General features: G+C 42.3%; 6 protein-coding genes, 7 long non-coding RNA genes, 1 other non-coding gene and 1 pseudogene across 24 annotated transcripts; 6 read left to right on the forward strand and 9 right to left on the reverse strand.

The window, feature by feature from the left end:
- Window positions 1-11013: 11013 nt before the first annotated feature.
- On the forward strand, window positions 11014-14843 carry EGR1 (early growth response 1). The gene is made up of 2 exons (XM_081500894.1): window positions 11014-11616; window positions 12305-14843. The coding sequence occupies exons 1-2, from the start codon at window positions 11310-11312 to the stop codon at window positions 13621-13623; spliced, it is 1626 nt and encodes a 541-aa protein (XP_081357020.1). The 5' UTR covers window positions 11014-11309; the 3' UTR covers window positions 13624-14843.
- Window positions 14844-30504: 15661 nt separating this feature from the next.
- On the forward strand, window positions 30505-45895 carry LOC145510229 (uncharacterized). Of its 2 annotated transcripts, XR_014056887.1 has the most exons (4): window positions 30505-30600; window positions 31415-31628; window positions 41352-41476; window positions 44177-45895. It is a non-coding gene; the product is annotated as an uncharacterized LOC145510229 (long non-coding RNA). The 2 variants fall into 2 exon arrangements; XR_014056886.1 differs by lacking the exon at window positions 41352-41476.
- Window positions 41480-68241, reverse strand: ETF1 (eukaryotic translation termination factor 1). Its single transcript, XM_081500948.1, has 11 exons — window positions 68105-68241; window positions 67840-67943; window positions 50199-50374; window positions 49684-49823; window positions 47089-47227; window positions 46612-46802; window positions 45973-46102; window positions 45285-45440; window positions 44821-44885; window positions 44023-44170; window positions 41480-43801 (listed from the first exon to the last, which is right to left on the reverse strand). Exons 2-11 carry the CDS (start codon window positions 67923-67925, stop codon window positions 43719-43721), a joined length of 1314 nt encoding a protein of 437 aa, XP_081357074.1. The 5' UTR covers window positions 67926-67943; window positions 68105-68241; the 3' UTR covers window positions 41480-43718.
- Window positions 58272-60650, forward strand: LOC145510234 (uncharacterized). Its single transcript, XR_014056893.1, has 2 exons — window positions 58272-58384; window positions 60172-60650. It is a non-coding gene; the product is annotated as an uncharacterized LOC145510234 (long non-coding RNA).
- A 58-nt stretch (window positions 68242-68299) lies between the features above and the next one.
- Window positions 68300-73747, reverse strand: LOC145510233 (uncharacterized). The gene is made up of 2 exons (XR_014056892.1): window positions 73393-73747; window positions 68300-70408 (listed from the first exon to the last, which is right to left on the reverse strand). It is a non-coding gene; the product is annotated as an uncharacterized LOC145510233 (long non-coding RNA).
- Window positions 68474-438978, forward strand: CTNNA1 (catenin alpha 1). Of its 8 annotated transcripts, none has more exons than XM_081500833.1 (21): window positions 68474-69221; window positions 72665-72770; window positions 95622-95755; window positions 107421-107557; window positions 282323-282429; window positions 283491-283686; window positions 312826-312992; window positions 313502-313621; window positions 323677-323946; window positions 326371-326574; window positions 385076-385156; window positions 386317-386469; window positions 400774-400866; window positions 417833-417989; window positions 428171-428371; window positions 428896-429047; window positions 433354-433464; window positions 435049-435230; window positions 435353-435458; window positions 436763-436897; window positions 437780-438978. In XM_081500833.1, the coding sequence occupies exons 5-21, from the start codon at window positions 282325-282327 to the stop codon at window positions 438065-438067; spliced, it is 2721 nt and encodes a 906-aa protein (XP_081356959.1). In that variant the 5' UTR covers window positions 68474-69221; window positions 72665-72770; window positions 95622-95755; window positions 107421-107557; window positions 282323-282324; the 3' UTR covers window positions 438068-438978. The 8 variants fall into 8 exon arrangements, with proteins under 8 accessions (XP_081356959.1, XP_081356961.1, XP_081356958.1 ...); XM_081500835.1 differs by lacking the exons at window positions 68474-69221; window positions 72665-72770; window positions 95622-95755 and adding exons at window positions 96474-96549; window positions 107894-108000; window positions 116129-116349; XM_081500832.1 differs by lacking the exons at window positions 68474-69221; window positions 72665-72770; window positions 95622-95755 and adding exons at window positions 96474-96549; window positions 116129-116349.
- On the reverse strand, window positions 79175-96106 carry HSPA9 (heat shock protein family A (Hsp70) member 9). 2 transcript variants are annotated; one of them, XM_081500891.1, is made up of 17 exons: window positions 95919-96106; window positions 94521-94579; window positions 94166-94253; window positions 92993-93174; window positions 92128-92252; window positions 91510-91583; window positions 91320-91426; window positions 90674-90836; window positions 89600-89692; window positions 85985-86194; window positions 84657-84884; window positions 83689-83793; window positions 82828-82945; window positions 82108-82202; window positions 81808-81900; window positions 81482-81622; window positions 79175-81207 (listed from the first exon to the last, which is right to left on the reverse strand). In XM_081500891.1, the coding sequence occupies exons 1-17, from the start codon at window positions 95997-95999 to the stop codon at window positions 81130-81132; spliced, it is 2040 nt and encodes a 679-aa protein (XP_081357017.1). In that variant the 5' UTR covers window positions 96000-96106; the 3' UTR covers window positions 79175-81129. The 2 variants fall into 2 exon arrangements, with proteins under 2 accessions (XP_081357017.1, XP_081357019.1); XM_081500893.1 differs by having other exon boundaries at window positions 94166-94275; window positions 94475-94579.
- On the reverse strand, window positions 85515-85585 carry LOC145511810 (small nucleolar RNA SNORD63). The gene has a single exon (XR_014058184.1). It is a non-coding gene; the product is annotated as a small nucleolar RNA SNORD63 (small nucleolar RNA).
- On the reverse strand, window positions 154977-158744 carry LOC145510228 (uncharacterized). The gene is made up of 3 exons (XR_014056885.1): window positions 158635-158744; window positions 156906-157173; window positions 154977-155360 (listed from the first exon to the last, which is right to left on the reverse strand). It is a non-coding gene; the product is annotated as an uncharacterized LOC145510228 (long non-coding RNA).
- On the reverse strand, window positions 237791-260407 carry LOC145510225 (uncharacterized). The gene is made up of 2 exons (XM_081500974.1): window positions 256056-260407; window positions 237791-237920 (listed from the first exon to the last, which is right to left on the reverse strand). Exon 1 carries the CDS (start codon window positions 257005-257007, stop codon window positions 256555-256557), a length of 453 nt encoding a protein of 150 aa, XP_081357100.1. The 5' UTR covers window positions 257008-260407; the 3' UTR covers window positions 237791-237920; window positions 256056-256554.
- LOC145510223 (non-selective voltage-gated ion channel VDAC3 pseudogene) lies at window positions 337352-339813 on the forward strand (annotated as a pseudogene). The gene has a single exon (XR_014056883.1). The product of XR_014056883.1 is annotated as a non-selective voltage-gated ion channel VDAC3 pseudogene (transcript).
- On the forward strand, window positions 351107-355628 carry LOC145510235 (uncharacterized). The gene is made up of 2 exons (XR_014056894.1): window positions 351107-352239; window positions 353110-355628. It is a non-coding gene; the product is annotated as an uncharacterized LOC145510235 (long non-coding RNA).
- LRRTM2 (leucine rich repeat transmembrane neuronal 2) lies at window positions 367013-372189 on the reverse strand. Its single transcript, XM_081500955.1, has 2 exons — window positions 372160-372189; window positions 367013-371382 (listed from the first exon to the last, which is right to left on the reverse strand). The coding sequence occupies exons 1-2, from the start codon at window positions 372187-372189 to the stop codon at window positions 370264-370266; spliced, it is 1149 nt and encodes a 382-aa protein (XP_081357081.1). The 3' UTR covers window positions 367013-370263.
- Window positions 417388-432146, reverse strand: LOC145510232 (uncharacterized). The gene is made up of 4 exons (XR_014056891.1): window positions 432083-432146; window positions 421853-421987; window positions 419394-419537; window positions 417388-418922 (listed from the first exon to the last, which is right to left on the reverse strand). It is a non-coding gene; the product is annotated as an uncharacterized LOC145510232 (long non-coding RNA).
- LOC145510230 (uncharacterized) lies at window positions 434336-439862 on the reverse strand. Its single transcript, XR_014056888.1, has 2 exons — window positions 437760-439862; window positions 434336-437088 (listed from the first exon to the last, which is right to left on the reverse strand). It is a non-coding gene; the product is annotated as an uncharacterized LOC145510230 (long non-coding RNA).
- Between the last annotated feature and the right edge of the window lie 1687 nt (window positions 439863-441549).

Here is a 441549-nt window from a genome sequence, read left to right on the forward strand (position 1 = left end):
TGGGGACAAACAAGGCAGACAGGGACCCAAGGGCCGGGGCCAGTAAGCCATGCCCATATGGCCTGTGGAGGGAGGGCTGGAGTCCTGAGCTGCTGGGCTAGGGTGGAGGAGAGAAGGAGGGAGGCTGCAGGGCTTGGGGTCAAGTTCTGTGGAGGTGGAGCCAAGGTCACCACAGGTGGAGGGGCACCACTTGTGGGGACAGAAGCCAGGAGAAAGGAAAAGATGGCAGAGGAGCAGAGGCAGCATCAGAAGAGACAAGGGAAAAGAGCAGAGAGGGAGTGGGGGAAGAGAGTGAGGGAAGGAGAAGGAAGGGCAAAAGAAGCTAGAGAAACAGCAGCTCAGCCTTATGGAAGGAAAATGGAGGAAGCAGAGCCGGGGATGGGGTGGAGAGTGTGAGTGGAGACCTAGCTCCAGACCCTGGACCCCAGGATTGGCAAAATGTCCCTACACCAGGCTTTCCTCTCCCTTCCCTGGCATCACAGGGGCATGTCCTTCTGCCACACTTGAGCCGGCTGGCCAAGAACCTCATGGAGAGTGGGGGCGGGGGGAGGGAGGCGTGTGAGATGCCCTTTTCATCTTTCCTGAAATTCTCCGGTCAATAGAGCTCTGAATGGCATTCCTTTCACCATTGCCCTCTGGGCAACTTGGCCCCTTTCTGTATCAGAAAGGAAAGAAAGGGTCAGAGTAGAAATCAGGTGAGAGACTCCCTTGTTCTAGAAAGATCTCCAGAGAGTAAGTTGCTGCCGTCTCCTGCTAGCAGCTACCATATGGCCAGGAAAGCAGTTTAGGCCTCTCTAACCTAAATCCCATTTGCTGCATTTCACACACACACAACTCACACTCCGATTACACACTTCCATCCACAGTGACCAGTGGCCAAGGAGGTCACTGTCAGATTCCACATCTCCAGGCTCTCCCTGCACATCTGGGTTTCCCTGTGTCAACAGAAGATGCTCAGATTCCCAAGTTCACTGGTCCGTTGCCATGGAAACATTGTCTCCTAGACCTCCAAGCAGGGTCTGACCCCTGTGGTGCTGGGGAGGAGAGGAGAGATGGAGGGTGACAAACAGAATGGAGGGAGGAGGCTGGTGAAACACATCGGGGTCTACATTACCCCTTGCTGTCTTATTCCCTGGGGTCACCTGCCTTCTCCCCTCTGCCTTAGTAGATCTCTCTAGGCCAGGGGAGTGGGGAAGAGAAGTCATGACAGAGATATCTGGCAGGAGCTATGTGGAGGGTGCTTGATCATTGCCTGGAAACCCACTGGTCATTGAGAGAGATTAGCTTTGGAGTGGGGGCTGAGGTCTAGCCCTGTGTCGCACACCCAGACCATGTTGGGGACACTGGGCAGCCCTCCGGGCCTGAGGTCCCTGGCTAAAATGGTTCTTAGGCCTGAAGTGGCTTCATCCTGCTTCCCCTCCCTTCCTTGTGTGTGCCCCACACTAGGAGAACCTGCTTAAAATGTGATTTCCAGGCTGTGACGTCAGAGGAAAGCCAGCAGCTCCAGCCTATGCCAGCTCTTCCTTGATCAGCAGAGCTGAGCCCAGCCTTGCTCAGCCTGGAGGAAAGGAGGTTAGGTAGAGGAGCGAGGGTCTCTGGGGGCCTCTGGTCCTCATATATGTGGCATTCAGAATAATAGGGAGAGATTATATCCAGGCCAAAGTCCTGGCTTCCCCATTGCCTTAAATACCAGCGAGTACGTGATTATCTTCGTCACAGATTCCCCCTAACCTCAGTTTTCCCCTCTCTGAACTGGGTCAGGCCTGCATAAAGGAGGAGGGCACCTTAAGTCTTAGAGCCATTTGGGTTCTGCCTGAGAGCTTGTCGCAAATCTAGGCTGGAGGCAGTGATGAGTGGGAAGGATGCCTGCAAGGAGGAAAAAAGCCCACTAGGTGGCGCAGCCCCACCCCACCCACCCCCACCCCCCAGTGTGGGATTCCCCGGCCCTTGCTGGGGGATAGTTTTTCCTTCAGCAGTCAGTCGACTTTTAAGGTCCGCTGAGCAGGATGCTTTATACCGCAGTCCCTGGAGTTGGAGGTTCATGAAGAAAGCTTCCTTGTGGGTGGATAGACAGATATGAATTCTCAATCATTTTCCAACCCCGGTTTGTGTGCAGAGGAGATAGATGGTCAGACCCAGAAAGCAGGTACTCCCTTTGGGGAAGGATCAGGCACCTCCTGGGAGCAAGGAAATTGCCAAGCTGACCCTGGGAGGGTCATACAGCCCAAAGGACCCAACTTGGGCTTCTAAAATATTATCAAGAGAGGGACAATTCGGGCAAGCAAGAGGGACACTCACCTAGATGCAGGGTTCCCTGGAGATCTCTCCCTTATGGCCACAGTGGCAGTCCCAGGGCTGCCCCTAGGTTTCCCCATCCCCTGCCCCTTCCCTTATTTTCATCATGGGTACTGTAGGGCTGAAAAAGGAGGCAAAGACTCTAATCTTCAGACCCTGGAATCCCAAGGTATTTTTTCCAGCAGCCAGGGCTGGCTCCTCAATGACCTACCTTGGCCTGACCTCTTTCCCAAACTGACCCCACCAGCCCTGCACACCTAATGAATTACCCTCTTCTTTTGTCCCAGCCAGATGAGTGATCAATAAATAATGCTGCCTGAAATATTAATGGCAAGTTTTACACCAGCATCCCTTAGCCATGCCTGTCATTGGGGAACTTGAGAGTTGACAGAGAAATGCATGGCCCCCAAAGAGCTCCTTTCTTCCTCTTTTCTTTGCCAAGATTTCGACCTGTCCCTATCTCCACCAGATCATGATTCATTGCCATTAGGTGAGAAGAGGACGGGTCCCCCAGAGACTCAGGCAGCCTCCAGGGGGAGGATGGCATAAGCTAAACCAAGCAGTGACCCTTCTTTATTCCTTTGTCTTCTCTGATGCAGTGAGATCCCATTTCCTCTGTTCCATGTCCATTCTGGACCTGCCGGGTCCAGCTTTCTGAGTGGCAACTCGGAAGGAGACCTGGGGCTTCCCTCCTCCCCCTGCTTCAACTATTTTAGCGCCTGAGCAGAAGGAACTCATGTGCTCCCAGACTTCTGACCCTGGCATTCTCTTCTGGCTTTCTTCTCCCTGGAAGAAGAGGAAATGGAAGCTCTTAGCCCTCTTGAGCCCACCTGGTGGGCTTCCCAGGGGGCCAGTGCCCTCCTTCGGGGAAGCCAGGCCCATCCAAATCTTTGAACACGCAGTGCCCTCTGCTCACCTGCTCTTTGTCTCCTGCTTCTCTTGCATGTGCTTCAAGTCTCAGCTTAGATGTGGCACCGCACCTGGTCCAGGCCCCTGTGGCCTTCTCGTCCCTGTTCTCTTCCCTGACAGCACACATCACCCTGTTTTGTCATTGCCCATGTTTCCTCACTAGACTGAAAGCCCGGGCATAGGCGATGGGCCTACCTGGTTCACCACTGTTTCCCCAGCATCTAGTACAGGGCCTGGCACACTCTAATAATTCAGCACATTTTTGTGGAATGTACGAATGACATCTCTGCAGCATTCTTCCTCTCCCAAAAAAACACCAGCCTTCTGTCCTCAGCATCTCTCTGCGGAGCTGTTTGCCTGCACCTGAGGATGGGTGTCTCCACTAAACAGCAGCTGCCCAGACCACCTACCCTCGCCCTGACCCCCCTCGGCATGTGCTCATGCTCGCTTACTTTGCCTTTCTCTCTCTCACACACAGATGGGAGTCAGCTTTCCAGCCACATTCACTTCTCACTTTAATTCAAAAGCTAAATTGGGAAGAAGAGCAGCTTCACACTCCCAATTTAGCCTGGGAGAGAAAAAGGGAGACAGTCTGGATGTTGCCAGGGAAAGGAGAACGTTGGGTCTGGGGTGGGTAGTGGTGGCAAACGTACCCAGAACCCAAAAGAAGACAATGAAACCCCCATCTAGCTACTAAAAATAAGTCATCCAGAGGTATGACTCCAGAGTGACCCCTGTGAAGCCTCTTTCCTGTGATGGTGCAGCCATTCTGGGCACTACCCCAGCCTAGGGATGGGATTAGAGGAGGTAGAAGAGACTCAGGTTATCAGAACTATCCATAGGGGGAGATGCTGCTGCTTAGGTCGCTGGTAGTAGGAAACCAGAAAGTCCTTCTTAAATCTAACTTTAATCTATTTGGTAACTGCTGAGAGGCATGATGAATAAAAACAGAATCCATAAACAGATAGTTGCTCATTAATATTCATAGCTGCATTATTCACAATAGTCAAAAAAGTAGAAACAACCCAAATGTCCATCAAGAGATGAGAGGATAAACAAAATGTGGTATATACATACTTACTAAGCCTTAGAAAGAAATGAAATTCTGATACATGTTACAACATGGATGAACCCTGAAAACATTACGCTAAGCCAGGCACAACAGGACAAATATTACGCACAAATACCTTCCCTTACAGGAGGTACCTAGACTAGGCAAATTTATATATAGAGAAACTCGAATAGAGGTTACCAGGGGCCAAAGAGGAGGCAACAGGATAGAGAATTCATGTTTCCCTATCCCCAGTGTTTCACGGGTACAGAGTTCCTGTTTGGGATGATAAAAAAAAAAGTTCTGCCTATGGATACTGGTAACGGTTGCACAGCACTGCACATATAACTGAATGCCACTAAATAGGACACTTAAAATGGTTAAAATGGGATATTTTATGTTACATATATTTTACTGTAACATATTTTTGAAAAAAGAAACAATGAGTCCAATGTCAGCCTAAAGACATCGTCATCCTGCCATGATAGCTCTCTCTGTAGCTTGACCAGAGGGAAAACAAATCCTTTCAGTTCTGAAGAGTCCCTCCCTTTGCTGATAGAACAGAAGTGTGGCCTCTGCCCAGAGTGAAGTGAAGACCCCTCTGTGGATGTTCCTGGGCACTGGAGCTAACTGTCCTCCCTCTCATCACCACTCGTCAGTGTGATAATCTGGATGGAAGTGCTTCTCCCTGCTTCTGGGTGCCAGCTTCCTCTTTAGTCACTCATTCTGACTTTGCCCTGAAACAGATTTCCTGGGACTTCCCTGGTGGTCCAGTAGCTAAGACTCCATGTTCTCAATGCAAGGGGCCCAGGTTGGATTCCTGGTCAGGGAACTAGATCCCACTAAGAGTTTGCATGCCACAACGAAGACCCAGCACAGCTAAATAAATAAAGTAAAAAGCAGGGTTTCCATAAGGGTAGACCAGTTAGGGTGATGATTTGAGGAGGAAAAAGAGAAGACTCTTCCAACCAACCTCTCTGACTTTCCCATTGCCACAGTACCACGGGGAACAGATGCACCTTGGGCTGAGAGGCCTGTCTGTAAACCTGGGGGTCAGTTTTTCTTGCTCTCTGACTGGGAGGTCCCTGAAGAGTCTCTGATAGCTGACCCTGAGGCATGCAGACCTTCCCCTCTCTCCTGGATGACTACACAGTTTCCTGGCTGGTCTCACTACCAGTCCTCCCCCACCCAGCCTCCTGGAATTATTTTAAAATGGTGCGTTGGCTCTTTGACTGCCTGGGAACCACTTCAGTGGGTGGGAGCTGGATTAGGGGCTCCCCAGTCACTGTGCTTCCCCCAGGATAGCACACAGCACACTGTGGAAATTGCTTGTTTACTTGTCGGTCTCCCCCACCGAGCTATGACCTGCCAAGAAGGGAGAACCTGCCTTACTGCTCCTTATATCTTTAATCTCCAGGGTGGAACAGATGTGTGATAAGTAATTGCTGAAGGAATGAATTGAAATGATGTGTTCATGTCTGCCTCTCCTATTCGATTTGACTCAAGAGTGCAGGTAGGATGAAAGCTTTGTCTGACTCATTCTGGGGCCCCAGAAACAGTTCTTAGGATGAACTGGGGTTCAGCCAGACAGATCTGAAGCCAGACTGTCTGGACTGGAATCCTGGCTCTGCCATTGCTGGGCTCTCTGACCTTGAGCAAGTTTGCCTGCCCTCTCTGAACCTGTTTCCTCATCAATGAAACAGGAGTGAGAATGGAACCTACTTCATAAGGCATTGTAAGGACAAATACCTGTCACGTGTTTAGTATGAAGCCTGTCACATTGTACATGTGTCTGAGGGGTGGGGGTGGGGATAGGAAATGCATCTAGAGATGGAGGAAAATCAGAGGAAACAAGCATCACCACTGATTTCGGCATCCCAGTGTTTAGGGGGAGGGGACGGTGAGGCCAGTGCTAGAGTGGGGTAACCCCAGGGGCTACCTGCCCTCCCTCTGCCCTCCCCCCAGGTCTGCAGAGTCCAAGCTCACCCACCATGAAGCTGAGCAGCCCTGGCGCTGGGCAGTGGTGAGGGGCCAGAAATAACTGCCGTTGCTATTCCTGCCTTTCTGGGCTGGATGGGAACGCTGCCTTTCTAATCTAAAGGCTGCTCTAGACTTCCTGCACATCAGTGGGTTCTTATGTAACACTCCCCTCCCTCTGCCTGCCCAACGAGCTTCCAGAGATTTCTGCAGCCAGCTTTGCTGCACACTCAGCTGGGGGTGGGGGGAGCAAGGAAGGATGGATTGTCCTCTGAGCCCAGGATCCTGCTGACCCCAGGCCTGGGAGAGGGACCACTCAGCACAGGGCAAAGGGACTGATGTCCAGGGACAGCAGCCTCTTCCTGCTTCTGCAGGGCAGAGAGGACCCACTGAGCATGCCAAAATGTTCACCCACCTTGACCCACTCCCTCTTCCCTTAAAGGTCCCTCTGTGCCACTCCCGTGACTTCCACTTCAGGCCTTACCTAACTCTGTCCGGCACATGACCCCTCATGCAGACTCGAAGGACAGCAGCCCAGACCCTGATTCTCACAGGCAGACCCCCCACCTGGGCCAAATCCTACATGGACTGCTTGCTGAAGCCCTGGATCCCATCTGGAGGGTGCAGCCAGGCACCTCTTGAGGGCCCAGGGGACCCTCCACTTCCTCAGGCCTCAGCATCACTCTGTGTGGGCCTGTCTCAGAATTTGTCCTCCACCTGTCCTAGGGCTCAGGATCTCCTCTGGCACCCAGTTTTCCCATCTGAAATTGGAGGAAATAGGATGGTTTCCCACCGGAGCACTCTGGGGTGATTCTCTCTCATTTCTCCTCTTCCACCATGCCTCCACTTCTCCCCCACCCTCTCAGTGCATCTTCTGTCCCACTCCATACCTGGCCTCTTCAGGTTGTTCTCTCAGCGCCCAAAGACCCTCCCTGGGATGGGAGCAGAGCTGCCCCAGACCCATTGAAGGCCAGGCCCTCCATGTTTCCGGAGGAGCTGATCAGCCATCGGAAAGTGTGACAGGCACCCCAGGCAGAACCAAAGTGAGAGTCACTTCCTGAGCCCTGGGCTGGTCACAGTGGTGGCAAACCACTATCCGAGCAGCACATGTGGGTGCTGACGTAGCCTGGGGTGGGGAGGAGGAAGTGGCGATGGAAAAAGGGGCTTGTTTTCCTCCAAGAGTTGCAGCCTGCTCAGCCCTGGGTCAGACATGATGGTTCCCATTGACTTTCTCCTAGCGTCAGCTGCCATGGACCAGCTCAGTTCTGCTCTCACCTCTGCCTCTTCCTCTTCTCTGGTTTGCAAGGAAAGTCTGAGCACAGACATCAGCTCAGACCTGCAGACCTTCTGAGAGCCTCTCACCTTTTCTAGAGCTTTTGGCATCAGTCACCCAGTGGGCAAGGTCTGAGAGTCCCAGACTCAGGGCTGCTGCCTAATCTTAATTCTCTTGTAACATGGAGTCCAGGTTCCCTTCTACCCAACTGTATGCTTCTCAGCAGCAGGAGCATACGCTTTAGGCCTTTGTCCACAGAAAATCCTCAAAAAAGTTTATTGTTGTTGTGGATAATGGGTGTTTTAATCAGAACCTGCCAGGTTGTAATAGAAACTGAAATAAGCTTTATTTAAGAAAGAATTTTATTAACCTGTGTAACTCAAAGGCCCTGACTCTAGAGATTTACTCTGGGGGTGTGGATCTGTTTTTTAATTTCTTCTGCATGGTGTTCATTCTCAGGTAAGCTCTCCAGGTCAGATGGCAAGATGGCTTCCAGGCTTACATTCCACTGGTTTAGTACCACCTGGGAAAGAGAATTCCTATTGTTCAGAGTTCCAGAAAAAGTCCTAGAAGAGATTCTCATTAGCCTGGTTTGGGTCATGTGCCCATCCTGATGCAGTGGCTATGCCTAGGGAGATAGAATGCTCCTGCACTGCTGGAAGAAAGCATCCTAGATGGATGGCCAGGTAGAGGTGACATGCCCTTACCTAGGTCTAGGATGGGGTTTTCTTCCCTCAATCATATGTATTGGGGGTGGTTCTCCAAAGGAAATAGCTGACTGGGAGCACTTAGGAAGAGAACGGTTGGACACACAAAGCAAAAGATGTAGATTATTAGGATTTCGAGTGCCCAGCTTCAGTGAGGACCTGAAGATCCTGTGGGTCAACTTCCACATTAGAATCATAGGGAACAAGTTTGCCCTGGCTGGGGGAGGAATATGTACTCTCAGAGCATGGGTAGCTCCCCAGAGACAGAAAAAGGATCTTAGGAAGTGTCTGGTCAGTTCTGGCCCTCATGAGCTCAGGAAGATTGTGATTCAGTTAGCCTAGGGTAAAACCTTTCTTTTTCAGAGCTCCATTTGTGCACAGTCAAGGTTGAAAAAAATTCTGCTCTATGAAATAATGTTCTACTGCAGCAAGAAGGATTAAGATGAGCTCTTCAGGACAATGGCCCCTGTGTTAGGATTGGAATGTTTCTCCTTCTCTGTACAACCTTTCAAAAAAGGGTCACTGGGGTTTACTTGGGGGCTGAGGATGGATGGGTGAACTGTGGGCAACCCAGTGGGTCAAAAGCCCCAGAAAACAGCAATAGCCACTGTTTACTGAATGTCAACTGCAAGGCAGGCACTGTGCTTTGGAACTTCACACATGGAAGTCCACGAAAGTTTTCAGTCTTTACAACAATCCTTCCATCATTAACATTAGCTCTGTTTTACATCTGAAGAGAGATAAGAAAAGCCTGGCCAAGGTACCCTACCAGGGAGTAGCAAAATGGGCATTCAGACACAACACATCTGACCCTGACCGGCCTGGCCATTCTGCCCTGCAGGAGGCTTTTGCTTCTAATGGACAACTCGGTACCCGGTGGGAGGGGGCCCCCACCAGGTCCTAGCATTTGGGATAGGGAGCTCAGATTTAAAGAACAGAGATAAGGGAGCCCTGGTTCACTGATGGATTCCTTAAGCCGATTTGTGTGTGTGTAGAATACAGAGGGATGAAGCCGAAGATAGTTACATCCTCCTCCCCCTTTTTACACCCTCAACCCCGACTTCCTGAAGCTGTTTGGGTTCAGGGAGACCCTAACTCGCCCCCCTCCCCTCCCAGTGTCGTCAGCACCTTCCTTCCACACACACACTTTCTGCTTTCTTTTTAAATTCAGAAAAACACCTCCCCTGGATTCAGAGCTAGAGCAGAAGCCTTCCCCAACAGGAATCCCCGTTGTTTGGGGTGCGTACTTGAGGAGGGGAGCAGGGTAGCAATGGGGAGGGCTTCCCCGTTTGCGTCTAGCTCCTAGGAGACCTGCTGGAACCTTGCCAGCCTAACCGCCCCCTCCTCCCACCCTCGCCTGGCTGGAGGAAGGGAGTGTTACCCGGCCGGGGAGTTGCGAGCCTCTGCTGTGGCGGCTCCCCAGGGACTGCAGGGGGGGGAGCCCAGGCTGCGGCGCCTGCTCAGTTAGAGCTCACTGCGTCTAAGGCTCCCCCCCCGCCTGGCCCGGCGCCCAGCACAGGAGCTGGGAGAGGGAGCAAGAAGGCGACGAAGAGCCCACTCGGCCAGGGGCTGGGGGAGCCGAGCTGGAGAGGGGACCTCCAGAGGGCAGCACCAACTCGCTAAGCAGATCTCTCTTCTCGCCAGCCGGTGGTCCCCAGACAGTCCGTAGGGAAGCCTCCTGTTCATAATCCCACACTTCTCGCCCCCCGATCACCTGTTATGGATAAAGGTGGGTCAGTCTCCCACCATCCCAAGGACCACGAGCTCCTGGTGGGAACAGGACTCAGGTTTCTCCAGAGACAATCAGCTTCCCTTGTCCAGCCACCCAAGTGTGGGCTCTTCCCCAGAAGGAACCAGAGAATCGCCTTTCGGTTCTGGTGGCGCAGAGGGATCCCGAGGCCCCAACAATCCCACTCCATTGGCAGATTGGCGGAGAAGCAGGTGGCCCATCGCACTGCACAGGAACCATCTGGCTATTATTTCCTAAGCCTCAGTTTCCACCGCGACACCTGGAAAGGCACCATGCCATTGGTCGAGGCCAGGGGTCAGGGCCCCGCCTCTCCTGGGCGGCCTCTGCCCTGGCCAGCCCAACCACTCCTCCCCTTCCCTCCCGCCCGGCTCCCACGGTCCCAGAGGTGGGCGGGCGAGCCTTGGGTGACGGCGGCAGAACCCCAGTCCTCCTCGCCCTCGCCCCCGCCCAGGGCCCGGGCTTTCCCAGCCCAGTCCCCGCCGAGGAACTGCGGTGCGCCTAGCGCTACGCGCCCGGAGCCCTCCCCGCCTGGGCGTCCCCCGCTCTAGCGCGCGCGTTGGGCTCCCAGCTTGGAACCAGGGAGGAGGGAGGGAGCCAGGGAGCAGTCAGCAGAGACCCGGAAACGCCATATAAGGAGCAGGAAGGATCCCCCGCCGGAACAATCCTTATTTGGGCAGCGCCTTATATGGAGCGCCCCCGATATGGCCCGGCTGCTTCCGGCTCCGGGAGGAGGGAAGAAGGCGGAGGGAAGAGGCGGGGGCAACGCCGGGAACTACTGAGCAGGTTGGGTCCGGGAGTCCTCAGCTGCGGCTTGAGCACTAAATCTCCTCGAAGCCTGGGCACCCAAGGTGCGGGAGCCGGCGTGGGGCCCAGGGTGCGAGATGGCAGTGCCTACAGTTCTCGGAGAGGGGGCTTCACGTCACTCCGGGTCCTCCCGGCCGGCTTGCCATATTAGGGCTTCCTGCCTCCCATATATGGCCATGTACGTCACGGCGGAGGCGGGTCCATGCCGTTCCAGACCCTTCAAATAGAGGCGGATCCGGGGAGCCGCGAGAGATCCCAGCGCGCAGAACTTGGGGAGCCGCCGCCGCCAGCTGCCGCCGCCAGCTGCCGCCGCCGCCAGCTTCCGCCGCCGCAGGACCGGCCCCTACCCCAGCCTCGGTAGCAGCGCCGCGTCTACACCGGCCGGCGGCGAGGGCGAGCCTGCGGACCCCGCCTGCGCTCTCCACAGTGTACCCCGCGCCCCGCATGTGACCTGGCCAACCCCCCGAGAGGTGTCCCCCGCAGCTTCGGTCCCCAGCTGCGCCCACCCGCCCCAACACCAGCTCTCCACCCCGCCGGTCCGGGATGGCGGCAGCCAAGGCCGAGATGCAGCTGATGTCCCCGCTGCAGATCTCCGACCCCTTTGGCTCCTTTCCTCATTCGCCCACCATGGACAACTACCCTAAGCTGGAGGAGATGATGCTGCTGAGCAATGGGGCTCCCCAGTTCCTCGGTGCCGCCGGGGCCCCGGAGGGCAGCAGCGGTAGCAGCAGCAGCAGCAGCAGCGGGGGCGGTGGAGGTGGAGGGGGCGGCAGCAGCAACAGCAACAGCAGCAGCGCCTTCAACCCTCAGGGGGAGGCAAGCGAGCAGCCCTACGAGCACCTGACCGCAGGTAAGCTGTGGCCTAAGCCGAGGGTAGCCCGTTCGCCGACATTCTGGCGTCCGGTCCTCCCCCATGGCCTTTGCAGCGCCCCCTTCGCCGCAGGGATGCAAGTGGGGTTTCCCTTCCATTCCTCGCATCCCCAGGGTCCTGTGTTAGAGGACTGCCTGGAGACATTCTCTCCACCCCCACCCTGTCCTTAACGGTGCGCAGAGGAGCCAGCTTTTGTTTTGGATGGAGAGCTGTGGGGCTGCGTGGGTGGATGGAGGCGGGAGAGCTTGTTTTGACGAGCAGGGCTGCGCCCCCTCCCCCTCCAGAAAGGCTTGTCTAGCCTGCCGCTATCCCCGAGGAAAGGCCGGGATCCTTTGCCCGGGATGTCCCGGCAGCCCGGGGTAGGGGGCGCGCACTAGCCGCGGCCGTTGCGGGGGTACTGGCGGGAATCCCTTGCCCGCGCAGCCGCCGCTGCGGAGCGCAGGGAGCTGCAGTGGAGGGGGATTCTCCGTATTTGCGTCAGCGGTTGTTGAAATGGGTTCTGCGTCTGGAGCGGGTCCAGGAACATTTCAATCCGCTGCTATCAATTATTAACCAGCCCAAGAGTCAATGGTAGCTGGCCCGACCTCCTGTCTGGCAGCGTGGGTCTTCCGCGTCCTCCAATGATTGCTCTCCAGTAACCAGGCTTCCTCCCTCTTTCTCCTGCCAGAATCCTTTCCTGACATCTCTCTGAATAACGAGAAGGTTCTGGTGGAGACGAGTTACCCCAGCCAAACCACCCGGCTGCCCCCCATCACCTACACAGGCCGCTTCTCTCTGGAGCCTGCACCCAACAGTGGCAACACCCTGTGGCCTGAGCCCCTCTTCAGCCTGGTCAGCGGCCTCGTGAGCATGACCAACCCACCAGCCACCTCATCTTCAGCATCATCTCCAGCGGCCTCCTCCTCGGCCTCCCAGAGCCCACCGCTGAGCTGCGCAGTGCAGTCCAACGACAGCAGCCCCATCTACTCCGCGGCACCCACCTTCCCCACACCTAACACTGACATCTTCCCTGAGCCACAAGGCCAGGCCTTTCCGGGCTCAGCAGGCCCCGCCCTTCAGTACCCACCTCCTGCCTACCCTGGTGCCAAGGGGGGCTTCCAGGTCCCCATGATCCCCGACTATCTGTTTCCACAACAGCAGGGGGACCTGGGCCTGGGCACCCCAGACCAGAAACCCTTCCAGGGCCTGGAAAGCCGAACCCAGCAGCCTTCGCTCACTCCACTCTCTACCATCAAGGCCTTTGCCACACAGTCGGGCTCCCAGGACCTGAAGGCCCTCAACAGCACCTACCAGTCTCAGCTCATCAAACCCAGCCGCATGCGCAAGTACCCCAACCGGCCCAGCAAGACGCCCCCCCATGAACGCCCCTACGCCTGCCCCGTGGAGTCCTGTGACCGGCGCTTCTCTCGCTCAGATGAGCTCACCCGCCACATTCGCATCCACACCGGCCAGAAACCCTTCCAGTGCCGCATCTGCATGCGCAACTTCAGCCGCAGCGACCACCTCACCACCCACATCCGCACCCACACAGGGGAGAAGCCCTTCGCCTGTGACATCTGTGGGAGAAAGTTTGCCAGGAGCGATGAACGCAAGAGGCATACCAAGATCCACTTGCGGCAGAAGGACAAAAAAGCAGACAAAAGCACAGCCTCTGCTGCCACCTCCTCTCTTCCTTCGTACCCGTCCCCGGTGGCTACCTCCTACCCATCCCCAGTTACTACCTCTTACCCATCCCCAGCCACCACCTCATACCCATCGCCCGTGCCCACCTCCTACTCCTCTCCTGGCTCCTCGACCTACCCATCCCCTGTCCACAATGGTTTCCCGTCCCCCTCGGTGGCCACCACATACTCCTCCGTCCCTCCTGCTTTCCCGACCCAGGTCAGCAGCTTCCCCTCCTCAGCTGTCACCAACTCCTTCAGCGCCTCCACTGGGCTTTCGGACATGACAACCACCTTTTCTCCCAGGACAATTGAAATTTGCTAAAGGGAAAGGAAAAGGGAGAAAATGAAACACAAGAGACTTAGAGGGCAGGAGGAGGAAATGGCCATCGGAGGGGGTTCCTCTTAGGTCACATGGAGGTTTTCGGAGCCAAGTGCTCCCTCTCTACTTGACCTCAGGGTCACTGTGGAAGGTCTGTTGGCCAACAGTTCTTTCTGCCCACTTCCCTTTCCTCCCCAGTCCCTATTCCCTTTGACTTCAGCTGCCTGAAACAGCCATGTCCAAGTTCTTCACATCTATCCAAAGAACTTGATTTGCATGGATTTTGGATATATCATTTCAGTATCATCTCCATCGTATGCCTGACCCCTTGCTCCCTTCAATGCTAGAAAATCAAGTTGGCAAAAATGGGGTTTGGGCCCCTCAGAGCCCAGCCTTGTACTCTTGTACAGTGTCTGTGCCATGGATTTTGTTTTTCTTGGGGTACTCTTGATGTGAAGATAATTTGCATACTCTATTGTATTATTTGGAATTAGATCCTCACTTTTGGGAAAAAAACAAAAAAAGAAAAGCCAAGCAAACCAATGGTGATCCTTTGTTTTGTGATGATGCTGTGACGATTAAGTTTGAAGCTTTTTTTTGAAACAGCAGTTCTCAGTATTAATCGGAGCATGTGTCAGAGTGTTGTTCTGTTAACCGTTTTGTAAATACTACCCGACTGTACTCTCACATGTGGCAAAATACGGTTTGGTTTTTCTCCTTTTTTTGAAAATAGTTTTTTTTGTCCTTTTGGTTTAAAAAGTTTCACGTCTTGGTGCCTTTTGTGTGATGCGCCTTGCTGACACGGCTTGACATGTGCAATTGTGAGGGGTGTGCTCACCTCTAGCCTTAAGGGGGGCAGGGAGTGGTGATTCGGGGGAGGCTTTGGGAGCAAAATAAGGAAGGGGGCTGAGCTTGAGCTCCAGTTCTCCAGAATGTAAGAAAAAAATCTAAAAATCTGAACTCTCAAAAGTCTATTTTTTTAAACTGAAAATGTAAATTTATAAATATAATTCAGGAGTTGGAATGTTGTAGTTACCTACTGAGTAGGCGGCAATTTTTGTATGTTATGAACATGCAGTTCATTATTTTGTGGTTTTATTTTACTTTGTACATGTGTTTGCTTAAACAAAGTGACTGTTTGGCTTATAAACACATTGAATGCGCTTTATTGCCCATGGGATATGTGGTGTATATCCTTCAGCAAAATTAAAAGGAAAATAAAATAGCTGTGGTTGGGCGTGTTTCCTGGGCTAGGGGGAGGCCTTTGTAGTAGCCATCGCTATCGAGGGGTTTGAGGGACTTTTACGGGGACAAGGATATTCTAACCAGAGATGTGCCCAGTGTGTGTCACTGAAGTGAATTCTTAGAGGATTAAATGTGGGTCTCCTTTTTTTGATACTGGGCTTGTTCCTCAATCTGGTGGGGTGTAAGCTTATCTTGGTTAATTAAAGCTACAAAAGGCCAGATGTGTAGGTAGAGTAATTGTGGCCAGAGGCAGTACCATTCTGGCCACAAATGTTCAACCAGCCCTGCCCCCCACCCTCCATCTCTATCTGGGCTTGGGAAACTGTATTCTAGGGAATCCCTGCCATATGCACTTGGGGGAATTAAGGGGTAGGCAGAGGGCATTGGGAAACAGTAACAAAGGTGGGATTGCCTCGGTCTCCCCCTCCTATCTTCTAGGTCCCCAGAAATCTGAGGGTACTGAAGAAGACTAGAAGAGGCATGGGCCAGTTCTCAAGCCAAGAATCCTTCCAGGAAGAAATCTCATTACTTGCCAGCTGGAACTGTGATCCTCGGCAGCCTTGTGACACAGGGCAGAGTGGGCAGGAGGCTGGCCTGCTGTCTAAGATTCCATCTAGACTAAGTCTGTCCCCATTGTGTAGGAGGCCTTAGGTGCTAGGTTCCTCTGGTCCCTGTCCCTTGAGGGTCCACACTCATATCCAGAGCGATACTCATGGGCTCATGAGCATTTGCCTATCGTGTGAGAGGCCTTGAGCTGGCCACAACAACAATGCAGATTGTCGGCTGGGGGAACAGAGATGTAAGCCAAAAATTATAACGTGGTGTTAGGTTATATAATATGGGCAAGCAGGAGGCTCTCAAACCCACCCAGGGGCTTAGGAAAGGTGAAAAAGTTGAGTTTGACAGGGCAAGTAGAAGTCAGCCTGATTGGCTTGTTTTTCTGTGTGAGCCAGGGAGGATGGATGGATAGATTCCTGCAGGGAAGCATGGCCTCCAACCTGGATAGGAGTCTTCTGTGACTTGGTCAGACACCCCTTCCGTTGGTCAGATGGGTACAATAGATTTGGAATCTAATAGTTCTGGAATTTCCAAGCCTTGGCTCCTCTCCCAACTTCTGACCCCCAAATCAAGGACAATGAAGTATCTCCTCTATCCAGTATGGATATCAGGCCCTGAATGAAATGAAGGTCTAATCTGCCTCCACACCTTCTCCTCCCTCTAAGGGTCTCACTGGTTACCAACCCACATCTCTCCTGGAGCCAGGGGAATTCCAGCAGTCCCCTGGCATCAGCCCAATTCTTCCTCTTCCATTCTAGCCCTCAAGCACCAGCAGTGTTGATCTCTGCCCTTTCACAGGACACCAGACTCCTCAGCCTGGAACAGGGGGGAACCAAGCCACCTTCTCTAGCAAAGAGCATGTCCCTGTGAGCCTCCTGGCAAAATTGCCATGCCCTGATGGGACAATACTGTGCTGGCACACCTCTTGCCAGCCCCACCTACCCTCCTCATATTGGCCCAGGAACACAAGTCTATGCCTGTTACACATTCTTAAGAATTTCTCATCACAGACTCCTGAGAAACAAAACATGAGAAGAATAGAACACGAAAGAAGGAGCAAAGATACTCTGTTCCTTTAAAACAAAGGGCCTCCTACGTTGTTACAGAGCATTAGAGTCAGATTCCAAGGCCCCATTCCCAGAGTGTCTGATTCCTGAGGTCTGGAATTGGGTTCCTGGAACTGGCCTTGATAACAAGCACGCCAGATGATTCTGATGCAGACTGAGAAATTCTACCAAGCCTGCCAGCTAATTATTACTAGTCCTGTCACCAGAGTTTCTTTAGGTTCTGACAACTGAGATTCAAGTTTCGTTGCATGGTTGAAATAGGCCAAGACTCACTAATTGCCCGATTTTATAGTCCTATAGTATAAAGAAAAAGGAAAGTGTTTGTTTTAACTCTGGCTCCTGTGAGGGAAATCTAAAACCAAGGGCACAGGGTAGTGCTGACAAAAGCTCTCATCATCATAAAGGCTGAGGTTTGGGAAGGGACCCAGAGAATGTTGAGCGATTGATTATTACCTGGGGACATTGTCTAGGCCTTTGGGGTTGTGGAGAGGGACAGAGAGGAATGGGGTGGAAGAGGAGAGCAGTCAGGGTAACTCGGCCAGCGAAGGACAGGTTTCAATTCTGAAACGAAAGAAAGAACCAAATCCTCAGGACCCTCGACCCTTACCTCTTAGTATCTGAGAGATAGTCTTTTCTCTTTAACTTCAGGAATGTTCAGTCTCATCCTTTTTGAATAATCCTAAGCACTGAGAAAGGCGGAGCTAAGCATTGTCATCAGGCTGGGTTTGAGGTGTATTTCCTTCGACCTGTCCCCACTTACAGCCCGTCCCCAACTTCAGGAAGAAATGGGAGTCAGGAAAGGTTGCAATAGAGTCAGAGGTCTTTTCTCCAAAGTCCCCCTCTCTCCTCTGCTGTTTTCCCTGGTGCAGCCGTACTTAATTCAGTTTGAGAAGGGAGGATTGGGCAGAGTAAGATCCTAGTGGTCCTAAGGGGAAATGAGACAAAATCAGGTATTGAGCAAATAAGATTTCAACATTCTACCCATACATCTTTGGGTCCTAATAAGATTTTGCACCCAAACAGCAAATCTAGCCCTCCACTGCAGTGATTTTCGTCCCATCTCGCTTTTCCCACTACTAGAACCTAGGAGAGACTTTTAAGGCAAAGCTTACTTGATATGTTCTCACAGGTCAAGTTGGGGGCTCAGCTCCTGAGATCCAAGTAGCACAATCTCATCTTCTTTTTCAGGAAGCTGTCCCGTAAGTCCATTCTCCTCAGTACTTAGGCTGTTTGTTCTTATTGTTGTTGTTGCTATTATGACTTTATTGAGGTACAGTTGGTGTGTATATGTAAGTACAAAACACTGATGCAAATACAGTCGAGGTACATGTAAAGTGTACAGTTTGATAAGTTTTGATACATGTGTACACAGGTGAAATGATCACCACAGTGAAGGTAGTGAACATATCCATCATCTTCAAAACTTTCCTTATACCCCTGGGAAATCTTTCCTTCTTCCACCTCTGTCCCCAGGCAACCACTGATCTTTTTCTGTCACTATAAAGATATCAGTTTGCATTTTATGGAGTTCCAGAGAAATTGAATAATTCAGTATCCACTGGTTCTGGCCTGGGTTCTCTCACTTAGTGTTATTTTGAGATTCATCCATGTTGTTGCGTGTATAAATAGTGACTCCTTTTTATTTCTGAGCAGTGTTCTGCTGCGCAGGAATGGCAAAATTTGCTCATGTTTTCACGTGTGCATGGACATTGGGGTTGGTTCCTTTAGGGGCTATTAGAAATCAAGCTGCTGTGGGCATGTGAGTACAAGTCATTGTGTAGATGTGGGCCCATTCACTCCCAAACTGCCTCCTCCCACTTCTGGCTCCTTCTTCCTACCATGTCCTCATTCACTGGCCTCTCTCTTACTCAAAGCAATAATCACCCACTTCCCCACACACTCACAGAGTCAGTACCCAGCCTTCTAAAAATTTTTTGTTTCATTTCATTTTTCTGCGTGGAAACAGAGCCAGTGCCTTCATCATCTTTACTGCTCTATTTCAAACTCCCTCCCGTTTGTGTATACCCTCTTTTAATGAGATGTCTGGGACTAAACAAGGTACGTTTATTTATATGTCATTATTTATTCAGCTTGGCAAATGTACTGAAGTCCTAAGCAATACTCTTCTAAGGAGAAAATGTGCCTGGTAGGTGGTGGGCCGCACATTGATGAGGTGCTCCTACCTCAAAAGGAGGAAGTGGCTAAGATCAGATGATGTGGGAAGCAATCCTGGGAGACTAGTCCTGGGAGCTTATCTGTACACATTGCATTCTGTTACTGTCTCCTGTGGGATCTTACCGGGATGGATTTTCTAGAACATGGGCCCGTCCTCACTCTCTAGTTATCACAAACCCTATCTTACCGCATTTCCAGCCCTCTGTTCCGAGGCAGTCTTATAACTACATCTTTTGTCTCTCCTCTTTGGGCCAAGGGAACCTGGGACTGGGCAGCACCCTGAGAATGAAAAGACAGCGGGGGCCAGAGGATAGGTTCCCAACTCTCATAAACTGGCACTTGTTGCCTGCCTGGGTATGTGCTGGGACTGGGCTAGGGAGAGGGTAACTTGACTTATTTTAGAAAAGTATCTTTAACATTTACCCTTTCAGACAGACATTAACAAGTGTTGGTGATGTGAAAAAACTGGAACCCTCATACATTGCCGGTGGGCATGTAAAAAGGTACCACTTTAGCCATTTAGAAAATAATTTAGCCATTTCTTCTTCTTTTCTGAAACATTTATTTATTTGGCTGCATCAGGTCTCTGTTGTTGTGCATGGACTTGGTTGCCCCTTGGCTTGTGGGATCCTAGCTTCCCTGCCAGGGATTGAACCCTCATCCTGCACTAGAAGGCTGATTCTTAATCACTGGACTACCAGGGAAGTCCTTAGTTATTTTTGGTAAAGTTAAACATACACTTACTATGCCGCACCATTCTAAGTCGCTTCAGTCGTGTTTGACTCTTTGGACTGTAGTCCACCAAGCTCCTCTGTCCATGAAATTCTCGAGGCAAGAATACTGGAGTGGGTTGCTGTGCCCTTTTCCAGGGGATCTTCCTTATGACCCAGCAATTCCACTCCTGGCTTCTACCCAAAAGAAATGAAAACATGTTCACACAAAGATACAGATGCAAGTATTCATAGCAGCATTATTCATGAGTCAAAAAAGTGGGAACAAGCCAAATGTCTATTCAACTGGTGAATGGATAAATAAGATGGAGTATATCCAAACAAAGAAATAACACTCTGTAATCCTTAAGGAACAGAATATGAATGTGCGCTACAGCATGGATAAACCTTATAGACATTATAATAAAGAAGTTTGGTGCATATTGTATGGTTGCATTTATATGAAATATCCAGAAAAGACACATCCATAGAGACAGAGAGCAGGTTAGTAGTTGCCAGAGGCTGTGGGTAAGAGGAGATCTTGAGGGACTTTTGGTGATCCAGTGGTTCAGACGGACGATGGAGCCTGGTGGGCTGCCGTCTATGGGGTCGCACAGAGTCGGACACGACTGAAGCGACTTAGCAGCAGTGGTTCAGACCTTGCCCTTCCACTGCAGGGGGCGCAGGTTCCATCCCTGGTGGGGGAAATAAGATCCTGCGTTCATTGAAGCAGCCAAAAATAAATTAAAAAATAACGTTTTTTAAAAAGAGTAAGTCTTGACTGCAAATCAACTTGTTATTTTGAGGATGATGGAAATGTTCTAAAAATAAATTATGATGTTTGAACTCTGTAAATTTACTAAAAGTCATTGATTGTATTCTTAAAATGGATGAATTTTAGGATATGAAATTATACCTCAGGATTTTCTGGTGGTCCAGTGGCTAAGACTCCATACTCCCAATACAAAAACCCCAGGTTTGATCCCTTGTCAAAGAACTCGATCTCACATGCAGCAACTAAGAGTTCAAATGCAAGTAAAGATCCAGTATTCCCCAACTAAGACTCGGCGCAGCCAAATTAAAAAAAGAAAGTCAAAGTATAGTTGATTTAAATTAAAAGAAAGTATAGTATTTTTAAATCCTTAATACTCACTAAAGCCAGATTTTTAAAATCTTTTTCTTCCCTGTCTTGGGTGCCTATTCCCCAGGCGAGTTTCCCAGAGCTCACTCCATCCTACAGACCTGTCCTTCCTCCCTGGGGGGGATTCTCATGGGCCCTCTCTCCTACTGGCTGCCCTGACCTGGGCTCTGACCAGCCCCTCTGCTGGGAGGACACAGCTTTCTAAGATCATGGTGCTGATTTGCAAACTAGAGTCCAAAGAGCAGACCTGGGGGTTGGAGGGGTGGAGGCCCACTTTAGACTCTCATTTGGGACTCATTTTGAGGGAAGGGGCTTAGTTAATCTGGAGAGGCAAATGGATGGAAATGAATCTATGCTGAAGGGTCTTCTCCCCAAATCAGGCTGTCCACCTGGGCCTGGGTGCCTTCTCAGTTCCCAGACAAACCCAGAGGTTTCCATTTCTGCAGAACCAGAAGTGGGTGCCCTCCTCAGAGACAATTATCTCAGCATCCTTGGAAGCTCTCTTCTGCTCAGAACCTACTTCTCATTCTAGAATCTTTTCAGATCTGAAGACCAGACTCCTGAGAAACAAACTGGGACTCATTTATTGAACAAATTAACTAAGCATATACTGTGGGTGGGTTGATCCATGGGATTTGGAGGGGGTGGGAGAAGGAAAAACAAAAGCATCCCAGCCTGCCAACCACCTCTGAATGTCTTTTAATTTCCTCACATCAGTTTGTCAGAGACAGTGAATCTCCAGCTACCTTATCACAACCAGTTTTCAATCATCTCAACACCAATCATCCATCTTAAACTCTTCTCAGAACCACTTATTTAATATTCTCAGGTCCTCCCAACCTGGCTCATTTGTAATTCTTCTTAGATTAGTGATGAGGTCAAGCAGTACTTTGGGAATGTTCTCAATATTCTATGAATGATGCAAACACACATTTGATTGCCCCGGGTCCCTATAAAACAGGAACTCTGGAGTGCTGACTGCTTCTGATCCCATTCTGGAAGGCTCAGAACCAAGTTTGCCCCCTCAGATCTGTGATGACTCCCCTGAATAGTCTCTTCAGGGTCATCTTTCATTCTCTTCAGAGTCAGACTTCATTTTTGGCTAATGAAACTGACAAAGTTCTCAGAATTTTCTTCTTAGAAGCATCTTGATTCTATCCAGAAATACCCTTTTTTCAACCTCCTCAGATCCAACAGTCAAGCTTCAAAAAGAGCAAGTCTTTTAAAGTTATTCATCCATAGGCCTCAGATTTCTCATCTGTTTAATGGGGAAAATAGTGCTTATTTTCTTCTTCTTTTAAAAAAGAACATGAGTGCTTCCCTGGCAATCCAGTGGTTAAGACTCCATGCTTCCAGTGCAGGGGCAGGGGTTTGATCCCTGGTAGGGAAAATTCCACACACCACGGGCTGTGGCCCCCTCCAAAAGAATGTGAATTATTTTCTGATTACAAAATGTATCTTTGTTGTGAGAATATACCTTATGTTTTCTTCACACATGGTGAAATGAGGGATAGCACTTTGAGGCATGAAAGTCTCACACACTGATGGAGGGAGGATAAGCTGGTGCAAGCCTTCCTGAGAGCAATTCAACAACATGCACCAAAAGCCTTATAAAAATTCATACCCTTTGACCTAGCAATTCTTCCAGGATTGCTGTTAATTGTAGTGTATTATTCGTAATGGGAAAGAAAAAACTGGCAGCAACATAAATGTCCTATGGGTAATGGCTGAAGTCAATTGTTGTATGATGAACTACTAGGCAGTCATTATAAACATGTTCTAAAATAGTCATTTACCTGACTAGTAACACAATATACCGCAATTGAATATATAAAACTTTCTATGACATGATTCCAATTATATAAAATACACACATGCACACGCATACGTCAAATGTTATTGTTAATTTTGGTGTGATTATGGGATATTTTTATTTCATGTTGGGGACCTGACTGTATTTTCCAAATAAGCAGGTATTTTTTATCATCAGAAGAAAATAATTTTGCTTATGAAGAAAAGGAGAAAAAAAGACGAGGTAAGCAAGCAATTATTTTCTAGAATCTGGTGTGATGTAGTGGTTTTTATGAAGGTCCTCTGGTGGAGTACTTTCTTCCCCTGCACAGATCTGCTCCTTCAGTTGTAAGGTGTTAAGAAGAGTGCCAACAAGAAGAGAAGGGAAAATTTTTCTAGGGACTCAGGGCTCTAGGTTTTTGCTGAAGGGACGCAGGTTGCCTGTTTAATATTCCCTGTAGGTGGATTGTCTGTCGGATCTGGCAGGATAGAAGCATCAGAGAGCTGCTGCTGGCTTCTAAATTTGGGGGCTGTAGGCTTTTTAAAAGTCAGAAAGCACTATTTTATTAGCTTGTCACCTTCCCTCAACTATTAGAGAACTCTTGAGATCTTGCCCCCACCACCGAATTATCTCTGTCCTCATTTTCAATATACAATTCATGCACACTACTAGGCTCAAAGTTTTTGTCCTAAACTTGTTTCTTCTGCTTATAACTGAGTTGTTGTAAACCAGGTGATTTTGTTGGTTGTTCGTGGGTCAGACTGTTTGCTTTGTTGTACCCCAGTGTAGCAGGCGCATGATGGGAGAGCCCCAGTCTGGGTAACTTTCTTGGGGCCACCCTGAGCACTGCACCATCCAAAGTCTATGCTTCTCCTCAGTTACTCCATCTGTCTGTTATACAAAACATAGTCATCAAATGCAACCTGCTTTATGTCAGGCCCTGAGCTTGTAGAAATAAACAAGGTAGAGTCTACGGCATCACAGAATTGGGTGGGGGAAAATTTAGAAATAAATAATTGCCTTGCACTGTGACAGAGGTGTGTATAGAGCAGGGAGTGACTAATTCTATGAAGGTGGAGGAGAACAGGGTGTAAAAGGAAGATGAGGCGTTCACAGGAGAGGGATTTGCAGGCAGGGGAATAACAAGTATAAAGGCAAGGAGGTCAGGGTGTTCAGGAACCTGTGACTTAATAGTGGTGTGGCCTGAAAGCAAGGAAAGTGGGAAGGGGGCAAGAAATGGGGCTTGAAACGCAGGTTGGGGCCAGAGGCCAACAACTTAGTTTGACTGTGTTTCTGGGTTTTTGAAAGGCTGCACTGCTTTCTGCCTCCTTGGGAGGGTCCTGGTCCCTCTACTCCATTTCCAACTTGGTTATTGGAATAATAACAATAATGGTAACAATAATTTGACTGGTCGCTTCAGATTTTATACATGATCTTTAATTTCAGCTTTCAAGAAAACACGAATGACCTTACACTCAATTCTTTGATCTTAGCCCATTTTCCTTTAAGTAATATGTAACATTTAAATATGCCCCAATTTCATGGGTAAGTCAAGCCTCATTTTTACATGTGTTTGTAAATTTTCAAACATTCACAAAAGTAGAAGGGAGTAGTGTAGTGAACTTCTCTGTATCTAACAATCAGTTCAACATCTGTCAGTTCACAGCTGGTCTTGTCTCATCTACACTGCCTTTCTAGCTCCCTGCCAACATCTACTGGATTGTTTTGAAGCAAATTCTAGACATTACATAATTTTATTTGAAAAATACTTCCGTATATACTTTTAAAAAATTTATTTATTTATTGTTGACTGGGCTGGGTCTTTGTTGCTGTGTACGGGCTTTCTCCAGCTGCAGCGATTGGGGACTACTCTCTAGCTGCCGTGTGAGGGCTTCTCATTGCGGTGGCTTCTCTTGTTGCAGAGCCCGGGCTGTAGGTGTGTGGGTTTCAGTAGTTGTGGTGCATGGGCTTAATTGCCCTGTGGCATGTGAAATCTTCCCAGACCAGGGATTGAACCCTCATCCCCTGAATTGGCAGGTAGATTCTTAACCACTGGACCACCAGGGAAGCCCTTGAGTATATAAATATACATATACATATATATACATACATATATGTATATATATATATTCATGAGTATTTTTGAAGTTCCTTTGTTTAAATCAAGACCTAAAAAAGACCACATTTTGCATTTGGTTGATATGTCTTTTATGTTTCTTTTCATCCATAATAGTAGTTGCCCTTGCTATTTATTTATTGAAGAAACCAGGTTACTTGTCCTGAAGAATTCACCACTTTTAGGACTTTATAGATTGCATTGTTTTTCTCCTCTCATAATGTTATTTACTATGTCCTTCTATCTCATGAGTTTCCTATAAACTCGTTTTATACCTAGAGGTTTGATCAAATTCAGGTTCACTTTTTAGGTCAGGTGATATACTTGCTCCTGCAGTGTATCAAGAGACATCAATTCTCTCTCTCTTTTTAAAATTTCCTATATATGATTTTTTAATTGAAAAATAATTCTTATAAAACTAAACTTTGAAGTGTACAATTTAGTGGTTTTTAATAGTCATAATGTTGTAGAACTATTGCCACTACCTAAGTCCAGAACATTACCATCACCCCCTGAAGAAATCCTGTAGCTATTGATAGTCACTCTACATTCCACCCAACCCTCCTGAAGCACCTGGTAACCGCCAATCTACTTTATGTCTCTATGGATTTGCCTATTCTGGACATTTCATGTAGATAGAATAATAAAATACATGGCCTTTGGTATCTCTGTTCACTTAGCACAATGTTTTTAAGGTTTATCCATGTTGTAGCACGTATCAGTACTTCACCCCCCTTTTTTTCACTGAATAATATTCCATTGTATGGATATACCACATTTTAAAAATCCACTTATCAGTTAATGGACATTTGCGTTGCTTCCACTTTGGCTATTACAAATAAGGCTGCTGCTATGAACATTATATACAGGTTTCTATGTGAAGATATTTTCAGTTCTCTTGGGTGGTCTCTCTTTTCGTGATGTTAAAATTAATTGATGGGTTCAAGTATTATTGATATTATAAAATTTCTGTCAATCCTTCACCACCCAATGGTTTCAGGAATCCCCGGATTACTGATGATCCATATCTAAATCTATTATCTCATTAGAGGTTACAAAATGGTGATTTTGTAATTCTATCATTCCATTTGTATTTGTTAGCCAGAATATGTTGATGATGAATTTAGGCTTAATCATAGTTGTTAAAAAAAAAAAGACAGGATAAATCCTTGACTATTTTCTTTCATTTATTACATAATAATATTTTGTACTTCCCTGTATGGATCCCTAACAAATTCCAGATCTCTATATGATTGGAGCTCTACAAGCTTTGAAGTAAAGAGTTTCAAATAAGGAATTATGACCCTGGAGCCAGAAAGTACAAACTGATTTCAATCTCTACTTGGGGAATTATAGAGAATCTACTTCATGCCCTACAATACTTCATAAAATTCCTCATACTCTTCCTTCCTAGCTTTCCTTCTCCCTCTCCTTCTTTGTTCTTTATTAAATACATCAGCTTAGTCTCTATGTCCAAGCCCTTCCCTTTCCCAGACTCTCAGGCTCTGGCATGCTGCAGTTCATGGGGTCACAAAGAGTCGGCCACGACTTAGTGGCAGAACAACAACAGGCTCTACAGCTCTAACTATTCCCCTCTCCCAATTCTGATTCTGCATGACAAAATGTCCAGAACTGGACTGCAAAGACTGAACTCTTTAAACTGGAACATGAGATTGGATTCTCAGCTGGAAACCTTTTGGTGGGTTGGTAAGTTAGGAGAGGGAAAAGGAGCAGGGGAGATGCTTTCACTGGGACTTCTCTGGCAGTCCAGTGGTTAAGACTTCAAGCTTCCACTGTAGGGGGCATGAATTCGATCCCTGGTCAATGAACTAAGATTCTACATGCCACGTGGCACAACCAAAAAAAAGATAAAAGGAAGGAACACTCACACTAAAAAGCTTCATTTCCATCACATGTATTTTCTGCAATAACATGCATCACACATGGTATGATAAAAATTAAATACATAAAATGTTTTTAAAATAAAAGAGATGGTAGGGAAGGAAATGAGCATGGTTCCTTTTCACTTTCCAGTTACTCTTCCTTTCCAGATACACTGCCTGCTGCATCCTTGACCTGCTGTTCCAGGGAAAGTGAAGTGGAACCTTGCCTCTGACTCAGGATTCCAAGTGTTTCCCACCCCCACCGTCCTGCAGTGGGGCTGGGAGCAATGGAGTCTGCTCATGTAACAGTGCAGAGGAACCTCTGAGAAAGGCCACTGGGAGCCTGCCCAGCTGGATAGGCTGTTGCTTTCAGTTCTCACTGGTTAAAGTTGCTGGTCTCCTCATCCTCTCCTGTAAGAAGCACTTTCCTGGGTCTTAAGGAGACCTCCTGAGGACTGTTCAATTTATATATCTTTGTATCTCTTAGAGAAATCTCAAGGCATGAGGAGGGTAGTGAAGACCTCTCTGGGCTTCCTCCCACCTTGGGAGTCTGGATGGGAAATAGCCAAGCCCTAAGATACAGGGCCCCACATTACCCAGACCTATCTGTTCAGGCCCTACAAAGAGTCTGATGGCAAGTCTGAACTAAACCAAGTAAACGCTCCTGGCCGGATTTTCACCTGTGTGGCAACTACTAGGAAAATGCAAGTGTGGACAGATATTTGTGGTCTCAGGCTATGTGAGCAGAAGTCCCCAAAGGCATGGAGAAGCCTTGGTGGCAGCAAGACAAAATGGTTGAGCATGTGTGTTCTGAGGTCACACGTCAAATTCTAATCCCTCACTCTGCCACTTAAATTACTTAGTGATCACAGGCAAGTTCCCTGCTTCTCTGAGCCTCAGTTTTCACCTCTAGAAAATGGGCATAATGGTCCCATCTCACTGGTTCGTGGTGAGGATTAAATGAGACAATATCTACAGAGTGCTTGGCCCACTTCTGTTGGGAGCTATGGTCATTGAGGAGCCCCATAAACCTCAGTTTTGTTTTCTCTAAAACAGGGGTACCAGTAAGATCTATTAAATGAGGTAATAAAGAAAGTGTGGTTGACACACTGTAAATAAATATTAACTATTAATACTATTAAGGTATCCCCTGTTTTGCTTGAGGTCACAATCTGATAGTTCCCTCCTCCTACTGCTTCCTACCTCACCCTGCTTCAGTTGCCAGGAAATGACTGTTTCCACCTTTTGGATAAAAGGCCAGAAGTCCCGCAGAAAGAAGAATGACACCCAGAAAAGAGCATGACAGGTGATCAGTGGCCTTCCTCCCTCCTAAGACTGCCTCTCATTCCAGCCCCCTGCACTCAAACCTTGGGCTTTCCTACTAGCCTCTCTCCCTGGCATACCTTTTGCCCAAGGGTTCATTTTAGAGACTTCTGTAATCTCCAGAGGATCAGTATTAATCTTCCCCACCTACAAGATGAGTGGCAGCTGGAAGCCAAGCGCTTCCCAGCCAGAGAAATTTTTTGTTCGGTGTCTCTCTGCCCCTCCCTTCTGCAGGGGAGCCGAATGTGCTAACTCTGGAGGGACTGAGGGAAGCTGGGGCTGGCGCTAATGCAATTTTGTCTAGATGAGGCTGGCAGCTGGGAACCACTTTTCCTCGGCTTGCCCTCTGCCGGGGAAACTCCATGACAGAGACGAGGCAGCTGGCAGGGGGAAACCTCAGGTTTGAGGATGAAGACGCTGTTACTGCTGTGCCACGCAGGGCCACACAGGACCCCGCAGCCACATGGAGGATGCTGATGCTCATTTCGTTCCTGAGGACCTCCTAGAAAGGGAATGCCTTGGAACCTAGGGGCAAGGATTTCTTTAACAGTAGTACAGTCACAAATACAAAGGAACACAAGACTTTTGTGAGGGATTGGGAGTCTGAAGATCTGGGTTCCAGTCTCAGTGTCATCACTTCAAGGCCATGTATTTTTGGTCAAGTTGCTTGAGATCTCTGCCCAAATTTTAGTTTCCCCACTTGTAAAAGGAGTGTTTTAATACCTCCCTCAAAGGACTGTGGGAAGAATTAGTTGAAATAATATATGGGGAAACTGGTACATGGGAGATGGTTAATAAATATTTATTTATTCCACAGGGCCTGAGGAGAAAGGAAATCACTGGATTCTGGAGGCTTTTTGGTTTATCAGTTTATTCTACAGGTTTAAGCACCGGGCATCATGCTATTTGTTGGGTGCCTGATTTTAGTGAAGATGTGTGCTTATCATTCACCATGAGATCCAGAGTGGCTCCCTCAATATTCTGAACCTCAGAACTGGTTTCTCTGGTGGCTGAGGATCAACAAATACAGAAGGACAGAAGGAACAGAAGGAACCTGTTCCTCAGAGATCCAATCAACATCTCCCTTAAGCACTTTGCCGCCCTCCATGAACCAGTCCTTCTTTTGTGCCACCAGCACCACATCCCCATTCTGGGGGAGGCCAGATGACACAGCTACATGTCACCCTGTGATCTACATGGGGGAGGTGGGGGGAAGGAGCTGTGTCCCCGCTGGAACTGAAAAACATCCTTGAGGGCTGCAACTTTTACAGGCAAGGTTACCATGCCAACGACAGCCTCCTTGCCCAGCAAAGATGAAAGGAAACAAGGCCGTGGGTGACACATCTATTGTGTGTGTTCACAAACTTGCCTGGAACCTCTTAGGGGCTGCAAACTGCAGGATGGATCTGTGACTGAGAGGCAAAAAGATTCTGGTTAGATTTAAGTGGAACTCCAGGACACGCAGAACTGATGAGGGCAGGGCAGGGCTAACAAGGGATGGTTGGGAAATGTTTTTCTGAGATTGATACCCATCTCTTGGTGAAACGTGTGGGTGTGGTACTGACAGCAGGCGTGGGAGGGTATGGTGTCCTAGATACCAGGTTCTGGCTGTGATGGGAACTTCAACTTCCTCCAGGTTGTTTTTGCCCTTGCCAGTGTGTTCAGGTCAGCTAGGCTCTAGGGTAGGTAGGGAGGAGCAGGCAAGGAGGGCAACTCACTGGTGGTGGTGGCTGAACTGAGAAAGGGGAGCATTAAGGACCACAGATATGCCTCTGGAAGAAGAACCAAATATTAGCAACAAGGTTCCATACATTCTAAAGAAGGGACAGTCTTCTCCAAGAGAGTAGGACTTCCAGGAGGAATGGCCAAGTTTACTTAGCCCTTCTTATCTCCTCCCCACCGGCAGGATGGGAAAATGCACAGAGAACGGAGGAACTGTCATTAATTAAGCCTCCATGTCAGGGGCTCTCTTTCTCTCTCTCACACACACACACACATACACACACACACCAGTTTCACTTGATTACCACAACAACCCTGCAAATCAGGAATTATTATCCCCATTTTACCGATGGGGAAATTGAGATTTAGGGAAGGAAAGTAGCCTTCCCAGCATCAATTAGCTGGAAGGGGAGAAGCTGGGATTGAAACCCCGTCTGTCTGACTCTCAGAGCTTGGAAGGAAGAACTCTAGACTTTAAGATAGCCCTATTTTCTTCAAGAAAAATATCTTCTTGAAAGCGTCAGCTCCATATAGCCCCCAGGCACCTAGTAGGCTATAAAGAGCCTAAAGGGACACAGCAAGGGAATGGAAACACCTCCGCCCTTCTCCCGCCACACACAAATGTTGGGGTTAATGCGCTGCCACTGTGGGCAGTGCAGCTCCTGGCGGTGCTTAACAGGCATCCTCTCATTTTATCCTCATTTCCTTCGTAGGAAGAGGAATCCGAGGCTCAGAGACCAAAGTGTTTTGCCCAAGGACACAGAGCGAGTGCTGGGAGCCGGGATTCCTTCCCCGCTAAAACCGGCCTGGACCCCGCCTTCCGTCTCCAATTCCCGTAGCTCTGGAACCGAGGGAGCGGAGCTAGAAGCCGTGCGTACCTCCAATGGGAGGAGGGGTCTGGCCGGGGTCGCGGCCCGGCGCGGGTGGGGGTGGGGTGGCGCGGCGTGGCTCCGTCTTGCGGCGGCGGAAGCGGCCTCCTTCGCGGGCGCGCTCCCCGCCCCCAGCCCGCCCCTCGCCAAATATGGCGCTTCCTCCCGGGGCCTTGCCTGGCGCTTCCTCCCTGCCTGAGGCCCATACAAGGCGCTTCCTTCCCGCCGCGTCTGGCGGGCGGCCCGCAGGCGGCTGTGGGCGGGAGCTTGGCCCTCCGGGTCCGCCCGCGCCCGGGAGCCCGCGGCCAGGGGACTCTGCCAAGGAGGGGGCGGCGGCGGCGGCGGCGGGGCCGGGAACGCGTGGCCTGGCCGGGCTGAGGTAAACGCGGTATAGGCCGACTCGGGCGTCCCCAGAGGGTCTGAGGTTGCCACTCTCCCCACCGGTTTCATATTTTGTCCCACTTTACCCTCTGATTCTTTGAGCGCCGCCGACTTTGCTGGAGCTCCTCCGGCGGCTACCGGCCCGAGGCCTAAAGCCCACACCTTAGCGTGGTGTGAGGGCCTGGCCTTGCTTGCTGCGCGCCAGCGCGCGCGCATTTTGCTAGTCGGTCTTCGGTATTTCTCTGCTTTCCGTTTCTCGCTCCTTTCTGCCGTTATCAAGCTGTCCCTTCTGCCTGGCATATCCTTTCTACACCATTCTTGTGGAACTGTGCGTCACCCTTACTTGTTTCAGACCACTGGCCGTCTGGAAGTCCTTCCAACCCCCCACCCATAGGCCTCTTGTGTACCTAACACATCATTTATTTATTGAGACTGTGACTCCATCTTTACATTCCTGGTGCCGGGCTCAGGATGTGCGAGTTGTTATCATATCTGCGTGAAGGGAAGGAGGGAAAGACTCTGTTGTCAGGCTAGCCTTAGTATCTTTCCACCTTGAACAGGGGTCCCCGACTTCAGGTCTAGTCCCAAATATCTTCACCGCTCTGCTCCCTGTCAGTCTGAACCTTCATGAGCCCCAGAATCCAACATGAATAGTTTGTGGAAACTTGGAAGGTTGGAGTTGGGGAAGCCAGACCTGGGGCAGGTGTACACCTGTCGTGGCACTGAGGTCTGGAGCAGTGCCCACTGGGTGCTTCTACCACCCAGAATGGCCTCCCTTGCTCAGCCTGACACCTTTGGTTTATCCACTGCAGGAAACAGGAACCCCTCCAGGCTCTCCTACAGCGCCTCCAGGGACTTAAACGTGCCTCAGCCATGTGATTACCCTGATCTGCCTGCTGGGCGATGAGCAAAGGTCGGAGAGGGACTAGATCTCAGCAGAGACAGCAGTTCCTGAGCACCCACCCCGCAGCGCTTCAGAAGTGCAATGCAACATGGACCAGCATGTGAGCATTTGCTCCTCCTCAGGTGAGGCAGGGAAAGAAAAGCTGATAGCTTGGGAGTAATGAGTCGAGTAAATGCTGGGGAGGGGGCTTTTAGCACTAAGAAGCCTCTGGACTTGATCCAGAATAAAATCACTCATAGACTTCCAGTCTTTGGTTATCGACACACACACACACACACACTGAATAAGGTGAAAATAAACGGAATTTTGTCCATCTCCCTGGCCTCAGATCAGCTGGGTGCCTGTGAATTCAGTATACGGAGAGGAGATGATCTCTAAGGTCCATGACTGAAGGTTTCTGGGTTAGATTTTTGGAAAAAACTGGGCCTGGGCTGCACACGCAGGCACTAGGGTGCCTCTGGCCTTGTTCCCACCTAAGGCTGCAGGCCCGGAGCAGCCTCTCCTTTCCAGCTAAGATCTAGGATTGTGGGTAATGTAGTCCAGTGGCCAGCTTCTCTGTGGTGCTCATTTTTGCCCTCCCCTCATCTCCTTCCGGTTGCCAGCTACCACCCCCTTCTGCTCCAGGCTGAGGGCAGGACAAGGTGAGAAGGCGGTGCTTACTCCTTTCAGGGCTGGGAGATCCCCAGCTGGAAACCAGCAAGCTATTTATAGCTGAGCCTAGCATAGGAGGAAGGCCTGAGAGACGCTGGGGAGCTCTGGCAGCTTCCTCTTCAGCTACAGAATTTGCAGGAACCCCAGGCCTTTTCTGGGGAGGCCTTGTGTTCACTTCTGAGTTGACAGGGATTTGAGCCTGGAAAAACCCTATGGAGCAGTAGTGTTTCTGTGTTGCTCCCTGTCTTGAGAGAGACTATACTCCAATGGCCCTGGGTCCTAGCTTTTAGGCCTCTCTGTGGTGGGGATCGGAGAAGGCAATGGCACCCCACTCCAGTACTCTTGCCTGGAAAATCCCATGGACAGGGGAGCCTGGCAGGCTTCAGTCCATGGAGTCACTAAGAGTCGGACACGACTGAGCGACTTCACTTTCCGTTTTCACTTTTGTGCATTGGAGAAGGAAATGGCAACCCACTCCAGTGTTCTTGCCTGGAGAATCCCAGGGAAGGGGGAGCCTGGTGGGCTGCCATCTATGGGGTCGCACAGAGTCGGACACGACTGAAGTGACTTAGCAGCAGTAGCAGTGGTGGGGATATTTGAAACTTGAGTTCCAAATAAGCTGAGACTTTTTGCATAAAAAGCCAGTGTGACAGCCAATATGATGGTTTCCTGGGATTTCTTTGCACTTTTCTTCTCCTTAACCATATTATTTTCCTGTGCTTACCTCCTAATTCTCTTTTAGGACAGGAACCAAACCTTATCTTACCAATGGCACCAACCCTGTATTTATGTTATAAATGAGTGATCTTGCCCAAAGAAAAGCCAACCCCCTGCAATAGTACCAGGTGTGGGTTCTCCCACCCACCTAATTCTCTGCCAGTGCCCTGTGCTTTTCTTGTCAAGCATCAAATCTTTGTTTGACTGGGTCTGCCACTAGATTGGATACTCCTTGTTGACATAGATGATGTCTGCCTTGTTGTCTATTATATCGCTGTTACGTATACAATAAACAGTTGTTGAATGAATGAATGTGAACCTATGATAGCTAATTCTCTAGGTGGAGTATTTGATACTTGCTTCATTGTCACAGTGTTTTACAAATTGGAAAACAGTTTCAGCTGTTCACATATCTTTCACCAAGATCTTGATAAGTGGTAGAGCTGTGTTAGGAACTGGTGTGTGACTTTGGAGTAGTGCTTAACTGTGGCGTGAGACTGCCTGTTTGCTGGCACCCAGTAGAAACCTCTGGCTCCCCAGCAGCCAAATGGGTGGGGTGGGTTAGATGAGATATGTAGGCAGACATGGGCAAACTGGCCTGGTCCCATGATAGAGCTGGTGCAGCCAGCCGGAAGAGCTGCCAGGGAATCCTAAGAATCTTAATGAGAAAGACTTGCTCTGATCTGCCAGAGGGTGTCCTGAAGCAGTGACTGTGGGGCCATAGAGAGGCTAGACAGACTCTGAGGTCTGAGCAGTAGTGTTTGAGGGCTCCTTAGCTGTTACCAGGGTCCCTCTGACTCTTTGAGTCCAGTAGATTTTTCTTCAGTCTTCATTTTCCTTTAGTAATTCTCACCAGCATTGACTTGTAAGTGACCATCTATGTTTTTTTTTTTTAATTTATTTGACTGCATTGTATATCTTAGTTGTGGCGCACAGGCTTCTCGATAGCCCAGAGCATGTAGGCTCTTTATTTGCAGCATGTGGGCTTAGTTGCCCCATGGCATGTGGGATCTTAGTTCCCCAACCAGGGATCAAGTCTGAGGCCCGTGCATTGGAAGAAGGATTCTTAACCCCTGAACCACTAGGGAAGTCCCTGATTATCTCTTCTTGAAGGCTTCTCTTTCATTGCTTACATGTCTTGATATACAGCGCTCTATTTGGATATTAAATGTGCCAGTACTAGAACTTCCTTGGTTGTCCAGTGGTTAAGAATCTGCCTGCCAATGCAGGGGACATCAAAGGATCCCACATGCTGTGGGGCAACTAGGCCCATGCACCGGAACTGCGGAGCCCTCACGCCCAGAGCTTGTGCTCTGCAACAAGAGAAGCCACCACACTGAGAAGCCTGACCACCACAACAAAGAATAGTGCCCCCGCTTGCCGCAGCTAGAAAAAGCCCCAGCACAGCAATGAAGGCCCAGCATAGCCAAAAATTAAAAAAAAAAAAAAAAAAATCCTATTTAAAAAAAAAATGTCCCAGTACTTCAAGACTCAGCCTCATGCTCTCTTCTCAAACTGCACTGTGCCCAGAAGGATCTTTTTGAGAAGCAGATCTGTATTTGTTACCTTTCTACTTAAAATACCTCAGCAGCCTCTTCTATTCCTCAATAAAATTTCAAGGTCTCAGCAAGGCTCTTGAGGCTCAGCCGGACTGCCTGTTCTGGCCTCCCTTTTTGCTTCCTCCACCACATTGCCCTTTCATTCTTTCAGCTTCATCCACACCTCTCTCCACCTACCTCCTTAACTGTACTCTTTGCCACTGCCGACATATTCTCACTGCCTGGGATGTTCTTCCTCTTCTTTGCCTAGCTAACATCTCCTGTGCTCAATTAAAGCACCAGTGTCTTCAGAAAAGTTGACAGCCAGGTCAAAATACCCTGTGACAGACACTCACCTGTGGCCCTCCCTCAGGTGATAATTGCATTTGGGGTTTCACATTCACTGGGATAAGGCATTGGAAGCTCAATGGCTGTGTCTCTTTTACTCATGACTACATTGTAGGGTTTAGCACAATGCTTGGCTGTAGTAGGCTGTAGTTATTAATATTTTATGTGACAAATGAAATAGCTTAGTTTATTTAACAAAGCATTCTATTTAAATCTTTAAGAAATTGAAAGAGAAGTGAAACATGCTCAAAGTCATGCAGCTAGTAAGTAGTAGAGTGGGACCTAGGTACGGCTCCAGTGTCTGTTGCTAACCTCCTGCACAGTGTTTTCCTTCCACCTGTGAAGTACTTTTTGAGAGTAAGAGAAACAGAAGAAGGGAGAAAGTATCTATAGAGAGACAAAGGGACTCCCTCTCTCTCTACTCACGGAAATGTAAAGTGGGAGATTAAGAATGAAAGATTACATTTCACTAGAAAAGATATATCAATGGCTTGTAAACACATGAATAGACGTTCAGCAGGAAAATGACAATCAAAACCAGAATTACACCAGCAGTGAACAATCCAAAAAGGAAATTAACAAAGCTGTTCCATTTACAGTAGCATCCAAAATACTAAAGTACCTGGGAGTAAGTTTAACCAAGGATGTAAAAGATTTATACACAGAAAACTACAAAACACAGTTGAAAGAAATTAAAGAAGACCTAAATAAATGGAAATACATCTTGTGTTTATGGATTAGAAGACTTGATATGTTCAAGATGATAATGCTACCCAAAGCAGTTTGGCGATTCAGTGCAATTTCTATCAAAATTCCAATGTCACTGTTTGCAGATACGGAAAAGTTCATCCTCAAATTAATATAGCATTGCAAGGATCCCTCCCAGTACCTTGGTGCGTTCACCACACTGGAAGCTCTCTGAACTGCATAATTTAGGGGTTTTTATTGAAGCATCATTATGTAGACATTATTGAGTAAATCATTGGAAATTGGTGATTCGATCTCAAGCCCCTTTCCCCTCTCTTGGGGTAGGGCTGAATGTTCCAACCCTGTAATCCTATTTTTGTTTTTTTATTTGGCAAGCAGCCCACATCTTGAAACTTATCTGGGTATCTCATTAGTATACAAAAGACATTCATCACTCAAGAGATTCCAAGGGTTTTAGAGAAAGTCTTTGCCAAGAATAGGAGACAAAGACCAAACGTATGTTGTTTATTATATCACACTGCTGCTAAGTCGCTTCAGTCGTGTCCGACTCCGTGCGACCCCATAGACAGCAGCCCTCCAGGCTCCCCCGTCCCTGGGATTCTCCAGCTAAGAACACTGGAGTGGGTTGCCATTTCCTTCTCCAATGCATGAAAGAGAAAAGTGAAAGTGAAATCGCTCAGTTGTGTCCAACTCTAAGCAACCCCATGGACTGCAGCCTACCAGGTTCCTCCATCCATGGGATTTTCGAAGCAAGAGTACTGGATTGGGTTGCCATTGCCTTCTCCGATTATATCACACTACTCAACAATAAAATGACACGAACGTGCATCTACATGGATGTATGTAAAAAAGAATCCATCTAAATGAAGAAAGCTAAGTGAAAGAAACCTGATGTAAAAGACTGCATATTGCACTATTCCAGTAACATGAAATTTCTAGGAAAGGCAAAACTATTGAGACAGAAAGCAGATCATTGGCTGACTAGGGTTGGGAGTGAGCAAAGGTTGACTACAGAGGGACACGAAAGATCTTTTTGAGAGGTGGACACTGGATTATGTAATGTTTGCATAACTGTATGAATTTATTTTTAAAAAATCACTGAACTATACATGCAGTGGGTTGATTTTATAGTTTGTAAGTTATACCTCAATAAAGCTGTTAATAAACAACAAAAATGATAGCAGGTTTAAAAAGTATTTTAAAATCTGAGTAGTTTCCTGGCCTTTGGGTCAAGTCGGGACCAACATATCTGCCTTTCCAAACTTGCCTCTCACCTCTCCAGGCCAACCCTGGCTCACCAGGCAGCTTGGCCACCCCTGGATGAAGTGGAGGTGCTCTCCTCTTATCCTCTAATACTCTTCACTTTTATTATAATTCTTGCTGTCTCCGGCTGGAGGGCAGGGGCAGGGACAGTGACTGTTTCTCACCACTGTGCCCCAGCATCTTGCACAGGTCCCAGAACATAGGAAATGTTTGTAAATACTTGCTGAATGAAAGAATGAGACCGGAGTTAACCCAAGCACAATGTAAGGAATAGAGGTGGCATTGAGCGATGTTTGTGAGGAGACTGAGTTTCTGAGGACCTTTGCTTAGCTCCCCAGGGAGGAAAGAGCCCATTCCATGTCATCTGTCTCTAGAATCCAAGTTTGACAGGGGTGTGAGGGAGGGCCTCTAGCTTTGAGGACTGAGGTGCGACTCCTCTTCCTCAGAGGAAGACATCCTGTCTTTTTAAAAATAGAGTGCCCCTTTGCAGGCCCTCCAGTGGGGATTGCTGTGTGAGGTGGTTGGTTCATCCCAGTCCCTAGGGGAGCCTAGCCTGGGAATGTGCTCAGGTCTGGACAGATGTTTAACTTGGGGCAGGCTTTCTATCATCAAGCCCTGATTTCTCTTTGTTCTCAAGGCCGGCTCCCACCTCCCTTCTTCCATGTAGCAGAATATTCCTACATCTTGGGTTTATCTCAAAAGATCCTTGCCATTCCTGCTTGGAGAGCCTCTCTCTGAAGTTTCCACCTTCCTTTTCTGGGTCTCCAGGCTCAGCTGGTAAAGAATCTGCCTGCAATGCAGGAGACTTGGGTTCAATCCCTGGGTTGGGAAGATTCCCTGGAGAAGGGAAAGGCTACCCACTCCAGTATGCTGGCCTGGAGAATTCCATGGACTGTATAGTCCATGGTGTCACAAAGAGTCAGACACTTTGACTTTCACTCACTCACTCACTCATTTAGGCTTCCTTGAAAATGGGTTTGTCCCCTAGGTTTCCTTTGGGTGAGGATGAAGAATCAAGCAGAAGGGGCTGAGCCCAGGCAGGGTTTCTCACCAGAGTAGAAGAGCCAGAAGTCTGACTGTAAGGGAAACCTAGATGTTGCTAACATGGAACCCCGGAGGCTGGAGAAACAAGTTAATCTATACACTCAAGCCAACCCTGACTTACAGGGAAGTGACTTCAACTTTCATAACTCCACCTGGATGTTGGCCACCTTTCCCTTCCCAGCTCTGTCTTTGGCCTTGTGCCACTCCCTTATTCTCTGATCCTCCCTTTTCTCATCTCTATAAAGGAGGAGAAGGGGCTTAGATGAAGAATAACAAGATCCTGCGTTTGGTTAGAGCACTAAATTTGGAGCTGTAACAGCTGCTCATGTTGGCTCTCCTCATTTGCTGCATGAGCATGACATGTCGTTAGGCTGCTCTCTGGGCTTCACCTTTCTTATCCCTTTAATTAGGAGTTTGGGATGGTAAAGTCCAAGCCCCCTGTAAGTGCTAAAATTATGATTCCTTAAGAAGTGAAGGGGTGTGGCTGTGGACAAAAGACTAGAGTCTGATGTCACTCTTGTCCTTTCTGTGAATGGGTTTTAGGCTTTAAGGTAGCAGCGTTGCCTTCTTCCCTTCATCTCCAGGGTTGCTCAGTGAAGCAGGAGTCAAGGGTCCCCCAAGAAGCCTTGTTCTTCATATTGTCTCATCTCACCCAGCACTGATCCAATTCCAAAGCTGATTTCATCTCTGAAGTGTTTGACTGACAGAAGCTTCTCTCCTGGCACTGCCTCTGCTTTCTTCCTTCCAATCTGGGCCCAGTTCTGAGGTTGCTCTGCTGCTTAGTCGCTTCAGTTATGTCTCTGTGTGACCCTATGGACTGCAGCCCACCAGGCTCCTCTGTCCATGGGATTGTCTAGAAGCCGAAGTACTGGAGTGGGTTGCCATGCCCTCCTCCAGGGGATCTTCCCCAACCAGGGATCGAACCTATGTCTCCTGTGTTGACCTTTGAGTCAAACCCAAATTCTGAGTAAAACAAACTTGAATGAAGGATCAAACTAAAGTTGTGTTCTAGATACTTTGTGAATCAATTGGAACCTAAACATTCATTATATTACACTGTTTCTATAATGGATGTTCATGATGACCTTAAAATGTTAGTTAAATGATGCTTTTAGGTTTTTCTTCCGTATTTCTGAAATTTCAAAAATTTCATTAATGAACGTCTTATTTTAAACCTCTTGCTACATCAGTGTATATTTCCTATGAGAAAGGGTATTCTCTTACATAACCACATATAGTTATCAAGTTCAGGAGATCAAAAACATTGATACACTATTTTATCTGTAGTCCACATTCCAATTTCATTAATTGCCCTCTGACAGCATATTTTTTTAAGAGCAGGGGCAGATGCCCTAGTGTCTGAGAAATTCCGTTATGTGTATACATTCTTCTTTGAAGATGCTGGATCAATTGCAGGGGTCCTCTATAGAGTCCAAGGGAACTTCTCTTATCCATTCTCAACTGTGGCTGTGACTGAGCTGTCAAAACATGTATGTTCTGAGGGAAGGACATAACTGGTAGAAGAATGTCTTCCAGATGCAATCCAAGTTGTTGGTTGTCTCTGAAAGCAGAGGTTGGTGAGGTGAATTGACTTGTCTTCTTAAAAGTAGCAACACCTGTTCTCTCTTCTTGAGTGAAGAATGACCTGTATTTGCATTGGCTTTGGAACCAAATGGGCAGATATACAACAGAATGAGGCACATTGTTTTTCTAAGGATTAAATGAGAGAATGCACGTGACATAGCATCTTGCTTGGTACATGGTAACTGTCCAACAAACGTTAGTGATTGTAGTTATTTTTCAGATGGGCCACTCAAAGCCCTGGTTCTCCTCTCTGTTCACTCATCCCTGAATTTTAAACAAGCTGTCCCAGGAATCGGTTGTTTGTCACCAATCTCCCCGCCGGAAGCAACTTTCTTCCACCACCAGTATCCGTAACTCTAGCACCACCTTGTGGTTTCCAGTGCAAATACACCCAGGCCACTTAGAGGACCAAAGTTGGTACAGGTGTGATCATCTCCCAACTGAGTTCTTGCTAAGTGCCACTGTGTATTTCACATGCCTTATTGCATTTAATCCTTACCACAATCTATAGGGAGCAGGCATTGTTACAGGTAGGGAAACTGCTGCTCAGAGACATGGCCAAAGTCTTTCAGGCAGGATCTCTATTCATCAGATGTCAGATCTCCTGCTCACTATTACATCCTGATAGCTTTACAGTTGGAAAGGCTCTTTGAGATTCAAAGTCATCCTTACACTGATATGGAACTGAGAGATAGGAAGGGACTTATATGAAGTCAGAAGTTCAACAAATGGCAGAGACAAAACCAGAGATGTTTGCCTAAAGAGCTGATTCTATGTCCTGGGCTCTTGACTAAGCCACAGGGTGAGCTTACCAAGCAATCTGACTATACCTAAAACAGAGTTCTCAGACATGTTTGGAGTTGACTGTCAAAGAGAACCCTGGAGATCAACTGTCTCCACATGTACTTCTAGTGCCGGTTATTTGGCCCACATCCTCAATAACTTTGGCACCCATTACTTCCACACCTCTTGGTCGGTCAGTTCCTGCGTCCCTGGGAGGCACAATCCCATCAGGGTGGACTTGGCAGGAGTCCCAGCAGGCACACACTCAAATTGGCAACAAGGGAGAAGCTGGCATGAAGCTTACATTCCATCTTGGCATTCAGCCCTGAATACACTATGTCTGTCTGGGAGCACCATGGCATGAGAACTGGAGACAGGGAACAAAAGATGCCAAGTGCTGCAGGCCCAGACAGGCGAGCACAACAGCCCACATAACCGGCACTACTGTGCTGCTTTCTAACTTCTGCCTTCAAACAGCAGCTAGGGTAGAAAAAACTACCTCTGCCATGCATGGGCATGTCTGCCTCTTCCCATAGGGTGACTGGGTTTCATCAAGGCTGTCATCTAAATCAGATGAGAAATTGGACAAAAGTAGGCTGAAAAAGTGAAGTGACAGAAGCGGTTCCCTTACTGGTCAGTTTTGTTAACACTTCTTAAACCTGGACAAAAAAAATCACGTATCACCTTGGTACTTCAACTAGGCTTCCTAAACTACTAAATAGAAGGAGCTCCACTTTTGGGAAAAGCAAATGAAACAGGAATTCTCTTCTGTTTTAACACATCCTAGAAGCCCTGTTCCATTGAGCCAGCCTCTGACTTGCCCTTGAATGAGGTTACTGCTCTCCCACAGGTACCAGGATCAGAGCAGGGGAGGCTTAGTTTACACCTTTCCATCTGGGTCAAGCTGTTGACTCAAAGGCAATCACATGTAGAAAGAGAATCAATTTTGGAATTAGGCCTGGCTTAAAATTTGGCCTTGGCACTGAAGAGCTGTTATTTAACCTCTTTCAGCCTGTTTTAAAAGTGCCATCTACCTCCATAGAATGTTTGCAAGGGTAACATCTTTTTTCTTTTTTTAAAAGGGCAAGTTTCCCTTTGGCTTGCATAGGGAAGAGAGTAAGGTACAAATTAGTTTGGCCCAGCAACTGGAACCTCTTTCCTCTGGTGTTAACACTGGGATCATGGCCTTGTGCATATACCCTTCCATAGGCAAATGCAGCAGATGACCACTAAATCTATGGCTGAAGAGTAACTATGAGGAAAGTGCACATGCCTTGGAGAGCTCACTCACACTGTCTCCACGGCACAGCCCTAAAGAATCTCAAGCACACAAGGTATATTCTTAAATATGGTTTAATACTCTTCTCCATTTCTGTACATCACAACACCAAGATTTTGCTGTTTAGGATCTCTCTGTAGAGGCTATAGAGAATGCAAAGGCTACGGTTTTCACCCCCTCTTATTTATGTGTTTGTATTGTGTAAGTGTAATACATATCAGTATATATTGATACACACATCAATATATAATGCAATATATATCACTGAAGAGAACACATTGATTAAAGAAATACAAAAATTTGGCATCATTTCCAAACTTAAATAGTAAAAATAAAAACTACAAAAGGAGCTGCATACCCTAAATGTATCATGTGAAACAACAAGCATATTCAAAAATGTAAATTTACATCCAATTTCTCTGATCTTGTCATATATCACATTAGACCCATTTACAATGGCAAAACCCTAAGGTACTGCTATGAAGAGAGCATGTTTGCTCGCTCTTGGGTGTTCTGCAAACAAACAGCAGAGCCCAAAGAAAAAGCCTGTTCTGGTGAAGCCTCCCACATTGGTGAATACCAAAGAATTAACTCTTTTTACTGGGGGTTGAGACATCAGGTTATACATCGACAGACAGTCATTTGGACCTCAGAGTACAGTGTTGAGAACCAGAAGCTTTACATTTAAGACATACTCCCTTCATTCAAGTGAAACAGGATTACTGGAACGATAGGCAGGTCTGCAACCTGGGAACAAGGAGCTGGTTCAGACCAATAAAGCTACGAGTGACTGAGTCAAGTCAATGAAGAACAGCAGTCAGGCACTAAAGTGTTAAAAGTACCCAATTTGAAAACCAAATGCACCCCACTACCCTAGCAGTGTGGGGTGATACCAATCGACTTTTAAAACCTTTGGTCCTTCAAAGTCCATTTGGTATTACTTTTTACCATTGCTACCACTGGGCACGTCCTATACACTTTGTTCACTGTCACCACCTCAGGCACCCTGTCCGTGACCTTGCATGTTAGCTGGGGTCAAGTCTGATTTACAACCCAGCTGTGAAGCCTAAGCTTCAGGTTTTCAGGCCCACTTTTGGGTCCAACATGGTTAAGTCCTTGGTGCCAGAAGCTGTGTCCCCATCCCTTCCCACCCCTGCCCTTCCCACCCTCCTCCCATAATTTCTCCTATGAGAGGTGCTCGTAAGTCCCATATCTGAAACAGATGCTCCAACCCCACCAGGAGGTCAGGGGTTTACAATTACATGCACAGTCATACATGTCTCGTCTGTCGTTCCTGTGAAAAACCTTGCAGTTCATCTTTTAAAAATCAAAACATTCACATAATCTCATGCCATCCAACACAAGGAAAACACGACCACCTCCCTTTTGCAAGGACAGACCCAAGCAAAATAAAATAATTCTTTAAATATCTTTGCTTCCACTTAAATTGCATGTTTTATTTCTCCCAATCCCAGCAATAGCATAGAAGTCCCATCATATGCATCTCAAACTGGTTTCTAGTATGCAAGATTATGTGAACCCTTGTCAAAGCAATTGATGCTAAGGGCTCCCAAACCCTGGGCGCAAATGCGCCTGCAAAACAGATGGAAGGAAACAGCAGTGGCCCAAATGCTTCATGTGTCAGTTTAGCTTTGCAATGCAATCTGCATCCTTGAAACGGACAGCCTGGAGGGAAGGGGTAGTGTGAGGGAGTGAAGTTGAAATTGCCTATTAGCTCACCCTTTCAACATTAAACAGAGACCAAGAGAGAAATGGTTCCAACATTTCACCACATATATTTCTTCTTATGCAGTCTAAGCTGAGAATGCCATGTAAATGGGTCACTGCGAAATGCAGCAATTTAATTTTTCTCCAATCAAAATAAGAAACAAACCAGTATGATCTCATTTCTATTAACTTTTGAAGGTTTACAGCAGTTAAAGTATTTTTGCTTCTATGTATGAAGGTTAAAAAAATCTTTTTTTTTCCCCATAAAATACAAGAGCAACCAATTTCACCATCAAGTAAAAGTAAAAACTGGGATTCTTTTTTAAATTAGTCCAAAGTGGCATTTAGGAACTTAGTTGTAGGCTGCTGCGCTGACACCATGACAAACCAAAGTGTAGGGTTGGGTCTGGTTTTGTTTCGGTTTTCTTTTCAATATCCAATGCTCATGGATTAAGTTCTGGAAATGTTCCAATTGTAAGGCAGGGATCTGTTTGGATTCCACCACGGGTATGCTCCTTGGGTTGGATGCTGGAGGGTGAGGCACGTTTTGCCGGACCCATGTCGACTACCTAGTAGTCATCAAGGTCAAAAAATTCATCATCTCCTCCTTGGTATTCCATTCCCTGGAAATCTACTCGGTACCGCAAGATACCTATGGGAACAAACGAACAAACAGTAAATAGCTGTGGCTGACAGAACTATAGAATTATAGCAAGGGGAGAGGATATAAAGTCGTCCCAACCAAGAAACTTGCGCCGTGTGCTGCCTGAGTGGATGATGAGCACACCTCTCTGGAAGTAATGATATTTTTGGGGTACCCAGGAAAGATTGTGGCTGAGACCTTGGCTTTTAGTTTTCTGATTTGCTACTCACCTCCAATTCCACCAAATCCTTTGACAAACTGGGATCCTTCTTGTGACTTATCTGTGACAATTTCCAACGTAGCTCCAAATTTTTTATAGTTGTTGGCAAACCACTCCAGAAGGGGCATGCTCTCAATCAGCTCATGTTCTTGTCCTGTCTGCAGGGGCAGCCATGAGATACAGAAACAGCGGGATTAGGATATATCAAGACATGGATACTTGCTACCCTGCCTGCCAACATTCTCCCTCTTCCTCTCAGATCTATGGTGTTAAACTGTAAGCAAATTATGGGTTCTGGTGACATAAATGCAGCAGCACAGAAGTTCTGATTACTTCAAACAACATTCCTCCCCAGGCTCTAGCCTTAGTAATGAAACGTTCACACACACTTGGCAGTTTTTCAATTTATGGTCTCTCCCATTGTCTCGAGAAGTCAGGCTGTTACAAAGTGTCTCTAGACAATACTCATTCAACAGCTAAGAGACAAGCCACAACTGCTTTTTGGAGGAGCCTTTTAAAAACCAGTTATCCAACTCAGAATTTGAAGAGGCTACTAATTAAAAGGGACCTATGTTGAGCAAGTAAAGTTTTTTATACTTAAAAAAAAGAACCAGGGTAACCATCACCTGGCCTCTTTCCTTGGAATCAGACTATTATGTGGCATATGTGAGTGGACCACCTCCTGGTACTCACACTGCCGACAAGCAGAGGTCGGGTTTCCCGCGGCTGATGCTACGCTGCCAGTGCTCCAACATATGGATTTATGTTTCCTTGCATGTATCATCAAAGCACATAAACAATCACATACCTCTTTGTCTGTAAAATGAGACTTATCCTTCTCTTGTTCTGGAGTTAGATAGAGAATTTTCTCCTCTGCAATATTGGAGGAAAAAAAACGTGTTAACCTGCTTCTCAGATACTAACAGGTTTAAGTTCCATGAGGTGAATTAGGTTAGATGAAAGGACTCCTGAACTGATTCTATCAACCTTTTCATAAGCACATTAGTCAGTATGCAGTGAATGAATGTCTACCAGGTACACTGGTCCTATCAACAAAGAAACATCAAAGACATTTAAGATACAGCCCTTGTCCTCAAAAATCTTAGGCAGACATTTATCAGTTCAATTGCATACAGGCTGGGAGTAGGGAACAAGGTATATATCTGCCTTTTGATTGCTCCTGAAATCAGCCACCTTGTCCAATCTCCACCCCAGGCTTCTTGAATACACAGGTCAGTAACAAATGGAAACTTTATTTACTAATTATCATACCTTCTGTGCCTTGGCAATGAAGAACATATCTCATTATATCCAGATTTTCATAGACTATTAGAATCTCTACAGCTCCCATTTCTAAAGCCTTTAGTGTATCTTCAACTCCGAAACAGTACTTGCCCGTGTCCTGGCTTATTTCATCGAAGTATCGCCCTGTGGTTAGGGACAGGTAAATAAGAATGTATATTAATGTTTCTTTTTGTACATATACACCTTCTTACTCAAAATCAGAGAAAGAGAAAAAGTAAACTTAAAAATAACTACCAAAAGTTAGTGAAAAATCACACCACTAGTTGAGGCTCCAGAAATTGAGTCTCAAGAGGTACCAGTTGGGCCAAGTACATAATCATTTGGAAATGTCCATGTATCAAATTGGAAACACAGCCAAACAATGGCCCTATTAATCTTTAATTTGAGCTTCTGAATTATTCATCACTCTAAAACAAAGCATAATATGGGAATTTGACTGAAGTTTGGTTCCTACTGCCAAAGGGTAAAAACAGTAAGAAAAACAAACATTTATTATTAATATTAGATGTGACAACTAAAGGATGATTTTAAAATAATGATACCATCGAGGAGGATTTTAATAAAAATGCTAAACCTTCCTCTTTTACCCTTCTCAGTGTCTTGTTTTATACATACACAGAAAAACTTTTCACAGTAAGTTGTATTTCACTGATACCTATTAATTTCTTCTCTTGAATGAACTTCACGTTGGAGAGGACTTCAGTAGATAATTCAATAGCTTGATTGAATCCATTTTCACCACCATAAGATATATCAACTAATTTTAAAACTTTTGATTGCAACCTCTGACACAGAACAAAATTAAAAAACAGAAAAAGCACATCATTAGTACTTCAAAACACCCTTATCAAGACCCATTACCTCTTAATGGCATGCAAAACTAGCCAGTGAAGCCTCAAGAGGAAGAATATGGGGGAAGGTGCCCAATTTATTCATGAACAGGTCTCATGAAGATCACCTCCCCAGCCAACTGTATTGCACATTCTATTAGACTTATAAAACCAGCTCTTAGTTTCTTTGGAATCAAACTTCAATTTAAAGCCAATTATGGCAACCTACTAAAACCAGGGGCCAACATATGGCCAAGAAAGAGTCCATCCCAAAATGGCTGACTTCAAAAGAAAATAAGTCCAGACATGGGGGAATATAATACACACGAAATTTTGCCAACTCAGAGCGAGGTTTTTAACATGGAATTTATCACTGTAAAAGAGATGTGCATGTCCCAGCACTCAGAGAACTCAACTACCCCCACCTAGAAACTTATATAATGGAGCATCTACTTCTCACTTACCTGATCAAACATATCAGATTGACTTAGTTCAGTTTTAAAGTCAGCTGATCCAGCTAAAACGAGACCAGCCACATTCACCTTGTCCCCAGAAATAAACAGCTGCACAGCAGTTTCAGCTACTTTTCGAACATAGTTATGTCGCTTTTCCATTCTTAAACGGGCAAAACGCAAGGCTGACTGACCTCCTCTACCTTTGACAAAAAAAAGTGATGAGAGAAAAAGGCACTTATTAAGTACATGATACCTTGCTAATTAAAAAGTAATTATATCATCATGCTACTTCCCAAGGAAAGGAGAAAATCACTATTCCTTTAAGAATAAAATCGCTTTTAGTGAGTGAACACTAATTCTCTAGTCAAAAGAATCACAAGTAACAATGCTTCTCCCATCACCTGAGTTTACTTTCCCCTATTACACAATTTGCTTCCTCAATGCTGGACACAAAGCAAAAATGTTCATGTTCTCTTCCTAGATTACCATGTTTCTTTGGGAGATCCACAGTGAATTTGTGCAGGACTTCTCTTGTATTTCCTTGGAGTGTGCCAAAAAGTGCACCACTACCATCTATTACAATGAAGCCAAACTTGCTATCATCTGAAAGTAGTGCTGTAAGAGCCTGAAAAGCAAACACAGGTACCACACCATAAATCTCAAAGCTTTGCAAAGTTAAGACAAAATTCCAAAAGCACATACACAAGCCCTTTCCACTCACTCAGAATGGTATGAGTACTACAGAAAAACCGTTTCACGGAGTAATTTAAAGGCTTCAGCTATAAATATATAATTCATATAGACAAATCTGAACCCGAGGCAGGAGAAAACCAACAATATCAATGTGAAGCCTTTTTACAAAGCTGACCTAGGAACCCAAAACTAATACAGAGTTATAGGCATCAAATTCTTCCTAGGTGGTTTTTAGACTGATGGTGGTCTAGGGAACATAATATTCAAAGTCTAACCTCCAAAAGTTGACTTGCTGTTACCATTTATAACCCCAGCATTAATAGGCAGTATATTCACTATGGCAAATAAGAATCTTTTGTAAATCAATTCTAGAATAGCAGTACTCACTGAGGACAAAACCCAGAAACCATCTATAAGTTCTAGTTTTGAAATGTTTCATTTAATTATGTCTTGAGTAACATCAATGACATCAATATCTAAAATTCAATTTTAAAGGTACTATCGGTAATAATTCTGAATTTTTGAGAGAAAATCCTTCTTCTGGGTTAGTATTGAATCACTGTATTTCTGCCTCCTGAAAGAGCAGATCTTTAAATAGCTCTGGGACCCATATAGATGGGCAAGAGTTGGCATCTATAGATACGGTAGATGACTAATTACTGGGTGGCAGCCTCTATAGAGCTAAGAAATTATTACCCATACCATTTAACTGAGGAAGAAAACAGCTCTTCATGAACTGACTAGAAAGCAGATTAATCACTAAGAATCACCCTTTAACCAAAGCATACTTGATAATTAGCATTAAGACATGAATATTGCCCGTGTTAAAAATAATTTTGCCTTAAGACTCTGTCTTCCAATCCAGGGGGTACAGGTTTGATTCCTGGTCAGGGAACTAAGGCCCCACATGCCACAGAGTGGGGCCAGAATTTAAATAAATAACTTGTTTTAAAAATTTTTTTTGCCTCATTCAACAAGCCTGCTCATCAGGAATAGACTTATCCCTCATAATAAGAATATATAAATATCCTGATTAAACCCAACTTCAGTTGTGTTGTTCAGTATGCCACATGTGTGTGTAGTTTTTGATATACCAGTTAGAGCCAAAACAAACAAAGCTAGTTAAGATGAAATGGTATCTTGGAAAAAGAGTTAAGGTTTAGAAAAACCAATGAAGCTAACTTAGGTAAGTAAGGTAAAACTAGATAACATGAGTATCATGTACTATTTAAATCAAGAAGACTCAAAATCTGCTTTCATCAAAGCAGATAGAGTTAATTGGAAGAGGGTGGCAAACTTCCTCCCCAATGAAACTTCTGCCAGAAGGAGGCTGTGACAGCCAAGAGAAAAATCAGTCCACCATCTATGCAATCGCTCAAGATCCAACTGGAATTGAACTTCTGTCAAGTTAGCAGAATCATCCATTGTAAACTGTGTCGACAAATGTCAGTTCTAATTCCACTGTAGAGGTTTTACCCTATGTCGATGAAAGGCAAGAGACTGAACTAGAAGCCAGCTGTGAATTCCTGATTGTTCTACTGTTGACTGATTTAGGTCACTCTAATGAGGCTTCCTTTCTACCCTTAATGTTCATCATATTATGACAGTTCTGTCACTCAAGAGTTTTTTTTTTTTAATGGATGGGAAACAAAAGCTCTTATGGTCCTGACTACTGAAGATGAATTTGTGAGCTGAAACTAAGAGTGCAAGAAATATATTCAAGTATCATGGATACATAAGGAGACCTAGAGATCAGGTAGTCATTTATTTCTTTGCTTCTAATTAGTTCTTCAAACCCAGCTTAGCACTTTCCTCAAACATGCTGAATATTCATGTCATTCATTGTCATAATAATGTAAATTTCTTTTTTTTTTTTTAAAGAGCCAGCCTTATAAAATGGAACAGTTATTTGGGAAACAGCCTGGCAATTGTTGAATTGGTTAAACATAATTACCCTATGACCCAGAAATTCCACTTCTAGCTTATATACCTGCCCCCCAATGAAAACATACGGACATACAAAAACTTGTACATGTATGTTCAAAGCAGTATTATTCATAACAGCCAAAGAGTGGAAATGACAATTTCACCAAATGATGTTAAATAAGTGAAATGTGGCATATCCATGAATAGATAAAATGTGGAAAATAGTATTTGGTAATAAAAAAGGAATGAAGCACAATACATACTACAAAATGGATGAACCTTGAAAACACACTAAGTAAAAGAAACAAGCCATAAAAGGCACAGAAAAACAGATTATGGGTAGCCTACAGTTGAGAGATCTTGGAGTATGGTGGTAGAGACAGAGGAAGGCCTGGGAGTGACTGCTAATAGTATGGTGGGTTTCTTTTAGAGTAACAAAAACATTCTGTTTTAACTTCTTACCTCTGTATGGAATTTGTTGTCACACAAATACAATGACGTATTAATTGGTTTGAAAGGTTCAAAGTCAATGTTGACTTTCTTTTCCTTTCCTTCTTCTGTTACAATTGTACCACAGTAAACAACCAGGCCATTTGGAGGTACTGCAAAGAACAAACAATTGCTCTACTTACATACACACCTAATTTTCCTCAATTAATAGGAAATGTTCCCAAAGCACATTGTTCCTGCCCCTTTAAATCATAATTTACATAACGTAGAAATATCTGTAAATTTCTCAGGCAGATTTCTCTTCCTAATTTTGAAACTTCAAATGTTTTCAAAAGGATTTATTATTTTAAGTATAGTATATACTACTTAACTTTCAAAAAATAACTTAGGAAAAAAAAAAGACCAAAGGAACACAGCTCATGGCTGGGTAAAGAAAGCGCTTGTGACCAAAAGCATCATGACAGAATCAAAGTGGAAAATACAACCAAGACAAAGTAGATGAGGTAAATGATCAAGCTCCAGATTACCTTTGTTATAAAGTTTGAGTCTTTGTTGTACAGATGTAATGGCTCCCAGGACTGAAAGGCGGTTTACTCGTGACTTAATGTTAGATGCAGTTCCGAACTCATCTGCTAACATTTTTGCCACTCGTGAAATCTGGTCTTTGGGAGGAATGATCAACGATATCATGCTTGTGCCATTGCTGTGGAAGAATAGCATTAGAGGTTTAAGTACTACATAAGTAAAGAATTATCATTAGTAAATGGAGTTAAAAGTGAGATCCCCCTAATATAGGAAAAATAAATCACTCTAAAAGTGACCATGAAGGTAGGGGCTATACCTCTGTAATTAAAGTGTACCCAGAGCTAGAATAGTGTTCAGAATGTAGTAGGTATATCAATCTTCAACAAAGAGGCAAGAATATACAATAGAGAGAAGACAGTCTCTTTAGCAAGTGGTGTTGGGAAAGTTGGACAGCACATGTAGATCAATGAAGACACACCCTCACATCATACACAAAAATAAACTCAAAATGCTTTAAAGACTTTAAGACATGATACCATAAAACTCCTAGAAGAGAACACAGGCAAAACCTTCAGATAAATCGTACCAGTGTTTTCTTAGGTCTGTCTCCCAAGGCAAGAGAAATAAAAGCAACAATAAACAAATGGGACCTAATAAAATTTATCAACTTTCACACAGCAAAGAAACCATAAAACAAAAAGACAACATACTGAATGGGAGAAAATACCTGCAAATGATGCGACCAACAATGGCTTAATTTCTGAAACATACAAACAGCTCATACAACTAACTCAAGAACAAAAAAACAAACACTATCAAAAAACGGGCAGACGACATTTCATGAAAGGATGCCCAACACTGCTAATTATCACAGATATGCACATAAAAATTACAACAAGGTATCACTTCCTATCAGTCAGAATGGTCATCATCAAAAAGTCTACAAATAACAAATGCTGGAGAGGTTGTGGAGAAAAGGGAACCCTTCTACACCATAGGCAGTAGAGTGTTGGTAAATTGGTGCAGCCACTGTGGAAAACAGTATTAAGGTTCCTTAAAAAACTAGACACACACACACACAGCCATAAAAAAGAATGAAATAATCCCATTTGTAGAAAGAGAAAAGACATATCCCATCACTTAATGTGAAATCTAAAATATGACACAAATTTATTTACAAAACAGAAACACTCAGGAAAAAAAGCTTATGGTTACCAAAGGAGAAAGGGGTTGGGGGAAGGCATAAATCAGGAGTTTCAGATTAACAGATAACAAACTATTATATATAAAGTATCAACAGATAAACAACAAGGTCCTACTGTACAGTACAGGCAACTATATTCAATATCCAGTAATAAACCATAATGCAAAACAATATGAAAGATGTATATATACACATATAACTATCACTGCTGTACATAAGTTTGATTTACAATCAACTATACTTCAATTAAAAAAATATGACAGGTGTTTAATTATTTGAATGAATACTAGCTTTAGGTATATGTAAAGACAAAAGGCACTTTAAGAGGTACTTGGGAAACACCTCATTCACCAAGGAATGAAGGGAGAAGCTTTGATAAGGGTGTGACAAGACTGGAATTTAATCTTGCGTCCACAGCAGAGGCTTAGAATCTGGTGGTTCTTCAGAGGACGATGCAATAATAGGATAGTGCAACAAGTCTTTCCAAAGTCTAGATGAAATACCAGTTTAATATCCTGGTCCCCTCCCCTTCAAAATTCCAGGCTCACCACGAAAACTTAGAATCACTAATTCAGCACCCTAAGTATCCTGATAATGAGAAACAAGAGTCTTGGATTCACATAAATATCCCAGTTAGGAAATCTCTGTCATACATACACCTTTCTCTAAATAAATGTACCTCTAAATGTATTTTACATATTAATCACTTTGAGTTTGATTAAAGAGAGAAATGCAGAGTCTGATCACCTCCGGGTACCCAAGCAAATTGAAGTTTCTACAACTAAAAACCAGGACAAAACCCTAACCTATGGAGGATACATCCCCAAGGCTTTGTCACATGGGAGCTCCCTTTTGAACAGCTACCAACCCCTCTAACCTTAATACTGATGCCAACAACATATCTTTTTAACCTAGACATTCTCAAGACTTATTATTAGCATCACTAGTTAAGAAATATTTCAATATTCTTTATTTTCTTTGAAGAAAATATAAAAAAATTATCAAAATATACCAATTCATTAATCATTAATCAAAACACAAATTCACTTTACACCCAATAAGATGGCTACTATTAAAAAAAAAAAGTGTTACCAAAAAAAAAAGTGTTGGCAGGATGTAGAGATATGGAACCCATATGCATTGCTGGTGATAATGTTAGATGGTATACAGCCATTATGAATAACAACATGGCAGTTGCTCAGAAAGTTAAACAGTTACCACGACTCAGCCATTCCACTCCTAGGTGTATGCTCAAGAGAAATAAAACTATATGTACACACAAAAACTTGTGTTCACCAAAGGTAACAGTTAAAAAGTAGGAAAAAACCTCATGTCCAACGATGAATAAATAAACAAAATGTGGTATATCCAAACAATGGAATTATTCAGTAATAAAAGGAATGCCTAGTACATTATCTGGAGAAGGCAATGGCACCCCACTCCAGTACTCTTGCCTGGAAAATCCCATGGATGGAGGAGCCTGGTGGGCTACAGTCCACGGGGTCGCTAAGAGTCGGACACAACTGAGCGAATTCACTTTCACTTTTCCCTTTCATGTACTGGAGAAGGAAATGGCAACCCACTCCAGTATGCTTGCCTGGAAAATCCCAGGGACAGTGGAGCCTGGTGGGCTGCCGTCTATGGGGTCACACAGAGTTGGACACGACTGAAGAGACTTAGCAGCAGCAGCAGCACATTATTTACATTATACCAATGAAAAGCAGCAACAAAGGACCACACTCCGCGCAGTTCTATTTTTATGTAATGTCCAGAATAGGCAATCCAGAGACAGGAGCCAAGGTAGAATGGGGAATGACTGGTAATGGGCATATGGGGGTTTCTTTTTGGGTTGAAAATGTTTTAAAATTATATTGGTGATCATTGCAGAGTAGTGAATAGTGCTTCCACTGCAAGGGGCATGGGTTTGATCCTTGGTTAGAGAACTAAGATCTGGCCTGGTCAAAAAGTTAAAATATCATTATAAATTGATCCAATTTCATATACCCAGACAAAACCCTAATTGAAAAAGATACACACCCCCCTATGTTCACAGCACTATTCACAACAGCCAAGACCTGGAAACAACCTAAATGTCCATCAACAGATGAATGAATAAAGATGATGTAGTACATATATACAATGAATACTACTCAGCACCACCCCCGGCAACAGAGAACAAAATAATGCCATTTGCAGCAACATGGATGCAATGAGAGATTACCATACTAAGTGAATAAGTCAGAAAGAGAAAGACAAATGCCATATATCACACCTTATGTGATAGTGTGGAATCTTAAATATGACACAAATGAACCTACTGACAAGACAGAAACAGATTCACAGACATAGAGAACAGACCTGTGGCTGCCAAGGGGGTTCGGGGGAGGGATGGAGTGGGAGGTTGAGGTTAACAGATGTAAGCTATTATATACAGAAAAGAATATTAAAGAGAAAAAAATTAATGTATATACATATATATATATAACTGATCATTTTGCTGTACAGAAATCAAATTGTAAATCAACTATATGTCAATAAAAAATAAATTGAGCCAATTTATATTTTGAAGGCAAAAGCTGATCTGATATGAGCCAAAGTATGTTAAGAAATGTAACTGTTGTTTTACAAACTGTTTCTACTTCATACTTAATGAGGAAAGTTACTTCCTGAGATTCTTCAAGATCATGATCCTAAAGGCAATAGTAAGTTTAATCAAGGCAATAGTAAGTTTAATCATTACAAGTTTTAGTGTCAAAATGAAACAGGTGGGGGCTTCCTTTAGATAAACTGGATAGACTTCCAGAAACACCTAAAACTTTTTCCTAACTGCTGAGTGTGTTAACTTCACATATATCCAATGTCTGGTGGAAGTCTGCAAGAAAAAGAAATTAGAAAGATAGCTAGTGTCAAGTCAAATAGGCTTATGTGCCAAGTGTCATAAGAAAGAAGCGAAGAGGCCGAGTGAAGGGAACAACATCAAAAAGTAGAGAAAACCCCTAATATTAGCTTTGTAACTATAAGTGTTTGAAATCTGCAGGTGTCTGGAAACTATCTTCCTAGAATAAAATTATCTTCACAAATGTGCATCTTGGTACCAGCACTGGAAAAGAACCTCATAGTTTTCTCCTAGTGGCAAAGTTCACAAGTCCCCTAGTCAGACAAGAAGGAGACAAGCTGGCTAGCAAGCCCTTCCTTCCACAGTCAGGATGGTTGCTCTCAGACTGTCAGCTAATGTTGTCTTCAAACCCAGCATTGTTTCCGTCGGGGTATCTACTCAAAACTTAGAAGGCTGGCTCACAACCTTTGTGATACTTTCCTCAGTAAACTATCAGTTGATGAATTTGTGAATTATGAACTACCAACATGGTCAAGCATGGTGTGTGCTCTGCTCCCACCCCTGGGACAGGGGAGCAGATATTCTAGTCAAAGCGGAGAATCAAACAAATTCATGATAAGCAGCTTTAGTTGTCACCACAAATACAAGCAATGATCACGAAATAAAAAAATCAGACATATATACAATTGTAGTGGCCATCTTCCAGTTTCTGAATTAGATGGAAAAAGAATTGCCAAATGAAACAAGTTGGTATCTTCTGTTACAAAAAAGAAAAATGCTCTTTACAATCAGTGGGCGTTCTTTTAGCAATCAACTGTAACAAACTGCTGTACTTCCAATATGTATCTTGCTAGGAACCTGAAAAGAAATTTCTTAAACACTTTTTGCTAATTCCTTCTGGAGTTCTGCCAAATCTTACAGGCCAAAGAGGAGAAAAGGAGTTTGCTCTAGGAGGGGCTGGAAAAATTAGGCAAGTAAATTTAACTTGTTTTAGATTGTAGGTGTCACCTTATGATATGAAAATATACAAGACAGGGAAAAGTTGCAATCTGGGTAAGACAGGTAGTTGCAATCTGAGCTTTACTGACTTGTATTTGTTTTCAGATGAACAATTCTTGAAAGAGAATTTCTTTACCCTGGGGCTTTTGGAATCTTTAGGGACCAAAAGAGTTCAACTACTTCGCAAAAGGGCTCAGTTGTAGGAAATGTAATGAGAAGGGGCTAAAAGGACAGCAGAGTGGAGGCTCAGAGATCGGAAAGCTAACAGGCAACAAACCCAAAGGAGGTGAAGTTTGAGGCTAAAGAGAACACTGGGATAAATTAACTGAGGGGCTGAAATGCCTAAAGGAGGTCCCTAAAGCAGGATAATCATGTGGAGGACAAAGCAATGACCTTAAGATAAGCAGCTATTTACTTTCCACTGTGGATAGGTTAAGAAGATAAGCATCCATTAAGCAACTTTACTGTATGGCACCCGAGTTGGGCAACCTTAAACTCACAATCCATTTAACATCCTAGAAAGGACAGAGCAGTAGATACCTAAGAACACAATCTTGTTATGGGATTCCACTTAAAAAATTGGTAGATTTCTACTAGGTTGTTAAATATGAAGCCACTTGACAGTTAGTCTTGGCTTCTTACTCATTTTCAATTCTGACTAATGTTCAAAAAAAAAACTGGGCTTCCCTGGTGGCTCAGACAGTAAAGAATCTGCCTGCAATGCGGGAGACTCAGGTTGGATCCCTAGGTCAGGAAGATCCCCTGGAGAAGGCAACGGCTACTCCAGTATTCTTGCCTGGAGAATTCTATGAACAGAGGAGCCTGGTGGGCTACAGTCTATGTGGTCACAGAGTGTCACACATGACTAAGTGACTTTCACTAGTTTCCTTTTGTGCCTCTCTCTACCCAGTCTGGGGGAAACCTTAAGTTTCTGAATTCATCTGACACCACTGGGGATGAGGATACAAGGATTATTTAAATAGATGGCCTCATTGAAACATGTATATTATCATATGTGAAACAGAACATCAGTCCAAGTTCGATGCATGAGACCTAGTGCTCAGGGCTGGTGCACTGGGATGACCCAGAAGGATGGGATGGGGAGGGAAGTGGGAGGGGGGGTTCAGGACGGGGAACACATGTACACCCGTGGCGGATCCATGTCAATGTATGGTAAAACCACTACAATACTGTAATTAGCCTCCAGTTAAAATAAATTTATATTAAAAAAAATAGATGGCCTCTACTTTAGAAATTTAAAGGCTTCATGATTTGTATGTTGGGTTTGATAACAGCAAATTAAAGTTTTTTCAGGAATTTTATGGCTGTCTGAGTGGTTAAGACTTGTTTCCACTGCAGGGGGCACAGGTTCGACCCCTGTTTGGGGAACTAAGATCCCACATGCCTCACAGAACAGGCAAAAAGAATAAAACTTAAAAAAAAAAAAAAAAAATGAAGGCTTCTGGTTTTTAAAAATTCAAGTAAGTTTTTCCAGGAAAGTTTCCAAACAAAATAAACACTCCTTTACCCCCCACCCGCCCTCCTAGGCAAGCCAATCAAAGTTGCTAGACCAGTTTGTGTAAACACCAAAATAAAACCAAGAAAGCTGAGTATTTCATTTGAAGTAGAGCAAAGAGCCCTTAGGAGAGAATGAGAAATAAAGCTCTCACTAAGGAGCTGCTGGCAGTGTAAGCAAACTACACCTTTTAATTTTAATAGTTTTCATCCATGCCTCTGCTTTGTCACTATGTCCCTTTCCCCAAATCAGAAGGCTCTCATTCAAGTCAGTGGATTATGAGGCACACAGCAATGATTCACAGGCACGCTGTAAAAAAGACACAACATACAATGTGCTGTGTAAGGTGTCTAGGGGCCTCTGTTCTCAGACCCCTTCTTCTCATCATTTTAGGAGCACGTTCCCTTTTCAAAGAAGAGTTCAGCAGTGCTTCCACTCAGAGAACTAACTTCTGAGAAATAAAACAGCTGGGAGACAGAAGGAGTAGTTGTAAATAGACTAAATAGGGACAGTTAAACAAACTAGACAAAACTTAGGAAAAGCAAGAGAATTTAAAGCGACAGCTGACAGCTTTCTCTTCCCGCATTCTCAAAGAAAATAAACTGTTGAAAGAAAAGTTTCTCTCCCTAGAATGGGCGGTCAGGGGTAGTACCACCAGTTACTCATCTAATCCAAGGTTTCATGGACCTTAAACACTACAGACAGGGAAACATTAAGGTTCAGATTACCAGGATTGCAAGGACTCTAAAGAAGAAAACTGGAGAAGGCAATGGCACCCCACTCCAGTACCCTTGCCTGGAAAATCCCAAGGACAGAGGAGCCTGGTAGGCTAGAGTCCATGGGGTCGCTAAGAGTCGGACACGACTGAGCAACTTCACTTCCACTTTTTCCTTTCACGCACTGGAGAAGGAAATGGCAACCCACTCCAGTATTCTTGCCTGGAGAATCCCAGGGATGGGGGAGCCTGGTGGGCTGCCGTCTATGGGGTCGCACAGAGTCGGACATGACTGAAGCGACTTAGCAGCAGCAGCAAAGAAGAAAACTCAAGGTAATCAGAGCAAAGCTTGGGTTATGGGGTGTATGTTTATGTAGCATTACAGTTAACAGTGTTCCAGCCTTGGGATTCAGGAAGCCTGCTCATGCAGTTAGTCATAAGAGTGACAAAACGAAAATCTCAGTAGTCTTTGACTTGTGAAGATCTTACCAGTGCTTACCATTAACAATGCTTAAGAAAATGTGGCACCCACAAGCTTATCCACTGGCCAATTTGCATGAGAGCCCCAAACCCTTGGAGAGCTTTCAGAAAAAGCAAAACAAACAAAAATGCTTAGATACAAAAAGATCTCTTCTTCCTTTATATTCTGATTCAATAGCTCTTGAATAGGAGGAGTGAGGGTGGTAGTGATTATGGTTAAGGGAGAGTCTCAATTTTCAAATGGGCTGATTTAAATAGAATCAGACTTTAATGCATAACTAGGGTTAAGAATCACTGTGTCTGGCTTCTTTTCTATGTCTTTAAGAAGGACCTCTCAAAAAAAAAAAAAAAAAAAAGAAGGACCTCTCAGCCAGCTGAAGTCAAGGAGATTCCATGATCTCACCCCTACTTAAAAGAAACTCAGCTCATCTCCTGCAGGTAAGCTGCTGTCATGTATCCTCGCAATAACATAACTACAATGAATTGTGATGGCTCAGATGTGTCCAACTTTTCCCAGCCAGAACACTCTCCTCAAATCACCGCCATCCATCTTATCACCCCTACTTTCAGATTAGGGCGAGGAGCATTTTAGAGACTGCCTGCTATCCTTTCTAGTTGGGATTTACAGAGTATATGCTCCACAGGAAGCTACCATCTCAAATGTTTGACCGAGATAAGCCTAGGGTAGGGATGGTCAAGGTTTCCCCTATCCCCTTTTCAAGCTCACAAAGCTCAACTTAAATTTCAGACACAGCATTTCTGGGATTTACTAGCCTAGCTACATGGTAGGGATCCCAGCTGAAAATCAATTGGTTCCTCTCCAATTTCTACTACTTCTGTCATTTTATTCATTATGGGTTTCCCGTTTTTCTTCTCTAACCAAATGCACAAAGCTAAGTTTAAACTCTGAAACTAAAGCAATTTTTATGTGGGTTTAACATGGGAACATAATAGGATGGTGGTTATGAGCACAGGTTTATGATTGTCCTACTGCCACAAGCTGGGCAAATTAGGAGTCTCAGTTTCTCCTTCACAAAGTCATGAAGATTCTATAAAAGGATATATATCAAGTGCCTAGCATGGATAACAGATAAGATTGCTAAATGGTAACTGGATGTAACTTGATAGCTTCTTACGCCCCACCCCGCTGTCCTTAAGAGAAACCAGAATGAATTAAGGGGACAGCACAGTTGGGGGGCAGGGGAGAGTAGCAACACTGTTAAGTGATGCTATAGACTTATTTGAATCTGAGTAAGCCTAAAGAGAGAGATATAGTAGTTAACTTTGTGGTAGGTGATAATCACCATTACTGGGTTACCTGCCAAATCTTCCAACAGAACAAAAGAACTAAGCCAAAACTCAGTTCAAACAATATGGTCAGAACACTATAAGCTGTTTTGGAATTCATCACAAGGGAGAAAAACAGAAATTAATTCCCCTCTACTTCTATATGGTTATCAGTCACTTCAAAGATTTGACCTGTTTTTCACCCAAAGAAAGTGTGTTAGTCGCTCAGTCGTATCCGACTCTTTTGCGACCCCATGGACTGTATCCCGCCAGGCTCCACTGTCCATGGAATTCTCCAGGCTTGAATACTGGAGTGGGTAGCCATTCCCTTCTCCAGGGGATCTTCCCCACCCAGGGATCGAACCTGGGTCTCCTGCATTGTGGGCAGATTCTTTACCATCTGAGCCACCAAGAGTCATTTCCACCAAATAACTCTGAAACAACACTTCTTGAAGGCAGAATTCATTTCAGCACTGAGTGCATGCTTAAATATTTGAGAATAAATAAATGGTTAATTGCTAACATAAGAAACAGGGTCTTCTTTATACAGTCTCTTCTAAGCAAACACCAAGGGTTTTATTCTAAACTATTAAATAAAATATCAATCAAGAGTTTGCCAATCTTTGGAGAAGAACTAACATGTGCCTGGAAATGACTAATTACCTCTGCTTTAGCTTCATGAAAATGCTCAAACCATCCCGTCAGTCTTTTACCATAACAAAAATGACACTTTCAGAATCTTCTTTTGCCACCTTTAAACTGGTTCAACCCCACCTCAAGCCTGCTCCCAAATATTATCTATGATGCAGGTGGTAGGTGGGTAGGGCTGCTTTCTATAGAGAGCTTACAGAATACCAACTAAGAGAGGATTCTGTTACTGTTCAAAGAGGTTTGACAGAGTTACTAACTGGAAACTGGTTTTGTGCTACTGATCTCAGGGTTAGATGCCATTACCAGATGGGACAAGGACCAAGATATGAACACGCCAAGACATTAAAAGCAGCCTCTAACCTAGAGGACACAATAACTCAAAATGTCCCAATATTTTGCAGAAAGTAAAGTTTACAAAAGGCTCATTTTAGTGTTTTATCCTCAAAAGCATTAAGATTACTGTACTCTAAAACAAAACTTTATGTATCTGGTGGAGTATTTTTTCTACAATTACAGGAATTTACTCTGTCATAAAAGGGAAACTAAAAACAAACAAATCGACACAGTGGAATATTCCACTAGGGAGCAGCAGAAGCTGGAAAATTTCTCTAGCATTCTCACATCAGTGAGAAGCCAGGAGATAGCAATCACAACCAAAATTAGGGACCAACTAACCATCAAGGTTCTACACAGGGTGAGGAAGTCCAGTTCTTATCTTTCTTGGCCACTATGCAAGTACTTTTCAAATAAAACAAAAGCCACAGCCTTCCTGTTAATCTTCTTTCTAATACACACATGAGCTTCTGGGGAAGGATATAGAAGTAAGTTATTTTCCTCACCAATGATGCTCATTAAGAACAAACATGTTCAGTACCCAAGTTGTTCCTAGGGTAGATTTGAAAACAGCATGCCTGCTCCCTTTTATCTTTGCTCTCGGGTCTCTGCACATCTGCTCTCTCTAGTAAATTGAAAATCTCCTTAGACAAGAATACTCCTTTCAGAAGAGAATAGGAGATGTTTCTATTCAGCAAAATCAAAGAGCAAGGCAGTGTGGTATAATAGTTAGGACCAGAGGCTCTGGAATCAGGAAAGTGGGGACAGAATCTAGCACTGCCCCTTGTTAAGACTGTTATATTAACAAAGCTACTTAATCTCTCAGCACTGCAAATTTTTTCACCCATGAAATGGCAGTAATAGCTTTTATCATAGAGTTGTTGTGAGGAGTCAAAATATATGCTCTTCAACCCATCTTCAGGAAACTACTTTCATTGCTTGATTAAAACTCAATTGTTCTTGTCCATGAACTTCTAACCCTGTCTTTCCTCAGGATCCTTCTTGCTTTTAAGTAGAGTCATAAAAGCCAGAAGAGGCTAAAGAATGGGATGGCCAGAAGGGAGGAAAACTTTTTTTCTTCAGTAAAAAGCTAAAAATATCCAGAGGTATTAAGAAATTAGTATTTGGGGATCAGTACATTTTCACTACTTGCAAACTCAAGTTTATTTAGGCTGAAAGGCAAACTAGTGTTGGGACTGTCAAACTCTATCAAGCCAACTATACCAGTGAGGCACATATATGCAAATACTCTGCACTATTTCAATACCCTGACAGCTCACCAACTATCAACCAACACAAAGCTTTTGAGTCTAATTTTAGGCTAACTGGCTTTTAATCAAGAATGAATGTCAATGACCATTTCAAAGTTGCAGATCAGTTACAGCTCCACAACATCAGTGTATCAAAGATACTGTATCACTCAAACAATGCCCAAAGTAACATTCTCTGACAACATTCACCTGCCTTGTCTAGGAAATCTGCCCAAGTAGTTAAACAGTATCTCCATTTTTGACCATGTCTAATACCTCATTTAAGACCCAAATAACCTTACACTACACCCCCGTCAACATGTACCCTGTTATTCTGAGACTGGAAATGGTTCCTATCATCACTCCAAGGTTGTGTGTCAGACTATTTTCTCATGGTGTTGCACAATGCTTCCTCTAAATGTGTGAATATCCAACCTACAACAGATGTTTGATGTAGCTTGTAAGCTGACTAGTTAATAGTAAAAATGCATCTGTGGGCTTCATTTTTCATACACTTAGATGTGAAACTGGGGAAAAATCTAAGTTAGAAGGCCACAGACATCAAGAAAAAGACAATCTTCTATTTTGACTAGGATCATTCTTCTAAAGGAAATCTTAAAGCATAAAATGAAAAAACAACTTCAAGGGTTAAAATAAGGACAAAGTGAACATTTAAATACTTATAGGATGGGTATTACATACAAATTAAGTAGATAAAAGATACCTGTTTAGGAAGGGGCGGGGGGGGGGGGGCGCTTTCATTACTACCTAATAGGCAGTATTAAGAGGAAGCTGTTATGAGAGGGAACTTCATTCATCATGCTCTCAGAGGACAGCTGCCCACAGAAAAACCGTGTAATTTCCAACTTGGTGGGAAGAATTTTGAACCCACTCTAAATCCTTTCTCTTCCTCACTAAAAGAGCAGGCTGCTGCAGACACTCCAACAGAATGTATTCCTAGAAGAAGGTTCTATTCTGAGATCCCTGGAGAACAGGGTGGACTCAAAAAATTTCTGCTGCACAAGTTCAGAGATGGCTGGTTCCAGCAGTAGGCCTAGGGAAAAAAGGCAAATTTCTCCTGACTCTTTAAATAGGGCCTGAAGCCATTTAGCCCTGCTGCAAAACCCACATTTTTAAGTTTTCCCACAACCAAAAGTGTTCCAAGCACTAGGGACTACACTGAGCACACCCTCAACCCCAAGCTCAAAAAAGGGGCCCTCTGCTAAAAGGGTCCAACCAGTGTGTGTGGGGGGGCAGGCGGGCAGGGAGGACACTGGAGACCTACACTGCATTCCGCCTTAAACGGTATTCTAATTAGGTACTCCTGCTTACCTAGGAATGTCTCCAGAGCAAACCTTCCTTTCCTGGAAGGATAAGTGTATCTGCTATTACAATGAGAAGTCTGTCAGGAGTTGAAATTCAAAGAGAGTAATTGTTCATTAGGTTCACAGTGCATAGAACACCATGCCAGAATACAAGGGCTTTTAGGACTAGTTCTGAGTTGAGGCAGGCAGCCTAATACACTTGGAGTAGACTGAGGAACACCACCACACCCTATCAAATATACTCTTATCTGCCCCTCTTCCCTTTACCACCTCAACAGGCCCAGACATGTTGGTGGCCAGACATCTATATTTTGACCACTTTGTGGGAAGTCACTGTAGTTTGTGTTCTACGCTCATCTCTTCCCAGGAAATTAAAAATATTCTAGTTCTTGACTTTTCTCTAGTGGGGTCTTTTACCTGTGTAACTATCAGAGACAGGAAAGGCAGGGAAAGCCAGAAGAGAGAATGAAAAACACCCTCTTTAAGAGCCTGAATATCCTGGTATCAGTATGAAAAACTACAAAGTATCACTCTAGTTACAGCCACCTGTAACTAGGATGTGAACTAAAAAATAAAACCACATGAAATTCATCGCTTTGAGACCATTCCAGGAATCCTTTAGATGAATTTTCTACTAATCAACAACTTCCACTTAGGGAAGTAACCCAAACACATTTTACACACTTTAATTTATTCAAATCATATAAACAATCTGTCTATATTTTAAAAACCTATGCATCGATCTCATAAAAAATATTTTTTTTTTTTTAAAAAAATACTAACTTTTAATTCAATATAATGTGAGGAATTTTCTGGAGATTGCTCTGTCCCTGGCTTTCAGAAAGCTCTTAAAAACCTTAGAATTTCCTGAGATGGGGAGTGTTTTTGTTATTATTCATAAGGAGTCCCCAAGGAGCATACCTGAGTTTATGCCAATGAAGTGACTAGGGTGGGGCCCCTAGACAGAATTAGGATGTACCAGTCACCAGAAAGACCAAGTTTTTTGAGGGCTGAACTTTCAGCTCCATTCCCAGACCTATGGGAAGGGGTAGTTGCAGAGTAATCTATATAAAATTCCTGAACAAGATTTAATGAACTTCTGGGTTGGTAAACTCAGGTGGCATACTCCAGTTTCACAAGGACAGAAGCTTCTGTACTTGGACCCTTACAGACCCTGCCCCATGTACCACTTCATTTGGCTGTTCATTTATATCTTTCATAACATCCTTTATAATAAATCAGTTAACATAAATAGCTTCCCTGAGTTTTTTGGACCCTTCTAACATATCACTGAACCCAAGAAGTCATAGGAACCCCCAAAGCCCAGGTTTGCTTTGGCATCATGTGTGGGCAGTCTTGTGGGACCGAGCCTTGTGGGATCTGATAGTAACTCTGGGTAGTATCAGAATTGAATCCAACTGTATCCAGCTGGTATCCAGTGAGACCTGAAGAACTGCTTGGTGTGGGGGAAAAAACTCCACACATCAAGTATCAGAACTTCTCAGAGGAGAAAAACGGTCCCATCCTGCTGTGGATCCTGTATCCCCACCCCCACCCATATATATCTGGGGGCAAGAAAGACAGTCATGTAAAGTCAGGCAATTTATTTCCTTCAAGGTATCTACAAGTTATTTTTAACAAAAGCTTTAAAAATGTCCCCAAACCAAAGAAGACTCAAATGAAGCTTAGAAACTGCCCTGATCTTTAAACATGGGTTATCTGAGCCCTGATTATATGTGAAATATATGATTCCCTGCGGAAGATAAGTGAAAAAAAAAAAAATTCTAATACTCACAGACATAATTTAGCCCAGATTCACCTTGTCCATTCCTTGGTTATATTCACCACTGTCCTTGGTGTAACAGGCTCTGGTTATGATTTTATTACCTGAAAACTACAAAGCTTCCAACACTATTTCTGAGGCTACCTCTCGCAGGCTCAGAGACATTAAACAACCTAAATTTGCCACCTACTTTTCTTCTACATATCTTCGCCTGATTTAGTTCCTTATTGAAAATATCTACAATCGTGGTTTCCATCCACATGGCCCTAGGTCGAGTTTTGGCTTATGTACACACCTGTCCTCATTTAAGCCAACTATGGAGACTACACCAAGAGCAATCATAAACCAGGAAGAACTACAGTTAATTTTAAGTGGCACCTATGCATAGGAAAAGAATTACCTTGTTTTTTTTTTACTAGCATACACAGAAACCAGTGTTTCACCAGGCTTATACAAAGCTAAATATGTATGTTCCATATGTTCAAGTTTATATGTATAACATTCCTTTTAATTCAGAAAGTATGACAAAAAGACAATACCTCTTGTGAAAATTAAGTGAAATAATGTCTTGCTTAATACAGTGTCTACAATATGCTAAGTGCTTAATAAACGAATGTGCTTAGAAACTTCACTCTGTTCAGATTTACTTAATCAGTGAGTCTATTTTGCAGGTGGTTTTCCTTTAAAGCTACGTTACCTTGGGATCATATATCAAGATAATCACATATTAGCTATCTGAATTTCAAGATTACTCTTATCCCAGCATACCTTAAGAGCCAGTATTAAAAACAAACCGATCTGATTCTCATGCCCAGAACTGATTGGGGGGGGGGGGAGAAGAAATCTTCATTTCCAAAACAATTCTACTAATTTACCACTGTTTCACTATCTAGTACTAATAACCATGCTTGAACACAACCTGTTTTCTTCTGAAACCCACAACTTGCCCCTGCCCCTTAAACACCACCACAAATAGATTCATTGTACCATCCAGTTTGTGCTTAAAATTAAAAGTCCACCATGTTTCTCAATGACTATTTTAGCATTAGGGAAAGAAGGAAAAACAATTCTCACTGCACATTATGATAATCTAATGAGTCTGATAATACAACTCAGCCATAATACAATCTTGCTATTCTCAAAAAGAAATTGGTATATACCAAGAAACTTCTGAGTCAAACAGAATATACTTGTGACTCCCTTACTGATAGCTAGTGATGGTCAAGAATTTAAATTTTCATGGGATCAGGATATAACCAAATCCTGAATAAAAGCAAAGTAGGACATGACTATCAACCACACTGTTTATAGGACAGCTTAACCTTGTATAAAATGTTCAAAGTACCACTTGCAAGAAAAGTTGTGCATACGAACCTCATTTTTAGCATGCTTTAAACTTTACCTAAGTTTGTTAATCAAAGGACTAAAGCCTTTAAAAGCTTCAAAGAGGAGCTTGAAAGTTTCAAGTGGCTAGGTGACATGGCTAGGAACAAATTTAAGAATGAGCTCCCTCCATTAAACAGTAGAAAGGAATGCTGTTACTTATTTAGCAGCAACAACAGCAATCTAGAAAAGTCATACTCAAGTGAAGGATTCAAGCAAAACAACAGAAGATGCTAATGAAACAAAAGAATCTGGCTAACTCCTGGTAGTGCATCATAATGGGTCATGATCTATTATATTATCCCTCCTGTACAGTATTCTCACACTTGGGGAATAATTATTCATTCTACCATATGGCATAGAATCACCTGTGTTCAAGTTCTGGTAAGACTGTATTAACTATGTCTGAATAATTCTATTAAATTCAAAGAAAAACAAACCTAAGGAATGAAAAATAAGCTGCTACCTTCAATTCATACCAGAGAAAGTGAGCAAAAACTCCAGTAACTGAAGAGAACCAAACTTTCAGAAGTTTCACCCTAAACATAACTGTCACTAAACTAATTATTAAGAACAAAGCACAATGGCAAAACTGTTAGCCTTGGGCTTCAAGGCTAACAGCTTGGGAACTAAGCATACTTTATTTTATAAAGCAGTTAACTACCATGAGTTTGCTGAATCCCATTACTGCAAACCTACCAACCAAGGACAAACCTGGGTCAGAAACCAGAATGTCCAATTCATGTACTGAAAACAACTTTCAACATGTTGTTTTCAATAGCTACTCTGCTATTCTAAGAATGCTCAGACATACAAATATGTAGTGTTCCAAAAACTTTTTTTTTCCTCGCCACTTCCTCTAAGTAAAAAGTTTCTATGACTGGGAAAAGAACAAAATAAAGTAATAAAGTGAGACAACAGATATACCCCTGACACTCTTCCCTAAAGAGTAACTTTTTTTTAAATTTTAAAAGAGCATATAAAGTTAGTCTTAAACTAGTTCACCCTTCCCACAATGGACACACCTAACAGCTTCTTCTCAAAATTTACCAAAGAAAACTCAAAGCCCATCTAATTCAGTTCCGAATTTCAACAAGCATTAATACACTAGGCACCTCTACCCCAGGAGTTCCAGAGAGAGGCCAAAAGAGAGCCTGTTCATATCAACAACCCCATAATTCGGATTTTTCCTGTATATACAGATACACAGCTGTCAGCCAAAACCTCCCCTCCGGCGCACACATTCTCAGTTTACAGGTGGGTCCTGTAACAGCTAAAACCAGGAAGCTAAAGGGTAATTAGAGGACTAGAAGGAAGTCATCTTGGGAGAATGGTAAAACTCAGAGAAATCAGAGGAAGTCAGAAAAAGGTTGTCCTTGACTACCTCTCCTTCCCTCCCCATCCAGACTTAATCTCACCCGGGTCTCAGAAGCCCGGGAGGGAGAGGCCATTTTAATGAGGCTTGGCTGAAGAATGTAAAGGAAGGGAAAGAAGAAATCAGGGAAGGGCCTTTGGAAAGGAAGGCCTGGCCCTTTCCCCCAACAGCACCTGAGTCGGGCGGCAGCATCTGGAGCTCAAAAAGGGAGGTGCTAGATTCAAGCGCCTTGAGAGGGGTACAAAAGTAGTAGTGGCCTACCACGAGGGGGTCGAGTAGTCCGAGTACCGGGAGCAGGACCCCCTAGCCCCAAGAGGGAGAACTGCCTCTTCTGGGGCCAACGGCGTAGACCCTCGCCCCTGGGACTGAAGCTACTACCCAGAGGTCCAGAAGGCGGGAGTTGGCTAGTGCCTGGTTCTCCTCATCCGGCCATGCGGCGCGGGGGCGGCCATCCTGAGGGGTCCCGGAACCAAGAGGGCGTGGGGGGGCCCAGATGCGGCGCTCACCCGCGGGCCGCCTCCAAGCTCTTAATGAGCTTTTTGATCTTCCAGATCTCCACGTTCCTGTCGGCAGCACTGGGGTCGTCCGCCATCTTCTCGCCTCCTCCTCCCTAGAGCGGCCCGGCGGGGCCCGGAGACACCAAGACCACAGAGTTAGCGCCGCCGCTGGGGCAGAGCGGCCCCCTTCCTTGCCACCCCCGAGAGTCCCTCCTCTTCCCGCCCCGCACGGCCCGCCGCGGTGGTAGCTGGCCTTTCCCTCTCCCTGGCTTACCTAAGGGCCCAGTCCTGGGCGGCAGCGGCTGCTCCTCCCCGGCGGCGGCTCCGCGGCGGCGGCTCTGACGTAGGACACCGGCTCCCTCTCTCCAGGCAGCTGCATGTGTTGCAATCCGCTCACATGGGGCCTGTGACATCACTTCCTCCGCCAGGGGCTGAGTGGTAGTCGGCGGGCGGAAGGGAGGGGGCCAGCGAGGAAGAGGGGGAGCTCTGCGCGCGCCGCGACTTTCTATTGGCTGTTTGGGCCGTGGCCTACAATGAACCCGCCGATTGGTCTCATCTGGGGCCGCGCTGCCTTGTGAGGTAGAAGCCGGGGGCGGGGAAATATCTCCTTCCTTCCGGTTCGGAGAGCAAAGAGCAGGAAGCGGGCGGAAGTAAGTGAATATCGCGAGAATTTAATCCTGGCTTCCTAAACCGGGGGTGTTTCTTAAAGGGCAAGGCGCGTGGGTCGTTGTCTTTTCTCTCCCACCTTCTTGAGTGGAATGGACTTTTGAGGGTCTGCGACGCATTTTTACTTTCGAGCTGGGACGCGCGGTTTGAATTGCGTCTGAGAAGTCTCAAAGAAGCGCCTCACTCTTTGCTACTTCACAGCTGACGAAGCGCTTGGGCCTGCGTGCGTCACGGCTCCGCGGACTTGTGTTCTGACGCGCAGCCAGGGTGTCAGGATTAGGAAATTTCTCCCGGGTAGTCCAGCACCCCGACACCCGCACGGGCAAAAGAAGCACGTTCCTTCCCGGCCCAGGGCTAAGAGGGGTTCTCTTTGGACCTGAAACTTTATGGGGAAGGGGAGAAAGCAGGGGCTGCCTGAGGTTGAAGACAGGAGGTATCTGATACCTTGAATGGTTTGATCTGAGCTGTGGAGAGTAAAGGTGGGGAGAATGTTGAAGCAACGTGGGCAGCTGTGTTTTTGACTTTGGAGTTGTAGTTGACTACTTTATGTCTCCACCTCAGCTGGAGTCATTCAGGTATTTGGGCCCAAGCTGTGTGCCAGGCCCGGGTTTCCTGAGAAGAGCCAGACAGATAACAGTGCCTACCTTCGTGGTGCTCTCAGTTTAGTTGATTTATAGCCGTCTGTGATTTTATACGTTTGTGTCATAAAATAATTGCCCAAATACGTAAGTACTTCAGAGGGGTGTGAGTGTGTAATGAAAGAGGAATGAGTGAAAACTAGAATGAAACCTAAAGGGTAAATAGGAGTTTGTCAAGAGGGAGCATAACACATTTCAGGAATTGCAAAAGCTCGTGTGCTGGAGCAAGGTTAGTAATTTATGTGAGAGATAATTGTAGCTTAGACTAGGGTGATGACAGTACAGTGAATGATATTTGAGGGTTAGAATGGTTAGGGCTGGATGATAGGTTGGATGAGGAGGAAGAACGAGAATGACTCCCAGAGTATTGAAATGGTTAGCTTTACTTAGATGGGGAAGATGAGCAGGTTGTGGGGAATTTTTGAAAATTTCTTGTGCTTTTTAAATCCGAGATTTAACACGCCAGCGGTGGGTGCTCAGGTGGTTGCATTTGTGTGAGCTTTGAATCCTTTTTGCGGGTTATCTCAACTTTATCCACACCTTGGAAATGGGGCTTTTACTCTCATTTCGTAGATTGGGAAACTCAAGCAAAGAAAAGGGAAAGGAAGTTGCTCAGACTGAGGACATTGACTTAGGGCAAGTCTCTCCCCCAGCAAATGAATTCCCAGAATGGAATCGCTTCCATTTTGTAATTTTTACCATATGTTCACTTATCATATAATGGTTATTGTACTTCTACCATGTGCCATTGACTGTGGTTAGTAGTGGCCCTTCTTAAATAGTCATAAATACTGCTTACTGACTGGATGTCTGCTGTGTCCCTCCATTTTCCCTACTTCATTCTCTTTGCCCCAATTCCTTGTTTTTATACTCGTTTGCCTTGATTTTCTTTTCTTGCTCATTTTTATGTTGATAGTGTTGTTTTAGGCCCATGTGTGATGGCTTAACAGGCGTTCTAGACTAGCTCACAGGCTTGCTTTTCTGTTTTATGCTGAGGTAAGCATAGTGACATCCCAGATAGAATTGCTGTTCATTTTTTTAAATTAATGTTTATTGGAGTATAGTTGATTTACAGCATTGTGTTAGTTTTTGCTGTACAGCAAAGCAAATCAGTTACACATATACATGAATTCACCCCTTTTTAGATTCTATTCCCATATAGGTTATTAAAAGAGTATCAAGTAGAGTTCCCTATACTAGACAGCAGGTTCTTATTAGTCAACTGTTTTATATATAGGTGCTCAGTTGTGTCTACTTCTTTGCGACCCCATGGACTGTAGTCCACTAGGCTCCTCTGTCCATGAGATTATCTTGGCAAGAAACTGGAGTGGGTTGCCATTTCCTCCTCCAGGGGATCTTCCCAACCCAGGGATTGAACCCATGTCTCTTTCAGCTCCTGCATTGACAGGTGGATTCTTTACCACTGAGCCACCTGGGAAACCCCGTTCTATATATAGCAGTGTATATATGTCAATCCCAATCTCCCAATTTATCCCTCCCCTCTCCTTTCCCCTTAGTAACCATAAGTTTGTTTTCTACACCCGTGACTGCATTTCTGTTCTGTAAATAGGTTCATTTTTACCTTTTTTTTTTAGATTCCACATATAAGTGATACCATATTTGTCTTTTTCTGACTTCACTCAGTATGACAATCTCTAGGTCCATCCATGTTGCTGCAGACAGTGTTATTTCATTCTTTTGTGTGGCTCAGTAATATTCCTGCAACTTATTTCTTAAAATATTTTAAATCCAGGCAGTTTAACTGTAGCCCTAAAAAGCTTATTTGCCGAGTTGCTGCAAATTCACTGTCTTTGTACTTACGAGTTGGAAATAGAGCATTAGAGGCAAAAGCTGACATGGATCTCTAGTAGAAGAGATTTGGGAGGAACAGAGATGCTCTTCCCTTTGGCAAGGAGGAGTCTGACCGACCATTGTCCAGGAGAACCTCCTGTAATATGAGTGATAAAGATTTTTTTCAAAATCCAGAATATATAGTCTCTCTAGGCACAGGTTGTCCTCTGAAAAATGAAAGATTTGTTCTTGATGACCTCGGAACTTTCCCCCCAGATCTAACATTAGGGAGTAATTTTAAATATGGGGTATAGGTGACATTCCTACTAAATAGGTGCAGATTTGGAGGAAAGGAAAAATATGGATTGTTTTGATGTTGAAAAAACCTGTAGCAACTTGAGACTAAAGTGCTTTTAGGTACAGAATGAGAATTGGTTGCCAGTGTAGAGGCCAATTTAGGAGTAGCCAAGGTGGAAAAGGAAAGGAAGGGATGGTTCTGGAAAGGTTTGCTAAGGCAAACCTATGACTCTTCTAGAAGTCAGTGGGTTTGTTAAAGAGAAGAAGTCTGGAGCTAGGAATTCTTAGGGCTGAGCCTTGACTCTCCTTACCTTGAGCAAGTCAACTTAACGCTTGAAGAATCTCAGTTTGTTTATCTGTAAAATGGGAATTCCATCTGTTTTGTTGGGAGTATTATTATCTGGATAATTTGTGTGAAGCTCCTAATACCATTTACAGCAAGCATGTGTCACCAGTGAATTTTAGTTCTCTTTGTAGTTTCTGCTAATTTGTTCTGTCCTCTTCCACTATTTTCTGTACTCTTTCTATTGAGGATCTATGACAGTACTTGCTTCATCAGCAAATAAGTTTGAGAAACTAAGAACAGATCCAAAGTACAGTTCTTAGGGATTCTTTCCTTCTGGTGGGGCCAATAAAATAGGTTTGTGATATATTTACCCCTACTTCCATTGCTGATTTGTTAATAATTGTTAGAAATTTTCAGAGTTGTAGTTTAAAATCCTGAATATTTATAACCTTAACTATATTAGTAGAATGAATGATTTTTTTCCTAGGTATCTTAGTATATGTTTTCCCTGCTCCATCCATCCACCCAAGAATTACAGGTAGTAGTTTCTTTAAAAAGAAAAAATGTTTCTGTGCCTAGAAGAATAAAAAATAGAAAATTCTCTGGATTAGACCATCTCTAAAGTGCTTACAAGTTCATGAAGTAGAGATCAATAAAGGAATGTGTAGTCTGCCCTCAATTCTTGGTGTACTTAACCATAGTGAATTTGAGAAATGAGGTTCTGTAGATTCCATCTTCAAATAAAAAAAGTCTTACAGTAAGTAAAAGTCACTGGAGAAGACCTAAACTATATGATATAATACAAAAGATATGAGATTTTTTGTAAATTGATGTAAGGCACAGTGGCTTAACTATGGAGTGCAGATGTGTGTGAAAGTGACTTGAAATGGGCCAGTGTAAGGTATCATTTCCTCCCCTGTGGACCCCAGTGTTGAAACATAACCTTTCAGTGGGAAGAGGAACTACAACTAAGGAATGACAGGAGTTTCCTCTGTAGATAACAAAACATCTTTACACTAATTCAATCTTGTTAAATTAATCAGATATTGATCATTAGATGCTTTACCTTAGAATGATTTCTAACTTTAATAATATGTGTAGAGAACTCTTTCTCATTCTTTCAGCTCTAGAAAAAAAATTTTCTCGTTTTTTTTAGGATTGTTTTAGGGAGTACTCACTAGCTGTTGTAGGTCTTCCCATAATGTGAAAGAATAATTAGCAGAGTGAGATTGAGTCATGCCATTGAACCACCTAAGGAGGAGGTAAGTAAGTGCTTAATATTTCCCGTGCTGCCTGTTTTGACTCAGTAGAGATCCTCGTAGAATTGCTAGACAGATGCTAATCTTTCAGTTCAATTCCATAAATATTAATCACATACAAGTTTTCTGTCTAGCAGAGGGCTGGGGTGAGTACTAAACATTTTTAGATGTAGTGCAATCCTTAAATTTATGGTGGTGGTCAGGGGAAAAAAGATACAGGAATGCTAAATAAATAGACAATAGTGTAAGAGGAGAGGTAACTATAGGACTGAGACAGAAAAGAACAAATTGAGCCTGAAGCACTTTGCTATATCATTTAGAAAGCAAAGGAACAAAGACTACTGGGGTCTTTTTTTTTTTATGAGTACTTTTAATATCTAGATAGACTTTTTTTATTGAGGTACAATTGACATATTAGTTTCAGATGTACAACATGATTCAATATTTTTATGTATTGTAAAAAGATCACAGTAAATCTAGCTAAAATCCATCACCACACATAATTAAATAATTTTTTTCTTTTTTTGGGAAAACTTGTAAGATTTACTCTCTTAGCAACTTTCAAGCATTCCGTATGTTCAGTTCAGTTGGTCAGTCATGTCTGACTCTTTGCGACCCCATGGACTGCAACACACCAGGCTTCCCTGTCCATCACCAACTCCTGGAGCCTAGTCAAACTCATGTCCATTGAGTCAGTGATGCCATCCAACCATCTCATCCTCTGTCATCCCCTTCTCCCACCTTCAATCTCTCCCGCATCAGGGTGTTTTCAAATGAGTCAGCTCTTCACATCAGGTGGCCAAAGTATTGGAGTTTCAGCTTCAACATCAGTCCCCCCAGTGAATATTCAGGACTGATTTCCTTTAGGATTGACAGGTTGGCTCTCCTTGCTGTCCAAGGGACTCTCAAGAGTCTTCTCCAACACCACAGTTCAAAAGCATCAATTCTTCAGTGCTCAGCTTTCTTTATAGTCCAACCCTCACACTCATACATGACCACTGGAAAAACCATAGCTTTGACTGGACGGACCTTTGTTGGCAGAGTAACGTCTCTGGTTTTTAATGTGTTGTCTAGGTTGGTCATAACTTTTCTTCCAGGGAGCAAGCGTCTTTTAATTTCATGGCTGCAGTCACCATCTGCAGTGATTTTGGAGTCCCCCAAAATACAGTCTGTCACTGTTTCCATTGTTTTCCCATCTATTTGCCATGAAGTGATGGGACCATATGCCACGATCTTAGTTTTCTGAATGTTGAGTTTTAAGTCAACTTTTTCACTCTCTTCTTTCACTTTTATCAAGAGGCTCTTTAGTTCTTTGCTTTCTGCCATAAGGGTGGTGTCATCTGCATATCTGAGGTTACTGATATTTCTCCCAGCAACCTTAATTTCATTTTGTGCTTCATCCAGCCCAGCATTTCTCATGATGTACTCTGCATATAAATTAAATGAGCAGGGTGACAAAATACAGCCTTGACGTACTCCTTTCCTGATTTGGAACCGGTCTGTTGTAATATAGTATAATTAATTACAGGGCTTCCCGGATGGCTCAGGTGTAAAGACTCCGTCTGCCAATGCAGGAGGTGCAGGTTCATACCCTGGGTCAGGAACATCTCTTGGAGAAGGAAATGGCAACCCACTCCAGTATTGTTGCCTAGAAAATTCCATGACAGAGGAGACCGGCAGGCCACAGTCCACGGGGTCGCAAAGAGTCAGACACTACTTAGCAACTAAACAACAATATAATTACAGTCACCATACTGTACGGTACATTCCCAAGACTGACTTATTTTATTTTTTAATTTTAAAAAATTTTGTTTTTGGCTGTGCTGTGTCTTCATTGCTGTGCGGTCTTTCTCTAGCTGCAGTGTGCAGGTTTCTTATTGTGGCTTCTCTCGTTGGAGAGCACAGGCTTTAGTGTGCATGGGCCTCAGTAGTTGTGATTAAGGGCCAGAGCACCGGCTCAGTAGTTGTGGCACATGGGCTTAGTTGCTGTGCGGCATATGGAATCTTCTAGGTCCAGGGACTGAACCTGTGTTTCCTGCATTGCGAGGCACATTATTAACCACTGGACCACCAGGGAGTCCTGGTTTATTCAAGGCACATTATTAACCACTAGACCATCAGGGAATCCTGATTTATTTTATAACTAGAAGCTATATAAAATAACACTTCTTATCACTCCCACCCTACCCCTAACCTCACCCCTGGCAACCACCTATCTGTTCTCTATGAACATGAGCATAAGTGAGATTATACATTATTTGTCTTCTGTGACATTTCATTTAGCATAATGCCCTCAAGTTATCATAGTCAGCAAGAATTCATGATTTTTTATGGCTGAATAGTATTCTATTATATATATACACCACATCATTTTTATCCATTCATTCATCAATGAATACTTAAGGTTGTTTCCCTATCTTGGCTACTATAAATAAAGCTGCTGTGAATATCTAGGTGCATACATCTTTTCAAAATTTTTGTTCTTTGGATAAATACCCAGAAGCAGAATTTCTAGATCCTACAGTAGTTCTATCTTTAATTTTTTGAGGAACCTCTATACTCTTTTCCATAGTAGCTGCACCAATTTACATTTCCAGTCATGGTGCACAAGGGTTCCCTGTTCTCCACATCTATGCCAACACTTGTTATTTGTCTTTTTTTGTTGTTGTTGTCTTTTTCACAATAGCCATTCTAAGGTGTGAGGTGATACCTCATTGTGGTTTTGATTTATATTTCCCTGATGACTAGTGATGTTTAGCACCTTTTCATGTACCTTTTGGCCATCTGTGTGTCTATGGAAAAATGTCTATTCATGTTTTCTGCCCATTTTTGCTTGGATTATTTTTTTGCTATTGGTTTGTGTTAATGTATTTTTGGGAACTAACTTCTTATCAGATACATGATTTGCAAATATTTTCTCCCATTCAATGGGTTGCTTTTTCATTTTGTTAATGGTTTCCTTTGCTGTGCAGAAACAGCTTTTTAGTTTGATGTACTCCCCACCTTGTTTGTTTTTGTTTTTGGTGTCAAATCCAGTAAGTCCAAAATTGATGTCAAGGAGCTTACTGTCTCTGTTATAAGTGTTTCGTTTTGGCTCTTACATCCAGGTCTTTAACTCACTTTGAGTTAATTTTTGTATGTGGTGTAATAGTGATCCATTTTCGTTCATTTGCTTGTGGTTGTCCAGTTTTCCTAGCACTGTTTATTGAAGACATTGTCCTTTACTAATGGGGTCTTGTTAAAATTAAGCCAGTATAAAGCACAATGCGTGCGTACATCCTTGTGTGCTCCTTCACTTCAGTCATGTCCAACTCTTTGTGACCCCATGGACCACCCACCAGGTGGCTCTATCCATGCGATTCTCCAGGCAAGCGTACTGGAGTGGGTTGCCATGCTCTCCTCCAAGGGATCTTCCCGACTCAAGGATCGAGCCCTCCTCTCCTGGGTCTCCTGCATTGCAGGCTTGATTCTTTACTCTCTCAGCCAGCTGGGAAGCCCCATGAAGCATATCAAGCAAGTTAAAACGCATGAGTTCACAAAGACACCAAGAAATTTCACTGGTCTCACCTTTGATTAATACTAGAAAATAACTCATTTTAAAAACCAGTTCTTTCCCATAAGAACTATACTTCAGGTTAACTAGTTACTTGATGTGAGGGCAAGTGTCTCACTGTAGAGGTATTCCATATAAAAAAATGAAGAAAATATAGCATAGTACACCTTTAATGAAATTAAAGAGAACTAGGTAATGATCATCAGTGGCTGCTGACATCACAAAAGAGCCAACCAGAGTTGTATACCCTTTGATGAAAGTACATACCATCCAATCTTTTCAAAAAGCTTAACCTGAATCAGATCCATAGGGGATGAAGAGCATGCTGATGATATCACAGGAATGCAATCAGTGAAATGTAAGATGTCAGAGGTTGCAGGACAAAAACATTGCAAAGTGGAGGAAAAAGTAGCAGAGAAACCTAGTTTTAAGAGAGACTTACGGGATGTATCAACCAATACAAGGTGTGGGCTTTACTGGCTCCTGACTCGTTAACAGTTGGAAAAGTTACGGAACTTCCCTGGTGGTCTGTGGTTAAGACTGTGCTTCCACTGCAGGGAGCACAGGTTCAATCCCTTATCAGAAAATTAAGATCTTGTGTGCCCTGTGGTGCAGCCAAAAGTTATGAAATTATTGGGAAAATTTGAACACTCACAGCTTTTCTATTAAGGGATTAATTTTTTGATGTGATCATGATATTGTTATATTTTATAGAATAATCCTTTTGGAGGTACATACTGAAATGTTAGAGTAAAATTATGATTTCTGGAATTTGCTTCAAAATAACCCAAGGGAAGATAGAAAATATCAAAAGCTGTAAGTTCCTGAACTGAACATTAAAAATTTGAAAAATAAGAGTGTAAGAATTTGAGTGAAACAGCCAGTGTGGGCTGAATGGGGAAGGCTTCATGAAAGAGGGTAGATCAAGGATACCTAAGAAATGGAAAGGCAAGATGGAAGATGGCTAAAGGCAAGGGGGACATGGATCAAGGGTTATGGCTTGAATTCAGCAGTTAGACTAGTAAGGTAGATTGATGGCTAAAGGCAAGGGGGACATGGATCAAGGGTTATGGCTTGAATTCAGCAGTTAGACTAGTAAGGTAGATTGATTTCCCATTTAGGAAAAACTTATGGTTCTTAACCCCCTTTTGGTCACAGATTCCTTCAAGAAATCACTAAGAGCAGTGGGCCATTTCCCCAGAAAAAAATAGTATTTGCAATCTCACAGTCTTTAATCAGTGGTTTCTGGTCCCTGAAGTCACTCATGTGGACTCTCCACTTCCCAGCCATTGTCCCAAATATCTACCTTTTGGGTCAGGGGCTACAAGAACCTGTTTAGGAGCTTATGGTTTAAATGGAACATTTCCTGTTTCCTGAGATCTGTGAGTGGAAACCTGTAATTATTAAAGGTTGGTTCAGGTGCAGTATTCTCTCGTGTGAAAATTGAGTTTCCTAACCTATTCCAGCAGAAACGGGATTGATGGTGGTGCACTGTAATTAGGTTTAACCATATGAGATTGGTACTTGACTGGTTTTGACCTACTTAAATGGCTGTTTCAGTGGTTCTTTCTATAACTGCTACATTGTCTGCTTCACTGATTGAATAGTATAGGTTGCTTTATAGCTCCTGTATCCAGGGCTTTCACTCGTTGCATTATTCTTCTGATACCAGAGGAAAGTAAAGACGACATGGCCCTTACAAAACAGCCTTAGGACTGGAGTATGGAGTCACAGTGGTATCTGAAATACTGAAGGGTGTTTGAAGCAGTTTATTGTCAAATTTTGATTTGTTTTCACTCCCAGTCTTCTCATGTACCATCTGTAAGACCTTTTTTCTTTACTGCTCCTTCTTGCTACAGAATCTCTAGTATAAATGTTATACTTAAAATTAAGCCACCCTTACAGATTACTTATTAAAGGTAACTTAATGATGAAGAAATGTGGAGCAAAGCACAGACGTTATATTGTTCTCCCTGGTAACTGATGCACTTGATAAAGACAAAGTATTCCTACCAATAATGTGTACATGACTGATGAGGAAATCACCAGGTGAATCCAAAGGGCTCTTCTGTAAAACAAATGGCCTCTACCCTTCAAAACAACAAGATCAACATCATGAAAAGACAAAAAAAGGCAAAGGAACTATTCATATCAGTGCTAAATTTCCTGATTAGCTGTAGGGAGAATGTTTTGCTCTGAAGTGTGCTATTTAGGTTGAAGTGTCATGATATTCAGAAAACATGTAGAGAGAGCGAGCAGTGTTAAAAAGTACAAATGTGGTAAAATGCTAACCGAATCCACATGAATCGTGTTTTTATGTGTTCATGATAGAATTTGTCTAGATTTTCTAATAAGAAAAAACTTGGGTAAACTTTTTTCGAGTCAGCAACAGGTATTAACGACTTAATACCTAGAAAGTATAAAAGAGGGTTGCAAATTTATTCTGGTCACTCTTACTCCCCCTTTGCTGGCCTAGGAGTACCTCAGGCCACACTTTTAGTTCTGTAAACACTATTAATTTCTCTTTGAATTCTTTTTCTAAATGACTTTAATCTTTCACCAATTAAGTTTTAGTTTCTAGGTGTGGTTTGTTACCCCTAGAACTCTTGACAGATGAAGAGTATAATTTATATGTAAACTTAAAAAGTAAGGCTTTTCTCTCTCAGGTGGAGAAAGCAAACCACCCACAAGTTTTGGACAGTGGGAGAGATTGTTTTGACAAGATTTGAGTGCTTAAGTGACAGGCATTGTTCTAATGTTGGGAAGTAACAGTGAACAAGTTTCTGGCTTCTCAAAACTTGCAAAAATGGGTGGGCCTTAGTTCATTCAGGCTGCCAGAAAAAAATAGACTGTGTACCTTATAAACAATTTATTTCTCACAATTAAGGCTACAAGTCAGAGATCAGAGTGCCAGCATGATCAGGTCAGGGCCCTCTCCCAGGTCATAATGTGTCCTCATGTTAAGAAGGGCATCAGGGATTTCTGGAACCTCTTTTATTAGGGTACTACTCCCAATCATGAGAATGATCTACCTCCCAGAGGCCCCACCTCGTAATACCACCACCTTGGAGTTAGTATTAAAAGCAGGGATTTGGAGGACCAAAATCTCACAAAGCAATGGGGGAAAAGACAAATTAGGTGGTAATAATTGCTGTAGGTAAGGATAGGAAAATGACAGGGACTTGAAGGCTGCTGTTCATGACAATTTCAAAGCCTTAAAAAAGTGAGGGGAGGAGTCAAGTGGAGAATACGGGAGAAGACAGTCTGAGCAAGGTCAAAGAATAGAAGGGGTCCGATCACATGTGTTGTTCTGTTGTACAGCAGGGGTGCATTTTAAGTGGGAAGACTACTTGGAATAATCCCAGTTTTCCTTTTGGGACCTATAACACATGTGTTGCCACAAAATGAAGATTGTATCTAAGTTTCTTTTTGCCTTTCAAGGCTGCTTGTGCTAATGTTAGTTTTACTAGTGGGTAACTGAACCACCACCATATAAAAGGCAGTTTGAGTTCATAAATACTGCACATCCAAGTTTCCCATTAAGTGTTCATGTGGTTGAAAACTTGAGCCTATTATTTCTCATGAACCTCAAGAAGCTTTTAAAAGGGTGTGAAAGTCTCCTTAATTTTTTAAAAAATAAATAATTCTGAAAACGTGAGTTATAGATGTAGTCACCTTCCTGGATCTTAAATTGGTGGCATGTGATATGTAGAACTACATTTAAAAAAGTAGAACATGACAACTCACTGAGTGAAAAAGCAGAACTATAATAATCTGGGTTTCTGATGTTTAAGCCACTGAAATCACACCTTAGGACTTAATGTTTCATTATCGTGAACCAATTCTGAAGTTTTTATTTAGAGCAAAAAGCAGCCTGAAAAGTATGAGGCCTAATTTTCATGTTAAAGATCTAACATTCAACACTCCAAACCTCAGATGGGCTAGAGAGAAACTCCTGAATCAGACTGGTCTTTGGTGATAATGATTATCATATCAGCCTTCTCAAGTTTTCAATTTGTTAGAAATTGAAACTAGCTAGTGTTAGGAAATCCAGTATACAGATCAGGGAACTGGGAAATGTAATTCATGTCATATATTTCTGAAGCTAAATTTCAGGTCCTCAGACAAAAAGATCAAGATGGTTTTCCTATTTATTTTTTTTAAAAAAGTCCAGAATGGATCAAAAAGAAGTCATCAAGGACACAGGTGCCAGACATAAAGGCCAAAGGGTAGCTAGGAAAGTATGCCTTCAGAAAATTTGGGCGACTTGTGTTTTAAAAGCTGGATCTAACATAAATAGTTAGCTCAGTTTTCTGTTGATACAGCTTTCCCCGCCCTTCCTCCCAACAATGGCACAGCTGGCTTGCTTTGCAAGGCCTCAGTTGAGGAATTCCACGTACACACAGGCTGGTACAGCAGTACTCAGGTCACTAGAAGGATCTCATCAGCTTATGGTTTCATTCCAGACCCAACTGTCTTCGCTGTGTGAGATTTCACCCCTTGAAAATATGGCTACTTCAACACAAAACAATGTTACATCTTTAGAATGATCAATAAATCATCTTTCCAACTTTACATGCAGCTGAAATGAAAAAGAATGACAGGCTAGGGACAGATACTGTGAATTTTGTACTGCTGGACTTGTCACTCATGAAATGATCATTAGCTAATGGTGACTAAATTTACATATTCAGGAAATTATATATATACTGCAAAAACACAGTAGAAGACTGAAGTTTGCCCATTTCAGCTCAGGAAACCCCTTCACTCCCAAGCATGTTGTCCTTTCAACTCCAAAGTTTACTGCTGTTACTGTTTCTCCTCCTTTTGGTTGTCCTTTTGCTCCCCAGTGCCAGAGCTTCCAGAGCCTTCTCGCTCAGATGCCATCTGTAAGAAAGCATTTGAGAGTCACTTGTTTAATATTAAGGGTGACAGTTTGTTCTCTGATGAACTAAAAATGAAGGGGCTATATCCTACCTGTTCCACCCTCCCAGTTGCAGTGATTTCTTCCCTTTGGGTTCACCCCCTCTCCCTCCCAAAGTATTCAAGAAGACCAGGAAGTTTACTTCCAATTCCAATACTCCCAGTTCCATAAATGGCTGTGTAGCAGTCATCAGTGAAAGTGATCAAGAGCAGTTACATCGAGTTAGGAGCAAAATACCTTTTTGTATGCCATTTCGAAAAGCTTCAATGATGCTTGCTGAAGGGAAGATGCCGCCTGCCTTATGTTTTCTCCGGTTTCACTGTCTTTCCGAGCAAGGAGCTCCCTCATTTTGGAGATCTCTTCTTTTAGCTTGTTGCACTTAAAACCAAAACAAAGCCAGACCCTCACTTTTTATGGTTTTCTTAGCCCAGAACATATAGCAGAATGTTTAGAGAGACACTTTTTAGAAGAAATTGCTATCAAGATCCAGAGAAAAATGACTATCACTGACATTAGTGACAATACATCCCAAACTTATTGAACCGTTTTAAAAGAGGACTTACTTCATCAGCAGGCAGTTGGTCCTTGAATTCTTCCATCTTGGTCTCTGTGTCATGGATGATTCCTTCAGCCATGTTAACTGCTTCAACTCGTTCCTTAGAGAAATTAAAAATGTAGCATGAATGAAGACTTACCAATCAACCTGTTAATGGCTACACACCGTTGAAGAGTATAAACAGTAAGAGGAAGAAACCACTGTGGTCTGAGATGTCTTTAAGAGATTTTAGCTGGATTCTATAACAATTTTTATATGAGAATAAATAAGAAAGGCACTTCACATAAGTTACGAGTGAAGTAATCACCTTCTTTCGCCGGTCTTCCTCAGCATACTTCTCTGCATTTTTAACCATATTTTCAATATCATCTTTGCTTAATCCACCAGAAGACTGAATCACAACTATAATGAAAAGAAGGCACCGCATTATTTCCCAGGAAAATGATATACTTCATATGCTTCTTTCTCTACTGTATTAAGAAAAACAAATCCTCCTGTTCCGAGTACCTAATCTTGATGTGAATTATGGAGAAGAGGAATACCCTACTGGCCTATAATAAACAGAGGGAAACCAAGGGTCTAATATACAGAGATCAACTAACTGCCCTACCTATCAAAAACTTCAGCAATCCAGAGGCACAGTGCTTGTGTGTTTTGGGGAATAAACACCATACCTGAGGGCAAGGACTCATCATCCTCCCCTAAGGCTAGGAGGGAAGATATAGAGTCCAGAGTGTAGTTCCTAACAGAGAGGAACTTCAAAGTCTATTACCTCACTCTTGTTATTTTAGTCATTAAGTCGAGTCTGACTCTTTTGTGATTCCATGGACTGTAGCCCGCCAGGCCCTTCTGTCCATGGGATTTCCCAGGCAAGAATACTGAACTGGGTTGCCATTTCCTTCTCCAGGGGATCTTCCTGACTCAGGGATCAAACCCACATCTCCTGCAATGCAGACGGATTCTTTACACTGAGCCACTAGGGAAGCCCTTACCTCACTCTTACAGTCTAATAAATAAGAGAACTTACTCTGCTGCTCGCGTCCTGTACCCTTATCTTTGGCAGAAACATGTACAATCCCATTGGCATCAATGTCAAATGTAACTTCAATCTGAGGGACTCCACGAGGGGCTGGGGGAATTCCAATCTAGAATAAATAAATACCAGAGTAAGCTCCTCTCACCAACAGGTCCAGTGCTCTATTTCCAAAACCTGTATGATCTTCTGGGGAATAAGTTACCTGTTTCCTAGGAGAAACAAGTGAAACTTACACTTTAAATGTACAAAGAGTTTGTAGGTTAGGGTAGTACTTTCATTGCTGCCTGAAATAAATAAGACTCATATCAGTGAAGGCTGGCTGCAGCAAGTAACTGTAATGGCTTTATGTACCTAAGAATACACAGTGAGAGCAAAGTTCTCCATCGCTCATGTCAGTAAGAAACAATAAGCAATGCTGACTAGAAGCTAGTAGCAAGCGATTTCCCTAGCAGTTCGCTGATTAAGACTCTGTGCTTCCACTGCAGGGGACACAGGCTAAATCCCTGGTCAGGGAAAGAAGATCCCACATGCCGTACGGTGTGGCCAAAAACCAGCAACAGTATCAATGTCTTTAAAAGTAGTAATGAGAAATTTCTTCTAATAAGCACTGTTTATGAACATTTCCCTGAAGCTTATAAACTTCTTGACTTAGTTCCCAAGGCACAAGAAGCAAGGCAAGGCTTTCAAGTAAAAACTGAAGCCCTGGTTATCTGGCTGCAGAATTCATTTGAATACTATGCTAAAATAACAAAAACTGTCAGCAGTTTATAATAATATTAGAAGTCAGAATAGTGTAACTTCACCGTAAAAAGAATGATCATGAGCATGAAATTCAGGATTCCTAACACCTACCAAAGTAAACTGTCCAAGAAGTTTGTTGTCTCCAGCCATCTCTCTTTCACCCTGACACACTTTAATCTCCACTTGAGTCTGTCCATCAGCAGCTGTAGAAAACACCTAGGGAAAAGAAGGAAACTTGCTGGGTTGGCAGCCAGATTAAACTATTACCCCCTACAAACTGCTAACCAAAGGAAGAAATTCACATCCCAACGAAGAATCCTAATGTACTCTATGTTCAGAACAAAGGCCTATGTCTTTACAGAGAACAGGAGTAGGATTAGCACAGCAGAAGGGCATACAATAGCTACTGTTTCAGCTTAGCAAACGCATTGTACAAAGATGCAGCACTAGCACATTAAGGCCTCAAGAGAAGGAGCTATAAAAATTGAGATGTTGAAACATGCTCATCCAGAGAAATGGGTCAGAGAAAGGACATTTATGTTCATAGTTAACAAGAAATCATCACTTTTCTTCAGAATGATGTTGTGGCAATGTATCACTGCAAGCATAGCAAGAGTCATAGTTCTTTCATAAAAACATAAAAACTCAGAAAGTTAGGAAGTAATTCTAAATCTCAGACCCACTGTCCAAATAACCCTGGGCTTGGTATCCCAGAACTATCATTTACTGGGAAGACAAGCACACTCTCCTAGTGTCGGCCAGAACATTTTATTTACTGCCTCTGAGAATAAAGTAGGAATTTTCAAATAATGAGGCTCCTTCTGGCACATTATGGTCCTGTGAAGGAAGACACTTGATGACTTCCCTAAAATCACCACCACTCGTTACAGGTAAAGAGAACTTTTCCAGGAATATAACAGAACAAATGACAAGATTCTTACCACCCACCCACATTCAACCAGTGTGACTGCAAAACAAAAGGAAAAGTTTTCTAGAAAGAGCTCACAAAAGTGGCTGCAATCACATCCCTCACAGAATCTAGTATCTCTATGAGAAAGTAGGGAGGGGGTGACTTTTACCTGGCTCTTCTTGGTTGGAATAGTGGTGTTCCTGTTAATAAGCTTGGTAAAGACACCTCCCAGGGTCTCAATACCCAGAGACAGGGGAGTGACATCCAGCAGCAGCACATCTGTCACATCACCAGCCAGCACACCTCCCTGAATGGCAGCTCCTATGGCCACAGCCTCATCAGGATTGACAGCTTTACTTGGGGCTCGGCCAAAGAGATCCTGCACAGTCTGTTGAACCTGAGCACCAAGAAAAAAGAAGCTTGTCACTAGCTACTCAGGGCAATTGCCTGAGAATGAGAGAAGCACATGTATCCACAGACCCCACCAGATCCAGGACCGGCTGCTTCAGATCCAAGAATGTTTACTCAAATTATTATTTTGCAGTTATTATTAATGAGCTAAGTATATTATTTAGTAACACATACTTTACTCGGAATATCTCATTTATAGCCTTTTTAAATTTGGAAACAATTTGCCTAAGTTTTGTCATCTGATTTCCCAAGCAGCACACTAGGAATAGAAGCCGGGGACTTAAATCGATATTGTCCAAGTCCTCTTCTATGTGTCAACTAAAACACAGCTTAAAAGCAGCAATAGTAATTCAGTAATTCAATACTGGTACTGATGTGAGGCATGTTTTCCCCTCCATATTTTACTAATGCTAGGAGAAAGTTCTATTTGAATATAACATCTGAGATAATTTGTTAACATAAAAATATCTGCTTGATTCAAAGCCTCTCTTTTTCACCCCCCGTTTATTGTTTGCATTATTTACTTAAGCATAAGTACTCAAAAGAAAAAATTATGCAAATCAAAGCCCAAGATCGTTCTATTCAAGCTATAAAGAATTATACCTTCAACAGGTTCAGTGCTCAGTCGTTAGTTTTCTACACACCTGTCTTATCAGAATGATGTGTTGATACAATGCATCATTGCACAAATCTCTGTTGAAGATGGTATTAGAAACCCAAACACTATACTGCAAAACACATATCCAAAACTACCTATAGAGGCTAGTTAGTTAAGCTGTACATTAAGGTGTCTTGGACCTCATACTGTTTCATTCTGAAAAATTCTATAAAACTGAAGTTCAGAGTCCTCCTTGCTAGTACTCCAAAGACATTCCCTGCCTTCTTAATCCTTTTTAAAAATACTCTTTAAGACTAGAACTCTAGCCGAGTACACAAATTCATACCTCTTTCAGGCCAAGGTGGTAGAAAGTTCATATATACATGTCCCTACACAATGTAAGCCATATGGTGTGCATATGCTGTGTCCTAAGAAATCATATGTTGGCCCTCTCTGCTCTCCATGCCAAGAATTCCATGGGTACTCACCTTGGGCATCCTAGTCATGCCACCAACCAGAATCACTTCTCCTATGTCACTCTTGCTGACTTCTGCATCTTGCATGGCTTTTTGGCATGGGGCAATGGTCCTTCTGATTAGATCAGTAACAATCCCTTCAAACTGAGCCCGGGTCAGCTTCATATTCAAATGCTTGGGTCCAGCAGCATCCATTGTAAGATATGGCAAATTAATGTCAGTCTGCAAGGGAAGCAGGAAGATCAGTTGTGAAGTCTCTTTATTACTTCAATTAAAGACTACACACTAGAAAATATTTCAAAAGTCACAGGGAGGATTAGACACACTTTAAATGAACAGCTACCCAAGAGAGACTCAAAGATTCAACTTCTTATCTTCAAAGAAGTAACACTACAAACCTATTAATAATAAATGAAGGATGGAATAGAGAAGCAGGAAAAAAATCCCCATTCAGAAGGTGAAGAATTGTCCTGCCATTAAAACATGCATTAAGAAATCACACTACTGTGTTTTTACCATGTTTTTAAAAATTCTGTGTACTTTAAGAAAAAAGTCACATGTATGCTCTGAACCGAATAATCTGCCACCAAACTAGGGCTTTACAAGTCTAAGATGGTTAAAAAAGCTACAACAAAAATGCCTAAAGGACTGACTGCTGCTATGATATTCACAGAGAGCAGCAAACACTGCTACAGTCACACCATGTAACATATTGTATCAATAAATGTCAAATCCTAATAAGGCATGAATTAAGAATTTTTAGACTAACAAAACTCACTACTAAACATGTAGAAACAGGTGTCCCAGGGGTGAACTCCTAGGAAGAGAGTTAAAGTTATGCTGCACCTCCAACTTCACATCAAAGCAAGGCCAAAAAGCAATAAGACTGAGGGGAGCAAATCCTTAACCACTGTTCTTCAGGTAGAGTACCCTGGACAGTTAAAGGCTTAATAAGAATTAACAAACCTTCTGTAAAAACAGTGATACTGGATATAGTTTTAAGAACACCAGTAACAATTTCCTGTTTGCACAATGTTAAACCAAATCAGAAAAAAAATTATCTAAGTTAATGCAATCCAATAGAACTTTCTGTGGCAATGGAAATGCTACCTATGCTTCTCAATCCAGCAGCCACTAGTCACACATGGCTGAAAAGCTGAAATTCACCTAGTGCAACTGAGACATGGAATTCTTCAGAATTGTATTTTGGGACTTCCCTGGTGGGTCCAGTGGCTAAGACTCTGCTCCCAATACAGGGTGCCCAGGTTTGATCCCTGGTTAGGGAACTAGATCCCATATGCTGCAATTAAGGGTCTGTATGCAACCAAGACCCAGTGCAGTCAAATAAATATTTTTAAACTGTATTTAATCTTAAATAACCATATGTGGTTACTGAACTAGTGCAGTTCCACATGCTCTAAGTTACAAACTGAAAAACTCCAGGACTTTCCACCTTCAAATGCCAGTTCCATCATGAAGTTTTGTCCCTTCTCTCTCTCAAATCGAGCCATGCATCTCTCCCTACCTCACCCTGGTCCATGTCCTTTCCTCTCTCACCACCTGGTGTAGTTTTAACAGCCCCTACATTTTCCCACATCCACTCAGGCTGCCACAGCTCCCCCGCACTTTCCATTCCACCTCAGGGTGCTTTCCCCAAATCCACATCACTGCCAAAACCACATCACTGCCCCATCTTAAAATTTTTCAGTGATTTGTAGTCATTATCTCAGGAAAGACACCAAATCCTCCAATCTATAAAGCCTCCAGCCTTATCTTCTATGCTCCTCCTGCCCCTCTAGTCTGTACTTCAGCCACACTGACCCTTTCTCAGGTCTTACCCCACCACCTCATCCTTATCTGGCACTTTGTTTTCCTGATCAACTCACCTTGCAGGAGCTCTAATGATGTCAAATACCTGTCAAGTTCCTCTATTATAAATCTAAGTTTGCCTTTTTTAGAAAATAAAATTAACATATACACTTACAGTACCACTTGCTATTTACCACACACTGTCCTAATCATGTTATACCTATTAATTTACTAATCCTCACAACTCTAAGGGGGAAATGAGAGTGCTAATTATCCTCATTTTATAGACAAGAAAACAAACGTTAGTAATTCATCCAAAGTCATACAGCAAATAATGAAATACAAACTTAGTCTCCACCAGTCTATCTACGGAGTAACTGTTAACCTCTGCATTACTTCTGACATTTACTGATATAATGTTTAATTAATGTCCACTTTTCCAAACTACAGTATAAATTCCACAAGGGCAATAAATGCTTCTATGAGTTTAACCTACAGACTTACAGTCACATATGCACAAACACTAATGTACAAAGATGGTCAGTATATCTTGCTATTAATAAAACAGCAAAATGCAGAGAAACAATCTAAGTACCTTTCAATAGGATACAGCCACAGTACAACCAACCAATGTACCACTCCAAGAAGTGAACCCCCTAGGAAGAATCATAAGCTATCCTCGGGTAGTGTTACGTATTTCGGCCTCAACCATCGTGCTGAAAATTCTGACAGCTGAACAAAGGAATACCATCAACTTCATGGATGACCCTGTACAACTTTGTCCCTCTTCATAGCCGCTATTAAAAAAAAAAAAAATCCAGATGTGACTGAAGGTCACCCACTTTACCAACACAACAGCCACTATAAACACCTGTTCCCTTCCCAGAGTGGGTGATCAACTACCTAGCAATATGCTCTTTCCTGCTGCCACTAGAGAATCTAGAATTAGAACTCCTGCCATCTTGTTATATTCCTGACATGGACCTAACATGCTGTTATTCTGTTCTTGGTGGTTAAGGAAAGAGAAATTTCATCTCTTAGAACTGGAGCAACATATGGTAAAACCTTCAACAGATTCTGAGCAAATCTGACGCCGATGGAGGCAAACTTGCACAGGTACATATTCCCCGGCCTTCAGCCAGGTTTCATTAACTCACTGTCTCGACTGGCGATCCAAATAAGACAATTAGAAACTTACATAAAAAGGTGTCTGAAATAAAAACAGAAGTAGTTCTGAGAGTATCCTAGTATTTCCAGGTTAGTAATTCTAATTTTGCACACTGCTCAGTCGAGATTTTCCCAAGTGGTACAGGTGGTAAAGAATCTGCCTGCCAATGCAGGAGACATAAGAGACTTGGGTTCGATTCCTGAGTCAGGAAGATCCCCAGGAGGAGGAAATGGCGACCCACTCCAATATTCTTGCATGGAGAATCCCATGGACATAGGAGCCTGGCGGGCTACGGCCCATAGGTTCAGAGAGTCCGAAAAGTCAAAAAAGACTGAGGTGACTTAGCATAATGGTGCAGTCTAGATTTTAAAAATATTATCTTTAACGCAAATAAGTACATTCAATGTCATTCAGCTCTCAATTAAACCATTATTTGGCTCCTGTAACATAACCTGATTTGGTGCTTAACAAATTTCAGCTCACCCATTAAAAACACAATGATTCTGTTAATGGAAGTTTTTTTTTACCACCAACCAGAAAATGGTTAAAAACAATAATCTCACCAACATTTTGCCAATTAAAACATGCTATTCAAGTAAACTCCAGCTGAAAAGATCCATCAAGGCTGCTGGAATTTGTCCTTGTCTCACCTGCACAGATGAAGAGAGTTCACATTTGGCCTTCTCAGCAGCTTCCCGAACTCTCTGAAGCGCCATGTTGTCTTTGGTCAAATCAACCCCCGTCTAACAAAGACATAATATAACTAGTGTAACTGAGAAAATGAATACTACTTAAATCACAGTTGTAAGGTGTAGACAAGACAAAATAAAGCCATACCTTTATAAACAAGCAAAAAATTTATTGCCTTTAAAAATCTACAGGAAAAAGACCTAATCTCAAAAAAGATATATTATGTCTGGAGTTAAAGGGATGAACTGTTCTCACTTCTTCCCAGCTGTAGGATTCTAGCTCAAAAAAGGAGTTCTCAAAATTCCTTTTCCAATACAGGTATTCTCCCACTTTTCCAAACCTTGCTTTAAACTACACCTTACTTTTATACAAGATCTATATTAATACCTGTTTTTGCCAACCAAATGAAATCTGAAAAGGATTTTCACATTTACAAAAAAGGCAAAAAGGACAACTAATATTCGGCATTTGCTTTGCTGCAAGCCATTATAGAGGCAGTGTGCACCCCAAGCTCCTTGCCCAGTAACTACACTTATCTGAGCATCAAGCCACCATAGCTTTGAACTATCTGGGAGCATATGAACATTTTGTTTTGTGCATCCGGTAGCAAAACATGCCCTAAGGTAATTGCTTCTTTGTTTCACAACATTTCCACTTATCATAGGTCTCACAGGAAGACATTTTCAGATAGTGGAGGAAACATAAATAGTTGTCCATCAGTCTCTGTGAGGATTGGTTCTAGCATTTCTCTCCAAAAATGTGGATACCCCAATCCAAAGACATTCAGGTTTCCTATATAAAATGCCATAGTACTATTGTACATCAGATACTGTATCCTTTCCATTGTTGTCTGTTCACAATTTGAAGTTACAATAACCGGAACAGTTCAGCGCACCCATGAAACTGAAAATGCAATTTCAGTGGACTATGCAACAGTCTATTAACGGAAGAAAAAATCATAAACAAAGCAAACCGCGGTCCAAAGAAATTCTCGGTATTTCAATGTCTACATATTAACCACACTGGTAACTAACCTCTCTTTTGAACTCCTTCACAATGTGACGCAGCAAAGCCTGGTCAAAGTCTTCACCACCTAAGAAAGTGTCTCCATTGGTGGATTTCACCTCAAATACTCCTTTTTGAATTTCCAGTATGGAAATATCAAAAGTTCCACCACCTAAATCATACACAGCAATGCTAGAAAGAAAAAAGAAGGCCTTCAAGAACAAAATTCATCACAGGTAGAGTTCAGTAACCAAACCAACATAAATCTGGCTATTTCCCCCCCACCCAGATATAATTATGAAAGTTGATGACTGCCTAACTGTCATATGTCTTAACATATTGTCCTTATAGCAACATATAAAACACATAAGCATTAAAATCAAATGCTAAACTTCTGGATGAATACTTGCCAACAGGCATACCAAGGGAGTAAAATAACCATAGCCAGTACTTTTAAAAAGAAAAGAAAGAAAGCAAAGAGAAAAAGTAATCAAAGGAATAGTCTTGAAATGAATGAGAAACACAGACCATAGAAACCTAGGGAAAAGGTCAAGGCAGTACATTTTTAGTCTAAGGCGCAACACTAAGAAATCAAGATGATGACTGAGGATAGGTTTCAAGATTCCATGAACTTAGTCTCACGCATCTAAGTGGAAATTTATTACACAAACTTACATTTTGTCTTCTGATTTGTCTAGACCGTAAGCCAGAGCAGCGGCTGTGGGTTCATTAATTACCCGAAGCACATTTAGTCCAGATATCTGGCCAGCATCCTTAGTGGCCTATAGAAAAAGAAAAAAGCATTTTTCACCCTTGTGTCCCAAGTACCATTAATTTCATGACTAAAAATGCTAACTGAACTCACCTGTCTCTGAGAGTCATTGAAGTAAGCTGGGACTGTGATCACAGCATTTTTTGCTGTATGCCCCAAATAATTTTCTGGAAAAGAAATCAATGAAAATCAACCATGAGAATTCTATCAGATAAAATAAGCTACAATTAATAATGTAGCCTGACAACCCATGTCATCCTCTTGAGATCACAAACAGTACTGATTAGTTTTTTAGCATATGACCTAACATGTAGAGATCTTCTTGAAACACCGATTTAAAAAACCCAAGATCTCACCTTTAACACATTAGTGAAGGCTCACCAACTACAATGACCTAGTTTTCTAGACTTAAAAGAGCCACTCTTTCTCAAACAGGAAGTTATAAGTTTTATCTAACAGACACAACGTAAGCTTAATGTGTAGTCTTTTGGTTTCCCTTCTGGGAAAAAGAAACATGCAAGCCACCATTAGGAAACTTGGAAGAGAAATTCAATTTGTAGAGAAAGAGTAATGAAGTTTTGCCATTTCTAGGTATTCTGTGCAAAAGCCACTGCAAACTCATTCAAAGGTCAATAAGATACGGAAGCCAGTGATCTAAGACTAATTATACAGTTTTCTGAATTTTCCCAGGTATGAACTAAGCTTTCTCACCTGCAGTCTCTTTCATCTTCATCAACACAAATGCTCCAATCTGACTTGGGGAATAGAGTTTTCCATGAGCTTCAACCCAGGCATCGCCATTAGAGGCACGGACAATTTTAAAAGGAACATTTTTACTGAAAGACACAAATATTTGAGAAAACATGCCAGCACAATCTACCATGAAGTTACCATACACCATGAAAGCCCATCTTCCACCCGACCAGATCCATGGCCAACAAATGAGAACTTCAGGAATCCACTTAAATGAAATCCTTTAGAAAGTAATCATTAACATGTAAAAACATCCTGATGAAACCTGAACATTACTCTCACCAAAAATTTATGCAGCTGCTTTGGATAACAGAGATACCATATGACTCAAAAACCTCATTACTAGATGTCTACCCAAGAGAAATGAAAACATACATCCACACAGAAACCTACAAATGTTTATGGTAGCATTACTCATTAACAGCCAAAAAGTGGGAACAACCCAAATGTCATCAACAAATAAACACTAAATTCTGTATGTATGTGTGCAACACAATATTTGGCCATAAAAACAAATGAAATACTGGTAACATGTGACAGCAAGGATAAACCCTGAAAACATATCGAACTATCTGATCAGCACAAGATGGAGCCTATGTCATTATCTGTCTCATGTTTAACACCAATTTACATTGTCCAGGTATGACTAGCCCAATCTTCATGTATCATGTCACACATAGCAAAGTCCTAATCTGTGAAGGCAGAATTGATATTTTTAAGAAGACACCCTCTGGGCAGGGGGCAGGGCCTGTCCCCAGGGATCCTGCTAGTAAGACTGTTCTATACAGCCTTTGCAAATAAATACAGCCTTACTATTACTCACATGTCTTTCTGAACTTCTGGGTCATCATATCGCCGACCAATAAGACGCTTAGTAGCATAGAATGTGTTGTTTGGGTTGGTGACAGCCTGTCGCTTGGCCGGCATGCCAACAAGTCGCTCACCATCTGCTGTAAAGGCTACAACTGAAGGGGTGGTTCTGGCACCTTCAGCGTTCTCTAGCACCTAAAACTCCCAAAGTAGGACAGAGAGTAAGGTTCCAGTCACCACCAGTGTCTTTGTATCAATTATTTGAGACACAAAGCAAACATTAAACAATAGTACTAGTGAGGATATTTTTCTTCCCTGTGAATACTGATACAGTAAGCAACTACTATTTGAGATTGAAACAATTTACAACTAAGAACATCCAAAAAAACAGGAATATATATAAATCAGATCTTACTGTTGTCCTACAATTAAATGTACTTTGCTTTGGTGATGGCTAAAAATTTCAGGCATTAAAAAAAATTTGCAGATTCCCCTGGTGGTCCCCTGGTTAAGACTCCACCTGCCAATGCAGAGGATATAGGTTGGATCCCTGGTCTGGGAAGATTCCACATGGTGTGGGGCAACTAAGCCCGTGTGCCACTACTGATGGCTGAGCACCCTAGAGATCCTGGTCCACAATAAGAGAAGCTATTGCAATAAGACAGTAGCCCCCACTGGGCCCAACTAGAGAAAGCCTGCATGTAGCAATGAAGACCCAGTGCAGCAAAGAAAAAAAAAATTTTTTTAATTGCCAAAAAGGAATTTAAAGATCCAGGTGCTTCAAATATTATTGAGGAGAACCATGTGGGACTAAAGATTTTAAGAACAGAGTAGGTAGGATTCAGGAGGAAGAGCCTCTACCACAGCTGGAAATAAAGAACATTCTTTACTTATGACCCAGCCTTTGCATTGTTTGGAGCTCCACTTGCTTCTAGACTGTTTCTGCACCTTTAACTTTTAAAAAGTTAAAAGGACTTATAAAAAGGTAGAATTTTATTATCTCTGTAGTAGGACACACTTAAATCCTGGCAAGTTAAATCCATTTGATTATTACCAGCATAAATTAAGCACAAAGATGCTTTTAAACGCAACCTTTAAAATGTCCCTTATCTAAGCCAAAGGACACAGAATTCTGAATTGTCTACTAGCTACCACTATATGCTCCAGAGCCTCCAATTATGCTCACCTTTGCTTGTTTACCTTCCATAACTGCCACACAAGAGTTGGTAGTACCCAAATCAATACCAACAACTGCTCCCTTGATTGCTTCTGACCTGTAAGACATTTCAAATAATGCTACGATCAGTTAACAGTGGTCTCCAAAACGGCGGTAAAAAAGACCTATTTTACAATATGAAGGTAAGCCTTGAACAAGGTTTGCTAGAAAACAACTATTTGCTACTGTGGTGAAATGCACACTCTATTAATAAATGTAACAGTGTTTTTTTTTTCCTGAACAAAATAATCATAAATTTGGAAACCACTGCTCTGGGACTTAATATTTATCATCTTACTATTAAAGGAAATGAAATTATACTTACGCATAGTCCCGCCTTGAAACAATTCTAAAAGCCTCATGACTAAGGCCATTCCAGCCATCCTTTAAAAAAAAAAAAAAATTGCATCAGCTACATAAGAAAACTTGGGCTTGTTTTAACTATTCTTCTGAAGAATATGTGAACGTTTGAGATTTTCATTCTGAGTGGCTACCATGCATAAAGTACACTGAAACAAGAAAATATTTTATGTATAACAGGCATAACGGTACTGACACAGCAATAAAGTCCAATAAAGTATAAATTTTCCAAATAAGTCAGACAAACAAGTACATGTAAAATTGTCCTGAATTACATTACCAAAAGGTTTGTCAACTCCACAATTATCGGTTTTGAACAAAACTTTTGTTGGGACCTGGGCTGTTCTACGCGCTGCAGGATGTTCAGCAACATCTTGGACCTTTACAACTAGAATACCTAGTAGTAGCAAAGTTACCCAGATTGTAACAACCAAAGTTATTTTCAAACACTGCTAAACACCCGTGGAGATGCAAAAATACATTACAAAATAACTACTCAATTTCACTGTCACAGCAGTGTCCACTTAAGAGCCACACGTGTGTGCTGCAAATATAGATTTAACTTAATCTGAGCCATTTCCCCTGATGTTGCCAAGCTAATGCTTTAAGGAGACTAGAATCAGCAACCTTGTGAAGTCAGTTTAGGGGGCGGGGAATGTAGAATGGGGGGGAAAAAATGTCAGGAGTGGCCTCTGATCAGGATCAAAGACCTTTGTTACATTCTCACCTCAGGCTATTGCAAGTGATCCTTTACTCAACCTGGGCGCAAAGAAACACAATTCCGAAAGATGTGTTTCTAGTCTTACACGATAATGATCACTCCATGGCCTTTTCCTGATTTGCTTATTTTTTCTGAAATAACGGAGAAGGTGGTTCTGGGAAAACAACTATTAAATATTCGTAAACAAGAAAATCAGAGCTTGACTTTTAATTTATCGCTCGGATGCTCTTTCTTCCTTCGTCATATGATAGTAACGGGGTCCTTGCACACTCCGGATTTTAGAACACTCCTTCTTCTACCCATAAGAGAAAATAAAAACTATAATAAGCTATTCCTTCCCTGTAGACTACCAGCTCAAGGCCAAACTGCGTAATCCGTATCAAAAAGCCTATCAGAACGACTACCAGCTATTCGGTGAAATATAACGGTGAAATAAAGCTCCACGCTCCCAAGGGGTGTGACTCAGCAAAGAGAGAAAGGTAAAACCCTGAATTAATTCTTGAATCAGCAATACTGAATACTGAAGGTCTGTTATTTTCCGTCTCTCCTCTTTCCCGGAGGATTCTGACCCCGAAGGCTGCGGCCTGGCGGACCGAGTCCCAAGACCGTGAGCCGCTCGGGGAGGGCCCGGCAGTCCCTTACCTGGTGGCGGGCGGCTGTGGGGCCCCGGGAGGCTGCGGTGCCGACGAGACGGGATACTGCGGCTCGGCTGGCGCTTATCATGGCTGCTAGATGGTGGAAGTACGAGACAGCAAAGAGGCGTTCGGACGGCCGAGGGTAGCACGGCGCAGAGGTGCTAGCGCTTCTGGAAACCTCCTACCACGTGGGGTGGGGGGCGGGGGTTGACCGCTGCGGCCTGGAAGCCCGCTCATCCTCTGAGGCGCCGCCCGTACTGCCTGATCAGAGAATACCTGTACGCTGCGCCCGGAGTCAGGGCCCATGGCTAATACGCTTCGAAACCTGATAGTTGGGAACAATATGTCCTTCTGTGCCGACTGCGGCAGGTCAGGGCTCCGTGAGAGACGAGGAGGCCTAAGAGCGGTATAAGGCAGAACTGTGGACAACCCCGGTCCTCGGAGGCAGGAAGGACTCAAGGTCACACGGGATAAACTGCGAACAGATTACAGTCTCCTTGCGTCAGTTACGTGGGAGGAGGGGTCTGTTGCGCCTGCGCAACTGGCCGCCCGCCGAGGGCCTGGAGCGCATGTGCACAGGGAGTAGTGCAAACCGGGATGGAGTCTGACTACCGCTGTCATAGGGTGCTCCAGCTCACGTGAGTTTCGTACTCCCCACCCCCGTTTCCCTGGGAGATCCTGGCGGCCGGAAGGTCCGCGCGAGTTGACTTTTCCTTCTCGCGGAGGGCGCCATTTTGTCTTGCGCTTTTGTTCAGTGTAAATCTGGGGTTTAAAACCTTTGTTGCTCACCCTCGTCCTTTGTTCGTCTTTTGACTGCCTGTTGCTGTTGCAGTAACTTGAAGTACACTTGCATGTGGAGACCTTAGGCGAATTCTTTCTGTGTTTTAGCACAGGGACCTTGGGTTTTGAACTACTAAAGAAGACTTTTCGTTCATACAGGGACCTTGGGTTTTGAACTACTAAAGAAGACTTTCGTTCATACAAAGCATTGGGTTACCTTAGGTTAATTATCGTGCAGACTGTCAAGAGAAAAACATACTGAGCTCAAGATCCTCCTGCCCAGCTTTGCTGGGCCTCACTGAGTCTCAGAAACCAAGCAGGCCCCTGTGGGGCCCACCTGGGCAGGAAAGCCCTTCTTTTTCCCCTGTTTCTTGTTTATAGACTTCTTTTAGCTTCTTTAAGTTACACTGAATTCCAAAAGTCAGATTTAAGCAGTTGCTTATTAGGGGAGGGAAACGAGAGGCTTAGTCAAGTAAGAATAGCACAGTACTGGGGCACAGTCAAGGTTCCCCCTCAAGGGAGTGTGTGGTCAGCTGTGTCTTGGTGACTCCACAGACTGTAGCCCACCAGGCTCCTCGGTTGAATTTTACCAGGCAAGAATACTGGAGTGGGTTACCATTTCCTTCTCTAGGGGATCTTCCCGACCCAGGGATTGAACCCCTGTTGCTTGCTTTGGCAGGCTTGGTCTTTACCACTAACATCACCTGAATATACGTAGTATTTATGAGTTCTATGGGAATTAGGCCCTGCCAAGATGGAGGATGGTAACTTAAACTTGAGGGCAAGTTTCCTCACTACCAACCCATCAGAAGGAAGTCACATGCCTTGCAGCCCTCCTCCCAAATTTTGCCTATGAAACCTTACTCTCTAAAAGCTGTCAGTTTAGGGATTTATTTAGAGCATGAGCCACCCTTTCTCCTTGCTTGACCCTGCAATAAAATCTTTCTCTGCTCCAAACTCCTGTTTTGGTTGGTTTGGCTTCAGTGTGTATCAGGCACACAAACTTGTGTTCTGTAACAGGTCCTCAGGCCCATCTCAAAACCCTGTTGCATGGGACAGTGGGCGTGGGTTGTGGAACAAGATGCCAGTGACTTCTTAAGTCTCAAAGTCCAATTGCAAAAGAGAAAGATGATCCACTATTCTGGTGTGAGGACTTGTGAAGGAAATTTTGAGGAAGTTTGGGAGGGAAAGAAGACAGCTGAAGAGTTTACCTTGTAAGAGAGAAGAGAAGTGGGAGTAAGAAAATAAAGGTCCAACACTGTATTGTTATAGGTTATACAGGTCCTTTTAAGAAGTACCCTCACACTCTTATTTGTTATTTATTATCCTTACTTGTCTACTTAGTGCTTTCATTTCTCTGGTTTTGTTAATTCCCTCAGAAGTAGATTTTTCTGCAGTCATCCAAGATACAGTCTGATGACCCCTATTTTTAGGATATTTGTATACTAAAACAATACACTGATGCTGAAGAACATTGAGGGGAGGGATAAATTGGGAGCTTGTGGTTGAGGTATGCACACTGCTATATATTAAGTAGGTAACCAATAAGGACCTACTATATAGCACAGGGAATGCTACTCGATATGCTGTAATAACCTATATGGGAAAAGAATCTAAAAAAGAGTGGATATATGTATTTGTATAACTGCTTCATTTTGTTGTACACCTGAAACTAGCACAACGTTGTAAATCAACTATGCTCCAATAAAAATTTTCAAAAAAACAACATAGAAACATAGGGAGGAATGATAAATAATATTAAACATGGAAGCAAAGTAGAAATTGAAAATTTCACATCCCTACCTTAGATATGACACGGAGGAGGGCAAGTGGGATAATTGGTATTAACTGCATCCTCTTCACATCTCTCTTTTATCTACTGGTTCTCCTAAGAATTTGCTCTTTTTCCTTCTTGTTGCATACACTTAAAAACCACAAAGTGTTAATCAGAAGAATTCTGGAATCAAATAGTGTTAACTATTTGATTAAAAGATGTCTGAGAGGATGATTCTGGGGGTACACATATCGCTGAGGTTTTTGTTCGTTTCCCCAAGAGCCTGGTAAATACTCAGTATGACCACTAGGGGGATGTTGTAGCGCTAGACACTATTCAAAGCAGTATCCTGAAAAGGAGACTGCGTGTATCCTATTATTTGCCAGTGTGAAGGACAAGCTTTGGGGTTGCTTTGCAAATTAACATAGCCTGCAGCCTGAAGGCTGGAAGAAATGAGCCTGAGTCTAAAAAGAAATAGGGTGCAAATGAATAAGAGTGGATGATTAGATCCATGGTCGACTGATACAATTCTTCATCATATAACACAGCACTGTATTCCATTTCTCTGTTATCATTTCAGTGTCATACTGAAAAGTGAAAGAAGTTGGTACATAATTTTCATGCAGGTAATTGTTTACCAGGCAGAACAGATGGCTGTCTAATACCTGTGCATACTATGTTTTAAATTATAATTTTTAAACATTTGATTCCCAATCATTAACAGGAATTGTCTTTAGATAGTAATCACTAATAGTTGTCAGGTGTTTACTTAAGTGCTCCACTGTCCTAAATGCTTTCTAACATTCTTTAATGGAATGTGCAAAAAAAAAATGGTCTCAAGGGAATAATGCTATTGGTATTCCCATTTTGCAGATGTGGAAACTGAGGCTTAAAGTGGTCCAGTATGTTATATAGGTCCCATGGCAATTGAATGGTAAGGCCATATTTGAAGCCAGACTGTCTGACTCCAGAACCTATACTGTTAACCACTAGGCTTTGCTGTCTCATAACATACTGGGTCTGATCATTTATCTCTACGTATACGGAAGAAGAGTTTTGTAACATTGGCCTAATCCATTATTAACATCAGTTATTTTAGGCAATTGAGTTAAAGCTATAAAAATATTTTTATGTAGTTTAAGTTCCAGGACAACTATAAAGGAAGTTCAATCTGTAATAGGACACATAAGATCAAGTTTATATTTTTAAAGGAGTCTCTTTAAACTGGTGGCTCAGATGACATTTTAGTCAGTCTTCCCAAAGATGAATATCATGCTGTGGCACTTTCCATCTTCATGAAATAAAAATGTGACATACTGCAGGGATTTGTCATTTTTATTCTCCTTGGAATTTTTCATGTACCTGCAGCAGATTTCAGGAAACAGTTCCCCCTTTTTCTGTTTGGGTATTAGCTACACTATATTGGAGTACATTACACAGTGTCACTTCACTCCAGTCTAATTCAACAGAGCTTGCCCCAGTGAAGTGTAGGAAGTATCGTGTCAGTGATGTTTCTGTCCCCAGGGGTGGTGACAATTAGTAGGTTTCTTTCTGTATGGAATGCCCAGTAACCCACCAACCTGCCTGCCTTCTGAAAGGAGAAGAGAGAAATAGAGGATGATCCTGAAAGAAAACTAAGGCAGCAATGAATTAATATAATCACTTTGATTAGATTGGATATTTACATTCTAGTGATAACGCAGTCTCATTGCACAGGGTAAAAAATAGGTTAACTTCGCTTGGATTTTCATTCAGGTTTGAAAAGCAGTAGGGTATTAGGTCCAAGGATTTGTGTGTAAAGTCCCTATTTGGGGAGGGTGTAGGACTGACAGAAGCAGAGATTTGCTCTTTATGAAGACCCATTTAATAATTCTTAAGGATGTAGGAGCCTTTTCTGAATGCTTCCATTTATTCTTAATCAGAATGATTTAGCAAAAGGAAACCTGAACTAGGAGTTGAGCCTGAACTTGGGTTCTAGAAACATAGAAATGTCTTTAGATATCACTTAAAATCTAAACTTTGCAGGCAGGGATAAATTGGGAGATTGGGATTGACATATATACACTACTGTATATAAGATAGATAACTAATAAGAACCTACTACTATAGTACAGGGACCTCTACTCAATACTCTGTAATGGCCTATATGGGAAAAGTGAAGGTCACTCAGTCGTGTTTGCGACTCCATGGACTATATAGTCCGTGGTATTCTCCAGGCCAAAATACTGGAGTGGGTAGCCTATCCCTTCTCCAGGGGACCTTCCCAACCCAGGGACTGAACTCAGGTATCCCACATTGCAGGTGGATTCTTTACTAGCTGAGCTACCAGGAAAGCCCAGCCTATATGGGAAAAGAATCTAAAAACAAGTGGATATATGTATGTGGTGGCTCAGGGATTCCCAGGTGACTTAGTTCAGTTCAGTGGCTCAGTCATGTCTGACTCTTTGTGACTCCATGGACTGCCACCAGGCTTCCCTGTCCATCACCAGCTCCCAGAGCTTGCTCAAACTCATGTCCATTGAGTTGGTGATGACATCCAACCATCTCATCTTCTGTCATCCCCTTCTCCTCCTGCCTTCATTTTTTCCTGGAATGAGAGTCTTTTCTAAGGAGTCAGTTCTTTGCATCACCTAGCCAAAGTATTGGAGTTTCAGCTTCAGAATCAGTCCTTCCAATGAATATTCAGGACTGATTTCCTTTAGGATTGACTGGTTTGATCTCCTTGCAGTCCAAGGGACTCTCAAGGGTCTTCTCCAACACCACAGTTCAAATGCATCAATTCTTTGGTGCTCAGTTTTCTTTATGGTCCAACTTTCACATCCATATCTGACTGACTGCTGGAAAAACCATAGCTTTGACTAGACGGATGTTTGTTGGCAAAGTAATGTCTCTGCTTTTTAATATTCTGTCTAGGTTGGTCATAGCTTTTCTTCTAATGAGCAAGCGTCTTTTAACTTCATGGCTGCAGTCACCATCTGCAGTGATTTTGGAACCCAAGAAAAGAAAGTCTGAAACTGTTTCCATTGTTTTCCCATCTGTTTGCCATGAAGTGATGGGACTGGATGCCATGACCTTAGTTTTTAGAATGTTGAGTTTTAAGCCAAAATGTTCACTCTCCTCTTTCACTTTCATCAACAGGCTCTTTAGTTCTTCTTTGCTTTCTGCCATAAGGGTGGTGTCATCTGCATGTCTGAGGTTATTGATATTTCTCCCGGGTATCTTGATTCCAGCTTGTGCTTCATCCAGCCCGGCATTTCGCATGATGTACTCTGCATATAAGTTAAATAAGCAGGGTGACAATATACAGCCTTCACGTACCCCTTTCCCAATATGGAACCAGTCCATTGTTCCATGTCCGGTTCTAACTGTGTTGCTTCTTGACCTGCATAAAGATTTCTCAGGAGGCAGGTAAGGTGGTCAGGTATTCCCATCTCTTGAAGAATTTTCCACAGTTTGTTGTGATCCACGCAGTCAAAGACTTTGGCATAGTCAATAAAGCAGAGGTAGATGTTCTTCTGGAACTCTCTTGCTTTTTCGATGATCCAGAGGATGTTGGCAATTTGATCTCTGGTTCCTCTGCCTTTTCTAAACCCAGCTTGAACATGTGGAAGTTCTCCGTTCATGTACTGTTGAAACCTGGATTGGAGAATTTTGACCATTACTTTGCTAGTGTGTGAGATGAGTGCAATTGTGCAGTAGTTTGAACATTCTTTGGCATTGCCTTTCTTTGGGACTGTAATGAAAACTAACCTTTTCCAGTCTTGTGACCACTGCTGAGTTTTCCAAATTTGCTGGCATATTGTGTGCAGCACTTTCACAGCATCATTTTTCAGGATTTTGAAATAGCTCAGTTGGAATTCCATCACCTCCACTAGCTTTGTTCATAGTGATGCTTCCGAAGGCCAGCTTGACTTTGCATTCCAGGATGTCAGGCTCTAGGTGATTGGTGACACCATCATGGTTATCTGGGTCATGAAGATCTTTTTTGTACAGTTCTTCTGTGTATTCTTGCCACCTCTTCTTAATATCTTCTGCTTCTTTTAGGTGCATACCATTTCTGTCCTTTTTTGGGCCAATTTTTGCATGAAATGTTCCCTTGGTATCTCTAATTTTCTTGAAGAGATCTCTAGTGTTTCCCATTCTATTGTTTTCCTGTATTTCTTTGCATTGATCACTGAGGAAAACTTTCTTGTCTCTCCTTGCTGTTCTTTGGAACTCTGCATTCAAATGGGTATATCTTTCCTTCTTTCCTTTCCCTTTAGCTTCTCTTCTTTTTTCAGCTATTTGTAAGGCCTCCTCAGACAACCATTTTGCTTTTTTGCATTTCTTTTTCTTAGAGATGGTCTTGATCACTGCCTCCTATATAATGTCGTGAACCTCCGTCCATAGTTCTTCAGGCACTCTGTCTATCAGATCTAATCCCTTGAATCTATTTGTCACTTCTACTGCATAATCGTAAGGGATTTGATTTAGGTCATACCTGAATGGTCTAGTGGTTTTCCCTACTTTCTTCAATTTAAGTCTGAATTTGGCAATAAGCAGTTCATGATCTGAGCCACAGTCAGCTCCCAGTTTTGTTTTTGCTGACTGTATAGAGGTTCTCCATCTTTGGCTGCAAAGAATATAATCAGTCTGATTTTGGTATTGACCATCTGGTGATGTCCATGTGTAGAGTCATCTGTTGTGTTGTTGGGAGAGGGTGTTTGCTATGACCAGTGTGTTCTCTTGGCAAAACTCTGTTAGCCTTTGCCCTGCTTCATTTTTTAATCCAAGGCCAAATATTCCTGTTACTCCAAGTATCTCTTGACTTCCCACTTTTGCATTCCAGTCCCCTGTGATGAAAAGGACATCTTTTTTGGGATGTTAGTTCTAGAAGGTCTTGTCATAAAACCTTTCAACTTCAGCTTCATCGACATTTGTGATTGGGGCATAGACTTGGATTACTGTGATACTGAATGGTTTGCCTTGGAAACGAACAGAGATCATTCTGTCATTTTTGAGATTGCACCCAGGTACTGCATTTCAGACTCTTTTGTTGACTGTGATGGCTACTCCATGTCTTCTAAGGGATTCTTGCCCACAGTAGTAGATATAATGGTCATTTGAATTAAATTTGCCCATTCCAGGTCATTTTAGTTAGCTGATTCCTAAAACGTCAGTGTTTACTCTTGCCATCACCTGTTTGCCCACTTCCAATTTACCTTGATTCAAGGACCTAACATTCCAAGTTCCTATACAATATTGTTCTTTACAGCATCGGACTTTACTTCCATTACTAGTCACATGCACAACTGGGCGTTGTTTTCTCTTTGGCTGTTTCTTCATTCTTTCTGGAGTTATTTCTCCAGTAGCATATGGGGCACCTACAGACCTGGGGAGTTCATCTTTCAGTGTCATATTGTTTTGCCTTTTCATACTGTTCCCAGGTGGCTCAGTGGTAAAAAAAAAAAACAACTGCCTGCCAATGCAGGAGCCTCAGGAGATGTGGGTTCGATCCTTGGGTTGGGAAGATATCCTTGAAGAGAAAATGGCAACCCACTCCAATATTCTTGCCAGGATAATCCCATGGATAGAAGAGCCTGGCAGACTACAATCCATAGGGTCACAGTCAGACATAACTGAACACACATGCATTTACCATATGTATATGTATAATTGATTCACTTTGCTGTACACCTGAAACTAACTGAACATTTTAAATGAACTATACTCTAGTAGAAGTTTTTTAAAAAAGATTGGAACAGGGACTTCCCTGGTGGCCCAGTGGCTAAGACTGTGCTCCCAAAGCAGGGGGCCCGGGGTTCAATCCCTGGTCAGGGAACTAGATCCCACATGCTGCAGCTAAGATCTGGTGTAGCCAAATAAATAATTAAAATATTAAAAAAAAAAAAAGATTGAAACAGTTTTACACAAAAAATAAAGTAAAATGTAATTTATCATTTAATAGATGAGGAACTGAGAGAATTAATGAGTTTCCCAAAGTCACACAGACAGTGTAGCTTCTGTTCTACAGCCTCCATTTTTGCTTGGTATGCTTTTTAGAAATCACCTACGTGATTTCAGATTAAATGTTCAATTAGTACAGGATCTTTTTTCAAATGTTTACAGACACTTCTGACTCATATACCTACTTCCTCCTGTCTTATCCTCACTCTTTAAGGTATGCAATTAGTGAAAGTATATTAGCTATCTTTTCAGTTCTTCTAACATCTTCTCTATGTAAGAGGCTGTTGGTTTCTAAGGTTCCCCACCCCTGCTTCCCAACCATCAGGAGAGGAAGTACCCAGGTTTCTTCAGGTGATAAGGATTTATTTGAAGGCTAGTTGGGAAAGTACAGGTATTGTCTCAATACCCATAGAACCAGAGTTCAAGAAGAACGACGGGTAGCTCCTCCTCTTTGGTCAGGCCCCAGCAGGACCAGTCATCTTTATGGAGTTTCTGATGTTCCCTTCTGCACTGACTCTTCCTTTTCCACAGCTCACTTCTTTGTGTTTGCTTCCCTAATTCTTATATGGCAGTAGTTCCCATATTTCAGTAGGCATCAGAATTACTGGGAAGCTCTTTAAGCATACCATCCCAAGCGATTTAGTCCTGTACGTCTGAGGTATTTCAAGTAATCTTCATGTTTAACAAGTTTGACAGGAGGTTCTGGTAGGGGTGGCAATTAAGGATCACACCTTGCTTAGAAACACCCCAAGTATCGTGGTATCTTCTGGTCTCCACATTTTTTCACTACCCATTCTATTAGAAGAATATTTGAGGGACTTCGCTGACAGTCCAGTGGTTAAGACTATGCTCTTCCACTGCAAGGGGCACAGGTTCCATCCCTAGTTGGGGTAGTAAGATTCTGCATGCTGCATGACATAGCCAAAAAATTAAAAACAAAAAATTTGAGCACATACCTCCATTATGAATATTTATGTATTTAGAAGCTTTGCATGTAGTACTACTATTAAAATATATAAAACAGAAAAGATAAAAAATAAATGTTAATACATTGGAATACTTTTTTCCTGTACTCTCGTGTATCCCCAGGGCTATTTGCACTATCCCTGCTATCTTTCCGTGTGCTTGAAGTACGCCTTCATTACGGAGCTCCTTTATTGAGCAGAGTAAAGGCACAGAAAAGTGACATGTTGTTTCAAGGCTCACTGGGTCAGCTCACAGGCCTTTCGTTTAGGTGCCAGTTCTTTGTTTTATTGAGCTAGTGATTGGGGTGGGGTGGGAGTAGTGACTGTGTCTGTGGCATCATGTAAAGCAGGCTGGTTCCTAGAGGGAGGCTGTGATCCCCTTCTTCAGGGGCAACGGGGATTCTGTGGGTGTGATAGCTAGACTAAGAGACTAGCTAGACCATAGACTAATGCTCTGTCTCTAAGCCTGTTTAGTTGTTAAGTCATGTCCGACTCTTTTTTGACCCCATGGACTGTAGTCCGCCAAGCTCCTCTGTCCATGGGATTTTCCAGGCAAGAATACTGGAGTGGGTTGCCATTTCCTCCTCCCGACCCAGGGATTGAACCCTTGTCTCTTATGTCTCCTGCACTGGCAGGCGAGTTCTTTATCACTAGCGTCACCTGGGGAGCCTGGCAAAGTGCAAACTCTCTGTAGAGAGAGACACCACAGAGGCTGTGGATGAGGCCCCCTGTGTGTGCTTTCAGCTTTCCATGACTTCCCAAAAAGAAGTCTGTTTTACCCTGGGCTGTGCCAGGAGATGGGGTGGTATGTGTGTGTGTGTGTGTGGTTGCTCTCAGGATTAAAGGCAGCCAGTAGAACACCAGCACCAAAGCCCTGGAGAACAACACCTGCATTTGAGTGATCAAATGTCTACAAGTAACTTAATGTAAAGTAGTAACTGAGTCCCTGAACTCAAATACAAGTCTTCTCTGTGTATCTACTCTGCTCTTGGATATATACATACTCCCACTAGCCAAAGAGGCTTCATTTTTCCTGATTTGCCCAATTTATAGTTCTCTGATACTACTTTCTTGCCCTTGTGCACTGTTTTGTGAGTGGAGCATCATTTCCATGAGGTAGAGTAACCACATTGGGACAAGCAGACCTAAGGCATTGTCAGAGCCCAGAGTCAGAGCTGGACAAATCCAAAGCACATTTCAGAAATCAAATGACATCTAATAAGTCGTTGAAGTTGAAAATGGGTTTCCCACAATCTTTTTTCCCCAAATGATTTTCCTACGCTTACTTGGAGACTTTTTGTATTTTAGCTTTCTTCTGTCACCGTGGGTATTTGAGTGCAGGTGTTCTATATTCTCAAAGGCCATGGAGAGTGGCCCACTGTTTTGAGCTCTGCAGAGGAGAGAGACAGGGGTTTCTTGGATTTAGGGTAGCTAGCAGTCATACATATGTGTCTTTATCCTGATTGATAGGGATGTTTGAAAAATAAATTATTTAGAATTTAATTGCTTTTTGCTTAACTTTATGTTACTGAAAATCTCTTGGCTGGAAACACCATTTTTAAAAAATAATTTTTATTTTTTTTAATTTATTGGCTGCGCTGGGTCTTCACTGCTGCATCAGGCTTTCTCTCGTTGTGGTGGGCAGGGGCTACTCCCTAGTTGCAGTGTGCGGGCTTCTCTTGTTGTGGCTCCCGGGCTCTAGAGCATACAGGCTCGGTAGTTGTGGCACATGGGCTCAGAAGCTCCCCTGCAAGTGGAATCTTCCAAGACTAGGGACCCCTGTCCCCTACATTGGTAGTCAGATTCTTAACCACTGGACCACCAGGGAGGGCCACACCATTTTTTCTGTCATTTTGTATTTTTCCAGTCAGTGAATGTGCTTGCCATTTTTGTGTTCTGCTTCTTATACCTTTCCTAAAAATATTTACTTATCAACCTGGTCACGTATACTTGTCATTTTTAATGGTTGTCTATATAATCTTATTCTTCCTTGAGATTCATAACTTTATTCCACTTAATCCTCTTTGCTTCTACTATTTTGCAGGGTATGTGGAAAGATTTGCTGCATTTGTAAAGAATCTCAGAAAACCAGCTGCATTTCAGAACCTAAACAAGCATTTGCTTTTCTTCACTCTGAGGGAGCACACAAGTATTGAATTCTCTGCCACTGGGCACGCCAAGGTATTGACTTCTCTTCTCTGGAGTCCATGTCTGTGGGTCTGACTGGGCCACTTGATCAGCAAGAGGTCTCAGACACCAAACTGGGGAAAAAATTAAACTGACAGAATGGTCGATATTTCTAAAGAGTCACTTTAGGTTCTGTCTATTGCTGCAGTGTTCAAAACATAGACATAGTTCATTGCCGTGATTAAAGTAACTTTCACCATTAGCCTCTTAGCTCCTGTAAGATATAGTGGTAGGCTATAGCTGGTTCATCATTTGGAGGTGTAATGGTTACCTAAAGCTATTTTTCTACAAAGGGCCAGTTATTTCCTTATTTTTTCTCCAAAACTTCAGCTTTAGCGGGAAAGAGCCATGAATTTTGTGACATAGCGGCCTCCTTATCTGTCTTGGGAGTTATAGACTGCACATATAAGACAATTCATGTACCTCTGCATAATGAGGTGAGTTTTAGAAATCATAAATCTTCACTTAACATGCAGGTGGTGTTGGGTGGCAGCTTTAGAAAAACTGATGTAGTTGCCAAGTTCATGAATGTCATAAATCATTCATGCTAAGGTAGCCCAGAATTGTGCTGTCCTCTGAGGCAGACCAATTTCAAGGTGGTTGTTAAACACAAAAATGTGACTCTGGATGATTGTTTTTCAAAATCAAACACACTTTTTATTTGAAAAGTAAAACCAGATTATCTTCCTTTTCTTAGTTGAAGTCAATTTTCTAAGACCCTCCCTTTACCCTCAAAGAATCTATCAATGATAATAATATCTTTTCATCCCTGATCCCTGAATTCTATCAGAAATACATCACAAAATATATAACCTGTACATTTGCAATCCAGGCCATTAATGTGCTGAAAATAAGATTTTGATGTCTCAATAAATCTTGAGGCACATTAGTAGGGAAAAATTCTATTAGAGTTTTTTGAGGTATTTTCTTCTTGTGTCAAATTTTACATGAAGTTGTAATTGCTTAACTCAGATGGGACTCAAACCCAGCCAAAACCCAGACTGGGACTTGAACCCACTGTCTTTTCATTAAGATCAGATACCTGGTTTCAGGGCTTAATGAAGCTCAGGTTCTTTATGTCTCAGCATAGAAGCAATTCAGCTAGAGACAAAGTGAAAAGAAGTGGATTTATTTAGAGACATACACATTTCATAGACAGAATGTGATCTGCCTCAAAAAGCAAGAGCAGCCCTGGAAGAAAAACAGTCCATAGACAGAGAGAAGATGAGAGGTGCCGAAATATGGATTGGGTACTTTTTATGAATCTGATTATTTCATAGGCTAATGAGTGGAAGGATTATTCTAGCTATTTTGGAGAAGGGGCAGAGATTTCCAGGAATTGGGCCCCTGCACATTTTTTGGCCTTTCATAGTTGGTCTTGGAATTGCCATGGCACCTGTGGGTATGCCATGTAGCTGATATATTACAGTGAACATATAATGAGGCTCAAGGTCTACTAGAGTCAAATTTTCCACCATCTTAGACCTAACCAGTTATAACCAGTCTTTGTCATATCCTCAATGTCTATGTCATTCGTTAAAATTTGTTCCCTGCCGTCTTCCCTCCTGTTTTAATGTTACAATGGATAATAGGCAAGCATAGCCCTCTTCCACACTGCCCATGTATTTAGGTCTAAAAAGGGGGAAGAAGTAGAGCTTAAAGGGAGGTGACCCCTGGGACAGAAAACTGAGCACTATGATGAGCTGAGCAGTCTCTGAGTCACCAGGCTTTATCTAGACTCTTGGAATATGGGTTTTAAACTAAAGTATTTCATCTGAAAGTTGCTCCTTTGATAGATGAAGACTATGAGGTTAGATAGTATCTTTTTTTAATTAAAGCTATTTTACTGGGGGATACATTCATGTAGTCCAGGTTGGATAGTATTGAGGAAGGAAAACATGCTAGTATTTTCAGTTAGAAGTCTTCAGAGAGAAAAATGAAGTTTTGCCTGAGGCTGTTAGGTACTGAGTGGGTAGTTAAGTGTCTGTATCCTTTAGTGTAGTCTCCGGCACAGAGCCACATCCTGGTGACACTTTTCTTTGGTGTATCTCAGAAGCTCTCTTGAGGTGACTGTGTTGATTATATGGGTAGCCTCGGTTAAAGATTTTAGGGGACAATTCCAGGCAGAACATCTTTTTCACTGAATGTAATCTCCCACTCCTCCACTTCAGGCTTACTACTACTTAATGCCTTGTATATACCTTTCCCACCATTTGACATGCTCTTCTATTTCTTATCCAGGTGTTGAGCTCTTACTTATCCTGTAAAACCCTCTTAAATCTCATCTTCTCTGTAAATCCTTTTCAAGCTTCCTGAGACAGAACTTCTCACTTGATCTTCTGTGCTTCTAGAACATTTATTCACAGTTTTGTTATGACACACACATGGGAGCTTAATTATTTGTTAGCATGTCCATCCCTCCCACTAGATTGTGAACATCTTAAGGACACGAATAGAATTTTATTAATATGGGTATTGCTAGTACCTCATGGGCTTCCTCGATGGCTCAGATGTCAAAGAATTGGCCCACAATGCGGGAGACCTGGGTTTGATCCCTGGGTCAGGAAGATACCCTGGGAAAGGGAATGGCTACCTACTCCAGGGTTCTTGCCTGGAGAATTAATTCCATATACAGAGGAGCCTGGCAGGCTACTGTCCATGGGGTTGCAAACAGTTGGACACGACTGAACAACTAATGCTTCATTAATATCCCATATCTGACACCAAGTGGAAACTCAATGATGAAATCTCATCCTTTTGCTTTTTTTTTTAAAAAAAAAGATTTATTTATTTAATTTATTTTTTGACTGGGGTGGGTCTTCGTTGCTGTATGCAGGCTTTCTCTAATTGCCCCGAGCAGGGGCTACTCTCTGTTATGGAGCCTGGCTATAGGTGTGCACGCTTCAGTAGTTGCAGCGCGTAGACTCAGTAGTTGTGGTGCATGGGCTTAATTGCTCCGCAGCCTGTGAGACCTTCCTAGACCAAGGATCGAACCAGTGTCTCTTGCATTGCAAGGCGGATTATTCTTAACCACTGAGCCACCAGAGAAGCCCAAGAAGAAAGCTTTTTAAAGTTACATCTCATCATAATTTATGAATGCTAAGACTAAACATAAAGCATTTATGACATAAAGCATTTGAGTCCCCTGTAAGGATGCCTGAGAGTGACAGAGGCAAGGAGATATTTCCTGCATTCTCACTGTGTCCTGGGATGTTCTGTAGATTCTTGGCAGAGGAAGTCCTTTGCTTTCTTCCTGTACGATATCTCTAGGACTTGTATGTCTTTGTCTTCTCACTTCAGTAATTCTAGTGTAAGTGACATTTTCTCACACTTGAACTGCAGCAATTATAGCAGGTATGACTCTCAGTTTATAAATTTAGATGTGGAGAAGGTATCACATTTATTTATAAGCTTAAATAAAGGTAAGGTCCAATTATATGCTCCTACCCTGTCTGACTGGTGGGAAATTTAACCTCACTTATGTTTCATCTTCGGAGAAGGCAATGGCACCCCACTCCAGTACTCTTGCCTGGAAAATCCCTTGGATGGAAGGGCTTGGTAGGCTGTGGTCCATGGGGTCGCTAAGAGTTGGACAACTGAGCGACTTCACTTTCACTTTTCACTTTCATGCATTGGAGAAGGGAATGGCAACCCACTCCAGTGTTCTTGCCTGGAGAATCCCAGGGACGGGGGAGCCTGGTGGGCTGCCATCAATGGGGTTGCACAGAGTCGGACACGACTGAAGCGACTTAGCAGCAGCAGCAGCAGCATGTTTCATCTTCAGACCTGAATTGTGGTTCCAGAATCCTATATTTCGCCATGAGATTGGAAGGGGCTTTGAGTTGCTAGTTATTGCTGAGACACCTGGTGTCCCATTATTTGCACCAACAGTTCATGTCCAGTGCCTGAGTGTCTGATCTTCATCCTGACTCACAGAAACCTTTTGTGAGGCTGTGAATCCTGTAGCCTAGAGTCCTATCTCCTGGTTATAACATGGGGCCAGTCTTCTCTGGGTTGTGTTCCTTCCTCTGGTGCTGCCAAGGAGCAAGGCCTGGGTCCCCAAGTTGTAGGTCCTACAAACTCATCTTCATCTACAACCCAGGGGAATCTCTTTCTAGTCTGCCTGGAGCACTTGCCTGCATTATGCTCCTCTGAGGCTGGTTTATCTTGCTCATTTATAGCAATCTTAATGGTCTTTTAAATCCCAATCCCCTGTCACTACAACCAAAACTTTTATTTCCTTTTCCTTAAATTTCCATGGGAGGTTAAGGGAGACATCTGTTATCCAGTTCTTTCAGCAAAAAAAGAGAAGAAAAATTTTAAATCTTACCATATGCTGATCTCCTAACTGACATCTTTGCCTTTTTTTTTCTCTTCTCCGTTCCAATTATTTTGTACATTCCAGTCAGAATAGTTGTTCTAAAACTCCTGCCCAGAAACTCAGTGGCTTCTCATTGTCTCTAGAATGAAATCAAAGCTCCAAGCTCCTTAGTCTACCATTAGGGCTTTTCATGATTTTCTTCACCTTTGAAAGCTGATTTCCCATTACTCCTTCGTCAGAGGCCCCTGGTCTAACCCTGTTCCTCTAACCCCACGGCTCCACCTCCTGACCCCCTGTGCTTTCCCACCTTCTCACTACCCCTGACTGATGTGCCACCCAGATCAAGTGCTTGCTGCCTCAGACAGCTTGGTGGCTGTTAGCCCATCCCCAGTGATCTGGTCCACCTTAAACCTAGTTCTCTTCTGCACAGCCGCTTGGTGCCCAAGGTTATGGCTTGTCATATGATGCGTGTTTCTTCCTTTCTCATCTAGATCTGTGAGCCTCTCAAGTACAGAGGCTTCCATTGTCCTGTATCCTGAGCCACCACAGAGCTCTTCACAGTATGGGGTGCTCACTAAGTGCTGATTAACAAATATCATAACCTGGCCACGAGATCCTTCCTGAGCACACCCAGCCTTGCCATAGCATAAGAAGCAGGAAAATAAAGGGAAAAGGGGGCCAGTTTTGTTACTGCCATGAAAATAAAGTGTTTCATTGGTTTGTACCATCAAAGAGTGTCCTCCTTGCTTGGCTCCAACACCCAACGAAGCATCTGCCCTAACAACGGTGAACACATTCCACTATCAGAGTAAGTAGTCCAGAGCTCCTCTGGGTGGTGGGCACTCTAGCTTTGCTGTCCTTTTGCTTCTCCACAGGTTTCCCTTCACAATAGGTTTCTCTGTCATGAATGCAAACTAGGCAGTCCCTCTTGAATATATCAACCTGCTATGTTGAACATATCAACATACCTTGACACCTGCTCAAAGTAATTTTCCTGTCACTAAGCTAGGGTTAATAAACACAAATGGTCGCCATTTACTTCTCCTTGGCTGATCCTGGGAGAATGTCTTCACAAAAATAGGCAGGTTGGCTGGGTAGGCCTTACTATCCTCTAGCTCATACTCTGGGGAAGTGGAGAGTTTCCTACTTCAGCCTGTGGGGCTCACTTCACTTGCTGCTTATATCAGCTTCCTGTGGACTTCCTCCCCAGCCCCTATGCTAAGTCGTTTCTGGCCTTCATTCATGTTGATCTAGTGACAGGGAACAGGCAGAGAGGATTCCAGCATCATCCTGGTAGTCTGACTGGATAACACTAAAAGCTTTCCAATACTTCAAATCTTTGATCCTATAATTTTTGCTTGCATTGCTTTTAATCAACACTTAGAATCCCCTAGCTTTTTGCTAATCCCTTCAGCCTCCTCACCTTGGCCTCTTTCCCACTTGATAGATTCATTCTAGCCACTCAGGCCTTCTCTTAGCTCCTTCAATGTGTTGCTTCTGCTTTCCCATATGTTCTCTCTGCTCTCTAGGTCTCTATTCTCCCCACCAGCCATTTGTCTAATCCTACTTAGCTTTCAGGTTCCCCCATATTTTAATGTCACTTATGTAAGCAAACTTCTTTAACCCCCGGACTAGATCAGATTCCTAGTTCCCAGACCAGTCCTACATATTATCTTCCATAGCACTTTGTGTACCTGTATTCATTAAACTACTTTTTAGAAAAAATTTGCTTGGTGCTTATCTTCCCCAGTACTTTGAAAGCTCCATGTGCACAGAGACTGTGTCTATTCTGTTTACAATTTTATTGCCAGAACCTAGCCCAGTACCTGACACCTAGTAGCTTATTCAAGTAAATGTTCATCAACTGGCCAGCTCTGCTCCTCACCTCAGTCATGCATTTCCCCTGCTGTTCATCATGTATTGGCTTAATGCTGCTTTTCTGCTCTTTATGCTTATCTATTTAATGTTAGGTCTCTTAAGTTGTACTTTCCTGGAGGGCAGAGAATTCACATATATAATTTTCTCTGTATAAAGCTTTGTATGTGGGTGTATGTGTATGTGTCTCATCCCCCTCCCCTCCCCTGGAATATAGGGGAAGAATGAGGAGGTAAAATTGAGAAGATGGAAGTAAGTGTTTACATAAAAGAGACTCTAAAACTGTTGAGGTGGCTTGTAACTCCCCTTGTTACCCCTGGGGATGCTCAGGGTGCAAGGGACAGGATATGGGGCAGGAACGTGACAGTACAGGAGGCTTTTGGACATTGTTAAAAGTAACTTTGCTCAGAACTGTGGTATGTACTGCAGGGTAGCAGGAGGAGGGAATAGAGGATGCTTTTGGAAATTCAGAAAAAAGGGGAAAAGGGAAAAAGACCTAAACGGATGTTTGAATGGATAAAGAAGTTGTGGTACATATACCCAATGGAAAATTACTCAGCCATAAAAAGGAATGCATTTGAGTCAGTTCTAATGAAGTGGATGAACCTAGAACCTATTATACAGAGTGAAGTAAGTCAGAAAGCAAAAGATAAATATATTCTAACGCATATATATGGAATCTAGAAAAATGGTACTGAAGAATTTGTTTACAGGGCAGCAGTGGAGAAACAGACATAGAGAATAGACTTATGGACATGGGGATAGGGGAAAAGAGGATGAGATGTATGGAAAGAGTAACATGGAAACTTACATTACCATATGTAAAATAGATAGCCAATGGGAATTTGCTGTATGGCTCAGGAAACTCAAACAGGGGCTCTGTATCAACCTAGAGGGGTGGGATGGGGAGCGAGATGGGAGGGAGGTTCAAAAGGGCGGGGATATGTGTATACTTATGGCTGATTCATGTTGAGTTTAGACAGAAAACAACAAAATTCTATAAAGCAATTATCCTTCAATAAAAAATAAATTAACTAAAAAGAAAAAAGGGGAGAAGTGGCAGAGCTTAAATCCATAGGCCTCATTTTCCACAAGGACATTAGAGTGCTATTAAGCCAAGGAGAACCACTAACTCTGACAATAGCTCCTCTTGCTATAACCCCTTTGGTGGTGTGTTTATTACTTTTTAAAATAAAGGTTGAGAAACAACTTTTACAGTTGTAACTAAAACAGTGATAAGCAGGGCTCATGGTATATAATCATTAAAAAAAACACAAAAAAACTGTTTTTGGCTCCCACTGTTCCTTTAAACTTGCTCCATAGTGGTAGTCCTCACTTCACTCCTGGACAAACATTTCTTGTGCAGTTATTAGAAAGCATTGTAGTCGCTTTATGTAATAAAACCTGATCTCAGTTAGGTATTTAATATATTCCGCCCAGATATTGTCCCTGTTTCCAAAGTTTTTCAGTATTAAGCTATTTGTCCTCCTTCATCTGGGGCTTGCTGCAAGTAAGAAGATGGATGTGGTCCTTCTTTCTTTCCTGAAGTTTCTAACACTTCCAGGATTAGAGAAAGAAAGTATGAGGGAGCAGGAAATACTGTACTTGCTTCACGTTGTTGAAGCCAGCTTTGTATTCTCCAGGAATGGCCAATGTTTAAATTTAGCTTTCTCCTGGGGCACTTCTGTGAGTTCTTCAGAGATCTGTACTCCCCCCACCCCACCACATATACATATACACACTTGACTTGGGCAAGTACACTCTATTCTGTCAGTTGCTTTCTTCCTCTATAGCAATTCAATGGCCTGTTGGTAAGAAACCAGTGTTTTGCTCATACAAGCTCTGAGACTGTGGGCAATCCCAGCATTGTTAAGCAGATGCTAGCCCATACAATGGCCCTTATATTTCTTGGGCTGGAATAAAAAATCAGTCCATTCTGCCCCTTTAACTGCATGGGACATGTATCAAGCCCCCTGAGGGTTCCCTTGAAGCTCTTCTCAGTAGGCTAGTGGTGAAAGGCAGGTACCTTCTTTCTCTGGAGGGGGATACCCACAGCATACTAACACTTATCACCAAATAAATAGTCTTCCAAAAATTTTGTTTTAATAGCCAACAACTTCTTAATATGGGTGAAGATTTTAGGGTTACATCACCATTTTTCAACGGTTTTCTATGAAAATTTACATCTTTGTTAACATCTCAACTTTCATATGACACCGATACTACATAGTGGAGCCTGTGTTGAAACTTCCAAATTGCACTGTGTACCTACTGTAGTTGAACAGAGATTTCGGGAACTAAGTAATTCATTTCCGTATAAAGGTATGTAATATCATTTTCTCTTTCTTTCTTCTGTTGCTGCTGCTAAGTTGCTTCAGTCGTGTCCAACTCTGTGCGACCCCATAGACGGCAGCCCACCAGTCTCCGCCATTCCTGGGATTCTCCAGGCAAGAACACTGGAGTGGGTTGCCATTTCCTTCTCCAATGCATGAAAGTGAAAAGTGAAAGTGAAGCCGCTCAGTCGTATCCGACTCTTCGCGACCCCATGAAGTGCAGCCTACCAGGCTTCTCCGTCCATGGGATTTTCCAGGCAAGAGTACTGGAGTGGGTTGCCATTGCCTTCTCCATTCTTCTGTTGAGGAAGCTTATTACCCTCATCTATTACCCTTATTACCCTCATCCTTTCCTTGCCTTGCTAAGGGTAGATAAATAAGAAATTGTGAGCATAAAGACGGCTCTGGATGGACCACAGGCCATAGGGAAATAATCTGCAAAGGAGGTATTTTTCACAAAGAAGGCAAGTAGAGATGAAGGAAAGGGCTTGATGGAAAGAAGAAAAGAAAAAGCCCAGCTTCATCAGTGTTTTTCTAGACTCCATCCTAACCCCTCCCACCTCCACCTTGGTTTGGAGCTGTCTTCTTGTTATACGCAGGTCCCTATTATAATAGCCCCCAAACAATGGTTGCCCAGAGCAGAGACAGCTCCTGTTAGAGCAGTAATTCTTGGCTTTGTGTTTTCCAGCTGTATTTGTATCTGTGTCTGCAGGTTTAAGGTGGGATGGGTAAATGTCATCACTTTTGACAAAATGGCTGATTATCTTTTCTCTATCATTACAAAAAGATATCTTGCTCTCCTGGTTCAGAGCCAGAACCTGCCTTGCAAGGAGTCAAAAGACTGCAACCCAGGGCTGCTGTCAAACCAGCAGATGGAGTAGCAGTACTTCTCTGTGTGCCTCTGGGCCCACCTGGGCTGTTGCGCTGGGTGATGCTAGGCCCAGCTCTGCAGCCAGAAGGGACAGAGAAGTGAATACAAATGATGGTGCTCTATTGTCATAGCTGCTGTTCTGTTTGCAGAGGAGTTTGGTAAAATATAATCCTGGAAAAGTTGTTTTCATATGCCTCTCTGGAAGCATTTGTAAGGAGTGAGAGCTTGTATGCCTAAAATAGCTGTAGGGCGTAAGAGAAGGAAAACTACAGAGATGACAGAATCAAGTGGGAGAATATGACACAATTCCCCTTATCCCTCAAAAACCTTGGTGAGGACACGGGAATACAACCGGTGGCTCTTGGTAGGAAAGGGCAGGTTTAAGAGGCAAGTTTAAGAGGAAAGACAATGAAGCTGAATTACCATCTGCCTAACTCATTCTTCTCTGTCTGAATTGCAGATACTGGAGTCCCTCTTACTATAATCTATAGATTGCCTAAGAAATTAACTTTGAAGCCAGTGGCAGAATTTAAGCTTCCCTAAGATTCCTTCTCTAAGAATCTTCCATACAGCTGAATATTTGACATCTCTTAATAAATTATGGAGGCATTGATGGCATTCTCATTGAGAACTCTCTTCTGCCCCTTTCAGACCTATAGGACCCCCTCTGTAAAAGGGTGAGCCCTTTGGCCTCCTCCCCTGTGAATAGAAAAAGGCATCAGAATGGAGGATGGGGAGACAGTGGATAGATTCCTACTTTCTCTGGGGAGGCCTGTGTGACTCTCCTCCCTGACTTCCTCTATATAAATAACAAATCCAGAAGTAGGGGTGGGTTGGGGGACTCAGGATAACCTCCATAACCCATGGCCTAACCATTGAAGACCGCCTCAGAAGCCAGAGGGAAGGCATCTTCCTGATTGGTCCTTTGCTCAGTCCTGAACTGAGGGGAGTTGAAGGTGCTTGGGTTCTTAGCTGCAGAGGAGGTGGCACAGTGTGATCTTCATTGAGAATCCATCAGTGTCTGGCAAGTCTCTTGGCCACAGGCCTCCCTGGAGCCCAGAGCTCTTTGAAGAGAAGAAATAGTTCTAGGGAAAAGGAAGCTGCTGCTCTTGATGAAAAAGTTGAGAGGGAAGAAAATGAGACTAACAAGGGCTGAAGAGAACTGTCTGAGGCTGAAGAGAATGTTAATGGCTCTGCTTTGGAGCTTCAAAGCTTGAGCTGGATAGGATTGCACACAGATGCCTCTGCTGTCACCTACAGAATACTTACCAAGGGCTGAGGCTTGCAAATAATCACAGCCTGACTTTCCCAGGGCAAAAAGCAGTGCCTGCTGAGATGGAGAAAAGAGAAACTGTTGGGAGATCCTAGGCCCAGGTCAGCTAGTTGGGGAGTCTAACTGGTCTCTTGCACAGCAGATGGCAAATGGGGTTCTGGAAGAATTTAGGTGCAAAGGAAATGGCTCTCATTGAACAAATCTAGCTAACAGTTGTCTCGTTTCCCTGTTTACAAAATGATAGCCGCTATGGATTGAATTTTGTCCCCCTAAAATGCATATGTTAAAACCTTAACCCCCAATGTGATGGTATTTGGAGGAGGGTCTTTGGGAGGTAATTAGGTTTAGATGAAGTCGGTAATTAGGTTTATGAGGGTTGAGTCTCCTGATGAAATTAGTGCCCTTATAAGAGAAGACAGAGTCAGAGGACTTGCTACTTACCCTACCCTACTCTCCCAATCCCCCACCCCATGTGAGCACACAGTAAGAAGGCAGCCATCGACAAGTCAGGAAGAAAGCCCATGCAAGAACTCAACCACACTGGTGCTCTGGCCTCAGACTTCCAGCTTCTAGAACTATGAGAAGTAAATTTAAGCCACTTACTCTGTGGTATTTTAATAAGGCAGCCAGAGCTGACTAATACAGCAGCTCTAATGAATGCTATTGGTACCCTGCCCAGATTCACTTACCACATCAGTGTATCTGCTTCAAGCCTAGCTGCTTGTATTGAGTCCAGTGTCTCATAGATGCCCCCTTCTCCAGAAAAATTGCTCCTGATGAATGAGAGACCCTGTCTTTACCTGCTGCAGCTTTCAGTCAAGGAGGTACAAAGGCCTCGAGGAAGGATCATTTCTTTACCCCAAAGAAGAAGCAATTCTTTGGTGCCATTCATGCTCCAGAATTGTCCTGTGGCATCAGGTTGAGGCCAAATACAAAACTGTGACCATATCCATCTTTTTTACTATTTCCTGCTTCCTTCATTCTCTTTCTCCTGAAGGCAGACCTCAACAAATCACATGACCTGCATTCTGTTTCACATTATGCTTCTGGGGAAGCATAACTTAAGGCAGCACTTTTCCCAAGTGATAGAGTAGAGAGCAACCTAAATGACACTATAATGCTTTGTGAGTATAGTGACAGTGATTAATGCCCTATGATAATGAGCATTGGGAACAACAGCCCTTATTTTTGTGTCCAGAAAGTATAGAGGAATAAAGGCCCACTGAGAGAGAAGATGAGGATGTGTTCTTCTAGCTATAGATGGCTTCTTCAACAGGCATCTGGTGGACAGCTGTGCTTTGCTTTCCAGGAAGGGTTTAAACAGCGTTGTTAGCACAGCACCACAGACTGAGGTTCCACATGGGCTTAACCAATTATGGAAGCATCTTGACTTCAAGAACCCTTGAGCCATGACTAGGCGGCAGAGTCAATTGGGCAGGTTTGTGCATTGATTGCGGAGAAGGCTCTGGCGACCCACTCCAGTACTCTTGCCTGGAAAATCGCATGGACGGAGGAGCCTGGTAGGCTGCAGTCCATGGGGTCGTGAAGAGTCGGACACGACTGAGCGACTTCACTTTCACTTTTCACTTTCATGCATTGGAGAAGGAAATGGCAACCCACTCCAGTATTTTTGCCTGGAGAATCCCAGGGACGGAGGAGCCCAGTGGGCTGCCGTCTGTGGGGTCACACAGAGTTGGACACGACTGAAGCGACTTAGCAGCAGCAGCAGCAGCAGTGCATTGCTTGAGAGGCAGCCAGGCTCTACACTGCCCTGGGCAGGGTCCAGAGTTTTCTGAAAGGAGAACACCAGCACCTGCCCAGGGAACTCTCTGCTTTGATGGGGTGATATATTAATAGATACTCAGAAACTGTCCCCTCTCTACCATGTTTTGCTCAGCCTACTGGCTTTTTCATGATGCTGTTTTGTTCTTGGGAAATTCTGTTTTACTCTTTTTGTAATAATTCCCTGTGTTTTCCCTCCCTCTTCCTTTTCTACCTGCTGCTTTCCTCTCTGAGTCCAGGCTTCATCATCAGAGCCTCTGAGATTTGAGACTGGCTCTATCTTGAGAGAATGAGGGTGAATTCTTACATTATTCCAAGAAACCCTCCACAGGACAGTTTCTTACTGCTTCTGATTACCTCTTAGAGCTTAACTTTCTTAGTTCTATTGGTGAGGCTAGGAAGGGATGGAGTAGGTGAAGCAGCGGCGAACTCTCTCCTGATACGCCACTGACACACCTTGTCCCATCTGTTTTGATAGTGGCCCTAGGAAAAGTGTGTCCGAGAGGTAACAGTAAATACTTATCCAGGTGCTCTCAAAGATTTACGGACATGCCTCAAATATCCCTAATCTTTTTAACAAGCTTAGTTACCCCACAGGAGAATGAGAGTGGCTCCTGCTTCTTCTCAAGAGATCTTGTGTTTAGATCAAGAGATGAAAGGGGAAATTTTGGATAGCTCCTACTCATTTCCCTAACTTTTCTCCCAGTGTATTTTGTGGGAGGGAATAAAACAGAGGTGGCATGAGGCCCTCATATCAGACAACTGAAAGACAGAGCTATCTGTTCTCTTCCCAAACATCTCCAATGAAGCGTAGATTTGCTTCAGAAAGACTAAATCCATGAGTTCAAATGATAACATGAAAGTATAGATTATTTCCATCACTTGGCTTTGCTTGCTGCTATATTGCTTCATTCTTAGACAGGATCTCCACACATGGCAGCCAGGTGGCCACCAGCAGCTCCAAACCAGTGCTACCACATTCCAGAGGGAGAAAGCATGCACCTTTCCCATTACTCCTACAGAAACCTAGAGAAGACTGTGATTGATGTGGTTTTAAATCATATGACCTTTCTTGAGCCACTTGCTGTGGCCAGAAGTGTGAAATAATCTGATGGGCTAGGCCTTGATCATGTTCTTACTGCTGAAATCTGGAAGAGGACCTTGCCCCTCCAGTCTTGGAAAAACTAGGAAATGGGAGAGACTTCCTTAAGGAAGGGATGCTTGGGGAGGAACATGTGTTCTTTACAGCATACATTGCCTATTTTCCTCTTTGACTATGCAGTATGTCTAACTTATTCAAATGAAATTGCTTATGAAACACAAATTATGGATAAAATAGTCACTTGTGAATATTGTTTTCCTGACTTAAGTGTGAAGAAAGGCAAGCTCAGCTCAAGAAAAGATCAAATCAGTCCAACTGGTTTGCAGAGCCTCTGGTCATAGTGTTCAGGAACCAGCTGGATAGGGGTGTTGGAGAACCATGAGGAGGAGTCAGTCTTGCCATGAACTCAAGGGCTATATGAGGAGGAGCAGCCTGGTACACAGTAGCACTGAGTTAATACTTGTGGAATGGCTTCTGTATGAATCGCAGGTCAAAGATAAAGCTGGGAGAAACAGGAAGAACCAAGCCAAAAACTGAAGGCAGAGCCCCATGTAAGGCCGGAGTTCCATTCTTTGATCAAGGCATGTTTCCATAATTTGCCAGGTGGTATGCAGCTGTACTCCAGGATTTTCCCACACTATAATTAAAGTGATTGTTTTGTTGTCTTTATCGTGAACAGCTAGTAAAGTATATGACTTTATAATAACTCGTGGTAGAGGTCAGAGTAGGTACGAGACAGCAATGATACCGTGGGTGTCACTAGTCTCAGGCCCAGAGTCTTCAGAAACAGGCTATGGTTTCTTGAGAGTGGCTTTTAGACTTTGTGACATTGTAATAAATTGTCACAATTATATAAATGTCAGAGAAAGATTCCACAATCAAGGCCTTTTAAGCAACATTTTTTTGGACAAAGTTGGACCTGGGAGATGTGTGCTGATTTATCCTTCCTGCTATCCTCCTTCCCCCATCTCCATGAACTATTTCTGTGTCTGGTGGACAGGCAGGCATCAATGTTTGCTCTAGGGAAGTATTTGGGCTCTCAGACCAGGGAGCTGGCACTCAGTGACCTGGCCAAGGCACAATGTGGAAATGAAAAGATAAAAACCTGAGATATGTGCTAGGGGATGTAGTTTGGAATAAATGGGTTCAGGCCCTCTGCCCAGTCGACCTAGCACTCTGGCAGCTGCTGCATCTAATGGACAATTCCATTAACATCTCCTTGGATAGAGGGAAGGAGGGTAAGGGAGAAAAAGGGAAGGGGAGGAGGGAGAGATAGGAAAGGAGGGGAAGGCTGGGAGGAGATGAGAGAGAGAGATAGTGAGTGTGTGTGTGTGTTTGTATGTTGGGAGAAACTGAGAAAAACTTGGAGCTTTCCTTCATGTCCCCAGGGGGAACCTTGTGTGCCTTAGTTTGTGTGCTGTCTCAGGTTTTGACAGCTGAGGTAGAGCTGGGAAGGTTAGTAGTTTGGATAGAGTAGAACAAGGGCCGAAATCGCCTGCCTTCTCATTCCCACAGGATAAGGTGAATGAGAAAGAATATATCCTTTTCACCCTTGTAATGAATAAATTTTCGGTCCTGGAATTCAGAGGATAAAAAACAAGGGGGATTTTGGGATACCCTCTGATTCTGTGATGAGAAGAGAGGAGGAAAGGGGACATGAAGTGAGTCCAGGATTCAGAAGCTGGGTTGTGAGTGAAAAGAAACTGATTCCCACTGCAGGAGGAGAGGAGGGACAAGTCTAAAGAGGAAAAACAAAGGAAGCAGTTACCTATCATCTCCCTCAGCATGCTTAAGTTCAGGCTGTCTCTGCAGGCGAGAAAAGGATGAGATGCCTCTTACCATGGCTAATGAATGAAACTCAAAATCTGTCGGACAGTCGTGGTGCCCCAGCCTTTCTGAGTCCCCGGCATAATCGTGGGACCATGAAGAAGAGTAACAAGAAACCACGTTTCCACTGAGGGATTTTCAGTCTTAGTATCTTCCCACTGTAGCCTTTTAGCTGCTGTCAGACCACATCAGGGCAGAATACTGAACCTAACCATATCACAGCTGCTGCAGATCTCCCCAGAGGAGAGTGTGTGACAAGAGTGGGAAGAGCAGCTCTGATCCAAGACTTTGCTCCTGGCATCCCTGAACGCCCTTGCCAGCTCACTTCCTCTCAAAAGTCACTTTCAGAGGCACAGCTCGGTATCTGGGGTTCTGCCTACCCACCAATCCACAGAACTGAGCACAACCTGCTCAGAGACAAGTTCTCAGTCAGATCAAGACTGTGATTCTCGAGTGGATGGGCCTGACCCTTGAGTCCTAGGTTGAGGTGGAGGCCAGATTGGAGGGAATAGTGAATAGGTCCCTGGCTTAGAGGTCAAAATCGCCAGGTTCTGGTTCTGATTCTACCCTCAGTAGCTGTTATGACCTTGAGCTATTGGTTGACTTCTTCAAACTTCAGTTTTCATCTGTAAAATAGGGATAATAATACCTTCCTCTGAGGGCTATTATCAAAATCAGGTAATATATAAAAAGCACTTTGTAAAATGCTGTATTGGTAGAAAGGAATTATTTTTCCATTCCATCATTCCGTTTTCCAAATCCAAAGGCCTCTCCTTGGGATGTGTGAAAGCTATTGGATCAAGGTGAGTATCTGGAAAGGTGTGTGTGTGGTGAGAGCAAGGAGATACAGAGGGAGGATAAAAGATGTGGTGAAGTGATGTTCCCTGTAATCATGGAGGATTTGATATGAGGTTCTTACTCATACCAGAAGCGTCTATAAACACTTAAGGAGTTGATACCTGTGGCATAATAAGAAACACATATTTGATCATTGTCTCCAGTTTCTGACAAAGAGCTCCCCAAACGCTTGTAATTTCCTGAGTGATAGGGGTGATAGTAGCATCTTTTGTTTCTGACACAGAGCTCTTAAATCCCTTGGAATTTCCAGGGTGTTAGGAGCCTCTTTTGTTCTAATGAGGTGACTCTTGGTGGGATCCTAGATGGTCAGGATAGGGGCTGGTTATCAGAGAGACTAATCTTGATTAAAAGCCTGGAACTTTCATTCTGATCCTCCTACCCTCTGGGGAAAGGAAAGGGGCTGGAGATTGAGTAAATAATCTGTCTTGCTTATGTGGTAAAACCTCCATTTTTATGGAGCCCCTAAATGGCAAAGTTCCAAGAGTTTTCAGTTTTGTGAATGCATTCACATGCCAGGAGCGTGGTGCATCCCAAGTCCATGGGGACAGAAGCTCCTGCAGTTGGGACCCTTCTGGCCCTCATCCAATGTCTTCCTGTCAAAGACAGGAAGACCAATGTTGATGGTTATTCAACAGCTAGTTGCAATTTTGGTGCTCTGGCAGAAGGGGCGCACGTCCTTCTACTCCACCATCTTGAACCAATCTATGTATGTATTCTTTATAATAGGGCTTCCCTGGTAGCTCAGCTGATAAAAAAATCCGCCTGCAATGCAGGAGACCCCAGTTCTATTCCTGGGTTGGGAAGATCTGCTGGAGAAGGGATAGGCTACCCACTCCAGTGTTCTTGGGCTTCCCTGGTGGCTCAGATGGTAAAGAATCCACCTGCAATGCGGGAGACCTGGGTTCGATCCCTGGGTTGGGAAGATCCCTTGGAGAAGGGAACAGCGTCCCACTCCAGTATTCTTGCCTGGGGAATTCCATGGACAGAAGAGCCTGGCAGGCTACAGTCCTTGGGTTTGCAAAGAGTCGGACACGACTAAGTGAATCCTTTATAATAAACTAGTAACTGCAAGTAAGGTGCTTTCCTTAGTTCTGTGAGCTGTTCTAGCAAATTATTGCCCCTGAAGAGGGTCATGGGAACCCCTGATTTATGGCTGGTTGGTTGGAAGTAGAGGAGGCCAAGGGCTGGCAACTGGCATCTGAAATGGGAAGCAGTCTCGTGGGACTGAGCCCTTAACCTGGGAGACCTGATGCTAACTTCAGGTAGTTAGTGTTGGAATTGAATTAAATTGTAAGAAACCCAACTGGTGTCCAGAGAGCCAGAGAATTGATTGTTGGTGTGAAAAAAGCCTTCCACAGATTTTAGAAGTATCCTGTAGGTAGAAACAGATTTTAGTAGTAGTACTCCAGCCAGGAAGGCAGTAGCTTGAAATACTGGAGAGCCTGATATCTCTGATGAAGGAAGAGCAAATGAGGTACCAGAAAAATGGGAATTTGGGGGCATTTCCCTGGTGGTCCAGTGACTAAGACCCCGTATTCTCAATGTAGGGGGCCTGGGTTCAATCCCTGGTTGGGGAACTAGAGCTCACATGCCACAACTAAAAAAAAAGATCCCACCTGTTGCAACTAAAGATCCCACATGCCACAGCAAAAATTCAAGATCCTGCATGCCGCAACTAAGATGTAATCATGATGTTTGGCAGATTTGGCAGAAACCAACAAAATTCTGCAAAGCAATTATCCTTCAATTAAAAAATAAATAAATATTAAAAAATGTAATGTAGCCAAATAGATAAGTAAATAAATTTTTAAAAAAAAGAACATGGGAATTTTGGCATGGAGAGAGAGGAGCAGACTGAACAAAATTGCTTGCTGTGACTCTTATGCCTCCTCTTGGCTCCTCTGTGTATGATCTTTTCAGCTTTCCCTCCTAGCATTAATCATTCTTCCCTGTGTCTCATTCCTAATTCCCCAAAGAGAATGTGATTCCTTAACCTTTTCATGCCAGACCTCACCAGGTTGCTTCGGTTCAGAGTTATGACTGGAGGGCTTGGGCTCTCATCATAGAATACTTGGCTGCATAAGATAAAAAGATCAGCTCATATTTATTGAGGGATTACTATGTACTAGGCAGTGTTAAGTGCTCTTCAGGGCTTATCTCACTAATACAATCCTCCAAACAATCCCACTGAAGTCAGTTCTATTATTTTCTTCATTGTATAGATAAGGAAACTGAGAGGCTAGAACTAGTATTTGAATCCAAGCAGGCTGACTTCAGGGCCACAGCTTGTAAACAGCTTCTATACTGCTTCTGAGGTAGGGCCATGTGTGAGGTTACAAAAGCAAGGGTGCTGGGCATGCAGGCAGTGTGCTCTATGTATGTAGTCCTGATGTGCCTTCCAGGAGGCATGGCAAACCAGTGTGATTCTGGAGTCTTCCAGCTATTTTGTGAGTGTTCCTTTAGGAGCTGTGAATAGGTATAGCATGAAAAAGGCTCCAATGCTATTTAAGGTTGACAAACACTGGGAGTTATATGTGTGTGTTATATGGCCCCCCTGAGATGACTGGGTATAGAAATGGCTTTGCCTTTTGTTGAGTCTGGAGTTTCCTAAAGTTATCTGAGAAGATAACTCATTTATTTTTCTTTGCAAGATGACTACTAATATACAATTGTCCACTGTTCCAGGAATACTGGTTTGGGAAATACTTACCTAGAGTATAGGTGGGTGGAAATACTCTTCCACCCACCACCACTCAGTCCCCTCAAAGTAACAGCTGCACTGAGGATGGCAGCTAAGTTTTCAGCAGAGAGCAGAGTGCTCTGGTGGCCAGTCAGCTCAGATGGCAACCACAGGATGCTAATTAACCAGGATCAGGCAGAACTGACATTTCCTAGGCTTCATGAAGAAGCCATCCAACAGATTTGGGTGGTTTATTTCTTGCTTTCATTTCCCCTTGTCACTGCTCTTGTCTAGACCCCTTACATGTCAAGTCTAGACTGTCAAAAGAGCCTCCTGACTAGTCTCCCTGCCAGCTGGCTCCCTGCTCCAGTCCATACTGTACACCTGGCCAAATCTGTCTTCCCAAAATGCTGCTGTGAGCTTGCATGCTCCTGTCTCAAATGTATTCATTCAACTTTCAAGACTGTCCTGGAGGGCCTTCCCTGCTCCCTCCTCATGCTCTACATTCTAGATGCAGCTGAATCATTCGTGCCCCTTTGTGCTCTCTGCAGGCGGCTTCCTCCAGCCAGTGCTCAAACAGCTCCCTCCCAGTGCCCTGTTTTCCCTGTCGGAACTTTGTGTTCTCATTCATTCACTTATCCATTCAACAAGAATTTATTTGGTGCCTTCTGTTTGCCAGGCCCTGTGCTAGAGAAGACAAAGTTCTTAACCTCAAGGAGGTAATACAAACACACAGGGTGGTGTGTAACATGATGGAGTGATGCTCAGGGTTTCGTGGCAAGGGCACCTATGCCTGCCTGAGGCACAGGAAGCAAGTCAGGGCTTTCTGGAGAAAGCAGTGTTGATGCTTAAGGGGTTAAAAAGTATTAGTCATGTGAGGGCTGTGGTGTGGGGAAACTGGCCAAGGATGTATTGTGTACCTAGATCTCAGCTGCAGGGCAAAACAGACAGGTTCTCCCCAACTTCCTTGTTCCCACAGAGAATCCAGGTTGGTCCTGTTGACCTGGGGAAGACAGGTGAGGGGAAAGCACTTGTACTCATCACAGGAGTGGGGTTGGGGGCTGGGAGGAAAAAAAAAAAGAGGACATGACTGATATGCTGCTGCCTGCATCTTATGGTTCAGTCACTTCCTCCATCTCCCAAGTCTCCTCTAAGAGATGGCATGCCACTGGAGCAGCTTGGTTGCCAGGGGCAACCCTGGAAGGCAGCCTTATTCCAAAGGCAGTCACTGAAGCCCCTTGCCCCAGGGCCTCATAAGCCTGCCTCTGATAGACAAAAGGTAGGTGGTTTATCTCAGCCAGACCCCTCTGTAAGGTTACAGGACAGGGCCAATATGCTCTGGTGGGTCTGAGTGAAGGGTGTAGAAGATAGCCCTTCCAGCCACTCAGCAGGATCCTGAGAAAAGAAAGGGCTTGCAAAACAGTAGATTGCATTTTAATCCATACAGATACTTAATACTTAATGTGAGTAACATAGCCTGTTTTCTCTGAGACATAGCCTGATTTACTTCAGGCCTCAGGCTTAGTAACTTAACATTGACAATCTGCAGGTTTGATACATGTGTGTGCAGGTCTGTAGTGCTAATGAGATTGTAGAAAGGATGATTTTTCTCTTGCTCAGTTTTCCTACTCTGAGGTTGTCCATCTCTAAGTTTCTCCTTTTCCTGAGCTAGGACTTGGATCTGGGAATATGGAGCCTATCTAAGGGAGAAGGCAGAGCACATAGGCTCTTTTTGAAAAAAGAGTGAGAGAAAGAGAGGCAGGCGCTTAGCTGCTTAGTTCGCTTCTGGTGCAACTGACATGTAATTCATAATTTGCTTTACTAAGGCTCCCTGTGTCTTTCTCTGGTTCCTGCTGTTCTGCCTGCTTGAATTGCCTGCTGTTCTTCCCACATAGAGGGGAAGCCTATGCTGTGTGGATTCAAAGCACCTGAGTTTCAGTTTCTGGTCTATGACTTGGACAGTGTGCATATTCATCCTGAGCTTCAGTTTCTTCACCTGTAAAATGGAAACAGTAACAGTGGCCCTGTCCAATCACAAGGTTAGTGTAATATCAAATGAAATAGTTTATGGAAAAGTATTTTGTCAACTGTAAGTAACAATAATGGGAATAATGAGAAGCAACTGCTGCTGCCAGTTATTGAGTGGTTACAGTGCCAATTGCTGTCTTCTTCATTCACATTATCTCCTTTTAATCAATAAACCATTATTTTTATTCAGATCCTCCTTGTCCTTTAAGACTCAGCTTATAATACACCTTCTCTTGAGAGCTTCTTTGACAGCTCTTGCTCACATTAGTTCCTAGCTTCTCTGAATTAGTTTACACCGTCTAGGTTAACCCGCCATTATTTCTTAAGTTCTAGTTGTCTTTCCCCAGCTGGATTCCTTCAGGGTAGGGACTAAGTGCTCTACTTCACTTACCTTCCCCAAGATACAAAACACATAGCCAGTACCCTCGAAAACTAGAGATTGAAGATTTCTGCCCATATTGTTCAGTCTCTAAGTCATGTCCAACTCACTGCCGGACTACAGCACACTATGCTCCTCAGTCCTCCACTGTCTCCCGGAATTTGCCAAAATTCATGTCCATTGAGTTGGTGATGCTGCCTAACCGTCTCATGCTGTTGTCCCCTTCTCCTTTTAAACTTCAATCTTTCCTAGCATCAGGGTCTTTTCCAATGAGTCAGCTCTTCTCGTCAGGTAGCCCAAGTATTGGAGCTTCAGCTTCAATATTTCCAATGAATATTCAGGGTTGATTTCCTTTAGGATTGACCATGGTTTGGTCTCCTTGCAGTCTAAGGGACTCTCAAGAGTCTTCTCCAGCACTACTGTTCGAAAGCATTAATTCTTGGCATTCAGTCTTCCTTATGGTCCAATTCTCACATCCATACATGACTACTGGAAAAACCATAGCTTTGACTGTACAGACCTCTTTGTTGGCAAACTAATGTCTCTGCTTTTTAATACACTGTCTAGGTTTGTCATAGCTTTGCTTTCAAGGAGTAAGTGTCTTTTAATTTCACGGCTGCAGTCACTGTCCACAGTGATTTTGGAGCCCAAGAAAATAAAATATGTCACTGCTTCCATGTTTTCCCCCTTTTGTTTGCCATGAAGTAATGCCCACACAGTTATTGCATAAATTGAAAATTCTCTACATTTTATGAAGCAAAGCCCTGGATGGAGAGTTAGTTATTGCTCTCTGTCTCTGCGACCAGGCAAAGACCCATCTGCTCGATTCAGGTTGGTAATCATCATCTTTGCTGCTGCTGCTGCTAAGTCGCATCAGTCGTGTCTGACTCTCTGCGACCCCATAGATGGCAACCCACCAGGCTCCGCCATCCCTGGGATTCTCCAGGCAAGAACACCGGAGTGGGTTGCCATTTCCTTCTCCAATGCATGAAAGTGAAAAGTGAAAGTGAAGTCTCTCAGTCGTGTCCGACTCTTCACGACCCCATGGACTGCAGCCTACCAGGCTCCTCCATCCATGGGATTTTCCAGGCAAGAGTACCGGAGTGGGTTGCCATTGCCTTCTCCAAATCATCATCTTTACAAAGCCTTTATCAAGCTCCTAGGCTAAGAATCTGATTGTTGTACCTGCCTGTGGAAATGCTAATTGTTAACCCTCCTCTCCCCTCCATTCTCTTGTTTTGCTCCATACTTTCCTCCATGTTCATACAAATATATACAGCATATACATACTGATGGAGTCTATTATTAAAAGACAGAGTGACCCCCCTTTGAGACTAAGAAGATAGCAAAAAACACTAGAATTAGATATCAGGAATTACTTCCTTCTCACTCCAGTATGGAGACTAAGGAGCTTGGAATCTGTGGATCCTGTTGAGCCTTTAAGAGAAGAATCTTCCTGCTTCCTAACTTCTAATTTACCTCAAATCACTGCCCAGTATGCCCCAAAACACATGAGCCTGCTTTCCTCTGGAACTGCCATCTCTAGTCTAGCTTTGAGGCCTTTGTACTATCTGTTCCCACATACAGCCTGGAAGCTGCTACCCAGAGACCTTTGCCTGGCTGGCACCTTCATATCATTTGGGTCTTAGCCTAAATTACAAGTTTTTCCTGATCTCCCAATTTAAAATAATTTCCCTGGGGGTGGGGGTGGTGGTTATAGATTCCACACATGTATTTGCTTTTTATATGAATAAATTTCTCTGGAAGGATGCATAAAATATTAAAATTTGCTGCTTATATGGAGGGAAACTGGATAGCTTGGATACAGGGCTGGGAGAGAGACTTCTCTGCATATCCTTTTAAATTTTTTTTTAAATTTAGACTCACTGAATATATTATCTATTCAAAAATATGTTTAAATATGAATAAAAATAAAAAAATAAAGTAGCTCCTTGCTGAGCGTTTTTTATTTACTTTATAAATTTTATTTACAAAACTGGCAGTGGGACATAGTCAGCCGATCCTATCCTTGTGCTAGTATATTATCTTATCGAGCATTCATCCTGGCACTGATTCTTATTTTACTCATTTCTTATCCGTTTTCTCCCACTAGAATCGAAGCTCCATGAAAGCACAGTCCTTTTGTCTTATTATTGCTGTATTCCTGCACCTGGGACAGTTTCTGGCTCACAGTAGATGCTCGATAAACCCTTGTTGAATGACTATTTGAATGAATTATGTTTCTCTGGGCTGTAAAGGAAGAGCAGCGCTATTTGAAAGGAGATAAAATGGGATAAACTTTTGGTGGTAGCCCCTCTGGGAGGAATAATCTTTATTTTGGTCATCCTCAAGAAAGCCTGACCTGTAGTTCTTGCCTCAAGGAGTAGCTACTTAGGCAGGTTTCCTGAAAGCAAATGCAAAACTGAGTACCTCTCCTCCTAGGACACGTTCCAGAAGGTAGAGAAACCAGTGGATTCACTACTTCTCAGTTTGAGGAGAAGGAAAAATACCACATACACACACACCTAGGGAAGCTGCTCAGGTGGCAGTTTGAGCTTTGCAAACAGTCACCCCTGAGGGAGTAAGGGAACAGACTCTCACTGCCAGAATGCCAAGGGTAACAGCCAGGACCTGGGGATGGGGAGGAGCTGGGGGAGATGGAAGGAGGGAGTTTGGCACATTACAACATAGGTGGCACATTGCCCTGAACAAACAGCTTGCATCTCCATGTGCTGATTAATTTTTAAATGTTTCTGAACCAACATATTCTCTGCCTGTCCGGGGCTGGGCTTTTTGCAGCCATGTAGCACACTGGCCAAGAAAATTTGTGGTCCTGAAGGAGAAACAGAATTCTAGATGAATCACCCATGTACTGGGCACAGCCCACCCAGGGAACGACTCTGCTTCAAGGGAGCTGACCTCATCCCCAATGCTGAAGGTCAGGCAGAGGTCAGGAGACCCAGGTTGCACTACTTTTTGTCTCCCTTGGAAGAAGGTCAACATGTAGATTCTTCCTCTTCTACTTCTGCAACATCATCTTTACCACCGAACAGTCTCACACTCACTCAGATGCAGACGGGAGGATTCCCAGTGGAGTGACCTTGAGAAGCAGTGGAAAGGGCAAACCATGTAATTTTGATCCAGTCGTGTGAAATCTCTGAACCTCAAGCTTTCTCAGCTTTCCCTAAGATAGCACTTTGTGGAGTTATCTAAATTAATGTGCATAAAATACAAAGAATAATGGAGATATCTAATAAAGAGAAGGACTTGGGAAGACGAAAAGGCAGTGTACTTGCCTAGCAGTGGCTTGGAAGGAGAAGAATTAAGTCCATTTTAGACTGGCCACTTGGCAGCTGAGCTCATAAAGCCTCATCTCACACAGTAGACGATGGCCTTTTGACTTTCCTGTTCAGGGTCTAGCCTGGCAACTTTGGGACCTCTGTATTTCAGCCTGGTGTGCAGATTTACTAACTAGTTTTCATTGGCTGTTTCTCTTGGAGCTTTGAGAGCTCCTCAAATCCTTTCTCCTTCCCTCATGTAGAAGGGCCTCTCCCTTAGACAAGCCTGGGACATCAGCTGAGGCTGAGGGGAACGAGGAGGCCGCAAACTGTAGCCTGTGGCGGCCCATACTTCCTCTGCCCCCTAATCAGGACTTGGTCTGTGTCTTGGGGTGTGCTGCTGGAGCCCATGGGTGTTCTGAGTGGAGACTACTAAGGAGAGGGTTGAGCATGGTAGCTCAGCTGGTAAAGAATCTGCTTGCAATCCAGGAGACCCAGTTTGATTCCTGGGTCAGGAAGATCCCGTGGAGAAGGAATAGGCAACCCACTCCAGTATTCTTGGCTTCCCTAGTGGCTCAGCTGGTAAAGAATTTGCCTGCAATGCGGGAAACCTGGGTTTGATTCCTGGGTTGGGAAGATCCCCTGGAGAAGGGAAAGGCTACTCATTCCAGTATTCAGAGCTGGAGAATTCCATGAACTGTATAGTCCATGGGGTCTCAAAGGGTTGGATATGACTGAGTGACTTCCACTTCCACTTTTTTTTCACTTTTTGAGCAGCCTGCTGGTCCTGCCACTGGTGGTCCCTGTGCTTGAAGTGCTGAGTGATGCACTTCAAGACATGCCATTCTTTTACAGCACAAACGTGCCCCGGCATCCAGCAGCATTTTCTAGCCCATCAGAAGGGAAAAGGATCAAAGGAGGGGACCTGGGGCATGGGTTGCTTTGGGCAGATCTGTGCAACTGTGACAAGGAATGTCTTGCCTGAGTATTCCTGAGGCATGGCTGTGCCCACCAAGTTTCCAGTCCTGCATGTGGGTGTGTGTATGGGTGAGTTTGGGAGGTGGTTCACAGTTCTATGTGTACAGATGCTCTGGATATGTGTGAGGTTCAGCACTAGGGGGGCCTCTAGGATTTGTCTGTAGCTTAATCTCCCACCCACCAACCCTGCTCCTGGAGAGGGAGCTGTATCCTCTGCCCTCAGCCTACCTAGCTGCATTTCCCCTCCCCACCAACCCACCAACCTCTTGTTCTGTCACAACAAGAAGCTTTGGCAGAAAGGGAGGGAGCGTGGGTGCTGCAGAGAGAAAAACACCCCAAAGTTTCAGTAAAATGGCAAGAGAGATGCCAGCACACAGGGAGCAGGAGCCTTCTGTTTCTCACAGCCTGCACTGCTGGGCTGGGGAACTTATACCATGATTTCCTTTCCTTCCTTCCTCATTCTTTCCCATTTCTTCCCACTGGATGTTTGGGAAAGGGAAACCTGTGGTGAGGGAGAAAAGGAACAGATTCTTGTCTTAGAGACCAACATCTTTTGTAACCAACAGAATGGGCATTTCTGGGCCCGACTTGTTTTAGGCAAAGTGGAATGTGTGTGTGTGTGAGAGAGAGAGTTTATATGTGTGTATGTGCGCAAATGTGTGTATCTGTGTGTGTATGTGTTTGTGGGGGAGGGACAATAAAAATAAAGGGCAGATAGAACAGAAAAAAGCAAACACAGTATTGGTTAGGTATCTGCCTTGGTTAACCCACACATGAATAATTGAAAATCGACTGTATTTTTGTAATAGGTTGGCCGTTACCCAATTTTTGCAACATTAGAATAAATATGCATAAAAGGGAAAAATCTCAGGATTGACATTTTCCCCCCTGCTTTTGTAATTAGAGCATTTCATTTGTGCAATGGCTCCATTTCTATAGGGTAAAAACCTCTTTTATTCAAATCTCAGGAATGCAGTACTCTAATCTTTGCACCTAAATAAGAGCTAGAGTTCATCTTAGTACTATTTGCTTATAAAATATTTGAATTTGTAAACAGGATCCCGGGGGAATGTTATCCCACTCAAGAAAACAAGTTACTTTTCACCTCTTTGAAGTATCTATTTTCATTCCAACAATATGGTACTTAGTAAATCACTCTGCTCTAGCAATTCATTAAAACAACTCCTAGAGGCAATACTTAAAAAATAAGGCTGTATTTATTTATTTAAAAGCCTGTAATGAGTGAACAGTTTATCTGAACTATGGATGTCCATTCATATATGATCGTAATACTTTTAAGTTTTATTGAGTGCTCCTTGTGTACCAAGGGCTGCATTAACTGCTTTACTTCTATAGTCTCATTTGGTTGTTCCAACCAGGGAGGTACTGTTACTTTACAACTAAGGCATAGAGAAGTTAAGTAGCTTAACCAAGTTCACTTATGTAGTATCAGGACAGAACTTAAATTCAAGTTTTTATTCCAAACCCCATCCCTTATCAACATGCTATATTGCATCTCTTTGTATTTACTGACCAAGGATGGCAAACCATGCCAGCAAGAGGAATGATGATGCAGGTACCTACAAAGGGGCTGTCTCCACAGAATTCTTGGCTCCTGGTCCAGACCCAGGCTGCAAGGCCAGTGCCTTGGTATTTGGTGTGAGCCCCACTCAGGGATGATAATTCCTGTTGTTGGGATGGGAGATGGTAAACCCAGCTGGAATATGGCTCATGAATCCCACTGGGATTTTTCAGTTCTCTCTGGGACTGCAGGTTTTTGTAGGGTTATCTCTGAAAGATGTATATAGCCTGAGACATTGGTGTGAGGAAATGAGTGAATGCAAAGCATATTGTAAAGTATGTATTTAGTACTGTGATCATCAACCCAGCTGAGAATTAGCTCAGAAGGTTCTAGGAATGGTGTAGGACTTTGAGGAAGGGCATTGACCCTGAACTGCCCTTCAGTTTGGAAGGGGTAGAGGAGAGAAGTGTGCATGTGTACCATGTCTTGTCTCTTTGCACCCTTATGGACTGTAGCCCGCCAGGCTTCTCTGTCCATGGGATGCTCCAGGCAAGAATACTGTACTGGGTTGCCATGCCCTTCTCTAGGGGATCTTCCCAACCCAGGGGTCAAACCTGCACCTCTTATGTCTCCTGCATTGGCAGATGGGTTCTTTACCACTAGCACACCTGGGAAGCCCCCAGGGGGAGGAGGCAGAGAGGGGAAAAGGAAGATCATAAGAAGAGTTGAAGGGGAGGGTGTAAGGGGTATGTGTGCCTGAGAGGAAGCATGCAACCCGATGAATAATGGAGAACAGCTTTATTACTTTCACTTTTTGAAATAAGAACTGGCTTATGAAGGTGGGGAGGGAGCAGCCTGGGAATAAATGAAATGAGAAAGGAAATTGAAACCATCATTTCTGGCCTGCTGATGAGAAGATGTCAGCATGTCCTTAGCCTCTTGCTGTATTCAGTGCTTTTCTAGAGATAAATGGTGGTGCTCAAACAGGTTCCATCGGGGCTCTAGAATGTTCTGATTATGAAAAAAGAGGACTGGAAGTTGGGGACTAGTTGCTTAGTCTCTGAAGGACTTTTTTTATATGCGCTGTTCTACCATTAGCATTGGATTTAACTGCAAAACTGAAGGGAGGTCAAATAAGAACTTGTAAAAGAGTAGGTTATATGTTGCTGGAGTCTCTAGCAAGATGACTCTAGGGATAGATTTGTTGGAATATCTAGAAAGCAAAGACTTGGAAATGCCTGCATGAAGCCACTGAGAAGCCTAGCAGAGCCCAGAGTACTTGAAACAAGCCTGCCTTTAGGCCTTCCTCACAAGAAGCCAGGTCAGAGGGCAGGGGAGAGAAGCAGTTCAGTCACTAGGTACCTGAAGGGGCTAGAGAGAGAGGCTGGCTCAGGGATATAGCCTGAGAAAGCAGCCCCTGTGCTGAAATTCATGAGAAGTTCTCTGTGAGGACTCACTCCCTGCAAGGGGAGACAGGCAGAGTGTACACCTAAGACCAGGCATCTTGATCCAGAATTCTTCATTTGACTCTCCTCTGTGTCCAGCCAAAGGGAATTATTTCATAAAAGTTAGGAGACTTCGCTGGTGGTCCAGTGGCTAAGACTTCAGGTTCCCAGTGCAGGGGACCTGGGTTCAATCCCTGGTCAGGGAACTAGGTCTCACCTGCTGCAACTAAGAGTTCACAAGTGGCAACTAAAGATCCTGCATGCTCCAACTAAGACTAAGCACAGCCAAACAAATAAGTAAATAAAATAAATATTAAAAAGAAGTTGGGAGAAGTGGGCAAATGTCACAACTTGATGGGTTAACCAAGGTCTAAGGCCCCCTTTGGGGTGTATAGGCCCAGCACAGGGAGCAGTTTTGCCCCTGGGGCAGATTTTGCTGACTCATGGAATATACGAAAGACTACACAGTCTGAAATCCTGCCTTTAACAGAGAGGATGGAGAACCTGGGATGGAAAGAGAGATTGAGGGGTGCTATGAAGACCAGAATCCCAGTCCAAGGATTGAGGGACCTGACTCTGTGCGACCCCATAGACGGCAGCCCACCAGGCTCCTTCGTCTCTGGGATTCTCCAGGCAAGAATATTGGAGTGGGTTGCCATTTCCTTCTCCAGTGCATGGAAGTGAAAAGTGAAAGTGAAGTCGCTCAGTCGTGTCTGACTCTTCGCGACCCCATGGGCTGCAGCCTACCAGGCTCCTCCATCCATGGTGTTTCCCAGGCAAGAGTACTGGAGTGCAGTGCCACTGCCTTCTCCGCTTGTCTGATGGCACAATACCAAACATGTGAATTCTCCTATTGAAAGCCTCATCCATCAGCTTCCCTGATAGCTCAGTTGGTAAAGAATCCACCTGCAATGCAGGAGACCCCGATTCGATTCCTGGGTCAGAAAGATCCACTGGAGAAGGCATAGGCTACCCACTGCAGTATTCTTGGGCTTTCCTCATGGCTTAGCTGGTAAAGAATCCACCTGCAGTGCAGGAGACCTGGGTTCAATCCCTGTGCAGGAGTCAATAAGCACTTCTTGAGCACTGAGGTTATATGAGGGATACATTTAAAAAAAAATGCTGTGGCTAAAGATCCTGCATGCCACAACGAAGACCCTGCACAGCCAAATAGATAAGTAAATAAACATATGTAAAAAAGTATGAGACTGCTCCTATTCTGGAGGAAATTAATGTCTTCTGATGAGATTGGCACCTTCTGCTTCAGCCACTTCCTTCATTGCTTTCACATGTATGATCCTTTGTGCATGCTCTCAGTAGTGTCCGACTCTTTGCAACCCCATGGACTGTAACCCACCAGGCTCCTCTGTCCATGAGATTTCCCAGGCAAGAGTACTGGAGCAGGTTGCCATTTCCTCCTCCAGAGGATCTTCCAGACCCAGAGATTGAACCCTAGACTCTTGTATCTCCTACGTTGCCAGGCATATTCTTTGCCACCGGTGCCACCTGGGAAGCCTGTTTGATCCTTTACCTCTACACTTGCCCTCCTCTTTTCTTTTCCTCTGTTTTCTGGCCCGTTCTTGTTCCCTTCGGTCATTTTCCTCTCTGAATATCCTTGCTCTCCGTCTCCCACTTGATCATCTCTAACCTTGTTTCTTGGTCTTCCCAACTTCCCTCATGCCCTGGGATGATGAGAAGCTGGCTTACTGCTGGCTCCAGATTGCTGTAGGCCTCTGGCAGAGGTTGAAATTCTGTGGTCCTATGTTTCTAGACTTGGGCAGGCACAGGGATCCCTGATTTCCCAGAGTTTAGAAATGGCTTAAATGAGCTAATCTAATCTGTCAAAGTCTGTATGTAGAGCCTGTACCAGAAGAATCTTAACCATGTCCAAGTAACATTAAAGATATGAGTCAAGAAGCATGTCCTACTCTTGTTGTTTCTATGTCTAATGGCCTAGACATAAAAACAACCTCCAACCCATGGAACAAGTTGATATGGAATGAGAGGGGCGGTGTGACTCGTTAAAATTATAATAATAATGAGGAACAAGTAGAGAAAGACCATAGAAAATGACAGTTTCATGGGTAAGACATTCTGTTTTCCCACATTTTATACTTGGTGAATGTGTGTGAGTGATCAACACACCCAGACTGTACTTACTATCTAGGTATGACTTCAGTTTCAACGAAACCTAAATTTGGGGCCCTCAGCCCAGACTCTCTTCTCCTTTCCTGAGTACCATGGATCCTGTTGGTGTTGTTGGCATTAGTAACTTCAAGGTAGAGTTGAATGGGTTTGTGTAAGTGACTTTGTATTGAAAATGATACCTGAATTTTCCTTGCTTAGCCTCAGCAGTGCCTCAAGGACTAAAGGTAAAGAAGTGTGCACTGGGTTTTAATCAGGTATCTCAGATGGCTTTTCATACCTTCTTTTCATACCTTCCTTCCTTCAGAAGGAACCTGAATTTGTGACCCTAATCCACAGCTGGCACACTAACTCTAGACTGCCCAGCAAGAAAGGGAAATTAACTGATTGGTTTATTGTTGTTGGTTTTTTCCCCATTCACTTATTTACTTGCACAGTGCCAGATACTGGAAATATAATAATGGAAAAAATTATGGTTCCTGTCCTCCGAGAGGCACAGTCTTGTTGGGGAGACAAGCATAGAAATAATAAGAGTCGAGGTTGGTAATTGCTGTTGTACAGGTAACATGTGATCTCAGAGGAAGGAACAGCTAACATGAGAGAGAGAAGAAAAGAACTGCTCTTGTTAAAGGATGAGTTGAGAATTGGCCAGTCTGAATGGAGAGAAAAAGTGGATTCCAGACAGCAAGAACAGGAATTACAAAGGACTGTGGTGAATGCAGAGAATGGTGAGTTTAGCATGAGTAGAAGTAAGGGACGTCCTGAGAGAGTGTCTGAAAAAATGACTAGAAAGGAAATTGGAGACCAGTTGTGAAGGGACTGGTGTACTTTGCTAAGAAGTTTGGACTTTATCACGTGGGAAGTGGGGAACTACTGAATGCTGTTCAACAAGGGAATGCTGTTAACCAGCTCTTTTCTTTATAAAGAGTTCACAGAGCAGAGTTGGGGTAGAGACAGTTGGTTCCAGGGTCCCACTTTCTTAGGACTTGACATCTATTTCCTATCATGGTCCTCAGTTGAGGACCTCTTGCTTTCCTTTCTTTTCTCCTCTTTCCTTCCACAGAAGTGTGACGAGCATCTATCATAAAGCAGGCTCTTTTAGGTCCTGGGAAAATACAAATGAGTGAAAACCACTCTCTGCTCAAAGAAGCTTATAGTTTGGTTTAGTTATTTCCTGGTATTTACGGGTCCATTTCATTGCCATGGTGAAATGAGAAAAAACAAGGGCAATGTAATGAGTCTTTAAATAAAGCTAAATATATTCAATATAAAACATCTCCTCTTTAATGTGAGGTTATATTCGTATTTTCACACTGTCCTGAAAAGATGATATTAATAGTAGATAGTAGATTTCTCCTTTAACTTTACTTATTTGGCAGAAAATCAGCCATATCTCAAAAATTGTGTGTGTGATGGAAGTTTACTAGTTAAAGGTTAATTTTCTCATTCTAGCGGTGGGTCTAAGAAAAGGCGATTTTTACCTAAAGGAGTGGACTTATGCAGGGAATATGGGTTTACTAGTCATGACTGAGACAAAAGCAGGCTCTCATGCTACTTCCCAACCTCACTAGACTCAGAAATAAGGGAAGGGGAGAGATCCTCGTCCCAAGAGAGTCAAGGTTCGTAAATGTCCTCTCTAGAGAGCAGCTGCTCCTCCTGACAGCACAGAGGGGATGGCCGATGTCCCAGAAGCTCATAGGCCCAGGAGGTTCTGGATTCATCTCCTCTAGCCAGAGTGAGGGGGTGGTGAGAAGGAGAGGGAAGGATAGCAACTCTACAGAGAGATCCAGCCAAGTGTAACAGGAAAAGCTGGTGAAACAGGAACAGTCTGCTCCATAGTGAGAAGCCTCTGGGCTCTATCTTTTATGGGGTAATGGAATGTGGTCACCAGCTTTTATCAAAATTAACCAGGCATTCAGGTGTTCCATGGCCAAGGCACAAATAACCCACCCACCAATCCCTTTAATCATATCACTTAGCCAGTCACACTCCTGCGATCAGCAAAGCATTAGCACCTAAACTCAGACTACTGCACTATAACAAGACTGCATCATCCTGTTTATAGTTTAGGGCTTATGGGTTTGAACTAATTTAGGAATCAGTTTGGGGACCAAATGGAGAAAGTTTTGTTGTGAGTTGGCAATTTGCTTAGTGAGTAGGATGCAATGCATGCATAGCATCAAGAGGTTAGGGAGCCACTGGTCTTATTGAAGATTCAAACATAAAAGCAATTATTTCAGTAGAGTATAATAATTGCATGTACAAAGGCACAGAGAACTATGATATAGGAGGAGCATGATAAGTTTAGTAGGAGTAGAGGAAAGGTACATTTGGTGGGAGTTTCTGAAAAGGAGACTAGAAATGGAGGGTGGAGTCTGATTGTGAGGGGCCAGCCAGGATAGATTCTTAGGAAGCAGAGCTGAGGAGAGAGCTGCTGACCAAGGGATTAGGGAGGTGAGGGGAGGCTTTCCTAAGGAGCTGGCCCTTGGGATGAGTCTCTTGTCTAGACCTTTCTTTAAGTCTCTTTTCTCTTCTTCCTTTCCCCCTGCCCCACATTTTCATGCCAGGCCCAGAACATCCTCGCAGCCTGCTGCTCTAATTACTTCGTTCCATTTTAATTCTGCTGAGTTAGGAGCCTCTGAACTCAAGAGGAAATTCACGCAAAATACCAGACAAATTGAATGTGCTAGCATTTCAGAAATACGGCTGACCCTATCTGCCCCTTCATGTTCCCTTCCTCTAGCACTGCCTCAACCAGCAGCAGATTGAAAAATCAACAGTAGGATGTGCTGATGAGAAGAGGGTGATGGCACTGATGGAATAAGAACTGGAGGTTAACTGACTTATTGGAGTCATTACCTTTTATGGAAAGAGAGAAGGACAGGGTAAGGTCTTTCTGATAGGGGGCTTTCCCTAGACCCTTTTGGAAGCTTCTGGGGTCCATCTTTGCAGCTCCAAAACTTTGTGAGTGTTTGTGAGTTGTAATAGTTCTTCCTTAGAGATATTTGCAAATTGGGAAAGATACCCTTATTCTCAGCTGTTTATTGATGGAGATGGATAGAATGACCTCTCAAAATGAGGGGATTTCAGTTTATAAATCAGCAGTTCTCAAATTTTTTTTGCTCTCAGGATTTCTTTGCAATCTTAAAAATTATTGAAGGCCTCCCAGAGCTTTTGTTTGTGGGTTATACCTATCAATATTTACTGTACCAAAAATTAAAACTGAGGAATTAAAATAATATTTATTAACCCATTTTAAGATAATAATAAACCATTATATGTTAACTTAAATATTATATTTTGGTTAACTTTAGAAGACACCTGGGTTCTCACTTCTGCTTTTGTATTCAAGTCAGTATCAATATTTGTTTTGGTTGAAGTATATGAAGAAAATCTGGCCTCAGAGAGTTGGAAAAGGTAGGAGTATTTTAGGTTTCAAATAATTGTGGATATTTTTCTTTGATATTACACCAAAACTCTACACATGGTAATTTCTTAAAGATCACTTGCAATGTGGAATCTGAAACTATCATTTTCTACTCCATTACATTAAAATTCATTGGTTTAACTTGCACTTTGAATAAATTTTGTAATGTCATGATCATTTGGAAAATATAGATCCTCTGAATTGTATAGATCTTCCAAATGTTGATACATTTCATTTACAATATTTTAAAAATCACATTCATTGTAGCACCATCAATATCATCAGGGAAGTCTTTAAGCATTGGGTAGCCATCAAGTTCATCGTGGCAGATACAAATGTCTCAAAATTCTAATTTTCACTTGAAAGCTTGAATTTTATCATTGGCAACAAAAGCTGTCTGTTGTTTTCCTTGAAGTGACAGGCTAACTTTGTTCATTTTTGGGAAACTGTCTGCCAAACACTCAAATCTGAATAATCTTAGTTTGTCTTCTAGTCATTCTAACAAGTAAAAATGATGTTCCATGAAAAAAGAGGGTAATTCAGCTTGAAACTCAAAAAATTGCAAAAATGCTTTTCCTAGAGACAACCATTATACTTCAGATACAGCAGAAGTGCTTTATGTGTGCTTCTTGTTTCCTCAGACAGAATATTAAAAAGATATACTCAAAGGTAGAGATTTAGTAAAAATTAATAGTGTTTACAGTTATATCAAGGTCAGTCCTAAGTTAAAGTGAATTTGTGTTTTTACTGCAATGAAGAATACAAGAACTGCTTGTACAGTTTAGTGCCACTGCAAGGTATAAGCTATTTTACCCACTGTTGCATTTGCACCATCAGTGCAAATGTCAACACGGTGAAAAATGAAAATAATGTCTTAATTTTCTTATCAAAATAGTTTTGACCTTATGGACTTTTAGAGTCTTGGGAACCTTCCAGTGGAGGAAAACTACTGCCCTAAATGATGTGGTCAAGTTCCTCAGGGTTTGACTCAGTCTCTTTTCTTCTCACTCTCTGCTCTCTCCTTAGGCAAACTCACCTACTGCCCTTGAATTACTTTTGAACAAATAACCCACACATTTGTTATCCCTAGCCCTGACTCCTGCCTGGAGCTGGAGACCCATGTATCTAGCTGTCAACTTAACATTGGCACTTGGATGTCTTGAAGGCTCCTGAAGGGCAACCTCAGACTTTTCCTTGTGGCCTTTTCCTTCCTTGTTTTCTTCCATCATGTTATCCAAGCTGGAATCCTTGTTCTCACACACTCTCCACAGTCTCCCTCCTCCATATCCAATCAATCACCGAGTCCTGTAATTTTGCCTCCTAAATATCTTTTTAGTCCACAACTTCTATCACTACCACCACCACCACTACGAAAGTTAGAGGCACCATTATCTCTTGCTTGGAATTACCTCAGCAGTCCCCCTTCAATCCATTCTCTTCATTGTAGCTGAGTGATCCTTTTATTTTTATTTTTTATTTTTATTTATTTATTTATTTTTTGATCTTTTTAAAACCTATATTTGATCCTGCCAAAACTCTGCTTAAACCCTTTAATGACCTCCCGTTGCTCTCAGGATGAAGGTCAAAATTTTTAACTCGATCTGTCTGCCTAACCTGTGTCAAGTTCTTCATTATACGCTCTCCTTAAACACGTTCTTTCTTTCATAATGCTCATCATGATTTGTACTTAAATATTCATGAGTGGGATTATTTGGTTAGACTGTAAATTCCTTCCTTGATGAGACTGTAAGTTTCAGGAGAGCAGATATTTTATAAATATTTACTGAGTCAGTGATGAAATGAGACCTAGGACAATTCCTGCGAGCATAGATTAACCACTGAAAAATAAGTCATCTGTCCCAGGGCCCTGAATTGGGGGAAGACCTATTTTTATTTTTATTGTCTCATACCATTTTGAAAAAAAAATGCTGCCTTGTGTGAGGCTTTCCATCAAAGCATCCTCCTAAGTGTGAGGGCACATTACTCTTCCTTTTGACATAGAAGCCCTCTTTGCTCCCTATCACTCATGCTGCCAGTGGCTCTTGGAGAGGGTTAGCTAGCAATTCTGGCCCTTCAGGAATATAAAGGAGGACACATCTCTCTCTCCCACTAGGTGCTTGGCTAGGAGGCTCATTTCAGCAAAAAGGAATAAAATATATCAAGTGGAGGTGCCAAGAGGGAAACAAAAAGAGGATAAGTCATGATGTTTGTCCAGGGAGACTTCAATCTACTATGGAGGACAGAACCTCATCTTGGTTTTTTTGGTTTTTTTTAGCTGAGCTCAATATAGCACTGGAAGTGGTCCTTCCTACAGGAGGGAAGGGAAACAAGTTTATTAAGCACCTACTCTGTTAGTAAGCAACTATCAGACTGTTGTCCTCTCAGTTAGTCTTTTTTAAAAAAATTCATTTTTTATTTATTTTTGGCTGTGCTGGGCTTTCATTGCTGCACAGGCTTTTCTCTAGTTGCAGTGAGTGGGGGCTATTCTTTAGTTGCAGTATGCAGGCTTCTCATCATAGTGGCTTCTCTTTCTGAGGACCACAGGCTCTAGGGTGCTCAGGCTTCAGTAGTTGCAGCTCCCAGGCTCTAGAGCACAGGCTGAATAGTTGTGGCACCTGGGCCTAGTTGCACCAAGGCATGTGGGATCTTCCTGGACCAGGGATCAATCCCATGTACCTGCATTGGCAGGCAAATTCTTTATCACTGAGCCACCAGGGAAGCCCCCTTTCATTTAGTCTTTACAACAATCCTGTGAAGTAGTAATTTTTCCCGTTTGTTTAGATGAGAAAAAACTGAGGACCAGAAAGGTAAAGTAACTTGTATAAGTAACATAGTTAGAATATATATATTAGGTCTGTTTATCTACCCACTCCACATCCCCCTTTGTGACTCTGTACTGGTCAAAACTTGGCTGCAGGCAATGTTATATACCACATGAGACCTCTCACCCCAACTTCTTAAACTACCATTTACCCACCTCCATCTTCCTCTGCTCTTATGTGATTGAACCAGAGGGAGATTCTGACCCAAGGTCTGTCAGTTCATAGGCTAGCCAGCCACCTCTAATTTATGGCCCCATGGAGAAAAGATGATTTGAGCCAATTTGATTCCCTCTATCTATCTATTCCTTTACTTTAGGTTGGGAAACCTCAACCTAAAGTAAAGAGTTTTCAGCAGCAATCAGAGCCTGCAAGAGAAGCATATTTGCCCAGTGGAGCTGAATCACATTAGGGGCCAATGGAGCCTGACACAACAGAGCCATGACTTCCAGTTGCTGAGGATCCTTGAATTTAAATTCCTTCCCAGCTCCAGTGACTGCCTCTGGAGGTCCTGAGAGGCCCAAACTTCTATGCTTGAGTTAGCTTAAGGGGATCTCTTTTCCCATGAGTTGGACTCACAGGGTTACAGAGTAGCAGAATCAGAATCTGAACCCAAGTTCATCTGACTGCACACCTTGACTCCTTTCATTTTTCCACACTGCAGAGGGGGGGAGTCCCTGAGCAGTGTCAAGGCCCAGCACCCTGGAAGTGAACACAGTCAAGTTTGGAGAGTGGTACCAAGTTAAAGAAGGATGTCTGAGGAACCTTTTCCTGCTGGGTCCTGTGAGGTGGTCAAAAGACATTAATAATGGCTGACCTTGCTTTGGGAAGTACAAACCATGCTGGCTAGAAGCCCTTGCATTGCGTTACAGCTGAGTGTACAACATCATGTGTGAAGTGACTAGTCATCAGTGATGTCTCTTAGTGATACCATTCCCATAAAGGCCTAGACCCTGAACTGGTCAGAGTGAGGAACTACAAAGCACCAGCGCTCAGTCGCTCACGTGTGTCTGACTCTTTGTGACCCCACGGACTGTGGCCCGCCAGGCTCCTCTGTCTATGGAATTTCCCAGGCAAGAATACTAGAGTGGGTTGCCATTTCCTTCTCCAGGGGACCTTACTGACTCAGGGATCGAACTCGCATCTCCAGAATTGGCCGGCAGATTCTTTACCACTGAGTCACTGGTAAGCCCTGGAACTGGGTAGGCAGGGTTCAAACCCTCTTCCTGCCTGTCTGTCCCTGGGCAGGGCAGCACTGTCTTCTCACTGTTTTCCTATTATTATATCCTTATTGGTAAAAAATGGAGAAAATTCCTACCTCACAATAAGAATTATAAGAGATAAATATGCAACACCCTACGCTGAGGGAGTTAGTGTTTGATGGATACAGAGTCTGAGTTGGGTAAGATGAAAGTGCTCTGGTGAGTGATGGTAGTGATGGTTGCACAACAGTGTGAATGTACTTAATGCCACAGAACTGTACATTTAAAAATGGTTAAAATGGTAAAATTTTATGTTGTATATTTTACGTTAAAAAAAAAAAAAGGTTTTAAATTGGTCTCCCATTTGCAAGTGCTTTGTAGGTGCTGGTTTCCGTTCTTATCCCCTGTGGCAGAAGCCAAGGTCCAGTCAGTCCCAATGCTCTTAACCCAAGGCAAGCCTCTAACGTCTCCTCCAAGTCCCTGAGGCATGGGGCCCACCCTAACCCCTGCCCCAGAGAGCTGGAGGCCCATCAGGGCAATGAAGTCAAGTCCTCAGACCTGGGATGTCAGGGCAATACTCTGAACTGAGCACTTTCCAGGGCAAGAGGCCAACGCTTGAAGCTGTGGGGGCAGAGGAGAGCTGGGTTTGTGTTTTGACCAGGCCTAGCCTCAAGATGCCACGGGACAGTGTGCAGGGCTCTGACTGCAGAGAGAGGAGCCCCAGAGAGAACCCTCATCAGGGAAGAGTGGGTGGATGAGCTGCATCTCTGCTGGCAATTCCAGAACTCTTCTGGGTGGGCGATTTTCTCTCTAGTTACCAGTTTTCTCATCACACCACTAGCAGTGCTCCTTATGCGCTGTGTGAAACTGGCCTGGTGCCGTCACCCCCTTCTTACAGTAACCTCTCTTCCTCCCCCAAAGGTGCGCCTGTGTTAGTATGATAATGCTGTGACAATGGCCAGGAGATGACCTCAGCTAACTGATTAGGCCCTCTGGAATGGCATCTGAGACACTGCTTTCATTTTCCCTGGTGAGGAGGCAGCCAGGGCCCAAGGCTGGAGCACAGACACTGGCTGGGAAATTGCATCTGGAAAAGCACTGAGGGGGAAAATTGGAAGTATCAGAATTTCCCAGGTCGATGTTCCATAGGGGACAAACATCGTCAGCGGCAGCACTAATTATGATCCAGGAGTGTCAGGCCTGGCTGCCGAGCCTGCCCAGGTAGTCCTTGAGAGCCGCCTTGGGAGCCAGCAGGGCAGAGGAGGAGCTGCAGGGATGCCTGGGAAGCTGGGAGAGGAGAGATAACGGGGTCATTCAGATATGTGGGTAAGGGGAGCTGGATAAGATTCAGTTGCTGGGTGCCCTCCTGTCCTTCAGAATGCTTGGGACTCTGATAGGATGCGTGGAATTTAGGCTGCTAGAATGATTTCTACCTGCTGGGAGTTCAGAATTGTCTCCACTTCCTCTCTCCTCATTCTCTTGTGTCCTCAATGCTCCACTGAAAATTCTCTTCTTGTCAGTGTCACTGGTGGCTTCTCATTTCAGCAAGATCCCTTAGTCCTCCTCTTACTCATCCTAGCAGCAATATTTGACACATATGTTGCATACATTTCTTTTTAAGACATCGTCTTCATTTGGCTTCCCAGACGTTCCTATCTCAGTTCTCCTACCTCCTCAGTGTCCAGTGCTGTCTCCTCATTTCCCCTACCTCTGATGCCCTAGGACTGTCATCATAGCTTTGTTCTTCTTTCTCCACCCTCCCTAGATAATCCCATCTATCTCAGGATATTAAAATCACCTATATGTTAATAAGCCCCAAATGGCTATCTTCAGGCCCTGCATCTCCCAATGAACACTATAGTCATATCCAGCTGCTACTTGATATCTCCATGTGAATGTCACTGGTAGTCCACTCAGACTCATTGGTACCCCAGTCTTCTCCATGGCAATAAATGCAACTCTGTTCTACCAGATTCCAAACTTTGGAGTCATTCCTGGATTTTCTCTTTCTTTCATGTCTCTTTATCTAATTCTTCGGAAAATATTGTCAGTTCTTCAACATATAACTTCCATCCTGTTGCCTGAGATAGATGCTCCAGCTGTCATTGTCAGGTTCATGAGATTCCAACTGATGGAAAGGGGAGAAGGAAGAAGTAAATAGCAGGCCCCTTCCTGTAAGAACATGACCTGAAAGTTGCATATATCCCTCTACTCACATCCCATCAGCCAGCATTTTGTCACAAGGCCACATTTCACTGCAAGGGAGCTTGAGAAATGTAGTTCTTTTTCTGAGTAGCCTTGTGCCCATTAAAATGTGACAGGAGAGACTGAATTTGTGGGGGACATGAGTGAACTCTGTCATAGTTCCTGAGTGGTTTTCTTGCTTCAGCTCTACCTCCTACAGGTTTTTCTCAACACAGGAGCTGGAGTAGTCCATTAAAATCAGAACATTTCACTCCTCTGTGCAGGACTTACTAATCACTTCTCTCTCTCTAGGAATGAAATCTACAATCTTTATAATCTACGGGGTCTTATGTAATTTGTGTACCATTCTCTCTCCCATCTCATCTCCTACCTCTCTCCCATTGTTCACTCCACTCCAGGCTGGGTTCCTTGCAGAATGCCCCCACTGCAGGGCTTTTGCATTGCTCTTCCCTTCACATAGCTGCACGTCTAGCTCCTTCTCTTCCTTCAGGTGTCTGCTCAAACGCTAGCTCCTCAGAATGGTTCTTCTTGACCCCTATTCCCACCATCTGTAACTCTCTTACCTACCTTGTTTTTTTTTTTCAAGACAGTTAATGCCACCTGAAATGCATGTTTTTTTCCCCCATAGACCTTAAGATCTACAGTCGACATATAGCAGGTGTGCTATGAAACATTATTCCTTTTGAATAAATGAATGAAGATGGCTGTGCCTGGCATCAAAGGTGACAGGATGGAGTTTCTTTCCTAATCCTTTCAGGGAGAACTCATTTCTTGATCACTGTTGTAGTTCCAGTTTGGAAACAGACTAGTTAGTTTCTTGTTCCTGGGCACTCTCTTGAGTTCAATTGATCAAATATTCATTAGGCAGCTAGTCTGTCAGACATTTAGTATGGTGGATATAAAAGAAGAATAAGCTGTAGATCAGTATTGGCCCTCAGGAAACTTGCAGGTTGGTTAGGGACTGAAATTTTGTCTTTTTTTTTTCTTTGCAAGTGTGGCCATTCAGGTCCGGTATAAAAGGTCAGGAAAAGAGTGGTTCTTCTCTTTCTTTATGGCAGCATTGTGAACTGGTGTGGCCTGGGCTGTGGGAGAGGGACAGGTATAAAGAAAGCCTGCCCCATTATAAATTATAGTTTTAGGTTATGATGGACTTCACTCTCTTACTCCCTATGGAGTAGGGCTTCACTCACCTGTGGTCTGCTTAAGAAACAGTTTGAATTAGTTCTTGTTCAGTGGGTGAGGGGAAATAACATGAGATGCAGCAGGTAGCCAGAGGGGTAGGGAGATGGAGAGGAGGAATGTGAGTCTCAGGGGGGCCCAGGGGAAAGGTTGCTCAGAAAAACTGAGCAGGAGATAAATTACCTGAAAGGGTTGTTCCATTATCCTTTCCTGTTCTGGGCAAAATGTGAAAGGTCAGAGTTGATTATTTTCCCCAGACTCCTCTGTGCAGGGCCACTTAGACACTGCTCTGACATTTGCAGTCTGAGAAGATCAGAGGACTCCTCTGAGGCCTAGCTTTGGAAGTCAACTTTGTGAAAGTTCCTATTTTTTTCTTTTTTCCTTTGGATGAGGTTGCTTGTTGCATCCCTCCCTAATTCTCCCTTCTTTTGACATTCCCCTTCCATCTGAGAGGTAGAGCCAAGAGCATTGGCTCATGAACTTAAAACAAGCATTAGAGCTGCCTGGAGGGTTTGTTAAAATAAGATTGCTTGTTGTCACACCCAGAATTTACCAGTTCAGTAGATCTGGGATAGGGCCTGAGAATTTTCATTCATAACAAGGTCCCAGCTATTGCTGGTCCCAGTCACATTGGGAGAACTGCTGGCCTGAAGCAACTAATTTGGGTCTAAAGGTGTCTCATCCATGACCTTCCATTCTAGTCCTTTCCCCCAATTCCCCAGCTATTGGGAAATGGGCCTTGAGTTATCCCAAGATTAATGTAAATTAGATGTCAAGGGGGACTGCCCTGGTGGTGCAGTGGCTAAGACTCTGTGTTCCCAATGCAGGGCACAATGTTCTATCCTTGGTAAGGGAACTAGATCCCACATGCTGCAACTAAGAGTTTGCATGCCACAACTGAAGATGCCACAATGAAGATAAAAGATCCTGCATGCCTCAGCTAAGACCCAGTGCAGCCAAATAAATAAAAAAATATTTAGATAAAATAAGTTAGATGTCAAGGATTTTCTGATTATCAGGGTTATTGGCCAAGACAGCCCCAGGAATCACCCTCCCTGTGAATCTTTGGCAATCTCTTCTACTCTCATTTGTCTGGGTGAGTGCAGATCTATTCCCACCGCCCCCCACCCCATTCATGGAGGTGGGGGGAAGCCCTCGTTAGTCAGGGAATCCTTGGATCTGAGAGTTGCAAAAACTGTTGTAGGCAGAGGATGGGAGAACAATAGATGCAGAGTAAGCTGAGGAAACCCACCCCTCCTAGATTTCTAGTTCTTTGAGATTAAAATATTTGTTTCTTCCTGGGCTCTGCTCACACCCATGACTGGGAAACCATTTATGCTTAATGTCCCCAACCCATTAGCAGCCCAGCATGGGGCTCTGCTAATCAGGCTTCTTAATGGCTGCGCTGTGAATAGTGAGGTTGTAAGTGTCTGCATCGGCTTCCCAGCCTCAGCTAGAGAGAAGCATCTAGACAAAGATCAGGGCCTAGATAGGCTCAGAGGTGTCCTGAGAATGATTCACGTTAGTGTAGGAGGCCCATCTCATTCATGGTAATTTGTCTTCCCACCTCCCTTTTAGTAGAGATGCCAGATTAGGCCCCTTGGTCACTTTGGCTGAAATAAGATATCTACCCCCTCACCACACTCCTACTCCAGCCTTCTCTCCTACATTAGAAGACAACGAGCTTCTTTGGGAACCTATTGCCGTATCAGTGGCCCTCATGCAACAACTGAGCGATTGACCACGCGCGCACACATTTAAGGGTAATATTGTTAGGTGAGTGTAATCTCCTCGGTTCTGTCTCATCACAACAAAGATTTGAAGTGACGGACATTAAAGCCCTTGGTGCGTCGCAGCTCTTGGGTCTTGGACAGACCGTGTTATAGCTCTTAGACAGATCAGTGTTACAGCTCCGTGTTACAGCTCTATTTTATTTAGAAAATAGCAGGAAAATCCATCCTCGAGGCGTAAGGGCACGCCGACCCAAAGACTCCAAGAGAAGAGAGTGGGAGAGCGTGTGACCGTGCAAGAGAGAGAGAGCCCTGGCCCTTTGGCTCCTCTTTTTATATGTGTTTTCCTCCCCACCTCTGCCTGCCCTATGTAAATTGGGCTAGCCAGGAGTGCTGTTTGTTCTACCTGAGGTCCTCACTCCGGTCCTTGGACCTTCTTTTGACCTTCCTTTGTTCTATTTTCGCTGGCTTTTCCCTTCCTTGTCTTTTAGCCACCGCCATTTTGGACTCCTGTTTCCTATTCTAACTACCTAACAATATTCTCAGAGAAGAGATCATGCCTTAAATCCAGTCTCAGAGTTTCAATATTTATATCTTGCTCCTCTTAACATCTCTTGATGCATTTGGCCTCACTAGATAACTCAAACTCCTGGCAATTCCACAAGACCCTGGGAGGGAAAGTTGTTCTTCTCCCCACTACTCCCTTCAATGAGATACTTGAAAGAAGAGATGAGTTTCTACTATTAAGAGGCATGGAGGGAGCCAACAAGTGCCAGTGACTGGTTCCTACTTGCTCTTCCCTCATTTCTAGGAACTCCAGGGCCTGGGACAGGTTAAGCACCTTTAAGGGGGATCCCAACACTGAGCCTCTGCAGCCAATCAGGATCCCAGGGCTAGATAATGCTGACTTTTCCCAGGCAAGGAAAGCCTATACATTTCAAGCCACCAATAAGCCGGCCTGTTGGCCAAGACTTTGGGGGCCTCCTCTTTCCTGTGTTTTCTATCCTGGCCCCTCGGCCTCAGGTCTGAGCCATGGGGAACCCTGTCCAGTCTGCTGGAACAGACCATCACAAGCTGCTCCTGTTGTGTTATGGGCTGCCAGCTCCCCAGCCTGCTGCTGCTGGAAGAAGGCTATGATGTCAGTAATCAGTCCACAACCTCCCTCCACATGCCAGCCGTTTGTGGGGGAGAGGAGCCCATTTGGAAAGAATCACATCTGAAGCAGGCAATTTGGAGGGAGGTGGGGAGAATGGAGGAAGGGAAAACTGCTCAGGTTGCCAATTGGGCACAGCCATGTTTTAGCCAGGCCACATTGTCCCCACATTTTTCCTGTAGCCCAGCCTTCCCACGTGGCCCGTTTAGGCCCATCTGCCCACTTCCTATTCTCTCTGCCGCTCCTGGGCCCTGGAGAAATGCCAGCATTTCCCTTCTCTGTCCCTTCTGCCTTCTTGGCCCCACCTGGCCCACCCCCAAGGTGTACAAACATCCAGCTGGAGACTCGCTTAGCGGCAGGCAGTGTAAGCAGGGCAGGGGCTACAACTGTAGTTTTTGAGCTGATGATACTGTGTTCCAGAGACAAGGGTAGGTGGACGTACTTAGCAGCTGAAATGTTACTTGTTTCCTGATCTCCTAAACTACCAGGATGTAATCTCCCTGAAGAGTAGAAGACCAGTGCTGGACTCAGATCTATCCCTTTTCTAGCTGGTAGCTTTGGGCAAGTCAACTCCTCTGAGTCTCTACTTCCTCAACTGTAAAATGAGGGCATTAAATAGGGTAATTTGAGAAGAAATGGGTAAACTGGGAACTGCACTACAGATCTTATCTGTCTTCTATCTTATCTGTTATCCTTCTTGTGCCCTGCCTTTCTGGGTCCACCGGATGCTGATCACACAGGGGACGGTGCTCTCTTGTCTTCCTAAGGGGTCAGGATGCTCTGAGGAGCATCCCCACCCTGTCCAGGAACAGCCAGAACTCTGAAAGCCCCTAGGAAGGGGTGCATAGACCCATGTCTGTGTTGTTTTTCCAAGAATCCAAGGTAGTGGGATGACTTGAAGATAACTGAGGTCACAGGAGGCACTATGAGATGCTGGTGTGGGGTCTCATTTCCTTCACTTTGCTCCAGAAGTCCCCAGAGTATGGATGTGCCGGGTTTTTCTCCTGCCTGGCCCTGGCCAGGTTTGGAGGAGGAATCCCCACTGAAGATTGATGTCACAGACTTGCCTTCCCCTCCCCTAGCCTCATCTTTGGTGATTTAAAGAAATTATTTGGACACAGGAGTTAATGGAAGTAGGTTGCTAGTGTGTGGGCGAATTCATCACTGTCTCCCTGCATTCTAAGAGCAGATCTGTCTTTCAGGGTGAGATATCCTGGAGTGACTTTCAAAGGTCTGAGAAATATAGGCTGTCTTGGGAGGGCAGACTTCCCTGGTGGCTCAGAGGTTAAAGCTTCTGCCTCCAATGTGGGAGACCTGGGTTCGATCCCTGGGTCGGGAAGATCCCCTGGAGAAGGAAACGGCAACCCACTCCAGTGTTCTTGTCTGGAGAATCCCATGGACAGAGTAGCCTGGTAGGCTACAGTCCGTGGGGTCGCAAAGAGTCGGACACGACTGAGCGACTTAACTTAACTTTGGGAGGGCAGAATTGGGGACAGCTTGGGCAGGGATTTCAGGGAGCTGCTGCTGCTGCTAAGTCGCTTTAGTTGTGTCCGACTCTGTGTGACCCCATAGACGGCAGCCCACCAGGCTCCTTCGTCCCTGGGATTCTCCAGGCAAGAATATTGGAGTGGGTTGCTATTTCCTTCTCCAGTGCATGAAAGTGAAAAGTGAAAGTGAAGTCGCTCAGTTGTGTCTGACTCTTCGCCACCCCATGGGCTGTAGCCTACCAGGCTCCTCCGTCCATGGGGTTTCCCAGGCAAAAGTACTAGAGTGGGGTGCCTTGGGGTGACTGCAAAGTGGCTGTAAGGACTGACCGGGAGGGCTTTCCCTTTTGTTTCTTAAATTATGGGAGAAGGGAAGCAGAGGGTATTGGCATTTCTGGGAATGTTGCTTCCCCTCCCACCGCTGGGAAGTGGACTGTTCCTTGCAGTCCACTGCTCTGGGTGAGGAGGACTGTTCCTGCAGCTGTTGGTGGCAGTGATGAAAGAGGTAGAGGGGAGGGGAGGTAAAAGGAGGTTGTTTGATGGGGGTCGTGCTCTGGAGGGAAGAGGATTGCTCTCCTTACTTGCATCCCCTCATTTGACCAGCTCAGCGTTTCATGGAGGTGGCACTCAGGCAGGGAGCTGTTTTGAAATCACCAAGACCTAGTGCTGGAAGGCTTGGAGGCTGGGAAGGGGGCTGTGAAAGGGAACATAACTGCAGGTAGGGGCAGGACTCTCTGACCAGGAAAGAACTGCTGCCCCCTCCAGCCCCATATCCAGCCAGGTCTTTCCCACAGTCTAAGCACCCAAGAGTCTGCCTGCAATTCGGAAGACCTGGGTTTGATCCCTGGATTGGGTAGATCCCTTGGAAGAGGGCATGGCAACCCACTCCAGTATTCTTGCCTGGAGAATCCCCATGGACAGAGGAGCCTGGGGGCTACAGTCCATGGGGAAGCAAAGAGTTGGACACGACTGAGCGATTAAGCACAGCACAGCACGTACATGTGAATGCATGCTCACATCTACATTTAGTGAGAGTGCAGAGGTGTACCTATGAACCATTTACACGGAAAATGACTAGAGACAGTGCTGAGGTTTGTTCTCTACCTCTCCAGCCAGTCAGAAGGTTTCTCTCAGATATTTACTTGGGTCTTAGCTGGTCATCTCTCCACCCCTTATTTTGCTGCTTCTTCTCTGGGTTTCTCTGTGTCCTGTCTCCCCCCACCCACACACACACACCGCCCCCCGCTGGCTTCCCTCTCTGTCTCTGATCTTGAAAACAGGAAGTGTTGGAAAAAGACCCTCCCTCCTAGCTGCCCCTATTTAGGATGCAGCAAGATGGATTTAAATCAGGTTAAAGAAAGAACTAAGAGTGGGGAGTAGTGGGTGGTCAGGACAGAAGGCAGCCACTAGGGGTGGGGTGGGCTGTGGAATCCTATAGGCTCAGAGAATGTTGGAGCTGAAGAGCCCTGAAGAATCTTATAGTTTCTCCTGAGCTTACAGACATGGAGCCGAAGGTCTTTTTGGAAACACTTATTCTTATCTGTATTGTCAGTGGTAAATTTGGTCATGTCTCACTGGCATCTGAGGGAGTTTCTGGGGAGAAGCGGGATCTCTCCTGTGTAGATCTCCCACCACACTCTCATTGAGGTGATTCACCGAATGTGGCACAGCCTCTTCTCTCTGGGGCACAGAGGAGGTGGCTGACTTTGCTACGTGGAACCTGACCTCCTGAAGCCAGGGACCCCTGCAGAGTGGACAGCCCTCCTCTGAGCTCTGGGCATGTGCCGGAGGCCAGGCTGCAGGGCCCCAGTGTGTTGTCCTTCTCCCAGGTCAGCTCCTCTCTGGCTGTTTCCATCCTCAGTGACTCCTGGGGAGATCCAGCTCTGATTCGGGCTCTGGCACTGTGTGGAGACGGCAGCATAAAGCGTGGCCCCTGCTGCTGGAGCAACTAGAATGGGCTTTAACACGCCTTCCTTCTTCCACCCCAAACTGGCTTCAGACAAGCCTGGCAGCAGGGGGCACTCCTGGGTCATCCCAGGAGAGAATTCTAGGGACCATCTTCAGCCTGGACTCTGAACATAATAGAAATTTTGTGTATCCGCCTGTCGTTCTGAGGGTGAACAGGGCAAACCCTTTGAGAGTTGGAAGTAGTCTTTTTCTAGCAGGCAGAGACAGAGACTTGAGAGAAAAATCACTTTTCTAAATTTTCCCTGAGACTCCCTGGGCTGAAAGGAACCTAACTTCTGCCTCTGGGAGATTAGTTGGGAGGGCAGGTCTCTATCTGGGAGCCATGGCCAAGACCAAATGGGTCCCAGTTTGGGGACAGTGTAACTCCTGGCCCCTTGCTAGTCCTTAGCAGCTAATAGTGGTTTAGCTGTATTTGGGGAGCTATATTTTCTTCAGAATGACTTCCAGATTAATCTGTGTTGCTAATACCCATGCCGTGGCCACTAGATTCTTCATCATGGTGGGGAAACGGGAGAGGCTTTTTCTGTTTTTCCCAGACCGAACACAGTGCTCTGTGACTATTCCTGGACTTGTCTGGGAGTCTGATGAGAATGGGGTAGGAGATCAGCTCAGTAGGAGTGCTGAGCAGATTGGTGGGGTGTGGCTCGTTCCTGACCCATAGCTGACCCAGCTGAGGCTTTCTGGGCAGCAGCTGCCCTGAGGAAAAGCCCCTAAGAGGAGACTTTCCAAGGCCCCCTACTCTTGCTTTCTTCTACTCATCTCCCTCAGATTTCCTCATCCACCACCCAGTCATCTCAAAGCCAAATTCCTCTTCTCCAGTAACAAGGCCTGTGTGAGTATTGACTTAAGGGCACAGGGATGGTAAAATGCCTATATCAGTAGTTGTCTCTGTTCAAAGAATGGGGGGAGGCCAGTATACGGTGGCTGGTGGTAGAGGACAGGATCTCAGGTATCGCTAGCAGAGCTGAGGTTGTTGTTGTTTAGTTGCTAAGTTCTGTCCGACTCTTTGCAACCCCATGGACTGTAGCCTACCAGGCTCCTCTGTCCATGGGATTTCCCAGTCAAGAATATTGGAGTGAGTTGCCATTTCCTTCTCAAGGAAGCACAGGGCCTAATATCTGAATTTATTCTGGGAGAGTACAAGTCCAAGTCATTCGCAGAACTGGTGTCTGACTTCAGAACCCCAGATCACTAATTTTCTCTACAGTCTGGCTCTGCAGGAATTCCCAGGCCTTCAGGGCCCCACTTCATCCCACAGGCCTCAGTCCTCCAGGCTGTGGAGGAGAGGAGGGTAAGGAGAACGGGAAGGCAAGCCCAATGCAGGAGGGCCTGGCTCCAATGTCTTGAGGGTCCAGAGAGTCCCAGCCCCACCTACCCCCCACTGAGGGGTTAACTCTCAAGCTCTTTAGGGAAGGAGAGATTAGGGACTGGGCCTGCTCCAGATGAAAATCTGCAGAGGCATGAATTCCATAGTTTACCTGTAGCCTTTTTCTCTGTGTCTCCCAGATCCTTGAACCAGGACATTTTCCTGAGATTTCATCCAAGTTCTTCCAGCTGTAGTTGTAAGCTTGCAGCATACCCTGGAGACCCTGGGACACCCTCCTGTGCAGTTTGTGTGTGACTGGATCATGAGGTACAGATGTGCAAAAAGGGCGGAGTATGAGGAAGACTGCATCATAAACAGGCCAATTCATGGGTCTCAAAGGTCAGAAGTGTGACTGGGCCCTAGAGGAGTGTTGGTGTTTCCTGAGAGGAAGATGGCAAGTGTTTGGGAGCAGTCTGCAACCGCTTGTCATATCTGAGATCTCATTATGGAAATGAGGCCTCAGCTGGACCAGCAAAAGTCAGGAAGCTTTAAAAGGCATTGTAACTCCACCCATGTGGTCTTTCATTTATTCTCTTGTATCCCCAACCCTAACTTGGTGGCTGACCTTTTTCCCTTCTAAATGACCATAACCCTTTTCTTTCAGGATGCTGATTTAGCTGGACATTAGCCTGCACAGGGAACCTAAGGCTCCTGAGATGGAAATGAGGGAGTGCAGAAGTCAGACTTATTTTTGATCCAGAAGTAAGTTAGAAGTTCAGTACAGTTCCAGAAACCTCCTTTTCACAGCCAGTACTACTTAGGGAGTTAGGAGTTTAGGCCAGCTCAGGGATAACTTCCAGGTACCTAATCTGAAGGCTTGGGGTTGGGGGGAGGGGTGGCAAGGGAGATGTAGAAATCATAATAATAACAGGTCCAATTCATTACGCACTTTCTAAGGGGAAGATATTGTTCTAAGCATTTCACGTGCTTTATCTTGTTCAATCTTTGACCCATTGAATCATGATTCCTCTTTACAGATGAGTAAATGGAAGCACACAGTTATAATAAAAATTAAAATGCTACTAATAAGGATAAAATGTTTAACAGCTAAATTTTGTTTTAAAAAACTGACCCAGTGGGACTTCCCTGGAGGTCCAGTGGTTGGTTGAGACTCTGCTTCTAATGCAGGGAACATGGGTTTGATTCTTATTTGGGGAGCCAGTATCCCACATGCCACAAGGTGTGGCCAAAAATTTAAAAACAAAACAAAAAGTCACCCTGTACCAGGCCTTGCATGAGCACATTATATGTATGATATTATTGAAAATATCAGTTGCTCAGTTGTGTCCAACTCTTTGTGAGCCAATGGACTGTAGCCCGCCAGGCTCCTCTGTCCATAGGATCCTCTAGGCAAGAATACTGGAGTGGGTAGCCCTTCTCTTCTCCAGGATATCTTCCCAACCCAGGGACTGAACCAGAATTAAGTCCTGAGAATTTGTCATACTATCCCCATTTTCAGCTAAGGAAACTGAGACTGAGAGAGAAATGACTTGCCCAAGATCACAGAGTCTTAGAAAGTGACCACAGCACGAACCAAACCCACTTTTGTTTGATTCCAAAGCAGCCTGTGCTCATGATCCCTTAGCAACTCTGCCTCCTGTATGGAGAGAACAGGTGGTTATAAAAAGGAGTCCTACTGGATTTTTTTTTTTCTTTTCAAAATCACTATTTAAATATTTGCCATTGAACCGCACGTAAGAAAATCCTTATCTGACGTTAACTCAACCACTGGATTTTAAAAGCAGAGGTTGGGGCCAGGAGCCACAACATCTGCCATTTTGGGAAGCTGTGGAGGAGATGCCCACCATCCCCCCTAACAGTGCGGGAAGCTGTGTTCTCACCTGTCTTCTCACCCACCTGGGATGGGCTGCAGGAAAACAAGTCCTGGAACAGACTGGACAGGGAGGCAGGGGATGTTTCTCTGGCCTGAAGCCTCTGCCTCTTTGCTCTCCCTGGAATGTGTGTTCCCACCCTGACAACGTGTCAGGGGCCTGCTGTCAGTCTCTGCTCACTCTCTCTTTTCATCATCACTGTGGATCTTGCTGGGCTGTGGTTGCCTTGGTAACTTGGTGGGAAGCTCTTGAGGTTTTCTGAAACTACAGAGGGCTATGGGAGGGAGGAACCAGTCTCTGCTAGGCTGCCAGTCACAAAAGGGAAGAAACCTCACAGCCCTTGCCAGCCATTCAGCCAGTGTTTCTTTGGGTCTGACCTCAGCCTCTTCTGTTACAGCTGTAGACTCTTAGCAGCCTTTGGGACTGGGGCTGAGAGGAGGGAGCTGTCACGTACTGCTCTGCCCTTGGAGTTGGCTCACACAGTCGCCAGTGCTGCCTGGACTCCGGCTTGCTTCTGTGTCCTGGCCCTGAAGTCTTAATTGGTTTTATGAAGTTCAATGCCTATTTTTTATGAGACAGATAATTACGGTGAGAGAAGGTCAGGCCCTTCTCTGCTGGCCTTGGCGGGGCCTCCAGAATTGCTGACTCCCCAATCAGCACCAGGCAGATGAATGGGATCATGGTGGGCAGGGGCAGGCCTGGGGAGGGGAGGATACTCACCACAGGAGGAGGCCCTGAGTCTCCAGGCTGCAGTCCCTGTGAGGGGATCAGGGAGGAGAATGTACACCACCTGCCTCTTGAAGGAGCCCACACATCTGAGGTGGGCACCTGTGGATGCTGTCCTTCTGGGCGGTTGGTGGGTGGGGTGTGTGGCTCTTCTTCCAGGATTCATGGCAGCTTTCTCAGGGCTCCTGGGGGGCATTTCTACTTGGGAGTGTTCCTGGCTGTACCAAGAAATCCTCGGTCTACACAGTTATTACCTGAGGGGCTGTTTCTTCCTCCCTCTCTCTTTCCAGTCTTCTTTCCTCTCCCACAGTCTCAGTCTGAAACATGGCCTATGTCTTCCTTAGTTCAGTCTCTGTAACTGGTCTCTGTTTCTCTCTGGTCTTTTCCCTAGTTCTAGTCCATGATAACCTCCCCATTCCCATCTCTCCTTCTTTCTCTCCTCCCCAGATGGGAATTGACTTGCGGCCCATTGGAGTACAGTTCCACACTGTGATTCCCTGCTGACACAGGCAGGGTCTGAGGGTAGTGGGGAGTAGGTGGGGGGCAGTGCAATGAGAAATTCTGCTGATGCCAAGGATGGCTCCCCTCCAGCCCTCATGGCCAGGAAGAGTAGGTTTATGTGTTCTCTCCAGGCTGGGAACCACTGTCCAGTTTGTGACTCCCAGGTAGGCTGAGAGGTCGACCCTGTCCCTAGACCAGGAACAGGACCCCTAGCTCTCTGGGAAGGACCTTTGACAACCTGCTCTGGCTCTAGTTACTGTCTGTCTGTCCTGATATCCCCCTCCAAAGGGCAAGAAGGTGACTGACCCCTTTGTGGAAGACACATAATTACACTTTTAGACCGAGCCAGTGCTGGATATGACTGGATGTGTGACAGAATGACATCAGGAAGACTCTTACCTACTCAACATATTATTTTTTATTATTTTAAAAATATTTATTTTATTTACTTGACTGCACCAGGTCTTGGTTGGGGCATGCAAGATCTTTGAGCTTCATTGTGGCACGCAGGATCTTTAGTTTTGGCAGGCAGGATCTAGTTCTCTGACCAGGGATCGAACTTGAGTCTTCTGCATTGTGGAGTCTGAGCCACTGGATGACCAGGGAAGTCCCTCAACATATTGTTAAACTCCCTCCTCTCACTTTGCTTTCTGTCTCAGTGGCCAACTCCCCAGAAGTTTCTTCTTCAGAGTGAGTCCAATCTTGCAGAAAAAGAATGAAGGAAAAATAAGGCTGAAGCTGCCCAGGTCAGGAGGGCCTGGAATCCTGACTGCAGAGTCTGGGCCCTCTTCCGTCTCATCCTCCTCCATTTAATTAGCTAATGTCTGTAAAGGGTTGGGCAGCAGAAAAGCCCTATACAAATGTTGAGCACAACCAAGACTCGCCAAGAATATATTTGCAGACTTGAGGGAAAGGTCACTGGGACTTCCTGGGACAGAAGGAGGACTCCCTGCAGGGCCCAGAGAGAGGAAGCCAGGACTGGGCAAGGAGAGGCCACAGTGGAGGCCAGGGTCTGACTCTCTGTGGCCCTATGGACTGTAGTCCACCAGGTTCCTCTGTCCCTGGGATTCTCCAGGCCAGGATACTGGGGTGGGTTGTCATGCCTTCCTCCAGGGGATCTTCCTGACCCAGGGATCGAACCCATGTCTCTTACGTCTCCTGCATTTGCAGGTAGGTTCTTTACCACTAGTGCCACTTGGGAAGCCCTAATGTTCACAACAACTAGTATTTATTGAACACTTACTGTATTCCAGGCTTTGCTAAGGGGGCTGGAGCTCTTCAGCTTGGGGAAAAATGGCTGTCTGTTGGTGCAGTGGAGCAGGGAGCTTTTCAGTGAAGCAAGCCCCTATGTGCTGTAAGCCAGGTCTGTATGAAGTGTCTCTGAAACCTTTAGGAGAGGGGTGTCACTTGTCTTCTCTGACCAGTGAGAGAAGTTTCTGTTCTGTATTCCAGGTCCCTCCAGTGTGGATATTCTATAAGCTTCTGCACTCTCCTTTCCTTTCCCCAGTGACAAGTCACCTGGCCCTAAATCCATTATGAAAGATCACTGAGGCCGATTAGCCTTGACAGGCTGCATGTTCAAGGGATAACTTTCCAGTTTTTGCCTCAAGGCCTGATTATGTGTCCCTGCCCCTCTCAGAATTCTTTGTTATCCTGTATCTAGAGGCAGTCCCCTCCTTCCATCTCTGGGCAGGACTTGGCTTTGGGTGAGGGCCAGATGGGAGAGACTGAGAGAGTAGAGTAGCAGCCTTACCCCTCACAACTCACAACCATGGTCAAGGTGAGAGGGCAAGAGATACATCAATGCAGGGATTGGAGGCTCCTAGAAAAGGCAGGTAGACCAGGCCAGGGATACTGATAACATATTTCCAGCACCCTTTGGGTTTCCTTTGTACATCCCCTCACCCTCTAAAATCTGAACAGAGCCGGAGTGGACTTTCTGAGAGACAAGGTCCTTGAACCCCCAAGTTCCACCAACCTCCATTCTGTTCCAGTTGTTTCTCTGGCTTCTCTCCAGAGCCTGGGAGCTTCCGTGTGTCATCAGTTCATTATCATTCTGATAAAGTCATTACTCCTTGAAAAAACATGATTCCTCAGCTGAGGCCAGGCCCCTATAAACTGAGAAGGAGTACAAATGGCTGGAGATCCGAGGGGAGGCTGCAAACACACACACAGCCACACAGACATACAGTTATGCTTGTTCCCAGGGGTGTGTGTAAATGGACACAAACACAGTGCACATACCTTTATACACAGGCATAGGCTTATTTCACGTGCCAGATGTAGAGAGCCCAGAGCCATATCAATAGAGCCATGCTCGCTTGCTTACAGCCCTGAGATTCACTCAACATCTAGATCAGCGGTGCAGCGTCCAGCAGCCTTAGCCGCCTGCAAACCCAGAGGGCAGGCTCCCCAGACTCCGGGAGGGGGTGGAGAGTGGAATGTGGAAGCCAAGGTTAGAGATCTGCAAGTTCCATTAGCCTCAAGAAGCATGTCTGGAATCTAAAAATGCAGGCACAAGGGCGCTGCGGAGCAATTCCTGACAGCGGGTTTATATTTCCCACCCCCTCCCCCACCAGGAAGCTCCTTGTGGTCAATAAAGCCATTTACGGATTAGAACAGCTCCCTCAATAAAAGCTGCTTATTCAAAAGGTGCTTTCAGTTCATTTGCATTTACTTCATGGATATTAAAATGCGTGGAAGAGCTGCCTCTTCAGCCTCCCTTCCTGTTTCCATTTTGAATCCCTGGCCCAAACACCCCTCCCTTCCTTCCAGGCTCATCTGCTCTGCCCCGACCAGTGGGCACAGGTATGGATTTGGAATGGGGAGTGGGAGGTGGTGAACACCGACCACTGACCCATGGTGGAGGGGCAGCTCCACAGACAGCCAGAAGTGGCCAAAGCTAGGAGAGTTTTCCCAAAAGAGAGAAAGGAGGACTGAGGCCCTGGGGGAGCCCCTTCTAGTCACCCCAGGGTGAGTACAAGCCTGATCTCCTAGGGAAGGAGGAATCTGTTTGCTGTTTGCAAATAGGGGTGTGATGGGGGTCAGCAGAGTCAGCTTCAACTTCCAGGACTTCTGTTGACAACCACCTGCCATGCATGCAGTTCACTCAAAGGATATTTAACACCTACTATGTGCCAGGCTTTATGCTAAGCATCTGGAATGCAGTGGTGAACAACATAGTATCGCCCCTGCCCTTACAGAAATTCCAGTTTAATAGGGAAACCCCACAAAAAACAAAAAGATGAAGAAACCAGCTCAAGAATACAGAATCACAAATTATATATAAACAGTACTATAAAGTGAACAAGTGGGGTGCTGAGATAGAAAGGGGGACCTACTTCAGGTGGAGTCATCAGGGAAGGAAGGTGACATAGGAAGAGCCTAGAAGAGGAGGAGCCGGAGGAAGGATGTTTCAGGTTTCAGTAGCAGGAGTGTTGGAGAAATGGACAATGGTGTGGCTGGTGTGAGGCAATAAAAGGAGAAGTCCCTGATGAGGTTAGTGTGGTTAAGATGGGCAGGGTCAGGTCTTGTGAACCTTGGGAAGGAATTTGGTGTTATCCTAAGGGAAGAAGGACCCTCACAAAGAGGTTTAATCAGGGAAGCAAAAGGCATGATCTTACCTCCATTCAGCAGGAGGATGTGTTCAGAGGGAACTTGTGGATACAGGTAGAGGGGTGAGGAGGCCACTATAGTCATCCTAGTAAAGAGAGGCAGGAAGGTGACAAGGCAAGCATCCACATTTTTAAAAAATAGAATCAAAGTCGTCAGGGAATCAGGAAGCCCTCTCTTGATTTGTTCTTTTTCACCCCCAAGGTGCACCATGGGGTTTCCCACCCCAGCTCAGGGCAGAGCCGTGGCTTGCGCCTCTGCATCCCCACATCAGTTCATGAGGAGGGTGCTTTCTTTTGGACACTTTCCAAGGAGGGTGGTCACTGGGAGGAGGGTGCCCTGCTGCTGCTGCTGCTACTAAGTCGCTTCAGTCATGTCTGACTCTGTGCGACCCCATAGACGGCAGCCCACCAGGCACCTCTGTCCCTGGGATTCTCCACGCAAGAACACTAGAGTGGGTTACCATTTCCTTCTCCAATGCATGCATGTATGCTGAGTCGCTTCAGTCATGTCTGACTCTGTGCGACCCTATGGACAGCAGCCCACTAGGCTCCTATGTCCACAGGAGTCTCTAGGCAAGACTACTGGAGTGGGTTGCCATTTCCTTCTCCAGTGCCCTTCTAGAGGAAGGATTAGTTTCATTGTCTTATTTTTTTTAAATTATTTATTTATTTTTGGTTGCACTGGGTCTTCATTGTTGCTCGTGGGCTTTCTCTAGTTGCGGCAAGGGTGGGCTATTCTATGTTGTGGTGCATGGGCTTCTCATTGCTGTGGTTTCTCTTGCTGCCGAGCACAGACTGTAGGGCGTGAAGGTTTAGTAGTTGTGGTTCTTGGGCTCTAGAGTGCTGGCTCAGTATTTGTAGCCCACGGGCTTAGTTGTCCAGCAGCATGTGGAATCCTCCCGGATCAGGGATTGAGCTCATATCTCTTGCACTGGCAGGTGGACTCCTATCCACTGTACCACCAGGGAAGTCCTCATTGTCTTCCTACCCAAGTGATCTGGAGCATGCACAATGGCCAGTGTGCTGGCCAAGTCAGGTAGACCCAGAGCCACCCACCCCCACTCCCCAAGCCAGGGTCCCAGTGACCCTAGAGCCAATTCCAGCTCCCCTGTTGCCCCTCCTACCATCAATCAAGGGATCGGAAGCATGTCAGAATCAGACTAGGGGAAGGGGGCCACTCAGAGCCTGAAGCACTCCCCAGGAATGCAGGAATATGAGGCAAGGATCCTGAGCTTGAACATGTACAGGTAGCACTCAGGATTGAAAACTGATTTATAGTCTAAACGCAGGCAGGAGGGAGCGGGAGGAAGGTGGGGAGCTTTGTGTACAGTGCAGCCTTGTTGGGCGGTGATAATTATATATTACATTGAACTGTCCTTGCAGCACAGTGAAGGGCAGTGGGAATGAGACTCTAAATCACACTTTCCTGTTGCTCCCTATTGCTCACCTCTCTGTGATGTGGCCCTAGAGCCCAGGGCTGACAACTCTGCATGCACACAGATACATAGACACACACACACAAAGCCTGGGGGGGACCAGCCTGACTGGGGACCCAGAGAGCAGGAAGATAGAATGTTATTACCTCTGGCAGCTTCCAGGGGCTGCTCATCCTACAGGCCTCATTGTTTATTGTCCCCCTACCTCCCGCATTGTCTGTCCCCCTTCTCCCAGCTGTGCCTGAATGTAGGCTGTATCACTTGAAGACATCCCTGTTCGCCCTTCATTTGTTCACTCCTGCAGCATATCTCTTCCCCATACCACAGTCACTGCCTTTGTTTGGAACCTCATCACTTCTCTCTGGGATTTTTGCAAACGTTTCCTAACTCACCCTGACCTCTAATCTACTACCTTTTATTTTGCTGCCATGGCGATCTTCCTAAACACACCTCTGACCATAATCTTGATCTCATTTGTTGGGATTACAGGAATGGAGAGAGATGGTCAAAGATTTTGGGATCTTGTGGGCCCAGGAGGGAGGAAGCCTCCCTAGGCTCATCTCAGGTTGGTGATTGCTGGCTCACTCTGAGCAGTCAGCCCAGGAGGCACTCTGGTACTCATCCTTCCTTCTCTGGCTAGAACCTAGTCCTTAGACCAATCATCTTGTGCCTCCCTCCAGGCCTCTGACAACAAGTGACTGGCACTCCCTTCATTAGGGAGGCTATCATGCTTAGTAGTGATGAGAAAGGGCTCTGGGGTCAGAAAGATCTGAATTTAAATTCTGGCCCATGAACATGCATAAGATGTTTGGGTAGCGAACTGATTAAGAGCAAGAACTCTGCAGCCCGACTGCCTGAGTTTCAGTCTTTGCTCTGCTACTCTTGAGTCTGGCTAGGGAAAGTTCCTTAACCTCTCTGTGCAATTTCTCCATTTCTAAAACTAAGGGTAACAATAATAACTACTTCATAGAGTTGTGCAGATTAAATGGGCACAATAATAATACATGTAAGCATCCCTGATGTTACAAAGTTGCTAGTGTGAGCTGTTATTATTTTAACATCACCTCTCTTAGCCTCAGTTTCCTTGTCTATAACAAATCTCCATAGTATTAATGTATCTCCTCCCTGCCTCAAGGTTGTTGTGAAGATCAAATGAAACATTTCCTTTAGAAACTCTCAAAGGCTCTATGAATGTAAGATATAATTACTATTCATTATCAGGTACTTGTTCCCTGAGGTTCAGAGTTTGGGCAAGAGGGTCACATTTCCTTTAACAACAAAGCAGTTACCTTCATCCTCCTCCAACACCAGCCTCAAGGCAGGAAACTGTGGAATCCTGGAGCCAGGAGCAGCCTTGGGAGGAGGAGCTCATTCGGATCTTCCACTCAGGGAAAAGACTGTGTTGACAGGCATCTCTGATAGATGATCTCAAAGGAGGCTGCTAATTGAATTAGGAATAGGGAGTTTATTCTCTTCACTGCAGAGGTGGACCCAGGTTTTATGGGTCCCAAAGTTCATACAATTTGGGGAAGCTCTCTTTAAGAAGAAGAATACAAAATTATAGACATGAGAATAAGTGCAGCCTTTGGCAGGGGCCTGTGAAGATTTGTAGCCCTGAAGCTTAAGCTTCTTTAGCTTTACAGAAAGTCCACCTCTGCCACCATGTCAAATGGGCATTGAGCAAATACTTGTGAGTTGGTTGTTCATGGTCAGAACAAACCATTTCCGCCACAGGCCAGGGTCTCCAGAGGACTGGAGTGGGCTCATCTTCCACCCATACTCTAGAAGTCACCCCCATTATGTGGGCTATGGGTTCTCCACTGCCTTTACCCCAGGCTAATCATTCTTTTTCAAGTCCTGAAAGCTATTTATTTTTGCTTTCAATGTATTTGCATGTTATTTTCGTAGCATTAATATTCCCATTCATATTTGGAACTCTTGATCTGCCCCAACTTAAGCTGGGTTCCTGGAACTTAGTTAACAAGGGAGATTCAGCTCTCTCTTCCCAGGATGTAGAGGGAAAGATATAGTCAATTTGAGGGTGGGTGTGTAGGAGAGGGGTATCTTGTGAAATTTGTCTTGGAGTTGAGTCTCTGAAGTCTCTGCCCCTACTCAGATTATCCTTTTCCACATATCCCCATCCCTTGCCAAGCACATCCCTTCCCAATTTCCCCATGATTATGAAGCTGGAAATGAACATATTCAAGGACACATGCCTATTCAAATGCTGAGTTTATTTTGGCTTTAGTGTGCAGTCCCTGAAGCCAAGAGGCACAAGGCATCAAGATGCCAACAGATAAGCACACGGAAGCTCTTCCTCAGATCACTCCCTGGGAGACTCGCGCTCTGGAGTCCCCTAGCATTGTTTGGAAGCCCAGTTTATTCCCCTCACTGAAGGAAACAGATGGCAGGGGGGCGTATGTTTGAGAGTGTGTGCGCACACATGTGTGCTTGCATGTAAGCTGTGCATACATATCAAAAGTGTGCACACGTGTGTGAGACAGTGAATGCCCATGTGCACATTAGTACATCTAATAAGACAGGCAGAGAAATTGGAGCAAAGATGTAGGAAGGAAGGTCTCAGTCTAAGAAAACCACATTGTGGTTCCAAAGGACACCAAAGGGGAAACCTGTTTCCCCAGCCTTGCCCTGTAATGAGGAGGCAAAAAGAAGCTAACAAAGGAAGTAAATGTCTCTGGGCAGGAATGGGGTGCAGCTGCCAGTGTCACCATCAGCTCCAGCAATGACATCATCCTCCTAGATCCCTCCTCTAGGGTGGTGAGTCACCCAGAGGCCAATCAATACTGCATTCCATTTGTCTATGCCTTCTTTATGCTCACATGAGCCAGTTCATGCTTTCCTCTTCCACACAGCCCAGCCCCTGCCCCCCACTTTCCCCTGAGGAGCCTGAGTGTAAACCCTGGGGCTTAGCTCTAGTATATCTCTATCAGAGAAGGCAGGAATTCCTGCTTCTGGGTGAGGCAATCAGAGAGAAGAGAGGGAACAAGAGAAACAAAAAGAGACACTCCTGCATGTTTAGGGGGTCTAGGAATAGAAATTAAAAACTTGCAAAGCCAGCCTGTGGATAGGAGAGGAGAAAGAGGAAGAGGCAGTGAAAAGACAATGGAAAGAAGAGAGTCAGAAGAAACAAAGAACTGGGACTGGGGAAGAGAGGTGGGGTGAGGTGATGCTGGCTTCTGGGGACTCTCCCTTCTCAGGATCTTAGGATTGCTACTCCATTTTCCTTGCCCCTCAGTCATGTTATAGTCCCTGGAGCTAGTGATGTGGGGGTAAGCCCAGTGCTCTAAACTCCCTCCCCAGGAGAGGAGCCTCGATTTTTACCTCATGAGGTCTCACCTTGGTCCCACCCTCCTTGTCTGAAATGAGGTTGGGTGGGCAGTGGGGAGGAGCCAAGAGTGAGAGGCACAAAAGAAATGTAGTGCCCACTGGGGCAGCTCTGGTTTCTCTCTGGGGACCTCAGTTTTTTCCCAAGGCCTTGGCACCTGCCCAACCATTGTTCTCTCTGGGCAGGCCCTTGTGCTCAGTGGCAGTCTGAGTATCATCCCTCACCACTGACAGGAATCAGAACAGCGGCCCCTTTCTCTGACATTGAGAGGGACTTGACTGTCTAGTTTCTTTGACTTCACTTTCCCAAGGTGCTGTTGTTCCTAGGGTAAAGTTAGCCGCCACAAGGAAACAGAATAGCCTTTTTGGGTCTATGTGTGGGTCAACAAGATGGCACTAGAGAGATAAGGTGGGGATTTCACAAGATCACACAGAACTTTCGGTGAAGACCCTTTGTCTGGAGATTTTCTCCCCTCCCATCTCACTGTGGCAAGTGTCTTTGCAAACAAGAAAGACTGTTTCCAATCCCTACTTCCTAAATCTCCATTATCGACAACAATAATAATACTGATACTAACTGTTGTTGTTGTTCAGTTGATCAGTCGTGTCTGACTCTTTGCGACCCCATGGACTGCAGGATTCTAGGCTTCCTTGTCCTTCACTATCTCCCAGAGTTTCCTCAAACTCATGTCCATTGAGTTGATGATGCCATCCAACCATCTCATTCTCTGTCTCCCCCTTCTCCTCCTGCCCTCGATTTTTCCCATTATCAGAGTCTTTTCCAGTGAGTTGGCTCTTCGCATCAGGTGGCCAGAGTATTGGAGCTTCATCTTAAGCATTAGTCCTTCCAATGAATAATTCGGGGTTTATTTCTTTTAGGATTGATTGGTTTGGTCTCCTTGCAGTCCAAGGGACTCTCAAGAGTCTTCTCTAACACCACAGTTCGAGAGCATCAATTCTTTGGCGCTCAGCCTTCTTTATGGTCCAGCTTTCATATCCGTCCATGACTACTGGAAAAGCCATAGCTTTGGCTATATGGATACTAATACTAAATAGCAATAATAATAACTTTGCTTTATTGACTATGCCAAAGTCTTTGACTGTGTCGATCACAACAAACTGTGGAAAATTCTTCAAGAGATGGGAATACCAGACCACCTTACCTGCCTTCTGAGAAATCTGTGTGCAGGTCAGGAAGCAACAGTTAGAACCAGACATGGAACAACGGACTGGTTCCAAATTGGGAAAGGAGTACTTCAAGGCTGTATATTGTCACCCTGCTTATTTAACTTACATGCAGATTACATCATGTGAAATGCTGGGCTGGATGAAGCACAAGCTGGAATCCAAATTACCGGGAGTACTATCAATAACCTTAGATATGCAGACGACACCACTCTTATGGCAGAAAGCAAAGAGGAACTAAAGAGCCTCTTGATAAAAGTGAAAGAGGAGAGTGAAAAAGTTGGCTTAAAACTCAGCACTCAAAAAACAAAGATCAAGGCATCCGGTTCCATCACTTCATGGCAAATAGATGGGAAAACAATGAAAACAGTGACAGACTTTCTTTTCTTGGATTCCAGAATCACTGCAGATGGTGACTGCAGCCATGAAATTAAAACATGCTTGCTCCTTGGAAGAAAAGCTGTGACCAACGGCGACAGCATATTAAAAAGCAGAGACATTACTTTGCCAACAAAGGTCCGTCTAGTCAAAGCTATGGTTTTTCCAGTAGTCATGTATGGATGTGAGAGTTGGACTATAAAGAAAGCTGAGCACTGAAAAATGGATGCTTTTGAGCTGTGGTATTGGAGAAGACTCTTGAGACTCCCTTGGACAGCAAGGAGATCAAACCAGTCAATCCTAAAGGAAATCAGTCCTGAATATTCACTGGAAGGACTGATGTTGAAGCGGAAACTCCAGTATTTTGGCCTCCTGGTGCAAAGAACTGATTCATTGGAAAAGACCCTGATGCTGGGGAAAATTGAGGGCAGGAGGAGAAGGGGACGACAGAGGGTGAAATGGTTGGGTGGCGTCACTGACTTGATGGACATGTATTTGAGCAGGCTCCAGGAGTTGGTGATGGACAGGGAAGCCTGGCATGCTGCAGTCCATGGGGTTGCAAAGAGTCGGACATAACTGAATTGAACTGAATACTAAATAGTGATAATAATAGCAACCATTTGCTGAGCACCTAATGTATGCTGGAGGGCTTGGTAAGTGTCTTATGTACATTATTTCATTCCATCTTACAATAGCAATATGGGGTGATCACCATTGTGGAAAGTGAAGGAGGCAACTGAGGTTTCCAGAGGTTGGTTGAGATTTCACAGCTTGAGACAGAGCTGAAATATGATCCGAGATTAGTTTGATTTTCTCTGCCTCAACAGTCCAAAGGATTTGAGTTACTATCCAAAGCCTTTATCTCCAGAAGGTGCTCTTTCCCTCCTCTCTCCATCAGCTCTCCTTTTGTTTTGTTGGCTGCAGCATGTGGCATCTTAGTTCCCCAACCAGGGATCAAACCCCTGCCTCTTGCATGGGGAGTGTGGAGTCCTAACCACTGGACCGCCAGGCAAGTCCCATCAGCTCTCCCTCTTGGACTAGCCTCTGGAAGCTCCTGGTTTCCCAGACTGTCCTTCTTGCTGGCTCAAGTTAGGTTTGGAGTTCCCTCTGTGGCCATGGGGTTGAGGTGGTGATGAAGAGAGCAGTCTGCCCTAAGCTCCCACTCCCCAGGGAGGAAGAGAGGCAGATGAGAGTGGCTGTCATTTCACACCAGGAACAAAAACATGAGATTGTGGAAGAGGTTTAGGGCCACTTGGGATCTGGGGCTTCTGGTTCTCTGGAGTTCTACAAAAGGGAATAGAAGAATGTGGAAACTATCAGGTCCTCTAGGAAGCTGGGGATGGGGCAGATGAGAACCTTCTTTTCCCACCAGAGCATGTGCCCCTCAAAAGCTGGTGCTGCTATTTGACGACAGGGGGCAGTCATAATTTCTAAGACTGCTTGAGATGCAGCCCAGCCTGCATTCCTAGACACTTTGTTCCAGGCCTCAGAAGACCCCAGACCCCTCCCGACATGCTCATTAAGGATAGTGTGCTGCTAGGGCTCTGACGAAATTACGGAGTCACCTCCCACCAGACTTTCTCCAGGCCCCTCTCCGAGGGGATGTTCTGGAGCTCACCTGGGAGACCCTTGTGGATCAGATATCCCTCTGAGATTCTGTGGGCAAGTCATGGAGAGATGTGCAGAGAGAAAAGAGCAAGGCAAAGACAGCTGGGTGTTCTTACACAGGGAGGAGCTGTCACCACCCAAGGACAGTCATGGAGCAAAGCAGCAGACAACAGCTGTCCTCCTTTCCCCTGGAATCTGGGCACATGCACTGCAGAGTGGCTCCAGGCATAATTTAGGGCAACTTCCTTTTAAATGTAAGGGAGTTGAAGGTCAGGGAGGGGCCAGGAGCCGCCCTAGGTCACATGGCTCCTGAATGGGTCTCCCTTTCAGTGTTCTGGGGGTGATGAGAGGAGGCGGCCCAGCCCCAGCTGTCTTTTCATAAACAAGGGGACCTGAAGGTAGGGGGTCGCTACCTGCACCATGTTGCCCCCTCCCCAAGGATTTCAGGGGCTTCTCTTTCATCTGTGAAATGCCCTGGACCCTCAGTTCCCTCATTAATAAAAACAAGGACAAGAACACCTGCTTTCCTTGCAGGGCTGTTGTGACGATCAGCTGGAAATAACGCATGGGGAAGAGCTTTACAAGCCAGGGTGTTATTATGTTTGTGATTAGGCAGGTCAGTGAGGACCACAGGAATAATGGGAGAATTAATGGCAACGCTGTGGGAAGGAGGGAGGCTAAAGTGTGCCTTGTCCTCTTCTCTCGGTCACCTGCCTGAGAAGAAGCAGTTGGTGTTTCCAAATTGACTTAAATAAGGAATGTGCAGCGGCAGCAGCCATCCCTCACTCAGCCTTCACTTGCCCAAGGCAGAGAAATTTTAATTTTCAAGCTGTAATGAGAAAAAGAAACTCAAAATTAAAGAATATTCCAGTGAAGCAGTCAAAATAGCTGCCCAGACTCTGAATCGAGGGGAGAAATGTAAATTAAAATTTCCCTCTCCTTCCCTAGCACCAGCTGGACTTGAAGAAGCAGGGCTGGGCTTGGACACAGCCAGTCAAAGTCCACATGACCTTGGCCCTGAGGACGGATGGGTGGGCAGGCTCTACCCTGGCCAGGGTACTGACAGGACAGCAGGAACAGAGAACTTCCACTCACTCATCTCTGGGCACTTGTGCTGCAAGGTGCCTCTAGGCATAACGATACTTCCCTGGGGGCCCGGTGGTAAAGAATCGACCTGCCAATGCAGGAGATGTGGGTTCAATCCTTGGGTCAGGAAGATCCCCTATAGAAGGAAATGGCAACCCACTCCAGTATTCTTGCTGGGATAATCCCATGGACAGAGGAGGCTGGTGGGCTGCAGTCCATGGGGTCACAAAGAGTCGGATAGGCCTGAGTGACTAAACAACAACAAGTCTTTTAAGTATAAGGAAGCTGAAAGTCGGGGAGTAGACTGGAGCTGCCCTAGGTCACATGGCCCTGGGTGGGTCCTCCCTTCACTGTTCTGGGGGAGACGAGAAGAGGCAGCCCTCTCTCCATCAAAGACAGCTTCACCTCCACCGAGGTCGGACATGAGCCTACTGAGTGAGTCAGGCCTTGAATGTTGAGTTCAGAGGTGGCGGAGGGTGGATGGTAGGTGGGGGTGACTGCCTGATCCCCACAATCTAGTCTTCTAAGGCACAGAGATGCTGCAACATACTTTTATTTCCTCTTCTCCCAAATGCTGGCTCACTCAGGTTTGGCACACCTCTCTCTATCCCCTACCACTCAGGCCAGGGGTCCTGGGCATGGGGAGGGGCTCCTGGGAAGGAGGGAGCACCTGAGTCCTCCACTCCCCTTCTTCTGAGCTTCAGTTTGTTCCCAAGGGGCACCCTTTCAAACACAGTTGGAAGCTGGCATGGTGAGAATGGCACCGGTCCCAGTAAAGGTGTGCAAACCTTAAGGCCAAGACCCGACCTTCTCCCCACTCCTCTTCTGGCCTCATCTGCCCTTGACCTTCTCTTTTCTCCCACTCCTTTTCTCACCTATTTATCCAAGAAGCATTAATTGGGGAACCTACTTTGTGCCAGTATCTGTGCAGGGATTGGGGGCTACATGAGTAAACCAAACCTAGGACTGAAGATTGTGATACAGTATAGAGGATGCTCAGCAGTCAAGCATGGAATTGTTCAAAGACCCTGGCATTAGACTGACCAGATTCAAAAAACTGCCCCTATCCCTCACTCCTTACAGTGTGGCTTCAGGCAAACTGTCTAACCTTGATAAGCTTCGCTTTACTCACCTGTGAAATGGGGATGACAAACTTACCTTATAGGATTGTTGTGAAGATTATGTGAGATAGTCCTGCTAAATGACAAGGAACAGTGCCTGGCACATGGAAAACGCTCACTAAAGGCCAGTTAGTCTTATTTTAAGTATCCTAATGATACTGCTGACATTTATTACCCTTTATTGGGCACTTACTCTGAGCTAGCCAGGGTGCTACGGTCACAGCAATGACTCAACTGTGGCTCTGTCCTTAAGGAGCCCACAGCCTATTAGGGGTGACAGATGTGTAAACAGACCACTGAAAAAGTGTGATCACTGCCATCATCGCTCCAAGAACTGTCATTTTCTGAGCCTGACCATGTGCCAGACACAATTCTAAGAAAACATCATCTCTTAATTCCTCCCTAACCCTGCAAAGGCTACATTACTCTCATTTTATAGAGGTCCCATAATAATCAGTAACTTTCTCAAGATCAGTCTGTTTGCAGAGTGGACTGTTGAGCCAAAAGAGAGTGATGAGCTCTGCCTGAAAAGGCATCAGGGAAGGTTTCAGAGAAAAGATGATCTTTGATCAGGATTTTGAAGAATGAGTAGCGGTTTTCCAGGAGCCAAGATGGGGAAGGAATGAAATGGCATAGCTCTTCTGTGGGCCTCCTGGCAGACTGGAGCCGCAGGCAGCATCAGCAGGAGTCCCCCAGGCCTGCAGGTCCTTGTGTCTCACCCCAGGGCTAAACAGGGTCCTGGTACCCTGCACTTACCCTGACAACCATTTTCTATGTCACAAAAAAATCTCATAACCTAGATGAAGCGTAATTATTTTAGAGAGAATTTAGTCCACAGGCCTGTAACCCCAGAGGATTTCCGCTGAGGCATTGAGCTGGAATAACTGCATGAAAGTGGAGCTCCTCTCCGCCTATTCCCTGACTTTGCCGAGGGTCCAGCAAATAATGGGTTGGGATGGGATCCCTAGGGAGGCTGGAAGGCACTGACTAGGCTGAAGTCAGGGAGATAGTCTCAGTGATCTTGAGAAGGCCCCACCAGATTTGGGGCAGATGAATGAATCCTCTCCCTTTTGTTACAGTCATTTCCCCTCTCTTCTTTCTCTGCCTGTTTACTCCCTTCACACTGGGCAGCAGCTGCAGAGGAGGCAGCCATCTTGGTACAGTCACAGATCCAGTGGACTGAGCCAGGATGTGGCATTAGGATCCATCTGGCTGGTTCCACACCCGGGAAAATCTGGACTCATCACTGTTAACATTCTGTTTCCCTGTGCAGAGCAAGGAGAAGCAGGCACCCTGCACTAAGGACAGCAGCAAGGGGGAGACTCTTACAGCAGAGCAGTCTTCAGAGCTCAGAGCAAGGTTCAAGACCACCCACCCTCAACTGCACAACGAGGGGCTTCCAATTCCAAGGCAGCGTGGGGGTTGATGCAAACCTTGGGAAAATTGTATGACCATAAGGTGTTAAGACTTTGGTGCACCCAACAGGTCTGCAGGTGTTCTCCAAACTCCTGCTTGAATAACACAGCTGTGGAGGAAGGGGGAGGATGGACAAGGTACAACCCTGAGGCTGACCTACCCTCCACCTTTGGCTTGAAGCAACCCACAGGCCTAATTCATTCCTCACATTAAGAAGCAACTTGGGAGGGAATGGTCCCCACGAGAAGCAGGAAGCATGTGCACACTCCAATAAAACACTCAAAGAGGCAATTATTTCTGGGCTGCCTATCCCAGCCCAGGGTACCAGCAGCCAGATTTCTAGAGCTGCTGTCATTGCCTCTGGCTGTTGGCAAAATTAAACTTTTCTTGAGAAATTAAAATGAGCTGGCCCCCAGATCATGGGGGTGGAATTATTTGCCTGCCTGAGGCTTTCATTGTGAGGCTGGGGAGAGCAGGAGGTGGGTGTGGGAGCAGGGAGAGATTATAGAGAAAGCAAAGTTAGCATCATAGGCCCCCACCAGGCAGCACTTACCTGTACCATGTACATGGAACATGTACCAAGTCTGCCTATCACCCATGGGGATGTGAACTCGCCCCCTCACCATGGGTGAGGGCGTGGTGCTTGGCACTCTTGATCACCTCAACATGCCCTGTGCCTGGGACAGTGCTTGGCTCATAGGAGATGCTCAGTAAATAATACTGATTCCTGAATGAATATGCTCACTTATGCACCAGGCCAGAGTCTAGTGATGAACACTGTGAGAATCCTTCCCTTCAGCCAACACAGGTCACATGAGAGTACTTTGCTGCTGCTGCTGCTGCTGCTGCTAAGTCGCTTCAGTCATGTCCGACTCTGTGCGACCCCATGACGGCAGCCCACCAGGCTCTGCCGTCCCTGGGATTCTCCAGGCGAGAATACTGGAGTGGGTTGCCGTTTCCTTCTCCAGTGCATTAAAGGGAAAAGTGAAAGTGAAGTCGCTCAGTCGTCTGACTCTTAGCGACCCCGTGGACTGTAGCCTACCAGGCTCCTCCGTCCATGGGATTTTCCAGGCAAAAGAGTACTGGAGTGGGGTGCCATTGCCTTCTCCGAGAGTACCTTGAGGAGCATATAAATGCCCTGCATTCTCACTCCTTACATGGAATGCTGCTGCAAGTTCAGTTCAGTTGCTCAGTCGTGTCCAACTCTTTGCAACCCCATGGACTGCAGAATGCCTGGCTTCCCTGTCCAACAAAAATTCCCAGAGCTTGCTCAAACTCATGTCCATCGAATCGGTGATGCCATCCAACCATCCCCTGTCATCCCCTTCTCCTCTTGCCTTCAGTCTTTGCCAGCATCAGGGTCTTTTCCAGTGAGTCAGTTCTTCGCATCAGGTGGGAGCTTCAGCATCAGTCCTTCCAATGAATATTCAGGACTGATTTCCTTTAGGATGGACTGGTTGGATCTCCTTGCAGTCCAAGAGACTCTCAAGGGTCTTCTCCAACACCACAGTTCAAAAGCAACAATTCTTCCACGCTTAGCTTTCTGTATGGTCTAACTCTTACATCCATACATGACTACTGGAAAAACCATAGCTTTGATGGTTTGACGGACTATACAGACCTTTGTCAGCGAAGTACTGTCTCTGCTTTTTAATGTGCTGTCTAGTTTGGTCATAGCTTTTCTTCCAAGGAGCAAACGTCTTTTAATTTCATGGCTGCAGTCACCATCTGTGGTGATTTTGGAGCCCAAGAAAAGAAAGTCTGTCACTGTTTCCATTGTTTTCCTATCTATTTGTCATGAAGCGATGGGACCAGATGCCATGATCTTCATTTTTTGAGTGTTGATTTTTAAGCCAGCTTTTGCACTCTCCTCTTTCACTTTCATCAAGAGACTCTTTAGTTCCTCTTTACTTTTTGCCATTACAGTGGTGTCATCTGCATATCTGAGGTTATTGATATTTCTCCTGGCAATCTTGATTCCACCTTGTGCTTCATCCAGTCCAGCATTTCTCATGATGTACTCTGCATGTAAGTTAAATAAGCAGGGTGACAATATACAGCCTTTATGTACTCCTTTCCCCATTTGGAACCAGTCTGTTGTTCCATGTCCAGTTCTAACTGTTGCTTCTTGACCTGCATACAGATTTCTCAGGAGGCAGGTCAGGTGGTCTGATATTCCCATCTCTTGAAGAATTTTCCACAGTCTGTTGTGATCCACACAGTCAAAGGCTTTAGCGTAGTCAATGAAGCAGAAATAGATGTTTTTCTGGAACTCTTGCTTTTTCTATGATCCAACGGATGTTGGCAATTCGATCTGTGACCCCTCTGCCTTTTCTAAATCCAGCTTGAACATCTGGAAGTTCTCGGTTCACGTACTGTTGAAGCCTCGCTTGGAGAATTGTGAGCATTACTTTGCTAGCATGTGAGATGAGTGCAGTTGTGCAGTAGTTTGAACATTCTTTGGCATTGCCTTTCTTTGGGATTGGAATGAAAACTGACCTTTTCCAGTCCTGTGGCCACTGCTGAGTTTTCCAGATTTGCTGGCATATCGAGTGCAGCACTTTCACAGCATCATCTTTTAAAATTTGAAATAGCTCAACTGGAATTCCATCACCTCCACTATCTTTGTTTGTAGTGATGCTTCCCGAGGCCCACTTGACTTCACACTCCAGGATGTCTGGCTCTAGGTGAGTGATCACACCATCATAGTTATCTGGGTCATTAAGATCTTTTTTGTATAGTTCTTCTGTGTATTCTTGCCACTTCTTTTTAATCTCTTCTGCTTCTATTAGGTCCATACCGTTTCTCTCCTTTATTGTGCCCATCTGTGCATGAAATATTCCCTTGGTATCTCTAATTTTCTTGAAGAGATCTCTAGTCTTTCCCATTCTGTTTCCCTCAATTTCTTCACACTGATCACTGAGGAAGTCTTTCTTATCTCTCCTTGGTATCCTTTGGAACTCTGCATTCAGATGGATGTATCTATCTTTTTCTCCTTTGCCTTTTGCTTCTCTCCTTTTCACAGCTATTTGTAAGGCCTCCTCAGACAACCATTTTGCCATTTTGCATTTGTTTTTCTTGGGGATGATTTTGATCACTGCCCCCTTTACAATGTTAGGAACCTCGGTCCATAGTTCTTCAGGTACTCTGTCTATGAGATCTAATCCCTTGAATCTATTTGTCACTTCCACAGTATGATTATAAGAGATTTGATTTAGGTCATACCTGAATGGTCTAGTAATTTTCCCTACTTTCTTCAATTTAAGTAAATTCCCCCCAAATGAGAAATTCTCCCAAAGTGAGAAATTCCCCCAAAGTGAGAAATGGCTTCCTCAGCACACAAAGACCCAGACAGTGGCCTGGTTAGATGCTCCACAAAGAGGAGGTCTCCTCTGGGGCCTCAAACCACCATAGCTCACTCTTCCACCCATGTGAGGAACATTTGCCTGCCCAGACCAACCTCCACCGCCCTGTTCTGATGTGCACAGCTCATCCCTCGTATCTTCAGCCTCTCACATTGTGTCCTTCTTACTCTATTCGGATACCTCTTGTGCCCCACTTCCATTTCTCAGCTTCACCTCTCATTCCAGCCATTGATGTGACAAATAGCTTCACCCAGTTCATGGGCATGACCTGACAGCACCTTTCCCTCAGGCCCCTGACCTTTCCCTCTGGCTTTCTGCCCTAGAGCTTCTTTCTTGGCCAGGCAGCTGTTGGGCTTTCCTGAAAGTCAAGTGCAGGGTAGATAATACCTTGGGGCCAACTCTTGACTACAGGAGTGAGAACCACTGGATAAATGTTTCCCTCTTACTTGCCCCAGGTGACGGTTCTGAGACCCTTCCATAAGTCTTTTCAGAATGTTCCCTGACTGATTGAAGCTATGATCAAGTCAATACATACAGTTCTCATACGGGCTGTCCTTGGTCTCCCTCCTCTGATCCTCTTCCCTGATCCCTGGATTACAGCCTTTGTGCTATGGCTGACTTTCAGGGGAACTCAGAGTAAATAATTTCCCCTTTCCCTTTTCCATCTCTTCCCCAGCCACATTGGTTTTCTTTGAGCTCTTCATCTCTCCCACCTCAGGACTGTCAAACAAGCTTTCTCCTCCACCTGGAGTGCTTTCCTCTCTACTAGGAAAGTCCCTTGGTAGAGACCTGAATGACTGGAAGGAGGCAGCCTTGGAAAGGAAGATCTTTTCTTGTTTTATTTATTTTTTATCAATATTTTAAAATTGAGGTATAGTAGATTTACAGTGTTGTGTTAATTTCTGCTGTACAGCAGAGTGATTCAGTTATATATATATATATATGTACACACACATTCTTTTTTTTTAATATTTATTTCCATTATGGTTTATCATAGGATATTGAATATAGTTCTCTGTGCTATATAGTAGGACTTTGTTGTTTATACATTTTATACATAAAAGCTTACCCTAATCTTCCACTCCATCCTTCCCTCAATACTCTCCCCTTGGCAACCACCAGTCTGTTCTCTGTGTTCATGGTTCTGTTTCATAGATAGATTTATTCGTGTCATGTTTTGGGTTCCACATATAAGTGGTATCATATGGTATTTGTCTTTCTCTTTCTGACTGACTGCAGTTAGTATGATAGTCTCTAGTTACATCCATGTTGCGGCAAATGGTATTATTTTGTTCTTTTTTATGGTTGAGTAGTATTCCATTATATATAAGTACCACATCTTTATCCATCCATCTGTTGATGAACCTTTAGGTTGTTTCCATGTCATGGCTATTGTGAATAGTGCTGCTATGAACATAGGGGTTTATGTATCTTTTTGAATTACAGTTTTGTATGGATATTGCCCAGAAGTGAGTCTGCTAGATCATATGGTAATTCTGTTTATGGTTTTCTGAGGAAACTTCACATCATTTTCCACAGTGGCTGCACCGAGTTCCATTCCTACCAACAGTGCCAAAGAGTTCCCTTTTCTCTGTAGGGCCTCTCAAGCATTTGTTATTTGTTGACTTTTTGATGATGACCATTCTGACTGATGTGAAGTGGTACCTCATTGTAGTTTTGATTTGCATTTCTCTAATAATTAGGGATGTTGGGCATCTTTTCATGTGCCTATTGGCCATCTGCATGTCTTCTTTGGAGAAATGTCTATTTAGGTCTGTTGCCCATTTTTTGATTGGATCGTTTGTTGTTGTTGCATTATATAAGCTGTTTGTGTATTTTAAAAATTAAGTCCTCGTCGGTAACATTGCTTGGATATATTTTCTCCCATTCTATAGGTTGTCTTTTCATTTTGTTTAATTTTCCTTTGCTGTGCAAAAGCTCGTAAGTTTGATTAGGTTCCACTTGTTTACTTTTGTTTTTATTGAAAAGGAAGGTCTGGGAGAAGAATGTTCTAGGCAGAAGGAACAGGCAATGCAAGAGCTCTGAGGCAGGAATGCATGTAGCCTGCTCAGGGTGTAGCATTAAGGCCTTTGTGGCTAGAGAGACTGAGACAGGGAAGAGGCACAAAATGCAGCTGGAGAGGAGGACAGGGGCCAGAGCAAGTGCGGCTTTGTGGACCAGTAGGGGGTTTTCATTTTCAATGCATCAGGAAGCAAGCTCCAAGAGGGCAGGGATTATGTTTATCTGATTCACAGCTGGCTCAGTAGGCACTCAATAAATGTTAGTGAAATGAATGAATAAACATCCCTGCTGTATCCATGTTCCTACAATCCCTCACCCCACAAGGTGACAGAGTTGTCCTCTCTTCTGAGATGACAGCTCCCAGGAGGGAGAGGTTGGGCTGGTTTTGTTGTCTCCTGAGAGTCCCCTGGGAATGAGAGCCCTGCATGGTCTGCACACTGACTTTCCTCTCCTCTCCTTTTTCTCCCTCAGTCAGTTCTGATGTCGTTGCTCACTTCTCTGCTCATGTTGGACTCTGCTCCTGACACCATTAGTCACCTACCTCACTTCTCAGCTTTCCTAATGAGCAGCTGTCTTGTCTTCAGTCTGAGACAGGCCTCCCCCTGCCTGCTTCTTCCAGGGGAAACCAAGGTTGGGGATGGGAGTGTAAGGCTCAGAGAATGGTCCCAGTCTTCCTCTGTGCTCCCCATGTGCTGTGACAGATGTAGGAGGACAGACAAAAGTATTATCTCTGGGCAAAGGAGGAGGCAAGTCGAAGACAGCTTTCTAACTTCCCTACTGGAAAGTCCATGGAGGGTACCAGGGACAGGCTGAGATATAGCAGGAGGATCTGAGTCAGGCCTGAGGGGAGAGAATCCATCCTGGTGGGCCGCTGAGGCCAGAGGACCTCTGCTTGCTTGACAGCCTTTCCTGGGCTGGCCAGCCTCTGCCTTGTTACTGATCATGTGTGGAGGCAGGGAGGTGACAGAATAACCTTTTAAGGGTCCTGCCAAATACCAGAGAACAGATGATTGAGATTCCTTGATTTTTGTGGACTGATCTGACGCAACCCCAGGCAAGGATGCCCATCAAGTGGCCAAGGAGACTGGGGGTTTCCTGTTGCTGTGCCACAGTGAGAGGCTGCACTTGGCAGGGACGGGAAAGAGATGGCACGCTCAGAGAGTCAGTTGAAGAGAGGCAATGAAGGAAATGTTTCCTGGGTAGGGTTGCAGGAAACAACAAAGGACCTGGAGGCACCCAGGCCTAGCCACAGAAGAAAGCAGTTACCAATTCCAGGCTGGAAGGCCAAGGGGTAAAGGAGGGAGTGGTGTTGGCCAGAACCTATTGAGAGCTGTGTTTAGGAAAGCCCTTTCTAGGCAAGTGTAGCCTTCTGTAAAGGAACATAGTTGCTGCTAACCCTGAGGCCCAGCAGTGGGAATAGGGTCGGGGAGTAAATACCCCTACCTTTCTCACCTCCCATTGGCTTATCTCCTTTCCATGCCTTTCACTGGCCAAACCCAACAGGATGCTGAGGGCAAGGAGCCAGGGGAATACTGTCCATAGAGGCAAGTTTCCTGGGCCGCTCAGCAGAGTGGAGGAGACTGGAGCTTGAATCTGAGGCCTTCTTATCTCTTCCTTCTGAGGTTACCCACCCCTAAGCCTACCTTATCCCTACCTAGTTCTTCAAAAGCTTCTAAGTCCCTCTGCCACCTATGCTCAGAACTCATCCCATCTCTCAGGCTGAGGTGGACCAGGTCCAGGGAGGCTCCAACTAAGTGGGGGTAGATTTCAGTTGCCCTGAGATTCGCCCTACCCCTGCTGCTCAGCATCAGGATTCTCAGATGGCCTCATTCTCCTTGTGTCAGGGCTTTAGGATCAGGGAGGCTGGGTAATTATATTAATAATTTCCTAACAAACTTTTACCCAGAAATAATGTTTAGCCAGGTATCTGGATTCCTGTGTCCCAGTCAAGTGAACACCAACTATTAACCATCACATGTACCTACCCGTTCAGGTAACTGTGCTGGTCTTCCTGTCTCTCCAGTCTCTAAGATGAACTAAGCCTTAGACTTTCCCAGACCACACGTCTTGCAGTAGAAAACTACTGTTTTGGCCTGTTTAGTCAGGACTGGAAAAGGTCAGTTTTCATTCCAGTCCCAAAGAAAGGCAATGCCAAAGAATGCTCAAACTACTGCACAATTGCACCCATCTCACATGCTAGTAAAGTAATGCTCAAAATTCTCCAAGCCAGGCTTCAGCAATACGTGAACCGTGAACTTCCAGACGTTCAAGCTGGTTTTAGGAAAGGCAGAGGAACCAGAGATCAAATTGCCAACATCTGCTGGGTCATGAAAAAAGCAAGAGAGTTCCATAAAAACATCTATTTCTGCTTTATTGCCTATGCCAAAGACTTTGACTTTGTGGATCACAATAAACTGTGCAAAATTCTGAAAGGGAAGGGAATACCAGACCACCTGACCTGCCTCTTGAGAAACCTGTATGCAGGTCAGGAAGCAACAGTTAGAACTGGACATGGAACAACAGACTGGTTTCAAATAGGAAAAGAAGTATGTCAGGGGTGTATATTGTCACCCTACTTATTTAACTTATATGCAGAGTACATCATGAGAAACACTGGGCTGGAAGAAACACAAGCTTTAATCAAGATTGCTGGAAGAAATATCAATAACCTCAGATATGCAAATGACACCACCCTTATGGCAGAAAGTGAAGAAGAACTGAAGAGCCTCTTGATGAAGGTGAAAGAGGAGAGTGAAAAAGTTGGCTTAAAGTTCAACGTTCAGAAAACTAAAATCATGGCATCCGGTCCCATCACTTCATGGCAAATAGATGGGGAAACAGTGGAAACAGTGTCAGACTTTATTTTTCTGGGCTCCAAAATCACTGCAGATGGTGATTGCAGCTGTGAAATTAAACGATTCTTACTCCTTGGAAGGAAAGTTATGACCAACCTAGACAGCATATTGAAAAGCAGAGACATTACTTTGTCAACAAAGGTCCATCTAGTCAAGGCTATGGTTTTTCCAGTGGTCATGTATGGATGTGAGAGTTGGACTATAAAGAAAGCTGAGTGCTGAAGAATTGATGGTTTTGAACTGTGGTGTTGGAGAAGACTCTTGAGAGTCCCTTGGACTGCAAGGAGATCCAACCAGTCCATCCTAAAGGAAATCGGTCCTGAATATTCATTGGAAGGACTGATGTTGAAGCTGAAACTCCAATACTTTGGCCACCTGATGCGAAGAGCTGACTCATTTGAAAAGACCCTGATGCTGGGAAAGATTGAGGGCAGAAGGAGAAGGGGACGACAGAGGATGAGATGGTTGGATGGCATCACCAACTCAATGGACATGGATTTGGGTGGACTCCGGGAGTTGGTGATGGACAGGGAGGCCTGGCGTGCTGTGGTTCATGGGGTCGCAAAGAGTTGGACACGACTGAGCGACTGAACTGAACTGAGTGTCCATTTCCCCTGGCATCAGTTTTGGGGATTTGGCTTGGGGCACTGAGGTAGCAGTTACAATTTGTGGACTGTTGTTGTTTTTTTTTGCTACACCACACAGCTTGCAGGATGCTAATTCCCCAACCAGGGATGGAACCCGAGCCCCCTGCTTTAGAAAGGCAGAGTCTCAATCACTGGACCACCAGAAATGTCCCCCTATGGACTGTTTAATGAAGACAGCCTCCATTGCTTGGCCAAGGAGTTGGCATGTGACCCTAGCTAGGCTAATCAGATGGTTTTTCTCCCTTTAGTCTTGAGTGATATGACATGAAAATGGCATTCATATATTGCCAAGACAGCAACATGAAGAGGATACTCCTTAGTTCTGGCTTCCTTATTTCAGTTTCCTGGCTCTTCATCTTCCTGGGATAGCCAGTTCAGTATTTTCTTTGATTCTGTAAGCCACTTCCCCCCCAGCCTCCCAGCCATTTCTTTCTAATATAATCATTTTTTGCTTGTTACCTAGAGTTTTTATGTTGCTTGCAACCAAACATTTTCACCAATACAAATTCCCGTTTTCCTGAGGAGTTGTGGGCTCTGCCCCTCTAGTGGGCTTATATCTGGAATCTCTGGCTTGAATTCAGATCTCATCTAATCCTGTAATGAGAGGGAAGAGAGCTCCTGATGCTAGTGGATGCTTGTCACACCTCATCTCAGGAACATGTTCTTTGTTGCCTGACTCATCAGGACCCACTCCCAGCCTGACTTCCATGTCTCCACACTCAGGTCACAGCCTGAAATAGCCAACCTTATCTCCCGTGACTCCCTATCACAAGTCCTACAGCCAGGTCAGCCTGGTCTCCTTGTTATTTTCCACAAATAGCAAACTCATTCTTGTGCTGTGCCTTTGCTCATGATGTTCTTGGACATCTGACAAGCTAGTGGCCCTCTGCTGAGTGCCTGAACCTTGCTCGGACCTTTAAACCTTGGGCCACATTCTACCTCTTCCTTCCCTAAGCTTCCTGTGCACTGTCAATCCCACTGCAGCTTCCAAACCAAGCACCTCCGTTGGGTCTCTTTGATGTCAGACAGAGAAAGTGCTTTGGTTGAGCTTTGTTTCCTTTGTAGACTTAAGTCTTTGAGAACTTGAGTCCAGGCTCAGGTACTTTTACCTTATGGGCCTCAGCGTTAGGCATGAGGTTGAGCACACAGTGGCAGGGTGGGTGCTGATGTTTTTACTGCATCCCTAATTTGGAAATTGTCTTGGTCCTGTAACACATCTTCTTCATTCATTCATTTACCCAACATTTATCAAGCGCCTACTAAGTATGGGTTCTCTGCTAAGCTCTGGAGATACACAGTAAATAAAACATAGCCAAGGAAATCACAGTCTAGTACTGAAGATATATTGAGAATTAGATGTAGCAGAATGACCTATTGGGAAAATAACCCTGTCTAGTTTTTTTCAGCTGCAGGCTCAGCTCACCTCAAAGGAATGAAAAGCATTCCACCCCTTCTGGGAGGAGAGCCAAACTTTGTGCTTTTGAGGTTTACTTTTTGGATCCCCCCCCACCCATGAAGATTTGTGTATTTCCAGGTAGAAAGGAGAAGCTGCAAGCATCAGGCTATTGAGAGGACAACTTCCATACAGCCTTTCCTAACAAAGATTAGGTTTGGAAGCTTAATGCTTCCCACACTGAAGAGGGATGGTCCCAAATCAGGAAGGTTGGTTGGAATGAAGGAATGAGTTCCATCAGAGCAGAGACCTGCGCTCATGTGAATGCAAGCCCTCTGAGATGGGAGGACTTAGGAGGAAGAATATTTAGGTGAATGAATACATGATAACAGTAACAGCTGGCATTTATGGCACACTTACTGTATGCCAGGCACAGTGTTGAGCACTTTATATGCATTCACTTACTTCTCACAAGACCTCTGTGAAGTAAACAATATTATGGTTTCAACTTTACAGATGAGGTAAACAAAGATTGAATGAATTGCTCAATGTTATGGGTCTGAGAATCAAACCCGGCAATCACTGAGGGCCACAAATGCCTGTGAGGCTGGAGCACAAAGGGCCACAGTTTGGGGAGCTTTGACAAGGGTCACTGTGGCTGGACTTGTCACAGAGGGCATGGAGCTGCCTGAGATCCCTCACTTTCAGATGTACTTGACAACGCAGGCAGGGAGTAAGCAACTGATCTGAGGACCTAGTGGCTTGATAAGAAGGGGCTTGTATCAGTCAGCTATGACTAGTGATGCTGTACAACAATCACCAAATTACAGTGCATGCAACAGTAAGCATTTACCTAACTCATGTGTTTGGAGATCACTGTGAGTTAGTTGCTAGTAGGCTGGTTTTGGTTGGGGTTGTTTGGTTCTGCTCCATGTGTCCCTCATCCTCTTCCAGGAGCAGCAGGCTAGCCAGGGAATGTCCATCTAATGGACACAAAGGAACGCAAAGGGAAACAGCCCTGGTGCACAACCCATTTTAAGTCTCTGCTTGTGTCAAGTCTCATAAAATGCCTCTGGTCAAAACAAGTCATATGGCCAAGGCCAGAGTCAACAGATGGAAAAATACACTCCACCCACAGGAAGAATCTGTAAAGTTACCTGGCAAAGAATGTAGATGTATAATCTTATTACCTAGGGGGGAGCAAAGAAATGGGACAATAATCTAGTGTTCTGCAGAATTTAAACTGAATTTAATTTGGATTTAGAGAGATAATGAAATCCTACAGTGTATCATGGAACAGTTCATGCCTATTACAAAGATAAAAATCTGTCTTCGGAGACCACAGCGTTTGCTATGTGAATATTTAAACTTTTAGTTTTTCTTTTAGTGAAAAATTTTAAAATATCATTTAACAAGAACATATTCTGGATGGTCTAGATATCAACAATAGCTGCCTTACAATGTTGAAAGCCTCAGTGGTCACCTAGGGTGCCAATATTTAACTTTCTAATGCAGGCTTCTCAAACTGCAGGGTATCCTTAGGAAATATGTGTTTTCAAGGTAGGAAAACGTTAATGAAAATGATATACAGCAGACGATGTATAGAAGAGGCCCACATTCAGTTCTGAGGGCATCAAAGAGTGCAGGAGGCAGGGCCAGCTATGGGGCTTAGGGCAGGGTTTATGGTGCTTTGCAGGATAGCAGTGGTGGCATTTAAATAGGTCTTGAAAGATGGTGGGGTGGTATCCTAGGGATAATCGTCAGATTCCTTCTCTGTGTGTGCATAACCAGATTCTCATTTCCAGGGCTTCCCCAGAAAGAAAATGCTTTAGCTTCTATCTCTGCAAATATAGAATCTGTTGTACAGTTTTGCATCATAGTCTTGTCCTTCACTTTCACATATATGCTGTTAGAGCATCTGAAGAGGAGGCTGGGGGGTATAATAGCTAAACTTCCTGGCTTTGGAGTCAGGCCAACCAGGGTTCAAATCTTGGCTTTGACATTTACTAGCTCTGGCCTTTAGGTGAGTTGCTTAAACTCTTGTAATTCCAGTTTCCTCATCTGAAAAAGAGAATACTAATTCTTCCATGGGATATTTAAAGAATTAGAACCCACCACTAAAGTGTAGATTTTCTTTATGGGAAGATTTTTTACTTCTGGTTCAGTTTCTTTAATGATTATAGGATTTTTCAGTTTTCCTATATCAAGCTGAGTCACTATTAGTAAGCTATATATTTTAAGAAATTTGTCTATTTCATAGATGTTTCCAGTTTTATTGGTGCAAAATTATTCATAATATCCTCTCATTTCCTTTTAATGCCTGAAGCATCCATAGCAAAGAGGGATATTTTCTTTTCATTCCTGACATTGTTTATTTTTGTCTTCTTTGAACTTTTCCTTGATCAATATCATCAGAGATTTTTCAGTTTTTACAGAATCGGCTTTTGGCTTGGCTTACCCTCTCTGCTTTATATTTGGTTTCTGTTTCTTCAATTTCTATTCCTCATCTTGCTATTTCCTTCCTTTGACATTCTTTGAGTTTATTCTGCTTTTTTATATATATAATTTACCAAGATAGATCTTTAGCTCATTAATTTTCAGTCTTTTTTCTTCTTTACATTTATGGCTCTATGTTTCCTTTTGGAGGCTTAAATGAAAAAGATATATGTAAGTGCCTGGTCCTAAATAGGCACTCATTAAATATCTTATCATCACTATCATCATCATTATCCTGTCTCAGATGAGACTTCCTAGCATAGGTTCCATCTCTCTTGCTTTCTAATGTGATCTCTGTCTCCTGAGTCTTTACCAGTGGGCTCTCTGAGGACGTCTGAGAACTTATTCTGGGCCAAACTGTCTCCTTTTGGGAGTTCTGAGGAGGCTTCCTCTGAAGATTAAGGCAGGGCAGAGATGGGCATGTGCCTTTGGCTCTATCTTCCTCAGGGAGGTCAGACCTTATTTTTCTAGGATGGCTGGCAAGGTCTCTGGCCCATGCAAGTGTCAGTTCTAACCTGCAGGTCTGTGGCAGATTATATTTTTAAAAAATAGCTACAGTAATATTTCCCATCTCATATGCTCTTCTAGAACTTTGTCATTCCCCTATCTAGATGTAGAATATACTTCCCTTCTCCTTGAGTCTGAGGTTTATAACTTCTTTATAGTGCTTCCCTCATAGCTCAGTTAGGAAAGAATCCGCCTGCGATGCAGGAGACCCCGGTTTGATTCCTGGGTCGGGAAGATCCACTGGAGAAGGGATAGGCTACCTACTCCAGTATTCGTGGGCTTCCCTTGTGGCTCAGCTGGTAAAGAATCTGCGTGCAATGTGGGAGACCTGGGTTCGATCCCTGCATTGGGAAGATGCCCTGGAGAAGGGAACGGCTACCCACTCCAGTATTGCGACCTGCAGTATTCCGTGGACTGTAAAGTCTGTGAGGTCTTGCAACAAAGCTAGTGGAGGTGATGGAATTCCAGTTGAGCTATTTCAAATCCTAAAAGATGATGCTGTGAAAGTGCTGCACTCAATATGCCAACAAATTTGGAAAACTCAGTAGTGGCCACAGGACTGGAAAAGGTCAGTTTTCATTCCAATCCCAAAGAAAGGCAATGCCAAAGAATGCTCAAACTACCGCACAATTGCACTCATCTCACACACTAGCAAAGTAATACTCAAAATTCTTCAAGCAAGGCTTCAACAGTACATGAACCGTGAACTTCCAGATGTTTAAGCTGGATTTAGAAAAGACAGAGGAACCAGAGATCAAATTGCCAACATCGTTGGATCATTGGAAAAGCAGGAGAATACCAGAAAAACATCTACTTCTGCTTTATTGACTATGCCAAAGCCTTTGGCTGTGTGGATCACAACAAACTGTGGAAAATTCTTCAAGAGATGGGAATACCAGACCACCTCACCTGCCTCCTGAGAAATCTGTATGCAGGTCAAGAAGTAACAGTTAGAACTGAACATGGAACAACAGACTGGTTCCAAATTGGGAAAGGAGTACGTCAAGGCTGTATATTGTCACCCTACTTATTTAACTTCCATGCAGAGTACATCATGAGAAATGAAGCACAAGCTTCATGAGGATGAAGCACAAGCTGGAATCAAGATTGGTGGGAGAAATATCAATAACCTCAGATATGCAGATGACACCACCCTTATGGAAGAAAGTAAAGAAGAACTAAAGAGCCTCTTGATGAAAGTGAAAGAGGAGAGTGAAAAAGTTGGCATAACACTCAACATTCAGAAAATTAAGATCATGGCATCCGGTCCCATCACTTCAGGGCAAATAGAAGGGGAAACAATGGAAACAGTGACAGACTTTCTTTTCTTGGGCTCCAAAATCACTGCAGATGGTGACTGCAACCATGAAATTAAAAGATGCTTGTTCCTTGGAAGAAAAGCTATGACCAACCTAGACAACGTATTAAAAAGCAGAGACATTACTTTGCCAACAGAGGTCCGTCTAGGCAAAGCTGTGGTTTTTCCAGTAGTCATGTATGGATGTGAGAGTTGGACTATAAAGAAAGGTGAGTGCCAAAAAATTGATGCTTTTGAACTGTGATGTTGGAGGAGATTCTTGAGAGTCCCTTGGATAGCAAGGAAATCTGACCAGTCCATCCTAAAGGAAATCAGTCCTGAATATTCATTGGAAGAACTGATGCTGAAGCTGAAACTCCAATATGTTGGCCACCTGCTACGAAGAACTGACTCATTTGAAAAGACCCTGATGCTGGGAAAGATTCAAGGCAGGAGGAGAAGGAGACAACAGAGGATAAGATGGTTGGATGGCATCACTGACTCTATGGACATGAGTTTGAGTAAGCTCTGGGAGTTGGTGATGGACAGGAAAGCCTGGCGTGCTGCAGTCCATGGGGTCGCAAAGAGTTGGACAGGACTGAGCGACTGAATTGAACTATGGGTTACAAATAATAGACCAATAGGTTGCAGCAGAAGTGGTGCCAGGAAACTTCTGTTTGTGCTCAGTCGCCAAGTTGTGTACGACTCTTTTTGACCTGTGGACTGTAGCCCACCAGGCTCCTCTGGCCATGGGATTCTCCAGGCAAAAATACCTGAGTGGGTTGCCATTTTCTTCTCTGGGGGATTTTCCCTAACCCAAGAATCAAACCTGCATTTCCTATGTCTCCTGCATTGGCAGACAGATTCTTTACCACTGTGTCACCTGGGAAGCCAGAGAAACTTCTGAGGCTTGGTCATGAAGGCAGTACAACTTCCACGTTATTAGCTGAAAAACTCATTATTTGAGCCCTGAGTCATATAGGAAGTTGGACTAGCCTGCAGTCACCATGTTGTAAGGAAGCCAAACCACCTAGAGAGGCCACGTGTAGGCACTCTGGCCTCCAGTCCTAATCTCCAAGTCAAGATACCAGACATGACTGAATGACCATTTGGTGATATTAGCCCCAAGCTGTTGAGAGACCTATATCCTTCTAATTGTACCAGCCGAGGCCCCAGACACTCTGAAATAGAGACAAGCTATCTCCCACTGTAGCCAACCAAATTCTTGATGTACAGACTCATGAACATTAAAAAATGATTGTTTTCAGCTCTTAGGCTTTCAAGTATTTTACTACACAGCAATAGGTAACTGGAACAATATTCATGATCTTGTCTGGTACCCAAATCCTCCATCAGACTCCTTATACTCTGTATTTCCTACTGAGGCCCAAGTAGAGCCCACAGAAGCAGAGGACAGCAAAAGTCTTCAGTGTAAACCCTGTAGGGACAAACTGGAAATGGAGATGCTCTGATTCTCTCAATTTGTCTAGACTGAGCTCTTCCAGAACCATTGGTTCCCATCCTTTCTGAATGATAAGACATTCATCTCATTTAAAAGTCTCACAAATGGTTTTACTTTCAGTATAGCTTCATCAATAGCTAAAGTCTGCTGAGACCTTACTAAGTGCCAGGCACTGTGGTGAGTATTTTATATATATTATTTCCCTGAATCCTCATAAGAAACCCATGAATATTATCATTCTTGTTTTGTTGTTGTTCAGTTGCTCAGTTGTGTCTGACTCATTCCTGTTTTACTGATGTGAAATGAAAATTGCCCCTGCAGCCTGTTCTACATATCAATTATAGAGCTCATGCTGCTAAGCTGCTGCTAAGTCGCTTCAGTTGTGTCCGATTCTGTGCGACCGCATAGACGGCAGCCCACCAGGCTCTGCCGTCCCTGGGATTCTCCAGGCAAGAATACTGGAGTGGGTTGCCATTTCCTTCTCCAGTGCATGAAAGGGAAAAGTTAAAGTGAAGTTGCTCAGTCGTGTCCGACTCTTAGCAACCCCATGGACTGCAGCCCACCAGGCTCCTCCGTCCATGGGATTTTCCAAGCAAGAGTACTGGAGTGGGGTGCCATTGCCTTCTCCAATAGAGCTCATGAAGGCGGGCCTATAGAATAATATCCATACCTTTACCCTGATGTGATGGTGAGTGTTGTTGTCTGGCTCCACATTTGCCGTCTACACTGTGCCCCCAAGACCAAGCAGCTTGCAACCCACATTTCCTATACTCCTTTGATAGCTGGCTTTTTGTTATGTTCTTCTAGTTGGAACCACTGGCTGGAGACTGGAAGGCAGGAGTAAGGGAGAAGCCAAGTTCTTTTCCACATTTTGATGGCACCTCTAGTAACAGCAACAACTGCTTGCTCTTGTGTTCCTTCTCAGGCAAGGAATAGCAGTTTTCAGCTATAGTTATAACCTCTGCCCAATTTGTTTTTCCAGCCTTAGAGTTAATAGTGACTTCCTGTGATTACTAATCTTTGGAAAACCTCATCTCTGTCTTTTGTTCCTCCAGCGTTTCCAACATCTTTGCTACCAGTTCCTCAAAGTAAACCCCTTCTCCTTGAAACTCTAGAGTGATTTCTGATTTCTCCTGATTGTCTATTAACTAACACACTTAGCTTTACAAAACTTTGTATAATCTGATCTTTATCTAACTCTCCAACCTCAATTCTAATCATTCTCTCTCTTGCTCACTATGCTTCAGTCACACTTGTCTGCTTTCTGTTCCTCAAATAATTGCAGTCTTTTCCTGCCTTGGAGCCTTTGCTCCTCTTGTTCCCGATGCTTAGAATGCTTTCCCCCAGCAAGTTGCAAAGCAGGTTCCTTCCCTTACCTCTGGTCTCAGCATAAACATCAGCTTTGCAGAGTAGCCTGCCCTAACTAGAAGTCTAGAGTAAGCCTACCCAAGCACCCTTATCACTTCACCCTTTTATTGTCTTCACAGCACTTATTACTAACTAGCCTTATCTTGCTGATGTATTCCTTAACTTGTTTATTGTCTGATTCCCACACTAAAATGAAACCCTGAGAGAGCAGAGAGCTGCTTTGTCTTGTTTATTGATCTGTCCAATGCTTGACACAGAGTTGGTGCTTAATACATATTTTTTAGTGAATGAATGATGGAATGAGTGATATGCAAGGCTCTCCTCAGGCCTGAGATGTACTCTGGCACCTACTGAGATGTTGACCTTGGAGGCTACCCAAAGGAGAGATCCTCCTGCCTCCGTTGAGGTAGGACCACCAAGGATTACACCTACTAACAGGACCCTGAGCTCCTCTTACATCTGCAGGCAGGCTGCTCCTGGGCTGTGGGAGGCCTTCCTGTGTCCCTGCCTCTGTATTCTGGCATGTTCTAGTCAGCCTGTTTCTTTCCATGCTTCCAGCAGGCTGCAGGGCATTAATGATTAAAAGTGCAAACCTGCCCAGGGCCAGTATCAATTAGACCACACGCCCACCATGTGGGTAACTGATTAACTCTAATAAGCCAGGACACACTCTCACAAAGCTTTTTCCATCTGTGTACTGCATTTGATAACTGCAAAGAAAACAAACGAGAGTGTTATGAAATTAATTTTACCGATCATCACATTCTTATCACATAATAAGAAGCAGAAAGTTTCTGTTACATAACATTTAACCCAAATCATTGCTGTAATAATAAACTAATCCAGAAAGAATGACATTTGTACTGTAACGCATGCAACTGTAAAAAGCTATTATATTTTTCTTTTATGACATTATGAACAAAATAAATTATGGGATCTTATTCTAAACAAAACAAAGCAGAAACCCATTTTACTGCTGCAGTAGAAAAGAGAAGCCAGCGGAATGAAGCCTGAGGCTTTCTTTACAAGGTTGGGCACTCCACCAGGTCGTCTTGTCCATCCTACTGCTTCTGGGGAGACCTCGTTTTTTTTCTTTTAATTAAAAAACATACTTATTTATTTATGGCTGTGCTGGATCTTTGTTGCTGCACAGACTTTTCTCTAGTTTTGGCAAGTGGGATCTACTCTCTCGTTGCAACACATTGGCTTCTCATTGAGGCAGCTTCTCTTGCTGCAGAGCACAGGCCCTAGAGCATTTGGGCCTCAGTAGTTCTGGCTCCTGGGCTCTAGAGCACAGGCTCAACAGTTGTGGCACGCAGGCTTAATTTCCCCATGGCATGTGGGATCTTCACAGATCAGGGATTGAACCCGTCTCCTGCATTGGCAGGCGGATTCTTTACCACTGAGCCACCAGAGAAGTACTTCTTTTTTTAAAAAAGAAATTATTTATTTTTATTTATTATTTGGCTGTTCTGGGTCTTATTTGTGGCATGTCAAATCTTTGATCTTCACTGTGCCATTCCAGATCTTTTAGTTGTGGCATGTGGGATCTAGTTTCCAGACCAAGGATCACACTTGGGCCCTCTGGATTGGAAACACAGAATCTTAGCCACTGGGCCAACAGGGAAACCTCTTTTTAATGTCTCCTGGTGTGGGAGTATCATCTGGATAGCAAGCTGACTGATAACAGGCAGAAGAAACCAACAGAAAATGTATAGAAATGTTTATAAGAGCATTAGAAGTCCAATTTCTAACAAAACTTTGAAAGAGATGTTGAGAGGAGAGAGCTAACTCTGGGCTAGGACCTGGACTTGACCAAGTCAAGAAGGGCAGAAGAATCTAGCCAAGAGCTCACCTACTATGGACTCATTTACCAGCAGTTTCAGTCACTGTCCTGGTCCAGGGACCCTTGGATGGGCAGTTGGATGGAGTGGGATGAGACACTATGCTCTCGAAGACCAGCAGACATGCTCATCTTACTATCTTTCCAGTTATTTCCTTCCAGTTTCCCTGCTTTAGGCTAACTAAACCATTCACCATTCCCTATTTAAGCATCTTACTTTCCATGTTTTATGGCTTTCTTATGCTGTTCTTCCTCTACTGGAATGTCCTGTCTTCTTCTTCTATACCCACCTAGATCCTCTGGTATTATTCAAAACCCAGCCCCAAAGCCAGTTCCTCCTCTTGGAGTGAACTCTTCTCTGGTCTCCCCAGCTGGAGAGTATGCGTTCCTAATGCTCTGGATCCCAGGGCTCTGATCATTTTATGTTGTATAATAAGTACTCATGTTCTTTTACCCCTTATGATTTTATGGTGATTATATTGTTTTTCCATATTATTCACTTTTCCTTTCAGTAAAAGTATTATAAATTGCCATATATTGGCATGTGACTTTCAGTACTTCCCTGTGGAGGGAGTATATTTGATTACCCCGTTGTCATAGGTTTGGTCATGAGACTTGCTTTGGCCAGTCAGTTGAGAATAGAAGTGATCAGAGGAGAAGCTTTAGGAGCCATCATAGTATCCTTTACCCTCTGCCAGAAGAATGACATGTCCTAGACTCTTGGAGCAGAAGCAAAGCTAACCTGAAGCTGATGAGCAAGAAACAGACCTCTGTTGTTATAAACCACAAAGTTTGGGGAGCTGTTTGTTACTACAGTGTAACCTGGTAAAAGCTAACTAATACATCTTTACTAAACTACAAGCTTTTTTATGGGGAAGATAACATCTGATTCATGATTTGTTTCTTCTTTTTTCATAAACCTAGGACAAAGCCTTTTTTAGAGGCTCAGTAACTGTTCACTGAGTGAACAAGTAAATAAATATATCATTTACTAAGTCCTACTCTAATAATCCCTCATCTTGTATAGTGCTATGCATCCCACAATGCAGTTTCATGGACGCTTTCTCACTGGGCCTCAGGGAAACCTGGTGAGGGCAGTAAGGGAGAGTGGAGATCTGTTGCTTTCTGTCTGTCTTAACATCCCTGTTTCCTTTGGGGAAATCACTCCTCCCCCACTGCTTGTGGTTCTGGTGGGGCTGTCAGTCGTAACACCTGCCCCACTAGTCACGAGGATAAGTATGTGACCCAGGTCTACCTAATCATAGTATCTCATCCTCTGGGCACAGTGATTGGACCAGAGATAAGCATAAGGCCTAAACAAAACCAATCAGGACTTTTTCCAGAGGGGAGGTATATACCCAGAAGCAAGATGTCTAGAGAGAGGTCCGAGAATGAATGGAACTCTAAAGAGGCCACCTACTGTTCTGTAATTATCCTATACTCCTTTAATATATTCACTTTCTCACTCTTCAAAACTTCTGCTTCATAATTTCTCCTGTCTTTGAACATTTTTCACTCTCTTCACCTCTCACTTTCAGCTGATGACCACGCTTCATGCCTCATGAAGAAAACACAAGCAATTAGAGAAGTGCTCCCTCATTTTCATAGCAGCAGTTCTACTTGCTTATTTGTATGCATCCTCACATGACCTACCTTCCCTCTTCATACAGTGGCTTGAGTGTTCCTGCTTCCATCAACAACCAACTGCTACACGAGAGCGTGCTCAGTATCATACAGACATTCTCTAATGTATTCCAGCTTTAAAACATAAATAAATAACCCTCCCCTTACCCCAGATTCGCCTCTGTCATCACCCAGTTTTTCTACTGTGCATCATGGCAAAAACCTCTGGAAAGAGCTGTATATAGTTCTTACCTCCACTTCCTACCTCACATTTTCTCTTCTGCCCCTCCAGATGGGCTTCCATCCCCACCACTCACTGAGTGAACAAGTAAACAAATCTATCATTTACTAAGTCCTACTCTAATAATCCATCACCTTGTGTAGTGCTATGCAGCCCACAATGCAGTTTCACAGATACTGTCTCACTGGGCCTCAGGGCAACCCTGTGAGGGCAGTAAGGGAGAGTGGACATCTGTTGCTTTCTGTCTGTGTAACATTCCTGTTTCCTTTGGGGAAATCACTCCTCCCCCACTGCTTGTGGTTCTGGTGGGGCTGCCAGTCATAATACCTGCCCCACTAGTTAGAGTCACCAATGGTCAGCATGTTGCCATGTCTGAGAGCTGCTTCTCAGCGTGGTTAACTGTACTTCTGTCTTGAAACATGGTCTCCCCCATGTATATACTACTATATGTAAAACAGATAACTAACGAGAACCTACTCTATAGGGCAGGGGACTCTACTCAGTACTCAGTTCAGTTCAGTTCAGTTCAGTCGCTCAGTCGTGTCCGACTCTTTGCGACCCCATGAATTGCAGCACGCCAGGCCTCTCTGTCCATCACCAACTCCCAGAGTCTACCCAAACCCATGTCCATCGAGTCAGTGATGCCATTCAACCATCTCATCCTCTGTCGTCCCCTTCTCCTCCTGCCCTCAATCCTACCCAGCATTAGGGTCTTTTCCAGTGAGTCAACTCTTTGCATGAGGTGGCCAAAGTACTGGAGTTTCAGCTGCAACATCAGTCCTTCCAATGAACACCCAGGATTGATCTCCTTTAGGATGGATTGATTGGATCTCCTTACAGTCCAAGGGACTCTCAAGAGTCTTCTCCAACACCACAGTTCAAAAGCATCAATTCTGCGGCGCTCGGCTTTCTTCACCGTCCACCTCTCACATCCATACAGGACCACTGGAAAAACCATAGCCTTGACTAGATGGACTTTTGTTGGCAAAGTAATATCTCTGCTTTTAAATATGCTATCTAGGTTGGCCATAACCTTCCTTCCAAGGAGTAAGCGTCTTTTAATTTCATGGCTGGAATCACCATCTGCAGTGATTTTGGAGCCCAAAAAAATAAAGTCTGACACTGTTTCCACTGTTTCCCCATCTATTTCCCATGAAGTGATGGGACCAGATGCTGTGATCTTAGTTTTCTGAATGTTGAGCTTTAAGCCAACTTTTTGACTCTCCTCTTTCACTTTCATCAAGAGGCTCTTTAGTTCTTCTTCACTTTCTGCCATAAGGGTGGTGTCATCTGCATATCTGAGGTCATTGATATTTCTCCTGGCAATCTTGATTCCAGCTTGTGTTTCTTCCAGCCCAGCGTTTCTCATGATGTACTCTGCATATAAGTTAAATAAGCAGGGTGACAATATACAGCCTTGACGTACTCCTTTTCCTATTTGGAACCAGTCTGTTGTTCCATGTCCAGTTCTAACTGTTGCTTCCTGACCTGCATACAGGTTTCTCAAGGGACAGGTCAGATGGTCTGGTATTCCCATCTCTTTCAGAATTTTCCACAGTTTATTGTGATCCACACAGTCAAAGGCTTTGGCATAGTCAATAAAGCAGAAACAGATATTTTTCTGGAACTCTCTTGCTTTTTCGATGATCCAGCGGATGTTGGCAATTTGATCTCTGGTTCCTCTGCCTTTTCTAAAACCAGCTTGAACATCTGGAAGTTCACGGTTCACGTATTGCTGAAGCCTGGCTTGCAGAATTTTGAGCATTACTTGACTAGCATGTGAGATGAGTGCAATTGTGCGGTAGTTTGAGCATTCTTTGGTATTGCCTTTCTTTGGGATTGGAACGAACACTCACCTTTTCCAGTCCTGTGGCCACTGCTGAGTTTTCCAAATTTGCTGGCATATCGAGAGCAGCACTTTCACAGCATCATCTTTCAGGATTTGAAATAGCTCAACTGGAATTCCATCACCTCCACTAGCTTTGTTCGTAGTGATGCTTTCTAAGGCCCGCTTGACTTCACATTCCAGGATGTCCGGCTCTAGGTGAGTAGTCACACCATCGTGATTATCTGGGTCGTGAAGATCCTTTTTGTACAGTTCTTCTGTGTAATCTTGCCACCTCTTCTTAATATCTTCTGCTTCTGTTAGGTCTATACCATTTCTGTCCTTTATCAAGCCTATCTTTGCATGAAATGTTCCTTTGGTATCTCTAATTTTCTAGAAGAGATCTCTAGTCTTTCCCAATCTGTTGTTTTCCTCTATTTCTTTGCATTGATCGCTGAGGAAGGCTTTCTTATCTCTCCTTGCTATTCTTTGGAACTCTGCATTCAGATGGGAATATCTTTCCTTTTCTCCTTTGCTTTTCGCCTCTCTTCTCTTCCCAGCTATCTGTAAGGCCTCTTCAGACAGCCATTTTGCTTTTTTGCATTTCTTTTCCATGGGGATTGTCTTGATCCCTGTCTCCTGTACAATGTCACGAACCTCTGTCCATAGTTCATCAGGCACTCTTGTCTATCAGATCTAGTCCCTTAAATGTATTTGTCACTTCTACTGTATACTCATAAGGGATTTGATCTAGGTCATACCTGAATGGACTAGTGGTTTTCCCTACTTTCTTCAATTTAAGTCTGAATTTGGCAATAAGCAGTTCATGATCTGAGCCACAGTCTGCTCCCGGTCTTGTTTTGGCTGACTGTATAGAGCTTCTCCATCTTTGGCTGCAAAGAATATAATCAGTCTGATTTCGGTGTTGACCATCTGGTGATGTCCACGTGTAGAGTCTTCTTTTGTGTTGTTGGAAGAGGGTGTTTGCTATTACCAGTGCGTTCTCTTGGCAAAACTGTATTAGCCTTTGCCCTGCTTCATTCTGTACTCCAAGGCCAAATTTGCCTGTTATATGCCAGGTGTTTCTTGACTTCCTGCTTTTGCATTCCAGTCCCCTATAATGAAAAGGACATTTTTTTTGGATGTTAGTTCTAGAAGGTCTTGTAGGTCTTCACTGAACCGTTCAACATCTGATTCTTTGGCTTTACTGGTCGGGGCATAGACTTGGATTATGGTGATATTGAATGGTTTGCCTTGGAAACGAACAGAGATCATTCTATCGTTTTTGAGATTGCATCCAAGTACTGCCTTTCGGACTCTTTTGTTGACCATGATGGCTGCTCCGTTTCTTCTAAGGGATTCTTGCCCACAGTAGTAGATATAATGGTCATCTGAGTTCAATTCACCCATTCCAGTCCATCTTAGTTCGCTGATTCCTAGAATGTCGATGTTCACTCTTGCCATCTCCTGTTTGACCACTTCCAATTTGCCTTGATTCATGGACCTAACATTCCAGGTTCCTATGCAATATTGGTCTTTACAGCATCGTACTTTGCTTCTATCACCAGTCACATCCACAGCTGGGTATCGTTTTTGCTTTGGCTTCATCCCATCATTTTTTCTGGAGTTATTTCTCCACTCATCTCCAGTAGCATATTGGGCACTTACTGACCTGGAGAGTTCATCTTTCAGTGTCCTATCTTTTTGCCTTTTCATACTGTTCATGGGGTTGTCAAGGCAAGAATACTGAAGTGGTTTGCCATGCCCTTCTCCAGTGGACCACCTTCTGTCAGACCTCTCCATTGTGACCCATCCGTCTTGGGTGGCCCCACACGGCATAGCTTAGTTTCATTGAGATAGACAAGGCTGTGTTCCATGTGATCAGATTAGCTAGTTTTCTGTAATTTTAGTTTCAGTATGTCTGCCCTCCGATGCCCTCTCTTAACACCTACTGTCTTACTTGGGTTTCTCTTACCTTGGACGTGGGGTATTTCTTCACAGCTGCTCCAGCAAAGTGCAGCTGTTGCTCCTTACCTTGGACAAGGGGTATCTACTCACGACGGTCCCTCCTGACCTTGAATGTGGAGTAACTCCTCTCGGCCCTCCTGTGCCCATGCAGCCGCTGCCCCTTGGGCCTGGGGTAACTCCTCTTTCCGCTGACTCCAGCCCCCGGTCCAGCCTAGCTCCTCTCGCCGCCGCCCCCGGCTCCCGGCCCAGCCTAGCTCCTCTCGGGCACGCTTCTGCGTGGAGCCGTCGCAGCTGCGTGGCTTAGTGATCTAAATAGGAAGGAAATCTTAAAAAGAGCAGATACATATATATGTATAACTCACTCACTTTGATGTACAGCAGAAACTAACACAACACTGTAAAGCAACACTATTCTAATAAAAATTAATAAAAAAGAAAAAAATACTAAGGTTAAAAAAAAAAAGATTTCTCCTTGGCTTCCAAGACACTATGCTCTCCTGGTTTTCTACCTCATGACCACTTCTCAGTCTCTTATGCTGGCTCCTTCTCTTCCACGAACCACTGAATAGTAGATAGTCCTGGAGCTCAACCTAACACCTATTCTCTTCTCTATCTACATCTAGTCCCATGGTGTTTTTCTATGACTGCCAAACTAGTATCTCCAAAATAGACCTAACCTTTTGTTCAGCCTTCTGTACCTGTCAGCTTACTGGATGTCTTCTATTGATTGAATTGTGTCTCCTGAAAAGATATGTTGAAGGACTTCCCTGGTGATCTAGTGGTTAAGATTCCGCATTCCAGTGCAGGAGGCGCAAGTTCGATCCCTGGTCAGGAAATTAAGATCCCACATTCTGTGTGGCGTGGCCAAAAAAAAAGAGGTATGTTGAAATCCTCACTTCTAAATACCTATGAATATGCCCTTATTTGAAAGTAGAGTCTTTGCAGATATAATCAAGTGAAGATGAGGGCACTTCTTCTAAGCCTATGGATTAGAATAGGCTCTAAAATCAATATCACTGAAGAAGGGAGGACATAGAGACACAGAGACAGACGGAATGGCATATGAAGATGGAAGCAGAGATTGGAGTGATGTGTCCACAGCCAAGCACTGCTGGCAACCACCAGAAGCTAGAAGAGACAGACATGGGACTCATCCTCCCTCAGAGCACCCAGAGAGAACCAACTTGATTTCAGACTTCTGGCCTTCAGAACTGAATGTGAGAGAATGAATTTCTGTTATTTTAAGTTTGTGGCCATTTGTTACAGCAGTCCTAAGGAAATAATGCAACATTTTGGCAGCATCTCAGATTTAACATCACCAGAACAGAACTCTTCTCCCCACCCATGGCCCAAATCTGCTCCTCCCTCTAGCTTTTCCTCCAAATCCTTTTTCTGTCCTGACTCCTGGTCTCCTTCCTATACAGTAACCAGAGAGTTCTTTTAAAAACATAAGTTAAGATTAACTCCCTCTGTTGTTTAAAACCCTCCAAATACTTCCCACAATCATTTGAATACAATAAAAATTCCATATCTTGACATTCATGCTCTGGTCCCTGCCTCCTTTTTTGTTCTCTTCCTGCTCACTCTTCTCCATTCATACTGGCTTCCTTCTGTCCTTGAACAAACTTATTCCTGACTTAGGGCCTTTGCACTAGCTAAAATATTACTTCTGTCTGGAGCCACCCTATCCACAGATCTGCCCATAATCCACCTTTCCTGACCTCCCAACATAAAGTGGGCCCAGACTCTACCATACCATCAGGTTTGATTTTCGTCATGGGAGAGCATGTCCTTTCATGCCAAGTCCTTGGTTCCAGTCCCTTGGTCCTGTATTTCCTTTGATCCTTTGATTAGAATCCTCCTCAAGTCTGAGAGTCAAAGCATTCAATTTTTACTAAGAATTTGAGAGAGGTTTCTGACACTTCCAGTAGAAAGAATCCTGCCTAAGAATCCTGCCAAAGGCTAAACCCAGTCTCTACAAAGGACCATACCCCAAGGAAGACTGATCAAAAGTCCAAGCTCTTCCTGTGCATGAAGCCTGCTGGCTTTCGATTAGTATCCTCAAACTTTCTGTCCTGTGATGAGAAAAGGACGTATTCAGCTTCTACCAAGGGTAGAGGGAGGCAAAGCTCACAGTTTGTTTCTGAGATGCCATCACCCAACCAACCAGCTCTCATAGTTTTCCTGACTCCGGTCTCCTCACAGACTGAGGGAGAAGTAGAGCAGGACAGAAGAATTCAAGGAGGGACTAACTTCAGGAATATGTCTGTATGATCTGTGCTTTGCATCATCCCCCCAAAACTGAAAGTAGATCTATAGTTCCAAGTGTCTTCTAATGATGCAGGCACTGTACTAGGACCTAAATAATAATAACATATCAATTATGGCCTTCCCAGGTGGCTAAGTGGTAAAGAATCCACCTGCCAGTGCAGGAGCTTTGGGAGAACAGGTTCAATCCCTAGGTCAGGAAGATCTCCTGGAGAAGGGAATGGCAAACCACTTCAGTATCTTGCCTGGGAAATCCCATGAACAGAGGAACCTGGCAGGCTACAGTCCATGGGGTCACAAAGAGTAGGACTTGACTTAGTGACTAAACAATAACAACAATGCATCAATTGCTGCCATTTGGAAAATGTAATCCGGCACAGGGATAGCACTCTAGAAACATAGCATCTAGTTCTCACAACAGTTCTCTGAGGTAGATATTAACATCCCCACCTAACAGATGAAGAAACAGGCTGAGTGAGCAGACGGACTTGCCAGGTGGTTTCTGTTGTAAAGCTGTGGTCTTCCTTCTACGTAGCATTGCCTCTTTGCTAAACCTCCTGGCACCTGATTCCCTGCATGAGACAAACCTGTGACTCAATGCAGGTACTGGGACCTGAAACCCTCTATTCTAGACAGTGAGTCACAAGAGTGGGAATCTGTCAGCCCAGGAACTTAACCCTTAAGGAAGCTGCCCCTAGCCCTTCTACAGCTGTGCTTCAGAGAGAGATGCCAAGGCCTGAGTCACTTCCCTAGGAACTCCCTTGCAGAGACTGTCCTTGAAATAAGATAATGCAGGAATCTGAGCTGGACTGCCCAGGGGGCCAGTTCCCACCAGTCTCCACTGATGAGTTGCTTCTGCCCATACAGGGCATTACAGCAAGGGTGAGCTTGAAGCAGCATTCCAGCAGGAGCTTCTCCAGACATGAAGAGACTGAACAGGTAGAAGCTGCTGCATTGGGACAGGTCACATGTGGAGAAGGATCCTGGGGGGTGGACATCTGCAAAATGGACAAGGCGAGCATCTCTCATCAGGAGAATGATTCCTAAGGCCTCCTTACCAGAACTGCAACCTGAGATTCTGTCAGGCAGGGATGAGGCTGTGTTAGTGACAGGTCTGCAGCTTGATCCCCCGTAGGAAACAGTGAGGCCATTGGTGTGAGTATAAGCCATGGCAGAGACTCAGCAGAGAGTTAGTGGACAAGAGTCAGGAATCTCAGGCTAGATATTGACACAGGCCTGAAGGTCCTAGCTGTGTCATATGTGGCATGTTGTGATGCAAGCCTTTAGGGATGTAGATTCCAACCTCCTTGTGCAAATGGGGAAACTAAGTCCAAGAAGAAGAAGTGAGCTGCCCAAGGTCCCCAGCAATGAGTGAAATAGCTGCCACCTCTCATACTTCAGTGCCTTCCGGTGGGAACCACCGTCCCCCATCTCTTCCCTACTCTAATGACAGAAAGTAAATCATTGAAAATTCAAAAACAGAACATTGAAACCAGGAGGCGAGCTGTGTTTAACCTGGCTGCGTTGTCTGAGCCCATGTCATGGCCCTTGAGTATCCCTGGAAAGCCCAGTTGGCCTCCTGCATTGTGTGGATGGGGTTCGTGCTTGTGCCAATCACACACCAGCCCACCTCCGAATGCAGAAGGGTGTTTGCTTTTGGGCACAGCATCTTCGCCTGTGATTTTCCTTTGATGATATCTTGTTTTGCCAACTAAATTAAGACTATGACAGAGAACAGAGACTACCTCTAGCAGTTTAGTTCAATTAAGATTTCACATCAACAAATTAAAATGCATCCTTACCGTCTGCAAAGTAAATCTGCCTGCACTTAGGAGGAGGCTCTGACATTTGCTGTTCAGGCACCTAACTGCTACGAGCTAAGTGTCAGTGGGGACCCACCCCTTCTGGGACTGGCTTGGTGGTGGGAGCGGGGTGGGGGGTGTTCAGGGCCAGGGTTTATCTCCAGGGACTGACAGCTTTCTGGGCCAGAGCTTCCAAAGCCTGAGTGTGAGGACCAGGCTGAGCCTTTGATGAAGTTTTCAGTGGTCCTCTGTAAAAATCACAAAAACAAGAAGTATGAGGTCACGTTTTTCCATAAAACTGAGTCAGTTCAAACTAAAGTACTGTTAACAAATAGTTTTTAATTTGACAGTCACTCTTCAAGGGACTGAGGATTCAACAATGAACAAAACAGATGAAAATCCCTGCTTTCTCAGAGGTTTTATTCTATGGGGAAAAGACAGAATATAAATAAGACAAATGAGTGAAATATGCAATAAGTTAGAGAGTGATAAGAGCTGTGGAGAAAAATAAAGCTGAGAAAGAGGATAGGGAGTGTGGAAGGCAGAGGGATTTGCGATTTTTAAATAGGACAGTTGGGAAGGCCACTGTGAGAAGGTGACAAATGAGTCGAGACCTGGAAAGGTGAGGGACTGAGCCATGAGGATATGGGAGGTAGAGGAGGGGCACTCCAGATAGAGTGGTGTCAAATGCGAAGGCTGATGTGGGGCTGTAGGTGGTGTGCAGTTGGAACAGAGTGAGCAGGAGGGAGAAGAGGAGGAAGAGGGGTCAGAGGATAGGGATTATAGACCATTATAAGGATTTCAGATTGTTATCTGAGTGAACAGGAAGTCAGCACAGAGATGGAGCAGAGAAGAGACAAACCCTCCCTTAGGTTTTAACAGGATGGTTATGGCTGCTTTATGGAGCACAGGCAGAAGGAAGGCAAGGTTGGGAGCAGGGAGACAGGAGACTGTTATAACTGAGATATGGTGATGGCCAGAGTGATGGCTGAGGAACAGGTCCCATGGAATACATTGGCTCAAAATGTTTAATATTAGTAATATCCTAGAAAGTCCAGCATGGAAGGCCAGCTTCTCCTTGACCTCTTCGGCAAAAGGCAATTCCATTGGTGCTCCTGGGACAGGGCCCTCAAATCCTTAATGGCAGCACAGGGACCACCCACACTGTGGTGCTCCAAAAAATAGACCTTTTCTTCTGTAAAATGACATAAACGATCTTTTCTTTCTAGAGAAAGCAAGTGAAGCTATTTCCTCCATTGAAAATTAGAGAACTTGAGAGAGTGCAAGCCTCACAAGGGCAGGTCCTTGTCCTGTGTCCATGTCCTGTTCTCAGGTGTTCCCCAGCAGCTACTTCTAGATCCAGGAGATGTGTACTCCAAAAATAGTTGTTGAACAAATGAATGAGTGAGTACCTATTTCTCCTATGTTTTAGATAGGGAGTTATAACAAACTTTGAGAACATATATATGGAAAGTATAAGTGTTAGTTGCTCAGTCATGTCCGACTTTTTGTGATCCCATGGACTGTAGCCCACCAGGTTCCTCTATCCATGGAATTATCCAGGCAAGAGTACTGGAGTGGATAGTCATTCCTTTCTCCAGGGTATCTTTCCAACCCAGGGATTGAATTTGAGTCTCCTGCATTACAGATGGGTTTTTTACCATCTGAGCCACCAGGGAAACCCATATATGTATATTTAAAACAGAAGGCAGTTTGTGTGTGGTGGTGGTGGTGGGTTTGTTTTTTGTTAGTTTGCTTGTTTTCTGTGAATATAAAAACTATTACATGGGTTAGTTCTTTCTGATGAAGGATTTGGGTAACTTCAGGGTTTGTTTCTCATCCTCTCTTTTCCTCTTCTTTTTTTTTGTTTCCTTTCTCCCTCTTCTGTAATCTTAGTTGGCCATCATGTAAAACTGGACAGAATTTTATGCTTCCTATTTCTAGTCTTTAAAGTGGATGCATGGAATGTTTTTTATTTTTATCTTTTACAAAAACCCAGTAACTACATTATACTATTTTTTACTTGTGGAACTCTTAGTTGATTTTTCTCTCGCAGTATGTCAGCATCCCCACTTTCTGAGTCTAAAAAGTTAATACTACTTCCTGGTGGGAAGGAAAACACACCCAACAAGGGACTTTGGACTTCACCACTTTAAACTTCTTTGCTATTTAACTTGCATGGTAATTTGCATATATCTACATATGTTATGCAATCAGCCTCCTCTCCTTTTACATTTAAGCCTAAAATAATTGTGCTTTTATGATGTTCTTCTTCTCTACTGCCTTCTTTATTTCTTAGTGGTCCTGTGATTTAGATTTTTGTAAAAGGAATTGATGAAAGGCCAAGAGTACAGACACATTACCCAAACAGCTATGGGGGAGAGAGAGACTGGGAAGCAGCATGGTGAGATTGTCTTTGGGATTTATTTATTCACTCACCAAATGTTTATCGAGCACTTACCATATTCTAGGCTCTGTGCCAGGTGCTAGGAATACAGTGGTGAGGAAGCTAGGCAGTTCTTACTCGGGTAGAGCTTATATTCTCTTGAGGAAAATAGACAATAAACAAGTAAACACACGAATACATCATGGTTTCTGATACTAATAAGTGCTAAAAATGGAGTCATGGTGATTGGAAAACTGGTTTAGATTTCAGCTCAGTTCAGTCGCTCAGTCATGTCCGACTCTTTTGGACCCCATGGACTGCAACACACCAGGCTTCCTTGTCCATCACCAACTCCTGGAGCTTGCTCAAACTCATGTCTATTGAGTTGGTGGTGCCATTAAACCATCTCATCCTCTGTCTTCCCCTTCTGCCTTCAATCTTTCCCAGCTTCAGGGTCTTATCCAGTGAGTCAGTTCTTCGCATCAGGTGGCCAAAGTATTGGAGCTTCAGCTTCAGCATCAGTCCCTCCAATGAATATTCAGGACTGATTTCCTTTAGGATAGACTGGTTTGATCTCCTTGCAGTCCAAGGGACTCTCAAGAGTCTTCTCCAACACCACAGTTCAAAAGCATCAATTCTTCGGTGCTCAGCTTTCTTTAATTCATAGGAAGTCTCTGTGGAAAAGTGAAATTTGAGCTGAGGCCTGAGTGATTAGAAGGAGACAACCAGGGGAACATGTGGTGGAAAAATATCCCAGACAACAGGAACAGCACCGAAATGAGAAGGAGCTTGAAGAGTTTGAGAAACAGAGAGGAGGTATAGCATTTTGAATGCTTTCAGTGGAAAGAAGGGAGAAGGTGCCTCAATTCAAAATGGTGCAAAAAAAAGGAAAAAGAGGAATTTTATTACCTCATATAAAGAAGCCTGAAGGCAGAGGGGCTAGGGTTGTAAGGTTGGTTAATTTAGCAAATCAGCATCATCTAGGGCTAGACTATTCCTTTCTTTCTTCTCAGTCGCACTCTTGTGCTTAGGTCCTTCTGGGTGCCAAGATGGCTGCCAAAGCTCCAACTCCCTCGACCAGTGTCTAGGAAGAGAGCAAATCCTTCCCTTTTTAGAACAAGGAAACCCTTCCTTTGACACTATGCAGATTTCCCTTCATATCTCATAACATAACAAAAATTTCATCACATATGCATTCGTGAACTGGTCATTAGCAGAGAGAATGAATGACTCATTGGTGTAGAGTTGGGCAGAGGAGCAGTCTAGCTTCTGCTGAACTCCATGGAAGAACCAGTGCTATCAATTTCTGACAAAAACCAGGCTTCTAGTTTTTGAGAGTAAAATTAGGCTTCTGTGAGCAAGGAAGAAGTAGGGAATGACTGACTAATTTGGTGCTCAGGAATATTGCTGCAGGAGGACAGTGCCTGCAGCACTGGTATAAGAGAAAGTTATGGAGAGGGAACTGAGGGAATGCAGAGCTTGGTTCAGGTTCTTCAAATGTAATCTTTCAGAACCATCTAAGTCCCTAAGACCTTATCCCATTTTGCACTAGTTACTCCCTCCAGCGCAGTCCCTCTCCCTGTCACCCCTCCCCCACCTGCACCCCTGCAGGGAGCCACCTCACCTCAGGGATGTGGGTGGAACTCTAGAAAGGCTGCCCAGCTCAAGTATTAGACAGGGACTCTAACACTAGCTGATAACTCTGGGTAAGTCACTTCCCTTCCTTAAGCCTTAGTTTCATTACCTATAGCAATGACACAATAGCATTCTCTGGCTAACTCTTCAGGAAGGTTATAAGAATCAAATGGAAGAGTTTCTGTATGTTCTTTGAAAACTATAAAGGGCCATCATTATGATTGTTATTACCGTCATTCACCTTCAGTGAGAGACAGGGTTTTTTAAAATTTTATTTTATTGAAGTATAATTGACTTGCAATGTTGTGTTAATTTCTGTTGTACAGTAAAGTGATTCAGTTATACATATACATATATACATTCTTCTTTATATTCTTTAACATCATGGTTTATCACAGGATATTGAATATCGTTCCCTGGGCTACACAGTAGAACCTTGTTGTTTATCTGTTCTATATGTAATAGTTTGCATCTGCTAACCTCAGACTCCCAATCCATCCCTCCACTACTGCCCTTGGCAACCACAAGTCTGTTCTCTAGAGACAAAGCGATTTTATATTTTGAATAGTCACTTCCTCCAGCCCCTTGGGAAGGGACAGCTGTCATTTTGGAAAGTTGTGGACTCCGAGGGGGTAAGCAGGGTGGCCTTGGGCTCTCTTTTGCCCTTCATTGCCCCAGATCTTTCCTGAGTGTCTCTCCCCCTGCCCACCCCTCAGTTTCTATGCTTCGAATCAGCGATGTCCTTAGAAACAAGCTGGGCTGATGTTCAATAAAATGTGAGCTAAAGCTGGCTGAGTTATTATCCTTTTTTCTTGATAAAAAGAGTGGATGTATTTTCATTACTGGCAGAGTGCTTTTAGCTGGTGCGGACAATTAAGCCCTGGAAATGCAGCAATCCATTTCACACTGAGAGAAGATTTGAGGGATGACTCACTAAACACCCAGGCCCTGGAGGAGCCAAAAACATGGTCACTGTTCCCAATAATAAAATCCAGAGCATTTTCGTGGTAATAAGGTAAAGTAGCCCCCAGATGACCCCAAGTGATTTGCCCCACAGTGGAATGCTGCTGCTGCTGGCACCTCTCCATATACCTCAAGACCCTTCTTAGCCATCCTCTTCCTTATTCTCATCATTTCTTGGGAAAGCAGACTGGGAAGAGCTCTGTGTTATGGGCAGTGTAACATTCTACCAAATGTTACCTTTTAGGTTCAGATACTCTTCGTGACTTTGCTTCATAATATTTTGATCACCTCCCTCACTCTTCAAGCCAGACTCTGTGTCCAAAGAACCAGTTCTCTGAGACCAACAGAGTTGTCCATCCTAAAGCTACAAGATCAATGGAAAAAACCCTCCGTTAGGAGATCAGTGACAATCTCCTCTCTCCTTCTTTTCCTTCTTTTTTTCTCTTTTTCAAAGATAAATGAGCAGTTCTAATTTTGCGTCCCCACAGGCAGAGGTGAGATGACCACTCCTGACTTCCCTGCTCCACCAACCCAAGCTGAGAGGAAGAATCTTAAGCTGCAGATTCTTGGAAGCTACACATTTGCTGGTAGTGTGGCTCATTTAGCTACACATCTATTATACACCATCCTAAAGAACAATGGGGCACCAAGGACGGTTTTGCCACCTCTTTCACCTCTATGTCTCCTGCAGCAGTGCCTGGGATAGTCAGCTCATAGATATTTGATGAATGAATGAATGAACGAATGAAGCCACCTCTGTTTGGTTTATTTCTTGTGGCTTTATCGTTTTGTTCTGTTCAGCATACAACTCCCCCCCATCATAACTTAGAAAGTGAAAATTACTTCAGAGATATGGGGACTAAGTGAGTATCAGTGGAGTTAAAAGCGATTTGGAACATTATTACAATTTTTTCTTAAACCACTTAAGCTCTAGTTTCCCTCCTGTTTATTGTTAGAAGGGATCCCAAATCAGTCATGAACTTTCATCTGCTTTGAGGGAGTAAGAGGAGAGGGTTGGGGTGGTTGTCCAAGCTTGTTATCTTCTCCATTACTCAAGCATGTTCCCCTGAGCTTTCGCATGATTTTATTTTAATGCTATTATTTGTATTAGGCGAGTCTCCAGCTCAGTCAGGCCAAAAAGGGAGGTACAGGAATCAGGGAGGAGCTGATGGAAAGATAAATATCCTGTAGGTTCATGATGATCTGACCATGGCTTTAATGTGAATCAGATTTGCTCTAACCTGCTTTCCCACAGTCAGCATTTCTGCTAGAAATAATTTGTAATTATCAAACTCCAGTTAGGCTAGAAGACTCCTTGCAAAGGACTTTGATATGATTAGGGAAAGGCTTGGAAATGTAATTTGCATGGTTCTTGTCCTCTCTGCCAATGACATTCCTGGAGAAAGCACCTTGTCCTTCCTGGCAGCAGAAATCCCAAGGGCAGATAGGAGCTGGGGACCAGATTTCAGAGTCCCTGGGGCTGCTGCTCTAAGGCTCGCCCAAGAAGAAGATGCTTTCCTGGAATAATAAGCCTGAAAGATTTCCTATCTCAGCATTTCAAGAACTGAGAGTCAGGGAGTGGCCCAGATGAGACAGTGCCAAGTACATGCTGACCTGCAGCTGTGCCCAGCACTTCAGCATGAAGGCCCTTAGGTAACTGCCCAGCCCCTGGCATGGGTTATCCCAAGAGAGTCCTGGTCTTGCTCCTGGCTGAGAACAATCCTACCTATCCCTTCCCTCATCTTTACCCTTCAGCTCTGCAGCAGCTGAGGCAGAGAAGGACAAAAGTTAAGCAAAGATACACTGAAAAATACAATATTATGGAAAGAAATTAAAGGAAGCCTAAATAAATAAAATATATCCCATGTTTGTTACTGAACAAGATTCACTTCCTTTGACATGTAGCAAGTAAAACGGTGAGACGCAGCAGAGAAAAGGGTTTATTCACAAAGCAGCCAAGTGAGAGATGTGAGAACAAGTCTTAAATCCACCTTCCTGCAGGTGAAAGGCTTGGGATATTTATGGGATAAAGAAGCAGAGTGGCCTGAGATGTGGGGAAAGATAATTGGAGGCAAGAAAAAGGTGAAGCAATTGCCATTCCACGCAGGCCTATCTAAGTTACATGCTTCTTCATGGGATGCATGTTCAGAAAATGGCTGCATTAACATGACGATAGAGTTTTTGGCCCTCTGATATCCAAATGTTATCCTTCAGAAACTCAAGCAGGCTCAACTGAATGGTTGGTGGTCTTGAGTGGTTTGAACTGGCCAAGACTAGCTCCATGTTTCTGGAAAACAGTGTAAGCAACGGTTACTATAGTGATCCATACATCAGAGGTATTATCTATAGGGGCTGTCAGTTAAAGAAGTCTTATGGTATGTTGTCTAAGCGATGTAAAGCTTAGAGGGTATGCAATTGCAAAGACAGTTGAAGCAAGCTTAGTTAGTAAAGGCAAGTTATGGGATATTATTTATTAAGCAAGTTATAGTTTGAGGGCTCTAACTGATAACTGCCCTGGTTTCATATTCATGGAAGGCTCAATATTGTTAGGATGGCACTACTGCCTAAATTAATTCACAGATTCAATTCAATTCCTATCAAAATCCCCACTGCCTTACAATAAGAAAAAAACTAAAACTGAAAATCAACAACTTTTCTTAGACTCATCAGAAACTGAGATCACAGGACAAACTGCCATCCTGAAAATGAGGGAGCTAGGTGAATGCAGAGAATGCAGACCAGTTTACCTGAGGAAGAAGTGGATGGAGCCAGGAACCAGTAGCACTGAAGTACTGATAGATATGGCAGTATAAATGAACCTTGAAAGTATCATGCTACGTGAAAGAAGCCAGTCATCAAAGACCATACATTATATAATTCCCTTGAAATGAGTATCTGCAACAGGCGAATCCACAGAGACAGAAAGATTAACGGTGACCAGGCTGGAGTGAGTGGGAAGTGAGGAATAGCTGCTAACTGACACAGAATTTCTTTCTGGGATGATAAACATGTTTAGATTGTGGTAATGGTTGCACAACCATGTGAATATATTAAAAACCACGAAATTGTATGTTTTAAAATAGTGAGTATTAATCTATGTGAATCGTATCTCAGTTAAAAAGTAACAGTTATCCAAAGATTATTTGGAGTGGGAAATTCAAATTTCCCTTCAGATTCGGCTTCCAGACCATTTTCGGGAGCCAGAGCCTCTGTAGGTCATTTTCCTACTGACTGAGCAACCCAGCCTTTGACCATCTTGCTCCCACCTCTCCACAAGGCACTCCCTTGGGCTTTGCTGATCCAGTTAGAGGAGTTCTGGGGTATGGAAGGAAAGAGAGTAAAGAAGGGGCCTGAAGGAAGGGGGCTAGGGCTGGGAAATGCTTGAAATGAGACTCCAGGGCCTTGTGATTGTAGCTACTGTTCTGCAGGAAGCTACCTCCTGGGTGAAGTCTTCCTGGTTTCTTCTTTCCCTAATGCATTTCGTCTAACATGTATCATTTTGACTCGCAGACCTCTCTCTTTACTGCCTTGCTGCCTTGTAGGCTCTCTGTTTAGCCCACAGTGGGCTATTTTACTTGTCCCAGATATGTATTCCCTCCACAACAATACCACAACCCCTTCCAGGGAAGGACCCCTGATCTTGGTCTCACAGACCCTTAATGTAGGAAAGAACTTTGGACATCACTGGCCCTCTGTTCCTATTTTTTTTAAATAGTAGAGCCATTTTGTAAGATAGATTGGTAGTTTGTTTCTTTTTAAAAAACATTTATTTGTTTATGGCTGCCCGGGGTCTTTGTTGCTGTGTGCAGGCTTTCTTCAGTTCTAGGCCGCACCGGCTCAGTAGTTGTGGTGCACAGGCTGAGTTGCTCTGTGGCATGTGGAATCTTCCTGGACCAGGGATCGAACCCATGTTCTTGCATTAGCAGGTGGATTCTTAACCACTAGACCATCAGGGAAGTCCCCTTCCTTCCTCATTTAAATGTAATTCAGCTATCAGCCTCTTGGGTTTATCCAAGTCTCCCAGACTCCTGGGGTCTCTTTCCCCTCATGTTCAGCTAGGAGGACTTCCCCTCATGTTCAGCTAGGAGCAGCATAGCTCCCCACCCTCAAGTACAATAGAAATCTCCATGTCCTGAGCCCCATGTCTTGGGAATTCTTGTGAAGTGTTTGAGAAGAATGGCTTTGGGGCCTTCGATCACATTCCAGCTCTGCCATTTATTGGTGGTGTGACCTTAGGCAAGTTATTTAACTTCTTTGTGCCTCAGTTTCCTTGTATATAAAATAGGAATAGCCAAAGCTCCTCCTTCATAGCATTAAATAAGTTACTAGTAATATATGAACATAAACCACTTAGAACTGTATCTACCACTCCATTAGGGTTATAAAAATATTTACTCTTACACCTGTTTCTGCTGAATTCTTGACCTGCTGTGCCTCTCATCCCTTTCTTCTCTCAGGCCGCCAATATTCTTCACTCTTCAAAGCATCTCTAATTCAAGTCAATATGTGACAGCCTTTTACTGAAAGCTTGAGGAAAAGCAGAAGGGGCCCCATACCACACAGCTCATCAACAACTTAAAATTTTGTCTTGGGCCTCATTGTTCTTCAAAGTCCCCTGATCATTCTTGCCACCAGGGATCTCTCAACCACCATCCAGCTTGCTGCTTTGCTCTGTACACCCAGTTTCCATCAATACCTTCTCTCATCTCCTCCCTTTCCCCAGTCAGCCCCTTATCTTGGGAACTTGAAATTTCATAGTGGAATTCTGTTCTCTTACTAAGCCTCACAGTAGTCATCTAAACCTTGCATGAAGGGCGCGGGGGAGCATAGGGCGAAACAGGGAGAATATCCTGCATCCAGAGAGGCCTGGAAGCTGGTTTCCTGTTACAGAGGGCTCTCACTACCAGGACTCAAGGAGGCCCAGCAGGAGCCAGGGATACCCCCAAGGTTCCCACAGATGGAGAGAGGTTACCATCTTCCCAAAGAATGCATTGCACACCCAGCAAAAGCTGCATAAAGCACCCACTGCACAAAGGACTAGCCAGAGAGCAGCAGAGTAAAACTAGCTTCTTTGTGCCACTTGCCTTGCATAATTTGTTACTAGGCCCAGATGATCAGGGAGTTATTGTTTTCCAGGGAGGGTTGGAGGTGATATTTTAGCCCATTAAGGCCTCTGCTTCCCTAGGCCTGATTTTCCTCTGGCTCCGCATTGAACTTTTTATCTAGCTGCCAGGGCAAGCAGGATTTCAGGCGAAGGTAATTTATGTTAATTTTTTCCCTTTCTGGTCCATTAACTTTTGTGATGTTAATATATCTTACTCGGGCCTCCTCACTGCACTAGCTGCTGCTTCGGCTGGGAGCTGCAGGGCCTGCACAGTGGGGCGCCTGCTGGCTCGACCTCCTGGGCCCTGAGCATGCCCTTCCTCCACAGCTTGAGATGTTGGTTGAGGGTGGATTGGCTCCCACCCGCTCAGATGAAAGTTAATGGTTCCCTGAGGTGGGATTCCTGGAAGCTCTGGGAAAGAATGTTGCCAACAAAGATCTTCCCTGGGCAATTCCTTCTGGCCACCCCCGTTCCACACCCAATTTGATAGAATGCTAATGGGAGATCTCCTGAGAGGAGGCTGGGGTGGAATAAATTGAGCAACGCACATTTCCTTACATTATATGTGCAGTCTTGCAGGCAGAGCTTTGGGATTAGAAAAGGAATAAAAATCACGTTGCCCTTCAGGTGCTTTTCCTATAGTTGGGGGGTGGGGGGCAGAGGGTAGATGTACCCAAATAGGGTCAGTTCTGTTAGAAGGTGATGCTGAGGAGGGAGAAATTTTCCCCTCTACTCCTGGAGTTCTTGTGAACTGATAATAAAACGGACATCAGACAGATTAACAGGAAAAAAAGAAACAAATTTTAATTCATGTACGTGGAGGTACCATAAAAGTGGCACCTAAGACATGGCCAAAGCAGGCAGTTTTAGACTTTGAAGACAAGGAAATAATAAATTGGTGAGAAATTGACAGGACAAAGAAATTCGGGTTTTGAGCCCCCAATTAGTGAAGAATATAAACAGTGTTTGGGCTTGGGGTAGCAAATTAAAGAAGTAACATGGTTCATATACATCTCTTGGCCTGAATTCCTTGTCTTTGGCCATAAGGGTGTCCTTTTACCTCCAGATGCAGGGCATGCATCTGTCACATGAGAGATTGATTTCCTGCTTTCAGGGAGACAGAAAGGAGAGTCACACTGTCCCTCTCGTGTTGGCTGTTTAAGTAATTTTAATTAAAAATAAGCAAAATGCCATTGAGGCACATTTTGGAGTAGCCTAACCTGGGCCCCAACAGTGACATCACGTGTGCTCATAAACATCACTGCTGCTGCTGCTGCTGCTGCTAAGTCGCTTCAGTCGTGTCCGACTCTGTGCGACCCCATAGACGGCAGCCCACCAGGCTCCGCCGTCCCTGGGATTCTCCAGGCAAGAATACTGGAGTGGGTTGCCATTTCCTTCTCCAGTGCATGAAAGAGAAAAGTGAAAGTGAAGTCGCTCAGTCGTGTCCGACTCTTAGCGACCCCATGGACTGTAGCCTACCAGGCTCCTCCGTCCATGGGATTTTCCAGGCAAGAGTACTGGAGTGGGGTGCCATTGCCTTCTCTGATAAACATCACAGACCCTTGCAAAATCCCTCAGGGCTTATAGAAAAATGGGATTAGGAGCACAATAGTGAAAACTTCACCAGTAACACATTTAAAAAAGATAGGAACCTGATAAAAATGATAGCATAGCTTTATAGATGTTAAACAGTTAAGAAAAACATAAATATTATAGTAAATATAGCACTCTGATTTGAAAAAAACAACAACTGCCATTTGTGGAATTTAGTGTTGGCAAAGTCGCATCTTGTGAGTTGTGAAGTGGAAGAAGGTGGGCTATCTGATTTTGTTGGGAAGTTGTCATACTAGATGTGGATGGGTATGGATCGTAATACATGTATGGTGTTTGTGTGTGTTGTATTTTGTGTATTTCTACGTGGGTTGATTCAGGTGGGTGGATTTTTCTGTACTTACCTTGTGTTTCTTATGGGTGAAGTTGCACAGAAGCAAACTTTTCATTTTTGTTCAAATTGTTTCCTAATATATCAATCAGTTTGGAACAAATTCATGTTTTCAAAATAATCCTTATAGAGACGTAAGACTATACATACACCAAATTCTATAATATAGGTATATAATTGGATGATTTATTAAGATAATAATTAATTAGTTCTCTCTACAATTTTTTCCTCTTCTCCATTCCAAGCAGATGGCTAAGTTCTTTGTAATTCTTTGCTTCCATGACGTTTGCAGAATAGAAAACATGCAGTCATTCAATCAATGAATAAACATTCATGAGTCTCTCCTATGCGCCAGACAGGGTTCTATGCACAAGAGGATAGAGCAGTGAACAAACCTCACAGCCTTTGTTTTCATGGAGTAAGGGTTCTAGTAGGAGAGAGAGAATAAAAACAAATACAGGTATCATAGAATGTCAGGCAGTGAGAAGTGCTGGAAAGAAATATAGAGCAGAATAAGTGGTTTGAGTGTGACTAGGCATGGCGGGAGAGGACATAACTCCTTTAAAATCAGACGAACTAGTGGTGGGAAAGGGGCCATTTGAGCAAAGATCTAAGTGAAGTGAGGGAGTAGGCCATATGATTATTTAAGGTAGGCGTGTTCAAGGCAAAGGGAATAGCAGGTGCAAAGGCTCTGAGGAAGAACCACGCTTGGTACATTCGAGGAATATCAAAGAGGCTGAGGGCTGGAAGGAGTGAGAGATGGAGAGGGCAATACGGAAACTAGATAGGAGGCACAGCAGGAAGCTGGTCACATAATGTTGTAGGTCACAGTCAGGTCTGTGGATTTTTTCGGGAGGAGGTGGTTAAGTGTGATAAGAAGTCACTGGAGCACGTCGAACAGGTGCCAGACATCTGACTGAAGCATTAAAAGGCTCACTGTAGATTGATGCTGTCCAAAAAATCTTTCTTCAGTGATGAAAATATTTTGTCTTCTCTGCCCAGTGTGATAGCTGTTGGCCACATGTGGCTACTGAGCATGCAAAGTGTGGTAAATATGATTGAGGAAATAAAATTTCAATTTATTTACATTTATACTTGAATAGCCAAGTGTGTGTGTGCTCAGTCGTGTTTGACTCTTTGCAACCCCATGGACTGTAGCCCACCAGGCTCCTTTGTCCATGGAATTTTCCAAGCAAGAATACTGGAGTGGGTTGCCATTTCCTCCTCTGAGGGATCTTCCCAACCCAGGGATCAAACCTGCATCTCCTGTGTCTCCTGGATTGGCAGGTGGATTCTTTACCACTGCACCACCTGGGAAGTCCTCCACGTGTGGCTAGTAGCTAGTATAGTAGACAGTGCAGTTCTAGATGTTGAGCATAAAACAGACTAAAAGGGATTGAGAATTGAAGCAGGAGGACTAGTTATGAATACAGTAATCCAAATAAGAGGTGATAAGCACGTGGACTGAGGTAGCACTGGAGGTGGTAAAGAAGTGGTTTTATTTTTATTCTGGTTATATTTTGTAGATAGAGGCTTCAAAATATAGATGTATTTTCAAAATTTAGATATATATAGAAGACAGAGACTGACGGATTAAATATTATATAGTATAAAAGAAAGAAAGGAATTGAAAATGATGCTTAAGTTTTTGGCTTGAGGGTGAATGAAACAGTGCTTTCATGTTCTACTGTGGAAAATAATGGAGAATGAGCAGAAAATTTCCATTTTGTGTTGTTTTGTTTTTTCTCCCAACCTGAGCTCATTGATGAGGCTGTACTAGGGTCCTAGAGTGGGTAGGAGAGAGGAAGCCGTCCTGGCAGTCAGCCAGGTTGGGAAGAAATCTAAAGTCAGGAATATTCTAAACTGTGCAGACCTAAATCCTACTCCTTGCAGAACCTCTGAGAGAGTGCAATAGAGAGGTTGGCACCCCAAGAACCCACCCCAAAGTAACAGAGCTTCCTGATCCAAGGGCACCAGGGGGCTGGGACCATGGGTGTGTCAGAGGTGGCTTGGGTGGCTGACGTGGAAGAATCTATATGACCCTGCCTGAGACATTGGGCTTTGTGAGAGTGGGTAAATGATTAGACATCAGTGTTCTACCAGCCTCAAGAGATGGTTATTTGGAGTCATCTTTGGGCTTCCCAGGTGGTACAGTTGTTAAAGTATCCGCCTGCCAATGTAGCAGACCCAAGAGACACGGATTTGATCCCTGGGATGGGAAGATCCCCCAGAGGAGGAAATGGCAACTCCCTCAAGTGTTCTTGCCTGGAGAATCCCATGGACAGAGGAGCCTGGCAGGCTATAGCCCATAGGGTCGCACAGAATCAGAGGTGACTTAACAACTGAGCACAGAACTTCACATGCATTTAGAGTAGAGAAAGAAGTGTAGGTACTTGAGAAGCCTTATGTATGGACTGAGGCTCTGTGGATGGCTGTGGCGGGGGGCTGGGAGCACTCAGAGGCAGAGTTAGGTACTTCTACTGCATAGACTCGAGATTCTGAGTCCCACAGTTAACACTCAGTTTCGTCTAGAAACTTCTCAAGGGTTGTAAAAGATCCTTACATTCAAGCCATTCAATAAACATATTGGAAATAACTTTCAATCTTTCCTGTTTTCATTTTGAGGAGGTTGGGAGTCACATGCTAGGATGTCTGTGCCAAGGCAAGGATATACTTCTTACAAGCAGTAGGTAAAATGAAGAATGTGGAGTTAACAAATCTGAATCCCAGGTCCTTCCCACACTAGTTGTGTGATATGGGGCAATTAACCTCAGTTAATTAATCACTTTTTTCTGAGTCTCAGTTTACTCATTCATAAAATGGGACCTCCCAGGACTGAAATGAGGAATAAATAATATATGTACAATATCTTGCATGGCACCTGACACATAGTAAGAGTTCAGTAAATGCTCATTTTCCCTTCCTATAGAATTTCCCAGAGTTGCTTATTGTAGCTTTGGTCCCAGAACCCTCTAACGCGCTGCCTAGAATCTCCTATTTGACCTGGGTTGTCCATGACTTGCTCAGATCATATCATGGCTTTTTTTCCCCTGCATTAATGCTAAGCACTTCCTGTTAGTCAAGCAAAATTCTTTCTTTGTCTCATACCTTGTGATCTGAAAAAGGAGCTGTAAATAGAAGGTGTGCCCCCTGTGACGCAGCACTGTTGGCATTTTGCTCTTTAAAGGTTAATGGCCAGGGCTGTACCTTTGGAAAACTCAGCCTGCAGCACTCACCAGAAATTGCTGTGCAGGAAAGTGGGTTTGAGAGGATGTGGGGAGGGTGCTAAGGAAAGTCTGTGGAGTGGAATTGAGAACCTGTACAGGGAGAATTGTACATTCTGAGGAAAAAAAGATGGGCCCGGGAAGCCCCTAGATATGAGAGGTAGCAGGATTATGGCTTCTATCTGGCCTCCTTCCTGGATGGGACTGGGGTCTTATTGTCTATCCATTGACAGAGAATTCCTGAGAGGATTTGCAGTGATAATTTGATGCTCGATTATGCTTCAGTTGCAATTTATTTAAAGTCAACATTAGGGTTCCTGCTTTTTACGAGCAGATTCCCAGTAGTTGAATCTCTGAGGTTGGATTTTTTATCTTGATAAAAAAGAAATTATATTTCACACTTATTACAACACCTGAAACCTGAAACCCTTCAGAGACTTTATAAAACTAATGAAATGAAACCCTCATCACCATTGTAAACAGGGAAGAGAGTGGAGAAATCAGACCCCATCTCCTCTCTCCAAAGGAGAGAAAGGACCAAACCCGCCTCACCTTCACCCTACAGGTAAATCCATATATTTTTTTAAAGCCAGTCTTCAAAGGGCTTTTGATTGGTTCTCAAAGAGATCCTAGCTCACAGCATCTCCTGGAGGTCAGGATCTGCTTGAAAAATGAGTGAATCAGGCACCAGCATATAGCTCTTATGTGTATGGAGATGAGTCTTCCAGACCCAGGAACCCTGCTCCAGCTTTTCATGCTGAGCATCAGACAGTAACAAAGAACCTGGATTCATCTTTGCCAAATGTCCCAGGGCTTGAAGTATATGGGCATTGCTGCCCTGAAATGGAAAAGTAAATGCAGGGTTTGGAGTTCAACCAAGGAAAAGTACAACCATATGATTCTCCCAATCCTACAACCCAGCTATCCTGATATCTCATCCCTGACTGGGTCCCTCATGGAAAAACAATGGGCTTTATAGAAACAAACCTCCTTGGAGAAGGAAGTGGCAACCCACTCCAGTATTCTTGCCTGGGAAATCCCATGGACAGAAGAGCCTGGCAGGCTACAGTCCATGGGGTCTCAAAAGAGTTGGACATGACTTAGCCACTAAACAACAACCATCCATCCATAGTCCCACCTGTTAGAGGTAATTTGTGTTACTCTTTTCAAGTGATGCTAAATAACCTGTTTGTTAACATGTGAATTCAAAGCACTAACTGATTTGCTCTTGGAGAATCTGAAGCTTCCAGTCTGAGGAATTCTCAGGTTTCTCTAGGAAGAGGCAGGATACATGAATCTGGAATGACAACAGCCAAGTCAAGAGGTCCCCTAAGGGCCAAGGTCAGAGAGGTCAGAACCATGAGAGGATGATCCTTGAGCAGACACCCAGGATGGAGACAGAGCCAAAGGGTAGACACCACCTGTCCCCCAGCTGTGGCCACTGCCGGAAGATTCCTGAGAGTCACAGGTTCACTAGCCTCCTCCCCATCCAAGTGACTGCTCTTCTACTGCTTTCTGTGAGAACAGTCTTAAATGGAGTCTCTGTTTCATAAACGATGGAACTCTGTAAATAAAAAAAAAAAGAAAAGAAACCTTCTGCCACTTTGTTGTTTAGTCATAAAGTCTTGTCCAACTCTGCGACACCATGGACTGCAGCATGCCAGGTTCCTCTGTCCTTCACTATCTCATGGAGTTTGCTCAAACTCATGTCCATTGAGTCAGTGATGCTATCCAACCATCTCATCCTCTGTCGTCCCTTTCTCCTCCTGCCCTCAATCTTTTCTCAGCACCAGAGTCTTTTCCAGTGAGTCAGCTCTTTGCATCAGGTGGCCCAAGTATTGGAGCTTCAGCTTCAGCCTCAGTCCTTCTAATGAATATTCAGGGTTGATTTCCTTTAGGATTGACTGGTTTGATCTCTGTACTGTCCAAGGGACTCTCGAGAGTCTTCTCCAGCACCACAGTTCGAAAGCATCAGTTCTTCGGCACTTAGCATTCTTTATGGTCCAACTCTCACATCCGTACACGACTACTGGAAAAATCATAGCTTTGACTATACAGACGTTTGTCAGCAAAGTGATGTCTTTGCTTTTTTAATATCCTACACACACACACACACACACACACACACATATGTTTGTCTTTAAAAAAAAAAACCCCAATTTGTCATGCTCACAGATTCTGCAGGTTAGTAAATTTGGACAAGGCACAGTGAAGAATAGTTGTTTCTGCTTCATGACATCTGGGGCTTTACTGGGCTGACTTGAAACTGGGCTCAGCTTGGACTGTTGGCCACGGCCTCTCCACATGGCTTGCGCTTCCTCATAGCATGGTGGCCTCTGGGCCTTCTTACATGATGATTCCAGGTTCCAAGAGTGAATGTCCCAGCCAGCAAAGCAGTAACTTCATGGCCTTTGATGATATAGCCGTGGGGCTCACATAGCATCATTTGTACCCTACTCTATAGTCAAAGAAGTCACCAGCCTGCCCAGATTCAAGGGGAGACAACACAGGATAGATACCACCTTTTGCTGGAAAGAGAAATAAAAATTTAAAGCAATGCTTTCAAACTGCCACCAATTCCTCCCTCATTTGTTCCTGAGAGGAATGATATAACAACCTTGTATATAGTAGGGGCTCAATAAACAGTATTCTGTATTCTCCTTAGCTCCTTTGGACCTTGCAGAACGATTTGCACTCACTCCAAAGGAGAGGAGCACTATCAGAGCTGCCAAAATTACCAAGACTGCTTCTCTCTTTTCTGTCTTATGTCCAACTCTGGATGATCTCAAACCTAGGAAAATGGTCCCTCAATGCCAAATCTTATGGTGGTGACCTGGGGCAGGTAGGTGATTTAATGTCCCTTGGGAATTTTCAGAGCTACTTCTCAGGATAGAAAATTAAAACAAAAAGGGGAAAACTGAGTTCAGAGCTTGAATCCTCTACTGATAGAGAATGCAGCCCTATAAGTCAATTCTCAGTGTGTCCAAATCCTGCACTCAAGCTTTAAAATAAGTCTGTATTTGTGTATTCCCTTTGTGCTCTGTGAGGAAACTACCCTGGGAGTGTTTGCATATCTCTGATGGAAAAAGCCATCCAGTGAGGCAGAGGGACTGAGTCAGAGGAGGTCAAGGAAGCGGCCAGGTTTGGAGTCCACTTAGAGAACACAAATTCCAGATTCAAAATCCAGCTCCAAAGTTTTGAGGTCCAAGTTTTGTTTTCTCTTGGTAAGCTCACTTCTTTTGTTCACAGAAGGAGTAGAAACTTTTTTTTTAATACCACCAGTGATCTATCCATCCACATACCTTCTCACCCACTCACATACTCATCACCCATCCCACCAGCCAACAAACATTATTTAAGAGTAGAAGCTTTAAGGGGCTCAAAGATAGACCTCTCTCACACCAAAAGCCCTTTCTCAAGGCCATGGGGAAAAAGTTAAGTATGCACGAATCAGGAACTTGATACTTCTTTTTTTCCTTTGAATTGTATATAAGGGAACATAAATTAAGGGGAAAAACTGCTAAGGGAAAGTAAAGTGGGCAGAGTTTCAGCCAACTCTGAAGCTTTGAAAGCATCTTGGGAATCATGTTGTGATGCCTCCTACCAGGCCCAGCAAGAGATGCTGGTAAGCAGACAGACAATGAGAACCATGTGGAACAAGCAGAAAGGCCTTGGATATCAAGGGGAAGGTGGTATATTAAGGCAGTATATTAACCTATTGCTGTGTAACAAAATACCCCGCCCCCCAATGTAGTACCTTTAAACATTTATTATCTCCCAGAGTTTCTGAGGGATGGAAATCGGGGAACAGTTTAGCAAAATGGTTCTAGCTCACAGTCTCTCAGGAGATTCCATAGCCTAGGACTGCAGTCATCTGAAGGCTTGACTAAGGGTGGAGGATCTATTTCTAAGATGAGTCACTGTTACGGCTATTTGCTGGAAGTCGCATTGTCTCCAGAGATGCTTATGAAATGGCAATGGAATCTGAGAGAAAATAATGTGAGAGAGAAAAGCCCAAGACAGAAGCTGCAGTGTCTTTTATAACCTAATCTCAGTAGTGCTGTACCATTACCTCTGCTATATTCTACTGGTCACATAGACTGACTCTGGGACAGCGTGGGAAGGAGCCCCACCAGGTGTGAATACCAGCAGACAGAATTTATTGGAGGCTGAATACAGATGGGAGAGGCACAGACACCAGGAAGGCAGTTGGATCTGGGCTCCTCCCAGAATGTTTTTTGGATCAAAGAAGGGCAGTCTTCCTATGATCTCCATTCTGTCTCTCTCTTTTGCACCCATAAAGGGCTGTAAACTCTGTGAGGAAAGAAACCGTGGAACTGTGTCTGTCTTGGCTCTTCCCTGGTGCTTGGCCCATGCTCGTTATGTAGAAAGCCCTTGATTTTTTTTTTTTTTAATATTTATTTATTTGTCTGTACCAGGACTTAGAACTGTGGTACATGGGATCTTTGATCTTCATTGCGGCATGCAGGGTATTTAGTTGCAGCATGAAAACTCTTAGTTGCAGCATGTGAATCTAGATCCCTGATCAGAGATTGAACTTGGGCCCTCTATATTGGGAGGTCAGTGTCTTAGCCATTGGACCACCAGAGAAGTCCGTTGATGTTTGTTGATTAATAAGATGCATAGGAAAAGACAGAAGTAGATTAGGTAAAGAATGGTAAATTGGATTAAAGCATTGAATTCCAGGCTCAGGAATTTTGTATCCTGGGTGATGGGAACCCACTGGGAGGGGCACCCTTAGGCCTGATTTATGAGCAGACTCTTATGGCTTCTGCTGCCTGGAATACTCTCTTTAGTATTCCTGCTCCTCTGTTAAGGAGGGTAACTGAAAATGGAACAAAGTCTTGGAGGAAGCAAGAGGTGTGTATGTGTGTGTCTGTGTATGTCTGTATGCACGCTCATAGGCACATACGTGCATGCATGCAGAAACTCAGGTGGAAGGGAAATATTCCAAGACAAGAGCATAGAAAAAAAACATGGGTTGAGGTTCAAAAATATTTTGAGGTAAAGAGGGACCTTTTTTTTTTTTTTTTTTTTTTTTTAAGAGGGACCTTTTAAGGCCATAGAGACAAGAGAAAAGAGGAAGAGTGAGGGGTTTTGTGGTGCCATGGCTAGCTACTAGGGATGATAAGAGAGAGGGGGGATAGCTTAGTGAGGGGTTGTTTAGTTTCAAGGGATAGAAATCAACTCAAAAGTGGCTGAAGTTAAAGGGTGTTGATTGGGAGGCTACAGCAGTTTGTATCAAATGTCACTGTTGTTTAGCCGCTTCAGTTGTGTTCCACTCTTTTAAGACCTCATGGACTGTAGCCTGCCAGACTCTTCTATCCATGGGATTTTCCAGGCAAGAATACTGGAGTGGGCTGCCATTTCCTTCTCCACGGGATCTTCTTGACCCAGGTACTGAACCCATGTCACCTGCATTGGCTGGTGGATTCTTTACCACTGAGCCACCAGGGAAGCAAATGTTGCTGTGGCCCTGCTCAAATTCTCTCAGTGCTCACCTCTACTCACCAGAGGCTGCTTGTTGCAAACACAGGGGACTTTCCCTGAAGGCTTGGTTGTAGCCAAAGATGCATACTTGGCCTAGGCACAGGGAAAGCAGGGAGCGCCAGGGAGTTAATGGCTCAGCTCTGAGCACTGCTGTCAGCCAGTAATGGGAGTGTGCATGTGGCCCAGCTTCCTCACCCCTCAGCGGGTAACCCTGGGGCATTCACGTTATCTTCCAGTTCCCAGCACATCTAAGTTCCAGTGTCCATGTAACTTTATAACATACCCTTTAGTGGTTTCCTTTCCTTCTTTGTCTCACTTCCTCACTTCCCTACCAGTGCTTCCTGGAACCACCTCCCAAATAAACAATTTGCACCTGAATCCCTGTTTCAGGGTTTGTTTTGTGGGAACCCAAAACAAGATGTCTCAGAAAACACAGGCAGAGATGTTAATCTTTAGGTCTTGCTTGGAGGAGATGCAAGACAGGGTCTGATTTTCCAAAGTCCAAAGTCAGGTTGAAGCGTCTACAAGATGCTTTTCTCTCTTATGGTCTAGTTCTGGTAGTTATTATACTAATAATATATCTTTTCTCCAACAATCTCTCTTTCTCCATCTTTTCAAAACCTGCCTTCTAATTCCCTAGTTTGCTATGTGCCAGTCCCTGCTCTGTCACATATGCCACTGAACTCATCCTACCTAAAAGAGCTTCATAAATGCTGGTATTGAGCAAATGGAAGAAGGGAGGAAGAGAGGGGGAAGAAGGAGGAAGAGGAAGACAGGGAGGGAGGTGGAAAGTCTATAAAGTAGGACACCTGATGTCTGGCACAAAAGGCAAGGGCAGGGCAAGGGGAGGCAGGTTACAGAAAGGAACCAGAGTTTGGGCACTGAACTTCTGTAGGAAGCCAGTGTTGAAACAGAGCCTGTGAATAGCACACACGGGCCTCTGCTTGAAGCGGTTCTTCAGTGCTCCTTGACTTCATTTTAAGGAACCCTTGCCAGGCTGGCATGTGGCAGACTGGGGCTGCAGTGACTGGGCTGGGCTGCTCACAGCTGTGTTGCGTGATGCTGTGTGGCGTTTCTTCAGTTTCTTTTGCTTCTGTGTCTGCTGGTAACTGGGAGGGGTGGCTCAGAGGACCTGCAGATCTGAGCCATGTACTGTTCTGGATTGTAACACTCAGAACCCTCCCTGGAGCTAACTGCAGATCACTAGATACACAGTATTGGCTTTCTTCAAGGCTAAAATCCTGGGGGTGGAGCAGAGGCAAGAGAGGTTTTAGGGGAGTGGTGGGGGTGGGGGGAACTTAGGTCAAATGTCTAGAAGGCCAACCTAGCCCTCTGGGTGTTCTGGGGAGAGAATGCAAAGACTGCAAAACTGACGAAGAATGCAGGGTGACTGGGGATGAAATCTCCGTTTGCCCTTTCCCCGGAGAGGAGCCTTTGTGTTTCCTTCCTTCCTGGAATTCTGCAGCAGGCAGGGGCCTAAGGCTGGGTTTGCAGAGATTCATCAGGACACAGGAAACAAGGCTGGGGAGGGAGTGGTAAAGGGTTCAAACCACGGAATGAGACCATTTTGGGGTGGGGAAAGAGTCTTTGTTGTGTTCATTCATTCACTTATGCTTCTATTCATACATGCATCTACTCGAAGGCATCTACCAGAGGTGCTGTGCTCAGACAGAGGTGGCCCAGATGCACAGAGCTTTCAACTTGTGTGTCAGGCTGCTGCCCTTAAGGACAGCTCTCCGGCTATGCTGAAACAAGTCTTTTCTGTTCTCTGAGGTGCAGATTACCATAGTTCAGGCACAGGGGGTAGATGTGAATTCCAGACTACTGCCTGTGGAGGGCATGAGCTTTCAGGGGTAGGAGGCCTGGCAGGATCAGTGTGCCTCACTTTCCAGCCCATCTCCCACATCCCCCTGAACCCAAAAAGAGGGCACAGCTGTGTCTGTTGCAGCATGTTCCTTTATTTATTCACTTAAAAAATTTTTATTTTGTGTTGGGGTATGGCCAGTTAACAATGTTGTGATAGTTTCAGGTGCACAGGGAAGGGACTCAGCCATACATATACATGTATCCATTCTCTCCCAGAGCAGCATGTCTCCACTTGCGCAGTCTGCTTTTTTGCTTCCTCGGTTCGTCACTCCAGCACTGCCTCAGTCTGCTGAATGGGAGGGACTTGCAAGATGATATATTCTTCCTTCTTTCCATGTTTTCTCTTTCCTTTCCTTCTTCTAGTATTTACTGAACATCTGCCAAGAGCCAGGCACTCTACTCGGTGCCCTCCTTAAAGCTGTTGAAGTGAAATGGTACTTTCTAAACGAGAAGTATGCTGTAGTCATTCCTCTTTCTTCAGCCACGTGGAGCTAGGCAGAGATGTTTTTTCTCCCTCTCTTTTCTCCACCTCAGCTTGTTTTTCTGAGGTCACAAAAGCTGACCTTTGGCTCCCTTCCTAAGGACAGCCCATTACAGCCCTCCCTTCCTTTCCCCACTTTCTTTGGCATCCATTGGCCAGATGAGACCAGAGCACCATGAGTCCAGCCATCGTTGTCACTTTAGGGTCTTCGGGAGCCAGGACGCTTTCATAAACCCCAGAGAAAACCAAAGCCATCCCTTCTGGATGCCAAAGGTTCCCTCCCATGTGGCTTTTGAATCAACAATCTACACCCCCTCCCCCACCCCCCCTGCTTTCTTCTGGTGGTTTTTTTGGTTTGTTTCTGCCTCAGGCACATTTTCTCTGTAATTTTTGGAACCCAAATATAAGGGAAATCTCATTTGCTCTGTTCTGACTCATTTACAATTAAATACACTTGTTCCCATCTGTGTCTGTATACATCTGCATACATTTGCTATAGCATCGCCCTTAATTTTGGAAAATGATGCTCCTGGTGTTATTTTTACTCTGACTGCTAAATTGGCTGAGACCAGTGGGTGTTCACCCACCCAGTGACAGCTCCTGCCCAGGCCTGTCCCTGAGGGAGGTGGTGACAGTTCTTACATCGGAAAGACATCAGACCCCTGACCAGTTCTGATCTTTGTGGTTGCCTGTCTTAGAGGGTCCTGCTGCCAGGTCTGGGCATGTTCCTGTCCATCTCAATGCCAAGGCCTCCTGACCACAGAGATGGGCCTTCATTCCCTAGGCCACTTACTGGCAGCTGCTTTGCTAAGCATGGAATTTACAAATGGAATGGGGGACTTGCTGATGTTCAAGGAAGGTGACACTGAGGAAGCACTGCCAGGTCACCTCAGCCCATCCCCTCCTGGTCCAGAAGTGAGGAGCTGTCTCTATTGTTCAGAGGGATGTGGTGACATGTGTGGGTGCCTACCTCACCTACGTACCTACGTACCTAAAAACACCAAAGCATGGTTGTCTACCACTTTCTTCCTCAAAAACCCAAGTTATATTCATATTTAGTGGGATGATGGTGCCTTTCAGTACACATTGAGACCTTTTTATATTATCTCATTGAATAATTTAATTTATGGCCATATGCTAAAATAGAACTTGGCCAACAATAATATAGGAATCAGAAAACAAGACGTCAGCTGCTGCCAACCAAAAAAAAAAGTTTATAGCAAAATAATTCTTGAAACAATACTCACTTTCTGCTGATCTTTAACATCTCTTGGAAATTCTGTGATGGGCAGTGTTGGTACTGCTGTTGATAAATAATTCAGATCTTCTCAGAGAAAGGCTAGGCTTTCGTATTTTTTCTGCATTACTTCCAAGACGCTGGAGTCTACACTTCATGTTGATGCCAGAATTGTCCGCAGTGTGATTCTTTAGCCTGAGACCTCTTTAGGCTGAGAAACAATGATCCCTGGGCACTAGTTACAATTAAGAATCCTCTCTGTTACTTGGCTTTGTCCTGGGCCTAAATACTCCACAGAGGGGGAGTAGCTGCCATCCTTGCCCTTGGAGAGCTGAATGCTTGGCCAGTATTTCCAATCTAAAGTTGAGGATCAGTTAGCTACTTTCCTCTAGTGGGTTCCTAGGTCTCTGCCACCTCCATTGAGAACGTCTGCCCAAGATTCTTCGACTGGTTAAGGTCTTATCCCTTGCTGAGTCTGAGTGGCTGCTAATCACACACACACACACACACACACACACACACACACACACACACACACACACACACACACACACACACACACACACACACACACACACACACACACACACACACACACACACACACACACACACACACACACACACACACACACACACACACACACACACACACACACACACTTAGTTGTTTACAGAGTCAGCTGCTCCTTAAGCAACCAAATCTACTATGCATGATCCCCTTTACCTAGGTTCTGGCCTTACAATGCCTCTTAAAATTTCCTGTCTTCTGGCTGGTTAATTCTTTGCTATCCCTCAAGTCTTGAATGAGATACCACCTTCTCCAAGAAAGCAAGTTGGGAAGTTGGGCTGGGTGGCCCTGCTCTGTGTCTATACAGCAGCATATTGTAAATGCATAGAGAGCATCTTTGGTTATGCTAAACTGTGTGCTTTTTGCAGACAAGAGCTGTGTCTGTCTTACATCCCTTGTGCCTAGAGCAGGGCCTGATATTTGGTAGCTGTTCAATAAATATGTGTTAAATGAGTGAACAAATGAATGCATTCCTAAATTAAGTTATTTTATACAATCCAAATTCCATAGTCATTTCCACTCGATCCATTCTATGAAAGAAACCAGTTTGCTTAAAAAGAAATTGATATTGCATATGTAGAGATAAACATCTAGAGAGAGCTATCCCAAAATAAAACAGTAATGATATTAATGGTTGAAAACAATATGAGATAGTACAATAATGGGTGAATTTAATTTTCTTCTTTTTACTTGTGTGTTTTCTAACTTTTCTACAATGAGATATACATACCAAAAGAAGTTACTATACACAGGTATGCTATATAACTATCCTAAATTATTTTTATAAATTTGCTTTATATGCCTCTTCCCCTTCCTAAGAAATAATGATAATGATAAATAATGTTTATTAAGAAGCTGTTGTGACAGTATGGTCCTCTGAGAAACAGACATCAAGATGAGATTAGGCATGCAAGAGATTAATGGGGGAGCATCTGTGAAGGATAAAGGGAGAGGGAGCTAGGGAAGATGATGAGAGTCTTCTGACTACAAAGCAGATTAGACAACCTGGCAAAGGAGATGGGCAATAAGGGAGACTTGGGTAGAAAGAGCTTCAGACTGAAGTGCAGTTCTGAAGAAGTCTCAGCCAGGCTCACTGACAGTCCTGAGCAAAGGTTGGCCATTCAATCAAAGAACAAACAAAATGGGGGGAAAAAGAAAGGAAAGAAATTTCCATGGTCAGATAATTTTTTGTAATTAATTAAAAAAAGAATGAACAAAGTGTCATATATACAAAACACAGAATATTATTCAATCTTAAAGGAAAGGAATTCTAACACATAACAACATGCATGAACCCTGATGGCATTATGCTAAGCAAAATAAGCTAGTCACAAAAGGGAAAACACTGTAGGATTCCACATACATGAGAGACCTAGAGTAGTCTAATTCATACAGATAGAAAGTAAAATGGTGGTTGCCAAGGGCTTAAGTTGAGGTGTGGGGGTGGGGAATGAGGAATTAATGTTTAATGGGTATGGATAGAAAGATAAAAAAGTTCTGAAGATGAATGGAGGTAATGGTTGCACAACCATATGAATGCACTTAATGCCACTGAATTGTACACTTTAAAATGGTTAAAATGATAAACTTTATGTTATGTGTATTTTACCATACACACAAAAATAGCAATCCCATATTGGGCAAGAATGGCCCAACTCCAGTACCCCTGCTAGGTTCAGTCGTAGGTTGAGAGAGACCCAGAGGATGCATGGCCTTGGTGTGGATGCTGTGATAGATCTTGAAGTCAATCAGCTCTGCTCACTATAGGAGTTTTCGCAAAGGGAAATCTGAACAGCACATCACATGGCCACCGTAGCCACAACTGTGTAATGCCTCTGGACTTCAACTGCCTGGGTTCAACACCTAGCTCTGGCACTTTCTTGTTCTGTGACCATGGGCAAATTACTCAGCTTACCTTTGTGCACCTCAGTTTCTTTATCTATAAAAGGGGTGATGATATTAGTTCATACCTTATAGGGTATTATATAAATGAGCTAATATATGTAAAGTGATTAGACCATTGCCAGTCATAAAGTAATGCTGTTTGTATTTACTAGTATTCAGTTCAGTTCAGTATCCTGAAGCAATTACTGTGGTATAGGCTCTCTGATAAAGAGCTTATTTGGTTACTTCCAAAGAGCCTCCCAACAACCTAAGAGGTAATATCTCTCCATTTAGAGATGGAGAAACAGGCTTGGTTGGGTTACACAGCCGATCAGAAGTAAAGCCCTGAGGTGGTCACTGTTGGCCCAGCTTGAGTTCAGACAATTACTGGGCTGTATCCTGATCAGCCCTTTGCCTGAGATATTGGCTGCTGCTCCATTCTAAGACAAGGGTTCCCTCTTGGCCCTTGTCCTCAAGGATAGCCTCTTCAACATCATTATCAAACCTGCCATCATCTTCAGCATCATCAGCATCATCCACAGGCCTTTATTAAAAGCATCTAATTACACATTCTACTGTTCTGTATTTTAGGCAATAATTATACAGACTTCTAGGAGCTTAGCAGCTAAAGCTTGGATGAACATGTTAAGAGCTCCCAAATAGCAGGATAAAGGCACAGCTATAGAGCAACTCACTCCTGGTGTTGTCTCCTTGGGCAGGCAGCTCTCTGAGTCTCTTGGATAGGATAAAACCTACTTTCCTTCCCCCTAGACCCTAGTGAGATAAGGCTTGAGGACATGCTTGGAGGAGTGGGAAGCACTTTAGCTTAGAAGTACAGACTTTAGCTAGCACTTCTCCCAGGCCTCTTTGCTTGATCTTGCCAGAGTTGATAGTGAGAATGCTCCTGTACTTCTCACCTGTGAAGTCACTGCTCTTTTTCACTTCAGGAGTACATGGATAATTAGAAGTAGCATCTTTCTGGCCACACCTTCAGCCTTTTGTTCTTAGTTATCAGGATTTAATATGGTATTATTTTCTGGTTTGGTCCATAGGAATGGGCTGCCTCTCTGCTTTAGGTCTAGATTTATAACAACCCATCCTACTCCTGCCATAAAAATGACCACAGTTTCCTAATCCATATTTCTCTGAACCACATTTTTCTTAGTCAGCAAACATTAGTGAAGTACCTTTTGTGTGCTGGTTATTGTGTTGTGTGCTAGGGATAAGAAGGTGAATGGATGCCTTCCTTGAGGAGCTTACAGATGTGGGCAAGTGGGGTAGATGACAGGTAAACATCTCATTGCAGTACAGGAAGATCATCCTTGACAGAGGTGTGTACCAGGCTTGAATATCTGGGAAGATTTCAGAATTTGGAAGAAAAGAGAGAATAGTTGTAGGGTTAGGAAGGTAGGTGGTGGGGAGAAGAGGAAAGTTGTTCCAGGATGAAGGAATTAGAGACTTTGATTAGTGAAGCAGGTCTAAGGATCTCCATAACCCTCCATCCTTCCAAAGCTCAGGGAATGAATCTAGGAATTGAGTGGTATAAGGTTGGAAAGATAAATTAACACCATTCATTTGTTCAGCACCTACTACATGCCAGACATTTCTCTAGGGACTGGGGATAAACCAGTGAACAAGACAGACAAGGTCCAAGATGTCAGGCTACATCGTTGTGGGAGAAGACAAATAATAAGTAGGCAGACAAGTATGAATAATTTTGGATGGTGACATGTATTATGAAGAAAATACAGTGGGGTGATGGGATAGAGAGTGACTATCCAGTTACTTTAGAGTGGGTGATCAGGGTGGCTGAGTTGAGGCAGTGACTTTTGAGTTGAGACCTGAATGATAAGAAGGCACTGCCATAGAGAGATTTGGGGAAAGAGCCCACCAGGCAGGGGAACAGCTGGTAGAAGAGGCAGATCCCCAAAGGCCATGGAGGCAGGCTAAATTGTTTAGCCTGTAACAAAGGTCCTGTAACAATGGTAAGCCACCTGAGGCAGGGAGTTCCTGCCTAAGCCACATTTTGGAAATCTTACCCTAGTCTCCTGGGCCTCAGCCTCAGTGAAGACACGGGACAACTTCTCCCTACCCTCTAAACTGAAACACCCCTTGATGGACAGGGTAGTCAGAAGGTATTGCTTACCACCAAGTAAAAAGTGCTTTGGTCCAGAGAGCCAGATGTTTGGCTGAAAGCTCAAGGTAAGAGCAAAATGCTGAGGGCAAATGATAGCAGTCGGGGCTCACATTCCTCACCTTAAGCAAATTAATGAAAAGAATAAGGCCTTGAGATCCAAGGGGACCTTGCCCTGTGTACTCCATTATGGCTCATGAGGCAGAGGGAACTCGTGTACCCAGTCTTGGAGGCACTGATGGGTTGTTTCTCAGCACAACAGGCAGATGTCTTCTGCATTCATGACTGTTGTTGGTCCTGAGCTAGGCTATGGATGCTGGGGAGAAGTAGTAATAAGGTGGCTAATTTCGTTTGCTAAACTGGACCTCACTTAAGCCAGGAAACCCCCAAGAAGGGTTTCACTGAGGGCATAATGCCCACATTCAGTAGGATCTGCTGCTCTAGATAGTGAGGCATGTTGTGGGGGGCAGAGTTCACTCTCCTCTCTGTGTCCAGAGACGCTTCTAATAATCCATCTGACCTCATCATTCTCCTGCTTAAAATCCTTTACCAGTCAAAAGAATTTATTAGCATGGCATGATTCTAACCTGCTTGCTTCTCTATTCTCTTTAACCTTGCTGTGCCCTTCTTAGCTATAGCCCAGACTGAGCGACTTCACTTTCACTTTTCCCTTTAATGCACTGGAGAAGGAAACGGCAACCCACTCCAGTATTCTTGCCTGGAGAATCCCAGGGATGGCGGAGCCTGGTGGGCTGCCGTCTATGGGGTCGCACAGAGTCGGACACGACTGAAGCGACTTAGCAGCAGCAGCAGCAGCCATATTGAACATCTTCCTTTCCTTCAGAATCTACTATGTTCTGTAGCCTTTGTGCCTTTGCACACTATTCCTTTGCTCTGGAATGCCCTCCCTTCACCACCAACACCCCAGCATTGTTTCCTTTCTTTTTTATTTTTAAATATTTACTTATTTAATTTAGTTATCTGTCTGTGCCAGGTCTTAGTTGAGGCACCACCTTTGTTGAGGTATACAAACTGTTAGTTGTGGCATGGGGGGTCGTTTCCTGACTAGAGATTGAAACTGAGTCCCCTGCATGCTGAGTGCAGAGTCTTAGCTGCTGGACCACCAGGGAAGTCACCTTTTTTTCTTTTTCCAGTTTTACTGAGACACAATTGACAATCTTCCTTTTCTTTTTACCTACCTCTTTACTTGCAGCTCATCCTTTGGTCTCCTTCATCTTCCCAGACTAATCCAAGCTCCCCTCTTATACATTCTCACATTACTTTTCTTTCATAGCTCATATCACAGTGGGTAATGATATGTCTGTGAGAGTTTTTAATTAATGTCTGCTTCTGACATTAATCTGTAAACACCATGGAGGTGTGTATGTTGTCTGTTCTGTTCATCATTGTATTCCAAGAGCTTGGCACACAAATATTTACTAAACGAATGAATGAATGAATTCACAGGTACTCTTAACATATGGAGATTACTCCCAGCACAGCACTTAGCTCTTTATAACAGTTTCTGTACTTCTCTGTCTCTCCAGCTACCTTGTAAGCTCCCTGAGGGAGGAATGTTGTTTGGCTCACCATGATTTCCCAGTGCTTGGCATACTGTCTGGCAATTAGCCACTCAAAAAATATTTTTGAATACGTGAATAAGTTAATGTATGATGACAAGCATTCACTCATGTTCTCTTATACTTCATTCTTCTTTTTCTTTGGCCACACCCCACAGCAGGGCATGGGGGATCTTAGTTACCTAACCAGGGATTGAACTCCTGCCCCCTGCAGTATAAGCACAGGGTTTTTTTTTAATTAATTGCTTTACAACATTGTTGGTTTCTACCATACATTAAAATGAATCAGGCATAGGTATACATGTGTCCTCTCCCTCTTGAATCTCCTTCCCACCTCCCTCCTACCCACCCTTCTAGATTGTCACAGAGCACCTGTTTGAGCTCTCTGAGCCATACAGCAAATTCTCACTGGCTGTTTTACATATGGTAAAGTATATGTTTTCATGCTATTCTCTCTATTCATCTCACTCTTTCCTTCCCCACCGTGTCTACAAGTCTGTTCTCTATGTCTGCATCTCCTTTGCTGCCCTGCAAATAGGTTCATCAGTACCATCTTTCTAGATTCCATATATATGCGTTAATATACAATGTTTGTTTTTCTCTTTCTGACTTACTTGACTCTGTCTAATAAGCTCATCTCATTAGAACTGACTCAAATGTGTTCCTTTTTATGGCTGAGTAATAGTCCACTGTATATATGTACCACAGCTTCTTTATCCATTCATCTGTCGATGGACACTTAGGTTGCTTCCATGTCCTGGCTATTGTAAATACTGCTGCAGTGAACATTGGGGTACATGTATCTTTTTCAGTTATGGTTTTCTCAGGGTATATGCCCAGTAGTGGGATTGTTGGGTCATATGGTAGTTTTATTCCTAGTTTTTTAAGGAACCTCCATAATGTCTTCCAGAGTGGCTGTATCAATTTACATCCCCAGCAACAGTGCAAGAGGGTTCCCTTTTTTCTACACGCTCTCTGGAATTTATTGTTTGTAGGTTTTTTGATGATGGCCATTCTGACTATTGTAAGGTGATACCTCATTGTAGTTTTGCTTTGGATTTCTCTAATAATTAGTGATGTTGAGCATCTTCTCATGTGTTTGTTGGTCATCTGTATGTCTTCTTTGGAGAAATGTCTGTTTAGGTCTTCTGCCCATTTTTTGTTTGGGTTGTTTGTTTTTTGATATTGAGCTGCATGAGCTGTTTGTATATTTTGGAGATTACTCCTTTGTTGGTTGCTTCCTTTGCAAATATTTTCTCCCAATCTGAGGGTTGTCTTTTTGTTTTACAGTTTCCTTTGCTGTGCAACCACACTTCATTCTTTTTTTTTTTTTTCATAGTTGTCTGGATCTTTATTTATTTATTTATTTTTTATTTTATAAATTTATTTATTTTAGTTGGGGGCTAATTACTTTACAATATTGTAATAGTTTTTGCCACACATTGACATGAATCAGCCATGGGTCTACATGTGTTCCCCCTCCCGGACCCCCCACCCACCTCCCTCCCCATCCCATCCCTCTGGGCCATCCCATTGCCCCGGCCCTGAGCCCCTGTCTCATGCATCGAACATGGAATGGTGCTCTGCCTCACATACGATAATATACATGTTTCAATGCTATTCTCCCAGAACGTCCCACCCTCACCTTCTCCCTCAGAGTCCATAAAATTGTTCCATGCATCTGTGTCTCTTATTCTGTCTCGCATATAGGGTTATCGTTACCATCTTTCAAATTCCATATATATGCATTAGTATACTGTATTGTTGTTTTTCTTTCTGGCTTACTTCACTCTGTATAATGGGCTCCAGTTTCATCCATCTCAGTAGAACCGATTCAAATGTATTTTTTTTTAATGGCTGAGTAATATTCCATTGTGTATATGTACCACAGCTTCCTTATCCATTCGTCTGCTGATGGACATCTAGGTTGCTTCCATGTCCTGGCTATTGTAAACAGTGCTGCGATGAACATTGGGGTACACGTGTCTCTTTCAATTCTGGTTTCCTCGGTGTATATGCCCAGCAGTGGGATTGCTGGGTCATATGGCAGTTCTATTCCCAGTTTTTTAAGGAATCTCCACACTGTTCTCCATAGTGGCTGTACTAGTTTGCATTCCCACCAACAGTGTAAGAGGGTTCCCTTTTCTCCACACCCTCTCCAGCATTTATTGCTTGTAGACTTTTGGATAGCAGCCATTCTGACTGGTGTGAAATGATACCTCATTGTGGTTTTGATTTGCATTTCTCTAATAATGAGTGATGTTGAGCATCTTTTCATGTGTTTGTTAGCCATCTGTATGTCTTCTTTGGAGAAATGTCTGTTTAGTTCTTTGGCCCATTTTTTGATTGGGTCGTTTATTTTTCTGGAATTCAGCTGCAGAAGTTGCTTGTATATTTTTGAGATTAATTGTTTGTCTGTTGCTTCGTTTGCTATTATTTTCTCCCCTTCTGAAGGCTGTCTTTTCACCTTGCTTATAGTTTCCTTTGTTGTGCAAAAGCTTTTAATTTTAATTAGGTCCCATTTGTTTATTTTTGCTTTTATTTCCAATATTCTGGGAGGTGGGTCATGGAGGATCCTGCTGTGATTTATGTCGGAGAGTGTTTTGCCTATGTTTTCCTCTAGGAGTTTTATAGTTTCTGGTCTTACGTTTAGATCTTTAATCCATTTTGAGTTTATTTTTCTGTACGGTGTTAGGAAGTGTTCTAGTTTCATTCTTTTACAAGTGGTTGACCAGTTTTCCCAGCACCACTTGTTAAAGAGATTGTCTTTTCTCCATTGTATATTCTTGCCTCCTTTGTCGAAGATAAGGTGTCCATATGTGCGTGGGTTTATCTCTGGGCTTTCTATTTTGTTCCATTGATCTATATTTCTATCTTTGTGCCAGTACCATACTGTCTTGATGACTGTGGCTTTGTAGTAGAGCCTGAAGTCAGGCAGGTTGATTCCTCCAGTTCCATTCTTCTTCCTCAAGATTGCTTTGGCTATTCGAGGTTTCTTATATTTCCATACAAATTGTGAGATGATTTGTTCTAGTTCTGTGAAAAATACCATTGGTAGCTTGATAGGGATTGCATTGAATCTATAGATTGCTTTGGGTAGTATACTCATTTTCACTATATTAATTCTTCCAATCCATGAACACGGTATATTTCTCCATCTGTTTGTGTCCTCTTTGATTTCTTTCATCAGTGTTTTATAGTTTTCTATATATAAGTCTTTTGTTTCTTTAGGTAGATATATTCCTAAGTATTTTATTCTTTTTGTTGCAATGGTGAATGGTATTGTTTCCTTAATTTCTCTTTCTGTTTTCTCATTCTTGGAGTATAGGAATGCAAGGGATTTCTGCCACACTTCATTCTTAATATAGCAGTCCAGTGACCTTTTAAAAATGCAAATCAGATCATGGTCACTTCATTTCTTAATAGTCTGAGGGGGTTTGCATTGCTCTTAAAGGACAGCCCAAACTTTTTACCATCACTTACAAGGTCCTACGTGATTTGGCTCCTGCCTACTCCTCTGACCTTATGCAGTACTATCTTTTCCTCATTTTTCACTCCTCACACACTTGCTTTTTTCATGTTCCTTGAATATGCCACGCTTTCCCCCACCCTCAAGCCTTTACACTTGCTGTTTCCTCCCGTGAGATATTCTGCCCCATCACAGGACTCTTTCTGGTCATTCAGGTCTCAGCTCAAAGATCACCTTTTCAGTGAGACCTTTCCTGACCTTTCTATCCAAATAAGCATGCTTCCTCCTAGTCACTCTTAGCACTTACCCCTATCTGAAATCACATTGTTTATTTAACTGTTACCTACTTATTATCTTTCTCTGTCTCTGGAATGTAAATTTCATGAGGACTGCCCACTACTTTATTTCCAGGATCTAGTACAATGCACATCACATAGTAGGTGCTCTAAAATATTTGTTGACTGAGCAAACAAATGGATGAATGAATGAATATGGTAATGGTCTTCTGTGATAGAGGGGCAGGTCCTGCCAAACTCAAGGGCAGATAGAAGAGTGAGTTACTGTGACTAAAGAAATAAAGAAGCTGGACTGGTAAGAACTGATGGCGGGAGACAGACAAGAGGGAATATATGTTGGCCAGACTGCACTGTGAGCTCATGGAGTCTGGGGATCCTAGGGCCTACTTGACCGCCTAACTCTAGTCAACCTGAATCAAATTCATTCTGGGCAAACCAAAGACAAAGGCTGCCCGGCTTCTACTTTAAGTTCTCCTGTATTCAGTGTCCATCTGGGGACACATGTGGGCATTAAAGATTCTTGGCAGATGTATATCTCTGCTCTGTTCAAACAGGTTTTCTTTTTCTCAGAGTTTCTTGGAATTTAGAAAAATTGTTGCTAAGCAATGAAAGCAATGAATGGAGACAAATGACTCATTCACTAATACATCTGAAATCTAAAGTGTATTAATTGAGTTTATATTACAGTGCAACAATTCTTAATAGAACATTTCATACCCTTATAAAAATCTAAAAATGTCAAAGAATTTTTAGAATGGTGAATACAAAGAACAAGCTTTCTGTAATAAAGCCTACTGATACTTTAAAAAGAAGAATAAAGCACCACACCCATCTCCATCTCCTTCCCTTTTTAAAAGACTTCTTTTAGATATGACTGTGTTTGGTTGTCTTTAACTTTTCTCTTTTCAGGTTCTCTTTCTCCATTGTTATCAATAAAAATATGAGCATGAAAGGGCAAGGGGAGTTTTTGTTTTTGTGTAAACATCTTTGATCATGTCAGAGGAGAAAGAATCATGAACACCCACTGCTTACTGATTTTAAAAACTAAATCTTGATTTTAGTTTCTACAGGGAAGATGAATAACACAAATAAAGAGAACATCATGCATGTTTCATAAGTGTCAAGGGCCTAAGTTTGGTTGTTTTTATTTACAGCTTAACTCACTGATTAAAGCCAGTAGCATTCTCCTATTAGAAGAGGCCTGTAAAGGATACAAGTGAGCACCTGTCCTGGCACTCCACCCCCTAAAACACCCCCAACCAGCCCCACTTATCACATTGTTGTAATAGTATAACAACTAGGGATTGAAATTACCTCCATCATAATATAGTCTTAAAATGAAAACTGTTCTGAATGTAGCAGGTCAACAAAGAGTTTTTAAAAGCCATTGACATTTCAGAGGCTAAGTGGGAAAAGGTTAAGAGTCTGGTTCTGGATTCTGGTTGATCTGGGTCTCAGCACTGCCATATTCCCAGTGTGATCCAAACTTCTGCTTCTCATTTACAGAATGAGGGATACAGTAGTAACTACTTTAGGACTGTTAAGAAGTTTTGATGACATGTGAAGCTCTTAACATGGAACCAAAGTTCTTAACATGTATCTAAGACTTAGTAAATACAAACCATTATTATTTTCAGTTATTGAGTATTAAAATAACTATGATTCTGTGAAGAAATGAATTAATGAATGAGTTTTAGGTATGTCTGATTTGACTTTGTTTTCTCTCCAGCCTTAGATAAGTTATCAGTGATTCTCAGTTCTGGCTTCACAGGAGAATCACCCAGGGATACTTTTTGTTGTTGTTGTTTATATATATATTTTTATTTTTAGCTGTGCTGGGTCTTTGTTGCTGCTTGTGGGCTTTCTCTAGTTGTGATTGTAGGCTACTCTCTAGTTACAGTGCATGGGCTTCTCATTGCAGCGGTTTCTCTTGTGAAGTGTGGGCTCTATGCATGTGGGCTTCAGTAGTTGTGGCACACGGGCCTAGTTGCCCCTTGACAAGTGGAATCTTCCCAGAGCAGGGATCAAACCTGTGTCTCCTGCACTAGCAGGCAGATTCTTAACCAATGGATCACCAAGGAAGTCCACCCAGGAAGATTTTTAAAATGCTTATCCCTACCTAAGAACAACTGAATCTGAGTCTTTGAGGTGGTACCTGGGTATCATATTTTTAAAAAACCTTTCCAGGTGATTTTAAGGTACAGACAGTGTTGTGAACTGAGCTATACAGAAATGAGGAAAATCTCTGGTGTTAGCTAAGCTAATAGATAACACTGCCAGGATGGCAGGGCTTTATGGCTTTCCCCTACTCATCTGAAAGGGAACAGAAAGGCAACCAGGACCACCAAGCATCCAATTGCCTTTGACCCTGATGTGGTCCCACCCTTAAGTTTTACCTTTAGTTTTTTTCTCTCCTGTCCAAATCTGACTTTGCTTGTTGTCTTTCTTCAGGCTAATCCAAGAGTTCTTTTGATCTTTGCTATGGGCCTTATTGGGCTTCCCTAGTGGCTCTGTAGTAAAAGAATCCTTCTGTGATGCAGGAGTCACAGAAGACTCGGGTTTGATCCCTGGGTCAGGAAGATACCCTGGAGGAGGGCATGGCAACCCACTCCAGTATTCTTGCCTGGAGAATCCCACGGACAGAGGAGCCTGGCGGGCTACAGTCCACAGAGTTGCAAAGAGTCGGACACAACTGAAACAACTTAGCACCATGTACATGGGCCTTATTGGGGGAGGGGGTGCGCATCATTTCATGGCAACAAACAAGTGGTAAAGTCTTTCCAAACTCTGATTGCAAAGCTGCCCAGTCAGTTCTCATCTTCATTGTTTTTAGATCTTTACTCATTCTGCTTCTTCCCTCCTCAAATGAGATAACATTCAGGAACGTGCTTTGTAAACTGGTAATCTATTTACCAGCACGTGTAGATAAATAATAATGAAATCCTCACAATATAGCCCTTCATGGATCACAGCCTCGTTGTGGTGAAGGGGCTTGATTCAATGAAGCTATGAGCCATGCCGTGCTGCTGCTGCTGCTAAGTCGCTTCAGTCATGTCCGACTCTGTGCGACCCCATAGATGGCAGCCCACCAGGCTCCGCTGTCCCTGGGATTCTCCAGGCAAGAGTACTGGAGTGGGTTGCCATTTCCTTCTCCAGTGCATGAAAGCGAAAAGTGAAAGTGAAGTCGCTCAGTTGTGTCCGACTCTTTGCGACCCCATGGACCGCAGCCTACCAGGCTCCTCCGTCCATGGGATTTTCCAGGCAAGAGTACTGGAGTGGGGTGCCATTGCCTTCGACCCGTGCAGGGCCACCCAAGACCGATGGTCATAGTGGAGAGTTCTGACAAAATGTGGTCCACTGGAGGAGGGAATGGCAAAGCACTCCAGTATTCTTGCCTTGAGAATCCCATGAACAGTATGAAAAGGCAAAAAGATGACACTGGAAGATGAGCCCCCCAGGTCAGAAGGTATCCAATGTGTTACTGGGGAAGAGGGGAGAAGTAGGTCTAGAAAGAAGGAAGAGGCTGGGAAATGAGGCTCAGTTGGCTGGTGGTAAAAGTAAAGTCTGATGCTATAAGAAAAATATTGCATAGGAACCTGGAATATTAGGTCCATGCATCAAGGTAACTTGGGATGTGGTCAAGCAGGAGATGGCAAGAGTGAACATCGACATCTTAGGAATCAGTGGACTAAAATGGATGGGAATGGGGAGATTTAATTCAGATGACCATTATATTTACTATTGTGGATAAGAATCCCTTAGAAGAAATGGAGTAGCCCTCACAGTCAGGAAAAGAGTCCAAAATGCAGTGGTTGGGTGCATTCTCAAAAATGACAGAAAGATCTGTTTGTTTTCAAGTCAAACCTTTCAACATCACAGTAATCTAAGTCTATGCCCCAACGAATAATGCTAAAGAAGCTGAAGTGGAAAGTTTCTATGAAGACCTACAAGACCTTCTAGAACACCAAAAAAGATGTCCTTTTCATCATAGAGGATTGGAATGCAAAAGTAGGAAGTCAAGAAATACCTGGAATAACAGGTAAGTTTGGCCTTGGAATACAAAATGAAGCAGGGCAAAGAGTTTTGTCAAGAGAACACACTGGTCATAGCAAACACCCTCTTCCAAAAACACAAGAGATAACTCTACACATGGACATCACCAGATGGTCAATACCGAGAACAGATTGATTATATTCTTTGCAGCCAAAGATGGAGAAGCTCTATAGAGTCAGCAAAAACAAGACCAGGAGCTGACGAGGCTCAGATCATGAGCTCTTTATTGCAAAATTCAGACTTGAAGAAAGTAGGGAAAAGCACTAGGCTTTTTGATCTAAATCAAATCCCTTATGAATATACAACAGAGGTGATGAATATAGATTCAAGGGATTAGATCTGATAGAGTGCCTGAAGAACTATGGACATAGGTTTATAACATTGTACAGGAAGCAGTGACCAAAACCATCGCAAAGAAAAAGAAATGCAAGAAGGCAAAGTGGTTGTCTGAGGAGGCTTTACAAATAGCTGAGTAAAGAAGAGAAGCCAAAGGCAAGGAGAAAGGAAAAGATATACCCAACTGAACCAGAGATCCAGAGAATAGCAAAGAGAGATAAGAAAGCCTTCTTAAACGAATAATACAAACAGATAGCAGAAAACAAAAGAATGCGAAAGACTAGAGATCTTTTTCTTGAAGAAGAAAATTGGAAATATCAAGGGAACATTTTAAGCAAGGATGAGCATGATAAAGGACAGAAATCAGAAGAGATTAAGAAGAGGTGGCAAAAAAAATAAAAAAGAAGAGGTGGCAAGAATACACAGAAGACTGATATAAAAAAGGACTTAATGACCCGGATAATCAGGATGGTGTGGTCACTCACTTAGACCCAGACATCCTATAGTGTGAGGCATTACTACAAACAAACCTAGTGGAGGTGATGAAATTCCAGCTGAGCTATTTCAAATCCTAAAAGATGATGCTGTGAAAGTGCTGCACTCAATATGCCAACAAATTTGGAAAACTCAGCAGTGGCCACAGGACTGGAAAAGGTCAGTTTTCATTCCAATCCCAAAGAAGGGCAATGCCAAAGAATGTTCAAACTACCATACAGTTGTGCTCATTTCACATGGTAGCAAAGTGACTAGGCTTCAACAATACGTGAACTGAGAACTTCCTGATGTACAATTTGGATTCAGAAAAGACAGAGGAACCAGAGATTAAATTGCTAACATCTTTTAGATTATAGAAAAAAGCAAGGGAATTCCAGAAAAACATCTACTTCTGCTTTATTGAGTACGCTAAAGCCTTTGACCTATGTGGCTTACCACAAACTGTGGAAAATGCTTCAAGATGGGAATACCAGACCACCTTACCTGTCATCTGAGAAACCTGTATGCAAGGCAAGAAGCAACAGTTAGAACTGGTCATGGAACAACAGAGTGGTTCAAAATTGGGAAAGGAGTATGACAAGGCTGTATACTGTCACTCTGCTTATTTAACTTATATATGCAGAGTACATCATGCAAAATGCTGGGCTGGATGTATCACAAGCTGGAATCAAGATTTCCAGGAGAAATATCAACAACCTCAGGTATGCAGATGGTATCACTATAACAGCAGAAAGTGAAGAGGAACTAAAGAGTCTCTTGATGAGGATAAAAGAGGAGAGTGAAAAGGCTGACTTAAAAATCAACATTCAAAAAACTAAGAAAAAAAAATAAACCTATGATCACGGCATCTGGTCCCATCACTTATGGCAAATAGATGCGGAAAAAGTGGAAGCAGTGACAGATTATAATTTTGGGGGGCTCCAAAATCACTGCAGATGGTGATGGTGACTGCAGTCATGAAATTAAAAAGATGCTTGCTCCTTGGAAGGAAAGCTATGACAAACCTAGACAGCATATTAAAAAGCAGACATCACTTTGCCAACAAAAGTCTGTGTAGTCAAAGCTATGGTTTTTCCGATAGTCATGTACAGATGTGAGAGTTGGACCATAAGGCTGAGGGCCAAAGAATCGATGCTTTCAAACTGTGGTGCTGGAGAAGACTCTTGAGAGTCCTTTGGACAGCAAGGAGAGCAAACCAGTCAATCCTAAAGGAAATCAACCCTGAATATTCATTAGAAAGTCTGATGCTGAAGTTGAAGCTCCAATACTTTGGCTACCTGATGCGAAGAGCCGACTCATTGGAAAAGACTGTGATGCTGGGAAAGATTGAGGGCATAAGGAGAAGGGGGTGACAGAGGATGAGATGGTTGGATAGCATTGTTGGCCAATGGACATGAGTTTGAGCAAACTCTGGAAGATAGTGATGGACAGGGAAGGCTGGCGTATTGCAGTCCATGGGGTCGCAAAGAGTCGGACAAGACTTAGCAACTAAACAACAACACAATGCAATGTAGAAAATCTTTAAAATGATCTCTGATGGTTCATCTTTATTGACATTTTGACATTATTTTATGTTACTTTTCGGAATACTCCATGAAGTCTTTCTGATTGACTTTTTTGAACTATTTTTTCCTTAACATCGTTTTTTGGGGGTTTTGTTTAGAAGTATTATTTTTTATTAATTAATTATCTATTTTATTTTTGGCTGTGCCAGGTCTTCATGTTTTGCGTGGGCTTTTCTCTAGTTGTGGCAAGTGGGTGCTTCTCTTCATTGCGGTGTGCAGGATTCTCATTGCAATGGCTTTTCTTGTTGTAGAGCACAGGCTCTAGGTGCGCAGGCTCAGTAGTTGTGGAGCATAAGCTTAGTTGCTCCGAGGCATGTGGAATCTTCCTGGACCAGGAATGTGGAATCTTCCTGGACCAGGAATCCATTTCTCCTGCATTGGCAGGTTTTTATCCACTCAACCACCATAGAAGTCCTCCTTAACATCCTTGATGCACTTTAATCAATCCGAACTTGAAACCTGAAGTTTCAACCCAGATATCATCAACTAACATTAGTGAACAAGTCCTTAACTTCAATGACACTTGGCTTTCCTTCTATATCTATGGCCACTCATTCTTTCTCCGAATATTTGTAAAGTGCATTTTATCTTCCAGGCACTGTGCTAAATTATTTGAGCAGAGAAGTAAAAAAAGTCAGACAAGATTCCTGTCCTCATGCAGTTTATAATATAATAAAGGAGACAGAAAATATATCAGGAGTTTCCCTGGTGGCTCAGTAGTAAAGAATCTGCCTGCCAGTGCAGGAGACATGGGTTCAATCCCTGGTCTGGGAAGATCCCACATGCCATGAAGCAACTAAGCCCATGCACCACAACCATTGAGCCTGTTCTCTAGAGCCCACATGCCACAACTACTGAAGGTTGCGTGCACTAGAGTCGGTGCTCCTCAACAAGAGAAGCCACTGCAATTAGAAGTCCATGCACTACAACAAAGAGTAGCCCCTGCTCGCTGCAATTAGAGAAAGCCTGTGCAGCAAGGATGAATAAGCACAGCAAAAATAAATAAATACATAAAATTATTAATAAAAAAAGAAAAGAAGTCATTAGACAAGACAATTCTAGAGAAGGGATAAGTGCTGTAAGTAAGAGAATGTAGTAACGTGGGTGGAGAGGGATTGGGGTGTATGGGATGTGGTCAGGGAAGGTCTCTGTGACCAGATGTTGAAACCCCTAATATGTTAGGTGGTGACAAGTGCTAAGAAATAAAATGGAGAGGGGAAGAAAGGGTGCTAGTGTTATTTTACTAAGGAAAGCCTCTTAGACAAGGTGATATTTGAACAGAGATCTCAGTGAAGCCATGGAGTGAGCTAAGGAGCTATCTGGGAGACCATTCCAAGCAGAAGAAATGGGAAATGAAAAGGCCCTGAGGAAGGAAAGTGCTTCCTTGTGTTACAGGAATGTCTAGGACTCCAGTGTAGCTTGGAGTGGAAAGATAGAAGGGAAAAGCCAAAGATGAGTTTGAGGTTGCTGGGCAAGACCACTCTTTAGAGTGAGATGGGAAGACCTGGAGGTTTTGAACAGATGGTGGGATTTAAATGGCTCAGCTGCTGTGAGAAAAGAGCATTAAAACAAATATGTATACAGTGTTCAAACATAAATGGGATATTATGTGCATTGCTTTACAATCTGCATTTTTGCAAAATGAATTTTTAAAAAAACAAAATGTGATCAACTTTCCTCTTTGTTTGAAATCCTCTGTGGTGCCCCGTTCCCTCACAATCAAGTCTGAAGCCTCACAAAGCCTTCTCCAGTTTGGCCTCTGCCTGCTTTACTGCTCTCAAATCACAGAACTTCTTTTCCAGTAGTGGGATTTGGGGCTGTCAAACTTGCTTGTCCCTTGTCTGGAATTACTCTTTCCTTCCTTCCCTATCCATACAGTCAATGACTTTTCTATACATCTCATGTATTCTTTCTTTCATTCATTTAACAAATGTATATTGAGGGACCTGCTATGTTGGAGAAGGAAATGGCAACCCACTCCAGTATTCTTGCCTGGAGAATCCCATGGACAGAGGAGCTTGGAGGGCACAGTCCATGGGGTCGCAAGAGTTCGATATGACTTAGCAACTAAACCACCACCACCATGTCCTTCAGGTCCTCTTCTAGAAGTATATTCCAGGTACCAGGGACATAGCACTGAACAAAACAGACAAAAAGTCTAACCCTCATGGGGCTTAAATTCTAGTGAGAATTAGGAGAAAATAATAATTATGAAAATATACGTATAAATGTATACTATATGACTTTATATGTAAGATGGTGATACATCCTAGGGAGAAAAATAAAGCAATGAAGGAGGGATGGGATGCTGGGGGGAGGGAATGCGAGTTTAGATCCTGCGGCCAAGAAGAAGCCTCACCAAGAAAGTGAAAGCTGAGCAAAGACCTGGGGGAGGTGAAGGAGTGAGTCAGGCAGCTATTTGGAGGAGAACATTCCAGGCAGAAAGCAAAGGCCCTAAGGCGAGAGCCTGCCTCCAAGTGTTCCAGGAATAGTAAAGAGGCCAGTGTGTCAGAGGGGTGTGTGGGGGCAGGTGAGCTCTGGAGGCCCTTATATGGAACTTGCCTTTTAGTCTGAGACAGGAGCCACTGGAGGGTTTTGGGCAGAGTAGTAGTGACATGTTTAGACTTATTAAATTTTTTAATAGAATCACTCCAACTACTGAATTGAGAACAGACTGAGGGAGGCAAAGGCTGAAGTAGGAAGACTAGTTAGGAGACTCCTGTTAAATTCCCAGGTGGTAAAGAATCTGCCTGCCAATGCAGGAGCCGCAGGTTCAATCCCTGGGTCAGGAAGATCTCCTGGAGGAGGAAATGGCAACCCACTCCAGTATTCTTGCTGGGATAATCCCATGGAAGAGCCTGGAGGGCTACAGTTCACGGGATCACAAAGAGTTGGATGTGACTGAGGTTGCACGCACATGAAATTCAAGCTAAGTGATGATGATAGCTTGACTCAGGATGGTAACAGTGGAAATGGTAAAAAATTGGTAGATTCCAAATATATGTTGAAGAAAGAGGCACAGGATTTGCTGAGGAATCAAATATGAAATGTGTGCATGAAATAGTCAAAGATGACTCCAAAGTTTTGGCCTAAACAACTAGAAGAATGGGATTGCCGTTTATGAAATGAAGAAAATTGTTAGATTGGTAGGTTTGGACAGAGGTTTCAGGAAATCAGTTTTGGACACATAGACATACAGTGTGAGATGCCTAAGTGCCTTCTGGATATCCTTATGATGGTACCAAGTAGGGAGTTGGATCTGCGAGTTTAGAATTCAGAGGGAAAGGTTCAGGTTGAAAAACAAACCTACAGTTGCCAGCATATTTAAAGCAAAAAGATTGGATGAGATCTCTAATGGGTTGATGGTAGACAGAAAAAGAGTTTAAGGATGGAGTCCTGGGACACTCTTAACAGCAGTTCTTAAACTTTTAAATCTCAAGGTCCTTTTACACTGTTAAAATTTTTTGAGGCTCTTAAAGAGCTTTTCTTTATGGGGGTTTGATCTATCAGTATTGACTGTAGTATTACATGTTATCATAAATAGCTTTTTTTTTTTAAATATAGAAAGTCTTAAAGTTTATTTTGGCAGATGTGCTTTTATAGGCGTTGGTTTAAAGTAAACAGTATTTTTAAAAAGAAAAATAACAATGTTTTCTAAAACAAAAGAAAATTCAAGGGGAGAAATGTCATTGTTTTGCATTTTTGCAAATGTCTTTAATGTCTGGCTTAATGCAAGGAAGCTGGATTCATGTATCTGCTTCTGCATTCTGAGTGATACCATATTATACCTCATGTAACCTATAGAATGCTTCCCAGCTGGCTCAGTGGTAAAGAATTTGCCTGCCAATTCAGGAGACCCAGGTTTGATCCCTGGGTCAGGAAGATTCCCTGAAGTAAGAAATAACAACCCACTCCAGTGTTCTTGCCTGGGAAATCCCATGGACAGAGGGCTATAGTCCATGGGGTCACAAAGAGTTGGACACAAATTAGCAACTGAGCATACACACAACCTGTAAAACACTCTACACCATAAGAGATTGTGAATGAAAAAAGCAAATGGTATTTTAGTATCACTATTAAAATAGATTTTACCTTACAATCCCTTGGAAAGGTGTCAGGAGTTCTTAGACTTCACTTTGAGAACTCTGGAAACTATTTAGAGGTTGGGAAGATGTAGAAGAAATTAACAAAGTCTCAGAAGTTGTATTCAGGGAGGCTGAAGGAAAATCAGAAGAGCCTAGTGCTCGGAGATCCAATGGAGATGGTATTTTAATGGGGAGAGTGACTAAACACTGCTGATGGTACAAGTCAACTGTGGGCAGAGACTGATCACTGGATTTGGCATCATGGAGGTCATTACTGACCTTGATAAAGGGTGGAGCTTGGGTGGAGAGTTGAGTGAAAAAGTCTGGCAAGAGTGGGTCACAGCATAAAGGTGATTTCCTTGGGTCACTGAACCCCAGATTAGGTTCAGTTCAGTTCAGTCACTCAGTCGTGTCCGACTCTTTGCAACACCGTGGACTGCAGCACACCAAGCTTCCCTGTCCATCACCAACTCTTCAGAGCTTCCTCAAACTCATGTCCATTGAATTGATGATGCCATCCAACCATCTTATCCACTGTTGTCCCTTCTCCTCCTGCCTTCAATCTTTCCCAGCATGAGGGTCTTTTCTAATGAGTCAGTTCTTTGCATCAGGTGGCCAAAGTATTGGAGTTTCAGCTTCAGCATTAGTCCTTTCAATGAATATTCAGGACTGATTTCCTTTAGGATTGATGGGTTTGATCTCCTTGCAGTTCAAGAGAGTCTCAAGTGTCTTCTCCAACACCACAGTTCAAAAGCATCAATTTTTTGGCGCTCAGCTTTCTTTATAGTCCAACTCTCACATCCATACATGACTACTGGAAAAACCGTAGTTTGACTAGATGGACCTTTGGTGGCAAAGTAATGTGTCTGCTTTTTAATATGCTGTCTAGGTTGGTCATAGCTTTTCTTCCAAGGAGCAAGCGTCTTTTAATTTCATGGCTCTAGTCACCATCTGCAGTGATTCTGGAGCCCAAGAAAAGAAAGTCTGAAACTGTTTCCATTGTTTCCCCATCTATTTGCCATGAAGTGATGGGACCAGATGCCATGATCTTTGTTTTCTGAATGTTGAGTTTTAAGCCAACTTTTTCACACTCCTCTTTCACTTTCATCAAGAGGCTCTTTAGTTCTTCTTTGCTTTTTGCCATAAGGGTGGTATCATCTGTGTATTTGAGGTCACTGATATTTCTCCCAACAGTCTTGATTCCAGCTTGTGATTCATCCAGCCCAGCATTTCGCATGATGTACTCTGCATATAAATTAAATAAGCAGGGTGACAATATGCAGCCTTGACATACTCCTTTCCCAATTTGGAACCAGTCTGTTGTTCCATGCCCAGTCCTAACTGTTGCTTCTTGACCTGCATACAGGTTTCTCAGGAGGCAGGTGAGGTGGTCTGGTATTCCTATCTCTTGAAGAATTTTCCACAGTTTGTTGTGATCCACATAGTCAAAGGCTTTGGTGTAGTCAAAGCAGAAACAGATGTTTTTCAGAAACTCTGTTGCTTTTTCAATGATCCAGTGATTGTTGGCAATTTGATCTCTGGTTCCTCTGTCTTTTCTAAATCCAGCTTGAACATCTGGAAGTTCACGGTTCACGTACTGTTGAAGCCTTGCTTGGAGAATTTTGAGCACTACTTTGCTAGTGTGTGAGATGAGTGCAATTGTGCAGTAGTTTGAACATTCTTTGGCATTGCCTTTCTTTGGGATTGGAATGAAAACTGACCTTTTCTACCCCTGTAGCCACTGCTGAGTTTTCCAAGTTTGCTGGGATATTGAGAGCAGCACTTTCACAGCATCATCTTTTAGGATTTGAAATAGCTCAGCTGGAATTCCATCACCTCCACTAGCTTTGTTTGTAGTGATGCTTCCTAAGGCCCACTTGACTTCACATTCAGGATGTCTGGCTCTAGGTGGGTGATCAAAGCATTGTGGTTATCTGAGTCATGAAGATCTTTTTTATATAGTTCTTCTGTGTATTCTTGCCACCTCTTCTTAATCTCTTTTGCTTCTTTTAGGCTCTTACCATTTCTGCCCATCTTTGCATGAAATTTTCCCTTAGTATCTCTAATTTTCTTGAAGAGATCTCTAGTCTTTCTCATTCTATTGTTTTCCTCTATTTCTTTGCATTGATCACTGAGGAAGGCTTTCTTTTCTCTCCTTGCTATTCTTTGGAACTCTGCATTCAAATGGGTTTACCTTTCCTTTTCTCCTTTGCTTTTAGCTTCTCTTCTTTTCTCAGCTATTTGTAAGGCCTCCTCAGACAACCATTTTGCCTTTCTGTATTTCTGTTTCTTTGAGATCGTCTTGGTCCCTGCCTCCTGTACAATGTCATGAATCTCCATCCATAGTTCTTCAGGCACTCTGTCTATCAGATCTAATCCCTTGAATCTATATTCATCACCTCCACTGTATGTTCGTAACAGATTTGATTTAGATCACACCTGAATGGCCTAGTGCTTTTCCCTACTTTCTTCAATTTAAGTCTGAATTTTGCAATAAAGAGCTCATGATCTGAGCCTCGTCAGCTCCTGGTTTTGTTTTTGCTGACTCTATTGAGCTTCTCCATCTTTGGCTGCAAAGAATATAATCAACCTGATTTCAGTTTTGAGCATCTGGTGATGACCATGTGTAGTCTTCTCTTGTGTTGTTGGAAGAATGTGTTTGCTATGACCAGTGCATTCTCTTGGCAAAACTCTATTAGCCTTTGTCCTGTTTCATTTTGTACTCCAAGGCCAAACCTGCCTGTTACTCCAGGAATCTCTTTACTTCCTACTTTTGCATTCCAGTCCACTATGATGAAAAGGACATCTTTTTTGGGTGTTAGTTCTAGAAGGTCTTGTAGGTCTTCATAGAACCATTCAACCTCAGCTTCTTTGGCATTTGTGCTGGGGCATAGACTTGTATTACTGTGTTACTGAATGGTTTGGCTTGGAAACGAACAGAAGGACCATTCTGTCGTTTTTGAGACTGAATCCAGTACTGCGTTTCGGACTCTTTTGTTGACTATGATGGCTACTCCATTTCTTCTAAGGGATTCTTGCCCACAGTAGTAGATATAATGGTCATCTGAATTAAATTCGCCCATTCCAGTCCATTTTATTTCACTGATTTCTAAAATGTTGATGTTCACTCTTGCCATCTCCTGTTTGACCACTTCCAATTTACCTTGATTCAAGGACCTAACATTCCAGGGTCCTATGCAATATTGTTCTTTACAGCATTGGACTTTACTTCCATCATGAATCACATCCACAACTGGGCATTGTTTTCTCTTTGGCTGTTTCTTCATTCTTTCTGGAGTTATTTCTCTACTCTTCTCCAGTCGCCTATTGGGCACCTACTGACCTGGGGAGTTCATCTTTCAGTGTCCTATCTTTTTGCCTTTTCATACTGTTCATGGGGTTCTCAAGGCAAGAATACTGAAGTGGTTTGCTATTCCTTTCTCCAGTGGACCACATTTTGCCAGAACTCTCCACCATGGCTCGTCTGTCTTGGGTGGCCCTACAAGGAATGGCTCATAGTTTCATTGAGTTAGATAAGGCTGTGGTCCATGTGATCAGTTTGGTTAGTTTTCTGTGATTGTGGTTTTCATTCTGTCTGCCTTCTGATGGATAAGGATAAGAGGCTTATAGAAGCTTCCTGATGGGATAGACTGACTATGGGGGAAACTGGGTCTTATTCTGATGGGCGGGGCCATGCTCAGTAAATCTTTAATCCAATTTTCTGTTGATGGGCGGGCCTGTGTTCCCTCTCTGTTGTTTGACCTGTAATGAAGATAATGGTGACCTACTTCAAAAGATCTGTGCACCCATAGATGCAGTCAGTGCCCCAGACCCTGCAGCAGGCCACTGCTGACCCATACCTCTGCTGGAGACTCCTGGACACTCACAGGCAAGTCTGAGTTAGTCTCTTGTGGGGTCACTGCTCCTTTCTCCTGGGTCCTGGTGTGCACAGGGTTTTGTTTGTGCCCTCCAAGCTTCTGTTTCCCCAGTCCTGTGTAAATTCTGGTGGCTCTATGGTGGAGTTAATGGTGACCTCTTCCAAGAGGGCTTATACCACACCCAGGTCTGTTGCATCCAGAGTCCCTGCCCCTGTGGCAGGGCACTGCGGACCCATACCTCCTCAGGAGACACTCAAATACTCAAATGCATGTCTGGCTCAGTCTCTGTGGGGTCTCCTGGTGTGCACAAGGTTTTGTTTGCACCCTCCAAGCATCTCTGGCGGGTATGGGTTTTGATTCTAAATGCGATTTCACCCCTCCTAAGGTCCTCCTGGGGCTTCTCCTTTGCCTTTGGACAGGGGTGTCTTTTTTTTGGTGGGATCCACCATTCTCCTGTTGATGGTTATCCAGCAGCAAGTTGTAATTTTGGAGTTCTTGCAGGAGAAGATGAGCCCATGTCCTTCTACTCCGCCATCTTGGACTCATTTCCAAGAGATGCAGGTTGGATTGAACCTGCATCTCTTACATTTCTTGCATTGGCAGGTGGGTTCTTTACTGCCAGCACCTGGAAGCCCCAGATTAGGTTACTTTTCACCTAAATCTACTTGTTGCTCTACCCTGTTTTCACACTTGACTTTTTTTTGTAGTTTATTTGTTTTAATACCTGTCTCTTCTATTACATTTCAAATTTTGTGAGAACAGGGATCTCAATTTTATCTCAGTTTTAAAGTCAGTGTTATTCATTGCTGCTGCTCCATCACATAGCAGGTGCCTTGGACTTAATGAATGCTCAAGTTGCCCCTAGTAAGCTTTTCATGGTTTCTCAGGGGTCAGAAAGTGACTCACCATAGCTTACAGGGAATACTGCAAGTCTCTTATCATATTCTTTTTCTGTCATCTGATCCTTCTTTTCCTCAAACAAATCCACACTTTCATCTTTAGGACCTGTCTTATTCTTTTGGGGCTGCTATAACAAAATGCCACAGAATGAAAGTGAAAGTGAAGTCGCTTAGTCGTATCCGACTCTTTGCGACCCCATGGACTGTAGCCCACCAGGCTTCTCTGACCATGGGATTTTCCAGGCAAGAATATTGGAGTGAGTTGCCATTTCCTTCTCCAGGAGATCTTCCCAACCCACAGAATGCTGCTGCTGCTGTTGCTGCTGCTGCTAAGTTGCTTCAGTCGTGCCCGACTCTGTGCGACCCTATAGACGGCAGCCCACCAGGCTCTCCCGTCCCTGGGATTCTCCAGGCAAGAACACTGGAGTGGGTTGCCATTTCCTGCTCCAATGCATGAAAGTGAAAAGTGAAAGTAAAGTCGCTCAGTCGTGTCTCACTCTTAGCGACCTCCTGGACTGCAGGCTCCTACCAGGCTCCTCCGTCTATGGAATTTTTCCAGGCAAGAGTACTGGAGTGGGTTGCCATTGCCTTCTCCACACAGAATGAGTAGCTTATAAATAACAAAAATTTATTTCTCACAGTTCCAGAGACTGGAAAGTCCAAGATCAAGACATTAGCATCATCATGTTGTAGGGAGAGCTCTCTTCCTGATTTGTAGTCAAAGCTCTGTTCTCCCATGGCAGAAGGGGCAAGGGAGATCTCTGGGGCCTCTTCTATAAGGGTACAAATCCTATTCATGGGGGCTCTGCCCTCATGACCTAATCACGTACTAGAGGCCGCATCTCCTAATACCATCACTGAGGGCATTAGGTTTTCAACATAAATTTGGGGGAGAGGGGAAACATTCAATCTATACCAGGGCCTTGTGCTTAGGAAGGCTTCTCGTGTGTGTGTGTGTGTGTGTGTGTGTGTGTGTGTGCGCGCGTGCACTCAGTTGTGTCTAACTCTTTGTGACCCCATGGACTGTAACCCACCAGACTCCTCTGTCCATGGAGTTTCCTAGGCAAGAATCTTGGAGTGGGTTGCCATTTCCTCCTCCAGTGGATCTTCCCAACTCAGGGATCAAACCCACATTTCTTGTGTCTCCTGAATCGGCAGGCAGATTCTTTACCACTGTGCCACCTGGGAAGCCCCATGCTTGGTTTAATGCTCTGATGTTGGGATCTTGAAATGGTTAGCAATTTTTGAACACGGGACCTTGCAAACTAAGTAACTGGTAACTTCAGTGAAGTGATGAATATACAAAGTTATGGAACATAATCCTTTAACTCATATCTCTTGTTAGTTCAAATATTTATTGATTGAATACTATGTTCTAAGGTAGCTAAGTATAGTGGGGGAAGGGGAGGGAAGCCATAGCCACTCCAGGCAGAGGAGGCCATAGGAGCAAAGGTTCTGAAGCTAGACATAGAATGAGATATGGCTGGACAAAAATGGCCTTGTTAAGGTCTGTCTCCTGAAGGTTGTTCTCTCCCTTCATAGTCCTACTGCCTTTTGTCAGCAACTCCCAATTAGCCCAAATCCATAGTGCTTTGAATTACAGCGGGCACATTCATCCACAGACATTAACTGCCTATGGGATGAGCATTGTGCTGGGTGCTGTAGGGAACACAGCTGCTGTCTTCCAGGAGTTTGAATTTCCTGGGAAAGGGAGATATAAGTAGTAAAGGGTAAACATGCTGAAGGGAGGTCTCCCTAGCACCTTGTTCAGTGCTCTGTGGGTATTGTTGTCTTGTACTATTTTGGATTTATAGACGAATACTGAAATCAACCGTGTTCATCATCCCCTGATGGAGAAAAAAAGTCATTAGTGTTTTCTATACCAGGCTGATAGTGAATGTGTATTTTATCTATCTTGTAGATTTTTGGGGAGAACACTCACCAGGAAGTTAAGAAAGGACACAGAGAATAAAATTCCCTAAATGGCCAGAGTCATAGGGACAGATGCCAGGTCCTTCAAATTTGTGTGTGTGTGTGTGCGCACGTGCGCGTTGGGGGCAATCTCAGGAGGGGACACCGCTGTGACAAGATTCTTGTCCTCCATCAGGAGAGCTCTCGGTTACCCCATCTGTCAAGTGACAGATGGATTAGGTGATTTCTCGGAGGGCTTCCATCGAACATTATGAGGTCCCTAGAGTCGGATTCTAGTTCCACTTCGCCTCAAGCTAAGAGGCCTCAGTTTCTCTTACTGTGAAACTAGGAGCGGGGGCTAGAGCACTTTTTTCCGGAAGCCGGTCATTGAGGAACACCTGTGACACTCCTCAGAGGAGCTGCCCGGGACTCTGCGTTCCCTCGCCCGCTCCCTGGGGCACCAGCGAGTGGGTGGGGCCTGAGCCGGCCGCGCCCGGAGACTCACCTGTGCGCGGAGCGGTGACTCACCTGCTCTCCCCCGCTCGCGGGCTGTTCCAGGAGTGAGCATTCCTCCTTCCTCTCGGGGGTGGTAGGGGTGTCACTCCCATCTTTGGTCACTAGTAGCCTGGGATGAAGTAACTCAGAGGTGAAGGGAGGAGAGTAAGAGGTCCTTTTAGGGGTCCGGGTCTGGAGTTGCCAGCCTCTTTGGTCGAGGACTCGTCCCCAAAGGCAGAACTGGGAAAGCTGGGCGGCAGCGGGAGGCGCTGGGAAGAGCGCGCCGGAGGGAGGTGCTGGGAAGGGCGGGCGGGGCTCGGGCCGCGGGGAGGGGGGCGGGCCGGGGGCGGGGGCGCTGGGCGGCCCATTTCCTCCTCGGAGCAGGACTGGGGAAGACAAAGCGGCGGCCCGTCGGCTTCTGGCCTCTGGAGTCTTCCAGCGCTCGTCCGGCTCGCCGCAGGTAATTGTCTTCGTGCGAGTGCGGGCTCCGCAACCGTCCGAGGGGCTCCTCGAGTGGGCGGGCCGGGCGCGGTCACGTCAGCGACCTCCCCCGGAATCGGGCTTCAGGCCGGCGCCGGTGCGGCCTTCGGCCCGCTTCCCCGGCGGGACCCCCGGCCTGGGCCCTGGCCCGGCGGGCGGGGCCGGCGCTTCCTGGCCTTCGGGAAGTTGAGGGGCCGCGGCGGCTGGAGCGGAGCGAGTGGCGGACCCCGCGCTGCCGCGGCGCTTCCTCTCTGGAAAGTTTCTCCCGGTGTCTTAAACTTTGTTCGAGTGGACTCGGTGCGCGCGCCAGACCCGCGCTGGGACCCCGCGGCCGCCTTGCTTGTGGGGAAGAGTCTGCGGGTTGCTCCTGGTGCTGGTGGTTCCGGGAATTGAGTTTTCCTCTGAAGTGCGTGTGGTTTGTGGTTTCTGTGGTCGCCCCCCTCCCCCACCACCGAAACTTCCAGGTCAGATGGACGCGACGTGGGCTGAGCCCGCAGACCCGCATTGCCGGTCCGAGCGAATGTGAAAGTTTGTGGCCCTTTCCATGACACAGCCTGGCTGGGAATGGGCGCCACACCCTTGTGTGGACTTTTGGCGTGCACCGAGTTAACCTTTGTTTTGAAATTACTCTGACTTACTGTGCTGGTTAATTGGAAGTACTTAATTCTGATTAGTCCTAGTTTTCACGAGTGGCTTTGGAATCTCTTTTTGTTAACTTTTAAAGGAGTGTGCGTGTGTGAAGCACTTGTTGGAAAAAAATGTTGACGAAATGCCTAACCTTGGCTTGGCAGAAATGGCTTCCCAATAATGCGGGCGGCAGTTGGCTCAGATCCAGGACTCACACCCTCTTATGTACCCCTGCGTCTTCGTAACATTTTGTGTGTGTGTTTTGGACAAAAGTTACAATAATTTAGAATAGAGTAAGATATGTTAAAAAAGTAAGTCTCCAACCAAGTTAAGGATTTTTCTTGTTTACGGTGAAGGAAATGATTACACCATTGTGTTGTTGCAACAGGATAGGCATTCCGATGAGAGGGTATTTTCTTTAGCAGTGATTTTTAAAGACACTACAGGTTACTTTAGGAAAGGATGAGTTTATAAATCAAGTTAATTAGGATGTTATTTTGTTTTATAAGAGGAACTGGTTGAGAAGTTATCCAGAGCCTCTGCCCAATTATTTACTTTTACTAAGTTAAATATTTTTTTATCCACTTTAAGCACCCACAGTTGAATAAGAAACGGTCTCTAACCCTAAGACCTCACAGTGTAATAGGAAAGACACACACACCCCAGGTGTAGTACAAGAATGATGACGTTTACTACCATAAAAGTATTGATAAGAATGTGAATGGTTAGTCTTAGATAATAATAATGATAATAATAGATAATAATAATAATGATAAAAACTGGTGGAGACAAGGAAAGGGGGCTAGTAAGTTTTGTTTAGATAACACCAGAATGCTTCCAGGAGAGGACAGCTTTTGAACTGGATGAAATAGAAGTAGGGTTTGGTTGGGAGGAAGCATAAAAGGGCTAAGGAGTTTATGGAATTGTGATCTAAATCTCTCCTGGTTTTCCTTTTACTCTTGGTTCTTGTTTCTCAGTCTGGGTTTTTTTTTTTTTGGTTTTACTTGTTCTATACACTTTTACCAGGGGTTCTATCCAACGTATCTCGAAAGCCTTACATCATTGATGGGGTGTCAACCTCCTTTCATTAGCAACATCTCATTCCATACAGTGAGTTAGAGATCAGGGGTGCCTTCTTCCTCTAAGTTGAGGATCACTTCTCTGCATAGTCTTCCTGTCATCAAACTTAGGTTAAAAGTCCAACACTGATGCTAAAGTGGAAGCTTCTCTTTTGAATTAGAAAGTCTCACTTGATCCATAGGATCATTTGTACACCAGAGAACTTCTTGGGTGTCCCAAGAGGCTTCTCAAACTCGAGGACCAGAATGAGATACCTTTTTCTTTTCTAGATCTAAACCAGATGTGGAGATAGGCAGTAACTGGCGGAGTCCTGGGGTTGCTTTGAGAAAGGGACAGTGTGAGACAGGACCGACAGACCTGGTTGTTGGGGTTTGTTTGCTGATGAAGATCTAGACAGAGGAAACAGGGATCTTGGCTTGCCTGAAGGTCTTGAGACAGGAAAGAACTCCATGTGTTTAGAGACCTAAGAGAAGACTTGTGTAACTCAGTTCTTTGAGTGAGGGGAAGGCCTCACATGAAATTGCCAGGAAACTCCAGATAACATGTTTGGATTTTCTTCTAAGAGTTGTAAGAAACCGTTGTAGGGAGTTTCATGATCTGATTTCCTTTTTAAGATCACTCCTGCTAGTGCTTACAGGGCTTGTATTGTGTACAAATGGAAGTAGGGAGTTGAGCTAGGAAGATGGTGGGACTGAGAGTGGAGAGATAAAGGGAGCTGTATTTTGGAGAAGTGAGATAGGCATAACATATGAAATATGAATTGGGCATAGGGGTCTAGGATTATGTTACTGTTGTTGTGTTGTTTGCTCAGTGATGAGCCCTCTCCCCCTTTGTATTCCATCATTTTTATGATGAGCTCTTAGTCCTGTTACAAGACTTCAAGCTAGCGCTTTCCTTTTTGGTAGCAGATCTCTTCCACCAGGTGGTGTACTCTGTTGAACTGCACCTTGTTATTGATATTCCTGTTTGTCTTTTCTGTTAGAAAGTGAGCCTTGGTCTTTGGCATGGTACCTGGCCTGGAGAGTAAAGAAAACATTAGATGCCCATTGAATGAAGGAGGAAGGAGTCTTTTCTTTATGGAATCTGGCTTGTGGGTGGAACTATGACAGATGAGCAACAGTCAGATTATGGAGGGCCTTGATTACCAAGTTGATATTTTGGGTGAAAGAGAACTATACTCATTTCATTGCCTTACTCCTTTCCACCCAGCTGTAATCAGATGAAATCCTTTCCATCTTGTCTTCCTCTTATAAGTTCTTGTTTTCCCTTCTCTCTGCTTCCACTTTAGATTAACTTTTGAACTATCAAAACCGCTTGTAGTTCTCTGGATAAATTGTTTTATAATGTATGTATATTTTAATATATTTATATAAAACAAAATTACATTTTATATCCATTTTATATAATTTATATTTAGAAATTTATATAATTTCTATATGCACATTTTTCTAAAGAGCCTCTTGATGAAAGTGAAAGAGGAGACTGAAAAAGTTGGCTTAAAGCTCAACATTCAGAAAACTAATCATGGCATCGGTCCCGTCACTTCATGGCAAATAGATGGGGAAACAGTGGCTGACTGTCGGCTCCAGAATCACTGCAGATGGTGACTGCAGCCATGAAATTAAAAGACGCTTCTTGGAAGGAAAGTTACGACCAACTTAGACAGCATATTAAAAAGCAGAGACATTACTTTGTCACCAAAGGTCAAGGCTATGGTTTTTCCGATAGTCATGTTTGGATGTAAGTTGGACTGTAAAGAAAGCTGAGTGCCAAACAATTGATGCTTTTGAACTGTGGTGTTGGAGAAGACTCATGAGAGTCCCTTGGACTGCAAAGAGATCCAACCAGTCCATCCTAAAGGCGATAGTCCTGGGTGTTCACTGGAAGGACTGATGTTGAAGCTGTAACTCCAATACTTTGGCCACCTCATGCGAAGAGCTGACTCATTGGAAAAGACCCTGATGCTGGGAAAGATTGAGGTCAGGAGGACAAGGGGACAACAGAGGTTGAGATGGTTGGATGGCATCACCGACTCAATGGACATGAGTTTGGGTAGACTCCGGGAATTGGTGATGGACAGGGAGGCCTGGCGTGCTGCAGTTCATGGAGTCGGAAAGAGTCAGACACAACTGAGCAACTGAACTGATCAGTTTTTTATTTTTAATAAAACAAAAAAATTAATAAAACAAAAAAATTAAAAGTATAGCCTACATATAGAAAAGCATTTAAATGATAGGAGTACTGCTTCATGAATTGAGTGACCACCATCATATCTACCATCCAGATCAAGAAACAGAAAATTACTAGTACTCTAGAAATCCCTTTCCAGTCACTACCCACTCCTCCTCTCTCTTCAGTTTTTATAATCTGAGAATTTGGAACATTATTGTTGCTCTGTAAGTGTCTGCTTAAGTTAATTGAATTTCTTACTGTCTTTCCCTCCACCATTCAGTCTTTTACATACAAGCAATACTTATTAGTCTTTTGAGGAGATACACTGCTGTCTTGTTGCACTAGTCAGAATTTTAGATTGGCATTCAACACCTAAGTCCTGGCTCTAACTTATTTTTCAGCCTTATCTTCTATTGTGAATTATTGCTATACGTCTCTGCATCTGCCAGGCATTTGTTCTGGAATGCTCCGTCCTTCTCTTTACACAAATACTACCCATCTGATTGATGCCTCTTCTGTTGAGACATTGATCATTGTTGTTGAAAGTGATCTTTAACTTACTGGAAATTCTAAAATTTGCACCTAATTAGGACATTCTCATTATCTTTTAAAAATATACATAACAACATGTACCGTTTAAATTATCTTTATATGTACACTTTAGTGGCATTAAGTACATTCACTTTGTTGTGTAACCACTGTCACTGTCCCTATCCAGAAAAAATTTTCATTGTCCTAAACTGAAGCTCCATAACCGTTAAACAGTAACTTTCCATTTTCTCTCCCCCTGGCAACCGCCATTGTACTTCTGTCTCTCTGAATTTGACTGTGTTAATACCTGGCTTGTTTAACTTAGCATAATGCTTTCAAGTTTTACCCCTGTTGTGAGTGTATCCTTTTTAAGGGTTGAGTAATACTCCATTATCCAATCAACTGTTGATGAACACTTGGGTTGCCTCCACATTTTGGCCACTGTGGATTATGCTTCTGTGAACACAGGTGTGCAAATACGTGTTTGTGTTCCTGCTTTCAGCACTTTTGGATATATATACCCAGAAATGGAATTTTCTAGTTCATTTGGTATGGTAATTCTGTGCTTAAATTTTTGAGGATCTGCCATATCGTTTTCCACAGTAACTGTGTTATTTTATATTCATAACAGTAATGTGTAGGTGTTCCATGTTCTCCACATTTTCATCAACACTTATTAATTTCTATTTTTAATTTTTAAAAAGATTTACTTTTTAATAAGTCATCCTAATAGATGTGAGTTGATGTTTCATTGTGGTTTTGATTTGTATTTCTCTGATGTTTAGTGATGTTGAGTGTTCTTCATGTGGTCATTGGCTATTTGTGTATTTTCTTGGAAGAAATATCTGTTCAGGTCCTTTGCCCATATTAATTGTTTGGGTTTTTTGTTGTTAAGGTATAAGATTTCTTAGTATCTTCTGGTTGTTAATCCCTTATTAGACATAGGACTTGAAATATTTTCTCTCAGTTTTACCCTGTTGGTATGTCCTTTAATGTACAAAAGTTTTAAATTTTGATCAAATCCAGTTTATCTGGTTTTTTTGTTGTTGTTGTTCCTCATGCATTTGGTGTCTTCTAAGAAATCATTGCCCACTGCATTCTCATAGAGCTTTTCCCTGTGTCTCCCCCCCGCACCCCAACCCTTCCTCAGCTGAGCTGTGACTTCTTTGAGGACAGGAGATAAAGTTTTTTATTGTGGCCTCTTTACCCTACAGTACAGTAAGTACATAGTGAGGAAGGAAAACTTATGAAGAGAATTTTTTTTAATGTAATACTTAAAATGTTACAACAAACAGGAATTGTATGGCTGGGTGTTTTCTGCTGTTGCTAATTTGTCATTGATTATGTGTCTGTTACCTGATTTATGATGATAACCTGCTTTTAGTGAAAGTTGCTCAATCATGTCTGACTCTTTGCGACCCCATGGACTGTAACCTACCAGGTTCCTCTGTCCATGGGATTTTCCAGGCAAGAATACTGGAGTGGGTTGCCATTTCCTTCTCCGGGGATCTTCCCAACCCAGGGATTGAACCCGGGTCTCCCGCATTGTAGGCAGACGCTTTACTGTCTGAGCCACCAGGGAAGTCAACTGCTTTTTAATCTTAATGAATCTCAGCTGGAGAGTTTGAACTTTGTCATCTATGTAACGAATGTGATGAACTTATGAAGGATACTTGGGCTTCCTTAGTGGCTTAGATGGTAAAGAATCTGTCTGCAATGCGGGAGACCTGAGTTCGATCCCTGGGTTGGAAGATACTCTGGAGAAGGGAATGGCTACCCACTCCAGTATACTGACCTGGAGAATTCTGTGGGAAAAGGAGCCTGGCAGGCTACAGTCCATGGGTTTGCAAAGAGTCAGACTGGACTGAGCGACTTTCACTTTCATAAAGGATATTTATTTTTAATGTCTGATGTGATAAAATGCTAATTTATTATTTTAGTTATGGAGTGCTGTTATTTACATAGCACTGAGTTGCTGATTTACCTTTCTAAAGGCTCTTGTGGACCATAAATTCTTTTGCTAAGTGATGAGTTACTGAGTTCCTTCAAGGCCATTACATTCTTTGCGTTTTTCAGTCTTCTGTGATACCTGACTCATGTCTAATATAGTTATGCTATATATAGGAGTTGCCAGATCTATATGGGGGTGGAGGTAGCTTGGCTTTACATCCAGTTCTTTTTTTTAAACATTTTATTTTTATTTACTTGACTCTGCCTGGCCTTAGGAGAAGTCAGTGGCACCCCACTCCAGTACTCTTGCCTGGAAAATCCCATTGACAGAGGAGCCTGGTAGGCTGCAGTCCATGGGGTCGCTAAGAGTTGGACACGACTAATCGACTTCACTTTGACTTCATGCATTGGAGAAGGAAATGGCAACCCACTCCAATGTTCTTGCCTGGAGAATCCCAGGGACAGGGGAGCCTGGTGGGCTGCCATCTATGGGGTGGCACAGAGTCGGACACAACTGAAGTGACTTAGCAGCAGCAGCAGCCTGGCCTTAGTTGTGGCACATGGGATCTTTAGTTGTGGCATATGGCACATTCTCTGACCAGGGATCAAACCCAGCTCCCTGCATTGGAAGCATGGAGTCTTAGCCACTGGACTGCCAAGGAAGTCCCTACATCCAGTTTTTTTTTTTTTTTAATAAAGCCACCACTCATTTTTATCACCTAGAAATAAACACTATTAACATGTTGGTGTACACCATCTGATATTTTTTCTAAGTGTGTATTGACTATAACTTTTATAAAAACTAGATTTTTACTTTATTTGCTCTTGTCCATTTATCATATCCATCTATCATACTCAAACATTTCCCCTATTAATATCATTAAGATTAACCTTTATTTTATGTACCACTGAGAAAAAATAAGGGCTTCCCAGGTAGCTCAGTGGTAAAGAATCCGCCTGCCAATGCAGGAGACGCAGGAGATGTGGATTCTATCCCTGGGTTGGGAAGATTCCCCTGGAGTACAAAATGGCAACCCACTCCATTATTCTTGCCTGAAAAATCCCATGGACAGAGGAGCCTGGCAGGCTACAGCCCATAGGGTCGAAGGCACTTGGACATGACTGAGCCCACACACAAGAAATAAACACTAGTAAATACACTAGGAACTATCATCAATTTTAGAACACATCCAAAGTTTAGAGACTTAAAGATGTGAGATATGTATACTTTAGAATTGATGAAATATGTTAATCTCACAGTGTTAACATAGCATGTTAATGATCCCCAACTGTTCCAACATAGCTTCTTTAATCAGTCCTCTGTTGGGCATTTAGTTTGCTTCCAGAGCTGCTTTAATTTGCAGCTGAATCTTCTGCATGTCCTGACTTCTTAAGGGAAACTTCTTAGGAGTGGAATTCCCCAGGGAAAGATTTGCTACTCTTAAAAGATTTTTTTTTTTTTAAACTGGACTTATTAAATATACATAACGTAAAGTTTACCATTTCACTATTTTTGAGCATTAAGTGTGTTTACATCATCCCCATCCATTTTCAGAACTTTCCCATTGTTCTGAACAGGATCTTTACTTATTTAACAGCAACTCCCCATCCTGCTCTCTCCTCAGTTCCTGGTAACCTCTTTTCTACTTTATTTCTTTATCAATTTCCCTATTCTAGGTACCTCATATAAGTGGAATCATATATTTGTCTTATTGAGGACAACAGCAACATTTTTTGTATATATTCCAGTTAGCTTATCCATTCAATTGTTAATGAACATTTGGATAGTTCTACTGTGGATGGTATACTGCTGTGAACATGTGTTCAAATATCTCTGAGACACTGCTTTCAGTTCTTTTGGGTATACACCCAGAAGAGGAATTGCTGGATTATATGGTAAGTTTATTTTTAACTCTTTGAGGTACTGCCATACTGTTTTTCCACAGTGCCTGTACCATTTCTCATTGCAACCAGCAGGGCACAGGAGTTCTAATTTTTCTCCATATCTTTACCAACAGTTTATTTTTCCTGTTTTCTGTTGTTGTTTTGATAGTAGCCATCCTAATGAATGTGAGATGGTTATCTCATAGTTTTGATGTGCATTCTCCAAATGATTAGTGATACAGAGTATCTTTTCATGGGTTTATTGGCCATTTGTATATCATCTCTGGAGAAATGTCTATTCTAGTCTTTTGCACATCATTGAGGTGGTTTTTTTTTTTTTGGTTGTTGAGTTTTAGTTCTTTATATATTCTGGATATTAATCTCTTATCACACGTATGTTTTGCATTTATTTTCTTTTGTTGTCTGGATTGCCTTTTCACTCTTGGTAGTATCCTCTGATACACCAGTTTTTATTTGGATGAAGTTCAGTTTGTTTTTTTTTTTTTCTATTGTTACATGTGTCTTTGGTGTCATATCCAAGAAAGCATTACCAAATCTAGTGTCATAAAACTTTCGCCCTGTGATTCTTTTCTAAAGTTTTATAGTTTTAGCTCTTATGTTTAGGTGTTTGATCCATTTTGAGTTAATTATTGTATACCATAGAAGGTAAGAGTCTTAACTTCATTGTTTTACATGTGGATATCCAGTTTTCTCAGCCCTATTTATTGAAAAGACTGTCCTTTCCTCTTGGAATGGTCTTGACATCCTTGTTGAAAATCATTTGACTATCAGAGGGTTTGTTTCTGGGTTCTTCATTTTGTTCTGTTGATCTCTTATGTCTTTATGTGGTACTTTATGCCAGAACCACATCGTTGTTTACTGTAATTTTGCAGTAAGTTGATGCCAAATTAGATCTTGAAGTAAATAATTTTTTGTACATTTATCTTGCATGGTTTAGTTGAATATGTGTGCTGTTGTGAAAATAAAACAAATTCTTTTCACTGTTTTGTCTCGATTTTGGAGGTGATTACACAACTGTTTTTCAAAAGTTGTAGAATAGGGAAACTGAAGTGACTTTTACTGCATATAAAAAAGAAAAACAGGTAAAAATAAACTCATTAAAAAATTTGTATTTTTCAAGTTTGACCTTCTATATAAACAAATAGTGAAAAACGTGAAATCAATTATCCTTTATGCTTTCCCAGCCCAATTAAGTTTTTTTCTCTTGAGTGACTGTGAAGCCACACCCTTAGAAGTCTTGAAGCAATTTTAGTTATACTTTATGTGTTGGAGGATTTAAGTCTTATTAGTACCTTCTGTTTTCTCTTAAGAAAAAAAGTTAAATACACCAGGCATTGTAGAGAGTCTCACAAAACAACAGTTACTGAAATTTGCCCAGGTGCCAGTGTGCTTGCTTTGAGACGGTGAGAATGTTGTTTGTTGCTTGTGCGTTGCGGTGGTTGACTCAGCCCCCTTGCTGTGGGCCTGGGCTGAATGGGCTGAACAGGGTAGTGAGGTGAACAGTCTGGCTTGATTTGCCTTGTTTCATGCTGTTTTTGCTCACTTGCAAGAGCACTATACTAAATTTATCCATTATTGAAAGTTCAGAGTGTGCAGAAATAACCTTGCTTCAAAATATAACTTCAGCATTGCCCTTTCTCTGTTGGAGCTTCCTGCTACTGCTAAGTCACTTCAGTCGTGTCTGACTCTGTGCGACCCCACAGACGGCAGCCCACCAGGCTCCCCCGTCCCTGGGATTCTCCAGGCAAGAACACTGGAGTGGGTTGCCATTTCCTTCTCCAATGCATGAAAGTGAAAAGTGAAAGTGAAGTCGCTCAGTCGTGTCCGACCCCTAGCGAACCCATGGACTGCAGCCCACCAGGCTCCCCCGTCCATAGGATCTTCCAGGCAAGACTACTGGAGTGGGTTGCCATTTCCTTCTCCGGTTGGAGCTTCCAAATGTTCATTATTTTCCTCTTTAGTTTTTTTTTTCTTTCTAATAACAAACTTTCTCCATGTGCAAGCATACCTCCTACCCCATTTCTAATGGAGCTTGAAATGAGCATGCATTTCTGTTTACTTGTTGATGGAGTGTCATCTGTCAAGCCCCCTTTTGGTTGGGATTTAATTTGTGCTTTTTCACTGGCTGCAAGTTTGGAGCAGTGCATTTAAGGCAAATACAGTTAGAAAGGCAACTTTGAGTGTTTTTCTGAATATTTGTAACAAAGATTTGATCGTTTGGATCAAGTATTGTATGAGTAGTGTGATTAGATTTTAAAATTTCTTGCCTATTCAGTGTTCCCATTGTAGTAAAAGAAGAAAGGGAATTATATTGTGGAAGTTATTTTCATCTGTAAGAGTTTTTCTTTACTGAAGAAAAAACTGTAACATTTCTGTTACAGTTTTTTCTCTTTTGAGTCTCTTTTGTGTTAAATTTTTGTGATGAAATAATTTAATCCAATTTAATCTTAGTGTTAAATAACTGATGTTATTCCTTAATTGCTAATTTAAAGAGTAGTTCTTTTCTGGATTACTTCATTTTGGCTCTTCTACTTCATTATATTGAGCTGTGGATTTCTTTCTTTCTCTTGTTCTGAGATTTCATTGTTAAATACTGTCATAAACAAGTGGATCATCAATTGTATTTTGAAAATGCTTTATTACTCTGATTTATTTTGTTGGTATTAGACATTATAACGGAGAAGACAATGGCACCCCACTCCATTACTCTTACCTGGAGAATCCCATGGCCGGAGGAGTCTGGTGGGCTGCAGTCCATGTGGTCACTAAGGGTCGGACACGACTGAGCGACTTCAGTTTCACTTTTCACTTTCATGCATTGGAGAAGGAAATGGCAACCCACTCCAGTGTTCTTGCCTGGAGAATCCCAGGGATGGGGGAACGTAGTGGCTGCCACCTATGGGTTTGCACAGAGTCAGACTGAAGTGACTTAGCAGCAGCAGCAAGTATAAATTGAGGAGTAAGTTGGAAGCCTGGTTAATTACCAGATTACATAATCTTGTACTGGTTTATTAGCCAGGGTAGAGTGCAGGCTGTTCTTGAAACTGAAAGTGTGGTCATAACTCAGAAAACTCATTCACAGTGGCCCATTTCAAGTTACATGAAGGATAGGGGGAGCCTTTGCTAATAGTCCATTTGCCCTGTGCAGCACCGATACATGCTTTGTTTCCAGGCAAAGATGCATTGTTAACTATTTCCTCATGATATGTTGAATATTTCATTATGTTAAATATTTCAATATTAATCTAGACTGTTAATCATGGTTTATGAAAAATGATAGTGCACTGAGTAAGGCAGAGTTGAAAGGGTAAGTTACTATTACTGATGAGTCAGTGTTCATGGGGATTTTCTGTTCCTGGGGATCTCTAAATTGGCAGAGGTTTCTTACAATCATCTGTTATCATTTTCTTGCTTCCTTGGACTTGGGGTCATCATGTTCTCAGAAAAGCTCTGGACTGACTTTGAAGTGTATCTTTAGAGACCTGTCATTTTGCACAGAAGTGGGAAAGTGGAATGTGAGCTTGATCCCTTGGGAGGAAAGGAAAAAATTCAAGGAAATGGAATATGGCAACCCTTGAGAGAAATTTAAACTTCTTTGGAGTCATTAAGACCAGTGGAAAAGGTGATATTTTCAAAGTATCTTTATTGAGTTAGGGTCTAAGGCTATATTTGCTGTCTCAATTTCAAGGAAGGGTTCAGTTAAATACAGTTCATTTATTAAGCCTGACTTTAAAAGCAGGTGCTAGGGAAGATGTTAAGAATGTGTAAGTGGTACTTCCTTGGCTGTCCAGTGGTTAAGACTCTGTACTTCCACTGCAGGGGGCACAGGTTTGATCCCTCTTAGGGGAACTAAGATCCCACAGGCTGGGCAGTGTGCCCAAAAGAAAAAAAAAGTGTAAGTCACCATTGCTAAACTTAAGAAGTTTACAAACTAATGACATTAACTTTAGTAATATCACTGATAGGTAAGAATTAGCTATCTGTACCTGTTTTTCTAAAGTATTACGGGAGAGAGAGAGTTCTTCGTTCTTTCCACATGTGTCAGTGTTACTAGGTGAAATCTTAAAACAGTTAAGCCAGTTCAGTTAATCATTTCTAGGATGTTGTTAGAGGAACGTTACCGTGCTCAAAAAAGGCATGGTCCCTGTGTTCCAAGGAGCGGTCAGCTTTACGGGAGACGGACACACTGCTGTCGCGCTGTGCAGCAAGTGCTGTGATAGAGATGCTTGTAAAATGAGAGGGGAACCAGAAAAGAGGGAACAGCTCTTAGAAGCAGAGGACATCTGTGTGACCCTTGAAGGAAGATGGAAAAATTTGAAGGTCTGCCCTGAGCAGAGGATCGGGATTGCACAAAGGTCTGGAGACATGCACTCCCTGGAGGAGAGTTTGGAATGCAGGCAGGTGATGAGGTTGACAGACCAGGGTGAGTAAGGTTTGTTTGTTGGAGTTTCAGCTTTATCCTGTCTTTGGTGGGGAAGCAATCCTATGCTTTTTTCAGAGGAAGTTGATTCCATGGTGATGATAACTGTCTGGGACTATCTGGAGAATGATTGGAAATGAGAAGATTCCTGAGAACAGGGAGGGTAAGTAAAGTGAGATGCAAGGTGCAAGGAGGGGAAGGAAGAGGAGTAAAGGGGCCTAGAGTCTCCTTCTAGGCGCCTAGTTTGGTAGAGCTTTGATCAGTGGAGATGAGGAAATCCACAGGGGGAATAGATGAGGAAGAAAGTGCTTGGCTCTGGCCTTGTGGGTTTTGAGGAATTGAACTCTCCATTGTGTGCGTGAAGGCCTTTAGACTGGGGAAGTGTTGCTGGCCAGGATGGCAGTGGCTTTTGGTTTTTAATATGGTTATTGTGGGGGAGAGGTTGCCTTTTATCTTTGTGTTTCTTTGGGGGAGGGTGCTTTTCAGGATTTCTTAAGTATTCTATAAATAGTAAGAATAAAATTGTATTTTTAAGTTAAGATAATCTCTGATGCCTTCTTAATTGTTTTGCTTATCCTTCAGCCTTATCTTCTGCCATTTCACTATCTGTCTAATATTTTTCATTCACACCTGTGGTTCTTGGAAGGTGCCAAAGGTCTTTGGTCCCTTTGCACAGCCTGAAACAGCTGCCCTCCCTCCTAGGACATCAGACCCTCAGTGATGATTCTGCCCATTGGGGATTCCCTCCTGGGTGCTCCTCTTTGCATTGATGGATCGCTTTACAACTTTATACTTTCTGTTATATTACAAACTTTTTCTTTCTAGACTGTGAGCATTTCCCTCAACTTTCTTTTTTTTTGAAATTCTTCAAATGTACAGAAAAGTCAAAAGTAATACAGTGAGTACTTGATTCTTCAGTTCACCTAGTTTCATCAATTGTTAACATTTTTCAGATTTCCTCTATTACCATATATAAGCTTTTTATCTGAGGCATTTGAAAGTAAACTGAAGATACCAAGTATTTCACCCTGATGTTTTTTAGCACATAACTCCTCTATGAGTAAGGACGTTGCCTTACTTAACTAACTATAACATATAAGAAATTTTACTTTGATATAGTAACATGATTCCTTTTAAAGAGTGGTCCAAGAGCCAATGTCTGCCCTCCCTGGGAACTTGTGAGAAATGCAGACTCTTAAATATTACCCTAGACCTACTGATTCAGAATTTACCTTTTAACAAGATTCCTAAAAGTACTGATCTATACTCTGGTTTCTCTTCAAATCGCATAAATCTTTCGCCTTTTACTAAAAGTACTGATCTCCTGTACAATCCATATTAAATCCCACCAGTTGTTCCAGTGATGTCCTTCATAGTTTTGTTTTGTTTTTTTTCTTTTAAATCCAAGAATCAATGAAAGATCCTTTAAGGAATTTAGTTGTGTTTCTTTGGTTTTGTCAGTCTTTTTATTTTTTCTGTGACATTGACACTTGGAGAGTTTAAGCCAGTTGTAGAGAATGCCTACAGTTTGGATTTGTCTCATTGTTTCCGCTTGTGGTAAGAAAAGTACATATGTGATGATGTACCTTTCTCAGCATTGAAATGATTGTCAGGTTGTTCCACTTGTGGTGATGCTAATAAGTTTAAACACTTGGGATTAAGTGGCATCTGCCAGATAGCTCTATTGTAAAGGAACATTTTTTCCTTTTGCACTTAATAATTGATTGCTGTAATTGCTATGATGATCTGGTAGGGATTTCTGATTAGTCTTTGTGTCCCTGGCACCTAGCAGGATCCTCAGGATGTAGCAATTGGTCAGTCATTGACAAATGAGTGATAACCAAGTCATCAAAGGTATATGTTACAAGTTTTAGAGATATTTCTTTCTTGTTTTCTCAGTTCTTTCTCACTCAGTCTGGATAACTTCCTCTAGTCAAGTTTGAGCATCTTTTCTCCTGGCTCTCTAAGAAAAGTACAGTCCTCTTATTCCTGTGTGCTTATCAGCTGGGTGAGAAGTTTCTCTGCCTTTTAGTCCCATTGTTGTAAAACAAAACCCTCTTTTCCCTTTTGTCTCTCTGTTCTCTTGAGCTTCCAGTCCAGATGCTGGCTTCATCTTTGTTTTTCAGACCATTCAGTTTCTTATGGAAACAGGGACTTCCTGTGGATCCATAATCAGTTATCTGTTGTGAGGGCTTAGTGCAGTTTTCTCTTAAACACTTGCATTGTTAATGGTCTCAACCATGTGGAATGGAAGCTGAGTAAATGGACATAGGTATCTGGCCCACAGTGCAGTTACTTCAGCAGCTGTGGAGCTTGTTTCTGTTTTTCTCTTCATTTGATCTCTCACCTCTTCTCTGTGCTCCAGGCTCACTGGTCACCTCTTTCTCTAAGTCCTGGGAGATTCTGCCTTATCTCTGTCACCTCTGTGTGCAGTGCTCCTCCCCCAGATAATTCACTCGACTGGCTCTTTATTGACTTTCAGCTCAAATGTTATCCAGATGGAAAGGTCCTGGAAGGATCCTACCTCATTGCATTACCATTACCCTGCTTAATTTCCTTTCTAGCACAGATATTGTTTTGTTTACTTATTTATGCTGTTACTACAGTGTAGTTTCATGAAGACAGACTTTTTTTTTTGTCTCGAATAGTGTCTATACAGAGAAGGCAGTAAAATATTTGATTGAGTGGCTGAATAGTGGACCAACCATTGCTTTTTTAGGTTTACCTTTTGTCCTTTGCTTGGTGCTTTTGTTAATCATTGTGTTTCCTGTGTTTCCCCATTACCTTCGATACTCTAGAGAAGATAAGAAAATGCAAGTGATGGGATGTTTTATTATGATTAAAAATAATTATAACCTTTAGCAGTAATAAATTATCATAATATTACAATGTTAAAATAAAACAAAGACCTAGCGTGTCCTTTTTCTTATAGAACTGTATACCTGAGTGACAATTTGTAGTGTGTGCCACATAAGTGATATAAAATGTATCTGTATATGAGTGGATCAGATAAAATGATGGTTTATGTAATCCAGTACTCTGCTGTAGATGGAAACTTGACTCATTATGTTTTGGCTCTCAGGTTTGACCAAGGCTGAATATTTTTTTTTTTGGAATGCGAGGACGATGATACTGTACTTGTAATTAGAAAGAGACTGCATTTTTTTTGGAGCAGGGAGAAGGGAACAAGTTTTCTTTTTGTTTACATGAACTTGTGCTTTCATACATCTTATTTTCTTACCCCTCCTTGTCCCTCTTACCCCTGTTCCCAACTAGTTTACATTTTAGGAGAAAGTGACAGGCTTGGGGACCTGTAGGTGCACCTGTGTTTGCTCAGTCACATCCAACTCTTTGTGACTCCATGAGCTGTAGCCTGCTGGGCTCCTCAGTCCATGGGATCCTCCAGGTGAGAATACTGGAGTGGGTTACCATTTCCTACTCCAGAGGACCATTCCGATCCAAGGATAATCATAGGACCACTGGGGAAACCCAGGCTTGGGGATGGATTTGGTCAAATAAACAGATGTCAGTCAGTCTTAATCATAAGGTTTTTTGTCTTTTGTTTTTTTTTTTTATGCAGTAACCTGGAGATTTGAAGGTTAAGATCCCAACAGCTTTGTTAATTCTGTTTAATACAGATGTAGCCTAGCATCCCTAGGACTGCACTGACTAATTCACAATCCTGTATCTTGTGCACTGTGACAGCATTACTGTGGATACTTTTAATTTCTAAATTTCTTGATTTGCATTTAAATGAACCATCCAACCATTGCATTAACTTAACCTTGCTGTTTATATTGGGGAAAAAAAAAAAGTTGGCATTGAGTAGCTAGGTAAGGATACTCCAAAGCTTTGGAGCAGATACATTTTAAGAATGATGTGGCCATCCCATTGTAAATGAACATCTAATGTCTTTGGAGAAGGTATGTAGTTCTTTGCATGAATGAGGCCATTTGCCAACAATCAGCCTCCTTGGTTCTGGAGGAGCTGTGCTTTTACTTTCTGCTTACTGCTTCTCCATTTCTCTTTTTATCATGAAGATTGCTCGTCAACTGCCCACTGTCTCTGCCCCTTTCTGAATTTATACTGAACTTTTGCTTTATAGCCAGGATTGCTGTTTATAAGGTATTGAAGACTGAATAACTACAGTTTAACATTTTATTTAGTTTCACCAAGCATGATCTCCTCCTGGAAAAACCTCAGCTTGCTGTAATTCATTAAGGTTGACTAGCTCTAGTAGGTTTTGTAATAGATCTTGTGAAGGAGTGCTCTGTAAGTTAATTGGAAAACTAGAAATTGCCTAGAGTTTAAAAGTTATTTTTTGGGCTACTTTAAACGATGTCATTAATTGTAGAGAAGCAGAAGATATGACTAGGATTGAGGTAGGAACTTTGTCTTGGTAGGCTTGTAAATATTTTAAAATCGTATTGCATAAATTTAATTCAGCTAATACTGTGTCTGCTCTGCATAAAGCATCGTTGCTTAAAGCACCTTGCCAGCAACTTAAGGCTTGTAAAGAAGCATAAGCATAGTTGTCATCTTTAAACTTAAAATACAGCTAGGGTTACCATAGTCTAAACCTGGGAAAAATTAAATTACGTTTAATGAAACAATTCGGAGGCTATTGAGAGATCATTTCAGGGGAGGGAATACTAGAATTTCAGAACTGAAAAGACTTGAGCTTAGAATTCAACCCCTTTCATTTTGTAGATGAGAAAACTGAGGATTCAGAAAGCTGAGGTAACTTGCCTGATGTCAGGGAAAAAATAAATGATGAAGCTGGTTCCAGGAGCCATGTTCTTTCCAGAGAATGTGTTTTCATTAGATTTTAAATGTTCTACCTCTACTTTTTGAAATCCTTTTAGGGTTGTAGTCACAAAAGCATAACTTGATTTTGTAGTATGGTTTAATAACATTTGATGTCCCTCATGGCAGGACCTTTGATTAAAGATGCATCACAAAGCAGTCTGCTTCCTTCATGGTTGTTGAAAGGCTTGAAAACACACTGGATGGGTTCTCAGTTTTCAAGTGTCAGTATATTTCAAGTTTCTCAATGGAAGTGAGTGAGTGAGTGAGTCCTTTGCCTTAACATCTTTAGTGGGAGCCTTAATCTAGTGTATTTTATGGGGGAGGCTGAAGACCCCCTCAGAGACATTACTTAAGAGGAGGTGGAGTTCTGGAATGTATAATCAGAAAGGACTTCATGGGAAAATCTTCAGTGACTGCAAAGTGGTGACCGAAAGGGCAAACATAGTACTCAGACATGATTGTCCCAAACAATGATAAAATTTTTTGGAACAAGTTTCTAACATTAAATTTGGAAGATTTAACATAAAAATCTGCATGTTCGGATCTCTTAAAAAATTGAATGATCTGCCAACCTTAGATACGTGTAATAAAGACTGCTGGGGCTCATGGGAAGCTGGGCACAGGCTTTTCCCATTTACGAGTTCCCAGACCCAAAGAGATCAGGGTTGTTTGAATTTTGTTATTGTGCTTACACTCTGCCTTTTTTCCCTGTTAACAAGAAAGTGAAATTATCTTGTACCCCAGAGTATCAAAATTAGGGAAACAAAAGACAAAAATACATTTTTTGAGAATATGTTTATCCTTTTTATCAAGATGTGTACGATCATCAGGGGACTCTTGTTCTTTCTCTAAGGCAATTCTAATTTTTCTCCAAGTGTCTGAAGCCTTTTTACCCCATGACTGGACTGGTCCAGTCTGTCCAGGCTCACCTTGGGCAGCTTGTTCCCTCTTTGAGTTATCTCTAAACAGCTTTCCTTTTCCTTGGTAGCTTTTCCGTGGCCTGAACCCTGTCTTTCAGCTAAGGATTCTCATCCTAGTCTTCAGTTTTGCTCACTGGGCTTGAGCTATGAATTCTAAATAAGAATGCATGTGTTCCGTGTTTGGATCTTGATTTGCTGGTTTTCAAAAGTGATCAAGTCCTTAGGCTCAGTGCCTTTCCCCAGGCAGGGGTTGACCTAATGTTTTTCTCTGGACTCCTTTCATAAAGGCTTTTTATTGCAAGAAAAAATGAATGTATTTCTTTGGGAAAGTGAATTGTTGTGTGTCGTACTTGTTTAATAATTAAAATCCAAATGTGAAAATGTGACTACATGTCTGCTTGCAAGTAGCTTCACTTCAGTTGTTTTTGGGCTCATTCCCTCTACAACCTTTGAAAGATTTTCTGTTTTGTGTTGATAGAGTGGCTGGAATGCTAGGATACAGAAATGCAGGATGCGTGGGGAAAATCATTCCTTCTGAAATGTCTTATCTTTGACATTTCATGACATTTGCTTGAGCTACAGTTGTCAGCCCTGTAGCAATATAGACTAGTCCCAACTCCTAAGGTTTACTGACTTGGATTAATCAGCTTAGTGGACAAATAACCTTTAAAAACCAGAGTATAGGCTTTATACAATATGAGTGTAGAGATAGTAAATTTGCCCACTTGAGATGAAACAAATTCTGTGGAAACTGGCATTCTTTGTTACCAGATTAAATCTATATTCCTTTTGGCATCCTATCTTCAGTGATTCTAGAATTTGTTTAATTTTATTCATTTATTTGGCTGTGTTGGGTATTCATTGCTGCTTGGGCTTTTCTCTAGTTGTGCTGAGCAGGGGCTACTCTCCAGTTGTCTTGCATGGGCTTCTCATTGTGGCACCTTGTCTTACTGCAGAGGACAGGCTCTAGAGTGTTTGGGCTTCAGTAATTGTGGCATGTGGGCTCAGTAGTTGTGGCTTATGGGTTCCAGAGTGCTGCTCTCAGTAGTGATGGTGCAAGGGGCTTAGTTGCTCTGTGGCATGTGGAATCTTCCTGAACCAGGAATTGATCCTGTGTCTCCTGCATTGGCAGGTGGATTCTTTATCACCGAGCCAACAGGGAAGCCCAGGTTCTAGAATTTTTGATGCTTACATAAGTCTTTGTGAAATGTTAGATGATGCTTGAAGTAACATTTTCAGCGATATCTAAAGGAGTCTTATCTATTTGTGCCTCAAGCATGCATTTAGGGGAGAGGATGCAGACAGATGTTTTTATATTAAAGTTAGGAGTGGACTAGTCACAGACATGTGCAGTTCTACTTTGTCCTGGTCATCATTCAAATATGAGATGTAGATGTCTGTTGCTTTTCTGTAGAGGGTTTAGAACTGTGCTGTCTGATAAGGTCATTAGTGGCTATTTAACATTAATTAAAATGAAATAAAATTTAAAAAAAATCAGTTCTCAGCCACGTTAGCCATTTCAGGATGTCTCTCTTCCTCTCTCTTCTACCCCTTCTCCTCCCCTCTGCTTCCGCTCCCTCTCTCCTGCTTCCCCTCCCTCTCTCCATCCCTTCCTTCTCCCTATCCCCCATTCTTCCATTCAGTTTCCCTTTGTTCCTTATCTCTCGTCTCCCTTTTTTCCTTCTGCCTCCCATTTTTTCATTCTTCTTTGTGTATATGTATATATTTAATACATTTTTTTTCTAAACCATGTGAGAGTAAGGTGTAAACATTATTCCCATTATGTGTAATAAGGACATAGCTGCAATACAATGAAGGGAATTTTCAAAGTTTAACATTGATATATTACTATTTATTATCTATTTCAGAATCCCTGATCAAATTTTATCAGCTGTCTCAATTGTTTCTTATTCCTAGTGCAATTTTCAGCCCAGAATGACTGCATTTAGTTTTTATGTCTTTTTTTAGCCTCTTTTAATTTGGAAGTATTTCTCAGCCTCTTTGTTTTAACTTCCTTGGCATTTTTGAAGACTGTAGCTAGTTACTTTATAGAATATCCATTAATTTGAGTTTGTCTGATGTTTTCTTATGACAAGATTGGGGGTGTGTAATTTTGAAATACCACAGAAAGCAATGCTGTATCCTTCTCATTGTGTTGCATTAGGAAGTACATGATGTCCATTTATACCATTACTAGGGATGTTCATTTTTGTCACTTGGCTAAGGTGGTGTTTGCCAGGTTTCTGCTCTGCAGAGTTAAATACTATATTTCCCCTATTGGTAATCAGTAATCTCTTGGGAGTTACTATAAGACTATGTAAATACTTAGTTTCTTTTTCATTTAAATATATTTTTAATTGGAAGATAATTGCTTTATGATGTTGTATTGGTTTCTGCTGTACAACAGCAATGTGAATCAGTTATACGTATACATATATCCCTTTGCTCTTGAACCCACCCCCCCATCCCACCCTCTAGATTGGCACAGAGCACTGGGTTGAATACTCAGTTTCTTAGTAAACTTTTCACCTGTTTGCTTTAGCATTCTTTGCTAATTCTCGCGTGAATATATTGTGAGGTTTCTTAAATGGTGGTTTTTCTATATGTGTTACTCCTTCTCTATATGTTAGCTGATTTCCTATTATGGAAGAACTTTTCCTTCTTTGTGTTATCATGGACTCATTTTATTCAGTGGCTCATAGTCTGTTTAATTTTCACACGAGCCCTCCTCTAAAGATAGTGATAATCTTTTTTTTTTTTTTTAAGTAAATGATAGCCTTATTTTATAAATGAGGAAACAAGCTCAAAGTGGTTGAGTGATGATCAAGCATGCCTTTTGATTATGTCTTCCTTGCACCTGATAAAGATTCTACTTCTTTCATTACAAAAGCAACTTCCTAAATACCTGTAATTTTATAAAATCAGAGAATACAATTGTGAAAAAAGAAAGTTAACACCACTCGTAATCCCCCAATCTTAACACTGTTGTTAATATTTTGGTTTATATATCCCACTGCAGTTACACTTCATATTGTTTTTGAAATCTACTTTCCATCTTTAGTAGTATGTATTTTGAACATTTTCTCATAAACCTCTACAACATTTTTTTTTTTTTAATTTTTTACCAGTTTATTGCTACCAACCCATCTCCTTCCACCCTCAGGCACGCATGCTCAGTCATGTAACCCCATGGACTGCAGCCCGCCAGGCTCCTCTGTCCATGGACTTTTCCAGGCAAGAATACTGGAGTGGGTTGCCATTTCCTTCTCCCATTTTCTTCATTTTTAAGATGAGAAATTTCAGGTGTACCCAGCCACTCCATATGATCTCCATCTAGATTTAACAGTTATGAATATTTTTTAATAATTCCTGGTCTCTCTGTGTATGTTTACTTTTGCTGAATTTGAAAGTTGCAGTCACCCTGACATTTGACTCCTAAAGATTTCAGTACACATCTCCTAAAAATAGTCCTTTTTCTATACAGCTGCAGTTCATTATCACACCTGTGAAACTGAGCAGTAATTCCATAAGATAATCTAATTTGTTGTTGTTCAGTCACTAGGTCATGTCCAACTCTTTGCGACCCCAAGCACGCCTTTCATATTGTCCATGGGGTTCTCCAGGCAAGAATACTGGAGCCGGTTGCCATTTCCTTCTCCAGTGAATATAATCTAATATTTAATATAAAAATTTACCAGTTTTCCTACAAATGTCTTCTTAGTAGCTTTTTTTTTCTTTATATAAATGGAAGCATATAGTGTGTACTATTTTGATACTTGAGATAAAATTCACATGCCATAGAATTCAACCTTTTGAAGTGTTCAATTCACTAGTTTTTAATATCGCTACAGAGTTGTACCTCCATTACTACAATCAATTTTATATATAGTCACTATCCCTAAAAGAAACCCTGTTCCCATTTCCAGTCATTCCCTGTTCCCGCCCAACCCCCTCACTTCAGCCCCAGGCAACCACAATTCTACTTTTGGTCTCCATAAATTTGCCTATTCTAAACATTCACCTAAATGGAAGCAAGCAGTATGTGGTCTTTTGTGAACCTGCTCCTTTCGTTTAGCATAATGTTTTCAAGGTTCATCAACCTTGTACCATGTATAAGTGCGTACTTCATTCCTTTTTTTATTGCCAAAAACACACATTTTATTTATCCATTAATCAGCCAGTGAACATTTGTGTTGTCTCTTTTCTTTCCTTCTTTTTTGGCTATTATGAATAATGCTGCTATGAATGTTAGTATACAAGTTTTCCTGTGGACATATGTGTTAAATTCTTTTGAGTACATACCTAGGAATAGAATTGCTGAGTCATGTGGTAGCTATTTTTAACCTTTTGAGAAACTGCTGCTGCTGCTGCTACTGCTGCTAAGTCTCGCTTCAGTCGTGTCCGACTCTGTGCGACCCCATGGACGGCAGCCCACCAGGCTCCCCCGTCCCTGGGATTCTCCAGGCAAGAACACTGGGGTGGCTTGCCATTTCCTTCTCCTTCTTAGTAGCTTTTTGTTTCAAACCAGGATCCAAATGAGATATGTGTATTGCATTAGATTCTTTTGTCTCCTTAGTCTTCTAGTCTAAATTACGTCCCACACTCCCTTATTGACTTTTTGAAGAGTTAAGGCCCCATTGTCTTATAAAAATGCCTTATATTCCAATTTGTCTGTTCCCTTGTGGTATTTAACATGCATCTGTGTCCCTTGTATACTTCTGTGAAATTCAGTTCAGATTAGGGTTTTTAACCTGCACTGAATATGGATTGGAAAAGTTTTGTCTTCATTATTATTAATAGAAATTTATTATTAGCAATAGAAAACAAACTCCAACTTCAGTTGAATCTGTAACTTTGTCCCAACAGTAGGAGTCTCAGTGCTTTTCATACATGAAGTAATTGTAAGCTATCTTGAAAAAGTGTGTGTTCATTATTACTTTGAAGTAGTTATCAGAATTCTTGACATCTTATTTAGTATGTTAATAAAGAGCATATAGATTGCTTTTAATAGTTAAATCTCAATATATGTTTCTTTTGTAATTCTTTGAGTTGTTTCAATTTCATGCATTTAAAAAAAAATTCTGAGAAAGTGTCTGTAGCTGCATTGTGTGCCACTGAAGCCCCATCCACACGTGGCTCCTAAGCACTGGACATGTGACCTGTCTGGGTGCAAATATGCCTTAAGTGTAAAACACATCCTAGATTTCCAACACTTAGTACTTTGTAAACCATCGTATGTAATCAGTAATTTGAAAAAATCAGTTACATAATGAAATGATAATATTTTGTATATACTGTGTTAAATAAATATATTATTGAAGTTAATTCATCTATTTCTTTCTACTTTTTAGTGTGGCTACTAGAAAAATTTAAATTGCATAGGTGGCTTGTATTATATTTCTACTGGACAACATTAGTCTATAAGATTCACTGGACTGCTTAAGGGATCCATACATTGAAAAAGGCTTAGAATCCCTATGCAGAGGCTTCATTAGACTCAGGTTAAATATTTAATTTTCATTTTGCTTTTGGACAATTAACTTTGCTCAGTTTATAGTAATACTGAGGCTCTTGAAAAACATCTAAAACTTTTTTTTTTTCAATTAAGAATACTTTTTAGGGAATACAGGGCACTTCATATTTCGTTATGGAGGCATATAATACCAGAGTTGCATTATTAGCAATGGTAAGTTTTGTTACTTAAGGAGATGGCCATTAGATCTCAATGTTGTAAAGGTATGTCTTGCCCCCTTTGTAATTAGTTAAGTAAAACCTGTCAGGTGATACTTTGGCACCGTACAGATAGTCTGTTCCCCAGTAGTCTATCACCTAATGGTATTAATATCCATTGATAGTCCTAGTATGAATCAGTTATTACATTGGGGTTTACAAAATGGTCATTTTCTAATTCTCTTGTACATTTATGGTACAGAAAGTTTCTTCTCACCCCCTTTGTTTTCTTTTGAGGATCCTTAGGGCTTCCCCTGTGGCTCAGAGGTAAAAAATCCACCTGTATTGCAGGAGAACATAGGTTCATTCCCTTGGTCCGGAAGATCGCCTGGAGGAAGGCATGGTAGCTCACTCCAGTATTCTTACTGGAGAATCCCATGGACAGAGGAGCCTGGCGGCCTATGGTCCATAGGGTTGTAAAGACTTGGACACAACTGAAGCGACTGACCATGCATGATCATAGGATAGCTGTCTAATAGGCAGTTACAGTCATCTTCTTGATATTCAACTTGTGAATTTAGCCATTGGAGCCCTTGGTTCTTGTATCTTTATGATATGCTCTTGTTAGTCATTGTGTCTTTCCTTGCTTTCTCCACAATAGGATATATCAAGCCTGTAATATACCTTTTTAAAAAATTTTTTTTTAAAGGAATTAGTAGTTAATAGAAATAAAGACCTGGGCAGTGAGAATACTATTATTTCTTCCTAAATTTTGTTAATGTAGTTTTTTAAGAGCAGCACAGTATCCCATTTTGTGATTGGTTGTTTGATTTATTTATTCAGTGGTCTATTTTTTGAAATATAGGTAGTCTCCAGGTTTTAGTGATTATACATAGTGCTTTTGTAAACATCATTGTACCCAGGCTTTTCCATGGACCTTCATTTTTCCTTTCGAGTGAAAATCAAGAGGTAAAAATTCATAAGAATGCACCCTTTTAAGGTTTGTATTTCTGTAGCCAGTTTGTTGTTTATATTAGTGTTTACCTCATCTACATACCTCACCTGTTTTTCTGTTTAATCTTTGAGGCACTACTTTTAGAAGCAAACACCAACTGCCTGGTATTATGGCTGAAGTCTTTTCCCTTAGTCTTAAAGCCTCTGTCTAATGGAAGTTTACCTTGACACAGTGATACAGTGATACTTGACTAAGTGTGACTTGAAATTTCTTAAGGCTGTGAGTGATAATAGCTGTAGGTGCAGAAGACAGTAGACTGAAGTATTAGGTTTTAATACAGTAAGATAAGATATTCTGTAAGAATCCATCAGAAAATGAAGTGAGGTTTACCTTTTAGATAATAAGTGTATTATAACTACTGCGGAATAAGGCAAATCAGAATCTTCTGTATTAGCCTTCTTTCCTGTGAGCTTTTCATCCTGATTCTAGGTTAGTATGAAAAAACTGGCGGTAGAAGTGCCTTGGTGCCAGAGAAGCCCAAGGGGAAAAGCTCATGATTGGGAATGCCCTCTTGTCGACACCCATAATGTTTGTAAACTCAAAATCTTATGTGTAAGAGGATGTAAGAGTTACTGGGCCCTCATGTGCAGGCTGGTAAGAATTTCTTTCATCTTGTGGTGAATGTAACTTTCCTGGTGTAAAAAAGTCCTTGAGTAGGAGAAGATTTTTTATATTTCATATGTGTGTTTGATATTTGCCTGACTGGCTGTTTCCCTTTCAGAAATGACTGCTGTCCACACAGGCAACATAAACTTCAAATGGGACCCCAAAAGTCTAGAGATCAGGACTCTGGCAGTTGAAAGACTGTTAGAGCCTCTTGTTACCCAGGTAAGAATCTGCAAACAAATACATAGTTGTTGTAACATGGTTCCGTAATAGTAGGCCTGGGTAATAAACACAGGGCAAAGTTGTTTAGTTCAAAGCTTTAAGTTGAGTCGTTGAGTTTATCTGATAGTAATGGGACAGTTTGTCTCCAGTAATAATTAAATATTTATGTGTGGATTCATTTAGCCCTTTAGAAATATATTTGCTGCCATTTTATTCAGTCTTGATTGGCAGTAATAGGGACTAGTGATATGCAGTGCATATCACTTGATACTTAAAAGTATTTCTAAGAAAGGTGGGATATGGAACCTTGACTATTAAGTCTGTTCACCGCGATGAATACACCTTTTGTTGTCCAGGATCAGTTAGAAGGTCATTTAATTTGAGAGCGTAGGTTTGGTATGTTCTGTTACAAGTACAGATATCACAATGTGATGACATTTCATTAAACTGTTAGCAACTTGCTGTGCACATGTAGCGTTTTGGCATATTTTGGCATGTGTATGTGTCTTGTGTGTGAGTGTGAGGGAGACAGACACTGTACTCGAGCACGAAAATGAGAGGTAATGGCATGGTTGCAGTCACCATCTGCGGTGATTTTGATGCTCAAGAAAATAAATATTTTAAATATAAATATAAAATAAATATTTTTAAATATAAATTATTTTCTTGGGCTCCAAAATTCATTGTTAACCTCTCTAAACTCCTCGATGACATGATAGAGACATGTAACTTGTTTGTTGTTGGTTTTTAATCTGTAAAATGAAGCTTGAAAGCCTAATGATCATGTTTGAGAAATTAAAGTATTCATTATATTTCTTAACTTACATGTTGAGATAGCTAAATTATTTTGGAAACTAAATATGGAGTATCGTTACTGAATATTTTAAATATGGAGAGAATTTTATCTTATTTGTTAATATTAACTAGACTCTCATAAATGTGATGTTTCATTTTACTATGAATAATTTATTCTTGCTATCTGTAAACATGTTACTCTTTCTGTTTTTTTTTCTTTTAATTCTAGTTGGCTACAATTTAATTTTCAAAATTGAAACTTTTAGGTTACAACCTTGGTAAACACCAATAGCAAGGGGCCCTCTAATAAGAAGAGAGGTCGTTCTAAGAAGGCCCATGTCTTGGCTGCATCTGTTGAACAAGCAACTGAGAATTTCTTGGAGAAGGGGGATAAAATTGCAAAGGAGAGTCAGTTTCTCAAGGAGGAGCTTGTGGCTGCTGTAGAAGATGTTAGAAAACAAGGTAGGTCAATACCACTTTTCATATGGAGAGAGCCAGGCTTTTCTAGAAAAATAATCCTTGAAGGTGACTTTGTGGTCAGTATTTTCATTCTTAATATGTTGCCAGTTGCTCAAGTAACTACAAATATTCACTTACTGGAAATGTATTAAGTTGTACTGGCTTAAGCTTTAATCAGGAGTGATTAACAAAAGTACATCTTTTTTGGAGAATCTGAATCCAATTCTCTTCAATATTCAAGTAATAGTTGTAGGAATGTTGTAGCACAATTTGATGGGAAATATATGGGGCAGAAGTTTATCTTTTATCCTGTGTAATATATGTTAGTTTGTGCTAAAGATACAGGGGTGATAAAATAGAAAAATGTTTAGCAATTCTGAAAAAAACCGAGACAATGTCTCTTTCTGTCAAACTGATACGTTAAACCAGCTATGCATATTTGCACTGGCTTGAGTTTAAAATAATTTAAATGTGAGCTTAAAGGAAACATGTTTTGGGAAACTCAGAAGTAATAAGAAGTGAAATGGTAACCCACAGCTTACCAATGGTTACTGTTAGAAAAACTGCCATCACTATGATGCAATAATCATGATAAGAGGACTTTATTTTCTTAAATTATTTTATATTGGAGTATGGTTGATTAACAACATTAGTTTCATGTGTAGAGCCAAGTGATACAGTTATACATGTATCTATTTTTTTTTATTCTTTTTCATATTCTTTTTCCATTTAGGTTATTACAGAATATTGAATAGAGCACCCTGTGCTATATAGTAGGTCCTTTTTGCTTATCTAGATAAGAGGACTGTAAATCTGAAAGAATAACTTTGAAACCTGTAGTTTTTTGTTAAACTTTGGTCCAGCAGGAGGACTTCAACAAAAGCATAGGTTTGTTTTTTTTTGGGGGGGCTGTTGACTATCAACTAAGGTGAACTGACTCCCATGCTCTGTGCATATGCTCTACTGGCCTTTGGGAGCGCCTCAGTGGCTCTCTTGCAGAAGGCAATGGCACCCCACTCCAGTACTCTTGCCTGGAAAATCCCATGGACAGAGGAGCCTGGAGGGCTACAGTCCATGGGGTCGGACACGACTGAGCGACTTCACTTTCACTTTTCACTTTCATGCATTGGAGAAGGAAATGGCAACCCACTCCAGTGTTCTTGCCAGGAGAGTCCCAGGGACGGGGGAGCCTGGTGGGCTGCCGTCTATGGGGTCGCACAGAGTCGGACATGACTGAAGTGGCTTAGCAGCAGCAGCAGCAGCAGCAGTGGCCCTCTGGCTGACAGCAGTATACATAGTCCATTGGAGTCTTTAGTCAAATTCATCCCTGTGACAGTATCCAAAAAGGGCAAGGCATTAAGTGGAGATGCTATCTCCTATTGTTCTGAGTTTGTGAATAAATATTTCTAATACTGAAAATGGTGAGGTTACTTAAGTTCCATAATCCTAGCTGAGTGGATATGTTAGTTTTCTCTGGCTGCCATAGTAAATGACTACTAACGTGGTAACTTAAAACAACAGAAATTTATTTGTTTGGCGTTCTGGAGGCTAGATATCTGAAATCAAGGTGTCAGCAGGATTCGTTCTTTCTTGGGGCCTTAGATGAAGACTGTTCCATGTTCTTTCCTAGCTTCTGCTTGTTGCTGGCAATCCTTGGTGTTCCTTGACAGGTAGACAGGTCCCTCCAGTATCTGGCTTTTTTTGTCACATGTTATTTTCCATGTATCTGTGTTGCCAGGTTCCCTCTTAAGAGGATGTTAGTCATTGAATTGGGGTCCACTCTAATCCAGGATGACCTCATCTTAATTTGGTTATATCTACAAGGACCCTATATCTAAATAAGGCCACATTCACAGATTCTGGGAGGATCTAAATTTTGGGGGGGATACTGTTCAACCTGGCAGAGTGAATTTTGAATGAATTTAAAGCGATTTAATTGTCCGATTCAGGACCATTTTTGAGCTTTTTGTTGAGGAAATCAGGATGACTGTTATTTCTCTGCCCTCTGTGAGAAAGTTTTGCTTCCTTAGTCTTCTTGCTTCCCCTAATGAAAGTCACAGTATTAACAGGTGAATTTGGTCAAGTGTTCATGGGTCTACAAAGACGTTTATTTTCAAAATAAGTTGAATTGTAACAAATAATTTTTTCCCCTACTATATATGTTCTTGTTCCAGAAGTTTCTCTGATACACATCTGCAGCAATTGTGATATAATACACCCTCCCAAGCACAGCCCCACTCCTCCCAATTGTGAATGCATATCGAAATTTCAGTTTCTGTTATTTTCGTTTGTATCTGAGAAAATTTTGTATGTGGCACTGAATCATAAATACTTATCTGTTCCAGTACAGCTTTGTGATTATTTTTTATCTATTCATGATCTAGTCTCCATAATTTTCCTTCTCCTTGCAGGAAAACAAAACAGAACTAAAACTAAAGCAAATGTATAACTGCCTCCCATCACTGTTACTGGGTCAGATATGAAAAACCTCAGATGTGAAGTGCCTTGCCTTTCTTCTGTTGGCTTAGTTTTTTCTTTGGTGAATGTTAACAAATAGTGATGCAGTCTCTCTCCTATTACAAATAGAACAAAATACATGGTATGATAATGGTTAAGCACAGATTCTTGAGTGAACCAAGCCTTGTAGGTTATGTTGTTGAAGCTATTTACTCATCATTTGAAACCCTGAAGTGATGTTAATATATGAAGATTCTTTAACACCTCTTCCTTTAAAAATGAGGCCTGATTTTGATTCTCTTGAATATGTGTTGTACTTTGTGGTCAGTATTTTCATTCTTATATGTTGCCAGTTGCTCAAGTAACTACAAATATTCACTTATTGGAAATGTATTAAGTTGTACTGGCTTTAAGCTTTTTTAAGTATTTCATGGATACTTGAATAGGGCTCTGATGAGAAAAAGAGGGCTCTTGACTGGTTAGGGGACATCCAAGAGGCAGAGATGGGAAAGCCTAAATGAAACTTGTTTGAAAAGGGGAGAGACATTTAAAAAGCAGAATATGTGTTGTACTTACTTAGTTCTCTAAAGAATAGAATGTGGTGTGGAAGTTACACTATTTACTTTCGAAGCAAAGTCACAAGGAGAATTTTGTGTTTTCCTATCTCTTTCTCATGGATTACTGATTCCAGGGGAAGCTGGCTAGGTTATGAGGACACTCAGGAGGTCTTGTGGAGAGGAACTGAAGTCTCTTGTACCAGTTTACCAAGCATGTAACCAGGCCACCTTGGAAGATCACCCAACTAAAGTTAAGTTTCAGATAAGGCAGCCCCAGCCAACCCTGAATTCCTGACCCACAGAAAACTTGGAGAGGTAATAAATGTTTAAGATAATTACTTGAGGGTAATTTATTAGGCAGGAGTATATAATTAATACAAAAACCTTTCCCAGGCCTGCTTTCAGCAGTCCTGAGCACTTAAGGAAAACTCTGACCTAACTGCTCTGAATTTTACTGGTATATAAAATGTAGAGTAATTACGATTATCAAGAACTCCATAGTGGATTGACTAATAAAGTAGAGTTCTTTGCATTTCAAGTCTGTTGCTTATCCATTGTAACATCCTTTAATTGCTAAAGGATGTATAAAAAGATGTTTTTGTTCTGAATCAGTGTGGGCTACTTTCTTTCATCCAGTACAAGTTGGCCTTTTTTTTTCCCATAAAGGACCAAGTAGTAAGGATTTTAGACCTTATTGGCAATAAGGTTTCTCTTAACACTATTGAGTTCAGCAGTTGTGTTGGGAAAGCAGCTATTCATTGTAAACACAAATGGGCATGGCTGTGTTCCAGTAAAACATATTTATGAAAACAGTGGATTGGCTAGATTTGACCCACAAGCCATAGTTAGATGACTTCTGATCTAGGGTTAAAGATGTGCGCTTACTGTCTTCAAATAAATAGTTGATTTAGGTTCTTATTTATAATGCTTTTGAGCCAAAAATTGAACCTTCAGTATCTTTTGAGTTTGTATAAGCCCTGTTTGTGCTCTTCTGTGCCGTCATTAATAATCAAAGACTTGAATGTATGCACTTTTTCAGCATAACTTAATTTTCTTTTTGTATTTGCCCCTGATTACATGAATAATAAACACAAACATTTGTGAGTACACTAAAACCTTCTCATAACACTGTCAGTGGGTAAAACATACACATACATAAATGCAGGGTTGCTTTACCTCAAGACCAGGTGAGTCTCTTGTGGTGGATGGGAGCCAGTTATCAATTTAATGGCCTCCAAACCCCTGCGACGGAGAAGGCAATGGCAACCCACTCCAGTGTTCTTGCCTGGAGAATCCCGGGACGGGGGAGCCTGGTGGGCTGCCGTCCGTGGGGTTGCACAGAGTTGGACACGACTGAAGCGACTTAGCAGCAGCAGCAGCAGCAAACCCCTGTGAAACAGGGATTTTGTTGTACTGCTTGTCAGCCCAAACTAGTTGTTAACTACCTGATACGGGCAGAAGCTTACATGTGTCTCTTAAAGATGTGTTTTTTGGGGACCCTGCCCACCCTCACATTACCTACTCTGATTAGGTCATTCTTACCTTTATACTTTTTCTTCCTAGCTCTTGGCACAGTGATAGTTAAATAGCTGTTATCTTCCCTTCTTAGGCTCCAGCAGCATAGGTTCTGTGATGGTCTGGCAACTGTTTTCTGTGGCAGCTGTCATGGTGCCTGTCTGTGATAGGCACTTAAATGTTTGAGGAAGGTAATTGACTGTGTTCTCCAAGAAGTATGTGAGAAAAGGTGTTTCTTAAAAATTAAGATGTTTTCGCCCCAGTGCCAAATGAAGTACAGGGATACTGGTGAAGAATCTTACCTTTAAAAAAAAAAAAAAAGATAATTCACTTAACATAAAATTCACATTTTAAAATGTATATAATTCAGTGTTTTTTTTAGTATATTCACAGAATTGTGCAGCTTCACTATTATTTAATTCCAGAACACTTTCATCATTCTCAAAATAAATCTCATACCCATTAGCAGCTTTCCTTATATATACGTACTTTAACAATACCTGTATGTTGCAAAGAGTATCTAAAAATATTTCATGGATACTTGAATAGGGCTCTGATGAGAAAAAGAGGGCCCTTAACTGGTTAGGGGACATCCAAGAGGCAGAGATGGGAAAGCCTAAATGAAACTTGTTTGAAAAGGGGAGAGACATTTAAAAAGCAGGACCAGTGATGATAGTAATAAATAGGAAGTTCAGTGATGAGGGATAGTTTCTACTAGAATAGTGTTTTTTAATCCATTAGCTACAATTTACAGTAGTTCTCAAAGGCCAAGAACAGAGACTTGCTGCTGCATCAGTAACTGCTTCCCTGTAGCTCATGGGCATTTCGGGGTAAATGAGGGAGGAGAAGGTCCCAAGAGTCTCAGGTGCACCTTTATGTATTCTCATATTCTCACACAGCTTCTAAAGATACTCTTCTCAGCAAAGGGGCGGATGATTGGTGAGCTGCAGGTTCACAAAAGTGTGTTTCCTGGGGAAAAGCTTGGTGTTAGGCCAGAGTGGGGAAAGGGCTGGGTGACCATGTGTGGTCTCTCATGAAGAGAGACTGTCTTGGGGAATTCCCTGGAGGTTCCCTGGTTAGGACTCTGTGCTTCCACTGTAGGGGGCCTGGGTTCGATTCCTGGTCAAGGAACTAGGATTGAGCATGTAGTGCAGAGTGGCCAAAATAATTTTTAAAAAGGAGAGAGAGTCTGTCTTCTAGCAGACAGGAGGCTGTTTTTCCTGTTGTTTTTTTTTTTTTTGTCTCGGAGCTTGTAATCAGGACATATGGACATAAAAAATAATAGTATGAGTAGCATACAAAGAATGGAGTGGAATAGGAAGGTACGCATGGGATTAGAAAAACTTCCTGAAGGTGTTCTGGATCTTGAAAGGTAAAAGAAGGGAGGGGGACAAAGTCATTCAGGTAAAAAAAGCAGCAGACAAAGCAAGATGTGCACCGGGAACACTGAAGGCTCTGACTGGAGAGGAGTGCTGGGAGGAGAGGTTGGATACAAAAGAGCTTGCAGCTAGATTTTAGAGGGTGGCTTGGAATGCCAAGTGAAGAAGGGAGCACTATCAGGGAAATGATACTGAGTTAGAGAGTTCTGTGGCTGGAATAGATCTCCCAGGTTCAGGTTCCCATATACTTAAATATATCTAGTGACATAGGACTTGCACCTCTGGAAGCAGCTTTTTCCAACGTTGCTTTGTGTTTATTTTTAACACCTTTTTCTTCTTAAATTAAACTAAAATATGTCTCCTTAACTTTGTTCCTGTTTTAAGAAGTTCTACCATCTAGATAACATGGAATATGAAAAGAAGTGGTGTTTAGGGGAGATTAGTTTCTCAGGTGTGTACAGGAAGACTTAAAGGGTTTGGGGGAGAGCCTGGAGGCTGGACTAACAGTCAGGAAACCATTGGCATGGTGGGAGGTGAGATGATGCTGTTAAGGAAGGGACTGCTGCAACATCATGGAAAGGCAGAATTGGCCAGTTGTCATGCAGTTGCCAAGAATTGGACACAACTTAGCAACTAAGCACACATGCACACACGCATGCAGGTTTACTGCCAGCTTGGCCTGTATAAATGGCTGCTTTTTATAGATAAAGCTGAGGGACCTGCTATGTGAAAAATTAAAATACCTTCCTCAGACATGAATCGCTTAGGGTATATATTGAGGCAATGTGTGCTACCAAAAACTCCAGGTGAATTACCTAACATTAGCCTACTCTCATCAACTTAGAACCACGCTGAGATTCTGTTGTGCAGAGTCTTCTGTCAAATTAAAAATTCTGTTACATTGTTTGTTTCAATGTTTATTTACACTAATAAAAAGTTAAGTAACATTTTTTTTTAAACTTTTCATTTTGATTAACAGGGAGTTGCAAATATAGTACCAGAAGGAAATGGCACCCACTCCAGTATCCTTGCCTGGAGAATCCTGTGGACAGAGGAGCCTGGTGGGCTGCTGTCCATGGGGTCCCAGAGTTGGACATGACTGAAGCGACTTAGCAGGCATGCATGCATTGGAGAAGGAAATGGCAACCCACTCCGGTATTCTTGCCTGGGGAATCCCAGGGATGGAGGGGCCTGGTGGGCTGCCATCTATGGGGTCGCACAGAGTTGGACACAACTGAAGCGACTTAGCAGCAGCAGCAGCAAATATAGTATAGAGTAGTCCAGTATACCATTTAGCCAGTTTCCCCCAATGGTTACATTTTATGGAACTATTCTACTATATCAACAGCAGGAAATTGACATTGGCACAGCAATTCTCTGGTTTTAACCTGTGAAGATTTGTACAACCACCTCTGCAAACAAGATATAGAACTATTCCATCACCACAAAGCTCTCCCTCTTGATCCCTGTTAGTCATACCCATGTTGCTTATATTCCCCATCATCCCTCACCCTTGGCATCTAATCTGTCTCCATCTCTAATTCTTTCATTTCAAGAATATTGTATAAATGGAACCTTCAGTGTATGATCTTTTGAGATTGGCTTTCCCCACACCAACACTCCCCCCCCCCCGCCCCACCAATACACACATGCAACTCAACATGCTGCCCTTGCTGCTGCTGCTAAGTCGCTTCAGTTGTGTCCGACTCTGTGCCACCCCATAGATCGCAGCCCACCAGGCTCCCCCATCCCTGGGATTCTCCAGGCAAGAACATTGGAGTGGGTTGCCATTTCCTTCTCCAGTGCATGAAAGTGAAGTCGCTCAGTTGTGTCCGACTCTTAGCGACCCCATGGACTGTAGCCTACCAGGCTCCCCCGTCCATGGGATTTTCCAGGCAAGAGTACTGGAGTGGGGTGCCATTGCCTTCTCTGATGCTGCCCTTGAGAGCCCTCCAATTGGTGTGTGTATCAATAATTTGTAGCTTTTTTTACTTATAGGGTAGTATACTGTGAGTACTCCGTGATGTGGATGTAGCCTGTCTTTTCACCCTCTTAACAGATCTCTAAGTTTTAAATAGCATACTAAGTTTTTAATTTTGGTAGTCCAATTTATTGATCCCCCTCTCCCAATGTATGGATCATGCTTTTGGTATCATGTCTAAGATTCTTTAACAAGCTTTATTTAGCTCATGAAGATTTTCTCCTATTTTCTTTTAGAAATTTTATGTTTTACTTTTAACTCTTGGGCTCATTTTGGATTATTTTTGTATAGCATGTGAGGTTTAGGTTGAGTTCTTTTTCCTTGGTGAACATCTAGTTGTTCCACTATCATTTGTTGAAAAGACTATTTCATTGAGTTGCTTTTGCACCCTGTTAGAAATCAGTCAGCTGGGGAAAAAAAATTCAGTCAGGCTGTACTTGTGTGGGATTATTTCTGGGTTCTCTATTTTGTTCTATTATCTATGTGTCTATCCCTCAGCCAATACTCACAGTCTTTATTGCTGTAGTTAAAAGTCTCAAAATTGAGTTGAGTGATTTCTCCCTCTTTATTCTTTTTTTCTAAATTGTTTTAGCTATGCTAGGTGTTTTTTTTTTTTTTTTTGCTTTTCCACATAAATCTTAGATAATCTTGTCTATGGAAAATCTGGGGTCTTGATAAGGGATTACATTAAACTTTGGGGAGAGTCGACATTTTTACTCTGTTGAATCTTTTATGAAAAAAATACATTTTCATCTATTTAGATCTTTTTCAAATTTCTTTCATTGGTGTTTAGTAGCATGTATATATACAATACATATATCCTCTATATTGTATTAGATTTACATTTGTTTGGGTTATTATAGATAGTATTTATTTAGTTTTGTGTTTCTTTTTAATTCCTTGGCTACCTATATGCATTTTATTTCTAGCTTATACCATTTTACTGTTTTCTTTTAAAAATTTTAAACTAATTACAAGCATTTGTTTTTATGATTTAGTATAACCTTGGTATTTATAATCTTTAAAACTATATACTTTCTATTGTATCATTTCCCTATTATTGGACTTAGCTATTTTTATGTTTTTGATACAAAAATGCTGTCGTAAGTGAAGACTATATACATATAATATTTTCCCTTAAAAAATTTTTTATGTTTAAGATACATTTCCTGGAGTAGGAATATAGGGGCACAGATCTTTTAAAAAAACATTAAGAGTATATAAAGAAAGAAAGTCTATAAAGCTGAGCGCCAAAGAATTGATGATTTTGAACTGGGGTGTTGGAGACTCCTGAGAGTCCCTTTGACAGCAAGGAGATCCAACCAATCCATCCTAAAGTAAATCGGTCCTGAATATTCACTGGAAGGACTGATGCTGAAGCTCCAATACTTTGGCCACCTGATGCAAAGATTTGAAAAGACCCTGATGCTGAGAAAGATTGAAGGTGGGAGGAGAAGGGGACGACAGAGGATGAGATGGTTGGATGGTATCACAGACATGATGGACATGAGTTTGAGTAGGCTCCAGGAGTTGGTGAAGGACAGGGAAGCCTGGCGTGCTGCAGTCCATGGGGTTGGACTGCAAAAAGTCGGACACGACTGAGCAACTAAACTGAACTGAAGAGTATATATTTACATTATATATAGCAAAGTATACAGATTGATGTACAGTTTGAAGGAGTTTCACATACATGTGTACTCATCTAACTACCATTCAGAAAGTTTCCTCGGGGACGTAGATTTTAGGACTTTAAAATGTAGTCCTAAATTGTTCTCTAGTAGGGCTTCCCAGTTGGCACTAGTGGTAAAGAACCCACCTACCAATGCAGGAGACGTAAGAGACACGGGTTCGATCCCTGGGTCGGAAGGATCCCCTGGAGAAGGCCATGGCAACCCACTCCAGTATTCTTGAATCCCATAGACAGAGGATCCTGGTGGGCTACAGTTCATAGGGTCACAAAGAGTCAGACTCAACTGAAGTGACTTAGCACAGCACAGCACATATGGGGTTATATCTCTATCTTGCTTAATATTCATATAACCTCATCAATTACAAGATACAGAAATTCAACTCAAACTTGTTTAAACAAAAAGGGAGTTTTTGGGTCTTTGTTGTTGCTGAGTTGCTAAGTTGTGTCCGACTCTTTGCGACACCATGGACTGTAGCCCTCCAGGCTCCTCTGTCCATGCAGTTTCCCAGGCAAGAATACTGGAGTGGGTTGCCATTTCCTTGTCCGTTTCCTTCTCTGACCCAGGGATTGAACCTGTGTCTCCTGCTTGCTAGGGGGATTCTTGACCACTGAGCCACCTGGGAAATTCTTAGGAGTTTTAGTTTGGGAATTCCAGGAGTAGATCCAGAGTTCAAGCATAGCCAGATGTGACTGACTGAAAGGATGCATGACTTTCTTCATCATTTGCCTCCTTGTGTTTATCTCTATTTCCATATGTACATATTGGATAAGATGCCCACCTCTAGTTTGAAGTGGTCATACTAGTTTTTTCATCCCAGCAGATAAAACTTAATGTTTATATCTTAGTCATGGAGGAGACTGGTTAGCTTTGCTTTGGTTGTGCTCGGCACTGAAACACTTCCTACTGCCAAAGGAGATGGTTTAGCCAGTGTGGATCACATGTTCACCCCAGGACACAAGGAATGGGGGAGCTCCCCGTTCTCCAAAGGAACACGGAATATAATATTAATAATATGATGTTTAATGAAAGCCAATTATCCTTCTTGACAAGTAATGGGATAGTCCGTTAATATTTTCTGCTGTCTTTAGAGGTGTAAAATGCTACTTTCTTTTTAAAAATTCGCATTATTTGCAGTAATTGATGTTGACCATTTCTTTGTGTTTATGAATATATCTGAAACATGATGGTGCTTGTAAGAGTCTCTAGGGCAGTGATAAGTATTCATAAATAATAGTGCTCTTTTGCTGATTTGTTGAATCCCTATTATTTTTCTTATTGATTTGAATTCTGCCAGGTTTTCAAAAATTGAGACTTGGCTTATTGGCCCGGAGATGCTAATCTTCTAGGTTTCTCATCGCTAGTCTGTTGGTATGCAGAGGTAGCATTAACTTGGAATTGAGAATCAAGACATGATTGTGTCTGTCTTTAATGATTTTAATGGTGGGAACTGATTTATGGTAGTCCTTGAAAAGGTGGTTGAGTTCTGGTGAATAAAGCAAAGACTGCAGCTAAATCCATCGCTCTTACTGCCTCTCAGACCATTTGTTTTGATTTTTGTTCCATGACTGCCTTACTACTTACTAACTATACCCAGTCACCTCTCATGTGTTATTATTCACATGGTGAACAACATGAAAATATCTAGATAATTCACTGCAATAATCCTCTCCAGTATTTGAAATTTGGAGATTATTTTCTCTAATATTGGAAAAACATTTAATTGTAACACCTGCATACCTCTTCTCTCTAAATGGATAGAAAGTGAAAATAAGTAAATTTTTTTACTAAATGTCTTTGTCCAGTAAAAGCAAACATTTTAATGTTTGGCTTATAGTTTTCCACTTTTCATGTCTGTTTATGTCAGGCAGTATTTGTGTTAAGATTTTTTTGGAGACTTGTCCAGTTCTGGTTTGGGGATCATTATTCCTTTTCAGGTAAACTTTGATTATAATGCACGCCCATTGTCCTTGAGTAGAAGAAGGACTTCAGCTTATAAGAGCAGTCAGTGTTGTTCAGTACTTAGTTGCAGTTGTTACAGGAACCGTCTTTTCTGTAGAAAGTGTCTTGTCACTTAGAGCAAGAAAGCAGTATCTATTGGTCTTCTAAAACAATAGTTAAAGCTATTGAGTTTACCAGCTTCTTATGATATTAGCAGTTATAGTTCATTGGTGACTTGGACTTGTTGCCGAGATGTTGTCTTAGCTTTTTTAAATCTTGAAAGTACAAAATTACTTAATAAAACTGACTATCTTTTAAGGACATTGTCATAAAGAAGGGATAGGCAGTGAGGGTTTTAAATTGATATTAAGAGGCATTCTTTTATTTATGATATTATGTAGTGAAATTGAGGACAGAGAGGCTTTCTTCCTTGTTATGTGTGTGAATGATTTGTATAAAGGGAGAAAATGGTATATACATATGGAGAAATGTATGTGCACACACATTTACCTGTGTATGATTGTACATGCTTGTGTGTGTGTGTATGTATGTATTTATTTTATTGTAAATCTTGGCAAGGCAGTTTTAGGGAAAATAATGATGTATTTTATCCCCGACAAAAGAATATTGAGCACAAGCTGTCAGGCTCTTGAGGCATAATTTTCTCCCTGGCAACTGACTAGAATCAGATTGAAGGAAGTGAAAATTGGCCTCCTGTCCAGTGCAGATGTTGACAGCTTTAGACTGATGTACCCACATCTAATATAGGCAGCCTGCAAGATAGATGTTAAAAGGCAGATATGATCAGGACAAAGCAGCTGTCAGTGACTGTTTCGAGTAGGATTTGAGAGGTAGACAGGAGACAGAGTGAAGTCTGGGCTTGCTAAGTTCATGATGTGAAGACTTGAAACGTAGCTTCGAGGAGCTTTGTGTGGGTGTGTGAGAGAGACTGCACTTTAATTTGTCTGGTGCTGTTAGTGTGGTTTTATTCAGGTTGGAATCATGAGCTGGATCTTATACATGGGCTCTTTAATTTTACACAGGAGAAAAATGACAAGTATTCCTACCCTGGAATATTGAGTATGGACTTCAAAAAGTGTTAATGATGCTATGGAAGAGCAATAGCAGAGAAACATTTAACATTTTGAAAAAGATTAAATTTAAGTTAATTAGGTTTCTGGATTAGTGTAATCACTTTCTTCATTAAACTTAACAAGAAATCAGCTGATTTTTCTCATACTCGTGCTTTAAGTTCTGCCTTCTCATTTGTTATCCTGTCTTTTCCCCTTGCTATCTCAGTAGATTTTTCATCCTGTTTTCACTGCTTATTTGTGGATGTCTCTTTTTGTGTGATCCTGTGATGGCTGTATCTGTTGTTCAAAGGGCTCTGACTCCAATTCCTACCCTTCGTATGTTCCTGAGGACTGTGATTAATTTAAAACTTGTTCATTATTGACCCCTGTTCCTCCACTCTATTTAATCCATTTTCTGTTGCTCTTCATTTAACTTGAGCAGGAAAAGCAAAATATAAATTCCAAAAAATCATTAACTGGTTGTCATCCAGGTGTTCTATGTCTTCAAGTTGTCTGTTTGACTTAAACTGTAAGTCTTTAGGGTGAAGGCTGTATTTTCTTTGACTTGGGATGTGTCAGGGATGCTGTCCACTTTGTCCACAAAGACTTGTCCTTGTGGGAGCGTATGCTACTTTGCAGAGACTTGGGTTCCGGTGTAGCCATCTTGAGAGTGAGGAAAGGAGAATGAAGTTATTAAATTCTAATGTTTCCTCTCATTTTGAAATTGCTCCTCCCTTTTTTTAAAGTCTTGTTAAACTTACAAAAATAATAGTACTAACCAGGATAATAATACTTTTGAGATACAGTGGATAATATTCCTGCCTTAATATATTTGTACGGTGTAGCTGAGGAAGTTAGGTACTGAATTTTTGACTTTGGCCTGACTTCAATCATGATGTAGAAACGTGGTTTCTACTAGTTAATTTCTTAAGAAAGTGATTCCAAGTTGAAATGCATGTTATGCATTTATTTGAATGTGTAATCAGGAAGTAAGTGCCTCTCTTTGGAGTGTTTTTGAATAGCAGCAGGGCACACTTGAATTAGTAAGGAAAATGAGAACATGAATATGTGTGGTACTCTATTTTAATTTTTTAAAAAAATCCATTCTGTCTACTAGAAAAAGTAGAAATTCAAAACTCCTTTTCTTACCCACAGTGGATGGAGAAGGGTGTAGTTTGAGAGTTTTTCTAGGTGTTCCCTGAACTGATTCAGATGGACTTATAGTATTTAAATAACATGATATTAAATATTCTGGGTTGATTTTCTAAAGATAAACAGTTTTGTGGATTAAAAATGGCATCCCAGGAAAGTTCTCTTAAAGCATCTGTCAGAAATTCTTTGAATCATGGTCCGTTTTTCTATAACTATGAAGGTGTCATCCAGGGGTCTGTGGTTTTTGCCAAATATCCCTCATTGATGAATGGAAAGGTGAAGGCAAAGAGGATTAACTGTTTTATTCATGTTCATCTGTGTGTCATAGGGCGTGTGAATTATGCTAGATATATTCCACCATTTGGTTCCTTCCCATAAGTACTATGTTATAAAATCTGTTATTCTTTGCAAATATACTGCCAGTTGGTCTTCATTGATGAGCATGGAAGATGTCTTACTTTATTATCAGATCATGGAAAATGAATTTAAAAATTTTGAAGACTGGGGGAAAGGGATTGGGACAGGCTGGAAAATGCATGCTAATCCTTGATTATCTTGAAGTTGGCAAATAATTTTATGAAGACTTGGTCCTGTCAATTTATCATTTTATGAAAAGAAAGTTGGAATGATAACAAAGAAATAAAAACAGTTATCAGTTTTTGTGAGATCCTTTAATCAGATAAATTTAGAAAAACTGGTATAAAGTAAGTTTGTCAGTGGAACTAAAGTGATAAAGAAGTAACTTTCAAGAATTAGGAATCGTGTGATAGGGAAGTTATAGGCATTCAAATCTAGGGCTGGATTTTTTTTTTTTTTTTTTTGCTTTCTGCTGTGTTAAAATGCCCATCTGTTAAGTACAGGGCAGTTTGTAACAGACTTAACTGTGATGTTGGTTGCTTGCTTTTTTTTTCCTCTCCTTCCTCTGGATAGAACTAAAAAATTCCTTTAGCAAAAGTTAATTTTCTGCAGTTAACATGTTTTTGATAGAACCAAAAAAGAAGTAAAAATCAGTTATAGTTTTTTTGTTACCCATAGATGAAGTCAATGGTTAATATTTTGATCTAGACCCTTCCAGTTAAAAAAAAAATTATTTGGCCTTAGTTGTGGTATGCAGGATCTAGTTCCCTGATCAGGGATCAAACCCGGGCCCCATGCATTAGGAGTGCAGAGTCTTAGCCACCAGACCACCAGGGAAGTCTGCATTTTTTTTGCCACTTAAATTATTTAGTTTTTTAATTGAAGGATAATTGCTTTATAGAATTTTGTGGTTTTCTGCCAAACATCTACAAGAATCAGCCATAGGTACACCCAGGTCTTTGATGAATGTACTGACATGGGTAGAATTATGTTTTGCTCAGTTTTACTTTTTTCACTTAATGGATCCTGAGCTTTCAGTATCTTTAAGTACTCTACTATAACATAAGTTTTAATGGCTGAATAATACCCTCTATAGAGTAATATGATTTAAGGAGGTTATTTTGAACCAGAAAACTAAAGACTTCTCTTTAATATTGTTATGACCAGAGTTTTAGTTAGTCACTTTTCAGAAATCTAAAAGAAGTGTGATAAATAGGGCAGTTTTAAAGACTGAACCTGCCGTTGTTAGCAAAGGATAGTATGAGATATCTGAGAGGATGAAAAATTTTAGCCAGTTAAAATCATTTTGAAATAAAGAGATCAAAGTGACTTGAGCAAGTCATCCAGGAAATTAGTGGGAGAGGGGGAATCAGAATCCACATATGGTTGTGAAATTGATCATGAAATGAATAAATAATTGGAACATGTTTAAGATGATAAATGGCTTTTAACTCATTTCCTGGACGCCTCTGTTGTTTTAAAACTGAACTGTATTTGTTGGGCTTCAAAAAGCATATTTGGGTGGATGTTTTAAAATACCTTTTTTTTTTTGGAATCTGGCAGTTGATAAAAAAAAATGCTTTTATAAAATGCTCTGTTTAAGAAATGTCTACTAAGGTCTGTATAATAATTGAACTTGTCCTGCAACAACTCAACAAAAAATAATGACAGTGAGATTGGGGCTGCAAATGGGCCCCTTTATTTTACTCCTTGCTTTCCCATATTTTGGATAAGTTTTTCAAGATACCTGATTTTACAAAGCTTTTATTTCATAATGTATGCTGATTTTCCTTTTTTGCACTAACACTAGTAGCCATGGGATTTTTTTATACTTCTAAAAAAAGAAATTTTGCATACAGGCTTTTTTGGAGTGTTTTAAGTTACTCTTTTCTAGGAAAACCTGAGTTTTATGTGTCACAAACATGAATTAAGGATATTTTACATTTTAAAATAATCATTTGAAGACTTTTTCTTTAAAAATACATTCATTATAGAAAGTTCAAAAAGAAAACCCACACAGAGTAGAAAATAATCACCCATCGGGCTATACAACCTGATGATATACCACCTGTGTTAGTATTTTCATGTATGTTGAAACACCTCCCCCATCCCACCCTAATGATGTAAACATGTTGTGATTTCTGTTCTTATTGTGCAGTACAGATTCTTGTATATCTGCAATTTAAGATAGAAATTTAAAAAAATTCTTTTCATTAATAAAGACACCTAAAGTGGGTGCATTATGTAGTTTACAGAAGATAAACCATGTTCCTTTGCTGGGCTGGCAGAGTTCTTTTTTTTCTGGACCTAAAGGTAGTAAAAGTTCTGGCCAAGGAACATATTAGAAGTACCCTTCAGTTCCGTTCAGTTCAGTCACTCGGTCGTGTTCGACCCTTTGCGACCCCATGGACTGCAGCATGCCAGGCCTCCCTGTCCATCACCAACTCCTGGAGTTTACCCAAACCTTAGTATTGTGTTTAGGAGAAATATAACTTTATCGTACGAGTCTCCTTGGAGGACATTTGAAGGCTTATAGAGATGTTTCCATAGCTAAATTTCTGAGGACTTGGTATCCTTTGCTATGGCATTGTGATTGGAAGTCATTCTTATGGTATGGCATGGGCTTTTGGGGATGAGAAGTTGTAAATAGGATATATGAGGAAGATGACAGATTTTTACAAACTTGGAAGAACTTCAGATTGGCTTAATTCCCGCCCTCCCCCTCCCCAGGGGTCTCTCCCTCTCTTAATTCTAAAAATCAGATGGAAAAGCTAAAATACTCAGCTGTGCATGCATGCTAGGTCAATTCAGTCATGTCTGACTCTGTGCAACCCCATGGACTGTAGCCTGCCAGGCTTCTCTGTCCATGGGGTTCTCCAGGCAAAGAATACTGGAGTGGGTTGCCATGCCCTTCTCCAGGGGAATCTTCCCGACCCAAGGATTGAACCTGCATCTCTTACATCTCCTGCTTTGGTAGGTGGGTTCTTTACCACTAGCACCACCTGGGAAGCCCCCAGCAAGGGGAACTAACTCGAGCTTTGCTTGTAGCTGTTACCACAAAAGGATCAGTTTTTACCACTTTCTGCACATGGAGATTGGAGTGAAGGAGGCACCTCTTTTACTGCTTCATCACTACAAACTAAAAGTCAGTTTTTCCTTCATTCTTTAGGAAACTTGCTAACATGACCTTATTTCTGAAAATTAAGTGATTGATGTGAGAGCAATGACAATGTTCTGAATAGTTTTAATTGGAGAAGGTAGATGGGAAGGTGGAAGGGACACAGAAATAATTGTTGAGCTTTGTATTTATTACCTCATTTAATTTTCAAAACAGCCCAGTGGGGTGGGAGATGATATTCTGATTTTACAGAAGAGAAAACAGAGCTGAAGCAACCTGAGGTCACACCAAATAGCCAAGTTGGTATTCAGACCCAGTTCAAATACCTTGTTTGATCTATGTCAGACAGTGTTCTGGGAGAAGTGTATGTTCACTAACATAGCAACATCCTTTGTTTTAAAGGAGCAATATAATCTCTCATAGTATTTCATGTTTCCTAGGCTCAAGTTAGAAAAAATAAGCCTTCTCTCTCTCTGTGTGTTTTTTCTTTTCCTGTCTATTTGTATGTGTGTGTGTCTGTTTCTTGTACACCCACACACACTTTTCTAGCCTGTCCTTTCCCGATAGTTTTATAAGTTAAGATTGCTTTGGAGGGAATTTACTCAAGGTATTTGCTTCAGAAGGCCTTTATCTTGTCCTGTTCTAATGTAGAACTGTGGTTTTTGGTTTACTTTATTTACAGTTGCCCTTTGTTCTTATTTTGAACTCCAGAGGAGCTTAACTTTTATCCTCAGCTTAGTTAGGGGAAAATGCCAAGGGATGGACCTGGTGACAGATCTGTTTTTATGGTTGATGGAAGAGTAGTAGTGCGTTCTCTTAAGTTCCATGTCCATTATATCTTGGTTAATACGAGATGTTAAGTAGGAGACTCTATAGACAATTGAGTCACGGCTAGAAGACCCAGCTATATTCTCAACCTTTACTGCTGACTGTGTGATTAGTCTGTCTCAGTTTTCCTAGTTTGCCTTTTTTGTATACAGAAAGAGTGTGTTTGGTAACTTTTACATGTCTGCATTGTAAACTAATTGACAGTTCTATTTTGTTGTTTTTAAGTTATTAACCATCAGCTCAGTCTCAAAGTGTCATGTTCCTTTTATAGAGATGACCATTTAGCAGGAATTTGAGCCCCCTGCTGTAAAGCTAAAGGCATATTTTCATATTTGTTCATAGTTTTGTGAGTAGAAAATATTTGTATGTTTTAATCCATCATACAGTATGTTTCTCATGTATATTTTCATTCCTAATAACGTATGTTTAGCTGCGAAGTTAAAGATTTGCCATTATGGTTGTGAGCTAAGAGAGATGAGGGTGGATATGAATATATTTACTTGACTTCTTCCTTTCAGTTCCACTTATTCGTTACCTGACTTGATACTATTTTGGAATGATATCATGCAAACTGTAGAGGCATGAAATTGTTTAAGAGGAACTTGGGTCGGAATGAAAATGTGGAAGGAGGGGGCTATAGTGCAAAAAGAGATTAGAGCTGGGAATAAATTGGGGGATTATTACAGTGAGATTAAGTAATTAAAGTTAAATTTAAATTTTACGACTTTATACTTGTCCATTTGAATGTAAGCTAATCATTAAATAGTTTTGATTGATTTAGATGGTCTGTAGCTTTAAGAATCTACTTTCAGTTCATCCTGTTTGGCTCACTCTGGGCATTTAGTTCTTCCCACAGTTCTTTCATTTACCTCAGGTTAATTCACTTTTTCATTTTCTATAGCAACTGCTTCAGAGTTTCTTCCACTCTCCTCAAACCCTCATTTCCATTTCCATCTTCAGTTTTTTAGGAGAGCTTCATTTACTGCCTCTGAGGAAACAGATTCTCTAGCAGTGCTGAACTTCATACTGCCAGGAAGCCTCTGCTTTCGTTTCTCATCCAAGGGAACAAGAACTCCATGGCTCTCACTTCCTCTTGTGGTTCTGATTATGTGTGTTCCCTGATCTAGAATCTTCATTCTTTACTTATGTGTCTTTAGTGTCATTTTGCATCCTTTCCCCGCTCAATCTGTCTGTAACTAATTCCAGTAGCGATAAAAAGGATGGTATGGGAGTGCAGACACTGTTCTAACCCCTCTCCTAAACACTGGGTTTCATAAGCCTGGGAGGTTGATAGAGGCAGTTCTCACTTTGCATATATCCAGTATGCACAGATTTCTTACCACAGTTTAGTATTACCAATCCTCCAATAACATGGTTCAGATATTAGTGTCTTAGCTGAGTGATTGCATAAAGTGCAGACTTTGCTGCTAACTGTGAAGTGTACAAATCACTACATAAATAAAAGGTGTGCATCGAGATCACTGACGAATCATGTTCCTTCTTTCATGGTCTGTTAGTGATTGATCACTGCAACTTATTCAGTTCATACAATGTGTAGTTGCATTGCCTCCTTGTATCTTGGTGATAAACCCACGTGAGCCATTTTATAAGAGAACCTTGAAAGAGGGAATTGGCAAAGATGAAAGTGCAGCAAAGAAAGGAAAAGTAATAAATCCAAGTTACAGAAGGAATTTGCTGCCTGAGGAAATGTTGACAGTGCTGCTGTTTAAGAAACTTGAGATACTCAGAGTAACTGAAGGCTAACTTCCTGATGTAAGTGAGGTAAGCAGTTGCGATGAAAAGGATAATGATGTCCAAGAGGAAGTGATGTCATTAAAACCTTCCTTCACGTTAAAGGGACTCTTGGAGATAGTTCGTGACTGTGAAAGTGCAAAGGATAAAATGTTTGAAACTGATCCAGACTTAGAAAGAAATAGGATAATTTGTGAAGTGAGAAAAAATGCTCACTCTGTATCATGTTGAAAAAGGTAATCATTTTTAAAAAACTACTTTTGAGTAGTTTTCATACAAGGAAACATTTTAGTTCTCAGTGTTCATAATGTTTTAAGTTACATATTGAATAAATATTAGTTGTACTATTTTAGTTTCATTTCCCGGTATGTATGTATGTGTGTTTGTATAATGAATAGTCAACTTTCAACTGTTTGGGAGAAAATTTTGAAGATCACAAGACAGTTGTAATTTTTCCGAATTGATAATTAAGATCACATCGCATTGTTTCAGTTTGTGTGATCATTTTTATAGACCAGCACTACTGTGCAAAGTGTGGGTCACCTGTATTATTTGTTACACAACTGTTGAAACTGATCTGGTAGTGGTGAAGCTACAGTTTCTGTCTGACTTGTAAATTCATGATCATACTCTCTTCCATTCTACTGCTAATCCTGCACAAAATAAATTTTTTTAAATAGGCCCTTGATTTTTCTTCCTATGATCAGATCAGATTCTTGAAAGAGCAGTTTTATTTATAACTGGTTCTGTTACCCATTAGATCTGGCTTTTGTACCTCCCCCAGTCCCTGTTCCTCATTACCTCCACTGGCTTTCTTGGCCTTCCAAGATTACTTTAGAGTTCATCTACCCTAGGGTCTTGACTTGATGTTTCCTCTGCTTGGAATGTTGCCTTGAGACAGCCACATACCTCCTGTGCTGCGTTTTGCAAGACTCCCCAAGTGTACCTTTTCATTGAGGCCTGCCTGGATCGTCGTTTTAAATTGTATCTTATATCCCCCCTCCCTGTTGTTTCTGTTACTGCCCCTCCATAATTGATTTATTTATTATGTTTGTTATCATTCCCTCTCATTAAATTATAAGCTCACTAGAGCCAAGAATTTTTGTCTGGTTAATTTCTATACCAAGTGCTTAGTGCCTTGGCTCATAGCAGGCACTCAGTAAACACTTGCTGAAAGAAGGCAAGAATGCCCTTGAGGAACACTGTTGAACAGATTTGAATACTCAGGAAGTGATCTTTTCTCTGTCTTCTCATTGTGTTTTGCCTAATAATAATAATTTCTACCAACCCTGTATTATCTCCCAGTGCAAGGTAATAAAGTAGGCATTTTATATGTGTTATTAGTTGACCCTCACAGCAAGGTATTCTCTACATATTTCAGAGGAGGAAATAGGCTATGGAGTTTAATCACAGAGCTGGTAAGTGGCCAAGTCAGACCTTAAGCTAACCTCTAACTCCACAGTGTGTACACTTTCAGGTCACTGCATTTGATACTCTTGTTTGTCTTTGTTTATTGAGTCATAATTCACATACCACAAAATTCCCTCTTATAAAGCGTACAATTCAGTGGTTTTTAGTGTATTTACAAGGTTATACCGGAGAAGGCAATGGCACCCCACTCCAGTACTCTTGCCTGGAAAATCCCATGGACGGAGGAGCCTGGTAGGCCACAGTCCATGGGGTCGCTAAGAGTCGGACACGACTGAGCAACTTCACTTTCACTTTTCCCTTTCATGCACTGGAGAAGGAAATGGCAACCCACTCCAGTATTCTTGCCTGGAGAATCCCAGGGACGGCGGAGCCTGGTGGGCTGCCGTCTATGGGGTCGCACAGAGTCGGACACGACTGAAGCGACTTAGCAGCAGCAGCAACAAGGTTATACAGGCCATCGCCACTATGTGATTCCAGAACATTTTCATTACCCTAAAAAGAAACCTCAAACCTATTAGTTAGTAATCCTCAGTCTTCCTTTCAGCCCCTGCCCCTGGCAGCCAGTGAGAGTTTCTGTCTCTATGGATTTACCTATTGTGAACATTTCATATAAGGGGAGTACTGCAGTATATGGCTTTTTGTGACAGGTTTCTCTCACTTTGCATAATGCTTGGAGGGTTCATCCGTGTTGTAGCATGTATCAGTATTTTATTCCTTTTTATGGCTAAATATTTGATTGTGTAGATGCACCACATTTTCTTTATCTATTAGTTGATGTGTTTGGATTGTTTCCGTATGTCAGCTGTTAAGAATAGTGCTTCTGTGAACATTCATATATTTGTTTTTGTGTAGGCATTTGTTTTCAGTTCTCTTGGGTATATACCTAGGAGTAGAATTGATGGATCACATGGTAACATATAGATAGCATCACTGACTCAGCGGACATGACTTTGAGTAAACTCAGAGAGATAGTGAAGGACAGGGAAGGCTGGCATGCTGCAGTCCGTGGGGTTGCAAAGAGTCGGACATGACTTAGAGACTAAACAACTATGGTAGCTCTACATTTAACCTTTTGAGGAACTGCTAGTCTATGTTCCAAAGTGGCTGTACTGTTTATATTCCTACCAATGAGCTATGAGAGTTCAAGTTTTCCTGTATCCTCACAAATATTTGTTGTTATTTGTCTTTTTTAAAGATGGACAGAACTTAGCAACTAAACAGCAACAACAACAATCCTAGTAGATATGAAGTGATATTTTGTGATTTTGACATGCTTTGCCCTTAGAGCAATTGAGATTGACCATCATTTCATGTGCCTTATTAGCCATTTATATATCTTCTTTGGAGAGATGTGGTATAATTCCTTTGCCTATTTTAATTACTTAATTTATTTTTGGCCACACCACATGGCATGTGGGATCTTAGTTCCTCCACCAGTGATTGAATCCATACCTCTTGCATTGAAAACTCGGGATCTTAACTACTGGACCGCCAGGGAAGTCCCCCTTTGCTTACTTTAAATAGGATTTTTTGTATTTTTATTGTTGATTTTAAGACTGCCTTTTTTGACATGCATTTTCCTTTTTTTAAAATGATTTTTGGCTATGCTGGGTCTTTGTTGCTGTGTGGGCTTTTCTGTAGTTGTGGTGAACTGGGGCTACTCTCTAGCTGCAGTGCGAGGGCTTCTCATTGCTTTGGCCTTTCGTTAAAGAGCACAGGCTCTAGGGCCTGTGGGCTTTAGTAGCTGTGGCTCCTGGGCTCTAGAGCACAGGCTCAGTAGTTGTGGCGCATGGGCTTAGTTGCTCTGTGGCCTGTGGGATCTTCCGGATCAGGGATTGAACCTGTGTCTCCTGCACTGGCAGATAGATTCTTTACCACTGAGCCACCAGGGAAACCCAAGACTTCTTTATGTTTTATTGGTACTTTGATCCTCATCCGTACCCCAAATTTTCTCCCATTCTCTGGGGTCTTTTTACTTTCTTGAGCATGTGCTTAAAAGCACAAACATTTTACATTTTGATCATGTTCAGTTTGTATCTTTTTTCTTCGTGGTTTGTACTTCATGTGTTATATCTAAGAAACTATTGCCTAATTGGAGGTCTTGAAGACATATCAATGTTTTCTTCTAAGTGTTTTATAAATGTAGCTCTTAGATTTGGTTTTGATCTATTTTGAAAGTATATGATATGAGGTTGGGGGTCAAGCTTCATTTTGTTGTGTGTGAATATTCAGTTGTCCCAGCACTATTTGTTAAAAATATTTCTTCCCTTTATTGAATGGTCTTGGCAGCCTTGTTGAAAATTAATTCATTATATTTCTGGATTCTCAATTCTCTTCTGATGATCTACATGTATATATTTGACTTTGTTAACCACTTTCGTATCCAAATGCTTCTTGATTTTGACAGTCTATCATCTTGGGTCTCCTTGTTTCTCTTGTCACAGAGTCTTCCTTCCCTTACTCCTAAATCCACAGTCTCAAGGACTCTGGTTTTTTTTAAAAAAATCTTCCCCAATTCATGTGCACACATTTAGTATGCTCTGACTCTCTTCTCCATCTCAGGTCAGGTGTACCTTGAATTCTTTAAGTGATCTTCCATTCTTTCTTTTCATTCACTCCTTTTTTTTTTTTTTTTTTGGTGGGAGTGCCATGCCAGTGAGCTTGTGGAATTTTACTTCCCTGTCAGGGATGGAACCCAGATCTTCGGCAGTGAAAATGCAAAGTTGTCACTACTGGATCACCAGGGAATTCCTCCCTCACTCTTAATAATCAAGGGTTATCATATCATTTTACCCCAGCCTTAATAGTTTACTATATTGCTCTTTCCCTGTCTCCCCAAATTTATTTATTTTTATTTGGCTGCTCCAGGTCTCAGTTACAGCACACAGGATCTTTAGTTGTAGCATGCGGGATCTAGTTCCCTGACCAGGGATCGAACCCTGGCCCCGTGCATTAGGAGCTCGGAGTCTCAGCCATCTGGACCACCAGGGAAGTCCCCTTTCCTGGGCTCTTATTGTGGCTTTGTGATCTGTATCTCTGGCCAGGTTTATTGTATGTTAGGTTGACTTTGATTTCCTTCTTTGGCTCAGGGATTCTTCTTTGCACTCTGTCTGTGGCCTTCCACCCTCCATCATCTGATGCTTGCTTCTATACACATCCCTGACTTCCAAGTTAAACTAGAGAACTCAGCCCTCAAATACACCTTTTTATTGGATATGCAGCCTGTTAAGGGGTCCTAAGACCATAAACATTAAGCATTACAAATCCTGACTCTGTCATTTACTGTTAGGTGAATTGGTTAAGTTAGTTAACTTGTCTAAACTTCAGTTGTCTCTTCTATATAGAAGGGCTAATACCACCTACTTTCGGTGGTGGATAGGATTAAATAAAATATATGTAGTGTCATTTAATAAATGGGCATTTAATAAATGTTAGATATTAGTATGTTGCTGTTCCTTTTGCTTGAAGTACTAACTCCCTTAACTCTACTGCCCCAAATTCTTCCTGTCCTTTGATGGAAGATTCTATATCAGAGTACTCTGTCTTCCATAAAACTGTTGCTGGCATTTCACTTATACCCCATCCTGGTCATTAGTACTTCCTTTTTTGGCCCTGTGCTATTTTGTGCCTTTCTTAAAGCTTGTATGTTGAAAATGACACATAATTTCTGTATGATCCCTTCTTTATGATTTATAAACTATTTGAAAGTAAGTCTTGCTCAGCTTCGTATATCCCTGGCAGTAGATTTGTTTTAGTGTGTAATAAGCTCTCAATAAATAGATGGAACTCTATTGCTTAATATTAAGGCAAATGTCTTTTTTGCAAGACAGTAGTGACAACTTCATGCATGAGTAAATAGCTTTTCCTAATGTATTCCCATAGCACCTTGTCCACAGGGCTATTTTAATTCTGATTGCATTGTAATATTCTCTCATTTGTGGGCCCTTTGAGTACAGATGCCTTGTCTTAATCAGCTTTTAATTGTTTGCTTGTCTGTCTTCTCCCTCCATAGAGCTCAAGGAGGACATGGGCTGTTTCTTGAGCACTGTATCACTGGCACCTAATACAGTTGTTGAGGTGCTCAAATATTTGTTGAATAAATAAATAAGTGAATGATTGAGCACTCATTTTAAGTACCGTAAAATAGCATTTTTGTTAAACATCCACGTAATTGTCATGTGTCTGTATCTTAGATCCAGGAAAACTTTTAACTATCAAATTCTTTGTTGTGAGTTGTTTCTGACCTGACATATACACAGAGCTTGTCTTTACTCTTAATAATGTATGGTTTTTCTTAGCATAATTAATATATGAATCTGAGGGTGAATTTGTTTCTACTCTCCAAGAGTGTGTTTCCCCAGTCCTGTGGAAGTTCTGTAATCAAATCCCACTGGCCTCCAAAGTCAAATTCCCTGGGGGTTCTCAGCCCCATTGCCGATCCCTAGGTTGGGAAATCTGTTGTGGGTTCTAGAACTTTCTTAACAGTACAAGAATTTCTTTGGTATAATTGTTCTGCAGTTTGTGGGTCGTATGCTCAGCAGCTCTGTGGTGGGGCTAATGGTAACCTCCTCCAGAAGAGCTTATGCCACATGCCGTGTGATCCAAGTTTGCTGCAGCCAGAGCCCTTGTCCCTGCAGCAGGCCACTGTTGATCCGTGCCTCTGCAGGAGACACTAAAACCCGCAAAGGCAGGTCTGGGTCAGTCATTCTCTGTGGGGTCTCTGGGTACTGGTGTGCACAAAGCTTTGTTTGAGCCCTCCTAGCATCTCTGGCGGGTATGGGGTTTGATTCTAAACATGAGTTCGCCCCTCTTGCTCTCTTGTTGGGGGTTCTCCTTTACCCTTGCATGTGGGGTATTTTTTTTGGTGGGATCCAAAGAAATAGAGGAAAACAATAAAATGGGAAAGACTAGAGATCTCTTCACGAAAATTAGAGATACCAAGGGAACGTTTCATGCAAAGATGGGCTCAATTAAGGACAGAAATGGTATGGACCTAAAAGCAGCAGAAGATATTAAGAAGAGGTGGCAAGAATACACAGAAGAACTGTACAAAAAAGATCTTCATGACCCAGATAATCATGATGGTGTGATCACTCACCTAGAGCCAGACATCCTGGAATGTGAAGTCAAGTGGGCCTTAGGAAGCATCACTACAAACAAAGCTAGTGGAGGTGATGGAATTCCAGTTGAGCTATTTCAAACCCTGAAAGATGACGCTGTGAAAGTGCTGCACTCAGTATGTCAGCAAATCTGGAAAACTCAGCAGTGGCCACAGAACTAGAAAAGGTCAGTTTTCATTCCAATCCCAAAGAAAGGCAATGCCAAAGAATGCTCAAACTACTGCACAATTGCACTCATCTCACATGCTAGTAAAGTAATGCTCTCTCCAAGCCAGGCTTCAACAGTATATGAACTGTGAACTTCCAGATGTTCAAGCTGATTTTAGAAAAGGCAGAGGAGCCAGAGATCAAATTGCCAACATCCGCTGGATCATCGAAAAAGCAAAGAGAGTTTCAGAAAAACATCTATTTCTGCTTTATTGACTATGCCAAAGCCTTTGACTGTGTGGATCACAATCAACTGTGGGAAATTCTGAAAGTGATGGGAATACCAGACCACCTGACCTGCCTCTTGAGAAACCTGTATGCAGGTCAGGAAGCAACAGTTAGAACTGGGCATGGAACAACAGACTGGTTCCAAATAGGAAAAGGAGTACGTCAAGGCTGTATATTATCACCTTGCTTATTTAACTTATGTGCAGAGTACATCATGAGACACGCTGGGCTGGAAGAAGCACAAGCTGGAATCAAGATTGCCAGGAGAAATATCAATAACCTCAGATATGCAGATGACACCACTCTTATGGCAGAAAGTGAAGAAGAACTAAAGAGCCTCTTGATGAAAGTGAAAGTGGAGAGTGGCAAAGTTGGCTTAAAGCTCAACATTCAGAAAACTAAGGTCATGGCATCTGGTCCTATCACTTCATGGCAAATAGATGGGGAAATAGTGGAAACAGTGGCTGACTTTATTTTTGGGGGCTCCAAAATCACTGCAGATGGTGACTGCAGACATGAAATTAAAAGACACTTGCTCCTTGGAAGGAAAGTTAACGACCAACCTAGACAGCATATTAAAAAGCAGAGACATTACTTTGTCAACAAAGGTCTGTCTAGTCAAGGCTATGGTTTTTTCAGTGGTCATGTATGGATGTGCGAGTTGGACTATGAAGACAGCTCAGTGCTGAAGAATTGATGCTTTTGAACTGTGGTGTTGGAGAAGACTCTTGAGAGTCCCTTGGACTGCAAGGAGATCCAACCAGTCCATCCTAAAGGAGATCTGTCCTGGGTATTCATTTGAAGGACCAATGTTGAAGCTGAAACTCCAATACTTTGGCCACCTGATGCGAAGAGTTGACTTGTTGGAAAAGACCCTAACGCTGGGAAGGATTGGGGGCAGGAGGAGAAGGGGACGACAGAGGATGACATGGCTGGATGGCATCATCGGCTGGATGGACATGAATTTGAGCAAACTCTGGGAGTTGGTGATGGACAGGGATGCCTGGCATACTGCAGTTGATGAGGTCGCAGAGAGTCAGACATGACTGAGTGGCTGAACTGAGGGTGAATTTAACTCCCCTGCTAAAGCTCATATTCTGCAACTAAAATTTTGATAGCTAAGAGCAGTTTTGTAGGTCTCTTCAGAATTAGCTTGGCTTCATGACAGTGCACTTTTTTACATTTGTGGAAGAGATGAGAGAGTGAATAGCCTTTAGGCTTTAATCTGAAGTGGACACATTCAGTTGAGGGAGGGAGTAATTGCTTTTCCAGGAATCCAAAGATAGTCACCATAGAGAAGAGCAGGCCCTGGCTCTCCAGTTACTTCCAACTATAAGAAAAGAGAATACAATAAGCACCTTAAATGATTATTATTAGAAACACATAAGAAAAAAGTATAATTTACTTTACAAGTTTCTAGGAAATGTTCGAACTTCTTAGCGTTGTTGAAGGTGGGACTGTATAAGCTCGATATTCCTCATAACTGTAGTAAAATATATATATTTTTAGGTTGATTTTTAAAGTTATGAATATGATGTCTGTTATATAAAATGTTTTTATAAGTACAGAATAATGTAGAATTAGATTGTAATCTTGTATAATTGTTATTTGTTTTGACTGCAGTCTTTTTCCTTTTTTTAAAAGCACACATTACATACATTTATCATTTCATCTTTTTTCTGTTTAAGATTTCATGAACTTTAACGTTTTTCATATATATGTTAATATTTGCATAATAGTCAACTGTAGGTTTTACCATAATATACTTAACTAGATGCTTGCTTGGGCATTTGAACTGTTGGAAGTGTTTTGCTATGAGGAAAATGAATGAGTACGTGACAAACGCTTGTCATTTCACATACCAGTGAGTCTCTGTTTGAGCTCTATGCATTAGATAGTTGAAATGCTTAATGAAGTGTGGTGGTCCTGCCTAATGGTTGCCATGTTTCTCTATCATTCTTTGGATGTGTGGGTAGATTGTGTTAGATCCATTTTTTTCCTCTCATTCAAATCTTGACTTTTTTTCCCTGTTAGGATACATATAATGGTCCTTTTTGGAAAGAAGTATTACTAGATCAATGGAAAGAAGTATTTTTTTTCTTACTGGAAAGAAGTATTTTTAAGGCTCTTGATATGTAGTGCTAAATCACTTTGCAGATACTGTGCTTTTACCAGGAATATATGTGGTTGCTTGTCTTAGTGACAGCTAGAGGACAAATGCAAGAGGAAAATAGCAGAAATAAAAATCCTTAAATTCTGTGTATGAATATACAAAGTTTGAATTATTATCGTTTTTTAAAATGTAGACCGGTTATTTGGTTCATTCCTGCTGAGTTTATTTTCCATTCTGTAAAACAGGTGATTTGATGAAGAGTGCTGCAGGAGAGTTTGCAGATGATCCCTGCTCTTCCGTGAAGCGTGGCAACATGGTTCGGGCAGCTCGGGCTTTGCTCTCTGCTGTTACCCGGCTGCTTATTTTGGCTGACATGGCAGATGTCTACAAATTACTTGTTCAGCTTAAACTTGTAAGTACAGGCCTATGTCTGTAATTTGTTCTATCACAGCAAGGCTGCTGCTGGCCATACTTAGTTCAGCATTCCTTAAGATTTGGTTTGGTTATGAACTTGGTTTACCTAAGTGGACCAGAAATGTTTTTAATTTCCAATTGCTCTCTATTCCACATGGACATCATACTGGCTGTGCTGTGGGCCTGTGTTATCTTTGCAGAAAAGGTATTGTTTTTGACTTCTGCCCTTTTTGTGGTAGTGATTAAGTATTTCTTTGTACCAACAGAGTTCCAGAGTTGAGAAATCAAGATATGTTAAATTATGTCCTTTTACATGAAAGTCAAAATAATACTGTCCTTTCCCACCTCCCATAAAACTCCCATGTGGTACCTTCCCAAATGTAAATTTAAGAGGAAGTTTGGATTACTATCTGAGTAGCTGTTGAAAGGAATAAAAAGTTCTAGATCTTCTTTATGTACAGACTTGTATTGTTGAGAATTTTTCATTTGTGGGGGTGTGTTTTATAGGTAGAAGATGGTATCTTGAAACTGAGGAATGCTGGCACTGAACAGGACTTGGGAATACAGTATAAAGCCCTGAAACCTGAAGTGGATAAACTGAACATTATGGCAGCCAAAAGACAACAGGTGCGGTCATGATTTGGGGATATATTTAAGATGTTTATATTACTACCTAGTGGGTAATAATTTAACCTAAGTCTTCAAAAGGTACCAATATCTGTCTCTCCTAATATAGTTACGTTAAGACATGTAGGTCATGATGTGTCCTTCAGTATTGTTACTAAAGTTAGAATTAGGTTGTATCCACATTAGGCTCCTATTTTGATTACTGTGAAAATTTTACTTTAGGTAACTTAGCAGTTTGCTATAGCATTCAGCGAAGTGATATGCCTTTCTTCTCTGTGTTCAAGGATGAGCTTGAGTTGATGGCGAAATTTAATTCAGACTTCTAAAAAACCAGTCAAAAACATATTGGAATTCTATATAAGAAAGTACCTTGCCCTCCATATTTTGTAACTTTTAAGTATTTCTTATCATTTGTTATTAGTAGATTTTATAGTATTAGGAATTTATGTTGTGTGGCATGTGGATCAGTGTTCTTATTTTTCCAGCTTTTGCTCACCCTTTGGTGTTTTGCTGTCGGGGTGCTTGAAGTCTTCCTATGCCCATTCTGTTGGATGCTGTGTGTTAGATGTGTGTTCTCTAGGGGGGATGCATGTGTCACCATCTGACTCTAATAACTTCCATAGCCCTGATTAAGCTTGTGCTATTCTTATTTTTAAAAAGTCCTGAAAAGATGAATTCTTATTATTGTCAGCTGATACCTATATTGGTCAGGATAATTTTATGCTGCATTTTACAGAAAACCTAGCTCCTAAATTGCATGAACATTGAGGGGTTAATTTTCTCACTGATTAGAAGCCACAGGATAGGTTAAGTGACTTCAGTTCAGTTCAGCCGCTCAGTCGTATCCGACTGTTTGCGACCCCATGAACCCGCAGCACGCCAGGACTCCCTGTCCATTACCAGCTCCCGGAGTCCACCCAGACCCATGTCCATCGAGTCGATGATGCCATCCAGCCATCTCATCCTCTGTCGTCCCCTTCTCCTCCTGCCCTCAATCTTTCCCAGTATCAGGGTCTTGTCCAGTGAGTCAGGTCTTCGCATCAGGTGGCCAAAGTATTGGAGTTTCAGCTTCAACATCAGTCCTTCCAGTGAACACCCAGGACTGATCTCAAAGGATGGACTGGTTGGATCTCCTTGCAGTCCAAGGGACTCTCAAGAGTCTTCTCCAACACCACAGTTTAAAAGCATCAATTCTGCAGTGCTCAGCTTTCTTCACCATCCAACTCTCACATCCATACATGACCACTGAAAAAACATAGCCTTGACTAGACGGACCTTTGTTGACAAAGTAATGTCTCTGCTTTTTAATATGCTGTCTAGGTTGGTCATAACTTCCCTTCCAAGGAGTAAGCGTCTTTTAATTTCATGGCTGCAATCACCATCTGCAGTGATTTTGGAGCCCAGAAAAATAAAGTCAGCCACTGTTTCTACTGTTTCCCCATCTATTTGCCATGAAGTGATGGGACCGGATGCCATGATCTTAGTTTTCTGAATGTTGAGCTTTAAGCTAAATTTGTCGCTCTCCACTTTCACTTTCATCAAGAGGCTCTTTAGTTCTTCTTCACTTTCTGCCATAAGGGTGGTATCATCTGTATATCTGAGGTTATTGATATTTCTCCCGGCAATCTTGATTCCAGCTTGTGCTTCATCCAGCCCAGTGTTTTTCATGATGTACTCTGAATATAAGTTAAATAAGCAGGATGACAATATACAACCTTGACGTACTCCTTTTCCTATTTGGAACCAGTCTGTTGTTCCATGTCCAGTTCTAACTGTTGCTTCCTGACCTGCATACAGGTTTCTCAAGAGGCAGGTCAGGTGATCTGGTATTCCCATCTCTTTCAGAATTTTCCACAGTTGATTGTGATCCACACAGTCAAAGGCTTTGGCATAGTCAGTAAAGCAGAAATAGATGTTTTTCTGAAACACTCTTGGTTTTTCGATGATCCAGCGGATGTTGGCAATTTGATCTCTGGCTCCTCTCCCTTTTCTAAAACCAGCTTGAACATCTAGAAGTTCACAGTTCAAGTATTGCTGAAGCCTGGCTTGGAGAATTTTAAGCATTACTTGACTAGCATGTGAAATGAGTGCAATTGTGCAGTAGTTTGGGCATTCTTTGGCATTGCCTTTCTTTGGGATTGGAATGAAAACTGACCTTTTCCAGTCCTGTGGCCACTGCTGAGTTTTCCATATTTGCTGGCATATTGAGTGCAGCACTTTCACAGCGTCATCTTTCAGGGTTTGAAATAGCTCAACTGGAATTCCATCACCTCCACTAGCTTTGTTTGTAGTGATGCTTCCTAAGGCCCACTTGACTTCACATTCGAAGATGTCTGGCTCTAGGTGAGTGATCACACCATCGTGATCATCTGGGTTGTGAAGAATCTTTTTTGTATAGTAGTTCTGTGTATTCTTGCCACCTCTTCTTAATATCTTCTGCTGCTTTTAGGTCCATACCATTTCTGTCCTTTATGGAGCCCATCTTTGCATGAAATGTTCCCTTGGTATCTCTAATTTTCGTGAAGAGATCTCTAGTCTTTACCATTCTGTTGTTTTCCTCTATTTCTTTGCATTGATCGCTGAGGAAGCCTTTCTTTTCTCTGCTTGGTATTCTTTGAAACTGTGCATTCAAATGCGTATATCTTTCCTTTTCTCCTTTGCTTTTTGCTTCCTGTCTTTTCACAGCTATTTGTAAGGCCTCCTCAGACAGCCATTTTGCTTTTTTGCATTTCTTTTTCTTGGGGATGGTCTTGATTCCTATCTCCTGTACAGTGTCACAAACCTCCATCCATAGTTCATCAGGTATTCTGTCTATCAGATCTAGTCCTTTAAATGTATTTCTCACTTCCACTGTGTAGTCATAAGGGATTTGATTTAGGTCATACCTGAATGGTCTAGTGGTTTTCTCTGCTTTCTTCAATTTTAGTCTGAATTTGGCAATAAGGAGTTCATGATCTGATCCACAGTCAGCTCCTGGTCTTGTTTTTGCTGACTGTATAGAGCTTCTCCATATTTGGCTACAAAGAATATAATCAATCTGATTTTGGTGTTGACCATCTGGTGATGTCCATGTGTAGAGTCTTCTCTTGTGTTATTGGAAGAGGGTGTTTCCTATGACTAGTGCGTTCTCTTGGCAGAACTCGAATAGCCTTTGCCCTGCTTCATTCTGTACTCCAAGGCCAAATTTGCCTGTTACTCCAGATGTTTCTTGACTTCCTACTTTTGCATTCCAGTCCCCTATAATGAAAAGGACATCTTTTTTCGGTGTTAGTTCTAGAAGGTGTTGTAGGTCTTCATAGAACTGTTCAACTTCAGCTTCTTCGGTGTTACTGGTTGGGGCATAGACTTGAATTACCATGATATTGAATGGTTTGCCTTGGAAACGAACAGAGATCATTCTGTCATTTTTGAGATTGCATCCAAGTACTGCATTTCAGACTCTTGTTGACTGTGATGGCTATTCCGTTTCTTCAAAGGAATTCCTGCCCATAGTAGTAGATATAAGGGTCATCTGATTTAAATTCACCCATTCCAGTCCATCTTATTTCACTGATTCCTAGAATGTCGACGTTCACTCTTGCCATGTCCTGTTTGACCACTTCCAATTTGCCCTGATTCATGGACCTAACATTCCAGGTTCCTATGCAATATTGCTCTTTACAGTATCGGACTTTGCTTCTATCACCAGTCCGATTCACAACTGGGGGGTGTTATTGCTTTGGCTCCATCCCTTCGTTCTTTCTGTAGTTATTTCTCCACTGATCTCCAGTAGTATATTGGGCACCTACCAACCTGGAAAGTTCATCTTTCAGTGTCCTATCTTTTTGCCTTTTCATACTGTTCATGGGGTTCTCAAGGCAAGAATACTGAAGTGGTTTGCCATGCCCTTCTCCAGTGGACCTCATTCTGTCAGACTTCTCCACCATGACCTGTCCATCTTGGGTGGCCCCATACAGTGTGACTTAGTTTCATTGAGTTAGACAAGTCTGTGGTCCATGCGATCGGATTGGCTAGTTGTCCATGACTGTAGTTTCAGCCTGTCTGCCCCCTGATCCCCTCTCTCCGTGCCCACCGTCTTTCCTGGGTTTTTCTTACCTTGGACACGGGTTCCCTCTTCACGGCTGCTCCAACAAAGCACAGCCCTAAGTGACTTCAGGGTTGTTAAATTTAAAGGTTTTGCAAGTATCATCAAGGTTTCCGTGTGTTTACATTTTCCAGCACTGCCATCCTCAGTGTGCCTCACTGAAGAAGCTGCAGGCATGGCATTTGCCCATAGTCAGTATGTCCAGTGAGGAAAGAAAATTTTCTTTCTTCCGTATGTCTCTCTTAATAATCAAATCATCTAGAAGCCTTTAACAGATTTGCCCTAGATAATGGATTGTATAATGTGCCCATTCCTTACTTATCAATGGAAAGAGGAAAGCAGTTAACTATATCTGACTCAGGATAATGAAGATCTGCCTTCTGGTGTGACAGGGGTAGACCTTCCTGAGAACAGGAACATTCAACAAGACCGCTCTGAGAGGCATGAGGAACATGGGGTCAGTACTGTAAATGTCCAGTATATTACAGCTTCAGCTTTGGAGACTTAGACTTTCATTTGGTTACATTTACATTAGAATAAAGATTCTATCGCATCCCACAAGTTTGAGAAGATTGAATTAAATAATGTATGTGAAGTATTGAATATAGCACCAGATTCTTAGTAGGCCCTTAGCAGTGGGCAGTTGGTGGATAGTAGTTAGTGCTCATATTTCAAGCTATAAGATGTGATCAGACTGAATCTGCACATACGGGATCCTGATTTTATGTTTCCAGTACTTAACATTATACATGATAATATAGCTGGATTTGTTGTATTGCCTGAGTAATTTAGTTAATGTAGGCTCAGTGCACTTTTATCATTTGTCCTTGAATTAGCTTATGTCTCTATCACATAAATCACAAATAGTTTTTTCTTTTTGCTGGAGCTGATTAATCCTAAGAAGAACTTGTTGTACGATAGTATGGTTATTCTGTAAATATGGCACAGTGCTGAAATTATGTTCACAATTGATTTTACTGGATGTTTTTTGATGTAAGTTCTCTTTTGAATATGTGAAATAAATGTTATATTTAAAAAATAAAGTTTGGTGAATAGTCCTACTCTCTTAAAACCTAGTCTGATCTTGATTTACGAAGACTTACTATTACTTGAGGAAAGTGAGAACATTTAGACTGACACTATTGCCTATCTTTCAAAATGGTGGAATAAGTAAATTGATGATGTTCTTGAGATAAACACAGTAATAGTCCAGAATTTTGTATGCTACTGGAGAAACATACTGGAGAGTAGTGCTATCTGAGTTTTTAATTCTGTGTGCTTTGAGTCCATGAAGAGTTCCTTAATTATAATCCCCTGATGTATTTAAAAAAACACTTCCCAAATAAGATGCCACAGAAAACTCGAAGTTACTTGTTAATGTGCCGGAAGATCTTCTATAAGCCCCTCCATATCTGTTTTCTGCCCTTGATACCCTGCTCTCTGCCCCAGGAGCCTGACCTATCTACAGGACTGCGTCCAGGGGCTCCTTTGTCCTCTGCCTTCTGGTTGGGTTGGCTAGTGGAAGCACCATTAGGAGATCAGAGGACAGTAAACTGGGGTTTATCCCTACCTCCTGGTTGTCCTGGGTGGCTAAATGTCATAGCCTCTTGGGTTGTGTTCTTCCTCTGCCTCATTCCCTGGGTTCTGGTAACTGCTGTCTCATTGGGCCCAAGTGCCCTAATAACCTGTGTTTTTTCTATACTTCATCCCTGTAACTTTTGTAACATAGTCTCTAAACATCTTTGAATTACCTAGTTTGATCTTACCATCTGTTTTCTGCTGGTATCTTGAGTGATAGATTCTAAAGCTTGTCTTGAGTCACTTACAGTTTTCCTTGGGCCTGATTCTTTAACCTTTAGCCTCCTTCAATAGAATTTGTTGAATAGGCTGGCTATGGGTGCCTGTGTGCTCCCGATCATAATATGACCTTTTATAGGACCTGGGGCTTGGTGTGTATTTCTTGAAGCTAATGCTTTTCTTGGGAATTAAAATGCAATTTATTTTATCCTGATGTGCCAGCCTGGTGGAATCTTCAGCCTCCCTTTTAGGTGCTTCCCACTGGCCTCCTTTCGTTACTGGTCACAGTTTTCTACACTTTGTGTTTTCTGGCAGAATTCCTCTACTGCTGTATGCTTAGTATCCTGGACTGTTTTCACCTTTGACCTTTCCTTCTCTCCCCAGGTATGGTTTATAATAGTTCACCTCCTCATCAAGCCTTTTATCTTTGTAGGCAACCCTAGTCCAGAAAAGGGATTTCCTCACAAGCATTATTTGGATATGATGTGTATACTTGGCTGCTTTGGCTCCTCTATACCATTTAAGCAACAGCCACCCAGTGAGGAAATGCTGAACCTTATAAGGTGTACAGGAGCTCTGGAATTTACCGATTTGTCTTTAAGTTTTTCTGGAACATGGTGTAGATGTGAGGATGTTGTTGAAAATAATAATGAATAACATTAAAAAGGTGTTTACTATGCACTAAACACTGTTATAAGCCCTTTGTGGGGACAAATTTGTTTAATCCTCACAAAAATATAAGGTAGATCCTATAATTGATCAGATACTAATTTTATTGATGGAGGAGCTATAGTGTAGAGAGATTAATTAATTTGGCATGGACATTCATCTAGACGTGGTAGAGCCAGTTTTGAACCTAGGCTGTATGACTCCAGAAGACAGGCATATTGCTTAAACTGCTACTGTAACCCCTAGTGCCTTGAACACTGCCTAGATACAATAGTGTTCAATAAATACTTGTTTAGCAAATGAGAGAAAAACCCCATTTTGCTGTACTGCAGATCCATCTGAAATGGGATTCTGTGTGTGGCCGTAATCTGTTACTTTCGAGGGCTAGAATATTATTTGCTGAGTAGAAGTTTTGAATTTCCATTAGACTGGCTGCAGACTCTTCTTTGACTGTCAGGGTGAAATAGATGGTAGGGGTAAGGATATTCCATAGCACTGACACTGGTTTTTCTGAGGAGGACTACTTCTGCCTTACAGCATCAGCTCTGCGTCCCCAGTATGCTAAAGATGGACTACTTTGATGTTTACATTCCACCCACCCAGGTACACGAGCTTGTTGAGATAGATTTGTTACAAACGTAGTGCTTCTTACCTAGTCTGTCAATTCTGATTTTCATGATTGTTTTTCTGAAAGCGTAAACAAATTGGTAATGGATAATATTGCCACTATCCATTTTATGTGTAAATCATGTGTACTGGATGGATTTGACCATGGACCATTTTTTTAAGTATAGGCATTTGAATACAAGAGAAGATATCTGATCAAAAGTAACTATGGCTGCAATTTTATATTGTTAAGAGGGACATGAGAGGAAATTGTCGTTTGAACTTCCAGATCTTGGTTAGAAAGTGTTCTGGATTGCTTAGAACTTAGCTTCTGTTTCTGGGTTACTTGTGTGATGGTTAGTTCAAATTATGTTGGAAGGAGTCATTTCCACTTTGTTTTGTTTGTTCCTGAGTTTGGTCACACTGGGGAATCGTGAAGCCTAAAGTAGACCAAGGAACTCTAATTTTGTATATAATCTATTACATTGCTTAATAGCTTATTTTCCCTCATTAATCTGGATTACTTACCAGCCCTGTGTATCTTATTTTTGGCTGCACTGGATTTCAGTTGAGGCATGTGGGATCTAGTTCCCTGACCAGGGATCAGACCTGAATTTGAGAGCATGGAGTTTCAGCCACTGGACCACCAGGGAAGTCCTAGCACTGTATATTTTGAAAAGAATTCTTATGATTGATCATTTTTTTTATTATAGTAAGTAGTGCTGCCTTGTGATAATGTCTGTTTTCCTATCTTTACTTAAAATCTAGTTCTTTATGCTATGGCAGAAGCACTTCTAAAAAGAGAGAAGCTAGAACACTTTAGCAGTTAGGACAAATGATGGTAGCTGTCATTTTCATCATAGATTAAAATATATCCTCCTTACTTGTAAAAAGAGGTCTGTCAAAGATACATTGTGGTGAGGGCAAGATGTTTAGAAAATGCCACACAGCACATGTACACCAGCTGCTTTCATATAATGGTGAGCCCTAGCCCTTTGTTGTAGCATGAGTCTTGAAATGATCATCCTCTAAGTCCATGGTGTCCTTTTCTGAGTATTGAACCTCATGTAGTCTTTGGGAAGGTAGGAGTTTATCATACCAGGCTGGGAAGTGGCTTTAGGAAAGTCATGTGTTGAACAGGAATTGTGGCACCTATTATAACTTTGGGTGACCACAAGTGTCTTTGGTAACCTTTGTAAAAGACGGTGCTGATTTATTTAGGCTGTAGATACTTAGGAAGTATGTCAAAGTTGATTGCAAAGCGTTTTTGTAAAATAGAGGATATTATAAAGGCAAATGCCTCCTTAGAAAGCATAAAAGTCCCTGAGGTTGTGGTGAGGGAAGACATTTAGGAAATGCCACACAGAACATGTGCACCAGCTGTTTAAGCATAATGGTGAGCCTCAACCCCCTGTCATAGTTTGAGTCTTGAAATTATCAGTGATAATCAAAATCCACGGGGTCCTGTTTCTGAATATTTAGCCTAATGTACTGTGCCACAGGGCATTTGAAGTGCTATGAGCTATTACTTGCAAATTCAAATTCCAAATGAGAAAAGACTTCTAGCAGGAAAAGTAAGTTGTCATACTGTACAAAGTTTCAATAAAGATGCAAACCTAAAACATAGTGAGATGAAGTTTCAGAAAAAAGCCAGTTTGGTGTCTCTAATGCTTAATTAGGAACTCATTTAGAAAGATGACCCATAAACAGTTAAGTCTGACTTTAAATTGAGTAATTGACTTTGGCCTTTCTAAGTCAGTTTTCTCTTACTGTTTGCACGTGTTGTACTTATTTTAAAAACATTTAAATTATACTCTAGGACTCAGTTGATGACATTAACGTTGAAATTCTAGGATCACACATAGAGTTGAAAAATTGGTGGTCAGTTATGGTTATCACTTATATTTTTCTTCTGTGGTGGCAAATCCACATTTACTGAAGACTTAGTTTTCTCTGAGTTATTGCAGTAACATAGAAATACCAGAAGTACTCCTCATCTTGTTTATTGTTGGTATCACTTAGCATGTTCACCCAGTTTACCAAGTAGATGCTGGTAGTTGAAACCATGTTAGGAACCTCAAATCATTTTAACTGTGGATTGTAATCATGGGATAGAGGAAATTGAGAAAGGGCAGTTCACCTAAGATTGTATGTCTGTTGAGTATTATAGTGAAATATTAATACAAACCTTTTGGGTTAAAGTCATGGAATCCATGGACCTCAGCTTTATGCCCTGATAATCTGGGTCCTAAGGTGGTCTTTGGGATGGGAAAAGAGATGTTCTGTACTTGGGAGAACAGCCTTTCACATCCTTACTTGACTGGTTTGAGTAGTTTGTGGTTTTGAGCTATCTGTGGTATCTCATCCCCAATTTCACAAAACTCTCTCAGTGAACTTCTATAACTTAATAAAAAAAGTCCTCAATAAATTTTGCTGTGTTTAAATGTCTCTTATTTTTTGTATTTTAGTTGAAATAGGTATATCCATCTTAATAACTAACCTTATTAAACTAGTGTAACTAGTCAAGATGCTAGTTTTCATGGTTTTGTTTTTATTAGTGCTGTTCTAGATGCGTTACATGCATTGTTCCATTTAATCCTCAAGGCATTTGTAAGAGCAAAATATTGCTCCTATTGTACAGAAGGAGAAACTGAGTATGGAGAGTTTAAATAGGATCATGATAGTAAAAACTAGAGCTGGAGATTCAAATTCAGGTCTTTGTGTTTTGGGAAATTTTGAATTCTCAGCTACTAAGCCATAATACTGTGTCCTTTGTGATGAACTTTCAAGCCAAACTGTTCATGAAAATATCATCTAATTAGCAGAAATTCTAACTTTTTAGAATTCATTGAGAAATTTTTATATGAGTAGAACCCATATTCTTGTTTTACTTTTGTAGGAACTGAAAGATGTGGGCCATCGTGATCAGATGGCTGCAGCCAGAGGAATCCTGCAGAAAAATGTTCCAATCCTCTATACTGCATCCCAGGCATGCCTACAGCACCCTGATGTCGCAGCCTACAAGGCCAACAGAGACCTGATATACAAGCAGCTGCAACAGGCAGTCACAGGAATTTCTAATGCAGCCCAGGCCACTGCATCAGATGATGCCTCTCAGCACCAGGGTGGAGGAGGAGGAGAACTGGCGTATGCCCTCAATAACTTTGATGTAAGTTATACTTGGGAGGAGACTTCAGGCTCTTGATGATCCCTCAAAGTTAACAGATTTCTGGGAAAATGTGATCAAGGTTTCTCATGAAAGCTCAGTTTTGACTTAGATTTGTAGTGTAAGTTGAAAGAAATTTTATGAACCATCAGTCAACTTGATCTTGGCCTAAAGCATTTATCTTTTCTTCCCCCTCCCCTCCCTCTTCCCTTTCCCTTCTCTTTTCTTTTTTAGTTTTAGTTAAACTTCTGAATTTTTTTAATGCAACTTGTGTCTCCTAAGAGGTCATTCTTTAGATACGAATTCATTTCAACCAAGATTTTAACCTTCTGGGAGATGTGAACCTATGGAAGATACAGAGGCAAAGTGCACTAAGGCTGTGTGCTCCAGGGACTTACAGTCTAGTGAGAGTTACAGACACATCATAAATGACTACAGCAAAAGTACTATCATCTTAATCTTGTTTGCCTAGACACACTTCTCTTCTCAATAAATTGTAATAGAGACAAAATCAAGTGGGAGCAAATTGAGGATTAAAATACTTTGTTAGCATGATGCCATATAATCACTTTTTATAAATGATGCCCCAGATATGTTCTGTGTATATATTCTGTGCACACACTATACTATGTGCACACACTATACTATGTGTCAACTCATCATAATTTTGGGGGATGTATTTTATGGTTTTAAATTTCTACCCACAATGCCTCATGGCTTCCAGTAGATGGCAGCAGTTCAAGATTTAAGTTTTTTTTTTTTTTTGAAACAGCTGTTAATTTTGTAAAAAAAATTAGTGTAAGAGAAAATTACCTTCCAGGTGAGAAGCATCCTTTCATAAGTAGGAATGCTTTGAAGTATAGAATCAATATAATAGAGTGCATTTTAACAGTTTTTCTTGATTTTTCTTTACTTTGTCTCACCTCTTTACTTTGGCTTGGGTAAAGACAGTGTTAAGCTGAAAGTCTATGATGTTAGAACTGAATTTTTACCCTGGAGCCTTAAACATTAAATGAACTTACAGCAAATTCTTAAGATGTATCTTACAATTAACTGGCACTGGTGTTTTTCCCCTTCAAATTTGACAGTATTAGCTACTGGCCTCATTCAAGGCAGTAAGGGTTACATTTTGCCCTAAGTTGAGTAGTATCTATTAGAGGTCCCTTAACCTCTTCAGGGTACAGTGAAACTTCATTCATAAAATGAGGGGGTTGGACTAAATGCTTATAGGTCTGTTGAAGTTCTGTGACTGTTAAAATCCTGTGACCATTCCTTCCTCCTTCCTATTGGTCATTGTGAAGAAGGCATTGTGTATTCAGTTTTGACCATAGGAATGACTGCAGTAACTTAGTCTGGTAAGAAAAACAATCAGGTATAATGTAGGTTAATATTAAACTGAAGGAATCGTATGTTCAGTTTTGAAACGGATGGTTTTTTGGAAGAGAAGAAATGTGTACTTATTGGAAAAGGGCAGGCTTTTTTTAGGGGTGAAAAAAAAACTTGGCATTTAAATTAAAATCAATAAGAACATAGTCCCTATAAAGAAAATAAAGGCAAAATATTTGTACAGACATTTATTGGTGTGATGATGAGTTGTATCAAGTGGAAAGTCTGGAAGGTCAGTAGATCCTGTCCTGCAGCTGTTGTACCTATAGCTTACTTGTGACCTGACTTTATTGATCAGTGGTAAATCTCGATTTGAGTGGAGTCAGGGGAGTAAAGGGGAGACAGAGGAAGGATTTATTCTTTGGGGGGTAATTGTATCTTTAGAGAGTGGCTTTGTTGGGACAGATTGCTGTCATCTCTTACGTAATACCTGAAGGTCTTCGAGGTAAGAAAGTCTCTAATTTGGAATTAGCAGAATAAATTTGAGACTGAATCATTTATAAACTTTGAAATGTATAAGGTGAGGACAGTTGAAACTCATTATAAATGACTTTTCTGAAACCTTGAAGACAGAAGTTAGTGCTTTGATTTGATTTTATTTTTTGTGGTGAAACAGTTCTGTTACTATCATGTAACAGTTTTATACTCTGTACATAGAAAAGAAAAAGAGTGCTGATGTTTATTTTTCTTGTAATTCTCATTTGGTAACTTACTACTACGATATACGTTGACCTTTAGATATTCAGAGTAAGTAGCATGAACATGATTTTTATGCTGACATATTTCTGTTTGCATTTGAGATACCATACCTTATTCAGACCCCTTCAGCTTGATAGTATTGCTTCCAGCGCCTTCTTTAAGAAGTAATCCACCATCAGCTAACTTGTGTGGGATGCCCCTCGTCTGCCAAGTATAACTTTGTTTCAGGCATTGAAATTTTTTGTGTTATATATTGGTGTTTCTAAACAGCATTTTCCTCACCTTCATGAATATTGGAGGAAATAGAGATTACACTAATAGTCACTAATGCTTCCTTTGCAGAAACAAATCATTGTGGACCCCTTGAGCTTCAGCGAGGAGCGCTTTAGGCCTTCCCTGGAGGAGCGCCTAGAAAGCATCATTAGTGGGGCTGCCCTGATGGCTGATTCGTCCTGCACACGTGATGACCGACGTGAGAGAATTGTGGCAGAGTGTAATGCTGTCCGCCAGGCCTTGCAGGACCTTCTCTCGGAGTACATGGGCAATGTGAGTAAGAGGAGTTTTCTCTGACAGGTGTTGGTTCTGACGAGTTTTTCAAAACTTTCTTTGAAGTAACGAGTTTTCTGTAATAATTGTTGGGTCTGAGGTGTTTTAACTGTAAGTGTCAAATATGTTTTTAGCTCCTTGGCTTTCGGGTGGAGTAAAATTTTTGAAGGAAAGGATAGATAGCTAACTGTGTGTCCCCTTTCTCCTCAACTTTTTAGTGTGAAAATTTTTAAGCTTATGTAAATCATACCATAAACCCTTTATCTAGATTCACCAATTAACAGATAAATATGTTTGTGTGTATAAATATATGCGTGTGTGTATATGTGCATATATACAGCCCATTTTTCTATGAAACATTTGACAGTAACTTGCAGAAATTATATTCCTTCACCTCTGTCTACATATTTCAGCATGTGTCTACATGGATAGTAAGTAACCTTCAACACCCCTGAAATTCTTTTACCACATCTAGGTGACTATATAATTTTGAGCAAAAGGGAATATTGAAAATATTTATAATAGATGAAGTTTCTTGAATGAACTGTACACAATGTGATAAGACTAGGTTTTTGCAAAGTAGAGCAAAGAGTTGGACACAACTGAGCGACTGAACTGAACTGTTGTGTTAGGTGAAGTGAGTAGTGTTTTTGAACTTTTAAGATTTGTGTTTAAAAACCAATGCTGTGAAATTTAACACTTTTTTTTTTTGGCTGTAGAAAATATTATGCTTGTTTTCTCTATCGTTAGTGTCTTTTTTATTTCCTTAATAGTTTTCCATATCAATTATTTAATGCTGGTTTAGGGTTACTATAGTTTAGATCTTGTACCCAATATTTTACGGTGGCAAAGAAGGAATAAATTAAATAAAAATTATAGAGAATCATTTTAAAGGGAAGAAGGACAATGAAATTAGTTCTAACTAGTGATTTTTGTCTACTTAATAGTTTTCAGGAAAAGATCTTTGGTACTTTCTCATGTGTTCATTTGCCATACATCTTGTTTGTTCATTTATATTCTTACATAAGTGAACATATAATGGTGGGTCATGATGGAATTCCTGGGGTGAAGATGAATGCCTTCCTGTGTTTATCTTGTTTCTACCATATTGTGAAATTAGTCAAGCATATTGAATTTTTTTAAGCCATTGCCATGTTTTGATCTATGCAGTCTACCTCAGAAAAATGAGATTAGAGGCTTAGTTAAATCAGATGGAAAAAACAGTTGATAAGTCAACAGTGAAAATGTGGGACACATTTAAAAACCCATATGTAAGCCTGGAAATCAGAAAATGTAAAAAATGAATAATTTGAAGACTAACTCATGATATTGGAGTCTTAAAGAGGGAAACAGAGGACTCATGGCATGTATGTGAATCAGTTTCCTGCTATCATGTGCAGTGCTGAAATGATGTGAAAGTGTCTAATAGTTATAATTGGGAAGCCACTTTAAAAACAGCCTTTGTAGGGGAGAGTATGTGATAAATCTGTTCTCATTGCTACATACCAGAGCTTCCTAACTAGTCTAAAAAAGTACTCTTTCAGTCTTATGTTTGGTCATGTCTCGGGCTAGTCACCTCTGGTTGTGAGTCACCTCTTGGGTTCTCCTCAGAATGCCAGACATTTAAACAGTACTTTCTGTTTTGTGCCATGGATGTAAGTAAAAGTGGGAAATATTCATTTATACTGATGATATGGGGACCATAACAGCCATCTTACATAACATCTTACTATGTAAGTGAAAGCTAGAACAGTGATTGATGTTGGGCAGAAATGAAAGATTATGATGGGGGTTTTGAATGGAATTATGTCAAGATTCAGAAATATATTTTAGAAGAAAATTTCAGAGCATGTTTCTCCTAAAGATAAAAAATATTTAATAGTTCGCTTGAATTGACTCACATAACAGTGATCAGGCTGTGTCCTGTCCAGAAGCATTGGAGTGAGGATAAAGAGGGGAGAGGACAGTGAAGCACATTTGAAGAAACCTTAGGGTAAAAGGATCTGCAAGAAGCAGAATCAACTGGGGATAGGGTTTACTTTTTCATGAAGCATTCAAAAACCTCCAGTGAGAGTCAGACCTTACCTGGCAGTATCTTCTGCTCAGTCAGATCATACTGTGGGTCATCTGCAGAGTAGTGTGCTGGGCACTGTGTAAGAGGAGGAATGAGGCACTGATCCTTCCCTTCTGAAATGCACAGCATCTCTGCAGTACATTTTTTGGGAGTGCCATCATAGGTTTTACTAAAATACCATGGGAATTGCAAGGAGGATGAGTTTATTTCTAGCTGGGAAACCTGAGGCAATTTATCAAGTATATATTTTATAGTCTGCATTGAGCTTTACCTTGATTTTTAAAAAATGGTTCACTTCAGTTTTGATTATTTCTTTCGAAAAATATTAGATGAGTAATTATGGTATATGGAGAATTGGGGCAGTTTGGATTAATTAAAACTGGCTCAGTACATAGAACGTGGTTGATGGAGTGGTAAAAATCCAAAAAGGCTCATGTATTTTTACTCTTTCCTCTTCTTGAATTCTCCCAGTCATGTCATTATTTTTATAGATATGTACTTCAAAAATTTTGCTGTAATTTCTTGAGCCTTCCTTCTTCATCTTGTGTTGCCACTTACCAAGTTACACTGGTGTTTCTTCTGAGGCAATGATTCTTTTTTCTAAATTTAATAAAGTTTTATTTTCAAAATGTACAGTTGATGAGATAAGGCAGTGATTGTTAACTTGGGATGGAAATTAGAATCCTTGGGCAATTTTTAGAAATCCTGATGTCTAGATTGTACCCAAATTAAGTCAAAATTACCAGATTCAGTTCTAGGCATCAGTATTTTTAAAAGTTCCCCAAGAGATGCCAGCATACAGGCAAGGTGGAGAAACTGCTAGGATGGTTTATTGCATTTGTCCTTTTTTGTCTCCATTGCCATTGTCTTATTCCAGGCTCTATTCACTTTCTCCATTTCCAGTTTGTTCTACCTGCTAGATCAGTCTGAGCTTACGCCTTCAGTAGGACATTGTTCATTATGTTTTAGAAATACCCTTCCTACTTGATTAAATCTAACCTGCTTTTCCTTCAAGGCTCACATTTCCCTCCCCTCCCCCATCTCTTTTCTGAAAGCCATTTCAAACTACACCATTCTACATTATTTCTTGCTACTTGAAGCAAGTAGCACTCAGTTGTTTTACTTTCTTGAATTGTTGCTTAATTGTATTTCCTTTATCCGTGCAATTTCTGCAGCTTGGTTTTAAACTTTTGAAAGATGGGCCTATTTTTAAAATATTCTTTCAGGGTCCAGTATAATGCTAGAAGAGATACTCAATAGGTGCTTGCTTCGTAAGAACTGACTTAGGAAAAATGGATAAAGTGAACAGTTTGGGATATTGTTGGTGTTAAGGATACATTAGTGAAAAAAATAAAGATTCTTGTTCTCATTGGTCTTACATTCTAGAGCATTATGTAGGAGGAGGCCATGGGTGGTTTACCCCTACTTCTGGTAGATTTTTCAGTTTTTCAGTATACACATGACATTTTTGGAAAAAATTAAATCAGATACTCAGAAATAAGCAGTGAGGGTAAATGATTATAAGGTGAGGGCCCAACTCTCTTTTAAAGGCTCCAAGGGCCAGAAGGTCAGCAGCCTTACTGCCGCTTCTTGCATTGTAGTTTGGAGAGTTAAGAGATGATGTTAGGTCTGTTGCTGACTTACTCTGAAGCTTTAAGAAACATTGATGTTAAAAATAATTCATTTGACCCCTGCTTACTTAACATTATGGAAATACTTCATATGCCTGACAGTAGAGGGTTTTTGACTGTTCAGTGGATCTCTGTAGTTTCACAAATGACTTCCCAGGTTTCCTTGATATGAAATGTGGTTATTGTGGTTAAGTTTAATCTGTTCTTGGTCTATCAACCTAAGGTTATTCTACCTGTGAGGATTCTAGGGAAAGAAAAACAGCCTGGATGGGTTTAAAAGTGAATGGATTGAAATTGAAATGTAATTGAATTTGAAAAGTTCAGTTCAGTTCAGTTTAGTCGCTCAGTTGTGTCTGACTCTTTGCGACCCCATGAATTGCAGCACGCCAGGCCTCTCTGTCCATCACCAACTCCCGGAGTCTACCCAAACCCATGTCCATCGAGTCGGTGATGCCATCCAACCATCTCATCCTCTGTCGTCCCCTTCTCCTCCTGCCCCCAATCCCACCCAGCATTAGAGTCTTTTCCAATGAGTCAGCTCTTCGCATGAGGTGGCCAAAGTATTGGAGCTTCAGCCTCAACATCAGACTCTCTGATGAACACCCAGGATTGATCTCCTTTAGGATGGATTGATTGGATCTCCTTGCAGTCCAAGGGACTCTCAAGAGTCTTCTCCAACACCACAGTTCAAAAGCATCAATTCTGCAGCACTCAGCTTTATTCACCGTCCAACTCTCACATCCATACATGACCACTGGAAAAACCATAGCCTTGACTAGACGGACTTTTGTTGGGAAAGTAATGTCTCTGCTTTTAAATATGCTATCTAGGTTGGCCATTACCTTCCTTCCAAGGAGTAAGCGTCTTTTAATTTCATGGCTACAATCACCATCAGCAGTGATTCTGGAGCCCCAAAACATAAAGTCTGACACTGTTTCCACTGTTTCCCCATCTACTTCCCATGAAGTGATGGGGCCAGATGCCATGATCTTAGTTTTCTGAACGTTGAGCTTTAAGCCAACCTTTTCACTCTCCTTCACTTTCATCAAGAGGCTCTTTAGTTCTTCTTCACTTTCTGCCATAAGGGTGGTGTCATCCGCATATCTGAGGTTATTGATATTTCTCCCGGCAATCTAGATTCCAGCTTGTGTTTCTTCCAGCCCAGCATTTCTCATGATGTACTCTGCATATAAGTTAAATAAGCAGGGTGACAATATACAGCCTTGACGTACTTCTTTTCCTATTTGGAACCAGTCTGTTGTTCCATGCCCAGTTCTAACTGTTGCTTCCTGACCTGCATACAGGTTTCTCAAGAGACAGGTCAGATGGTCAGGTATTCCCATCTCTTTCAGAATTTTCCACAGTTAATTGTGATCCACACAGTCAAAGGCTTTGGCATAGTCAATAAAGCAGAAATAGATGTTTTTCTGGAACTCTCTTGCTTTTTCGATGATCCAGCGGATATTGGCAATGTGATCTCTGGTTCCTCTGCCTTTTCTAAAACCAACTTGAACATCTGGAAGTTCATGGTTCATGTATTGCTGAAGCCTGGCTTGCAGAATTTTGAGCATTACTTTACTAGCATGTGAGATGAGTGCAATTGTGCAGTAGTTTGAGCATTCTTTGGCATTGCCTTTCTTTGGGATTAGAACAAAAACTGACCTTTTCCAGTCCTGTGGCCACTGCTGAGTTTTCCAAATTTGCTGGCATATCGAGTGCAGCACTTTCACAGTGTCATCTTTGAGGATTTGAAATAGGTCAACTGGGATTCCATCACCTCCACTAGCTTTGTTCGTAGTGATGCTTTGTAAGGCCCACTTGACTTCACATTCCAGGATGTCTGGCTCTAGGTGAGTGATCACACCATCGTGATTATCTGGGTCATGAAGATCCTTTTTGTACAGTTCTTCTGTGTATTCTTGCCACCTCTTCTTAATATCTTCTGCTGCTTTTAGGTCCATATCATTTCTGTCCTTTATCGAGCCTATCTTTGCATGAAATGTTCCTTTGGTATCTCTAATTTTCTTGAAGAGATCTCTAGTCTTTCCCAATCTGTTGTTTTCCTCTATTTCTTTGCACTGATCGCTGAGGAAGGCTTTCTTATCTCTCCTTGCTATTCTTTGGAACTCTGCACTCAGATGCTTATATCTTTCCTTTTCTCCTTTGCTTTTCGCTTCTCTTCTTTTCCCAGCTATTTGTAAGGCCTCCTCAGACAGCCATTTTGATTTTTTGCATTTCTTTTCCATAGGGATGGTCTTGATCCCTGTCTCCTGTACAATGTTACAAACCTCTGTCCATAGTTCATCAGGCACTCTGTCTATCAGATCTAGTCCCTTAAATCTATTTCTCACTTCTACTGTGTACTCATAAGGGATTTGATCTAGGTCATACCTGAATGGACTAGTGGTTTTCCCTACTTTCTTCAATTTAAGTCTGAATTTGGCAATAAGCAGTTCATGATCTGAGCCACAGTCTGCCCCTGGTCTTGTTTTTGCTGACTGTATAGAGCTTCTCCATCTTTGGCTGCAAAGAATATAATCAATCTGATTTCGGTGTTGACCATCTGGTGATGTCCACGTGTAGAGTCTTCTCTTGTGTTGTTGGAAGAGGGTGTTTGCTATTACCAGTGCGTTCTCGTGGCAAAACTCTATTAGCCTTTGCCCTGCTTCATTCTGTACTCCAAGGCCAAACTTGCCTGTTACGCCAGGTGTTTCTTGACTTCCTACTTTTGCATTCCAGTCCCCTATAATGAAAAGGACATCTTATTGGGGTGTTAGTTCTAGAAGGTCTTGTAGGTCTTCATAGAACCGTTCAAGTTCAGCTTCTTCAGCATTACTGGTCGAGACATAGACTTGGATTACCGTGATATTGAATGGTTTGCCTTGGAAACTAACAGAGATCATTCTGTCGTTTTTGAGATTGCATCCAAGTACTGCATTTTGGACTCTTTTGTTGACCATAGTGGCTACTCCATTTCTTCTAAGGGATTCTTGCCCACAGTAGTAGATATAATGGTCATCTGAGTTAAATTCACCCATTCCAGTCCATCTTAGTTCACAGATTCCTAGAATTTCGACGTTCACTCTTGCCATCTCCTGTTTGACCACTTCCAGTTTGCCTTAGTCATAAGATATTCATAGAATGTTCAAACTGTAAAGTTAATGGGACAACAACATGGATGGACCTGGAGGATATTATGCTGAGTGAAATAAGCCAGACACAAAGAACAAATCCTCTGTGATCCCACTTCCATGAGGTTCCTAAGAGTTGTTAAATTCATAGAGACAGAAAGGAGAGTGGGAGTGCCAGGCACTGAGGGAGATGGGAATGTTGAGTTACTGTTTAATGGGAACAGAGTTTCAGTTTGGGAAAAGTTCTGGAAATGGATGTGGTGATGGCTGCACAGTAATATAAATGTTCTGAAGACTTGTGACCTATATGCTTAAAATTGACTAAGATGGTAAATGTTATGTTATGCAATTAACATAATAAAAAATAATAATGAACAAAATGAAAAAACAAACAGGTTAACAGATTAAAACAAGCTACTAGTTTAATGTGTTCAAATTTGTTTCTTAAATGTGTAGTTGACTCTGGAACCCAATTCTGTATTAAAATATTCTCTCAAGATATTTCAGTGCCAGTGAAGCACCTCCTTCTGAAGAGTTCTGTACTTGGTATAGCTGAATTCTTTATTTCACACTCTTCCTTCTGCTTAGGGATATGCTGATCCTTCATGTGGTCCTTTCTCCCTTTGTTAGGTCATGTGCTTTGAGTTTTTCCCAGTAGTAGAATTTATTAGGACCAGACTTATTTGTCTCTTTTACCATACTCACATTCCCCTCAAAAAACAAGTGAACAACCCTTCCCCCTCACCCCCACCCAAAACCCTCTTGCCCCCAGTCTGAAAATTCTTAACACAATGTCTGAAACATAAAAGACCTCAGTCTTTGAAATGAATTCCATTTGAGTGTGTTTTGTTTGTTTTTTTGCCACATGCACAGCTTATGGGATTTTAGTTCCCTCACTACGGATCAAACCTAGTACCTCTGCAATGAAAGGGCAGAGCCCTAACCACTAGACCACTAGGGAATTCCCAGAATTCCACTTGGTTGTGACGTTAGCAATCTTGTCTAGCAGTTCAGTCATGTGCTGAGTTACTAGAATTAGAATTTGTAATTGGTGAGAAGAAGTACATGTCTTGGGCTTGAGTAGCTTTAGCTTGGTTCCATCCAATGTGGTAACCAGTAGGCATATGTGGCTGTTGAGCACTTAAAATGTGACAGGTCCAAATTGAGATGTGCTGTGAGTGTAAACTATACACCAAATTTCCAAGACATACTTCACTGAAAAAGCTGTAAATATCTCTATCTCATGGATAGTATTTTGGATATACTGGGTTAAATAAAATTTGCTCTTAAACTGTTTTTTTACCTGTTTCTTTTTACCTATGGCTACTTGAAAATTTTAGATTACAGGTGTAGTTTTTAGTTTTTGCTTGTCTTATATTTCTCTTGGATAGTTGCAACTACTGGATAGCCAACCAGTTAAGAGGAGTAGCTAAAGAGTTCAGCCATCAACTTCTTCCTTCAGTATCTGGTTGGTAACTTACATAGTAGCTATCATAGCTTGTATTTTTTTATACCTTAAACTAGTTTTAGGCAGAATAAAATTGGTGCAGCTTAGGAGCTGGTGAGGATGATGTTGCTTAAGGTTAAATTTGTCTTTGTTCTTGCCCTGAAACATTGGAAGCAGTGATTTTAGGACCTTTAAAGAGTAATGAAGTATCTAGACATTTTTTGTATTGGACTGGGCCTGTATTTGAGGGGTTTGATTATGTTAACATACCAGGTATAAAATTTTTATCTGATTAAGATAATAGATATGGAATGTATGAATAAGGTGCAGTTAGTGTTCGCTCTCGAAGATATATTGTTATTGCAGTAAAGGGAAGCACTTAATCTAGATGCTGATATCTTCTCAGTTTTGCAAATGCTTTCCTGGAACCACTTTAGCAGAGCCAGAGCTTCCAAGCTTTGGAAGGACTCTTCGAAGAGCTTGTTACTGCGTTATTTTGTGGCTACATTTTCTAATTTTCAGCATTAGAATAGGTTATTTTATTTCTGATTATAAAGTTCTCTGTTCATTATATGTCACCATTTTTGGTATATAGCATGCCAGACTTCATTTGGACTGTGTGTGTATGTACACATTTATCTGTTCTTATCGTTTCTTTTTTTGATAGCAGAACTAAGGATTATCTTACTATTATAGTGCTTACCATATACTGGTCATTGTGCTGAGAGACATATTACCTGTTTGACTACCATAATAACCTTTATTGAATTGTTACTTGCTCAGAAATAAGTAATCATATAGCTGAGGTTTGAACTCAGATCCCTGTGATCTGAAAATCTGAACACTTACTACTTTTATCATAATGCATCTTTGTAAGTCAGAAAATATGATTTTATTCCATCATCTTTAATAATCATGGAATTTTTCACTGTATAGCTCTATACATGAAACTTATTACTGCAATACTTCACAGTAAATAAGGTAAACCCAGGTCTTGTATAGCTGCTTGAAGTGAGCTAAACAAGAAAAGAAAGCTCTTTTAGAGTATCCTGCAAAGGTAGACTCTCTGGTGTTGCTTGATGTCACAGATGTTTCAGTTGGTTCTGTGATATGCAGCTGTAGGGCCTGAGTTTTGTTATATAATACACTACAATTTCCATCTTTGTGTGAACCTTGGGTTTCCTGCAGTAGACTCTTCCCTGTATTGCTAGTCCATAGTTCTGTAGCTGTATGATTTTATTGATTTGTTACTGTAAGCTTTTCTGTGATCTGCCTGGCATATTTGGAGAATTCAGGTATAAATAGATGTTGCATTGAATGCAAAATTCAGACATGTGTAGGTCTTCTTCCTCTTGACATTTATGTAATTTGGAAAGCTTATTTGTCAAAAATTGTATGATTTTCTTGTGGTGTGAGATGAGAGGTTTAAAAGACTTTAAGTCTGAGGAAGATGTCTCTAGTTGTATTTTATGTTGCTTTCTAAGAGGTTTGAGGTACTTCTAGCTATGCCACTCTGGCATTATGAATTGCAGTATTTAACAGGCAAGATGCTAACCTTTTGTACACAGAAAGATGCATGTTTATATATTAGATAAAATGGCACTGGCTTAATGGAGCAGTAGTGGAGTGATCTCTTGAAATTAGGATGATGGAGCAGGCCCAGAAGCTTGTCCAGTGTCAGGCTGCAGATGCATTGAGTTTTAGCCTTTACCTTAATAAAGGTAAATTTATTTATTTATTGCCAAATTCAGACATAAATTGAAGAAAGTAGGGAAAACCACTAGACCATTCAGATATGACCTAAATCAAATCCCTTATGATTATACAGTGGAAGTGACAAATAGATTTAAGGGACTAGATCTGATAGAGTGCCTGATGAACTATGGACAGAGGTTCTTGACATTGTACAGGAGACAGGGATCAAGACCATCCCTATGGAAAAGAAATGCAAAAAATCAAAATGGCTGTCTGAGGAGGCCTTACAAATAGCTGGGAAAAGAAGAGAAGCGAAAAGCAAAGGAGAAAAGGAAAGATATAAGCATCTGAGTGCAGAGTTCCAAAGAATAGCAAGGAGAGATAAGAAAGCCTTCCTCAGCGATCAGTGCAAAGAAATAGAGGAAAACAACAGATTGGGAAAGACTAGAGATCTCTTCAAGAAAATTAGAGATACCAAGGGAACATTTCATGCAAAGATAGGCTCGATAAAGGACAGAAATGGTATGGACCTAAAAGCAGCAGAAGATATTAAGAAGAGGTAGCAAGAATACACAGAAGAACTGTACAAAAAAGATCTTCACAACCCAGATAACCACGATGGTGTGATCACTCACCTAGAGCCTGGAATGTGAAGTCAAGTGGGCCTTAGAAAGCATCACTACGAACAAAGCTAGTGGAGGTGATGAAATTCCAGTTGAGCTATTTCAAATCCTGAAAGATGCTGTGAAAGTGCTGCAATCAATATGCCAGCAAATCTGGAAAACTCAGCAGTGGCCACAGGACTGGAAAAGGTCAGTTTTCATTCCAATCCCAAAGAAAGGCAATGCCAAAGAATGCTCAAACTACCGCACAATTGCACTCATCTCACACGCTAGTAAAGTAACGCTCAAAATTTTCCAAGCCAAGATTCAGCAATATGTGAACCGTGAACTTCCAGATGTTCAAGCTTGTTTTAGAAAAGGCAGAGGAACCAGAGATCACATTGCCAACATCTGCTGGATCATTGGAAAAGCAAGAGAGTTCCAGAAAAACATCTATTTCTGCTTTATTGACTATGCCAAAGCCTTTGACTGTGTGGATCACAATTAACTGTGGAAAATTCTGAAAGAGATGGGAATACCTGACCATCTGACCTGTCTCTTGAGAAACCTGTATGCAGGTCAGGAAGCAACAGTTAGAACTGGGCATGGAACAACAGACTGGTTCCAAATAGGAAAAGGAGTACGTCAAGGCTGTATATTGTCACCCTGCTTATTTAACTTATATGCAGAGTACATCGTGAGAAACACTGGGCTGGAAGAAACACAAGCTGGAATCAAGATTACCGGGAGAAATATCAATAACCTCAGATACGCAGATGACACCACCCTTATGGCAGAAAGTGAAGAAGAACTAAAGAGCCTCTTGATGAAAGTGAAAGTGGAGAGTGAAAAAGTTGGCTTAAAGCTCAACGTTCATAAAACTAAGATCATGGCATCTGGTCCCATCACTTCATGGGAAGTAGATGGGGAAACAGTGGAAACGGTGTCAGACTTTATTTTGAGGGGCTCCAGAATCACTGCTGATGGTGATTGTAGCCATGAAATTAAAAGACGCTTACTCCTTGGAAGGAAGGTTATGACCAACCTAGATAGCATATTTAAAAGCAGAGACATTACTTTGTCAACAAAGGTCCGTCTAGTCAAGGCTATGGTTTTTCCAGTGGTCATGTATGGATGTGAGAGTTGGACGGTGAAGAAAGCTGAGCGCCTCAGAACTGATGCTTTTGAACTGTGGTGCTGGAGAAACCTCTTGAGAGTCCCTTGGACTGCAAGGAGATCCAACCAGTCCATCCTAAAGGAGATCAGCCCTAGGTGTTCATTGGAAGGACTGATGTTGAAGCTGAAACTCCAGTACTTTGGCCACCTCATGCGAAGAGTTGACTCGTTGGAAAAGACCCTAACGCTGGGTGGGATTGGGGGCAGGAGGAGAAGGGGACGACAGAGGATGAGTTAGTTGGATGGCATCACTGACTCGATGGACATGGGTTTGGGTAAACCCCGGGAGTTGGTGATGGACAGGGAGGCCTGGCATACTGCGGTTCATGGGGTCGCAAAGAGTTGGACACTACTGATCTACTGAACTGAACTGAACTAATAATGTGATTCTTTTTTTTTTTTTAGGAAATGATTCATTTAGGACTAGTTTGACTGAGAAAGTGAGTTGTTGGAGGGAGGAGAGGACTTTGTTTACTACAGTATATACTTGTAGAAAGTCTTGATCAAAACAGTCAGTCAGGAACAGCGTTGGTCCAAAGAAGACCTTTAGCGGTGCCCTGGAGGAGGGAACAAGCCCCCTGGTCAGAGATACGTGTAATACACTGACTTACTGTGACCTAGGAAAGGCTGCCAAAGATGTCTTCAACAAAGGATATGGATTTGGCATGGTCAAAATAGATCTCAGAACCAAGTCATGTAGTGGAGTGAAATTTTCTACTTCTGGTCATGCTTACACTGATACAAGGAAAGCATCAGGCAACCTAGAGACCAAATACAGGATCTGTAACTGTGGACTGACCTTCGCCCAGAAGTAGAACGGACAGAAATCACTTGGGAGAATAAGTTGGCTGAAGGGTTGAAACTGACTCTTGATCCCATATTTGTACCGAACACAGGAAAGAAGAGTGGGAAATTGAAGGCCTCGTATTATTGGGATTGTTTCAGTTTTGGCAGTAATGTTGATGTAGATTTTTCTGGACCAACCATCTGTGGCTGCACTGTGTTGGCCTTTGAAGGTTGGCTTGCTGGCTATCAGATGAATTTTGACCCAGCCAAATCCAAACTGTCACAGAATAATTGTGCCCTGGGTTAGAAGGCCGCAGACTTCCAGCTGCACACTCATGTGAATGATGGCACTGAGTTTGGAGGGTCGATCTACCAGAAGGTGAATGAGAAGATTGAAATGTCGATAAACCTCGCCTAGACAACCGGCAGTAACAACACCCGCCTTGGCATTGCTGCTAAATACAAGCTGGATTGTAGAACTTCTCTCTCTGTTAAAGTAAACAATGCCAGCCTGATGGAACTGGGTTACACGCAGACCCTTTGACCAGGAGTGAAACTGACCCTGTCAGCTCTAATTTATGGAAAGAACTTCAATGCAGGAGGGCACAAGGTCAGACGGGGATTTGAAGTAGAAGCTTAATGTGGTTTTGAATAAAGCATCAGCTTTGTTCCTGGAGGTGAAGAGAAATGAACCCACTGTTTTGACCTTAAATTTCTTTTGTGAAATTTTGAAAGCGTGAACTTTTTATTCTTCCAAAGTATTGTAATCTTCCTGTAATCCTCCCTACACTGAAGCTTAGGTACCGAGTCCGTCTTAAGGGAGGTGCTTGAAGGCATGCCTGGAAGTTGTCACGTTCGTCCACATTTCAGTTCAGTTCCTCAGTGTTCTTTTTAGTGTGTTCTTCAGTGATAGTGTAGTGTCATGTTACAAAGGAATTGACCATACCCTCTAGTTGTCCTGCATGTCCCACACCACTTTTTCATGATCTGGTAATATATTGATCTCTGTACAGTAGTAGAAATCTTAGGTTTTGCATCAGAGTAAAATAAAATAAACCCATCACATTTTGGGGGGGAAAAGTCAATTATCTCTGTGATAGTGTTTGCATTATCCTTTTTCTTCAACTATTTATCAGTGATTTTTTTGACCTTGGAAGTATAGCATTATAAATTTTAGAATTTGAAAGCAACATTAGTTATCATAGTGTAGGGTTGACAAGTTAAACTTATAAGTAAAGTCTTGGCCTGCCATCTATTTTTGTAAACTTTATTGGAACATAGCCATGCTCGTTTGTTTAGTTACAGTCCGTGGCTGCTTTTACACTGCAGTGACATAGTTAAGTAGTTATGACAGGAATGGCCCTAAAAGCCCACAGTATTTGCTATCTGGCCCTTTGCAGAAGTTTGCCAAGCTTTAATCTAGTCCAGCCAACTAATTTTTTTGAAGGTTTTAAAATGCAAACTTGGTTTTTCTTATTGGATATGATATTATTTAGGTTATATATTTCTTCTTAGATCAATTCTGAAAGTTTGTGGCTTTTAAGGAATTGGTCCATTTTATCCATTTAATCAAGTTTTATGTGAGAAAATTGTTTGTAGCAGTCTCTTATTATCTGTTTAGTGTTTGTGGGGAGTCTATAGCCATATTCCTAGTGTAGGTAATTTGTGTCTAGTCTCTCTATTTTCTTTGCCAGTCTTGCTATAGATTTATCAATTCTATTTATCTTTTGAAAGAACCAGATTTTTATGGTTTCATTGTGTGTTTTTCCTCCGTTATTTTCAATTTCACTGATTTCTGTTCTTCATTGTTTCTTCTTTTTCCTTTAGGTTTATTTTGTTCATTTTCTAGTTCCTTGAGGTAGGAAATTAGGTTATTGACTTGAGACTTTTTCTGTTTTTTAGTGTAAAGATTTAGGGCAGATTTCCATATGTACCCTGGTATGTCTTCATATTTCATTTCTGTTTAGTTTAAAATGTTTAAAAATTTTCCTTGAGTTTTCGTCTTTGACCAGTGGATTATTTGGAAGTACAGTAAGTTTACTTTTCCAAGTATTTTCTTGTTAAATCTCTGTTACTAATTTCTTGTGTATGTGCGTGCACAGTCGTGTCTGACTTTTTGTGACCCCGTGGACTGTAGCCCGCTATTCTCCTCTGTTCATGGAATTTTCCAGGCAAGAATACTGGAGTGGGTTGCCATTTCCTACTCCAGTTGATCTTCCGGACCCAGGGATCAAATCCTTATCTCCCGCATTGACAGGCAGATTCTTTACCTCTGTGCCACCTAGGAAGCCTTTACTGATTCCTAGCTTAATTCAAATTCAGTATGGTCAGAGAACATATTTTGCATGACTTTAGTTTTTTAAATTATTTATTGAGATTTGTTTTATGATCCAGTAGTGCTACCTTTGTGATATTCTATCTGCACTTGACTATGGTTTTTTTTTTTTTTTTTGCTATTGTTGGTTGGAGTGTTCTTTTAATATATGTGCTAATAGATTCAGTTGGTTGATGACATTGACTGATTCAGTTGGTTTAGTACTTCTGTACCTTGATTGTTTATTTGTTTATTTAGAGTCTGCTTGTTCTGGTAGTTACTGAGACAGATACAGCCCTGTCTGTTAACTGTAATTGTGACTTTGGTCCTTTTTCCTTTCAGTTCTCAAGATTGCTACTCTGTGTATTCTGACCAGGGTTTTTAGTTACATTCAGTGGTATAGACAGGGTGGAATGGGTTTACCCCATCTTAATCAGAACTAAAACCAATCACCTATTTTCAAAGCAGCCTAAAACCTGGAGGTAACTTGGCCCTGATCATACCCAGGTAAGAATAGTTAAGATTAGAATTGAGGCTTCTGATTTCTAGTCCAGAGCTATTTTTGGTGGTCCGTTTCATATGTGATGCCAAGGATGGTAGATAATAATGCTTATATCAAATAGGTATCATTAAAGCTTGATGAAATAGCCTCCCCCATAGCTATTTTCTCAGCTGTGAAACAGTCATTAATAGCTACCCTTCTACCTGACTTTGTTAGAAGGCACAGAGAACCACTCAAGACCAAGCAAAATGAAGAAGATGGGAAAATTGATAGTGGGAATGCAAAATATCAAAATGCCTTGAGGCAAAAGAGCATTAAATGAACGGTAGCCTGGAACAAGATGAACAGGGATCTGGATAGTCAGTGACTGAGGCTGCTGTCCTGTCTTCTTGGCTCTGTGTGGTATCTTGGTTTCTTGCTCTGTCTGTAGCAGAGAGCCAAAGCAGCAGTCTCCACCCTCAGTTTGCATCATCTTATAGGTCAAGCATCTAATCGTAGCTGACAGAGGATCTTCTTCCCACCCCACCTCATTTTAGTGTGGAAAGGAAAAGGGATGCAATGTTTGACGTGCACATAAAACTAGAAAATGCTGTGTACATGTGCAAATTGGTATTGTTTTAAGAAATTAATAATACAGTTCCTTCTTCCTCATCTATTCTTTTTACTTTTGGCAAAGTTGTCATGTTGAGAATAAATCGATTTACTAAAAATAGTGTCATTGTTTAGATGTAGCAAACTAGGCATTTTATTTTTTTAATAAAATAAGCCTGTTTGTCTAGAATACCCATATCGGACAAAAATGTTAAATTAAAAGCTTATCCATCATAACTTTCTACCCTAATATTTTCTGTCCAATGATCTTAAATTTTTTTTTAAAATTGGATGTTTTAGAGGACCTAAGGTAGTTAAAAAGAACTCATTGAGTTTCCAACTGTCCTTGCCGGAGACAGATGTAGCCCTGGCTGCCAGGAAATTTCTTTTCTGTGATTTCATGCCTGCTCTCTTGAAAGTTACTTTGGTTTTTGTATTTCTTCATCACAAAAGTCAGTGGAATGTGATGTTTTTCTTCTCTGAGTGGATGTCCTTTTTTTTTTTTTTTTAATTTTATGTTGAATCTGTGTTCACATGAGATGATTGCTAGATAAGTACTTGACAGCTGATAATTTATTTATTTTAAAGTGGAATATTCAGTATTTAGAACCAGAGACTGCTAAGAACAGATTTTGTTTGGTCATTCTCTGAAAACGGCATAAGACCTTTTCATAATGGTGTAATTTGGAAACATACCATAAAGAAGATATTTCACTTGAGTTGCTTTATGCTAAAATAATAACTAGTCAGTAAACTGTCTTATAAGTGTTATTTTCACATGGGTTGAAGTGATTGACCTCCTGGTTTTACTCCAGTTGCAGATATTCTCACTTCGGGTTTTATAATTTGCAGTTTGTACCATATAGATGCAGTGTGGCATCTTACTTCAAGGCTTCCTTGCTAATTGTTCTTTAAATTTAACTCCAGAACTTACTTGTCCTGAATTACTTCTCCCTGCTTTGAAGGAGAATTACTGGTTTTGTAGACTCATAAGAAACTCATCTTCTAGGAGTAAAAAGATCTGTGTTTTGACTTGCCCTTGTTTCTATATGAACATTGTTTAACCTGAAATATTTTATAAGAAAAATTCTAGATGTTTGATCAGTCTACCCAACTGTAATCTTTAAAACTCCTAACAATAAATGCACTTGTTGCTGGAAAATAGATGTATGTGTTTATGTTGCTTTTAAGATTCTGTATTGGTGAAAATACTGGAAAATTGTTTAGTTTTTTAAAGTTGGTCATTTATATATACTTTTATTGAGTCATTCTTTTGGTGATAAAGGAATCCGTTGTCCCTTAAACCTTTTCAAACATGGTTTTTCTTAGGCTACCAAAATTTCTTAATTTAGGAAATGGACTTCAAATCATTAGTAAGACATCTGTTGAATTTTTCTGTTTCAAAGCAATATTGAACTTTGTAGCATTTACCAAAAACTTCCATTTAAAAGTGAAATTCTAATCACAGTGTTTGTTAAAACAGATTCCATTGACTAGCTCTTATTTACTCTCTGTAGATCTTTCATTTTGGCAAACTCTAGAGCAGGAATCAAACTTTTTTTTTTTTTGACTTGGTTTTCCCTGCCAGTGCAAAATTAATTATTTTCTTAAAACCACTCTGAATCAAGGATTACAGTAGTCTGGGAATTCTCTGGTGGTCCAGTGGTTAGGACTCTGCCCTACCATTGCCAGGGACCCAGGTTCAATCTCTGGTCAGGGAACTAAGATCCTACCCATGAGGTATAGCCAAAAAAAGAAAAAAGTTTTATTAGTTTTAGGGTTTTGATGATAAAGGCCAGTAACTGTATATTTGCAATTTGAGGTTTTGGACAAATGATAGTTCTTTTAACCCTCAACGTTTGACAAGATTTAACCATCCAGAGATGAACATAGGCTCATGATGAATGCCTTACGAAATGACATGATGTTGTAGATTTGTTTTAAAATACCCTACCCCAAAACTAACATAACTATTACAAATGAAACAAGAAAGCAAAAAGTTGATGGCTGGTAATACTGCATAAGGAAGTTCTTTTTCCTATTCTTAATCTTTTTGGATGTTTGGAAAAATCCCGTAATAAAAAGTTAAAAGCCATATCTTATTATTATGGTATTTGAGTAGATGTCAGCATATTAGATATTTAAGGGCACAGTCTTTGCCATGTCTTACAGCCTTTCTGAAGGCATTTGTCGGTCTTGCAGACTCTAAAAGAGCTTGCTATATTCTATCCAGCTCCCTTCTCAGCCCCCAGTTCTTAGGTTAATTAATTCTCTTGGGAATTTGTATGGAAAAATAATGAGAAAATGATGCAGTTAGTAAATGGAAACTGAAGTAAGAAATTATGCCATTAAGTAGAGTCAAGGTCATGAGTGGTCATGGCAAAATGAATTTGTGGGTGGGCAGCAGCTGTGAATTAGTTAGGCCGCATGGAGGGTAACATTGGGTCAGGCATTTGAGACTGGAGAATGGTGCAGCCAGTTAGGAGGAGGATCCTAGGCTTCCTGTATCACCTCTGAGGCCGGTTGCCCAGCTGTGCTTGGTTTCTTGTGCATTTGTCCTTGAAGTACACCCTTTGTCACTGTATTTGATTTGAGTTCCTTGATTCTCCAAAAAGGAGTGTAACTAGTGTAGTCATTGAATGATGCAGTGTTCTTGGCTAAATTGTTAGCAAGCACTTTTTTTTTTAGAAGATCCAGAAACAGTCGTTACTTAATTATCTAGGCATTCCGTAGTCGACTGCCTCAAGCATTATCACAGCCATTGCCCTCCCCTGAATCATAGTTTTAAAGCTCTGTCATGTGTAGTAAGAAATTTTTGCTTCTGATCTCTACTTGACTATTGTATAATTTAGTAGTGATGTTACCTTTGTTGTTCACTAAACTTTGAATGGAATATAATAAATGATAGTAATTAGCCAAGGCGCCCCCCTGCCCCCGCCCCCTGGTCACATGATTTATCTTCTGTAGACTTCCTGCTGATTAAGAAGTTGCCTCAGCACAATTTTAGGTGGCTTTAACAGTATTTTGTTGGCCCTAATGGTTTCAGATTCCTTGCTTTCGCTGTTCATTATGAAAATACATGGCCTCTAGCTAGGGATAACGGTGTTTGAATATAAACATTCTTTGTACTATTTCGTCCCCCCCCCCTCGTTTTTTTTTAGCGCTCTTTTTGTGGGCAAAAACCGGAATGAAGCGATCTGGCTTAGAAGAGATAATGCTGGTGCAATAAAGTTTTTTAAAAAAGCACAAATGAAATTATCATATTATAAAACACTGGAGCAAGTCTAAAACTATACTAAATAGGGTATTCAAAGACAGAAAGACAAGGTTGGCATTGATTGGCATTGAGTGGGTGAAGGGAGAAACAATAGTAGATATAGAATCAGCAGTTAATTAGTGTACAAGGGATGGCAAACCTGGCTTGGTGGGAACGAAGAACCCTTAAGGTACCATTTCACAAGGAAGATTTGCTAGAAGCAGTCCTCTTTTCTCCTGTTGGTAGGTGGCTTGCTGACAGTTAGAGGTGTTGGGAAATGTTTGCTTTTCCCCTTTAATTTGCACCAATGTAGAAAGTTACTATTTCGATTCTAGTGATAAGGGGCTTATGGAGAGAGGAGTTTTAATCGTTTTAAAAGTTTTATTACTTTTATAACATTTTGATTGACAGCATTCTTGTAAGGTGGTTTTAGCCTTTGATACATTTCCTCAGGCCCCAAAAATGATCTACTAAAGCAGAAAGGAATGAAACCATTGCATTTAGCCTCTAGACAGCGACACATTAAGGGCTAATGACTGCCAAAAGGAAATGTCAACCACTGAGCTAGTCTGGTTTTTTTGGCAGCCAAAAATCCGGTGAATCAACAGTTTTTGGGGTGTATATTTAATGTGGGTGGAGGAAAAGAGTGTCTAACATTCTTTAAGGCCTGTTAATTTTGGCACGGTTGGACTTGGAGCCCATTTCTACTTTTCTAAACCCAAGAAAGGCACGTGCCATAGAATAAGGATAATTACTTATTATGTAGATAGCATTGGATAGACACATTTTAAAATGTGTTTGTGCGCTTAGTTTTTATGTATTTTTGTTTGTTACGGGTGCTAAAAGGTGGTGAGTTCATGTATATGAGGGAATGTACTTAAGAGTTGATTGCCTTGATACCCTTTTTCACAAACAGGAATTACCTGAAGAATGGATAAAATTGTGATTCTGGAGGTTTAAGGAGCAAATTTAGACTGAATACTAAAAATTACTTTTAAGAGAAGAGCAACAAATTTAGGGCATTAAAACTTAAAACCAAGTGTGCTCACCATGTCCTGGATATTGAAACTTTAATGTTGATCTTAAATATTCACATCTAAGGATTGGAGGAGTGATAGCTAAAGGGTATACAGGGCTTCTTTTTAGGTGGTAAAAAGGTTCTAATGATAATGGTTGTATGTATCTGTGAATATACTTTAAAAAACATCAAGTGGTATACTTAACCTGGGTGAGTTATATATCAACTATGTCTTAATATATACATTATAGTAAATACATATATCTTAATACATAAATACATATCTTAATAAAGCTGTTTAAAATATTCACATGCTTTTTCACATGTATGTATCCTAATGATGTGACGAGTATTTTAAATTATATTTTCTATAGATTCATGCAACTTGTTTATCCTGTGTGAAGCAAAGAATGTTTTCCCTATTTTGAGATGGAGCTTGTGTCTGTTATTGCCATCAGAATGACATTGGCCACAATAAAAGCCTACATTGTGTATTTAAGTTGGCCTCTTTAATCTTCTTGTTTTCTATTGAACCAACTAATGGCCTGTAATTTTCTGTGGCTATTTCTTCTAAATTATGAATATGTCAAGTAAAGGATTTTGTTGAATCAAAAATAATTTTAAAAATTGAGAAATCAGATTGAACATGTATCATTTCAGAGTGACTTTTTTTATTTTTGTCTCTGAAAAAGTGGTGGATCTGTACAGTATGCATATTGATGGCCCTTAAGCTATCACATTTTAAATACTATGGACTTTTTAATATGATGATTCTGCATATAATCACTAGAATTTGATTAGCTTAGAACTCTAAGAACTATGAAAAGGAATCAGCTTTTATATTAATTACATAGTCTTTTTAGAGTAAAAACTTTTTTTGAGCACAGGAATATATTGGATTTAAAGGAGGAATTTTGCTAGAAATAATGGTTCTCATTAAATTATAAATATATATATCTCATAGCTATGTTCTTGGCCCATTTGAACTTGAGGAAATTGCAAGAAAGATGTAGAGGTTGTAAGTGAAGTGGCATGTTCAAAGCAATATTAATTACTTTGTTAGCCTGTAATAGATTTTTTTTCCCTTTGTGGGTTATTATTTGTAGATCAACAGTATGGCTCTTCAGTTTGTGTCATACTGGCTTTTTCTGATCTTTGTGGTACACCTACCGAAACAGCATGGTTGATGCTGTAGGGTTTGCTGCTGACTTGTGGAGTTAAACTGTAAATCTGTCAACTTTGGTGAACCCAAGGGGCTTATGTATGGTGAAGTGTAGGCAGAAGTTATCAGCCTTCTTCCAGCTTTCAGTGATTCTTGGACTTCAGAAGTATGTTCAGTTCCATCATAGAAATCAGCAACAACTATACAAGCTTAAAATAAGTCGTGTATATAATATATATAAAATTACAGTTACTAACAAGGGTTCAAATTAACCATAATGACTTCTTTTCAGTGTTTTTCCATTTATGTTAACCTGCTAGGTAGTTAGTACATTTTATTTCCCAGTGTTTTCTACCAGACCAAACTGTTACAAGCTCCAAAAACATTCATATGAGTGAAGGAATTTTCAGAAGTTCTTAAGCTTTTTCTGAAACAAGCGGGAAAACTGTAAACATTCATTTTTAGCTGTCATAATTTCTTAGTTAAAATGTCAGTTGAAATAGACAAATATAATCTCTTTTCCCCAGTTTTTATTGTCACTTTGTTTGGGGATATTTGTACCTCCTCCCTTTTTTTTCCCCCTTAAAGAAGACTCTTAAAGAGAAGCTTGATAGAATTTCAGGCACAATGGCAGAAAGTAAGAAAAGATGTGTTTTGGTAGATACAGTCACCCTCAGATCAGTGTGGACAGGTGCTTGTGAAGCCTATTTTGGGTAGGGAATCTCTCTTTTAAGCTGATGTCCTGGGAGACAGAGCATATGTTTGCTGCCCCAAATAAATTTTCAATGGATTATAGAAAGGGACTATTTGAGTAGCTCTAGCTCTTAGTTCTGTTGCTGCTGCTTGGAGTTTGGTTCTGATGATGTTGATATTTCTTTATCTGGGGCTGAGGAGTTGAACAGAAGCTGAAAATGAGAATGATTGTATAGGCTAGTGGATTTCTCATTAGTTGTGAAGTTGTCAGGGATGCTTGTGTACATGCATAATTGTGTCTGACTCTTTGAAATCCCATGGACTGGATCTACTAGGCTTCTCTGCCATGGAATTTTCCAGGCAAGAACACTGGAGTGGGTTGCCGTTTCCAACTCCAGGGAATCTTCTCCACCCAGGGATTGAACTTGCATCTCTTGAGTCTTCTGCATTGTCAGGCTCATTCTTTACCACGGCTCCACCTAATGTTGCTTACGTTTCTGCAGAGAAATCAGGTGTCTCTTCTGTGTAAAATTCTGTGTTTAAAATTCTTCTTGCGTTGTTGGGATTTAGCGGCCTGCTCTGGGGTGGTGAAATCTACCTAATTGGAAGCTTTGTGTTCCATCCAGAGATCTTTGAACTCTGTGTTTATTGATATGTATAGGTTGTTGGCATTAAGATAAATTTCTTATTGAAAGGATTGTCAGTGGAGTGAAGTTGTTCTATTTCTTGACGGCTTCACTGAACAGGAGGAGTCACTCCCCAGTCTCGGTCATCTCAACACTGAGTTGGGGATGATGGTTGTGCCTATGCACACAGCATGGTTGTGAGCTTGTGAAACAGCCCCTGCTATTCTTACTGCTGCTACGATTACCACTACTATTAACTAATAAAGTTCAGAAGTTGGTGGCCTTATTCCCAGATTCATAATATGTTCTCTTTACTGTTAAAAGGTATACTTTGCTTGGATCTGGCACACTTCTTTATAGAATTCTGAGTTTCCTGGCATGGAGAAGCGAGGCTCTTGACTGTCAGTGTTCATTCTCTGAATTGAGTTTTGTATAGGCATCTCTGTATAAAATCTCTTCATTATTCTTTCCTGCTCATTTTGGATTTATTTGGTGACTGCATTTGAAGTAGATTTCTAAAAATTTGAATACTGTGACTATCCATACAGTTTCTTTTGTTGTTCTCTTTTTTTTTTCTTTTCTTTGTAGCTTTTTGTTTGGCTGTGCCTTGTGGCATGTGGGAACTTAGCTCCCTGACCATGGGTCCAGTCTGAGTTGGAAGCACAGAGTCTAAATTACTGGACCACCAGGAAGTCCCTTTGATTCTTTCTTCTACAAGTCACATTGATTTGTTGTCTGTAGTTTATTGAAACTTCTTTCTAGCACCAGAAGATGATGTTATGAATAAAACTTTTTCTAGTCTTATTAATAAACTCACTAGCTCACTGAGAATTTACACACCCTAGAGATGGTTAAATAACCGAAAACAATGTTTAGGTGTTGCATATATAGTATTAAAAAGACACTGAAACAGGTAATGTGAAGTCTAGAAGGTTTCTTTTCCCTTTGATATTTATAATCTTTATTTCTTTTTAGAGTTCTAAAATGGCTGAAGGGAAAAATCTTTGTAGTTAAGCTAGGCTGACTTAGAAGTGAGGCATGTGGACTGGCTGACATCATCAGTCTTCACTTAGGAGATATGAACAGTTGCTTTCAGGTGTTATCTGTGAACTTACTCACTGGATTAATGGTTAGTTGCTTCAGAAATGATATGGAAAAGTGGGAAAGTGTTTCATTTGCGGACTCTGATAGATTTGTTTTGAAAAATGTAGGTCTTTATTGTTAAGCTGAGATCCTTATGACTACGGTGTTGCTTTCTACCTAAAAAAAAGGTTTTTTTAGTTCTTAAAATAGGTAATGTATTTACATAGTGCAAAATAAGGGTATAAAAGGGATATAGTGAGTTTATATGAAGTCCCCTTTCATTCCTGTTCTCTAGCCATCAATTTTTTTTCTTCTTATAGTTTGTTTCTTCCAGAAATGTTTTCTGTAGGTACAGTAAAGTACACACACACACACACACACACACACACACACACAATTAAAGATGTCTGTTTTGAGAGTTACATTACTTAATTGTAAAAGAGACTTTACTCTGATAATCTCCTGACTTCTGCTTGGGGTTCCCCGCCCCCTGCCCCGAAGAGTTTTCTTGAGTATATTCTTTGCTGTTATGACCACTGAATTGCATTCCACAGCCCCCTTTTTTGGTCAGAAGTTTCTGCAATCTTTTTTCACTCCTAAGAAAGCTGTTTCCTGTTTGTCATTGCTTTCCTGCTACTTTCTTAGGTATTTAATCTGAGCCCTCTGTTTTATTCTCTCTACTGGGGCATCAGCTTCCAGTCCCTTATTGTAATGAAGTCTGTAAACCTCACATGCTTGGAATGTAGTCATTGTGTTGTGTTTCATGTCTGAATTGTTTTTCAACCAAGTCAGATTGAGTAGCCCTAGGCTAGGTGCTCGATTATTGACTGTTCTGTATAATATTGAGGTTACTTCTCTTTAACACATAATTATTATTATGACAGCACATCTTAGTGTATTATCTGTATAGCCAATAGGCATTTACTGAAATGTTTATTTTAGCGTGTCGCATCTCTTTATACTTCATAATTTATTACATTTTATCATCACAGATGGTTTATAGTAGTCTTCATTCACTATAATAATTTTCAAGGTTTTATCATTTCACTATAGTCTCTTTCAGTTTTGCATATCTGAGAATTCCTGTGGTCTTTAACTCCTAACTCTGGCTCTTGTCCAGAAAAAACACTGAATGATGCTTTCTGGTTTTAGAGTCCCAAAGATAATACCTCTGTGACTTTTTTTTGCCTATTAACCACTACTAGGGGGTGGGGAACCCTGTCTACTTTTGTGACTGATAGTAGTTTCTGCTTTCTAATATTGGATCTTTAACTTCAGCCATACAGAAGGACTTTTTAGATTCAGTTTAGGGGATATTGTGCATTGCCTATAGCCATGGTAAAAACACTGCCACACTGTGCTATAGGAAGAAAGACTATTAATAAACAAACAAAAAGTACTCTTTGCCTTGTGGCAGTGGAAAACATGCAGTGTAATGTAACCAGTGATAGATGCCTGGGGAGTGCAGTTTTAGGGATAATTTCACAAAATATTCTGTGTTGAGCATATCATGGGTAATCAGGAGAGGGGGAACCATGTTGCCTTCACTGGATTCCTGTCTTACTGAGCCTCTCTTATATTACTGGGCACTATTGTGCTTGGTCTCTGACACCTGGGCTTCTAGGTCCCTAAACTTCACATCTTCAGGTGATTTTCCAGTTGATCAAGGCAACTGGTCATCTTGGGAAGTTATGCTACAGTGCTTGTGGGTAAAGGTGAACTATGATGGGAATGGATGGTTTCTGTCTTTAAGTCGGGGAGATACTCATTATAGGTACAGCTGGTTAATGTGGGTGCTGCCCAGTCAGGATGCTGTTGTGCTGGAGCAGGATTTTGGAAGCCTCTATCAGGCCTGGTATTAACCTTCTAAGTATTGGGGTGTGTGTGTGTGTGTGTGTGTGTGTATGTGTGTGTGATATTGCAACACTTTTAACAGTGCCTCAGTGCCTTCTCGGAGAAGGCAATGGCAACCTACTCCAGTCCTCTTGCCTGGAAAATCCCGTGGATGGAGGAGCCTGGTAGGCTGCAGTCCATGGGGTCGCTGGGAGTCGGACACGACTGAGCGATTTCACTTTCACTTTTCACTTTCATGCATTGGAGAAGGAAATGGCAACCCACTCCTGTACTCTTGCCTGGAGAATCCCAGGGACAGGGGAGCCTGGTGGGCGGCCGTCTCTGGGGTCGCACAGAGTCGGACACGACTGAAGCGACTTAGCAGCAGCAGCAGTAGCAGCAGTGCCTTCTCAGGAGTATGGGCGTTGCCTGTGGGGCTGTGGGCTAATAGCCACCCCTGACCCCTGCCTCCATCAACATTTTCTGCTTCCAGGCTCAGTTCAGGGAACTACTTTCACTTCTTTCTTGGCAATTTTCCGGGACAGTGATTCCAGCCTCTTTTCCACTGTGCATCCTTTTTTCACTGCCTTCATTCTTCGGTTTTCTGTCCCACCTCCTCCTTTTTACACCGTCGTACTTTCCTTCCCAGGATCCAGTGAATCTGGTGACTGCTGCTAAGTCGCTTCAGTCGTGTCCGACTCTCTGCGACCCCATAGACAGAAGCCCACCAGGCTCCCCTGTCCCTGGGATTCTCCAGGCAAGAACACTGGAGTGGGTTGCCATTTCCTTCTCCAATGCATGAAAGCAAAAAGGGAAAGTGAAGTTGCGCAGTCTTGTCCGACTCTTAGCCACCCCATGGACTGCAGCCTACCGGGCTCCTCCGTCCATGGAATTTGCCAGGCAAGAGTACTGGAGTGGGGTGCCATTGCCTTCTCCGAATCTGGTGACTACTATAGTTTAATTATAGCTGCTTTTTAGACTCCATATTGCCTTTTAAAATATAATTATAAGAAATTAGGAGTCACTTTTAACAGATGCAACTGTATAATACAGAAATTATAAAGGCAAAGATAATTCTTTTTTTTTTTTTTTATAAATTTATTTATTTTAGTTGGGGGCTAATTACTTTACAATATTGTAATAGTTTTTGCCATACATTGACATGAATCAGCCATGGGTTTACATGTGTTCACCTTCCTGGACCCCCCACCCACCTCCCTCCCCATCCCATCCCTTTGGGTCATCCCATTGCCCCGGCCCTGAGCCCTTGTCTCATGCATCGAACATGGAATGGTGTTCTGTTTCACATATGATAATATACATGTTTCAATGCTATTCTCCCAGAATGTCCCACCCTCACCTTCTCCCTCAGAGTCCATAAAATTGTTCTATGCATCTGTGTCTCTTATTCTGTCTCGCATATAGGGTTATCGTTACCATCTTTCAAATTCCATATATATGCATTAGTATACTGTATTGTTGTTTTTCTTTCTGGCTTACTTCACTCTGTATAATGGGCTCCAGTTTCATCCATCTCAGTAGAACCGATTCAAATGTATTTTTTTTTAATGGCTGAGTAATATTCCATTGTGTATATGTACCACAGCTTCCTTATCCATTCGTCTGCTGATGGACATCTAGGTTGCTTCCATGTCCTGGCTATTGTAAACAGTGCTGCGACACACCCATACACATGCACATAGCTTTCTACACAGGCTAAACTGGAACTGTACAGGGAAGGGAATTCTGGAAAGTGTAGTTCTGAATTGGCTAAATTGACCCAACACAAATCCATCACAATCTATCATTTGCCTGATGTGGGATAAATGCTCCAGTGTTTCTTCCGGTTGGATGGTGACTTATGTTTATACTGCTCATTAAATAAGCTATTGCTGTGTGTGTACATGCAGAAGTAGTACCCAAAAAGGAGAAAAGATTGTTTTATTCTGGTTCTAGGAAAAGAATTTTCAGATGAGATTATCATATAAATTGACATAATCCAAGTACAAATTCCTTTGTAAAAATTTCATGGTTGAATACAAAGTTAATTGCCTAACTTTGAGCTTCTATACAATTTTCCAAAAAGATTTTTCCTCCACACAGGCTATTTTAGTTGTCAGGCTATTAGAAGTCATTTGTCTTGGCAGGAAAGGGAAGAAGCCCAATCATAGAGCTGGTTTAGTATAGGTTTTCAGAACATTTCCTTCTATATAGCATTCTATGGTAAACTTGTCTTTCACAATTCTCATTGACATCACATCTGCAGGATTTCTATACTTGTAAATAATTTTAAGAATATTTGTTTTTATTTTTACCTACGTCTGCAGAATTTGTGTGGGTATCTGTGGTTTATTTATGCATATACAAGTTCTTGAATGCAAGCATTGAATGTAACTACACATTTAATGAAGTAAAAATGTTGGTACAAGACTTGAAATCAGAGAGAGGTGCCAAAGTTTAAAAAAAAAAATCTTTGACAAAAAATGAGCTAAATAATGGCATTCTCTTTGAGACAGATAGAGGCTGTTTTATTTTGTCTTGACATAGGTCTTTTTACTTCCGTTTTTCCCCAACTGAATGCAGAGGACTTGTGCCTATTGAAATACTCTCTTCCATAGACTTAAGTGAAAAGTGTAAATGCTTGAAAGCTCTCAAGTAAGGAAAGGCTGAATGAGTAGGCTGCCAAGCATCACTGGAGAGAGACTTAAGTGAGAGAAGAGGTGGAAGAAAGAACTGTTTGGCAAACTTCTCTGGCTACAGTAGTGTAAAATACAGACATTTTGTGATATACTGACAGTAAAGGATTTTAGGGTGGGATGCATTTGACCTACTGTGTCCCTCTGTTGGGGGAAAATAAAAATCCCCCTAAGCCTTTCTGTAGACATTTCTCCCAGTTCCTTCCCCTCCCCCTTTGGACTAATTTATTATGATGTCATCTTATTCTTTCTTATCTCATGTGGATACTATTCATTTAAAAGGGATAAGGATGGCATATTATACTGTATGTAGAGGTATTTCTTACTTCATGGGACATATACTCTGATTTCTCCTTAGCATTGAAAAGCATTTTCACTGATATTCTTACAGTTTTGAGTACCAGTTGTAACCATTGACAGATGTTTTCAATTTCACAGACAAAAAGTTTTGAGTTCAGAATGTGAAGAGCAAATCTGATCTCTGCAATGACCAAACTCCATGACTAGCCTTTTAACCAAGCAAACTAACCAGCCAGTTGTATATATAAAAGTTATTGTGGATGTTGGAAATTGTAGATTCACCAGTAGAAACCTTGTAATACCAATACAGAAAATATAATACAGGCTCAAGAGGGAGCCTGTATATAATTTATATATGTAATTAAGACTGATTCGAGTTGTATGGCAGAAACCAACACACCATTGTAAAGCAGTTATCCTCCAGAAAAAAAGAGAAAATCTAATACATACTGGGTAAAACATTTTCCCCCACCTGTCTCCTAAAAATTTGTACTTTGTTGAGAACTGTATTTTACCAGTGGTTCTAGTTGCAGACCCTCGCCTGGAGGTGTTTCGGGATCCCACACGTTCAGTGTTAGGTGGCTGAGACAGTCTCCATTTTTTCCCTTTCTAGCAGAAGAGGAAAGCATGTCCCTTTTTTTTCTTGTAAAAAGAGCTGCAGAAAGCAACAGAAGTTGATATCTGGTAGGATCTCCCCATTTACAGTTTCCCCTACTTTGGTTAAATTTAAAAATACATGTAAATTTATATATTTATATATAAAATTATATATATATACACACACACACACACACACATACACATATATATATATAATTTGACTGCATGGCACTTGGGATCTTAGTTCCCCCATCAGAGATCAAACTCGTGTCCTCTGTGTGTTGCCTGCAATGGGAGCACGGAGTCTTAACCACTGGACTGCTGGTGAAGTCCCTTAAATCAAAAATTATGTAGAATTCTTTGTTGTTCAGTCGCTCAGTCGTATCCGACTCTTTGCAACCCCACAAACTGCAGCACACCAGACTTCCCTGTCCTTCACAATCTCCTGAACTTCGCTCAGATTCATATCCATTGACTCAGTGATGCCATCCAACCATCTTGTCCTCTGTCGTCCCCTCCTCCGCTTGCCCTCAATGTTTCCCATGATCAAGGTCTTTTCCAGTGAGTTGGCTCTTTGCATAAGGTAGTCAAAGAATTGGAGCTTCAGTTTTAGCATCAGTCCTTACAGTGAATATTCAGGGTTGATTTTCTTTAGGATTGACTAGTTCTATCTCCTTGCTGTCCAAGGGGCTCTCAGGAGTTTTCTCCAGCACCACAGTTTGAAAGCATCAATTCTTTGGCATTCAGCCTTCTTTGTGGCCCAACTCTCACATCTGTACATGACAACTGGGAAAACCGTAACTTTGACTAGATGGACTTTTGTTGGCAAAGTGATGTCTCTCCTTTTTACTATAACGTCTAGGTTTGTCATAGTTTTTCTTCCAAGGAGAAAGTGTCTTTTAATTTTGTGGCTGCAGTGATTTTGGAGCCCAAGAAAATAAAGTCTGTCAGTGTTTCCACTTTTTCCCCATCTATTTGCCATGAAGTGATGGGACTGGATGCCTTGATGTTAGTTTTTTGAATGTTGAATTTTAAGCCAGCTTTTTCATTCTCCTCTTTCACCTTCATCAAGAGACTCTTTAGTTCCTCTTCACTTTGTGCCATAAGGGTGGTGTTATCTGCATATCAGAGGTTATTGATATTTCTCCTGGCAGTCTTGATTCCAGCTTGTGCTTCATCCAGCCTCACAATTTCCCATGATGTACTTACTCTGCATATAAGTTAAATAAGCAAGGTGACAATACATAGCCTTGATGTACTCCTTTCGCAGTTTTGAACCAGTCTGTGAGTCTGTGATACTCTGTCTGGTTCTAACTGTAGAATTCTTAAGTCTGTACAAAAAAATCTGGATATCTGATAATTTTCATGGTTTGCTTAAGTAGAGAAATTTATCAGCTGGTCTTCTTTTAAAGAGGGAAAAACTGATTTATTCTTTTTTTCTCCTTTCATGTACTTTAAAAAATACATAACTTTTTTACACAGTTTTCCCATTTATTTGTACAGGTGTGTTTAAAAGTGCTCAAATTACCCTATGTGTTTTTAATTTTCCCTTCTTTTTTTGTTTTAGCTAGTCTTGATTGTAATGAAAATCTGGAAAAACAAAAATGTATTTTCTTATTCGACACACCGAAGAACTCTTAAAAGTATGATGGTTTCCTAGTCTTTCTAAAGGAAGAGAAAGTTTTTGATTATAGACAGGGAACGAAAAACATGATGGTATTAAATTCGGATAGGAGATGAAAGGATTCTGAAATTCTGAAACTTGTTTTAGTTGTGAAATGTAACCCTTAAGGTGTCATTTTTCATCTTCAATTTCTGTTATTAAGATAGTATGTAGATAACGTTTAGGGCTTTATTAAAATTATATTGGCAGCCATTCCACAGTTTTTTTAAAAAGTAGCAGTTTCACTGAGGTATCTTAACAGTGAAGCCATTAATGAACCTCTTATATATGAAAGTAACACATTAAACCTTATAATAAGATTCTTTTGTAGTATGTGAGAGAGTTAAATTAGCAGGTTGTCACTACACTGTGCTCCTGCATTTCTGTTTAATATTTGTACCATACAAGGGAATCAGAAATTATCGTTCTCAAAGTTTAAAATTTTAGCTTGCAGAGAATTTAAGAGTACATAATAGATTTTGTTAGAGTGAAGGGGACCCACGCAAGAGATTTGCTCCATACTTCAAAGAGTAGAGACTGGTTTTGCCTTTTCTGTCTCATTCAGGAGAGGGAGTCCTTATTGACACTTGATAAGAAAGTTGTAAATACGAAAACATGAAGAAACCATGTATCTTCTCAGAAAATAGTTTCAGATTGGAGATTAATAATGAAAACTTGAAATTAACATGGGAACTTGGACGCTCTATGTAGTACATGCTAGTGAAGAAATGATTTCTTACATTTTTGCCCCTCATGCTGCCCTCATTTCATTTGAGCAAAGCTCTGAGAGAGTCATTTGTTTTTTTCTCAACTGGCCATTGGTTCTTACCCTTTGTTTGTCCTTCATATAAATCTTTTATTCGTCTTCTCCTGCAGCCCTTCTCTGATAGTTAAAATTATAGGTTTTGTTTTTCTCAGCAAAACAAGAAAAATTGCTAAAATACATTTTTCTAAATCACCACTTTGACCATCATAATTCTAGTCATCTCCACAAATCTGGAGTGGCTGTTCTTGTGACCATGTTAAATCTGAGCACCTTTCCTGGTCCCAGAAGCCCCTTGGCATTTGGACTTACCTTTGCTCACTTATTGGTATCAGTTTGTCAGATCAGAGGTGTTGGCCACCCCCCCCCCACAGCCAGTCATATTGAAATCCTGCTTGTACTTTTGTACCTAGCTTAAGGCTGTTTTCTCCACTGCATTTTTCAGTGACCCCCTCCTTTTCTAAATCCATCACAGAGATCCAGGTGGCACCAATCCAGTTCACATTTTGGGGGCTTCTTTTATTAGTTACTTATTGACTCTTTTAAATTTAACCTCTGACTAAACTATAAACTCCTGAGGGCACGTGCCTATATCACCTGAACATCTCATATAGTGAAAGTTGAAGTACTTGTTGAATTATTTAAATATATTATGAAGTAGTAGTAGTAATACAGGTTACACTTTAGCACTGTGTGCCAGGAATTGTTCTGAGTATTTTACACACATTCTCATTTAATCTTCTGAACATGAGCTTCATACTGTTAAGACAGAGAGATTAAATGACTGGTTTAAGATCTCACAGGTAGTAAGTTCAAAACTACACTTTGAACTTAGCACGACTCCAGAGTTCGAGCTCTTAGCCACCATGCAACACTATAGTTCCAGTTGAGAATAATGTGTTAGATGGTCCATACCATAAATTAGACTTGTGATTATATATTCCCTTTCCTTCCCAAATTTTATTATGAAAAATTTCATACATGTATAGAACTGGAAAGAATTTTTCAATTGAACACGCATATTTACACACCTATTTTGTAGATTCTGTGATTGATTTTTTGATATTTGCTTTATCACGTATTTATCCATTCCTGTGTCCATCATATTACTGTTTTATGTATTTTTAAGTTTTTTGGGTGGGGGGACTGTGCTGGGTCTTCATTGTTGCACTCAGACTTTCTCTAGTTGCAGTGCACTTCGTTCTCATTGCAGTGGCTTCTCTTGTTGCAGAGCACAACAGGTTCTAGAGTGTGAGGGCTTCAGTAGTTGCGGTGCTTGGGCTCAGTAGTTTCCGTGCATGGGCTTAGTTGTCCATAGGTGTGGGAAATCTTCCCGGAGCAAGCATTGAACCTGTGTACCCTGCATTGCCAAGTGGATTCTTAACAACTGGACCACCAGGAAAGTCCCATCTTATTATTGTTTTGATTCATTCCAAAGTCATTTGCAGATACTTGGCATGTTTCATCTGTAAACGTTACAGCATGCATCTGAGTTTAATTTTTTATGGTGAATTTTATACAGTAGAATGTACAAATTTTAAATATTCAATAGGTTTTGATAAATGCACACACTTTGTAACCCAATCCTCTATGAAGATAGAGAACATTATATGATTATCATTTTATTAAATACTTGCCTTGTTTTTCAAGTAAATGAATCATACATTTCCCCCCATATTGAAACCTGCTTTTCTGATTGTTCCATGTTCTCTTACTGGATCTTTGGTTTATTACACAGACCTCATTGAGGGCAGAATCATCTGTTTCAACTACTTGGATTGGAGAACATACTTAGAGGTGTGACGAATGGTGGATTTACTGTAGTAGTAATCATTCTCCCTTCCTAAAGTAATGTGGATCCTTAATAGTACCGATTCCTTTGATATGCAGTGTTTCAGCTCATTTTCATGAATTAAGTTGACCTTATTTCTGTTAGTTTTCCAGTAGAATGTGATTTGCTCATGTGCCTTTGATGTTGAGAGGGGGGTGCTGCACTTGAATCCCTTCCTTTTTTGGTTGACTGTTATTTGATAGATAACTGTTTAAAGGTTTCTCAGGTTGATGTAGAAGAGTGTGGTTTTATGAATCCCTTCTCCATCTCTCAGTCCCTTGAAGTCATTCAGTCTTATGACTTAAAAATTCCTCTATTTGTGGATGATTTCAAAGTTTATATTTCCAGCCTTGATCTTTATTCTAAATTTGTCATCCATTACTTGAACTTCAGCTTTTAACATGTGGAAAGCAGAATCTTAATCTTTTTCACTCCTCCCCTTCTCAATCTATGCCACCTATAGCGTTCTTACTCCCAGTTGATATTAGGTCTTGGAATCAGTTAGTTTAAATACTAATTCATAAATCAGACTAAAGAATATAGCCTTTCATAGGTTTTATCTAATCCCTAGGCCCCTCCCCCATCCTCTTTTCAATTTAAACTGAGGAGTGTGTATGTGTGTTTGAAAATTGACATAAAATATTTATAAGGCACGATCTTAAAAATACTGATTATTATTTTCGGAAGCCAGAAGGTTTGTATTTTTAACAAAGTTATATTTGCTTAATTGTTTTTTGTAATAACTTAGGGTGATGTCTTTGCTGGGAATGTCAAGCCCACTTTAGACAAACCCTTGAGCAAGTTGACTCTTTCTTCGACTTTGGATGTCTAGATGATGGTATCGCTTATGCAGTATAATGTCTTTTGACACTTTAGGAATGCTGCATCAAAAGGAAGAAAATTCCTGACCACCTGCTATTAGGTTTTCATGTAGAGGAGTAGATAAATCTTAGACTAGCAGTTTTACCACAATAATAAAATGGGCTGTAGTTGTTGGAAGTTGATGGCAGATGTCAGAGAGCAGTTTTGCACCTACTGGCCTGAAGGGATTGTCAGGAGACGAGAGGAAAACGTGGTGACGTGGTGACTTGGCACTGTCCCAGAATGCCTATAGAAGTGTGCTGAAGGTGATATATTCTTTTTCCTTCTTTCTAACTGCCATTTTCCCTTTTGAATTTCAAGGGCGAGTTAGGGAGATTGATCAGAGAGAAGGTAGCATTCACAGGGTCATTTCTGGACCCAGTTTCTTGGTGTGTGCTATGGGTGACAGTCCTAGCATGAAGCGCCTAATGCTCTTATCTTTCTATTTAGAGCAAAAGCTATGGCAGAAAATACTTTCACTTGAAAGATCAGTGTTTTTGTGGCCAATTCAATGGAATTCTGACAAAACGTATGTGAAAATTTAGAGCACAGATGAGGGAAGTAAAAATTACCAAGTATTATCTTGAGAACTCTACATTTCTGAAATTTTTAGAACCATGTTCTCTATACCTATGTCCTTTATCCTCTAGGGTGCATTTAGGGTGCATTCCCCATCTCCCACATAAAACCAGCAAAATAACTATTAACATTAAATATGTGAAGAGTGTTAGGGATTTTATTTGGTCATAGACCTGGAGTGAGTGCTATTTATTAAGAGCAAAAAAGTCACTATCCTTAAATGGCTCATATTTCTTATCTTTTGACAGGATAAGAATGGTGAATAATAATATTTGATACTTGAATCTATACAAAGGCAAGGGTAGACTAAGAAGACAACTCAAGATGTGTACTTGTGTTTCTAATAGTATTTCCCAAGTTGTATAGATTCATTTGCAGCGGATAGGCATTTGGTTTGGTGGAGTTGAGGAGTATTTTTGAAATTATGGCTATTTCTTTAAAAGGGGTTGCTTAGCAATGCATATATGACAGTCAAACTTTTTCCTCTTAATAGAGTAGCTTATCTTTCCTGTTTTGGAAAGCATGAAGAGAAGTGGAATGTGGTTGTAAAAGAGGAAAGAGAGCAGTTAGGGCCAAGAGATGTGGGAAAGTGCAGAAAAGTTGTGGGTAAAGGAGCAGATAAAGCAGTTTGCCTTGTTGGATAAACCAGATAATGATCTTGGAAAGAGAATGTCAAGAAAGAAGTTCTTGAATTGAAAAATCTGGGTCACATGATCTATAGGCTTTGATATGACCAAATGTAGGTCTTCATTCTGAGAGGTTAATTCTGCACAAGTTTTATATTTAAGAGAGGATATGGAGGATCACTGGAATATGGAGGATCACTGGAATATGGAGAATATGGAGGATCACTGTCCAGCAATCATGAAACATATTCTCCTTGACTGATGGGTTATCTTTGTCTTAAAATTCTCATACTTCACTTGGTCAGACCCCTCAGTAGTTCTGGCAGATCTGCCTGGAACCCAAATCCTCCACAGTTGGATGGGCTGCTTCCTAAATTAGACGTAGACTTGAAGTATGTTTTTTCCTAAGCAGAAAATCCCCAACATAATAGTGATCCTTAATCCTCAGTTATGTATTTTGTCCTAAAATAAAATTGTCAGTGGCTATCAATGAGATTATTTTATATTTCTTTTGAAAAACAGTATCTGTTTATGATAATGGATAATATGTGTTGTCCTATGTAATTACTTGATTTTTAAGTGACTGCCTTACTCAGAAGGAATTTTGGAATTAGGAATTCTAAATCTTTAAATTTAGCCTTGATTCATAAAGCCAAATCAGAGTAATGCTGTGTCTACTATTATAGTACATTTATGTAAAGCAGATTACTTGACTGTGAGATAATGTGGTCAGTTCTATATTAGTATTAGGTATAAGAAGTGTATCTAGGTTGTTGGCTTATTAAAAGCTCTTGCTAATTATCAGTCTTCATTTTGGATACCATATGTTAACTTAGTGTAGAAAGTAATACTGGAAAGTAGAGTTTCTGGGAGCAACTCAGGAGCCTAATATGTCTTTAATAGGATTAAAGATGGATCTGTCACATCTAGTTCTCACATATTGTTGTTAAAAATAGCAAATATTTGTTAAGTATTTACTGTGTGCCAGCCTGTTTTCAGGACTTGGCATGTGTTAAATTCCCTTTTGCTTGTTAATGCTATTAATTCCATTTTAGGAGTTAGAGACCCAAGGCACAGTAAGGTTGATGAACTTGTCCAGTGTGACAGGCCCAAGTGTGGAGCAGGTCTCTAATCACAAGTCTCTATTTGCTCTTGTTGAAACGTAGAAGGTTTTGCTAATGACATACAGAATGAGTTTTGAATTTTAAAGACAGTTAAATTTCTGACAGCTATTCACACTAGTGAATGCTTTATCTTTTTAAGTGTGTTCTTTCTTAGGAAATTGGTTATCATCTTATAGATTCTTATCCAAATCATTCTTTATGATTATCATCAACATACCTAGAGATGCATGAACTGTGCTTCTCTTCATTCATGATGTAGTGGAAGGTTTTTAAATTGTACTCCTAGCCTGGAAAATTTATAATGTAATGGTAGGTTAGGAATTTACTGGATGTCCCTATGTGATGAACGCTCTAGCTTGGGTCCCAGGGACATTATAAGGAGGAAATGTGAACTGTACTTCCAAGTTGGATACATATTCATTCTTGCTGACTTGATAGGCTCTTGCCTTGGGTCACCACAAAGGCTAGATCATACCACAGAGCATGCATCATGCGTGCGTAGCCTCCTTTTCCATAGTTTTTCCAAGAGTTGATGTGAAAAGCATGTCTACCTGTTCTGTAAAAGCTCCTTGGAGGTAGTGACATGTTTCCTTATTATTCCTACAGCTGGCTCTTTTTTAAAGGCAATTCAGACTTGCATTTGTGTCATTCCCCTCAAATAAACCAATGTGCTTCCTTTATCAGACGAAAGCTGTTGATTTTGTTCTTTCCCTTGGCTACTAGGAAGATCAAAGCCAAACTAGTGTATACTAGAATACTCTGTTAGGGCTCTTTGGGTGAGTTAACCAAAACGGTTTAGGATCTGGTAAAATTTCTAGATTCATGCGCAGTATTCACAATATAATTTCAAGAAATTGTTGGCATCCTGTGAAACATCGTCGACTCCCTGCCTTTGATCTTTTTACATCGGTATGTCAACTATTCTGTATGTGTGAATGTATTTTACTCAATTTCCTTGACTTTATAGAAGTAGACCCTATGTAAATAATAGACACATTGCTTTCAGAGATCTTCAGGTGCTGAGCAGTTGCCTTCTATGGATAATACTTGGCAGCAAGGCCAGGGGAACATTTTTGGTTCTCATGATAATGACATATATAAATGGCTGTAGAGTTTTTATCTTATGGTTTTCCAGAAAATACAAACTGGAGATTGTGTTTCTGTGTGTGTGTGTTTGGTAGAAATACCAGAGCATAAAGGTGGAGTTTTTGTGCACTGAGCACAATTGTGAATCGATATTCAGTCAAGTTATGACATTGTTGCTTCTCTTCACTATGGTTCTTGGTGAAGTCTCTTCATGGAAGCTGTGAAAAGGCTTTGGAAATTGTCTCTGGGGCTGCAGTTTCAAAATCTGGTCCCCAAAAGAGGAAAGAGCCTTTTCTCTTTGGGTGATGGTGTAGCCATTGGCCCCTGCCTTCAGAGTTGGTGGTGGTTCATAGGTGCTCCATCATGTTGGGTTTCTAGCCAGGAGGCCTGGGCTAGATTTGCTCTTGGTCCTCTGTGTATAAAAGGATGGTATATTCAGTTTGGGGGCTCTACAGGATAGCATGTTTCATTGTACTTGCCTTTGGAGATTTTTTGCTCTTTAATGTCTCCTTCAGATAGGGCTTCAGGGAGGTTCAGCATCTGTCCCTTAAGACTGTTCCCGAAACATTGTCTAGTGATGAGGAACTCATGCTAAGAGGAGATGTTGGGAATAGCTGTGATTTTCACCTCTTTTTCCTTTTCTTTCTTTGTAAAAGACAATTTGTAGTACATTTTGTCTCTCTAAGGGAGACTCGAGTACCCAGCTGGTTAGATATATTTAAAGAAAGAAAAAAAATCTCTTTAAACAGACCTTGAAGAATTCTATTACAAATCTGAGTGGGAACCTGAGAATGCTGTGGCATACAGACAAAACTAATTAAAATAACCGATAAAGAAATCAGATGTAGCTTTACATGGGATTTTCAAGATTAAAATGTACGAGAATTATGTTAATAAACTCTGCTTTTAACTCCATAAAGGGTAGGCTCTCATTTCTTTTGTGCAACTTGAAACCACAGTCACCTGTGCCCTCTAGTGCATACTGTATGGGTTAGTTTGACAGTCAAATTTTGTATTGTGCTTCCTGCCTCTGCTCTAATTACTGCTGAGGTTCTTGGTGTAAGAACTCTCTTAGCCCCTCTGATCTCCTCATCCCTGGATGTTTACTCCTGCCTATCTGGTCTTGCTGCACTGCTGATCTGGAGAACTGTTAAGGTCATCCTGGCAAGTATGGTGACCTATGGCAGTGAGCTCTCAAGGCCAGGTTAGCTTATGCCCCCAGCGCTGCCCAGGCAAAGTGCCCTGTCGGGATGTTTATGCCAAGCAAGGAGAGATTGGTTAAAAATATTCCCTTCCTTTCCCCTATCCATACTTACTGAGCTACTGTCTGGGACAGCGTGGGTCATGTAGGGATCCTAGAGACCTCAGCATGGTCAGCACCTGTGGACTTCCCTCCCAGGAGTAGTGTGCAAGGTACTGCTAGGATGTGTACTAACAGATCCCTGAGGTAGAGGCCAACTTGCTATTTGCTGGGTATAGGCAGTTGAGTACATTCTTGAGGTTTCCCCAGGCTGTGGCAGAACACGAATGTTAGAGGGGTGGGGGCTGGTGGCCAGCCTTGGGGCCTGTGAGCCCTATAGACAGCTGTTTGTCCAGTAGCTAAGGCTTGTGATAAAGCAGCTTCTTATTGTATGACTGCTGTTTATCAGCTGGGTGGTTTTTTAGCCAGCCCCCCTCCCCCACTTTTCTTCTTAGCCTAGTTTTTTGCCTGTCTTTGAATGAAGACAGGTGATGATTAGCTGCCCTATTCCCAACTGGCATATTTGGCATTATAGAGAACATGGTACAAAACAACTGTTCATTTAAGGTTTCTATATCTGTCGTAAATGATTTTTCAAGTTTCACATGTCAAAATTGATAGGTTACCAAGGAAAAGCTTTGGGAAAAAACAGACATTCAGTTTTTACAGTATACACAATTTTAATAACAAAATTTTCCTGTACACTGCACTTGGTTACCCCCTGACCCGGTATAATAGTATTTTCTTCTCCCTTCCCCTCCAACCCACTTGACCACCTCCCACCCCACCCCACCCCCCTACCACTCCCACAGAAAAATGGCTCTTAGGGTGATTGAACACAATATGTTTGGACTGTACTTTTAGTTTCCAGTTTCAATGTTGGTCAGAAGGTTCATCAAACATGCCATAGATTAGGCCTTTAAAAATTACCAAGGAGGAACAGGTTAATTGCAGGAGTAGCAGACATTTCCAAAATGTTTGCAATAGCAGTATGAAAGCTTAAATAGCCATTTACTATTTGTTTTGACCTTAAATTAAGTACTACATGTTTGCCCTAGGTTAGGAACAGAAATGTTTAATTATCTATCTTCATCTCTTTTATCTTTTTCTAGTTGAAGCAGTTTAACCTGTAAGGTATGAAAAGCATGTCCCCAAACAGATTTTTGAGTCAGATCTGTCACTGTATTGCTTTATTAGGAAAATGATCATGTAAAAATAATATTTCAAAATTTCATATTAATATCCATACTTTAGAGAGAACAGGGCATTTATAGTCTCCACCCCCACCCCCACCACCCCTCATCGTTGTGTAGAGGAGGTATGCCTCAAGAAAATGGTGTGCCTGTTTTGAATTTAGGATTAAGACCTAGCGCTACATAGGGCTCATTTTTATTGGAAAGAGTCTAGATCTTGGTGACTAGCATTAGAATAAGCAGATGGATTTTAATAATTAGTGGAGTTGGGAAGTTCAGTCAGTTCCATTCATTGAATTGGTACAGAAATTAACTTAGCCACATTAAGAAATTACATGTGTTAGTGCAGATTTTTGGCTTAAAAATTAGTATCTTTGCTGTTTGTTTTTGGCAGTGGGTATTCTCTGAGTTGTATGCATTTGCGAATTTATCAACTCACACTAATTTCAGAAAGGTGATGGAAATCCTGGCAAGCTACAGAAATGAATATAAATAATTCCAAACTAGCTCTTGGTTACTAGGTGGGTATAGTATCAGAGCCTTCGTTAGCTTCATTTTTCCAGAGAGATTTATTTTTCTGATTTTCAAGTGGTCATTTTCTTCTAATCTTGAAAATGAAAAGCGGGGGGAGGGGATGGGGGAGTTGAAGAGAATAAGACAGTAAAAAACAAAAGGCCTAACATTACATTGCCAGCATCTGCAATGTAGTTGTGATGCTCTTCTACCCGAACCAGTTGGTAAAGAGAGCACATATGACTAACAGTCTCATCTTCAAACCTGTGCTGATACAGAAGCACAAATAGACCAAAATTAAAAGGAATCTTGCCTTCTATAGGCATTTGAAAAGGGAAGTTTGCTTTTTAAATGGAAAAGGAAAGCGCTATTTGGCACTGTTACTCACTTTTCTCAGAGAGCATTGCCCAAAAAATGAAGGGCCAAAAAAATCGGTTATTTTTCAACTGAAAAGTATGCCTTGGTGGCCTTGGCTATGCTGTTCCCTTGAATTACTAAATGGCTTGATTTTCCCAATTCACTTTCCTATGTACATTAAGGATTTTGCCAACTGATGGTCCATTTTACTAACTGTAATCTTTAGGATTAATGTGGGGATTCCCAGCCAATATTTCTCACCCTTCTGCTCACAGTTTCAATTAATTTTTGGTTGTGGTTGAAATGATGGAAACTACTCTGCTGTCCTCCAGAGCTAGTGGAATCTTGTATGTCTAAGACACAATTGTATTGTGACAAAGCTGTTCCCTGACAAATGGCCATGATTATCCTGATAAATGGATTGGTAAATTTTAGCTTGTGGAGCTCTCATTTGTAACAGGGGCTTCTGATCCAGCCCTTCTGTAAGGAAATTGTGAGCTGTGCTCTGTGCCAGGAAATCAGCTTCTGTCCTTGCCCAGGCAGGCGTAGGGTCTAGTTTTGTTAAGAGATGAAATGCTCACTGCTCAAGATCTGATGAGGTGGACTGAGACTTGACCAAACGAATCTGCCCACCTTAGAAATTGTAGAGAGCACATTTTTACCATAATTTGTGATCTTGTCTGCTTTTTACTGAGACACATTTTCTTTGAAATGTAGGTAGACATCTCTCAGTATTAAATCTCATGGATTAAACTATAATCTTAACATGTTTCAGTTCCGTCCTGGGAAGAAATATGCCTTGAATGAAGTAAAGAATAACTTTTTTTTTATGGTAATGATTTTCTCTAAGAATTCATGCCTTTTTTCCTCATCAGCAAATGTCAGTTTGCATCTTCTAAAAATCAAGTCAGTAGTCTAATTTCATGGTTTTTGCTAGTACATACGTGGAACCTCTTTTATGGAAAAATTCTGTGTGAATTGGTAACTTACATCTAAATCCTAAATATGTCATAGTTTCTCTGGGGAAATCATAATTGAATAAACAAAATACTTGTGGCTCTTTTCTACACGAAAAGTGTGACATCATTATAATTTTTAAATTACTGAACATTTATATTAATAACAGAGAATCTCCCCCCTCACCCCTTTCCAGCTGCAGGTCCCAGGGCCTTTGGCCTATTTGATTCACATCATGTATAGTTGCCCATTTGCTTGGCTTCCTTTTAACTTTGCTAACCTGTTTCAGGGAGAGTCAGATTTCAAAATGCTGCCTTTCTCTCATCCCCTCACCTCCTTTGAGTTACCACTATGTGGCTGCATAGGCATGTAGAGTGTTCTGCCATGAGAAGGTTTGCTTCAGATCTGTGTTGTTCCCTTTACTTAGAAGGACCTGCTCTTAAACAGTAAGAATTGATATCCATTCAAAGGTCAAAATTTAGCATATAATACTTAGAAAGTACTTTTTTTTTAAAACGGTTCTTTTAAAATACATTCTAACAAGAATCAGTATTACGCCTGTTGCTAGCCAGGTAGTTTTAATTTGGCTTTTTGAGGCTTGAAGATCAAGAAAAGGCAGAAGAAAGAGGTTTAAACCCCTTTGTCAAGGCGTCTTTGATCGTGACAGTTGAGGGGAGGGGGAGGGAGAGAGGGACAGGGAGTGAGGGTGTATTTTTGTGTGTGCTTTCAAACTACAGTGAGCAGCTGGTCATAAGATTGTTAAATTGACTCAGTTTATCTCTTTTCTCTCCAAAATAATTTCTAAATCTTTTTTCACATATAAATGTAAGTATAGGATTTAGTAAACTAATTAGTAAAGTGATAATTTAACACTAGTTGAAAATAATTATCTAAATGCCACAATAATCAACATGTCCACTCTAAGTCAAACTAGAGATATGATACGAAGTCAGTGTCATTATTTAGTATTGATTTCATTGTGATGAGACCTTTTCACACATCACTTGGATTCATTGTTTAAATATATTAAAGAGTCACTCAGCTTATTAGAATTACATAAAGGGTTCTGATTTCATGATAGGGACTTTGATAATACCTACTAACCCAGGCAAAAACTCTGGAAGAAGAGTGTTTAATATTGACCAGTCTTCAGCATACATAAAATTCTACTCCCCACACTGGCATTAAATTGTAGGTTTGAGTAAATACCAAATTATCATACAAGAGAACTTTGCTAAGTCTCCTTTAAGCAGCAAGCCAGTTGTGGTACTTGGGGTGGAGAGCAATGATCAAACAAGTATTGATCCATATCTCTTTCTGCTCAGTAGCGTCTTTCCAAACTGTTTCAGTAGAAAAAAATAGCATATGGAGACCTTAGTGTAAATGTTTACACACAATAGTATATAATTACATACATGAAATGTCTTATTTTGAAGTAAGCATTTTTAGACTTTCCCACAAGAGTGCAAATTAATGTGAGCGTTGCTTCATTTAACACTTAAAATGTGGTTTCATTTAAAAAAAATTAAAAATACTTCAACATGTCAGAAACCTAAGTCTCCACTTGGTTTGGAAAAATTAGGCTTAATGTCACCAATTGGTAAAAATTAGGTATGTATTTAGCCCCTACTATGTAAAATAGGTTACTTATCTGATGTAATTTTCGATGATGGGTAGATATTATACTTCACATTCTTTGTATGGCAGCTGCTGACACTTGCACTGTCCATAACCATTAATGATGATGAAGGGTCCTTCATGGGTAGGTTCATATTCATTATATGGTCCTTGGTCTGACATGTTTGACATATGGAGTCGTGTTTGGGATCGGAGCTGCCTGTGGTTCTGAATCATTGAGCACTGCCTAATTCTTCTTAAAGTGGGAGGGCAGCACTTCCTGGAGATGAACACTATAAAAATAATAAAAAAGAAAGAAAACAATAAAGCCATTGTTCCTGTAATTACCCGCTGAGTGAAGATGGCATTGTCTGGTTCCGGAACGTGTTCCTCAGTAGTAACTGCTATGCCTGCAGTAGTTGGGATTTCTTTGTCTCCCACATGGTAACTTGATGAGCTTATTCTTTTTGTATATTCAGTGGTTGGATCTTTATAAGTTGTAGCCATGGCAGTGACGGTGGTTGATAAATTCCAGCAGAGCTGAAATCCATGGACTGCGTCTAGTATATCCTCTCCCTGGGTGTGGTCGGGGCTGTGGCATAGGATGGAATGCTCCCACCGACCTTGGAAACTGCCCAGCCAGGAGGCCAAAGCACATATTCGAGGGCTGCATTCCCACAGATTGCCAGAGAGGCCAACGGTTGTGAGGGACCTCAGGGAGTTTAAGATCTTGGAATCAAGGCTGTTTAACTTGTTGTTATCCATGAGGAGTATTTTAAGATTAGGCATCGTTTCAAATACTGTCAGATCGATGGCTTTTATTTCATTTCCAGTCAAGTCTAGTTTTTCTAAAGTGCCCCAGGTCCACTCCATCCCACATGTCAAGTTGCTAATTTTGTTCCATTGTAAGAAGAGCGTGTGCAGACTGCTTAGCCGTAGGAAATGAGCAAAATTAATCTTTGTCAGCTGGTTGTGCTCTAGATGAAGCTCTCTCAGTTTGATTAATCCCGCAAATCCATTGCGAGCCAAACTTCGCAAACGGTTTGTGCTCAAATCCAGAAACTCCAGACTACGACAGTCCCAGAACAGGCGTACTGGGATAGTCCGCAGGGAGTTGGACCGTAAATGCAAGGTCTGCAGCTTCCGGAGGCCATAGAAGAGCTCTGGGTGCAGAGATGACAGCTGATTAAAAGACAGGTCCAAATTTTGCAGGTTAATCAGTTGGGTAAAAGTTGTGTTTGGCAAATAAAATATTTTGTTGGAACTCAAGATTAATTCCTTAAGTTTATATAGTCCTTGAAAAGCATCTTCTTTTACTGTTGATATTTGATTGTGGTCTAAGTGGAGCCAGGTGAGTTGACTGAAGCTGGCAAATTGATCCCTTTCGAGCTCTGTGATGTGATTGTGCCTCAGGGACAGGCCCAGAGAGCCCTTGTCTGTGGTGTTTGGCACTGAGTGGAAGCCCTGAGAGTCGCAGTAGAAGAGCAGCTTCTCACAGCGGCATTTGGGTGGACACGCCATACCCAGCGCAGGCAGCATTTTTAAAACCATACTCATTGCATATATTGCTGCTAGCATAGGGGCCCCTAATGGCCACTTGAAATGTAAGCCTGCAGAATATAATTTAAGGAAAACAAGAAGATAAAATATTTTTCAGCAGAGCATACGGGCTTTTAAAAAACAACAACAACATCATTATGGCAAAAGATTTCACTACATATAACTTATTTTTTCATTTGCTGTAGAAGAACTAACCTTGTTAGTATATCTAGAACAAAACTTAAACCATTAAGAAAGGAGATACAACACATCCTGTCATCAGCAATATATATTTTACCTAAACCTCAAAATCCAAAAATGTGACAAGTAATTTCTCTCATAAAATGTTAATTCAATGGCTTATTTTAAAAACGTGACTCCTTGCTGACTGTACAAGACACATTAAATACATGGACTTACCCATTCTTCTGAGTACATTGGAGGCTGCATTCAGTCTTGGTTGTCAGACTCAACGCAGTGAGTCTAAAAGGCTCTAACATGCAGGAGCCTTTGACCAGTTTCCTGTTTTCTATGTCCCAGGCTTTCCGAGTAAAATTGAAATCCACCAGGGCGAGTTGTTTTTTCCTTAGGATATTCCTCTCGAAAGCATTGGTTTCATTTTCTTTGACCACTCTGATCCCCTAAATCAGTTTTGAATATAAGTTATTAATTTTGTCCTCCTCTAACTGCTCAGCTGGTTAATCAAAGCTTCAGCCTCTCCTTTCTGCAGCCGTTAGTTCTCTCGGTCTTAACTTGTTGATGGCAGATGGGCTGCTTGTTGCAGAGAAGAGCTCCTGGAGCAGCATGAGTGCATTTACTGAAAAGCTTTTCCGAGAAACGGCACAAGAATGGATTTGCTTATGTGCTGCGACCACACAGAACTGTATATAGGCTGACGTCACCGGGTGACGTGTCTTTTGTTTGGGTTTTCCAGAAGCTTTACTGTTATAAAGCAGCGTGCTTTGTAACAATATCGGGGTCATTGTAAGACCCCCGATTATAATAAAGAGAGAAAGAAGAACTCCTGACCTGAAAACATGGTATTCCTTCAGTGTAGGAAGCAGCAGTGAGGTAATAAAGGCTGCATTCAAGAAGATCCGTCTGAACAGTGAGTTGGGTTAGCAGAGTGACGATTTTTTAATGCTTGGAAAAGCCAGTGTTAGACTGCCGATTCTGCATAGAGAGATCATCTAAATGGGCAGGAGCCTGCACGATTTATGAAGTGCTGATTTAACAGCAGCCTATGCGAATGCCTGCTGTTCTGGTAGTTTGGAAAGCTACTCAATCACCTAGTTGTCATGCTTGGTTAAAATAGAAGTTAGGACTATGATTTGCTTCAGATGTGTTGGTAAACTAGCACAGTGGGCTTTGCTTCTTTGCCATTAAGAGTTTAGCATTATAAACCAAGAATAAAGGGGGGAAAAGGTTGGAAAACAAAGAATTTGGTTATTTTACTCTTTGAGAATTTTAAGAGAAAGCTAATTAAAATGATTTCTCCTTCTTTGTCTTATTTTATATAATAGTGTTTTATCACAATGCTAACTGAAAAATAATAATCCAGAAATCTTTGGATGTCTTGGTAGGAGAAAAGCATAGGTTGATATAGTCATTTAATATTGCATGCTCTAAGTGTTAACAGTGGAACAGAAATAATTTAGGACAAGTGGTACAGCCTGGCTAGATTTTGACATGGTCGCTTGTATTTACCTCATAATTTCACTTACTCCTTAAGCTAAAAACCTCTACTGATCTGGGTTAGGGTATTGTGGCCCTCAAACAACAGAGTATTTGCATGCTCAATAGCGCCTATTGGCACACTTAAGAACTGACTTCGAGTCTCATACTGTTGTTAGAATCTCTCTAGGGAATACAAAAGATCACACATACTTTGGAATAGGATTTTTGCTATGGCTGTTTTTACTTGACCTAACACCATCTTCACTTTTCAGAATTTGGTTATGAATATACAGCTCCATGTTCACTACTGTATAAACATAAAAATTGTTTCTAGTGTGAGTTAGGGCCATAGTTTCAGGCCTGATGAAGGTAAGGCCTCTTGTACACCTGACATTACTGATTTGGCCTTCTTGGCCATTTCTCCCATACTGTTTCTCTCATACTTATCCTCAGTAGGTCTTGTCTCAGACTTGAAGGCAGAAATCTGAAAACTACCCCATGGTATCTGTGAAACCAGAACATTATCAATCTGTTGGCTTCCAGGGGCTTTATCACACTGGGTGTGTGTAAGAAGTTATTTCTCAAGGGGTGTTGTGTCACTGTTGGAGTGCAGTGCCGGAGTGAGGACTGAAGACTCCAGGGGCTTTCCTCAGGGCTCTGTGGAAACAGCAGCAATTGCAGGTGTGTAGTTTGGCTCCTCCTAGTAACAGACCCCAAGATAGGATTAGAGGTATAAGAATTTTATTGAGGAAAATGCCTGGGATGTGTAAAGGGAGAAAGAAGATGACAGAAATACTCCTTAGGTTTGGTAGAGTCTAAAAACCCATGGGGCATGTCTGACACCTCTTAAAGGAGAGGGGAAAGAAAGACCCTACCAGCAGGGCAGTTCTCAGTCAGTTTCTCCAGGCCAGAGAGAAGTCCCCAGGCCAAAGTTGCCCATGAGTGGAACCCCTTATTCTCAGGAACTAGTATTCCCAGTTTTCCTGTTTCCTGGTTAAGGAAGAGAGGGAGAGATCTTCGTTTAGAATTCAGGATGCCATTCCTCCACTGACCTGGATCCTTTCCATAGTCTGTCTCTCTGTAGGCTGAAAGTTCTTAACCCGAGTCCATAATTGGCCTGTAGAATTTTGTTGTTTGTGCATTTTTCTGTCGATGAAGTTTAATCAAATTCTTAGAGGGTCTGTGACCCTAGGTTTCAGAATGACCATTCTATAGGAACACAACTTGCTCTCAAAGCTCCCAGTGAGGGGTGTCTGATAAGGGTGGTCTCAATTTTTTTTTTTTTTTTTTTAAAGGAAAAGAAGCCCTGGGGATACTGTAAATGCTCTTACTGAAGTTAGTCACCCTCTGATGAAAAAAAACCTTTGCAAGACAGGAGGAGCTGGATTAAATTCTCCTCTGAAGTAACCACTTTAGTTCTATGTGGAGAAAAGTGTTGAAATCAATTGGATTAGAGCAGCCATGATTAGGAATGAGTTACATGTGAAAATTGAGAGGGAAAAGCATTTCCTTCTCCTTGAACTCTTGGTTCCCTTCTGCTCTTGTAGTCTACTTGGCCTATTTACAGTATACTAACAGATGAAAAACCATTAAATTACATTATCCTAATACTATTATAACAGATTTGTGGGCAAGGAAAATTGTGTGGAAAAGCACCAGTGCAATCAAGAGTAATTATTTTTTGATGCACCTGGAGAAGTGGGCAGTAATGCCTGCTATACCACAGTACCCAGAGAGCACAGTCTGTCTAGGTCGCAAGCCGTCTTGCCCACTTGACTCCTCGTTGGGTTCAAAAGGTTTAGACTGTAGAATCAAAGATGTGATGTTTGTCTTAAAGTGGGTTGGAGTACACTGTTCCTATTGATGGAGATTTGTATCGTTTTTTGATCTTTATCTCTCGTTAGTTAAAAGGACTAAAAAGAAACCCATGTTCTTTCTGAATTAAACCTTTTATTGGTTTCATTTCACAACGGCTTTATTCTGCATACATATGCCTTTGACTTAATTAAAGTGGCAATACAACCTCTGGAAAGTACTCTTGATATCATCTGTTTCAATTTTCACTGTTCTAGTTGTTCGTGACAAGGCAAAGGACAAGTAAAATCTAGCCCGTCTGTCCTCTCTGTGGAGGACAAATTAAATGAGTCATGCGGCAGGGTTTAGGTGTTAACACTTATCTGCATTACTCTTCATGAAAGTTTGCTTTTAATATATGTTGCTAATCAGGAATAAATATTTACCTCTTTGGAAAAGCAGATGTATAACGTGAAATTTTCTAATCTTTTGTGGTAGAGAGGGAGCTGGATTTTGCTTTATGCTGAAAAATCAGGTGTTTCTTAACCAATCATGTCCGACTCCAAAAATTTTCATATCCCAGAGGTGCTCGGTTAAAGAAAACCTTCTGGCTACCAGTCTCGGTCATGGTTCTTTGGAGATCTCCTCACAATTATCAGAAAGTTGCAGCCATTTTTAGGGTGGAGATCCAAGATTTGTGGGTCTGAGTGTATCCCTTCCCAAGGACCTTTTAGGGTTCTTAGTTGGCAACCACAGTTGGGCCTATATTGTATCAATATCTTTATTTGAGTGAGTTTTATCAATACTAGCCTTTTTTGAGAGGCGGGAGGGAACAAGGATGAGAGAAAATTATGATAAATCCTAGAGTTCACTGTTTTTAAACGTGTGTTTGGAGGCAAAGATTGACTACTAAGTTTTTGATTTACTCTTTATTTTTATTTTTGGCCGTGCTAGGTCTTTGTTCCAGTGCATAGCCTTCTCTTTGTGGAGCACAGCCTCTAGAGTGCACAGGCTTAGTAGTTGGCACTGTGTAGGCTTAGTTGCCCCATGGCATTTGGGATCTTGGTTTCCAGATCAGAGTTCAAACTTGCGTCCCATACATTGAAAGGGAGATTGTTAACCACTGGGCCACAGGAAAAGGCTGTGATTAATTACTGGTGTTTGGCACTAAACATCAGTTTGTTATCTTCCCAAGAAACAGAATCTGTCTGATAGAGGCAGATAGAATATGTAAGGATTGATGGCCTTACCAATCTGTCATGTTAGACATGGGCTAAAGAGTAGTTAATTGATTATCAAGTTAATTGATTATCCTAGGTAGAGCCAGAGAATCGGAGAACATTGAAAATTCTAGACTCTTAGAGTTTCGGTGAAAACACAGAGGACCACTGTTGAGTGTTAGTAAGTATCTCTGTTGCTGGGAATCTTTCCTTCCAAAACCCTTTTAAGAAGTAGACTGTCCACATTAGGCCTGCAGAATCCACAGTTTGACCCCATCCTTGCCTTTCATTGATAGTGATATTTTAAAAGTCCTTTTATTATCTTCATTAAACATGACTGAGAAAACAATAGGAAGGAGTGATGGTTACACTAATGATGGTGAGCTGTGTTCCTTTTGATGCTGTGACTTTCAAAATGTGGAATTTCTCCTTCTAGTTTTGGAGACACGTGGTTTTGGGCAATTGTTGCTATTGGCGGGATGGCAGAACTAGTGTCGTGTGCTCCCATTGTGTTCTGTGCCCAGAGGTAGAAAATTCAGTAAATTTTGGGGTGATAAATCTTAGGTAAGGAAAAATCCTCCATAGACGTTTGAGCTGAGGTGCTTTTAAACCACAAAGATCTTTTATTTTACCTATTGTAGACATCATACCAACCCAAACCAAACAGAACTGTCCTGAAGTCTTGATAAGTACATACTGATTAAAATTTATATTACCAAGCCCTTGGGGATTCCCAGGGGGCTCAGTGGTAGAGAATGTGCCTGCCAATACAGGAGAGGAAGGTTTGATCCCTGAATCTCGAAGATCCCCTGGAGGGGGAAATGGCTACCCACTCCAGTATTCTTGCCTGGGCAGTCCATGAACAGGGGAGCCTGGTGGGTTACTGCCGATGGGATCACAGAGAGATGGACCCAGCTAAGCGACTGAACATGCACACGTTTCTCACTCTTGTCTGCCTGTGGCTTCATGGTGTTCATATTCCCCCACCCTCTGAGTGTGGTAGGCTGCATTTTTTATTCTGAAATAGAGCCAAGTTTGGATTTGTCTTTCCTGCTGCTTCTCCCTTTCTGCATTTAGAGTAACTTTCTATTTAGATATGTTTCCTCCTGCCTACATAGACGGCCACAGGCTATACAAAACCATTTGCACAGGATAGGATTAAGAGTTGAGATACACATTCATATTTAGAAGAATCTCTTTTATAGTGAGCTCTTTGACCCAATTGGCTAGATTTAAGAGGATGAATTTGCAGTATATCAGCTCTACGAAGTCTTGGTTTTTGAAGCTTGGAAATGCCGTTCCTTCTCTCTTAATGTGCTCTGGGGTAGAGAGATGGCAACATGTGCTTAAGGCAAGCAAAGTATTTGAACATGTGATATCGTCAATGTAGAGAAATCCAATAACAAAAATTAAGCCCAAAGAGAACAAGATCACTTCTTATTAGGAATAGCTTATAGCAGCATGTCAACATTATAGCTGCTGTTGAGATATTGACCCCATGTTGCTAAGGCTTGAGCTCCCAAGGGAGCTGATTCTTTTCCTCTGTTTTTTTTGCACTTGTGAAAGTGAGAACATGGAGGTCTATCTAATGGCTTCATAATTTTTCCCTGTGTATGAGTGCACACGTGTATCTAATAGCTTCATAGCTTTACCCTTGTATGGCTATACTATAATCTATGGACATGTAGTTTTTTTTGAGGCTTTTGACACAGTGTAAAACGAATATTCTTTTAATATCTTTTCATACTTAGGCAAGTTTGTATATAAGGTAAGTTCCTAACAAAAAATTGTTGGGCTGTAGGGGGTGTATATTTAAAATTGATAGACATTGCCACATTACCTTCCAAAGAATTTTAAACCATTTATACTTCCCCCAGTAGTCTGTAAATGTATAGCAACCCTCCCCCCACCTTAACACCATATTAGAAGCCAGCAGACTTTAAAATTGTGAATCTGATAGGTGAAAAATGCTCTCTTTGTTGTGTTATGAGTGAGATTGAGCATCATTTTGGATGTCGGTATACTGTTATTTTTGTTCTTTTCTGTAGATTGTGTATTTCATTTGGTCATTCCACTTCCCACTGCTACAGTTGGTCATTTCTTTAAAGATTTGCAGGGATTATTTGCTTATTAAGCTAATTTTGTTTGTGACATATTTTACAAATATCTCCTCCAGTTAGTCATTTGTCTTTTAAAGGTTTTACGATCTTTGCTGCTGCTGCTGCTGCTGCTGCTAATTCGCTTCAGTCGTGTCCGACTCTGTGCGACCCTATAGACGGCAGCCTACCAGGCTCCGCCGTCCCTAGGATTCTCCAGGCAAGAATACTGGAGTGGGTTGCCATTTCCTTCTCCAGTGCATGAAAGGGAAAAGTTGAAGTGAAGTCGCTCAGTCGTGTCGACTCTTAGCGACCCCATGGACTATGGCCTACCAGGCTCCTCCGTCCATGGGATTTTCCAGGCAAGAGTACTGGAGTGGGGTGCCATTGCCTTCTCCGACGATCTTTGCTATATATGCTTAATTTTAATGAATGGTGAAACAGGTGATAATCTTTCTTAATATTAAAACACACATTTGCCATATTATGGTAACGATCCAGTACAAGTTGGTGAACATGAAATTTGTAGTATCTTCAGTAAACAGAGATTCCCTATTAACCCATTATCTGTAGCAGAGAAAAGGATCAGATCCTTCAGAAGGTTATTTATTTTTAAATTAATGCAGAAACCAAAAATGTTTCCTGATTTATCACAAATCTTAATCTGATTTTACCAGTTAACTGAGCATTTAAAAATCCTTCTGTACAGGGCCACAATGGAGACACAGACATAGAGAACAGGCTGTGGACACAGGGGCAGGAGAGGGTGGGACGAATGGAGACAGTAGCATGAAAACATACGCTACCATATGTAAAATAGATAGCCAGTGGAAATTTGCTGTATGACTCAAGGATCTCAGACTGGTGCTCTGTGACAACCTAGAGGGGTGGGATGGAGTGGGAGGTGGGAAGGAGCTTCAAGAGGGACGGGACATATGTATGCCTCTGGCTGATTCATGTTGATGGTATGGCAGAAACCAGCACAATATTGTAAAACAGTTATCCTTCAATTAAGAATAAATTGTAAAAAAGATCCTACACTTTTTAAAGGACAAAAATCCTTCTGAAATGTCTTTACATTTGAATCATTTTATTTTTTCCTGGATTATTAGTAGCTTCAAAATTAAGGCTTTTTTAAATGATCTTTATATATTTAGTTTGTATACCTATTTGCTTTATATACCTATTTGCGCTTCTGACAACTTCTCAAGTTACTACGCACAGCACCTGTTAACCAGTAGATGTTTTTTTTTTAAGAAGAAGACTGGTGTCTCAAAAGTAATTGGAATACCTCAGCTACATGCTTCAGTTTGGTCTTTTCTCCATCGTGGATTTTGTTTTCCCCAGGAAGAGAAAGTAGTAGTTCATACATTCATTCTGGTCTCCCAGGATTTGGTGGAAAGGTTGCAACAGATTCCCTACAGTTCATTTAGTTCTGTGCTATAGTGGACATGTAAAGGGACATGGCATAGTTATGCCATAGTGGAATGTTAATGCTGGTTGTAATACCTAAGCTTGTTAGAACTTATAGGCACATTTTCAGGTGTAATATGGCATGGGGCTGAGAAAAATCTAAAGGTAGTAAGCAAGGCTGGCTGTCATCTGAAAAAATAGATGAACCAGTAAGGCTCATTTCTAAGCCCTCATTGAGGGGAGAGAGAAAGAAAGCGAGGTTATAGTATGTAACATTAGAATTTCCTACCCAGTTTTAACATTTTTAGGATGAAATAGGTAACATTAGGTAAACCAGAAACTTCTATCTTTTGCAACTGTAAGGAGTGAGAGGTATCTTTGAAAGGAATTTGGGAATGCTGGTCTATTTGACCATTATATTCTAATATTAAGTTACTTAATCTTTGCCTCAACTCTGTCACACATTCAGTTTATGCAAAGCCATGTGTAGGCCAGGTAAAACAAGGGTCAAATTGCTTCTTCTGTTATCCACTAAATGTATATTGTATGATAATGTGTTGCCCATCCCACAGCAAACCTTTTAGTCCTACTTATGAAGATATAGGGCTTCCCAGATGGTGCTAGTGGTAGAGAACCTGCCTGCCAATGCAGGAGACATAAGAGACTCAGGCTCAGTCCCTGGGTGAGGAAGATTTCCTGGAGGAGGGCGTGGCAACCCACTCCAGTATTCTGGCCTGGAGAATCCCATGGACAAAGGAGCCTGGCAGGCTATGGTCCATAGGGTTACAAAGAGTTGGAATGACCGAAGCGACTTAGCACGTGTGAGGATATGGACTGAACTCAAGTCTCCCTGGGTTTTCAAAATATTTTTCTTGAGAATTTCTTTAATATCAGGTCCCCTGTTCTTCTCTGAAGTCTTCCAGCAGCATCTTGGTAACACTTCCTTTCTAAAGTTCCTTACCCCTGGCTTTACCTAATGGCAGTATAGTGGATGACAGGCCTCATTTTCCCTTTTGTACCTGGAGGTAACAATGCTGCTCTTTTCTTTTCTCTCTCTCATTGTCATTGGGGGAAAGAGGCTTCAGATGCCCATTCTGACTTGGATCTTGTGAAATCTCATGGTTCTTAGTGTTTAAATTTTAATTTTCTAATGGCTGATGGAGGCATTGTATTGAACTAGACCTTCCTATTAAATTAATCGGAACGTCCTATTTCCTTTTAAATAGTTCTTAAATGTTCCCTTTTAAATAGTCCTTAAATTGGATTTTACCTTCCGCTGCTATTCTCTTCCATCCTTACTCTAGATTAAATATAGAAAGTATTTGGTAGACAGTATTTGAGGTTATTTGAAAAGCCTTATATTTTCACTGATAACAGGAAAGCAGGGAGTGATCATTCGCCATGTAGATGACACACTAAGTCCTATGACTTTTAAGCCCGTCTGTGGTCACTGATTTCTCATCTTGTTCATGTCAACAGGTGTCCCAGGGTATGATTTGAGAATGGCTATGAGGGGAAACAGGTGCTGTGGAAGCACCCCAGAGGAACACCTTAATGAAACTTAGGGTTGAAGGTGGCCACAGGGAACTTCTACAAGGAAATGTGATACCTCATCTAAAGGATGGGTAGGAGTTAGAAGAAGAAGGGGAAGAGTATTCCAGGTGGGTGATAGAGAGCTTGGCATGTCTGAAGAATTTAAATGTGTGTGGATGGATCATATCTGAGTGACAAGAGGCAGTGAAGTGATGGGAGTGGCTCGGCTCTGGCAGGGTGAGTGTGCAGAATTAGGAGAAGGGAGCCTCTTGCAGAAGAGCCCCAAATGGACCATGTAGAATCTTCAAATTAGTGCACTTTTCACCCTGGAAGTATTGTGGAAGTTTTCACTTTGTGTTTTTCCCTGGAAGTACTGTGTTTATTTTGTGCTGTTACTTTTTGGGTGTTTACCTGGGAATCTTTGTCACATTGCGTCTAGGGAATAACGTGCCTTGAGATGCCACCTGCAGTGCAAGGGACATATTTCATCCCTTTCCAGCTGGGAAGAGTTAGAATGAAGTTAGGGAATGGAGAGATGGTAGGATATGGGCAAGGAATTGGTGGACCTATGTGCCAGACACAGCACTGACACCTGGTATCATCTTGAATGGCTGAGAGTTGTAGACTTGTTTTAAGAGCATGCTTATTGTTTCTGAGGCAGGAGACAGTTCTTTGGAAGAAAAAAAAAAGTTTGTTCACTCAGAAGTCACCACCAAAATGGGTAAAATCCTCCAGAAAATTCTAGTTCTTAATTCTTAAAAAAAAAAAAAAATCAATGCCAGACTTCAATGTAACTTCCTGTATGACTTTGATGTACTGCTCTGACCCACTGTTAATGTCATTCAGAACTCCTGTCAGGCCCAGCACAATACAGGGTCTTGCTGAGTTAGGAGTTGCTCTGAATTATTTTATCTCAGATTAGAAAGCTTCTGAGAAAGAATTACAGCTAGGCCTGCCTGCTCCCGTGGATGCAGAGTACTCACTAAAGAATATCTAAATAAATAGAAGCAGGAGGAAGGTGAAGTGGCTTCCTCATGCTTCTCTTGAAAATGGGTTTTGAAAGCCCTTTTACTGTCTCAACCAGAACTGAGTTGCTTAGAGGCAGTCGCAGCTAATAACCTTGGCCTCTCATCTGATATTTACTTGTTGAGGAGATTTACATTGAAACCCCAAACATGCCTTATCTTTTTCTTAGAATGCCTTTGTAACTGCTTAGCAGGGGCATACATATCAAAACTGAGTGAGCCTGGGTGGTCTCTCTGCTTTGTGGGATAGTCTCTCAATTAGTGGGAGCCAAGAACTTACTTAAATTCATCGGGCAACTTTACTTTGGCCTAGCCAAAACTAGAAACAAAAGATCATAACAGCTTTAATCTCAAAGAGAAGATGTTATTTTATAGGTCAGCAAGCTTTCTACTTTCGTCAAGCTTAAGTGTGTGTACTTACCTCTATTATATTTTAAATGATTGGAACTATAAACTTGCTGTTTGGACTGATTCTTTGTTTTTTCTTTTTAAAAGGATGCTCTGATTTAAAAGATGATCTATCTAGCATAACCTAAAAACGTCAGTAAATAACTGCTTCTGAACTGCCCCTCCTCCCCCATTAATGAGGCATAAGCCTCTATTTCCTAAAGTAACAAGAAAGACAAATTGATTTTTAGGATAGTATGACAAAGGATTAACAGATTTGTGTTGTGTGTTGCATCTTAAAGTGAATTTTGCTGTGTGAAGGTAATTCCCTCAAAAGTCAAGTTTAAGAATTTGCTTTTATATAACTTTCTAAGTAAATCCTTCTACCCAAATTGAGGACATTTCTGGCATTCGATGGTTGCAAGTAATTAGGCACTCATGAGGTCGTTGAACTCAACCTTTAAGTTTCAGATAACATGTTTTCTGAAATAAATGATCTGTTAGAAACACCGCCCCCCCAAACATAACTAGATATAATGACATTGTACTAGGTTTACTTCTAAGTGAATGCTTGAGTTTCTAAGAAATGTGCTGAGATTTTCCTGATTTAATCATTAATTATGGGGTCAGTTTGATTTTTTTTTTTTTTTTTTTTAATTTTGGCCACTTTTGCCTTAGATCCTTGTATTTTGATCTTTGAGGTTGTCAGTAACTAATTATTCTTGTCAAGTTCTTTTCTTACTGATGGCCATGAATAAATCACAGTTCATTCCTACAGGTAGAAGAAATTCTCATACTTCCTCAGTTTTTGTTGAGATTTTTTTTTTCTTAAACCCATTAATATTAGTGAATTACTTAATTTTATTGATAGTACAGGTGGAGAAAAGATTTGGAATGTGACCCTGACTAGATTTGATAGGGACCATATCAATGTATTGGTTGTATTTCAACTTTTAATGTTTTGTCTCCTACTCTCTCTTGCTGCATAACCTATATCCCTAAATATTCCTTCTCTTTTTTCCTAATAGTCCAGAGATGGAGGCAGAGGGACAAGTATCATTGTCCACATTCAGCAGATGGGGGATAAGAGAGAAATTGAGTAACAAATGTTAAAAGGCACTCAGAAAGTGTGTAACTACATCTTCTTGGCTCTTCATCTGCTATAGTGACTTAGGTAGATGGTATATCTATATCAGAATGCCTTGAGGGCACCCAAGGAACACTGCTAGAGGAACACTGGGTTAAGTTCCTTTGTCCATTTGTATTGCTTCTGTAACTACTACAGGCTTTACAGAATGAGCCACATTTGTTGACTGGGCACTTTGTAAGGAAAAGCTTTTAATATATTTCATAGTTTAACCTGATGTCTTACAAGGTATTTCTAAGCACATGGCTAGCCAGCTGTACCTGGGATGACTACCTTTGTCCCTTTTCTTTCAATGACCATTAATTTTGTTTCTGCTTAGAATGTTCCCCAAGGCAAATGTCCACTCAACCCCCTGCCCTCTTAAGAAATGCTGATTTATATACCTCTCTCAGAGTGGCCGATAATGTTCTTTTCTATGCAATACAATTGTATTAAGCTTAGCCTAGACTTTTTAAGTAATCTTACAAAGCGTTCTTATTTGGCCTATATGATATACAGTATTAACTGAAGTAATCTTATAAAGCACTCTTTTATTTGAGCTGTATAAAATACATTATTAACTCCTATCCATCATGATACATCTTCGTTTTAAAACTTATTGTTTCACATTGTTTTAGTGCCAGGTGCCATCTTTCACATTTTGACATTCCTCATATCTTAGAGTTCATCAAAATCAGATATTACCTTTTCTTGCCTGCAGTTCAAGGAGAACTGGTTCATTAATGAAATTATTGTATGCTGAACCTTGAATTAAAATATACATTTAATTTTTCCAGCAAAACTTTAAGCGAAAGTCTTGCCTTTTGGCTTCTCTTGTTTTGGCAAAACTCCCTCAGTTTCCATCATGAAATAATATGGAGCCTAAGAGTTGTAAAATTAGGTTTTTATGAACAAAGCCACATGGTGCTCTCCTCACTCCAATGTATATCCCAACTTGGGGCTTAAAAAATTTGATTTTTCAATGTTGATTTGAACTTAGTTATTGACTACTATTAAATTTTCTTATAAATTACTGCATTGTGCATCTCTTACCTTGTTTTCCAGGCTGGACGTAAAGAAAGAAGTGATGCACTCAATTCTGCAATAGATAAAATGACCAAGAAGACCAGGGACCTGCGTAGGCAGGTAAGCTGAGAAAAGTGCTGATTGCTTTCCCAAGTTCTTGGTTTTGTTATTTTGGTTAAAATTCCAACAAATACTGGACCCATATTCTTTCTTGAATTAAAGGATGACTTTTCACAGGAAATTTGACTGTTTTGTTGCTAATAAGCTTCTAAATGGCTACTAAAATCTCTTGGGGACCTGGAATAATACAGTCCTACTGGAATGGACTGAATAAATTATGCTGTAAAAATGATGCTCAGGTAAGAAAATCAATTTAAAATGACTTGGGGACCTCTGAAAATACCCTGAAGGATCTTGTGATGTTAACTTACAAACAGTAGAGATAGAAATTGAAATTACTTACTTGACTTGCCCCTTTCTGATTTGATTCTTGGTGAAGATGTGTTTCTAGTACAGATATGGTGAGTATAGAGTTATTTGGGGCTCTCAGTTTTCTGAGTTTGTAAGTACAGACATCTTTCTCTTCATTTAATGTTAAAGAATCTCATTAACATTTTTGGAGCAAATTGAGTATTAGTCTTTAAAAAAAGATAGGATTGAATTTGTAAAGCAACATATTAAGACTTAAAAAGAAGTTGTAATACAAACGATTTCCAGACTTAGTGGAGAAATATTTTACTGTTCATGTCTGATATAAAGCAAAATTAAAGATGGAATGTAGCTACCCATCATCCTTTTGGTAAAGTAATATCACAAATGGTTATAAAGATAACTTTTCAGTTTTAAGGTTCATAATGTGCTAACCCTGTTCAGAAAGTGCTAACACCCTCTCCCTTCTCATTTTTATTTAGCCAACTAGGCCAGTTATAGTCCAAGGCTATGTGCTAATTCAACCTAGAGCTCATTTCTGTTTAGTTTTTTTTTTTTTTTATTACTCCTTTAAGATAGAAGCTTTAGTTTTGTAATTCCCAAGAAAAAAGGGTTTTATTTTGAAAACTGAGATTCTGTTGCTGAAATGCTTTAACTGTAGTATAAGCTATTATCTCCGAAATTGTATTTCCTGTGTTGCAGATTATATAACTGCATGGCTTACATGAGGGGTTCTCATATAAGTGCAGCCAAACTGTCATGAATTTCCATCAGATTTAAAAGTGCAAGAGAAGAAAACAATCTAGCTTTTTGGTAGAAACAAAATCAAATTTTTACAATTTAATTATTAGCTCCGCAAAGCTGTCATGGACCATGTTTCAGATTCATTTCTGGAAACCAACGTTCCGCTTTTGGTATTGATTGAGGCTGCAAAGAATGGAAATGAGAAAGAAGTTAAAGAATATGCCCAAGTTTTCCGTGAACATGCCAACAAATTAATTGAGGTAAGTGTTAGCCGTTTTATTAACTATGGGTAACTTGGTGGAGTGTGGTGATTTTTAACCATATTATTTAATCAGCTGAAGAATTTAGGGACTCCTGTTATTTCCAATATGTGTAAGACAAAAGTCTTTTTCATAATTACTTAAACATCTATCCAAAACTACCATTTTGGTAAGTTTACGTTAATTATGTACCTGATTAAATAAAAATAGTCCCTATTCCTGGAATCTTAACATCTCCACTTAGTGTTAATGCAGATACAGATAGATCATGACATGGTTAATCTCAGAAGACACTGTAGAAAGTAGAGGCTAGAAGCTGGAGTTTAGAAGTCATACTGCCTGGGCTTGCATCTTGGCAAGTTACTGAATCCCTATGAATTGCATTTCTTATACATAAAATGAGAATATACTAATGATGCCTATCTAGGTATTATTTTGAGATTTAAGTGATGATGTGTGTCAAGTGCTTAACCCTTTGCCTGAGAACAGCCTCCATTCCATCACCCTTTTTTAAAACTAAAGAAATTGGGAACTCTCTGGCCTTCCAGTGATTAACACTTCACACTTCACTGCCAACGGCACAGGTTCAATCCCTGGTTGGGGAACTAAGGCCCCACAAGGCATGCGATGCAGCCGCCACCTCCTGTCCCTAAAGAAAGAAGCAGCCCTAACATGCTACTAATTAGATATGTTTGAATAGTAGAAATCCGTATGTTAGTGTTGGTTTGTTAAGGTGACAAGAAGAAAGAGTAAGTTGCTATTTAATTTCCAGATAAGAGGCTTGCTCCTACCTTTTGATTACTGAAATTATGTATTACTGTTTAATTGATTCATTATTACTATATTTCAAAAATTTGACACATAATAAGTATATGGCACATTATTTAATTTTGTAACCCGAATGTAAAACACCTAATATTTGGAAGAGATATTCTGTAGACCATTTGGTAAGTTGGTCATTATGTAACAACAGAAAATGAGCCTTTTATGTAAAAGGTGTTTCTTGTACACTTGGATTTATAGTGACATTAGGCCAGGTTAATACTGTAAAATAGTCTAAGGAAAGCATCAATTATCACATTAAACATGTTACTCATTTCACACCTAGTTTTCTTTGAACATTGTTCGTCATCCTTATCTGAATTCAGTTCAGTTCAGTCGCTCAGTCGTGTCTGACTCTCTGCGACCCCATGAATTGCAGCACGCCAGGCCTCCCTGTCCATCGCCAACTCCCGGAGTTTACCCAAACCCATGTCCATCGAGTCAGTGATGCCATCCAACCATCTCATCCTCTGTCGTCCCCTTCTCCTCCTGCCCCCAATCCTTCCCAGCATTAGGGTCTTTTCCAATGAGTCAACTCTTCGCATGAGGTGGCCAAAGTATTGGAGTTTCAGCTTCAACATCGGTCCTTCCAATGAACACCCAGGACTGATCTCCTTTAAGATGGATTGATTGGATCTCCTTGCAGTCCAGGGAACTCTCAAGAGTCTTCTCCAACACCACAGTTCAAAAGCATCAATTCTGCAGCGCTCAGCTTTCTTCACCGTCCAACTCTCACATCCATACATGACCACTGGAAAAACCATAGCCTTGACTAGACGGACTTTTGTTGGCAAAGTAATGTCTCTGCTTTTAAATATGCTATCTAGGTTGGCCATAACCTTCCTTCCAAGGAGTAAGTGTCTTTTAATTTCATGGCTGCAATCACCATCAGCAGTGATTTTGGAGCCCCCCAAAATAAAGTCTGACACTGTTTCCCCATCTATTTCCCATGAAGTGATGGGACCAGATGCCATGATCTTAGTTTTCTGAACGTTGAGCTTTAAGCCAACTTTTTCACTCTCCTCTTTCACTTTCATCAAGAGGCTCTTTAGTTCTTCACTTTCTGCCATAAGGGTGGTGTCATCTGCATATCTGAGGTTATTGATATTTCTCCTGGCAATCTTGATTCCAGCTTGTGTTTCTTCCAGCCCAGCGTTTCTCATGATGTACTCTGCATATAAGTTAAATAAGCAGGGTGACAATATACAGCCTTGACGTACTCCTTTTCCTATTTGGAACCAGTCTGTTGTTCCATGTCCAGTTCTAACTGTTGCTTCCTGACCTGCATACAGGTTTCTCAAGAGAAACCTGAATTAGTTATGTACAAAATATGTAGGTGAGTCTTCTGTTCAAGGTAATGATTCTGGCATTTGGTCCAAAGGCTTGCAGTTTGTGTCTCCATTAAGCATAATCTTTTCACAGTAGTTGTATGACTGTATGAGGTGTAACCTCCAAATATTCAAAGATTGTCTTTAGGAAGCCAGCCTCCTGTAAGTAGCCTGCATCTCAGAAAGTGTGCCTGTGAGATAGGAAGCAAGGACACTGCCAGCTTACAGCCTGGGGTAACAGGCAGCTTTAGTGTCATGGGAAGGGGCATCTGAAAAGGTGTGGCATGCTGAACCTTCAGGGCAGTCCTGAAGTGTTCTTCAGATGGAGGAAGATCACTTTTTAAGGACTTGCTGCACAGTCCTCAGCCTCTGCATCCAGCAGAACTGACACTTGCTGAGCACCTGCTGTGTACCATGTATGGATGAAAGTGAAAGTGAAGTCGCTCAGTCGTGTCTGACTCTTTGCAACCCCATGGACTGTAGCCTACCAGGCTCCTCCGTCCATGGGACTTTCCAGGCAAGAGCACTGGAGTGGGGTGCCCGTGCCTTCTCCAGGGGATCTTAACAACCCAGGGATCGAACCCGGGTCTCCTGCATCGCAGACAGATGCTTTACCGTCTGAGCCACCAGGGAAGCCCCATGTATGGATGCAATATATGCAAATACAGTGTACATCCTTCATTTCTCAGGTAAGGAAACTGAGACTTAGGGAACTTAAGTAACTTGCATCCGCTCTTACAATGAAGGCTGTGCCACTCGGGCTCACTGGTGTAGTAGACAGCCTCATGCCCAGGAAGAAGCACTAGGTGGACCTGGTGGCTTTGGAGACCTTTCTCTAGGAACTTTGTCCGTGCTCATACTTTTTATTTCATTCTGAACTAACCAGGCGCCCAATAGTGTTCAGAGTTTGATATTCCCTGTCACAGCTCACTTCTGACTTTTTTCTCACCTCTCTCCCCTCTCAGTGACCTCCACCCCCATCATCCCCCACGCATAAAAATATATGTATATTAAATGACTCATGGCTTTTCATTGCTTGAGGCGTAACCAAAGGCCTTGTAGTACCATTCTGCAAACATTTAAATTACTTTGTGATAATAAGGGTACTAAGATAAATAATTGCATGTGTGCATAAAAACAAAATGAATTTTTAAAGTGTTTGTTATAGAAGCCTCATATTCCTGATTCAGAGAGTAACTTGATTCTTCAATGACAGGCCTTCTCCTCCCAACACTAGTACTTTTGTATTATAATGAAACACTGAATTAGTGAGAGACTTGTTTTAAGCAAAGGTAAAATACTCCATTGTGATTATTTTGTTAATCTCCTGCCATCTTCCTTTCTTTTTATTAATTTCCCGTCTTGAGTGGAATAAATGTCTGCAGGCCAACTTTGGTTTTAGGGCCGTTTGCAGTTTTTTCCTGAAAGTTTGGAGGAAGTGAGAGTGCTAAGTGAAAGTTGGGAAAGGCTGGTGTTCATAGGCCTCTGGCAGGAAAGGAAGGGCTCAGATTCTGCAGCCACTGAGAATTCTGCCAGATACTTTTGTTCTAAAATAATACAGTTCTGCCACTAACCACTTGGAATTAGGATAGACTCCACAGGTAAACGGCTTAAAGCCCAGCAAGACTGCACTCATTGTAGATGCCAACTGCAAATTAGGGGGTCCCTATCCCACCTGTACTTCAGACCCAACTGTGTATAAATTCAAGGGTTCCCACGACCAAATCACCCTCTGTTCACAAGACTGCCCTCATTACAGATGCCAGCTGCAAGTTTGGGTGTCCCCAGTCCACCCAGTCTTGGGATCAGCCAGCTACAAATGTGGAGGATTCCTTTGGCCCACTTCAGGTTCAATAATTTGATAGAACAGCTCATAAAACCCAGGAGAGTGTTCTCCTTTTGACTCCCATTTTAATGTGAAGGATGCAAATCAGAACCATCCAAATGGAGAGACACAGAGGGTAAAGTATGGGAAAGTCTCAGAGACAGTTTCCTGTTTTCTCCCAATGGATCACCCTCCTGGCACATTGATGGTTCAGCTGGGAAGCTCCACTGAGTTCCAGTGTCCAAAGATTTTATTGAGATTCCATTATGTAGGTGTGATTGATAGAATCCCTTCCTCCCCTAGATCTAGGTTTTTCCTGAAAGCCTCAGTCCTCTAATCACATGGTTGGCATTGGCCTCCTCTTCCTCAGTTGTCTCATTACATTAGTCTAACAGATATAGTGGCTCACCTCTAGTTACCTCGTTAGCATAAGTGATGAGTAGCAAAGACAGTCCTAAAATCTCCTGAGAATTCAGGAGTAATCCAGTGCAAAGACCAGACCTTTTGTGTGTGTGTGTGTGTGTGTGTGTGTGTGTGTGTGTGTGTGTACACGCACACAACACCTCCCCATCTTGAAGGTACATGGGAATATATGGTTTTCAGTTAGCTTGCTACCCAGCCATAAACACCACACAGAATAAGTGAGACAGGGCAGATTTGTGTGCTGCAGCTTTATGTTGATCCTATTTGTGGCCAATTACCCACTGATTTACCACTTGTCTTATCTGGTGTTCCTTCCATTGTTTTACTTTTTGCTGGAGGTTTGCCCTTATGGAGCCTAGTTTTCTGATTGAGTCCATCTCTTCTCTGTGAAGTAAGAGGTCCTTTCTCATAGTATTGATTGTCCCTCTGGTGTGTAAATCCTGTTCTGTTTAATACCCATGCATTGACACTTAACCTTAGACTCCTTCAGCAGTGGGAGACTCCCTTGTTCCAGAGGCATCACATTCCACTGGTGGATTCTCTGGTTGTGGGAATGGGGCGGCCACAGTCGTCTTCTCTGGAACTACCCCTGTCCATCTTTTTATTGCTGCGCACAAGTGAATTGAGAGGAGCTATAAGTATAAAATATACACCTGATTTCAAAGATATGATATGGAAAAAGAATGTACTTAAAAGATATCATTAACTTTTTAATTGATTACATGTTGAAATGTATTATCTTGAGTTTAAATATTTTTTCTAATCTCACCTCTTAATGTGGCTCACATTGTATTTCTGTTGGACAGCACTAGTCTAGGTGATTTCCTCAGGCCTTTGAGAGGCTCTCTTCATTCTGCCTCTTCTCTGAATGCTCTCTACTGAAGTGCCAGCCCTTGTCAAACACTTGCTCCATGGGTGGGTGGACGGATGGAATCAGACCGCCAAAGCTGCCGTTGAGAAGTGACCTCACAGTCAGCTAGCTCCAGGGTTTGCCTTCAGAGATGCTGCTGCTCAGGTCCATCTTCTCAGTTCTGGTCTTTGTGGGGGCAGTTGGGTTTTTTTGACTCTCTCTGTTTTGACACTCATCCAGAATAAACTTCTTAGATTCAGTCTGGTGTTTTATCTGTCAGGACTGTTGCTGGCTTTACTCTTAATATTATTGACAACACCTTTCAAACTTGTCATTTCTTTCTTTTTTAAAAAATAAGCTTATCTTTTCTCCCTATATCCAATCTGATATTTATAAAATACTGTTTGAGACAACGCATAGGCTAGAACCTTTCAGATTGCCACTAGAAATCATTGTGTTGATTGTACAATTCTTTGTATATAGTTTACTGCTCAATCAGTTACAAATTCCTTAATTTTTGTCCCCCCAATAAAATAATGTAAAAAGGTTATGCCTTAATTTGGGATGTCATGTAAAGTTGCTTTGAATGTATTCATGGTTTCTGAGTGGTATTAGGGATAGCATTCACTGAGAAATGGGAACCTTTTATGGTACTTTCTCTGTACACCACATTTTGAAAATACGAGATTAGTTTGAAGAATAAAAACCACATACTGACTCTTGAGATTTTAGGAGCAGAAGTGAATTTCTCCAGCCCTGCTGTGTGGGCATAGTGTTTGGAAGGTTGTGTGGTACCTGCTGCCTACCAGATCCTTATTAAATGACTTTTTGATTTTACTGGAAAAAACAAATGACAGTATTTGCTGTGTGACTGCTCTTATTTTCTCAGGGTCTGACTGAGACCTCTGATGTCTCACTACAGTTGTCAGTGGGATCTGTTAGCTCCACACATGGTATTGAGTTCCTTTTCTTATGTGAAGGGTACATAGAGGTTGTGTGTCTCAAGGCCAGTGAGTAGGGGAGCAGGAGCTAAGCGTCAGTATTGATGAGCCGGTGACCCTTCTCTCCACCATTTTCTTCTGTTCTGGAACATAGCGCTGAGGGCTTGTCTTTCATCTGTTTATGAAAGGGCATGGCTGTGCTTCATAATAACAGTAACACCTTTTCTACCTGATTTTCTCCAATATTAAGTTAATGATTTCTTTATGTTGCTTGTCAGTTTAGTGTATTGAGGTGAAAAATTTGTTTTCTGTCAGAAATATTTAACCTTTTTGTCATTAGTGCAACATCCACGTGTCCCTTTTTAATTTCCTCATTCTTTGCCTACCTCCTTTGCTGTGAGCAGCTTAATAACTAAAGAGGAATCAGTTTTCCCTTTTTAATTTTGCTGTCTTCTGGGTCCTTTTTCAATTTCACGAATTGAGAGTGAAATAGGAAAAATAGAATTCATGAAATCTTGCCTATAAAAACTATCATTTAGTATCCCTTTCCCCTCAGCCCCAGACATTGTATTAAAACAGGCCTCTTATTATAATGAACTTGCTACAATAAAATAGTATTTCATTCATTGTCTTGTGAATTAAGAACCAGAAAGTAAATATAACTGGTACAGTTTTGAGCTGGAGTATCATTACTTGCTATGCCACTCCCCCAGTTCAAGTATTTCCCATTTTCTGGGACTTCATAGGGTATGGCTTTATTGGTTTGAAAAGTGTATTTTAACTGCAAATTGAGTGATCTGCATTATAACTTTTATTCTGCGGTGTGCTGATAATACGCAGGAAAGTGACCTTGAAGAAGCCTCTGTGAGGAGCACTTGAATTAAACAATGACCTTATACAATCTACCTGTGACATCTTGGATATTTTCTCAGTATCTCTGCAATACTGTAGGCTGAAATTCTTGCAAATGGCAAATCAAATGAAGCTTCAAGTTTCTAGTACTGTAGGATGTTTGCATGAAAGCAGTGAAGTATTCCTGGAGGAGAATGCTGACCTTGAAATTAGGAAGAACTTCCTAAACATATTGAGCTTGATTTTCTCACATTTTCAAGGGTGTGCAATTTCAGATAAATGGGGTATGTAAGACAAAAGTGTCTTGCATGTACTATTTTAACACCTAACGCCAAACAAGCTTTTTTTGGCTGAACTTAACAACTTACTCAAATTTTGGGATGGTTAGGTGAAGGCATTGGATGCATTTTGTTCTTAAGAAGCATCGAGAATCTCTTCTCTTGGAGCCTTGGTAGGAACAATTAAGGAAGCGCTCTGCTTCAGAAAAGAGTGTAATCCTGTTGCCTCACCAGTAGAGTTGTACTAGTGTTTAGACAGGCACCATTCCTAGCTTTACTGACTGATTATCCAGGAGATCAGACAGAAATAGGGAACCTTTTCAAGTGGTCCATATAGTAACACGTAAATGGAAATAATGACAGTTTCATCTGAGTGGTTATCAATACATGAAAAGCTTTTTAAAAATATCAAATAACAAAACTGTCTAAAATAGTTCATGATGTTTTAGTAAATTCACAGTTTCTAATCCTGTTACCGGAGATCCTTATATTTATATCCTGACTCTTCTTAAAATTTGATTTGGTATGGCTCATTTTGAACAAAAATGTAAGATAAAGTAGATGTGGAAAATCAGGATGCAGATGAGAAGTAATATACTTCTCATCTGAACTATAATTGCCATGTTTGTGTTTCGTTGTGGTGTTGCACTTCCCGGTAGCACGGAGGAAAGGAAGAAACACAATTGGTTGTGTAGTTTTTGTCTTTAGAATGGAGGAAGTATACCCACTTTTTCATGGGAGGTAAGCCTATTGTAAAAATGTAAAAAAAATCCTAATGTGGGACTTTCACATAAGGGACAGTGAATGAGTTAATAGATAGGGCCCTCAATATTTTAGTAATAAATGTAGTGGCAGGTACCATGTGGGTTTTTTTTCCCCCTTGTAAATTCCCTCTAAAAAGGCAAGATCATAACATTCAATTGACACCAAGTTGAGTCCTAACATCTGTTATTTGGTGAGGGGCTAACCCAGCACTTGGCCTTCAGCCTCCCTGTGAAAATATTAGGGGAACTAAGGGTCTGTGAGTCCAGTGCTTCCTCCTGATCACCCCAGTGTAGCTTTCTTTCTTTTTTAAAATTATGTTCAGCCCTTCTGTTTCTTTGTGCTTTAAATATGTCCTGTAAATAGCATAAGTTTAGTTATTTTTACTCAGGTTAGCAGGGTTTTTTGTTGTTGTTGTTCCTTATGGAGTTTTGTTCACTGAAATGTGGCATGACATGTGGATTCATTCTTACCACTGCATTTTTATTCTCTCTTTCCTTTTAACCCACTGCTTTCATCCCTCCTCTATTTCTGACTCTATCTTTCCCTTTTGGATTGATTGAGTCCTCCCACTTTCTCCTATTTTTTCACCCCCTCTTCTTGTTTGGAAATCATACACTCTGTTTTACTAGTAGCAACTCTAGATGTTTTAAGCATGTATGTTTAACTCAGAGGTTGAGGTTAGTCAGTATCTTTTTCTCCTTCTGAAACAACATGAGAATCTTAGAATGCTTTAACTTTAGTTATTCTCTAACTTAACTATTCTTGTACAGTATTTCATTTCTCTAAATTTTTAGCCCCATGAGTTAGACACTGTTGGTGTTTATTTAATAACTTATTTCAACTTTGCATAAATTTTACTCGATACTATATTTTCATTGCTTCTCATTTCTTCTTGGACATTAAACCTTATGAGATTGTTTCCTTTCCCTGAAGCATCTTTGTATGAAACGCCTTTAGTTGAGGCAGGAAAGATCTGTCTGGTATAAGTGCTCTGAGATTGTTTTTGCTTTTGTTTTGTCTTAATTTTTTATTTTGCCTTAATTCTTCAAAAAATACAGTAGTTTATTGGATGTATAATCCTAGGAGGATTTCCGCCCCACTACCCTCTTCAAGGATTTGAAGATACTATTATCCTGTCTCTGGCTTCCATTGTTGCTGTTGAGAAAGCAGTAGGCAGTCTCACTGAGCTTTCTTTGTAGATAATTTGTTTTTACTTTCTGGCTGTTTTTAAAATCATCTTGGCTTTGTTCTAAAGCTTTGCTTCAATGTGTCAGAGTGTAGATTTCTTTTTATTTACTTTGCTTAGAATCTGTCTTCCCAAATCTGAAAATTGTTTCATCGTCACCTACCTCTTTGAGTATGGCCCCTTCCCCATTCTCCCTGTATTCCCTCCTGAAATGAGTCCCAGTTTATCTTGCATGTCTCTTAATTTATGGATTCCGTGTCATGAAAATGTCTTGGTTTTCCTGAATAATTTCTTCAGTTTGACTTTCCAGATTAATAATTCTCTTTTCAGCAGTGTCTTGTCAGTATTATTTTAAATTTCTAGAAATGGTAGTCATTATTACTTTCCTCTTGAAATTCTATTTTGATCCTTCTCACATCTGCCTAGTTATTTTTGAGTATGTTTTTCCTTTTCTATATTTTGTATACTTTGTTATTTCTGTTAATGTAAAAAAACATTTTTTAATACTCCACTTTTGATCATTTGATTATTTGCAGTCATGGATCTGATTACACAGTTCTTTTGCTTACTTTTGCCCAAGATCCCTATTTCCTTGTATGAAAGTGAAAGTAAAAGTTGTTCATTTGTGTCTGACTCTTTCCGACCCCGTGGACTATATAGTCGGTGGAATTCTCCAGACCAGAATACTGGAATGGGTAGCCTTTCCCTTCTCCAGGGGATCTTCCCAACCCAGGGATCGAACCCAGGTCTCCCTCACTGCAGGCAGATTCTTTACTAGCTGAGTTTGGTGGGTTCACATTTCTGGTATTTCACATGTAGGAGTTCTTTGAGGCCTGGGTTTAGATTACCTTCCATCACCGAAAATTTCCATTTATATTTACTCCTGCCAGTTGCTTATAGATACTAGTACATGATTGAGGTATAATTTATAGACCATAAAATTCACCCATTTTAAGTGTACAATTCAATTGTTTTTACTAAATTTATGTAACTATGCAGTCTTCATCATAGTCCAGTTTGGAACTTTTCTATCACCCATGTGTGCTTCACTTTTGAGTAAGCTATCTTATTCCTCCTAATAAGACACTCAAAACACCCTTCCCTGGAAATCGGAAAGTTAGAAGCTTAACCTCTGTTCCATCATTTCTTTTGTGGGTTTGGAAATGATTGTTAAAAATTTCTTGAGTGGTTCTGATATGATGTGCAATTGGGACTTCTCTCTTTCTATAGGACAAGTTTAGAAAAGTTGATTTTATTATTACTTTGGATTTTTTTGAGAGTACAGATTGCTTAACCTTTTTTAAAGAAGAAATCTCAGGTGGTAGCTTGACCTAAAACCATGTAGCAAGTGATGTAGGTTTTGAGCTTCAACTTAATGGCCTGCTACTCAGGTTGTGGGGTCCTTACTTAGACTTAAAAGCTTCCTGTTTCACAGTTCTTGTCACTTGTTTCACCTCCACAACAGGTATAGACTACTATGAGAGTAGGTCATTAATTTATTACTAAGAACAAAAAGAAATCTCTTCTTTTCTTCCTGTAAAGGTTCCAGGTTAAGAGGCAGTGGGAAGCAACTTGTGTTTGACTTAAATTTTAAATTTATTTAAAGTCGTCAAGACATGTATAACATGAAAATTTGTCATAATAATATAGTTTTTCCACCTTATAACTTTGATTAATAACTTTCATTTAAAGAAATTCTGGAGCTTTCCTCAGTGTCTGAAAAGTTGCTTTTCTGTCATGTACAGATGTCATATTTGTTGATTTTACACAGCCTGGCTGTGACAATTTTTTTCCACACAGCACAGATTATTACTAAAACCAGCAAAAGCCCAGGGCTGTTTTTTTGGGTAGTTGAAAGTTTTCTGAAATGTTGTGCTTGTCTACAAGATCCACACTTAAATGGAATAGGCAGAGGTAGTGCAGAAGCGATGTCACAATTTCAAAGGTGGGAGTCATAGTGTCAATCTTAGCCTACCCCTTAGATTAGCGGGAATCAGAGACATTTAAATTATTAATACATGAAGTTACCGTGGTTGCAAAGATAAGACAGTTTATTCCCAGAGCAAATTAGGGACTCATCAATCTCCAAAGTCTCAGTTCTGTTAGGTTCTCTATGGAAGTCAGCTGCTTTGAGTGTTTTTAATTCAGACTTTAGAAACTTGTTCATTCTAGTTAGCCGCTATCCAAATTTCTAGAGCCACACAAAGAGATTATTTAGGAAGCCCCTTCCCTCATACCCAGCTTTCATGGCAGTCAAGCCTGGCGCTGGTATATGAATTTAGCTTCAAAGAGAGCTGTGGTTGAGATGTCGCATTTGCACATTTGTCATGGTTAGAAGTGAGTAGCCCTGTCCCTGGAGGGTGAATTGAAGCTCATTCATCTGGAGAAGACTGTCAGTGACAGGCGCCCGCTTCCTCCTCCCAGGGCAGGCGGGGTGGCCTCCTGAAACAGGCAGTGTACTCTTGTAGAACATTACTGCTTCAACAGTACATCAGAAACACTTTAAAGTAATGTTTTAAAATAAAGACGAAGTCTTCCATAACTTATATTTTGGTAGGATTTGTGTCAGAAAACAGGAATGATGGTGTACAGCATTCAGCCATTTCAGCTTTAGATAATACTTATTGTACTCTTTTGTTTCATAACTTAAATATTTTTTTCTGAGTTTTACAGATTCATAAAATTGGGAGAATATAAAATTGTGTGGTGGCTAGAGAGTTGAAGGCAGAAACAGTGACAGACCTTCCTGAATGTAACATTTGACTGGCCTCCTAAAATGGTGGGCATGGGGCGGGACCAGGGGTCTTTGTTAGTCCCAAATTGCTAATTCAGTCATCAGCCTCCAGTTTTATATTTGGTTTCAAAATGCCTTCTTAAGGCAGTGAAGCAATAGAAGCTATGGTTTCATAAACACTTCTAATTAAAGCTTTCTCCTTCAGTAGAGCACCATAAAATGTATATTTGAGGAATAATGTTTGTAAAAGTTTTATGTCATATTTTGCAGCACTTTAAAGCAAACAAATACAAATCAACAATCAGCTCTATAGGTCGTCGTCATGAATAGAAGTGCCTCTTTGCTCAGGTCCAGTTGACACTGGACAGTGGAATTGTAACCTTCAGGGAGTGTAAATGTTACTTCTTTATGTGATTTTGAAGGCCCCTACACATTAAAATCTGACTTAATTTTCTTTTTCCATACATTTCTGTGTTTAAATTGCATGTTCTTTTGTTTCTCCTTATGATTAAGCATTGCAGGATTCTAGTTATGATAGTTAGCAGTCTTACAGAAAGGTGATAATCCCTAACTGTAACACTGCAAACAACAGTAACGGTATATAATTTTTCTTGTGCCTTTATGTGCTTAACTTGGGTAGAGCAGTGAAAATCAAAGGTTATTGCCATTGCCCTTGTTTACTCTGGCATTTTAAGAGTGTGCCTCTGGTACTCAACTGCCTACACATCTATCATTCATAACTCAGTTAGCAACTGGGGAGACGGTATCTCTTAGCACCATGTATTCACCTAGTCCTTGGTATTGCTAACGGAATTGGCAAGCCTGTTTATTTAGAAACGTGGACAAGTGATCATGGCCCTAGCAGCCGCTACAGAGCAACATTCTCAGCACAGCCAGAGCTTCAGCAGAGGAAATATGACACAATTTGGAAAGATTGTTTCTGGCTACATGAGTAGTGTCATTGAGGCAGTTAGATGAGAAGGTAAAGTTTTGTTTTTTTTTTTTTTACATTATGGCACTTTTATTGCTAATTCTAAGGATACATTTTCATGTGGAAAAAAAGGAAGATAAAAAAAAGGAAGATAATGCATTGAAAATGTTGAATATTGACTACAGTTTCTAAGAAGATTTCTTTTGTATTGTTAAGATTTCTCCTTGTTGCTAATTAGGCATATAGTGTTTTGCAAAGCCTTCAGAAAAATGGAGTTGCCTTCTGGAAATTTCTCTTGACCTAAAAAATTGATTTGGAAATACATTATGCCTTCAGAGTACTTGCTGTCAAGATAAGGGTTTTGATGTATTGCATTCACACATTACAGGGTGCCTAGAATGTGTTTAGTGGTGTGAGAGAACCGATACGTCAGCTCTGTAAGTTGTGGTGCATGTTTGGTGGAGTTGATAATCAGGTTGGCAGGATAGTATCAACAGTAACAGTCACAACCCAGTCACAACCCAGTTGTAACTGGCATGAAGGAATTGGTGGTGGTGGTGGTGGCTTAGTCGTTCATTCATGTCTGACTCATGTGACTCCATGGACTGTAGCCAGCAAGGCTCCTATGTCCATGGGATTTCCTAGGCAAGAATACTGGAGTGGGTTGCCAAAAGATTTTAGTTCAAATGAAGTAGCATCATTCAGGAAAGAGTCTAGCTGTCAATGCTTTTAAGAAACCAGTTGAAGGAGAGTTTTGCTCTTAACTATGGGATATCATCTCTGTTTCTTTTTCCATTCCTTATGAGGATGGCGTTACGTCCATCTCAGTGTGTTAATGCTATTCTTTCTTATTTGAAAAATAGCCTTGCATTCAAATAAAACTCCTCTTGACTTTTAAGTATCCATTCACCTGTCAAATGAGAACAGCAACTTAGAATTTCGATTTCCTTCCTTCAGGAATAGCTGCAAAATACATTTTTATTGTAGTTGAGGGTACCAATGATTCTTTAGTGCCTCGTTTCCTTAGCTTTCCTCACATCACTGCCCACACCAGTAGACCCTTGTTCTGAGGTTACTGTTCAGGCAGGTTAGAGCCCATGTAAAACTGGTGAGTTACAAGCCCTAGGATCTTTCAGGGTTCTGCCACCAGCTTACAATGTGACACGTGTTAGGAATCTGTTTAATTTCCTTAGCACAGAGCTAAAAAATTTGTCCTCATAAGCAGGTAATCAGTCTGTGAGAAATAAAACACCTTTGGTGCTTTTTTCATTTGTTCTCTAAAGGTCAGGGATGGGGTAGATGTACATTTGTTTTCCTTTGCTGTCAAAAGAGAAAAATCTTCAAAGATCTTTTTTATCTTTTCTTCTAGGTTGCCAACTTGGCCTGTTCCATCTCAAACAATGAAGAAGGTGTAAAGCTTGTTCGAATGTCTGCAAGCCAGCTAGAAGCCCTCTGTCCTCAGGTAAAGTACAACCAGCAGTGTTTAAGCTATCACCAAATTGGATTTGGGTTATTAAAATGGAAATGAATTTTATTTTATTAGTTTCATTTTTAGGATCTTAGAAGCCTTGAGGACAAAATACTGATCCACAGTCTATGTAGAGAAATGTATGTTTAACTTCCAGTGATATTTCCTAAAGGCGTCATGTGTTACTGTCTCCTTGCCCTTCATTTGAAATGTATAGCCTTTTTCACTGCTGGCAAATGGAGGGAAGGCAGTGGCCATTCCTAAGGGCCTTTCTAAGGGAGGGCCACCTGCAATATGTGGTAATCCTGACATCAGGATTGTTACCCCACGAGCCTGAAAGGATAACTGCTGCCCACCCACACTACATCTTTATGCCCAGTGTTTGGATCTTGTTAGAGGGCATGAGATTCAAGAACTGGAAGCCTTAATCTGCTGTGTCCTGAAGTACCCTTATGATACAGATATTAATAACGTATTGCAGCCAGCTACTGGTAAAACTTGAGAACTTTTCTCCATTTCTAATGGCATGTTGTAAGGCTGGTGATTAGGCTAGGTTAAGCATCTGGGGCTTTAGAAAGACTCTGAAACACGCAGAAGAATGCTTGTTTTGTTAAATGTTAGATGAGCTGCTCCCTCCTGTGAGGTGTACTGATCATGTTTGTGTGGCTTGATACTCCATGCCCCTCGCAGGGGTTTCTGAGGAGTGTCAGTGCTGTTTTGGTGGAAGAGGTTGCCTCTCCAGTTTCTCGGGCAGAGAATGATCATGGGCATACTCTGAAGATTTACAGTAAACCTCTTTCTAAATGTCCTGCCAGATGACATTGGCCACAAATAAAGAGGAATAAACCAAGGGAACTGGAGTATAAGAGATCACAGGAATGAATTTTCTGTGTTAGGCCTGCCACCAGCTTTAAGATACACTGTAACCATTACTTTGGCTCTTTCATATGCATGATTCCTGTCCAAAATAAGTAAACAATGGTGATTAATCTGGGATCCTGACTGGTACACAGGTTAATTAAGGCATTTATTCTCATTCTCAACCATGTGGGTTAGTTTGCAAATGAGAGTTGCTTCCTCTGGGTATTAGTGTGTTGGGTCAGCTGTGGATCCACATGATCTGATCAACATTTCCTCAGCTTTAAATCCAGTCATTAAGTCTGTTAACTGGCCACTCAGTAGCTGTACAGATAATAAGCACAGTGAATTTCATCACTTGCAGAAAGTTCAAGGATGATCAAGTTGTACGAAATAAATTTAGAGCAGATTTTAAAGATTTGGCATTCTTTTCTCAGGCTTGCCATATTACCCTATCAGTGCTTTATTTTTAATGACTTTGGTTCTCCATTTGATTTTGAAATGCTTGAAAAGCGACAATGCTTTCACATATTGGCTGAAACAGATGGTAACATACGCTGATCACACCTACTAAGAGTATTTATATAAATGATCTTAAAGCCTTGAAAAAGAGAGTCTAGTAGATTCTAATGAGAGTGATGGTGTGCATAAGTCACGTTTGCTGGGACTTGTTGCCCAGGCTTTAGGTTGCATCAGAAAGCACCTTTTCTCCCTCTCTTTTGTAGTTCATTTCTCCTACTAGAACAGACCTCAGGACAATACCCAGATGACACCTCGTATTAGGTATAGAAAGAAAAGAACGTGAATTCACTCAGTCATGTCCGACTCTTTGTGACCCCATGGGTGGTAGCCTACCAGGCTCCTCCATCCATGGAATTTTTCAGGCAAGAGTACTGGAGTGCCATTAGGTATATGTCCTCGATAAAAAGGTGTTCAGTTTAGTTCAGTCGCTCAGTCGTGTCTGACTCTTTGCGACCCCATGAATCACAGCCTCCCTGTCCATCACCAGCTCCCGGAGTTTACCCAAACCCATGTCAGTCAAGTCGGTTATGCCATCCAACCATCTCATCCTCTGTCGTCCCCTTCTCCTCCTGCCCCCAATCCTTCCCAGCATTAGGGTCTTTTCCAATGAGTCAACTCTTCGCATGAGGTGGCCAAAGTATTGGAGTTTCAGCTTCAACATCAGTCCTTCCAATGAACAACCAGGACTGATCTCCTTTAGGATGGACTGGTTGGACCTCCTTGCAGTCAAAGGGACTCTCAAGAGTCTTCTTCAACACCACAGTTAAGAAGCATTAGTTCTTCAGCGCTCAGCTTTCTTCACCGTGCAACTCTCACATCCATACATGACCACTGGAAAAACCATAGCCTTGACTACAGGGACTTTTGTTGGCAAAGTAATGTCTCTGCTTTTAAATATGCTATCTAGGTTGGCCATAACCTTCCTTCCAAGGAGTAAGTGTCTTTTAATTTCATGGCTGGAATCACCATCTGCAGTGATTTTGGAGCCCCAAAAAATAAAGTCTGACACTGTTTCCACTGTTTCCCCATCTATTTCCCATGAAGTGATGGGACCAGATGCCATGATCTTAGTTTTCTGAACGTTGAGCTTTAAGCCAACTTTTTCACTCTCCTCTTTCACTTTCATCAAGAGGCTCTTTTCTGCCATAAGGGTGGTGTCATCTGCATATCTGAGGTTATTGATATTTCTCCTGGCAGTCTTGATTCCAGCTTGTGTTTCTTCCAGCCCAGCATTTCTCATGATGTACTCTGCATATAAGTTAAATAAGCAGGGTGACAATATACAGCCTTGACGTACTCCTTTTCCTATTTGGAACCAGTCTGTTGTTCCATGTCCAGTTCTAACTGTTGCTTCCTGACCTGCATACAGGTTTCTCAAGAGACAGGTCAGATGGTCAGGTATTCCCATCTCTATCAGAATTTTCCACAGTTTATTGTGATCCACACAATCAAAGGCTTTGGCATAGTCAATAAAGCAGAAATAGATGTTTTTCTGGAACTCTCTTGCTTTTTTGATGATCCAGCAGATGTTGGCAATGTGATCTCTGGTTCCTCTGCCTTTTCTAAAACCAGCTTGAACATCTGGAAGTTCACAGTTGACGTCTTAATGAAGCCTGGCTTGGAGAATTTTGAGCATTACTTTACTAGCGTGTGAGATGAGTGCAATTGTGCGGTAGTTTGAGCATTCTTTGGCATTGCCTTTCTTTGGGATTGGAATGAAAACTGACCTTTTCCAGTCCTGTGGCCACTGCTGAGTTTTCCAGATTTGCTGGCATATTGAGTGCAGCACTTTCACAGCATCATCTTTCAGGATTTGAAATAGCTCAACTGGAATTCCATCACCTCCACTAGCTTTGTTCGTGTGATGCTTCCTAAGGCCCACTTGACTTCACATTCCAGGATGTCTGGCTCTAGGTGAGTGATCACACCATCGTGATTATCTGGGTCGTGAAGATCTTTTTTGTACAGTTCTTCTTTGTATTTTTGCCACCTCTTCTTAATATCTTCTGCTTCTGTTAGGTCCATATCATTTCTGTCCTTTATCGAGCCCATCTTTGCATGAAATATTCCCTTGGTATCTCTGATTTTCTTGAAGAGATCTCTAGTCTTTACCATTCTGTTGTTTTCCTCTATTTCTTTGCATTGATCGCTGAGGAAGGCTTTTTTATCTCTCCTTGCTATTCTTTGGAACTCTGCACTCAGATGCTTATATCTTTCCTTTTCTCCTTTGCTTTTCGCTTCTCTTCTCTTCCCAGCTATCTGTAAGGCCTCCTCAGACAGCCATTTTGCTTTTTTGCATTTCTTTTCCATGGGGATGGTCTTGATCCCTGTCTCCTGTACAATGTTACAAACCTCTGTCCATAGTTCATCAGGCACTCTGTCTATCAGATCTAGTCCCTTAAATCTATTTCTCACTTTCACTGTATAATCATAAGGGATTTGATTTAGGTCATACCTGAATGGTCTAGTGGTTTTCCCTACTTTCTTCAATTTAAGTCTGAATTTGGCAATAAGCAGTTCATGATCTGAGCCACCGTCTACTCCCGGTCTTGTTTTTGCTGACTGTATAGAGCTTCTCCATCTTCGGCTGCAAAGAATATAATCAATCTGATTTCGGTGTTGACCATCTGGTGATGTCCATGTGTAGAATCTTCTCTTGTGTTGTTGGAAGAGGGTGTTTGCTATGACCAGTGTGTTCTCTTGGCAAAACTCTATTAGCCTTTGCCCTGCTTCACTCTGTACTCCAAGGCCAAATTTGCCTGTTAACGCCAGGTGTTTCTTGACTTCCTACTTTTGCATTCCAGTCCCCTATAATGAAAAGGACATCTTTTTTGGGTGTTAGTTCTAAAAGGTCTTGTAGGTCTTCATAGAACCATTCAAGTTCAGCTTAGCATTACTGGTCGGGACATAGACTTGGATTACCATGATATTGAATGGTTTGCCTTGGAAACGAACAGAGATCATTCTGTCATTTTTGAGATTGCATCCACATACTGCATTTCGGACTCTTGTTGACCATGATGGCTACTCCATTTCTTCTAAGGGATTCTTGCCCACAGTAGTAGATATAATGGTCATCTGAGTTAAATTCACCCATTCCAGTCCATCTTAGTTCGCTGATTCCTAGAATGTCGATGTTCACTCTTGCCATCTCTTGTTTGACCACTTCTAATTTGCCTTGATTCATGGACTAACATTCCAGGTTCCTATGCAATATTGCTCTTTACAGCATTGGACATTGCTTCTATCACCAGTCACATCCACAACTGGGTATTGTTTTTGCTTTGGCTCCATCCCATCACTTTGTGGAGTTATTTCTCCACTGATCTCCAGTAGCATATTGGGGAGTTCATCTTTCAGTGTCCTATCTTTTTGCCTTTTCATACTGTTCATGGGGTTCTCAAGGCAAGAATACTGAAGTGGTTTGCCATGCCCTTCTCCAGTGGACCACATTCTGTCAGACCTCTCCACTGTGACCCATCTGTTTTGGGTGACCCCACACAGCATAGCTTAGTTTCATTGAGATAGACAAGGCTGTGGTCCGTGTGATCAGATTGGCTAGTTTTCAGTGATTATGGTTTCAGTGTGTCTGCCCTCTGATGCCCTCTCGCAACACCTACCGTCTTACTTGGGTTTCTTTTACCTTGGACGCGGTAAGAGTGAAAGGTGTTACTTGGTGTGATTATTCTCCCAGATTCTCTCCCAGGCTCCTTCCTACTACCCTGGCTCGCAAACAGGGCTGGGCAGATCCAATGACAGCAAATACAGCAGACATTGCAGGCATGGTAATGACAAACTGGATAGCAGGTGCCATTTCTAAATGAGGTAACTGTGACTCCATTCCAGCCCATTATTGCTAGATTCTTTCATTATTTGTAAAGAGAAGTCAGCAATTCAGATTTTTTGGTAAGTCCCAATTTTAAAGGATTGGTAACTAAAATTTTGAAATTCTTTGAGGCAGGTAAAACAAATTTCTGGGAGCTGCATCTCACCTACCTGGCCCATGTGTTTCATACTCGAAGGACCTCTCCTTTAAGGTGGCTAATGGCTGTCCCTCTCTTCAGCGTGATATGGGCAGTGATGTCAGGCATCACTAGCTTGTCTGATAAACCCTAGGCAGGCTAATCAACTTGAATAAACTAGTTAGTTAATTCACCAGTAGTTTAACATGGTGTTTAATATGCTGTAGCATGTAGACAATATTAAAGTGTATGTTTCTTTGAGGCTACTGTCAGCATCCATCCACAGTATAGAATATGTGTTGGGTTTTTCCAGTCTCTTATGTTTCATACCCACACTGCTGCATTTAGGCAGCCCTGACCCCTCTGTTGGGGGCTTTTCTGTGACCCCACCTATGGTGTGGAGTTGGCTACTAGACCTTATTGTTCATTTCTGGAAGGGAGAGATGATAAATGGAACCTGTAGAGCAGTTTTCTTCCCCATCTTTCCATTCACCCAATAGCAGATTAACTTTTGGAAATGGGAAATTCTGTTCTAAAGTACCAACTTTTTAGGAGTTAAGCTATTTTAACTCCAAATGTTTGTGGTATTAAAGCTGAGTTCAGACAGTGTAACCTGAAGGTGGATTTATTTTGTTGCTTGGGGGAGAAAAGCACCCACATTTTTTGGTGACTTACTGGTGTCATGAGTAGGGAAGAAAGTAGGTCAGCACTCTCTGCATTGCCTTCTGCTTTGTGTCTGCAGTATCTCACTCTGTTCTCCAGAACAGGGACCTACCTCCATCTGAGCAGATAGCACCAGTCACATGCTCTTACCAGGAAAAAAAAAATCATACTGTTCTGGAAAAGGACATGATTGCCCACATCATCTCACTCATGGGTGTGCTCAAGTCTTAGTCCTTGGTAGCTGCTTAAAAGATTTTCAGTTTTCAGTTCATCCAATGCTGGTCAAAACAAAGTGGAAAAACCCTGCCAACAGCAGGCTTCTGACAGTTGAGTCTTTAAAATCAGAGAAGGGCGTTTTGGAGAAGATCTCACTTAATATTTTATTTTTCTTAGTTCATTATGCAAGAATGAGCATTGTACATTTAAGTTAATACAAATCTGGCAGTTTAATATTTCATATGGCTAGGTTTAATGCATGGCCTTTCTTGGAAACTTAAGCAAGGGTGAATCAAGTCTTTGAAGCTGCTGCTTTACCTACATTTTTTTGTCCTTTTTGGGAGGGGGGGTGGATTTCTTGCTAACTGGATTGAGAAAGAAGAAATGTTCTCATGTTGTTTTTTTCTTCTGCCTCCTTAGATTTATCTTTCATATTACTGCTTCTTCCATTGTGCTATGGGAATTCTAATCATTTTTGTGGCTAACAGGCTTGACAAGCATTTGTTGTTGTTCATTCCCTATCAAATAAGCATAAACTCAGACAGGCCTGGTCTGTATAGTTAATGAGAAAATATATAGCTCTTAAATGAGCTAAGGCATACCAGCCAGGGAAGCCTGTGGCATCAGGCTCTCATTCATGTGTTATTATCTCACCTTTCCACTTCTGATTTTCTCTAACATTTTTACACAGCAATTGCACAGAAGACGTCAAAGGAGATGCTTCTGACTAAAAGTTTTCTCACAGCATTTTCTGTGTCTCTTTCCTCCCTTAACCCCCTCCCATGGAGGTCTGGAGGTAATAGGGCCCCAGAAACACTGTAGTCTCCTTGTAAACCTTGTATATTGATACTGGTCTGTTGTTTTGTTTTGTTGTAAAGTCTAATTTCCATACCATAAGAGGTTTCCCTGTTCCATTTTCTTGAAAAGTCTATATAATTGGTATTAGTTCTTTAAATGCTTGGGGAGAATTTATCAATGAAGCCATCTGGCCTGAAATTTTCTATATGGGAAGATTTTAAACTAAATTGTTCAAATTATTATTTAAACAATAAGAAATTATTTCTTTAATAGGTATAATGATATTCAGATTATTTGTTTAAACATTTAGCTGTTTATTCTTGACTGACTTTTGATAATTTGTATTTTATCACTTGCTACTCTATTATTTTTTTCCTTCTACTTGCTTTGGGTTTATTTCCCCCTTTGTCTAGTTTCTTAAGTTAGAAGCTTTTAAATCATTGATTTGAGACCTTCTCTTCTAATGTAACATGTAATGTTGGTGTGTAGCTTCTCAGATTGCTCAGTGGTAAAGAATCTGCCTGCCAGTGCAGGAGACAAAAGGATTGGGTTCAATCCCAAGGTGGAGAAGATCCCCTGGAGTAGGAAATGACAGCCTGCTCCAGTATTCTTACTTGGGAAATCCCATGGACAGAGGAGACTGGCAGGAGCTACAGTCCATGGGGTCACAGACAATTGGACAGGACTGAGCATAGACACACATACACAACGTTGGTGTGTATGTTAAATCGCATGATTGGGATGGTCAAGAAAGACCTCACTGAGACCGTGATGTAGAAGCAAAGACCAGAAAGGAGATGATAGAACAAGCCAGGGACTGTGTCTGAGGGGAGAGCAGTCCAGGAAGTTCAGTCGCTCAGTTGTGTCCGACTATTTGCGACCCCATGAATTGCAGCACGCCAGGCCTCTCTGTCCATCACCAACTCCCGGAGTCTATCCAAACCCATGTCCATCGAGTCGTTGATGCCATCCAACCGTCTCATCCTCTGTCGTCCCCTTCTCCTCCTGCTCCCAATCCTACCCGCATTAGGGTCTTTTCCAGTGAGTCAACTCTTCACATGAGGTGGCCTAAGTATTGGAGTTTCAGCTTCAACATTAGTCCTTCCAATGAACACCCAGGACTGATCTCCTTTAGGATGGATTGATTGGATCTCCTTGCAGTCCAAGGGACTCACAAGTCTTCTCCAACACCACAGTTCAAAAGCATCAATTTTGTGGCACTCAGCTTTATTCACCAACCAACTCTCACATCCATACGTGACCACTGGAAAAACCATAGCCTTGACTAGACGGACTTTTGTTGGCAAAGTAATGTCTCTGCTTTTAAATATGCTATCTAGGATGGCCATAACCTTCCTTCCAAGGAGTAAGCGTCTTTTAATTTCATGGCTGCAGAGGGAACAGCAAGTATAGAGACTTTGAGGAAGAAGAGTGAAATATCTAACAGGAGTGTGAATGGTATAGAGCCTTTTATAGGGCCATGGTAAAGCATTTGGTTTTTTTACTTTGAGTCACATGGGAAGCCATTGATGGGTTTTGAGTAGAGAGTTGACATGATCTAACTTTGATTTTTACCAAAGTCTCTCTGACTTCTGTGAGGAAAGACCCCCTAGAAAGCTGTGGTAAGCAGAATAATGTGCTGTACCCACTCCCAATATCCTAATTACTAAAACCTGTGAATATATTGCCTTGTTTGGCAGAGGTAAATAAATTAAGGATCTTAAAATGGTTAAATTAACCTAGATTATCTAGTAGGTCCCTAATATAATTGCAAGGGTCCTTATATGAGGAAACCAGTGGTGTTGGCATCAGAGAAGGAGATGTGATCATGGAAGCAGGAGTTGGAGTGAAGTGGCCACAAGCCAAGGCATGTGGGTAACCTCTAAAGACTGGGAAAGACAAGGACTGGATTCTCCCCGAGAACCTCTGGAATGAACATTCGGCTAACACTTTGATTTTAGCTCTGTAAGACCCACTTTAGACTTCTGCCCTTCAGAGCTGTAAGATAACACCTTTGTGTTGTTTTAAGTACAACTAGTTTAGTGATAATATGTTACAGCAGCTTAGGAGACCGAAACAGAGGCAAGAGTACAGTGGAAGTGGTAAGCTCTGGTTATAGAGTCCAAATATATTTTGAAGGTGGAATTTACTGAAGGATTAGCTGTGAAGTGAGGGGAAAGAGAAGAGTCAGGAAGAATTCCAGGTTTTGATCCTAAGTAACCAGAAAGATGGAGCTATCATTCATGTTAATTTTGTGGTGCCTGTTAGATATGCAACCAATAAAGTCAAGTTTAGGGAAGAAGAATGGGTGAATTGAACTCAGATGACCATAATATCTACTACTGTGGTCAAGAATCCCTTAGAAGAAAAGGAGTAGCCATCATGGTCAACAAAAGAGTCCAAAAGGCAGTATGTGGATGCAATCTCAAAAACGATAGAATGATCTCTGTTTGTTTCCAAGGCAAACCATTCAATATCACAGTAATCCAAGTCTATGCCCTGACCAGTAACGCTGAAGAAGCTGAAGTTGAACGGTTCTATGAAGACCTACAAGACCTTCTAGAACTAACACCCAAAAAAGATGTCCTTTTCATTATAGGGGACTGGAATGCAAAAGTAGGAAGTCAAGAAACACGTGGCATAACAGGCAAATTTGGCCTTGGAGTACAGAGTGAAGCAGGGCAAAGGCTAATAGAGTTTTGCCAAGAGAACGCGTTGGTCATAGCAAACACCCTCTTTCAACAACACAAGAGAAGACTCTACACATGGACATCACCAGATGGTCAACACCGAAATCAGATTGATTATATTCTTTGCAGCCAAAGATGGAGAAGCTCTATACAGTCGGCAAAAACAAGACCAGGAGCAGATGGTGGCTCAGATCATGAACTGCTTATTGCCAAATTCAGACTTAAATTGAAGAAAGTAGGAAAAACCACTAGTCCATTCAGGTATGACCTAGATCAAATCCCTTATGAGTATACAGTTGAAGTGACAAATAGATTTAAGGGACTAGATCTGATAGAGTGCCTGATGAACTATGGACAGAGGTTTGTGACATTGTACAGGAGACAGGGATCAAGACAATCCCCATGGAAAAGAAATGCAAAAAAGCAAAATGGCTGTCTGAGGAGGCCTTACAGATAGCTGGGAAGAGAAGAGAAGCGAAAAGCAAAGGAGAAAAGGAAAGATATAAGCATCTGAGTGCAGAGTTCCAAAGAATAGCAAGGAGAGATAAAAAAGCCTTCCTCAGCGATCAGTGCAAAGAAATAGAGGAAAACAACAAACTGGGAAAGAATAGAGATCTCTTCAAGAAAATTAGAGATACCAAAGGAACGTTTCATGCAAAGATAGGCTTGATAAGGACAGAAATGGTATGGACCTAACAGAAGCAGAAGATATAAGGAAGAGGTGGCAAGAATACACAGAATGAACTGTACAAAAAAGATCTTCATGACCCAGATAATCACGATGGTGTGATCACTCACCTAGAGCCGGACATCCTGGAATGTGAAGTCCAGTGGGCCTTAGAAAGCATCACTATGAACAAAGCTAGTGGAGGTGATGGAATTCCAGTTGAGCTATTTCAAATCCTGAAAGATGATGCTGTGAAAGTGCTGCACTCGATATGCCAGCAAATTTGGAAAAGTCAGCAGTGGCCACAGGACTGGAAAAGGTCAGTTTTCGTTCCAATCCAAAAGAAAGGCAATGCCAAAGAATGCTCAAACTACCGCACAGTTGCACTCATCTCACACGCTAGTAAAGTAATGCTCAAAATTCTCCAAGCCAGGCTTCAGCAATACGTGAACTGTGAACTTCCAGATGTTCAAGCTGGTTTTAGAAAAGGCAGAGGAACCAGAGATCACATTGCCAACATCTGCTGGATCATCAAAAAAGCAAGAGAGTTCCAGAAAAACATCTATTTCTGCTTTATTGACTATGCCAAAGCCTTTGACTGTGTGGATCACAATAAACTGTGGAAAATTCTGATAGAGATGGGAATACCTGACCATCTGACCTGTCTCTTGAGAAACCTGTATGCAGGTCAGGAAGCAACAGTTAGAACTGGACATGGAACAACAGACTGGTTCCAAATAGGAAAAGGAGTACGTCAAGGCTGTATATTGTCACCCTGCTTATTTAACTTATATGCAGAGTACATCATGAGAAATGCTGGGCTGGAAGAAACACAAGCTGGAATCAAGACTGCCAGGAGAAATATCAATAACCTCAGATATGCAGATGACACCACCCTTATGGCAGAAAGTGAAGGAGAATTAAAGAGCCTCTTGATGAAAGAGGAGAGTGAAAAAGTTGGCTTAAAGCTCAACGTTCAGAAAACTAAGATCATGGCATCTGGTCCCATCACTCCATGGGAAATAGATGGGGAAACAGTGGAAACAGTGTCAGACTTTATTTTTTTGGGCTCCAAAGTCACTGTAGATGGTGATTGCAGCCATGAAATTAAAAGACGCTTACTCCTTGGAAGGAAGGTTATGGCCAACTTAGATAGCATATTTAAAACAGAGACATTACTTTGCCAACAAAAGTCCGTCTAGTCAAGGCTATGGTTTTTCCAGTGGTCATGTATGGATGTGAGAGTTGGACGGTGAATAAAGCTGAGTGCTGCAGAATTGATGCTTTTGAACTGTGGTGTTGGAGAAGACTCTTGGGAGTCTCTTGGACTGCAAGGAGATCCAATCAATCCATCCTAAAGGAGATCAGTCCTGGGTGTTCATTGGAAGGACTGATGTTGAAGCTGAAACTCCAATACTTTGGCCACCTCATGCAAAGAGTTGACTAACTGGAAAAGACCCTAATGCTGGGTAGGATTGGGGGCGGGAGGAGAAGGGGATGACAGAGGAAGAGATGGTTGGATGGCATCACCGACTTGATGGACATGGGTTTGAGCAGACTCCAGGAGTTGCCGATGGACAGAGAGGCCTGGCATGCTGCAATACGTGGGGTCGTAAATAGTCGGATACGACTGAGCGACTGAACTGAACTGGACAAAATGTATAAATGTGGGATTCTTTAACACATACATGGTGCTTAAAGTCATCAGCTTTGATAAGTTCACCAGTGGAATGGGTAAACCCAGAATAAAAAGATCTGGGTAATAAAACTGGGGTTCCCAGATATCTAGAGTTTGGGGAGGTGAGAGGTATCCAGCAAAGGAGATTCGGGAAGTATTACTGACCAGAAGATCACCAGAAGCTCACTCTATCTGGGAAGACAAGTGGGGAAAATGTTCTGGGAAAGAGTCATTATTCATGTCAGATGGTTGTAGAATGTGACCTGAGAATTGATCCTTGGATTGAGCAACATATGGAGATCACAGATGATCTTGAACAAAGAAGTTTAGGTAGAATTTAGGAGATCACTAGAGTGGATTCAAGGGAAAAGAGATGAATTGAATACAGCAAGTTGATAGCTCTTTCATATTAAATGTAAGGATAATGGAGACATGGGGTGGTAGCATGTAGTACATACGGGGTTGAGAGTGACTTTTGCTTTTTATTTTTAGTTGGGAGCTTCTTTTAACATTCAGCTGATGGAAATAATCCAGTAGAAGGGAATAAAGACTAGAGTGATAATAAAGACTAGAGTGGAGAGAATTACTAGGATATTGTCCTACAGTAGAGAAGAGGAAGTGAGATCTGTGGATAAGTGGCAAGACTGTTCTGAGATAAGAGCATAGATAGGAACATTCACAGTTAAAAAGAGGTAAGACAGCATGTGGCGTAAATGGGTAGATGCAGTGATAAGATTCGCAGACATTCCTTTTGATTGTATTCATCTTTTCATTTAAATAGGAAGCAGAGCTATAAGCTAAGAGTGATGATGCTCTCAGAAGTGTGACAGGTTTCAGGAGAAGATATGGAATAATTACTCTTTGAGAGTCCAGACTTGAAGAGAGGAAGATACTGATTGGACTAAGGAAATCTGGTTCTCTTGCTGTCCCCAACACTGTGAATCCTCTTGAAGTTGAGTGATAGATATTTTAAAGTGAGATGCATTCAAGATGGTTGGGAGCAGGAAATCATGAGTTTTATTTGGGACATACTTATTTTGAAATACCTGAGACATCTGAGTAGAGCTGTTGGGTTTGTAGTTAGGAAATGAGTTGGGGGCTAGAATGAGTGGTCTGGGATGGAGATGTGGGAGTAGTTGGCAGATAGGTGGTATGTAAAATCATGAAACTAGAAATTGCTCACAGGTGGGAGAAGTGTAGAACAACATAGGATCAAGCCTTGGAACTCCAGCACTAGTGGAAAAAGATGACAGCAAAAGAGACCCAGAAGAAGTAGCCAGAATGGTGGGAATGAAACAGGAAAAGCATTTGACAGAATATAACATCCGGACCTGATTAAAGACACTTTGTAAACTAGGAATAGAAGAAAAATTTCTCAGCCTAATGGCATCATACTCAATGATGAAATGCTTGAATACTTCCCTGTAGGATCAGAACCAGACAAGAATGTCCTTTTCAGTGTTGTACTGGAGGTCTTAGCCTATAGTAGCATTGTAAAAAGTTGCCATTGATATATGGTGGTAGTGCCTAGTTTGTGGCTCTTTGCAGATTTAATGAGTATGAAGTTCAGACTTTGACTATTTCTTTCCAAATAGACCATCAAATGTAAAAATGGACCATTCCCCATCACTGATTTGTGATGTCTCTTTTGTCATATATTGACTTCTGCTTTATGATAGGGTGTGTTTTTAGATTATTCTTTTCAATTACTTTAGCTTTGTATTACATTTTAGCTCTCTTCATTACTCTTGATCTCTATCCCATGTAAATATTTGCTGCTCTCAGCCATTAACTATTCCAGATTAATTTGTGAATAAATAGGTCAGTTCCCCCACTCCTAAACATGGACTGTGTTTCTATTTATTCAAGTTTTTTTTTTATAATGTACTCAGAAAAAGTCACTTTTGTTATCTCGGTCCTTTAGATTTCTTTACAGATTTAATTCCACATATTTCCTATTAATTATTTTCATGAAGAGCTAATAACTGCTTTCATTTTATGTCCTGTTTTCTGGTATATAGAAATGTTACTCATTTTTATATATTTACATTGTCTCTAGCTACCTTAAGGAACTCTTATTAATTCTAAGAGGTTTTTCAGTTGACTTACTTCAGTTTTCTAGATAAACAAAGATGTTCTACGCTGAAAAGTAATTTTATTGTCTACTTTCTAAAAAGCCTTTTCTTATTTCCATTTCTCACTTTATTTTATTAGCTAGACAGACCATTATTAATTAACTAATGATGACAATAGGTATTCCGGTCAATAACATCTTGATTTTTAAAGTAAATGATTCTAGAGTTTTCCCTACTAAGTGTCATGTTGGATGATTATTCAAAGTATTATTTTAAGTATCTTTCTAGTCCCGATACATGAGAAAATAGTATTTAATTTATTGTGTCCCACAGTTTTGTAATCAGAACAAGAAAGTTCACCTTAGACAAGGTGCTTTTCCTCCATTATACTGTATGAGAAAAGATTACAGAACAAAGGGAGCAATTTTCTCTTTGTAAGGGAAAATTATCTTAGTATTTAAAACATATAATTAATTCCCTGCCGGTGTTTACTTGGCCCTCTTAAGAAACATTTTCTTCACCCAGGTTTTCTTACAAGGTCTAGCTCCACTCTGATTCATTGATAACATCAGTGAATTAATGAGTTAATTAATGAAGAGTAGTCCACAATCTTGAATCACCCAGTGGGAAACAAAGGGAAGAAGGAAAAGAGGTCAAAGAACAAGCCTGGAAATGATGAAAATAGGAGAGACCATGGTATAACACATGGGAAAGCTAGGATACTTCTGAAAAATAATTTATTGTCCAAACCCATTCACTTTTGAAAGTAGTGGGCTATTAATAGTAACTGGGTTGGCCTAGTCCTCAAAACCTACAATCTATAATTGATAGTTTCGATAATCCATTCCTGCTCTGGGAGAGAAGAGAAATTAGTTATACCAGTCAAGTGGGTCTGATTCTTCTTTAGTTTTTTGACTGCAGTCTTTGAGGGGTAAATTTGATAACCTCACTCTTGGATACTCTTCCAATATATTGGGAATTACAGACATGATCTGAAGGCATGTGGTTTCTATAGCACCGAAAAAACATGATCCCAAACTCCTGCCCTCAGGTACGATGGCCAAATGACTCTATGATAACTACTGTCCTGTCTCACAGATCTCAACTCCATCACCACCAATTTCTCCTGTCTTTGCTTACCTTCAAAGTTGTATTACTATGAACACATTTATTGCTAATAACCCATAAGCACCTGTACCTAGAGATCTTCCTAATGATTCTTTCAGCTCTTTTTCAAACTACTTTCATTATTCATTCATTCAGTGAATATATCAAAGGATCTGAAAGGTATTTCTCCAAAGAATATACACTAGGGGTCAATAAGTACATTAACAGACAATATCATGAGCCATCAGGGAAATGGAGATCAAAACCACAGTGAGATATCACTTCACACCCACTAGGATGGCTGTTATTTAGAAAATGGAATAGGGAGAAAGGGAAAACAAATGTTGAAGATATGAGGAAATTGGAACTCTCATATATGCTGGTAGAAATGTAAAATGGTTCAACTGCTTTGGAAGATAGGCAGTTCCTCATAAAGTTAACCATATGACCCAGCAATTCCATTCCTAGTTATATATAAAAGAACAGTGGAAATAAATGAAACTCATATGTAAATGTTCATAGTATTATTCATAATGACCAAAAAGTAGAATTCAGATGTCTTATTATCAGCTGATAATTGAATAAAGAAAATGTGGTAAATTCACATAATGGCATATTATTTGTCAATAAAAAAGGCAAAGTACTGATACATTTTATAGTGTGTATGAACCTTGGAAACATGTTAAGTGAAAGAAGCTAGTTCCAAAAATGCACATATTAGTATGATTCCATTTATAGGAAAAGTCCAGAATAGGTAATTCATAAAAATTTACCAAAATAGATAAATTCAAAAAAATCACAAAGTTAAGTTAGTGGTTGCTGGAAGATAGGATTAGGGGAAATAGGGAGGGACTGCCTGTGGATATGGGGTTTCTTGTTGGAGTGATAGAAGTGTTCTAAAAATGACCGTGGTAATGGTTACAAAACTGAATATACCAAAAATCTTTGCATATTACAGTTTAAATGGGTGAATTGTTTGGTATATAAATTATATTTCAGTAAAGCTGTTTATTGTGTTTTTTTTAAAGAAATGACTTATTATTATTTTAGAAGAAATAACTTTTAAACTTAATAAATATTATACTTTCTTTGAAGTTGTATGTCAAGTACAGTATGTCTCAGAAAAACATTTTTCACATACATAGTTTGAGAACGTACCAAGAGTCTAAAATGCCAAAGTTCATCACAAGATTAAGAATGATGGGTGACTGGAACAAACCTAGGCATCCTACAGTCGGAGTAGTTATGTGCATCTATAAGATGGAATAATAAACAGTTAATGTTTTAACATACATTTAATTTTATGGAGAAGTATTTAAAAGAAGCAGGATAGTCAGTTTTATTAGCATATAATTCTAATTGTGAATTTTTTGACTTGGCAACATGTACATGTGTATGTGAGGAGAAAAAAAAGCCTGGAATATAAACGTCAGAAATTGTGAAGAGTTGCTGTCACAGAGTGGGGAGATTAGAGATAATTTGTGTTTGTTACCGTCCATAGTCCCAGTATTTCAGTACTGTATTTCTGATGAGTTGCTTCTCCATTCATGTGTAAAGCCTTTTGTTTAATGCTTCTCTGTTTCATCTTTGTAATTGTTTAAGTGGAGCATGTGGTGTCCTCGCACAGGAGACAAAGCCGTAGCCACTCCACCGATCAAAGTGTCTGGCTTATTTTATTTTCCTAACTCTGAAAGAGTATACAATGAACTTTAATGTCTTCGCAGGTTATCAATGCTGCACTGGCTTTAGCAGCAAAACCACAGAGTAAACTGGCCCAAGAGAACATGGATCTTTTTAAAGAACAGTGGGAAAAACAAGTCCGAGTTCTCACAGATGCTGTCGATGACATTACTTCCATTGATGACTTCTTGGCTGTCTCAGGTAATGAGCTGATTCCCCAGAGACGTGTGTGAGGATGTGCATAGTTACTTTCACCTATGTTACAATAATGGACAATCAGAACACCCCCAAGTCTGGGCAGGTAAATTATTCTAGCAGTAATACTGTGCTGGTTTTCATTTTAATTAAAGAAAACAGCTACCAATGACTCCCAAGCAGTGGGACATGGGGTTGGAGTTGTTCTGCTTGTGGTGGGGCTGGTCTCAATCTCAGAGGCGTGAATCAGGAAACTGCCTGGAGGAAGTTGTTCTCTGTATGGAGTAAGATTTTGCAGGTGTGACATGTACAACACCACTGCTGCTGTTGTGTGTAGAAAAAACACTGACCTGCGTCCTAACTGTGGTTGGTTGTTACGAGCCTGTGAGACTTAGGAGACGGGATTCCCAACATCATCAGCTTCAGTTGCTTTTGTAAAAATTGTTCCCCTTGAAAAGCATCTCTCTCTCTCCCTCAGAAATGATCGTAGTTTAACTGCCTACTTTTGAAAGACTCTGTCTGCATGATGCACAGATAGAAAACAGAGAGGAAATATTTAAGTACCATTTAATTATGAACTTGGAAAAAATAAATCTGGGTAATTCACCTCACAAAAACAGTTGATTTCATTATATAAACATAAACTGGTAATGACATAGTAAATTGCATTCATATAGAAAATGTCTGTCAACTGCAATTCCCTGTTTATCACAGAGAGATAAATTTCAATCCATCTCCTTAGAGTTGGGCAAGTATAAATGCATTCTCCATTTAACAGGCCTCTGCTGCCCTTGGCTGTGCTGCTTGCTCTCTGGAGGTGCCTGGCTTCCTGGGGCCAGTGGCTGTGGGCAGTCAGCTGCTGGTCCTTGTAGGGCTGAAACGACCTGTCACCCTAGGGAACTACAGTCTGGAACGTGGCAGATGTGAGCTGCAGTGGGGCTTGAAACAGAAGCGGTACTTAAGTACATGCACAGCGCAGTCCTCCAGCAGTGACCTATATAAGGTGACAGTGTGTTCTGCATACCAATGTTCCCCTGTCTCTGCTCGCTCTCCTTGGGACTGGAGCATTGGCTCTGCTTGAGAGAGTGGGGAGCAGGGAGTCTATAAACTGCAAAACAAGGGGGTGAACCATGCTGCTGCAGGATTGCCAAATTGCAGGTGCTGTTACTTTAAAACAAAAAACCTATTTGCAAGCACATTTTTGCAGGTGCCAGAAATGCAGCAATTGCTTTTTTGGGAAATCTTGGCCTTCTGTTGTTTTTCCCAATGAAATACTGAATTATTCTTTTTCATAGGTTTAGAGAAAAACATTCCACCTTCACAGCACACTTTTAAGCAAACAACAAATTCTGAAATCTAAATGCAAAGCCCCCCTCTGGAGATAGATATTACATTCTTAAACTTACTTACCAAGTAAGGCTTGGTCTCAAGGGATTTTTAGTCCTCTTACAGCAAAATAAAATGTAATAGAATCAGATGTCCCTCATGCAGCATTCTTCAGTTCAGAGAACAAAAGGGATTTTGCAGTGGCATTTAGTGGGATCCAGGCAATATCTTTAGGGTATATGACATAAAACAGAAGAACAGTAAAGAGAAATCAGATTTTCTAACAGATAACTTTTGTCTGATGAGTATGTTCAATTTTTATGCAAATGTGGGAAAATAGAAAGGTTGACTTGATGGAAAGGAGTTTAGACAGTTTCCACTTAGCGAATAAACACACAGAACAGTCGTCTCAGTCAGGAGGTGGTGGTGCTTTCAGAGCATCTGAATTTCAGAGACCCTCATTAGTGTGTTTCTCTAAGGTTTTGTCACAGGCTTGCTTAATAGTATCAGATAATTAATTAATTAACAGGACAAGGCTGTTACTCAGAATTCCTCTGGTTGTCATGGTATGCTTTTCAGGGGCTTGGGATGAAGGGAAGAGACAGGCAGATGCCTGTGTAGAGTGCTACTGGATTGATCAGTTAAGTTTTGGCATTTAGATTCCTTTATACCCTTACGTACTAACCTCATCCATGGTAGCTTTAGTACTATTTATGTGGCAGATTAGAGATATCTCCCCATCTCACCCAGCAGACTGGGTTTCGTTGAGAAGAATCCCATTTTCTAGTGGGCAGGCACCCAGTGGTCCCCAGCTCACAGCCTCTTGAGAGGTGCCCCCCAGGTTGGACAGCAGGTTTCGTCTGTAGCAGCCATATGCTTTTTAGCAGTCTTTCTAGCAGAAACCAAGGTCTGCTCTCTCTGCCATTTCCTATCACCCAGAGGCACAACGGTGCTCAGTAGTCCCTCAGCAAAGTGGGCATGTTTCTCAGTAAGGGGCTGCTGGGCAGGTGCCCAGCACAGGCTCTGGCTTAAGGTTGGTGCACTTCATGAAATTTTACCTAATGAAAAGTAAGAATGTGACTTGACTCCTTGGAGTGTTGGGGTGTTTTCCCATGTCCCGGGGTTTTGTGGCCCTTTGGCAGTGGGATAGGTTTTGAGGAATATTTCCAGTAATGACTTTTCCATTAGTCCCTCTTGGAATCCATGGGGCCTGTATGTTTGCTGTAGCCCTGTATACTCATGAGAGCCCTTCCAAGGGTAAGTTACTTAGGGGATAGGACTGAAAGGACCCTCTGCTGATTTAGCTCCATTATTTCTGCATATTCTGTCCCATTGGTTCCGAAGTTCCCTTGTGCTTATTATAAGTTACATCCCAAATGTGCAGCTTAAAAAATAATGGTCATATTGTGTATAACTTGGTAAAGCCACCAAGACCCTGATGCCAGTGTTTCGTGAGGCTGCAGGTCAGGGGAAACTTGAGTCACCGTGTATCAGATGTGAGCCAGTGGCACTTGAAAATAAAGAGGGACATGCAAGCCACTTCTGGGGAGGAGGGTGGGGGAACTCGTTTTCCCTAAGCTGTTCTATTCAGAATGTTGCCTTGTAAATATTGGAGGTGATTTAGGATGCTACACAACATTCAGTAAACCATGAATATATTTATACGGACTGATTCCTTAAGGACAGTGGTTTGAAATTTATCAAAGCGATAAAGACTGTTTGAATTTCATTTGAATTGTATTTGATAAATGTTTTCCGTGGAAATGCAATTTACTTTCTCATTCGTTTACTCTGCTTTCATGTGGAAGTTTTGATTTCCGCACCCTACCCCCTCCCTTTTTTTTTTTTTAAGTTCCAAGTGGTTGGTTAGAGTGGTTATAATTGGGTTTATTGTTTTCTTAACCAAGTGCTCTTGGAAACAATATGATGCATTAGATACTTTGGGGCACCAAATAAGAGGAGTAATTTGTACTCTTCTTCATTGTCACTGTGCCAAAATAATTTGGTCTGATTGGTCTAGATAAAAGGATTTTTGTATCTAGTTTTATTTGTTTGTTTGTTTAATTGCAAAACTCCAGGACTGAAGATAAGGTAAGGAAGTGGTGATATTTGATCTCTGACTTCCATGCACCTTAGATTGAACAAGTCACTCAATACCTCTGTGCCTGGTTTCCACAGTAATTAATAGTGATTTTTAAAAAAAATAGTTACTACAGAGTGAGTCAAATGTCAGGCACTCAGGTTCTTTTCATAATATTGGAGTACATTCTCTATATAGAGTATTAATATTATCATCTCGTGTGTATGCATAAGGCTGCACTGATAAAGATATCCAGAGCAAGGGGAGGGCAGAATGAGCCCTGTTAGACATTGTGGACTGAGTGTAAGTTCATGCAGGCTTTTTGGAGAATACCAGTTGGCTTGATTCCCGGAGGGCAATTAGGCATCATACGTCTACTTTATACGCATATGCCTTTTGACTTAGTAATCCCATTGCTAGAAATTTTCCCGAGGGATAGGTATACAGATGTTTGCCAAAATACCTGTGCAAGGATGTTCACTTCAACCAAAACGCCTAAGAGAGGACTGGATAAGCAAATGATGGCCTCTCCGTCTGTTCAGTAGGGTACGTACAGCACAGCCATTGACATGGCTGAGGTAGATCTGCAGAGGCAGTCCTAGAAAGATTTTCAAATGAAAACCAGATATATTAATATCCATAATATGATCCCTTGGAGATAAGAGTGTTGTGTTTGTGTGTGTGTTTTCCTGTTTGAAGCATCTACAGATAAAGACTGTATTGAACCATCAGAGTTTTTAATGGGATCCAGACTGGTGTGTCTACTCGGAATGGAGTTTCCTTAAAAATTCTGTTAAAGATTAAAGTAACTTATGGCTTAAGTTAGTGTGGGTACCTCCAACCCTCCTGTGTTTGCATGTATGTCCAGTGGAACTCACTTCTCCCTTAGGGCTCAAGTGTAGAGAGCAGGTTGGTTGTGTCCTGGGCAGGTAGTGGCCTCAGCTGGCTGGGGCTTTCTCAGTGAGGGTAGAAAATGTTACTTTACTCAGCTTCCTGAAATAGAAGCCTTCCTTGGTGGCTAAAGAATGGCAGGCCCTTCCCTGATTTGGGTTCGTCTGGAAGAAAACCTGTATAAATTCAAGAAAATCTAAATTGATTTTTAAAAACTACTTGCCAAGATGAAGGTTAATAAATCCTTGGTGAAGTTTGGGCCACTTTGTTTAATAAATGAAAAAGAATGTTGTGCTTTAGTGATTCCAAAAGGTGCTTTTCCACCCCAAGTATTAACAATCCTGAAACTAGGATGAGTCTTGAAAATCAGTGATATGAGAAAACTTTGGTTCATAGTTTAATTAGCAACATCGCTTCTTTTTTATTCCTTCTCTTCCCCATCTCCAGATATTGTGTTAGAGTCAGTAAAAGTAGCAATTTTTAACCTAAGGCCTAGTATGGTAGGCAGGCTCAGTACCAGTCTGCTTAGTTTAAGTAATATGTAGATACTATTTATATACATACTGACATAATCAGCATATAAAAGATGTTTCTAATCTAAACATGGGCTCTAAATCCCTTTATTCTTATCATTGGTTCATTGTTGTTGTTAGTCATGTCTGACTCTTTGTGACCCATGGACTGCAGCACGTCAGGCTTTCCTGTCCTTCATGATCTCCTGGACCTTGCTCAAACTCCTGTCTATTGAACTAATGTTCATTGAGTCAATTATGATATCCAACCATCTCATCCTCTGTCTTCCCCTTCTCCACCCGCCTTCAATCTTTCCCAGCATCTGGGTCTTTTTTGGTGAGTCATTTCTTTGCATCAGGCAGCCAAAGTATTGGAGCTTCACCATCAGTTCTTCCTATGAATATTCAGGACTGATTTCCTTTAGGATTGACTGGTTTGATCTCTTTGCAGTCCAAGGGACTCTCAAGAGTCTTCTCCAAACCACAGTCAAAAGCATCAGTTCTTCAGCACTCAGCCTTCTTTATGGTCCAACTCTCATACCATCTATGACTACTGGGAAAACCATAGCACTGACTATATGGACCTTTCTGGACAAAGTAATGTCTCTGCTTTTTAATATGTTGTCTAGGTTAGTCATAGCTTTTCTTCCCAGAAGCAAGCGTCTTTTAATTTAGTGCCTGCGGTCACCATCTGCAGTGATTTTGGAGCCCAAGAAAAGAAAGTCTCTCACTACATTGTTTCCTCATCCATTTGCCATGAAGTGATGGGACAGGATGCCATGATCTTAGTTTTTTGAATGTTGAGTTTTAAGCCAGCTTTTTCACTCTCTGCTTTAACCTTCATCAAGAGGCTCTTTAGTTAGTTCCTTTTCCCTTTCTGCCATAAGGGTGGTGTCATCTGCATATCCAAGGTTATTGATATTCCTCCCAGCAATCTTGATTCCAATTTGTGCTTCATCCAGCCAGACATTTCACATAATGTACTCTGTATATAAGTTAAGTAAGCAGGGTGACAGTATACAGCCTTGACATACTCCCTTCCCAATTTGGAACCAGTTGGTTGTTTCATGTCCAGTTCTGACTGTTGTTTCTTGACCTGCATACAGGTTTCTCAGGAGGCAGGTAAGGTAGTCTGGTATTCCCATCTCTTTTAAGAATTTTCCATGGTTTGTTGTAATCCACACAGTCAAAAGGCTTTAGCGAGGTTAAAGCAGAAGTAGATATTTTTCTGGAATTCTCTTTTTCTAGGATCTAACAGATGTTGGCCATTTGATCTCTGGTTCATCTGCCTGTTCTAAATCCAGCTTATACATCTGGAGGTTCTTGGTTCACATACTGTTGTAACCTGGCTTGGAGAATTTTGAGCATTACTTTACTAGCATGTGAGATGAGTGCAGCTGTGCAGTAGTTTGAACATTCTTTGGCATTGCCTTTCTTTGGGATTGGAATGAAAACTGACCTTTTCCAGTCCTGTGGCCACTGCTGAGTTTTCCAGATTTGCTGGCATATTGAGTGCAGCACTTTAACAGCATTATCTTTAAAGATTTGAAATAGCTCAACTGGAATTCCATCACCTCCACTAGCTTTGTTTGTAGTGATGCTTCCTAAGGCTCACTTGACTTTGTACTCCAAGATGTCTGGCTCTAGGTGAGTGATCACACCATCGTGCTTATCTGGGTCATTAAGATCTTTTTTGTATAGTTCTTCTGTGTATTCTTGCCACCTCTTTTTAATCTCTTCTGCTTCTGTTAGGTCCATACCATTTCTGTCCTTTATTGTGCCCATCTTTGCATGAAATGTTCCCTTGGTATCTCTGATTTTCTTGAAGAGATGTCTAGTCTTTCTCATTCTATTGTTTTCCTCTATTTCTTTGCATTGTTCCCTTAGGAAGGCTTTCTTATCTTTCCTTGCTCTACTTTGGAACTCTGCATTCGAATGGGTATACCTTTGCTTTTCTCCTTTGACTTTTGCTTCTCTTCTTTTCTCAGCTATTTGTAAGGCCTCCTCAGACAACCATTTTGTCTTTTTGCGTTTGTTTTTCTTGGGGATGGTTTTGATCACCATCTCCTGTACAGTGTTGTGAACCTCAGTCCATAGTTCTTCTGGCACTCTATGAGATCTAATCCCTTGAATCTATTTGTCACTTCCATTGTATAATCATAAGGGATTTGATTTAGGTCATACCTGAATGGCCTTGTGGTTTTTCCCTATGTTCTTCAATTTAAGTCTGAACTTGGCAATAAGGAGTTTATGATCTGAGCCACAGTCAGCTCCCGGTCTTGTTTTTGCTGACTGTATAGAGCTTCTCCATCTTTGGCTGCAAGGAATGTAATCAATCTGATTTCAGTATTGACAGACTGGTGATGTCCATGTGTAGAGTCATCTGTTGTGTTGCTGGAAGAGGATGTTTGCTATGACCAATGTGTTCATATATTACCCCTAAAATTGGTTATGTGAAAAGTTCAATACATTTTATCTTTTAGTAGTGCAGTGGTATAAATGCAAAACAAGTCTCCCTAATTTTTGAATTTGTTGTTTTTCAGTCATTAAGTCATGTCTGAATCTTTTTGACCCCATGGACTGCAGCACACTAGGCTTCCCTGTCCTTCACTGTCTCCTGAAGTTTGCTGAAATTCATGTCCATTTGGTCAGTGATGCTGTCTAACCATCTCATCCTCTGCTGCCCCCTTCTCCTTTTGCCTTCAGCCTTTCCCAGCATCAGCGTCTTTTCCAGTGAGTCAGATCTTCGCACCAGGTGGTCAAAGTATTGGAACTTCAGCTTTAGTATTATTCTTTCCAGTGAATATTCAGGGTTGATTTCCTTTAGGATTGACATATTTGATCTTTTTGCGGTCCAAGAGACTCTCTTAGTCTTTTCCAGCACCACAGTTCAAAAGCATCAGTTCTTTGGTGCTCAGCCTTCTTTCTGGTCCAACTCTCACATCCATATGTGACTACTGGAAAAACCATAGCTTTGACTATACAGACCTTTGTCGGCAAAGTGATGTCTCTGCTTTTTAATATGCTGTCTAGGTTTGTCATAGCTTTCCTTCCAAGGAGCAAGGGTTAATTGCTGAATTATGGTCTTGTTAGCTGTCTTGTGGTGATTCATTCTCCCCTCCATTTTTTTTTTAACTGTTGTATTTTGGCTCCTTGGAAAGATATTTATTTTAATTGATGATTTAAAAAATTTTATTAAAAAGATTTTTAGAGCAATTTGAGAGGAAGCCAAATTAAGAAAGTACAAAGATTTTCTATTTTCTGCCCCCACACATGCACAGCCTCCTTGTTAGCTACATCCCCCAGCATAGTAGCACATTCATTACAATTGATGAACCTACAGTGACACTGTTCACTCTTGGTAGTGTACAAATGTAGCCATCATTATAGTATCATACAGAGTGTTTTCATTGCCCTAAAAATCCTCTGTCCTCTACATGTTCATTCTTCCCTGCTCCAAAACCTGGCAGCTCCCAAGGTTCCTTCATGTCTTTTCATACCTTGATAGCACATTTTCTTTAAAGTGCTGAATAATATTTCACTGTCTGGATGTACCAGTATTTCAGGTTGCCTACTGAAGAACACCTTGATTGCTTCCTAGTTTGGGCAGTTATGAGTAAAGCTACTATAGACATCTGTGTGCAGGTCTTTATGTGGACTTATGTCTTCAGCTCCATTGCATAAATAACCATGGAATGCAATTGCTGTATCACATGATATGAGTATGTTTAGTTTTGTAGGTGCAAGCTATGCCTGCCATCTCTAGGGAACTACAAAATGGAGGGCCTTGTTCCTGGAGCTTGCTAGGGATGTGGAAGCCCACAGGCAGAGCATTGTGGTGGCTCTCTTCTTTGCTGGATCTGCTATTCCACTTGGCCTCTGGCTCCCCTTGAGATAAGAGGAAACAGCAGCATGTCCACTTGCTTGTTTGAGGTACCTTAGGAGGTAAAGCTGTTGTAATCACTCTTCTAGACATTGTGTTATGTAACATGACTGTGTTAGCAGAGGCTATGAGGGAAGGGTAATGACTTTTAGAAGGGAATTAAATCAGGAACCAGTCCTAGATAATGACAGGTCAAAAACATAAGGTAACCAGGATAGCAAAGAAATAGTTGGCTGTGTTTCTGTTTTTATTATTTATAATTTTATTTCTGTATGGCTCTGCTGGGTCTTCATTGTTGCACCTGGTTTTCTCTAGTTGCAGAAAGCGGGGGCTTCTCCTGTTGCGGAGTGTGGGCTCTCGGGCTTCAGTAGCTGAGGCATGTGGGCTCAGCAGTTGTGGCACATGGGCCTAGTTGGTCCGTGGCATGTGGGATCCTCCAGATCAGGGACTAATCTCATGTCTCCTGCATTGGCAGGCAGATTCTTTACTACTGATCCACCAGGAGAGTCTCCAAATGTGTTTCTTAAACAGATTACATTTGCTCTCATTGTCCTGACTCTTCCAGAAGAACCAGAGCCATTAATCTTTCACCTGTTGTGACATGTACTGTCTTGGTTTAAGGAAGGGAGCACGTCTTTAACAGACACTGCTTCTCAGATTTCTTGTGTGTCTTAAGGAAAGCTGCTTTCTGAGCAGGAAGGAAATAGCCAGACAGTGACCTGGAGACTTTGTGTTGCTCACCCACCGGTCCCATGTGGTGTGGGCAGCCCTGTCATGAGGGCTGTCTGCTGGGGGACTGCACAGTTCCTGGTGGTGAGAACATTCCCTTTCCCATTCTGGGTCAGATCCTCATCCATTTCAATGGCTGCACAGTGCCCATAATTTATTACTCTGTTCCGGGACATTTTGGTTGCTCCCACTTTGCTATTATAGATGAGGTTAAAGTGGACTCCTCGTTCTGGGGTTCCTAATACCCAGGATCAAGCTTTGTCTTTGAGGAAAAACAGTTCTGGTAGATCTTCCAAATCCAGCTCCATGAGGCTTTTGCTTGCCTTCCAGGCCCTTCTCATGTTCCAGAGCTGTCCTGATGTCTTGGTCGTTGGTCTAAATACCATTGGCATCTCCTGGAGCGAGGGGCAAGAGACTGGGAATACTGAACCTTTTCTTCTAATTTAGACTTTGGGATATAAAATCAGTGAAATTGTTTAAGGGAAAGAGAAGTTATCAAGGATTCTGAAAGATGGGCATCTCTGCCTCTCTCTTCTAAACCTGGAATAAAGATGGTTATTCTTGGAGCTGATTCCAGGTTGAGTTTCTGGGGGAGAGTTGATCCCATGGGTAGTCTGGTGTCTTGAGTGAAATGATATGTGTAAAGCTTTTGGCACTGTAGCTGGCACACGGTGAGCCCTTGGTGAATGACAGATGCCAACTGAAAATTGTCCCCTTCTAGTGGGAGGCCTCCTCCCTTATTCAGCTGTTTTTGTTTGTTCCTCAGAGAATCACATTTTGGAAGACGTGAACAAATGTGTCATTGCTCTCCAAGAGAAAGATGTGGATGGGCTGGACCGCACAGCTGGTGCAATTCGAGGCCGGGCCGCCCGGGTCATTCATGTTGTCACCTCAGAGATGGACAACTATGAACCAGGGGTCTACACAGAGAAAGTGCTGGAAGCAACCAAGCTGCTCTCCAACACAGGTGCGGGGGCTCACTCCCTTACCTGTGCTGCTCACACACAGATGGCCCTGTGGTTAGCAAGTGGGACACTGGGACTCAGTTTGGTTTTAGGACAAGAGTTCTAGAAGGTACGTCAGATTTATGAGTCTTTGGTCAGCCACAGTAAGACCACACAAACACGTTTCCCTTACTTGTGTCCCACAGGTGGTAATGGGAGTCACTCTGAACTCAGTATTTTAAGATGAACTTCCGAGTTATATCTCTAGTTAGTGAACACACTAAATTAAGGAGGGTCCCATTCTAACAAGGCCTCTAGTTAATCCCAATTCAAATTCTCAGCCATCTAAATCCTGTGTTGCAGAATCTGGCCAGAGACAAAGAAGAGGATTCAAGTCTTTTAAAATACGGCATTTAATTTATTTGAACCATAAATACCTCTCACATAGGTAGAAGCAGAGGCTCTCCATCATACACTCTGCCTTTCTGCATCTGACTGAAGGATTTAGGAGGGCTGGTGGTGATGTTATCGGCTCTCTTCTCTGCAGTCATGCCACGTTTTACTGAGCAAGTGGAAGCCGCTGTGGAAGCCCTCAGCTCAGACCCCGCCCAGCCCATGGATGAGAATGAGTTTATCGATGCCTCCCGCCTGGTGTACGATGGCATCCGGGACATCAGGAAAGCGGTGTTGATGATAAGGGTGAGTAACTGCATTTCAGATGTTTTAACAGCTTCCTTCTTATCATTTGCTAAACTTGAGTAATGCATCATTCTGGAACTCAACAGATGTGTTGGCAGTATATTAAAACCATGAATCTAAGGGCTGTTAGAATGAGATATGTTTAATTACATTGTCTAAAATGACTTTCAGTTGCAAGTTAGAGCCCAAACTTGGGCTGAGAAAAGGGGACCTAGTATGAGTTGAGGCTTCCTCTTGAGTTAAAGGGCAGTGACAGAAAATAAAGGCTCGTCAGTGAATTTCAGAGAAGGGAGTATTTCCTTTATGCAGGTTGAAGCTGTACTTTACGTGGAGCAGTCCTCGCCTCAGAGGGGTGGCAGGCAGGCAGGGTAGTAGAGCCCCAGGGTGTTGAAGGTGAGGATGAGGGGCTGTGCAGCCCTTGGTGATGCTCCTGATCTCAGGCCCAAGTGTCGAGCCCTCTCACCGTGGCTGAAGGGAAGTGCCACCTGCTCTGGGCCCCATTTTGACCCGTCCTCTCTGAGCTAGCGGCAGTTCTCACCGTCTGAGACAGTGTCTGGGGTCCCCTGAGGGTGGGCATGAACAATGGGGTTTTGCAAAACCACCACCTCCTCTATGATCATCCCATGTGCTAGGCTGGGACTCACATAGCAGCTGATCCCTCACATGCTGTTCTGAGCATGAACGTGTTGCTGTGGAAGCTGAGAGCAGGACCTGTGCCAAGCTCTCTCCGGGGTCACCTGGATGCCCCCAGGCTCAGGCCAGCCCTGCCATAGCCACAGAGCCAGCATTTGGAAGGCAGGCCTGCTGAGACGGCTGCCGGGCTCTGCTGACAATCTAGTCGTGTCAGGGTTTCCGTTATACCTTCACAGTTTGCTAGTCAGACCTCCCAAGGTGGGCAGGGTTCTGTCCCCCTTTTTACCCCCCTCAGGTGGAAACAGAGGCCATTCCTAGGGTAGCTGCATCAGGCTGGATGCATTCTGTATGCAACGTAGAAACACTTGGGCGTTACTGCACTCCTCTCAGGGGTAAGGAGCAAAGAGAATGGCTCAAGAATTGTATGGCTGGCTGCTGGCTGTTCCTGCAGGCCCGGGTCACCTGCACATGCCGGGGGTTGGGAGGGGGTCTGGGGGAGCCTGTTGCTTTCTTTCCCCCTGCTGCTGTGCTGGAGAGCACCCCATGCTCAGGGAGGCCTGGCCTCCAGAGGTGCAAAGGTACTCCCAGGTCAAGTGCACCAATGGTGGCAAAATGCAGCTGTTTTTCCAAAGTTCTTTGCATGCTGACAGAGAATAGAAGAAATATTTTAATCATCATGAGTTGTTGAGTGTCTGAGGTTAATGCCTTTGGGGTTTTAAATGAGCCGGCACTGCACACACCCCTGGATGCCTGCACATCTAGGGCTTGTTCTGTGGAAGCAGGATTCCTCCTCATGTCTGAGACTCTAAGCAAGTTCTCTCATCTCTCTGAGATGCAGATGATGGTGTTGATAGCTTTGATGGGATGAATTGGAGATAACGTGTTCAGGTCAGGGCCTGGCACGCAGTAGCTGTTTCTTGCGTGCTTACTGCTGTGTTGGAGCCTAAGTACAACAGAGGCCCTGGCAGGTGTGGTGAGATGGAACCTGGGTGTGGTCACCTGGGAGGGCTCAGAGAGCAAGGACAGCAGCCTTGGTTTAGCTCCTCCTTTTTGTCCTGATTTAATTCAGGAACCATCCTTCCAACCCCAGGGCCTTTTGGTTTCTCGATGTCTTGGTTTCTCGATGTCTTGTCCTCCCCCATACTCAGCCTCTTTTGCCTACTCTTGCCTGGTCCTTGTCATAACCAGCATCTCCATCATCCCTTTGGTCAGCTGCTCCCTTCAGTTGTGACTCCCAGCAGTGCTTTGAGTCCATCAGGATCTTCAGCCGGTTGGTCCTCCCCACTTGAAACCCTCACTCAGCCTCTCGGGTCCTTGCCTCACTCCTATTCCATCTTCTGTTTCATCAGTACAATCTCTTTTGCCTCCTTTTACTCCCCTTATTTGCCTTTCAAGATACAAGCCTAGTGAAATCCTGTCTCCTGCTGAACATGGTGCATAAAAGTACAGTCATCTGACTGGGGTCACTGGACCCAGGATGTCAGGGGACTGTTGGTGCTATACAGCCGTAGAGTCTGGGAACACTTCATACCTTCCTGCTTGCCTCACCTTTCCCCACCTGTGCCCCATCCTCCCTGTCTGGCCCTGGTAACCGTTTCACTGAGGAGCCTAAAAAGTGAAAGTGAAGTCACTCAGTCATGTCTGACTCTGACCCTGTGGACTGTAGCCCGCCAGGCTCCTCCTCCGTCCATGGGATTTTCCAGGCAAGAATACTGGACTGGGTTGCCATTTTCTTCTCCAGGGGATCTGCCCAACCCAGGGATCGAACCCAGGTCTCCCACATTTCAGGCAGAAGCTTCATCCTCTGAGCCACCAGGGATCCATTGTTCCCGAGGATCCTGAGGTGGTTTGAACATCTGCTCCTGCCTGAGCCTGTTCCTGCACTGGGTCTCGTTCCCTATTCCTCCAGCACTTTTCCCTCAGCAGACAAACATGCCTTAATTTCTCCCATCATAAGAAAATCTCCTGGCCCCCTCCTCCTTAGTCTTGCTGGTTTCTCCTCATCCTTCAGCTTCGCAGCCCTTGACCACGGGTACACCCAGTTTCTCACCTCTTTTCCTGACTGGACTCATTGGCTTGGAGCATAACGATGAGAAAAAACCGGTGAGAGGCTGACCCCCGTGGTCCACTCCTCTAGCCACCCTGCGTGCTGCCTCGCTTGTCTGCCTCAAGCTTGTCATCCCCAAGAGAGCTCTGCATCTCTCCACCCTGTTCTCTCATCAGTTGATGGCACGTCTGTCTTCCACTTGCTTAGGCCCAAACTTTAGGTTCACCTTTGATTCCACTTTTTGCCTCATACACTGAACCTGATTTATCAGCAGATCCTGTTGGATCTACCTTCACAATAAATAGGGATTCTGAATATGGTTCCTACCCTGGTCCAGGCCACCAGCATCTCTCACCTGGACTCATGCAGCTGCTTCTCAGTCTCGCTGTTCACATCCTTGGGTGCCTGCAGTCTTGTATCTGTGAGAGCGGGGATGTTTGTCTGTCATTCTGTAGCTTAAGGACCCAGAACTGCTTGCTTGGCACACAGATATTCAACAAGTGAATGAACGAATAGAAGATAATTTGGTTTTCCTAGTAAGAACAATTCTTGGGTCTGTGATGGGCTATGGAGGAGGGTGGGGAAGTAGAGATCCTGTTAAGAGGTGCCCCTCACTACAGGGCTCAGGTGTCTGTCACCCCAGAATCACAGTGGCCACAGCAGCTGGACTCCAGGTGATGCATTGACATATGACTCACTGGTGCCTCAAGTGACCCCCGCTGTCCTCAACTCCACACGGAGGGACAGGTCCAGCCTTCACACGTGTACAAACCCAACATATTCTGGGCAGTCCGGATGCTTCCTCACAGGAAGCCCTCAGGCTGGGGTTGGATTAGGTCCTGGTGCAGATGAGGGACTCGCCTCACTGCCCTCTTGTCACAGGCCGGCCGGCTGGGCCAAGAGCCAGCCCCAGCTGTTCTGCCTGCTGCCCTGTTGCTGATAATTTCCAGAAGATTACATTATGTTTCAAGTCAGCAGCTAATCACGAGAGGCTGGAGGGTGTACAAAATAAGAATTTTTATTTCATAATTAAAGCAAAAAAGTATAATCAGTTCCTTTGGTATTTACTCGGACTTTATCTGCCATATTCTCGTTTCCTTTAATAAAAGTACATAAAAATACATTTCCTGTTTTTACTCCTCAGATCAACCTTTGCTAACCTAAAAGAAATCCCAGTATTAGTTCACTTTATTTTCTTTTTTCCATTAAAAAAATGGCAAAGTTACAAGAATCTGTTTAATGTATGAAACTGCTATTTTTACTACTGTTTTCCATCCAGAACAACTCACATTTGTCTTAAGATGCAGGTGTTTGAGAAGTACATGAAGTGAAAACCTTTTGTCAAGCAGTCTTGACTCTCTGGTAGAAACTGAAGTCCCCTAGTCCTCTGGGAATGCTGGTGTGGCGCCTGTGCTCGCTGTTTGTTGAACGGACTGCTTTGCAGATGCATCAGTGAAGCAGGGTTCAGATATTGAGCAATTTTAACCCTGTTCCTCATGGCTGTTTGGAATACTGCAGAAAATTGTGGATGTCTCTACATCAGACTCTGGGGCTGTGGGCCCAGGGGCTCGGGGCTGCTGGTGGCCCATGGTTGTGTTTGACTTGTCATTTCTGACTTGCTGGCAGACCCCTGAGGAGCTGGATGACTCTGACTTCGAGACAGAAGACTTCGATGTCAGAAGCAGGACAAGTGTCCAGACAGAAGATGATCAGCTGATAGCTGGCCAGAGTGCCCGGGTAAGGACCAGGTTTAACTTGTCCTGCAGACCTCCCTGTCTCTCTTCTGTTCTTAGCTTTTTCTTTTCCAGAAAAACTCTCTCATTATTGAGAACACCATTTTTCTTCTCGTTTTCTCTGGCAGTGGAACCTTATCCTATAAGTTGTGGCACCTGCTAGTCCATTGTAGGTTCATCCAGAATGTCTCAGCTAGAGCAGGGCAGGAACATGGGCCCCTCAGCTGTACCCTGAGGCTTTGGTTTATGAAGGGCCCCAAGTCAGGAAAGCACTATGCTCCAGTCAATGCAATGTTTGTTAATAGGACAGTGAAATTCAAAAAAGATTGCTGTCTTTGCCTATCTCAATGATACCATGGGCATGAACTATTTAATTATTCATGGGGAAAAAAATAACAGTGGTACATTCAAGAAAATCAGAGCCATTGCATTCATTTGAGTCGTTAAATCTTCAATCAATTGCATTTATGTTTTTGGGAGGATGCCAAGAAATATTACTAAGGAGTCTTTTTTCACCCCTTAGAAGTCGTATTGAACAGCGGGTTCATCTCTGCTTTAAGCGCCACCGGTCCTAGCACTTGGGGAGCTGAGTCGAGAGGAGCCCTAGGCCTGAGTCTGGGGCTTGAGGTAGGCAGCGGGCCTCCAGGTGCCGCAGGCTCAGGTTGAGTGCTGTCTCAGGTGCCTGAGAAGTGTGCTCTGCAGCAGGTTCTCTTCTGCCTTCTTTAAAACTTAAATTTTAAGACTACTTCTGGGTCATCTTGGAAAGCTGGAGATGTATAAACCACCACCAGGGAAAGGCCTGCATGCATTAGCCCTTCCCTTATCCCCATGGCAGGAGGCAGAGGATGACTTTTTTTTTTTAAGGTTAAAGGAAGTTTATTTTTCTTCAAAATAATTTTATTTGGAGTATAGTTGATTTACAGTGTTATGTTAATTTCAGGTATACAGTAAAGTGATTCAGTTATACATATATTCATTCTTTTTTAGATTCTTTCATAGGTTATCACAGAATATTGAGTAGAATTCGCTGTGCTATACACTAGGTCTTTTGTTCATTCCAAGCTCCTGATTTACCCACAGCCCCATCACGTTTTCCCTTTGAAAACAAACTTAGGGTTGATTACCAAAGTCTGTAAGTCTGTTTCTGTTTTGTAAAAGTTCATCTGTATCTTTTTCAAAAAATCAGATTCTACGTATGTCTAATATAATGTGATAGAAAGACCAACATCACATTATATTAGACATAGGTGGAATCTGATTTTGTCTTTCTGACTTCAGAGGATGAAACTTTTAAAGAATTAAGCAGTTTTTGTCCCTGTGCAGGTGTGATCACGAAGCTTCTTGTACATTAGCCTTCAACCCCTCGTACCCTGTTTTTCTCTGTACCAAAACTTATTCTTGAAAGTGGGTCGGGAAGCCATAAACTTCTGCACAAAATGAGAATAAATAGCTCTTCAGGCAAAGTGAAACCTATTAAAGCATCATTCTACCTATGTCATAGATTGCTCGGTGGAAATATTCTTGGTTAATGTACTGTGAGAACTTCATATTCTCTTTATGTAAGAGCTTTCCGTGCTTCTGATTTCAGGCGATCATGGCTCAGCTTCCCCAGGAGCAGAAAGCAAAGATTGCGGAACAGGTGGCCAGTTTTCAGGAAGAAAAGAGCAAGCTGGATGCTGAGGTGTCCAAGTGGGATGACAGTGGCAATGACATCATCGTGCTGGCCAAGCAGATGTGCATGATCATGATGGAGATGACGGACTTCACCCGGTGAGCAGCCCCTCCCTGCAGGCCACGTCACGCGGGCAGGATGTGCTGCTCCGTACATACTTTGCTGTTCATCTCCACCTACGAGGGCTTTAGTTACAATCATCCTCGTTCCCTTTTTTCAGAGGTAAAGGACCACTCAAAAACACATCAGATGTGATCAGTGCCGCCAAGAAAATTGCTGAAGCAGGCTCCAGGATGGATAAGCTTGGCCGCACCATTGCAGACCATGTAAGTAACAGACGTGCCCCACAGGCCTCAAAGTTCATCCTGGACTTACTTGGGCAGCCCAGTGGTGGTAACGGTGTTTTTTCATGAGCCACAGCACTTTCCCCATCTCAAGACATTGTTCTTAACTCACCAACCTGCTTGACTAACATCAGCATAGAGTTTTAAGGATTTCTGAATTCCTGTTTCTTTGACAAGTTTTGTAAGATAGGCCCAGTTTGCATTACAACACATCTCTGGAGCAGGTGTGTATGTCCTAAAATCTTGCCTTGATTGACAGCTAAAATCAGCCTTTACTGTTAGCTCTTCGGATCTCTTTAGGATGTCAGCTCTGGGCAGGAGCTAATTCTGCAAGCCCCAATAATGTACTGAAACTAAGTGTGTAAGAGCCTCTTGCGGGTGTATTTCATGTAAGAATCAGGAGCTCTTTTGTCTGGTGCTTTGGAAGCATGATGTGCCCAAGTGGGGACAGACATCTGTGTTCCCAACCACCCAGCCTTCATCCCTTTCCTCTACTGATGTGCTGAAAAATTGTGTAAACCTCCAGGAAAGTTTACAAGCCATTTTCGGCTATAGTTACAAAGGCTTCCCACTCCTTTCCCTCAAGTGTCCACATGCTTAGCCTGCATCAGGGCTGCAGGACAGTGACAGTGGTCCCCCACTGCTCAAGCCAAAGACTGGTAAGCCCTCCTCAACACCCCTCTTTCACGTATAATCTGGTACTCAGCCCCTCGTGCACAGCCCGTGCCCACAAGACCATGGTCTCCCCTCACTGACTCCCTGCTCTGCCCTCCACACAGCTCCCAACACAGTCTTCTTACACAACCACCTTAAAATCCAAATGCAAATGAGGTATGGCTCTGCCATGCTTCAGGAGCTGCTGAGAATAAAAAAACCCCAGCCTCACAGAAGGGAGGTGTTTGCGTCAACACTTGAGAGGTGCTCTGCTTGCTTCGGTTGATTCACTTGTTCTCCATCTTTGCCTAAAATGACTCTCCTTTCATCAGGTGTTTACAGTGTGCTCACAGCTGAGCAGATGTGGTCCCTCTGAGCAGACAGCCCTTCACTGTAGCTCATGGCACTCTCACTTTTCTCCAGAGGCATACTCTCACTCTCACCTTAGGGGCAGGTACCCCCAGCAGAGTCGCTGAGGGTGGTGACAGCCCGGGTACCTGGATAATCCTCTCTCATCCTTGGTGCAGCACTGAGTGTGGAAGTTGGGGCACTGACTGAGCCTGTCAGAGTAGCCCTAGGGGTGGGTGTGTTTGGGCCCAGCGTGCTTGGTGCTAAGTCCGCTCTCTCGTCAGTGCCCAGACTCAGCCTGCAAGCAGGACCTGCTGGCTTACCTTCAGCGCATCGCCCTCTACTGCCACCAGCTCAACATCTGCAGCAAAGTCAAGGCCGAGGTGCAGAACCTTGGTGGGGAGCTGGTTGTCTCGGGGGTAAGTTTCGTCTGTCAGTGGGGAAGACATGCTGGGAGGGGACCCAGAGTTTCCTCTTTGCGGCTGAGGGCTGCACATTGGCTCCTCTGTGCGTAGTGCAGCTCTGCTGAGCACAGTTGGTGACAGCGAGCCCTTACTGTGCTGGCCTCTTCCCTTTTGCCTCTGTATTTTTATCCTCCTTTCTTTTCTTCCTTTAGAGAGAAAGTGAGCCTGTTCAGAAATTACAGAGATATATAGCCTTTCTCAAACCCCCTCCACCCTCAGAGAGCCCCAGTATACTCTCTCCCCTTGTCTGTTTCCCAGGTCACATCACAGTTCCGGACCTGTCACCCTAGGGGAACAAGGACACCTCCCTCCATGGAAGCCCCGTGGCTTCTGCCAAACCCCACACAGTTTCCTTTCAAAGAACTTTGAATGTTGGACATACTTGGACCATTTGCTTACCTGCTCCAACATCAACGCCCCTGTCTCTGGGGAGCAATTTATCCATCTTCTCTAAATGTGAGGGGAGCCCCCTGGGTCATTACTGAAAGCATGGGGCTCTCTGTCCGGGACTTAAGCCCCCCCACCCATCCCTGTGGCTGTTCACAGTGCTTGTTCTGCAGATCATCCCCCACCTTGTTTGAGTGAAAACTGTTTAGGGGTAGGGCAGGTAAGGTATTGGTACCTTATGTTTTTATTGCTCCTCCCTTCAGAAGATGCGAAACAGGCATTTTGAGGGTGTTGAATGAAAGCACCCAGCCATCGGGAGAGCTAATCAGGAACAAGGGCTGCTGCCGGGCCCAGGGGTAGTAAGGACTCCCTTTCCGGGACTGACAGGCCAGCTGGACCTTCACCCCAGACCCTGGCCTGTGCTCCTCACCTCCTGTCTGTGCCTCTCAGGTGGACAGCGCCATGTCCCTGATCCAAGCCGCAAAGAACTTGATGAATGCGGTGGTGCAGACAGTGAAGGCATCGTACGTGGCATCCACCAAATACCAGAAGTCCCAGGGGATGGCATCCCTCAACCTCCCTGCTGTGTCGTGGAAGATGAAGGCTCCTGAGAAAAAGCCCTTGGTGAAGAGAGAGAAACAGGATGAGACACAGACCAAGATTAAAAGGGCATCTCAGAAGAAGCATGTAAACCCCGTGCAGGCCCTCAGTGAGTTCAAAGCTATGGACAGCATCTAAGGCTGCCCCCGGCCCTCCTAAAGATCCCTCACTGTTCTTCACTCGTGTATTTGCTAAATAGAACACTGATGTTAGATTCCATAGGGAAATAGATTCTTGAGACCTGGCCAACCTGGTGAATTTTGCAAGGACGTACTTGTGTTTCAGTCAGTCAAAAATACTTTTAGAATTCACGAGCATATATCTAGCTATATTTTTTGTACTGCTAAATAATTAAAAGTAAAAATTCCATAACCAAAGAGACTCCCACATGAACATGTTAGTAACACTGTTGACCAAGTTGAGATGCCTGTCCTCCTAGTGGTGGCAGCAGTAGGTTTAGGAGAGGGGATCTGCCTGCACCCTGGTTCAGGGAGAGGCTTCCCCCGGTTCTGGCCACTTGATTGGTAGTAAATGACCAAAGACGACCCGGAGCAAGCATCCTGAGCGTCTTAGCAGGCCCTGGAGAAAGGAACATTCCCAGACAGGTCTTTAGAGGGACAGACCACACAAAACTAATTAAAACAGTGTATCACAAAGAAAACAGATGACTCGCTCTATAACATGAAACAAGGATTTTAATGCATGGTTACAATTACTAATGTACTCTGCTGTGGGACATTAATAAAGTTGCTTTTTTCTGGTTAGAATGTTGTGATGCCATAATCAGAATATGCTTTTTTACCTTCCTTCAGCTTCAAATGCAAATTCATCATTGGATTCACTTCTAAAATTGCAGTGCTTCCTGCCTTGGGCTTAGGAGAGAAGCCTGACAAAATAGTGTTTGCTTAGGCAATAATTTAGACTTACCTTATTTGTGATTACTATAGCAATTACTATAACTACAAGGTATAATTTTACTTTATTTAAATTTTATGAATTTGAATGTTTTTTACACTAACTTTTCCCAATAAAGTCCACTATGAAACCAAGTCTAAGGGGCCAGAGTCCTCTTCTTTGCCTTCCTGTAGAGTGGAGTTTTACATAAGACATCTCCTAGATTTGCCCCCAGCTTCTGCCATGCTTCGGCCTCCCGTTGGCCCTCTTTCCTGGATGGTACTGCCCAGGGAGGGAGCAGACTGTGCCCAGGGCTCAGGGCTGTACCTCCCTGTAGCTTCCAGGCTGGGCCGGCTGGGAGGGCCACACCCACAAGGGGAATTCATACGTCCACACTTCAGGGTGCAGGTCAGAACCTCAGACGCATCCTTGACATCTCCCTGGATGTCACCCCCTCCCCTTCTGAATCATCCCCACTGGTTTGCAACTGTACCATGATAATGGCTGCCTTACAAACCTCCTAAACCTGCTGTCCTTCCCCAGCCTACATCCCCATTCCCTAAAGAGTGTGTCATCCTTGTCTCCCCTTCCTCACTTCCCGCCATTCCAGTCAGCTCTGCACTCCCATCTTCCTCTCCTCACCGTCAGCGGCCCAGGTGCACAGGCCCTCCCTGCTCACAGCTCCTCCCTTGTCCTCCAAAGCACCTCACTCTGGTTTCCTGTCTTCCTCACGGGGTGCTCCTCCTCCTTTTCCTAGCTGTTCGAAGTTGTGCTGTCTGTCCCAGGGCTCAGTCCTCAGCCTCTTCTCTTTGGTTCTGCTCACTCCTGATCTTGGCCAGATTCCTGGCTTTAAATACCATCCAAATGCCAAATTTTCCTAGAACTAGACTTCTATAACTGGCGGTCTCCTAAACTCTCCACTTGGATGTCTTTGCACATATTCCACACAGATTCTTCCCTTTCTTCCCCTATGCTGGGGCCGACTACTTCTCAACAGTTCTGTTTGCCATCACCTGGTCTAAGACCTCATCAGTGCGTTAGCTTCTCTTAGCATGTAACAAACTGCCCTAAAACTCAGCAGCTAAGACAACAGGCATCACTCACAGTTTCTGAAGATCAGGGATCCAGGAGCAGCCGAGGGGAAGGTTCTGACTCTTGGGTCTCTCTTGAGGCTGTGTCTCTGGAGGCTTGTGAGCAGAGGACTCACTTCCAGGCTCCTTTACAGGGCGGGGCGGGAGGCTGCAGTCTGTGCCAGGTGGGCCTGCCTTCCCGCAGAGCGGCTCGAACCACGGCAGCTGCTCCCCCCCCGCCCCCACCAGAGTGAGCCCAGAGGATGGCAACCAGATGGAAGCTACCGCACGTTTTAAAAACCTGATCCCAAAAGCGATATGTGATGCCGTCAGTGTCACTCCTGCTCCACGGTGGGAGGGGTCCCCAACACAGGGGCACAGGCCAGGAGGTGGATCCCACGGTCGTCTGCATGTGGACCACTGCAGTAGCCTCCTTCCCCGCACTGCCCCCCCAACCCCCACCCCGATCACCCTGTTGCCACGTCTCACAGTAACCCCTCAGAGACAAGTCAGGACATGTCATTCTCTTAGCTCAACTTTCCAGTGGCTTCCATGTCCTAAAAGCCAGAGACCTAATGGTGAGTGTGGCCACTTGTCTCTGGCCTTTCCTCTCACCATTCTTTGCATCTGCCCTTTGCCACTTTTGGTTCTGCTCTCCCCAGAGACCCCCATTCCTTCTCAAGATCTCCTTCAGGTGTCTTGTCAAAAGTCTTTATCAGAAAGACCTCCCCTGATATTTTGCCTCCCTGCTTCACAGGGATAGGAATCCACTCTCCAAGGCCCAGGACACAGTGAACAGGTACCCTGGAGACCCAGGGATCCCTCATGGGGCCAGGCCCACGGACGCTGACCTCCCTTCACTCGGCCCCTCCTCCTGGCTGACTCAGAATCCACGCTGACACTTGAACACTCATGGCTTTTGTTGCCATGACCTACAGCCCCACACCCCAGCACCAGGTAGACCATCCAGTCCACCTGTCTGCTCAGCCCATCCACTTCTCTCAGAGGCTGAGCCCACCCTGGTCTGGACGGCCCCCTCCCTCAGCCCCCAGCATCCATTACCCACTCTTCATCAGGTGGTAAAAGAAGCTTCCAAAAACATTTCTCAAGAGTCAGTCCTCTGCACACAGCCCTCAGGGACCCCATGCCCGCCCTGGGAGTATCTGGACTGACCGTGCCCTCTGCACCCACATTGCCCACTGGGGGCGATTCCTAGGATGCTTGCATACTGCCCCCCATGAGCCCATCACTTGCAAGTCCCAGGCATCACCTTCGCCATCCCAACATTAACAGCACACACTTTACAAAAAAGATGAAAGTTCTACTGAGCTTCGCCTCCTCCTTAAGCAAAAGCTATGAAATGTTCGATGTGCTACAGTTTTTCTAATACACATTAAAATTAACCTTAGTAAAGTGTTCATTGCTGTAGCACCTAAAATCTCCCCTTGTGCCACGACAGGCAAGTGTGGCCCACGACCACCCCCTTCTCACCAGGCCTTGACCCTGTTGCCCCCAGCACATGGCGTCGCAGTGGCAGCCCACACAGGACGGTCTAGCATTCCTTGGGGAAAAGGTGGTGGTCTTGGTGACCCCATAACCTCTCAAAGGCCCTGGCACGTGCTTTAGAAATAGTTGTTGAACTATTTGAATGATTCA

This window comes from Giraffa tippelskirchi, chromosome 6 (assembly GCF_054371585.1).
Source record: "Giraffa tippelskirchi isolate mGirTip1 chromosome 6, T2T-mGirTip1v1.2.pri, whole genome shotgun sequence".
Classification (NCBI taxonomy): Eukaryota; Metazoa; Chordata; class Mammalia; order Artiodactyla; family Giraffidae; genus Giraffa; species Giraffa tippelskirchi.

Coding starts and splice junctions, on each gene's coding strand:
- EGR1 (XM_081500894.1), top strand. CDS start 11,310: ATGGCGGCAGCCAAGGCCGAGATGCAGCTGATGTCCCCGCTGCAGATC. Junction 11,617..12,304: donor CTACGAGCACCTGACCGCAG/GTAAGCTGTGGC, acceptor TTCTCCTGCCAG/AATCCTTTCCTGACATCTCT.
- ETF1 (XM_081500948.1), bottom strand. CDS start 67,925: ATGGCGGACGACCCCAGTGCTGCCGACAGGAACGTGGAGATCTGGAAG. Junction 49,824..50,198: donor ACTCAAACTTTATAACAAAG/GTAATCTGGAGC, acceptor TGTTCTTTGCAG/TACCTCCAAATGGCCTGGTT. Junction 46,103..46,611: donor AATCTGATATGTTTGATCAG/GTAAGTGAGAAG, acceptor GTTCTGTGTCAG/AGGTTGCAATCAAAAGTTTT.
- HSPA9 (XM_081500891.1), bottom strand. CDS start 95,999: ATGATAAGCGCCAGCCGAGCCGCAGTATCCCGTCTCGTCGGCACCGCA. Junction 89,693..90,673: donor TGAAGGAGTTCAAAAGAGAG/GTTAGTTACCAG, acceptor TGTCTTTGTTAG/ACGGGGGTTGATTTGACCAA. Junction 83,794..84,656: donor TTCCAACCAAGAAGAGCCAG/GTAAAAGTCACC, acceptor TCTTTTCCCTAG/GTGTTTTCTACAGCTGCTGA.
- LOC145510225 (XM_081500974.1), bottom strand. CDS start 257,007: ATGCGGGTCTGCGGGCTCAGCCCACGTCGCGTCCATCTGACCTGGAAG.
- CTNNA1 (XM_081500833.1), top strand. CDS start 282,325: ATGACTGCTGTCCACACAGGCAACATAAACTTCAAATGGGACCCCAAA. Junction 326,575..385,075: donor TCTCGGAGTACATGGGCAAT/GTGAGTAAGAGG, acceptor CTTGTTTTCCAG/GCTGGACGTAAAGAAAGAAG. Junction 385,157..386,316: donor CCAGGGACCTGCGTAGGCAG/GTAAGCTGAGAA, acceptor TTTAATTATTAG/CTCCGCAAAGCTGTCATGGA.
- LRRTM2 (XM_081500955.1), bottom strand. CDS start 372,189: ATGCAGCCTCCAATGTACTCAGAAGAATGG. Junction 371,383..372,159: donor CAATGTACTCAGAAGAATGG/GTAAGTCCATGT, acceptor TCTTTTAATCAG/CTGTCATCTCTGCACCCAGA.